Source organism: Lepisosteus oculatus, chromosome 7 (assembly GCF_040954835.1).
Source record: "Lepisosteus oculatus isolate fLepOcu1 chromosome 7, fLepOcu1.hap2, whole genome shotgun sequence".
NCBI lineage: Eukaryota > Metazoa > Chordata > Actinopteri > Semionotiformes > Lepisosteidae > Lepisosteus > Lepisosteus oculatus.
The window spans coordinates 11,333,202-11,896,823 of record NC_090702.1 but is presented as its reverse complement, the minus strand read 5'-3'; the positions used below and the strand labels follow the sequence as shown (position 1 = coordinate 11,896,823).

General features: G+C 37.1%; 7 protein-coding genes across 12 annotated transcripts in view; 4 read left to right on the top strand and 3 right to left on the bottom strand.

Annotated features, from left to right (window-relative positions):
• Nucleotides 1-9,868: 9,868 nt before the first annotated feature.
• Nucleotides 9,869-46,216, top strand: LOC102683526 (sodium- and chloride-dependent GABA transporter 1-like). 4 transcript variants are annotated; one of them, XM_015353253.2, is made up of 16 exons: nt 9,869-9,966; nt 10,072-10,235; nt 14,294-14,668; nt 31,775-31,906; nt 32,448-32,548; nt 33,025-33,134; nt 33,514-33,646; nt 35,403-35,537; nt 37,818-37,921; nt 38,688-38,812; nt 40,963-41,075; nt 41,563-41,694; nt 42,825-42,927; nt 44,131-44,231; nt 44,720-44,887; nt 45,309-46,216. In XM_015353253.2, the coding sequence occupies exons 3-16, from the start codon at nt 14,440-14,442 to the stop codon at nt 45,393-45,395; spliced, it is 1,773 nt and encodes a 590-aa protein (XP_015208739.1). In that variant the 5' UTR covers nt 9,869-9,966; nt 10,072-10,235; nt 14,294-14,439; the 3' UTR covers nt 45,396-46,216. The 4 variants fall into 4 exon arrangements, with proteins under 4 accessions (XP_015208739.1, XP_015208740.1, XP_015208741.1 ...); XM_015353254.2 differs by having other exon boundaries at nt 9,872-9,966; nt 10,088-10,235; XM_015353255.2 differs by having other exon boundaries at nt 9,872-10,235; nt 44,841-44,887; nt 45,309-45,397.
• A 13,324-nt stretch (nt 46,217-59,540) lies between these two features.
• iqsec3b (IQ motif and Sec7 domain ArfGEF 3b) lies at nt 59,541-289,083 on the bottom strand. 2 transcript variants are annotated; one of them, XM_015353122.2, is made up of 14 exons: nt 288,388-289,083; nt 255,808-255,885; nt 171,336-171,588; nt 152,407-153,470; nt 137,337-137,498; nt 119,817-119,939; nt 107,162-107,328; nt 96,460-96,599; nt 87,311-87,436; nt 85,925-86,024; nt 78,560-78,721; nt 74,752-74,844; nt 72,164-72,207; nt 59,541-64,392 (listed from the first exon to the last, which is right to left on the bottom strand). In XM_015353122.2, exons 1-14 carry the CDS (start codon nt 288,906-288,908, stop codon nt 63,931-63,933), a joined length of 3,495 nt encoding a protein of 1,164 aa, XP_015208608.2. In that variant the 5' UTR covers nt 288,909-289,083; the 3' UTR covers nt 59,541-63,930. The 2 variants fall into 2 exon arrangements, with proteins under 2 accessions (XP_015208608.2, XP_015208609.2); XM_015353123.2 differs by having other exon boundaries at nt 64,209-64,375.
• Nucleotides 289,084-306,635: 17,552 nt separating this feature from the next.
• wash1 (WAS protein family homolog 1) lies at nt 306,636-379,619 on the top strand. Its single transcript, XM_015353222.2, has 11 exons — nt 306,636-306,769; nt 337,684-337,824; nt 351,336-351,447; nt 354,003-354,149; nt 362,475-362,611; nt 364,089-364,224; nt 368,303-368,507; nt 369,077-369,259; nt 370,715-370,873; nt 373,528-373,596; nt 378,130-379,619. Exons 1-11 carry the CDS (start codon nt 306,762-306,764, stop codon nt 378,279-378,281), a joined length of 1,449 nt encoding a protein of 482 aa, XP_015208708.1. The 5' UTR covers nt 306,636-306,761; the 3' UTR covers nt 378,282-379,619.
• Nucleotides 379,264-422,105, bottom strand: ddx11 (DEAD/H (Asp-Glu-Ala-Asp/His) box helicase 11). The gene is made up of 27 exons (XM_015353221.2): nt 422,011-422,105; nt 420,798-420,937; nt 419,647-419,877; nt 419,310-419,396; nt 418,466-418,617; nt 414,393-414,441; nt 413,607-413,714; nt 412,165-412,252; nt 410,811-411,013; nt 407,445-407,597; nt 406,522-406,568; nt 404,573-404,652; nt 403,565-403,606; nt 402,261-402,328; nt 401,007-401,045; nt 399,603-399,723; nt 397,699-397,833; nt 396,003-396,115; nt 395,360-395,432; nt 394,283-394,386; nt 393,479-393,628; nt 392,499-392,567; nt 390,731-390,831; nt 389,290-389,374; nt 385,218-385,293; nt 384,224-384,378; nt 379,264-380,942 (listed from the first exon to the last, which is right to left on the bottom strand). Exons 2-27 carry the CDS (start codon nt 420,924-420,926, stop codon nt 380,907-380,909), a joined length of 2,694 nt encoding a protein of 897 aa, XP_015208707.2. The 5' UTR covers nt 420,927-420,937; nt 422,011-422,105; the 3' UTR covers nt 379,264-380,906.
• A 677-nt stretch (nt 422,106-422,782) lies between these two features.
• On the top strand, nt 422,783-439,107 carry fkbp4 (FKBP prolyl isomerase 4). Its single transcript, XM_006633753.3, has 10 exons — nt 422,783-423,214; nt 427,461-427,605; nt 429,083-429,225; nt 430,994-431,114; nt 432,662-432,818; nt 433,624-433,714; nt 434,133-434,216; nt 434,456-434,641; nt 435,093-435,332; nt 436,546-439,107. Exons 1-10 carry the CDS (start codon nt 423,122-423,124, stop codon nt 436,654-436,656), a joined length of 1,371 nt encoding a protein of 456 aa, XP_006633816.1. The 5' UTR covers nt 422,783-423,121; the 3' UTR covers nt 436,657-439,107.
• Nucleotides 439,108-461,225: 22,118 nt separating this feature from the next.
• b4galnt3b (beta-1,4-N-acetyl-galactosaminyl transferase 3b) lies at nt 461,226-553,144 on the top strand. 2 transcript variants are annotated; one of them, XM_015353256.2, is made up of 20 exons: nt 461,226-461,849; nt 498,249-498,304; nt 504,044-504,139; nt 515,156-515,246; nt 518,303-518,403; nt 520,797-520,864; nt 522,238-522,316; nt 524,911-524,977; nt 526,001-526,144; nt 526,565-526,674; nt 528,919-529,019; nt 531,917-532,002; nt 532,218-532,325; nt 532,826-534,002; nt 536,307-536,596; nt 537,148-537,301; nt 544,549-544,621; nt 548,103-548,256; nt 552,248-552,374; nt 552,526-553,144. In XM_015353256.2, exons 1-20 carry the CDS (start codon nt 461,717-461,719, stop codon nt 552,632-552,634), a joined length of 3,324 nt encoding a protein of 1,107 aa, XP_015208742.2. In that variant the 5' UTR covers nt 461,226-461,716; the 3' UTR covers nt 552,635-553,144. The 2 variants fall into 2 exon arrangements, with proteins under 2 accessions (XP_015208742.2, XP_015208743.2); XM_015353257.2 differs by lacking the exon at nt 532,218-532,325 and having other exon boundaries at nt 461,227-461,849.
• Nucleotides 553,145-562,171: 9,027 nt separating this feature from the next.
• The window catches only part of LOC102684141 (toll-like receptor 1), a 7,995-nt gene continuing 6,544 nt past the window's right edge, over nt 562,172-563,622 (bottom strand). Inside the window, exon 2 of the mRNA XM_015353150.2 lies at nt 562,172-563,622. This exon is cut by the window's right edge and continues 4,743 nt beyond it. The gene's annotated coding sequence lies outside the window, so the exon portion shown is untranslated.

Here is a 563,622-nt window from a genome sequence, read left to right as displayed (position 1 = left end):
TGCACAGGGACAAGTAAAAGCTTGTGAACCTCCCAGGTGAGTTTATATACTCACATATGTAAGCCCTAAAATGTAAATAGATCTTCATGAAAGTATTATTAATAAAATATTAAGGTAAACATACAGCATAATACAAAGAAATAGAATACAGTATACTATATTGAGAACATATCTTAAATAAATGATTAACACAAAGACATAAGATGTATTGGGATTGTTGAATTAACAGAATGATTCAAAAGTATTGTAAATATAGTAATTTGAGTAAATATGTGATCCCCCAGATTCATTGAGTGGTGGCACCTCCTTGGAGAGTACAGTCTTCAGCTACTGTAGATGTTTCTTATAACTGTTAGCAATCCCTGGGCTTTAGAAATTTTGGCCCCTTCTTCATTAGTGAATAGATTCACATGGTGACATTTGAGGGTTTCTTTGCTTTGATTCGGCCACTCCAAAAGGCATAATTTCTTCTTCTGTTGTAAGTGTGCTTTTATGTTCCGGATCATTGTTTTGGTCCAGCTTCAGCTGATAAATGACCTGACATTCTCTTCTGCAATTAGCTACCACTAATCTGAAATCACGGTTTTGTCAATGATGGCAACCTATACTCTGGGTATTTTTAATGCTCTGTTAAGTTACTTATTCAAATTCTAATTGTCTAAATAAACTCAATCCATGCAATTAATACCGTACAGTATGTACTGTAAGTGACCATCTCATAGTGCACATTACATTATTTCCCAGCTTAGGTTTGAACATCCATCAATCCATTTTCTCATCACTTTATCCAATTCAGGGTATTAGTGGAGGCTATCCCAGCAAACAATTGGTGCAAGGCAGGGCAGAGATACACTCACACACACTACGGCCAATTAACCTACCAGTGTGTCCTTGGACTGTTACAGGAAACCAGAACACCCGGATAAAATGGGAGAACATAACTCCACAAAAATAGCACCCAGGTCTAGAACTGAACCCAGGGCCCCAGTGTTGCAAGACACCAATACTAATTGCCATGCCACTCTGTTGCCCAGGATTGAGCATTTTATTTTTATTATTGATCTGTTGATGGGGTATTTTTCTAGAGTAAGTGGTGTACAACAGTAGTATCCTACTCATTGTTTAAGTCCACAACCTTCCAGTTACTAATACATAGCCCTAACCAGGACTCCACACTGGTGATATGCAAAATGAGGAAAGGAGAGGTATTTACCATGTGGATGCACGGAGTACTTCAAGCAACTGTTTAACAAGATATTTTTACTTTCTTCATGGGTTAAAGCACTGCTGCTCAACCTTTTTTAAAAGCCAAAATGAAATGAAAGCAGGAACTCCTATAAAGTAAAATATTAAAGAAATGCATTGCAAAGTTTTATGGTAAATATTATTTTACACATTCATGGCAAAGGCAAACAAGTCCGAAGGGAGTCCGTAAGAATATCCAAGGGAATGCAAATGGCCAGAGCCGGGTGACACGGGCCCTATGCAGACGACACGATCCGCAATTGTGAGGAAACACTGGGGAAAAAGTCATGCAGGAGAGGGTATGGAGACAGGTGGTGTGTCCAAGGGGTGCAGGTGTCCAGGGGGAGTGAGTCCGGGGCGAACGATCCAAGAAAAAATCCAAACGGGTAATCCAAGACAGAAGCAAAGTCCAAGGCCAGGAGATCCATCCAGGGGATTAAAACCATGAACCGGGTCGGGACCGGCGAAGGGAGGGGAATCAGGAACAGAAGGTTAAAAGCATAACGGAGCCAGACGCTGCAGGACCCTAGGCTCTCATGGAGCGGAATTCAATGAGGAACACCGAATGATGTCAGCGTCTGGCTTTTAAGGGAGAACAGAAATAAGAAGCAGGTGCAGGTAATGGGGCTAAACGAAGAAGGGCTGGAGCGCCCTTAAGAGGAGGAGTAGTGATCGTAACACCCAGTAATCCATCCTTGACAGACACGACAGGAGTTAAAACTGGAGCGGGATCTGGTGAAGGGTCGTGGGAATAAAAAGGGGTTACGAGGCAAGGCGCTCCAAGCCCTGGACCCAGATGGTCAGGAAGCCGTTGCAAAGCCTATGCCATCAAGCCTCTCCGTCTCCCAAAGCGGAGCCTGGAATGGTGGGAGTGTCTGGCTTTTAAAGGGAAGGGCTGGAACAAGATCAGGTGCAGGGAAAATCAGTCCAAACAAGAAAGTGCTGGAGTGCCACTAAGAGGAGGGGCTTACAATCGTGACACTAATATCTTATGCCAAGGTAACATGATAGACCTTTTTATATGGAATAGTTAAGTCTAATGACTTTCCCCAGTCTCAAACTCCTTCAGTATTGTGCCATGTACAGTATGGGGCTGTAATTGGTAATATCAGGTGTGAGGATGCTATGGAGATATTCACCCCATTGAGTATTTCTTAGTTTGGATCTTTGTTATTTTTTATAGCTGAAACATCAGTACCAAATACAGTATATGCATGTGCACACAAATCTACAAAGCTGTTTGCAATATCATAAGGTGAAGGGTACTGTGTTTTCAGAAGTCAATTGTTTCACAAGACATGTTGTAGGTAAGAACTTAAAAAAGGTTACAAATGTGAGGCGGATGTTTGGCCCATTTAATCCATTCAAGAATCAGATGCTTTGTGAATGTGGGAGAATATACTGTAATACATTTGGCTTGACTTACTTGGTTAAGAGGTAGCTTCAGAAAGAAGAGTTAACCAAGGGGTAGCTGCAAAGGTGGAGATGGTGTGGAGGTAGGATAAATGTGAAAAAAAGCAAGAAGAGGTGTGTGCAACAGCTATATATAGTGAAGGTCAGTAATGGTTGCAATACAAAACTGCTGGATGTCATTTTCCCTCCCAAATTTCAGTTATGAATTTCTATTTATAGCTTATTCATCCATGGTCTCACCAGCAACTGTAAACAGCAATATTGCGCTGCCCCTTACAACTTGTAACCCTCTGAAGCTAAGCCGGAGAGAGCCTGGCCAGTTCCTGGATGGGAGATCTCCTGGGAAAAACTAAGGTTGTTGGAAAAGGTGCTATTGGAACCAGTAGGGAGTGCTCACCCTGTGGTCTATGTGGGTTCTCATAGAACAGTGTACAGTGCCCCAGTTCAGTGATTGGAACATTGTACTGTAAATTGGGTGCTATCCTTCAAATGAGATTTATAACAGGGGTCCTGACTCTTCGTGATCATTAAAAACCCCAGAGTCACTCTGCATATCACATACAGTTGTATTCCCCTTATACTTTTAGCTGCTACAGGTAAGATTCTATCTGTCCATAGAAACGTACAGTATTTATCTTAGGTAGCTCACTATTTTTTGCATGGCCACTTTTCCTTTCTCAATCCCTCTGTATAAAGCTCATTTTCACCTACATTTTCTGGGGTCCTAGTTAGTGGGGTTGCAATGAATTTCATTGGGATCTCCTTAAAGTCCCTCTGACAACAATTAGCAAAGCACCTGGGAAATAGCAGAAAGTACCACCTGTTAAAGAAAAAAATGTTCTTTGAACCTTCTAGAAGCTCACTCCTCCAAGCTTTCTGCTTTCCGCCGTGCTCATCAAGTCAATCCTTCCCCCGCAGCTGCAGATAAGCCTGTGTTGATCTTCAAGCAAGTTCATAATTGTTGCCATACCAAGGTTCCTACTCAGCCACCTTAGTTCTGAGTGAGGAAGCATCTCCATGCTTGTCCCTAAACTCTGAGGTGAACATTTCCAAAAATAATATTTACTATGTAGAGGATTTTATCATTTTGTGATGAATTCATCTAAAGTCTCCAGACCCCTATCATATTTAAATAAGAACTGCCAAAGAGATGAGTCCACATACTGTAAAAAATATTAGTCTTTTCTTATTGTAATTTTATTATGGCACACAGTACCATGATAAAAGCAGTGTAAAGTGAAACAAACCTTATTAATCACAATAAAACACTATAAAATGACAGAGAGGCAGGGCAAAGATAGAAGTGCCATGCAAATTTATCATGAGGTCCAACAAAAAGTTTGTGCCTCTTCCATTATGTGCTTGGTATTTTATTTTCACTTTTAGTTTCTGTGCATCTTTATAGTGTCATTGTGCTCTGTACTATAATTGTGATATTTACATACACAATACAAAATTAGTCCTTTCTGTCTGAATAATGTGGTCATTTATGAAGTCCATTGCACAACTATCATTAGGTAGTATTATTAATGTGTATCTCATAGTCATACTTCAGCTTTGAGGTTCTAACCTTAGGATTAATTACTGTAAGTATTGATTTGATTAAAATTGACTTTTTAGTTGTGTGACCAATCCCACATGACAGGAGAAGGATTGTCTGCTTATCTGGGTCATTAACATCCCTCTGGTAATAAAAATAAACAATTTCAGATCACATATTGGAGTCTACTGTATGTATGTGCACGGTATGTTTCATAATGCCTTCACCTCAGATGAAACCTAACTTACATAAGACTTTTCACTAAAATTATTTATTAACATGGTTACATTACTTTTTCATCTGAATTATAGAGCTCTTTACTGTTATATTGCACAAAAATACTCTAATGAGAACTATATTAAATCTATTCAATATGGTGTAACTATATACTGTATATACTGTACTGTATACTGTAGTAAGGTTGAAAAGCATATTTTCTATATTCCATATGAATGTGATGGTTTCAGGGTAATACAGTGTAGTTACAGGAAGCAAATAGTCATCATGTACTGTATGTTACAGGGAAACACTGATTTATAGAAATCTCATGCTGTATCGCTACTGTATAAAGACTTTAAAGGCACTAGAAGTAAAAAAAGAGGTAGGTGATTCCAATGGGTCTTTGTAGTTTGAATTTCATCAAATGATTTAATGAAACAATGAAATTTCAATAGTGAAGACTCATTAATGACAGAAGAAGAACAGCATGCATTAGAAGTTCTTATTCTGGACTCAATATAATTTAATACAAAGTTACTGTATATTGTTGTTACCAAGTATGATTTGACTTTGCTTACGTAATATAAATATATAATATATAAAATAAACAGGAAGTCTATCAAAAGTTTATTCATGTTGGACAGGAATTGAAATACTGTACTGTATATTGTCACTAAGGAGAGGAAAAATAGTAACACAAAGGATGAGATTTGCAGTAAGCATGACATTTCCTGAACTACTGGTAGAAAACTAGTAGTGTTGACTCACTGACATTAATTTACTGCTGTGTTTCATTATTCACCTTGAGTTGTGAAGCCTAGCCAAACATGGCTGTCTACTGTTGTTGGCATTGCTGAGTTAGTATCCCAGAGCTTCTGGTAGACCCTTGAAATGAAAAATGATGGCTGTGGCAAAACCTAAACATTGTTATATAGAGTAAGTCAACACTGAAGTTGTGTTATTGTTATCCCATCACTGTGTGTTTTGGCATTGTCCGTCCATCCATTTTCTAACTTCTTCATCCAATTCAGGGTCATGGGGGAGCCAGTGGGACACCCTAGACGGGACTCCAGTACACAGTACATTGCATAGATACACATGTACACCTGGACAATTTTTCCAAAGGCTGATTGAATTACCAATAGATCTTTGGACTATGGGAGAAAACTGGAGGACCAGGAGGTACTCACAAAGGGGAGAATATACAGTACAACATACGAACGGTACAAATAGCACCTCAGGTCTGAACCCAGGGGAGCCAGTGCTATGAGACATCAATACTAACGACTGTGCCACTATACCACTTTATATAGCACTGTTTTGCAAGAAAATGAGAGATTCTGATTGGCCTACATCAAAACTGTTGGCTCAATAACTCCATGAATGTTTAACTGAGCAATAATGTCGCCCTCAATATGGATCATAGGTGTTCTTGTGTTGAAAGGATTCCTATGCACTCACATTTCCACTTCCACAATGTTTGGGTTGAACAATGAACTGTCTGTGCAGTACCACGATATCTCTACGAGTTAATAATAATAATAATAATTGCTTACACTTATATAGCGCTTTTCTGGACACTCCACTCAAAGCGCTTTACAGGTAATGGGGACTCCCCTCCACCACCACCAGTGTGTAGCATCCACCTGGATGATGCGACGGCAGCCATAGTGCGCCAGAACGCTCACCACACATCAGCTATCAGTGGGGAGGAGAGCAGAGTGATGTAGCCAATTCATAGAGGGGGATTATTAGGAGGCCATGATTGGTAAGGGCCAATTGGAAATTTGGCCAGGAGTAAATTTCCAATTGATGCTACACACTGGTGGTGGTGGTGGTGGAGGGGAGTCCCCATTACCTGTAAAGCACTTTGAGTGGAGTGTCCAGAAAAGCGCTATATAAGTGTAAGCAATTATTATTATTAACTCGTAGAGATATCGTGGTACTGCACAGACAGTTCATTGTTCAACCCAAACATTGTGGAAGTGGAAATGTGAGTGCCAGGACACCAGGGTTACACCCCTACTCTTTTCAAGAAGCGCCCTGGGATTTTTAATGACCACAGAGAGTCAGGACCTCGGTTTTACGTCTCATCCGAAGGACGGCGCCTGTTTACAGTATAGCGTCCCCATCACTATACTGGGGCATTAGGACCCACACAGACCGCAGGGTGAGCGCCCCCTGCTGGCCCCACTAACACCTCTTCCAGCAGCAACCTTAGTTTTTCCCAGGAGGTCTCCCATCCAGGTACTGACCAGGCTCACACCTGCTTAGCTTCAGTGGGTTGCCAGTTGTGAGTTGCAGGGTGATATGGCTGCTGGCAGTTGCCTTTTGTAAGATCTGTCCAGGGCCATTTTTCAGCATTTTGTATCTTAAAAACTCTACAATGATTGTCACTCTCTGCCTGGGTTGCCTGACAACCAATGACATTGTAGCTTGTCAATAAAATACTGTATTAAGTACTATTTTAATTTTTATGCAAAAATCTTAATCTAAAATGAGTGATGCAATCCCATTGTATACTTGTATACTGCTCTTCATTTCCATAATTAGTTTCTATATTGCAGACAAATACATGAACTGTACACAGTATACTGAAGATATAACATTTGCAGTCCTCTGCCATGTTGTTTCTTGTAGTTTCATTTTGATTGTTAAAGACCAGGTTGCTTGCTGGAATTATACATTTCAGCCGCCATTTCCTACATCATTATGAGTGTTTTGTTTCGTATTCTCTGGGCCACATGCTTGACTAAAAGGCAGTGAGTGATAACCTGTGGAATGACTTCATGAGGTGTGAGAGAGAAAAGCTCTGATTTCTGATGGCTTGATGAGCAATGTCTACTAAAGCCATAGTGAGTTTCATATGGAGAGAGTGTCTGTATCGAATAGCTTACTGTCCAAGATCAACAACATCCGGGATCACATTCTCTCCACTACACATACAATTTCCATACCTCCTCCTTCCTTATCCAACTTCCCTGGTTCTCACTAACCTCTCTCTTCTTGACTCCGCATCCCTCAATAAACTAGTTACACACATGAAACCCACCACATCTATTTTAGATCCCATTCCCACCACTTGATTTCAGTCCTGTTTCTCTTCTCTCTGTCCCATTGTCCTCAATATTATAATTGAATCCTTGAGCACTGGCGTTGTACCAACGGTCCTCAAAACTGCTGCAATTACCCCCGTGAAAATCTTAACCATTTTTCCCCATCTCCAACTTACCCTTTCTTGCAAACATTCTAGAAAGTACTGTCACATTTCAGTTACATAACCACTTCATAGCACATAACCTTTTCAAACCTATCCAATCTGGCTTCCATCAACTTCACAGCACAGAAACTGCCCTGGTTTTAGTTTTGTTCTACTTAATGTTTCAATAGGCTGGAGTGTGTTATTTTACTGGTAGTGTGAGAGGGCAGTAAGTTCAGACAAGATGACAGTTCTTGTCTGAACTACATGCTTTAGTCAGCTGTGGTGAATGTCCTGCTATTCTCTGTCACCTGACAAAGTGGTCCAAGACAACTTAAAAACCAGGATACTGAGGCACCTACTGTACGTCAGTCTGGAAACAGAAAGCAGATCCTCTGATATGCAAACTGGACCAGAAAGAGAGAGAGGGAAGGAAGGACATGGCCAACAGACCAAGTGACAGGCAGAACTGAGAACTCTGTGAGTTTTGAAAGTATCAGAAAGAGAGACTTTGTTTTAAAGTGGCTTAATTTCTTGGCAAAGCTTATATTGAGGCTGACAACGAAGTCTAGCTAGAATCTGAAAGACAAGCTTAGGTATAAAAGATGTGTTTATATTTGTGATTTCTGGACATTCGGTTATTTTGCCTCATGCTGTTAATAAAAGATAGTTTTACTTTACAACTGTTTTGTGTGTCTGTTTTACCTAAAACTGCCTGTAATTGTTCCTGTTTATGACATTCTAGTCCAGGGTGTATTACAGTAGAGCTCTACTTACTGTATGGTATACGTCAATGCCCCAGTTTACTCTTTAGATAAAGCAAATGTTACTTAAATCAGAAGTGGCCCTGTCTTAACCACTATGTGATCGCATAGAGAATTATATTCCCTTATTTTCCTTTGCTAAATCTTTCATTGAGGAAGGACTCCTTATATGCTAATCACATATAAGGTGTAAGAGAGAGATCCTAACAGTCAAGAGGCTAGAGAGAGACAAACGAATCTTTCCTCTTTCTATAGGAGGAGAGAAATTAAATGATGATGAAATGTCATTAAACAATAAATGAAAAAAGCTTTGGAACCCTATAGTTATAATGATTAAACACCAATATAACATACATCTAAAATATATTGTAAATATATTAAACATTGGAGAGAATTATCTTTTTTTTAAATCTGTACATTTCATTACAATACATTGTACTGTTCAGTAAAGAAGCACAAAATAGTCAAAAGTCAAAAATAAAAACAATAGAATCACATGGATGCTTATCTGACATGATTGCAGGAGGGGTTCATCAGAATTTTCAGTGTAAAAGTGTGAGATGATATGCTGACGTTAGCACAGCTGCACAAAAGCAAAGTGAAACTGAATGCAAAATAGAGTCTCGATGGATGCTGGTCAAGACCACAATATGCTTAATCCATGCTTTTTGTGTGTGGAAAGAATTTTTCGCACCTGTTACTCATTACATGTGTAACCAAACTTGAAAATCTTAGTATGTCCTTTAAAAACTACATTAACTGCAAAGATGTGATAGATAGTAATCAAAAATAGCCACTTAAAATTAATAACTAAATCTCTGTAAAGAAATGTAAAATTTACAAGGTACTGTATTTGGCTCCATGATCCAACAGTAGACAGAAATTAATATAAACACCATATGAGATTGGTATTGGTATTCTCTAAAATGAAACTAAACTTTATTTTGACGTTCTTTTACTATTAAACAAAAGTAAACCATCAACAAAATTTGGTTTTAATTACTTATACAGTATGAGTTTCATGTAGATTTTGTTTATATCCTTCTTTCACCATGAATTGGTTATGTTTTCTTTGTGGTCTGTAGAGATGTGATTTTGAAGGTTTCTTATTTCCATAATATGCTTAAAGGTAGCATTTCCTGTTTTCCTTCGCTTTGCAAAACCATTGTCTGACTACTAATGCCCTCCTTATTTGAATCCAAACTGTTTATCGGCCTCTTTACTAAAGTCTTTTGCAACCACAACAAGGCTTTTCAAATCATGAATTAAGCTGTCCTTAATGGGAATATCCCATGGCAACTGGCACAAGAGGCCTCAAAAATCAGTGAATGTTTTATTGTACGCCCAGTGGGTATTGGCACCAAACCCCTGTGGCACAAGCACAGAGGAGTATTCTTTAAAGTTTATTTTGTTTCCCTGCTATTGTGAACATGGGTATCCACAGAATCCTGTGTTCCTCAGTGTGTGTGCTTGATTGTGTATGTGTATTTGCCTGTGGGGTGCATTGTACTGAAATACTGCTAGTGTTACACTCCTCCTCAAATTGGCAGATTGATTTCCTTTCATGCACTGGGACTTCAGTGAGGGTGAGCAATAATCTAATTAGACAAGAACTCAAAGCTTATTATTTGTTGCTCAAAATCAACAACACAGCCTATGGGAAGGATCTTCCCTTGCTAAAAACTTTCCAGCTTTAATGTTTTTCAGTGTTTCCTCTGCCTGTCGTGCGGATAAGAGGTTTGGGACTGTTGAACATCACCCTAACAGAGGAATTCCAGTGATCTTCATGCTGCACGGGAGGAAGATAATACTACTTGCACCTTTTCCAAAGAAGTCAAAAACTACAAACATACAGGTACTGTACTGTGTCTTTCTCCATTTTTCAGATGAACAACATAAAAACAAGCATCTTAAACACTACTACACCCTGACAGCATACATACTTTTATAATCTGCTTAAAAAGCACATGGTACTGCATATGAGGAACAATGGATACTGTATATTGCAGAGCAGTAAATAAAATAATGAATTAGTAATTGCCAATACTTTTAAACTTGAAAAATGAGTAGACAAGCAAAATATTTTTCTTTGAGGTTACAAAATAACCCTTAATGAGACAAATAATTTTAAATAATAATTGTATTTGTAATTTATAATTGTAAATACCTTTTTAAAAAGAAACAACATTTTGTATGGTCTGTGGGATTCGGTGAAATTTTAAAATGTGGTAAAAGAATGGTATTTAAGATAAATGGCAAGAGCTTTATATAGTACATTTTTTTTAATCCAAGGTGAGTCTTATGAATAGTATATGGCATTAAATAGCACAAATACCGCATACAGTATGAATACAATGACTTATCATTATGTATTTGGAATAAAGTTTTTAAAATGATTGGAGTCAGAAAAGGCCCCAAATTCAAAACACTAAGATGATTAAATCCCTAAAAATTTTGAATACAGACCTCAATGTTCATGGAATATCTCATCTTTCTGTTGTTTATCCCAGCTAAAAATTTACTTCAGGCTGGTCTATTTGTACTATTGTTTAAGAAAGAAGGTACACTATGAAGCAGCTGCACACACGAGGACAACATTAGTTTGTTTTATGACTCATCTTAGTTCAACATATTAAGATAATATTTGTCTCTCATTAAAGTGCGGGATAGATAAAGACAATAGACAGCCTTAAAGTCAGTTATCATTCCAGAAAATTGGTGTTGTGATCTTACAATACCAGTGGTTCATTGTTTAATGTTCTTAGAGGTGGTGGTGACCATGGGACCTTCACTGTATGCCTCTTATTTGTTCTAAGAAACCAGTTCTAAACTACTTGAGCAGGGTTTTCAAACTGCTTACATTAAGAGTATTTTAAGATATCCACAGATCTGTCACATGCACTGCAGGAAGAATATCAACTTATGTCTTCAGACATGTTTGTGTCCCTCAATGTAGACTTAACAAAATGAGGAATTATTTATATCATTCAATAATACTTTATTGTCTGATTCCTCAGATTTTTTTATTCAGACAGCTACTGTATGTTTAACACACACAGAGAAACTTACAAAAAACATGCAAACAGCACACACAAAGATTGCATTCAAAATATATAATTTTACATTATATAACATACAGTAAGTATAGAAATAGATATAACATAATATTACATAAATGACATCAACCAACATTACTACACACTGGACATAGGTTTAATCACCGTAAGCCCCTATAATTGCATAACACCCCATCATTGTTAACCCATACTCAATCAATAAATTAGTTTATACTAAATAAGTAACGTTTTATTGGCAAGTGTAAAAGAGTAATGTTTAATTATATGGCCTTTGCTTAAAAGAAAGCTTCTGACCATGCTGTCATTGGGTTAGCTCTAGCAAAATCGTATCATATACTTCTTCCCATAAGCATTTCTTCAAGTGCAATTTAATCTCAGCCTTCATTGGACCTTGTAGAATATTTTATCTCAATTTGCAATATTTTGCATGCAAAAGACATAATGGCTGGAAATTGATAGCAATTTCAGAGTTGTGGATGAGGTGGAACAACTAACAGCTCTGCAGGATTGTCACAACAGCCATATCTGAAATCATGGTAGTCACATACTGTATAGTGCTCTCAATACATACAGTACTTTGGTAAGGGCTGGGTATATCTTGAGAGGGTAAGGGGTATTCTTTGCCTGGAGCCACCATTGAAGTGTTACATTCAAACCAATTGTTGACAATTTTTGCATGTATTTTTTAAAGGAACCTGATAATACTCAATCTTAAAGTTAATCATTTTAGTTTGAAGTTGCAAAATAACATGCTTCAAGATTAACAAAGAACCTAAAGAAATACATCTTAAACTTAATAAGAATCAACTTGTAATAGAGAAAACAATTATTTAAAACATCAATTTTACACATACAGTACCAGTCCTGTAATGGCTACAGATCCACTACCACTACTTAAGTATATTTAAGGTTCAATCACCTTTTTATGCACCAGATGCAATTATTCCACCTGGATAATCTTAAGAATATTGTATAATTAATACTTGTAAGCTACAGCCATACAAAACCTGGAAAATATTCTTAGGTATACCTATAGCAAGAAAAACTATTGAAGACCTATGGATAGTTTTAAAAATCTAAAAGCCTCTTTACATTTACTGTAGTTTACTCACAAATCCTGCTGTTTGTGTAACACTCACGCTTGCCGGTGCTAAAAAAGCCAATATACTGTACTTTTGCTTAAATCCTTTTATCCACTGCATCACTGGGAAAAATTAGTCCAATAAAAATATTGACATTTCTTGAGAAGTAAGTTCTTTGATTTTTAGACGAGGGATGAGAAGGTTAAATAAAAAATGTAAAGAAACTGTAAGAAACATGAGAAATAAGTATGATTAATCACAAGACCTTAGCAGTCATTCTTTTTCGAAAAATAAATTATTCATGCCGATAACTATATATAAAATAGAAAGAAATAGATAAAAGTAGCATCATGAATAGAGTTCATTTTTGCTTATCTTGTCTTTGTTCTAATGTTCTTTGTTGAAACCAAAATAACAAAAAAGATCTAAAAACTGAATGGTGTTCAGAGTTTCAAAACTTTGAAGACCCTCAATTACAGTATTGCCTCCCAATAGATTTTTTTTAGTTTCTAATAGGATTAGCTCCTTCTAAATTTTAATGAGCAATCTTTCATGAAATAAGTGCAGTGTGACTGATTCAATCCTGTTATATCCAGTGCAGAATGTTAAGTAGGACATCATATCTTTCCTGTCACAAATGTGCTGTACTTACAGTATGTTTGCTGTGACACCGAATGTAATTTTTGCATACTGTATTAATGATGCTAAGAAAATACATTATTTGACAATTAAGCAATTTAGTTCAACTAAAAAGTTCAGCGTTATTCTTATAGATGGTACAGTATGTTATGAATCCTGTGTATTACTGTATTATTAGAGCAATTTACAGTAGGTGGCGATGAAACCTGTGTTGCGAGACTTGTTAAAAGTACTTGTGAAAATTAGCCCATGGCAGAGATTAAGGAACAATAAATAGATTTATATATTTTGTAAAACTGGTTCCCTTCCTTGCAGTAGCCAAAGTTTGGTAGTTTGGCCTTTTCTGTCTGTAGGATGAGTTCCCACAGTCTCCAGCTCAATTTCTCTAAGGTTTCAATGAACACTAAGCTGCTTCAGCTCCATGTGATGGCCATAGTTAACTGACTGCTCAAGGAAGTATTCTTGAGAATTAGAGTCTTCCCGGGATCAGCCATGTGTTCTCTAAAAATAGATTATTTTAAAACCATGATGCACACTGCAGATGTTGTGCATTTAGGAGCTTAAAGAACCATCTGGAAGCAGGTAGTACTTCCCTAATGATGAAAATCCTGTATGGGGGGGGGTGCCAGTCCCTAATTCTTCTGTCTCTGTGTATTGTCTTCGGGAGTTTAAAAACATTTAAAGTTTTGTTAAAATGCTCAATGAGACCATCCAGTTGAGAATGGTACACTGAACTATGTAACTGATGAATTTTAAGAAACAGACACAATTTCTTTGGAGCATCCTTCCGAAAAACTATACATTCTATATAATTATGGTTTAAAACTAATTTTATTCAGGTCTAATTTTGTCTTTCCTGATATGATTAAATGAGGTTTCTGTATAGTACCTACAGTACGTTTCTACTGATGACATCCTTAAAACATTTTTAAAGCTTACACAGTTCAAAGATGTATTCATAATGCAGAGTGAACAGGATTAAAAATGACAGTCCCGTTTTTAAATCAAATCCTTTGTACATCATTTATTGCATTTAAACTGTCTGTAGGTATTAAATCCAGACATATATTATATAAACTCTTGGGATTTGACAGAATGTTTCTGTGCCTTTGCAGCTCATGCCTACGTTTGATGTGACAGCCGAAGCCTGAAGGACAAACAGTGAATGTGGGGGTTTGGAAAACGGCCCTGAGAACTCTAGGAGTATTGTTCATTTCCGGCAGTGCAGACACAACCTAGGTGACAGGCAAAACGCATTGCCATGGGAAAGACTGGGCAGAGCACTGTGGAAATCAGTTCTCCCACTGAAGTCAAGCAGGCCATACCATTTGAGGCACTGCATCCCGTACCTTCCAACAATGCCAACCAAGGACTCCCTGACCGGGGCACCTGGAAGGGCAGATTTGACTTCCTGCTGTCCTGTGTGGGGTATGCTATTGGACTAGGCAATGTCTGGAGGTTTCCGTACTTATGCGGCAAAAATGGTGGAGGTGAGAGTAATGACAAACTTACTAATACGGTGCATGAAAATATTGCTTAGAATGCTTTGTGATTGTTTGTATACAGGATACAGTATGGCATGATAAAGCCAATAGGTAATGGAATATCTTGAAAAAGAATGGAAAATTCGTATGTTTAGGGAATCTAATCCAAATGCTGTAACAATAGTTCAAGTCACAAAAGGGTTTTTAAGATAGAATTTGTGTATTGAAGTGTTATTAGACACACATTTTATACATTTACTTATAGTAATGAAAAGAAAAATAAAGAATAAAAAATAAAGAAAATGCATTTTATTTACAGGAATTATGATATTTGATTAATATACATTAAGATAAAATAAATATTATATATATTATATTTACATCTCTTTATATTTTATGATGAAGTTTATATTGAAATCTTTCCAGGATGTATTATGCTACGGCTGTGCATTTCCCTACCATTTGCTGCATTCATTCCATATGTGGACTGAAAAAACAAGAAACCAAAGACAGAATAAAAGAGAAAATACGCTATGTCTCTCATCCACCTGATGCAGTATTTCTCTATACTGTATGTGGATCATGCTCCAAACAGCAAGCAAGGAAGAGAAAACAAGAGAACAGAAGATAAGAAATATGAATCTTTCCCCTGGCTTCTCCATAAGCTTGGCACCAAGGAAAGGTCTTTTACTCTGAAGTTCTTATCAAGCACACTGTTGTCTTTCACCATGCTTCTGCATATGGCAATACATTCACTCAGCACACAGCAAGACAGTAAGACCCCTGGTGCCACTACTACCACCCCGGGTCCATTAATTCGACCTTCTTCCCATGTTTGTTTCTTCATTCAAAATTCTTTCTCAGTCTGTATCTGTTTATCTCTATTCAGCCACACCAGGAATTCACAATTAGCCAGCACTTTCCTTCACAATGCAATTGTCACACTTACTATACTTGTTAAACCACAGGATGAAATTATCATGCCAGCTCTTCTGCATCTTCAGAATCTTACTCAGTTGCAAAGATCTTATACTTCCAGCCTCATGAGAAGCTTGACTACATTCAGCTGTATATTTCCACCTTCCTGTCAGTTTTCTGCAAAAGCCACTTCTGTTCCTGCTTTGTCACCTCAACTATGCTATGCTAATTATACCCCACAACCAGGGCCGGCTCGTCCATATAGGAGAACGAGGCAATTGCCTAGAGCAGCATTTGAGCAAGGGCGGCCAAATGTACTGCAACAGACTTGGGCTCTTGGGCTTGTGCTCCTGCCCCAGTTCGTCCCTCACCGCATGGGCTCGAACCCGGGTCTCCAGTGTAGCTCACAGGGAACTTGCTGGCTAAGCTAAAGGAGACCTCCTTTAGCCCAGGTGCCCAGCTTCCCTGCTACTGTATGTGCAGGGGAGGGCTGTGTCGTCACCAAGCTGCGACCGCCTCACACAACCTGTATGTCGGCCGTTCGCTACTGTACCATTTTAAAGTATTCTGCGACCTATTAGAAACTTGACCGCAGAGCACGTTATCCTACAAGCTCTCTCTAATCACTCTAAATGACCGAGGAATGTATCAGTCCTAACTTGGGCCGCCCACCCCCGAGCCTGTGGCACTGGTGCCAATTTCGATCAACTGGAGAGATTTTTCGTGTGGACAGCGAAGTGCAGCATGTCAAAATGACCAAAACTGTCCGGCTGCGAATACAAAAAGAGAAGACTGTCAAAAGAGCAGGCACACCAAAAACAGAAAGACTCATTCTTAAAATACATTGCCTCAGAATCAGACTCAGTTAGCTCTGTTACAAGCAACTGTGGATGTAGAGGGTTCTGCTTCCAAGGATAGAATTAGCGGCAACTGCGTCTCAACCAAAACAGAGACTCACCAGCCGCTAACATTACAAGCTGAGGAAAATCTGAATGATCCCAGTAAGTGGTCGACAACAAGTAACCAAGGACTTCGAGACATTTTGATACAGAGGGGACTGCATCAATTCAAAAGAATCGATTTTCCCAGGGACAGTAAGCACAGAAAATGTTCCACGTGTAATTATAGTTGGACTTTAGTAAATGGGGAGAAACTGGTGAGGCCATGGCTCATTTATTCAGTTAGCAAGGATGTTACATTTTGCGTTTGTTGTAAACTTTTTGGTGAAAGTGAGAGAAAATCAGCTCTTGCAAAAGACGGTGTCAAAGACTGGGAAAATCTTGAGTGCCTATGAAAAGTCGAATGAGCATATAGAATGCTTTCATAAATGGAAAGAGCTGACACAAGGTTGGCGTCTCAAAACACTGTAGATGCGCAAAATCAATAGAAAGTATTAGCCGAGACAATGCATTGGCAACAAGTGTTGTGACGTTTGGTTAGCCTTATAAGAGTAATGGCCATGCAAAATATAGCATTCCGTCGTAGCACAGACAGACTGATTGAGCATGATAATGGAAATTTCCTGAAACTTATAGAGACGATTGGCCTTTTTGATAATGTTATGGCTGAACACATTAGGAAAATAACTTCTAAAGAAACGCATGTTCACTACTGGGGTAAAGGAATTCAAAATGAAATCATAGCAATGCTACTGTAGCATTCCAGATTAAGCACAAAACTCTTACGATGCTCAATAATTTTAGATTGCACGCCAGACGAGAGTAGAATCTGACAGACGACAATGATCGTGCACTTTTTTAAAACACAGAAAAGCAGCGTGAAGATTAGAGAGCATTTCTAGGAATTCAGAGCTTACAGATTCTACGAGAGCCAGCATGACGGACATTATGATCAAGAAACTTTGCGAGTTGGTGATTGATATTATGGACACGAGAGGTTGGCTGAAAATTGACAGCAATTTTGACCAATTAGATCAGCTTTTTTGAAGCGGGCAGATTCAAAATTCGATTGCAATAGCCAATACATTTCAGTTTCCTCCAGGACTTTAGATGAGTCAGGCTAGCCTTTTGTGGATATACAGCTGCTCTTACAAAGGCTTACGGAGGCTCCAAAGAAGGTACAAACATGGGATATATTATTTTTTTGCTGGTTTTTGCGGTCATGTTTTGCTGGCTTATTGATTACTTATTGATACACATGTGCTGAAGTGTGTCTTCCGATAAATACGTTTTATTGCAATCGATTGCCGTGGTGCTTTTCAGTTCTGAAAACAGTTTTGTGAAGCTATTTTCGATTGATATAAGGTGTTCTGTAATGGTTTTGTGGTGGTGTTTGTTAAACACGATGAAATGAGACGCGCGTCCCAATGCAAATAATAGACTACCCCGGCCCCGAGGCCGGAGTAGTGGGAATGGGCGGCACAATTGTGTTTCACCTAGAGTGGCAGAATAGCCCCGTCCACAACCGATCTTTTATTTCATATCTTCTCAAATTTGCATCTTCAGTGTCATGAAGAAAAACTTCAGCTGAAGCATTCATTTCTAAAAGATTGTAAGGATTATCTGTCTTCTTATTATGTGGTTCGTTCTCTCCAAAGACTCTCTCCAGTTTTTTACAGATGCAGTGACTTTCATTGGCTTTGGAGGCTAACATTGAGGCCAGTGGTTCACAGTACCTTATCCATCTGAGTTTGCCTACATCTCTCTTTCTAATTATTCATCTGCTTTTCAAACTGTTTCCAAATGTTGTAGCTGCTTCTTCTGGGGGCCACAGTTGAAAACAAATCAGTTCTTATCCATTGATGAGATCATCTTCTCAGTTTATCATGAAATTCATCCATTGTCTTAAATGGCTTTCTCTTATAAATCAAGTTCTAATTTTTGCAGTGCTTTTCAACAGTGTTGCTGATTTTCATTCATACTTCCATTTTCAGAAGTTTAAGAACTATCCCTGGCTTCTAACCCTGTCCAATTCCATATTATTCAGATATCAAAATCCTCAAACCACTCTTTTTATCTCTAATTCCAGCAGGCTCTAAATACTATTCTAGTATTTAGTTACGCTGGAGTTACACCTTGCACCCCCAATTCCTACTGGACCACCTGGAAATGTTTTCATTGTTTTTACCTCTCCTCTAATCTAAAGGTTTACTTATTTTGATATAGCCAATCTTGTCCTTCATCTTCATTGCTGTGATATCGGGATCCTGTGACCAATAGTAATAATAAACTTTATTTGATATAGCACCTTTAAAGGTTTTGACAATATGCTGCACATGTGGGTCGAATGTTAAGCCAGAATCTAATATTACCCCAAGGTTTTTCAATTTAACCTAAAGCTCAAGTACAGAACCATCTACAGATAGGGTTACAGGATTGGCTTTACGAAGTTGATGGGGGGTGCCAATAAGCATGACTTCAGTCTTGTCACAGTTAAGATGTGAAAATCCAATATATCCATCAGGATGTTATTTTCTTCCTTCATCCACTTGCAGAGTTGCTATCCCTGCTTTTTGATGCAAGGCTGCTAGAACCATCCTGCACCATTGCTGACCTATTAAAGAGAACAGAACACAATTCACAAACCTAGTCTGGTCAACTGGTCGCCAGCTGGTAAAACTTACAGAGCATGGGGGGGAGTGAAACAGGACATTCTAGAGTGAAGAGAATAGCTAAATGGTCATTTCAGTTCAGTGCTGTTTCACTGACGTTGTAAGCCTTTGAATTTTCAAACAGTGTTTTGTTCGCCTCTCATTTGCTCTGCATACCAGTCCATTAAGAGCCAGCACCAATCACTGTGCCACATGTGATAGTCCAATATTTTGACTGTATGAGCCTCCTGTTCTGTCGCTGTGACATTTGGCACACTCCTACTGTTTAACCACTGTTATTATTGGACCAAGGACACTGTTCCAAAGAACTGTCACAAATAATTAATTTTAAAAAGATAAAAATTTCCTCTTTAACGCATCCTTACATTTGCCAACACAACTGTATCCATGATTCCTTGATATTCCTGCTTTCCCGCATACTAAAGACACTACATTCATTAGCTGTATAGCGATAATAAAGATAGACATTAATCTTCATTATTAATAAATTACACTTTTATTCATCAACATGTATGAGTAAACTTCATTATGAATAATTGTGAAAACCAAAATGAAAAATGAAAAGCAATTTTAGTTAAATATTAAATTATTTTCAAGCAACAAATGCATAAGTTCATTTGTTCAGATGATACAGTATTATTAACAGGAACATTCTAAAGTGATCCAATGTTCCGCTTAGTATGCTCCTTTGTTGTTTAAACCAGTTATTCTCAAACTGTTTGGACCAAGTACCACCCCTGTTCAAACCAAAGCATCCAAGTACAGTACCACCTGCAAATCATCTTCTCATAGGAACCCCAGAAATTCTCAATGACCAACATGAGCGCGCGTGCGCACATACACTCACATACGCATACAGTATAATAAATATTATAGTAATAAACTTTTTTTGATATAGCACTTTTAAAGGTGGCTTCTCAAAGCAAAAAAAAAAAACAGGAACAAACAACAATTAAAAATAAACAATAAAAAAGCACTATTTCAGTGAGAGTGGTGAATCTGTTTGGTCGAGCAAAGCAGATGTGAATTTGTTTTTTGAGCCTTGATACAATTCACAACAGAGTCTAACAGATATTAAATCGTCAGGCATTTTCTTGATGGCAAAGGTCTCGTGGTGGATGTTGCAATGCGTCCATTAATTTCTGGAGCAACCTCTCTAATTCGTGCAACTACACTGCTGTGTCGGCTTCTCATTGCTTTAGCACTGTCTGTACAAACTCTGACCCATTTTATCCAGTCGATGCCATTCTCTTCGATAAATTCATTCAGAAGTTGAAATATATGCTCTCCTGTAGTTCCTGTTGGTAGCAGCTTACAGAACAGAAAGTCCTCATGGGACGTACCCTAAAACACGTATCGAACGTAAACGAGCAAATTGGGGGAAAAAACGATGACATCTACAGACTCATCTAATTGCAGTGAAAAGTATCTGCTCATCTTAACGCACTCTATCAGCGTACTTTTGATATAATCCACCATATCAATAATTCTATAAGTGGCTGTGGCTTTCGGAGGGGGCAGCAGGTTGTCTTGTTTCTCGTACACGTATAGTGTAGAAATTAACAACCCAGGACGACGATGTGACACTTGAACAAACACTTTTTTTCACCTGTAACTCCGAACCCGTTAGCTCCTACATTCACTATGACCTGTGACCCTGAGTAACCGTTATTCCCGCTCAGGCCTCCACCAATCAACATGCAGTTTCACTGCTGACGCACACAAATATTACATCCCCCTTCTTTTAAATTGAGTTAATGACTAACACAAGAATAACTACCTCTTGTAGTCCTAATGAGCTTCTTTGCAAAAATTTGGTTAAGCAATGCTTACTGCGCTCTTCACTTAATATCAGGATCTTAACGCTATAAAAACAAACAACTCTTTACAATAATCTAACATTGCTATCACTCAGCTACTTGCTGACATCAGTATATTTCAACTCCTATGTAATGACTTAAAACCTTTCAACAACAACCACCAAAACTTTTCATAATATATCAGTATGTTTGCATTACAATTTTTTGTTATTATGATTAGGGCAGCGATCCGCCTACACCCTTTACATTTATAGGTCCAGTACGATCCTGGGCTTCACCATGCGTCCGGATTTAGTGCGGTAATAGGCGGAGCGTCTGTGTACTGGGGGTTGCACTGCTCATCACAGTCAGAGCTTGTGTCAGTGTGCGCATTGTGTATTTCTTTTGCGCTGAGCAGATGGCGACGGTTTCTTCTGTACACCCGACCTTCTGCAGTACGCACATAATATGATCTCTCAGTTTTGGCTGGCTGAATGACGACTGCTGGCTTCCATCGGTCAGTTTCCTGGATGCGGATAATGTCTCCTTCCTGCAGTAGAGAGAGTGGTTTGGTTGACCTGTTGTAATACCTTTGCTGGTGCCGCTGCCTCTGTGTCCTCCTCGCAGGTACATCCTTGTAGCGGATGGTCTGGGGCTGGAGTTGCTGGTTGGTGCTTGGGAGTATTGAACGCAGGCGACGGCTCATCAATAACTGTGCTGGGGATTTGAAGTTGTCAATTGGGGTGTTCCGGTACTCTAAGAGACTGAGGTAAGGGTCTCTTTTGTCAGCTCTGGTCTTTTCCATCAGGGCTTTTGCAATTTGCACATATTTCTCTGCAAGGCCATTACCTTGAGGATAATGTGGGCTTGTTGTAATGTGGATGAATCCCCATGCACTAGCAAAAGTTTCAAAATCGGCAGATGTGTACTGGGGGCCATTGTCGGATATCACAGACTCTGGGATGCCATGCCTGGCAAAAGCTGCTTTCAGCTTATGTATTACGGCTGTGGACGTGGTACTGTAATGTCTGTCAAGCTCAAAGTACCTGCTATAGTAATCAACAGTAACCATGTACTCTTTATTGTCCCAAGTGAAGAGGTAGGTTGCTATAACTTGCCATGGCCTGTCTGGTATCCTGTGGCTGATCATGGGCTCTTTTACCTGTGCTGGGCGGTATTCAAAACAAATGGAACATTTTCCGATCATTTCTTCAATTTGTTTACACATCCCAGGCCAAAACATGATGTCACGGGCTCTCTGTTTACACTTCTCCATACCCATATGCCCTGTGTGAATGCGTGAGAACATCTCTGCTCTGAGTGAGGAAGGATTAATGATTTTTTCTCCTTTGAAAAGGATGCCATTCATCTGTGACAGTTCATCTCTGTGATTCCAAAATTCCATAATGTTCTGGGGACACCTTCTCCTCTCCTCAGGCCATCCTTCCTGTATAGTTTTTCTGAGCTTTGCGAGCTGTGCATCTTTTGTAGTTTCTGCACGTATTTCATTCAGTTTTGTGTCGCTCACTGGTAGACTGCTGCACACTGTGTGCACTTGCACATTCATCCCTTCACTGAGGCTGTCGTCCTGGCAGGATAGTGACTTCCTGGAGAGCGTGTCTGCGACAGGAATGCTATTCCCTGGGCGATGGAGGATTGTGATGGAGCTGTAGTATCATCCTCTGTAGTCTAGGGGGTGCAACTGCTAATGGTTTCCTCGTGATGGATTCCAGTGGTTTGTGATCACTTTCCACAACAACGTGACGACTGTAGACATACTGATGGAAACGCTTGCATCCAAACAGGATAGCATATAACTCTTTCTCGATCTGAGCATAATTTGTTTCACTTTCTGTGAGGGGTTTAGATGCATAACTAATGGGCTTGCCTTCTTGTAGCAGAACAGCACCCAAGCCATGCTGTGATGCATCCACTTGAAGTCGGAGCTCTTTGCTGGGGTCAGAGTATACCAGAACTGGACCTGGTTCCCTTGTGATAAGATGCTTCATCTTCTGGAAAGCCTTTTCCTGCTGCGCATCCCAAACAAACTCACTGGACTCTTTTAGGAGGTGACGCAGCGGGGCGTTGATGTCAGACAGGCTAGGGGCAAATTTTGCTAAGTCGTTTGCCATGCCTAGTATTGTTTCAAGCTCTCCTTTGTCTTTGGGAGGTTCCATGTCCTTCACAGCAGCTATTTTAGCTGGATCTGGCTTGATCCCCTCCACGGTGAGGAGATGTCCAAAGTAGCTGACTTCAGTGGCGCAGATCGTGCTTTTCTCTTGGTTGAGCCGGACTCCTTGCTCTCGGGCCCGTAGTAGCAGAGTGTGAAGGTTCCTGTCGTGTTTCTCCTTGGTTCTCCTATAGACCAAGATGTCATCAACAATTGCTGTAATGCCTTCGAGGCCTTCATATGTCTCATCGATTTTCCGCTGAAACTCGTCTTGAGCTGAAATTACCCCAAAGGGCAAGCGTAGGAATCTGTAGCGCCAAAACAACGTGTTGAACGTGGTTAGTTTTGATGACTCTTCTGTGAGCTTGACAGCCCAATAACCTGGCCTAGCATCCAGGACACTGAAATAGCGTGCTCCAGCCAACTTTGGTGTAATGTCCTCAAACGTTGGCAAGGGGTAGTGTGGACGTTTGATAGCCTTGTTCAGATCCCTTGGATCAAGGCATACTCTGAGTTTACCCGTGCGAGGTTTCTCCACCACCACAAGTGCATTAACCCATTCCGTTGGCTCTGTGACTCTGGCAATGATGCCGGACTTCTCCATGTTGTGCAACTCCTCCTTAAGACGGCTCTGCAGTGCAAGAGGTATCCGTCTCAGTGGGTATACTATAGGAGATGCATTTGGTTTGAGGTGGATAGTGCATTCACCTGCAAAAAGCCCAATTCCTGTAAAGACATCTGCAAAATCTTGTAAGATTGGCTTTGTCTCAGTGGGGGGGGGGGGTGGTCACAGATAAGACCAGTTTAATAAGGTCCATGTCTAAACATGCTTTTAGTCCGAGTACTGGAGGTGCATGAGTGTCTACAATATAAAAGTCCAGACACATTTCTCTGTCCTTGTACTTGCATTTCAGGGTGCATGTGCCTTTTACAGCAAGTTGCTTGCCGCCATACCCTGACAGTCTGCGAGATGTGGGCTGTAGCACAACGTCACTTTTAAACTTGTCATATTCATGCAGAGGAATGACGTTAACTTGAGCGACTGTATCTAACTTAAACTTTATAACCTTTTGTGCGTTTATTTTAATGTCTACAGAAATCTGTTCAATGTCAGAGGTCTGCTTTTCGGGTGACACTGAATTGACGTACAGCTCAACGTTTTCGGATTCACCACTTGCTTTATTCTCTGCCACAGAGTGCACTCCTTTCCCTCGTCTGGAGCGGCAAATTTTACACATTTGAGGCACTGCTTACCTTTTGCCGGGCAAACGTCCTGATCGCCGTGAGCCTTATTTCCGCAGTAGCCACACTCTTTTTGGCACTTTACTCTCCACTCCGGTCTAGCGTCTCTAGTTCGGGCGGGTTTCTCAGCCATGACACGGCGCACTCCTCGAACTGCCTGTTTCGGCGCCTGCTGCTGAACTGCGAGTACTGCGCTCTTGCGCAGGCTGCTCGCGCTGCTGCCCATCGTTCTCAGATGAGTTTGCGCCAAGTCGTGAGACCTGACGATGTCTATGACCCTGTCTAGCGTCAATTCAGAACCAACATTCAACAGCTTTTCTCTCACTCTCGGTGAATGTATTCCGAAAACGATGCAATCCCTTACCATCTCCTCGCTATCAGAGTAATTACAATCTTTCACAAGGAGCCGCAGCTCTGTTACAAATTGCTCGAACCATTCCTTAGCTCCCTCTACTCTCTTGTGAAATTTATATCGAGCAAATATAACATTTGTTTTAGGCTTAACGTGCAATTCAAAACGGTCATAATAGGTTTTGAGTACATTTGCCTCCTCCGTATAGAGTGTCCATGTGTTATATACGTCTCTGCCCTTTTCTCCGACCCACAGGAGAAGATAACTGCATTGCTCTTCCTGTCCTGTCTTCTTGAGCGGACCCGGAAACATGAGCTCCACATGCTGCTTGAATTTGCGCCAAGCCTCGGGCAGGTTGTTCGCCTCCCAATCCATTCGTGGTGCGGGAATTCCAGAGATGTTCATTTTAAATCTTTTGTCCTGACGTGAATCCTATTTATTCTGACACCATGTCTTGTTTCTCGTACACGTATAGTATCGAAATTAACAATCCAGGACGACGATGTGACACTCGAACAAACTCTTTATTTCACCTGTAACTCCAAACCCATTAGCTCCTACATTCCACCAATCAACATGCAGTTTCACTGCTGACGCACACAAATATTACACAGGTCAGGCTGTTTAGCAGCTTTTTCTCCACACATAATATAGTACGTGTCAGCTTTCGCCTTCGGTAAATAAGATTCTTCAAAAATAGTGTAGGGCTTACCTGCTTTAGCAATCCGCAAGCTTGCATATTTCCCCGTTTCCATTTCAGGAGTCCGTCTCAGAAGATAAAATAAGTTTTTATTTCATGCGCATGGGAGCGAAACACAGAGATGCTCGGTGTATTTTTCTCAAATTAACCTAGAACAGTTCTTAAATATTTTTCTGTTATCCATCACGCTCTCCTGTGCTCACACGATTGCCAGCGTTCATAGAACGCATTTCTATGCATTCCTGTGCTTACAAGATTGGTGGTGTTCCAAAATCACGCACATTCTCCTACCTCCCTATTTGCTGGAGATACCTTTTTTTAAATATAATTGGGCACTTATGTTTGTGCCACGCATTCCTATAGAATGGTATAGAATTACATAGTAGCTCTTGTGTCCACTCAAGTATTAGTGCGCACTGTATCGTAGTACGTAGGCTGCGTATTTGACACGTATTAAAACAGAAAATCTGAAAACCCGTCCCGATTTTTCAGTGCACACAACAAAGATCCAGGGTCATATGGCGTACCACCTGGTGGCGCGTGGTACGCGTACCATAGCTTGAGAGCCACTGGTTTAAACCATATAAAGAGGTGGTTTAAGTTAATCCCCAACTTCAGTAACCTTTAGGGGGCAGCAGCTGTTACTTTGGGTTTGTTGCTATTGAGAACAGGTTGCTGGAGACTTAATTCAGCAGCCATGTTTATTGGAATTGGTCTTAGTTAATGCATTAGTTTAGCATGGAGCTGCGTGCTAACCAGGGGTTGAACTCCAGTTAGAACACTGCTTTCAGTTTGTTGCAATTGACCCATAATGTCCAGTAACTGGTTTCTATTTCATCTGCATTAAGTCATTAAAAAGTCTGAATTTGCTACTGAGCAATTCTCTGGCCATCCTTTCTGGATTGAAGCTGCCTTCTCAGCAGTTGTCACAACATTCCTAACTATCTCATTAAGCAACTTGGCCTCTACTTATCAGAGGCTTACCTCGTTTACATACAGATGCAGCCATCCAAAGTGCGCGGTACAAACCCGTACTGCACGCAACTATCTACGTCATACCACGGTACGTGATTGGCTGGCAAAAATGACCGACAGGGGCACTCGTGGTGTATTGGTCGGTAGTGGAAAGATTTAATAATTTAATCTCTTTACCGTGCACGTTTTAATCCACTTAGAATATTTATATGGAATTTTACAACTAAAAGGAAATTTTAGTAGCTGAGCATAAAAAGAAGAGGAGCATAGCGCATCTGAAGGTCATAAATGATATTAATTTAGGAACATAAACATATTATGTAAATTGTACTGTATATGGCTGGTATTGGTACAGTATCTTAAAGAAAAAATACACACCAGTATTCCATTTCTCCCTAAACATTTTAAGCATCAAAGTCTTACATGTGGTTATTTCAGAAATGTTTTTATGTGCTCCTGACCATATTACTGTACTTTTATATACTTTGTGAAAATTGATCGTTTTAAACTTTTCTGTGAATACACTCGTTATCAGAGTAAACAAAATCATACTTTTAGAATTGGATTAATAGGGAATATAATATGAAATCGCATATCTAAAGAAATTAATAACAATATAATTATATTCATGTACCTCGCTCGTTTTGAATAGCTGCATCTGTTAAAACCAATACAAATACCCTTAAACAAGCACTCATCGAGCTTTCTAAAGAACTACAAAAACACCCCATGTCTCAGCCATACATCACAAACACCTCTCTCACCTTCTTTTTGCTCTCTTAAATTCTGCATTGGTGATTATAGGGTTCCACTTAGTTCTTTTGGGGTGTCAAAGCCTTCTTGTCCTATGGCCAGGACATTAGACCTCACCCAAGCCGGTTGAGCCAAATTCACTGCAACTAAAACACTCCACAAACCTTCTGATATGCTTCATTCGTGTTGCTATTTCTAGTGTGATGAAGTTTGGGAAGAATGACAACAGCCAAGTTCAATGTGCTTAAGTTGTCAGTCTTTTGTAATCACTTTGACATAATTTCTCCACATAAAACATAAATACAATATAAAATTCCTTTTTCTTCCTCGCATACGTCTTCTGAATTGCTCCCCCACCCCATCTCCACCTTTGCATCTACATACCCCTTGGTTACACCTCACCCACATCCTATGCATCTTGTCCTATTGCCAGGAAGTTAGCCAAATAAATTGTGACTAAAATAAACCATCTGATACACTTCATACTTGGGTGTTTTTATTCCTAGTAAACTAAAAATAATCTAAGACTATTGCTCCTCTTTTGCAATACCTTCATTGCAGTGCATTTCTTACAGTGTTAAATACTGTATTCATTTTGTATTAACACAGTCTGTCATTGTGTTATTTTCAAAACAGATTTGTATGTTGATATTTAAAATGAATGTTCATCAGTTTAGGTAATCATTCCACACAAAGAAATGAAATTCTCAAAATAAATTTTCAAATCTATTTTTACTTCAACAGTCTATTCAGAACTGAGGGTTTTTCTTTCTAGCCTCAAAGTATGGAATTCAGTATTATTTTTCACTCTCGAGTGTAATACTAGGCTAAAAATGTGGATGCTTTGTTCCTGTGATACAAAATGGTTTCAAGAGACCAGTAAACCTACTCTTAATGCTTTCATTGATCATTACTTGATGCTTTAATGTGAACACAGCCAGAAACAAAAATGGAATAATTGCTGCTGTGTAAATGGTCCTTGCTGCATAAAAGATGTCCTGTGAACCCCTAATGAAATAAAAAAAACTATCTTCACATAAGGAACAACAGAAATCACAATATGGGGGTTGTTCCTGGGCAGAGCAAAGAGGGGCTTAGTGTCATGGAACGAATTAAAATAACACTTGGATAACACATTTTGTTCATAAGGCTCGTGTATTTAAATAAATACCTAGATAAAGAATAACTTTGGACACATTTTATTCATAAGAGGTAAAGTTGCAGTGATCAATACAGATATATTAGGAGTGATGTCCTAAGCTCAAGCTAAAAATACGAAGACTGGATGATCAAGTAAGTTAACATACTCAGCATTGAAAATCACTGCTTTTGCATGTATGTTTTTTTTAAGTTATATAGATCTGGAATAATGATTGAATATTTTGCATTACTTTTGATCAATAGAGCTGTCATTCATGATATTTAAACAGTTGCATTAACAATAAATGACTTAATTATTGAGAAGGTTGATTAGGCTCAGGAGACGAGGTGACCAGTGAATGAAAAGGAACCAATGTGGCACAGTATGTGTCACGATCATTACTCCTCCTCTTAAGGGCGCTCCAGCCCTTCCTCGTTCTGTCCTATTCCCCACACCTGTTCCTTATTCCAGCCCCTCTTTAGTTCCACCTTTAAAGCCAGACGCAGGCGTTTGCCCGGTGCTTCTCATTGAATCCCGTTTCGTGAGAGCCTGGGGGTCCTGCCACGTCGGGCTCCATTATGGTTTTAGTTTCCTGTTCCTGTTCCTGTTCCTGTTCCTGTTCCTGTTCCTGTTCCTGTTCCTGTTCCTGTTCCTGTTCCTGTTCCTGTTCCTGTTCCTGTTCCTGTTCCTGTTCCTGTTCCTGTTCCTGTTCCTGTTCCTGTTCCGCCGGTCCCGGTTTTTAATTACTTTGGATGGATACCCTGGTCTTGGACTTTGCCTCCCGTTTTGGATTTCCCTTTTGGATTTATGCTTGGATTGTTTGCCCCGGACTCACTTCCCCTGGACACCTGCTCACCACAGACACGCCCCCCTGTCTCCTGACCGACTCCTGCATGATATTTTTCCCTATTGTTTCTTGATCTTTCGGATCGTGTCGTCTGCATAGGGCCCGGAAAGAACTGTTCCTGACAGTATGGTGGAGTCTGGATTGAGTCAACCCAGGTGAACTCACCCACAAGTCCCTTTCAGAGATGAAGATTTTTTGTACTGTACAGTAGATCAACATAATGGATGCTAGTGGTAGTAAATATGTAAAATAAGGTGCTAATTGCTGTGTATATTGTAAGTGTATGTTGTAAGTTGTATTCCTGAGATTAGCTGGCAGGCAGGGAGTTTTTATTCAAATCAATTTCACAAGTGCGTTTTTACTGTCTTGTCACTGGTGATGATTACATCATTTCTATATCAGTTACTAGCCACATATCCCCTCCCTTGCTCAAGGAGACCAGCTGAGTGCTCACAAGGCTCTGTGAGGCAGTGGTGCCATAATGGATCTTCTGTGATGTCATGGTTTGCCCTATGGTGAACGTGTAAGGCTGTAATATCAGGAATGTCTGCATTGTCTGAGTATTATTAAATCACTCCTTTGACTGCCAGGTACTCCTACCATTGCAGTACCTTCTTGAAGGAGTAGTTTTCTACTGAGGTAGAAGATGGTGTGATCTTCTTCCTCTAACACCTGTTCTAGAATAGGTACATACTTGCAGGTGTTCCCTTTCCCCAAGCCATCTGTTTACAGGTCAAGGGGATTCTGACCCAGAGCCTGTATCAAGTCTTGGAATTGATTTATCATCTCTGAACTGCATTTTGTGTTATTCTGTTCACTCTGTTCTGTTAAGTTAATCAAGGGACTTTTGAATTAAATTTCTGATAATATGCCATTAGCCTCAGGAGAGTGTGGATGGAATTTTTAATTTTTGTAGGAGGGCAGTATTGAATGATACTATTTCCAAATAAATACAGTACTAATTGTGTATCTATGCTGCTCTTGTCTGGATTTTTTTCAGCCTAGTCTCATGCAGACCTTCAGAAACAGATTACAAGTGGCTGAAGTGGGTGTTCCATGTTATTTAAACAGAGTGAGGACGTAATCTAAGTGGTCCATTTGCCTTGGGAGTGTAGCTTGAGAGCTGTACAATTGCAAGGGCAGCACCTTGTATTAATATTATTCTCTAGTTGTAGTAAAGGCCATTCTGGATTGGCTTCTCTCATTAATTTCTGCTTTCCTTTGGTGTTATCAGCTTTGGGAGGTATTAAGATTGATTTGTCTTGTCAAAATAAGACACCTCATTAAGTCTGTGGAAGTCATTGCAGATTATTTGAATTCCATTTTGTTTGGCTTTTAAAACAATTAGTCAGATTAGAGAACAGAGCTGCTCTCTTCCATGACATCAAATCCAGGATTTGTTATACGTCACTATGGATTTATGCATGTTATGCCTCTAGACCTCAGTGGGATGGGCTCAAGGGTCAGAATGAGGACCAAAAGTCAACCCCCAGGTGAAATTGATGGGTCTGAGCTCGGAGGTATAGTATACTTTTCATCTGTGCAGAGCAATCTGCTCTTGTATATTTTGAACATCCAAGAGTTACTCAGTTGGACAGCTAATTTCCCTTGGATGTTGTCTATATAGCAATTCAAAACTGGAAGAACTCAGGGAAATCCTTCAGGTTGCCTTCTCTTAACATCTGTTAGATGACTATATGAACCTCTCTTCTCAGTTGTCTATTTTGGGATGATATACAGAGAAAATGGTACCACTGCAAATGAAGCACCTGAAACTACATACAGTACTATAGCTGTTTCTTGCAGTAGATAGGAAGTAAATGGCAAGTCTTGCTCTCTTAGTATTTCTTGGAAACTCCTGATTTTCTATGGCTTCAGATATTGAGGGGTGTAGTGTACTATGCCTAAACCTACTTAAGACACTGAACACCTTCCAACAATGGTCATACATTCTACCAATCTGATCTTAACAGCAGACACCACTTAATCAACCCTACTGAAGATACATTTTAATCACCATAATGCCTACAGTGTGTCTGTGATGCTAATACAATTCTTATTTTCCTCATAACTTTGTGAATTTATTATAGATGTAAGTAATCCTTTTCATTTGATCAGTATAACCTTATAATTATCTAGAATTTGTTATATCAACAAAGGGTCACATATTTGTGGCATCCAGTATTATTTGTGTATGCTCCTTGTGAGGTTGAACAGGTTTGCAAATGTGTGAAGTGTTTTAATATTTTGCTTAGATATTTTAACAATGTTTTAAGAGCAACAAAAAAGTACTTTAGCAATGAAAAAAAAATGTAAATGAGCAAGCTTGAGCAAGGCTTGCAATGGAATGGAAATGTTAGGGTTCCCTGATCTATGCAATCAATAGTCATCAATCTGACACATGAGCCATGACACAGCATCACTTCAGCTTGAGTGGTCACTGAGGTTGCCATAGATTGTTTTACAGGGGAGTGCAATGACTTGAAAAGTTTAGACAATTTGACAAGCGTAATTTCTCTCTTCTGGGGATGTCTGTTACTCTGCTACTTGTTTCAGAGGTGCGGTCTGAAATTTTTAAGAGAGGTTATGACTATAACAGGAATGACCAGCGTAGTAATTGTGGTTTGCCACCTTCTTTTGTCAGGTGCTTTTCTGATTCCATATTTTTTGACACTGGTCTTCGCTGGGATTCCACTCTTCCTGTTGGAGACAGCTCTAGGCCAGTACACCTCCGTGGGCGGACTGGGAGTATGGAAGCTAGCACCCATGTTCAAAGGTGTGTGGAAAAACGTACAGCTTACAGTTTTCTGACCACTTTATGAAATAAATTTGTATGAGCTGTCAATGAGACACAGTGTTGTTTTGTGTGAAAGTGCTGCAATACTTTGTAGTAGGATTATGATATTACTATTAACTCAAAATTAAAAGCAAACAACTTTCTGTTAATAAAGTAAAGCAAACACTCCCTTGAAATATGAATTATTTTCATATTGGTCAATAAAAATATTATTGTTTGGTGAATAATACTAATACTAATACTAATACTAATACTAATACTAATACTAATACTAATACTAATAATAATAATACACATGGTGGTTTAATTAAACTATTTGGCAAAAAAAAATAAAGTTCTGTTTTTATACAGCAAAATCTATAGTTTACTCAAATTTATGAGACTAAGTTTTATATCTGCTGTGTGTATCAGACCAAACTAAATAATATATTGTATGTTTCTCATTGAGCAGTCAAGAGACTGCTCCACATGAAGTAATCTCTTTAAATGTTTCAGTAGCTTGTTGTTCTGTCTTCCTCAGGAGTTGGTCTTGCTGCTGTAGTCCTGTCTTTTTGGCTGAACATTTACTACATCATCATCATCTCCTGGGCACTATACTATCTATTCAATTCCTTCAGATCTGTAAGTTTGACTATTTTAAAGTGTTCATTAAATCAAATCACAAGTACTTTTCAACAAATTTCTATTTTTTTAGCTTTTTGTCACTTCTTTAACCAGTCAATGTGCACATTATATTATAAAAAGGAGGTGTTCGTAAAGCTCACAACAGTATTTCTTTTAACATTCCATTTGGGGGGAGGGGGGGATTGTGTTGTTTGAATTCCTAATACCCTTTTGTATCTTGTGTATCTTTTCACTGCTTTGTAATCTTGAACAAATTGTCATTTATGTGACTTAAGGGAAGAGGAAACTTTTAACTGGTGTACTCTGTAAGATTATTGCATCTACTAAATGATGAATTGCAGTGATTCTACCCTTTTAGGAAGTATACAATGCTATGCCATGTATAATTGGATAGGGGAGTAGAGGCATTGGCCAACAGCTGTAGCAGCTGTTAGTCAAAATAACTCTTGAGTTTTTATATTTTTGAACGACAGGAGCTGCCATGGCAAAGTTGTGATAACCCATGGAACACTGAACGCTGTTTCTCAAACTACAGCCTCTTGGACACCACTAATATGACAAGCGCTGTCACTGAATTTTGGGAGTAAGTTGTTCATGTTAAGAATTATTTAGAGCCAATGTGACGAATGACACTGAGATGCTCAATCCACTCAAATGCATCAAGAAATGTAAAAAAAATACTCGTATATTTACTCATATTGTCCTTTATCCCCTGGCATTAGATTATCATTTAGCTTTCAGAAAGATATCTATTGGAGAGGGGAATTCTAATTAGGAAGAAAATGCATTTTAATGTGAACTTCATTAAACAATTAGGAGAGTCAATATTTAAGTTAATGTTTTCAGTAAATACAAAAATTACCTCTTCTAATATGAAATTCAGTGTTTCTTTGTGATAATATCCCTTGAAGATAATTGTTGGTTATTCAATTGAAAGGCTTTAGGTTGGTTTTATTTTCCAGGAGAAATATGCACCAGATTTCCAATGGTTTGGAGGAACCTGGTGAGGTGAGATGGCCTCTTGCAGGTACTCTGGCACTGGCATGGGTTTTGGTCTATTTTTCCATCTGGAAAGGGGTTGAGTGGACTGGGAAGGTAAGCAGGTTTCACAATGCATTAGTTATCCATTAAGCTGACTAATTATTGTCACATCTTCAAGATATGTTTGGTGAGGACAGCCTTAGAGAACTCTTTAAGACTGTAGCAGAGAGAGCTCTCTTAGAGATTTCCATAGCAACCAGCTGAGATTACACAATCTGAGTGTCCCAATGTAATGTCTCTCTTTTAGAACCTAGACAGTGTCGAGGCTTTTGACAGTATAGAATTTGTTAAGAAGATGATGTGAGTTCTTGGTAAATATCATTTTTTTCTGGAAAGCCAAAGTGTTCTGCTTTCTTAATAACAGTACTATTAGAGTAAATGCAAATACATGTTCCTTACTTTTGGTTATGTTAAAGAGCCCTCATACCAGTCTTTGATCTGGCTGAGGGTTGTGATCTTTGGCTGTACATTTATGTCCTTAGGAAGCAAGACAGACATGACACACCAGTGCATTTGATTTCAAATGGAGCAGATACAGTATCATAGCGCAGCTATCACAAAACGAGCCAAATAACAGATAGTAAATGCACTTCTTGTATCAGCTGTGAAGTCTAAACTGTACAGTACATCTTTTCCATGCCACCTTATGGCAAGTGAATTCCCACAGAGCTGAATTTTAGATTTCTCAACAGACATCAGTTTGAAAGCCTTCCTTTCTTGCTCACAGCTGTGGATCTACAAATTGCCTCTTGGAAATGCTTCTTATACTGTAGGTCAAATCTTTGCTAAGACATTGTGTTTTCAGAAAAATGCCAGTTTTTCTATTCTAACACCTCAGGAGATAGGCTTGTACATTTTCCTTTAAATTTCAGTTTAAAAGCTTTTGTGTGGTGGACAATTTATCAGGAAGTTAGTCTTGTGGAAATAGAGAAGAGGAGATGGTATTTCCACCAAATCTATTAAACTGTACAAGAGGACGCAAAGCCTTTGTGATTGCTTTGTGTTATCAACGTCTTTAAAGACATAAAAGTTACTAATGATGATGAAGAAACAAAAGAGTACTTTCATAGGAAATTCAAAACACTAAGCCATCTAAATGGAAAATCTAATAAGTCAAAATAAAAATTATATCATTTTTTAGGTTAAAATTAAACATCTGAGGAACATTTTTTTTAAATCTGGATATTAACTAATAATGATCTGTACTGTACACCATTATGATCTAATGGATTTAATCAAGACAAAAGCCTGTCATTCACAATTTATCACATCATCTTTTTACAAATTGTGGAATTGCTTAGCTTCACATTTGTTCAAAACAGGCCTAAATGGTCATAATAATCCTTATTGACCCAAAGACTTTTTAATTCAGTGCACTGTAACACTACTGACTACTAAGTATACAAACTGTATGGCAGCTTAAAATATACCATGTTCAGCAAACTTTATAAATAAGAAACAGAAAGGTTAAAACTGATTAGTAATACTGTGAACACGAAGTATTCACATCAAAACAGATAATGCAATATCTTTCAATATATTCATTTGACCTAGAAAGAATGTTTGAGGAACATGTTTTAGTTTCAAGGGCATCATGACAAGAGTCAAATGTAAAACCTTTCATGTAAAGAATAAATAACAAAGTGTTACATGAATAAAAACAAACAGAAACACTATTAATGTCATGGTTAACTACAGTAAGTAAATAAAGTGCTGCATTTCTAGGTACTTCCAAAATGGATTAGTCTTGCTTTTGACCATTGCTGTTGGGTGTGTTGAATTATTTTTTCCTTCCGTTTCATTCTCTCAGGTGGTCTATTTCTCAGCCACATATCCTTATTTCATGCTTTTCATCCTGTTCTTCCGGGGGGTTACTCTTCCAGGGGCAAAGGAAGGTATTCTGTTCTACATCACACCTGACTTCAGCAAGCTTACCAGATCTGAGGTATGTCCAAGAGCCTAAAATGGAGCTCTGTTACTCTATGACATGTAGTAAATCACTACAAACAACATCTAAGAACAAAGTCTATCGAACATGTTTCTTGACTGTATTAGTCATAGTAAATTTGGCTTAACCTGCTTGGCCGAGCACCACTCTTCTGGCCATAGGACAAGGAGGTTACAACCCCCATACAGAGTGAGGAAGGAGCAGGAGGTACTGTAGCTCCAATGGTAGAGATGGCATGGAGGAGGCATGAAAAAGATGAATGTGAAGGAGAGAAGGGTCTAACATAAAGATGCAGACGCTCAGAATGCATGTTAATTCGTTGGTGGTACCGCAGATCGGCAGGATGTGTGATTCACTGGCCAAAGCCACTTGTGGTGCATTAGATGTTAGTGAAATGATTGCTTCATTTAATCTCTCTACTGTGCATCTTAATACGTGTGTCTTCAATCCACATAATATAGAATGTTAATATGGAATGTATGTAACAAAAGGGAAATTTTGGTACTGTAGCTGAAAGTTAAAACAATAAAGGTATAACATCTCTGAACATCATAAACTATATTAATTTATTAACTGAAATACATTAGAAATAATGTACGGTAGCTGGTAGAGGTAGCTAGAAATAGAAAAATACACAACACTATTTCACCTTCTTCATAAACATTTTCTGCATCAAAGTCTTTTACTCAGTCACTGTGTTTAATTTGGAAAAAAATGATTTGTTCGAACTTTACTCATAGTAACTACAGTATATAGTTTATAGAAACATATAATGTTTTAACCTTATCTATGAATACCTGCTGCCATTATTGTTGTAAAAAGAGGTAAAGTATGTTTTTAAAATACTTAATAGGGAATATTAATATAGAATCATGTAACTAAAGAAATGTTGGTAACTGAAAATAAAAATAGTTTGTAAATGTCATTAATGATATTAATGTATGGATATATATACATAAAATACAGTTTATAAATTGTAGTAGTACCATATTCAATTTTCTTGTAAATATCTGTATCAATTTCATTAACTCATTCACTTACGGTTATTTTGAAAACATTTTGATGTTCAATTTAAAATTAAAAAAATCTACTTTGCAAGCAAACACAAGTTCTCAAAATGAATCCTTTTCTTTTGTGCAATATTTTTTTATAATTTCAAAACCTTTGACAGTATGCCTCAGGGATAAATTCATAGTATAATCAACACAAAACATCCACTGGACACACCTGGATCTCAAATGCAGGTGTGACATACAGTAGGTTTAATAACTTCTGTTTCAAAAGATTTCTGATTTGTTTTAAAACTTGTATCTATTGTAATTGTTAATATAATGGAGATATAATCGACTGCTTTATTACTTCAACATCTCTCAATAGCATCAATGGCATTTCCTGGAGCTTGCCTTGCATTTCATTTGTCCCGCAGCATCAGAGTTCCTGTACACCTCGAGATACAGCAGCACTAATGCTACTTTCTAGAGCACGTTGTTTGTGTAGTCTAACTCCATTATTATTATGAGATGGTACGTGTCTTTTAAAATTGAATATATTTCCCTCACCAAGTGTAGTTTTAGAACTTCGGCCACATTAATCGACTACAGTACATGAACAAAGACTGCATGCCTCACATGCTAATCACAAGAAGTCATATTCAAATATATGCTGAAAGAACAGCGTATACGTCAATGAACCGCAGTATTATCGGATACTGTTTAAATATACTGCATAAACAGTAAACTATTTAGGTGGTTTTACAAAATAGTGCAGTCCTGCAACAGAATATTTTTTAATAAGAGTGTTGTAACATGGTACTGTATGTACTGTATACCAAATTATCATCATGCATTCTGAATTGCTGGATCTGTGCTGTAAAGCTACTATATGCAATGTACCATTGTAAAAATGCTACAGTAAAATTATTATGTTTTTTTCGAACCATCTGTAACACTCCCATTTTTTAGCTCCATCTTTTTTATAGCTCAAACCTCCAACTATAATCTTTTGCATGTACTGTCATAGTGTAGGCACACTCCAAAAAATGTGCTCAGGTGTGATATGAGTGGAACTTAAATGAAGTGAACAATGTCATGCTTATACAGGGTAGGTTAGGATTTATCAAAGCTGTAAAGTGGAATTTGTAAAGGCCTTTCCTTATTGCTTTTAGATTTAGAGTTTCAATTTAAATGCCAAGCCTATGAAGCAAACAAATGTCAGAATGTGATTGTGGCACATGATTTTAATGCATCTACTGTAAGATCAAAATAATCTTCCCTCTAGGTCTGGCTGGATGCTGCCACCCAGATCTTCTTCTCCTATGGCTTGGGCTTGGGCTCATTGATTGCTTTAGGAAGCTATAATAAGTTTCATAATAATGTATACAGGTAAGTTTTTTTTCTGTTTTCCATCAGAGCTGTGCCGTATTGCATGTTTGCCATGTTTTAATCAATACTTTCTATGAGGTACATGAGTTTATGACTATTTTCCAGCTAAATGTGGACAGTGCAGGCCAGTATTTTTGACTTACTGTACTGTATATTCTTAGACCTGGGTAAAATTCCGCAACTGGGGTGCTATCTGCCTGGAGTTTGTATGTTCTCTTCACATTTGCATGAGTTTCATTTGGGTGCTCCGGCTTCGTCCAACAGTCCAGAAACAAACTGATAGGTTAATTGGCTTCTGGAAAAATTGGATCTGGTATGAAGTGTGTGCCTTGTGCCTGTTGCGCTCCTGTGACCCTGAATTAGAAGAAGTGGTTAGAAAATGGATAGATATATCTGAAAATTTTGAAAACTCATGCAATATGCAGTATTACTTGCCATTAATGCAGTATTTATTCTTGCTCAATTTCTGTATACTAGAACGTATATTAAATTCCTATAATACACAGTAACGCATTAGTGGTGTTGTAACTGATTAAAAAATAAACATTTTATATTTGATCAAAACAGGATTGACTCACATGGTAGCCTTGTACTGTACCTCTATATGAATAGTCAGTACCCAGTCTCAATACTCCCAATGAAGTATTGTCAACTACTATATAATTATATAAATCACTGTGTTATTTTTTGTTGCTTTTCTTTGGGTTCTAACTTTTTGAAGAATAATGCTAAAAAGTAGATTGGTGATGCATTTCATTCTCTGCAGGGATTCGATTATTGTATGCTGCATCAACTCCAGCACAAGCATGTTTGCAGGCTTTGTTATCTTCTCTATTGTGGGATTCATGGCCTACATCACCAAGAAGCCTGTTCAAGAACTTGCTGCCTCAGGTAAACTTATGTAAAGCTCTATACCTTCCAGTGGGTTACTCTGTTGTGATGTCATGGTAAGGTTAGTACAGAAACCCTGAGTATCTAGAATCTGTGCCATAGCCAGCAGCCATATCGCTCTGCAACTCACAACTGGCAACCCACTGAAGCCAAGCAGGTGTGAGCCTGGCAAGTACCTGGATGGGTGACCTCCTGGGGAAAAACTAAGGTTGCTGCTGGAATAGGTGTAAGTGGGGCCAGCAGGCGGCCCTCACCCTGCGGTCCATGTGGGTCCTAATGCCCTAGTATAGTGACATGGATACTATACTGTAAACAGATGCCGCCCTTCGGATGAGACATAAAACCGAGGTCCTGAGTATCTGTGGTCATTAAAAATCCCAGGCTGTTTCTCGACGAGAGTAGGGGTGTAACCCCGGCATCCTGGCCAAATTTCCCATTGGCCCTTACCAATTATGGCCTCCTAATAATCCCCATCTATGAATTGCCTTCATCACTCTTCTCTCTTCCCCACTGATTGCTGATCAGCGTTTTGGTGCACTATGGCTGCCGTTGCATCATCCAGGTGGATACTGCACATTGGTGGTGGTGGGGAGTCCCCATTACCTGTAAAGCTCTTTGAGTGGATTGTCCAGGAAAGCGCTATATAAGTGAAAGCGATTATTATTATTATTATTATTATTATTATTATTATATTATGTTTGTACATGTTTGAAACTGTCCTTAAATTATCACAAAGAAGGTGAATCTAAGTACACAAAGCTTGGTTTGTTTTGCAATAACCCCTCATTGTTGCTGTGATTGGTTAAAGATGGCTAGTTTTACAAGTACAGTATGGATGTCATTGGTGATGATGTTAAAGGAGCCAAAATGTCAGGAAGCTGGACCCTAAGGTGTTGGAGACATGTGCCAGGGGGAAATCTTTTGTAATTGTAATTTAAGTCTCAAGCTTCTCTTTCTATAGCTTCAAATACCTTAGAAAGAGAGGTTGGTTAAATTGCAGCATCAAATTTGGAGCCTATGCAGAAGTGTACATGCTTTCAGCAATAGTCACCAGTAGTGTACAAAAATGTTAGTAGTTGTGAGGAGCTGAAACCTCAGCATTCAAAACAATGTAGGACTTGCTAACAAAAAAGGGAACCTGTCAAATTGTGATTAATGAGCACATGTGCATCAGTAAGAGATACTGAAGATGAGCTTCTTCTAGGAGAATAATCTCAGTTAGAAGTATACTGTAGTTTGAATGTCATCCCCTACACTCTGGAAATACTGTAAGGTAAAGCCTTACAATTATAAACATGGAATCTGAGTTTAGAAATTATCAGAGCACAATTGCTTTTGAGAACCAGGAGATACCTCAATTACCAATCTGAATGGATGTCCTGTTGCTATGAAACAACATACAGTAGTTATTGCTATAAATTTTCCCTTATGGAAAAAAGAACACAAACTGGAGAGAGTGTAAAATGCAGGTACAATGACTACACTACAATTACAGTGCATTTACACCATAATATAAATAGGTCTTAGAAATAAATTACTTGCATATACAGTAAGAACCTATTATTCAACATGTAATTGCAATACAAGCTGGGACTTTTTTCTGTTTTGATAATAACATTTAAGTTTAACTCCACAATTTACATGTACAGTAAGATATAATGCAGATGTATCGTAATTACAGTGAGCATTAGGGTGCCCGTATTATGAAGCAATTGAAAAGACATTAATTTAAACTTTTTTCTATAAGCCAGTAATTAATAGTTAATATGAATTTATAGTTACAGGATTCAGTCTTAATTTCTGAAAATTGTCATACTGTACAGTATGTGAGTTATTCAGGGTGTTATGTTGTTTCCATAGTTGAAAATAGTTAACTCATATACCTCACCTGCATATACAGTAGTGTGTCAGGATTCTTTTTTTCTTTACTTTGGATGAATAAAAAAGTCATTTTAAAAAAGAATAGTATGTTTGAACCAATTTTATTGTAGTGTGTCATGTTCATCAAAAGTATTTTGAGTCTGAAATGAATTTTATTTAATATGGATATGAAATATGAATGATCAATTGTTATTTTATATCAGTAGAAGGGAATTAAAATGAAAGAAGCACATGGGCCATGTTAATGGGTGATCTCTGGTGCCATGTAGGTCCAGGCCTGGCATTCCTTGCGTACCCACAGGCTGCGACTCAGCTGCCCATGTCATCCTTGTGGGCCATCCTCTTCTTCTCAATGCTCATGATGCTTGGCCTGGACAGCCAGGTTAGTAGCTACCTGTATCTCATCTCACGATACATATCCACACGTAATTTCAAATATTCAACAGCTTAAGATATAATAATGCTTGTATTTTCAACATTTTTTCCCTTTCTTACAGGTATGTATCTTTTAAATAGTAGGTACTCTGTTTCCTTCAGAATAATTGCTTTTGTACATTAAAACTTTGTGGTAGCTTTGGTTTCCACCCACAGTCCAAAGGCATACTGGTACAGTAGGTAGGTTGGCTTCTGGGAAAACTGGCCCTGGTGTGAGAGTGTGCTTGTTTGTGTCTGTGCCCTGTGATGGACTGGCATCCCAAGACCACATTCCTGACTTGTGCCAGTGCTAGGATAGGCTTTGTCTCCCCCGTGACACTGTATTAGATAAAGTGGTTAGAAATTAATCTTTATTGGAAATAAACAAGCCCATTTGATTCATTTTTGTGGCTGAGCTAATAATGCTGATTTTTATTATTAATGTCTCCATTCAGTTTTGCACAGTGGAAGGTTTTATCACTGCGTTGATGGATGAATATCCACAAGTGCTAAGGCAAAGAAAGAAAGTGTTCATTGCTGTCGTTTGTGCAGTTTCCTACCTTATTGGCTTCTCAAACATCACTCAGGTAAGCTAGTTTGGGAAATCAAGGCGGTACAAGATGTACTTGTTCTTTTATCTGGGGCTGATCAAAGCAAAAAAAAAACTATGCACATGTAAATTCATTTTAATTTTGGGGAAATCATGAACTTTAGAAAGTCTAAATTTTACTGATTTTATCATGTTCATGGGGTCAATTTGGTCTTTTACAAGATAACTGAAAAAAGAGTGAGAAAGCAGCCAGTAACATCTTTGATCTCCCCAAATCATGATACATGTATAATATACAGTAGTGCCTCCTGTTTTTTGTCTTTTAATTTAGAACTTTAGACTTTATAAGTTGAGCAAACAAATTGAATTCAGAGGGTTGTAAGGATAAAAAGACAAGCTTCTTTAGGGCAACAGCGTTTGCTACGGAAAAGTAACTGTTTTAAATATTCGTTATTCTCTGCACCAAAAAACACCAGCTCAAACTTAAACGTTGAGTTGGAAAGCAATCAAAGAATGATTAAAGAACATATTCCTATTTGACTGCATTATCCCTCATTAAAATGCTATATTTCATAAATCACTTTTATGCAAACTTGTTACAGATCTCTTGTATATGATTACAAGAACTAAAACAAATCTGTATCTGTAGTAGGGATGCACAAAAGCATTATTAAACTGCATAAGGTTAAGCATTTTGTGTAATCTGTATTCACCAACTGGTGGTGTAAGAGACTATACTTCATCATCCTTAAACTGGACATGGCCACAAGGCAAATTATTTTTACATATTTGTAAATATTGAGCTTAATTACCAAGACATTATTCCAAAGGAATTTACTTAGCCATGTTTGACTGAATATTTAATTTTACTATATGTTTCATGGGTACTACAGCAAGGGGCTATTCAATACCTTTCAATTCAATGCAATACCTTTATTGCTATTAATAGTAAGTCAGTTGTCAAGGCTTTAGCATGCAGTGTTTTTTAAAGGCAAAGCAGCAAGAGGTCTGCCAATTATCCATTTTGCTTGGTGTTTTGTGACCTATTTACACTTAACAATTTGCTATTATTTTTGAAGGTTGCTTATTTCTTCTTATTTCTAATGAATGGCTTGACTTCAGAGCTGTCTGTTTCCATGTGTACAGTATGTGTATTGCTCTCTCCAGGGTGGCCTGTATGTCTTCAAGTTGTTTGACTATTACTCAGCCAGCGGAATGTGTCTGCTTTTCCTTGTCTTCTTTGAGACAATCTCCATATCCTGGTGTTACGGTGCGTACGGACATCTATTTTCAGCAGTATTAAAGCTCCAATTAAAAAAAATCTTCAGTAATATTTCCCATAAAAAATGACGGAAACTACTGTATCATCTATTTTTAGATGTAATACAGTATGTAAAATGTGGATAAGTGAGGTACAGACTATTCTTGAAACTGACTTTGAAAATGAAATTCTTGTCATCACCAAGGCAGTAAGACAGTGGCTAGAAAACTATTGATCCAATAACATATTAATTTAATCTAATAACAGAAGTTTTAATTGTGAGCCAAATATGAAGGTTTTGTATTTTATTGCATTTTTTCTTTTATATTTCTGTTTGTTAAAAACCATAAACTGCCGAACTAATTACTGTACAGTAGCTTTCATAAGAGTATAAATGTGAAAACAATTTAGGAACTCCCCCTATTACTGCATTTAGTTTACGTCATGTGTTGTGAGGCAAAAACTGTTCTGTTCCAAGCTCCTTGTTGAGAATTCAGCACAATTCAACATTGTTCTTAAACAAACAAAAGATGTGGTTCATAAGCCATTAGGAAAACTCTTCAAGCTACTGCTCAAGGCAATAGCATTACCGATTAACTGGAAAAGGATATATTTAACAGGCAATTTGGAGGAGGTCAGATTCTATTGTTAAACTTCTACTCTCCTTTATTTATACTCCCCACTGTACATTCCCACAACCCTGGAATACAGTACATTTTTTCTAGAAATTCACATTTCGGTCTAATTGCAGACAGACATGTTTTACACCCTGTAAAGAGCATACCTTTATCACTTTCTCTGGTCCAGACCAGAGTCATTTTCTTGCCTTGAACAACCAACACTTTAATATCAGATTCTCTGGAGTAAACCCCAACCACCTCATCTTCTTGATTAAACTTGCATTATATTTGCTGCTCATTCATTCCACACTACATGGACATTATCTTCAGCACCTGTGAAACTTTCATGCTGGACTTACTTGGTCCTGACAAAGTATTTAGAACACTATCTCTATATTTGTTGGCTTGTTTACTCACAATGTTTGCATATTGACAAACATGGAAATGTGTTTATCAGTATATATAATACAGTATATTATAAAAGTAATACAATTATATATAACATTATACTGTATATACAGTAATAGTATTTTTTATACTTTACAGTATATGCAGCAAATACTGTTTTTTTCCCTCTCCTTGTCTGTACTAGGGGCAGACAGATTTTACAGTAACATTGAAGAAATGATTGGCTATAAACCCTGTGTCTGGTGGAAGCTTTGTTGGCGTTATTTCACACCTTTAATCTGCTTGGTAAGAATAAACCATCATATGTTTCTTAGGATTGATTCAATTGTGGCTATGAAGGGGGAGTTTTTATTTGAAAGGAATGATCTTCAGCCAGAGCTGTATGACAATAGTTTACATTTTCCTTTCGTTTACAGCCATTTGGATGAGCTTTATTATGTTCCCGGATGACAGTTTAAATTAGTAAAAAAGTTTGTTTAGTGCTTTTACCATAGTTTGATGTGTTTTTTTTGTGTCAGTATGCTTTTGTTACTTTACAATTGTGATTGTGTAAACACTTTTTCACTGTCAGTTTTATATAAATAATTTATTTACTTTCAGGCCTTAATTTATTCTGAACATTTCTTAGACCTAGATCTTTTTATAAGAAACTTAAAAGTGTTATTCCTAATTTTATGATAATACAAGACTGTTCCATAGATTTTAAAGTGGGTTTTGAACTTTTCTCTAGACAATGAACTGGCAAAAATATTGCTCTGTTTTTCCATATATAGGGGGTATTCCTTTTCAGTGCCATTGAGATGACCCCTCTGACCCTGGGGAAATATGTTTTTCCTGCTTGGGGCCAGGGAATTGGGTGGTTAATGGCACTTTCTTCCATGATACTCATTCCAGGATACATCATCTACATGTTCTTGACCACCAAAGGGAGCATCAGGAAGGTAAATACCCTTAAACCTTGGTCTATCAGCTATGATAAAGCCAAGCTAAACATAACTGCCTTAGCAATGCCTAGGACTTGAGCTCCGACAAAATTGTTCCAGTCCTTCATTGAAACTAATTTGACTACTCTGTTTTGACCGGTAACTGCTCTTAACACCAGTGAAAGTGTAAATGGCTTGCTAACCAATCCTTTTTCACAATTGAAGCCATTATTTAACAACTGACTTGGTGAAACAACTCCAAGGCTGAGAACTATAAAATCTGAATTCTGATAAACAGTCACTGTCAAAAGAGAAAAGGAATGTTAACTTGACTTTTCTAATTTCAAAATTGATTTTCTAGGGGACAAGTGAGCTTTGTTGAATTGAAAGATTTTGGTGTATTCCTTGACATACTTTTTGTTTTTTTGTTTTTTCATAGCGTTTCCATAAGATGACCAACCCCAAGGAGGATTTCAAAGCTCATAAGACCTCATTGACAGGAAGTTTAGAAGATGCTGTAGTTTAAAACTTCTCTACTACCCAAAATGTATTACCAGCCAGAACCAAATTATCACTACTTTTCTATAGAGGGAAGTTGAACCAACCCGAAGCCTGTGATTCACCCTAATACTGTATGTCAAACATTGTCTAAGTAACATAGAGAATGTGGAGGCTGGGTCTCACATTCATGTGACCTTTAATTGTCCTCAATTGTAACTGCATCTTAATGATAGAGCATCACAACCTTTGAAGTTCTTTATTCACCCTTTACTGTTGTCATTCTTTACTTCGACATAGAGGATGTATTACTCATGTAGTATAAATGTGGGATGATTGTGTTACCTAAAAATTAGATGTATACAAATTCCGCTAAATAATCTTGGTTGTGAATGAATACTTGATCAGAGGTAAATGTAGGAGTTAATTAGTATTTAAAATTTTCCAGTAGATTCATCACAGTGAATTTACATTTGAAATACTAACAGCCACAAAAGGTGAAATTCTGTACTTAAGCTTCCTCTCATTTAAACATTGTCTGTGACATCATGATATTGTACACATAGTATAATGTTAACTTTATAACTTAAGGCAGTTATTTAATGGCACATTATAATTACTGGTTTATATTTTAAAATGGCATATTTTAAGTGTTTTAAGTGTTTGAGTTTTTCAAATGTGTATACTTACTTTCATGTTTCAGTTAAAGATTATATTTCTAACTTTATATTTTTAGTGAATTGCAAACAGAAATGTTACAAATATACTGTGGCAAAATTTGTGTCCTGGTAAAACCTTTCTTCCAATATTGGATTTTATATTAATTAATTATTAAAAAGATTATTATTGTCTTGTTGTAGTGAAATTATTTAAGCTTTGGCTTCGCTAATTTAATAGACAGATACTTCATGAAGGATATAAAATACAACACCTTTACAACTTTTATATTTATTTCATGTATTATTATATATTTTGTACATTAAGTTGCCTGAGATAAGGGATTCTACGTCCACTAAGCAAGCATCTAACTTAGGAAGCGTCACTTGCAGTTAAGATCAAAGTGATATGTTTACTTGTTTTGCTTTTTTTTAACATTCCTTCCTTGGGATTCTGTTGTAAAATAAATTTTAATTCAGAAGACACTATTTTAAAGACCAGTAACACTTATTGAAGATTCTTGTTTAGGTAGCAATATTTAGAACATAAGCTGTTTTTTTCCTTTTTTAAAGTTTGGTAATCCATTCTGGAAAACCCAACATTGGAGAATTCAGTGCAGCTCCAAGCAAGGCTCAAGTAAATACTATACATTAAAAATAATTCATCATCTTATAGATAAAGACATGGCTACTGTATAGACACAGAATTAGGATGCAAATTACTTAATCAAATGTGCTTGCCTGTGCCCTGTCTTAGATCAGTACATAGATGGATGACAAGAGGCCATGCTGAAAAACTTTATTGCCACATCACAACTTTTAGTTCACTTGGCTTCTGAATGTTCTGTGTCTGTGTTTTTTTTTGTTTTACACCCAAACCTAGAGTCAAAGTCGTTGAAGTCATTAAGGAGCACTAAGACCTCACCATATTTGCTAGAGTTTGGAAAGGCAACATATTCCCAGTAGTATTACATGGAAACTAAATAAGATAAATATTATTTTACATTAGAGATAATGGCTTATATATTCATGACAAAAGACTTATATTCCAGTATCCTCCCATTATGTTGAACATTGAATATAACATGGGTTACTCAAACTTTTTTTCTAATTTGTATGGGAAATAATGGAATATGGATTACTGTACCTTATTGAGCCATGCTCTAAAAAGCTTGATTATCAACAGATATAACATATTTTTTTCTGATTTCTGATATTATTAACATACTGTAGTGTATTAATATCATTGCTCAGTAGTAGAATACAGCTTGGCAGTCTTAACTATACTACATGCATTTGAAGAAAGATGTGAAGACGGGGGTTTGAATTTAATCCTTTCTGTATGATGTTTAGACTTCTAAGTCACAAGCTGGGGTTTATGGCAGGAAAGGGGGTTAACTGATAAGGATTGCAGATGCAAGCTAGGAACCCCCCTGGGTGTAATCTTAAACTGACCATTTGGCCAGGACATCGTAAACTGGCCAAATACCATGAATCCCCCTCTTTACCATCAGACCGAGTGATGTCAGAAACGGAGAAGAAGACACTATATAACCCAAAAGTTTGTACCAGTACGGGGAACAATACTTCGGTTTTGTTGTTTCTTCCGGGAAACAAGACTTCGGCTTTATTGTTCCTTGCATGCAATAAACTCATCTGTTTTACTTCATCTCGGGATCAAGAACCTTATTTGTTCTGTTACAACAAATTTGGCGTAGTCGGTAGGATGCTCCAGAAGGCGCAGAACTTCCCATCGGCAGGAGAGACGGTCAGCGCGCACATTACTAAGAGGTAAGGATTCCTCTTTAAAAAAAAAAAGTCCCGACTCTCTCTGACCAATTGGGAAGTCTCTGCTCTCTGCGAGAATCGCCCAAGATAACGGAGTAAATGTGAGTTCCCGAATTCCTCTGGCCCGGGGAAGACACCGGTGGATGTAATGGGTTGTTTGCTGTAAGCCCAGAATTTGGTCTGGCAGGCGGTCCGTGGTATTGTGTACAGGCGTTCGAAGCTGGTGTATGCCTTAATTGCGCGTGGAGTTTTTGAACGGGTTTTGGACCCTTACCGCAAAGTTCAGGACTGGTGTGGGCCTTAATTGCGCCCGGAGTTCTGAAGGTCAGAACTGGTTTTGGCCTTAATTGCGCCCGGAGTTCTGAGGCTCAGGATCGGTGTGGGCCTTAATTGCGCCCGGGGTTCTAGAGCAAGTGGTGCATTAAATGCACGTAGTTCAGGACTGGTGTGGGCCTTAATTGCGCCCGGAGTTCTGAAGGTCAGAACTGGTTTGCGCCTTAATTGCGCCCGGAGTTCTGAGGCTCAGGATCGGTGTGGGCCTTAATTGCACCCGGGGTTCTGGAGCTGAGTGGTGCATTAAATGCACGTAATTCAGGACTGGTGTGGGCCTTAATTGCGCCCGGAGTTCTGAGGCTCAGGATCGGTGTGGGCCTTAATTCCACCCGGGGTTCTGGAGCTGAGTGGTACATTAAATGCACGTATAATCCAGGATTGGTGTGGGCCTTAATTGCGCCCGGAGTTCTGAGGCTCAGGATCGGTGTGGGCCTTAATTCCGCCCGGGGTTCTGGAGCTGAGTGGTACATTAAATGCACGTATAATCCAGGATTGGTGTGGGCCTTAATTGCGCCCGGGGTCCTGAGATTAGCTACGCCTTGATCGTGCACGGATTGGCGTGGCGTGGTTTTTTGTTTTAAAAGGAAACAGGAGTAGAAGAGATATATATGTATGTATGTTTTTGGTGTTTTCCTTGTTTGTGAAATACATATACACACGCACGACACTAACATAAACACACCTCATAATAAAAGAGCAAAGCATTAAGTAGCAGGATTTAAAGGACGTTGAGACCCGAGAATCGCCCTGATTGAGCTCAGTGCGTAAGTCCACCCTGGGGCAAAAGCAGCGATGCTGGCGTTCTGGGGATGGTGAATTACTGATCAAGAAAGGGGGTTTTCGAGGTCTCGTTCCTTACCTGTGAACAGTGTGGTGTAAGTCCTCTCTAAAGTCTCTGAGAGGCATTTAGATCTGGAGGTAACAGACGCCCTTGGCTGAATGAGTGCAGGAATGCACAGGCTTTTCAAATGAAAGCATCCCCTTACTGTATGAGCTGTTACCTCACACACGACAAAGGTAAAAGAGACCGAACATGTGTGCTAACTGATGGTTTGAGAAAGTGGTGGAAGGGTCCGTTTATATATCGGAAAAGTGTAAGTTGACGAAAAAAAAAAGGAGAAAAATATGCGAAAAGTTGAGTTTGTCAGAGGGAGTCTGGGGCGAAGACGCCTGTAAAGAAAGCATATGAGTATTGATTGGCAAAAGCACAAGCATGTAGCTCCCACCCTGGTGCACGGCCGGCAACAGTGGTGGCAGATACATGAGAAAAAAAAATTGGGATGCGACTTAAAAGTGTGTTTACGGGGAAAACAAAAACCCTGAAGAAAAGATACCTTACTCGGTATGAAAGAGTATAAACAAAAGCGAAAAAAGGCAGTGCAGGAGAATCAGAAACTAAAAGAAGAATTAGTTCCTGGTCGCACTGCACTAGTTAATGTGTTATATCCTGCTCTCCCATAGGGGAACAGACAGGCAGGAAATGAAAATAATTGGGATCAATTCCCACAGTGACCATATGGAGACGGGGGGTCTGAGTGGGATGACACCTGGTACGAGTGTGATAGAGACGGAACAGGAACTCCCTTCTTAAACAGAGGGCGCCCACAGACCTATACTCTCACCCTAAGTGGGAGAGGGCCTGATGTAGCGGGGGCTGGCGCTGTTGATGACAGCGTCACTCGTAAGTGTCTCGCACCCCGTCGAGGGGGTCCACATTCGCACCTACCTTCCCTGATTCCCCCATATGATCAAATCCAAAACCGGAAGATATTGACCGGTGGGATATAATGCCGCACCTGAAATTAGGAATTCAGCGAACCTGGAATGCGCTTCAGGAATTAAGGTGTGCCGGCATGTATGTGTGTAACTGTGAGTTTTGGTATACTAAATGACGGTGTGAGTGTGTTTAGCCAGCGGGACTGGCTAGAGACGTAACTAAAGAGACTTGACGAAAATCAACTTAAGGAGATTGGAAAATATAAGAGCGTCTGAAACGTATACGTACAGTACAGGTGGACGTAAAAGTAGTTAAACAGTTTTTGTATTTTTATACAATTAGTTGCAATAGTGGAAACAATTTGGTTTTATTCGAATGTCTCGAAACCAGACATGCTGAAACGCTGTAGGTTTAGAATCGAGACTGGGGAGAATAACGTCTTGTGAGAAGATCTGTTTACCTAACGATTAGATCCTGTAAATCCCATGTAGCCTCCCTAAGTCTGTCCCAGTCCAGTGGTTAAAAATGTACTGTTAATGGAGTGTTGGTTTCTCTGTTAGGGGATACTGGAGCACTACTGTCATGCTTGTTTCACTCCTCTGTTCAACAGTGTGCTATAGAGTAATGTACTGTATATGGGAAGACGGCAGGAGGCCACAGGAGTATTGGGACAGCAAGTTTTACTTGCCGAGTACCAGATTTTAATGGGTGGTTTTATCCCAGATCTATTGGGTTGGGATATTATGCATTACAAAGAATGACTATCCAGAACAGGGTATCACGTGGCTTCAACTGACTGTGATCACTCAGTATGTTGATGGTATTCTGAGTGCTTCCCCTGACGAGGAAACCCTTAAGTCTGAGTTGCTTCAGCTTTAGAGTGTCTAATAGAAGCAGTTATGAAAAGGCCCTTTTGTATCTAGCATTGTGAAATTTTAAAAGGGCCTGGGTGCATGTTTTTACAGGGTGAGCACAACTCTTAACAGATCTGCTTAAGGGGGATCAAGGTCAAGATTGCCTTGGTTCCCGCAGCAAAAGCCGCCTGTAATAATTTGAAACAAGCTCTCTTACAGGTGCTGAGACTGCGGTTTCCTCAGATGGATCAACCATTCCTTTGTATTATAGCAAGTTGCTGACAGAGGCCACCCAAGGAGCCCGCGAGCAGGTCCTGGAGGCGTGGGGACCGCCACCTGAAGGAGGGCACGACCTCATCCCAGGAGAGTGGATGTGGATCAGGAAATTTCCCTCACAGGTTCTCCAGCCCAGGTGGGACGGACCCTACCAGATCCTGTTGACAACCAAGTCTGCGGTTTGAGTGGAAAGAAAAGATCGCTGGATCCACGCGTCACACTGCCGACGAGCCTCATCCCCATTTACAGACTCAGAATGAAATCATTTCTAATAACGATAATTGTTGCTGTAGGACTATCCACAGGGATTAATGATCATCTCTCCCACAAAGGAGAACATGGAATTAATTCCTTTTTCGGCTTCTCATATCTGACAGCTAAGAAAACCAACCAAAGTGCCTGCTGGGTGTGTGCCACATTACCCAAATATGTACAGGGAGGACTTCCTATGGGGGCCATTCCTTGGCGTCTCGAGGAAGTCATAGGCATGATCATTTGGAGGGATAATTTAGGAGATTTTAATATGACAAACTATGGGGGTTGCCATAACACGACTTTAACCTGCACAACATTACAATATCTACAGGAGCGAGGCTTTGAGCCCATGAGTTTCACAGGCTCTTACGCTCCTAAATATAACAGAACCCATACACCACCAAACCTGACTCTAAATAAGGAACGTGAGGGAAACATATGTTTTCAGTACACTAATGGTCTGCACTTGGTTGGATGGAGTCGTTGCAACTTTACCATCGCTGCAAATATATCCACCTCTACCTTCCAAATTCCAGGATGGGATCGGCACACCCCACAATTCGGTATAAGCTTCTTATTTTCAGAGGCATGGGGAGCGCCAAACGGAACATACTTCATTTGTGGAAAACGAGCCTACCCATGGTTGCCAACCCAGTGGTCTGGCTCATGTTATTTAGGATATGTGGTTCCTCATATCCGTGTTCAAACCCACAGCCCCTTCGGACCTAACCACAGACCACAAAGAAAACTGTCTGATTGGGAATATTATTAAGGTATAATATTTCCACAAGCCGGCATGAACTTTCTGAGTCGAGAGTCAATTCAAATGGCCTTGACTTTAGAGGAATTAGCAAATTCTACCTCATCTAGTCTGAAGGCTGTTAATGATGAGATGGTAGCCCTCAGAACAGTGGCCATGCAGAACCGACTAGCTTTAGATTATGTACTGGCGGCCCAAGGAGGAACTTGTGCAGTAATTGGCACTGAATGCTGCACATATATTCCTGATAATTCTGAGCACATCTCAGATCTGGCCCAACACATTTACAATGAGGGACAGAAATATCAGGACTATTATACTGAAAATTGGGGAATTGGGTCTAGGGTAAAGTCTGTGTTTGGGGCCTGGGGTGGAACCTTTTTACAGTGTTTATTTGTAGGAATAGTATTGCTTATATGTGTAATTGTAATCATCACGTGCACAAAAACATGTATCACATCTTGCTATAACCGTGGAACGTACAATGTCATGGCAATACATACCTGTTCGCCAAGAAAGGAAAGATCTGCCCTGACATTGTATGTATAAAAATAGGTTACACTGAAGTATGCCATATTTTATAAGGGGGGAATGAAGAAAGATGTGAAGACGGGGGTTTGAATTTAATCCTTTCTGTATGAGGTTTAGACTTCTAAGTCACAAGCTGTGGTTTATGGCAGGAAAGGGGGTTAACTGATAAGGATTGCAGATGCAAGCTAGGAACCCCTCTGGGTGTAATCTTAAATTGACCGTTTGGCCAGGACATCGTAAACTGGCCAAATACCATGAACCCCCCTCTTTACCATCAGACCGAGTGACGTCAGAAATGGAGAAGAAGACACTATATAACCCAAAAGTTTGTACCAGTACGGTGAACAATACTTTGGTTTTGTTGTTTTTTGCGGGAAACAAGACTTCAGCTTTACTGTTCCTTGCATGCAATAAACTCATCTGTTTTACTTGATCTCGGGTTCAAGAACCTTATTCGTTCTGTTACAACACATTATACATACTGTAATTATACTACATGCATTGCAAAGTAATTTGGTTGCAATGCTTATGTTTTATCTTCTGGTATTTGTGGTACATACTGTAGGATATACTGTACAGTATGGATTATTTTAAGGTATAGTTGTACAGTGTCTTGAAACTAAAGCTTACAAGAGTCATTTCTTGCATTCTTTTCTCAGTAGTGGCCCCAAATGTATGGGCTTGTATTTGGCGTTGGGGAATCGCTTCTCTTGACTTGAGAATCACCAGGCCTTATCTGTGCAACTCTCCTTTACAGTTCTTCTAGCCTTTGTGGTGACACAAGGAATACACATGCACCATTATTAAGGCATGTTCCATGTTCTTAGAAAGGAATGAGTACACACTCTCTCTAATATCAAATACTATGACTTACAGACCTAACTGGCTCCTAGAAAAGTGGGCTCAATGATGATGGCTACTGTAATCTCTAGTTCACAGAGAAAAGTGCACTCCCCCTGTACCAGTGTGTAGATTTTTCATTTGCGTTACTGTATGTCATGGAGTGACAAAAGGGGAAGTAGGGCAGCAGCGGCATGGAGGCCGTGTATCAGTTAGGCACATAACGTTCAGTGATTTTGTCAGTTATGGTGATTTGTGTTTTTGTTCGCTCTTGTGTCTGCTTCCCTCTGCCTTTGAGGTTTTCTTGTTCCGTGGTGCGTGCAGTTCAGCAGGCGAGAATCCCTAATGATCCATCACAGAACAAATGGTGCGAGACTGTCAGGTCTGAAGAGGTTGCTATAGAGAACTAAAGAAGCGCACTACATTTGTCTTCTTTGGCTAGGCAGAAAGACATTTACCTGGATGATCAGATTGAGCTGATTGGGGAATGTGGAGCATATTGGAATTTTCGGGAGATGTGGCAATGAACAGACAGGGATGGAACTGCATGACATATAAGGAGTGCTCCTTGGGACCTTTATTTATAATTAATAATAATAATAATAATAATAATAATAATAATAATAATAATAATAATAATAATAATTGCTTACACTTATATAGCGCTTTTCTGGACACTCCACTCAAAGTGCTTTACAGGTAATGGGAACTCCCCTCCACCACCACCAATGTGCAGCATCCACCTGAATCAAATCATTATTTGATTTCTGGGGACTATGGCTTTAATTTTTGTGTCCCTTGTGGATATGTTTTTTTAGAGTAGAAAGTGATAACATACTGCCGTTTTAGAGAATTAAAAACTGTAATTATGTAATATAAGCATCTTATGGTTGTCTGTGGGTATGATTGTGGTTCTGTGGGATATGACAGCCTGTGTGGAGAGAAGTATCTTAGTACCTTAGAATTGCTGTGTGGTGTAGCCAGCTACAGGATTTGCTAATAATCACTACCACCATACTGTGACAATCAAACCAAACCAATTAAATCCATTACCACCAAAAGGGAATACACTTGATCCCTAATTTTTAGATATCAACTGCACTGTTTTGCATGATAGGCAAGACCACAACCACTCAAGCTGATCTTTATTGTTCTGTTACCATAGAATGCTCTCATGAGTAAATTTCTCCTGCCTGCACTATTTAAAAAGAAAGCTTTGATTGTTACATCAAGGTTTAGTACAAGGTGCACTAGATTCATGTGCACAAATGCAAACCCATGCACTTTAATATACTTTACCTTTCTCTGAACTATTTTTTACTACCTTCTAGCAGCTTAACCTGATACCTGAGACACCGTGAAGAGTTTGCTTAGGCTCCATAATAAAGATTTGAAATTCTACATTTTTAGACAAATAGAAGAAATTACAGTAAGTGTAAAGCCTACTCAAGGTAAATAAATCTCCTAATTAAAATAAAAGATCTAATTTCTGAATATGCTCTTCATGTTTATTGAGAAAACTCACTGATTATATGTAAATTATGATAGATTAGTAATGAACAATATTTAATGTCTAAAACAAAAATAGTAGCTCCATTAAAATGAATCGTAAGTGACAAAAGTCTCCAATGAAGTTAAAACTTAATGCAAAAATAATAAGCAACTGTCTCCAGTTACTACCAAACAATCCTGTTGATTTTACTATGGTGGGGAACTATTAGCAACCAGTAAAAATAAGAGACTTTTTAGTATGATAGATACAGTATTTTGTGCAAAAAAGGAATTCATAGTCAGCTGAAGACTCCTTGTGTTTCTGTGGAGCATAAATAACAATTTCAAAACTTTTTTCACTTAAGTTCATTATATTTGTAAATTTCTATTTACTTTTTCAGTTCTGCCCTCCCCCTCCACACACACACACAAACAGAATAGAACAGTCTCAAAAGATTCAAGCAAAAGCGAGAGAATACATTGGAAAAAAGTATTTTATTTTTTGCCTATTTCTTTTTAAATATTACACTTCCTTTCAGATGGTGAGAAACAGTTCCAGTACAACAGAATATTCAGAAGGAAAAGAAAATCTAAAACATTCTCCCACTACAATAAATGTGTGTTCCAGTAAATTGTAGGATAGCAGAATTGCAGTCTACATGGCTACTGAGGCCCGGATACCTATATCTGGAGGAACACAAAATTCAGTGAGAAAACATGGTTGATCAACAGAGTCTACAGGTCATATAGAGGCCTCGAGGGTACAGCCCTTTCCACAGTGGCATGCAGGTGTAAAGAAAGATGAGAATATACCTCCATAGCAGACAGATTTCTCAAAAGCCGTGTGATCTCCCATATAACACGAAAATCAAAAATTAAAAAATGAACGAAACTATTATATCTACTGACCAAAAGCCATAGGATGCATGGCTTCTCATCTGGTCAAAATGGGAGATTAAATCAATTTGAAGGATCCCTACAGAACAAAAACCTTCTACTGTATGTGATTTTTCCCTTGGCCTTATATTTACAACTCAAGTTAAGAAGTTACATAAACATTTCCACATAATAAATGTAAAACCAATTTCTACAGAGGGTGTATAGTAGCTAGTAAGCAGCTAATCAAAACAGATTAAGCAAGATTATAAGACCCTAATATCTTTAATGTAAATTTTAAATATTGTCCATATCTCCATCTACATGAGCAGTCCATACAGTACAAAGACAATTTCTTCAAAATAAAACTTGTATTGAAGTAGAATCAACTGTGTACAGTATGCTTTAGTTTTTACTTTTCAACCCAAAAGAAAGAACCCTTCTGCTGTCTCACCCATTGCAAAGGCAGTGACTTTTTCTTATAATAACTAGTTTCTTTCAGAATATCGTAGCGCTTTTTTGTTCACGTGGGTATGTGCCCTCACCGCTGCTGCTTCAGGTTGGCCCTCCACTGCTAGGGGCTTGAACCCAGGCCTCCAGTGTCACCCAACAAGGAACCAGCCAGCTGAGCTAAAGGGAGATCTCCCCTTAGCCCTGAGGTCCCTGCTATTCACAGAGAAGGGCGGTGACGTCACCGCGCTGGCAAGCCGGCTCACACAACCTGTAATGTCAGCTGTATGCGTTACACTATCATTCAAAAATGTCCCACAAATATATTACTTTACAAATAAACAAAAACATTGCCCCACTTTATTAGAATGAAAAGCAGCTCTCCTGTTACATGATTTTAAAGGATACATGGGCCGTGTATCCTTAACCATACAGCTTGTTCAGTGGGAAACAAGCACTGGTAGCCAACAGCTTTTTTGTTGGCTTCTTTATTTCACCATCTGCTTAAAACTTGGAAATAATGCTTAATCTGTTCAACATGACAAATTGAGCTAAGGAAGTGGAAGCTTAGGTACCCTGAGGAGCCCGGAGCCCTGGAGACCAGAGTTACTCATCGCTTTAAATGGTTAAGAAAACTTGCCCCCAGGGTAGTGCTGGAAACATTAACTCTCATACCTGCTATGCATCAGTCCACAGGAGCTTTAAAGGTTTTTATTTGACTATCTACAAATTACGACTATTTAAAAAAATCATCTGTTTTCAGCTCCTAGAATCTGTTAATTTCAATTTAATTGCAAACAATTAAAATGGTCTTACTAGCAAAAGTGTTACTTGATTAAGACTCACAGATCCCAGTTACTGTACAATAAAAAAACATGAAGACAAAGGTGGCACAAGGTTCAGGGCAAATCTTGCCATGAGGGTAACAATAATAATTACCAAAGGTTTTTCCTCAGCAAAACATCAATTCCTGTTCTTGTAAAGAAGCTGGATGGGCTGCTTACTTTGAATGAGGACAGCAACAACAGACTATTAGAGTAGCCCTTTTCAAAAAAAAAGGTGTAAAGTGTATCTTTACTCTGCTCAGAAGCAAATCCAGTCCTTTTTATTTTTTTTCTCATACTACTGGCAGAGACTTAGTGCATTCTGCCATAAAACACCAGGAAAAGATAAATAAATGTTGATAATATATAATTTCCACAAGAATATTGCACAGTCATTGAGAAATACAACTCTATATATCTATACGTATTGTAAATATATAGATATATAAAGACTCTTCTTCATACATACTACAATGCTATTAGAAGTCTTTTTTTAAAACAATATACAGATTTCTTCTTTTCTGTCTATATTTACACAAACATTGGCACACTTAGTACGATTAAGTAAGCCTCTATTGCCTATTTACAAAAGTAAAGGAGTTTAATTGTGCAAGTACTATAGTAAAGCTTTTCATATGAACATTTTAATTTATTGATCATTTTAGCTATTCCTCAAAAGCAAAAGCTTAACATACAGCAAACCAGAGTCAGCTAGAAAAATTCCCAAGAATGCTTGTTTGCTTTCTAGTTTGTCAGTTCATGGAACGTCTGTCATGATTTACACAATTTAGCTGCGCTGATAGACAAAAGTAAAGAGATGGCTCACACAGATAGTCCCATGGGGCAGAGTTCCCCATTTTTGTTCTTTACAAGATGAGTTGGCTCAGTTTTGTTTTTGACATCTGTCAGTGGACCTTTTAAATAAGCATGTCAGATTAGATTGCAGCCTTGGAAACTAGGTCTCGGTGGGTTTTATTCATATGTGAGCAAACGAGTAGTCTGTCCAAAAACAGCTTCTGAAGTTTGTCCATTCAACACGGATATGGGGGTAGTAATAGACATGTACAGTTTTCAAAAGTGTGTGATACCTGCTAAAACAGCACTGCATGTCTTGATTATTTATAAAGCCATAGATAGGCAGAACACCATAAATATTGCTATTAAATCGGGACAGTACTTTCCTCTGTAGATCACAAGAATGGCATCAATTATGGATTGTATCTGTATCTAATAACAGAAGATTTAGAAAATGTGAGCAATACAGATACAGGTGTAAGAGTTCATCATACAGTATGTTCATAAATTAAAAAAAGAACAAAGAAACATGTCGTACTTGGCAATTTGAAATTCTCCCTTGGTTGTGCCCTGCAGCCTGTGCTTATCTCAAAGCAGTTCCCCTCGGACACCCATCTACACCGCAGCACCCGCCCCTGTGATGATTGTTGAGTGACAATAAAAGATCCCCCCTTTAGTCAGAATACAACAGGAATCTACATCTCAGGAAACATACCAGAAATAAATCACATTTTGTTTTTTCACTCCACACATTTCTAAATGGAACATATTGAAATGGTAAAGCAATTAAATATGTATACAATATAACAGTGATTTCTTAAATACTGTATGTATTGTTTAAATAACAAGGAAATATGAATTCCATTATTTTTTAAGTTCATTGTTCATCATGTGTTTGCATATTTTAAAACTTTACTTTAACTGGGATTATTTAGTTCCTTATAAGAATGTACAGTAAATCTGGAATTATCACACCACCTTCAGTTTACTACTTCTGCTATCTATAAAATATTTCCCTTAGTCATTTGCTATTTAAACCTAGGAATATAATACACACATTTAAACCATATGAAATGCATGAATATGTATACTAACAAAACAGAAACTATTGTTAAACTATGTATGTAAACATGAAAGGAACACCACCCAGCAAATATACTGAAGGTTTTTGACAATTAGACATTCTTCCCATTTCTGTAGGCTGCTTATCCTGATGAACAATAAGCTGGAGCCTAGGAGGTAGGACAGGACTGGGAGTACACAAGTGCTTTCCTCCCAGGTGATGGATGGATGGAATGAGACAGGATGGGATGCCTGTCCATCGCAGGGCCATGGAGAAAGGGAACATTTAGAATAGCCAGTTAAACCGAGTCTTTAGGAGGTCAGAGGAAGCTGGAGCTCCCAGTGAAAACAAGAATCATATGCAAACACCACACAAACAAGACACCCAATACCAGAATCAAACTATGGGCTGTGGAACTGTAAGGCTGCATTTTTAACCCTTAGTTCAGGTGGGTACAGTAGCTGCGTCAGCATGCATAGACTGCAAAGGAACAAGTAATACAGTAGGTTCATTCCATGCTGAAAAGAGAAGAAAGAAAACACAACGTTTCAGCCGTGGAGCCTTCTTCAGGTGTGAGAAAGACAGGGCAGTAAGCAAAGTACTGTATACTACATTACCTTTGCTTATTGCCCTGTCTTTCTCACACCTGAAGAAGGCTCCACGGCCAAAACGTTGTGTTTTCTTTCTTTATCATCTAAGGCACATCTACTGTATATACAGTATATTAAAGAGTTTCAGAATGCATTTGAATAATAATAAAAAAAAAAAACATTTCTTTCTGGAATGCTGGAAACACTTGCAATCTCACAGCAGAAATACCTAACAGATATAGTTGTTTTCTTACCATAATTATTATGCACTTTAGCTACTTTTTTACATTTATCGTATGGGTATATGAGGAAAGAAAAGATGAAATCATGACTAATCTTGCAACAGGGATAAATATATTTTATCTCCATGGAAAGAACATAGCAGTGGTGATAGTTCTCATTTGCTCATGTGCAAAGTTCAGCATCAGGATGGCTATTAGGACACTTCTTTTATCAAAGTGAATTAATGGCTGTACCATGTTTTTTTCCTGCAGAGAATTGAATCTCTTCTTTGGAAACCAAATGCAGTTTCTTTCTAGACAGAACAATTACAACTGCAGAGACATGTCATTGTTTTTATAGGTGAAAACAACGCAAAGTTGTAAAGTAACTAGAAAGTAAATTAGCAAAAATTGTATCTTAAGGTTTTTAAGGGACAGCTGAAGAGCAAATGACTAAAGCACAGGATGGGGAACAGGGATTCACTCTATATCAGGAGTGCCCAGGTACCCCTAGAGTCTTGCATCCAACATGGTATGCTTCTTTGACATCTAAATATCTTTTTATCTGGGAGAAGTGTTAAACTGATGTAGAGTCTAATTTGACCAGTCCATCCATTCTAGACATTCTTATGCTTTCAATACTGTTGCATAGAAAACCTGCTGAATTCTGGACCCAAGAACCAGTGTTGGAAAACTGTATTATCATTTGAACAGTATTCACTGTAACATCCAATATTAAGGTGTTGTTATAGCTAATCTATCACATTTACCAATCATGTTGACTTTTAGGTGTTCTTTATCAATAAAAATATTCAAACCTCTCTTCATATCAAGAAATCTACAAGGCTATTTTTGGTTTTTGATGCTTAACTAATCAGATGTAATACTAAAATATAAGTGGAAGATCACTTACAGAACTATGTTTCTCTAAAGAAAAATTGATTAAATAGAGTTGAACAATACAAAACTGTCTCATGCAAAACAATACAAAATGCATTGTGCTGTTCTAAAGTCCAAAGACTTTTACAGCAGTGGATGTACTGTACTGTGAAAGTAGTTAGTACTGTAGTAAGCAAGATACCATTAATGAAAGCTTTTGATTTAATCAGAAAATGAATTTAATTATTATAATTTTATATAGAAAGCTACATTTACGTCTCTGCTGAAAATGGGAAATTACCAAAACTCCATCCCTGATAATCAAATTACCCCATGTAAAATATGCATTATTTAATTGAGATGCCCAAACAAGGTGCTATAAATGCAGTGCGGTGGCTCTGTGGGTAAGGATCTGCGCCTGTGGCTAGAAGGCTGGTGGTTTGTATCCTGCTGGCAGAGGAATCCTACTCCGTTGGGCCCCTGAGCAAGGCCCTTAACCCCAACTGCTCCAGGGGCACCGTATAAATGGCTGACCCTGTGCTCTGACCCCAAGCTTCTCTCCCTGTCTGTGTGTCTCATGGAGAGCAAGTTGGGGAATGTGAAAAGACAAATTCCTAATACAAGAAATTGTATATGGCCAATAAAGTGCTCCTATCTTATATCATTATGATTAATGCTAAAAAACATATACCAATTATTCTGGAAGTACTTTGACCTTTCAATTGGGACACTTGTAAAAAAAAAAACAGAAATATCAAAATTGAAAGAAATACCTAAAGGAAATATGATACTATAATTATTAGTTCAAAAGGGAAATGTGTCCATGTCTTTCCACCTATGGCTTATGGAGTAGTGCTTTAATACAGGACAACCAAATTAGAATGTGATTGATGAAAGGAATATTGTTCAGTTTAGATCAATAGTGACTTCTCAGTTGCTTAGCATTGAAAATAAAAATAACCTTTCAAGGACAAGTAGTCTTACTGAAACCACATTAACGAATAGATACATGGAAGCTCGGGCTGGTATATAGATTAATACTGGATCAAGGTTTTCAATCTCACAGTCATCCACTTCTTTGAGCATAACAAAAATGCTCCTTTTCCCATCAGCCCTCATTATTTCATTAGAAAAATATAATTTTAATTCTGGCTATACAGTATAGTCACTGGTTCGTATAGTACCCTCATAAATACATTTTGTGTCCCATGAGTCAGATTAGACGATAGAGGAAGAAATGTTAGTGAGGTATTCAATATGTGTATCTTTTAACGAGGATCAACAAGGCAGACAATATATCCATAAAAAAGAGTTGTCACTAAAATGGAAATATTATATTTTTATAAATACGTATTTAAAAAGGAAGGAAAAGTAACATTAGACAATAAAGCTACCCAGATGGGAAAGTTATAATAAAGAGAAACACATCACAACAAAAGCAACATAAACAAGCATACAGTATAAATCTCTGTGTAGCAGCAAATTCTAATGATTTACTGTAAGTGTGGTACTTTTATAGTGGCTAAGCTTAGAATAAGCAGCTAACAAATTAAAAATATATCTCTAAACGGAAAGATCACAGAACTTGGCATCATGCTTCACTGGAATTTTTCAGCATTTTTAAGATGTCATTATCTGTTATTCTTTGAACTTGGAAGTCTGTGCTGTTCCACTTTTATGCATTGCACATTTCTATAACATCATAGAATAAATGAAAGAAAACAAACACACATAAAAACACTACATTATCTGAAAAAATAGATATGTTAGTGCTCAATTATTGCAAACTTCACTCAATCTTTAAATTCCTCAAAAACTTAAGTCAAAGGTTGTTGGACAATTCATTTTGATTACTCTGCAAGTGGTTGTACCATGAACTATTTTCTCATATAGGCAAGATTATGGATCTCATACTGTATGGGTAATGTCATGATGAAAAGTAAAACTAAGATGAAAAGTTCATTTCAACAATGGAGCTATGTTCAGGATTCATACTTTTGAGTGTGGAATTAACGTGTTTTTGTTCTTTTGCAGCTTGCACGTAGACACCTCCACCCTCAGATATTTTCTCAAATACAAAACCAGCTTGTCTCTGACACTTCTAATAACTCAATATTTTGAAAAGAAAAGAATGTAGCTATTATTACACAAACTCACAGCACTCTTGTAAGCAGATTGTATAACACATGCAGCCTACACATAAAGGCCCTCAAAGGGTTCCCTGGTTTGGCAGGAGGGCAATAGAAAAGATGTAGGTAACTGAGTTTCCTTATGTAGGATTACATGGGAAACCGAATAAATTAGTAATAAAAAGGAGCTAAAATCAAACCAGATGTAACTGCTTAAAAAACATAATTTCTATTACAGTTAAACAGTATCCGTGGTGTCCTCACAGGTGCCTTTAATTCAATAGTTATTTTGTAGTCATAGTTATTTCCTATCAAGTATGCAAACAAGTTATTTATAAGAATATAAGAATATGAAAAAATATCTGAATCTACTTTTTTTTTCATTTCCAAGCTGATGGACAATGACTATGACAAAACATTTCTCAGATTACAACTTTGGCTTTAAAACTCCATTCGCTGCCAAACAACACAATTAATATACACTATGTAACAGTGAAATTCAGAATGATGACAAGTATATTTAGCGAACAACGGACCAGGAAAAATATTTCAATGGCATATTTTTTTCTTTTACAAACCTACCAAGGTACAGTAAACACAAGAAGTTTTGTTGAATGGAAGAAAGTCTGTTTTTGTAAAATGGACCACACCAAGAAATGGTGTCTGCTTGTTCCTTTCTATGCTTCAACTAGTCTGACAATGTTGTCTCATGTTACTGACGCAGGAAAAACAATCTAGCTCTAGTTTTGAAAGACTGTGAAGTCCATGTTGAGAAACTGGCCATATTTTGGCACAAACAGTACAATTGAAATCTAACATATATGTACACACACTATAACAATAGGATTAATTAAAGAGCAAAAGAAAGTGTCTTGAAGTTACGAAAGCACTTCCAAATCAATCAGCTTGTTGACGGATTAGATACGTAAGACACAGTATTTAGTGTTCAGAGCACATGACCGTTTATAGAGGAAGTGTCAGTTATCCTAGAGAAAAAATATTTAAAAAAACAAATGAAGATTCTAACATCAAGCAATAGCCCAACAAATGTCATACAAATTTGTTAAAACTACTTAAATATTTCAAAATACACATATGAATCAAGTAGAACTCTTGTTTCACATTTTTAAATATACCAGTTTCTCTCTTTCATGTATATATATATATTTATATATACATATATAGTATTATATACTGTATGATTCTTCTTTATAAAAAGTCTCTCTGGGAGCTATTTACACTAAACTTCGAGAGCCACTTGAGTACCTTCGCCTACTCATGAGTGGGTTCGGTGGGCAGTACTGGTGTGGATGGTTGTAAGGTGGTGGTGGAGGGGGTAGTGGAGGCTGAGGGCTGCTCTTCATGGGTGTCCCCTGGTTCCCACCCTCTGGTGACCTCATTGGAGTGGAGGCAGCGGATTGGATGAGCTGGTGGGTAGGAGTCTGACTGAGGAAGGCCTCCATCCGGTTGTGTCCGCCCTTGTCGAGTACAATCACCTTGACAATCTGTTGGCACTGGATGAGTGTTTCTGGGTGCAGGTCTGCAGTTGGTTGGTGGCCTGGTGTCCCAAATCCAGGCTGGAGTGGGTGGTGGTAGAGCTCCCCCCGCTGGTTAAGAAGGGCGCCCGGTTGGGATCCACTCTCTTGGTTCCGGGACGCACTGAGCTGGTACGTTTGAAGCCTGTTGTGAATTGACACCTAGTTTAGAAACAGCCAGAGACAGCATTAAATGTTATAAGACTTTCTTTCTCTAAGATGATAGCCCTCTGGTGTAAACAACACAACAGGCATGCGTCTTTGGGAACGTGCGGCAAGATGCAGGGCCAGTCAGAGAGGGTGCTGGTAGTGCTGGAAGAGGGAGTGGGGATGAGAAGGGAGAATGTTTCTCGGGGGTGGGGGTGAGGAAGGAGGATAGGAGGGCCTGGTGTCATTCTGTATTACGGGTGCAGCACTAAGGAAAAACTGTGCTAAAAACACATTGTTAAATGTAAATTGTTCAGTAGTGGGTGTCTATCTATTGAGCCTGTAAGCTCCAATGGTGGTGGGAATTCAAGGGATGGTGCTCAGACAGGGTAACTTACACAGACGTCACAAGCGACACTCATCAGAATTCATGCCTTAGTTTTAATCAGTAGCTTTCACCAAGCCAAGAGTGAGTTCAGGTTACATCACTGAACTCCTTCTAGGATAACACAACAAATCTTTATGTTTTTTTTTTTGGCTGAACAAACTACACTGAACTTTTATTAATTGTCCGAATTCAGATCCTTATTAAACTATTTATCTCCTGGGTTTAGTTGGCAGTAGTTGAAAATTTATTTTTAGTCCCCACATGCCAACGAGGGCTTATGTGGTGTTGAGTTTCTCTCCTACATAGAGGTAACGTAGTGTATATATGTCTAAACTGTATGTATATGTACTTTATACGGCATGTAATGATATAGTGCACTTACCCTAAAAATTACATTTTCGGTGCTTTGTTGGAAGACAAATTTGTTTGGCTTTACAAGGGTGGTCAAATAGGAGCCTAGATAAAGGTAAGATAAAGATAAGGTATACAGTATATTGTCATATTTTTTATTCTTTTACATTTAATGTGGGAGTCTCCCTATAGTTAGTTTTCTTTAGAAAATATGGTTTGCAAAAGCATATAATAAATAACACTATGGTGGGGTGCCTCCTTAATGTATACAAGTTAATAAACTATTTAATTTTTTTTAACAATTAAAATTACGGTCCAGAAAAAAGGCATAATGTGCAACCAAAAGCTATATTAACACAAGCCTGGTGCTGTACAATATGTTTTTTGTTTAAAAAATATCTACTAAAAATTTACTTTTAAAGTTAAAGATTCAGCAATTACAGTCTTGTGGTCTTTTTTAGAAAGAGTGTTATTGGCAGTTATGCCTTTATCTGAGACCTACTGTATACAGGCTTATTTCTACTGAACTTTTAGGTTAATTAATTAATTGTTCCTGTTGGAGAAATTAAAGGTATACACTTTCTGCTTATAAAAGGCACAACTGTACTGTAAATATTTTTCTGAAAACAGAACAAGTTTAAATGTTATCCAGTTTGTATGAAGAACACTGGTAGTTTATTGCAAAAGAGTTCATCATGTTTGCAGAAAAGCATTTTTTTGTGCATTTAAAAAGTGCTACACTTTTGGAATTGAGCAATTATTTTTTTTTTGTTGACATGACATGGAGTACTGCCAAGAAAACCCAGGAAAAATGATAAAGCAACTTGTAGACCTTTTCTGTACTTTTTGTACAGTGCAGTACGTCTGCATTTTGCAATTTTTATCAACAGAAATAAGGAAACGGTTCTCGAATGATGTTTAGGATTCCGATTTTGCCTGTTTTTTTCCTTGAAAAATTATTCTTAGATTAGTTTTATGTGAAATTACAAATTCCCTATATGACCATTATTTTGATTAAATAAATAGATTAAAATTCTAAAATTAAAATGACAGAAACAATCTTGTTTTTCCACTTTTGGTTACAACAGCTTTTGAAAAAGATCTTTGATTAATTAAACTAGCAAAAAGATTACCAAGTATTTTTTATACAACAATTTGCTATCAAAGAGCACTATTGTACAACAAGTGGTATCTTGTCGTCCCCCCACTCCACTACTTTAACTTGTAAGCGTAGCATGAGTGAAGCTGTCTTGACACCTATTAATCAAGGCAACTGGCATAACGAATATCTTTGCAAAATAATAATAAATTAAGCCCATTTTTGCACCAGTCCTTTCTCTATTAGAAGAGACGTTGAAGAAGGTCAGAGTGACTATATTTTCACAATGGTAGCTAATAAAAAATATTCTCTAATTCAACACAAAAGATCCAGAGCTAGCAAGGTAATGACTATATACATTTGTATGAAACATATTATTTATTTGTCTACAGCAATCGCCTACTGTACTTCCTTTGCTACACCCTCTATAATACCCTTTAAGAACTTTCATCCTGGCTCTGGACAGTTACTAACAACTGTTATTAGTAACACTCCCAGTGAAACTGAGAAAAAACAATGTCTCAAATGTCTCCACCACAATTAATGTAGCCTGGACCCTTGGATACTTTGTTTCTTATGGATTGCATTTCTGTCATTGGTCCAATCTTGACTGACATACAGTACTGTACAGAAGCAAATTCTCCTAAACATAAAGCATAGGTCCCTTAGATTTAAAAATAGCTGAAATAAGACATTTCTTAACATACCATCATCATTTTCCCAGAAGGACTAAAAACTAAAAATCAGTCTCTTTCATTTCTAATAAATGTAATTTGTAGTAAAGTGTTGGCAGTAAACTTTGAGCATCTCTAAGGAAACTGATAGTTTTTAGTCTGACCTTTGTTCTTGATATACTGAGACAGTCACTCCATTTTCCTCATTTTTTGATAGATTTAGTTTTCATATAGATTATTTTCATTCAAAACCTCTTGAATTAGGTTGACCTACAGAATATAAGCCTCAGATATATTCGCTTCTTATCAATCTGGTTGCCATCATTTATAGGAAAAATAAAATCTAGCATGGGTGCTAGAGTATGATGTACCACAGAACTCCACAGTACTGTATATTGAGTCTCATCCATCCATTTTCTAATCACTTTCTCTAATACAGTGTCACAGAGGAGCCGGAGCCTGTTCTGGCAAGCAACTGGTGGAAGGCAGGATACACCCTGGACAGGATGTCAGTCCATTTGAGGGCACACACAGACACCGACATGTACACAATCACACTAAGGACAGTTTTTCTACATTATGCCTGGGAGCACCCAGAGGAAACATGGCGAGAATAAACAAACACACAGATAACACTGCAGGTCCAGAATTGAACCCAAGGCCCCAGTACTGTGAGGCAACAATGCTGCACCACCATGCAGCCCTAATGTTAAACTTTAATAAGAAACTGCAACATGTAAGATCAGTTCTTTTTATTTTTAGCAAAAAGGAAATTGTATTTATTTCAGTTTTACTAATTCAGTGTCTAAGTAAGAATTCTACTTTCAACAAAGAATAAGTTACTGGTATGCACAGGACTGAACATATACTGTACAGTAAATGAAAAGTATTTTAATAATCTTTGTTTTCATAATAAAATACTATGAACGTAACTGTTGGCACTGTATTAACAAAAGAAGGTATAAATGTGTTGTTCACGTTTTAAATAATTATCTGTGTTCTTTATGTATCACTTCCTGCAATAAATACAGTTTGAATTGTTCTTGTTTAATTTATTTCTTCATTAACGGTATCATCCACATCTTATCCACTATTATGTTTTGCTATGACTTACTTTTGAAGCTCTTTTTAAACTATTTTTATATTGATAGTTTTGGACTTTTGTGAACATTTATAGTTTACAATATTTACAGTCTTTACAATATTTAGTTCAGCCTTAATTCACATTCCATAGATATGACGGAAAGTGATGGGTAATAGATCAGTACAAAGGAAAAACTGCAAAAGCAATTAGAGAAAAGGTCAAAAGCACTTGGTCCTCAGAAGATTTTAGGATATTTTGCCCATGTGACAGCCCACCAGTAGGTACTCATCGGGGAAGTCACAGCTGCAGGAAATACTTCAGGTGTCTGGATGAACACCTGGTGTGAGCTGTCCTATTCAAACATCTAAACTCTCTTTGGAAGAAAAGAAAACCCTTTGTGAAAGCAGATTTGTGTCAGAATAAAGCTCTCCTGAACCTGGGGATTGGAGAATTGGCATGACTAGGCAGCCTAGTACTGTGGGGGGTACACTATATGCTGTGGAGATGTAAGGAAAGTAGCCCGAGGGGGCAGCAGAGTCTGCCAACTGTATTGCAAGGGCAAGGGAGGTGGTAAGGTGGAGCTGTATGCATGCTATGAGCTACCGTATAAGTACCATGGAGGTATAGAAAGATGGATGGAATGGAGTCCAAGCCTTTGACTGGGGCTCTGACTACCCTTAGGTCCAGTAGCAGTAGAGGCTGATGGGTGTTGTCCACAGAGAAGCACTAGGGCTGGCCAGCAGATTCACGGAACATACTGTATGTGTAGTGATGTTTTCAGTCACCAGAGAAGCAGTGTAGCCCGGAGAGTCGAATGCTGTTGGCTGCTGACGCCAGAGAAGTGTTGCCAGTGTGGTTGGAATTGAAGAATGGTGAGACGGAAGACCGGCAGGTAGAAAGTTAGGATCCCAGAGAGGTTCTGATGGAAAAGTGGTTCCAACAGGGGATGTGCTTATTGCTAAGATGTGTGTTGCATGGTGGTGCCAAAAGTGTGAGCCGGAGTGAGTCCCTTAGCGATTTTCGGGCTACAATGAATCCTCTCTCCACCGTGGTCCTGCCCCAGAATGACTGAAGAGGTAAGTATTATGAGTATGGAATTATGTGTTAAATGTGCATGTGTAAGCGAGTGTGGTACTGTATATGTATGAGTATGAGAGAGCGTATTGTGAAATGTGAGGTGAAGAAACCAGAGAGTAGGAGATGCAGGCTGAAGGGCTCCCAGCACTGATGGAAGAGGAGTGGGAGCGGCTGCTGAGGCTGAGGAAATGTCTGCCATGTTTCTGCAGCAGGGCCAGAAGAGAACCTTGGCAGGGGGTGAGTGTACGCAGACTGGGAGAATGTTGTGCCAAATAAAAGTCAAAAGCAATGCTACACAGTGTGAGTTAACGAGAGTTACTCTTAAAATATTGTGAGAATACTGTGAAAAAAGTGTGGTTATGGTGTAAGGATTATGAAAATGGTGATTATAAGTGACAGTGGAAAAACATACTGTAGGTGCAGCAGGTCTGTAAAAACTCACCTGGTAGGTGTGGTAATTATCTGTCACAGCCCAATTATTCTTCTAGTTATTGGTTATCATTACGAGCTGTATTTTTCCACAGACTGATGACTCATCAAAGAAAAGACTGATCGATAAACCTATATCACTGCATTCTTGCATAAACATATCAATGTAAAAGAAAGGTTTCACAGGGAATTCTCAGATGAATTATGTAAAGAAATCAGAGACAAATTAAATTTCAAAATTAAAGCAGGAATTTTTAATTTTCTACCTCCTTATTCTTTGAAGTTTTCTGTTTAATCCACATAATTTAATCTTTGGGGAAATGTGAACCTAATGTTGGTACTTTGGTACATGAGTAAACAGGCACCATGTGATGGCTAACATTTGCTCCTACAGTGCCTTTAAACCCCACAATTAGAACCAACAAAAACACCCAGTCCATTAATTAATTTACAGCAGATAAAAAATATTGGATCAAGTGCCAAAATTTCAGTTTGAAGCCTTTTGTTCTGAAAACTGTGTAATAAAGCATATACTGTAATGGCATAATAGTGAACCAAGTTTCAAGAATTCATAGGGGCTATGAGAGGAGAACGTGACATCTTGACAACTTAAATGAAGTATTTCCTAATCAAAACATGCAGATACTCTATAAACTGAAAATGTTTGAGCGCCCACACAAAAAAATCCAATAACTTAAAACATATTGTATCAAAATCAAATTATTACATGTACAGCATGAGTCATGAAGGGCTAGGTTTAGTTGGCACCTGAGGCATGATAGATTTTTTACACATAAAAACCCATGCTAAATATTGATTCTGTTTTACTGTGCCAAAAAATATAAAAGTAGTGCTGTTCGATGGTTGAATGCTTCAACTGCAACAACACAATCATATGGCATTTAGGTTTTAAGTTTGTTAGTTTTGTGAAATACAACATTTCTCTAGTTCAATATTTGCCATACAATTTATTAACAAGCAAACACATGGCTATTAATTATTTTGGTAGTGTGATTAATTTCAGACACCCTGTGAATATCAGATTTCATTTTTTAGTGCAATTTTTGACTGTCCTGCCACTTGAAAGAAACAAGAAGAAAAACATTATTTGGCTTCCACCACCATAAGCAATAAAGCCTTGCAAATTTTACTTCATGTCATAATTTAATGTAGATGGTCAACTCAAACTTGGCAAAAGTGCAAAAACATCTAGATGAGGATCCTCACTATACCTAGCAGATCTGTGACTTTTATGATAACCTTGTAAAAATGTCCTCTGTCGCATGACCGTTTATCTTTTTGACAGCTAATCTCCTTAGGTAGCTTGACATTTGCACAAGGAAATATAATACATTTTCTTGCAGATTGCAGCTTTGATAGTACATGGTTCTGCAGAAGAACTGCAATGAATACTGATTTCACATCACCTTTATTCTTTCATTTTATTTTAAAAGCTTAACAATACACCCTAAATATTGCGCCATATCAATATTTTCATGTACTGTATATCTCCATAGGGCAAACTCTTTATGAGCAGTAAATAGCATAATATGCTGCAGTGAGAGGCTAAAGACTCTCAACGAACATTTATCTCATAAAGGTTTACTATGGTATATCTCTTCCATCTGTAATTTTCCGATGTTTTTTCCATATTTTTACAAAGCATTAGGATTGCTTTGCCAACGTTTCCTATATTTTCTATCATTCTTCCATGATCTGTGCTTTATTTCAATTTACTCTGCTATTAGGATGTAATACAACAGTATACATTAATAAGGCCCACTAAAAGAGTAAAGAAGGAAAACCTTCTTTGACATTTAAGTTTCAGATTACGCAATTAATTATTATGCTATTATTAAGATGTTTAAGACTTCTGTTTGATTTGGTAAAATCACCTTATGATGGTGGAAAACAGTTTAAGAATATGGCCTTAAACAGGCTTTCTGTTTAGAAAATTCCATTGATAATTAGTTTGAAGGCTTCCAACTGTGTGAATTAAATGTTTATGACTGTAATGATGAATTCAAGTTCTATAAATAAATACAAATGGAAAAATAAACAAATAACCTCATCATTTATGCCATTAAACTATTTTTAATCACTACAGCCAGCACACAATTAAGGAGCACAAATATTATTAGGTATATACAGTATATGTTTTTTTTAAATATATATATTTTACAGTCTTTATAGCTCTTGGTATCCCTTTTTACTCTTATGACCTTTTATATATTATTACCTCTTTTGTTCTTCTGCTCTTCACTGCATTTTTTTCATCAAACCAGTCCTCTGTTGTGTCTCAGATAAAGCTTTCACATCCAATTCAAGTGTTATTCTTGAAAAAAGTTATTGATAATTGACACCATTTTTTGCTTTGTTGACTTGCTGTGTCTTCAAATCTGCCATGTGGGCATGTGTGCTTGTGTGTATGACAGCATCCACAGCATCATCAATGAAAAATAAAACCAATTACTCTGTACCATAAATACAGTACAAGCACGTAGCACTGTACAGTGCTGGGTAACCTGTAATACATAGGAATTTTAGGCACTGTTGTAGATAAACATACTCAGAAGCACACTTGTACTGGTTGTTCTCATAAACTTACTTAACTAAACTCTCCTTCAAATCAAAACAAAATAACTTACCTGTATTTGGGGTTCTCCATATTAAGGACTACGTACCTCAACTTTGTTGTTCCCTGTCTTTTCATCAAGATCCTGCTTGCCTAGGAAGAAACCAATAATATATACAGTATATAGTATTAGTATTTCTATAAAAAAGTCAAACTCAATGGTATAGCTTGTGTCTACAGTAAAATTTTATAAAGCAATTTTAATGTTTGTATTGATTATCTCCCCAATAAAAACTCAAATTTAATCACAAAGAGAGCCTTAGTTCAAAGAATAGTAAGCTATTAAGTCTTTTTTAACTCTAAACTCTAAGAATTTAAAGAGGTTTGTGCCTATCTCAAGAATTTTTACTATATGTTACTACTGTATACTGTATATATATTTACTGATTTTTACTATACTGCAATACATGCTTTAAACAATTTCCTCTCTTTTACTTGCCAAGTAACATACAATACTCTGAAAACTGGTAGTGTTCCATTGTATATTCTACTGTAAATGGCAGCCTTAGGAATAGAACCAGACTTCAGCATAAGATTGCCCACATTCAGTCTTTCCTTGATAATACTGCTGCAGAAACCCTGATTCATCACATCGAGGATGGATTACGGTAATAGCCTTTATAGTGATCTCCTTACCGGCTCCCTAAACAAACTTCAAATGGTCCAAAACGCAGCTGCTCAACTTCTAATACGTTCAAGGCTCTGTGAGTACACAAATTCTTCTCTAGCTCCCCATTACCCAGTGTATTCAGTTCAGATTTTTATTCTTAACTTTAAAAGCATTACACACCACATCCCTCACAATATTAAGCATCTCTCATTACTCCCTATGTAATACCAAGAAGGGCTTTATTTTGAGCTGAAGCACACCTTTTAGTAGTTCTTATAGGTACAAGCGATTGGGGACACGCAGTTATCAACCAGGTTGTCCAAAACTCTGGAACTCACTCCCTGCTAATCTGAGAAATGTTAACTCTTTAATATTTTTTAAATCTAGTCTAATCTTGTCTGTTTAGTCAGGCTTTGAATTACTGTTTGGCTTAATTTTGATGTTTTTCTTTCTTTTTTTTTTTGGTTCAATACTATACAAAAAACAATAGTGTATCGTACATGGGCACTAAAGTAAATCCTTATCCTTATAAGTCTTAGTATTCACACTTCATTGGAAACACATTTCCACTGAAAAATGATGTCTGCACTAATAATGCCATAATTTGAATGTTGGTGCTATTTTAAAACTGCCAAGCCATCACTAAATAGTCATTGAAGTAACAATCTTGGATAAAATGAACCATAAAGTCTTCTGTAACTGTAATGGAGTTTTTAAACACAAAATATTGTTTTGCCAAATTGTTTTGCTATTAATATAAAGAATGATTAATAGCCTATTGCACCCAAATAAATTGATGGGAATACCAGATGGGCTGGAACAAAGAAGTAAATGTAAACAAAACCTTTCATTAATATCTGACTATAGGCTGCTACATTCTGGAATTAAGATAAGGGCAATTTAATGCAGGTCAGCATTGTCATAAAGTTGTTCCAGAAAACAACAGCCCAACAAAAAGTACCAGAGGAGTATTGTGTACTGTATTTCTGTACTTCAATTAAATTGTTTTGAATTAAACCTTACTACTGGCAGTTGGTATAAGAAATATTAATTCCTACCAGTCTTATAAAGAACACATTTATAATATGTTTATATAATATGTTTTATAGTATGTTTAACTGTGTGTAATATTCTGTATGTTTTATGGTCTAATATTTTCCAGTAACCATAGATTATTCCTCTGCATATGTCATAATATTCTATAACTGGATATGTAAAGCCATCACATTTTTATTAGAGCTCTCATTAATTGCATCTTAAATACTAGATGTTTAAACTGATGTTTTGTATTCCCACCAATGTTTTTAGAATGCTGCATTCATGCTTGTAAAAATCAGATAAGAAACATTATATAAACAGAAGCAATCAAAAGAAAACACAATTAAATCTGAGAATATCTGGGTCTCCAGTGTCACATGTGCCTTACAGGAGAATACATTAGAGCAGGCTCAGAATGTGCACAAGACAGGATGCTTTGTGGCAATTTATGGAGATTAACTCAGACTAAATGCTTTGAGGATATCTGTTCCATGCACCTGTCTGTAGTTAAATCAAAGCTCCTCTCTGATCTTTAGGAGTGGATTTCTGTGTGTAATCAAGATCAAGAAGTAAATAATCAATCAACAATGAGAAAGTGAAACTTGCTTTAATTGCTTGCTCCACTATTAAAACATTTATTAATTTTAAATGCATTTAAATTTAAAAGCATTTTCTAATTTTTAACAATAACAATAACTACACTTCAAACAATATTTGGTCTAGAAACAGGGCAAATAAAGAACACTGAACAGTAGTATTTGGAGTATTATTTGATAGATTCAAAATTTCAGTATTTCCCTGCTGCTTTTTCTTTTTCAGATGCACTGCAAAAATATCATTACAGATTTCAGCTGTTCAACCATTATAATGTACCCAGGAAAGTGTTGCCCTGTAAGGATTTAACATAGGATAGGTGGCTCCTCATAAGATTTTGCAGTTCTTTTGCATTTTTCCATGTTTTTACATGGAATCTGTAGTGTAAGGAGTACCTGGCGGGGAGCTCTGCTTTCCTCGGCTCTCCAGCTGTGTTCCGTTGTTTTTGGAGGAATGAGTCTTTGCCCCCTGTTGTTTCTCTAGCTCCCCTGCAAAACATAAAAAGACCAGTTTAGACTGAGAACTGCGATAATATTGGAGCAGCATGGGACAAGAGAAAATGGCATTGCTCACAATGTAATGAATCATGCATTTAGTGTGCATAACTGTACAGTACCTCATTTTGAGTGAAAAGTAAGAATTACAAAATCTTTTGAGCAGGATAAAATTTAAATCATAGTGTAAAATGTTTATTAATTTATTGAAATTACAACTGTTCTAACCTCTTCCACATATTTTACCACTGGTTCTCATTTGGCGATTAAGTGGTGTCACTGTTTGTCTTCCTTGAAAAAAAAATAAACTCAATCTACTAAAAAAAAAATTCCTAAGTGTCCTAAGAGTAACACCATTCAGGAAAACAGTCCAACCTTTGTAGAAGAAAAGTTGTGGTTTCCCCAGATCATTTTTACAATTAATTCTTAATTCTATTAAAATAGAGAACAGAGAATATCCTGAAATAAACAAATTTCATGGAATGTTAATATTAATAAGGAAATAAAGTGGCTAGTATTAATATTTAAGGTTTTAGAATGCTGTGCTCAGTAACCATTTAAAAATAGTTAATTTTCAAGATCAGCTATAAATTATGGAAAACAAATTTACTTAATACTGTATATCAGTATTCAGCTTATTGACAAATAAAACTAAGCACCGATATGTTGCAGGTTTATTAAGATGTGCTTTCAGAAAAGTAACAATTTTAGTTTTAAGAGGTAGTACTGACAATTTTCTAGGAATTTACTGCTGTGTTTCTCTACAATATTCTTTTGCCAGGAATTTTCAAAGATACTGTATAGAGTACATACTTTTGTGTTTCTGTGTTCCACTAATTGTAGTGGAGATGGCATGACTGTTAGTGTGTTAGCCAGAGCCTTATCCAGGAAGATTATTCTTTCTTCTGAAAAGCACTGCTTGCATTCATAACCTCTGGCTCAACTAGTTTTACAGCATGTTCATACTTTTTAGCTAGCTGTACTGCATTACAGGTAATGACAAGGATACTCTTTGTGTGCCTGAACTTTGACATGTGTTAATGCAGAGCTGAGTCTGCATGCTGCTTTATTTTTTATCTAAAACAAGATCAAGATTACAAAGGGCTGTTCAAACATAATACACGCAAAGGCAAATATTACTGCTTGCTGACTTTCACAGCCATTTCCCATGAGGGGGGACATGGATTAGAAAGGTCAGCTCCTGCATATTTAACAAAAAAGTTAGTTGTAAAGTATAGTCCCTTCAGTATAAATTCTGCTTCCCAATCCAGACTCATGTTTAATTTTACAGTTTGTCAGAGAAGGGCATTTTAAAGCATAGCTCTTTGGCAAAGGGGAATAATTCATAGTGGAAAAATTCATGGTGGATGAGGAAAAGATACAGTTGCAAATGTATGATTCTTTTTCAAGATAGATTTTGAATTGTTTTGCGTCTCTTGCAAGCGATAGTATTTTCAAGCTACAGTTTAAGCCAGACTATGAAGTAAGAGGTTAGAAAAAAAGTAGTTCTTTCTCTGCACTTTTCCTTAAGATAAAAGAAAGAATTGTTTCGTTGGGTGAAATATCTGTTTTTTATCTTTCCGCTGAAGAGAGAGGGAACAAAATATTCAGTGCAGCACTACACGTATCTGTAACCCCTAACAACCACAGGGACAGTTTTATCTTCCAGTTGAGCTCTGAATGCCTTAATTGTGACAGTAATGAGGAGGCAACAGTACAGAGTAGTGGTTAGGGCTTAGGATTTGTAATTGCAAGGTTGTGGGCTCACAATATTTTAGTTTTTTTTACACTTGGACAGTGTACTTCACTGAGACTGGTGCAGTGAAAATACCCTGATGCGTAAAGAAGTACTAGTTCAGGTCACTTTTGATGCTTTTTTAAAAATATATTTTTCGCCAATTAATTAAATAAACTCATTCTACTACAAAATTTCAGCTCTAGATGTTACACCCCGACGAGCTCCAGCACTGCCACATTAGCTCCACCAATTACCAATGCGCATTCCACACATGCTGGAGACTCACTGGGGCCATCCTCTACGAGATCAGGCCGGGCCTATCAGGTCAATTAGGGAACCTCGCACAGTATTTAAGCCCTGAGGAACCATTCCTCAGGGCTCAGACATTGAGTCACTAACCCTGCTTTGAGGTTGTCTCAATCCTCAATCCTCAATCCTCAATCCTCAATCCTCAATCCTCAATCCTCAATCCTCAATCCTCAATCCTCAATCCTCAATCCTCAATCCTCAATCCTCAATCCTCAATCCTCAATCCTCAATCCTCAATCCTCAATCCTCAATCCTCAATCCTCAATCCTCAATCCTCAATCCCTCAGTCATCATTGCCACTAATCATCTCTTCATCACCTCAGACCTCAGCCTCTGCTCTGCCTGCTTCAGCTGCACACCTGCTGCATCAGCTGTTTGTCCTCATCAGTGCTGTCATTGTGTAAATTATCTCGATTGCCGCATATCTTGGCTCATTGACTCTAATTTTTGCTGAGCCTGTTTCAACACCTTGTTGGGCCTGGCATGACACTAGTATGCTTTATTAATATTGGTAGTATTAGCTCCTAGGTTTCTGCCCATTGACTAAAACCTCTGGAGTGTGATTTTCTGGAATAAAGTTTGTAATGCACAAATGAATCTACATATACTGTACAGTGCTATACATATTTATTAATACCCCTCAATGAAATAGGGACAAAATGAGTTCCTATTTCCTATTTGAAAGAGATGTCTTAATCTGACTTAAAAGAAGTGTTACACTTCTAAATATCCTTTAGTGCTTTTCCCTAAGACATTCAGTAGTAGCATGTACTGTACCATCAAGGTTAAAATCAAAAAGCTCTCCAAAGAATGCAATCAAGGCTCATTACCCTTTGCAAGTTGGAGTATGGTTATAAAGGAACAGAAATCTAAATCCTATTCCACAGTTGGATCCTGTAAAAGTAGGCTTAGGCTTATGTATACAGTATAGTGGCAATCCTACCAGGAAGAAGACTTGCAACTGTGGCAATCAACCATAAATCCATAGACAGCAGAGATCTCCAAATTAAACTGCCAACTTCAGGACACAAAGTATCAAAAACTACCATTCAATGTTACCTACGTGAATGTGGCATTCATGGTTGCATTGCAAATCAGCAACCTTTTTCTGACAGCAAACCACAAAAAGGGGCATCTGAAAGGTAATCAGTACAATGTTTTGCTGGACATTATCATCAACTTTATGTGTGGAATAAACAGGACAGCCAGCAGCCATATCACCTTGCAGCTCACGACTGGCAACCCACGCAAGCTAAGCAGGTGTGAGCCTAGTCAGTACCTGGTTGGGAGCAGTCCTGGGAAAAACTACGGTTGCTGCTAGAAGTAGTATTAGTGGGACCAGTAGGGAGTAGTTCAGATGGGTAGCTGCAAAGGAACAAGTAATAGGTTTATTCCATGCTGAAAAAAAGAAGAAAGAGAACACAACTTTTCGTCCGTGGAGCCTGAAGAAGGCTCCACAGCCGAAACGTTGTGTTCTCTTTCTTCTTTTTTTCAGCATGGAATAAATCTATTACTTGTTCCTTTCCAGTAGGGAGTGCTCACCCTATGGTCTATGTGGGTCCTAATGCCCCAGTAGAGTGATGGGGGCATTGGTGTGGTAAGATTCACACATCACATGTTTCATTTCTATAGGCACCAAACAACACAGAGAAGGGAACTCACATTCAATGCGGATCTGCTCCATCTCAGTCACCTCAGCAATTGACTCCTTCAGGTCTTCCACAAATTTAAGCAGCTCTTCTGCACTCTGGGCACAGAAATTCAGCACCTGTTTCTTCTCTGACCCAGAGTAAGGAGACACGATAGTGATCCCATGGGGGTAGTCTAAGTTAAAAAAAGACAGATAAGAATAGGGTTGATTGATGTGATGCTTTGACCGAATTTAGGGAGAATTGGACAGGATGGTATAATGCAATTAAAAAGTGTGCAAAGGCTGAAAATGACAAAAGCCTATATATATATAACTATATATATACAATATATATATACTGTACATATATAACAGGTTTCATGTGTAGATGTGGAACAATACATTGCTGAACAATGTGTAAAGATCTGAAAGTACATTTCAGAAGATATAACAACACTTAGTAAGAAAAAAAAACTTTTAGGAATATTTATTGAGAAGTTACAGTAGTCATACAAAGCTTTGGCATAACCCACATGTGATTTAACTAAGTGACAGAAAAATGCACGGAAGAGAGGGGCCTACTATGGTATTCTAGAAAATGTTATAAAATAATTATATGATTGTATTATATACATATTATATCATACTGGAGTTAATTTTCACATATTCCATTCACATGGCAGAGGGTTTAAAACTACAGTATATGCTATGAAGGAAATACTTCCTGTTCCATTTTATACAGTCTCAGAATAAAAGAGGAGTTGGACCACCTTTAATCGCACAAACAATCCCATTATTCGAGATACTTTACTGTACCATCTGCAGCATACATTGGTTAGTCTCTATAACTAAATGGAAAAGGGAACTTTAGAAAATATTATAAATGAAAACATGGAAAAATACCAGGAACGTGGATTACTACAAGTGTACAGGTATGTATTAAGTTGACTAATAGTATGGAGCGCTAAAGAATGAGACCAGTTCTATCATACATTTAGTGGAAAACATGTCAAACCAGTCATAAAATGGTACAGTACAATACACACTTTGTTTGCTTTGTGAGGGAGACGATGAACTTATATTTTATTTTAATGCTAAATATACAATCTGTGATAGAAGAAAGCAGCCGAAGTTTGTGTGAGGGTAGAATTGTTTATTGAATTTAGTGAAAACTTTGGTTTGTCCCACTTGGCTAAGAGTCAATTTCCTGTCAATAGGATGGGGAGGCTAGGATCCCCATGCTTAGTGAAAAGGCGACCAAGGTGGAGACGGAATGGAGGAAGGATTTGAAAATGAGCAAGGAAGAGGAGAGGATGACATGTGGTAAAAGGAGAGGATGACATGTGGTATATATGCGAAGTGAGGCAATTACATTGGGATTAGGTGCAAATTGTGCCAAGTAAGCATAATTCGGCTGCCTTCGTCCCTCACAAACTTTCACTAGAAATCCATTATTTAGTGGTAGCTCAGGGATACAATTCCTGACTTTTTATATAACAGGGTGTGGGTTTAATTCCGACCAGTACAAGATTTGTGCTTTTCAGAAATGTTCCCTTACTTTTAAATTATGAAATTTAAAATGTAAAATGTTTATATATATGTTTTTCCCCCTTTTATCTTATTTGTTATTGATATAATTATTGTATTTAGCTTCACTAAAGTTGTTAAAGCACTTTCCTCACATACAGTAGCACCTTTTTCTGTTTAAAGTTTCTCATCTAACAAAGGGCTGTCTCATGCACTCTCTTTCTTGTCCGAATCATTTGTTGTTAAGAACCAAAGATTACCAAGCATTAATGTCAAACTTTTTCCAGCCATCTCTCATAAATCCATGTGTGGATTAGGTTAGCCATTGTTACTCAACTAAAAGGTAATTGGTCAAATTTATCAACAGGTTTTTTAAATTTAATTTATCATGCTGAACATTGCTTCTGGGAGACCCTCACTAAAGCAAGTTAGGCCCTGTCCCAATATGCACACTTGCAGTCTTGCGCCCTTCATATACTTCATATACAACATTCCTGTTGAAGTCTGCTACAGCTTAGGGTGTTGCATTTCTAAATTTCCTAAACTTTCCTAAATGTTAAGTTCCTTGTACTGTCATTTTTGTACTGTGACAGACATTATGAAATGCATTTAGTAGTAACTCTGAATAAATTACTACTAAATAACCAGCAGCCATATTAACCTGCAACTCATAACTGGCAACCCACTGAAGTGAAGCAGGTGTGAGCCTGGTCAGTACCTGAATGGTAGACCTCCTGGGTAAACCTATACTGATGGGGACACTATGCTGTAAAATGGCACTGTCCCTTGGATGAGACATCAAATTGTGGTCCTTAAAAATCCCAGTGCATTTCTTGAAAAGAGTAGGGATGTGACCCTGGTGTCCTGGCCAAATTTCCCACTACCCTTTGCCAATCATGGCCTCCTAATTATCCCCATCTATGAATTGGCTTCATCACTCTGTTGTCCTCCCTACTGATAGCCCATAAAAGCATTACATAAGTGTAAGGCTTTTTTTACATTAATAAACAATATTGTAAAAGATTCTTTAGTTTACTTTGCCTGTTTTGAGTTAAGCCTGCTCAACATGATGTGTCAGTACTTTTGTGCACAGACAGATGAGATGAAATTCAATTTAATCAAACTGCAAGCAGAGACTGAAAAGAAGCATCAACAATGGACAGTATTTTGACCCTGAGCCATGTAAGCAGCAAGTGTCATCAGCGAGGGGTGTCCCATTACCCTGTTTATAACAATCCACCCTCGAATACTCACACACTTGAAGTCCACACTTGCACTTCATCACAGAGGTGCAGACTTGGAGGAAGGGCTTAGTGCACAGTGCGAGAATTGGGACGTGAGAATTGGCCTTAATTTACAGGAAATGAATCAACAAGCAGTTTTAAAAAGAAGAATGGGCTAAAATTATTCAAAACTGATGCAGGAAATAATAAATAACTATAGAAAATGTTTACGTTAAGAACTTTATTTTACTCAGTATTAACAATGTACTCCGCTAGAGCTGTTAGAAAGTAGTGTTTGTGCTGTTTTGGTTCCCGAGATAAAGCAACTATTTTTTCCCGCTCCACTACAGAGGCACAGACAAATCAGACTATTTTCATTTTTCATTGTACTATTTCTATTTGCTCTTAAAACAGTATGATACAGGTACTGTATGGTTTTAAAGCCATTACAGTATGTGTATAATATATTTTTTATACTCAAAATCTAAAATAAGCATGATCTGTTTCCTAATTACTTTTGATTTAAATTATCTGTAAGACAAGTATAGATGTAGTGCATATGTAAACATGAAAAAAATATTGCATTCACAACAGCCAACAAATCAATAATAAACAAACAAACAACCTATAAAACAAGAAACCATGTTTTAATATATATCTGGCTCAGTAATTTTGCTTTGTGAAAATCCCCTACTTAATATTTTAATATTAATTTAACATACTATGATATGTAACATTATTAAATCTGTAGTATACATATTATATTTTCAAAGAAAGAGTCTTCTATTTGTTAGAAGTACAACTTGCATTGGTATTAGCCAGGCATTGAGCCCTAGAACATTCAGGTGGCAGGCAAGAGTTTTACCACTAAACCAAAGAAACATATCAAATTCATTACAGTATGAACATTATGAATCACAATGGAAATCCCTCAAACTCTGACTGTTGAACATATAAAAGGGGAACAGTTCATTTCTGTTCAGTTAATTAACCTTAAGTGCAATTTTTACTATTAATTCTTTGTTTGCAAAACAAAATGTAACTTTAATTTGAAAAAATTAATAACCAATTCATAAAGGTACAGTAACAAAATGTAAAACTCTAAATATTCTGAAAATAGTATTAAGATGGAGTGAATGGTGAAAATATGGAAAATAGACATGCAGTGAAACATTTTTCTGGAAAAAGCCTCTAATAGCAGGTGACATGGTAGTTCAGTGATTAGCATTGCTGGGCATTGTTGCCATACAGTGCTGGGGCCCTAAGTTAAATTCCTGGAGTTTCTATGTTGACATGGGTGTTTCCCCATTTCCTCCTATAATCCAAAGACACACAGATACTGTAGGTTAATGGATTTCTAGGAAAACTGGCCCTTATGTGAGTGTGTTTGTGTTCTTTTGTTTCTGCCCTGTGATGAACTGCCCAGGGTATTTCCCACCTTGTGGCCTTGTATGGGATAAAATGTTTAGAAAATGTACTCTACTATGTATATTTTGTACTATAAGGAAAAAAAACACCTCTGTTATTATACAGTATTTGTCCAGTCTTCATCTTCTGCTTGTATACCAATGACACTCTTAGTATTACTCACAGTACTTAGGAGTCTTTATGTGTACTGCGCATCTAATTTTTTCAGTGTAAGATTAATTTAAAGTGATTGAAAGACATTATAGGGCTGTAACACTTTAGAAGTTTAACCAAAAAGCTTTACGTATAAAAACAACTAAAAGCATTAAAATCAAAGCAGTAAGTTTTTTTTACCCCTTAAATACAGTAAATTACAAGAATAACTGCAGAACATACAGTACAGGCTTAGAATAACCCTTCATTACTTTTGTAATTCAAAACAAACATACAAATACATGTACTGTACTTTGTTAGACAATGTCCAATACTACCAAGGGGTTTCATTTTTATTCCTTTTTTTAACAACTGAACATAGTTTGTGTGAGGAGTCTGTTCAATGATGTAACAACCACTTAGACCAGTCTATAAATCTTTTCTTGGGAACAAACTGCAGGATTTAATGTAATTACACTTGAGTAAATCGCAAGACAAATGGGACTTAACCATAAACTGCACTTCCACAATTTTTAATTCAGTCTCTGTTAGCTCTGGATAAAAGTCCTTCGAGGCTAGTTATTGTCACAATTTGTATTCATTTAAAATAAAAGTAAACACAAAACTGACCTCTAGATTTGTTTTTGTGGCCATTTATTTAAAATGAGTGACTTGGGACCTCATAATGTCTACATTCTGCTTATATAAAGTACAATGCATCCGGCCATGTAGTGAAGTGTGCAGTCTAGACAACTGGCAAGAAGTTACTGTACCTGCTGTTGGTATGTTCAGTTGGCTTACACACAAGTCCGGAAAAAATTAGATGAGTCCTATAAGCTGCTTTAGTCCAAAAATTCCATACAATGCTTGATAGTGTTTTCCTTCATTTACTTTTTATCACAGAATATTGTTAGTACTGTATAACACAAATGCCTACTATTTACTACAAAGGACCTGTTATTTATGTTGCAATGATAGTGTCTTTGTTTTGAAAGTGTCAGGCTTCTTTCTAACCTTCATCTACTAAGTACTAATACAACTGAATCTGGTTGCAGTAATCTTATATTACATTTTATAGATTTATCTTCTCCTTTGGTTAGTAGCTGTCCTGTCATTTTGGATTCACTCTTTCTGAAGTTTCAATAAATACCTGTGGCAAATCATCCTTTTACGATTTGTAAAATACAGCCTATTTCTGGGATAGTTAAAGCAGCTTTGACTCTTACAGTACTTATCACTTACTAATTCTTTGGCATTTTCAAGAACCAGAGCTCAATTGGTAATCATGCATTCACCTCCTATGCTCCTCGGTAAAGGGACTCTGTACCTCTGAAAATTCACAACACTAATTCTCTTGCACTTTTTAGATTTCAATTAAAATTGCACCTTTTCACTTTTTGTATGAGGAATGTTTGATTTATATTCATTTTGTGAGATCAAGTGATTGTGTATTGATTTCTACATCTGTAGAAGTATAGTGCTTAGAGGATTTTGGTGTAAGTTATATACTAATTAGTATATAATTAGTGATGATGTTGGGACCAATCCTGTAATTACACAGTTGCTTTGGATTTTGTAAATTAGGTATACAATGAATTGATTTGAATAAGGTCATGATCGAATGTCAATGTGCCATTTACATGTGTAAGGCAAGGTTTCTTTCAAGGTACAAAATAAACAAAAGTATAATTCACTCCATATTTTTAAATGTACTGTACTTTATACAGTATCTCTACGTTTTGTTAGGAAATTTAACAACAGTGTTTAACTTACATGATTTTTAGTGTCTTTTTATTTGAATTACAGGTAAAGTAGGTCTATAGCTACCATGGGCTTTTAGAAACTTTAACTGTGACATCTTAATAATGAAACAAATAAGAAACATTCCATAGTCATGTGGTAGTCTGCATTAATGAAACAAAGTATTACATTAGACATTCTTCTTGCATTGTTATGCCGTACCACTTTGAATCTAATGCTGCGAGATATGATTTAGTAATTTACAAGTAGACTACATATTTGAGCTTAGTTGCAGTAATGAGTTAATGTAGAATTTAGAATTGTATGAAGAGTCAACAATGATGAGAATTAATTTTTACCACTAGAAATTTGAACTAGTAATCAAAAGATCACCTTAGAAAATGCAAGTGAAAGGACCAAAGTCATATAAAAATGTAATCTTACTATATCTTTAATGTTCCTTTGTTTTGCAACATGCTTACTTGAAGGAACAAGTAATAGGTTTATTCCATGCTGAAAAAAAGGAAGAAAGAAAACACAACGATTCGGCCATGTAGTCCTCTTCAGGTGTGACGCAGCTACCCACCTGAAATGCTTACTTGAATAACACTGTAGTGTGTTAGTAATGTAATTCGGAGATACTGTATATAATGATAACATGCAGCATATGCCATCTTTATGAACAAAGAAATGAAATGAAATAAATGTATGTTTTCGATTTTACATATTTCTCATATTACATAACATGATTCATATACACAATGAGCCTGTTATATTATATTGGTTGGATTGGACCTCAACAAGATGAACATACTGAGGGATCTGTCTTTTTTAAACTGGTTTTAATTCGACTATCAATAGCACTTTAAAATATTTTTTTAATGTAAGATAATATAGAAAATATAGATCGGAGTGTATAAAAATGGGAAAGAATATTTTGACAGTATGTAAGAAACATACACTAAGTTTTTTTTTAAGTTTATGTAAGATAAACCTACAGTATTCCTGTTTGCAGCCCTTCCTAATATAATAATGTACAAACTACCCACAGAAAAACCAAAGCACGTGCATACAAATTAAAACAGAAAAGAGCATACCGAAATCATATATTCTGCTGTCTCTCAATTATAATCTGGGGGTAAAACAGTTATAACATTCATGTCCTCAGGAAAAAAAAATCTTATTAATTGGTTTTATTATCTATTAGCCTTATTGTCTATTATATTACAGTGGGATACTCTGTAAGTTTAAAGGAAATGAAATTGCCTAACGATTTCCCAAAACAGTTTATTATTCATGCCTTACAGTATATAATGAATAAAACAGCAACACAGAACTGGTGCTTACACTCATTCTCGAAGAGGTGGAACTGCATTCCCAGAAGGCCCATAGCTTTGCAGAATGTGTAGGTGGCAGAGCTTTTCTTTTTTGGACATAACTTCAGAATCTGAAAAAAATGAAAGAGTTATTAAAACATAAAAGTATGAATGAATCAACTATGGCAGATTCACATGAACAGGACAGACTCCTTAACAAGCATGAGTAGTTCAACAGTGCCACACACTATGTGCTCAATAACCACCAAAGGGCAGCAATTTTCTCTGGGGTAGAAAATGGCATACTATGATAGCAACATTAAAATCAGTCTTTTAAACTACAACTTCTTTACAAATGAGTGATAAACACATGCAGCTGTGCAAAGTGTCAGTTGATATACCTCTGTAGGCACCATGGTATCACAGACAGCAGAAGCATCATGGCTTTTTTATTTTTTCAAAACTGATGCAGGACTGCTCAGTTCTGAAAATACTACAGGTGGTGTAGAGAATCCTTAAAGTACTACAGCTGTTTGTGGTTGCCAGACAAATCAGTACAGTATTAAATGTTTATTAATCCATTAGTGCCGCCTTGCTGCACTAATAATATTGTTTGTATACAGAACTTGTGACAAACAATTTCATTAAATAGAAAGATTACATTGTTGGACAAGATGTTGTTACAACATTGCTATCACAACTACAAATTAGATACAGTATGTCAAAATACTGTATAACAAAACTAAACATCATTTGTTAATTACATACAGTATACAGTTATTAGCAATTGGGTATAAATAGGAATTTGAAAACAGATCATTTTGTTTTAGATTTTATTTGTAAAAATATATTATACATAGTGACTTTAAACACATATTGTGTTTAAAAACAAATAAAGACATAAAAAGACAAGATTAAAATAAAAGTTTGAGTAGTTTTTTTGACTGACTCTGTCATGCACTGTAAATTGCATTGTACCTTATACAAGCCAGTACTACAGTATATTCAGATCAATATACAGTATACAGTACCTTATATTTTCTAATTTCATTCAGATGTTTTACATTAAGAATTTTGTTCTAAACATTGTGTGAGTAAACATATGGTATATTCTGTTTTGTATGGTATATTCTGTCTTCAAGAACAAATGCTTGAATGACAGTAAGCAATGAAGGAATACATAATTTGTTATTAATATTCCTTAAATATACATATACATATATACATTTAAATATTAATATTAAAATATTAATATTCCTAAAAGTATAAATTAAATCTTACCAACTTTAGTTTGTGATAAAATTGTGATAAATTCCAAACACAAAACAATTACTGACACTTACTGAAATACATTTTAACGATGCTAAGCTTGGGTTAATTTTAAGGCTTATTAAATGTAAATGAAATCAAAGCTTACCACAAGCAGGTCATTGAAGAGGAACACTTCTCTCTGATGAGCTGCCTGCTTTTGAGCCTTATTGACATCTGTGACTTCAAAGAGCCTACTACAGCACACAAGTCTCCTGTGAGGCACAGACAGAACCTGGAAGAATGAAAGCAATGATGAAGATTTTGCAGTCTGAAAATCACATCGACGTTTCCTAAGTTAACATTGCTTGTTCAGAGAATCCAGTGTGATACATTTTGATTCCAGTTTTGGAACATTCTTTTTGGAAGTTTGGATTTTCATTTTATAACTACACAGATTGCAACAGGTTCCCACCCATCCGTCCATTCATCTTTTGAAAAAGTAAAAGCTCTACAGTACCCAACATAAGAGCTGGCACCACTCAAGGAACAGGACATTTCTCACTGATGTTGCTACAAGTCTGCAGGCGTCTATGAAGTTGAAAGACTTACTGATATGCCAAGACCCAGAAGCACTCCTGGCTCTCAGTTTCATGACACCTTGCCAAGAAAGAGTGGGTCTGGGAAGGATACGAAACTGCCCTTTTAGCGCTATATTGATCAAGTCCTAAGACCTCTCTTGCTGCCCTTCCTGTGGAGCCATTCTGACATGACACCATTTCAAAAGGACAGCACATGTCTTCATGCCGATTGCATAGCAATGGCTTTCTTGTGAGATGGGAATGTCTATTTGCCTGATGGTTTGCCCGGTGGTTGCTCTATTTGCCAGAATTAAGTCCCACTGAACATGTGGTCTGAGCTGGACCAGTGAACAAGCACATGCTTGTCCATCTCTAAGAGACTTGCAAAGAAAGTGTCACAGAAGTATAACTTGTACTGCTTTCAACAGTGGTCACACACATTACCAGCCTCAGAGTTTCACATTGACTGTTGATTATTAATTGATTTTGTTGATTACAAATGTTAATTAACCTTTTTGATTTTCCAGATTAAAATCTTCGTGAATTTGTTCAGTTATACAGTAAGTGATAAGCTTCTTTTAATGCTCAGTATAGGAAAAATTATAAGTATTACAGTAAAAAAACTAAGCAAATTTTCCTCAATCATACAGTAGTTCCTCTGAAATTTTTAATACAATTACTTATGGAAATATGTGGTTACTTGATAAATACGGGACTGTATGTACTTGTTTACCCCAAGTAGAAATGGTACTACCAATAATTCTGATTAATTACTTGTACTTTCAATGTCATTTTAATTATCTGTTATGTTTTTTTGGTTATGTTGTTCAAATAGCACCATGGAAATTAATTAAAATACCTCTAGATTAGTGAATTCAGCATGCAGAACAAAAAAAATAGTTTAACAAATACAAGTTTAACTAACAAAGCACTTAATAGAAGTGTTTTTGTTTTGCAATTCATATGTGTTTAAAATGTGATCTTTCCAAACATCTCCAAGTTATAGTGCATATATACAGTATTTGTTATCTATGGTTACCTCAGCATTTTAAGTGTGGACGAAAGTAAACTTTCAAACTTGCATTTTAATGATGATGCTCACAAGTTAATTTTCTTTCAGTGTGCATCTTGAAAACTGAAGTAATCAATAAAAAATGTCTTTAACAATTTTCCTCTTCCACATTCTTACCTTTCAATACTTTCATTGCGTGAACATTATAAATCATTACTACAGATGAAAACAAGTATTGTAATAATCTGAATTATAAACCTATATTACTGTATACAGTACCTTACAATGCACACAATTATGCTTCCGAAGAGAAGCTTTTGTTCTGCATCTACTACTATAAACGGGGATTTCTGCTTTGTAAAGATTTTCTTGAAACACTATATGAGGACCAATAGAAAAGTATCAACATTTACTTAAATGAGAAATTAAATACAAGGTATTAATGCCTATTTGAAATGCATCAATTAAAGTGTTTCTAATTTTGTAAAAAAAACACCTACCTACAGTACCTACAGTAATGTTACTTCATTACCTTGAAAATCATGTGAATGAGAACACTATTATCATTAGTAGGTTTTGTGCAGGTGTCAAAACCACTCTTTATTTGACCAGCACTTTTTATAATGAATTTGCAAGGGTCAATAGTACAGTATCTGTTTCATTTCAAGGCTAAGGGAGTGGGAATCCTAGTTCTCAAGTCCATGTTTTGTTGTAACAAAAGAAGCAAACTTTTTAACACCTCTGATATTTTGTTCAAAGTTTATACAGTACTATCACCCTCAACACGGCAAGCGTTTTTAGGTTTCTCTTTCTGTCCTCATCTGATTCTTAGAGGGGATTTTACTTGTTGTCTTAACTTAGATCCAAAATGCTCTTCAACCACGGTAAGTCTAATACTTTTTAGAAAATGCTGCACCTAGTGTATTACATTTTTCCTCAATTTCAGACCCTTGATGCTTCCTATCCCCCCTACAATATAATATGTGTTAATTTTACATGGTTTTTGTAACATTAGTATTGCTAAATGTTTGAGATGAAGTGTTCAGAGTTTGTTGTTGAAGCCGTTACCCCAGATCATTCAAAAAAATGTATGGGGAAGATTAATTGGATTAATTAACTTTTAACCTTGGATTAATTAACTTGAAATGGGCTGAATGGCCTCCTCTTGTATTGAAACATTCTTATGTTCTTATGTTTTTATCTCCCCTCTGGAACAGTTTGGGGATTCTAGCTGTGGGGTCAGCCACTCCAAGTGCTGAGTGTCGGGGCCAAAGGTCTGCTGGGAAAAGTGAAAATGCTACAATATTGTACCTTCGGGTTTAATGAAATAGCATACATTTCCTGTATGTGTTTGTAATATTAAAATCACAACTTTCTGCAGCATTGCAAAAGTATTTTACCTAGTGCACATAATTGTAGCCTATCCTGTCCTGTCTCATACTATACATTGCACAACACAGTACATACAGGCCTTCTCCTGTGCATCCCTGATACTGATGCATTTACTGTTGAACTTAATACGTTTTGCCGATATTTTGCCGAAAGTTTTGGTGAGGGGCACCAAACCAGATATTTCACTTACATTTTTGTGTGGTCATCTGAAACATTGTGGTTTCCAAAAAATTTTTAGAACTAAAGCCCTAGGCCATAGATCTCCAATCCTGGTCCTGGTGAGCCCCAGGCCAGTAGGTTTTGCAGACTACTATGAAATCACCAGCTCTAGAGAGAGATCTAGAGATCTAGAACAATTCCATTGTTCCAATTCCTCACACTTCTCTTAATCAAACAGCTTATGGTGCCAAACTTTAAAAACACATGACCTACTGTATAAGATTAAACTTATTGAGATTCCAAGATGAGTGTGAGCAATGAACTAATATGATTTGAAACAGCAGTGTGTGTGTAAGCATACAATTGTTGCTTAATTTTTATTTGGATCAGTTTTGTTTTAGAGCACAGAAACATATAATGAGATTTTGCACTGAAAATTCACCCTTGAAATTCACAGAGAGTTATGTACAGTATGATGGAAAATTAAATCTTCCAAATGAAAGAACTCCCACAAAGTATATTTTAGATACCTTAATCATTAAAAAAACAGTTATGTTTATTACAAAGTTATTAAAGGCATACTTTCACTTAAGCAGAAGGGTAAATACACTTTTCTTCAGCAAACACTGAGCATCTTTCTCTCACTCTCTTTTCCACCCCCTCTCCCTTTTGTTTTTTGTCTGGTGATTGCTAAATATAGTACTCTGTCAAACACAGAACGTGATTTCCAACTTTCTATGCACCCTCCTAGGCAACACGTACTGTAGTTGTTTGACACATTCCATAAATACATTTTATTTCTTGACAATGTTTACTTTTATTAAGATTGGTTATTTTTACAAAATATAGGTCAACACTGTTCTTTCAGGCATTTTGTGCTATTGAGAAGTTTTTGTTTTGCTGTTTGGTAATTTATGACATTTGTTACTCAAGTCTGGTATTTCTGTTGTACAATATCTACAAATTGCTCCTGTGAGTGATGGATCAAACATTTATTTCCCTTATTTCACTAGTTTGCTTTTATTGTGTAAATAATGTACTAACACCATTTACTAACTATCCTGTTAGAATAATGGAAAATTACTAACTGCAACCTAAGTATGAGCTGGCTGCTCGCCTGGAACGTGAAGGGCAGAGCCAGCTTCGGGCAGCCTGACCAGAACTGAGAGTGCCTGATATCTGCTTAAGCCGTGATTAACAAAATCTAGTACATAATGTCTGCTTAAATGATGATTAAAGGAACCCAAGAATGTTCTTACAATTCTTACGGTTTATCACGTACCAAGGCTAGCAGCCTTTGTCACGGACACGGACTGAGATCCGTGTCAGATCTTGTAGTAGACCCTATGCGATGCAGTAAGAGCTGGGGAAAACAGGAGGCGTGGTAAAATGAAACACACAGGGGTTTAATAGTGCACAAAATAATAGTGACAATCAGTGAGACAGTGAACGGGGAAGACAAAGAATGGCATCCAAATCCAAACGGGTCCAAAGGCAGGTCAGGGTATAGTCCAAAAGTCCATCAATGAGAAATCCATCCTGGGATGCGACAAGGTTAAAATCCCCGGAAGGGGGAACACACGGAGAGACAAAACATGGAGGTCCAAGGATGATGGGGTGAGATCCTCCAGACCCAGGGCTCAGAAAGCAGGAGGTGTCAGGAATGAGGCCTATGCCCTCAGGAGACAGACGTAGGGTTTCCTGGTGCCAGGCGGGCCTCGTGACATCTTTACCCTAGGACTGGAGGAGCTAGTCTTTAAATAATAAAGCTAAGAGGGTACACCTGAGGAGCATAACAATCACTAGGACAATAATGGGAGCAGTGGAGCGCCCTCTAGGGAGGGATGTCGGACATGACAGCCTTGGCTTTACACCATACTGTATATGGAATGGAATTGAACTGAAACCTTATCTGGGTTCTGAGTTGAATCAATGCTTCACCGGCTTCGGCTCCAATATGCATATGTAATAAAGGAAATGCCAGCTTCATACACCCCTGGATCATGACTGCTCTTGTTGGACACAACAGAGTCAGGGTTGTGGAAAAAAACCAAAAAGAGGCCTGAACACCTATACTGGAGAAACAAAAGCACACTCTGTACAGAAATAACAATTTAAATATGAGCTGTTCTTGGTTTTATTGCACCACTGGTGCTGCTGTTATGTTAACAGGGGAAAATTAAATTTAAAGGAAATGCCATTTTTCTATACACTAGTGAATTCAGTATACTTAAGTGTCATTTTAATGTGTTTTCAGTACAGGCCTGTATACTTTAATATCACATTAAGCAGATTTTAAATATGCGTGTAAATATAATATGCAAGTGCATATTGTTATATTTGTATGTACAGTAAAATACATTTTCCTATGCTATCAACATACTTACAACTTAAAACATACTCCATTGAGCTGTGTTTTTAAAGTTTTTCTCTCAAATTTTACCTTGCAAAAGTTTCATACCTTTTCTAAGGTGTCCCATCAATTCCGAATTCAAATCCTGAATGTGCAAACTGTAGACTTCTAAGGGTATAATAAATCACACTAAATGTCACAAAAACCACAAAAACTTACAGTAACTAGTGTATGTTGATAGCATACAAACTTTATACACTGGTTTAGTGCAAATTATGCAAAGTTGCTTTGGGGATGACTTACAGTATGAACAGCTTTTTCACAGACTCTTAACAGGATCCAAGTCAGGACTTTGACTCAGCTACTCAAAAACATTTGTGTTGGTTCATTGTCTTGCTAAAAGGTGATTTTTTCTTTCCAGTTTTAGGTCTAAGGTAAGTTTTCCTCTAAGAGTCCACCCACCTCTTAATAATTGAAAACGCTCTAAGAAATTTTAAGGGTATTTGAATATATGCCTTTATATAACTTTTTTTGTTAATAGTTTTTGAAACTCTTTGGTCTCCAAGGTTGAATTTGTGTTTGACTGAGGGGATCTTACAGAGATCAGTATTAAACTCAATTTTTGCCACAGCAACGGGGTTGAATTTCTATGCAACCATGACTCTTCCATATTTGTTTCATATTGATTATCTATTTACTTCTTTTACTTACTACTTTGTTTTGAATGTGTGGAGTAGGTTGTGTATATAAATATAAGTTAATACTGAAAACTGAATAGTACTCAGTGATGACTGAAAACATTAAAGCAACAAAATGTGAAAATTGTGGGTTTGTATACTGTATATAGACTGTTAATCTAAAATATACATTATCAAATAGTTATTTTCAGAGGAAGTACAGACTCTCCACTGAAAAGCTACGCAAAGCTACTACGCAACAATCTGTACAGTATAATTCAGTATTCATACTTCACAAAATATGTAAGGCAGGCTTCCTCAAAGTAATTCATAGGTCTATCTTTTCACAAGGTTTAGCATTTTCTAAATTCTTTTAAAGAAAGCCTTTCTGGAGGCTAAGAATAAAATATTGTGCATTTTACTAAGAACTTTGAGAAACTTTGATTAGATGGTACTTGCTTCAAAGTAAAGGGGTTATATACTGTAGCTGTACTGTACACTGCTAAGGTCATGAGGTATATTGTATATGAAGCAAGTTCCTATAGCTTAATGCAAATATAAGAAATTCAGTATGCCAAGGTGTGAACAAGAAGTGCTCACTGCTTCTTATACAGTGCTTACATGAGATATGGTGCTGTATATAACTCTGCACTGAGGGTACCAATTAGATATTGGTTTATTCCATGCTGAAAAAAAGAAGAAAGAGAACACAACGTTTCGGCCGTGGAGCCTTTGTTCCTTTGCAGCCTACGCATGCTGACGCAGCTACCCACCTGAGCTACTTCCAATTAGATATTGCTGTGGGAAATATAGCGTATAGCCAATTGTGTAAGATTTATTTAATATTAAGTGGCTTTTTAAAAAAGTATGGTGTTTTATTTAGGGAAACAATTGGATAGTTAATTGGAGGCCTTTTCAATCCCCTCCAATAGAAATTATAAATATAACGTGATCTTTATTTATGAGATCATAAATGATCTGTAAATCACATCAACTTGGCTAAGATTCAGCATTAGAACAGTTTATAAATTAGTCCTCATACTCCAGGAACAGAATCACTTCTAGAGTTAGCAGCAGTTCTCATATTGCTTTTTTCAGTATAAAATAGAAAACGAACAATTAATGAAATAGGAGAAAAACAGAAGTAAAAGAATTGTTATAATTTGCTTAAAAATGTGATTTGATAAATCAAGGCCACTTCAAACTTAACATATATCAGTCTACAGTAAATCAAATATTTCAACAAGCTTATCTCAAAGTGTCTTCCCTGTTTAAATTAAATTAAATTGGAAATAAAACTTTGATTTGAAAAAATCATCAGGATGTCTAGGGAATCAGAAGATTCTTAGATTAATAAAGTGAAAGTTGTACATTGTGAGACAGTGAAGTGAAATCTGTCATTTTTGCTGTGTATTAATGGAATTTGTGTTTCAGATAAAAAGTTAATTGAGGAACAAAATTCGAATCTAAACTTTTCTTTCTAGGTATTATTTTGCATATACTGTATGTTTATTTACTGTATATTAAAAAATATAGATTTGTGTTCAATCTCCACCTCCAATTTCAGATCTGTATACAGTAAGTATTGAGACAAATTAAATTAAAGTAAACTAGTATAACTTAAAGTAAAGTTAATTAAATGTGTGTAAAGTTAGTATTTATATTTATTAATTATTCACAGTATTATCAGTTTAACAAGAAAAATAGAAGTCGAGAGCACTTATTAATGCTACGTCAAACCACAGTAGGTTGCATGTTTTTAACATTTTTATCAGCTTCCTCTTCCATCTCTATTAATAGACAAAGGAGATTATATTAAAAAGAAGATTAAACGGAGTGTAATGTCTGAACTGGCTGGCACTCAAGGGAGAGGTAGGATTAAAGGAGCAAACACACTTGTTGTAAAGGCTGGTGCAGTCATACAGACACCTTTGAAAGATCTCCTACATCTTCAATACAAAATGCCTTAGAGATAATTGTTACCATGGTGATTATGTGTCCCCTCACACATTAATATTCTACAGTAAAAACATTGAAATGTTCAGACAAATGCAAACAATTTATACAAAATTAGCTGTTAAAGATTTTTCAAAGTGTACATACAGTAAGTGTTAGCATTATCAGTATAAAAACAACAACATTTTTCACAGGAGAGTAAGTATAACCTAGTAATCAACTATATTCAAACCTAGAGGCTCTTCAAGGCCTAGCTCATCCCAATTTCTGCAGTGTTAAACTGAGTGATTAGTACGTGACTCCCTAGATAAGATACTGTTTCATTGCAGTTACTTTCAGCAATGCATTGTACCCCTTTGTACAGCTAGGTGGAAAGAAACGGGTACTGTAGGTAAGATGTCTTGCTCCCAGGTACAACAGCAGTGTCTACAGCAGAGATATAGAAATACAGCTCCCATTTTAATGTCCTAAGGTACTGTAATCACTCTGTCCCCCTCACAATGAGATTGGAAAGATAGTAGATCTTGAAAAAGAAAATAATTATTAATGATTACTTTTAGAACTGATTTCACACTTGTTAAAGATATTTTATGGGGCCAGTTATTAAGCCTCATATTTTATTATTTCTTTCCTAGTATAATCAATTGCTTTATAGTACATATTTAAATGTGTCAAGAGAAGCCTTGTCTTCTTTGCAGCTAATGGTAAATTATTGTTTTCCCTTTACTTTTTGTTGTTGTACCTTGTATTTTTTACTTTTTGTTCACTGGTCTCAAAATCACCAGTTCACCAGCTATCTGCACGAACCTCCGTTCATAACTAAACAGCCCCAAGGAACTGAAACATGGCTCCCCAACAAGAAAATCAGCCTGAATTAATCTGAATTGTCTAACATTACATGACACTTCATCTCTATTAAGCAACTGACCTTAAGTTCAAAAGTTCAAAATGATCTCCATGTGCTAGTTTTTCTCTTTGCCCTTATTTTTGAAAAATGGTCAAATGCTACGTGTGTAGATAATAAATAGAAGTAATAGTATTTTTTTTTTCTTATGATATTTTCTATGTGCAATTCTTGACCAACACGTAACTGAAGGAAAATGTATAAACCTTTAAATGCAACATTTCATTTTGATAAACTAGCTCACCGACGGTACAAAGGTGAATATAGACGGGAGAAGCACTCACGGTTTTCATGCCCACAATGGACTGCTCCACCTTGGTGACGTAAGTGACATGGTCTTCGTTAGATCGCAGCTCTCTCTGCTGGATCCTCTCATAGATGCCAACCACCATCTCCCGAGGGATGTCTGCGCCGTCATCTACTCCTGGGAAGAAAGGTAACAGTGTCTGATCTTTAATCCGATAACAGACATTCTTTCATATGAGAGAGGGAAGGGAGCTCTGCTGTCAAGTAACAGGGCATTGGAGTCACAACTGGTGCCAGATATTTTCTGAAAGGGTACATTTATTTTTGTTTTCTAGCAAACATTTGGATCAAAATGATCTTCTTGGGAAATGTTATCGTCCCAAGAAAAAAAGGAAAGCTACTCTGTATTGGCACTCTTTTGTAAGAGAAATGTAAGAAAAATCTCTTTATGTGAAACTGTTCATTTTACCACAAATAATAAAGAACAAAAAGAGCACAACATAAGAAGAAACAATAGACTACAATAAACTAACTTCAAAAAGCGAAGGCTCAACATGCAACCAGCAACCTCCAACCTTGGTTGGTCCACTGATCTAAATCTACTAAACACTACAATTAATGATTTTTTAAAGTTCAAATAATGAAATAGTCTAATGAATGAAACTATTGCAATGAAAACCAAAACACGGATACTCCAGGAATGGATGTGGGATACACTGCTATACCTTCTGATTTCTAATAACAGGAACATGTTCTGGGAGCCACAGTAAATGACAATCTGCAATGGTTATGCTTTCTGAGTACATTTAGTGTTGCTTACATTTTTTGAGTACATTTATGATTCTGTATTCAACCTATTTCCTCATCAATCACACAATCAACAAGTTGCATAAAATAAGTTACAGTAGATTGGTGATTAAACAACTGATTGGATTTTAAATAAATTGCAGTCTTTGTGATTTATACCTTAAGGATTGTCCAGTCACTGACAGCTGGCATTTTTAAATGTTGTGTGTAGAAATTAAATGTGACATTAAAATGAACAGTTTGCATTCTATTCAAAAGCCTCCTATCTACCTGTGATCGGCAATGACCCCTGTTTGTCTGCATCTTCCTGAACTCTGAAAGTCCATATTTAGAGACAACAACATAGCTCCAATCTTATTTAAATTAGCATTGAGAAAAATGTATTTTTATGATCAACACCCTCTGAGTGATTGTATGAATGTATTTAATACAAATTCAGAAAAAAAGACCCATAGAGGACTGTTCACAATGGTATACTGAATGGGTTTTGGGATTAGATTACGTACTGTATAAAGGGCTTTTGTTTTTGTGTCAGAAAAAATAGTAGTTGCATTTTAATGGTTATATTGTGCGTTTGTTTTACTCAATTGAAATTCATTAACCACATTCAGCTGTCACTACTGACTTTCTCAACAGGTAATCTAGTGGACATTTAATCACATATCAAGACAGGAGTTCAATGGTACAGTACTGTATATACTGTAGTACAAACCTAAGACATACTATATTGTATATTTTTCCACTGCTGTAATTTTTAGTGATCTAAAACCAAAGCAGCATTTATTCAAAGCTACACTACCTGGTATTTTTTGTAAACATGTATTCTTAGAATTTAAAACCTTTACTTTGTTGTATAAAAGCACTGACAGGTTTGGGCCTTTCTATGTGGAAACAGGAGAGGCTGTAACTATGAAAGTATGAGACACTTGCGCCATAGGACAAAGCTACATATTGCTACTTTGTTGTACTGCTTTTAGTTTCATCCTCAAAAAAATTGAACATCAATATTGTATACAGTATGATTCTGAATAATTATGTTTTTTTTTTCCAGAAATGACCAGCAAACGTATGTATTGGGTGCCTTTTCTGTATGTGGCTTTTACCACTGCCCCTTCTCACATGTGCCACTTAAGTTATAACTCTAAAAGCAAAATTATGACATTTAGTATCAGTTTTCAGTAAAAACAACTCATGGGTTGAGAACTGTTATGGGCAGAACCCAATAGTGTACAAGGGACTAGAAAGTTGGTTAACTAAAGAGAAATGACAAAACATCCTTCATATTTTCTGAAGATAGCACAAAAAAGCTGCTTTCAAACCATACCATTCTTTTTAACAAAAGGATTTAGAATGATCTGTCCCTGAAGCACCACCTTTCAATTACACAGTTCAGGCAGAAACATAAGAGGAGGGGTATACTAGCTATCAGGCAAAATGGCATTGGTTTTGTGATCTGAAAATGTAGGTGGTACATTTGATAGCATCAAATTCATTTTATAGAACCAGGACTTCAAGGTCACTGAAGAAGCTAAACAGTCACTGCGGTCACAACTTCAAAAGGCTTCAAATAATTCAGAGAGTTATCAAACATGAATGGGACCTTATAACACTTGAGGGCAAAACATCGTCCTTGATGAGGTTAGGACATTTTCCAGCTCTGATTTCCTGCTGTAACCTCATTCATCTTTTATTTGAACACTAATGCAACAGGAATCTACAAATGATTTTTCTAAACTACACAATTTGCCCCCTTACATAAAGAACAGTAGGCGATTCACCTCCAGCAGCAGCACATGCAATATGTAAGACTTCCCAGATATACTTGAAAATACAGTAGATCCAGTTGGTTGTTAGGATTGACAATCCACTTATACACCCCAATAACATTAAATAAATCCTGGAAATTTCTCTATTCTATCTCAATAAATTGTAGTGCAATCATTGGATTACAGTAGATAATAGATAATACATTTGAGACTTCAACTTTAATCAGTCCAGTGTAGCTGCAATGCTTGTTAATAAGACAGAATTAAGTGTTGCTGTGCTTTCCCAAATGAGGCCCCATCTCTCTCTTCATCTCTGTGATGCAGCCACAGAGAAGTTATTCATGCAGGCTGATTTAAGGTTTCTTTGGATAAGGGACAGCTCCCAAATGGGGATGCACTTAGCTAAGCCTGGCTATCATGATCAATGGTCATCCATTGGCGCCTATCTGTCTAGGGAGTGCCAGATGGACATCTGGACTGCATTCCTAGGTGTCAGGAGTAAGTGACTCTTATCTCACCTTAAAGCCAAGTTAAAGCCAACACTAACTAGCAGGTCAGTGAGCATCAGCAGCGCACTGTCGCAAGCCGCACAGCACAGCCTGGCACGGAGCCAGAGAGCACGCAGGAGATCTGAATCCCCAGAGACTGGATGAGTATTCAACTTCAATGCATTACAGCTCGAGAATTCAATTTTATTTATTTTTATTTAGAGTTATGTACTTGTTTTGAGTATCCAATGTAGAAGTTATAACCAAGTTCATTTACGAAACGGTCTAAATTAATGATATACCGAACGTATGTCCTCTTGATTTGTGTAACTCTTCATAACTGAATGAATATTTATCTTTTGCATTCTGATAACCCTCACGATAAGATCTGTTAGGTTTACATGCATATTCTATGTATTAATAAATGTATCCTCGTGTATTAGTACCTGTGTGTGCGTTGTTTGAGTTATATCGCATGGTTGGATTCTAAGGCCATTAAAAGAATCAATTTTGTGATTTACTGCTACAATTAATAATTGTCCCAGTAAATGCCCAAACCCCTACAGAACTGGTGCCTCTTGAGAGCACACTACACCAGATAGGGTTAATCTTTTTACCTTTGTTCAATTCAATTTGGATTCATATTTCTAATACAATTGGAATCAATATAGCTCTATACAGTTCACATACGACATGTTGGAAATATATATTGGAAATATATATACTGGATACCCAAGGATTAGGGCTAAACCCAACTGCCAATATAAACAGTTCAGCAGCTTTCTTAAATCCACATTTTGCAAGAAGATGACAGTGTGATTTTGAGCAGCTAGTTAAAAGGCATCTATACAGTACATACAGTAGTGTTGCAAGAAAGAAATGCCACACTGAGGTTTAATAGATTTAATCACATACTATTAACCATATTGTACTCACCAAGCCAAAAAAAAAACCATGATAAATCTTGCATATGAAACTTGACTCACTGTCAAAATGAAAATCTAAAAAAGTTAATATTAGGTATGGGTTCCTTGAGCATTAATCAAGTATTACTGTAATTACAACTGTTCAAGTATACTAAAACTCTCGGGGTGGTGAGGTCTGAATTCATTATAGGGAAAACCATTTCAGATTTTTTTTTAAGTTAATGTGTCTCTGCTTTCATAACGTAATTAAAAATCATTATAAGTCTAAAGGACACTCAGTTGAAAGAAAATAAAAAAGTCATAAATATTTGAAAAAATCACTCTATCTTTGGTAAATTTAAGGTTCTTTACAGTGATCACAGACATTTCAAGCTTTCCAAACCAATAACACACCCTGTGGAAACAAAGCAAGGAAAACAATGAATCAGAATAATTTGCAACTGTCCCATCCTGACATGACCCTTTGCATAAAGCAGTGCTGTCTGTTATGTTTTAAATACTTTCACTTGATTCCACTAGTTCATGTTTTACTTCTTTATTTTAAGTCCACTGAATTGACTTTGACAATGCCTTTGAAAATTGTGAATACCCTAAGGAACTAAAAATATTCTATTCCTTCAACTTTTCAGTATTGACATGAACTTATGCTCCTAAATTTATCTTGGTAATCTCTGAGGTAATTCCAGAGCTGTGGCATCTTTTTTATAAGATTAAATTGATATTTTATAAGGTAACAACAGTTCTAGACAATATTCTAAATGACATCTAACAAGTGCATTGTACAATTATACAAAATATCCCTTGATTTAAATTCTAAAAGCTTTGACTATTTACTAATATTTTATGTGTCATTTTATTGATTCCCCACTGTCTTTCAGATGATATATTTTAAAGGTTTTTGTCATAAGTAGCCTTTTCAAGATCAGCATGCACCATGTTCTATTTATCTTTTATGTTTTTGCTATCAGCATGTAGTACTCATGTTCTGTACCTCAGACGGCAAGGACATCTACAGTAGCTCCTGACTTGAAGGTCCCAGATTCAATCCCAGGTCAGGTAAGGGCAAGTAATGTACACTGTAGCTTGTTCTACTTCCTTCCAGAAAGCTCCCAGGTTTACTCAGCCTGCTTTCCAAATTAGAACCGGGGATTAATCCTTCTGTCCTTCTGGGGGTAATAGGCCAGCCGGAGTGTGATGCTGACCACATCACCTCCACTTCCAGTGTTGGATGGCCAAGAAAAATGGTGCCTCTTTCCCCCCATTCCCCATGGGCCTTCATGGCCTGAAAAGGAACTTACCTATGTAGTACTCTGCACCTGTCTATATTAAAAATCTTATGCCCCTCGTTTTCAAAGTCTTGAATTTTATCTTTTCTTTTAAATATTGTTGCAGTTTCTTTAGTGTTTTCTAATTCTCCTATTTTGAAATCATCTGCAGACTAATTTACTAACTACACTGAAATCTAGGTCATGCTCAGGAAGAGCAGTGGACCTAATACTGGAGATTCATATGGTACAGCACTAATTTCTGTACCACATGGAGCATTCATGCCTTAAGAGTATCCTGTATCAACCAATTTTTAATCCAAACATACAGATTCTCCCAAATAGTTCCTGCTTAGAATCTTTAGAATCTTGAAATCGAAATTCTCCACATCATACACTATGTCCTGTGTGTATACACTACTGTTATTGCTTGTTCAAAGACATCTATAGTATCAGGATTGTGAGGTTAGTGAATTTTCTAAATCCATGTTTACTATTCCCTTGGACAATATTTTCAAAAAGGTGATCCTCTAATTTAGTTAACTTGTCTATAATTATCTGATTCAGTTTTGTCACTCTCTTCTACTGTATGTCAGGACTATTTATTAAAAACATTTGTCTTTCCACTGTCAGAGGTATGTTCTTAATTTCTTGCTTTGTGAACATCAGTGAAATATAGTATTCTTTCACTACATCAGCCACTTTCCTTCCATTGTCTAGAATGTATCAAACAATGGTACCTACAGTAGACAAGGTAGAAGTGTACCGTTATTGTCCAGGATATATTTTACTTATTCCTTATGTTTCTTTTCCTATTATTGAACTGAAAACCTAAAGTGCATTTATTATCTTAGCTTCCTTTGTAATATTCTTTTTAATCTCTCTTACAGTACAGTATATTATTTTTACCTTTTCTTTCAATTTATTGTACTCTTAGTGTTTTTTTTAGGTTTTGATTTACTCACTCTTGGGATAAATCTGTTCTGCATCGCAGAATCTGTTGCCATCCATTCTCCACCTATTCTGCCATATCCTATTTACAATACTTCTTTTTATACTTACTGTACTTTGTTGCATTTCTTTATGGTTTTCTTTACTGAAATTTCAAACTTGCTCTCATCACTGATTTCTTAATTGTCCAAATAAAGCATAAGTTGTTGTGCTTTCCCATATGCTGTAATGTTCTTGTTCTTCATTCACTGTTACTTTTCTCAATTCTTTCTGCTCAGATTTGAATGAGGAATATTTTCTCTGGCTACAGTATATTGTCTTCTGTTAATGACACTGGCAGTTTGGTCCCAAAAATGGTTTAAATACTGGTTATTGCAAGATCTCACCATTGTTTTTGAAGAGTTGTCATACAGTAGTTGACCTGTCCAAATATTGCATGATCTTACATTTTTTACATTTTGCAAAAATCTGTAATCCAGGGACAGGTTTAAAGGAAGAACATTTGAGTCTTTGTCAATGCATTGATGAGAAGTACTGTACATTCCCTCTCAACCTGAACCACAGGTGGATTTGTGTTAAAAGATGACTCCCCTGCGCATTATCACACTTACACAGCCAATCAAGTTTGTCTTAAACATCAACAGTCAGTATAAAATTTCCCCCAACTTCTCCAAACACCTGTCTTTGGTCAGGTCTGTCAAGTGCAAAATGACATTCATCTGTGAATAAAGCAATTTACTGTTCTCTCTTCTTGCACCTCAGCTGTACTCTGGCTCACGGAAAAAAATGATTTAGTCTCATAGTATATTATAACAAAAAATGCAATTATAAATGAAAAACAGATGATTGAAATCAAATGGAGTATTATATTTCAAACAAGAAAATTAACCATCAAGTAATCATTTCATTATAGCAATCAAAATAAAGTTAAGGTCATGTGACCTGTGGGTCTTTATGAAATTAAAATGAAATTAAAAGCAATTTCACATCAGTTGTTTTCAGCTTCAATACTGAGTTAGTCCTGTTAACTTTGTTTGTGTTGCTGTTAATTGTTCTTTTATTTTTGTTTAATACTGTATGTGATGTCTGATATGCTACTTCATAATCTGCTGGGGTATGCAGTTCTATTTCTTCTGCAGAAAGCCCTCTTCTGCCACACATTCTGTGCAGGAACCTCAGTGGGTATCATGTGTGACTACTATTAGTTCAAGTAGATAGCTGCGTCAGCATGCGTAGGCTACAAAGGAAGTTAAAGGTTTATTCCATGCTGAAAAGAGAAGAAAGGAAACAACATTTCCGCTGAGGAGCCTTCTTCAGTTTGTCTCACACGTTGTGTTTCTTTATTTCTCTTTTCAGCATGGAATAAACCTCTATATGTGAATACTGCTGTCTTATCAGGGTGTTCCTGTCGGTGACATTGGAAAGTTTTAGGCAGAACAACATAAGGTCCCCAAGCCATAAGATAAGTGCCGTGCTTAGGCATACTGTATATTCCTGTAGCCTGATGAAGGTATTGGATTCAGGAACCTGTCTCTCAAGATACTGTTTACCACCAGTTGATGCAGTCAATAGGTGGACAGCCACTACAAGGTAAATCAGTTGGTTTTGAAGTTTGATAATGTCAATTCTATTGTTGGCCAATGCCATATTGTGATGTATTGTCTGGCAGCATTCACATGGTTTCTTAATGGTAACCTGTACAATGGTAACCTGTGGCCCAAAATCAGCAAAGCAGCTCAAAATCATCACTCTCTCACAACCATTCTTGATGACTGGGATAAGGTTCTTTTGTTTGAAAGAAGTGTTTGGTTTTTGCCCAACATAAAATGCCTTGTTGAGGACAAAGTATTCTACCTTTGATTTGTCTGTCCAGAAACATTGTGGATCATCTGTATGCCTTTTTGGTAAACTTCAAACTGGCAGCAACATTGTTTTTAGAGAGCAATCATTTTCTCCTTGCTATCCTTCCATGAACATCATTCTTGTTCAGTTGTTTTCTGATAGTTGAGTCATGAACAGTTACATAAGCCAAGGCAAGAGTGGCCTGCTGTTCTTTGGATGTTACTCTGGGGTTCTTTGTTACTTCTTTTTCTGGTTTGTCTTGGAGAGATTGGAGAGAGGACTGAGAGGTCTGACAGTGGAATTGTAGATCCTCAAATACTTGGAACTCTTTACGAGCAACTTGATGAGCATAACTAACTCTTTTTTTCTGAGGTCCTCAGCCATTTCCTTAGATTGTGTAATGATGTTTTTCTACAAACCTGTATGGTAAAGACCAAACTAGTATGGATTCTGAACTTATATAGTGTGTGTCTTTCATAACCCCTCCTTGAGGTAGGTATTCAAAAACCTGATTCTAATTATTCCCTTAATTGAGCTAATGAAACTAGGGGTTATCTCACTTTTTATTCATATCCCCTGTACCTTTATTAGTCACTGTTTGTTTAAATCATACATCATACATCATTTTGTTTTCCCCAAGAGACATGGAATTGGTTACTATAAACTCTATTGGATATTTGCACAAACTCTTTCTGGAGTTAAGAAGGCTACCATAGTACAACTATGGAATTTCCATATTTATCTATGGGATTTATCTATGGCACTGTAGTAAGAACAATTCTGATGTCAGTAATTTGTGTGATGTCCCTCTAATTACTATCTCATGCATCAAAGACAAGAAAGGGCTCAATCACCTCTTGAGGACAGAGATAAATTATATCAAAGGAAGGAAATGGTGGTGGTTTCCTTTATTGTGGTCTGATCTGTAAAACCTTTTCTGGACAGCCCATTTAAAATCTCAGTCATGAAGTATAAAAACTCATATGTTCTGTTTTTCAAACAGCAATACATTTAAAATGTATTATAAGATCAAATGTAGTGCTTAAACATTGCTTTGTGCAATACGAGTAAATAAATTGAAATTGGATGGAGGGTATACGTGGCTGCAAGTGATCCATCATGATAAACCAAGATATTCACGAATCACATTAGCTGGAATCAAATGGAACAATGAGAAGAAATACTGTACCATATTGTGTGACTGCAAAGTGAATGCAAAAAATAACACAATGAAGATCGACATCTTCACCCGGACCTCATCCTAACCATGTTGGGACTGACAATATACAGTACAGTACAGCTTCTCATTAAATAATTAATTTAGCATAATCAACAAGCTCTGAGAGGTGGGAGGGAACTTGAGAGCCCCTAAACACATGAAACCATTAGGAGAACATGGAAACACCACACACTAAGAACACCAATCAAATTTTAAACCTAGGACAAAAGAGCTATGAAGTACCAGCTGTGTCATGCCATTGTGTTACCTATCACAAACAAAGACAATGCTCTTAAAAATTTGATTTCCAAATTATGTAACCTGTGAGAAACCATGGCTTATGTAAGGGACCATGTTTCTATATGGATATTCCTATATACAGTATATATAAGTTAACATGAACTTTCAGGTATATTAATGCATTTATTTGTATAAAACTACGAGTATAACAAATAAGAAGGTAAGAAATTATACATTAATTTCAAAATAAGGCCCTATATTAAAATTATGTAATGTACAGTCTGTGCTTATCCCCCAACCAGATGCAGAATCCAGAACTGTTTAGTCATTTGTTCCATTTTGCAACCAACATATTGAACCTGGCACAGCAAAACTCCATGTCAAAGTGCTTGAGCCAAGACTTAACTGGTTGCAGCAATTAACTGTCAGTTGCAAATTGTTTTCTGGAAAGATGCTTCTTTATAATAACCATTGGATGCCAGGTCAGGCATATAAGGTGGATTGTCAAGCATCTCCCAACAATAAAGCTGTAAACACTCACAGGTGTTGTTGGCAATGTGTTGGTTTCTGCATAAAACAAAGACCACTATCCATATGGATTTCTCTGTCTGGGTATTAGCATAACTGCATGACTTGCAACTCCTTGAAATGCACAATCTTAAAGCTTTGAATGTTGTTGTTTTTTATATATTAAAAAATGCACCCTCTGGTGCAATAAAGCAAAATGAGAACAGCACTGGATATTAAGATTAATATGGAAATGGTTAGAATGTTTTCTACTTTTCTATATTTAGCTTTAAACAGATAATTGCTCATTCATTTGTGTAGATTAGTAAGTCACACTGTTGCAAAAACTACTCCTAGTTCTCTGTAGAATATCAAAAGGGAAAGCTAAATCCCATACTGTTTTAAAACTGACAGGCTGGCATGTCTCCCTGAAAGCAAACTGTGCCAAACCCTGTTAAGATAGAGAAGCTCAAAGTTAATGCCATGTGAATATCATTCATACCAGACATACTTCAAAAGGGCAGACTAAATTGCAAGAGACACTAAAGATCGCAGCAGAAAAGTAAAACTGAATGTTGAGGTATTGAATGTACAACATGTATCAAACGTGAAATTCTGATTTGAACATTTAATATACGGTTCAAATTGCTCACCATATTTTGATCTAATCGCCAAGGAGCACTAGTGAAATATTAACAGCAATTAAACATTTTTGTTTTAGTAACTCACCACGCAGGTTACGAATAAAGTCTTCCAGCATCATCTTGCGGTCAGGCTTGATATTTGGGCTGTACATATCAGTGTTGAGGAGGATGATGGCGAAGGCCAGGATGAAGATGGTATCAGGGTTGTGGAACTGTTGCACCACATCTGGATTGCACATGCAATAGCGTTGGCTAGGATCAAAGGAAAAGAAAACAGCATAAATATTGTTGCAATGGAACTTGACATGAATGATTTTAATAAGTGGAATCTAAGGACAGGAAAATTAAATGAAAAATATTATCACTTGCCATTAAATTTGCTACTGAAAAATTTCCAGCTACACCAACTAACCCAACGTTTAGATAACTCTTATTATGGATATAAGACAAAACATTTTGCTGTGAAGTAACCTGTGTGCGCAAAAGCATAGGTTTGTACTTTATATCTGATTTACTCTTTTTCCTAAATTCACTTCTTTACATCATTCACCTTTTTTGCCCAGGAAAAGCAAGATCACTTACAAATGCTCTTCATTGTATTAACTATTGATTCCATTACTGTATATACTGTACACTACATATGACAAATTGTCTTTTCACAAAGTTGTAATTCTTTATGCTAGTGCTTAAATCAGAAACCTCTCCAAGGTTTTTGAAAATGTATGTCTTTCTAACAGTTTTAGTTTCCACCAAAATCTAAACAATGATGGTTAACATTAAACATAAGTCTGTTTTGACCTTGTCATTGTTATTACAATTTACACAAAAAGTTTCCTGAAAAGCCTTTAACACATTTTGAGCAATTCTTATCTGTATGCCACAATGAATCATGTTGACTGCTTATCTTATCAATTAATTCATATAAAATCTGATTGACATGAAATGAAACTTCTGAGGATTCTGAAATACAGGGATGAAATCTTTGGGAATATAAACTACTGTACAAGCCACCAAATGAGCCACGAGATGTGCTAAATAGCCCACTTTCAGTCTTACTCTTTCCGATGTTCTAACTTTTTTTCCTCTCAATATTTTCAAATGCCACTACACATTTTCTCAGTGCAAAACATTTTTTAAAACCATCTTAAACTGAATCGTTAATTCCATAGAAGAAAATCTATGCACAAATGAAAGGACATGGCACAATACAATACCTAGGTGAATCATTATCCAGTGAATTAAAGCTTTCAAGTTTCATCATTCAGCAAGGAAAAAGACAGAGCTGTCACAGATAAATCTCATCTGTAGTTTCTGCACATACAGCATATTTGCTTATCTTTGCCAGTGCCCTCATAACTAAATTTTGTTCCAAGTCTGCACATTATTTTGACTTTGCAGAATTACTGATAGAGAGACAGAACATGCCTGCATACTGTACATCCTTAGATTTCACAATTATTGCATCCAGTATGACTCAAAATCCTTTCATCAAATCAATTAACTTGGTTAATTGTGAGTTCAATAGCTTTTGGCTAACCCTACCATTGAGAATAGTGTGTGAGCAATTTGAGATACAAATTTAGTTTTAACTCACTTGGCTGAGGGAACAACAATGATAAGGCAAAAAGAGCAAAACCTAATCTACTATACAGTAGTTCTTGTCATGTAATGTAAATGTAAGTATTAACTACGCTATGCTAACTTTCACATTCTCCCAATTATGAATACAATTAAAAAATATATTTTATATTATATCCTTTCCATACACAGGTGTTGGTTCCACATTCCTTTATGTGTAAGAAAGTCCTGGTAGGACTCTTATGATTATCGGAACACCTAGTGAATGCAAACACTGTGCCATTACTGATCATTCATGTTTCCAATACAAAGTAAAGTTAACTGTTTTATTTTAAGTGTCTTTAGTATTTGCTTCCTGTTGTGTCTCTTGCCAATTATGCACTAAAATATCTGCTGTGATTTATGGAAAAAAAGTCCTCTCAGACTAGATGCAGCTGGTTGGATGCGTACAGTAAATCAGTTATAGTTGAAACTAATTGCATCTCTACAGATATGAGAACATCAGATTTGAAAAAAAAAGTAAATTATATTCAATTTAATCATGCAGCAGTGTTTATAGCATATGTTAGTAACAGGAAACATTTCTTAAATATTAGCCATGCCCTTAATTTTTTAGATGAAGTCAAAGCAAAAACAGATAAAGGCCTTGGATAGTTTGCAAACCTTCCTAATTTAAACACAAGGGGGCTCACTGTAGCCAGGTTTTATTTTCTGAAAAACAAAATTAATGAACCTTCAACAGTATTTTTTTAAACATTTTTTCAGAATGTTTTGATGTTTTTTCTCCTAAAGAAAGAGGAGAGAAAAAGTTGACACTGGTGTAAAGTACAGCAAGACAAAGCCTATCGTATCCTTCACTTGTTACCAAACCATTTGTTCTTTAATTCATCTGTAAACCACACGGGCAGTGGCCTGTCACTTCAAGACAGCCCACAGCATCCTGGCTGTCTGTATTTATTGAAACCACACAACACCCACCAGTTCTCATTAAGAAGCTACTGCCAGTCTTAATATTCTACTGATGTTAAATGCAGTGTCGCTTAACAGGTGAAAATAATGAGATTATTATGTACTGTATGTTTATGATACTGTAGGTCATGGCATCCAAATATTCCATGACCTTGATTCAGACTATATATTATCATTCCAAACTAATATCTTCTTAGTCAATAAAATCATAAAAGTACTTCTTTATTATTATGAATTGCAGTACACCACCAAAATGTAATGAGCGTGATTAGTTAGGCCTATTTTAATTCTCAGTTAACAGCCAGTGTTGCACTTTAGTCCTGCAGTTTCTACTTTAAGCAGTGTCTGGAAAATAAATTGGAAAAATAAACAGTTTGGATTCACAAATACACCTGGCACAAACAAAATGGCTGTTTTCTGTTTAATCAGATTTTAGCACTTGAATATACAGTACATTGTTTCTGAAATGTCAGTCTTGGTATGGTCACTTAGTATCTGGGCAATATATTCCCAGTTTATTGCATTCCACGCACCCTTTACTCTTCTGTAGAGTTCTGGTATCTAGGTGCTGGTATTTCAGGTGAAATATTTCTGGTATCTTACGTGCTCCCACATTCACCTACTGTACATTCTATGGGCCTTTTGTTGTTATGCCTTATAACACTGGAACACCAACACAAAAGAAATCAGGGACTCATACTTTTGGTGCTTTTATATCTATCATTATTTAGGAAAGTGTGTGTATGTGTGTTTAATATTACAGTATATAACTGTGATTATTTTATTGACTTTTTAATGTTTTGAATTTTATTTAGCAAAATGTGCTTTTTATGTATTGATAAGCACTTTAGGATGATGAATATTAAATGTCCCACTGTTTTTAACATAGTTTACTATTACAGTATCACCTTCTTATTTCATCATCTGCAGGCTCTGAGATCTAGTGCAAAGAAAAAGATGAATCACCATCTCTGATTACGCATTAAAAATGCTAGCTTACATACTTTATCTGTTTTATGTACAGTGTTGATTTTTATGCAGATTTAAAATAAATGCATTTATTCAGAAGTGGTCCATTTCTTGCTTTATGATTCTATCATGAATCCACCATTGCTAGCTCAGAAAAGATTGCATAGATTATGCCTAGTTGTTTTTTTTACTTCAAGCATCAGTCTGATATGATGCACTAAAAGACACATGTACAGTATAGCACAGCACTCCAATAGACATCATGAAAGAATAGGTTTGTAATGCTACTTTGTGTTTCCTCAGTTAAAGCAAAATATATTTCTCATCAATTCCCTTGATCATATACTGTAAGAATTTCTCTTTTAAAACCTTTTGCACAGCAATATGTACTGAATGCGATCAAGTCCTTCTACTTCTATTGATGGATCAAAAAAGTTCATTTGGTAGGATGATAACAAAGAATTTTCTTTTTAAATTTTAAATGTTAAATGTGATCTGATTAAAGGGGATTTGGAATTAGTTTTTTTGGAAACCCATTCATCCATCCTTTTTTCTAACCATTTCATCTAATTCCTATCCCAGCACCAACACAAACACGTGGGTAGAACATTCAAACTGCATGCAGTTGGCACACCAGGTCCAGAACTGAACCCAGGGCCCTAGAGCTTCCAGGCAGCAATGCTAAATACTCATCAGCATGCCCCTCTCTTTGTAAACCAGTTTTTATTAATTATCAAAAACAGAACATAAATAATGAAGAATAGCATGGTCCAACAACACTCCTCCCCTCATTTGCACAGTCTGTGGTATCCCTTTCAATATTCAATAGACCTCAGGGAAAGCCTCAAGCCATTTGTAGAGTCTGGGAGCTCAATCACAGTACTTCAAGCATCCACAACACAAAACCAAACAACCCAACCAATCACCTCTTCCAAAAGCACCATAGAAATGATTCAGTGTGCCAAGGGAGAGAATGTGAAAGGGCCTCAAAGGGCCATCTCACTAACTGCATTCACCTGAAGAAGCATTCTCTCACAGGGAACACAGCAGCAGTGTTTGTGCTTTTATATGAGAAACCCTCATTCAGTTATTTTTGGTCAGGAACCTGAGAGACAATATCTAAAAAAAGGCCTTTACTTCTGCATGGTGGGGATTGGACATCTGTGCAATTTGCTTATCCTGGCAAAGCAAAGTGTAGGCATTTTTTATTACATTTTTCAAATTTCAGTTGCATTGTTCAGGCCACCATCTTTGTGGAACGAAGATTTAATGTGCAAAAGTAACATCATACATGATTCAGTGTACTCTACGTGTCTATCATAACATTGCCAGACTGAGAAGCCCTGAAACACAGCAAGTTTGAAAATTGTAGAAATACAACTTAGTATTGATAATTAGAATAACATTGTGATGATAATAATACGAAGCATTAGTTAGCTGTTATATTTTTTAAGAGTTGGGGACAACTTATGGGGACAACATTTTTTTATTTAATATTTTATGTATATTTTTATTGGTTAGCTGGTGTGCGACTACTGTATATGGTATACTATATATGTATACTACTGTATATGTCTCAGCCTACAACTACTGTATATTACAATTGACATTAAACTATTCACTATTTGATTGCTCAATAGGGAAATAATCTTATTGGAATGTTTGTTTACTGTATGTTGTGCTATATTTATTACAAACTTTTAGGTGATATAAAATGCCTGCTGAAGTCTTGATTCTGTATGATAAGCAATGTTTTACTAAATCAATACTGCTCCTTCAGGTGCTCAAGGTTTCTACTACAATATAAAGAAAAATACATTACAATTAATTAACTTTCGCAGTAAAAGTATGACATATAATAGACTCTTTTATATCAATGATCAACGTTCTGGTAAAGTTAAAAAACTAGTCATGTTTGCAGATTATAACAAATTAGTAGAATTAGCAAACACTATTAAAGCAATCAAGGAAATTAAAAAATATTTAGATATATTTCAAGATTGGGCAAGCATGATGGTGTTAAGTGTAGACAAGAGCAGGGTTTTCATTCAGGTAGCAAAACAGAAACCATCCAAGGTTCATCAAGACTTCATTTAAAATACTGTGTATAATTTTGTTCACCACATTACAACAAAGATATTGTTCGCTGATTTCTTTAAAAACTGATATAATGGAAAAATAAACTTTAAATATTCCTATTTATAAACTAATGCTTTAATAGTAAACAACAAAAATACAAAACAATTAAAACACCTCATGGAAACTATGTTGGAAAATGCGGCAGTTTGGAGTTACTTGTAAAAATGGCAGGTTTCCAAATCACAACAAAGAAGGGAATTATGTGAACAACATGCCACAATTCAGACACATACAGTACTGTTGAAATTATGGTTGGAGTGGGGGAGTTCTTACAATGGAGGAAAATATGCAATAGTTCCTTTCAAAAAATCACATCATTTATAGTCAAGAACGGCAAGGGAGAACATAAACACAAACCAGATTGAGATCAACATCTAAAATTACTGAGCGAGCGTTTATGGAACACAAAAGTCCATTACTGTATGTTGTTGTAAGTTATAAGTTGTTGCCTGCTGAGATGGGGACCAAAGTGAACTTTATTACAGTATCTCCTCTAGAGTGCTGTTGGAAAAAGAAGCAGGTTGTCACAGGTTCTAATGGATACTTCCAAGCATCCAACACTAATACAGTGAAAAATGTTTAAAAAAAAACAACATTTAAAAAAAATATTCAGCCAATAAGAAGTATTATACTACAGTATGTTATACTATTTTGGATGCAAGGGAGTTATAGTATTAATTTGTTTATTTTTATATTTTACATCTCCAGTGGGGAACTTGTGGTGTCCAGAATATTTATGTCTGAAACTAAGGTTATATACAGTACTGTACTGTATGATAATCAGGAGAATGAAGTAAGCTTAGAATTTCAATTGAAATTGTTAATATGGAAGTAAGTTCATATCATTGTCATAACTTTTATTTCACACATCCAAATTCTGTAAATTGTAGCCAGAGGTTGCCAAAAGGCCTCAAGAACACCAGAGTGCAGAGAACAATTACACAGGGGGACTTACTGTAACTTGTTAACAGGTCCGCACTGCTCTGAGCCCCAAGGTACTCTGGTTCAAATTGTCCTCTACTTGCTATTCGAACCCCAGAGGGGACCCAGAGCCCTGCAGCTACCAGGGAAACATCTGGTTCTGCCATAGGTTGCCTCCACCATGATCTGTAAGCAGTTTATTACACTTTACTTTAGGTTTTACTAAACAGAACAGAGCAGTCAATATTAGCTGACCTTAGAATTGTGTTTCATAATATGGTTTCTTGATATCTTGGATTCTTGTTGTAGTTTTCTGAATTTGTATTTAATATTTTATACTGCTTTATAGTCCATGATTACAGATGTTCACCCACCTGCTATGTCTGGCAATGTCATCCACTTTCCACACATGTCAAAATCTTAAAGACCATGTAAAATAATATTCTGTCCATTTTCTCAGAGTCTCTCTGCTGGTGCAGTCTTTCCTTACTCCTCACCTACCTAGTTAAGTCCTAATGAACAGGACTTACATATTCAAATCATTCCATTAAATGAGCTTTGTGTCTACGTGCAAGATAACTTTTAAACAAAACATGCACACTTATTTTATATTGTTTAATGATTGATGTATTGCTCATGATTTATACATTTGTTCAAGCAGATGTTCTACTGTTGATACTTCAAAGTGCAATTATGAGTAAGTGCACAGAGCTTGCTGGATAATTAAGCTACTGTTTATTTTTATCAAAACCATTCATTCTTGAAATGAAAGTGCTTCTAGTTTACCTAAAGACAGGACATTTTAACCCTATTTTTGCATTGATGTCTTGTGGCTTAAAACAACCAGCCAATACATTTTCTAGAAATATATGTTGACTTGCACCGCCTATAAAGATGAAACAATTAATTTAAACATTTTAGAATTAATTACTTGTAAATATTTTGGGCACTATGCTTTGGTTCTATTACTTGTTTTTGTAGTAACAACATTCAGACCATCATGTGTAAATGACGCATATCCAAAATTCCTGAAATGTAACGTTTTGGAAGTTCTAAATAATCATTTTTTCATTGTCTAAAATCCATGGTCCTACTCATGTCATTGAATTGCTGTCTTGAGTTGAGTTTCACAGTAAAAGAAAATTTCACTCTGTAATAAAATTTTATATTTTGCCTTTATCTGACTTTCTGTCATGATTTGTTTTCTCAAATGACCTTGCTTTCTGTTTCTGTGTTTCATCCTAATATTCCTACAGAGTTATATTATGTGTAAAAAAATGCCATTTGGATTTAAATTTGGCCTTAAAGTTAAAAAGACACAATAAAACCAAAACACAGGTCCTTTTGGCTCTCATTGTGCATTATGTTTTAATTACCTAATTGATCCTATTAATTTCTTAGCTGAACCAACTTACAGTACAGTTAAAGTCTCCATTTCCCTGGTCTTTGATGATTTAAAAAGAATAACAAACAAACATGACTTAAAAAATACAAGAAAGCAAGCAATAGATTATTACAAAGCTGACTTAATATAAATACTTCTCAGAATCCCAAGCAGCAGAAACAAACAAGTAAAGAAACTGGGCTATGTGATTATAAAACTGTGATAAGGATTCTGTAGAAAGTGGTATAAAAGTGACCAAAAACTATTTTGGTTGTCTGGGCCTGAGTCATCAGAGTCTCCTTGTCATATCACACAACAACAACCCATAGGATATGCCAAATGCCTATGAACTAGTATTTCAGTAAAACTTGTCACATGTCTCCAATAAAAGTAGTACTATTGTAGTTGTAGTGGGACTCTCTAGTGTCACTCTGGATGCATATACTGTACCATCTTCATTTCTCCTCTACTATTGAAAGTGAAAAAGTGGTACTGAATAGTTCCAAGATGAAGATGGCTGACCAAAAACTACTGGAGGAGAGCCAAAGAGACTCTGCCATTGTTGAGCACAATACTGTATCTGATCTGCAACCACAACACACAGACTCATATTAGACCACAATAGAAATATACAGTATGCATACATTTAAGAGTGATTGTACTGTATCTAGCTACAGGTTACAGGCTACAGGTGGGTCAAACGTTTTCAGCTGTTTGTTTCCTTGCTTGTGGTATCATGTTTCTCTTGTGGATGTGACAGAATGATTTGTGGCTAAATAAACAAAGATTTATTTAAAAAAATTGAGAATGTATGCAAAGGAAATGAGGAAAAATTCCACTGTGCAAACTTGGTATAGACTTAACCTAAAAGAGTCAGAACTGTAATTGCTTTCAAATGTACTTGCAATAAAAATGTACTTTAGGGAGTGAATACTTATGCTTTCAATCGATTTTAGTTTTTTTTTTCTTAAAAAGTGTTTTGCCCATAACAATGTTCAGTTTGAACACTGATGTTTAGATCAATTTTAAAAAATGTGTACACTTCATTTGGACTAGCTTCTCATACTGAAAATACAGTGCAAACCAGAGAAACAAATCTGTTCTAATTAGGAGTGTAGGAATCAACTACAAAATTATCATCCTATCAATGCATAAAGCACTCTTCACAACATAAACAGCCATATTTGATATCAGAGCTGGATGTTTAAACATCCTCTGCGATCAATTAATATTAATGCAGTAATCTGCATTATCACATCCTGTTTCCTTTCCTAAAACTAAACTGCACAGCAACTATTTTCAAGGAGAGACAAAAAAATAAGCAATGACATGTCCCTATAAATCACGCCATTGTTATTTCTGTGCCAAATAACAATAAAACCTAAGAAATCATACAAATTCTTATTTTAAATTTAAAATCTTTATGATGTAAAAATAAAACAATGTACAGTATTTTGGTCTTTTCTGACTCTTTCAAGGACATCAAGAATAAATAAAGAGGCTTCTTAAAAGGCTTTTCTTTGTGATTTTCAATGCCATCTCAGGGAAAAATATGAATGGTTTATTTATTTACTGTGCTGACCAAAAACAAAAAGAATATTGTAATAATGTAACGCATATGGCCGACAGGTACTGTGTAAGAGCCGGCTTACCAGAGCGGTGACGTCACCGCCCTTCCCTGTAATAGCAAGACCACAGCCCCTGGGCTGTAGATAGCTCTCTCTTTAGCTCACCGGGCTGGGTACCTGTTGAGTGACGCGGGAGTCCCAGGTTCGAGCCCCCGACAGTGCGGGGCTGACCTAATTCGGCAAGGGCGCCCACCTGAACCCCGTTGCGTTACAACAATAATAAACTTTATTTTAAATAGCGCCTTTAAAGGTAGCTTCTCAAAGCACTTTACAGGATGACGATAACAATAAATAAGCATAGTATAACAATAAATAAGGAGAATAAGACATAATAATAAGATAAGATAGATAAGATAAGACACAATTACAATATATAGAGGAGACTGTGGATGGTGGTACTAAGAAGAGCAGAGGGGTGAAGAATGGAACCAGTTAAGTAAAGACTTTTCTGAAGAAGAGGGTTTTGAGTCTGGATTTGAAAGAGTTAAGAGAAGGTGACTCTCTGATATCCTTGGGCAAAGAGTTCCAGAGCTTGGGGACAGGAGAAGGCCCTGTCACCCATACAATGTAGACGGGCTTGGGGGACAGTAAGGAGGGCAGAATTTGAAGAGCGGAGGTTGCGAGGTGGGGAGTAGGGCAATAATAGTTCAGACAGGTAGTGAGGTGCCAAGCCATTCAGGGCCTTATAGGTGAGCATGAGGATTTTAAAGTCTACACGGAATTTGACCGGAAGCCAGTGCAAGGACTCCAGGACGGGAGTAATGTGAACACTTGCACTAGACCTGGTCAGGATTCTGGCTGCTGAATGTTGGACATACTGCAGTTTGTTCAGAGTAGATTTTGATAACACTGCGAGTAGAGCATTACAGTAGTCAATTCGAGAGAATACAAATGTGTTGATCAGTTTTTCAGCCACAGTTAATGATAGCATAGGGAGTAGTCTTGTGATATTTCTAAGGTGAAAAAAAGATGTTTTGACAGTATGCTGCACATGTGGGTCGAATGTTAAGCCAGAATCGAATATAACCCCAAGGTTTTTCAATTTTGATTGAAGCTCAAGTACAGAGCCATCTACAGTTTGTCGATTAAGGCTATAAAGGCTGTTACACAAATGAAATTAAAAAAACATACAGTCCTAAATATTCATAATATTCAAGCTATCACTGATCACTGGAGGAAATATAAAACTGAGATCTGTCTATCCCCTTTAGACTTAGAATCACGTACCCCAATGATTTATAGATGCTGGATCAAGAAAAGAAACTCATTATGCTTTCTACTTACATCACCACCTTCCTAATAGCACCTCAGGACATTTTGCGTTAACGTTGTGCTACGTCCACAAGTAAAAAAGGCATGGTACTGTACATCTAAATTGCCACAAAGGTTTTTGGATTTTTAAAGTATATAATATGAGAAATAAATGTGCAAATTCCCATGACATTGCCAACTTTCATTCTCTAACAACACTTGCTTGCACCATTCATCGCTTGTGTGTCACATGACCTTTTGTCATTCTTAGTATTTTGCTTTCTCTCAGGACCCTAGATCTTTAAGTGGTCTTCTTTCAGGGAAGGCTGAGCAAATCCTTTAGATGTTTCCCGGTCTCTTCACTCAGAAAAAAACATTTTTATTATTCATAGAAAGTCATTTACACTGGCAATGGTATATTCATTATGAGTCACTTCACAATGCCCTTCCTCAATCTCTTCATTACCTCACTTTTTCTTTACATTTCACTGGGCACTTACTCTCTTCATTTATGCTTTATCTTCTCTAGGCATACAGTTCTTAATACAACAGTGAAGCCCAGGTCTCCCTTCCTCTTGAACAAATCACCAGACAGAGAGTTGCCAACTTACTCTATGGTGCCTGTGTGCTATTTTTCTCATTTTCTCTGAACTAATTCTCTTCTTACATCACTGCACTTCTCTTCAGTACTCTTAATACTGCAATTTAATCACTATACCGTTCTTCACACTCTCACTTTCAAGTTCTCCTAAATTCTCTCTCTGTTCTTGTCTACCTCTCATTCTTAAATAATACTTATTTTTAATGCTTTACTTCTGGCTGATCCTGTTTGGCCAGGAACACTTCTCTATAACAAATCCTGGCATCTCTGACACCATAGAAGCTTGTTTAATTTGACGTTCTTTGAGAGTTTCTGTGTTTACCAGATTGGTCCATTGTGTTGTACTGTATTTTATTGTATTGTATTGAAGGTAGAGGAAACAATCGACAAATAAGATTATTACACACTTATTTGCCTGGTAAAGATGCTTCTAGACCAGGTTTAACAATGCGAGCATTGTGTCTTCTACTTCCCTTCTTTCTCTATATGCTGACTGCATGAGGTCAATAAGGTGTATTCTTCATAATGTCTTGCTGCTTCACTATTGTCTCCAGATTTTTCATTGGGAGAAATGTGGGAAAAAGTCGCTTTGCATCTGTTCATTTCACTTGGCCTGGCAGTTTTTGGATTGGAAATTATAAAAGATTTCCTTCACAGAGAGGGAATGATCGGTAAATTTAAGGGTATCTGAAAAAGCAGAATACAATTTTCACATAGCTGATCAACACAAGATGACAGAACTCTTCCACACAAATTATCTGGGCTTGCACTTTTATCACTTTTACTTAAATTAATTCTCCTGAACTACTGATGTTACTTCAGTTGTCTAGATTTCTACTCTGTGTTCTGTGGTAAGAAGATACACTGTTATCATGCAAAGCAATGCCCTTTCTCCAGGTACTAATGCCTCCAATCAGTCATTTCCTCACATATCCTAGAATATAAATCAGTGCAGTTGTGACTCATTATGTAGCAAATTCCAATTACCAAGCAGCCATGACTTAAGTCCCTACTGTTGTGCCTATTGGATCTATGCCTCATCACATTGCACTACCATTTACGTTGACTTCTGTTGTTTTGATCAAAAGCACATTTGTAATTTGGGATAACACAATGTGTCTGCTGATTTAAACCATCACAAGTCCCCTTGAACACTGAACTTGAATGCACACGTCACACCTTCTGAAATATTTCAAAAGCACCTGCTGTTTCTGGACTGTAATTGAAAGGAAGAGTCTAAAACAGAAAAATAAACCACTGGTTAGGGGACTTTCTTTATCTTATCTCACAAAGATCTTACCTGAATGCTTCAATGAGCCTCTCAACCTTCTGGGCCTCTCCTTGCACCCGGATATGTGCCTGAAACTTCCTAAGAGCTTCATCCAGCTCCATCCCAGAAAAATCCATCTCATCCACCACACAGCTGTAGATGAGAGTGAGAAAAGGTAATGGTCAATGACAAGGGCTTAGAGGAAGTAGCTAGTCAAATCCTGTCTTCTGACTTTCTTTCATTTCCACTTTTCATAAGAGAAAGAAGTTATCAGAAAGTTGTTTATTCCTTGTAAGGCATATGCAGCAAGGGTCATGGCAACCTAAGGCTTATCCGTAGAAAACAAAAGATGCATAGAGGGAACAGACACTGGATAGCCTGCCATTACATTGCAGGACACACACAAATTAGAGAACCCAAATTAACCTAGCTGGCATATATACAGAAAGAGAAAGCTTTGAAGTAGATGGAAGAAAACAAGCAAATCACACAGGAGGTGCCTCTGGCCAGAACTGAACTTTGGTCCCAAAAGCTGCATGTCAGCAGCCGTAAACCTACAAACCACTATGATTAATGTGCAATTTTTGTCCCGATCGTTACTCCTCCTCTTAAGGGCGCTCCAGCCCTTCCTCGTTCTGTCCCATTCCCCACACCTGTTCCTTATTCCAGCCCCTCTTTAGTTCCACCTTTAAAGCCAGACGCAGGCGATTGCTAAGGGCTTCTCATTGATTTCCGTGTCGTGAGAGCCCGGGGTCCTGCCGCGTCTGGCTCCGTTATGGTTTTAGTTTCCTGGTCCTGATTCCCTGCTCCGCCGGTCCTGACCCGGTTCTGGTTTTAACTACGGATGGATCCCCTGGTCTTGGACTAAGCCTCCCATCTTGGATTCCCCCTCTGGATTTACCCTTGGATTGTTCGCCCTGGATTCACTCCCCCCGGACACTAGCACTGCATGGACACGCCCCCCTGTCTCCTGACCGACTCCTGCATGATATTTTTCCCTATTGTTTCTTCACCTTTTGGATCGTGTCGCCTGCATAGGGCCCGGAAAGAACTGCTCCTGACAATTTTAGTAGTTTATTAAAAAAGTAATGTATTAAAATGCAAGATCAGTCTAATTAATAAGTGCTGCATATTACAATGTAAGACTGAAACCTGAAAAAATGTAATGCTTGGCATTGTACTGTACATTAATCATTTTTCCTTACTTTGTATTGATGGGGAGCTTTGTAAACCAGAGAATTCCTCGATTTGTTTAGCTACCCGTGTTCATATGTTACATTTCCAATCAGGTCATCAGAAAGCAAGTCTTAATTTTACATTCATATTTGTAAATGTATTTGAGTAGCAAGCACTATTATTAGCCTTCAACACCTGAAGAAGGCTCCACAGCCGAAACGTTGTGTTCTCTTTCTTCTTTTTTTCAGCATGGAATAAACCTTTTACTTGTTCCTTTGAAGCACTATTATATGCCTTTTACCCCTTAATTTACTTTTTTCCTACAATATAATATGCACTCAGAAAGAGAGTAGGCCATTCCTACACTACATCAAACAAACTTCATTCCACTGGTTATTGTCGGCTGCCCTGCAATGGACAGGTGTCCAATCCAAGGTGTATCCTACCTTGCACCCAGTGTTTCAATGGACAGGCAATAGTTGCAATAGGCAATAATTTTTGTCCATTCAAGGTTTATGTTGTGATTCCCAAAACAGCAGGAGTGATAATAGGCCAAAATCCTCAAACAAAGGCAGTCTACCATCAAAGAGATAAAGGAAAGAATGTAAAGTTTCACAAATCAATTTATCAGCACAAGTTACAAGATATAAATAAAGAGACATCTTTCAGTGTCACTCGTGTGTTGAGATAAACAGAGAAATAAAACAGATGTGCTAAATGAGGCACATTTGAGAACTGCAGCTGTACTGTAAGCGAGAGCTGTTCTCCAGCTAAACTGCTCGAAGCACTGTTCCCTGAATAGACTTTATATGTGGAGCCAAGGGACCCAGGGAAGATAGGTATATTAGGCAAGCACTGACCTGTAACATAGCTCAGAGACTGACTATTAAACCATCATTGAAAAATAAATGGACACACATTCTTAGAAGAACAAGAAATAAGCTTTATCGAGCCATGACATCCTCTTTAAAGGCATGTCCACAGGCCACCACATACAAAGCAATAATCTAAATATAGAAATTGTAAAGGCGGTTACATTGTTACATTAGAATGTAGAATTACATTGATTACCCCTTTTATGGCTATAACATAACATAAAAAACAAGTATACCAGCATTAATAGGCAGCCAGGAGCATAGCTGTTATTCTTGGAGAGACACAAAAATGTATGCATGAAGCCTCAAGGCATATGCAGTTGACAACTACTGTATAATTTGGAGATCGTCACTCGACCAACATACAGTACTCTGTTTCAGGATTGTTTTAGCAGTGTTTCAGTTTAGTTGGTGTAGGCAGTAATGGTCAGTAAGTAAAGTATACTGTGCTCAAAGAAAACAAGCCAGTAGCAAGATGAAACAATGAGTGCAAGAAACTGTTGGATACTGTGGGAAAAAATGGCTGTCTAAAACTCATGCCAAACTGGGAAAGCAGGCACCCTCTGGAACCGATAAGTCTGTGACTGATGTTAAACCTTTGTTTATATACAGAACTGGAGACTTTGAAGCAGAAAGCTAGTAATTGATCAAAGAAATTGCACTGGAAAGACTCCTTGAGAAATCTTGTTTTACGTGTTGTTATCTAAGAATGAATGGATAACTCATAGCCCCTGCTCTTTCTTTTACATCTGTCAGACCCATAATGAAAACGAAAACAGATACCAATATACAGTATGCAATATATGCCAGGGACCTGTGCAATACATTTACATCTATATTTATATCTATATCTATATTGAAATCTATATTTATATTCATATGTGTGATACGATTTTTCTGTGTACTGTTCTGTTCTAGTCTGTTCTTTGTGTGTCCGGACTGTGAGTAACTCTTGTATTGTATTGTATGTATTGTACTATTATTATATAATTTGTTACACTGTGGCTGTGTTGTCTGTGTTAAGCTGCTGTTGCACTGCAATTTCCCTCACAGGATCAATAAAGTATCTATCTATCACATAAAATAATTTGCATAATAGGTGCCACAGTAGCTACTGATATTTTTCATACTGGCTGATTAGCTTCCTCATTGGTATTTTGGGCAGGTACACACATTCATTAATTTAGGCCATATTCACAATACATGTCCTATTTGAAATACATAGAAGACATTAATAAGAAACTTTAAAGAAACAAACAATATACCACATTTGTCCAAGAATTGATAAAGTAGCCATCTGGCAGTACAGCCATTGGTGGGCAAGTCCTTCCTTTCTGTAAAATTTACAAACGTAAACACTGAATGAGCGTCCTGATAAATTAACATACTGTACTTTTCCACAGATACTGTAGTCAGCTATCCTGAATCAAAAGTTTCTTTCTCATTATGAATACTGTAGGTATGTTATAATATACAGAATACATGTCGTATCTTAATCAACTAACATGGTTTGGACTAACTAAAATTAGTTTGAATATTTTTTTAGAAATACTGCTTAAAGCTTATTTTTTGCTTGATCATAAAAAGGTGTCATCTTTACAGCTCAAAGGCTTTGGAGTATTAATGGGCTTTAAGATCCAGAAATGTGATGACTCTGCTAGTAGGGGTGCAAGATTTCTAATTTTGCATACCTAAACAATCAAGGGTTAGTTTGCTGTTTTGCTGTGACCCATGGCCTGTACATTGCAGTGTCTGGGATCATAACCTATTGAGAAGTTTGTCATGAAATAAGAAACCACAAAAAAATCTACAGATCAATTGGAAATGATAAGGCATCATTAGGAAGCCTCCAATCACATGTTTTCCTGAATTTAGAAAAATATATCAGGGGATATTGTTTCTGATCAATACATGTAATATACAGTAGTTTATGTTAGACTCACATGTAACCATTCACATGATTTGCTAAAAGAATTTTAACACATTGCAAATTGTATTAATTACTTCTGAACAGATATTTTTTCCTCCCATGTCCTTGATACCTCCAAGTGGACACTGCACAAATCCCTAAAAATTGAAAAGTCTGATGTTTAGCAACCTTGCTGCTAATGCTAGAGGTGATATTAAGAGAATTAGAAAACTGATAAGCTTGTTGAAACAACTGATTAATCGGTACGAGTGAGCATTTGTTTGTTTTTTTCAGGAATGAGACACTCCTTTCAACATTTTCAAAATATACTGTACAGCTTTTCCCTGGATTTTCAACATCTTAGCACCTGGTCTAGGAATTGAAATGGTCATAAGCTGTTTAATGTAAGGAAAGAGTTAAATTGCTTTATACAGTAGTTGGGTATGGGCAGGGACTTCCTGAGTGCAGGAGAGTGTGTGCTATGTGCAGTGACCTATTTCAGTGCATTAGAGATTTTCATGCTGCAATGCACTGAGTACAGAAAATTATTTGTATGAACAGATCTTTTATTACCCTGAGAGTCTGTCATCCATCCTATCAATAGACTAAAGAAAATGTGTTTGTTATTTTGGTTGGACCAAGTGGATGAGTTATTTCTATCTATAGCTACTTCAACTAACTTTCAAATCTGTTGATTTTGTCTCTTAAACATTCGATCTACTTTCATAGTGGTATTCCTATCATTTTGCTAGATGCAACTTTTCACATCAAGATATCAGAACTACTGTATGTAAGTATGCTGGTTACTAAATAATAATATTATTTAATAATAAATTAGAAAATAAATAATGAAAACATTTTATATCTTTTAAATACAGTACACATTTGAAATGCTGTATGTACAGTATTTTCTTATTATTTTCAAAGAAACAGCCAAATAATTTTAACTCTTAATTCTTGAACACCAAATTACCTCAATTTACTACTGTAACTTTCTGGAATTTAATACATTTTTTCAAAATAAACGATTGAATTTAAAGTTAAATAAATTGAATTAATGTAATTCAGACATGACTTTTTCTATTTAATTGTATTATTATTTTTTGGATGGTTTGTCACTGAAATTGTCAATAGTTTCTCTTCTAGTTGAGTATCATCAATACTTGACTATTTCTTTTTTACAACCTTTGTAACTTATAAGGAAAATAAAGGCCTGTTCACACACTCAACAGATAGAGCTTTGTCAGAGCCATTTGTCTTTTAGGAAGGGTAGAAAAGGCAGCAAGTTTCTTTGTGTCTTACATGTGAGCTTGTAGAAGCTGGAGGAGTGCACCTCTCACTGACACCAGTACATGTTCACAGTTGATGGCACAGGAGTCACTGATGTTGTCCAGAAAAACCCATGCAAACTAAAGCCAAAAAAAAAACAGTGGTGCCAAGACAATTCCATGTTGTCACTTGGGGAATAAACAATAAAGCACCTTAATGTGAGTTAAGGTCCAGGCTCTGGCTGAAGATGACTTTTCTGTGAGCATCAACTTGAATGAATGGCTTTACTGATTAATCCAGCAGGATGCCTCCATTAGATGGGTTAAAACATAATATTTAATCAAAACTAAGGTATAAACTTACTAAGAGCCAGGTTGAATGGATTATTTTTTCAATTGATGGATAATTATGTTTCCTGTGTTTTGGTTTAATGTACATTTAAAACAGTGAAGATAATTAACTTCCCTTTTCTGTAGACACATACTGAATAATCCTTTTAAAAAGTGACAGGAGACCATTAAGTTTCCTCGTTGACAAATATCACATTAGTAGCGGCCTGCTATCCTGAAAAATTAATATATCCATAAGAAGTAAAGAAGATCATTCTTCCAAGAAAAAAAAATGTGAAAGCAAAAACAGTAAGCAAGTTTAATGCCCCAAATGAATAAATAAAACAACCTAAATATTTTATTGTGTGTTGAATATGAAGTAAACTTGTTGTGAAAAGCAAAAATTGAAACACAGACAAAAAAACTCATAAAGTGTACAAAAATGGACTCCTTTCCATGTCATACATGATTAGACATTTGATGTGATTTTTTAAAATCTGATTCATGTAGCCAGAATCTATGGAATCACTTTAGTGCCACAGAGAATAAATATTATTTGCTTACAAGATGGTTTACAAGATGTATACAAAACAAAAACTTTTTGCATTTGTATGAGAAAGTATTGCATTTAAACAAGATACGTTTTGCATTTATATGAGAAAGTATTGCATTTAAATGAGGTATTTCTTATATGAGATAACATTGCATTGAAATGCAATGATTAATTTGTGAACAATATTGCCTACTATATTCATATCTTGCATTATACAGTATATACAGTACAACAGAAGAATATCGTCACTTTTCACTTCTCTTTGTGCAAAATAATTCTAAGCTTGTAAGATCATCCCAATCTTACAAACAAGACTGCTATTAAACTCCCAAAAACCAACTAACACCATGGAAGCCCTTTATACCCCTAAACATTACCTATATCAATCACAACATGAGCATGTGAAATTAACCACCATCAGTAATCACATCAAGTATCAACTATTTATCCATTTAAAAGGCCTTAATGGCCTCTAGTGGCAGGTCAGTTGATAAACAGACCCCTTAAAGTCCAGCCTGCCACAAGTGCTTAACTACAGTGGCTATGAAAATTATTCATCCCCCACCAGACTTTTTTTTACATGTTTTTGTGTTTCAATATGGAATCATAATCTAAACTGGGAATTTTTGCTCTTGTGTGACAGAAAACACTCCTTACCATCTCAGTGAAAACAAAATTCAACAGATCTTCCTAAATTAGTTGTAAAAATATAAATAATATTATTTATTAAATAGAATTTTGTCCATTCTTGTTTGCAAAATTGCTCATTCTCGGGTGGGATGGAATAGCAATTTTCACCTCCTGTGACAGATTCTTGATTGGATTGAGGTTCGGCTTTGACTGGGCCACTCCAGAACATTGACTTTTTTAAACTACTGTAGCGTGCTTTGGCTGTATGTTTTGGGTCATTGTCCCACTGGAAGATGAATCTTCTCCCAAGTCCCATGTCTCTGCAGATAGCAGCAGGATTTCTCTGTACATTGCTGCATTCATTTTTCCTTCTGTCTTCACTAGTCTTCCAGGCCCTGATGCAATACATTTTCTCCATAGCATGATACTACCATTAGAATTCTTTACAGTAGGGATGGTGTTCTCAGGATGATATTCACTGTTATGCTTGTGGCACATATAGCGCTTACCATTGAGGCCAAAAAGATCAATTTTGGTCTTGTCAAAGCATAGAGCCTTCTTCCACTTGGTCTCAGAGTTTCCCACATGCCTTCTGAAAAAATGTAATCAAGATTTGATGTGAGTTTTTGTGAACTCCCCCATGAAGCCCAAATTTGTAAGGCACCCAGACAATTGTCATTTGCACAGTTTCTACCATTTCAGCTATGAAAGACTGTTATTCTTTTAGAGTTGTTAAAGGCATCTTAAAGGCCTCCCTGACTAGTGCTCTTCTTGCCTGGATACTCAGTTTTGGAGGAAACCCTGTTCTTCACAGTTTCACAGTTGTGCCATATAAACTGCAACTCTTTATAATTACTTTACTGTGCTTTGGGGGGTACGTAATGCCATGGAATTCCCCCGATTGTTGCTTTAAAATAACCCAATCCCAGATTTACTTTGAAAGTTCCTTTTCAAAAAAGACATTTGGTTGCACCAAAGCCTATTAACTGTAGCTGTGTAGGTCACAGTAAAGGGGGTGAATACTTATGCAATCACATTTATTTGTGTTAAACAGTAAAACATGAAAAAGACCATGGAGGATGAATACTTTTGATAGCCACTCTAAATAATAAGTAAAATGAAATAGGATCAAAGATATAATAAAAGCCCTCAAAGCCCTGAAAAACAGATGTGCAACATGTAAAAAAAAGAATATTACATAATTGTTCACTTTAATTCCTCCAGCTCCTAATAGATTTCAAATTTGTTTTTGTTTTTTTCTTCTCTAATCAGAACTCTCAGAGATTCACTTTTTAAAGGTAAAGGTGGACAAAGTAACCTTGAAAGTACTTTTCCTAATATCGCCTTCCCTTTTGTGCATTGCTAAAGCTCACACAGCACACTGTGTAATTTCTTAGAGGCAATCGCAGTCTTTTTTTCAGTTTAATCAGGTGGTTTATATTCACCACCAAAAGTCTGAAACATTGTGTATTATCTTGGAAGTGAAAGAAAACGATGCCAGCGGGGCAAAGTGAAAATTTCCAGATGAGGCTTTAAAAAAAGGACTACTATATGTCTTAAACAATATCTACATATTTTTACACCTTAATATTTAAAATATAATTGCAATGATAATATTTACTATTTTCAAGAAGAGTTTCCTCTAAGATGGACATTACACAGTATATTTAATGCCGTGCATACTCTTAAAAGGAAAGAAAGTGTTGTTAATTGACTTAAGCTCAGCATTTAACATCATCATACCCATAAAACATGCTACCAAGCTCAGAACTCTGGTTCTAGATACCACCCTCTGTAGCTGGATCCTAGACTTCCTAGGCAGACCCCAAACTGTCAGAATTGGCAACCTCACCTCCAACACTCTCACCCCACTGCTTTACTCCCAGTTCTCCCACAACTGTACTGCCAAGTTCACCAAAAACACCATCATCAAGTATGCTGACAATACCACAGTCGTGGGCCTGATCACTGACAACGATGAGACTGCCAACATCCTATGTCTCAACATTGGCAAAACCAAAGAGCTGATCCTTGACTTCAGGAGACAAGGAAAAGTCCACTCCCCCATCTACATTGAAGGAACTGCGGTGTAGATGGTGAATAACTTCAAATTCCTAGGTGCTCACATCTCTAAGGACCTCACATGGTCACTAACACCCCCAGTCTCATCAAGAAGGCACAACAGGGGCTGTACTTCCTGAGAAGGCTGAAGAAAATACACCTGCATACATGGATCTTCACCAGCTTCTACAGATGTATGGTAGAGAGCATACTAACCAGCTGCATCACAGTCTAGTACAACATCTGCACCACATCCGACCATAAGGCACTACAGCGGGTGGTCAAAACTGCCCAAGACAACATCGGCAGTGACTTACCATCCATCGAAGAAATCTACAACACCAGGAGTCTGAAAAAAGCCACTAAAATTATGTCTGATCCCACTCACCCCAGTTATAGCTTGTTTGTCCCCCTACCATCTGGTAGAAGGTTCCTGTCACTCCAGTCGCACACAACAAGACTCCAAAATAGTTTCTTCCCCAGAGCCGTCAAGCTGGTGATGCCCCCACTCCCTTCCATCATACTATGATCTCTCCTCACTTCTTCCTGTACCCACAATGACTGTACTCCTACACCACTTCATACAAGACAACTGAATGTAAGCCAAAATTATACTTAAAACTGTACTAGTTGTACTCTTCAATAATCACTGTTTTATTTTTGCACTGTTCACTGTATTGCTTTTGCACTGTTTTTTTTCCTGTTTGTATACTTTTCTCTGTTTGTGTATTTGCAGTTTTTGACAATTTTGCACTTGCACCATACTGTTGTTTACACTGTTATTGTTATTGTATTTCTGTCTATTGTTTTGTCTGCTGTTCTACATATATATTGCACCTGAGAGACTAATGATAAACACTTTTCACTATACTATTGCACCTGTGTAAGTATGATGACAAATAAAGTAATACACACTGGGTAAATGTCCCCATCTTTAAAAAAATACAGTCAATATAAAGGAGTTATCACAGAGTAAAAATCGGTGTAAGGGAGTATTTTGACTTTACGTTTGCATAGAATTGTCAGTATCTCCATATGGATTGGAGCCTTTTTCTTTAAGTAGGCAATTACCACACCATTCAAAGGTGAAATGTGGAATTGTGAGACATGGCTAACAAGTCTTTAGACTGAGAAGTGAGGGGAGGGGCAAAGAACAGGGTAAGAAGAGACAATGCATCTTTACACCTGGCATCTGCATGCAGCCAGTTCATTAATTAGCCCAAAACCTCTGGCTCTGCCAAAACTCAAAACATCCACCTCACCCTCATAATGAGTTTGGAGACAAGGTTAGAAAAGGTCTTCACAAGCCCCAGTCAGAGGACTCAGACAACAGACAGACACTGGACACATGAGAGAACTTGGATACCAGAAAGAGCAGTAGAGGAAGACTCAAGAATCATCTTCCCCACACACCACCTGATACAGGACTCTGAGCAAACAGGGTACAGGGGAACATACAGTACATGTAAGGGACAACTTTGCTTGGAACATTAGAAACTGAAGAGGATGCCTAAGAACATTGAAAGACTTCACAGGGTTTCTTGAATATGGCAGAAGGAGGCATGTCAAGTCACTGACCAGAGCTGTTTTTGGAGAAGAGCACTGTAGGACTGCTGCTTTGGGAGAGTGGGTTTTGGTAACAGGGTCCCATGGCATTTTTGTGCTGATCTCAGTGTGTGCCCCTTGTGGATAATTTGTACCATGTTCTTTGTGTCAGTAGGCAGAAATAGATATTGTAACTGCTACATTGGTTGCCTGTAATAAAAAAGGGCTATGATGTAGGATACCTGTTATGTGCACTGGTGGTTCTGGGAGAAAATGTTGGGGGGGGGGGAATCTTATAATTGCTAGATGGCATATTCAGCTACAAAGTTTAAAATCAGGTCCTGCATTTAAGGGCCGCCAACCACGACAGAGTCATAGTGTTAAGGGAAGTTAAAAATTATTATTTGAAAAAGGGAAAGATTTCATATTTGGCTTTTTGACTTTCTATTTCTACCATTTGAGCACTTCACTTAGGGGTTTCATGCTGTTAGAAAAATGAATTTCTTCATAAGAATATATAGATTCTTTTTTCATATGCTGATTGATATTTCAACATTCTTAAAAGCACTTTGAGGAACTCTTCAATCCGGTGGACAAGCCCTCCTTTCAAGAGGCAATGCAGGAAGTTTCTGATGGGACCAGGTTCATTGCTGTGGTTGAAGTCACTGCAGCGATTAAATAGATCAGTAATGCTAGGACTGCAGTGGTGAATGAGATATGGCTGGAAACGCTGGGGACACTGTACATTGTTGGGGTGTTGTGGTTGCATGCCTCTTGTAAAGTGGGGACAGTGCCTCTGGATTGGCAGATTGGGGGGCTGGTCCCCTGTTATGTTCAGTTTTTTTTTACTCCCCCCCCCCCGTGCGGGGTCCATTTTTGGAGGTGGGTGTGTCCCTAAATTGGCTCTCTTTATTGGGGACATAACATATTATATACATTACATATATGTTACATATTTTTAACAAGGGGGACTCAAGGGTACTGTATATTCCACCAACAGAGGGTCACACTCCTCAGCCTCCTTGGGACAGCCTATGCCACAGTGCTAGAATGGAGACTATCCAATAATCAAGTCTCAGATACAGAAGAAATAATATGGATTCTGTACTAGCTGTGGAACAGTAGACCAACTCTTTGTCTTCACATGTATATTTGAGGAGATATGGGAGATTGCCACCACTGTCTACACGTTTTGTGGTCTTGGAGAAGGCTTACAACTGTATACCCAGTTGTATTTTGTGGGAAGTGCTGCGGGAATATGGGGTGCCGGAGCAACTTCTGTTAGCCATCTGGTCCATATGTTTGCAGAGTGAGAATCATATTCACATTCACGGCATTAAGTCGGTGGGTGTTGGACTCTGCCAAGGGTGCGTCTCATCTCCTCTCTTGTTTGTAATTTTTCATGGACAGGATATCAAGGTGCAGCCAAGCTTTGGAGTGTATCCAGTCTGGAGATATGAGAGTTGCATCTCTGCTCTTTGCACTCTGTAGAGGTTTGCAATCGAGTGTGATACAGTTGGAATGAGGGTCTGCACCTCTCTGAGGTAATGGTTCTCTCCCAGAAAGGAGTGCCTTCTTTCTTTAGTTGAGAGAGGAACAGCTGCCCCAAGTGGAGGAGCTTAAATACCTGAGGGTCTTGTTCACAAGTGACTGTAGAGGGGATCGTGGGATTGACCAGCAGATTGGTGCAGTAGCTACAGTAATGCAGATGTTGTACCGAACCATGGTAGTGAAGCGGGAGCTGAGTTTTCAGATACAACTCTTGGTTTTCTGGTCGATCTACATCCCCATTCTTACCTATAATTACAAGCTTTGGGTATTGACTGAAAGGTGCTTGGCCACTTTAGGCATTTCAGGCATCTGGTGAGGATGGTGAGGATGCACCTTGGCACCTACTGCTGGGAGTGTACTAAGCACAGCCCAATGGGAAGAGACTCCAGGGTAGACCCAGGACACGCTGGAGGGATTATATCCCTCAGCCGGCCTGAGAGTGCCCGGGAATCTATTGCTTAGACTTGCTGAGGAAAGGGGAGTCGGGTCTGCCCTGCTGAGCCTGTTTCCACCGCAACCCTCACTAGGAGTAAGCAGTGAGAAAATAGATGGATGGAAGGATAACAGCCTATCCTGGCACTTTAAACTTCATGTGGGTATGTCTGTTTGTTTTTTTCACCTTCCAGCTAACTTCCATTTTTCTCCTTAATACATCACCAACACCAGGTAACACACATACTGTACATTAAAATCAGATTAATAAACCTTGGCCACAGAATGACTGCCATTACTCCTGTCAGCAATTGGGTGTGTGATATTTTTATGGTAGCACAAGTAATTTACTGCAATCAGAATTGCAATGGATTATGAATCAAATAAGAATTGTGAATGCAAATTAATAAAAAGTGATGGCTGCAACAGTATTTCATGATAATGAAATTACCATGGAAGTAAACCCTATTTATAATACTGAAAAACACCCATAAAACCAACACTAACATCCACCTCTTTGTCCAATGTTTTATTTATAAATCCAAAAAATTTTGACTTGTAGCCCATGTTTTAAACTTCTTGCTGACAATTCAATGTGGATATAAGGAGTAGCATGATATTTTTTTTTAATTTCCCTTTATTTGCAATTTCACTTATTAACTGTTAAAATGTAATTCCCAGCTGAATCTCATTAAAAACGTGTACTCATGTTAAAAGGAGCAGAATGTGGTGCGAGGCACAGTGACTGACCTGTTGTCATGGTAGCAACATGAATCCTTGATGTGAACACAGAGCTGGTGAGGATTCTTTGAGATCTGAACTGGAGAAACTATAGTGAATGCTTATCAAAGTAGTAACGACTAATTAAATGCTGTCACTGCAGTTCAGATGCCAATTCTAATGTTTGATACATTTTTAGTACTTCATAATAAAACATTTGCTTGAAATCTGTCAGCTGAAAAAAAATGGTAAATTTTAATACCCATCCATAAAACCAAAAACTGATGGATAATCTAGAGTACTCTAAGCAAGCAATGCATGTTGTTTTATTTATTGCAGTCTATAAGAATGTCAACAAAATGTGAACGTAAAGTCCAAAATAAAAGAACAGTTAAACTGCAGTCAGTTAAAAAAGGCTTGAATAGCAATCAACAATAAGGGCTGAAAATATCTTTTGTTTAGTAAGATATTGCTATATTATCATTATTGATGTTGCTATTACAGCAACTTTTACAGACATAGTATTCAAATATATGAAATGTTAACATTTAAACTGTTTGGCACATAGCTTAATATATTTTGAAGTGCACAATTAATTGTGACCCTGATTGAAAATCACTCCTCTTCAAGCTGCATGTAATAGCCCTTCTGACAAGAGTAGGGTTAGCATTTTAAAGTAAATTGCTTTATTTCTGTGTGAATGACTACATTTTGTCAGAATACAGAATACTCAACGGGATAGAACCTAAATGTCAGAGAATTTATAATACAGTTCTTGAATTTACTTTGACATGTGACTGTTAAACTGGATGTACCTTGGTCACAATTGATGTACCTGTCCCTTAACATAATGATGTCACAAACTCTTTACGGTGATAAGAACACATAAGAAGCCATGGATCTCTGATGGTTTTTGTACTGTCCCTTTGGGCTTTCATTTAACAAAATATTACTGTATGTATGGCCAGCAGCCATATCACCCATATCATATCACCATATCACAACTAGCAACCCACTGCAGCTAAGCAGGTGTGAGCCTGGTCAGTACCTGGATAGGAGACGTCCTGGGGAAATCTAAGGTTGCTGCTGGATGAGGTGTTAGTGGAGCCAGCAGGGGGTTCTCACCCTGCGGTCTGTATGGATCCTAATGCCTCAGTATAGTGATGGGACACTATACTGTTGCAATGCTCCATGGGAAGCGAAGGGCATGACAAGGCACAGAAAGGCGTCATGACCATCCACTGAAACCAAGGAAGTCTCCAGTCGTGACGATTACTCGTACCTCTGGAACCAGGCTTCTGAGGTCGAGAGATTGGGACTGCCCCAGTGTAACGGCTTTTCCACATCAAGTTCAACCGTCATCCACGGACAACCTACCATCACTGTATTTACGGGTGTACTGTAAATGTGCCAGTGCTGAAGTGGTCGGCACTGCTGTCTTGCAGCACTGGAGCCCTAGGTTCAATTCTGGACTTGGGATTCTATGTACCGGCATTTGTATTTTCTGCCTGTGTTTACATGGCTTTCCTCTGGGTGCTCCACTTTCTTCCTACAGTGCAAAAATATGCTAGTACGTTAATTGGTTTCTGGGAAAATTGACCCTGGTGTGAGTATACTTGTGGTTTTGTGTGCCCTGTGATGGACTGGCACCAGGATGTAACCTGTTTTGTGCCCTTTGCTTGCTGGCATAGGTTCTAGCTCCACTTGGGCATGAACTGGGCCTGAATTGGATGAAGTATTTAGAAAATGGATGGATTTCTCATTTGTATCTGCCAAAGCTCTCTCCTTGAAAAGAGGACTGCAAATGGATTGATTATTGTCTTTATAAGTCCTTTGAAAGGGTAACCTTAGAAAGAGAATACATTAAATCAACTAATCATATCCATGGCACTTTGTTGGGTCACAACTGTGTCACACAAGACCGTTAGAGTTTAAAACTATACAAAGAAAATATAAAACGCCTTAAATATGATAACACCTCACTGTTTTTCTAGTTACAGTCTTTAAATATTATCAGCTTTATGAAAATGGCTCCTTTTCAGCTCTGTATAATCGATATATCCTCAAGAATATATTAATCATTCATTAAATGTAGTTGTGATCTAGAACCTGAATATGACATTTTGGAGGTCAAGTTGTGCCAATGACTAGTTGATACCAAAATCTTGTAGCAGTGGGGCTGAACGTTTAAAGTGTCTTCAGAAAATCAGTGGGGTGTAGTACTTTGGAGGTGGCAAGACGTAGGGGAGGGCCTGGATTGAAAACGAAATCAGAGTATACTCAGACTTTGTTCTTCTGACTTTTGTTATGACCTGATTTTCCCTCATGCTCTTATTTAAGAAAGTTTCAAACAACATATACAATATGGACTGTTCTTCCCAGTAGGTCGGCACATACTATGTCTTTGAAAGAGTTGTCTTGAGCAAAATTCCTCAATCATATTAATCACAATAAATAACAGTAACAGGGCACAGTGCTAACCGTGAAGGGCTCTCAAGAATCACTCACAAAGCTGCAGTCTGTCCATTTCAGGGCTGATTAGCCCGAGCTGCTCAATGTCCCAATGTGTCTTTAATAACAAGATGCTGGCTACTAACGAAGTGGAAAGACTGAGGTCTCGGAACCTTCTGTGTTATTCTCTGAGGGTGTTGCCAATCCAGAGAAAGCTTCTGTGACATTTCTGTACTTACAAGCAATTTACTGGCACTCCCATACACAGACAGTTGTCAAACCCCCATGTTGCCTTTTTTTCTCTTTCAAGGCTTGGAAGCCATAATGCCACTGAAGCTATCTAAAAAAAAGTTACCATTGAAGGAGAAGGTCTTGTTACATATCACACATGTAGGCGGATATTTCAAAGAGCTCTCACTTGTAGCTACATGGTTTCTTCTTCACTACTTCCTTTGCATGGTGCCTCCTCTGCATTATTCTTTTTTTAATCAAAACTGCTAACTTGATAGCTTGTGCAGTCACGCATCTTTTCATATTAGACATTTCCTATTACCATTGCTGCTGTGTGGTAATTACACACGGTGACAGTACATCTTAATGGAAGAGTGTACTGCCAGATTCAAAGAGGTTTTAATACAGAGGTGTCATTCTTCTGAAATTAATTTTGCCTTGCCTCAGTTTACTTAATCTTTCACATAAATCTTGGACTGTTTCTGTCCACTCAATGCTGCACTTTGGATTTGTTTTCAGAGTTGCTTCTTTCAAGTCTTATTCTAGACTTACTATATAAAACATAAAAATAAACAAATTGATAACATTTATTAGTATTATTTTAGTATTACATATTAAATATTTTCAGTATTACAACAGCAAAAAGAGCAGTAAATGGAAATTAAATATGCATATATAAAATCATGGGAATACAGTAGCTACTGTAATGCATTAAATAAATATTTCACTCAGATGTTTACCAATGAACAAACTGATAGGGAGCCGCAGGGTGGCCAAAGATAAAGCACTATATTAAATAATATTAGGATAGATGAAGCAGAAGTGTTATGGTTATTAGAACCACATGAATTTAAGAAATCCACTCAGTTCGGTATTATACTTAATTGACTTTTGTAAAAACTCATTGAATTCTGCATTGATATCCATCCATAAAAGGAAAGACAAAACCAAACAAAATAAATCTAGTCCAATAAGTTTAAATTTTATTATTGTTATACACTACCTCATATTTGTCACATTCCACCTGGCTGTGTGTGGGAGAATTTGGCTTCTCCACCCTTTAAGTCATTGCCCTTTTCTCTTTATTACCTTAAATGTTCTACTGAGAGAGCCAAGCAACAAAAGTCACAGCATTAAAGATGTTCCTACTGTAGTATTAAAACATGAAATTCTGGAGACAGTAAGCCTGTTCTGTATGTTCCTTCCATTCTTGAAGTGAATGAAGTGACATTAGAGAACATTATACATGCTAGTCTTCCAAGCTGTTTTTTTTTCTCTGGTATTTTAATATCTTGTGTAATTTGCCAGTAGTGAGCACACCCCAAAGAAAAAATGTGAAGCTATGTGTTAATTTGTGGAGTTATATTCATTATCATTCTCTAATTATGAGATTGCAAACCCTTACAGTATACAGTATCTAGTAGAAACCTTATTTTTAAACAAATAATGATGAAATCATCTCATTTTTGTATCTGGATTAAGTCATACTCTTGGGGTCATCTTGTGTACTGTATTTCTGTTTTAAAGAGAGGCAAATGTACCAAGAATCATAAATAATAATCGCTGTCTGGGTTGTTCATAAAATATATTCATGTTTCTTGTGTTCTATACTCAGAGCTTTTCCTACTCCTGGAGAAGGCACTTTATTTTTTGATGGGGATGAGAAAGCTTAGAATGTCTAAGACCGAGATACTGCAGCAAAGCAAAAAAAAAAACTTTTGAATATTCAATGTTTGGATGTAGTTAAAAGGAAGCTATGATTCATAACACGTTTTTTTTAGAGAACTGAGAACTCTCCTTCATTATTACTGTACTCACTCTAGAACATCTCTGTTGAATTGTTTCTTGCTGTTGCCCAGGAATTCGCCAATCATTTGGCGGCTCAGCCCTTTCCTCTGTAATAGGAAGTGTGCCACACCAATGGGAGTGTCCGGAATAAAGCCCCGAGAGATGAGGAACTGAATTCCTTTGTCCGGGTTCCTGTGAACAAAAGAAATGAAAATGAATTAGGCATATGCTGCCTTTTAATTTCTTTTTCAAAGTAGTTATAGTATACTTTAGTATTGTTAACTGAACTAAATAAAGCATTTATTCATAAAAGCAGAACTTTTGCCTAAAGAAAATGTATCTCCTAAGCACTAAAAGTCTTTTAAATATTCATAAACATTCATTTTAAAATGCATAAATTCACAGAAGGACATTTTAAGTCAAAAGCATTAAGACATGTACAGTGCAATACTGTTCAGTATTATATTAACAGATATACTGGTCAATCCATTAAACACTAGGTTTAAACGTCTGTCCATCCATTCATTTTCTAATAGCTTTATCAAATATAGGCTCACTGGGATGTGTATTCAACTCAAAACAATAAAATACTCGGATCATATTGAATGAAATATGTCAGACAACAGGTACAATATTACAGTAGTGTACTATACAGTATATACTACAGTGCAAAAGACTTAGGCATTGAAAACAATCATCAGTTACCATATATGTATGCTATGACTATCAACAATTTATTTATGACCACTACTATGTGTTCTATTTGTTTCGTAAACTTATCAGCAATTAATACATTATTTGAGATGACAAAAAAATCAAGCTTGTGATTTAGTTATCTTTAACTGACAATAATCAGAATGCATGAAAAATATATGAACTCAAGGTATACAGTAACTGTACTTAGGCAAGCAATTTGTAATGATGCAGTGGTTATTCCATCAGATTCATCTGTCAAATCTAATTAACTCATTGCCATTAACATCATTTCTTCCTTTTTGCACTTCTATTAATAAATGGTTATTTGTGATTATTTTGGAGTTACCGTATGTTTGAACTACAGAATAAAGATCCCACAGGATTAACTGAATTTCCTAAATGGATGTTGGCCATAGAAGTATATCCATGCATAAAAAGTGAAAAACATTAAGTGAATTAACAGGACAATGCAAAGTCTTTGAGACTTCTGCATAGCAGTATACAGTATAAAGAATATGCTATACAATTTACTACATTCTGTATATTCTGTGCATGAAAAGAAAGTACTTACTGTATAAGAGTCTTAATCCACAGTAATAAAAAAATGACAAAATCTTATTTGTACCAGTTACACTGAAAATGTTTTGCATATACTGTACATATCAGAGATACAATTAGAAATTGATTATGCTTATAATGATTTGTTATCAACTTGGTTGATCAACAAGAGATCTACTCGTTATAGTCTACTTGTGCACTGTGTAATAGTCATAGTGATGCATACTTTATGTGTTTCGGATTTTGTCTAATTTCTCTGGTAAATGTTCCTCTGCACTTGGCTCTGAATTCTACATGCCACATGCCATCCCAAACCATCTCATAACTGTTTACAATTTAAATTGAACAAAAATCTGTTTTTATGTGTGCAGTATGAGAACCTGTCGTCCTGCAGAAAATGAAGTGAAGTGAATATTGACTGTGAGTAACCAAACATACCAATGGCACAAATGCATTGTTCTCCTAATAAACAGAACATGTACTGTAGGCATCTTCTCTGATTTTCACCAAGCATGATATTCAATAGGTTACCTGTGCTCATTGAACTCTCTCACTAATAAGGTGATTCAGTACTTATGCAAAAGTCAATAGACTGTATCACATCCATCCATCCATTTTCACATGGGGAGAATATACATCCGCCACGCAGACAGCACCCCAGAAACTGAACGCAGGGCCCCAATGCTGTGAGGCAGCAATGACAACCACTATGCTACTGTGATGCCCCTGTATCACATTCATGAATGGTAAATTAATCAAGGTTCAAGTAAGTAATCAGTGTTTAAGTAACATGAACACTGATTCAATTAGATTTTGCTTAACCATTGGCAACAACATATGATTAAAAGTAGATTTCGATGTAAAACGTCAGGCTAAAAAGCATGTATAATGCTATTCATACAGTTGTTAAATAATGCAAGATTATTTAAACAAAATATTCCGCCTCTTGGTATTCCATGGTATTTAGTTGTCGGCAGTGACATTGATTGTATTGTATATGTAGCAGAGCTAGTCTGGGCACGGTGACGTCATCGCCCTCCCTGCACGTAGCAGGGATCTCAGCCGCCTGGGTTGGGGAGGTAAAGAATCGCTACTCCGGAGACCCGGTTTCACGCCCTGGTGTTGCGGGACGAACCGACGGGATGGAGCTGAGAGTAGGTGTGCAATCCCCATGGCAATACGAGGTATTGGGTCTATCTGGCTGTTAACTTCTGGGAGTAGGCATTCTGTGGTGACAGTGTGAGGGGCAATGCTATTTGATGAAAAGCCTCTAATGGCAATTACATTACATGTACATGTGAGAAGACAGTGAAGTTTGGGCATAGGGAATGTGCAACAGAAGCTGTCTCTGAGAGTTTTAGTGTAAAGATGTTGAGGCTGGGCTCCAGAAAGTAGGAGTGTGATAGTGGGACCTTCACCCTGTCAATACAAAACATGAGGTTGGAGAAAGGGTCTAACTAGCTGCAGGCCTCTGACAAAGTGTGAGTTGCGAGTAAAGGTAGTAGTTGCTGGGCATGAGAGAGAAGTGTGCCGGCAGATGCAAGTGAACAGTCTGTGATGCGAGAATGAGGAGACAGCAGATTGTGAAATGAGTGTTATGAGTCTGGGCGTGAGGTTGAGGCGCTGGAGAGTGTTATTAGTGTTGTGATTGTAAGACCCAGCCTGGTGGCGCAAGGTAGAGATATCCCCATCTTGAAGCAGTCCTGGAGGTCTGAGGGCTGAAAGGTAGAAAGTGAGTGAGCCAGTAGCCCTTCCAAGAGAGCTGTGAGTAGAGGAGTGGGAGGCTCTGGGAGAGAAGAGAGAGAAGAACAGGAGGCTCCAAGTGAGATGTCTGTGACATTGAGGGAGCAAGAGGCTCCAAATAAAAGAACAAGCAGGAGGCTTCGTGTATGGTGTCTAGGAGCAATGAGGATTCTAAAGATTATGAGACATCGAAGTGCAGAAAGTATCACGATGAGCAGCAGCCTTGGCCAGTGCCATGTCGGCCGCGCCTGTAAGATATGGAAACCATAGAGTTGGTCCAACCAAACGTGAATGGGTAAGTTCCACTGCTTCTCCTTGAAAGGGATTAGCTTAAGAGACAACGAAGACGCAGAGCTGAGGTTTATGGGTATCAGCGACATGAATTAACCTCAAGATGACTTCTTGGAGGAGATCATGAAAGGATGGTGGTGTGTATGAGTATGAGACTCTGGGCCAGAGAGTCTGTGAGCCGGAGGCTTGGAGAAAGAGTAAGACACTCCTCAGTTCTAGTTGTCCTGATGAGGCGGCCTCTCCTCTCGGAGGAGAATGTGTATAAGGTGGAGTAAAAAAGGTGAAAAGGTTTCCCAACAGTCTGTGAAGGGTGTGCCTACCTGTAAACATTGGACATGTCCCATGGCATCACAATTATTGTTTGAATACTATGAGAAATTATCACTTTTTAGCTTATGAAGCTGGATACACAGAAAATGTCTTGTAAAAGAGTTTGATCTTATTTGATTTTTTTTTCATATCCTTATAATTAAAATTAAGTATTGCCTTTTATTTAATGACAAGCCTCTAATGGCATTTTGGAACAGACATGTAGTCAGTCACCTTGAAATTACATCTACATCTGCCTTTCCTGTGATGCGCATGCTGTATTCCTACAAGTTTTCAATTGACATGCTTTGTACTCTGTTATGTCTTAAGCTAAACACAATTAATCTAATGAGTTACTACACCTCCACTCTGTTTTTGAATGATCATTTTTGTATTGTCAAGGTCAGCATTCCTTTTCAGAATACATCAACATACTCTTTCAATTTACATGTTTAAATAAAGTAATTAAGTTGCAGTCTGCTCATCTATACAAATCTGTTCTAAAAAGTTATATTGTGATTGTTGGGATTTGCTTCATCATAGTATCTGTTATTTATGTTTTGTTCTGAATGTTCATAACTGAACATGCAATTGTTAACATAATAGTTAATAGAGATGTGCAGAAAACAGTAAAAAAACATTTTCTTTATTCAATATTTTTTTCAGAATTAAGCTCCACTAAATTTCAATGCAAACTCAAGCAAGTGCTTTGGCATGAGTATGGAGAACTGAATGTTTGAATAAGACATGACTACTGTATCTCACAAATACAATAGAAAAAATACAATACAAATACAATCAACATGTAAAAACTGCAGTTTCCTAGTACTTCTCCACAAACCAACATCCAAAAAAAACCTGTATAGGTATGAAGCATTTTACCATGTCAGACAAAAAAATATGAATAACCGGTTCACTTTGTGGCTTTATTTGGGATCCTTAAGAAATTGACATTGGAAAGTTGGATTAGAAATGCATTTTGTAACACAATAACCAATGCCCAATATTTGGCAACATCCAAAATTTAAATAAGCAAATGAAAACCAATGTAAGACATCTCCCATAGAGACATCATAGGTTGTACTATGATTTTTTTAAGCTGTGACATTTTTATTCATCTACTGTATTTACCAGAAGTCTCGATACTGTACATAGAAAATTCCACACTGTTACAAACCCAAGAATGTTGGATGACCCAACAAAACATTTCCATTCCCCTCACATCTAATCCAAACTTTTATTTTAAGTTTTATTTTACACTTAAACCTTGGAATCCTTCAGAGCAGACACAGCTGACTAAACCAGCAACATTTCATTGGTAATGTGATGCTGCTGTGCATTAAGGGATGAAATGAGGCTAGTTTAACTTATCTCTCTTAATTACCTGTCTTAGGTGATTGAACTTGAGCTGACTCAGATTGAATTTAAATCTGTAGAACCTCTTCTGAAATCTGAAAAGGCCTGAGTTTATTGCTTACCTTAAGCCTCTACATATGCTCTGCATGCAGCTCACAGTTAAAGGCATCAGAGCTAAGAAATTAAAAGGTGGAACTAATAATCCAGATTGTTTTACACAGTCACGAGAGCGAATGCCTCTGGCTTTCAATTATTTACAGTTTTAAAATGTAAAATGTAGTCTAGCCTATCTTTCATGGGTGTGAGTCTGAGGTTCGGGAAAACTCATAAAATAAATTTAAGGATAGTCAAGTAAAAATATTAATCATCTAAAAATTGCCACAACTAAATACATTCATTGGATATACAAGTATTCTAAGAAAATAATATTAAGAAAACGTGAATTGCTGATTTTATATTTAAGTGAGATCTACAACCATACAGCCTCAGACTGAAGGCTTCTGCTTGGCTATAAATAGGAAGAGTGGAAGTGGCAGTTTGGTGGGTTTTTATTAAACTTTGATAGAACCCAGTGAAGACTGTAATATAACAAAATGACCATATTAGGAAAAGTAAATCATATTCAATAGGGTAAAGAATAATGATTGTTCCCATAGGAGGCACAAATTCATACAGCATAAAAAGAGAGGTTCCACAGTTCCCTAATTCAAAGAATGCAGTACTGTTTTGAAAAAAGTACAAATTTTACAATGTTATTGTTAGCAATGAGAATAAAACATCACCACAAACTGTGAGAACAAAATATCTACATAACTAACACTGTAACAGACTAACAAATTTGAGTAGATAGCTACGTCAGCATGCATAGGCTGTAAAGGCACAGGTGAAGATTTATTCCATGCTGAAAAGAAGAGAGACACATTTCGGCTGCGGAGCCTTCTTCATCCTTCAATCCATTTCCACTACAACCCACTTTGTCTTCCGCTAAATGTTTTTCCAGCCTCTTTGTCATTCCTCCTCCTCCCTGGGCTACTGCCCTTCTCTTATCAAACTGGAATTATCTCTTCGCAGCAATACCTTTTACAAATGCTGTCATTATAATATTCCGAAAGTACAGTATTTTGTCTGAAATTTAACACCTTTTCCTTTGACTCAGACACCACCCAGAGTTAGACTCAGAGACTCCTTCGAAAATATTCCAAGAAATTAATGCTATCTACCATTTTCTCCCTCAAACAACAGATTACTCTGACAACAACATCAAAGAAGCAAATGATTTTTTATGGCTAACAGCACCGCATCATCTTTCTTTTATAACTAACCTTATCAGATCCCTCAATTCCATACCTTAAGAAGGCTCCACAGCTGAAACGTTGTGTCTCTTTTCTTTTTGGAATAAACCTTCACCTGTTCCTTTGCAGACGAATAAATTGTGCAGCCTAAGAGCTTATTTTTGTGAAATTAAGTGTGCTACTGTCAAAGTAGAGAAAGGTGTTTCTTTAGTACTACAGTATAACTGCAAGTTATATCAGCAAGAAGGAAAAAAATATACAATGTCTTCTGAATTACAGTACTAACACTAAATTATGCATTTAAAACTCAGAAGGTAATGACAATGTACTGTACTACACTATATTTTTTAAAGCTTCGTTACCTGCATCATAAAAAGTAATATACTGTACAGTAACTGTGTTAGGTGATCGTAAGGTGATATTGTTATATCACCCTCTGTTGAGGCTTACGTTCCTCTTGCTATACTCTCAATATCAAGAATTTTATCAAGAATCAATATTTCCAAAAGACATTTTCACTTTAGAGTTGGCTATCATGCTAGAATCAGATTAATACTATTATACAGTTCCAAAGACTGATAGATTCTGCTTAGTCAACACTCGTATTTGAAAAGTAGCCCAGTGTTAGTTATTAGCCAGAAGCCAAAATTTATCCATGCATTTCCTCATTCTAACAGCACACATAAAATACTACCTAAATGGAAATACTGTGGCTCAATATGTTGGCCTATTTTCTTGCTTATATTAGGCAATATGTTTATGCTGAGAAAAACAGCAATTTTTTCTGGAATCATCACGATCTGGATCAGACCTTCCCACTAACACTTAAATAACTGAGGAGGGATCAATCTGATTGAACAGAATAGAGAAACAAACACAGTGAAGCAAAGACTGTGAATTGTGTTAATCTATTAAGAATGTATGATGTATTTGTTGTTTAGTTGAATGTCTGAATGCTGACTGAATGCTTTACAGGCAATTTACAATTTAAGAAGATTTCAGTTTTTGTTGTCTGGTTCAGAAGTATTTTGATCATAACCCATAGGTTCCTGTTAAACATGATGCTCTTAGTGTCATTTATAGATATTTAATTAGTGCTATTTTTTAACAAAAGCACACATACTATTATCTTTTTTGGCTGTCAGGGAGCTACCTGTATATTACAAAATCCTTTTGTGGCTCCTTAACATTCACTGTTTCTAATGGTGGAACCTTGCACAGCCACGGACAGTGGCCCTGTTAAGTAGTACATTTCTCACAGAGAATACACAAATATTTTCAGCTGTTCAATCACAGGATCAATCCTTTTACAAAAAAGTAATTATTTTACCACATATAGGGTTAGTTGCTATGTGATGAATATTTCTTGAACTGGTCAGAACAGTTTTTTATTTTTTAGGAAAACAGGAAAGATTGCACCTTGCATGAAAAAATAAACAGAAAGTCAGTTTGCAAAAAATGAAGGGCTCTAACCCTTATATATCTGTGTGTCATTGCAGTAATTTGAAAAAAAAAAATAATCCAAAAAATGCAGAATCCCATAATGGAATGAAACACTTAGATACCACATTAACTTTTAAAAGATAGTTTAATGAGACCTTGTCCTTGTCTTGCTCTGTATTTTCTTTTTGCTACTAATCCTTGCTTTGATTTGATGTGGTCGCAGTCTTTTTTTTTGTTTAAAAATTCAATTGTATTGTATGGATGTGATTGCATTTTGGCATTATACTTTATCTCTGCGCTGTAGTTACAATAAATCTTATCAATAGGAAAATGTGTCCAATGGGATATTAAGTTGTGATAATACAATGTGATGATAATACAAATCAAAACCCAAAACGTAAAATACTGTCTGTTGTATGAGATAAATAGTGCTGCATGCATTGAATAGACTGGCTATAAATGTTTAATTCTGATTTTCAAGAGGCATGTGTGACAGAAACATTTCAATGGGCAATTTAATGTAATTTAATTTAAATTGAGAAAAACTGGGCATTGTAGGAGGCATTATTCCTTAATCTGTCAAACAGAGCTCCTCAAAAGTCTCCCTAGACTGCTTCCTAAAACCCAACCACCCACAAACATCATCTAAGCCCCTCTGATACTGTATTTATATACAGTACACTAATTACACCCAATGTGAGAATGTGGTATAGTATTTACCACCACCAATAATCAATTATCATGCAGTGTATCTAATACACATTTATCTTTGATGGCCTTTAGTAGCAGATTGGCTATTATTACAGTTCCCTCAAAAACTGGCCTTCTACAGCATGGTACAGAAATCCAGCAGTTTGGTGAAAGTGTTACTTCTTTTGATGCCCTTAATGTACATAACATTCATGCTTTAATAAAGATTTTCCTTTGTAAAATATCCTCTGTGAAATAAGATTTATTCAGTCATTTTCTGTCAGTTGAATTTCTTTTATTCCTATATTTTATTTCTTTTATTTCCATTTCTCTCTTCAGATTACTTTTTACAAAAAACATTTTTGTTATCAGACACTTGGCATATATATTGTACTTCACATTGTAGTTCAATTTATTTCCTATGAAAATTTATTTAAATCTAAATTTTACTGTTGGTATTTTATTTACTGTAAGTTGCAAGATAAAAAGGTTTGCATATCTCAAGCCAATTTTAAAAAATATCTCAATATGTGGTAAAATATTGGTATAAAATTACAATCAAGTCCAAACACAGAAAGAAAAAAAACACATTTGTTATACGTATTTGTTATGTTTCAGGTAGCCTAAACACTCCCAGTAATAACCCAGCATACAAATTCCCAGTAACTAAAGTGATGGAAAAAATAATCTATACTAAAACATCTACAAGGTTCATAAGGGATGTCCGATTTATTGTAAGTGTGCTCCTGAGAATAAACTTAACGAAGTCAAGTGTGTCTTACATGGTAGACGTAGGTCAGTAATCCTATGAAAGTGATTGATGTATGTCCCAACCAATACATACAAGAATAACTTGCAAATTGCTTGGCATTGACTGGCAGAGAATATACTCAAAGATCCCAGGGGTGTTCTTTCATTTTATGTGTAAAGCAATAGCCAGAAAAACAAATAACAGTAAGTTGATTCTGAGTGTTCTTACCCGCCTTCCATTGATGTTCGATTGGGAACAATCTAGTGATAAAGCAGCCCAGTGCAGAAGGCTGAATTTAGATTTAGACAGTGTGACAGTAATAATAATAATAATAGGTTACACTTATATAGTGCTTTTCTGGACACTCCACTCAAAGTGCTTTACAGGTAATGGGGACTCCCCTCCACCACCACCAATGTGCAGCATCCACCTAGATGATGCAACGGCAGCCATAGTGCGCCAGAACGCTCACCACACATCAGCTATCAGTGGGGAGGAGAGCAGAGTAATGTAGCCAATTCATAGAGGGGGATTATTAGGAGGCCATGATTGGAAAGGGCCAATGGGAAACTTGGCCAGGACGCCGGGGCTACACTCCTACTCTTTTCGAGAAACGCCCTGGGATTTTTAAAGACCACAGAGAGTCATGACCTTGGTTTTACATCTCATCCGAAGGACGGCGCCTGTTTACAGTATGGTGTCCCCGTCACTATACTGGGGCATTAGGACCCACATGGACCGCAGGTTGAGCGCCCCCTGCTGGCCCCACTAACACCTCTTCTAGCAGCAACCTTGGTTTTTCCCAGGAGGTCTCTCATCCAGGTACTGACCAGGCTCACACCTGCTTAGCTTCAGTGGGTTGCCAGTTGGGAGTTGCAGGGTGATATGGCTGCTGGCCACAATGTGGCGAGTTTGTCGGTTTGTAGAGAATGTCAGAGAATGAAAATAATCTTTCTTAAACACAAAGTGTTCAGTACACCACCCTTGGTGTGTTACTTTTGTAAAGTCCTGAAAAATCTGTGTATCTTCTCACCATACAAAAATGTTTAACATGACTTCCACAGGTGTAGTAGTCTACGTTGCTTATCGCTGCTTTTTTCACAGCTTTTAACAACAAATAGGAGGCGGGCACTTGTGCTCAGATTAGATCAATTAGGTACAACATTTTTTTTCCTAACAGGAGATCCGTACTAAATCCAGAAGCAGAATCGTCAAGTGGCGAAAAAAATGAAATCGGTTGGACTTTTTTTCTACAAGCAAGAAAGGACACTTGGGCAAATGAGTGCAAAGGGGCAGGGGCTTTGCACATCCCTGACTTCTGATAAAATGCAGTAACAGGGCCCAGAGATTTACTCCCATCAACCTGATAAACTACACATACAAAAACAGCGAGCTCTCAACAGAAACTTGTATGATATTTATATTACTGAAATCTATTTAAAAACCAATCCAATCATTAAAACCATAGATAAATATTAACCAACCAACTAAATCAGAATTGCTGATGACAGCTTGTATAAACGAATATTCATTCCAAGCAGGTGACCAAAACTGTCAGTATTCTAGAGCAATTGAGTTTATATTTAAATACAAAACAGAGCTTTTGTTGTCATTTATCAATATAATTAAGATTTTCTTGATCTGAATATTGTTCAGCTTGCACAAAAACCTTATTTTATATTGTTTGGCATTTTGCAAATGTATATTTTTTTCTGAAATATGTTACTTCTTTCGTAAATTTTATAATATACTGTTACTATTTCTAACAATACCATAATAGCTTTTGACAGGACTTTATTTTTTTTACAGAAACCTTTATAAGAAGTGTAACTGCTACTAATTTCAAAACCTGTACTGTAGGTAATTGAGCCAAGTAACTTGTTTTCAACACCAAAATGAAACATGATATAAACTACAGGAAACAAATGATTAATGGTGCTATACTTTATCCAGCCTTTCCTACTCACACTATATTTCACAAAAATATACTCCCTTCAACTTTTGGTCCAATCTCTTTTTCACTCTAGATTGACTCTGCAGCTTTCTTAGTGTTCTCTGTCTTCTTATCCACTCTGTTTCTACTGTTTCCTTCTCCACACTCTCCTGCCTCTTGTTTTGGCTCTTTCTCCTTCTTTATGCTACTATAGTAAGCTATCATACCTAAAAACTTCATAACTGCTTCATTCTAATCACATGCCAGCACCTTCTCAAACCCCCCCCCTGTTTAGACTGTACATTTCATTTCTATGATTTCCATTGTATCATCTGTGCCTTATATTGGTATTTTAGACTGTCTTATGTCACTGGTTTCCAAGTCTTCTTGTCTTTGATATGGGACATGTGAAATGAGTATTGACATGGTGAAGTAATGAAAGTAATGAAAGACTCTTGAGAAAGGGCTAAACATTTTTAAAACATAAAAAAACACAAAAGAGACTATGGGAGCAAAAATTAGGGCATATTTGCAATCTGGAACATCAGGACCCTCGTAGACTATGAGAACTCTGTACAGCAGTTCTAGCCCAAGAACTCCACACATATGACACTATAATTTCAGCTCTGAGTATTACCCATTATGAGGAAGGATGGGAAGCTCAAGAAATATAGAAGTGAATATAGATCTTCCAGGAAGTAAAATCTGACAAAGAATATTGAATCCACTCTTCATCTCAAATTAATATAGAACAAAATGCCTTTATAATTTCTGCATATGCTCCTGGTCTAGATTTTTATGCAAACTTCACTAAGTTATTTGTTGAATCCTAGTTGAGTTTCTAGAAGCCTAGTTTCTTCTCCTCAAGTCTTGCGCTGTTCTCCTGCTTTCTACAGTATGTGTGTGTGCATTTTATCTAAACTTATCTGCAGTCTCTGTTAAATATTGATATTCCCATATGGCTGACCTAACTAACAGAGAGTTAGTTTAGCCTGCGTTAACAGGTAGTACATTATAGTCTCAACATCTGCAAATGTTGATTAGCTTATTTGCTTTTGCTTCACTTTCCAAGCCAGATCTGGTTCTGGGTCAGTCCAGCATCTTCTCAGTTTCAGTACTACAGGGCCAAGCTATACTCATTAAAACGATTAGCTGCCTGGAGGGGGGGGGGGGGGGCATCCATTTGGGCCGGGACCCCCAGAGGTTTATTTTCTCCCAACGGGAGTTTTTGTCTTACTCTCCACAGTGCCCACATGGATTCGTTGAGTGGTAAACAGCGCTTTCAGTCCTGTTCCAGAGTCCATAAGAATCCAAGCAGCTAGTCCCTTATTACTGTACTTAACTCTGCTTCGGATACCAAGAGGTTACACGTCAACAGGTTTACACACCTCAGCATTAAAGCACTACAAATTCAGTGGTTATAGTAGGCCAAGACGTTGCCGTTTACCTCCGTCCCTCATTCGATTCACAGTATGAATAAAGCGAAGGAGTCTCCAATTTCCATTGCTGCTTTTTGGAGCACAATTGGAGACATGGGCCCTTATCCATTCAGATAACACCGCCATTTATAGTCAATTTAATAATACCAGTGACTTCCTTTCCGTTTTACAAAGTACTCGCGAATCCAGAGCAATTGCGGATGTTTCTTCCAACTCAAGGCTGCCTCCTTGCTGCTCAATGCATATTTATTTTAATAAGCAACTCGCCTAGGTCATCGTAAGCATTCCTTCCTTACATACAGTAACCCTAAGCAAACACTCCCCCCGCTTCTATCCAACTTCTGCGATGACCCACAATTCACACCATGAAATCTTCCCACCTCCTCCATGTTTTCGTAATTCTGCATTGGTGGTTTGGGTCCCGCTTGGTTCTTTTAGGGGTCCTGGCCTCCTTGTCCTATGGCCAGGAGGTCAGCCCACAGCCAAGCAGGTTAGGCCAAAATTTCGCTCCATGATTCTTTAATCTTGGGTGTTGTTATTTCTAGTGAAATGGAGTTCATAACGAAGTTTGGGAGGGATGACAACATCCAAGTTCAATCGGATTTAGCTGTCAGTAATTAGCAATCGCTCCTGACATCCATTCCTCTCCCAAACGCTATAAATACCTACGGGATCCCTATCTTTCTCTCTTGCATGTCGCTTGCATCCCACATTCACCCCATCTCCATCCTGCAGCTACCCCTTGGTCACCCTGCATGGGGGTCCTGCCCTCCTTATCCTCTGACCGGGAGGTCAGCCCTCAGCCAAGCGGGTTAAGCCAAAATTTCACTCCATGGCGCTTTAATCTTGGGTGTTGTCATTCCTAGTGAAATGCAACTTTTAAATTAGCAGCGCAACAGACAGGGATTGTGAGAAAAATGTAGCTAGTGAGTAAGCCTCTCTCTGCTGCCTGCTCAAGTGCCCATTACCCTGAATCCACATCTCAGTGTTCTTGTTTTTATATTGTAACAAATAGTCTTAGTTCAATGTCAGCAGGATGGGAAATGACTGGCTGGAGGCATCTTTATGGGTTCTCTGAAAGTTTTGTTGCCCATTTCATTACATTGGGACATGATAATCATTGAGGCAGAGAGAGAAAGTGCAGGCTGGAGCAGGCTGGAGGAGGAGGGATTGTGTTATTTTAGCTGATAACTAAGTTTTGATTACTGATTATTTCTTTTAAATTACCAGTGTTATTTAAATTAACTTAATTACTTTAATTATCATATAAGGAAAGGTTACTTGCTGTAAGGCTCTGTAGCCAAAAAATAAGATAAGATGGACCTTATGCAAAACATGCGAGAGACCTCTCATATAGAGTGAGAGAGAGAAGGGAAAAGGACACGGAGAAATAACCAGGTGTACTTAGCCAAATCGGGGATCAAGAATTGTCGTCAAGTTTCAGTCACAGTTCAGAAAACCGTAGGATCAAAATTACAGCGATAGTCAGGAGTCTCTTGGAAAGCGAGGAACAGGAGCTCCACTGATGAAACAAATACTGAGCGCTGAGATGATAATAGTGAGCCCTTAAGTATGCTGGGAGGCAGAAGGTGAGGTGAAGGGTGAGAAGTGCGATTGGATGATTAGTTAATGCGCCAGTGTTTGCGGGAAAGTGTCTGATTATCTGTGGTCGTTCACCATGAAGAGATTATGCAGTATACACACAGATATCTCCTGACACAATGTACAGAATGTGTAGATCCAGAATTGGTCTTATGAGTCACCTTTGCGATCATAGAAGATGATCATCCTTTTTGAGGATAGCATGAGGGATAGCTAATGATTATGTGACAATATTCATTAGCTATCTGGGTTTTATACCACTTTTATAGCACTTTAATATTTTACAGCTCATTGATTTTAAGTCACTTTGGAAAGAGGTATCAAGTATATACATTAATCATCACCAACATAAAGGTTTGTGGTCACAGGTTAAATATTGTAGAGGTTATCATGTTCAATGTAATATTTCCAATTGATTTAATTATCTATTACTATTAATAGTAGCAATATAAATTACAGAGAATAAATTAGAATACCACATTTCTTTGTCTTCAAGAAAATAAAAAAGTAACAGCAGTGGTAGGTGTACTAAAATCACTACAACCATCAACCATCCTCAACTCTGAATATCAACTTCTTCCTTCTGGCAAACATTTTAGGGTTCCCAAATGTAAGTCAAACTAATACAAACACTCCTTTGTTTCACTATCCATGAAAGCTGTCAATGCAAATGTCAACGATAAATACACTTTTGACTCTTACAACCCACTTGAGTGCAATATGTTTTGTGATGTGTTATAAATGTTACATGTTGTTATGTGTTATACTCTACATGTGCAATAGAATGATGTGCAATGTTTTTCTTATTTTTTGTAATAGTATAATGTGCAATGTTTTTCTTCTCTCTTTTTTTGCATTCATTCTATTTAGATGTAAAATACAGTCCTGGGTGTCCATAAAAAAATTCCCTCAGGGGACAATAAAATTTTATCTTATCTTACAACATGTTTACCCATATGTTGATAGGTGCAGGTGCGTTAAACCTAGTAGCACTTACACATTGAAAAGGTTGAGCCCAATCCTGTAGAGACGCTTGCGCATGACATCAGTGGAGAGGGTGGGTGACTTGCAGCTGGCTGGGTTCTCACAATGGTAGCGGGGAAGACTGAGGATCATAGCCTGTAATGCTTCTTTTGAGGAGACTTCAGAGGTCGACTTGGCTGAGGTGGAGGTGCTGCTGCTGCTCATTTGCTCTGAGCTGTTATCTGCAGTCTCTGACTCACTGCGCTTTACCTCCACCACTTCCTGGTTTTCTTCGGGCTCAGCCACCTCCAGTTTTTGCAGGGCCAGCTGCTGCTCTAAGCTGCTCTCCTCTTCACTGGGTGGGGGGTCTGGAAACTCATTTTGATCTTCACTGGAGTCTGGGTCATTTCCATCTTGGGGGTCCTCTTGAACTGATTCTTGGGGCTCCTTGGTCTCTCTGCCTTGCTGGAGACAATTACTTAGTGAAAGAGAAGTGGACTCCATCACTGAGGAGGACATGTGGAAATTCTGGTTATCTATTTGCACTGTCACATCCCGGAAAGCCATCATTAATGTGCTCCCACTGTGGGGCAAGTCAGAAGTTTCACCCTCTTTTTTCTCCTGATCTGAAGCATCACTCAGACCCACCTCTCCAGCCCCTACTCCAGGTGCACCTGTTTGAAAGGTTTCTGTAAACTGGTAGGTGCCACCATCTTGCAAGGAGCACATTGTCTTCAAACTCCAGGTGCTGAGGGCATCATCGATGGACTTGGCCAGGGACTGGACCTGCTCAGTGAAGGAGTCCTCCAGCTCAGTAAGAGCCCCGCTGATGGTGGCGGGGAGTGATGGAGAGCGCACTAGTGGGATGCCCACAAAGTTGTAGCCTTCAACTAGAGCTTTCTCCGCAGAGAAGCCTTCAGTGTTCTGCACACGAACCTTGCGCAGAGAGATACGCCGTGGCAGTCTGCTCTCCAGGAGGGAATTGCGGATCTTCTCAAAGTTCTTGCTGAGCTGGTACTGTCGGAAGGCAGTCTGGATTTTGCAAGCAGCACGCCGAGAGATCAGATGGCCCCCATATTTGTGCTCTAACATTTCGATCTGGGGAAGAAGACAGAAATGGGAAATTCATCAATACAGAATTAAGGAAATTCTTAAGCTTTATACTCAATGGCAAATAGAGTGGTAACAATGTTCAAAGCAAAGATGGCCTTTTTACAATGCATTCTTACAAATGAGAATAGTAATCTTTAGGTGTCACATCATTAGCAATATTTTGAATTATGGCTGAACACAAAAGGGTTTAACAATCCAGTTAAAATTCAGCTTCATTATTACAGTAAATGACATCAGAATTACCACAGAGATACTACACTCAAAGACTTTCTGTTGGCATTGTTGCATCACAGACAAGCTAAATAACAGACTGCTAGGCAAAATTCTTCCGCGATCAATAAATCTTTCAAGTTTATTTCTGAATTAAACTCAAGGAAGCATAGCTTGTTAGTTCATTATTAAGGCTTTCAATTTTCTATTTTCTATTTCCCCAGCTCTGTGGAGCATGGAAGATAAATATCAAGAATTGAAAAACAGAACTTAGAATTAGAAAGACTCTCAGAGAAAGAAATATTTGCCAGAAACAGTGTGCACAAATTCATCTTCCGAGATAAATGTGCTGCATGTTACAAGGATAAGAAATTGAGTCCCTGTCCATTTTTAAAGAAAATGTAAGTTCTCTCCTGTTTTTTGGCTTGATTTCACACATATGCTTAGGCATTCTGTTTTCTTTTATGAGATGCACTGACAAAATATCTCTAATTAACCAGGCATGGCCACCTCTACAACTTTTAAATAAGGATAACCCCAGAATTACGTCCAAAGGATGATGTGATAATGCGTATAAATGAGGAATGATGTGGAAGCAATAGTTAGGGCTCTTTTCCAGATGGGACACTGCTGGAGTAGCCTTGGGCAACACAAATAAATAAGATCATTAGAACATATGAGAGGACATTTGGCCCATTTGGTTCATTTGTAGTTAGTGAACTTCTTTATATTTAGCAGTGGAGCACAAACCAGAAGACACAAATGGAAAATAAGGGAAAGAGCCTTTTCAAATAGAGTACAGGAGACTCTTGTTTTACACAATGTGCTGTGGAAGTCAAACTACCCAGCCATTTTATTAAAGCTAATATTTTATAAACTGGCTAGATGAGAACCTAATTATGGCTTACTTAGATACCAACAATCAAATCAGTTAACTAATTTGGCCCAGTGGCCTGCTGTAGTTTACAATGTTTCATATGCTCTTAAACACTGTAGTTTAAGTGTTGCGTGGTGTGTCCAATTGGAAGTTGGTAAATATTGTACAGTATATTCATTTTAACATTCTTCTTCTTAAGATAGAAAGATAAGAAGTGGTTGTCCTTCATTTATGTTCTTCATTTGTCAGATATCTTTTTTGACAAATGTTAATTGCAAACAAAAGAATTAAGATTTCATTGAAATTTATTATCCCTACACATTTGATTATTTAAAAGTAGATCTTTATTATTTTAGATTTTCTCAGTAAACTCTGTTTGAGTAAGATTGCTTTTTATCTAACATTATCTACAAGGACATGTTTTGTTTCTTAAGTAACAAACAATAAAATAGGGGAGAGACTTTCTATCTGCAATTTTTCTTTTTATTGCTTGAGAGTGTTAAAAGTATATCCACTTTGTTTAAGTCAAGGACCGGTGAGTAATGATTATGCCTAAAATACTTCTCAAGTACATCCCTTATAAGAACAGCGATAAAAGCAAACTGAAATGCTCTAACTTTTCATCATTATTAATCAGATTTAAATGTCTAAATATTTGATCAATTCTAACAAATACCATATTTATAATAATCACTTTCACTTTACTCTAACAAAATATCTTTGTTAGGTAGTGGTTAAAAGCTCTCCAAATTTCTCCTCCCTTTTAATGTCATCACTTAATAATTATTTATTTTGCTTCATATTTGTTCACAATCATACAACTTCCTCACACTTACCCTCATCATTTTCATTACATATTAAAACCTTTCATGAGATTTATTTAACAATCAACAATATTCAAATACATAGAAATACAAATACATATAATGGATTTAATCAATTATCTATTAAAATAAATAATTGTTAAATGGAAATATTTTATCACATTCTCATCAAACCCTTAATTCCAAATTATTGAATGTACAGCTGGAGCTCACATCCTAGTGCCATTTAAATTCATTCAAACACAGTGAGCACCTGAGGGCTGAATTTCCGGCCTTCACTTAGTGTAATATGTTCTGGAAGCACTAAAAACCTGGAAAGCAATTTCCTTTACTTAAAGACTGACTTTGTATCACTGTAAAGGTTTTCCCATAGCACTGTGTGAATATAAAGCCATGGATATAAAGCCAGCCACCAGAGACCCTCAAAATCAAGCACTGAAGAGAAAGCCAGAAAAAGATGCCTCTAGAATGCTATCAACAACAGTAGCTTAAAACAAAAACGTTTTAAAGAATACAACACACTTAGTCAATCACTCAACCACTATTATTGCATAAATTTAACTTCTACAGCATCACTGTACATTAAATGACAAAAAATAAGGATGAACTGTGAAGTGGATAGATCATTACTAGTCAGCAGTGGACAGTTACAGTAAGTTGATGCAGCATCATGGATTTAAAACCTTTTTCTAACAGCTCTCAGCGTCCACTGTGAGTTTTTTTCTAGACAGTTACGCCTTTTTTAGGTACAATAGTGATAACAAGTTCAAATTGAAAAATAATACTAGGTTATAGAATGGAGAAATACATTTTTTTAATTTTATAGAATTAACCTAAATGGACAAAAACATAAATGCTGGCAGTTTGCTTCAGCAAAGTGTCTTTTTATAGTAAGCACCATCCAAAAGTATGTCGCAAAGAGATCAAATAATCAAATAAGTCACAGCAATAAGTCACAGTCCAATTAGAGAGCACTAAAATGGGTAACTAAGCAATATATTCTCAGAAATGAGATTTTAACAAATCTTGAACATGATGCAAGAATCCATTCAAATCAAGCTTAATTTAGAGCATGTTTAAATTTTAAACATTTTTTCTTGACGTTGATCAATGTTGGTAAAAGTGCATAAAGCACTTTTATTGCAGAATCAGCTACTCAATCATTGCCTCTTCCTGTTTCTTTGAAATAAAGCAAGTTAAATTTGACTCGGCTACAGATGCTATAATAAGCCATATCTGTATACTGTATGTCCAACAAGATGCCATTTGTCTACAGTATATTACACTTTATTTTTTCAGTAATATAACGTTTAAATTAACAGTGACCAATTTTATTTGTGTTGTCTTGTACACCCTCCTAAAATGTAGTTGACCAGGCATTTTTATTAGGAACAATAGCATCTTACATTGTAAATAGGCTTTTACAACAAAACTAGCTTATTTCAATTAATCAATTAATCATTTGAAAATCCTACCAATGTCTATAGTTGACTGTGATGGCAATTTGTCACAAATTTCCTTTTAGCTGCATATTTTCAAAAGCCAGACTAAACCTTCTTGTTACAGTCTGCTACAGTATATACTGTGTGATCTAGCATGAAATAATAATGCACTTCTGATTCAAAAGCTGCTACTACTATAATAGCTATGTATTCACACTTAGCAGCTTTTATCAGCAAATAATTGTAAACAATGTGAAGTGGGATCTTTTAGTAACTTTTGCAGGTGTCATCAGTACTTCTTATGTGGCTCATAAGCACTAGAATAATGATGGACTTGTGCTTTCAATCTTCCTCAAAGTGTTCTGAGTAGATAAAATGCTAATTTGACTCAATATTTGCCATTTAAACCTTTAGGATTAACCTTAAATTCATGAATGCTGTACTCTACCCACATTTGCGAGATAAAAATACCAATCTTCCTATTTATAAATGCTCAAGACAACACATGGTAGGAGAGACATACTGTAGGTCAGTGATCTTGTAGCTGCATTGTAAATGCTCTATTGATTATGTCAACTGGTTGGAGATAATTTGCCAGAATTAAATTCCATGTCGCATTCCCCTTAGTCCCTGAAATGAATGAAATCCCTTTCCCACATTATTTGCTATCCATTCATTCCATTGATTAGCTGTGTAGAGTGAAAGGTCCAGTATCTGAACTGATTTAAAAATGCAGTTTGAAAGAGTTAAATGTTTGTATCACTATTGTTTATATAAAGTAACTTAAACTAGTGTTATATCCTAAATATACCTCATAGGTAATTATTACATTAAATTATTAAAGTATTATTATATTATGTCAAATGTTTTGAAGGAAACTGTCATGATGTCATCAGCTTTCAATAAGGCCAACAGTAAACAATAGATTTAATAAGTATTAATGAAAATCAAGTTTCCTTGTTATATGTTGTGTAGTACATAGTATTGTATAGTAAATAAGATGCTACAGTATGTATTAAAAGTCCTACAGCAAAAAGCAATGACTGCACATTGTTTTTTTTTACAAACTTTTCTAAATTTCAACAACTTATGTACAGTATTGAACTTACCAGGAAAAAAAAAGATCTTGTAATGTGAGCTAAAACATTACATTTCTTTCTCAGATGTGATGCTGAGCAGTGACACACAGTAATAGCTCTAAAATCATTCTTTTGGTTTAATGCTGTAAGATGAGCAAATATTTCAGTTTTTTATAGCTTTATACTTAATGCACATTCTTAAACATAGTTTATTCAAAATTTAAGAGCTTTTTACATTTTAAAAATTTGTTTTTAATTTCTCAAATACAGTATTAAGTGAATGTTGCTTTGCCATTATTTACCTTACTATCAACAGATAATACAGTATCTTTAATTATGTAGATTTGTTTTTTGTTATTTCATAGTCATCTAAGCAAAACTCATAACAGAAAACATGAGATGTTAAAGAGGTCAATTCAACTAGGAAATTAAGAATGGATATACTGTTGTAGGGAAAAATTATTAATTGTAGCAGTAAATCACAAAGTTGATTCTTTTGATGGCTTTAGAATCCAACCATGCGACATAACTCAAACAACGCACACACACAGGTACTAATACACAAGGATACATTTATTAATACATAGAATATGCATATAAACCTAACAGATCTTATCGAGAGGGTTATCAGAATACAAAAGATATATATTCAGTCAGTTACAAAGTGTTACACATATCAAGAGGACATACGTTCAGTATATCATTCATTAAGACCGTTTCATAAATGAACTTGGTTATAACTTCTACATTAGATACTCAAACAAGTACATAACTCTTATGAATTGAATTGATATCAACTGGTTGGGATAACAATTGAATTCTCGAGCTGTAATGCAGTGAAGTTGAATACTCATCCAATTTCTGGGGATTCAGATCTCCTGCGGGCACAAAGAAACAGTTGCAGGCTGTTGCTGTCCAATCCGCGCTCTCTGGCTCCGTGCCAGGCTGTGCTGTGCGGCTTGCGACGGTGCGCTGCAGATGCTCACTGACCGGCTAGTTAGTGAAGTTTGTGCACAGGAGAAAAGATGACTGTGGGTCCCAGCAAGTCAGGAAGAGGACCGGTTCGTTCCTGATGAAGAGCTAGTTCTGAATAGTAATTCAGCTGTCCACAGTTCCGACCTGTTCACGAGGCCTGCTGCTGTTGCTAACCTCGGGTGGATCCTCTGGTTATTCTCTGGCAACCTCCGCTCTAGACTCTTAGAACAAAGGAAAGTTCTGGCACTCGGACACACTGGCCGTTCCGTGGTTGTCCGGGTCTCAGGATGGTCTCAGGATGGTCAGGAGGCGCGGTGCGAGAATGTCCTGCCCTTGGGAGCCTTCTGCTCCTGGGCCATCCTGCCCTGGAATTCTCCTTCGAATTCCCTTTAGAATAGTCCACAGAATTCTCCTGAATCCCTTCTGAATCTTATTGAATCTCACAGGCTCTCTGTGTTGCCTGTTTTTACCTGGAGGAACTTCAGCTCATTGATTGGCTGAAAGTTCCATGGGCATCAGAGTCCCACGTGGGTTACTCGGCCCTACCAGTCCCTGATTGGTTGATCAAGGTGAGATATGAGTCACTTAGTCCTGACACTTAGTAATGCAGTCCAGATGTCCAACTGGCACTCCCTAGACAGATAGGCGCCAATGGATGACCATTGATCATGATAGCCAGGCTTAGCTAAGTGCATCCCCCTTTGGGAGCTGTCTTTATCAGGAAAACATCTTGCATGAATAGTTTCTCTGTGGCTGCACCACAGAGATGAACAGAGAAATGGGGCCTCATTTGGGAAGCTCAGAAACACTTAATTCTGCCTTATTATTAAGCCTCGCCGCTACACTGTAAATCAAAGAAAGAAACGAATTGATCCAAAGATCTCTACCAGCAATTTTGAAATATACCTGTACCACATTTTCATCTTCAGCAACATGTCAGGGAAACTAGTTCTATAATCCTACAACCATTTCATATAAAAGTGCCTCCTGTTTTCAATTTTAAATGTACTATGCTACCCTCTAGTTTCCAATGGTGCCCTTTGATTTGTGTTTCACATTTTATTCTGAAGTGCATAGGATTGATTTCTGCAATGCTTTTAAGGATTTTGAATACTTAAAATAGGTCTGTGTCTGAGAAATAACATTTTAGCCTCTTAGCATACTGTAGGTGTCAGCATTTGAGCCCAAGAATGTAGCTAGTCTTCTCTGAACTGACTGAAATCAGTCATCTTTTAACAATGATTTCTGTAAACTGATTTTACACTTTTAACTACAGTATATATCTGTACAGTATAGATAATTCTGTTGATGTTTTATTACTACCCCATATTGCCTAGCTGATCACAATGTGTCTACATAAACACCTAAATCTTTCTTCATTCACATTTTATATTTGTAGTTATTGTTTTTGCTACCTGTATGGAACAACCTACATTCTACAGTTTACATTAAATGTAAGAGGTGTTTGAGGGCAGTGGAGTGTAGTGGTTAAGCCTTTAGGTGTAACGCCATGCCCCCCGAGGATTCAGCATTCCACCTTGCATTCCCGCACGGTTCACAATTAGCCTTTTACCCTAGCCTGTTTAATGCTGTTTCACACTCTCACCTGTGCTCAGTATTAGATTTTTCTGTTAGAGCTACCCCATCTTCTTGCGATTAGTTATGTCTTCATTTATGGCTTCCTGACCCTGGTTTGTTCTCCGACTACGTCTCCTGGTTATTGTTCTGGCTTAGACTCTCGATTTACGGCTCTGCTTCTGATTTTGTACTTTTGCATCAGTTTGTTTTCCTTTGGCTTTCGGACCTCGGACTGTTTTATCAACTACGCCTCTGAAGTACGTCCTGATTATTCTGCATGGGGTCCTCATTAATATTCCGTAACACTAGGTTTATATTTTCTGTGCTCTGGGTTCAAGTCCACGAGAAGACATTGCTTGTTGTTGTTCAGGCAAGAAATGTTTCTCTATTTGAGCCAGTCCATCCAGCTGTATGGCATTGACCTGAATTTTTGGTAGGCTCTGCAATTGACTGTAGTCCTGTTTGAGGAAAAGCCATGTGCTCTATTTGTTTAATAGGCTAGCACTGCAGGTGTTGCACCTGTTTGCTCAGTCCTAAAGTTGATTTACCGTACAATAAGTCTTTTTTTAATATTCTTCACCCATTCTGCATTGTTTTTTAATGGTCCTAGTTTGGTATCATCTGTGAATTTATTATTAAGCTCTTAACAACCAGACAAACAAGGCTGCACATGCAAGATGCCAATCACACCTTACCTACCAAATGTAATTATTGTATTGCTTTGTACAAACACATGCAGAAAACACCCGAGGAATAGAACCCAGAGCGGCAGCACAGTGAGGCAGCACTGCTAACCACTGCACCACTGTGACATCCCCTATTGATAACAATATGTTAAAAAGTAAACATACTAGTGAGCCATTCCAGAGTTCTTAAAAAGCTTCATTAGTTACATAACTGAGCTCTCTGTAATTGCTTATTTTCTTTTCTCATGATTACTCAGCTCATTTCTTCTAGTGATCTCTCAGGTGTGCCTAGATCTCAACCTTATAAAGGACAACCAAAGTAACAAAGATAATACTGATCAATCAATAATCCAAAGTAACAGCTAGAATATAATTTATATAATATTATATTTTTTCTAATTATTTGCATGACTTGCCTCTAGCCTCCTACAGTAGTTTGGGAGTCTTGTGAGTATTGTGGTAAATCACAATAGGTGTTAAATACCGATGCACAATAAAAATGAAATATGTACTTTGGAGGTCATAACAAAAGATCAGAAGAAACTTAATTATCATATCCCAAGAATTAAAGTAAAGATTTTTTTACTCAAGCGCCTCTCAGCCAAACCCTACTTCCAACAACCCTTTACGTTACTTTTTAGAGCGTGTCTTGTCCACATGACCAAACTCTTGTACCTGTAACCAGCTGGGTTCAAGCCAAATGTCCTAGATCTTCATTCAAATGTAGTCAAGAAATGATATTGAAATATGGTTTCACAGATGTGATGGTCATGGTCAATGTGATCACCCTTTGCCTTAACAGACATCACCTGTTTTGAAAAAAGACTTTCTTCACAGCTCTGGCGAGTCTTGTTTCATTTTAAATCTTGTGAGCAACTTGAAGCAAATCATCTTATTGCATAAGCAAACTCTGTTACAGATAATCTTCCTTTAATAATGATGAAAGCAGTACATTTTTGTTACTTGTTACTTGGTTATCTGGTCCTGCCTTCTGCTGAAGACCATGGCTTTTTGTGGGCTTTAATTACAAAGCATGGTACAGGTTAATTGGCAGTTTCAGCTACGGTCAACAGAAAGATAACACATGAAAATAAATCACATTACTCACACCAAGTACTGTAAAATCTCATCCCCAAAAAAACAATAAATACACTAAACAATTAAGTATAGTGGCTCATGCACAGTGGATTCTTTAAGCCCCGTTGACATTTTGATGTTACATTTCTGCACCTCTATTGCTTAGGCTTTAAGAACATTTTTTTTAAAAAATTTTACAGCTGAAGGTAAATTCCCCTCTTAAACCTTCACTTTCCATAATTACTTTCTCTATAGTTTTCATCAGTTATTGTAAAATGTTTGATATCACTAGAATAATTGTATTGCCTGTATATATTAGAAATTGAAAATGTATTAGTAAATGATCTGAATCCTATCTAACCCCAAAACAGCCAACCTGTAACTAACAGTTCTTTCTGGGCCCTATGCGGACGACACAATCCAGAATAGTGAAGACACAAGGGGAAAAATAGTCATGCAGGAAAAGGGTCTGGAGACGGGGGGCGTGTCCATGGAGTGCAGGTGTCCAGGGGAAGTGAATCCAGGCGAACAATCCATGTAGGAAATCCAAAAGAGTAATCCGAGACAAAGAGGAGAGTCCAAGGCCAGGGGATCCATCCAGGAAGTTAAAACACGAACCGGGTCGGAACCGGCGAGGGGAACCAGGAACTAGGAACGGAAAGTTAAAAGCATAACGGAGCCAGACACAGCAAGACCTCGGGCTCTCATGATGTGGAAATCAATGAGGAACCAGGAGTGAAGTCCGCGTCTGGCTTTTAAGGGGGAACGGGAATAGGGAACAGGTGCAGACAATGGGAAGGAACGAGTAAGGGCTGGAGCTCCCTTAAGAGGAGGGGTTAACGATCGTGACACAACCTCTGTCCAGATACATAAAAAAGGTTTAATACAGGCCTTGTGGACTCTCTTGGTGTTTTTGGTTTGTTTTTCATCCACACTATCTACACTTTCAATAAAGCTTACATGAACAATTAGACTGAAATATCTTATCCTACTGATTCTCTCAGTTATAGCAATGGAAATGCTGTTCTCCTAGTTATCACTGTTCTCCTATTTATCACTGTATGTAGCCCAAGAGAAGAAGCATGCCCCTTACAAAGGCCTCCCTACTGAGTCTTGAAGAGCAAATTTTCTGCTTAACAAGCTGTCACTTCTCCTTCTGATCTCTTCCTCGGAGACGATGAGGAAATCATTCAGGACATACAGTATGACATGAGAATTGTAATGACATTGCTCACCAGCTCCCGAACATACAAATTGAGTCTGACAGCATGCTCTCAGCTGGCTAGAGCTACAGCTCTCCATTCACAGTGGGGGAATACATTAAATCGAAGCAGGAAGGTGTAACTGATAGTCAATATCACATCTTGATACAGAAACCTTTAGAACACATGTGCCAAGTGGGCCAGTAATGAAAGGATTCTGAAATTAAAGTAACCAGCTGTTACTTGGTCTTGAATAGTTTAGGTCCTGACTTAAAGAAAGTCCTGTAGTTCCTAGTTTTAAGTTTTAAAAATATATTTAGGAAAAAATCAAGAAGTTAACAATCAGTAGAGTCATTGCAACATAAGCATTTCACAGCTTGATTTAAAAATCTGGTAATTTTACACTACAAGATAAATTTGTATGAAAATACTTTCCTCTCTCTTCTTCCTCATCTTGTTTGTTTGGCTTTGTGATGGTGATAAGCTGCTCATTTCACTAGTCGTGGAAGCCACAGCTGAGATGCTGCTTTGGCCTGTTAAGTCAGAAAATCTGTCCTTCGGATGAGACGTAAAACCGAGGTCCTGACTCTCTGTGGTCATTAAAAATCCCAGGGCGTTTCTTGAAAAGAGTAGAGGTGTAACCCCAGTGTCCTGGCTAAATTTCCCATTGGCCCTTACCAATCATGGCCTCCTAATAATCCCTATCTATCAATTTGCTTCATTACTCTCTGCTCTCCTCCCCACTGATAGCTGATGTGTGGTGAGCGTTCTGGCGCAGTATGGCTGCCGTCGCATTATCCAGGTGGATGCTGCACATTGGTGGTGGTGGAGGGGAGTCCCCATTACCTGTAAAGCGCATTGAGTGGAGTGTCCAGAAAAGCACTATATAAGTGTAAGCAATTATTATTATTATTATTATTATTATTATTATTATTATTATTATTATTATTATTATTATAATGCCATGTGTATTGACCTCTATCAGTAATTGACTTTGTAGACCTCCTCCCCATGATCTTCACCCTGCTGCTGTTTGGCTCATGACAATCAAGTTTATCTTATATTTGCATTTGTTGATGCGTAGTTTACACCCTAACCTGTGTTAAGAACTGTGGGATCTGTCTAAGGTCACAAGGTGCTTTATACTTTACATGTACTGTCATTATAAATTAAAATGAATTACCCATCATATATTTCCGTTTTATATGAGTTTTAAGTTTTTGTCTGATCTAGGTGGTATATTTTCAATTTTAACATCATTATTTGTGGAAATTAAGTTCTAGAGATCATTTACTGGAACATCTGAACTAACAGAAAAGAGTGACTGTAATTCATTGTTTAACAGTTATTTCGATACTGCCATAAAGTACTTAGGAAAATCCAATAAATCCAGTATTTCCTCCTGATAAAGACTGCTATATAAATAAATAGATTGGAAGATTTTACAAGAAGAATGCCAGATGTTAAAGGCTTAACTTTAATAAAAATAACGTGCCTTTTATTAAGCTTCAAGTGCCTTCAAATAAATTAATTTTAAAGGTCATGCTTTATCTCGGGCAATGCAAATAAATCACCTCTTAGAACTTCAGCATTTACAGTATATGCAGTAAACAAGATCAGTTATTGAAGAAGTACAGGTATTTAGTTTTTGGTGTAGAGTTACAGAATCCGTGCAAACTGGTAATGTAATACCACTACAGTATATTTCATTAAGGGTTGCTTGAAAGATTAAAGTACAGACTAAATTGCACATTGATCCATTTAACACATCTTTATTGAAGTCACAGATGCTTAGTACAGTAAACTATTGATTTCAATACAGCTTTCCTAAGACTCAAAATAGTTAAATATACAAAGTGAAATAATTCACAAATAAAAATGTTTTTTTTATCCATCTCAGATTTTACTGTCATAACCTCCATTGCTGAATCAACAGCAAATGATAATCAGCAGGCTGCTGTACGAGGACAGGACATGGGTCACATGGGCTTTGAATACTCCATTCATTGTCAAGATCCAAATGCAGGAGCAAAGTGTTTTACTGAAGACATTGGAAGCTCTCAGGTGAAGCGTTCAACAGGCCAATGATACCGACACAAGTCTGAAAGCATCTTGACAATTAACAGTGATATCTTGCTTGGATATGACAGCATTTTGCCAGTTAACAGCGTTATCAGCACTTCCAGTCACAGTCAAGACTCTAAATAGCAGTATCTGGACCACAGACCTCAAGTACTGTATGCAAAACACTATTTTGTCTCAGTTCAAAATCCAAAATATTTTATAGTGAATGGAAATGTACATTGTTATATTTTATGTGCTAAAAATGTATTGCACAACATAATGAATATACAGTACAGTATTGAGTATAGTGTAATAAGTATTTGGCACATAAATATCTATCAATAATTTCAAAAGATCATGGGAAATTTTAAGATTACTACTCTCACTGTATTTTACACTTGTGCACTGAGAGGAACAGGTCTGCAAGTAAAGAAAATAATGAAGGAAATAATGTGTAATGTACCGTAACATTTTATGAAGTCTGTTTACTTGTATGCTCTAATAGGAATTTATTATTTTGATAGAAATATTTTTTTTTCTTTTGGTATGTCAATGGCAAAGTTGTATAGTTCTCTTTTCACTTAGTTTATACTGTATCTTTATTCCCCAAAAGGTCTGACCTCCCTTTTAAAATGGGTTAGCACATGAATAGGATATGTTATAAATTATCTGACTCAAGAAAAAAAGATTTATACACCAGCACACCCACACACCTCCACCTAGATCTGAAAAAAAAACTGTAAAATATTTTAATCTACAAATATATTTCATAAAGTAAGTCCAGAATCTACAGCAAATCCTAGAAGAACTGTGAATTTAGCCCATCGACACTGGTAGCAGATCTTAATAGCAGCACAGTGATTTATTCCAGAACACAGCTTTACAGAACTCAGTGAATCTTATTTAAAATGCTGAGAATGTATTGAGGTTACTTATTAGACAACAGCTCAGATCAGTCAAGCACTGGTCCCTTGTCACACTTTGTCTTACATTTCAATGTACATGCAGTATTCTCATACTGCAGCCTTTTCATATCTCAAAGTATTGCAGCTGAAACTATTGTGTGAAAGTTAATGATGCATCACGATCTTGCTAGATCACTTATTGTTCCTTGGTGAGAGCCCCAGTAACCCCACTGATTTTTAAAGAGCACAGTTTAAAGATGAACAGAGAGCTTCAATTTAAAGGATTTTTAAAAAGAAGGGGAAACTTGAATCACAGGACAGAAGCTATAGAAAACAATACTATAGTGAAATCAAGGCTGTTGGGACTTGTTTTGTTATGATAAAACCTTTTTCGTTTCATTTCCTGTCCATTCATTTCATTTCAAAGACAATATACCTTTTTGAAAATAAACCTAGAGAAAGTAAATTGACTAGCAACATAAGAGTCAGGTTGAAAAGTAGAATTAAGACCTGCTTTTTTCTATAATCCGCAAATCTGGAAGCATTGTATTTCTTAACCCTTATTTTTGGCATCAGTAAGTTATTGATATTTTTTGTCAGTGCTTGGATGCACTGAAGAAAGAACTCCTTTGAAACATCCCAATTCTCTGTAGAAATGTAAAGGTTTCTGGAAAGAATTTGAAAGCTTTTATAAAACTCTGTAAGATTATAGTAAATGTGTTTCTTTTTATTTTATTTTTATTGTTAAATAAATTAGGTGGAAATGCATTTGCTAATAATATTCACTAGTAATGCAACCCCTTGTCCCAAACAATAGCATAATCAATCTTAGAACTGATCTAGGGAAGTGCTAAAATATTTTGCTTTTCTTAAAATCTTAAGAAACCTTTTTTTAAAAGGTTGTGGTACATTTCCCATTTGATAACAATAAGGAAGAGGGAATATTCCAATATAAAAATAAAATAAAATAACTTGTTCTACTGTACTTCATTCATCCATTGTCAAAGAGCCTAAACAAACCAGAGCCTATCACAGAAACAGAGAACAAGGCAGAACTGCAAGAGGTTGACTGCTCTCCACCTGCGTAGGACACTAGACCATCACAGAGCCATGGTAAAAGGAAATAACTACTGTACATATCTGCTAAATGCCATTTCTTGCAAACAAAGTTCTATGTAAGTAAATTAAAAAAAGTTATAATGAAATTAATGCAACATTGTAAATAGTACTGCAACCGACAATGTCATTTGTTAGTAATATAAAATACAGCCGTTTCAAAGAAAATACAATCAGTTCATCAAATGAATGTGATGTACAATAATATTAATTTACTAACATTTTGTATTTTAAAAACATGCCTTTGACTTTGTTTCAATTTACTATTTTTCAAGATCAAATCACCTCACCTGCTAGTCTATTTTTAGAAAATTGAAAGTATTAAGGACAAATTGGTTCATACAGTAAATGTCTTCAAATCAGGTACCATACAGTATGAGCATTACAGCCTACAAATGGTCAACATCAGGGGATACTACCCGTATTTACCAACACTGGGTGGTATGGTGATGTGATGGCCAGTCTCTGACATGATAGAGTGAGAAAGTTGTCATGAGGATTCTTGTCTGAGTTCTGCTCTGAGTGTTGCTCTGTCTCCGAAAAACACCGGTGGGACTGATGTGTGTCACTGTAAGATGTGCTTATTCTTTGACTGTACCTTAGGCTTTACTTTTTACATTTAGGAAAGTGAGATGCTACTCTTTACTCTCAGAGAAAATCATGTAATGCCAACAGAATTATAACTGCCTATTATTCATTGTCATAGTAATAAGTGAAGAACTATGGCTATTATCAACTTCAAAAATGAAGTTCTGAAACTTATTCCTGTTAGTAGATGCTCCCTTTAATGTAACAAAAATGGCCTTAGATTAATATAACCAACAGTGAATGTCATCTAGTCATGAAACCCTATCTTTAAAATATACAGTATTTGAAAATATTTTTTTCTCTGGTACAGTAACTCAATACTTAATATAATGACTATGGCTGGATCCAGATTTGAATAGTCTAATCCACGAAACCCAGGGAGGCACAAAACCTGCTAAAAAGACAGTTCCCTGCCACAGAGCCAGATTTTGGTATTCGTAGGCCTTAGGCACTTTCACTCCGAAATGTGCAAAAAGAGGGGTAAACCCAATTGAATTACGTCTATTGACATGATGCACTGTAAAGTATTGTAATGACCAGGGGATTCGCACAGAATGAAGTTTGCACACCCTTGATGTGCCGGCAACAACATGTTTATTTACCTCTGCCCCTCAGACTTTGACAGACAGAGATTGAAACTCCAGGAAGGGGTTAAACACACACAGGGTGAGGATTAAGAAGGGGTACTTCAGTTTACGGTGGGTTACAAGGACAAAGTAGCAAACACTGACAATTATTAACAATGGCTCCTCATAAGCTCTCTATGCTATTTACACTGCCAGGTCAATCTCTCCGGTCGACACACTGCCCTCAAGTCCAGCCCGATGGCCGCTGCCCCCAGCCTGCCTTGCGGGTGTGTAGCTAAGGGGAGGTGCAGCCGCTAAAGTGACCAGTTTGGGTGCTACACTATTCTGATGGTAAACCACGTGATTGATGGACCATCACTTCGATACTTCTAATTTCTAGAACAGCCACCAGATAGTGTATGGTTATTGATTTGGAGAACCTAGAGTCAATCGCAAGCATATTGTGCCAGCTCGTTTTTCGTTAGTCACTAGTGTTTCCCTCCTTCATAGGCCCTTAAAATTCCATAGTCCCTAATGGAAATCTAGCACTGCCCTGACAAAGCGAGTTGAAGTATTCTTCAGACACCCAGAGGACTGGCTTTGCTGCAGTCGCCTCTGCTGACACTATGAGACCTGTTAGACTGGCAATATTATCGTGATTAGTGCAATTTATTTCATTGGTCAAGCCAGGACAAGTACCAGCGCAAGTACAATAAAAGATTTTGGAGATTTGCAATAACTTTTATTCCAGACAATAAAGCAAAGCAAAATGTGCAATCATCAAATAAACAAGAAGTCACAGTCATATACAAATGAATTCTCCTCATTTTTATTTTTTTGTACATGTACAGTATTTTAAGATGCTGAAATTAATTAATAAAGGTGCTTCTTGTGATACTGTGTGTCAGAAATTACGAACTGCACGTAAAACCGCACGCTCCTTATTCACAATACCACCACCAAAATAAAAAAAGTACACTATCTTCATGCTACAAAAAACTGATCAAACTGCACTTAAATATATACGAATCAAAATATGCTTTGCGGCAATCATTCTACTTGGTTTTAAAAAAGGTTTCTTTAGCAGATTTCCCTGATGGTACATCTACAGCCTAAATTTAGGTCTGATTGTGCAAACCGGAACTCTGTACAATTCGAGAGATTAAAGTTTTAACAACATGATGGCCAAACTCCGTAAAAGGGCGATACAATGCAATGAAGCATCAGTGTGAAGCACAATGAACTGAAATGTCATACTGCTGGAACTGTCTATTTATAATTTTCTGGGACCCTCCATGTGCCTGTCCTATCTCCAGTCTGTTTTGACCAGACTGTGAATTCCTCATTAAAGACCCTCATCACCCTGTCCAAGTTTCCTGCCTGACCTTTATGCCTACTGTATAGTCATGCACCTGATGCTTTACTCAATATTGCCACATGAACCAGGAACAGTGCACACCAATAGTGTGACCTGCAAATAATCTCCCACCACAACAATGGCAAGCAACAGATCACGTTACTAATATAATCCATTGTGTTGTGTAATGTGTGACGTGAGCTTTGCTATAATGGTATGCACAGTGCACAATACAATGGTTTCCACTCCCAGGAATTTTTTAGCTATAAAAACAGGCTTAAGGCTTTCCAAGTTCTGTTGAGAGAATGTTTGCTCAAAGTAGCTCGGTTTCATATATTGAATACACTATTCCAACTGAGTACCCATAGAGAACCGTAAGCTACTGTATACTTTAACGTCCGGAAATCTGTAGCACTGCAATGACCAAGGATATTGGGTGAGAAATACAATACACTTGAACAAAAAAATTAAAAATAGCCTTCTTCCACTGATTTGAGAAAAGATTAAAATCAGGCTTTGCTCTGCCAGACAATACTGAAATAATAGTAATAGAAGGAACACAATGTGTTACACATAGAGAGGCAGGTTGTTATATTTTCACCTGCAATTCACCTGCAATTGGTTCTCTGTTGCCTTTAAATTGCATTTTGTTTTACTTGTTGCCCATGAACGTTAATGCATTGTTTTTAGAGCCTGTTTTGAGATTCGTCTCTTACTATTGTAATACAATTATTTAACAAAACGATTAATAGAACTGTGTGTGAACTCACAAGCATGCAAACAAGAGGATATATTTCAGTCTTAAAAAAGAGAAAAGGATGCTTGATTGCCCCCCTTTGTAAGTCAAAGGAACCACATTAGAATGAAGGTCTGTAATATCACAGTAACTCAATACTGGTGTAAGCACAATTACAATGTTAGTGACCTGGATATACTGTAGCATTAAAAAAAAACCCACTGGTGAATATAAATGATGACACTGAGAAAGTCAGAAAGTGTTCATCACATTGGAAACACTGATGGATTTGAAAGTTGGCACATCTGGATTCTACCTAATAGCAACAACAGAAAGGTCAAAGAGATACATAATTTCAACATAAAGCTTTATAATGTCTTTCCATCCAAAAAACCTACCATGATCTCTATTCGTCTTCTGAGTTTATGTTTCTTCACCCTTCCAGCAGTGCAAAACACTTCATAAAAACAGGGTTCCCAGCACAGAGGGACGCCTTGCTCCACTGCTAAACCAAGCCTAGCCCCTACTATACTGTACACCAACCATGACGCTCAGCCAGTTCCCCTACCTGCTTGTTTTTGAGGTCAAGCGAAAGCTCATAGTCGGAAGAGGAGGAGTGGGAGCAGGCGCTGGGCCCCTTGTTCCTCTGCACTCTCATGGGAGAGGCGGTGTGGTGGAGACTGGCTTTCTGCCCCGCTGAGGAGGGCCCCCCCCGGGCACCTGTGCCCTCCTCCACTCCGCCGGGCGTTGCACCCACATCATTCCCCTTGCCCTCGGTCTCACCTGCCTCCCCCAGGTCACAGCTTGCTGGATTGGAGTCGCTGCGGAAAGGAGAAAACTGAGTGTGAAGCTGCATTCTCCAACTTCTTCTGTGTTGGGGCTGTTGGGGGGCTTCTGCGTGGTTTTTTTAGGGCAGCAGAAAGCACGCCATTTTCTTTTAAGGTTTCATGCTGACTGTGGATTTAAAACACAACGTCAAACACTCAACCGCGACAAACAAAAACTGGAGGAAATCATGCATTTCAGTTTTGTCTTCATGAGATCTTGAGAAAGACAAGTCAAAATGACTCCAGACTTGAAGTGGGTTTCGTATCTTCGTAGTGGTGTAAGTGTACTACCGTCAGGTGAACTGAACACAATTTTTGCTATAAACTCCTACTGAAAAGAAAATCAGGACTCTGAGGGTGCTTGTGTCAATTTGGATTTTGTAAAGAAGCCCTGTTCCTGTCTCAAACATCCCTCTGATAGGCCGCTTGTGTTGGCAGGAGGCAATTACATTTCCTAGATTCAGGTCTTTATTTATGAAAAATATATATATATAATAATTTGCAAAACATTTAAGTAAAATATCCTAGGTAATTATCATGATCCTAATTACTATAGTTTATTTTAAAAACACTGCATGTTTTTATGTACATTTTCAATATACACGTGTACAGTAAATACTTTACAACCTGATACATACATAAAAACTGTCAACATTTCTTTGTAAGAAACAAAGCAGTTGTAAATTAAATTTGACAACTATTGTATATTCAACTCATTAAAATTCACTCATCATTATTTATTTCTTTGCTCATATATTAACTTTTCAAATTTACGTCATTCAAACAATTACAGCAGGGAATTCCATTGTTGTTCTTCACACAATCAGTAATATTCCTGGTTCCCACTTCCAAAATGATTCCATACAACTGGAAAGGCCTTGAAGTCCAGTTCCTGTCCTGGTCACTTAATTAGTTTCAATGTGATTGTTGATCTTCGTTCTTCATTTAGAAGGTGTTGCTTGCTGTGAAGCTCAGATCAGCCGATTACTGTGAACATAGTTATTTACCAAGATGATCACTCCTTTTTTGTGACTTGCTTTTATTTTCCAGCTGTGCACACATAGCACCAGTTTTAGTTCTTTTATGTTCTCAGCTGAATATGGTCAAATAATTATAAACTGTCCTTTGTAATGTAAATGTAGTTCTTCATCTGATTTGCTTTCTTCTTCTTCAACCCACATTATTTTTGATGGGTTCTTATAAACCTTTCAAACATGTTGCTTTGAGGATGTTTGAGATGAGTGCTTGTGTTCGAGGAAAGCGAACATGATTCTCATCTTGCTCCTTGCTGGTACGAGGATCATGTGAATAAAGCTTTAAAACTCACAGTTCCAAATGTGGTAGAATAGGTGGCAAGTATAAAAATAAGAAATCCATTTTTTGAAAAAAAATGTTGTATTTATATAATTTTGTAGTTTTTGCTGTTCACATAGTACATTCAGTATACATATACAAGTTGACAGTATGTGGGCATAGCAGTAGCTGTCCGAACATGCCCTGTTAATACTGCTTCGATTTACTAAGACTGTCATTTGTGACCTAACCTTTCTACTTTCTCACTGCAAAAGTTTTAATCTATTCCAAGATGCAATCACTCGATGGGAAAAACCAACACTGAGAAGAAAATGCATCACTTTGCACAAAGTAGGGTGGTTTTGATCTTGCAATGTTTCAGTTCCTTCTAATTCATTCTTGGAATAAATGCCTGAGAAAGTCAAGATTCATAATACTATTAATTAGATTATGATGCTATCAAAGCAATTGTTTCTGAAATATTCAGATCCTTTTTTAAAAATATGTTCCTGTATATCCCTGCCTGATCCATTCCCATGTACTGTAGGTCATCGACATGGTAGACAGACTCCTAAAGTAGTCAATTGCCTTATTCAGAGTTTAGGGAACATGGTTTTTGATTCTTGAATGTTGGCATCATGGAGCACTCCTGTGGACTCCTGAGTTGCCCATTGATATACAGTACTGTATCCTGCAGCTTCTCTCAGCAATGGTGTGTTTGGAAGAAGGCTCTTAACCCCTTACAGGATTATTTAATTTTCCATAACTGAGACATAAACCCTAAAAATTAAGATTTAACACTGTTATGAAGTCCGTAAGACCTAATATACTTATGATAAGGACTCCAAGGAATATCTAAAACAGGTTACATCTTACAACAAGTAGAATATATGTGTGTTTGTGCTCTTCAACAACAACCCCAGATTCTGTGGGCTCGGCTCATGTTCAAGCTTTAACTTGTCTTGATGTTTAATGTTCTTAAGCAGATAGGTTCTATTAAACCCACTGAGTCACTCAGATTGGTATTCCTGGTTGTTTCTAAGGGTACCATTAAATTTAGTGAACAACGCATTACTGTGTTGCTATGTTTCATATGATATTGATTTGTAATTTGAGCTGTTGCTGGGATGCCACAAAAATTGACACAACCTATAGAAACTATTTCATTAAGTTTCATTAAGAATAAGCTTTAATGTGACCAGAATTAAAATGAAAGGGCCATGAAAGGGTAATACGCTGCAATGTTCTCTTATCACTTTTTGATTTTTTAGCATTCTAACATCTTAATGAGGTGCATCCAAGGATTAGACATTTCAACTTAAGATGAATCAAAGACCTAGGGGCAAAGTCATATACAGTAGCTTTGTTGAGCTGGCCATGACATCAGGAACTCCAGACCTCCAAAAGTATTTTTCTACCAGATCAGTCATGGCACCCATTTTTCAATAATTACAGGAAAAGTGGGACAGAAAATACTTCAAAGATTTCCTCAAGGCCAACATGAAGAGGTGCAACATTGACATTGACACAAAAGAGACTGTTGCCACCACCTCATATGGAGGACCTACAGTATATGAGTATGCAATAGGGATCGCATACCATGACAACAAAAAGGGAACTTGAGAGTCTGGGTGAGTAGGAAGATACAGAATAAACTGTCATGTATACAGTACAGTATATGGGAGGATGAACATTAGGATATTCTGCCCGTTTTTTAAAAAAGTGAATGATAGTCAAAAACTTTTTTATTTGAGAGCTCAAGACCTAAAGGTGAAGGATAGGTCTGACTGGAGTTTAAGAAGAATTAGAACAGAAGTTGGAAAGCTAGCAAAAGTTTGTAAGCCTTAAGAATGGCAGCAAATCAGTGTTTGCTGAAAATCTACTGACACATGGACAGAACTAACTGTTATGAGAGCCATATACAGTTCTTTGAATTTTTTCACCTACAAATGTGCTAAAAAGTGGGTAGGAATGAACTGAGTTCAAAGAAAAAACTGCCAAAGTCTGGCAGGAGATCCAGCCTGCCAGAACAGAGCAAAAGACAGAACTGAATGCTGAACAATGCTGGATGTGTAAGAAAAATGCAGGAGAAATTTGATGCAGACAAAGATAAACATTGTCTGTGGCATTAGAAAAGCTGGTTGCAACAAAGGACAAAGCGTAGTTTAATGGATGCTAAGTTTTGTGGACGCAAAGAGACAAATGCTGAGATTGTGAAAGTGTATGCCAGATTCCTGTGCTTCAGAAAGTGAAAAGTGAAGGCAAGGCTGAGATTGAAGGCAAGGCTTGTTCTCCATTAGAATTTAGTTAAAACATACCCAAGTAATGTCTTCTAAAATTATACACACAATTTAAGTGTCTTAAGTGTTTGCAACACAGCTATCATGTTATACTGTATCTTAATGTCTGACATAACCAAATTGCTCCCTTCCTGTAATGTTGTAAAAGTGTTGTTATAAAATAACTAAACAACAGCCTTCATGTGAATAGTGTTAAATCAAATAATGTTACCTGAGTAGTGGCTTTAAAAAAGTTTGTTTGGGTTGTATGTTTGTAAAGAATAAATCAGTCCAAACAGAAACTGAAGAAGCTGTATTCTATTTTGTTCATTTTCAGACGAGGTTCACAGAAGCAAGCACAGTCATCTTACAGTAAGTAGAAGAATAATACTATAATCCATCCATTCATTTTGTAACCACTTTATCCAATACAGGATTATGGGGAACACCAGAGCCTAACCCAGAAAGCAAGGGTTGCAAAGCACAACACCCTGGGCAGGACTCCAGCACATACAGTAGCAGCTAATACTATTATTTGTACAACAATGCACTTATTGTAAATAGTAGAATAATTAATTACCCAATGCATAATAAGTCACACAAATGGATGATGGAAATAAAACCATTACGACCCAGGAAATTAAAAGTACTATATAAGTTAAATGTAAATTAATTTTAAAAATGCTAATTAAATTAAGAGAAAGAAAGTTTACAATAGGAGGATATTCCATATGTCTAGCCCATTTGGTAGTTAGTAGTTAATTGATCCAAGGATCTCATCCAGCTGTTTCTTCAAAGAAGCCAGTGTATTTGCTTTAACGACATGGTTGGGTAATTTGTCCCATACTCCCACAAACCTTTTTGTTTTCAGTTAAAATGCACTTCTACATACAGTAGTTTACATGTGTGCCTTCTGGGTTGTTTGTGACATTTATTATGTTCTTATGGGGCTGCAATTTCATTCTACTCCCTTCCATTATAGTTTAAATGTTCCAGGATTTCTTGTAAATTTGTGTGCCAAGTCGACTGGTGCCCATCTTATTTGTGTCTACATAGACAACAACAACGACTGGATCATTGCCTGCCCAGGCTAAGAGCTTGTTTAATCTGAGTGATATCAGTTACTTTAGCTCCAATTGACAGCAAACTCTTGTCATCTAATTAATCTCAGGTGAGGTGTTTCAGAGAATGGTATCTCCCGCAAAAAACACTTTTTCTTTTTTAATTCTTAGTGATATACTGTAGGAATTCTGGCCTAGATCTCTCATGTGTAATTCCAGGTGCTGGAGTGGGGCAAATTTGTCCGACAATGAGATGGTGGGTAGTGGTTTTTGGATGAGTTGGTAAAATTTAATTCCTTTCATCACCTAAAACGACTAGCTTCTCTCAGTCTGTTTTTCCATAACGTTTCTCTGACAATCCAGGGTTCACACCTTCCTGCATGTTGGTTTTGTCAGTTCATCAATCTTGTGGAGGTCTTTGAGTGCTGTTAGGTCATTTTCCAGTGTTGTACTGTACCTTTTTTCAGTCAGATTCTGGATTTTGTGTTACTTACCAGAGATGTAGTCCTGCTGTTGTGGTGCTTTTTGATGAATGCTTCTTGACACACTATGTTGCAAAAGATGAAAAAAATGGAGGAAACCTGTCGACACTGCAGGCATAAATCTTAAAAAGACAGAACTTATTTTAATCAGGGGCAGCATCCCCACTGCCGTTAGGTACCGAGGTGAGATATTCACTTATCTTGGGATATGATTCCAGTGTACTAATCAGAGCAAAACCTGTGAAATGTGCTTCAAAGGATAATATGATGAAGTTGGTGCAACTCAGATACTCAGTCCAGGAATGGGCATTGCTCCCACCATTAATATCCATTGAATGTTATTATGAAGGTTTTTAGGTATTGTTAAAGTCTCTTGACAATATTGATTACTATTTGCAAACATACAGTAATTGTTGCAGAGTCAATTGATGGGCACTTAAAAAGACCTTTCTCTTTAACAGTATAAAGGACCTTTGTCTTTAACAAAAGTAAAGTACTTTGCATTTGTGACATGGTGGGCATTTTAGATTTACAAAATGTCTGCAATATGTTTGAATTTGAAGTTAAAAGTATACATTATAATGTACTTTATAAATTATTTCATAGATTCTAGGGAATAACCCAACCCACAGGAACCTTCTTCAAGAAGAATGTATCCTCACTGAGTCTACAGCTTTTCCTAGGCTGGATAGAGATCTTAATTATTTTAGGCACTGAAAAAATCAGATACTGTAGTTGCAAACTGTGACTAGATGTGGTCGTTAATTTCAATGAGTCATCCCAGAAAAGTGCCATGAGCTCTGCAATATACATAGAATAGAAAAGGTCTTAATTAAAGATGAAGAGTAGTAATTTCATCGGTTTTAGCCACAGTAAAATTAAATTATGAGTATTGTTTACATAAATACTAATTTGGGTTTTATTTATTGCTTATTAAATGTGGCCTGGCATATAGACTTACTGAATGAACTAAGGCCTCTATCTTTCCCGAAAGCAGTCAAAGCACTGTATTTTGTTTAAACATTCAATAATTACTAGGCACCTACACAGGCGTGTCAGGACTCTCTGATTATGAGTATTTGGGCCTCCATAGTTAAAGATTTGACACTGTCTCTTTATGCACTGCTAAATTACACAAACTCTAGTGTTCAGTGATATTGAATGGCAAACCTTTAGGCACAAATCTGAAACCAACAAAAAAATTTAATCTGTAACCCAACAAAGATATGAACGCTGGAGTCTAGAAATGGAAATATAATCACTGTTTCAAAAGTCTTGTAAGAAGTATAGTATAATTTGCATTGTTATCACTTAACATTCAGACTACATATACTGTCATTTAATTTTAATAGACAGAATATATAATTTATATTGTTTTGCCAATACGCACCAATTTTAATTATTTAATGTGAATCAATGTACTTTTCACTGTCCATTTTCAGTGGTAAACTTTGTGAATGGCACATTGGTGAGTGGTAAACAGGTTGTACTGCAGTCTACAACTGAAACCTACAGGAAGTGCTGCCTGGGCCTCTCTCCTTCCTTGGGAAATAAAATGTCAGCTGAGAATTATGGTGAGAACAGATGGTGGGAACTGGAGAATAGCCACTGACAATCCTTCCTCTTCCTCTTCCTACTCACAGTGTGCAGCAATGATATTTCAATTCAGTCTAAATATTCCATTTCAGAAAGCAACATCCAGAGTGGTGGGAAGATTAGAAATTACTTTAATTTACTATTTATTGTTCTTAAATATGATTTTAGAGACACGGCACCCATCACTTTTCCTCTCAAGAATACATCTTTCACGTGAATGCCAACACAAATGAGCCTGTATCAAAAGTATGTTTTGTGTTTTTTCAAATGTATACCACACAGATGTTCTAGAGTAAGATACAATATTCTGTAAAATAAATGCTTATTGTGCTATACATATTAAATAAATTGTATTTATAGGCCTTAAAAATTTAATTGGGAACGACTACTAATGCGGCAGTGTTTTACAGAGCCGTGTTTTATACAGAAGCTCAAGAGAAACATTCTTTTATCACCATTTAAAAAATATTTTGCAGATATATTAGTTAACTAGTTCACTGGCAAATAGTGTAATTTCTGTTTGTCCTTATGGTCACTTATATGTTTTTAATTTACTGTTTTTACCAGTGTCTTTTTATGTATGTATACAGATAATTGATTCTTCCCTTTTCAGCTAAAACCAATATGTAAAATCTATTCAAAATATATAAAATACTGTAACGCAACAGGGGCTCAGGCGGGCGCCCTTGCCGCATCTGGTCGGCCCCATCCCGACTGGAGGCTCGAACCCGGGACTTCCGCGTCTCTCTGCAGCGACCTAGCCCCGTGAGCTAAAGAGAGATCTCTCCACAGCTCAGTAGCTGTGGTCCTGCTATCACAGGGAAGGGCGGTGACGTCACCCGCTCTGGTACGCCGGCTCTTACACACAGTGCTTGTCGGCCGTAAGCGTTACAATACTCTATGTGGTGTAAAATGACAAAACAATGAAAATACAATTTTTTTTACACTTTACAAATCCTTTTTTTTATTTCTTCAAAACTTTTTGTTTGGGAAGAGAATGAAATGAATCATGATTATCCAAAGTTAAATAAAGCAATAAAATGTAAATTAATGAGCAAAAAAATAAATAACACCAAGGCAAACATATGCAATCCAAAAATAAATAAATGGTAAATGTCATCCCTAGGGAAAGTCTTGATCTAACAGAATACAAGTCATTCAAATCATAAATGCATAATTGGTAAACATCATCAAAGCAACATCTAAAAATCAAATTAATTCTGTAGACAAAAATAACCACCAAATAATTTGTGAATGCTCTTCAGAACATTCTGCATGTTTATGTATTATGTATGGAAGTGCGTGTAAACATGCGTTTGTGTGTTCTGTGAATGTGATGTAAAAATATATCTAGCTAAAACTTTTCCTGAAAAAAAAAAATTATATTTTCTAAAACTCCATACCACTTTGGAATTCTCTTGATACAATATACATTATAATGTAATCGCACTTAAGTGATGTCCATGTTATATCTTTTTAAAATAGTTGTTTATAAAACATTTTATTAACAAACTGTACTTCTAGTGTAGTTACAGATACATCATAAATGAAGCAGGATCTATCATGTCAGAGGTTAATGACTGTATTTCCCTGTTCTCCAGTTATTACACTCCACAATATCCTGCAATATATATTTTGGTGGTCAAAAAGAGAACCTATTCCACCCATGTTTGTCAGGTGCTGGTGCTTTAAAGAGATGTGGAAAACCTACATGCACACACTGACCCACCGGGACCAGCCTGGGGACCCTTGTGATAACTGATGTGATATACAGTACAGGTACCCTTGAAGTGCTTAAATGACATGTTTTCTGTGCATGTAAATCATTTATGTTCAAAGATCATACTGACCTACACAGAAATAACCATGGCATTACCATAGTGATCAAAGTTAATTAAGTTTTAATTCTCCTGCATTTGCACAAACCTACCTGCACATGTTAAAGATAATGAAAATTGCATGTGGCTGCATTACAGCCTAGACTGTAAGGTTCATAAAATCAAAAATTAACCCCACAGAGACTAGTACTGGGAAAGCACATCTCATTTTTAATTAGTTATTAGCTGGAGTATTTTAACTTGAGTGGCATACGTTTGGAAGACTGTGGTAATGAATAACAATAATATGTATACCAGTACTGTATACTGTATATGCAGTACATGAATGTGTACATGCAACAACACACAAACAGATATTGAAGTGCCTGCATGCACACAAATACAGAATTACAGACAGGTGCAGAGAAAGTGTGGTAGACAAGGGAGTCAACACTTTTGTGAAACAATTTAATCCCATTTTCCAAAACACAGATTAGCTCCAATCCTTTCCCTAAATCACATTTGGGCTAATAGATGTCTTCAGAACTACATTGTAATTTCTATATTTAAAGTGCTGTGTGAGGAGATGATTGGATTTGTTACATCTCCAGAGTGAAATCATGAAGCCTCAGTTCATCTGAAGATGGTAGCTATCCAGAAGCCAATGCATTCTTCTGAGCATATTATTCATGTACTGTAACAGGCACATCCTGAACAGCCAGAGACCATCTCTATCCAGGTAGCTGAGTGGCTGCTTTATACAGTATCTATGCTCATCTGTCACTTACTTGGGCAGCAAACACACAAGTATCAATTTTGTGTTCTGCCTTTAATGCTTTCATGCTCACTGTCACCAATGTCTCTGTCTTCTTTCATCTACAAACATGATCTCCATCACAAATCCCCACCAAAGACCTTTTGCTTGATACATAATGGCTGTACTTTAACTCTCCCTGTACTTTTATCCTTTTGTCCCATTTCTTTTTTTTTCCATTCATATTGTCTGTTTGAAAATTCAGCCACCTTTTTTGAATTAAGAATAATAGAGGAATAGAGTCCGGACATACCTTTGATTATTAATGATACACATTCTCCTATATAGTATATTCTTCTTAAATTAATCAAACTTTAGTTAGACACAGCTTTTTCAGTAAGTGTTGGAAGCTCCCTCAGTTTGAATTTGTCTTAAGTTTTTTGAGAAAGTTCTCTTTTGCTACAGTTCATAATAATTGACAATAAGGGTGCTTAACTATATGCTCAAGTACTATTAAGGTGCAGTAATGCAATTCCCTACTGGAAGACACGTGAATGATTTTCTCATTGGCTGCATGCTCCAAAAGGGATCATTAGGACTGAAAGACATGGTCATTGATACGCATACTTCATACAGTAGTATTAGAGCCAGTACAGCTTATTTGCACACTGAGAAAAGATCACCAAAAAAATTACAGGTGTGCAATCCTCTTTAACTGTGTAAAGAAATGGGATAGAGGGGGTAAATATGAGGTATATATAAAGGGGTGAAGTAGGTGGAAATCTGAGCTACTATATCTAGGGTAAATATGGAAATTAGCAACCTGCAATGGATATAGAAATGTAAAAAGGCATTTGCGATAAGGAATGTGTGATAATTTTGGCATTGATATCATTCTGATATACAGTAGATGTCTGTGGATCCCTGTAAAAGGATGCACAATAAAAGATAAGTTAATAATAGCCAGAAGAAGTATAATGGAGAACTGTCAACTTGATTGAAATATTTGATTTTGATTGCTCTAAAATGTTCCCTGAAAAGAATGTCTTCTTCCTGTTTTGCCAATGTAAATGGCAGGACACTTTTTACAAGAGATGTAATCAATGAGATTAATCAAAAAACATAATTCCCTTTGGTTATTTTGACATGTACAGTATATGTGTATTACCAGATATGTATTTGTTTGTCAAACAGCATTTCTTTTGCATGAGAAGTGCCTACGATTTCGTCACTTTTTATCACTTAGTAGTGTACTATACTATAAACTACTATACTGTTGGTACTATAGTGGCTGTGCAAAGGTAGGGAATTGTGAAGATAAGAACATTAGAAGGGCACAAACGACTGGAGGCCATTTGTCCCCTCTAGCCTATTTGGATCCAGGAAAGAAAACATTTTTTTGTTTGATGACTTTGGGAATAAAAGGGTGTTAGGGTGGAAGAGGAGGACACCTACAATCCAGTTCTGGGGAAATATGGGAATTTCTCTTGGGGTTAATGTTCCAAGAGCTCAGGTAAGGATCTTGTCAATGCCATGTGAATGATATTAAATGCATAAAACAGAATTCATTTTAAGTGCTTGGTTTAATACATCTCATCACTGCATAAATGAAAAGGTCTGAGAAACTGAGAAAAGAAGAAAGGTCATAGAACATTTGGGAAAGTTGATTGGGTCCATGGCTCTACTTTGATTCAAGCTTTGCTTTCTTCTGACTTCTGACACTCTTAACTTCAAAGTGGTGTAGCTATAGCCACATATGCAAGGAATACCCATGTCTTTTATAGAATTTCTTAGAACTGACTCCATGGCAATATTCCTGCAGCCTAAGACCAACCCCATCTTTGCTTTGTGAGAATTAATAATGTCTGTCTTCTAGCTTCTTCTGTAAAAGCCAGTTTCTCAATGGCTAGATTGTATAATTTACATTTTTCCCCTCATTTAATGGGATAAGTGTAATATCTTATTATTCAGTACGTGTGCTAATAAAATGGCTTTGGCTGCTTGTCTGATCTGCTTCTTCCCTTAAGTTACATTCAGTTCTTAAAGGATGTTTCTATAACGTGTATTTTTTTGTTTTATTCCAGAAGTAAATTAGCTTTTCTAAGAATGCAAAAACAGTATTGGTTAACAATGTTTGTTACTTATGTCATTTTCCATCAGTTTTGAGAAGTGTTTTCAAAAGATATTTTCAAAAACCTAATCACAAATAAGAATAGAAACTCTTGCAGAATATGATGTAAATAAAGTATACATAGTATATATCAAGTAAAGAAAAGTAGACTGCATTTAAAAAATTGAAAAACATGAAAAAACACATTATGATGCTGTACTGTATATACTTAATCATATGAAAACAAATTTTGCTGACTTATTGTCATGGGAACCTACTGCTAGTTGCAATAAAACATTTAAAGAAATTGATACTAAATTACAGTATTTTATTGTATGTGGAAAATTGGTATGAGGACTGTTTCCTGCTTCATGTTCTTATGCTGACATTTTAACTTGAATAGGAGTTTTACATTCCTTTGTGAATAGGAAACCTTTACACAAAAACAATTGATCAGATTGGAATTAAACTCCTAAATTGTAGTGAGATCTTAACAATTATTTAAATGTAATATTAACAATTATGTAAGTTAAGTGTAGTAAAAGTCAAAACATGAGAATAAAGAGGACTGCTTTAAAGCCAGACTACCACATACAGTACTGTATCATTATATGTCCTCGTACCTCCCACACTAGCTGCATCAGGAAACAAAATTATATTGTTTTAGCTAAAGAGATAAGATTTCTGAGTTTAAACTTAGCTCTTCCACAAGTCCTATGAGAGAATCTGGTACCTTAGGGTTAGATGCATTACTTCTTCTTTACCTAGACATGTTAAGACAAAAAAATTGCTTCCTTTTGTATGCTGCAGGAAATCAATGCTAAAAAAAATAAAGTAACTACTTTCTATACCCTAAGAAAACTGCATTTAGTAACATTTGTTTGTCTGGGTTGCCTTTATGCACTCATGCAGGAAATTATCATCCTACCTCTTCTATTTCATATGCACATGCCTGCTTCTCTCACCCAGGGGGTAATCAGCCATCTCTTGGCACATCATTAATGCTCTTTATCACATCATTGCAATCAGCTCTATCAGTGCTCTGAGATTGCTATCATCTTTTTAGAAAATGAATCTGATGATCATGTTAATTTCACAAATGTTTCAAATCTTTCCAGTGATGAGAGAGAACAACAGAAAAAAAATCCCAGCTCAAAATAACTCTACAAATGTAACGAATGTCACCTAAGCTTGAAATCGGTCTATACACAACACAGAGGTGACATGCACAATAATCACTGATGTCTTTTAGAGCTCTATTTTGATCACTAAACTCTCAGTGAACTACAGTAATTTTTGATTTCCAGACCTTTCTCCCTCAAGTTCCTTAAAAAAATAATTCTTTAACTAAAACGTATCATATTCAAAGTCATTTTGCTAAGGAAACAGCAGCTGCAGGTACTGTATTTCCCCCTAAACTCTTTTATGAAATTTCATATGAATTCTTTCCATTAAATTTTTACAATAGTTTTTGTCTTACAATTCCTACCTTTTTTCAGTTTACACATTGTTTCAGTTTCCTCTTAATCCTTTTTAAGCCTCCTTCCCCAATAACAATCTAAGGACATCTGATGAGTTCATCTTAACTCTATTGCTGTGTTATCTCACTGTTCCGAGAGACCTACTGTACATCATCATAGACCAGCTCAAGGGCTGAGGAGAAAAATCTGTTTTTAATGGTCCCCATTTCATCCTGATAATGTGAAACATTAATGATTTTCAGCCCCCTGGCTCCAACAGTTCCAAATGAAATAATGATTATTAATGAATAAATATTAACATTCTAATTTCCTCATAGCTTTTTTTTAAATCTTTTTTTCTTTTTTAATCCTCCATTGGCAGCATGGAAGTGCAACTTCTAACATTTTACCACAATAGGTAGCATTTAGAATATGCCCCCCCCCCCACAGTTTCCATCACTCTTAAGACCACAGAAAGTCTTTAAGCATTTTCTAATTATAATTGAAATGCATCTTGCCTCAAATTTGTCTACTTTGAGATCTTCCCTTTCCTGCCACATCTGTTTTTGTGCTTTAGATTGCAAATTTGATTTAGATTGAAATTACTTTCGATTTGATCTTTCAGACTAAGACATGATCTAATGCCTTTTTGTAAAAAATGTAAGAAATACAGACTTAGTAAGTGTATAGTATAGCAGATAATATTTTATATTTGGGTGGCATGGTGGTGTAATGGTTATTTTGCTGTCTTAAAGTGCTACGGCCCTGGGTTCAATTCCTGGGGGCTTATCTACAGTATGTGGTCTTTGCATGTTCACATGGATTTCCTCCCTGTGCTCTAGTTTCCTTCCAATGTCCAAGCTGGTAGGTTAATTTGACCAGCCTAGACCCACTGCTGTTGGGATAGGCTCTGGCCCCTCCCATAAAGTGGTAACAGAATGGATAGATATGTTTGCTTTTACTGTACAAAATATTTCCTCAGCTCTTTCTAGAATCACAGTCTATCCCTCTCCATTTATTTCTTCTACTCAGTCTTGTGTTTCAGATACCAATGCAATAAAATGCTAAATTCGTCTAATTTATTTTAACCTCCACATTGTAATACAGTGTATAACTGTATTTTATATCAGATATACCAGTTGATCAAGGACAATGTGAATTAATTAATGAAATAAATCTTTAACCCACATTACAAAGTCCAAAATGATATTCAAACCTCAGCTTCAAACTATCAGGGCAATGGTTAGTCCATAGGATAATGGTAACCTCTGAATGGCTGAATTACAAGTTCCCGTTATAAAATTCCATACTCTTTGTTTTCTTTTATTGTTCTGTAACTGGCACAAAACATCCAAAATACAATGATATCCATGTTTTCTCAACAATCTTCTTTAGACATTCTAATAGGCTGTAAATATCACTCTGATGTTTCTTAATTTAAAACAACGTTTATTTAGTGTCATCAGTGATTGAGGACCGGATTTTTAGACTTCTATAAATGTACAAAACATTTGAAGACTCCTGTGCTTTTTAATGCTTCATGGCAAGTACAGTATATGGTAGGATGTATCACACATGTTCTGTTTTTACCATGTTATCCTTTCGAATTGAAGTCACTGCTTTGACAACAACAAAGTAGACAAAAGACTAACGGTAACCAAACACACCTGAAGAACGTCTGTTCTACTACAACAAAATAATAAATATTATATACATTAATACTATAAAATTTACACTATAAGATATATAAGATTAGATACTTATTTGATGTATACTATAAAAAGTGATTTGTAAAATGTATTTTAAGATTTATACATAACACAAAAAAACTACAAACCTACAATATGCATTTTCCATTGAAGATAGCAATGAAGGCCTTGTCATAATTAGGTTGCAAATTCCAAATGCTTAAAATTACTCATAACCATTAAAGATAGATAAATGCTCTTATTCTGCATTTCCTTATGCCAAAAGCAAATCCACTCAGGAGAATTATGTAACTTGCTTTGTCAAAATCCACTAAAATAAAAACACACTTAGATAAATCTTGAAACATTTTTTACAATAAATGTCTTCTTGCTTAATAGGCACAATTTCGTTTAATCGGTAGAGCACATTTCTTGCAGATTGACTACTCTCCATTGCAACAAAAAATTGTATATTTTTCCTTAGGCATTATCACATTTGAACAACAAAAAAAGGACCACAAGGTTATTCATAAACCATGTAACATGCAAAGAAATGTGTCCCTGACAGTGACCATTTGTTATATCAGAGGATACAGTAAAACAGCACCAGGGGTGCTGCAGTGGCTCTGTGGCTAAGGATCTGCACCTGTGGCTGAAAGGTTGCTGGTTCGTATCCTGTGGCCAGCAGAGGAATCCTATTGCGTTGGGCCCCTGAGCAAGGCCCTTAACCCCAGCTGCTCCAGGGGCGCCGTATAAATGAGTGACCTTGTGCTCTGACCCCAGGCTTCTCTGCCTGTCTGTGTGCGTCTCATGGAGAGCACGTTGGGGTATGCAAAAAGACAAATTCCTAATACAAGAAATTGTATACGGCCAATAAAGTGAGACCAGCAGACATATCTGCCTGGAACTCACAACTGCAACTCACAACCCACTGAAGCTAAGCAGATGTGAGCCTGGTCAGTACATGGAAGTGAGATCTCCTGAGAAAAACCAAGGTTGCTGATGAAAGAAGTGTTAGTGGGGCCAGCTCACCCTGTGGTCAATGTGGGTCCTAATGCCCCAGTATAGTGACGAGGACACTATACTGTAAAACAGGCGCCATCATTCAGATGAGACTGAATGATGTGTTCCTGAATCTCTGTGGTCATTAAAAATCCCAGGGCGTTTCCCGAAAAGAGCAGGGGTGTAACCCTGGCATCCTGGCCAAATTTCCCATCGGTCTTTACCAATAATGGCCTCCTAATAATCCCCATCTATGAATTGGCTTCATTACTCTGCTCTTCTCCCCACTGATGGCTGATGTGTGGTGAGCATTCTGGCAGAATATGGCTGCCGTCGCATCAGCCAGGTGGACACTGCACATTGGTGGTGGTGGAGGGGAGTCCCCATTACCTGTAAATCGCTTTCAGTGGAGTGTCCAGAAAAGTGCTACAGTATATACTGTAAGTGTAAGCAATTATTATTATTATTATTATTATTATTATTATTATTATTATTATAAAGTAGTTATAAAAAGACCTCTCAGCCTACTCTCCTTCAGAAAAAGCTACATCTGTAAAGGAATTCACACATCACAGTTGAGCACATTAAGCTGAAGTATTGCATGTGAAGAAGGTGATGTTGCTACAGTACATAGTTTTACAGTTTTACAGTACATAGCAAGGTGTTGGGGAATTCACAGGCAGGCTGAACATCACCATTTGTAAGCTCACTAGAGATACACCGTACTAGAGATAAATGCACTGTATAGGATAGCTTGCCATGTACAGTAAGTAATACTGTATGTTGTCTTCTTCATGGCCACCTGGCTTAAGAGCATATGGCACTGTGTCTAACCATTTGTTCACATACAAAGCTTTTCACCTTCTTCAGAAATAAACTACTTGAATACATAGTCTTGGTTGAGCCACCAAAGAAGTGAACTGCATATCAGTCTCATGCTTACTTATCTCCAATCACCTTAGAATCTATAGGTACATCTTAATCCATACTGATACTTTGCCTCAACAGTTTTGCCACTTTACCAGCAACTTTAATTGCAAATCTATTTCCTTCCAACATTGTGGGTCAAAAGTGCATAAAAGTAAAAAGAAACTAAATGCATAGTATTTAAGCAAACAAAATTAGTTAAATGACAACATTCAAACCTGGAAATAATACCCATGAGATTTTCCATCTCTAATCCAAACATTTCAAACAATTTGTAGATTTTCTTTATTTTTCAACTTCTAATTTTGTTTTATAAATTTATTTTATATTCTTAAAAAGAACATAATTTTGAAAAACCATTCTAAGATGTATTTGTGCCTGCGGTGTTTTTCTGTTATAACATGTGGTATTTACAAAAGCACATTTCATTCTGCAGATGCAGTATTCTACATTCATGTCATAATAAATATCCTTTCAATTTACATTGACGGCCTTGTATATTCCAACATCCTCCTTCTTGCATACAGTCCTCCAATAAATTATACAGTAGCATGAGCATACTCTTGCACATTATGTAGTGTCAGATGTTTAATAGATTGCAAACTTCCAGGACAGGTATAGATAATGCAATTTTCCTGTGTTACAGTCATCAATCATTATGCCTTTATTCTTTTACTATGAGACTACCTTTAGTTATGATATCATTTCTGAAAATGGTTTTTTTCCAATCAATATCCAAAGAGATTGCAGTGGTGAGGGCAAGAGTGCTTGGTTAGTACTTTTTTATTGAATAGCACCTTTGTACAAAACTCTGAAGGCATTAGGCATTATTCCACCACTTTAAACTTTTTATTATGCTTTGAAAATATCACATTACTTGGGAAACAACTTATTTTTTGCAAATATTTTGCAGGACATCAAAATTATTTCTGTTATTACAGTGTAGAATTTAATGTTCTCAGTTTTCAGCAGCCCAGACTTTTGTGACCATAATTGACCAACAGTTCATAACTGCTTATGAAAGACAAAACAACATTTTACAACTTCTTCCAAAAATGAGATACACTCACCTTGCACAATGCAAAGGTTGACACTGAAATTGAAACTATACAAAATTATACCAAAATATTCAATTGAATCAATGCAAAATTTACAGTGTAATAAGGGCCAAATCCAAATGGTCCTAATGCTTTCCCCTCAAAGTTGCCCTTCACATGATGCAGAAGTGGGTGTTTTTTTAGAATCATACACTGTGAGAGACAAGATAAAGATGAAAATGGAGGAATCATGAACATGTTAATATTTCACAACAAAAAATTAAATGATTTTATTAAACATTTAAAACATTTATTATTATTATTATTATTATTATTATTATTATTATTATTATTATGCAAAGGAACAAGTAATAGGTTTATTCCATGCTGAAAAAAAGAAGAAAGAGAACACAACGTTTTGGCCGTGGAGCCTTCTTCAGGTGTGAGGTGAGCTCACACCTGAAGAAGGCTCCACGGCCGAAACGTTGTGTTCTCTTTCTTCTTTTTTTCAGCATGGAATAAACCTATTACTTGTTCCTTTGCAGCCTATGCATGCTGACGCAGCTACCCACCTGAACTACAACTTATTATTAATATTATTATTATTATTATTATTATTATTATTATTATTATTATTATTATTAGCATGTATGATTAAACATCAACAATATGAATGTTAATTTAAAATTAATTTCATATACCAAAGCAAAAAACAATAAAGTCAGTAAACCAGAGTCCACCCTAGCAGATACAACACAGGATAGATTTATATTCTGGATGTGAAACCAGTCCACTATAGAGTATACTATACAGTACATTCATACACATGCAGGAATGAATTAGAGAAAATAATTAACCGAATTTGAAAAGTGGGAGGAAATTGCATCACCTGATGCAAACACAGGGAAAACATGCAAACTCCACAAAGCAGGCACCCCCATAACCAAGCTGGTCAATCTAGTTCAAAAATTGACCTCACAATAGTAAAACTGTACAAAGAATGCACTAAACCCAGGGCCCAAGCGTCATCATGACAACGCCAAAACAAAATTGCAATAGATCTAACATGAAAAATGGGCAGAGAACATATTAGTTGCATGATCATTTTTTTTTGCTAAACCTTCCTCTTTGAATCAGACTTTCAAACAATAAAAGTTTCTTTAAAAAATAATCTGTTATTAGATATAATCATTCAGTAAATTAAATAAAGGCCTTTTTCTTAACTACTGATCATTTTCTAAATTTGCTAATCAATGGTGACCAAAAGCTCTAAAACAAAGTGCTCCTCCTCGTCACCTACCGTACAGTACATTATGCTTTGATACTTTCCCCAGCTTTTGTCATGTGTAGAAACCATACTTTCTAGGTATGCAGCATGCATCACAGAAAGAGTTACATTGTTCTATATTTAATGCAAATATCAAAAGGATACTTTATTCATGAATCAAAACGTTCATTTGAAATGGCACAATACATGATTCAGGACTTGGATGTATATCTACTCTGTGATTCTAGGTATGCTATGCATATAAACCTCCTTTTAACAAGCTGCCTTCATAATAAATTAATAAATCACGAAGGTATATTATCTTTCTGGAAGGATTGGATTTGTTAAGGTCCCGTAAAATAGAGATAAGAAAACAAGATTCGTTACAGCTTCCTGCAAGTTGAGCATGAACTCAACATTGAAGTCTACCAATGGTACCTTCAAGGCTCTGAATCAATTTGTATAACATGCACTTTTAGTTTTGCCATAACAGACTGTATATTAGTTTACAATGTCAAGCACAGACATTAATTAACACTCAATTTCAGTGTTGACCACACACATTAATATATGTATTTTAAAGCACAACGTTTAAAGCCTGAATATAACCTCTAGATTTCAAAAACTGTGTTACATTCACATTAGGAATAAAATGGGAGGAAGGGCATATTGGAATCAAGACGCCTTTTCTATCCAAAGTATATTTCTGTCCATAATATGGGACTGCCAATTTTAAGTACCAATTCCATCGAACTGCTACAAATTGTAATTTGATAGTATTTCATAAAGCTGGACTGTGAGACATGGGCATATAAGAAATAAAAATAAGAGAGGAGCATATTTCTTCAGAAGTTAGTTTTTCAATACAATCCTTACAAGCACTTTGGTGTAAATTATCTTTTTTATGAATTAATGGAATGAAAGAAGAGAGACAACATAAAATGCATGCTGGTTATACTGTATGTATACAGCAGCTTCCAAATTAATTCAGACACTTGATTAATTCAATAACAAGGGTGGAATAAAAGTTTATTTGGGCTGACATTCTGGATACATATTCAGTATTTTAAGACATTTTAAATAAAAAGGGCATTTGTTAGAAACAGAAATAGTTACAGTTCATACAGTATATTTCTAAATACAGCACATACAGTAATACTCAAAATTATGTATAACACTGTAAATAACATTTTATGAATTCTTTGACTATAATGACTGCGAAGTTACTTCATGTACCCTTTTATAATCGGTTCTTAAACATCTCATGATGGATATTCAGCCAATCTCCTCAATGCTGATCCTTTCTAGCTGAAGTCGTACATCTAGTGGTCAAGGTTTGTTTTCCTCCATTCCTAAGATAAATGTGCAATAAGGACTGTGATGACTATGCTCTCTTAACCATTTAGTCATTGAGTTTGTTGCATGCCTTGTATTGTTGGCTTTTAAAGTACATTTGTTTTATAAAAGGGACCATAGTTTAGCTAAAATACCCTGTGATCCTTATGTGCCACACTTCTAAGCAAAGACTACTGTTATTTTGCATCATCTACAGGACTAGATGATGCAAAATAACACTGAAACAGAAAAGATCCATTTCCATTATTGATAGAGGGAGAGGCATTCCTCTTTGACCCTCGTCTTTGTGTTCATATTGCTGGTACTGGTCTAAAAACTCAATAATGTATACAGTATGTTTCAGCCAACCACATCATTATATCATGATACCAACCACACCATGACATCATCACATATTTGGCTTGGGAGCCAGTTATTATTTGATAAATGACATTGTTTCTTTTTATTTTGCCATGGCCACAAAGGACAGATTCATTAAGTTAACCTCCAATGGTGTTATATTCTGATAACCCCAGTGTTTTCTGATTTTTAATTTTAGGTGTGAGTTTCCCAGACTACATTTCTAAATACACATTTTAGTAAAATCTTATATTTATTACTCATTTATTTGGCTGGTGGTTTTAACAAAATCACTAACATTCGAACACATTTATACGCTTGGTATTTTACTGAAGCAATTTGGATTAAGTATCTTGCTTAAGGGTACAACAGTAGTGTTGTTTCTAAATATTACAGTTCACCCCATTGTTATTTTTATATTCATCAATAGATTTATTGACGTTTATTAAACATAGAGATCTTCATGCCGTTCTCTATCTTGATTCTTGATGAAATTAACTGGAGTGTTTTGGGTCTGTGTCCCTTTTAGCTCCCAATTGAAGTGATGTCCTGGAATTTCTATTAAGTTGCTGAAGCTTTATGAACATACAGTATAGACATGACAGATGCCAAAAAAAACATCAGATGATTAAATCTACAGAACTTTTTTAATGTTAACATACAGTATATGCATTTGAGCATTGAATACTTAAAAAATATGTAATTATTTTTGCAGTTATTGACAATTCATAAACCAATATACAGTATTCAGACCTCCTTTTATTACATTTCCATTACATTTTATTTACCAAATGTTTAAAGGTTCATCATGCCCAAAATATAACTCCTGTAATCTTGATATGATAGTCCATTAGCCCAATCTTTGTGGTAATTTTGGTGTATTTTATTGCATGGTGCACGTACTGTATCTTAATGTTTAAATACAAACAAACTTATTAATGTGAAAGTCAAGATTGAAACACTGATATTCCACTTTACCAGGTCACAATCTACTACACCCCTTTCTTTCTCTCATCATCCTACAGCTTTCCCATTTCTGGCAATTTCCTTCTGCCTGTTTCAAGAAAAAAGTCACAATCCCCACTGACTGAGTGGGCTACCTGCTGCTATTGCTCTGACAGTGCTTCATTTTTAGGACTGTCAGGGACATTCATCGCCCCCTCACCACGCATACACCAAACCCACTCTGTTCCTGGTCAAACCACCCGTCAGAAGGACAGACTGTTAACACAGCCCTCCTAACTCCTCCTTCAACAGCTTCACAGCAAGGAGCAGGTGCTGTGTGATAAAGTGTGCACGGATGTGTGTGTGTGCTTGCTTTTACATTCACGAACAGAAATAAGGCCTCTCTGTGAAACAGACTAGGTTAAACTAGCACAATGGAAGCACACTGCTGCTTTCATTTTGTCTGAAAATCAGGAACCTGCTCAACTTGCTGCACATCAGTTTTACAGCAAAAGCAACATAATATTTGAGCAGCAGCACAGAAGGGTGCCAATCAGCAACTTCCTCATGATGCTGACTCCTGCCAGGCACCAAAGGTTCTAAATTGATAATGTGCACAAAATAAATCTTAATGTTATACTTACGTTAACGCAGTATTGGTGAAACCCCAGATGTTCCTTCATCAAGAGTTGTTTCAAAACAACAAAACATCTACATCATTAAACTGATAAGAGAGTGAATCATATTTAAGATAATAACTACATCTCTTCAGGTCTTCTTTAATTAACAAATTCCTTTAATAAAACTGCAAAACATCTCGAAACATTTGGTATCAGACAAATAGTTTGATTTTGCAATACAAAGGCCAGCCTAAGGATCATTGGCATATAATTTATATCTCTATTTTGTTGGGATCTGCCATTAATATTTGAGATTTAAGATGACTTGCTGTGTTCATGCTTATAAATGAAAAGCTGGTCTATTTTTTGGCAAACTGCTGTTTGGAAATTCAAAAGTGGTCAACACAGAAATACTGTATAGTTAAATGACATCACAGAAACATATACTGTAGGCAAGATGGATATACTGTACTTAAAATCCATCACTTAAAATATTTCTTTAATTTTGGTGATCAGAAACATCAATGACAACAAACTGTCTGTCTTATGACAATTTCATAACTGGACTATATTAATTTAATACTCTCAATTACTGGTCAACTACCAAATAAATAAATGCAACTTTTTATTTGTTCCACTCACCAGACAAAAGTCTCAGCAACATATTCTGACTATTTATAACTATTAGCCTCAGGGACTGCACGTTTAGATTATGTGGCAAACATGTGAGGCATTTGAACAACTTCTTCCAAATTATTAATTGAAATCCAGAAATAATTCTGGACAGTATACAGTATCTGTGAAGTTATGGATTGTCTCAACAACAGGCTACAGCAAGTGTGACAGACCCCACCCTTGACTTGAGAGATCCTGGGTATCTGTACACATGAAAACGGATGATGGTCTGTTTCTTCCATACTGCCTACCACCAAAAGCACCATGTGTGCGCTTTGTAAACTTTAAAAAATACGAAATTAACCTTTGTGAGAGCACAGAATTAATCCGCTCACCAATAATTTAATAATTAAAAAATTAACATCCAGTGAACCAGGGAACCTCCTCCTTCAGTTGCTTTCTTTCATCTCCTCTGGGATTTCTCTTACTATGTCCAGCTCATTTCACAGGAGCACACTGGAGTTGGTTTGTGCTCCTGTGGACCCTTCTTCTTCCCTGTCTTCAAACATAGGAGCTTTGACACCACTTTGTCACCCTCCCAGCCATTCCTGAGAAGACAGTGGAGAACTCTGTTGCCACTCCAGCGAGGCATGCATAAAGTGGTGTTGTAAGATTGCAGCGGTAATGCCAGTCACGACCAGACTCCTCACAGCTTCCACACCAACTTAGTTCTCTTTCAGAGCACATTACTGAGTGGTGAGTAGGAACACCTCACCTTTCACACCATTTCCAAGTATCCCAGGCTGAGGTCCAGTCAATGGTGGCAGAAATGGCCAGGTCCTCTTGATGCACTGGCACACTGCTTGTGTTCCATTGCACATACTGTAGGAGTTCATTTTCTTCCCAGAGCTCTCAAGGGTCTTAGGGAGATCTCAGATCTTCCACTCAGTTCCTTACTATGCCATAATAATACCAAAAAGGTTCAGTTTCCAGAATCTAAAAAAATCTAGGGAAGCATGTTTTTTTTTCTCCACTGGTGCACTTCTGGGTTTAAGCATCAATATGCAACACACGTGACCCTTCCCTGAAGTAGGTCCCACTGATCAAAAACTCACAATAGTTTAAATAGAGCATGGGTTTACATGAGATGTTTTTGTAGAGTCTTTCCATGTTTTTCAACAAAAAGGCTCCACTATTTAGTCCTCCATACTCCTAACCAATGTTAGGAAAATTAATGCCCTTATTAAACTACACTAATGAATTTATCCCTTCGCAAATATGATTGTTAAATCGTTAGCACCAGCCTCTAGCAGCACGTTATTGCAGTCCGCAAAAATTGGTTTGTATAGGTCTACTTGGGTCAGAGAAACTGCATTGCCAATGGGAACTGCACCTCCGAAAAAACAGCTGGGCAATGTCCTGAAGTGCTTCTGCACATCAATTGTGCCAGTTGACGTCTGTCAGTTGTGAGATTCTGCAGGTCCTTCCCTGGCTGGTGATGGTTTGTTGTAAACTGGTTCTCAATAAAAATCAACCCACACCGGATTTCTTAATAAAAGTTGATTTTTATAAAAATGAGAAAGTACAACGGGAGCGTTTCTAGAGATTTTCTAGGATTGTACAGGACAGGACTACTGCAGGTGGTAGTGGAGATCTAACTAGTAGCCTTTGTGAGGACACTACTCCCAGCTCCTGTGCCACAACACTGTCTCTTGGTTACACTTGCATGACAAGCTCTGCTTTTTCCAAGGGTCTGGTCTGATTAATTTACTGTTTTCTCTCTATACCTTTTTCCTGATCCCACAGATTTCCTTATCACATGCATGCTGATGATACTGAAATACTCTTTTTTCCATAATATAAATTATAAGATAATATAAACTCTCTTTTTCACCCAATGATACCCACACAAACTGCTGTATTTCTTACAGCCATCTTGTCCAGGATATATTCACATCATCTCTAACTTACTTTTTTCTGGTCCTGAACTACATCCTTTGTGCACCTCTCATCCTGTCACTTTGCCTATCCTTCTCCCAACATATCTCTCCTATAAAATGTTTCTGACAAGTCTTCTTACGAACCTTTTTCAGAATCTGCAACTTTCTTACCAACACCCCTGGCCATAGTCTCTCCTAGACTATGGTAACTCCCTCTTGATCAGTCTTCCTGCTAATGCTGGTCACCAACTCCAATTCATTTCTCCACTGATGGCTGGTGTAGGGTGAGCATACTGGCACACCTTGACTGCCGGCCCATCATCCAGGTGGGGGCTACACATTGGTGGTAGTGGAGAGGAGTCCCCATAACATGGAAAGCACTTGTAAAATTGTAAATTCACACATTTTGCTAAAAATCCTAGTCTTCCCAAAACATAACACGCTGCAACACACAACAACACTGCTATGATAATGGGTCCTAGTAGTAAGTTGTATACTTTAAGTGAAGAAAATGAAAAATATAACAGAGAAACAGAAAAGCCTGATGTGATTATGTTTCTCCTATTTTTCCTCATGAAATAAACCTTTACTTTTTCTTTTGCATGTTGAAATATCTCCTGACTCAAACATCTAAGTGTACAAAATGTAATTAGTTGGGTTTTTCGTCACTTTAAATGACTAAATCATAAGAATTCAACATAAGAATTCTGTTACAAACGATTACCTATATATTTTATCACTTAAAGTGTTGTGGGTTTATCAGTAATGGGATTTTTGTTCAGTAGGAAAAGCCCCATAAAAACCTCATCCCCAACTATTTGCGACAGATGTGGACATCAGCCCTTAGTATGCAAATATGTTATTAGACTTTAGCAGCACCTAAAAGTTCTAAAAGATGTTTTTCTTAAAACATGATGTTTATTTGAAGAAAAGACATTGTGAATTTCATTTAGTGACACAAGGCAAGACAGTATGATACTTCTGGTTGTCTCATAAAGACTAAAATTCCCCTCTGGGACAAAGTATCTACATCTCCCCCCATTAAATCTATCTGTGTCACTGAGAGGGAGGCAGAAGCTGAGTTGGGAGGGATTACTGCCTGTAGAAGAATAGCTAAGCTCAGATCGCTATTGACTCCTGTGCAGTGTGTAGGACCATCATCTTTATCATATCTGTTCCAGCTCCTCTTATGCCCATGGCAACCATTGTCACTACAGAAAAAAATCATCTCTCAGCAGTTTTCTGATCCATAAATAGCTGTAGCCTGAAGACTCCCAGTATAATGGCAATGAAAAAAATATTCTTCATTTTTCTTTTCAAGATGCATATAATCTGTAATCCCAGAGTCACATTTTCAATTTTCTAACACATCTACAATCAAACAGCAAATATATGTACTGTACATAAACAGTATTTGCACAAACACAAATAAAACTTGGAAAACTAAAAAGCAAGACATTTAGACCTATTTTAGCATTGTTTTAAACAGTATTTTAATTTGTTATAGAAGATTCCTCATACATTGTGTTAACTGGACCCTGAATTAGAGGACTAAATAAACCTATAAAATCCATACATTTAAACTGCCATATAAGCACTGCTGCCTCTCAGTGTCAGGGTCCTGGATTCAATTCCAGATGCGGGGTCCTACAGTATCTGCATGATGTTTGTATGTTCTCCCTGTGTTCATGTGGGTTTTCTCCGGTTGCTCCAGTTTCCACCCACATTCTAAAAACTTACTGGTAGGTTAATTGACGAAATTGGTGTGAGTGTATTTGTGTCTGTGTGTGCCCTGCCTTGTGCCCGTTACTTGCCAGGATCCCCCACAACACTAATTACAAGAAGCAGTAAGAAAATGGATGGATGAATAAATAAAGTTGCCTATTTATACAAAAGAGTGAGAAGAAAAATACACTGGAATATGCAATATTTGAATGGCCGTCTATCCAAGAACATTGAAAGCATCCTAACATTCATTTTTTTGGCTGATGCTAGCATAACCTGTGAACAACTCTCCTTGGTCTGAAATGAAGAATAAAACTGTTCACATTATTTTCTTATATTAACATGGAAGCTTTTAACCATTGCTATCAGAAACTCAAAAGAGCTGAAAAAATATCAATCCTTGAGATGCCCAGCGACATTCAGTGAACTGCGCAGTCAGGAATGAAACCTGAAAGGTAGCCAGAAAGATCAGCTTGTAAAACAGAAATAAAAGCTGCATGACCACAGTCAAATCAGGCTGCAGGTCAGCGGTCCCTGGATAATATCTGCAGAGTAATTTACTTACTGAAGCATAATGATAATGCGACAGTCTAAGTTTAACATCAATATCTTACTAGGAACATACATAATGTAATTTTAGTTTTAATTGAGAGAAGACAGATGTATTGATTGCTGAATGTATCACTCCTTGAGATAAAATACTTCATAAGAATCCTTATTTTACAAAATGGGCTCCTTACAATGGCTCAGGTTTATGTTGTGAATCTGTGATGAGCTCCCCCACACCTGACACATTGTTTCACCTGTTTCCACTCCACTTTACTGCTAAAACTCTTGAGTCTTGGAGGAGTGTTTGTGTTCTCTAGGCAGAGAGACATTTAATTAAAACTGGGGATTTCAGGTAGTGAAATATACAGGGAAGAAATTATAAATTCAAGGTAAATAACAAGAAAAATATTTTCAAAATGCACACTACTGTCAGTTCAAATGACAAATCCAATGTAAAATCTACATAAGATAGCTGTTGACACAAGCTAATGATACTTCAGAAAGAAAAAGAATGAAAATAACTCCATATGCTGAATCAAAGGGATTTATGTTTATTTTGTGTGTTTACAACATGACATAACATATTGTAAACTATGTGTGTATACAATATTATTGAGGTAGACCGGCCTGAAAGTTAAAAGAACTGTGCATCTTAAAATTGTTTGTAACCAAAACATTTCAATACGTTTTTTTTTTATATATGTGAGATATCATCAAAATCTTGATGTAATTGTTTTGAATAAATTGTATTACAGGATTAGGATGGATGGACTTTAAGACTCACTCAAACATGGGCTGCGAAGCTTAGTGAAATAAAAGGAAAGGGTTAGCCAGGGTCCCCCACTAATGACACAGATAAGACAACCAGAATCCCCAGCGGGATTCAGAAAGGCCCAAGACATCTTACTCATCAGCAACCACTGCAGCGTTCTACCAAGTCTCCCTCTACCATCAATTACCGGAACATTCTTCACAATGGCAGAGGACGTCATTCAGATTAAGCAACCGAGTGTGATTTAGAAAGCTGAGACTGACAGGTCTGGGTGATTAATAGCTGTAAACGTGGCAAGAATCTCTATTTGGATGTCAGATCTTAGTGGCTGCAAGTACTGTACTGCATTTCACAGCATAAGATTCCGGAAGTTCATAATGAACGCAAGTCACCAAATGTTTCCAGTCAACATCATTCACAAGAATAAATATCATTTAAATATTTAAAGCATTTTTCAAAACAGTAATTGTTGTTTCCTCACTTTTACTGCTGCATTTTAAGTTTGAACATTTAAGAAAAAAGTATGAGGTGAATCTTTATGGAATATTCTGTATGTAAAACTGTGTATGTTTCTTGTGTTAATTTGTTTTTATTTCTGCCCTATTAAGAATGCAGTTTAAAACTATCAACAACAAAGTGGAGGGTTTGGTTCCGGAAAAGATGAGAAATTACCAACAAAAGAATAAACCCAGATTAACTCTTAAAGATGCGATTAATGTTTGACACAACTACAGTTTTGACGTTTCCAATACACAGCTTTGGTAGGGCGTTATTCAATAAAGAAGAGAACCTCCAGATAAAAGGCAGACCCACAACCACCACAAATCTAAAACAAAAAAAAACAAAGTATGAGGATGGCACCTTAAAGAAATAATCTAGCTACTACACATAATATTTAAAATGCATTATAGATAGAATCATTAAACCAATAGATATACAAAATATAACCCACAAATCCTAAAGCCTTTAAACACAAACACTTTTCTTCATTGCAGTGTTATGATACTGAATATTGTTCAATAAATACATTGAGATATGAACTGGGATGCATGGTGAAAAAATAATCGAATAATTTAGCTCAAATGTCTAATACAAACATGCTCTTTGGTTGCTGCCTCAGGATAATCAGTTTATTGAGGCAGATGAAAGTTGCCTGATATATTTATTTCTAATACAGTTTCACAGTGTTTAAAACTGCTGAATCTGAACTCAGACTCCAAGATTAAGTATAATACAACTAATTAAAATGGGAGAAGACATCCCAAAATATTATTTTATAATAAAATAATTATTTGTAACAAAAGAAATTCAGAAATCAGACTGCCAAAATTAGTATATTAAGTGGTGATGTAGGTGGTAAATCAGGTGGTGACTGATAATTTAAATGGCTAACTAAGTTTAAAAAAACGTTTTCATCAAGACTTTTTCATATTTCCTGTTTGTAATATTCTGGAATTACTGTGCAGATATGTTACTATTATTCATACTATGTATCATTCATCATAATAATGAGAAAGTGTAATAGAGCCCTGTGGAGAATTCTCTCTTTAATGGGCTCTAATACTCAATTTGTGCATTTTTTTCTGAATATATATATATTTGTGTATTTATCTTCAGTGATTTATTTTGTCAAATTAATCAATTATTCAATACACAAAGAATTAGTGTCCCATTCTATATTTGAAAGATATTGCAGCTAGGCTTCCAACCAACAAGTTAAAATACCTGCTCCACTCATTTTCTCTCCCTCATTCTAGACATTCAGTCATTGCTAGGATGCCTGCATCAGAAACCCATCCTTCAGTGTTACCTATCACTTTATGATAGCCCTTTCCATGTAATGATGAAACTGATCTCTTAACTGTACAGTATGTCTCCCTGATTAAGGTATTAGAAGAATCAGTAAATAAATTACAAAAATAAGTAATTATTATCATTAATGCTGACAGTTCCATTTCAATAATACATTTTTAATAATAATGAAGATTTGTTAGTGTCTTCAAACTAGTAATTATTCTGAACAAGAGCTGTACCCTTACATTACCCTTACAAAATTATAATGCCCGAATGGAGACCAGCAAAGGACAAAATGGAGCAATTCCTGTAGAGATGTGAATGAATAATTTATTTGATTGATTACAATTACAATTGGCCTAGGGACTGGCAATTGCTTTAGAATCTGGCATCCCAACAACTACTACTGACCGACAGGGAGAGAATGAGACATGCTGACATTCTCTTCCAGCACACCCACCTGAAAAAGCCATTCATTATTTGATATACAGTACTGCAGTGCCTGATAGAAGAGTTAAATATGGCCACGGGAGTGCTGCATCTCTAACCAACATTACTGTAACCCTGCTGACACCCAAAGAGTCATAAGAATCACTGCTTACCAGAATGCCAAAATGCTCTGATCGACTAGTCCCAGCTCTATTCTAGTGTGCCAGTTGTGTTTCACCACTCTGGGATTCGTACCATAGAGTTAAATTTGTGCCCAGAATGAGCACTATTAATGTAGCCACTTGGGAGCTCAAGACCCACTAATTAACCGCTACCACACAATTTTAACTACAGACCTATGGTTTGTAGAGATCTAAAAGTGACTCTCATGTACCAGAGTTTCTGAAATATAACCAAAAATATCATACAGAATATCCTTCATTATGAGTTAATGTTAGTCACATCTGCGAGGTACTGAAAATAAGGAAAGAACTATAATTTCTGTATTAGCACAAATACAGTATATAATGGTACAGTAGGTCAATATATAAACTGAGTTTGTTTACATCACAGATAATGTATTTAAGGGCTTTAATGTGAGACACAGGAATATATGACTAACTAAAATATTGTATTTTTTAAAATTGAAATAACCCTTCTTGTGTGTGTTTAAAATACTATGCAAGAAAACTCAGAGAATGTTTAAAATTACACAAGTATGTTCTAGCAAAGTGAATACATGTGGTACATTGTGTTTCCCATCCACTGGACTGTTGTCATTGTACTGAGGCTTCACTTTAGAGTCTATCACTGGACATGGCCTTTAAGTACTGTAGATATCTACTGCTTGTTTCACCTAACTGTCAAGCAAGTCTACTGACTAATGTCCCTTTTTTTCTGTCACCTCACTAGATCAGAAACTGATAGACTCCTTTACTTAGCAGTCTTTAGTTTTTTTAAAAAAAACACCCGTGGAATCATGAATTTAAAGAGTTGAGGATAAAGTAGAGCTAAATAAAGTAGGTGAGATTTACTATTTAAAAAATAATTTAATCTACAGGATGTCAGATAAAATAGTTAAGTTAAGATCGGAGAATCTGAGTTCTGAATACTGTAGTTGTTAACTTTTTAAGAATATGTTTAGGTACACCCGCAAGTGCTCTATTGCTATAATAAGTGCCAGGAAAGACAAATGCAATACATTAGTTTCACTGCTTCAGACTAGAAGACACATTGGACAAAATCTATGTTACTAAGATGAAACAAAACACCTTTGCAACACTGAAAACATCAGCAAACATAGAAGATTCCCATTAAAAATGATTTTACGTTACGTTTTCTCACCACAAAACTTAAGGTAATGTCATGTTATAACCAGAAAGTATATAATGTCCCTTACTGTGTGGTCAGTGTTGTAATAACAATTAGTAGAATTTGTAACTCAAACACATCCAAATGCATGTGTTTTTTAACAGAATATTAATAAAAAGATCAAAAAGTCAAACAACATTGCTGTACCCCACCACAATAATGTAATCTTCTTGACATTTCCTGTTATCTGTGCTGATGTGCAAATAAATCCCAGTCATAGAATCGTGACATTATCATTCAGAGAGCACATACAGTACATTGTACAGTACGTACAGTAAGTAGCACAGAGTTATATTCAACATATTTGAACATAGTTCAGGTGGGTAGCTGCGTCAGCATGCGTAGGCTGCAAAGGAACAAGTAATAGGTTTATTCCATGCTGAAAAGAGACGAAAGAAAACATGTTTCGGCTGAAATGTGTTTTCTTTCTTCTCTTTTCAGCATGGAATAAACCTATATTTGAACACAGCAAGCAGCCCACCCTGCAGCTCACAACTGGCAGCCCACTGAAGCTAAGCAAGTGAGAGCCTGGTCAGTGCCTGGATGAGAGAAATCCTGGGAAAAAGGTTGCTGCTGGAAGAAGTATTAATGGGGCCAGTAGGGGGTGCTCACCCTGCAGTCTGTGTGAGTCCTAATGCCCCAGTATAGTGACAGGGATGCTATACTGTAAAAAAAAAAAGGCAATGTGCTTCAGATGAGATGTAAAATTGAGGTCCTGACTCTCTGTGGTCATTAAAAATCCCAGGGCGTTTTTCAAAAAGAGAACGGGTATAACCATGGCACCCTGGCCAGATTTTGCATTGGCCTTTACCAATCATGGCCTCCTAGTAATGCCCATCTATGAATTGGCTACATCACTCTGTTCTCCTCCCTACTGATAGCTGATGTGTGGTGAGTGTTCTGGTGCACTATGGCTGCTGTCGCATCATCCAGGTGGATGCTGCACATTGGTGGTGGTGGAGGGGAGTCCCCATTACCTGTAAAGCGCTTTGAGTGGAGTGTACAGAAAAGCACTATATAAGTGTATGCATTATTAATTATTATTATATTTCAGTCTAAAGGATGTCCAATTGTCTTTAACGCTGTTTCTCAAAGTGACAAATTGTTTTTCCCAGGTAGTACTTCCAGGTTATTCACATGCAGTTGACCAGGTCTGGGTCCGCCACCAGTATATCCTACTTTTTAACTGTGTACTTGCTGTAATGCATTGTCAGTTATTAATAAATGTTACTTATTAATTCTACATTCTTTTGTAACAGTACAGAGAGAGATTTCTCTTCATTTGTTGTTGATAACTTAAGGAGACATTAGAAAACCTGCTGGATGCAGGATCCTGAGAAGCAGAGTTATTAACCCCTACTCTAGTCACTTCATATGGTGGAATTCCTGCCTCCAACAGCCTGATTGTCTTGCACTTAGTCATTGCATCAAATGCACAAATTCACAAGAACACATTTCTTATCACACTTTTGTTGTCACACTTCCATACTCAAAAGGAAACGAAGATGGCAGAAAGAAGATATGACTTCTACTATTTTATGAATTCTTATCACAAGCTGTCATAAAAACAGGTTAATCTCTTAGTATTGCAAAATAATAAGAATGAAAATATATACAGTACTATATTTCCAGTGTGTTTCTATGTAAATACAACAAATTTTAACACGCATATAAAAAATGTTTAGTACAGTATGTAGCCTGTTTGGATATCCTGATTACCAATTCTTGTGTTTAAGGTAAATAAAAAACACTTTGTGTTATGGTTCTTCCATATAAAAAATAACTAAATGTGATGGAATATGTTTTCATGAAGTGGGCAGTGATAATCATGAATCTAATGGACAGTGCATTATCTATACAGTAAATCAATTCACTTTAATTCATTTCAAAATTGATGTGTTCCCCGTTCCAAGTATTCGTAACAGTAAAAAAAAATCACATTTCATGTCTCTAGCAATACTAATGTAGAATGAAAATGGCAATGGTGAAATAGTCATGCCAATTTCAAACTCAGTTCTGTAAACATCATCATCAGTAAAACAAAAATCCACAACCACCTTGCTCTCAGTGCACTTGAGAAAATGCTTTCTTGGCTGAAAAAAAATATCAAAGGGATTGTAGAAGAAATACAGTTCTTACAGAAATACAGATAAATTAGAATTTGCCAGAAAGGAAAACTAAGGGGTCATCCTCATTCATATGGAAAATGTGTCATTGTTACAACTACAAACTCAAGTTATAAGCATTATTCATAGCTGGTATCTTATTTAAACAAAGAACAATAATATAACTTAGAGTTAGCAGAGCCAAGTTAGCATCTAAAATCAAAGTATATTTACAGTACACTTACCAAAGATGAATGCTGCTAAGTTTCCAAAGACAATCTCAAACTTTGTTGTTTTAAAATGATACAAGGTTATAGTTGTTGTTTAGTGTTCAAGGACAATACAAACAATTGTGTGTACCTGATTAAAATGGTAATATACATTCTTATGCTGATTTGTTGATTTTCAGTAATTTGTGAGTATCCTAACTAAATAATTAATTTTGACAGAAACTCAATGTAAGAGATTGCTGCCAAGAATTCTCAACACAAAAAAAACAATGTACTTAGTTATTTCTTTCTGATCTAGTGCATTTTACGGCATGTATAAAATGCCTTTTTGTTTAATGCATTACTGTGAGTAATAAGATATAAATATGGGCTGCATTTCTCCGTCATATTGCTTTGTGTGACTTGTAAATATTTTATTGGGCTGCTCACTCAAACAAGAAGCATCTGTAGTAGTACTTCAGGCAGCGATAAGAAACAACAGATCAGGGTTTTAATTCAACAATATACATTAGTTCACTGAGGATAAATGGTTTTTCATTTCCCAGTACACACCAAGCTGATTCCAAACCATGCTACCCAATAAGTGTCAACCTTCTGCTCCATAGTATTTTTATATCAAGAAGCATTTGTAGGGTATGAGATGAAACCCTCAATCCCTCCTTTTAAGTCATTAATAGTGGTTCTTCTAAACTGTTAGTATAAAACATATAACATATAACATGTTATAATGAACTAACACAGAGATTAAGATATTGGTTTTCTGCTTTTATAGAAATGTCATCCTTACACAGCAGTAAAATAATGTTTAATACTACTACATATTGGATAGAGCCGAGAAAAGATGTGTACACCAAAATTGTTCTGCTGTTTTCTGCTTTATGAAGTAAGAATAAGACTAAAATGCTTTAATCCAGTAATTAAAAATGTTTTATTTGTTGTTATTATGATTAAAAATGATAAAATATCACTATGAGACCTGTAAATATACCTAATATTTACCTAACCTATGTAGCGGCGAGGCTTATTACAATACAGGAATTAAGTTTTCTGCTCCCTTGCCAGTCCCTCTCTCTTTCCTCTCAGTGGTGCTTGATACTGAGAGAGGCCCTTCCATTTGGTTAAAAATTAAGGTTTTTCTAGCTGAGTGGTTCTCAAATTGTGGTACGCGTACCGGCAGTGGTACGCGGAGCGCTGCCAGCTGGTACGCCATATGACCATGAAACTTTGTTGTGTGCGCTGAAAAATTGGGACCGGTTTTCAAATTTTCTATTTTAACACATGTCGAATATGCAGCCTACGTCCTACGATACAGCACGCGCTAATACTTGAGTGGACACAGAGCAACAATGTATTTCTATACCACTGTAGCGGCAATGCTTGTTAATAAGACAGAATTAAGTGTTGTGGTGCTTTCCCAAATGAGGTCCCATCTCTCTGTTCATCTCTGTGGTGCAGCCACAGAGAAACTATTCATGCAGGCTGATTTAAAGATGTTTTCTTTTGATAAGGGACAGCTCCCAAATGGGGATGCACTTAGCTAAGCCTGGCTATCATGATCAATGGTCATCCATTGGCGCCTATCTGTCTAGGGAGGGCCAGATGGACATCTGGACTGCATTCCTAAGTGTCAGGAGTAAGTGACTCATATCTCACCTTGATCAACCAATCAGGGACTGGTAGGGCCGAGTAACCCACGTGGGGCTCTGATGCCCAGGAAACTTTCAGCCAATGAACGAGCTGAAGTTCCTCCAGGTAAAAACAGGCAACACAGAGAGCCTGTAGTGGACTTTTCTGAAAGGGAGAATCTCAAAGGAGAATTCCAGGGCAGGACGGCCCAGGAGCAGAAGGCTCCCAAGAGCAGGACATTCTCGCAGCATGCCTCCTGACCATCCTGAGACTCAGCCTGAACAACCACGGAACGGCCAATGTGTCCGAGTGCCAGAACTTTCCTTTGTTCTAAGAGTCGAGAGCGGAGGTTGCCAGAGAGTAACCAGAGGATCCACCCGAGGTTAGCACCAGCAGCAAGCATCATGAACAGGTCGGAACTGTGAACAGCTGAATTAGTATTCAGAACTAGCGCTTCATCAGGAACAAACCGGTCCTCTTCCTGACCTGCTGGGACCCACAGTCATCTTTACTCCTGTGCACAAACTTTGCTAGTTAAATCCAACACTAACTAGCCGGTCAGTGAGCATCAGCAATGCACCGTCACAAGCCGCACAGCACAGCCTGGCACGGAGCCAGAGAGCCCGCAGGAGATTCCCAAAGATTGGATGAGTATTCAACTTCACTGCATTACTGCTTGAGAATTCAATTGTTATCCCAACCAGTTGATATCAATTTAATTCCTAAGAGTTATGTACTTGTTTTGAGTATCTAATGTAGAAGTTATAACCAAGTTCATTTACGAAACGGTCTAAATGAATGATATACTGAACATATGTCCTCTTGATATATGTAACTCTTCGTAACTTACTGAATATATACCTTTTGTATTCTGATAACCCTCTCGATAAGATCTGTTAGGTTTACATGCATACTTTATGTATTAATAAATATATTCTCGTGTATTACTACCTGTGTGTGTGCGTTGTTTGAGTTATCCCACCAGGTTGGATTCTAATACCATCAAAAGAATCATTTTGTGACTTACTGGTACAATTAAGAATTGTCCCAGTAAATGCACAACCCCTACATTACTGGAGCCTCGTGAGAGGATACTACACCTATGTCTAATTTTACTTATCCTAGTTCAATTTTTATAATTAGGCAAATTAACTATTTTAGTTTTAAAAAATATTTTTAACAGGGATACTGAAGTGAACTGGACTGAATAACTCTTCAGATCTCATATAACATACAGTCCAATTATACTTATTTTGTTCAGTTTTGTTTCAGGAAAATGTGACGTTCTAAACTATACAGAAGCTCAAAATTAAATAGTCTCCTGACAATGTATAAATATAGGCAACAAAAAGCTTTTCACATCCCTGCCTACTGTCCATTAGCCTCATCCTTTGGGCCAGGCTGTCAGTCCCCTCAGCCAAACAAGCCAAACTGCTTTTGCATCAAATGACACTTTAATTCAGTTTGTCTGAGGCTACTGAAATGTCAGTGGAAAGAAAAAAAATGCTTTGGTTACAAGTGATATTCTGATATTTCTGATGTTTACTCTTTGCTCTTATTTACAAATCTTATTATTACATCTGTCATGGTCAACCTGCAATATGTTAATGATACTGGCATACTATAGATACCAGCTATGAATTGGCTTCATTACTCTGCTCTCCTCCCTACTGATAACTGATGTGTGGTGAGCATTCTGGCACACTATGGCTGTCGTCGCATCATCCAGGGGAGTCCCCATTACCTGTAAAGTGCTTTGAGTGGAGTGTCCAGAAAAGTGCTATAGAAGTGTAATAATTAATAATTATTATTCTTATACTGAACAAAGACCAAGGTTTCCTCACATAGACAGGTTTCCTTCAGTAACTGACTTCGGATTCAGCAAAAGATTTGCTGTGAACCTTCACAGAAAATATTCAGTAAGTGCAACGAAACCATCTCTGCCCACAGTAAAAGATTCTCAACATTATTCTGGTAGCAAACAGATTGTCTGTTCCACTGACTGCTTTGAAGTACCAGGCTGTCAGCAGCCGAGACATCCAGCGCATGATCTAAGGTAAGGTGGTATTTCTTTTTCCAAACAGTGTAAAAATGTTGTATTCAGTATTCTGTGGTTAAAAAAGACCTACTGTACAAGATTATACTATAATTTGTAAAACAACTACAGCAAAACCATTGCTTTTCACAATTTTTACTTGAGGAAAAAAATCTGAAAGTTTTTACCACTATGTTACAGTATATGACATTTATGCAACTCCTACATACCTACTGTACTACGATTCTAAAACATTATGTTTCCCTAGAACTACCTTTATACTGAGGACAGAATGTTTGAAATTCACAATTCACACCTTTGCACTGTAAAACAGAGCTTTTTCTAAGAGAAAAGACGAAAACCCAAGATCCACCTGTACCTTTTTTATAGTCTGAAGCCTCGTCTACACTGCTATTCTCCCTGTATGTTTGCAGATAAGCAAGCTCTAACCAGGAAGCAGAATAACTAAGGAATACTGTTTTAGACATATGCATGTAATGTCATGCCCCTGAGCCTTTGATGTAGTGTACAGCTTTTAATCCCTTATTCGCGTGTTAGCAATACTGTATCCGAAAGAATTTTATCATACAGTACATACTGTAGCTGACTTCCTGAATTCCATACTTATCATTTGAAGATTTGATTCATAAGATAAACCCATCTGTATTGCTTCATTCACAAAACAAGCTCCATACAGAATACCTTATTATAAAACATCCTCTGTAAAAAAAAATGAACAGGAATTGCATAAAGACAGATGATGAGATGCTTGGTGGAGACAGCAGAATAGTTGACCATCTAAATGACTATGACTGTAGCATAATACTGTAGAATAGTAAATTTGTGCACTGAAAGTGCTATTGAATTCAGCACAAGTAAAACTTTCTGCACATTATACACATACAGTACATGTACTATATGTACATGAATACATCCTAATGTTCCCGTGAATGAAATCTGTTATACGTTAGCTGTCTTATTTCCTTGAGATAAAAGATTGCCCGAAGGTAGAGATTCCTGCCTTTATTCTTCTTGAGCACTGGATCTCTGCCACGACAGGATAAGTACATGAGGGAACATGTTATACATGTGTACCTTGTAACAGAGACTTCTACTAGCCAGTGAGTCCTGTCACACACGACACTGACTCCTTAGTCACTAACTAATCTTCCTCTTTAGTACAAACGTCTAAATTAGTCTGTTGTGAGACAGAATGCCAGTCTGTTGTGAAAACCCCTGAATCCTTGTGTCCTGGGCTGTTTTGGAAAATAGCGTTTTGGAGAATAGTGAATCATGGACAGCCCAGGTAGCTGGGATAAGCACAAACACCAATGAGGTCAGTCTTAACCTAGCAGTGGCCCTATGGAAAAATAAGTATGTGGCGATGGTTTCTGAAGTAAAAGTAGAAGAGGTGACAATTGCAGCTGTGACTGAGCACAAAAGACAGCTTCCATAACTCAGAATCAAAATTTAGAGAAAGAAAATCCTCTAACAGGGGTATCCTCTGCTGAGAAGGTCGAGTATCTCTGTATAGTTCTTTCCAGACATTTGACAACGTTTACTAATGGTAATAAATGAGAGCAGCACATTGGACATGTGAGTTTAGTCCACACACACAGCCAGGAAGGCAATTTAAAAGGAAGGACTGACCTCTGTGTATTTAATGAGTTCCAAAGCAACTTGTCCTTTGGTGCCAGAGAGCATTATGTGGGTTTTTTTTCCCATGAGCAGAAAAGCAAACTCTTGAGCTTCATTAAACCCATCCCAGAGTCCATATCCCAGGTACAGCTGATGAAACTCATACTGAAGCTTGAAATTGCTTAAGCTACCATACAATGGTTTCCCCAAAGATAAGGATTTGACAAGGATTATGACTTAAACACATTGAAAACACCTAATTGGGTTTTAATTCTCAACACATACTGTATGTCTCCACTTCCCCCTAGATGCAATATTTTAATCCATTTTTCTGTGTACTGCTTTTGCATGAGTCTTGAGATTTACTGTTACATATTCTTTTTTCACATTCACAAATAATTTTGTTTTGATTTTCCTTCAGTTTACAGTATTTTAGATATTGTGTTAAAATAACTTTACAAGTACTGTACAAAAAATCATAATTTTACCAATTAGCATTCATAACACAATCTTCCAAAGCTGGTTATCATTCAAGTCATCTTAGCTGTCAATAATGCCAATCTAAAATTTCATGTCACCTTTGTGCTCACATTAAATTATGCTTTCTGAATGGGGGGTTTTTCTACTTGTTTACAAGGTTTGTATTTGTTGAGGGGGTGTACATAATCTGTGCAATAATTAATAATTAATACTTATAGTGTCTGTTTTGTCCCTTCATGTATATTTTTTTTCTTTTTAAGTGCTTCTTTTTCTCCCTGAAGTAACATTTTTCTTCCCTTACAGAGTTGCATCTTAATCTAAGCCTGCAAGTAAATGTGCACCAACTTATCTATGTGTCTTGGGTGAAAATATACTGTACAAGCCACTTTGGCTCTGCATTTAAGGCTAACATTACCTCTGTTTTGCAAAACAAACAGAATACCCTGATGTGCATTACACACTATGAAGGCTTGTATACAGTACAGTACGTGTCTTCAAAATCTTCCTGGCAGCATTATTAAATATAAATATGATTATTTGAAAGTAATCAAAAACTGCTCTTTCCCCAAATATACTGTACTGAAGTACTTTTTATTGATGCACTCACTGTAATCTATTTCTAATAACATTCTCCATGGTACATCGGTATAATTGTAAGAAATGTAATATCATCCTGCATTTTAAAAGCACTCCTATGAAGCAAATATTAAGCAAAGTAGTTGAAAACATTAAATTACTATTAAAATATTTGGAGGAAAGTGGTATGAAAATAGATAGATGGATACACAATACATACAGTAGTAAAGCACTTTCCCCTTCTTTTTGAAAAATACTATAATACATACAGTACACTTGTTTCTAACTCAGACATAATAAAATATTTTTTTTAAGTACTGTATTTTCATGTTTAGTTATGTAATATATCCATAGAATGTACATAACTTTCAAAATGTACACATTTGTAAAAACCAGGTTGATCCCCACTACAAATTGTTGGAAACCATGACACTACTTGGCTGCAATGATACTGTACTAACACTTTTAAACCTCTTACAACGTAACATGCTAGGAATTTGCTTACATTGTTTGATACAAAATAGCCAAGAAACAGAAATACATTCTTGACAATCTCATAGCACACTATGCTAACAGCAGAAAAGATATTGAGAGGAGCCGTTACTGTACATACTGCATTCTCAGCTGCATAATGTCCCGTCATGCATATTTCATTATATCCTTTATAGTGTTAGGTGCTGAACTCATACATTTTTTATGCATCCAAAGTACAATCTCTCTCTTTTAGAAATCCAAAAAGTAGTGAGTGATGCAAAAATGTATCTGAAGCGTTTCTTTTTTCATGTGGTATGATTGCCTGCTTATTGTATACTGTACTTTGAGTTTTTGCACTTGAGCAAATAAATTGTAATCATAAGGCCACAATTTTTTGTCTTTTTAAATGTTTTTTTGTAAATCTGTATACTTTCTTTATTTTAAATTATAAAGAATGAATTTATAATTTACTGAAGATAATTAGCCAAAGTAATTTTTTATATATGCAGTAAAGCAAGGATATTCTACTCCTGTCTTTGCAGTCCAGAGCTTTTTAAAGATTTCACAGCTTTTTATCAACTATTTTTAAAAACAGATTTTAAAAAAGAATAAATTTAATTTAGTTCACTATTTAAATAAAGAAACAGTAGTAAGTAGAATGCAAACTAGAAGACCCTGCAGCACTCATCAGCTGAGAGCACATGTCTTTTCCCCACATAAGATACTATTCTATGAGGCTGTTAATCCAAGCAATGCTAGTAGCCAGACATACAGTATAGCTGGGTAGACTGGTGCAATAATGGTAAAGTATCTTTCTCAAGGACACAATAGCAACATATGCAGTGGAGACATGAACATGTTTGTTAGAAGCACAGAACCTTAACCACAGCTCTGCACTGCCCATGTTCTACAGTAAATACTAACAATAAAAATAATAACAATAACAATATAACAATATATTAATATATTAATTAATATAGTAATATAATAATAACAATACAATCTTCTAACAATAAGATTGTGTTTTCCATTCTGTTATGCTCATTTATGTTGGCATAACTAGCATGTACAGTAGCATGTACAGTAGCAATGCAGACACCTTTCATCCCTGTAATATAGCCTCTCACTATGATTGCTTTCTGTGCTGAGAGTGCCGGGATCCTGGGTTCAGTTCTGGAGTTGGGGTGGAGTTGTGGATTTTCTCTGTTCTCCCTATGTTTGCATATCTTTTTTCTGGGTGCCCCAGTTTCCTCCCACAGTTCCTTAGGTAGGTTAATTGGCTCCTGGGAAAACTGGCACTAGCGTCATGTGCATGTTTGTGTCTGTGTGTGCCCTGTGATTGACTGATATCCTGTCCATGGTGTATCCTGCTTTGCACCCGTTGCTTGCTAGGATAGGTTCTGGCTCCCTCTGCGACCTCGTACTGAATACAGTGGTTAGAAAATGGGTGGATGGATAGACTCAAGTGGCAAATAAACATTTAGATTTTTAAAAACTTTTTTCAGGCTACAAATACAATTCAAATGTAAAATTAAGCAATGGAAGTGATTTTCTCCCATCTTAGCAGTGTTAGAAACTTGACTGTTTTCTCATTCAAAAGCAAGTTGCTTTCTTGTAAAACAATACAATTGTAAAACAATACTTTCTCAAAGCCTTGGGAGTTCCATACATAATTATATAAAAGGAAACTTTTGTCTCTTTTTTGCAGGAAACTCAATTACATAATTGATAAGTATGTAATTGATTTCAGGGCAATGTGGACTTGGTAATGTCCCCTTTCATCTATTGTCTGGTACAAAATAACACATGATTGTGTTTTCTATAAGGTAACATGAAGCTGTGATTCCTGGAGATAAAAAATAAAATTTTGACCACCAGAAATATCTCAACAGATCATGGTGAGAATAGATTGACAACATAATTAAGGTTGAAAAACAGCACCGAAGATTTCTAAATGGATGAAAATCTATGGCAGAAATATATGTCTGTTTGTAATGTTATTTTTTTAAATGTGCAGTACGTACAGTAGGTAATTTCCCATACACATTTTCAATGTTTTATTTTCCCAAATACAGCAAGTTTATTTTTCTTCACATACTGTAGTGTAGTCTACTTGATTGTTCTCCTAGATGGCGTTTGAGATGTAAACAATTTTATTAAACTCATGATCTCTACTGAGACCACTGCTCAGTAGTAAGCAGGGCTAATGCTTTTCAGAAGATAGGCTGCAAGCACACATCAAAAAACAGCAGGAATGTAGCAGGGGGAAATGCTTTGCATTAATGAGATACTGTATCTTCTCTTAATCATTGACATAGACAACAATTTTGAGGGAAACAAAGGCATAAAAAGGGAACCATTGGAATTTTAGTTATAGCTCCTAAAACAGACTATTTATAACCCCACACACTCCACCACCCCCTAAAAAAATCAAACAATACATTCAATAAATTCACTTTCAATATTTAATTTGAATTAAAGCTTGATTATAGGACCAGTTTCTAAGCAATCCAAAACACCTTTACCATCAGTGTGTGTGGTCAATCAATAAGCAATTTAAGTTTAACTGAAGCAAAACCATGGTCGACCTGGACAAACCCAAAACACCAATACTTGTACTTAACACATTAGTCAGTGAAATTGCCATCTTGCAACCTGAGCTCAGCAAGTCTCAGAATTTATGTAAGGCAGAACCTTGTGAGCTCTGGGAGACTTCTAAGTCATGGAAAGGGAGATCTCTAAGGGAGGTGGTGTTAGTGGACCCTTAGCTGGTACTCTTGGCCATACAGTACATAACACTGTGCTATAAGGAGGTGCTATGCTTTGTTAAAAGCTTACACACTTTTGACAGAGATCTCGACTACTTGGTCATTTTTAGATCTCACAGCACCTTCTCAAAGAAATAGAGATGTCTCAGATGTCTTAGCAAAATTTTATTCTGAGCTTTACCAATATGGTTTACCTAAAGTTCTCCCTTTAATTAAATTGGTAAAGCAATTTTTCAGTTCTCCAACAGATTTACTGTGTGGTGGGCATCCTGCGATATAATGGCTGCTGCTTGACCCGCAAATAAGTACTGCACTTCAGAAGGATATGAAATGAGACTCTTCCTACAGTATATAAAAGGTGTTTTTTTATTGTTGAATGTCAACCAGCTGTTTCTTCACAAAAAGTGATATCAGCTCTAACAACTTATTCTAAGCTTCCACAAACCATTGTGTAAAGTAATGCCTTGTGTTCTGAGTTTTATTGCACTTCATCCTCAATTTGCTTGCTTAATTTTGTTGCACATCTTCTGTTGTGTTTCAATGTTAATTCTAAAGACGTCAATAGGGTGTCAAGGGAGCTGCTCCTGACTCCCGTGTAGTGCATAGTAAAGGATCCTTTGTGGACAGTATAATCCGGAAGTGACTGGATAAGGACAACAGGGAAAACACAGCTGAAACAGGATGGGATGACAGACAGGGGGGCAGTGACGGCAGTGATCCGGTGCTCGGGGGGCGTGGCGAAGACGAACGAGTCCAAAACAGTCCAAAGTGGAAATCAGGGCACAGTCCAAAATCCAATGCCGGCAGGTCCATCCGAGAAAAAGACGAGGAAGAGAGAACTTGGAACCAGGAACACAGAAGTTAAAATCATAATGGAGCCAGGAGCCCTGGACTCAGATGCTCACGATGCCGTTCTGAAGCATATGCCGTCAGGTCTCTCCTGGACCCGCTGGTTGGCGGGCTTCCAGGCGTCCATCTTCCCGAGCCTGAGCCCTAAACTTCGAAGGGATGGGGTTTAAATAATTACGGGGAAACCAGGGATAGGTGTACGAACTGTAATAACAAAACTAAAATACAAAAGGGTCAGAGCACCCTGTAGAAGAGGGATATATTTTTGTCAATGTCCTTTAAGACTGTGAATTCTTTAATCATCTCATTCTCTTCTTTGTTCAGGGCTAAAAAGATTTAGTCATTTTAGCTTGTCAATGTTGAATATTCCTGGTATCCTGCAAATGTAACGTTCTTCTATCTTAACCAACTCTATTGTCCAAGTCACATAATTACTTGACTACAGTCCCTCTGTGTGCAGTTGAGGTGTTTCACATGATTTCAGAATAAATACACCTATGTCTGGGTGCTTCCCCACTTAGGTAGTGCATTTCTAAGGGAACACTACACCATGAAGACCAAGGAACATTCCAAGCATATCTGTGACAAGGTTCTTGTCACCAGTCAGGACAAGGATATCAGAAAATTTCCAAGGCATTGAATATACCTCGAAGCACAGTGAAATCCATCATTGAAAAGTTGTGAAAATATGGAACAACTGTGAATCTGCCCAGAACTGTCCGTCCTCCAAAACTGGGTGTCCGGGCAAGAAGAGCCCTAGGAAGGGAGGGCACCAAGAGGCCTACGGGAACTCTAAAGGAGTTACAGTCCTCCATCACAGAGATGGGAGAAATTGCGCATGAGACAACAATAGCATACATACTTCATAAACCTGGCTTGTACAGTAGGGTGGCAAGAAAAAAGCCATTGTTGAAAAAAACTCTTAGCACATCTCAGTTGGAGTGAAAAAGGCAAGTGAGAGATTCAAAAATGTGGAGGAAGATTCTTTGGTCTGATGAGACCAAAATGTAACTTTATGTTTAGCACAGACCTAACACAGCACATCACACTGAGAACACTATCCCTACAGTGAGGCATGGTAGACCAGCAGAGACTGGAAAACTCATATAGAAGGAAAAATGGATGGAGCTAAGTACAGAATAATCCTGAAGAAAAAAGTGCACTGAGCAATTTTGCCAAGAAGAATGGGTGTAAATTCCAGTGTCAAGATATGTAACACTGATAGAGAATTACCCAAAGAGACTCACAGTTATAATTGCTACCAAAGGTGGTCCTACCTACAGTACAATTAACTCTGGGGGGGGGGGGGGATACTTATGCATTCAATTATTCTCTGTTTTTTATTTGTAAAATGTCTGGATTTTGTTTTTGTTTTTGACATTATATAGTACTTTGTGTGGATGAGTGGTAAAAATTCTTGGTTAAATACATCATGGTTCCATGCTGTGACACAATAAAATGTGAAACATTTCAAGGGGGGTGAATACTTTTGCAAAACACTTTACAGTACATTTATTTCTACCCACATGTAATATTTTCTACTTGTCTAAATTCAAATGTCATCTGGCAAGTGTTTGCTCAGTCTTGAATTCTAAATCTTTTTGAATTTTCTTTGCAGCTGCTACAGTACAGTGTTTTCTAATCCTTACCTTGAGGCATCGTCTGTTGAATTTCACTAATTTACTATGCTAGAGTCTAGATTATTGGTATACAGTAAATTAGGGAGAACAGCAGTCTTATTCCATATCCCTGTGGTATTCCACTAATTACATCATCTTATATGTATCTAGGAGATGCTGACTATCCACTAAAATCCCATTTCCATATACAGTAGATGATCCTCTAGTTCAGTTCATATTATCATATACAAAATCTTATATGCAACAGATGTAAAGACAAATTGGTCTATACTTACAGTATTTGTTTCAGTTTTGTCCATTATTTACAGATGAGTGCTACATAAGTAAAAGAGATTTGCATAAAGTACACTACATAAACTTAATTAGAGTGAGTGGGTACTACCTCTGTCTTAAGTGACATTTGCAAAACGTATGCCCCAGGCCTAAGAATATGTTTTGTTTGCTTAAGTACAATTGGTAGAATACAGCCAGGTCCCAGGTATTTATCTTAAGTGCTTAAGTATATACAATACTTCTGTTTCTTCTGTTCTTCTATTAAATATAGAAATTTTCTTAACATAGTACAATATGTTCTTGAGTTTTTACTTAGATAACACCTCTGTGAAATACATTTTTTGTTTAATAAACAGTATATCAGCCGTTTCTTTTTCATCTTATACTGTACATAATTCTTATTTTTATCTTTACATCTTGCTTCACAGTTTTGAAGCAAAACTGCAAAACAAAACTTTCTTATACTGCTGCAAAAATATTATTTATTTTAAAGTCCACTACAATAATCTTTTCTATCTCTCTTGGACCTTATAATCTTTTTATCAGTGCTTTTTAGTGGATTATTCTCTTTTTCTTCAACAGGCTTCTGTTATTTAAATGATCTAAAGCAGTACTTTCTTTCACCTCATTTTTCTTAATTGATTTACTAAGAGAACTATGCCGCTGCTTTGTAGCATTTGATTTGCTTACTCTCAAGATTTCTAAACTGTTGTCATACATTCCATACTGATTCTACATTGACCCTATATCAATCATTTTAGGTTTCATAGTCAGTTTTTTTTACAACTGTAAAACTTTATTTTTTAATCTAGCTGTATAGTTTCAAAATATACTTCACAGCATGACATGTATTCTCAGTTCCCTAATGGTTCACTGACTTTTTGTCACTATATCTTGATTGTTGAAAAGTCTTGATCAATACAGGAATTCCCTCCAGTAGGTGCTCTGGCAAAGCAAATATGAAAGCAATCATTAGTCATGTCTACAATTTCATTTTCAACTGCTGATGTTCCAAACTATATAAAGAACATAAAAATCTCTAATGACAACTTATTCTACCCCTACACATGATTTCCTTATTATATATATAACTGTATGTATATTCTGTAGGTGGTCTGTAACATACTGTATTCTGAACACTAAGCCCTTTGAATGATCTTATAAAGATTCTTTCCTATATATATTCTGAGACAATTATTTAGTATTCTTGTGCCTATTTTTGATGTGCAGTTTACACATCCACTTCTTTCATCTTGTGCTACACCTCCACTTGTTTCATCTTTTGTGTTACTGTGTAATTTTGTGTAAGAAACATTTTCAAACAAGAATGGTCACTGACAATCACCTAATAATGCAGTATCTTCTTTTTTTCTTATATTTTGTCCTAAACATTCCTGGCATTTAGGTATAAAAATAATTTTCCCTGGGGTTCCCCTTTTTGCTCCACTCTGTGTAAATCTTCTTTACAGATTTTCTTTGAATCCTCCTCCCTCCCAGTGCAGTTAAAATGAAGATAACAATATCACTTGTCCTAGCATAAATAACATCTGGGTTTTCACCTGCATCTTTGTCTTCCCTCCTATTGGATACTGTCAGCCACCACAACTCCAGGGAGACAACATCCTGTTATTGACTCAGGGTCCCTGATGCTTATCTCACTGACATTGTTTTTGATCATTTTCAACACCCGCCACTTACTGAAGATGTTGTAAGTAGTGTGTGAACCTCAAGATCTGTAATGCTGTTGTGCTGGGAGCTTCTGCCTTGAACTCCTAAGTCTTGATTGTATCCTTCTTGCCGGTTCCTCAACTTAATGGTACTGTCTCAGTTTGTGTAGCTAATTCTCCAGTACGTTACATTTTTCAAGGAAGAACTAGATTTTCATATTTCAACTATGTTTTTTAGCATATAGTTGCACTTTTCACATAGTGCTCTACTTTTTGTTTCCTGAAAATATTTAGTCTTTAATGCATACTGTATATCATGGGGGTGCGTACAGTATCGCAGTTTAGCCATACTATGGTCAGGGTGGTTTTCAGATGCTTATTTTCTTTTTCTTTTGTGTTTTCTTCCTCTCCCTTTAAAGTTCTTTGTAGAACACGTGACAGCTAACAATTATATTTGTTCATTCATTCATGTCCTGGAGTTTTGGCCAGAAAGAGAGCATACTGTAGCTCAGCCAGTGGGTCTGGTTCAGGATTCTAGGGGCTTGAGAAGAGGAGGAAAGCTCTGGTGCTACCTTCTTCCCTCTACCCTGTATTTGTTGTGGAGAGCAGGGTAGAGGAAATGTAATGGCAAGTATTGTTTGGGACTGTTATGACTGAAGAGGATGCTATATAGGCAATGGAAGCACTATGCAGAGCTTTGTCTCTTATTCAGTGATGCAGAAGGAGGTGTGCCAAGATAAAGGACGGTGCTAATTCAGAAGAGTGAATTAAAGACTTGGTTATTTTGGAGATGTTGTTATGTTGTTATGGTTACTAGAGACGATTACTTTTATTTGTTTTTATTTGTGTGCATTCCCTTGTGGATACGTTTTTATTTCTTTTGGATCATATAATGATATTTTCTTGTAATCGCTAGGGATAAAAAGCGCAATTATGTAGTATAATTGTTCTGTGCTGTTTTGTGGGAGTATTTGTGGTTTTGGAGGATCCAAAAAAAATGTGCTGGGAGCAGGGTCCTAGCACCTTTAAAATTGTTAGGTGGTGTAGTTGGCAACTTGTTGTGACCTAGACAGGACCTGCATGGTGGTCAACATAAAGTATGTATGTGACATATATTATTTAACATGGTTTAAAAATCAGATCCATTTTATCTTTTGTTTTAAATGTATTACATTTTTGGCCTCAATATGGCTTGAATGAGCAAATATACAGAAACAAATGTGACCCTTAGACCCCTTAGACTCATACCCTAAGGTGCATTTGTGCTTATCTGTGTGGTCCCTACCTTTTTTTACCTAAAAAAATCTACAGCAAGGCAGCAAAATAGATGTACAATTTATTTTCTTTAAATGGTTTAGAGAATAATACAGTAAGGCAAGACAAGGCAAGACCAGGCATGACCTGAACTGTGAGAAACACTCTTCAGTATTGTAAATAAAAACAAAGATAAATTACTTTGAATATCATAGATGTATTTTTATCTACGTTCAGCAGAATACAGTTTACAGAAGTCATGCTGTGGTCCAGTCAAGCAGAAGGTGATCATTGGCTTGTTCAGTTAACAGTTATATCAGCTGTCTGTTGCCTTTGATTCACAAAGTTTAACAATTTTTAACAACACACATAATCCAGAACTAAACAGATTTTGTTGTTAAAACTGTTTTTTTATTACTTCTGTAATTTAAATTCTCTGCTTTTTACTATATGTAGTATATGAGGACTTTTGTCTGTATTCTCCATTGGTTCTTTTACTAAAGTTCAAAGTTAAGAATTTTAATCCATTAACTTCATCCTACAGAACATCCATTTTGTGTAATGCTTGTTCTAATTTATTACCTAAACTCTCACAAAAAAAGCAGGTGCCACTACAAATACTGTGTCAGTAGCACAAGCCACTCAAGAAAGACCTCAGCAGTTGTAACCTAGATACAGTAGCTGGCACATGAAAATTAATCTGGCAAATAATGAATGGATGAATGTACATTATTGTGTCAATAGTTATGAATAATGTACATTTTAAATAGCTATCACATTAATTATGCCTAACAAAGAATATTGTGTTCAGTGTTGGTCACCTTGCTGCAACAAACAAAAAAATCTATGAACTGGCTTCATCATTCTGTTCTCCTTCCCACTGATAGCTGGTGTGTGGTTAGTGTACTGGCTATGGCTGCCAGTGCATCATCCAGGTGGATGCTGCATATTGGTGGCGGTGGAGGGGAGTCCCCATTACCTGTAAAGCACTTTGAGTGGAGTGTCCAGAAAAGCACTATATAAGTATAAGCACTTATTATTATAAAAACAAATGCTGTTCCAGGGGCAGAACAAAACTCAACAACCAAAGTTCTAGGTCTCAAGCAAACATTGGAATTATATACATTAAGGAATTATTTTAAAAGAGAATACATAGAGAGTTAATTCAATTCAGGAGTTTAAAATCATGAGAAGCATTTATCAAGCCAAGTCAAAATTTATTTGAAGGTTTGTAACAACACAAGGACACAAGAAGAAACATTGTCAGGAATATTGCAGACAGAATACCTCTTTACACAATGGACTGTGGAGTCCAGTACCCACCTGATTGAGACTGACTAGGAGGGACTGTGATAAACCCGCTCTTTACAATGGTGGCTCCAGAGGTCTGAGCTCATAAAAACTCTTGATGACTGTAGGTGCTGAGTTAATCAAGTCTGCAAACACTCTGGTGGGAGTCATTGAGACTCTAAAAGACTAAGCATGATTAAATGCAAAGTAATTTATATCAGAGTCAACATTTAGTGAATGAAAAAATAAATTTTAATAACTATGCAGTATGCCACTGACCCTAGCAGTAATAGTTTATAGATTACATTTTTGACGACACAGAACGTATTCAGTACTTGGAAGGTTACATTTCTCCCTCTAGTGGGTGAAAACAAAATATTTTTTAATAAGTGTACATCAGACCAGCTTCCTGGTATAACAATCATCATTTTGCAGTCATTATTTGAAAAAGTGCAAGCTACAGTTATACTATATGATTGGCTCTTTAGCAGTGTGAATTCTAACCAATGGGAATGGAACTGAGCATTGCATGTCCGAATTGTCCTAGTGAAAGGATCTTCTGCCTCAGTTAACTACACAAACATAAAACTTACTGTATGTCGCCACGATCCAGGAGTGCCAACTTAGAGGTCTCAAGACTTATCTAAAATCCCTAATAAACACTACTACATGATTACTTTTTCTTCAGTAAAACTCATGGTGGTTTGATTCTGCTTAGGTTCTACCAAATTACTATTCTAGGCACAGGTGCTTATAATGAAGGCAAAACAACATTTTAAAGGCGTGCGTACAGGGTCACAAAGTTGCTTTTGTTTCAGTGTTCTTACATTAAAGATACACTCCAATCTCTTACAGTCTCTACATTATCTCTTTATTGAATATACTTGACAATTTTAATAAGTTCTTAGGCAATAATATTAACTGGGTCAAATCATCCTCTTTCTTATTTAAATGCTAATCCATCTGAAGTTAATTTATTCAAAAACAACCTAACAGTTAAACATTTTAAATAACTGGGAGTTAACATTAATCCTTCTCTGACAAGGAACACAAGACATTTTTTTCCATAAATAGGAATGTCAAAAAGGATCTACTTAAATGAATGTAATTCAAGTACGAATCTCAATTAAGATGAATACTGTATATTTCCTTGCATTCATTTTGTTAGCCTAATGATCCCTTTAACCCCTGCTAAAGAGTACTGGGACTAAATTAATTTATTAATTTATTACTTGGAAGGTCAAATGGCCTTGTCTGAAGCTCTCTAAATTGCTGGGGGAATAATTTAATGTTGGTTTACCTCTATCAGATATTTTCAAGTATTTTTGTTTCATGCAACCATTATGTGGCTTAATCCCGACATTTCTGTTTCATGGTATCAGCTCAAAAAAAGTTTCTCCTCTTAGGTTATAGGACTGTTTTTCTTCAAAGTGTCTATAAGAGTACAGTACAACCAACTGTTTAGCTCAACTATCTCACATCTAGTTATGATCTGAGAAAAGGCAGAAAAATGCATGAATCTGAATCCTAAATACTTGTTACAGGTCCCCTCCCTTTCATAATGCTTTTAACTAGTACTGTATTAAATGTTTGTTTCTCCATATTCATTATAACGGGATAAACATACTGTACTATTGCAGAAATCATACGAAGAACACCGTTGTGCACTTTCCAGAATATTCCAAACTTTCCAGAATATTACAAACTCCTCCTCTTTTTATATTTATGGATATGAGTCACTAAACAGTAGAAGCATATGTAAGTGCTGTAGGAGTAGATATGCCCAATGCATATGGGGCACAAAAAACACTTCACACTCTGTAAATAATATTCTGTATAAAAGAAAAAAATGGGTTTAGATTCGTCCCTTTATTCCTTCTTTATGTAACAATTTCATAAACCACTTCTCAATACAGTGACTATAGATAATATTCACCCCTTTGGCAGCTGCAATTACACTGGTGAGTCTATTTGGGTAAGTCTACCACCTCTGCATATCTGGACTCTGCAATTTTGCACCAAAGTTGGTGAATTTCCAATCTTTCCACAGATTCCCAATGCAATTGAGGTCTGGGCTTTGACTGGGCCACTCAAGGACATTTACTTTTTTGTTTTTAAGCCACTCCAATGTGGGCTTTGCTGTATGGTCACTGTCATGACCATATGTATGGTCTTTGGTCACTGTCACTGTAGGAATACAAATTTCCACCCAAGTCCTAGGTCTCTTGTAGACTTCAGCAAGGTTTCTTTCCAGAACGTGTCTATATCAAGCTCCATAAATTTTGCCATTTGTATAGTAGATATGTTTTCCAGTCTCTGATGCAGAGAAGCACCCTCATAGCATAATAGTATTACCACTGTGTTTCACGGTAGGGATAATGTTCTTGGGATGATGCACAGTGTTAGTCTTGCACCAAACATAGCGCCTAGCACTGAGGCCAGAAAGTTCAATCTTGGTCTCATCAGACTACAGAATCTTCCTCATCTGGATATGAGGGTCTCCCACATACCTTACAGCAAACTCTAGGCAAGATTTATGCGAGATTTATGCGAGTTTTGTTCAGCAGCGGATTTCTTTTTTCCACCCCCCCACCCCCCCTATAAACTGCAGATTTGCAGTTCCAAGGATTTTGTTTTCTCATGGACAGTTTCTCCCATCTTTTCCATTGAAGACTGTAACTCTGTAGGAGTTGCCATAGGCCTCCTGATGGCCTCTCTAACAAGTGCCCTTCTCGCACAGATGCTCAGTTTTGGAGCAAAGCCTACTTTATTCAGACAAATTCACAGTTGTGCCATATTCTCTCCATGTATTTTATGATGGACTTGACGGTGCTCCAGGGAATATTCAAAGTCTTTGAAATCGATGCTTTTCAATACCCTTTTGTTCTTCGATCTTGCTTGAAAATGCATTAACCAACTGTTAGACCTCTCACAGACATGTGTGCAGTATTTATTTTGAAATTAATTAACACACTTTAATTTTACACAAGTGGACTCCAATGTTATCAAATAATAATGTGACTTCCGTAGAAAAACTCTAGGTGTATTTTAGTTAACTCCATAATCTACACTATGCCTTCATGATGTGGTGGGAACTTTTTACAGTCCATGTTTTCGAGAAAAAACTGCTCGTATCTATATTACTTGAGAGACATTTCCCATGTTCTCCACAACCGCCTCTATTGAATGATGACTCCTCACTGAAACTGTGTATTTCATAAGAAAGAATTTGGCCTACAGGTACAGCAACCAAGCAGATGATGGCACCAAGCCTGTGATCTGCTGGCACTCTGCTCTGGCATCAATGGGATCTTTTCTTTTTGGATGTTTTGTTCAAAGCTTTCCATGGCCCAGAGGCATCAGTCTGGAGACCCATTATGAAGGTTTTGCTGTACTATTTTTCTCTCAAAATAAAAAAGCACATACACATATAGTATTTTTCTCAAGATAAAATAAATCAAAACTACAATGCCAATACACAGTACATTCTTACTTAAAGTAATTTGAAAAAAAAATATTACAGTGCATTCAATGTGAACTGGAGATGAAATCTGGATTCCTAGTGCACAGCTTTTTTATCCATGTCACTTTTTTTTTATTCCAGCTGCTGTCCAGCTGTAGACAGCAAAAATCTGAAGGCCTTCCACAATACATGGATCAGCTGTGACACCACACCAAGCAGTTATCCGATACACTACAACACCATAATGATGATAATCAATGATTATCAATCCAAGGGTTGGTATTCATAGTTGCCTTTTGAAAGTATTAACAACCATCTAATAATGGCCCATTTTTCAAATCAAAACATGAATGTTGAAACTGAACATATTTCTAAGCAAAAGAAGCTAAATATCAGCAAATATTACAAAGGAAATCCAGAACTAAAATATTATGACTGAACAAGTATGCATCCTTTTTACTGTGAGAAACCTAAATTATTTTAGGGGCATAAAATTACTTTGTGAAGTCACACAGTTTGTTAAATGGTATCTGACTGTGTGCAATAATACTGTTTCACATGATTTCAGAAAAAATTGACTTGGAGACAATTCTTTAAATACAAATAGCAGAAAACTTCTAGACATTTTGCTTTATCTTAAATAGGTTTTGTAACATTTCTGCTTTTTCTATCCTAATATGATTTAATACTAGAACTTTGTCTTTCCTCTGCCAGAAGCATGCTGTCAATTTCTGGATTTGTAAGGCATTTTAACTCATCCTTTCCTTTTTTTTAGCTGTTATAATGCTGTACAAACAAGATAGCATTAATGTGTGTACTTGATAATACAGATAATACTGTATATACAGTATGGGGTGGTACAGTGGTTAGCATTCATGCTTCACAGTGCCAAGGCCATGGTTTTAATTTCTGGGAGGCTACTGGATCTGTGTGGAATCTGAATGTCCTCCCTGTGTCCGTGTGGGTTTCCTCCAGGTGCTCCAGTTTCCTCCCACAGTCCAAAGACATACTGGTAGGTAAATTAGCTTCTGGGGAAATTGGCCCTGGTGAGAGGGAGTGTGTGTTTGTGTCTGTGTGTGTCATGAGAAAAACTGGTGTCCCATCCAGGGTGTTTTCTACATTCTGCCCTTTGCTTACTGAGGGTCCAGCTCCCCAGTAACCATGTATTGGAAAAGGTGAACATAGAACATAGATGGAAGGATAATAAACAAACTGTACTTCACACTGATAGAGCCTGTGCTGGGATGAGCTTTAAATTTACTAGGCGGCGAAGTAGGGTACAGATCCTGCAGATTGTTACTATTGGGGAATCAGAACAAGCTATTAATGACAAGACTCTTGGAATCCTGAGGGAAGGAATGTCAAAACCCTGTGTAACCAGAAACTCCAGTGTGCACCAGTCAACAATATCACACATGCAGCTGCATATTTTCAGATGGGCTCAACTCATGACTGACAGCGACCAGAGCAGACATGCATCACCACCTCTGCACAAAGGCAGTATATCCGACAGAGACATCTGAAGGATTGGCATTGTACTGCATCCCATCCTGCATCCAAATACAACTATATCCCATCATGGCCCGACCAGCTCTAGTAAAAGTAACATAGCAGTTTCAGGATGAAAAAATACTGTGCATGATGACTTGGTGCTGAAAAAACAGCACAGGGCAACAATCTATTTACATTCTGGGACACCTTGTATTGGTGTATGGGGTCCATGATTATATACAGTATGCTTGTTGAAATGTGTGAACTTTTTTTCTGAGTGGGGCATGATTTCCCAGAGAGAAATGTTGTATTGCATATGTGCTCAATCTGCATTTTGTTGTTTAATAACATTTGACAGTAAACAAATTTGTTGCATTTTAATGCCTCTCAGGAGATTTTTTGTCACTGATTTTTTTTTAATTCATGTGGGCCACATCTTTCTTACCTTTGATTTACTTTTGGGATAAATGTGTTCTGTGCCATCTGTTCTCTGCTGATTCCTACTCCTTATCTCTCTCAGTGCTTCATTCCATAGTTTTTCCTACAGTTAATATGTTAAACACAATTTTGGGCACTACCAGCACAGTTCCCCAATAGTTGGCTGATCTCTTTTTTTGAACCTCTGTTTTTAATATTGATTGTTTTAAAACATTTGATACATAGTTTCCTTAGTCTATTTAAGGAAAATTAAAATATTCCATTACAACAGCCTACTTTTCATTATGTAAGAGTGCATTGTAATTTATAACTTACTTTGACAGTCTATAGCATACTCGTAAAACTATAAACTATTTGCATTTAAAATAGTTTTATACAGTCTGACCTATATAAATTCAAAGGCGTTTGACTAACCTAAATTAATGTTCTATTGCTGGTTGCATTATTTCTGCTTTACAGTTTGATTCCAAGGTCTTTTGAAATATTTCCATATTAAATGTGTGTAATTTATGCCAGTGACATTATTTTCAACAATTTGAATTTTCACCTTTTTTGCTAAGGGCCTATCTACTCCTTCGACAGTATTAGTCAGCTCAACTTCAGGAAGCTAGCATACTGTGGTTACTCAGAGTCATTGGTGCATATCTGACTTCCAGTGTCCTGTGAATTGAATCTCCAACAACATAATTTGTCTTTCAATTTTTTGTGGCAATGGCACTGTTTGAAGTTCGTAAGACTGGTGTCTAAACTTCAGGATGTGTCATGTTGGTGTCCTTGGGACTGTTACCTTCATGTTTCAAGTCTCAATTGTTTGTTTCCTTGTCTTGAAGTGGAGCAATGTGCAATTATGTGATGTGATGTTATGTGCAATTTTTAGGATAGGCTGCTTCATTTTATTTCCCTTCATAGGTTTAATGTTTGGAAATGTTGTATCTATGGACAGTATTTTGCCCCACACTGAATTGATAAAGTCAACTGTTTTGGTGATAAGAATCAGAACAACTCCATTTTATCTGCCTACAATTGAGAGTTTACTAGTTTGCAAACTAGCCAGTAACAATCACTAAAATGTCTTACTCCTACACAAAAAATCTTAGAACAATGAAATGAGGGTTTTCAAAACTTTCCACATTGACATTTGTTTCTACAAACACTTACACCTACCTATTGATTAAATGACAAGAATCCACAGCACATTATACATTTAATTTATACCTAAAAATATCCCATTGCACAATATACAAAGGAATACTAAAATTTAAAACAGACCAGAAAATACAGATGTGGTCCCAAGTACCTTGGATGTACTGAGAAATGTAAGATTTAATCAAATGAACAGCTCTGACTCCATGGGGCATCTATATGGGCTTAATTGTGCAGGAGTAATGTGTGCCCCACCATTATCACAATGACATTTCTATGTGCTATATTTTCAGATAGGGTGAGCAGATTACAATTTAGGAAAAAATATTTTAGTCTAGCCAGCTGTAAGTTAGTTTTTAGATTTAATCTCAGAAAAGGATCATACAAAAAACAACAAAATACAGTAAGCTTGGTACTTCTGTAATGCACTCTTTAACCACCAGATGGCTGTTAAGGTAAAAAAGAACTGGATACCCTCTCCTAACAGCAGGACATCTAAGATCTGCCTCATTACTGCAAGTACAAGACAGACAAAAACAAAATTGCTGGTAATACAAATTCATCTTCATAGAGGACTATTCGTGTTACTATGTTGTGTATGCAAATTTACGTCTTTACAAGAACCTCCAGTAGCAGATACAGCCCAAAGTGATTCAGTGAATACTTGAGCACCAATCTGGCAGATATCATCTTCTAAGAAAAGATCATTTTTCAGCTGAATGGGACAATGAAGTGCCAGAACATGTGTTATAGGACCCTATTGGTTTGTAGAAAAAAATGGTAATTTAAACTCCAACATATGGTTTGTTGAGCTGTCTGAATTCACATAATTAGACCATTATTTCTTAAGGAATCATATTTAAGAGACAATGGATATGCAGACATCCAGTTCATGAACTTCTTACTTCACCAAAGTTCATAAACTGTTTATTTCAAAATATAAAATTAAGTGTTTCACATTTTACAGCCTAAACAAACACAGTGAATGCAATTTCACTGACAAGTTTCAGATTGATACTCAGAATCAAGACCAGCAGGTGCAGAAGAAAAACGACAAGTGCATCACACAAAATGAATTTCTCTAAACCTATCCTGCGATTCAAGTGTTTCAGTTACTTGTCATCGATTCATGCTGCTTTGAAGTAGAATTTTTTTTTGTGTATCGATGACCATGAATCCACCTATTTTCATCACATTACAAAACATGTAATGTCATGTCAACAAGAAGCACACATGACTATTCCGTAGTTATCATTGAAGCTGATATCCAATGTTTCCTGTCAGACAAATGTTTTGAGGAAAGGGGAATCCTTGATAGTTTTCATGAAGGAGTTAAAGACATTTTTCAGATTCAGATTTCAAATTATTTTTCTAACTCTCCTACGTTGACCTCCCACTACTTCAACAAGCAAGCAAAATATAAACTCTGATCTTATATTTTCTGTCAGACTCCCACTCTCAACCACAGGTCTCTTTGATTAAGATTTGGTAATGACAAGAATGTAGAGACACTCTTCCCTCTATATTTGGAGTCTTTACCTCACTACCAATAAGTGGTAGTGTACAGTGCATTTTCTAAAATAAATCCACCTTTAAAATAACAAAATCTGAATATCAATTCTTTTAAGTGTATCATACATTGTGCTTCTAAAATCTGTATCTTTGCATAATGTATTCAGGTTTAATAAGATATTGTAAACTTTTAAATTGTTATCATAATTACAATACATCTAAAAATAAATAGAATGCATTAGAAAAATTTTGAAATAGTATTTCTATTTTAAATTTCACAATACAGTATGCAAACCTTTGGGTTTCTAATGTCTATAACAACATTTCAATATATGTTTAATTTGTTTTCCTCCTCAATTATTTCTTAATGTATTGTTTCCCTCAACTCCAATCTTAATGTACTAAATCACTCTCTGAAACAATGTTTTGACTGTTGTTTCAAATTTAGCATATAGTACACTATCATTTATTTTCCCAAGCTGATATTACTAACACTTTGGTTCAAGTGATTCATAAACTAAATCCTAAGAAGCTTATCTGTTGACAAGCCCAGGTCACATGGCGAGTTAATGTCCAGTTCCCTCTGGAGGTCAGTCTTTTTACAGCTATTTTATTTTGAAATGAAAACAGCTGAGTTTCCTTGGCACACAATTCAATGGACAGAACCTGGGTCAGAGAACACTGTATTTTGGCAGGGCTGCTCCATCTATTTGTGTTCTTTTAACTTCAAATGGTAGCTTAGAAGATTTTGATTCTACTTTGCTGCAGATCTCCCATGTGACCAAGCAGAGCCACAGATAAATGGGATTCTTCAAGTCTGGCACTCTTAGTTTCCTCAACAGACCTCATAAGCACAAGCAGTCCATCTAAAATGCGGCTGATGCTACAGACGTCACTACCCTGGTCCCTCTCAAGAGATCAAATCACCTGTGCAAGGGGATTGGTCCTTTGGTGCAGCAAAATGTGAAGCTCGTTGGAGGTGTGGGGCCCAGGTCCTCAAAGAACTCCTGTCATGAGTCATGTATGAGGTCAAATTTTGCACGCAGATAGAGCTTAGCCATCGATGGGTAATGTAATGTAAATAAGAGGAACATAAAGTAGCTTACGTAACAGTGCTTCTCTGTTCGGAACATTTCAAAGAACATTTTAAGACGACAAAACTCATGGATAGCTCTTTTGTGAAACTCAATGCGGTTACTTACAGTACAGAGCTATTTATTTAGACATTCCTGATCAATATGCTTGTCCTTAAACAAAATACTGTTTTGTCTACAACTATTATTCTTATAAATATCACAAAAAACAGCAATAAAGAATGGTTATTCTACTGTCCACGAAATGAAAAGTTCACTGGCGTATTCTAAAGAATATAATGTACTGTAGTATCCCTAATAGGCTCTAAGCACAATGCTTTCATGCAAAAGTTATTTCAAAAGTGACTTTGTTACTTTTCAGTTAAAATCAGAGAAGCATTAAAAAAAAACAGGAAGTGCATTTTACCAATGGAATCAAATTATAGTGAATAAAAGCTTTAAAGAAAGGTGGGTATTTGAATGTTAGCTTTATGCATATAGCTATATTCATTTCCTGCACTGTAGACTAAAGTATGTTCACATTTATGTCTATGAATTTCTTATTTTCCAACAAGACATGACAATCTTGCTAAAATCTTCTTAGAGACTGTTTAGGAATTATTCATTTTGAATTCCTTTAGAATTCTTCAGTCAAAATAAATAATGTATACAAATGCAAGATTTATTAATTCAGCTGTGCGAAGCACATACTGTAAGATTAGACAAAAAAAGCTTTGCAAACCTGAAAATGTACTTGATATTTCTGATTCTGCATGTCACAAAACATAAGATGATAATGCTAGCAGATTCATCATACTGTATACTTCCTTTTATTAAATATCAATAAATCTCCTGCACCTAAACACTAGAAAACATACATTAGTCTAGAAAGGAAGAGTTAATTTTATGCAACTATTCAAAAAACATAGATCAATGTATTTATATATTTTAAATGAATAATCTAAAAGGAAATTAAGTAGTGTCTGCAGAAGCCAAAAATGTTAAGATTGAAATCTAATACACACTCCTTTACATACTACATTGATGGTACTAAAGTATATTGTACAGTATATTATACCTTTCAGAATACATTGTTTGAATATATTATCTGTTTCACAGAATATTTTTGATAATGTGTTCTTAATTGGTGATTTGAATCTTTTTTTAGTTTCCCGCTAGTATTTTTCCAGCTTACTTATTTTGGTCACCTGATGCGATCAGGTTCATTGGAGAAAGCAATGATGCTTGGAATGGTCAGTGGAACAAGAAGACAAGGCCGCCAAAGAATGCAGTGGCTCGACCGCATCAAAACGGACAGACTGGCTTAGGCATAGAACAGCTGAAAGGGAAAGTCCAAGACCGGAAAGCGTGGCGAGAGATGCCCTATAGAATCGCAGAGAGCCGGATCCGACTGTCCGGATAACATCATCATCATCAGTATTTTTCAGATCGGAATTTATGGACTGAATATTGTGCTACATTTTCCACAGAAAGACTGTTCAGGTAGCTTAACTACACAGGTGAAAAAAAAAACGAGAGTGGCAAGATTTCCCTAAAATTTGAAACTGCAAATAAATGTCCAGCTTTACATCAGTTGGGTAAAACATGTATCTTGTGTTGTTTATTTGTGAATAGTAATACATTTTTTAAAAACTGCACGTAGCATGAATTCCATATCAGATTAGGGAACTAAGTCTTCTGTATGTGTACAGTATGTGCACTCAAGAAGAGCGCTCATATTGTCCTTTGGAAGGCCAAGCACTACGTGGCAAGAGTGGATGAGAATTCAAAGGATTGGCAAAGATCAATATACAGCACATCGCCATGATCAAGTATCCACTAATGCCAAAGTCCTTCAGCATTCACAAGCTGAATAGTTTATAAGTACCACCATGAAGAGCAAAAAGAGACATTCCAAATACTTTTAAAGCTCAAAAATTTGCAGCCAGCCACAAGGATTGTATCTGAGACAGTCAGCTCCCCCCTCAGTTCCCATGACAACAGCTCAGAAAAGCAAGGTCACTTTCCTGTGTTGGGCATATGCTGGAACTTCCTCTGAAGTGACAGTTAATATAGCAGGCAAACAGAGGTGACAGTAAGCCAGAGAAATAAATGATTAAAGAACAAGAGTATAGAGTTTAATTGGGGAACCTGTACATGTTACATTTTAAGGATGCTAACAGAGTTACTGTCTTAATCTTCTTCTTTATCTAGGTGCAGAAATGTAGCTTTGATCACCATTTTTGTATGAATAAAACATTTTCTTAACTTTGTGAGAAAATATTGTCTATATACAGTAGTTGTGATAGTTATTGGTTTAAGGCAGGGAATGAATGCTAAGTATTTCCATATCCAAGACACATAATAATATGTCATTATGGCTTTTCTCATACAGGAAAAAAAGAAAACGACTCAATAATATTTATAAACCAGGCAAAAAAATATTACTATTGATCTGTCAAAAAATATCAGAGTAATTTCATGGTTCTTTTTCAAGTTCACAACCTACTCTTTCATATACAGAATTCAATATTCTATATATTGTACACTTGATTAATCTGAATTTTGTTTGTCATTTGCCTTCATAAGTTTTTTTATAACCTAGCTTGTGAATTGTTTGGAGTGCTTATTTCCTTATTCAGTTTACATTTAAACTCTAAATTAAGAGTTTAAATAACTAACAGCAGAAACTGTACACTATTACATATTGCCAAAAATGCATATATTTAAGTATGATCTGGTATTTGTAGGTCTAAGAGTTAAAATGCTAAACATTCTAAAAGGCAAGTGGAATGAGACAGAAATTATTTTTAAACCATTTGGTATTGCTCTTAAACTCAGTGAAGCTTAACTGAGTACTTGTGGTCAATTCTGGATTAAACAGTAGCCTATGCTCATTATCAGTTAACTCACTGTGATTATCAAAAGAACATCACAATTTGTGTTTGGGTTTGGAATATTTCAAAATCTTTAGATGCACCTACAGTAGATACACAGTAGACTTTCCAATAGTGATCACATGAGCTTAATTGACAATGGTTTTAATAATGATCTCCAGCAAAATATCTTTAGAGATTTAATCCTTATTGTTTCCTGATACAACATGGCAAATGTGTGCACTTTTAAATTGTAATAAACTAAAATTGTTAATATTTTAACATAAACAGCTGCAGTCTGAAGTAAAATGAATGAAGAAAACACACCATGGAAGATATTAGGACAGAAGCCAGCTGAAGAAACAAAACTGTTGAAGCCTGTATTTGTTTCTGTGTAATGTAGATGCCACAGATTTGATCAAATGTGTTTGTTCCAGCATGAGACAAAGTAGCATCAGCTTGAGGATTGACAGACAAATGCTTTATAAACCTTTGGTTAACAAGGAAAGTTTGCCCTTGGTATTTAATACAAAAAATATCTTGCTTTCCAACCACTGTACTGAAAATTCAGTACAACAGGTTGTCTATTGAACAAGATTAATTACTTTTTGGGTCTTGGCAAGGGTCAGATGTGCTTTGGGCTTGCTTAGTATAAAGGGTTAAAAATACAGTTTACCATAAGTAATACAAGTCTGCAAGTTTAGCATAGTCAATCTTATCTTCCACTGAATTACAATAGATGTGTAAATAGTTTCGTAGTGTCCTTGCAGGATGGGGGCAGTACTACTGTAGGTTTCCTGGTTTAATTCAATTTTAATATAAATTAGGTTAACTTTAGAGTGAAATTTTGCATTGGCATAATTGGTATGTCCCGGTAGATAAATTAAAAAGGAGGCAACTGTTGTGAATTCCGCACGCATTCGATACGCTCTGACAAACGCCTTCACAATCCCACTTTAACAGACGCTCACGCAACTAATCTTCCTATCACCTTTCACTCCCGTTACTACTTTAACCCTCCTCTTTTTCCTCACCATCGCTTATCAATTCAGATTCTCTTTGGAGCTCCCTAGTGCGCGTACCCTTCTTCCAACAGTTTGATCTCTTCATTGCCTCCTAGACTCTCGCTAGTGTCTGACCGCATTTCTGCTTTTGCGATTTGGATTGGTTGTCTCGATTGAATTGTCCCAGGCCGGTTTTGACGTTCACCTGCCCATTGGTTTTTGAATATTAGGACTTTTTTTCTACAAGGACTTCCTGCAACACCTCAGAGAAATCACCAACTTGAGTCCTGGGTCTTTATTTTTTAGCATTAACGATTGCTAATAGTAACTTTGCAAATTCTGTCCATGGTATTAACTGGTCGAACTAGCGGTACATGCGAGGAGGCTGTTAAATGAGTTGATCGCTCCCCCCCCACTTGGACCATGCAAGGGGTAAGATCACTCTTTTGTGTTCTCTTTATTGAATATCCCACTTATAATTGGATTTTGGTTGTGAAGTGGAAAATGTTGCCATCTAGTGTGTGTGTGTACTTTTCTGGCAATAAAGAGCATTCAAAAGACAACTGACCTGGCTTTCATGGTTTTTTTTTTCATGGCTTCATGATCATAGCTTTCTTCTCCATCAAACTAACAAATGCAACTCTAAACAAGGACAGCCGGCTTGCATCTAAAGCAACAAAGGACAAAGGATATTTAACCTTGTGATGACTGAGGAGGGCAAATCTTCTCCTGCCCATTCTTACCACTTTCTACAGAAACACCATTGAGCACCTTGACCAGCTTTATCACTGTTTGGTTTGGGAATTGCAACGCTTCAGACCGCAAGACCCTGCAACGAATTGTGGAAACAGCTGAAAAGACTACTGGGGCCTCCCTCCCATTTCCGTCATCCATCACTAATGCTGCTTAGACAAGGCCTCCAGTATAGGCCTCCATAAACTCTTTGCCCTCCTACCATATGGGAAAAGATATCGCAGTGTATGGGCTAGCTCCACCAGACTCCCTAACAGCTTTTTCCTCCTCAACACCTTGGAATCTACTTCTACCGCCCCTATTCCAGAAAAAGGTGTGTTGTGTGTATTAGTGCATATCTGCACTTTGCACTATGTGTATCCTGTTTACAATGTCCGTCAGTGTCCTGGTTGCCCTGCTTGTATTTGCACTGTGAATGAGGAGGAATTATATACTTGTGCTGTATGTGGCTGGAATGACAAATGAACTTGACCCACCTTATCTGAATTGCCAGTAGAATGATGAGACCAAAATTGAATGCCAGACTACCATTAGTTTTAGCTGAAACTTTGTAACTCTCAAAGGTAATGAACAATAATAAAAAATTAAGCATGAACAAAGGTATTTTTATTCAACACTACCATATGTTGCCATGGAAAAAATAAAGAAACATTTCATCACTCCTTATGTAACATTTTAAAATTATGATAAGACATCGGAATCTTTTCCAACTACTATATTTTTTCATTCTATGTGCTCAAAGTTATGTTTTCAAATAACTGCATATTACTTGGTACAAAATAGGCAGTAGGTTGTTTTTTGCAGCCTGCCAATAAACTTTCTTTATCCAGAGACAATGATTTTCTACACACAGTGTTTGTATTGTCAGATACAATGAAAGAGTAATTGTAAAAATTATAGGATGTTTCTTCGTAACCCCTACTGTTTTCTTCTCAGAAGGTTCTCATGATCTGGTTCCTTCTAGGAACTGAACATTTATTATGGTTTCATTCACTTTTTCTAGATTAATAATTATTAATTAATTGCTTATTCTTATATAGCGCTTTTCTGGACACTCCACTCAAAGCACTTTACAGGTAATCCAGATCCCCTTCACCACCACCAATGTGCAGCATCCACCTGGATGCAGGTGTGGGAGCTGTTAGAAGAGCATGTCTGCATTTAAAAGACAAAGCAGACTAGCAGCTGCAGCTAAACCCCTATTAGGGGAAGAATGCAAATGCCATTCTCAAAGGGGACTGTGGGAAAACCTAGGTATAACTGTGGAAGGGAACCAGGAAGGGAACAGCAACAATCCCAGAGAGGCACTGTAACTGTGCTATTGGAGCCATAATAGATGGGCTAATTGTGGAGCCAGGTACAATCGAGAGATTTCAAGGGACAGCAGCCTGCTATGATATGAGGGCAGGGCTGTTTGTCAGTGTTGTAACGCTGCTCTGTAGAGGTGACAAGGATCCGATGCAGATGCAGGAGTCGCAGGGAGGTAAGTAAAAGTACCAAGCAAATCCAGGAGCTGAGTCGTAGTCCGAAGGCGAAGGTAGGTCGAGATCCGGTAAAGGCACTGGTGGCGAACAATCCAAAACGTGAGACAGAATCGTGGTCGAAAAGAGAGCTACAGGGTCAAATCCAAAACAGGCAATGATAGCAAACAATCCAAGGGGCGAGACGAGATCCGAAGTCCGAAGGCAAAAGGTGCAGGCAGAATTCCAGGAAGGCAAAAGAGGGGTAAGAACGCTAGGCTGAGCAACAAGTAGAGAACTCAATACCGAGCAACGGGAATCAGGTAAGAATGGTATAAATAACCCGGCGTGCCGCACGGTAGAGCAATTGCAGGTGTGTTAACTCGTGCGGCAGCGCTTGTTAGTAGTAATCCGCTGCTGGTGCTGATTGGCTCGCTTATGTGTTGATCTCAGCTGGCTGGTGGTCGTGACAGTACCCCCCCCTTCACGGGCGGCTCCCGACGCCCGAGATGGCCGATTAGGATAGTCCCTGTGAAAGTCACTGATTAGTGTAGGGTCCAAAATATCCTTCTCTGGAACCCAAGATCTCTCCTCGGCACCAAAACCCTCCCAGTCGACTAAATACTGAAGGGTACCGCGGTTCCATCTGGAGTCAATGATCTTGTGGACCATATAAGCCAGGCGCCCCTGAATGCGACGAGGAGGTGGCGGGTGATGTTGGGGAGCCGCAAGGGGCGAGCGGTAAACAGGTTTCAGGAGGGAGACATGAAATGAGGGGTGGATTCTGAGGGTAGGGGGGAGAGCAAGGCGGAAGGTAACCGGGGTGATCCAGGAAAGAATCCGGAAGGGACCGATATATCTAGGCCCAAGCTTTTTGGAAGGCTGATGTATAGGTAGGTTCCGTGTAGATAACCAAACAAACTGTCCTTTCCGAAAACGAGGGGCTGGTCTGCGGTGTCGGTTGGCGAATTTGGCGTGGCGCTGGGTTGACTTAATAAGAGCTGTCCTCGCCATTTTCCAGGTCCTTCGCAGTTTGGCAATACTGCAGCCCAATCCAATGCTTTGCCTGTGAGCAAGGAAAGTGCGAATCCGATCCTCTCTCGAGTTGAAAAAAGCTCAGGCTGCAGCTGAAAAGCCAGGGAGCACTGAGCAATAAAGCCCCTGCAGCCTGCAGGATTGCCATCATACTTCTCCGGGAGTACAAATGGTAAAGTTGAGGGAGTGGTGGGCGGGGCTGCGGGGGTTGGAGCAGGTGTTTGTAAAAAAGGCGTTGCAGGAATCGGTGCGGGTGCCGGCGAAACAGGGGAAGAAAAAAGCCAGGCGACCTGGTTAGTGAGCAGTTGGAGAGAAGATTGAAGCTGGGCGATGGTTTGGGAATGCTGCGGGAGAAGGGAACGAGGGGTCTGTGCATCTGTGGGATCCATAATCAGGCTCGGTATTCTGTAACGCTGCTCTGTAGAGGTGACAAGGATCCGATGCAGATGCAGGAGTTGCAGGGAGGTAAGTAAATGTACCGAGCAAATCCAGGAGCTGAGTCGTAGTCCGAAGGCGAAGGTAGGTCGAGATCCGGTAAAGGCACTGGTGGCGAACAATCCAAAACGTGAGACAGAATCGTGGTCGAAAAGAGAGCTACAGGGTCAAATCCAAAACAGGCAATGATAGCAAACAATCCAAGGGGCGAGACGAGATCCGAAGTCCGAAGGCAAAAGGTGCAGGCAGAATTCCAGGAAGGCAAAAGAGGGGTAAGAACGCTAGGCTGAGCAACAAGTAGAGAACTCAATACCGAGCAACGGGAATCAGGTAAGAATGGTATAAATAACCCGGCGTGCCGCACGGTAGAGCAATTGCAGGTGTGTTAACTCGTGCGGCAGCGCTTGTTAGTAGTAATCCGCTGCTGGTGCTGATTGGCTCGCTTACGTGTTGATCTCAGCTGGCTGGTGGTCGTGACAAGTGCGCTGTATTGGGAGCAGTAGAGGGACCCTTCCCAAGTAATATAGGTTATGGGGTGAGAGAATGGAGTCCCTCTAGCTGTAGACCCCTGATGGTGAGAGCATCACCAATGCTCGACAGCGTGTCAAGGCGCAGTCATGGCTGAACATGAGTGCAAGGCACATCAGCAGCTGTGTGTATGAGAAGCCCAGTAGCGGTCGGGCACGAGAAAAGGTGCCCGGCACCTGTGTGGGTGAGTTAACAGTGGGGTCTGTGCACAGGAGAAGGTGTGCCGACAGCTTGGAAGTCCAAGACCAGACTGGTGCAGGAGTGCCAGAGCCAGTCATAATGTGGAGGAGCAGGAGGCTCAAACCTGGAGAAAGAGCGGGGAAGCGGGAGGCTCCAAGAGGGTGAGACACTGGAGAGTAGGGTGCTCCTGGTAAATTTTTACCATTGGAGGGTGATGCTTGTCGAGCAGATTTGAATCTGCCGAACATTTTTTGCCTATTCTGCTAAGATAATTGGAAAAATCCACCACACCAGTATGTAACGCTGGTAGAGAGTAGCACAAAAAGACCTGGAGCTGTAATTACTGCCAAAGGTGTTTCCATCAAGCATTGGGTTCATAGGTTTGAATAATTACACAACAATTTTATGTACGTTTTTTTTGTTTTCTTTAGACAGTTGCTGTAAGTCATTGAGACAGACTGTCAACAGGTGTACTTTTAAGAACATACAGCTGTAGAAAGCTGGTGCTTTGATGATCTACAGCTACATCTGTGGGTGATGCTACTTACAGTAAGTGGCCTGTCTTACTTTTTTGACAGTGGCTGCAGTCTCTCTCTTGTGTAGTTCCTGGTGAGAGGAGGAAGATCACTTCATCCAAGCAATTCGTTGATGGAGGACTCTCCCATCCCGCCATGAATGTGGTATGAGTAGCTGTGATTTGTAAACAGTGTGTTTACCTGAAAGCCGGTCTAGGGTCTGAAGTGTAGATGTGTGTGAGAAGCAGGTTGTGTACAGCCACAGCCCCTGGGATGCTGCTCTGTGAATGCCACAGAGGCTGTAATTTACAGCTGGAAGGAGTCCACACTGTGAACTGGGGCTCTGAGACAGACAGTGTCCACAGATGTGCATCCATTAAAAAGGTGGCTGCATTTTGCCTGAGACGTGGCTGGGCTGGACAGCAGAGTGCTGTGTAAACACCTGGGAGTGTGTGGTGTGCAGGAAGACAGCAGGTTGAGGAGCTCAGAGGGGTTTTATGTGCCGGCAAATAAATACAGGCAGAGGTTCCAAAGGCGCATCGATAGAGCAAGGCTGTCAGACTGATAAGGTCTTCTTGCCTGCCCTGTCGTGCCCAAGTAAATGTAAAAGAGGCTAAAGACCAGAAGCAGGCTGGAAGGACCCCAGCTCAGGACATGAATACCTGCCAAGCTGCTGGCTCTGTGGCAGCAAGTTGTGTCTGGCAAGGCTCCACCGCAGGGACAGAGAAAAGATCTGGCAGGGGTGATTGCATGCCAAACTGGGAAACTGTGCATGATGTTGTGGAATTTTAAAGGGGAAGACAGCTGTGTGTATTCGGTTGTGATTATGCACAGAGCAGGTCAGCATCAAGCCCACCCAGTGGGGTGGGGCCAGCATCTGTTACACTCATCTTACCCTTAAAAGTATTCAGTTGAGCAGTAAGATATTAAAAAAAAATATTCCATCCATTTCCTAACTGCTTTATCCAATAAAGGGTTGCGAGTAAGTCAGAGCCTATCTCTGAAAGCAACATACAGGGATACACCCTGGATGGGACACCTGTCTACAGTAGTCAATAAAATATTACATTAAAAAATTGTACATGCATAGTTTTGTAATTTCACGAAATGGTAGACCATCAGAAGAGTCTGAACATGTTTTCAATGCACTGCATTTCCACAGACCTGTTTTTTTCACAAAATGATTTTGTTTTCATTGGGCAAGATATGGCACTGCTGTAGCACAGAGTGATGAAGAAGAGTGGAAAGGTTGGGTGTTGGATATCAGGTGTTGAGGGCTGCATGGATGTGAATTGCCTTGATGGGCCAGTAACACCTTAGTGTATTTCCTGCCCTGATCAACTGCCCTCTTAACATAAGCCCTGGGCAATTTTCCACACCATTCAGGGGTAATGTGTGGGGCTGAAAACAGGTGTGACTGGACCTGTGATTGAGAGGGGGGCCTGGGAACAGGAAGAGTATACAGTTTGACAAGTTGTCTTGTCTGGTCTATGGATGCACTGGTTATTCTGGGAGATGAAAAAAGGGCCTAGAACCTTTAATAATTGCTATTTGGCACAGTTGTACTCAAGGCAGGAATAATTCTTGCTTGAGGCAATATCATAACAACTTCTATCAATGACTAGTCATCAATGAAAAGCTTTTCAGAAAAAAATCCTTGTATTTAACTATTTGGCAGTTCCTAAACTGTAATAGAGGAATACCATTTCTTTTACTTTGCTCAGAAAGTTACAGTTGTACTGTCCAATAAACAAAAATTTGTTTATTGTCCAAAAAACAAATTTTACTCCAATCCAAAAGTTTTTCCGCAGTCCTCCCAAGAAGAAATATTAATATAATCTCTGTAAGAAGAATCCATTTAATCACACGGAATCTAATTTCAGATTAAAGGAAAATTACATGTGAATGCTAATGTTTGCTACAGTACTGTATATGCTATCCATGTTAAAACAAACTTTTTAGATTACATTTTTCTAAAAATAACTTTTCATTAGTTTTAGTAAAAACGTACTTCCATCATCATACACTGATTTATGGAATGATTGGTTAATATTATTTGTAACCCCTATATTACAAATACTTTCACAAACAATACAATCACAATTAATTAATGTCTTTCTCAAATTCTTGTTTGTGCATACACTGTAATTGTTGATCAGCATGGGTCAAATTTACAGCCCTTGTACAAGACTACATGTGCACATGCTCCAGACAACACATAATCACCAACTTGAAGTAAACTTCATCAAGGACTGATGTGCTTCTCACAGAGATCACTCATCCTCACCAAGGGGTGCTCCTCTCAAAATCTCACCATATCATATCTGGCTGAGGAATCCTTCCCAGAACTTTGCCTGTTTGTCTCCATTGTAGTTCAATGTTCAATGTTTGTCGAAATTTACCTTCTTCCACCAATAAAAGTTTTAATTAGAAATATTCACTTAAAAATACATACTGTAAACCAGCAAAACGGGACATTATTGGAATGAGGTGAATATTATAAGGCACTGTGAGTTCAGAGTTTGCAGGCAGATTTTTACTGCATATGCAATTTTCTGAACAGAAACTGAAAGTCAATGGCCATCAAGATAATTCTAGTCAGTCACACCTGGTTACACCTACTGTATATATTGTAGTTTTCCAGTCTCAGGATTCCTCACCACCACAAAGGTGCACGTAGCACAGTATTGGCCTGAACCAGTGATCTCAAAGCTGCTGGGCTCATCTTACATTCTGGGAGGACAAATTAAGTCAGTAATGCCCTTCACGTTTTATGGGAAAATTTGAAAGGCTCATTGACCCCTTTCTCAGTCTGAAATTGCAAGGCATCTGTTCATTCTAATGAAATGCTGTTTAATAATAATTGAGCAATCACCACATCTGCTAATGACTTACTCCAAAACATGTCCTTAGAATTACTCATGTTTATGGCAAATCTATATGTGATATGTTAAAGAAAAGACAGACTGATAATATGAAAAAAATCAACAGATGCTGTCTTTTATAAATAAACAACAAATATGAACAGGTCTGAACAAAACCCATAACAGTGATGTCTGATTTGATAGGTACATTTCACTATACTTATCTTTTATCACTATACTGTGCTTATCTTTCATCCTAGGACGAATTAAAACATTCACACAAGCAAAGTGTTTAAAATGCTTCTTTAAAATGCTTTGGAGGCACGTTTTAATAAAACACTTCTTTTTGGCTTGTAATACTCATGCATTACACCTCTCTATTTCATAAAACGTGTAATTTAATCAAAGCTCACTTCTCTTTTTTACTGATAAGTGTTGCACAAAACCCTTCAATTTGTTATGTCCACAATGTTACTGTTCATCATAAATTACAGAGTTGCTCTGCTGATAAATATATATTAAATAGTGGCACGTGAATTGCAAAGCACAGGTGCTAAATAAAAATATGATTTTTAATATTGTGTCTTTAAACAGATTTTATACAAGACACAGCAGAGTGAAATGGAAACTTACTATATTATGAGCTTTAATTCTACATTAATTCTTTAGTGCTAGACAATATCGTACCACACAGGTCCCATTTAGCCAGTTTTGTCAAAAAATAAGTCTTCAGTATTTAATCTTCACTTACAAAAAATAATTTAATGCTCACCATTGTCCTGCATTCCTGGATATTTTTTCATTCAGTAGTGCTGTTTACCTACCTATTCCTCATCTTATTTTCACTGGAGTTGCTTGATTGACGTATTCAGATTTTGAAATTGCAATAAAAACTGTTTTTTTTTTCAGTTCTCATTCTCCTATGAATTTCACAGGACCACATCATTGAATCTCTCAAAAACTCCCCCTTATTTATTCAATAATCTGATTCTGAAGGGAAGGTGCTTTTCTAAAGATCCATGGCTCTGGTTTTGCCCCGAAGGATACATTGATTTGAAGAGTTGAACTTTTTGTATTACAATTAGAATTAACAGGCCTGAAAATATATTAAAACCAAGGTATAATACAAATCGTTCTTAGAGAATGGTCTGACAAAAGGAATAAATCATCATGATTTAATCGGTGTTCCATCAAAATGCTGCTTCCTTTAACCATTTTTCACATTGGTTATTTGCTTGCATTATAATGTGAAAATTTGTATCCCTCTGAAGAATTTCTTTGACCCTTCCATCAGAATTCCACTAATTGGTGTATAAAAATGCTTCTTCAATATTCATTTGAAGTGCATGTGTTAATTAGGGGCAGCAGAAATCTGGCATATGGAGCAATTTGCTTTTTTCACAGCTCTGTTCCTTCATGTATGTATGGCTGTATTACCTTCACCCCTCTCAACTCATGAAGTAGCCCAGGCTTCCTCTGATATTATATTCTGGTAAATACTTAACAAGTGAAACTTAGAGCATCCAATAATAGTGTTGAGGCTAATATTAAGGTATGGTTCATAGTGAGAAATTATGAGATATACAGACAAAAGCTCAGCATTACAGAAATGAAAAGGCAGACTGTTTAAGATTGGACTGAATATATGAGAGGAAATATTAAAGGTGTTCAAGATTAAATCAACTACAATAGTGAGTGAGTAAAGACCCAGTGAAATTATAGGAAATGCAATACTGAAGATTGGTAGAGGTGTAAAAATAGGAAGAGGGGGAAATGACATGGAATGACAGGACTAAGCAGGAATGTGGAATGTGGAGTAAATCCTGCTATATAGAGATAGAGATAGGCAGCAAATCCAAGTAACTAACCTCACATAAAAAGAAGACTTATACAGTAACACAGTACATTGAGAGAGAACAGAAAACTTATAGAACTATGAACAAGCATGAGTATATAACTCTATAAGACAACTTTTCTGTTATTGGGCTTAAAATGTGTCACTGAAAATGAAGAGCAACTGTAAGATGATTAATTTTCTTTATACTAGTAGAGTTCAAAATGCAATTAAGATCATTACAGTAAATTATTGAAAAGCATTAGAATACTGTCTCATTACAGTACTTTACAAAGCAGCAGAGAGAAAATTATCAAATTCAAATAAATAAGTAGGTACTGTATACGTAGCAAAGTCCTCTATTTTAAAAACAATATACTGTAATTATGGATAATTGTTCTTCATCAAACCCTTTATTTGTCAATTTACTTGTCACAGAGGTATGAGATAGAGTCCCACAGCGAAACAGTATACTGTCATAACCGCAGGATAGCTCTGTCTCCCATAATTTGTTAGGTAAACTGTAAAATATGTGCCAACTCCATCTTATTTCCCAAGAGTCTCCATTATCTTGATAACTTTTCCAGGGACTACCTCGACAGAGACTAAAATTTTAAAGCGTTAAAAGAAAAGTCCAGCACCAGCTAGATTCGAACACACAACCTGCCAGTTGGTAGTCACGCACCTAGACCAGCAGGCTACAAGATAGCTTGCATGAACAGGCAGGCGAAACAGCCCTACACAGCCCTGTCGCAGTACACGGATATAATCATACCGTTATTAAATTCATGAGATACGCGATTCCATATTATATTCCCTTTTAATCAAATTCTAAAAGTATGCTTGTTGACTCCGGTATCACGTTAGTTAAAGACTTCGAAGCTTACGATGTTTAGGGAGAAATGGAATACTGGTGTGTATTTTTTTCTTTAAAGTACCAAGACCAGCTATATACTGTATGTTTATGTTCCAAAATTAATATCGTTTATGGCCTTCACACGCATTACAGTATGCTCATATTCTTTTTATGCTCAGCTACTAAGATTTCCCTTCAGTGGTAAAATTCAATATCTACAACGGGCACAGTAAAGACGTTTACAGTAAGTCTTTCTACGACAGACCAACGGACCACGAGTGCCCCTGTTGGTCAACCAATCACGCACCGCGGTACCCCGTGTCATCTTACCTGCGGTACGTGTCTGTACCACTCACTTTGAATGGCTGCATCTGTATATTGTTGCAAAAGTAATTTGTTCTTGGAGCTCATTGTTAACATCTCCAATCCTTTCACACAAAAATTATTTGAGTGATTTGACCTTTGATCTTCATAATGAAAAGAGATTTGTTTCATAGAAAATCTCTTGTGAAGGGCAGTTTCCTAGCTCTGAGGTATTCACAAATTCTCTGTCACAAAAAAAGCAAAAGAAGACTGAAATTATTTACCACTAATGTTCCACTAATAACAGCAGGTTAGATGTTTCTCATGCTTGCATTAGATTTGTAGCATTTGAGGTAAATTCAAAAATGTGTGGAACCCATACTATCAGACCCTAAACACAGGCAGTATTGTTAAGATATCTGTCATTGCACTTCTAATGCATTTGTATTACTTCTTTCCAATCAACATATTACTATGTATATATGGTACACTTTGCCTTACTGTAGTTATCCAATTTTTGTGGCAATTTATTACAATTATCTATGAAATACCACTTTACTTTGTTGTACTATGTTTTACATAGTCTTCACCATGATATATTTCACTAAGCTACATTTCATTTTTCTAAATGCAGTCAACAGTTTAACTTTTTTTAATAGCCAGGAATCGAAAACATACCCATACATTTGACCTTTAGTCTGTTTATCCTTTTTTTGTATGTGAGAATGCTACACAATTCTTATTTTGGAGTTTCAAGTTCCAGATGTTTATGATTAGTGAGTTCTAAGATTTCACAATGCCAGTCCTTTGTATTACCATATCCTGAGAAGTGACAGTAATTATAGTTATATTCATATCACACAGTAGGAGGTCTCTGTTAAGCACGTCCTTACTACTTAAAAAAACTGAAGAGTAACAATTTGTCTGACCTTGAAAGCCCAGAAGACTGTGACATCATTTGTTTCCAAAATTAATCCCAGGGAAGTACCAAAATAAATCAAAACATATTAATGCGCATCATTTAATTCCTGAATTTATGTCCAGTACATTTCAATGTAACAATGTCAAATAAGGTAACTTATCCACACAACCGATCCCTATGTGAAAATTGAGTCATCAGAAATGGTATCAGTGAATTTTTGTCAGCCTGACAAAATGGTACTGGTAAAGACGTTTTTTTTATATTGTTATTCCTCTATTCTATGCCTTTAGAAAAAAAATATATCATCTAGGAAAGGCTTTACAGGCCTTCACAGGACAAAATGCTTTTATAGTATATAACATTTCATCTGCATTATGTTTCAGAAGAAAACATATACCTTATCCAATTTAATGTCTTGATGATAATAAATGATTCCATTTTATTTTCTTTTATTTTTGTTTTAGTCAGACATCACATTTTAATACTTGACCAAGCAAGCTCTGTTACTGGTATTTATTATTCCATCTTTTTATTCAACAAGATCAACTTCTCATTAGACATACTCTGTCAGCACAGGGTATCCAGTACTGTTTCCCTGGGGGATGAGAGGCAGCCTAACAAGCAGTCTGTTTAGCTTTGCTCAATGTAATGTGACTGAGCAAGGTGAATCAGTCCCAGCCTATGTCCCTCCCACATTTATAGAAATATAGAGCTTAGTGTCCACATGAGTCACCAACTATAAAACCAATATCCACCATGCAGACCATTCATTGTGCTTTTCAGATTGATTAAAACATTCTAAATACTTCATATAGTATACTGTATATTAAATTGTATTAAGGGTGTTAATAATTGAATGAAAGAAGATTACAAATTATAAATTACAAATATCAGTGAAATCAATATCAAGTCTTGACATCGTGGAAATACAGACCATCATACAACACATATTTTCTTCATTTTTTCTGGCACAGCATGGTAACAAAGTACAGTAATAAAGCTGTAATCAGGTGTCAATCTTAAAAAAGATAAACATTCACATTGACACACAACGTTAGTTTCTGCTACACACAGATCTGTGAGAATAAGATCACTTCACTATATTAAGTGTACACATAATACAGTAAATACAGAATTGTACCAGGCAACTGATGCCACATAAGAAAAAAGAGGGAGATCTGTATGTTATCAAGTAAAAGATTCCTCTTAGGATAAACGTTGTTACTAAAAGGATGCAAAACAATCACAAACCTATTTTACCTATTCAAAATAATGCACCACTAACAGAAATTGGCATTTTCAATAAATATACAACACCCCTATTTAAGGCCAAGTGGTCTCTGAAGTGCTCAAATTACTTAAAAGTTCTGCAGTCGCAGTCTGTTAAGGATATTCTTTCAATACCCTATTTGTTCCTGCTCTCACTTTTCCTTCTCTACTACTACCATATCTCCCTGTTTCTGTACACTTCTCTTTATCTATTCTTGGAGCCTGCTTTGCCTGTCTCATCCTACTTGAAGACTGAATTAGTGAATTAACTTCAATTTGTGTCAGTCCAAGTTATAAATTAGTACAGCTATTTGTTGGTTCACTGCTTCAGGGACACAGACAGCTGCACATACCAAGGCTGCCCAGTGTTTTAAAGAACAGAGCATTTTGATGGGAAATTTAAACTGTGGGATATTCCCTACAATATAATGTTATACAAGAATTATGGACTGGATAATGCATCCCATTGAAAAAAATCCAAACCTGTCATACTCTAATCTGAATTATATTCCACATGGCAGTCATATTTGTCATAAAAACATAAAGTTGTACAGACATGAGACATTTATACACACCTAACGTACAGTTTATACAGTAATACATTTTATTCATAAGCAGTTTAAAAAAAACAAATGTGCTGAACAATCATATAATGTACACATTGAACAGAAGTGAAAAATAATAGAGTAAGATTGTTAAATAAAGAGTAAAAAAATAAAACTATACTAAAATTACATTACAAACACGAGTTCAGGACAGTTTTAAAACTGTTCACAGCTGCAGTCTCTAATGCACATGAGCAATGAGTTTCACAATTGTTACAGAAGCTCTATTGTACATCGCATGCTACCTGGTCTTTGATGGAGTAAGAAGGCCTCAGTCAGCATATCTATCATAGTGTTGGACTATACTTATACAACAAACCCTTAAAGTAACCAGTTAATTCTTAACTCAATAGGATGTCAACGCAATACACACAGATGTAGAGGCACTGTAATTTTATTAGCACACAATTCTGGACATACTGAAGTCTATGTAAATGTCTGATTTTGGCCAACTAAAAGCATATCAATTTTTTCAGCATCAAACAAGGCTACAGGTAGCTTCAATCTTTCATGTGATGCAATGTCAACCATGACACCGAAATCACCACCTTTGCATAATTGCTATCGATTTCCAATAAGCATAACCTAACTCTCATTCAGTTTCTGATGCATCCATTTCTTATTTAAATGAGTATGGTGAGTAAAACTGATTGTGATCACCATAACGGTGAAACCAAAATCCATGATCAAAGAGTAAAGGTCTCAGCACAGAGCCCTGTGGAACACACTGAATAACTGAGATTTCACCAGATTTAAAACAGTCAATGTTCCCAAAGTGGCAAAGTGATTCTCATAAGGTAACATATATTTGACTGTTAATAATATAAAAAATAGGTTTGAGTTTATTAAAACAAAATCTCTATATACTTCTTGAGTCTGATCACTCTAGCAACACTGCAACACGATACATAAACAACAGAAAACTATTTTTTAAATTAAATTTTACTTTAATGCTTAAAGATCTGCTTCCGGTCATTTCCATGTTTTCAGTCATGTTTTCAGAAAAAACATTTTTCAAAGGCTTCTATCAGTTGATTAACTAAGAAATTATAAGGCTATTACTGTACATTTTTTGGACACAAGCACAATAATGAAGACCAAATCCAAGATATACAGTAGTTTGTCACTGGCACTTGGGTATGGAATAGGCAATAATGTACATTTGAAATACAATGTACTGATACAACCAGAATTTATTTTAAATTTAATTTAGCCGTATATACTTTACTGTATATATGTACATACTGTATTTACAATGCTCTGTAAAAGTATTCACTCCTGCCAATAATATCACATTTATGTGAAATACCACACTGTATGCATTTTTAACACATTATTTTTTTTCCAAAAGAGTAATTTTCAATCTGAGCACATATAGTATACTTCAAGGAAGGTAAATGTCAGCCAAACCTGCAAGGAATATTCTGCATAACAAACAAAACTTACTGATTGCATAAGCTCCCTCCGTTCGTACAGTACCTTGGTAGAAATACCTTTGTTAGCAATTACTTCTGTCAGTATTTTTGGATAGGTCCCTACCAGCTTTACATAATTTAATGCTGTAATTTTTTTCAATTTTTCCCAAAATGGAAGATTGTTTTAGTTCATTGGGGATAGTTGATGGACTGCATTTGTCAAGCCTAGCTGTGAATTTTATGTTGGGTTCAAGTCAAACCTAAGTCCGGCATCCACTTTTTTAGACTCTCTGGGGACTCAAACAGGTTTTCCTCTAGAAAAAAACCCCGTAATTTCCCCTTAATCATGACAAAATTCCAAGTTCCTGCTGAAGGAAAGTATCCCCAAAATTTGCTTGTCGTCTGGGACAGTGCTACTGTAACTGGGTGGTGTGTTGTGTTCAGTTTGCAGCAACTGAAACTCTATGTATTTAGACCAAAAAGTTAAATATATGTCTCATCTGAACATAAAGCTTCCTAACACAAATCTACAGTATATCTCGGATGAGATTTAGATAGATAGATAATACTTTATTAATCCCGTAGGGAAATTGATGATTTTTAGCATTTAAGTCTTTTTTACTAAAGGCTTTTTGTGGCTCTCACTCATACAGACTAGCTTTGTGGAAGGTCAGAATTATTGCTGATGTACAGTATGAATGGTGAATTCTATCTCAGACATAGAAATTTACAAAACTTTCAATGTAACTGTAGGCTGTATAGTGGCATCATCCCTAACCTGTTCCTGTTTGACCAGCTGGTCAGTTTTTTGAAGGGTAGTGTGATCTACTGTAGATAGTGTCTGCGTGATGTACTGTGAAATACTGTATATTCTCATTGGACTTCATGAATGATTTCTCGTATAGCATATCACTATAAGAGTTATGGCTGGAAATTCAATATTATCTGATGGATCTTAATGAGTCACTAATCACTTTAATTACACACAAACTATTCTTTTGTACCTAAGCTGATTTAAGTTTGGAGTAGGAAAGAGGCTGGCTATTTATGCAGCTGAGTATTTTCTAATTTTCACCAAAATCTAACTTATTTACATACATGATTTATCAGTTTGGAGTATATTGCACCGTATAAATGGTGAATTCTTTCTTTCAGTGCTATCTGAAAACATTTTGGTTCTAAAAGTGAGACAACAACAAGTGGAAAATTTGCCGGGGGATGAATAATTTTGCAAGACACTGTATATATATATATGAACAGAGGTTATATTCATGCTGAAAAGTAAGAAAACGCAATACTTTGGTTCTAGAGTCATCTTCAGATACAGTATGTTCCACTTTATACTTTTCAGAGTGGAATTAACCTGTACTTGTTTCTTTGCATTTCACACACTAGCAACTCCCCACCTTACATATCACAAAACACACATTAACTATGTAAATTCAATGTTAATAAAGAGCTCTCTGAATAAATACATGTATGTTTAATCTGTTACATTCCAAGTTCAACTTTGACCATACAATATCACATGGTTGCCATAAAATAATACACTACTAATGTACTCCACACACCAACAATCCAAAAAAAGATTTCAAGCTCAATTTGAATGACATGTAACTGACATGGCACAGCATAGAGTTATCAGATTCACAGATCCCAGCATATCTATTTATCTCTCAAAGAATTCACAGCAAGGTTATTTAAAATACACACCTACTGTAACAATCAGCAAGAAACAAGAGAGAGAAGTTTTCAAAGACATCGTGAGTGAGATACAGAATCACATGGTCCGACACAGCCTAGAGGACTAACAGTGACCTTCACTACGTAACAGAAGCTGTGTCCAACCTGCTGTGATAAGCAGAAGGATGGGAAAGATAGGAATCTTAAACAAACAAATACACGTAAATACAGGAAAAACTGAAGCAGCAGCACAGCTCTATTGAGTTAATGTTGTGTTATGGCTGACAGAAACATTTTTTCTTCCTATTAAATACTTAAGGCTTTTAACTTCTATTCAAATGGAATAAAGCAGGAAAAGATGGAGCTTTTCACAAATGCATGGTCACGCTATCAGACTTTGCACTTTGGGTCTAAATTATTGAACGTTCTCATTTCAAAGGGCCTCAGTGACACTAACAACATACTGTACACACACAAAACACAAATGTGCAAATACAACAATGTAGACATTTTAAAAGCTGTTGTATGTTCATTGGTCACACCAACCCCTAGTTTGTATCACTGTTTTGAAAGCAGCAAAAAACATTTAAAAATGTCTTCAGGTAAAATGGAAGGTGGGTTTATGTGCATTGTAGAGCCAGATGTTCATCAGCTGTGGAGGTATGTTCCCTGCCAATCAAGCTTGAGAAAATGCAGCATTTCCTAAGGGTGGTCGCATCGGGGAAGCTTGTGCACTAAAGAAGGCAGCTGAAGGATTCCCATGAGTGTGTTGGATGGGATTCTGTGGCGCTCATGGAAGAAGCTTAATTTTTGTCTTTTACTTCCATTTCATTTTCTCAGGTTATTCTGTGGAAATATATTTCCAATGGAAAAACAGACTCTTTACATTTTGTCATCAAGGTATTTGTCAGATTGGAGCACATAAAACTGAATTTCAAGAAGGTACCTGCCATCACTCCTTCAAAACTAGTATTGTATGTAGGGATAGATTATACAATATGTGCCATTTTGTTAAACCTCATATTTGATATTTGATGTTTAGGTTTTGAAATTCAAACATTTTATTCTTATTTATAAAACCACTCATTTTAATTTTATCTGCTATAAAGACATTTATTTTATATCTGAAGGCTAGAGTTGGAGCCAGTAAAAAGATATTTAAAAAGTCTTGGTTTTATGTTTCTAACAGCACAAATCATTAATTTACACAATTAGCTAATTCCCATTGGTACGTTATTTAGAATTGATTATGGATGATCAATTCTAAAACAACCATAACTATTTTAAGGGTAACATTAAAGCTATTTGTTTTCTTAATAAAAGAGATTTGTCATAGTAATCAATCACTACCAGACTTAGAGAATGCTGTACATACAGTTGTTCATTTCATGCTCAAGCTCAGTGAGAGTGTGGGCGATATGCAGATAGGAGAAAAATCAGCTGTTGTAACACATACCTAAAATATACAGTTCATACTGATTACCATTTAAACATGAATTTACCATTTTAAATTCTTAATAGAGTTTGCCTTTAACATTTTTAAAAAGACATCTGTATACAATTCTAGCAGTGTTGAGTAATTAGATAAAACCGTACAATTGTTTAAAATGCATTAAACGTTCAAAAAGGATAAGGAGGTTAAAAGAACACTAGTGTCCAATATTTCAAACTAAAAGTAAACAATTAACTAGACTAAAACCAGTAGATGGAAGTGCTATAGGCCCACTGTGGAAGACTCATATGTAAATGAGAGACCTCCTGGGAAAAACTAAGGTTGCTGCTGGAGGAGGTGTTAGGGGGGCCAGCAGGGGGCGCTCAACCTGCAGTCTATGTGGGTCCTAATGCCTCAGTGTAGTGATGGGGACACTTTACTGTAAAAACGCTTTACATCTCATCTTAAAGATGAGGTCCTGACTCTCTGTGGTCATTAAAAATCCCAGAGTGTTTCTTGAAAAGAGTAGGAGTGTTACCCCAGCATCCTGGCCAAAATTCCCAATGGCCCTTACCAATCATGGCCTCTTAATAATCCCCATCTATGAATTGGCTTCATCACTCCGTTCTCCTCCCCACTGTTAGCTGATGTGTGGTGAGTGTACTGGTGCATTATGGATACCAGGTGGAATCTGCACATTGGTGGTGGTGGAGGGGAGTCTCCATTACCTGTAAAGAGCTTTGAGTGGACTATCCAGAAAAGCGCTATATAAGTATAAGCAATTATTCATTATTATTATTATTACATGAAATTGTATTGACAATCTCAGTGGATAGTTTTTGTTACATATACCTCCTCTGCTATTATTGACCTTATTTCCAGTGAGAAAACAGAAGAAGATTTGTTTAGTTGAACTTCATCATAATCAGATACATATATACATTATAGTTTCTTTCAATTTCATAACTTAAGAAGGTTTAAAATTGATGTTGTTTATTTTAGAGAAAACAGATATTTCATATTTGTAATAAATATATCATAGCCTTGAGATGGAATTAATTATATTCAATTGTCAGTTAGTACTTGTTTAGGCTTAAAAAGAATTCATTTGAATCCGAGGTCGCAGTTATTTATCTGAGATTGAAATGCTTTATTTTGGGGATTTCTGCAATGCATTTTAATCATTTTTGGAGGTTAGGCCCTGATGATTTCTGGAATGTGTCTCTAAAAGAGACTATTGTAGCAGAGCAATTTCATATTTCCCAAAGAAAAGAGCTACTTAAAAATGCCCTCCTGGGATGGGGGCATCCATCATAGCTGTAGCCCACTGGTGATACATATTCATTATGTACCATCTCCCATGAGCGCTGTCTTTCATGGCTCTAATGTGATGTGGTAGTGGGTGAAAATATGAGGGTGAAGACATGTAAAAGGAATTGAGTCAAAATGATCTGAAATACAAATCATTTCACTACACACTCAAGAACACAAAACAATTGCTAGTGTGATTTGTACACCACAAATCATTTGTAAGATTGTCTTTGCAATTGAAGTGGACTGCTTTGGATGCTGATTTTATTGTAGAAGTCTTAGTCCCATTGGGCTCTGCACTCTTTCTTCAAGTTTGCTAATTCTGCTGAATTGCTGCAATTTGTCTGGTTTAAATTCCTGTGTTAAACTGTCCAAGAGGACAGTGTTGCTGTAACTGCATTTACCTTGACAAAAACAGCAGTGGAATAAACAGACAGTAAAACAGTGTCTAGTATACCTGTGTTACATTTTCAGTAGGTCACTTACTGTATTTCATCACGTGGGTATGGAGAATTATGTTGACTCCTCCAATTTAAAAGAGATTATCAGTTCAATAGTTGATACTAATTAAAATTCAATTATACAGTTTTAAAAGTTTGTTCCATTCAGTGTCATTGGAAGATAGAAAAGTGACTTGGCCTTGGCCCTCATTTATGTGACCTGAGCTCTAACTTAATGTGAAGCACATAAGATAAATTAATTGCTTATTGGAAGACTAGATATGTTTTAGAGGGAAACGGCAAAATTTCAATTTCCCAGGGATCTCCCCAACTTTATCACTTTATGTTTGAAAGACATACTGTATATAGACCCAAAATATAAGTAAGAATTGAATTAATTACTATTGATCTACTGCCATATTATTGTAAATACCAGTGAAAAAATCACCTAGATCAAATGGAGAGAGTTCATGCCCCAGGTATTCTCTGCAATTCTACTAACAGTTTCTTGCAGATGTGCAGGTTAATTAAGACAGAAAATGTATTGAAAACCAGGTTGCATTCAGCCTTTTAAGTGTATGAATGCAATGAAAGTAGTATATTTCACTAAGCACATTTTGCACAAAAGGTTTGAAAAAGCTCCACTTAAGAAACACATGAAAAAGGAATTCTACATTTTTTGTGTTATAATGTAGTTAGTTATTCAGACAAAACTGAATATTATTTTGTTCCTAAAAATGTCACCAAAGCTGTAAAACAGGTACCTGCAATTTATATTCCAATGTCCTCAACCCTGCACATTTATGAAAATGTGTCTACATGATATAGGTAATTATTATTTATTTTGATTTTTTATTCTTCTGTCAAATGTTTTCCATTGTCTGCTGTTTTTTGTCTTTTTATATTGTCGATGCTCTATTAACATAGAAAAAAGTAATGAATGTAAATATATTTTTATTAATTTAATCTGCAAAGTAACACACTAATACTTTAGGGTATCTCCCTCTGCTCTTCCTCACTTAAAAAAATGCTGTCCTTGAAAAGCATTTTTAAGAAATACTTTTATAGAAGAATTAAATCAGAAAGGAAAACAATAGATAGAACATGGAAGGGTAATTAAGCAGCACCAAAGACTAATGTCCACTGCAAATGGAAAAACAAGGCAGTTGCAGTGCAGTCTAGAGTTGATTAACATAGGACACGTTCATTCAATTTTTGTTTCCAGGAAGCACACCCTTACCTTGTGGAACAACTGGAATCAGTTTTTTGATCAGCGTCAGCAGCAGGGCAGCAGAACTGATGCAGCACAGTCTCGTTCCTGTTGGGAGACAAATAGAAAATCCCTTTTAAAATAAAGGAATGTTCAAAAGGTGACAGTTCTCCCATGCGTGGTTTAGCTCTCCTGCAAGTAATAGTTAATCATATTTTGTTTCCTAACAGGGCTTTGATGTGCATTTACAAAATGTCAATAGGGCTTCCCATTGTCAGTTTTAAAAGCACTTTTTTCTTCTGGGAGTCTGGAACAAGCTACTCTGCCATCCTGTTGTTACCCTTTCTAGAAAAAGCTAGATGAGATCTTTGGTCCAATTAGGTACAGTACTTATAACCAAACAAGTTACATGGGCTGAATGGCCTCCTGTCATTCTTACTTCTTGTGTTTGCAGAACTGACTGTTACGATCCCTGCCTCCCGGCAACGAAAGAGGCAGAAGAAGCCGTAGTCTTAGTTCATTAGTCCACCTATCAGTGTACGCTTTCACCACCACACCTCCGTCTCATCTTGTATTTAAGCACTAGTCTTTCCCTACCTCCTCGCTCAGTATTGGTTTTCCTTCCGAGATACTTAGTTGCGCTACGCCTTCTACTTCTTCGTACTGTTCTGGTTTCGACCTTGGTTTCTTCCCTTTTACTACGGTTTTTGGATTACGGCTCGGCTTCGGTTGCTCTCTCCCTGTTTGGGTCACTGGCTTCCCCTGGACTCCCGGCCCTCTCCTTCGTCTACGGTATTTGGATCACGACTTGTCTCTATCGGCTCCTGCAAGTGGGTTCATTACTTGGTTTCGGTTTCACTGGCCGAATCCTTAACAGAATACTGAGCCACTTAACATGGAGCAAGAGGAATTTCGCTCGGTTTTGGATCAGCACTGGCAAGCTTTACTCCAGTTACAGGCTTCAGATTTCAGCGCACCTGTCGGCAATGCCGCCTACCAGTAATAGTGAAAGTAACGCTGGAGATGCCGCTTCGGCTCCGCCCCCGCCAGCTTCTACACCTGCTCCTCGACCTCTTCCACTTATAATACCTGACAGGTTTGACGGCAACCCTACGAAATGTCAGGGCTTCTTAGCACAGTGTGCGCTGGTTTTCAGGCTCCAACCGGAAACTTTTTTTTCTCCTCAAGACAAGATTGCCTTCGTAGTTTCTCTGTTAACTGGCCGTGCTCTGGAATGGGCTACTGCCAGAGATTTAAAGGTTTTTTTTGTCGTTCCTCAGCTGGACAAGACTCCGCCTACCACCTCTCATCTATCCGCCAGGGTCGCATGTCTGCACAGGACTATGCCATAGATTTTTGAGTAGCAGCAGCAGAGACTCACTGGGATGATGAGGTCCTTATTTTTCTTTTTCTGCAAGGGTTATGTGAAGAAATAAAGGATTACCTGGTAACTATGCCACAGTTGGGCAGAACTTTGGAGGAAATAATTTCCCAGGTGTTGGAATTCGAATTTAGAATTCGTCAGAGGAGTAGAGAAAGATCTCGGACACAGATACTAGAGGTTCCTCAGCCACCAACTATCAACACTCTAGACTCGGAACAACCTATCGAAATTGCCCGCACCCGTTTAACTCCACAAGAAAGAGAGAGACGCAGCCGAGAGGGCCTCTGTATGTACTGTGGAAAATTAGGTCACTTTAAAGCTGACTGCCCTGCTTTACATTCGTCTTTTGGAAGGACTTCTGTAAGTCACTGGGAGCCTCAGTTTCGCTAACTTCAGCTTATCACCCTCAGGCCAACGGTCAAATTGAGCATATGAATCAAGAACTGCTAACCTACTTACGGACATATATCTCATCTACCCAAGATAACTGGGTGTCATTGCTTCCATGGGCAGAATATGCTCATAATTCTTTGTATACTTCTTCGACTGGCATGTCACCCTTCAAGTATGCCTTAGGTTATCAGCCTCCTCTTTTCCCGGACTCCCAGCCGGACACAGAACTTCCATCTGTTCGGGAGTATATAACAAACCTGCAGGACTTCTGGACGAAGGCTAAAACTGCCCTTCTTCACACTGCAGCTCAGCAGAAGACCGTGGTGGATCGGCACCGTCGAACCATACCCAGATTTAGACGTGGACAATTTGTCTGGTTGTCTACCCATAACTTTCCTCTAAAGCAACCTTCTGGCAAGCTTGCTCCCAGGTTCATTGGTCCTTTTCGTGTCCTCACCCAGGTTACCTCTGTAACTTATCGGCTGGCCTTACCTCCTACCCTCAGGATTCACCCTACATTCCATGTTTCCCTCCTTAAGCCCTTTCGCAGATCCACTCTGTCTGAACCGCAACAAAAAATCCCACCGCCTCAAGTAATTCATGGACTACCTGCCTACACCGTAAATAAGATTCTAGATTCCTGATGGTCTCTAGTGGATTGGGAAGGCTACGGTCCAGAGGAGCGGCCGTGGGTACCGGAAAAGGATATACTGGATTCAAAACTGATCTGGGATTTCCATCACAGTTTTCCTAATTGTCCTGCTAGGGCGACGGGAGCCGCCCGTAGAGAGGGGGGTAATGTTACAATCCCTGTCTCCCGGCAACGTAAGAGGCAGAAGAAGGCGTAGTCTTAGTTCATTTGTCCACCTATCAGTGTACGCTTTCACCACCACACCGCCATCTCATCTTGTATTTAAGCACTAGTCTTTCCCTACCTCCTCACTCAGTATTGGTTTTCCTTCCGAGCTACTTAGTTGCGCTACGCCTTCTACCTCTTTGTACTGTTCTGGTTTCGACCTTGGTTTCTTCCCTTTTACTACGTTTTTTGGATTACGGCTCGGCTTCGGTTGCTCTCTCCCTGTTTGGATCTCTGGCTTCCCCTGGATTCTCGGCTCTCTCCTTCGTCTACAGTTTTGGATTACGTTCTGGCTTTGGTTACTCTCTCCCTGTTTGGATCACTGGCTTCCCCTGGACTCTCGGCTCTCTCCTTCGTCTACGATATTTGGATCACGACTTGTCTCTATCAGCTCCTGCAAGTGGGTTCATTACTTGGTTTCAGATTCACTAGCCGAATCCTTAACACTGACGTAACTTCTTATCTGTACATTTTGGCATTAAACAATTCTCTTCGTAATACTACACTCTTTGAACAGGAAAAGGAATAGGAACAGACTGTTCTTTACAGAAACATGTTTATGCTGAAGGCCTGTTTCAGCATATTTTTACATTCAATGTGTGTCAGTACGTTCGTTGACGTTTTTTAACCAGTCCAGTGATTCAGTCTATTTAAGTCTTTGGTAATGAACCTTTATTTTGTACTTAAAGGGCACAATGCCTTAAATGATCAGTTTGTTTATGAGAAAATGATGTTCCTGAACTTTTGAATTGAGTCCCTGGAGCACCTTTTCATCCCCACAATAGAAAAACAAAACTCTGCTGTATTTGCTGACTTAACACTAATATGTGCAGCAATATCTTCTGACTGAAGCATGTAAAAAGTGAATCTTTAGATGTATGTATGTGTAATATATATTAACAGTTTCATACAGATGAAACTGTATGCTCATGTAGAAATGCTTACGTATGTATGGAAGCAAGAGATAAAACAACAGTGTTCTTGATTAATTTAATGATGGTCCTTTTAAATAGTACATTGTATATTGGCAATTATAAATTTTAAAAAGTAAAAGATCTGCAAATATGGCTGATGTACTATACATTATTATATTATTTTTTTCAAAATTCAGTGCTTTGCAAGCCCATCAAAAACATGTTTCTAGAAGAAACATGAAAGCATGTTGCTAGGGTTTGTAATTATAAAATACTTATATGATAATTTAATCCTACCAACACATTAAAGGATAGTGATATACAATATTTTCTAGAAAATATATTAAAAGCAGAACATTAATTTAACAGAAGCAGTGACCCTTTTATGGTTTCTTATTCACCAGTTTAGAATCCTTCTGGTGCCAGTCACTTTATAACAGCTGTATTGGACATTCTAAAACACAGAGATGAAGATTCTAAAGCAAAATCAAATATCATTAAGTTATTGCTTCCATTTATATGACCCGTAAAGTTTTTTTTTCTGCCAAACATCAAAATGCTGAAACTCTACGATATCAGATCTTCTCAAGAATACAGTATGTAAAACCTACAGATTAGCATTACAAAGAATGACAGAGTAATAATTCTCATTCTAGAATGTTACTCATTCTATATTAACACATGCCACAATCAACACTGCAGCAGTTGAACCTCACCTTAAAATGAGAAGCTGGATGAATGAAATAATCAAAGGTAGCTAGTTTTTGACATTCATTACAAATAGTTCTCCAGCTAGCTAATGCATTTCCAGATTTTCTGTTTTTATTCTCATCCGTAAGACTTGATAAAAGTCAGCAGTGGCGCTAGATCAGAATCCTTGTGTAAACGCAGTCATTTTCTTTCCAGAGGTTGCAGATAAGTATGACATCTTCTAATATTCAGAGATCCTTATAGGGTCCAGTCTCTCATGAAATTGAATTTTAATGACGGTAATAAATAATATGACTGTGGCTGCTAAAGAAATTTTCCAGCATATAAAACGTTATTCTGGTAATAATTCACAATGAATGTCTTAAGAGTTACTAAAAATTATGTTGACTTTGAGACCACAAGGAAGCTGAATTTGTAATCACTCACATGGCTGTTTCTTAGTTTGCTCAGAGCGGTACAAAGCATTTTCATTTTGGTTCTAGTAATCCAGGTTTTCAATCCCATCTTCCCTACATATTCAATAAATAAATACATCCTGTAACCCTACTGTATCTGTAGATGGTTCTGTACTTCAGTCTAAACTGAAAACCCTTGGCGTGATATTCGATTCTGGCTAAACATTCGACCCCCATTTGCAGCATATTGTCAAAACATTTTTTTCAGAAATATCACTAGACTATGCCCTATGCTATCACTAACTGTGGCTGAAAGCTGATCAACACATTTGTGTTCTCTTGAATTGACTACTGTAATGCTCTACTTGCTGCGGTATCTAAATCTACTTTGAACAAACTGCAGTAAGTCCAAAATTCAGCAGCCAGAATCCTGACCAGGTCTAGTGCAAGTGATCACATTACTCCTATGCTGGAGTCCTTGCACTGGCTTCCTGTCAAATTCCGTGTGGACTTTAAAATCCTCATGCTCACCTATAAGGTTCTGCATGGCTTGGCACCTCAGTACCTGTCTGAGCTACTATCGCCCTACTCCCCACCTTGCAACCTTCCCTCTTCTAATTCTGGTCTCCTAACTGTCCTCCCAAGCCCGTCTATATTGTATGGGTGACAGGGCCTTCTCCTGTTATGCCCCCAAGCTCTGGAACTCTCCACCCAAGGATATCAAAGAGTCACATTCTCTAAACTCCTTCAAATCCAGACTCAAAATCTTCTTCTTTAGAAGAGCCTTTACTTACAGTAACTGGTTCCATTCTTCACCCCTCTGCTTTTCTTAGTATCACCATCCACGGTCTCCTCTGTATATTGTAATTGTGTTTTATCTTGTGTATTCTTTTCAGTTATTGTTGTTGTAATTCTGTAAAGCGCTTTGAGAAGCCACCTTTAAAAGTGCTATATAAAATAAAGTTTATTATTTTTATAGTAATATAAATGTATTGTCCAGAAAATACGTAATGTGGTATTTGATCGAAATGTAAAAGATAAATGGTACTTGTGACTACTTCATTATCCCATACTATACTTAACATATCTAAAAAGTCTAACTTCAGGGGTAATCTTCACAAATTGATTTTATATTTATTATAATATTTACATGAAGACTGATCAGAATAATTTATTCTAAATTATTCCAGTGGAATCTGTTCCAGGTACCATACAAATTTAAAGCAAAAAGTAAAGAAAAAGTGTTGTGCAAATTACAAACAAACCCACTTGTCATAAAAAACAAGTCTAACCATTGGGTGATGAATGGAGATTTTATGAAGCAGATCTGAAATAAAAAACTGAATATTGTAAGTCTGATGTGATTTTGGGAGGAAAACACAAATGATTCAGAATTACTCGGAATTAGATTCAGAATTAAAGGAAAAATCAAGCAAATTCCTATTTTTATTTGGAAATAGTATACAGTATATACTGCTTTCAATTCAGAAACCATTTTACCTTGACTAGTGACAATCTCATCATTCTAAAAAATTTGCTTAAAACAAAAAACAACAAACAGGTACCATTATGCCATTTCAACATCTTAAACAGTACGTACCCTCTGGCCCTCACCCAAAGTCGGCACAGCAGTGCACTTTAAAGTGGATTTCAAGATTCGCTAGATTACTCACAATGTCACGGAGCACTGCTAATAAAACAGACAGCATACTCCTGGGACACTGGGCTAGGGAAGAAAAAGGCAATTTACTGAACAGATCACTTTCTCTCTCCTCTGCCTGCTATTTCTATTTTTTCCCCTCTCTTTTTCTCTGTTTTATTTCTTCCACTCAATCCCTGCAATCTATTGCAGTCACAGCACTGGCAACTGGGGGATTCATTAGCAGTAAGGACCGAGGGTGGGGGCAGGAGGGGGTGGGTTGAAAATGTAGTTATTGCATAAAGTTATATTGAGGCATCCTAAGCAGTGAATAAATCTACCACCTGGAGCTTGGAGCATGGACCATTGTAAATGGCAGTAGGAATGGTTCATTATAAAAGCCTCTGAAGGCAACTGATTGAGTGCAAAACATGATAAAAAAAAACACTCATGTATATTTAGTCAGTCTTGAAAAACACTATTGAGGTGATGTGCAATTACAGATTAAGCAGGGCAGATTCTCATAGAGTAGTTTATGATGAACACTTTGTATTGAAAATACTTTTGTATTTTTAATGACTAAGAAACAACAGTGGGATTTTAATTGGGATTGTCCAGTAGGTCAATTGTACTGAAAGTCACAAACTCAGAGATTAAGGATAAGAGCTAATCCTTGACAGCATATAAATAGTTATGAAGAGTACTGACACAGGAGACATTTCTGAAATAAAATCATTGCTAGGTTTATAATCTTGTTCTTCGAATATACAAAAAGATACAGGAGAATGCATTTTCAGTTTTGCGTTGAACTGAAAATACAAACATTTAAACTAATAATATATTTTAAATGACACAAAATGATTATAAAAATAAGAATGGGATGTGTTTTGGTACCAGTGCCCTTTAGGAACTTAAAGTTTCCAAATAATTAATCTAGAATGAGCAGAATAAAACTGCAGTGAACAGTATTTTCTAAGTTCTTAAATCTAATTAAAAAATCTAAGCAGAAAACATATGCTTTCTCATATTAGAGTCATGGAGAACAAGGCATCTGAAATCTAATACTTTGTATTTTTTTTATAGTAACATAGGGATTCCAAACATCTTTTTCACCTAAATGTTTTACATCAAAACCCGAGTGAGGTGAATAATTTCCTTTAGTCTAAGAAACATTATACTATATGAAAGACTGAGGTGATTTACCATTATAAAGAAATAGGAATCTCTTATGGTCATTTATTATGGTTTTATTATGGCTCTAAGAATCATCAAAGACCCCGCACATCCCAGCTACAGACTGTATGACCCTCTACCATCTGGAAAACGGTACCGGAGCATTCGGGCCTGGACTACCAGACTCAGAGACAGTTTTTACCCCCGCACTATCAAACGATTAAACTCCCAGCCTCTCTCACTCTCACCTCACCTCTCACCTATGATCTGAACCTCATAGTGCCTTCTTTCTTTCTTACCAAAAACTCACACATTGAAATCTACCTCTACCTTACATGTCAAAAGCTCACTCCCCATAATTTCTATCCCTTTATTTCATTCTGTTGATGCATGTTTTTGCACATTACATGTTACCTTTTTGTTGTTTTGCATACTGCCTGTTGTCTCTGTCTTTCTTTTATTATACAATTGTATTGTTGTTGTTTTTTTGTACTACGTATCGTTTGAGAGCTAGCTAAATAGCATTTCGTTATACCATATACCTGTATATGAGTATAATGACAATAAACTTGAACTTGAACTTGAACTTTAACAGGTGTTTTGCAGTTTTACCATTGTTTTACTGTATTTTCTGTGATTTCATATGGTTTCACTATGCTATAATACGTCAGACCACTTGAATATCACAATATACCACAGCAAACAATAATTTGGATACATTTAACACACGAATCCTATGGTCCACTGTAGTGACACAAAGTGAAGCCATAGAACCCCAGAGAAAATCCGTGGTCAAACTACAGTAAAGCCATAGGAAGACTGTAACAGCTTGATGGCAAATATAGCACAGTAAACTGTCATGAGGAACATAAAGTGTAATTAAAGAACAATAAATTATGGTAAAAGTGTGATGGAGTGTATAGAGGTATGGTAAAGTTAATCATGAACTGCGACACGAAAATAAAGTAAATACAGTTGTAAGTAGGAGTCTGCCCCAGCCATGAGTCAAACCACAATTTCTCAAGAATTTCTCAACCACCCAAAGCTGTACAGCGCTTCAGCAACCGAACAAATCCACAGACCAAAAAACAGTCATGTGACCCAATGGATTTGCAGTGTCTTTTTAAGCTCCAGATGTTTACAGCCACATAACAGGCTCATACTCATAGCAACTGTATGGCTGACATGTAAGGCAGAAGTCACATTCAGTCTGTCATCATCAAGGTTGCTCTTGTTGGTGTACAGCAGCTGTTCAATGTTTGCACACATATGGAATGATACATGATGGAACTCACATACATTAATAAAACTAAGATACAAATACATTAAATGCGTTCGAAATCACTTCTAGCCACTTTTGCATTGTGAAACATCCCCAGCAGTTATTAAAGCCAAGAGGTACAGTCCAAAGGAAGGCAGCTTCAAGAGAAACTTTGTCTGTTTAACAACATAAACTATTTTTATTTATTTAGGTAAAAACCTCCTAGCAACCTCTACCATTTGAAGTGCTGGGTCTAACAGACATGCTCTTTTCCATACAATAAACTTAAAATTTCCATTTTAGTCTTCAAGAGCAACTGTAGGTTTTAATTATTTATTTCAGAAGGGAATTAACCAGGAAAAGAAGACTGCTGAAGGCAGTGCCTAGCATAAAAACATTTCTGAATATTTTCTTCAGCACAGCAACTGACTGAGCCAATTATTTTTCCATTGAATATCATTCTACCTTATTTATATCCACATGTAACTTGAAATGACATGTCCCATGAATAATAACATTACATTTTACATGACCATTGTATGATATTACACATTACCTGAACAAGCATAAGCAAAAGTATTGCATGGCATGTTTTGTTTTCCCAACTATATAAAGCATTCCAGCTTCATTTCTTCACTGCAATACACCGTCAAGTCTGGAGAGCAAATTATTAAATATTTTGTAATGATTTATGATTTTGATATTGTGGAGGCTGACACTTAGTTTGTATATTTGGAGAATGATCCATGTATAGGAAAAGTCTCTTAGCGGATTCCTAAAAAATATCAGTTTTGATCCTGTGTCTTTCCTATTGTCTTGTTCTAGTTTGTATGTTCTTCCCAAGTTGACGTGGAGTTCCTCTGGGAGCTCTTCCAACAGTCCAAAGACATATTGGTACTGTAGGTTAGATGGCTTCTGGGAAAATTGGCCCTGGTGTGAGTGTATGGGTGTTTGTGTCTTTGGCTGCCCTGTGATAGACTGGTGTCCTGTCCAGGGTGTATGCTGCCTTGCACCCACTGCTTCCTGCGATAGGCTCTGACACCCTAGCAACCCTGAATTAGATAAAGCAGTTGGAAAATGGGTGAATGTATGGATGGATAATGCCATCATTTGGACTGATTTTAGATTGTTGAAAAAGCCGCTATGACATGAGAAACATATGAAAGTTTGCATGTGGGAAGTGGCCGTTTAGCACCTAACTCTTGTGACTGCCATTAGTTAATAGATTCAAGAATCTCATCCAGCCATTTCCTGAAAGACATGATGGTCAGCTTCATCAGCTGTATAGCTTGCTCCAGACTGTATAACAAAGTGCCTTCTGCTCTTCTCCCGAATTTCAATTTGTTCCCTCTAGTTTATGTTTTAATATTGGCCAAGAGAAAGTTTATACTTGAAATCAATGTAATGTAATCACAAAGGTCACAGACTGGCACATGCCACTGCACTCTTCAGTTGCCTGTATTAGCCTCTTCAATGTACAAAACAGCGATTTTAAAGTTGTTAATGTTTAACTCTAGGTACTGTATGTACATGTATAGGGTCAGATAAATTTATATTATAGAAAAGGCAGGGTATCCAAATGTTCTTAGAAAGACGTTCTATATGGCTGTGGCAGTCGATCATTACTGAATGTATGTTTTTGAAAAAGGCAATGCAAAAACATTTTTTTAGTACAGAATTGTATCCCCTACTGAAAAGAAATGAAATAAATTCATTTGAATTGTGAAACCTTTTTCATGTATGTTTTCACACTGTTCACAGTTCTTGACATATCTTGCAACTAAATGAATAGAGTGTCATAAAAGAAAATGCTACAGTACATCACTATATCTACAGTATATATATACAGCATATAGCACTTTTATGAAAGCAGGAAATACCCATAAGTATAAGAAATATTAAAATAATTTAGAACTCCTTACTGCTACATTCTTTATTTAATTAAAGATTTATCACTTTAACAGATCTTTTTTTAATGAGTTGTAAAAAGAATGTGGCCAGGTTGCGCCTTTAGTACATCACTAATTTTAACTCCCCAATTTCTCTTCACTATACTTAGTGTTTAATGGTAATGGATTTTCTGCATCCAAGACCAAGGGGGTTATTTAATTAGTCATTTCTTTCTGCAGCTGATTAATTAATTAATATTACTTGGAAATGAATCATAAGGGGATATCTCCAAAAAGCCATGTACTGTATGAACAAAAAAAACTTATGGGAAACAAGGAATCTTGTCCTTGTAAATGGACAAAACAATGTATTAAAAACATTTTACACCCCAGCTTAATAAGGATGTGAAAGCCCTGTTTTTGTTTTTAATGTTTTTAAAAGTTGGTTCAGAGATTCTTAATTAATCTTATCTAAAGAGTGAATCTCTGTAGGGTTTCTTGAGATATTTTGTCACACACGTTGTCCATGTCCCAGGACTTTTGAGACATAATAGGTTTGAAAATTATGCCTAAAGCAAAAAATAATCATGCATATTGCATATCATAAAACCTTTGCTAATAGTGATAGCACCCCTTATTCATTATGAGGCATTATGAAAATGCAATATTAATGCATATATAAATCCAGCATTTTACAGCATTTCAAGATCAATTTCTTGTTGTTTTTTAGTTATATTTAAATGTAATTTTGGTTTACTATGTGATATGATATTTTGATCTAGTTTTTACACTCTCTGGTCAAGTGATAAATACTACTAATACTTTGCTTTGTTTTCACACCACATCAAAGTCACAAATTCAAATATTAATTTCTTTCAGCATGCAAAATTGTACCCTGTCTCAAAATATCTGGAATGTATCTGCAGTGCATTTCATATTTAAGAATATGACCAGATGCTTTGACTTGAGGAATGACAGACCAGTCAAGTGAATGAGGCAGTCACAACCCTTTAGCCAAAACAGGTTCTGCACTGGCTGTGGCCGTAAGGTTGATGAACTGAGCAAACAACCCTTGGCAAGAATTCTGAAATCCCATAATTTATACCTTGATGAGCAGCTGATTAGCAGGAACTGGGATTGAATATTTCTCACAAGTTTTCACTATTAGCTCCATTTACAACATACAGAGTTTGCATGAGCAGAGCTAATGGTAATGTCCAATGTGTTTGTTCGGCTTTTCTCCGGTAAGCCATTGCACCTCACGCTCCACTTTGCATTCCAAGCTTTTCTTGACTTTGGCAAGCTTTGCTTTCCAAAGATGACAGTGTGGATCTGAGTACTGAAAATAGCTCGCTAATTTGCCCAAAATAGAAAAGTGTGAAGCCAAGTGCTAAAATTCCTCTACCGCCATGTAAAAATAAATCACAAAGCTCCTTCAGGAGCTGTGTGTGTCAGGAGGCATTAAAAAGCAGCAGATGTGGTGATGGCAGGTAGGAGTGGAGCAGGGGGCAGATGGCAAAAAGAAGACACTGAGGCAATGTGTTATATCACAGAGAAGGCAGCAAGCAAACAAATCACATACAGAGCAGCACCTGAATGACGTCGTGTTGTTTTGTGTTTTACCCTCTCTGCTGAGTGAAGGGATGAAGGAAACATCTCCTGAGACATTGCCTCATCATGCTGCACATCGGGTTTCACAATCTAAGAGGGTGACGCATGGCTATGATTACTAAAAGAACAGTGTTTTAGTAGCACAGTGTTTTCCATGCCTATTCGTAACAGAGTATACCCCCTGGGGCATTACCTCTGTCAGATGGCAAGAACGAGTGCTGCTGAAACATACGGAGCTTAAAGCAGATTCTCCACAGCCTTGTCAACAGCATCCCATTAAAATCAAAACAGCAGGGGCGACTTTCAAAAACTAACTTTCCAGATTTACTAATCGTCTATTGTGCCTGATGGGACTTCTTTCTCAGCACTGAATTGGTGACATAGGAAGCAAAGCAACAATTTCTGAATTCAGCAAAAGATTTTAGCATATTAAGCTACAGTAAGAACTTTTAAAAAACTGTGTAAAAGGTAAATATGTCAGTCAGTGAAAAAAAATAAGACAAATTATCTCTGTCATTAGAAACAGGACAGGCAAACCAAATGTAGAATCACTGTCATATGGGAGGAAAGTTTGTGTTTTTTTAATCATTTTAGAAAATAGCAATTGACCTTACAAATTGTATCTAAAAACTGCATGACCAAAGCAGAAATATTTTAATAAGAGAAAATGAAGATGTCTTCCAACTGGCGATAGAAGTACTGTTACTACTACTACCATTTTTTTTTAATTTTAGCCATAGACACCACACTCTAAAGCAGCAGAGCATTAGATTTCTGCAGAACTTGTAGTTGGATACCATACTTGAGCAGCCATTTTAAGAATCACTCTCACGATCGCTACTCCCCCTCTTAGGGGCGCTCCAGCCCTTCCTTGTTTTGCCCCATTACCTGCACCTGTTTTAGTTCTCACCCCACCTTAAAAGCCAGACGCAGGCATCACCCCGACGCTTCTCATTGAATCCCGTTTCGTGAGAGTCCGGGGTCCTGCCACGTCTGGCTCCATTATGGTTTTAGTTTCCTGTTCCTGATTCCCTGCCCCGCTGGTCCCGACCCGGTTCTGGTTTTTAATTACTTTGGATGGATCCCCTGGTCTTGGACTCTGCCTCCCGTGTTGGATTTCCCTTCTGGATTTATGCTTGGATTGTTCGCCCCGGACTCACTTCCCCTGGACACCTGCTCACTTCAGACACGCCCCCATATCTCCTGACCCACTCCTGCATGATATTTTTCCCTATTGTTTCTTCACCTTCCGGATCGTGTCGTCCACATAGGGCCCGGAAAGAACTGTTCCCTAACAAGCACCTCTAAAGGGCCCGATCCACACAGCCAAGTGTGAGTCATAACCAGTGCTCATTACACATTGTGAGTCGCATAACACCTGCTAGAGCATAGGGATGCACACAAAACACAACCATAATAAAGGTCAAATGCTAACATACAGTATAAAACCAATGTAATGAAGAAACATTCAATGAAGTATGAATTTATTGCATCTGTATTTACCGATCTATTGTGTAAATGTGTCAAAAGCCAAATAATCTAAATAAAAACTCAGGAGTTTTGTAGGTGCTTAACCAGTGTCTCTCACACATTCAAAAAATGTAAATGTGCAGGTTTCTTCAAACAGGTATAATATTTCTGAACAAAATAGGAATTAATTACTTAAATAACATGAGGAGAATTTAAATAAATTTTAATTTATTTTATGACAGATTAAGTGACATTTCTGTTACCTACTGTAGCTGTTGGTAAAGCAGTCACACAATCTAAAGGTTGTAAGGTATCCTCATTTCTGGCAGTTCCAAACAGCCAGCCTTGTTTCACTTCTTCAAAGCGACAGCCCTGATACCTCTTTGTCAGTCAGTGATTACATCAGCCTCAGATTCCTCTGTGACGTGGTCAGCCCAGCTGTCCACTAGAATCAATAAATAACAAAACCATTTGACACTGCAGGATTTTCCTGGATTGCGGGGAAAATTATATTTAAAAATGCCCCCATAGCAGATGAGCTGCTTGTAATAGCTTTTAAGGCACTGCTTAACCAGGATTAGGTACAGGCTGTGAGAAAATAAATTTAGACCTATCTTTTAATTTACATTAATCAGTTCACTGCCTCTTGAGATTTAAATTTAAAAATAAAACACACCCTGCTTGAGACAGTCTCAACTCACTAAAAATATTAGCTTCATACATTTTCCATACAAGAACATACATACAGTACAGTACAAGAACCCTTGGAAATCATATACTCTCTAATGTCCTCCTGTATGGGGATCACTGTATTTTTTATCAATCATATTTATTCTGAACAAATACTATACCAGAAAATCTGTAGGAGACACAAAAGAACTCCTACATCCCTAAAGACACAAAAGTGGGAGATGAAAAGAATGAAGAAGAAATAAAGGAGTTACAAAAGGACCTACATACCACTGAGAACTGGGCAAATAAAACTTAATGTAGAGTAGTGTGAAGAATCTCATGCAAGTTGCAAGAACACACATTGCATGTTGTATGGCTTAGGGGCGGAGTTTCTTCACAAGAAGGCAAAAAGGTTGAAGAGCGTACAGGTGATCTGGCAAGTCATGTGAAGATGATACAATATACTGTTAAGACTTCAATTATAGTGTATACATTTTTATCACGTTACACAAACAATCCTGTTCAAAGAGCAAAAGTGTTAGTTACTGTTGCAAAACATACATGAACTGTACAGTACTGAGAGGCTGAAATAAGTCTGTCCCTGAAAAGATCTGATGAAGTTTCTCCAAACCATTATTTTCTCCAAAGCATTATTTTAACAAAGACAGTGGGGATTAGATGACACAAAATTAGATAGAAGATAGTAGACATTTCTTAATCAGATCTATTTTACTATTATGAGGCAACAAAATGGAACAAGCTATTAGAAGTATTGTAGCTTGACTCCAAAACGTTACAGGCTACAAAGCAGGCAAGATAGACCAAATTCGTTCCTCTCATTTGTAACCTTTCCCATGTTACTATGCTATTTTTTAAATAAATGTTCATATATGATGGGTTTATTGTCTTAACTCAACTAGAAAAAGCTCATTTTAATTTTTATTTTAAAATATAAAGAAAATGTTTATGTGAAATAAATTATTATATTCTAATTTGAATTATCTACAGTAATTGGAAAAGTAACTTTCTAGGTGCTGTTATATAACCTGCAAATTTTAATTTGGGCTTTCTTCTACTTCATGTGGTTGTTCATGTGGTTTATTTATAGCCTGACCTTTCAAGATGGTACAGAAAAAAAAAAACAGATTTTTTTGAGTTTGCCTAAATGAGTCAAAGCCATTGGATGAAATGAGATGGATGAAATCCAGCTCCACTTTCACCACCTCTATTTGCTACTGTAGTTGCTAAATGAAGAAATTTTGGAAAAAAGCCTTTTTATCCCACAGATTATCAGGTCAGAATAAATGTGTATTTTCACTCTAACATTCCAGGCCTGAAAACAGGATTTATAACCAAATGGACACTGAGAGAAATACATCAAGCTGAAACCCTTACACTTCTATGGGATAATTCACTTTTAAGAAAAAAATGTATACGAGAGGTTAAGGTCAAGGATTTCAGAGACCTTCTGAGGTTTGAATCAATATAGTAATTAATTTTGCTGCACTGCTACACACAGTGTCCAGTCTAGCTCTCATGATAGAGTCATGCTGACGTGGCTAAGTTGTAACTGAGCTTCTAGTCTGGGTTTTGAACAGCATTCATTCTTAAATTTACTGGTCCAAAGTTTAAATAAAAAATGTCCTATATACTTTTAGGTTAATGAATTTGCAAAATTTCAGATCATGTTTGAAAGCACGCTGTATGGCTTTATCTAAATGCAACAGGTATTTTATTAATGTGAGAGCTTATCATCATTTTCTATTACTTTAACACTGAGTATGAATTTCCTATAGTTCAAGAAACGCTGCTCTTTGAAATGCTATTCATTGATCTCTTAATTGTTTGTCATCTGTGCTGCTTGCACATCAACCTGATGCTGGGGACAGTGTTCCCATCAAACAACAGCACTGTGAAGAGAAGCGGAGCTGCAGTCTGAAGCAGGAAATAGAGCTTCAGACTACAGCTTCACTGCTTATGAAGGCAAAGTGGAACTGAGTTAGCAGCATAGGACCTGACAGTGTTCAAGGCTTTAAAATGTTTAAAGAATGCCTGAAGGTGTCTTGCACAGAGAGCCCTGTGCATTGCAAACTACAGCCTCTGCATTCATGACTCCAACTCAATCATATACTAAAATGAAGAAAGCCTTTTCCTTAAAGGTTCAGAATGGATGTAACTGACCACTAGGTGGTCTAATTAGCTGTTCTAAATAGAAGGATGCATCATGGTCTTTGTGATGGAAACTGACGACGAAATGCCTCTGAAAAGACTAATTAAAAATAATTTTAATAAAAATTTCATACAAAATTAATTAATTTTACAGAAAAATAGCTGCACAGAATCCTGACCAAGGATGAATTCCTGTACAACACAGTGAAGTGTCTCTCTTTCTCTCTGCCTCGCTCTCTTCCTTCATGTAAGTTGTTTTTATTTTGATTTGCCACATCACTTACTTTTTGTGTCTATAACAGATAAAACATGATTGGTAGTAATAGTGAAAACTGCATGTCTACTGTATGATTGTGCATCAGTAAGGTCACGCTACATGGTTTTCAAGTTTAAATCTTAAATCACAGCAGTATGGCTCATGGCACCAGTGAGAGCTTAGCCCTTCATAAATTCATGCCAAAAATCATAGTGAGGTTACAACCCCCATAAATGATGATGGTCGAGATGGTTGTGGGGGGAGCCCATCCTGACAAGCAATGGGAACGAAGCAGGATACACCCGGGAAGGGATGCCAGTCCATCGCAGGGCAGACAGACGCAAACGCAGACATGCATTCACACCAGGGCCAATTTCCTAGAAGCCAACTACCCAACCGGCATGTCTTTGGCCTGTGGAAGAAAACTGGACTGCCTTGCCTGGAGATTTCCACAAGATCCAAATCCACAGAAACGTGGGGAGAAATGGGGAGAACATACAAATTCCATACAGACAGCATCTCAGGTCAGGAACTGAACCCAGGGCCCCAGCACTGTGAGGCAACAAGGCTAACCACTGCGGCACCATGCCATCCACCTATCAAAACATTTATCTCCCTAAACGTAAGCAGAAACTTCATTAAATACTTGGTCAAAAGAGGTGAGAGGTATACTGAAATCTATCATAATACTGTGGTTCTGAATGATGGTGAAGCTCCCAGATTTTACACTACAGAAAAGCAATGAGTTCAAGTTAAAGCCATGAGTCCTTAAAAAAATGATTGAAGGTTCTGAAGATCCTACTGTTGTCATCGCCAATGACATGATCATCAGTTTGAAGCCTTTGTAATGGCTGACTGTCACATGAAGACTGATGAGATCATAGAAAACAAAAAAGAAAAGCGAAAAGTGATCTGTGAGCATTTTCACATCCAAAGTATAGACAAATGCCTTAAACATTGGCATTTCTATGCTTACAAGCATGGTTTATTGAGAGGGGCACTGTGGGCATATTTTTTTTAAAAGATATGCTTTGGGAGTGTCTAGAGGACGAGCTCTAAAAAAGGTCTCTTCCTGTTTGTCCATTTTTATGGCCAGCAGCCATATTACCTTGCAACTCACAACTGGCAACCCACTGAAGCTAAGCAGGTGTGAGCCTGGTTAGTACCTAGGTGGGAGACCTCCTGGGAAAAACTAAGGTTGCTGCTGGAAAAAGTGTTAGTGGGGCTAACAGGTGGTGCTCACCCTGCGGTCTATGTGGGTCCTAATGCCTCAGTATAGTGACAGGGATACTATACTTTAAAAAGGCGCCGTCCTTCAGTTGAGACGTAAAACTGAGGTCCTGACTATCTGTGTCAAATCCAGGGGTGTTTCTCAAAAAGAGTAGAAGTGTAACCCCAGTGTCCTGGCCAAATTTCCCATTGGCCCTTACCAATCATGGCCTCCTAATAATCCCCATCTATGAATTGGCTTCATTAATCTGTTCTCCTCCCCACCGATAGCTGATGTGTGGTGAGCATTCTGGCGCACTATGGCTGCTGTTGCATCATCAAGGCAGAGTGTCCAGAAAAGCACTTTATAAGTGCAAGCAATTATTATTATTATGTTTATGAATAGGATTATTTACTTTCAGAAATGAGAACACTTGTTGGATGAGTACTCACACCTGGGCCTATCATGGTAGCAGAAATTGATCTGGCTGGGTGATCTGATTGTAGTTAAAAAGTTGAATGATTCTGTTGCTCTGTTGAACAATTCTCTGTCCCCTCTCTTGGCATCATAAGATTCTGGGCTATCTTGATCAATGAAGGTCTTCAATCTACCACCAGTGGACAATATCATAATATGTTTGGTGACTCAGTCAAAATTCTGATGAATACCTATATACCATACTACACTAATATTACAGAGAAAATATCATGCCGATATGATGATAAAAAACAATGCGAAGAGAAGGAAAAGAATGTTACCCAAAAAGGTTTACTTTTGGTTGACAATAATGTGACTACCAAATGGGCTAACCGGGCCCAATGGCCTCCTCCCGTTTGTAACCTTTTACTATGTTCTTATGACTCTGCACAAGTCCTTTGTTGCTCAAGTCACCATTTGTGAATGCAACTTTGAGCACCTGAAAAGCCCAACTAAAAGAGCCATCGTAGACCAGTGTGATCACTGAAGGCTCACAGTTGTGGTATAAGGCTTTCATCTGATAGAAGTCTAAAGGCATCTAGTGATGCACAACCTACAAGAGCCACCTGAAGAGTCCTCTTTTTCTAGCATAGACTAACAAAAAAGAGGTCAAGAACATGAGGTGTTAAATGGGGCTAAGGGAGTAAAGGGATACTGAGAAATATTAAAGGGCTGCTTAAAACAAAAGATTTAAATCTGAAGTTACCAATCTTTTCTGTAGTGGTTATGTAGTATGATGAAAGCTTTTTTTAATTTCCCATCACCTTTTTCTGACGTCAGTAGTAATTACCTTAATAGTTAAGGTAATACTTTAAGACATCAGGACTTATTAAATGTCAATAGAAACAACAGATGGTGGCAAAGCAATAATTTGGCTTCCTCATATTTTTGCAGGTGTCAGAGATGATGAAGTTGACTGACAGGTACTGCTGAATAACAGCAGAAATTGTAACTATTTCATGGAGCTTTCTGCCATTTATCATTCATGTGCTGTACTTGATAGCATATAATATTAAAACTGCAGCATTCTTAAACATGAAACCTAAAAGTCTTCAAAAAATTCCATGAGTGGCATTTATATAAATGCCTGTGCAAAGTGTATACGAAATGTACTTTGAGATAGGTGTTCTTATCAATATAGCAATCAAGAACAGAAGTCTAAATGCATAGCATCCATTACAAATTCGATTATGAAAAAAATAAAATGCATTCAGGCACTGAATAATGACAATATTTCAGAGAATTCTATGTCTATGCCTAGAAACCAAAAAAGCATATTATGTAAATGGGAATCATCACAGCATGAAAGTAAAGGCGGACAGGACATTTTGTTCACAGACATGTACAGGGCCTCAAGTATAAAACTGGTAACCAAAATTGTTCCTGAACTTGAACCATGAAGGATTATAGTAAAGTTTATATGGCATACAAAATGCTGGAAATAATAAATAAATTAAAGATTTATACTCAATATAAAACAGTGTAACTGAATACATTTAATCCATTGGAATATTCTCTAAAGATACGGCACAAACATCATCAATAATTGTGCACCTACAGAGCCAACATCAGTTGCTTATCAAACATCACAGAAACCCCTACTTTAACTGACTGTTTTTTGAGAAACCCTGCCACGTTCGTAAACCCCTCCTCTTAAGGACGCTCTTCCTTGTTTTTTACTCATCTCCCGCACCTGCTCCCTGCTCCAGCCCCCTGTTCAGTTCACCTTAAAAGCCAGATGCGCACTCTGATTAAAGAAGCAACCTAAGATCTCTGCCTTGAGATAAAGTTAGCACATCTAAATAATGAACGGGTCATATGTAGACACATACAGAAGAATGCATACTGTCGGGAAAATACAACACACATAGCATTACAAACAGTAACACTAAGAAATAAATAAAGACTGCATTGGCACTGATAAAGAGTGCCTATGATGCACAGAAACACTCAGACACTAGCACATTTTCTGAAAAGAAAATGCCCATGCTTGCTCTCATAAACCAAGAAGCATTCAGACTCCCTGAGAAATCTTAAATGTTACACACATGCTAACCCACTTAGAACCAAAGACACAAAAGCAACATTAGTGGGGTTAAAGAGCACAATATGCCTTCTAAATCATCTAAACATACCTATCAATTAAAACACAACCTAGAAATATATAGATATGTACGAACTAGTCATGTTGTAGAATGGTAGCTGTCAAAAATACAGTGCTGAGATCAAAATTTAAAAATATGTTAGTGAACCCCAAGATAAATGTGGAAATTTCAGTTTTATCATGATAGTCTTGTTGACTGAAAATAGTTTTTATGTAAATATCTGGTAGGGTTTATAGTAACCAATTCCATCCCACATGAAACAAAATGATGAGTTAAACAAACAATGACTAATTGAAATACAAGGAATGTTGAAAAGTAAGTGAATCCCTAGTTTCATGAGCTCAGTTACAGGAATAATTACAATCAGGTACTGAAATAATTATGTTCTTGGGGGCTCGGTTTGGAAGACCTCACCTTATATAAAGTCAGAAGCATTGTGAGTTTGGGTTTCACCATACAGCTGTATGGAAATAATGGAAATGATCTAAGGAAATCTTTAAAAAGAGTTATTGATGCTCATCAGTCCAGAAAGGATAACAGAACCATTCCTAAAGATTTGGGACTCTACCATGTGATGACGGTGATGGTCAAGTGGGACAGTCTAACCAGCCATATGCCCCTGTTCAGGAGGGTATCCAACGAATTTTTAAAAAAATACTGGCTCTTTAAGAGAAGTGTAGAAATGATAAAGAATCATGATAAATGATAAAAAAGATTATCATAAATCCAAAAATTAATCAATAGTTTAACCTTTTCCTCTGAAACTATGTTAAGACTACAAATAGAGAAAGTTTAAGGCCACAGTCACTTTACCCAGGATACCATCCTACCATCTCCCCAAGAACAACCTGGAAAATCATCCAAGTTAGAAAGAACCCCGCAGTTACATCCAAAGAACTTTAGACCACTCACACCAAAGTGGTAGTGACTGTTTATGACTCAGTTTTCAGAAAATGACTGTATAAGAATGGTGTTCATGGACGGACAGAAAGAAAAAAAAACCTGCTCCCCAAAAAGAACCCTGTTTGTCTAACTGAAATTTGCCAAAGAGCACAACACTTGGATCCCAAAGGCTTCGGGAACAATATTCTCTGGACAGACAAGTCCAAGATAGAACTCTATGATCTCAATGAGAAAAGAATGTTTGACAAAACAAAACACTTCTTTTAAAAAGAAGAACCAGATCCCAACTGTTAAGTATTTTGGAGGGTGTGTGATAATTTCAGGCTGCTGTTCCTGCTTAAGGACCTGGAAGGGCAGCCATCATTGATACAACCATGAATTCTGTGCTGTATAAGAACATTTTAGAGCAGATTGTCAGGCCATTCATCTGTAACCTCGAGCTGAACCAAAAGTCGGTCTTTTGGACCCTAAACATACAAGTATATATACAAAATAATGGCTGCAAGAGAATAAATTCCTTGTTTTGCAATGGCCTAGCCAAAGTCTGGACCTACAGTTAAGCCCATCTAAATGTTGTGGCAGGACCTAAGGCAAGCTGTCCATGCAAAGCAGCCCTCAAATGTTGAAGGAGTTCTGTCAGGAAGAATGGGCCAAAATTCCACAAATTACTCAAATCAGATGGTTAGAGGAAACTTTTAGTTGTAGTCATTCCTACTCAATGGGGTGCCAGCAGTTACTGAATCTAAATGTTCACACAGTTTGACACACATGAATATTGAATGTTGCAGTTTATGAGGATAAATAAATGTTGTTTTTTATCCAAAAAAGATTATCATACAGTGTGTCATTTGTTTGATCAGGTTAACCTTGTGTATTATTAAGACTTATATTAAGCATTTTATTATAATAATTATATTATCTTTATTTATTATATTTAATTTTATATTTATATTAAGACTTATATTAAGCTTATATTGACATTTTAGGTTTCAAATAAGTGAAAGTACTAATAGTATATGTATTAAATGTTAAATTAATTCTACTAATTCCACTAATTCTATAATCAATTATAATAAATATCAAGACAACTGAATAATACACTTTAAAAACACTTTTATTACACAATACCTCTGAATAAAAGAAGAACATAAATTGTTTATAATTCTTTAGCATATTCCTGTACTGTACCTCTCCTAAACTTTAAAGAATATCACAGCAACAATAACATGATATAACATAAAATGTTAATTTGTGTCAATGTATAGAATTAAAGATAGGTTTAAAGATAGGTAGAGTTAGTAACATCATCTTTTTTTAAATCCAGGTGTGTATGTTCTTGTAGTGTTTTACTATCTTGATTCTTGGCTGAGACACTATTATTAACAAATGGTAACAATACACACTAACCAAGAAAGAAACAAGAAATCAGACATGTGTAGCTATGCTGGAAGAGGCAGCTTTTTTTGACAATTATTATTTTTTGCAGTCATTTCTGCAAATGCAAAGTAAAGCATTGATATAATAGTAAAAAATAATGTGGTTAATATGTCTTCAGTATATAAATAATAAGGTCACTTCATCCTTTTTTTTCATCCATTGTTTCATCCATCCTCCACCATTACATTTCTACCATTTGTATTATTCATGATATGCAGTATTATTATCATTATTATTAAGAATAATTCTGCTTTGGGAGTTGTATTCAATATAACCCACACTCCTTCCCCACAGTTTTAATTAAGCTACTGTTGATCAGAAGCAGGAAGGTAATGAAACAGGTGACTCATACACTTGGCTAATAAAGCCAAAGATAACTTCTGTAACGTCATAATTAAACTTTAACAGCATGAAAGATGAAAAATAACTATATTTTAAGAGTATCGCTGTGCCAAATTAATGTATAAGACCACAGAGCTCAAACCATTTGTCCCAATAATAAATTTACACAACAGAAATGCTGCAAAATAAATGTACAGTGTATTAAGTCAAATTCCAACTACCAAGTTTAGTCCATTAAGTCAGTCATCTGCAAATGAAAACACTGATGTTCAATGGAAAACCCACCAATAATCACCTTCAATGGAAATCAATGATGTGGTGTGGGCTGTTGATGAGGCTTCAGAGAGAAATCCCTATGAAAGAGGAACAGTGAGATGAACTGAACTGGTAGACCTTAATACTGCACATGAATATTCATTTCTCATCTGAATATTTACTCTTACCATTGAAGGTTTCTCTGGACTCCAGTTAATGGGAAATGTGTACAATGACCAGTAAAAATAGCAAAATAATAAGTAAAAGTGCCATTAATCAAACGATTGAATATCTACTAGCATTTAAACATCAAACAAAAACACAATTTAAAGTCAGAAGCTGAGCACGCACATGTATGAAGACTTCACTGAAAATAATGCTCAGATATTACCGCATTTCTTTATGAAGATTAGTAATTTGCTTCCAGTGGCTTTTAATCCTTTATAACATATTAAAGACACAGTTCAAAGAATGATATCAGGATTTCACCCTCATGTATTTACTATTTAAAAAATTTAATATAATTTTGTCTTTCTTTTAAACAGTTGAAATTATTTTTGTTAAGTACAATATGTAATAAACAGTTCCACCACAGGTCACAGGTGGCTTGTGTCATTAACCAGGTTTGAATTTGTGACATTAGGCCATAGAGCTCAGCTCCAGGTGAGTGCCTCTACTGTCCTACTACATGCCTCACAAATGGACAGAACCACCAATAGAACTGCCAAATGTTAATTTAATTAATAATTAGATGCCATTTGTAACGGACACGGACTGGAATCCGTGTCAGATATTGTAGAAGACCCTATGCGATGCGGTAAGAGCTGGAGAAAACAGGAGGCTTATTAAAAAGGAACACACAAGGGTTTAATGGTGCACAAAATAATAGTGACCGTCCGTGAGACAGTGTACGGGGAAGACAAAACGGCATCCAAATCCAAATGGGTCCAAGGGCAGGTCAAAGCACGGTCCGAAAGTCCATAAACTGGAAATCCATCCTGGGACGCGACAAAGTTAAAATCCCCAGGTGGGGGGAGCACACAGACAAACGAAACATGGAGGTCCAAGGGTTACGAGGCGAGATCCTCCAGACCCCGGGCTCAGGAAACGAGAGGTGTCGGGGATGAGGCCTATGCCCTCAGGAGACGGACGTAGGGTTTCCTGGTGCTAGGCGGGCCTCGCGACATCTTACCCTAATGATGAGCCCCGAGGACTGGAGGAGCTGGTCTTTAAATAACACTAAAAGGGTACACCTGGAGAGCTTAATCACACGAACAATAATGAGAGCAGTGGAGCGCCCTCTAGGGAGGGATGTCGGGCATGACACCATTATTCAATCAATAGTCAAATGATAAAAATTGAATTACATAGCACAATAGCATGATTAAATTAATTTATTTGGTAGGTTGATTTTGTTGTATGATTTAATTATTATTTGCTTTATTTGGTGAATAATGAATGTGGAGAAATTAACAAACAGGTCAGACACAATAAAGGGATACATGCCCTTTTGACATATGGCTCTAGTGCATGTTGCTTATACCATATAGTCATAAATACCCCGTATGAGGTTTCTTTTGTTGAAAGTTCTTACAGTGATCAAAATAGCAACGGCCATGGGGTTGTAGCTACACCACCAAGTGAGAAACTCATCATGTATGCAGTTCATCTTGTACTTTCATTTCTGGCAATTCCCTTATCTGGGCTCCTAGAACTGGTCTGTGCAGGATGAAACAAGAAAACGTCATGGCACACTGCAAGGGTCAATTAAGTACAGCAGTCAAGAGGTGATGTAAGCTTTAAAGTGAGGTGAATCCCCTGAGAGGCTGTGTAAATGCCTAAGGATTATGTGTCAAGGGATACAGAGATATCAAATGCAGGGATAAAATCAAAGGAATGCTGTAAACATTGTGTATGAATCTGAAAGAAAATAGGTGGCCTCAAGCTCTGTAAAAAATCTCTAAGCACCCCACAGGCAACTTTGATAAAGGGAGCAGCCTGCCAACACAAGCTGAATGAAGACCACAGACTCATCAAGAAGAACTAGAAGAAATATCAAGTCTCACAAACCTCTGATTGATATTCTGGTCAAAGGCTCATATCATATCATGCCTTGGGGCAACCTTGTTCTGAAAGGCACTATATATAAATAAAATGAATTGAATATGTGAAAAAATCATTTTTTTATTCTATAGCGAAAACAGAAATGACATGGTTGGGCTGCTACAGTTGAGGGCCTGCGTGCTTTTTGCGGCATCCCTCCCCCTTAAAGAGGGCTCAATAAATGTATCCATTACAGCAGAAACATTATGTTTCCAATTAACAATGAAATTCTGAAGTTCCCTGCAATATTCTACAACTTTCTTCATATAAATAAATACAGCAAAAAAAGCTTAGTTACTAATATTCATAGATCCAAATAGAGCCAAAGAATATATAAATGCTAAGTATTTCTCAGTAGGTGTTTAATATAGAATATATCTAGCAACAATGCAACAGAAATAATACAAAGCATGATACAGAGGCATACTGTAGGAAGTGGCATTTCCGGGCACTCAAGTTCAATTATTAATGGAAAATTATGTAAAACCATACAGTCTAAAACTGAGTCTGCCAATTTCCATCCTGCATCGTGAGGGTGGCTGCCCCTGGGATGTTTATAAAATAATGGAAATATGGCAATATATAAAGAGTACATATCTGTTTTAAAAATGACAAAAGTAGTAGTCTTTACAGCAAAACACAGCACGGTAATAGGGAAATATTTGTGTCTTTTTTAGAATTATAACAATTGCTGAGATATGCACGAGACTCCTCCAGGTGCTCTGGTTTCTACCCACAGTCCATTGTGTCTGTGTGTGCCCTGTGATGGACTGACGTCTCATAGAGGGTGTATTCTGTCTTGCACCAGTTGCTTGCCTGGAGAGGCTTTGGCTACCCCGATAAAATGGTTTGGAAAATGGATGGATGTTTGAATATGTAGAATTTTTTTTTTATCCCAAACATTCCCTTATCACGTCACATGTAGGAAGTTATCCAGTACATCCAGCACTGAGGTGCGACACATGCTTCTGTGATGTATGGAAAACATTATGTGTCTACAGCTCCATCATACAGAAGATTCAGTGAGAAATCAGAAACTGCTTCATCATTTATATTAAGGGGTTTTGATAAAACATAAATAGAATTGAGAAAGACTAAACAGAGTCAACATCTCTTCTCTTACGAACAGTAAGATACAGGATCTTTAATGACCAAGTAATCAAGTCCTCAGTTTAACATCTCATCCTAAGGACTACACCTCCTATAACACAATGTTCTCAGTTATCATCCTGGGGCACTGGTTAGAAAAAATTGCTCCAAAGAGAAGAGTGCCACCTACTGATACACTAACAGCACTTACAATAGTAAACTGGCTACTATTAGGGATCCCAGGGCTGACCAGTACCAGTCTTGTTCAGCTTTTGGATCTGGCTACATGTTGATCATACCATTGTATTGTATGTTTTATAATTTTGGAGGACAGGATATTTTTTAACTTAATATTGAGATATACTGTATTTTCTTGCTAATAATGATCTGAGTTTGAGGCTACCATTACTTTAGACATGACAACAGAATGTGTTCACTAAAGCCCCATTATCAATAATAACATTAACCCTTTATGAATAAAGCCTTGTGCTAGGAAATCATTTTTTGATGTAAAGTATTTCATTATTAGGCATATTCTCGGTTCTGATTTTTGGCGTTTTAACTGACACACAATTTTGTTGACAAATTCTAGTTTTCCATTCCGACAGCACATACTGTAAGAGAAGGTAGCATGCTTGCAAAGATATACTTTGTTAATTCATTCAACACATTTTTTTCAAACTTTGTTTTTACAGAAGGGTCTGCATTCAGAATAAATATTAGAGTATGACATTCATAATAAACAAGACTTATGAAGTCTGAAAGAGTGGCAACCGTATTATTATGCAGATTATATGAACCATAATCAGCAGGGGCATCAGAAAATAGATATGCCCTTGTTTGGATATATTCATCTTCAGACATTAAAGTAATATACTGAAGTATATCAGGTAGATATTTTGTAAAGCTTTTCTGTACTGCAAGATACTTTCATGACATATGCATCACAATGTTTTCTCTCCCTGCATTGCTTTGCATGATGTCAAGTGCACTGGCATTTCGAAAGGCTGCTTCTCCGGAGTTCACACACAGCTTGTGGCATTCGTGTCTAACATTGACGTCAAGCAGCCCCCACAGAAAACAAGATCATGACTTTCACAGCATTTTTATCACTAATTCCCCTGCATTTCAAAAAACTGGACTTTGCAAACCAATATTTTATAGAAGTTACTTCACACCATCAGCCTTTGCAGAAAATTAAGAGTAATATTACTAATTTGCGGCTTGAATGGTGCTTTAATGTACCAACACTGATTGCAAATAACATTGTCATCTGTGAAAAAGGTTCTTATCTTTTATTAGTATTTAAGCTCACCTACTATAATTTGTTGACTGTCTTAAATCTTAAACATTGCCAATCTACTGTACTTATGACAAAATCTTTTAAAAATGCATCAGATCCAGCTGCACTGAATGGTGTGTCAGGATTTTTGATGTCTCAGCCACTCTAAAAATCTAACTCTGGAGTATTGTAATAATATTGCAAAGGTTCTTGGAGAAGCATACATTAACAGATATGGAGGAATCTTAGAAGTGTAATTTAAGTGGCTATTTCCAGGATATTTGACACAGTTATATGGCTACACACAGTTTGATGGGGTCTGGCAGGCTGGAGACAGCTAGTAGATCTTGTGCACCAACCAGAACAGTGATTTGATGGGACGGTATCATATCAGTTAGAGCTTTGACTGGCCACTAGTTGGTACTAATGCCCTTTTTTATCATTACAGGATTAAAGCAAAGACAGCTGACTAAGTGATTCAAAATATCTGTAAGGATGAACATGTCATCTTCCCTTCTCCCTCTCCAGTGGAGCTGTTGTTACAGTATGTTGGTTTGAATAAAAAATATACTTGAACTCAACTACCCAAATGTAAATGGAGGGAAAATTATTTGTGAATTCTAAATCCCTTTAAAACAATCCTGTCTAAATTGTATGACTAAGTAACATATACACATTAATGATGGCAAAACGAAAGGAAATCTAGCAAAATTGTATTGTTAATGAGCTCTGTCTTTTGACATTCTGCCACTTCTGAAAATCAAAAGCACTTCATAATTTAGTTGTTATCACATTGTTTAAAAAGTGATGATCTAGTCATTTTTCACAAACCACCAGAGCAGAAGAAAAACTCATAGTGATATAATTTAAATTTAACAATTTGTTTACTATGCACACAAAATTCAAATTGTGCTTTGCTCACTAACTATTTTACAGTATATACAGTACTAGCATACTATAATGACCAGCTATTATGTATTCCAAATATAAACTTTATTTTACAAAATAAAACAAATTAATTGTAAAAACAAGAAGGCAGGTAACAAAACTACTTATAATACTTGGAATATTACTATATAATATTACTAATCTAATATAAATTAGATTACCTATAATATTACAACAAATCATGTTGTTCTTCATGCATTTCTGTGAACCATTGTTTATCATATACTTAAAAAATGATTAGAAGAACTTAAAAATGGCATTTCACATCATCCAGATTTTAAATGAAATTACTTTCCTCTTGTAGGACTTTCAGTAAATTTACATCATAATGCCTTTTGTCTTCATTGTTTGTGGCAGCTTCTCCTTCATTTGTTTCTCCTGACCTAACAAAATGCTTACAGAAAGATTCAGCACCACGGAAAGCTCCCTCAACATACAGTACAGTATTAACTGAAAACTGTTGCCCATACTGGAAGATATTTTGATCTTCAAAACCACTGTAATCCCTGTAGCTCATAGAGTATCTAAAAGTAAAGACAACTATGTATGCGATTACTATAGTGGCAGTATATAAGATGAAATGTGATTTCTTATGAAACCTGCAGTGGAAATTATGATACAGTACATTGGACAGTCTAATTCTCCACACATTTATAATTGTTTTGTCTGCAAAAGTACTGCAGTACTGCCAGTACTGTATTTATGGGGTATTTTGAAGCTGGCTATACTACGAAAAGCTGTTATCATTTTAATTCACCATTAATATTTTCCAAAACAAAAAAATGTACTGTATAATATCTGTGCCAGAAAATGTTGAAGGTTTATTTGTGTCATAGCTCATATGAGTAAAGTGTGGCACCACTAAAAAAGCCCTTGTAATACCTCATATTTTAAATGAACTGGATTTCAGAATGACATTTGCAACACCAGTATCTGACCTCCATCTAGACACAGTAAGGAGAAGAGCGATTTGACCATTAGCTGGTCACATGAGAAGAGCTTCTCTCTCATCTTCGTCCCCTATAAACACAAATGGTTTTAACCCATTACTTACCCTATTACATGCTGCATAGCCTCTATGGGACTAACACATAGGGTGGAAAAATCATCTATTTCTTAATAATGTTTCTGTTGTTGATGTTTTGTATTACTTGATTTCACTATGTAAGTCAATCAAGAACATATTCTCATATTCTGGAGACTCATATATACTCATTTATACATCAGTGTGCTTACAAGGGAAACAAAGAGCTACCCAATGCAAGGATATGACAACAGTCTCACCTGGGTGTTAGACCCATGACCCTCTGTTCCTCCTTCTGTTGCGGAGTCCAGTGTTGTTACTACTGCTCTACGTCTTGCTGCAGTACACATATGACTCCACATAATGCCAAAAATAATACCAGTCTCTCCACGCAGCCACTGACTCTTTGTCAGTTTGTTGTCTTTGAAAACCGCAAGCATACAACAAACTGCCAATCAATATCTAGCATTCATCAGCAGGCGCCAACACTTTTATTCACTGATTAAATGTTTACTACTCCAAGGCTATACAATAAAGCGGGGTTTCTCTCCCAGGGAAATATCAATAAGTCATCCACAGTTTAAGGGGCCATTTTTGGTACAATTATGTCTTACATTTGCCTGCATTACTACCACTGCTATTTATGAAGGAGGTACTACTTTTTACAGTACATGTTATATTGTAAAAATAAGAACCATAATTGCAACAGAAAATATACAACATTTTAAAAATTTGGAAAAGCATTACTTAATGTTAACCATAGACAATGGGAATATAAAGCAATTCTAACATATATCCACACAATCTCACAGAAATCCACAGCTACAGTACATCATAGTATGAGGCAGCTGCAAAACAATATTCTATTGTTGTATTATTTGAAGAGGTATTGAGATTTTGAAAAGACCTAGAATGATCTAGCAGGGATTAACTTGATTGTGAGAGAACATCATCTTTTGAATTTGGGAAAATGGACACCTACCCTTCCAAAAAGAAGAAGTCTCAAGCTTACACCACCTCTCAGAAATTCACAGCAAAAGTCACAGTAAAGGCTATAAAGGCATGATCAAATTATAATACGAAAAAGGACAGTGCAATTTATTACAATCAACAGACATCTTTTAACTATAGATACAGTATAGACATTTTTAGAACAGAAAATATCAATATTAACATAAAAGTACCCTTTAATGGACTATCCTGTCTTGTTCTGCACTAACCTCCAGCAAGTTTCTTATTGGGATTCCTACATTGTTTGTTGCTTTTTTGTCAGTTCATACTTTACTACTGTATGTGATCTACAGTTATTCAGTCTCTCAAAAAACAAATATCAGCAAGCACAAGTTTTTACACAACAGAAAAATAAAGAAGCGAGTAATTAAAAGTAATTTCAAAGAGCAGTTTTCCCTTTGATGCAATATCTTCACTATGACGGAAAACAACATAACAGCAATCTTAGTCATGCCTTGAAAAACTGAAACCCTGTATGAAAACTCAAAGAATGGTGCTCTTTCTTCGCATTTATACAGTACATCATACAAAACCGCTATAAGCTAAGAAATAGGTAGTATTGTATAGTTATGAGTCATAAATTGTCTTTTTAGTAAACCTTTGGATTAATCAAGCATTAGTCTTTTACTACTGTTTTAAACATATTATGTATCCCCATACAAGAATTACCTTTAGTATGTTAAGCTAATACATTCCATGCATATTCATTACAAAGATAACACTTAGTATATGGATATATATGCTGTTTTCTGTAATGTTTTGATACTTCTACTTACTGTATTAGAATAAAAACTATACAGAGCATTCTGGAAAGGAAGCTTCCTTAAAACAAATTATTTTTCTTTTTAATGGTTTATCTATCAGATGGTGTGTGTATACGGAATTCACATAGTATGGTGAACCTTGTTAGGGAAAATACTCCTATTATTACACTAATTTACACAAGCGATAAAAGTAGGTTTTAACTACTGTACAATTACAATCAACAAAACGTACGACGTTGATTCTAAAGCTGTCAGAAACGTACTTATGAAGTCCTACGTTGTCATTGGATTTGACTGTTCTGACATAAAACACTGTTCTTTAAACACAAATTATGTCATTTTTTATCATCTTTTGTTTTAAGTTTAAAGTTGTGACTTCAGGATTAATGGACAATACTTTCTCTAACACACCTTTGATAATTTGATTCGTGGACTTAACTGCGTCTTTAAAGCAATTTTTCAAAGCTCTGTCGATATCGAAGCTAATTTTTGATTTTGCTTTTCAACCTGATAACATTAATTCAGGAATAATTAATGCTATCCCTAAGGAACAAGCACTTCAAGTTGATAAAGAAAAATGTTATATGAATGCTATCGGGAAGGGCATGAATCATTTCGCGTGAGCTACAACCACATATGTCGGGGTTTGCTTTGACACAAGTGAAAGAGAAAACCAAAAAAAATCATTATGTTGTTAACGACACTACCCCGTCGTCGTAGTAATAATGATAATAACTCTCCATTGTTTTTACGCACTAAATAAGCAAACATTAAAGTAGGCGTCAAAACAAAACAAAATTACCATTCCGATCAAGGAACGAAATATACAACAAAATGTTAATTTCGTAGGGTATAAAATCAACTCACTCCGGTTTCCTTGCGATTCCCACAGCCCTGCAGAGTGTTGTGGGTGTCTGTGGGACGAGAGACTTGCAGCACGGGCTTCTCTCCTCCGCTGGGTCTGGGCTCGACTGTCCCGGTTTAGGGGACGGAGGCGAAGCGGGCACCAGTTGCAGCTGCTGCTGCTGATGTGGCGGCGGCGGTGGTGGAGGGGGATGTTGAGTCTGTGCCGGTAAAGACTGAATCTGCTGCGGCTGAGGCTGACCGGAGTGGGCTCCGGCTTTATTCCCCGGGTGCTGGTGCAGTAACACGGGAGGCTGCGGGCTAGTGCTACGAGGGGAAAGGTGATGATGATGGTGGTGGTAGTGATGGGGTTGGTGATGGTCCTTCAGCTGCCGATTCTCGCCGATCAGTTCCTCCACCTTCCTCTCGAGCTCGTCTATCCGCTGCCTTTGCGTCTGAATCAGACTCTGTTGGTTTTGCACAATGGTGGTTAGTTCTTTCAGATATAGGACGGCTTTCATAGGATTATCTAACAGGCTCTCCATACCTGTTTTAAATCGCCTGTTTTACTTGTTTCAGTTTTTTTTCCTTTTCAAATATTTTATGCCTTTGGCTGAGAGTAGATTGATGATGCTCCCCTCTTCCGTCTCTCTGCTGTTTGTACGAAGCGCTGGGGTACCTTTTGCCCTCGTCTTTGCTGTGAGGATACGAGGAATGGTACTGATGCGAGAGATTTGTGGAAGAGGGGGCTGAAGGAGGAGTCAGAGTGGGTTGTGTGATGTCAGCACGCCCAAGCGTGTTTTTTTAATAGTACAAATTATATTTATATTCCATCCAACTTTAATTGTGTAATTAATCATTTAAGGCTTAAAGAAAAGAAACATGAAGTGCTCCTCGTTTTCGGTGCTTATATTACAAAACGTACTTACCTTTGAAAGGCAGAGCAACCACTGTTTTAGGTTGTTTTATATCATTATTAACGATCAAGTCTTTTATCAGAGACATTGTAAATATTGTAGTAGCGATTATTGTACACCACACACGTCTCCATATAGTTGAAAATGGTATTCTCGGAGCATTTAGTCATAGACCAGGAGAGAAGACAGAAATGACAAATCACAACTTTAACTGTTGCTAATCTCCAAGTTAAACGGGTTCTGTCTGGAATTAGTGAAAGTGTCACTTGCGAACTCTGCATTAACACCCGATAAGGCTGGTGGAAGTTGTTCAGTGAAAAGCCGCTAAATCAAATATTTATTTCAAGATTAGAAACACTTGTATTGATCAATCAAGCAGGTCTTTTTTCAGTTAAATCAACTTTGGTCCCTGAAGACAGATTTTCATTAAAAATTGTCACTAAATTGCTTAGCAGATCTCATGTTTATTCATGATCATCTCATGATCTCAGGTAAGCTATTCCACCTCTTGATTAATTAATTTCTGAACCTATAAAACTTGTTGGATTGGGCTTTTCTGCTATTCTCCATCCCCTTGCCAGGTTAATTGAAAGATTAAAAAACTCATCAATACTGGGAGTATTAAAATACACTCTCCATATTTAAAATTCAGGACATATGTGCTTAAAGTGTACCATATGTTAGAAAGACTTTGTGTAGAAAGTTTTTTTCAGTTTAGGTTAGTAGACCAGAAAAAGGATATTATAGCTTTATAGCCTTAGTGTATTATATATATAAAAAAAATAGTACAGTATATATCATGTGCACCCAATAAATTATTTCAAACTCAACAAGGACATTGACTCACAATTGGAAACTAAAAGTTCATTTAAGAAGGAGACTTTGAAATGTATTTTTTACATGAAGAGTTGTGGGTGTCTGAAACTGGCTTCCCAGACTCTTTTTTAAAGCTAGATTACATTTTAGAATTACTTAGCTATTTGGATAAGGTAAGGAAGATAATTTGTTGTGAAAATATTTCAAGGTTCAGCAAATTATTTTAAAAACATTTTTAAAATGTATTATGCATTTATATTGATGCTATACTAAGAGGTCAGCCTTTTGAAACAGCAGCAACTCATTATTAGACTACAGTTGATCAGAATCTTGTCAAATGGATGTATATGCTGTAATTATGGAATAAAGGAATGTTTCTAAGGTTCATCAGTTAATTCCATAATTATATTCAGTATCAGTCTTGGAACTCCCAGTATAATTATTCATACATACATTCATACATTTAAAAATACAAAGTGATTTCAAGCTGAATTTATATTTTTAGGTTTATGTTAAGGGCTTAATGGTAAAATACCATGCAGTGATCTGCTCTTTCAAAAAATATTTGTAAGCTTTTTCCAAAATCATGCAGCAGGACTTTCAATTCAAAATGTATTTTGTTAATCCACCAAGAAAGGAGCAAAGACAGACTTTTGAAAAAGCACTGGCATGTCAATCATAAAGTTACATTATTAATATGTTTTGCTGCACCTTTTAAAAATCTGTGGCAATTTCATTTTGTGCCCAGCAGTTAAAAATGCTAGAAATGTATATATAAACCCAATTACAATATACCAATAAAAGTGATTTTAGGAACATTAAGCATTTTAAAAAATACACATACAGTATAGTATACTGTATATATCTATTTAACATTCTCAAGAGCATTGTCCAAATTGCTTCTCAAATAACAATGTAGAACTAGATATATAGAGTTGAGCACATGACAACTGGCAACATAATTTCGCATATATGAAACAAACATTGCAGAGAGCTAAGAATTAGACATTGAATTGTGGTGAATAGTAACAAAATAATGTTGTATAATGAAAATATGAGAGGTATGAGTTTTTTAATGTGCAGGGCTACTGGACCTTAGACCACTGCAAAGCAAATTACATATTCCATAATGCCAGTGCAATTTAGATTTAAGCAACCCCCAGACCTATATATCTCACATATTATAGTATAAAGAAGACACAGACAAAGGTGTTGCCATTCTGTACCATTTGATATTTTTTGTTTGGTAGGGAACAGCTGAGGCAGAAGAGCCTACATGTGATAAAAGATGCTGATTTGACTCTACATCCCTTGATAATGGTTACATCACACACATACTGGAGCAAATGCATGAGTGGCTGCAGATGGAAATTTCACTACAGATACATGTACCAAGTCCCAAGAGCTGGGTTAGGGAAGGGGGTGTACACAAGCATAAGAGGAAAAACAATTGACTTTTCTCAGTGACTTTTCTTGAGAGAGTGCAATTTGTTGTTGAATAAGCTTTGATCTTTCTACAAGGTTTATCCCTTATTGAACAGCTGACACAGTATTAAAATAAAGGATTTCTACTTTGTTTGCACAAATTGGCAATAATCTTAACTTCTTAAAGAGTGCACTCTGCTGAATTGAGTAAGTCAAATAAATTAGATTCTTCCTCCTTCAAATACCATACAATTCTCAAATTCATTCATTCATAACATCTTTGTCTGTTGAAATCCACACAGGGTGCACTCCTTATAGCCATTGTTTTGTATCACTGTTATGTGTCGCTGGTAACAAACACTTCTATTAACTTAATTCACAATCAAAAAGTAGTAGTATTGCCCTTAAATGCCTATTAAACAAAAGATCACTAACTGAGACTTGGTACTTTAATAGCTTTGTATCTCTTAAACGATACTATTCAATAGAAAAAATGTCAAAGTTAAACTATTGGGCTGTTGAAAGGGGAATGTAGAAGGCCACAATTAAGACAGACATAGTCATAAATCAGGCAGCACAGGATTTTCATTAGGCCAACAAAATAACATTGAATTCATTGACACCCAAATTGTACTCTTTTTTATTTTAAATTAAAGAGGGCACTGGCTTTACAACTAATCTAAAAAATAACAGTCTGCTTCTTGTTGCTATTATTTCAGTTTTAATCATAAATGCAAAATTATCTCCTATTTACAAAAGTCAGAGCTACTCACTTGTGGCTGGTCATTGGCTGTGCTGACTGTTGCACAATTCGACCTTGTTTGGTTAATACTAGTATATTGACCTGAGTTTCTCATCCAGTCATTTCTTAAAATAAGGTGCTAGGATGAGGAAGTGATGTATTCAATACCATGGCTAGGTTAATTGTTTTGGACTCACACAACCTCTTGTATAAAGATATGCTTTCTTTTCTCATGACCATCTGCCCTCATACAGTATCTCATATCTCAGTATCTGATTACTTTATCTATAGCATTTTACATTCTGTCACTCTTGGCTTGTATATTGAGAAAATATGTCAAAAATTACCAGGAGCCATAATTAAACAATTACGCTTCTACTTTTGGCTCTGTGCTGTTAAATGAATGCCAAAATATTGCTCCTCACAATATGTGAAACAAGTGGTTCTTTATTTCAAAGTAGGAAACACAATCAGAGTTTCACCAATTCACAACTTCAAAGAAAAATAGGACAAAACAAGAAAATATTATTTATCTAGCTCCAAACAGTGACTTGTTTTCTTGTTCATTGCTCTTGTTCATTTCCAAAGTGAAGCAATAATGTGCAATATGCAGGACGAATCCCAGAAGTACACTTTTCTTCTTCTGTGGTCTATTCATGTTTTGACATTAAGGTTTCCATTACAGACCTAAATTAAGTGTCTCCCTAATCTATCAGTTGAAACAGCATTAATATGTTAAGTGCGTGACTATCATTCAAAACCAGTATTTAATCTCACATACTGTAACTGTAATTGTAACTGCAAAGAGGGTTCTCACCCTGCGATCCATGTGGGTCCTAATGCCCCAGTATAGTGACGGGGACACTATACTGTAAAATAGGTGCCGTCCTTCGGATGAGATGTAAAACCGAGGTCCTGACTCTCTGTGGTCATTAAAAATCCCAGAGCATTTCTCAAAAAGAGTAGGGGTGTAACCCCGGTGTCCTGCACAAATTTCCCATTGGCCCTTACCAATCATGGCCTCCTAATAATCCCCATCTATGAATTGGCTTTATTACTCTGCTCTCCTCCCCACTGATAGCTGATGTGTGGTGAGCGTTCTGGCGCACTATGGCTGCCGTTGCATCATCCAGGTGGGGCTGCACATTGGTGGTGGTGGAGGGCAGTCCCCATTACCTGTAAAGTGCTTTGAGTGGAGTGTCCAGAAAAGCGCTATATAAGTGTAAGCAATTATTATTATTATTATTATTAGTAGTAGTAGTATTAATTACCTCTGACCAATTTTATGTAACTCATATCCAAACATTTCTGTAAAGGTTTTTTCTTCACCCAAAATCCTTGTACATTTGGATACTCAGCCAAGGTGTTTATTGTTAATTGGTTAGTGTATTTATGTAATATCTTTGTAAAATGTCTGCAGTACATATAGTAGTACTATACTGTTTTTGGAAATTAATTTTCTTAAAATATAGGAAGAGAAAGAATGTTACAAATAAGAGATGGATATTTGATCCATTTTGCTGATCTGATTCTTTTGATCATTATAGTCATTTGCTATCCCCTTGGCTAACATTGTAACGGACACGGACAGGAATCCGTGTCGGATCTTGTAGAAGACCCTATGCGATGCGGTAAGAGCTGGAGAAAACAGGAGGCGTGGTAAAAAGGAACACACAAGGGTTTAATGGTGCACAAAATAATAGTGACCGTCCGTGAGACAGTGTACGGGGAAGACAAAACGGCATCCAAATCCAAACGGGTCCAAGGGCAGGTCAAAGCACGGTCCGAAAGTCCATAAACTGGAAATCCATCCTGGAACGCGACAAAGTTAAAATCCCCGGAAGGGGGGAGCACACAGACAAACGAAACATGGAGGTCCGAGGGTGACGGGGCGAGATCCTCCAGACCCCGGGCTCAGGAAACGGGAGGTGTCGGGGATGAGGCCTATGCCCTCAGGAGACGGACGTAGGGTTTCCTGGTGCTAGGCGGGCCTCGCGACATCTTTCCCTAATGATGAGCCCCGAGGACTGGAGGAGCTGGTCTTTAAATAACAACGCTAAAAGGGTACACCTGGAGAGCTAAATCACACGAACAATAATGAGAGCAGTGGAGCGCCCTCTAGGGAGGGATGTCGTGCGTGACAAACATTGTCTTCCATGAACTCAAATGTGATTAACTCATAAGACTTCTGCTCATGATGAGCTTTTCTTTTAAGCTCTCACTTTGCTTCCTCATTTTGACAACTTTGCATCTCAAAGCGCTGGGCTTCTTCACAGATATTCCTCCAACAAGGTTGGTCAAGAGTCGTAATGTCCCAGGAGTTGAATCAATTTTGCATTTCTTCCTGTTTGCTTTTACCATATTTTTTAAATTCTTAGTCTGGCCTCCTCTAGTGCACTTTCTGTGTCTATGCTGACAGAATCTTACTCATATGTTGCTGATTTGCTTCAGTCCTGTTAAATATGTTCTGAATTTTATCCATGCTTCAGCCCTGTACAGAGGTAAGGGGGGAATGTTGACTGTACAGTAGAACTTCAGTCAGACAAAGGCTGCATTTGCAGATTTTAGGTGATGTTGGAATTCAGCCTGAACTTCAGCCTTCAGTGAAAGACAACTCTTAAGGTATGGAAAGTACTCTCCATTCTCCAGACTCTCATCATGAATCTCAGTACATGGTGCCAAGGCAAGTGCATTTTCATCTTACTGACGGAGAACTTGTGTCCTCTGAAGCTTAAGTCTAATCTTCCCATGTGTGTTTCCTCAGGAAATATACTGTCAAAATTATTTTGTCTGAAGAGCCACACTGATGAGCCTTGTCTGACGGCACATACTGCTGCATCATTAATATACTGGAGTATACTATAAGGTTTCAGTTTTGGACCACAATCATTAGAAATTAAAGAATTTCCTGTCTATTTAGTAAGCCACCTGAACTACTGATGGTAGCATGTCTGTAATCAAATCAAGCATGGCACTCAGAAATATTAAATGTAGGGTTGTGATGATGACCCTTTTGATGTCCAAACTCCCAAGGGATAATAGCTTTGAAGATGCCAGATGATAATAGATTCAAATAGAGAATAGATTCATTACAGAGCATTACTGTATGCAGTAATGCATATCATGATAAAGCAGACAAGTTATCTGACAACTTTTTAGAGAAATCTTTCTGGAAAATCTTCCAGAATGCCTCACAATTCAAAGAATGCTAAGTAGAGGTTTTGGTGCTGTTCCCAGCATTTTTCCTGTGACTGGCAGTAAAATTTGATGTTGACCATGTCTTTTAAGTGTCTGAATCCACACAAGATTTCTGGAAGAAGCTTTTCAACATGAGAATTGCTTTAGTTCAGGAGAAGTAATGCAATGATTTTACCGACAAAGGCCAAATGATAGATCTCTGCATAATTTCCACCGGTGTGTCTGTCACCTTTCTTGATGATATGTTACCTTGGTATTTTTTATGTTATTTGAGATTAACTCTTCATTCCAGATCTGTATAAAGAGACCATGGAGATGTAGTGGTCCTGTTCACTATGCTTAAACATTTCAGCAGCAATTCCATTGCCATCTACTGCTTTGTTGTTCATGTACATGGCTGCTTTCATCACCTCATTAAGTCTTGGTGGAATTTCAAGTTCATCTCTAAGTGTTGTGGGATAGAATTGGGTATGTTTGCTCAGTGTATTCTTCATTGAATAAATGAAAGAATGTTTTTTCCAAGAGAAATTGTCGGCTCTTCTTTTGTTGATCAGTTCTCCCCCTTCTCCCCCTTGCCATAAACAGTCCTAATTGTAATTGAAGAAACCAAAGATATAATTTCAAAGCATTAAGACCTTAATAAAAATAATATCAAAATTAATTCATCCATTTTCTTATCACTTCATCAAATACAGGGTCACAGGAGAGCCAGAGTCTATCCTGGCAAGTAATGGGCAGACGATATGATACACCCTGGATGGGATGCCAAACAATCGTAGGGCATATACAAACAGAAACACACACATTCACACCAGGGCCACTTTTCCCAGTATCCAATTAACTAAACTGTGTGTCTTTGGACCGTGGAAACCCAATTAACTCACTGAACACAAGAACTAACACAAACTCCATGCAGATAGCATTAAAGGTATGAAACTGAACCCACGCTGTGAGGCAGCAATGCTAACCACTGTGCTTCCATGCATTAGGATAGTAGACCGCAAAAACAAGGCATAGACTGACCAGAATTTACCTCTGAAAACAACCAGATGTGAATTATGGGATACTAAAAAATTGAATCATTTCCACAAAGTGCACACTCTGCACAGGTTTGCTTTGCATGAATTAAAAACGAATGCTTTTTCACAACAGATACAAAAATCAATATTAATATACATTAAAGTATTAGCCATTTCCCTTTCATTATCTAATAATGTTACTCTTTCTGAGCCATTTTGTCTTAAATTTTTATGCTAGATTAATAATATGTACTACTATTAATAATATAACTTAAAATAATTTTATTATGATACCCTTTTATTATATTTTAATTATATTTTATTATTGTTGTTACTATTATAACCTTCTCATGGGATTCTTTTCTATCTCTTGGTTTTTCTATATCTTTCTTTGCTTTTAATCTGTTGCCACCCATTCACTGTTTGCGCTACTGTACCCACATTTTACTTCTCACGCCTTCATAGTGTGTTTTTCTGAAATTTCAAATATTTGTTTTGGACCCTACGTGCACAAACTATACTTCAACACATTCTATATTATAATCATAGTTTTACTTACATAATTGCTCTCTCACCTCTCCTTTCCTTATTCTATCTGAATTATTTGAACAGACAAAATTAGTTATGTGTAAGGAGAGAGTTCTTATCCATGTGTACCATTTCAGTTTCACCTGTTGACATCCCTACTATTTTTTCCCAATTTATGTGACTCTAAGTAAAATATTCCATGATGGCCATTTCAGTTCAGATCTCGCTGCCAGAAGGCTCCTTAAGCTCTGGTTGCTGTTCCAGCCCTGCTGCTTATCCCTGCACAACCAAACCCTAACCCAACCCCAAACTGAACCCAAACCAAACCCTAACCCTAACCCATTGTCTGTAGCCAATCCCTGATTATAACAAATTACTAATGGATGAATGTACTTAGGCCTCCATGCCTCCCCACTCAGGCCTCTCTCTCAGATCTTGCAGTGTTCAGTATTGTTTTCCTCTGTGTTGAACTCTACTGTAGGTCCTGACTTCATAAGTTGTTTTCCCTACTTCTAATTTTCTTCCTGTCCTGATATCTTCTCTAGTTAACTTGTTTCTTTTTTTGTCTTGTTTATTATTACCATGAACGTTCTTGGATTATCCTTGTTTTTTTTTTCCTTTGCTCCTGGTGTTTTGTTTCTTCCGCCTTGGATTGCTTACCTGGTTTTGGTCGTTGGCCTGTTTTCAAGACTTTGGTTGCAGATTGTGTTTTATTTTCGTCTTCCTGGATTACTGAGCTGGCTCTGGACTTTGGCCTTTCTTAGACATCAGTTGAGGACTCTGTTTAATTGTTGTCATTTGAACTTCTTTGTCTGTTGGAATCCACACAGGGTGCACTCCTTATTTATTTTCCTGGCTCAGCACTCACTTTCCTTGATACAGTTCCAGACCGCCATCCAGCAACTCTCTGATCACCTATAGCAGTTAGCAGTAACCATCTCACCTCAAGTTCCTCAGCCTACCAATCACCACCTCTTATTACTCTGGAGAGTTTTGATGGCACCCTCTCCAAATGTCACAATATTTGGCACAAAATTTAAAGGTTTTTACATTGCATCTTGCTGATTATCCTATACATTAGGAGAAGATTGCTTTCGTTATCACACTATTATCCGGACAAGCCTTTGAATGGGCAACTGCCCTGTTAAAGAGGAATGCCCCGGAAGTCACTACCTTAGAGCTCTTCAGGAATTTATCCAGACAGTATTTACTCATCCAGTCCCTGGTCAAGATGCAGCTCTTTATTTCCCAACTTTGTGTCAAGGCAAACGCACAACTGCAAAGTATGCTATCGAGTTTCAAACCCTGATGGCGGAGGCTGCATGGAAGGATGAAGCACTCATCACTATTTTTTTCATGGGCACTCAGAAAAAAATAAAGGACCACCTTGTAGTACAGTACATCCATTGAAAGAGAAATCTTTGACCAGGACATAAATTTTGTCATTTGCAATGTCAATGTCAATAATAGCATCCTGGGTAGACACCAGCAGTCACCAACTAAAAATAAGGCACTAGTGAGAGGTTTCCCTTTTCCCATGAACTCCACTGAGGGTCTCTTTGTTCTGGCCATCATATTGTGAAATAATAAATAACTCCCTCTTCTTGCCTTCATTGACTCATATGCTGATGGCAACATAGTCTCTACATTAGTGCAAGAGAGTTACTTGCTTGGTTTCCCTAATGTCCTTGCTCTTGTTGTCCTCTCCCATAACAACTTACCCAAACAATTCTTCAACAAAACATTCTCCCAAAGATTCCACCACAATTCATTACAACTCTCTCAAAGCTGGAACAATCCATCCCTCTATTTCTCCTGCATGCACCAACTTCTTTTTGTGGTAAAGAAAGATGGTGCTCTTCATCCTTGCACTGATTATCGAGGACTAAATGAAATCACCATCAATAATCTCTATCCTCTTCCGCTGATACCAGTTGCCTTGGAATCTAATTTTTTAGATTTACCTTGGAATCTATTTACCTAACTGAACCTCAGGAGTGCTTACAACTTGATCAATACTCGCCAATACAGCAGGCCGCAGGTTGAGAACCACTGGTCTAACCAATGCTCCAGCTGTCTTCAGGCATATGATTCAAAAGTTGGTGCTGGTATATCAGGGTGATACCTTGAATTACTCATCTTTTCTTCAGGAGCATATCTCCCATGTCCAACAGGTTCTTCAACACCTCATAGAACATTGTCTATATGCTAAAATAGAGAAATGTATATACGTGTATTCCCGAGTGCATCTTGGGTACATTCTTTCTCCTTAAGGTGTGAAAATGGATTGCAATAAAGTTTCGACCATACTGAACTGGACAACTTAAAAAAAATTAAACCACTTCAATGCTTTTTATGTTTCCCTAATTTCTTCAAACATTTAATAAGAAATTTCAGTTCTGTTGTCCTAAGGATCCAGGAGAGGGAATGTGAACTCCTCAAGCAGAGGGAACTTTTCAATGGCTTAAGCACCTTCTCACTTCTGCTCTTTTACTGCGTCACCCTGATCTTAGTTTACCTGGCATGGTAGAAGTCGATGCTTCGGTCATGGTGTTGGTGCTGTCCTTTCCCAACATCATGGTGAAAAGGGTATTTTTCATCCTTGCACCATCTTCTCCCAGCCTCTGTCTCCTGCAGAAAGTAACTACAATGTTGGTAACCATAAGCTTTTAGCCATTAAACAGGCTCTTGAAAAGAAAAGCACTGGTTGGAAGGTGCACAACACCTTTTGTGTTATACTGTATATAGTGACCTTAAGAATCCCTCCTACCTGCAGTCTGCTAAATGTCTCAGTCAGATGGTCTTTTTTTTCATCACCTATACCCAAGGCAGTAAAAATACCAAGGCCGATGCACTCTCCAGCCTCCTTGATCCGCAACTTTCATTGCCGCTTCCCAGGTCTGGTTTCTGCTCCATCTGCACAGCAGAGATGCAGAGGCCTCCATGCGTCCCCTCCTCAGGCCTGTATAAACTCTGCATGCAGATCTTGCAGTGCTCAATATTATTTACCTCTGCATTGAGCTCCAGATCCTGATTCCTTGAGTTGTTTTCCTTAAGTATTCTTCCCCAAGTATTCTAAGTACTTCTCGTTCCTTCTCTAGTTAACTTGTTCCTTGTTCTTGTTCTGTTTGTTGTTACCTTATAACTTGAATTGTCCTTGTTCATATTCCCTGCTCCTGGCGTTTTGGTTTTTCCGCCTTTTTTTGTTTGGACTTTCGATTCTGGCCTGTTATTAATACTTTGGTTGAGGACTGGATTAACTAGCTGGCTCTGGACTTGGCCTGTTTTAGACATTAGTTGAGTGTGTTTTATTGTTGTTATTTGGACTTATTTGTCTGTTGGAATCCACATAGAGCCCACTCCTTGTTTTTCTGAGCTGTCTACACAGACATTACAATGTCCATTACTTCTTGTACATAATTTGTCAATTTTGAGATCTTAATTTGGTAGCCTATAGCAAACCCACTGAGCAATCAGGAGGATGGTCAGAGAGACGTGGTCAAAGGCAAGTTCTGTGGTCCGTATGAAGATCGAAGAGAAGGCTTAGAAATAAAAGGCGAGGTAGGAGCTCCAAAGGGCGACCAATATCTGGCAAAGTGCAGAGGGTTTTGGAGGCTTTAAATATTGTGAGAGGAGGAAGGTGTGCTGATTGATGGAGTGTCATGGTTGGCTGATTGGCAGGAGCCGTGTCTATTAAAAGAAGTGCTCGGGGCTGGAGTGTTGGAATCTGGTTGGTTGAGGGCGTGACACGTCTCCTCAGCAAAGACTGGAAACCTTATAAAGACTGAAGGAACAGTGGATGGAGCACAGTATAAGGTTATATTACAGGACATCTGTGTGCTAAAGACTCAAAACTGGGGTCAAACGTCCAGCAAGAAAAATGTTCCACAGCATTTGGTTAAAGCTATACTGCACTGCCTTAAAAATAAGGAAACTAATGTTCTTGAGTGCCCAGTCAATGTCCTGACTTGAATCATAGAAGTCTTCAGTTTGGCCATTCTAGGGTTTGAATAAAATAGTTTTAAAGTTTAGAAAAATGTATATGCATCATTTTGTAATTTCACCAAATTTAATACCACAGGTAGGGTTGGAATACTTTTGCAAGGCACTGTGAGCACATAAAAATAAAATATGAATGAACTGAGACAATTTCAGCCTCACAGATGCCTTTATTCATTTAATTTTTGAGCTGATAGATACACACTCGCTTTTCTCACATTAAGAAAATAATTAGTTGACAGCAATGGAAAAATGCCCCCTGAGGCAGGAATGCTGAGGAACGGAGCTTCTCCAGGAGAAGCGTGTGTCTGTGATTGACTGCAGCTACAGTATGGGCAGTATATGATTTCATGAGCTACAGCATTGGACAGTCTTTCAGATACAGACAGCGTACTTCCCAGAGAGGCAGAGATAGAGTGATTAACCCGGCAACTGCGGGGCGAGGCAAAAGACCTGTCCGAGTCAGAGCGATTGAGGTGCTGGCGTGTGTGTCTAACCAGGACGAGGCTGAGAGAGGGGTCTGTTTTTGTCTGATGCACATGAATCTGTCTCTACTGTGTGGTGAGTGAGCAGGCTCTGTATGTGTAGCCGCCACATATTCAGCTGGAGGCTGGAGGCTGTAGTACTGTAGTTGTCTTGATGTGTATGAAATATGGCAGGTAAGTTGGACTGGAAGTTTAGGTAGAAAGGAAATATAGACCCTGTGCAGGGGCTTAAATAGAATACCTTAGGAGGAGCCTCAAAAGACAAATTGGTGGCAAAAGAACCTAAATACAAAGCTGAGAATCCAAAAACCAACCAAAAAAGCAAGCGAAATGTCTGCGCCGGGCAAAAGCATCGTGTGTAACATGGACTTTATCTGTCGTGTATGAGTGAGTTTATATAGTGTTATGGTTTGTATAGTGAGTTTATATTGTGTTGTTAATGCAGGAAACCAGCAAGAGGAGTAGGCTGCAGGAGTTCTTTAAGATCTAGGAAAAGATCTAGGAAACCATAAGGGATTCATCCATGAGCTCAAATGTAGCCTGCTCTGCTCTGGAGGCTTGTAGTTTCGTACTTGCATTCCCATGCATGTATTTATAATGATAATACATTAATAGGATTTACATTATTTATTTTTACATTACTACGTTTAGTGAAGACAGCAGGGACTATATTATAAGCATCAATGTTTTCAATCAAAAACATGCAATAAAAACATAAACCTCATCCTAATGTAAGTTTTTGAGATAGGTTGCTTTAGAAAGATTTATGGAACTTTCAGTGGCTAAAGGTCCCTGATGCCACATAATCAACTTTTTCAGAGCTTTGGGTCCACGAGATAGCCAGTCACACACGCAGAGCAGCCTTTACTAAGTTTCTTTGAGACATTTGATTCTCAGGGGTGAAACTGTAGTGTTTTTCAGGGATACTGTATAAAAATAAAATAATGTGAATGCTGACCTACTGGGTTCAATATCTGGGACGAACCCATTTAGTTTAAAAAGAAATTGAAAAACTGAAGGACGCTCCATGATTTTTAGTACTGCTCTGCAGTCTCACTAGCAAAGGATGGGTGAGATCTTTAAGGCAGTCTTACAGACTGTAAAGAAAAATGTGGGAGATATATTTGACATACAAAATCTGTCATGCATCAGGCATACTTCTGGACCTGTTTTTTTATTTCTTAAAGGAAATACTATTAAAGGAAGGAAAGCCTTTATATCATTTTACACAAAAATATTAACCAAGAAAAAGAATGACTGGCCTAAGGCATCTGTCTATGTGGAGTGCATTTTTTCTCTGTGTTTGTTTGGGATTTTTCTAGGTGCTTATCTCACAGGAACAACACCAAACAGACAAACTCCCAATATTAGAGCTGAGCTAGGATTGTGGATTAGAAGGAAGCAGGCCTAACCATACGATCCTTCTTGATGTTCATGTAATGAGTCTTTCAGCTTCACAATGCAAAATAAGGTTCTCCTTGAATGAGTGTAACATATTCATGTTTCACTTTATCTACCCTGTTGCAGAAATTTAAAGTAAATTAATGTTTTTTTAATGTCATGGCAAGAACTCTCAATTTTAAACTTTAATCATTTTTCCTAAGTAAATTCTTGTGAATTAATCACTAAGTCTAATAATTCAAAACCCCCATTCCGCATTTAGAGACTTGACTGAGAAAAACAGATGATTTCAAGAGTGGATGCGAAATAAAATATGGAAGCATCATAATCTCCTAGCACTTGCCCTGCAATTTTCCTTTACAATGAAAAGTCGACAATAGGAAAACAAGTTGAATACAAATCACAAACATAACATTCCTAAACCTTCAATGCCACTGATTCATTGCAAACAAATAAGGCAAGCAGAAAAAAATCCAAATGAAACAAAATTGTGCAGAACAAAAACTAATGTAGTAGCTAACCATGTCATTCTATTTAATACTGAGTTAAAAATCACAATATTAAAACCACACAAAATAATTGTTTAAGATACATCAATAATGACAGGAAATGTAGTTTATTGAAGCTTTTAGAGCAGTTCTTCAGTTGCTAAAGTATTTTAAGCAATGACATATTTTTTGTTCATAAAAGAAATAGAGACATGCATAAATGTTCTAAAACCTCTTCAAAATAGGAAGTACAGTAACTTTTAGTAGTAAATATGTACAGTAATATTTGGAGGAAATTAAAGATTTCATAGATTTTCCTTCTAAAAGATTAACACATTTATGTGATTCTTTGGATAAGCCTTCAAACTTGGTGATTAAAATCCATTAATTTGCATTAACTTCAAAGTTGTACACTGTGTGGATCATCAGTAAGAAGTGTATTTCGAAGAATGCCTAAAAATATATCATCCCAAAAATGTTGTATAACATCTATTTTTTGTAGGCTGACTACTGACCCTTTTCTTTGTTTTGCATCTTGTGGAACAGCAAATGTGTATTGAAGTCAATATTGTGAACCAACACTAATCCCAGCAATCACAAGCTGTTAAAGTGCAGTGTGTTTCATTTTACACCTTTCCTCACAAGACAGGAGTGTGAAGAGGAGGAGGCAGCTACTGTCTTGGCCAAGTTCTTAGCCTTTATACGAGAATGCATCTTGGCATTCCATTCTGTTAATCTAAACTAATGTGTTTTCATCAGATCAGGGACTAACACTATGATGGGATTCTATGGATAGATGCTTTTTATTGCAGTATTTTTCACTTAAGCTATTTTTCTGTCTTGAAAATGCTAATCTATTTCAAATAGTGAAAGTAAAAAATAAAAAGACACATAAACCTTACATTTAACAAGTACCACTTTTATATTTGCAGACGTTTAACCTCCATTGCTACCACTATCAATCCCAACTGATATTTTGCAAATGAAATACAGTACATCAATCCTTGTTCTAACCCCTTTATCCAATACAGGGTCAAGCAAAAGAGTACAAGGTGGGATATACCTTGGATGTGGTGCCAATCCATCGCAGGGCACACTCAGACACAGAAACGCACACGCTCACGCTCACACCAGGGCCAGTTTTCCCAGAAGCCAATTAACCTACCAGTATGTTTTGGGACTGTGGGAGGAAACCAAAGAACCTGGAGGAGACACATGCATATCCAGGCAATTTTTTATAATTCTAAGAAAGTCACAAATATTTCCCTGTAACACTGTTGTACTTTGCTGTGTGGAGGAAACCCACATAAACACAGGGAGAACATATACTGTAAACTCCATACAGATAGCACCCTAGGTCTGGAATTGAACCCAGAACCCTAATGCTGTGAGGCAGCAATGTTAATCATTGTGCCACTCAGTTTCACCCATCATTTTATAACCATGATTTTCCTAATTACGGCACATAGAGTCAAAGGCAACAATATTTTTTCCCACTTAATCAGTCATTTTAAAATATGCAGAAAATAATAATGTTATAACCAGGAAAACATATTTTTATATAAGTTAAACTTATCAGATCTTAAAAAAGATTAAGTGACATTTATTGTTAAAAAAAGATTGAGAAACATCATAGTTTTAGATACTTTTTCTCTTCTCTCATGTCTGGCCGGGTCATGGCCTCATCGCATATAGCTCATAAATTCAATACTACTTCCACTTAGAATAACTGTATTTTATATGACTTAGATTTTTATTACATGTCCCTGACATATTCAGGTTTCTTTGGGATACACTGTCCAATTTTACATTTCATGTTAGATTTTTGCAAAGAAAAGGGTTATCTTTTCTACAGACCAAACTTCTTCTCATTTAGCCTACAGTAGGTCAAATATGATACCAGGAAATCCTGCACTGCTTCCCTTCAGTCTGCAAAACATGAGTAGGCCTGGTTGAAAAAAATAGACAAGCAATAAGAAAATTGAGAAATTATTATCATTTACAAATATGTACATCAATAACTTTCTTTTTGTGTGGTGCACCTAGTGTACAAAAGCAGCATCCTAGCTGTGATTCGAACCCACAATCCTTCAGTCTAGAGTTTTAACCAATGCTCCCCCAGAATTCTAGCATTGATGTTGACATTAAATCCCACACAATGCTGGGTTCCAATTAGGATGTCCTTAAAAAAACGAGGACATTTTAAGAGAAAGCTAACGTGTGTTGAGATAGGGGAATGTCTTGTCTAACTAACTTGCCAGATTTCTTCTAATAAGCAATGAGGACATTAGATATTATAAGCATATGACATAGAATATTAAGATTTCTATAAAGCATTTGATATGGTCCCTCATAAAAGGTTGATTTTCAAATTAAAAGTCACAAAGATTCTGGGCAGTGCCACAAATGTGAGTAGTGGAGTGTAGAGATTCATTTTTCCTGAGCAATGGGAACAATCTAGATTCTGGTATAGTTAGCAAACTAGTCAAACTAACAATTTTTTCAATAAAACTAAAATAGGTGGAGTGGGAAACACATAAACAGTGTCAAGGGAGTAACAGAAAGACTTATACAAAATCATGGATTGAGCTGACACTTGGCAAATTAAATTCAAGAATAGCACAAAGTATTTGGAACATACTCCATTTGTATCACATTGGTGCTTCTGATGTGCAAAAAGTTACACACAAAAGGGATCTGGGTGTTTAGGTAGATTTTTGTATGGCCTCATCAAGACAATGTAGGGAAGGAAAAAAAGCCCACACAATGCTTGATTAAAAAGACTGGAATTTAAATTCAGATAATTTATGGTAAAGGTCTACAATGCACTAGAAAGACTTCAACTACAAAATTGTGTTAAATTTTGGTCACCATACCACACAAAACATCATACATCCCTATAAAGACTGAAGAGCCAAAAAATAAGAGCCAGGAAAAGTGTACTGAGATCTAAAACAGGCCTCTCAGCTAGGTGGATGAAGCCCACACTCTGGAAACTTTTTAGATTCACTTAGCTACTTGAAAAGAGCACTTTGGGCCGAATGCCCCCTCATGTTGTTTGCAGACTTATTGTGTTTTTAGGTAATAAAGGATATTTACTTCTTCTCAATGTGAATGATACGCAGTTAATCAAAAATTCCAAGTTACCTAAACAAACTTAGTTTATTAAGCAACTCACGTTTGGTCTAAAAAAGTTCAAACTGAAAGTGACGATAGCGGAGTAGTAACTACTGTAACTTCAGGAAACTATCACAGTGAGCAGGTTGTTTGTCGGGCACTAAGACCGAGCGGACGTGCTGTGATATTGTCAGTTACACTGTAGGATCTGAGTGACAACAGGGTGAAGTTTAAATGAAAATAAGTATATTAAGAAATCATTAATGGTCAGGTAAGGAATCCTACTTTGTTATTCCTGATTTGTGTTTTATGAACTTAATAGGCGTTCTTTCGATACCGCACACAAAGATTTTGTGAGGGGCCTAGAAAAAAGGGAGAGCCAGGGACTCTTCCTGCGCTATGTGCGGGATTGAAAGTCACCACGAAGGGGGCGAGGCTGTAAGTTGATTCCCGTAGGACAGAGAGAAATATCGGATTTAGAGTTAATATAAATTTGAGGAACTGGACATAACAGCTTGTATGTTATATTCATTGAAATAAACGTAAAGTACGATTTGACGTTTTAAAATTGTAATTGCAGAAAATAATACATTTCAAGCATTGTATACTTTCGCTATTTTTTATAGCGTTAGTCATACTTCAATCTGTCACTTAGGCTACATTATAAAAATGTGTGATGCTTCAAAATATCTGTGTACATTAGTACGCGATTGAGTTGTGACGTTTTAAATTTTTAATTCTCACAAGCCTATTCTCAGTAGCCTCTTAATCCCCTATACCCCTATCCCCTATACTCAAATGCAAAATCTGTAATTTAGTTTTGTTCAGACGGTGAAGGTAAAGGCTAGGTGTCAGGTTTTCCTCTCTTATATCACGCTTCTAAGTGGCGGAGAACTATTAACAAGCTGCTTTGTACTGCATCATAATTAGCTTGATCACTGCTGTTTAACCAAGTTGTAGGAGAAGTCACATGAGATGTTTTGACGTGCCTTTCTCGTCTCGAACTTGAGCATGATTTTAAACAGTGCTGATTCATATTACAGTATGTCTGTGCACAGTTTACACTAACTGCAGTTAGATAATTGAAACTGTCTTCCTTACTCATGTGACGCTGGTCTGGTTGACTCTTCCTGTTGAAAAAATGCAGCGCACTAGCCATGATATGTAGAGGTTCTGGCTGTTTTCTACAGTCAACCCCTTGAAGTACTCCAATAAAGTGCTTTCAACATGTGATTTGTATTTCGTCAAATGCTTTTAATCGCGTTAAATTGATATCAAATTGTAACTTAGTCGTTTTTTATAGGAATTATATAAAATTCTATACTCTCCATCTCCAACAAGGAAATTTAATGATTTACTAAGTGTAATAAGCAGTTTTTTATAACTATTTTACTATTTATAGCTATTAAATGCAAATGTATCTGAATTTAACTGGCATCCCATCCAGAGAGTACCCTGCCTTGCACCCATTGCTTGTCAGGATCCCTTGCAACCCTGAATTGGATGAGGCAGTTAGAGGATGGATGGGTGTGATGAATTGGTTAAAAGCAACATCCGAACGCATGGCAAATTCAACTTCAGAAATCCACGAGAACCCAAAATAAATCGATACCATTTTTGTTGCTTCATTCTTGTAATCTAGGTCTTGGAATCCTCTAATCCCATTATATCCATTTTTTCATGGTGTAATTTTGTGAAAACATTGGAAATTACATTTTGGGGAAAGTTAATGACTCATGTGGAGACTTGAAATTACACGTGTGTCACAAACTCTGGATGACTGTTCCTTAAAATTTTGTAGCAGTATTTACATTTGGACCTTGGCTACATCCCTTATGGGTAAATAGTTGATTTAAATGTACATAAAACTTTCCACTTATCCTTCTTTGTACAGCTTTCCTGAAATGAGTTAAGGGCTCAATTTTTCTTGAATGTCCTATTCATTATGAGTTGAACAAGGCATGTGATGCTTGTGTCAGAGTTGAACTTTTTCTGGTCAAGCTCACTCTTTTTCTTCAAGCAGAAGTTTTTTATAGGGTTTTTCTAAATAAAAACAACATGACTACCATTCTTGTGCTCAGTTCACCCACAAAAATCACCTCCATGTGATTGTATTTATCATAACCTAAGGTGGTTAAGCAAAACAAATTCTTTCCTGGTTGAGCTGGTGTGAAAAGGACACTGTACTTTGATCTTGAACGAGAAAAGAATGTGTTTTGTGTGTCATTTTAAATCTCATTATTATCAGTGGCACATTTTACATTACTGAGCAGAAAAACGTGAGAGATTGAGAGTCATCATGAAAAGCTTTTTAGATTTTAAAAGGAAAATTAATCTCACATCCTTTAACTCTTAGTCTGGGACAGCCAGAACCTTCAGAATATTCTCACGCTCAAAAGTTTTGTTCACATTTTCTACATTATTGAAACAAGATTTTTATCATTTTTCTGATGGGTCTGTTTTGTTTCCCCTCAATTTTGTATTGATAAATGCAATTATTCTGAAAGAGTCACTTAAGAATTTCCATGAACATGCCATAGCTCTGTGAAAGAAAAAGATAATTAGAAAGACTGTGAGCAGGGAGTTTTGAAAAGAAGTTCTTTCAATCAGTGCAGGCAATTTCTTTAGCTTCTGTCCTCTGAAACCAAATGTTTCCGTCTCCTGGAGTCTCAGAATCATTTGTCCTTAGAAAAAGCGCTGCAACTTGTTCAGTCTTTACATCATATTTCTCTACATTTTCACATTCCGTATTCATTGCAGCTCTATTAAGTGTACAACTGAGCATTGTAGTACCTCTTCATTGTCAGTTATAAAGTGCTTGATTGTATATTGTATTTCCCTATGTGATGTTTGGAAATTCTGTTCTAGTGTACTGTGTTCTCACTGTGCCTTCCATGCATTTAATTTGGAATACATTAAAAAGATTTTTTTTAAAATCTTATTGAAGGGAAAACTAAATCACATGCCCCTTAACTATTTGTAAGGGACTACTAGACTACTTCTTTAGACTATTCCCACACCCACAGAGCACAGGTTGAAGCTGCAGAGAATTATGCAGATAGTATTACAAAAAAATAAAAACCGAACAAAGGAAAACTGAAACATATATGTTTTATGCAGTGTGTAAATCACGAAAGTGTACATATAAGGAAATGCTGTTGTCCTACTTCTCCTTTAAAGTGCTTATGTAGGCACACCAGAGCCCTTTGGGATGCCACAATAGACAGACCTCATTCAGTACCTTGAAACTCTTATCATCTCCAAACATGGAAGCAGGCACTAATGTAAAGTCAAACAGCTAAGTAATTTACCTCACATTTCTGAATGGTGGCTTTAGCCCCTGTGTTCAGCTGCATTATCAAATCCCAGCAGTTTACCAATGAGTAACATTAGTATATAGAGCGAGAATATTTCTACACCTGTTGACATCTGTAGAAGTGCTGAAATACATATTTCCGCTTCGTGTTGTAAGTTAGATCAGTCTTAGAAATATGTACCAATTGCTGGAATGAGTGTGTGGTTCATTAAAGATAACTGCACTGTTTTAAAAATAGTTATTGAATGGGACTGTTGCACTTGGAGAATATCAATTCTTTTGCCTCCACGTGCATATTGGTAAAAGCATATACATCAATGACATTTGAAATGATCATTAGAGCTGCAACAGTTGCGAAATAAAATGTGCATTTTTGCGTTACTTTGAATGATGAAGTATTTAGCTTACACTTATTACACAAAGAAAAATAAATGGATTCCAGTACTTCTGTTTCATTAATAAATCTATGCTCTACACAGATTACTTGGTACTGTAACATTACATTTTAAATCATAAATTGTTTTCTATTATACCAGAAAATCACTTTACACCCAGTGTTCCCCAGAGAATATGTTGTTTTATAATAAAAGTGTTTTAATGTGCTAGCAATATTAAGTAAATAAAAAACAGAAAAACTAAAGTAAATTGCCCTAAAATGATGTAACTTCATATGGAAGCCTTTGTCATTATAAGGGAAAATGGGTACAGTGAGGTGAAGAAAACATGAACTTTTTTTCTGTTTAACTAAAAATCAAGGATTATTGTAACCGTTTTTTTCTATTTAAAGTTAGAAGTAAGGAAGGTCTATGATAAAGCTTAAATAAACTAGAAGAAGCAGAAAGAAGGTTGACCTACAGATGCAGCCATTCACAATGCACGGTAAAACCCCGTACTATACCGCGTGTTATACCGCAGTATGTGACTGGCTGGCCAAAACTGACAGGTGGCACTCGTAGTTGGTTGTTAGTGAAACGATTGCTTCATTTAATCTCTAACTGTGCATGTTTAAATCCGCTTAATACTGGATATTAATATGGAATTTTACAACTAAAGGGACATTTTGGTAGCTGAGCACAAAAATAACGGGAGCATAACGTCTCTGAACGTCATAAATTACATTAATTTAGGAATATTAACATATTATGTAAGCTGTATGTGGCTGGTATTAGTAGTTTAAATAAAAAATATACACCAGTATTCCACTTTCTTCATAAACATTCAAAGTCTTTCATTCTTACTGTGGTTATTTTGGAAAATATTTTGTGTTCTCCATCTAACTATATTAAGTTTATATGCTTTATAAAACATTACAATGTTTAAAGCTTTTCTATGAATACTTGCTTTAGTTATTGTAGTAAAAAAAACATTATTTTTAGAATTTGATTTATAGGGAATATAATATGAAATCACGTTTCTAAAGAAATTAATAGTGATATTTAAGGATTTCTTTATTTTCATATAGCTCAAATTATTACCGTAGTCCACTTTCTTTGTAAACATCTGAATCTGAATGGTGCTGAGCAGTGGCTCTGTGGCTAAGGATCTGTGTCTGTGACTGGAAGGATGCCGGTTCAAATCCCACAGCCAGCAGAGGAATCTTACTTCGTTGGGCCCTGAGCAAGGCCCTTAACCCCAACTGCTCCAGGGGCGCTGTACAATGGCTGAACCTGTGCTCTGACCCCAAGCTTCTCTCCCTGTCTGTGTGTCTGTGTTTCTCATGGAGAGCAAGCTGGGGTATGCGAAAAGACAAATTCCTAATGCAAGAAATTGTATATGGCTAATAAAGCAACATTATCATTATTACATTATTATCATTATCAATTTGACTAATTCACCCACGATTACTTGGAAACATTTTGCCTGCCCTTTTCAGCTATAACTTAAGTTGTCAAGTGGTGTGTTGGTGTAATGACTTTAGTGTATGACTCGCATGCTGGAGCATGCGGGGGTTCGAACCCAGCTCCCAGCCTGAACTTTCTATTAAATATTAAATATATAGGACAATATATAGATTTTTTTTGTATTTCTAAATATCACAACATGTCCGATGTTAAGTGATTTATTAATAACAACTAATAATTTTAAACTGCTTGTATTTTAAAATTGTATTTTGTTTGGGGTGATTTGTCACTGTTGTCACCACCTTCAATTTATTAAACATCTATTTTTGAGAAGGGGTATTCCAGACCTTTGTTTAATTTCTGAAACTCCCTCTGTATTTCCTGTTTTCACGCAGATAAGAATAAACTACATATGCAAATATTTTCACAGGCGGAAAGATGTTCTGTGTTCTTACCACAGTACGCATTGTTACATTTTTAAGCATCAGTCAAAGCATTCTGAAGTCTTACAAAATCGTAAAAAATGTTACCAAATAGTATTGGTGAAACTGTTACCTGTCCAGGATAAAGTGGCTAGAAAATAGGTGGATTTACACTTGTAAAAAACGTTACAATTTTAACGCAATACAGAAGGTATTATTACTAAATGACCTTGGACGGTCTGTAAACTGAAGATTTATAGAGGAGACACGTTGTGTCTTTTCTTTCCAGTTTGGAATTATTATAATAATAATAATAATAATAATAATAATAATAATAATAATAATAAACTTTATTTTATATAGTGCCTTTAAAGGTGGCTTCTCAAAGCGCTTTACAGGATGACAATAACAATAAATAAGAAGACTACAACAATAAATAGGAAGATTTCACAAGATAAGACACAATTACAATTACAACAATAACAATAGAGGAGACCGTGGAAGGTGGTACTAAGGAGAGCAGAGGGGTGAAGAATGGAACCAGTTAAGTAAAGGCTTTTCTGAAGAAGAAGGTTTTGAGTCTGGATTTGAAGGAGTTTAGAGAAGGTGACTGTCGGATATCCTTGGGCAAAGAGTTCCAGAGCTTGGGGGCATAGCAGGAGAAGGCCCTGTCGCCCATACAATGTAGACGGGCTTGGGGGACAGTAAGGAGGGCAGAATTTGAAGAGCGGAGGTTGCGAGGTGGGGAGTAGGGCGATAAAAGTTCAGCCAGGTATTGAGGTGCCAAGCCATGTAAAGCCTTATAGGTGAGCATGAGGATTTTAAAGTCTACGCGGAATTTGACCGGAAGCCAGTGCAAGGACTCCAGGATAGGAGTAATGTGAACACTTGCACTTGACCTGGTCAGAATTCTGGCTGCTGAATTTTGGACATATTGCAGTTTGTTCAGAGTAGATTTAGATACCCCAGGGAGTAGAGCATTGCAGTAGTCAATTCGAGAGAATACAAATATGTTGATCAGCTTTTCAGCCACAGTTAATGATAGCATAGGGTGTAGTCTTGCGATATTTCTAACGTGAAAAAAAGATGTTTTGACAGTATGCTGTACATGTGGGTCGAATGTTAAGCCAGAATCGAATATAACCCCAAGGTTTTTCAATTTTAATTGAAGCTAAAGTACAGGGCCATCTACAGATAGGGTTACAGGACTGACTTTACGAAGTCACAGTTAAGGAATTAATTTTTACCTACTAGTATATTCCATTGCAGCCACTTTATGTTAACACATCTCCGTACTTCTCACAAGGGATAGGAGTGTTAACACCTCGCTGTGTAATGTTATGTAGAATAGACAGTTTTGTCAGTTCTGGGGGATGGAAAGGAATTTTGAGTAGCATGCTCTGTTGCCATTGTTGCTGTTTACCATAAGGCAACCAGCAATCAAATGTCCTGTTTTTTCTTAACACTCGTTTTTCCTTACTGTACTTTTTAAACAGTTCCACGTGCAAACAGTGCGATGTTGTATAGTTTTAAAGCCACAACAGTATAGCTTATGGGAAATACATTTATTTGTACTGCATCAAAGGTTAACTCGTTCAGAGCGCCCGATATTACAAACTCCGAGTTAAAAGGAACATGTCAAAATATTGAACGAGTTGAGGGATTCGATAATAATAGAGAAATCATAACAATAAACCCCAGTTGTTTCATGCTAATCATGCAATCCAACTGAAAGAAGGACACTTAAATTAACATGAAAAGACTTATATATATATAAATCAGTTAAAAACAATTTTTATGCACAAAAAATGGGTAGTTTTTCTTCTGCGCGATCAGCTTAGAGTCTTTGTGTAAGCTGTAAGTTCTTTTGACTTCTTAAACATTTTAAACACTTTCATACAGAAATAAAATCATGTTTTCTACAGGTGTTAAGCAGATCAGCAGGTTGCTGACAAAATAGCACACCGTCCACTAACCGTAAAGACTGTTCTACAGCTTCTGTTTTTTAAAAACATTTAGAAACGTTTCATCTACACAAATACCACAGACTATTCGCGATTGTTTTTTTCTGAATGTCACACTTAGTTCAATATTTTATTTACATCTAAACAAGTAAATAACAAGTCAGGTGTTAGCATAAACTATTAGTAACCAACAATATTAAAATTCGCAATGTAATAATTTGTTGCACTTCTTCCATGTCTTGTAAAAACATTAGTTTACAAGAATTTGTTCAAATATACATTGAATCTGACAATCAGAAAATAAGTAACATACAAACGTATAAGGTAAACAAATGAAGGTAAAATATAATTTGAAATTAAGACAGGATACACTTTTTTCTGTGTCTCTTTCTACTCTCTCTCACGCACTTTGATTCGGACCCAGAATGATTAAAAATGGGAGGGAATGTTTTGTGCCAGTCAATGTGTTATCATCTCGCACCAGAGGGAAGGGAAAAAGCTGATAGGGCTTGTCATTAATTTCAGAAATGTTAAAAAAAACTTTATTTTGAATTAATCGAATCCCAGGTGTGAGTTCAGAAAGCCAGAATTACGTACTATCCCTACATCTGTGACAACACCTGATCATCTACTATAAAGCTTTCAGTGCTCTGTCTGTGTATATTCCAATCGCAGTGGAGTAGGGTGTGTGGGGAAACTTTTAGGCTACAATTGAATTGGGGATCTGTATTCTTCAAACCTGAAACATTGTTTTCTCTGAAAGCGTTTTCTTCCCTCTTTAGCTGATCTTTTGCAGCCTACGCATGCTTACACAGCTCCCTACGTGAATTCTCATTCTTGACTGAGAAAGCTTTAGAGAACTTTAGAGCCATTTTTATTTTCAACAAATTGTAAATATGACATTTACATTGGCGTTTTTATTTAACTTAAGCGTATGGAGGAGTGTCAGCTGCCAAGGAGAGCTCCCCCCTTCCCCCACAGACAGACTGATAAAGCAATTGGGAAGTGTTAACACCTTCAGATTTAAAAGGTTATTAATAATATCTTCCGTGTCGCATTAACATTGTTCTTACAAGTATAAAAAGAGGCGATACACAACGTGTCTCCTCCATAACTCTTCAGTTTACAGAGAAATTCCGCCAGAGCCACACAACATTGTCCAATAATACTCTTCTTGTGTCTAATTTCTAGGGAGTAACCCTGTTACAAAAGGGAACAGCGCATCAGTCCTTGACTATGGTTGTCAGATGTCTGGTTTCAGCGTTCACTTTTCAGAAATCTGTACAGAACCGTGACCTGTAATCAGTGTTTGGTATCAATAAACTCCAGTAAATAATGTACAGTTTATCGCCTTCTGCAATGCTTCTAGTTTAGCAGGATTTGCGCGATAAGCACATTGTTTAATGGGGATGACATTACCCATGTCTATATCACTGTACGACACAGGTTTGAGTCGGAGTGTCTGTTAATAAAACAGAGTGCCTTCCAATACATATAACTACTGCATGATTTCTTTATTAATTTCAGCTAAATGAAGGGAATTAAATCAGTCAGAATCTCGGAGTGCCAATTATAAAAATAACCCTTCTTCCCTCTTTTGTTTAACTTAAAGATTTTCGCAAAGAAATCCTTAATCACAAAACCATCCCTTAATTTATCCAGATACACAAGTTCACGCCAGAGCCAACAACAAGCTGTATAGCTGTAACAAACTGTATAGCTGTAATAGTGGACTGTTTCTATGTATTCACTATATAAGAAACAAACTGAAAGTAATACTCTGATCACGTTTTGAACCATTGGGTGCAGTGCTTTGTCCATTACCACTACAAGGACAGTAAAAGTTTTTAAAAAAATGTCAAAATGTTTCCAAAATGTCCACCTGTGATATTTTAGCTGCTTAGTTACATGATTCCATATTAATATAACTATCAAGTGGCATTAAATAAATAAAACTTTATTTGTATAGATGTCACTTTGCTAAAATGTATAAAAAAAACAAAACGATTACAACCTAATCTTTCCATGTGTGATGCAATTAGGAAGTACAATATGCTCCCGCTTTGTTTAACAATGGTATGAAAGATAAATCAACAGTAAATGGTGAGAAAGCTGTGCTTAAACTTAATTAAGGGAATTAGAAGACAAAGATAACGATTTACATTGTTTAATTTTAAAAACAAAGTGATAAATGCAGATGCGGTTAGTGCAGTTCGCACTGCACACTATCGAAAGCTCAAGCTGTGCTAAGTATCTTTATGCATTTGGCTATATGAGAAACAAAGCGAAAGTAATGCTCTGATTGCTTTTTGAACTGCCTAGGTGCAGCTCGATACATTACAGTGCTCATGACCACTATAAGGACAAGTTTTTATGAAGTACAGAATATAAGCTAAATAATGTTAGTACAAGCATGTTAAAACCAGAACCCACTGTAAGTTACCAAGTTGAAGACTTTGATGCATAAAATATGCATAACCAAATTATTTATGATGAAGGTGGAAGGTTGTGTACTTTTGTCCAACTGGGCAATCTTGCTTTTATAAAATATACCGACTTTGTAATGTTTAATGTTTGACATGCTGTAATACACAGTTTAAAATTATTAAAAGTCTAAACATTATACTATTCAATTCTTAATTGGAAAAAGATTGTCCCTCAGCAGTGATTGGGATTCGAAACCGGGCGTTTTCTGGTGACAGCTCAAATGCTGTACATGAGATGTTAAGCTTTATTAGCTCCACCTAGCGCTTTAACAAGGTACTACTTGATACTATGATCCCATTTCAAAGAACATGCGTTATGAGGCGGTGTGTTGCATTACGTCCCCCGCATTTTAACACAGCGTACCTCGCTCATTTTGAATGGCTGGATCTGTACAACAGTTTAAGAGCAGGTGATGGTAGAATATGCCAGAGAAACAAGGAAGAGTGGAGGAGAAGGGAAACATGAACGATTCTAAAAGCATTTTAACCATTTGTGTAAAAAGAAAAATGTTAAAGTATCATTTTAAACCAACACAAAGTTGTAGTTTTACCTGAAGTAATGAAGAATAAACATTTTAACCCCTCATTTTTTGTTGAATAGCCAAATTATATCCAAACAAATTGTGCATACTCGTATATGATATCCGTAAAGCTACAGAAAGCATTTTATAGAATAAATGACTGTATTGTATTATAACCTATTTCAGCTGCGTTTTGTCTTACAGAACACTTCACATTAGGCATTCATCAAAATCTTATCAAATGTCCTAAGTTGAGAGGCTGTTCTCCCCATGATAACATCTTCTCTGAGCTGTATATTAGTTCTAATGTATCCACCTACTTCTTAATTACTGCACAATACTCAGAAGAATATATAAAATTTTCTGGGTTTTCTGATGGAGAAACATGTGCCTAAAGCATTGTGTGCAAGTTTTATTTTTTCCATTTTTCAACCCACATTTTTTAAAAATTGCCTTGCAGTTTTGCTAACTTCTGCCCACAAACATGCTCAATTTGAGCCTTCTGCATTTCACTTATACAAAAAAATATTTATACATTTGTAATTCAGAATGCGTGATGGGACATCATTGGAAGAGGTTGAAAACTTTAGGGTGAATACAGTGCAAGACATTGTGTATTGTAAGAGCCCTATAATGTTAAATCATACAAATACTAACTTTCCTGTTCCTTGTATGTTTTGATTTTTGATTTTTATTGTTGGGGAGAGATTATTGGAAAAACAGATGTCCTTTAACACCATTAAAGCAAATGAGGTAGTTCATTGCCCGTTCAGTAGTGTAATGCACTGTTCAATTAGAGTTTCTGGTGCCTTTCAGAACTCTTCATGTACAGTATGTGGGCAGTGGGTTCAAAGACTTCTTGTGACTGGAACATGCTACTGTAGCTTCCCCTTACTAATGGGCCCATTATAATCAGTTACTTTCAGCATTCATTAATGTAATATTTGAGGTCTCAAAACAAGCTTGTTGTCTGGTCTCATCATCAGTTTATGTTTCTGTTATATTTCACAGTGCAAAAGAGTATGTTGTCTTCAAGGGGAAAGTAATAGCTATGTTTTTGTTTTCTGCAGTTTTTCTGTTGTTGTACAGCAATGTTGTATTTGTTTTTCCCCTGGAAAGACTCTTAATTAAAATCTGATAAATTTGTAATGAGTTTTTTGGTTAAAGCATATTCTTTATCGCAGCTGTTCCTCTGAAAGCTCGAATAAGAACGCGCAACCTAGTCCTAGCTGGGTTCTGGTACTTCCATCTAACGTCTGGTCAGAACCTTAGTTACAGTTCACATAACGTGTGTTAGGAGTTTTATTAGAAAAAATATTTTGTGACTAAGTTTATGTTTTGGAATAGGTTTTTTTAAATTAAATGATAGATAACGGTCACCATCTTTTAATTTATGACCATGAAGGAAACTGTTTTAATATTGTATTCTTTACAACCCTAATTAGAAAATTTAAAATAAAACCATTTCTGTAGATGTGAACAATGCTGAAGTTCTTTTAAATTGTCCCTGTGTATACTTAACCTATTTCCTCACAAACGTTTTTAATTGACACACCTTTATAAAGAGAATTCAGGTTACCTTGTAATTAAAATGCATTTACAGAATATAAGTTTCTCTGTCTTTTAGATTGTGAGACTCTCAGTGGGGCTGTTTTATTTTAAGGAGTCTAGATCAAATTTTAAAGCACTTGTAAAATGGTTTCTAGATAGACCATTCATATTGAAAGAATTCACAAGATGTATTTAGATAGATAAGACTTTATTGATCCTGAAGGGAAATTGAGGTGTTACAGCAGTCCAGCCCGAGACAAGCAAAAACAGAATAGACTAAAAATTAAAATAAGTACAGCAATACCAAATAAAATAAATAGTTAGGTGTGTGAAAAATATGCTAAAAGTCACTGTAAAACAATAAAATATGTGCAAAATGCGCTTAGGTATATACAGTGCCTTGCGAAAGTATTTGGCCCCCTTGAACTTTTCAACCTTTTGCCACATTTCAGGCTTCAAACATAAAGATATAATTTTTTTATTTTATGTGAAGAATCACCAACAAGTGGGACACAATTGTGAAGTGGAACGAAATCTATTGGATTTTTGAAACTTTTTTAACTAATAAAAAAATGAAAAGTGGGGCGTGCAAAATTATTCGGCCCCTTTACTTTCAGTGCAGCAAAGTCACTCCAGAAGTTCAGCGAGGATCTCTGAATGATCCAATGTTGTCCTAAATGACTGATGGTGATAAATAGAATCCACCTGTGTGTAATCAAGTCTCTGTATAAATGCACCTGCTCTGTGATAGTCTCAAGGTTCTGTTGAAAGCGCAGAGAGCATCATGAAGACCAAGGAACACACCAGGCAGGTCCGTAATACTGTTGTGGAGAAGTTTAAAGCCGGATTTGGATACAAAAAGATTTCCCAAGCTTCAAACATCCCAAGGAGCACTGTGCAAGCATCTTGAAATGGAAGGAGTATCAGACCACTGCAAATCTACCAAGACCTGGCCGTCCCTCTATACTTTCAGCTCAGACAAGGAGAAGACTGATCAGAGATGCAGCCAAGAGGCCCATGATCACTCTGGATGAACTGCAGAGAACTACAGCTGAGGTGGGAGAGTCTGTCCATAGGACAACAATCAGTCTTACACTGCACAAATCTGGCCTTTATGGAAGAGTGGCAAGAAGAAAGCCATTTCTCAAAGATATCCATAAAAAGTCTCGTCTAAAGTTTGCCACAAGCCACCTGGGAGACACCCCAAACATGTGGAAGAAGGTGCTCTGGTCAGATGAAACCAAAATCGAACTTTTTGGCCACAATGCAAAACGATATGTTTGGCGTAAAAGCAACACAGCTCATCACCCTCAACACACCATCCCCACTGTCAAACATGGTGGTGGCAGCATCATGGTTTGGGCCTGCTTTTCTTCAGCAGGGACAGGGAAGATGGTTAAAATTGAGGGGAAGATGGATGCAGCCAAATACAGGACCATTCTGGATGAAAACCTGTTGGAGTCTGCAAAAGACCTGAAACTGGGACGGAGATTTATCTTTCAACAAGACAATGATCCCAAACATACAGCAAAATCTACAAAGGAATGGTTCACAAATAAACGTATCCAGGTGTTTGAATGGCCAAGTCAAAGTCCAGACCTGAATCCAATCGAGAATCTGTGGAAAGAGCTGAAAACTGCTGTTCACAAACGCTCTCCATCCAACCTCACTGAGCTCGAGCTGTTTTGCAAGGAAGAATGGGCAAGAATTTCAGTCTCTCGATGTGCAAAACTGATAGAGACATACCCCAAGCGACTTGCAGCTGTAATCGCAGCAAAAGGTGGCTCTACAAAGTATTAACGCAAGGGGGCCGAATAATTTTGCACGCCCCACTTTTCATTTTTTTATTAGTTAAAAAAGTTTCAAAAATCCAATAGATTTCGTTCCACTTCACAATTGTGTCCCACTTGTTGGTGATTCTTCACATAAAATAAAAAAATAATATCTTTATGTTTGAAGCCTGAAATGTGGCAAAAGGTTGAAAAGTTCAAGGGGGCCGAATACTTTCGCAAGGCACTGTACATATTGAAAGTACCACAGTATATACAGTATATGCAGTGTCCAGAAAGTACATGAGTGCAACATGCTGTCCATAGATGAGCAGATGAAGGGCAGCAGTCCTAGCCTGGGGCAGTGCTACACACCCTGACAGCCACCGGGAGGAAGGAAAAGTTCCCTTGAACACCGTAGCTGGAGCAGTCTGTTGCTAAAAGTGCTCCACTGTCTAATAACAGTCCCATGTAGCGGATGAGAGGCATTGTTCTTGATGGCTGTGAGCTTGGTCAACAATCTTCTCTCTGCCACTACCTCCATGGGGTCAAGGCTCAGCCCCAACACAGAGCCAGCCTTCTTGATGAGTTTATTGAGTCTGTTTACATCTCTTGACATGATGCTGCTGCCCCAGCACACAAGATGGCCGCTGCCACCACTGATTCATAAAAAATGTGTAACAGTGTTCCACACACACCAAAGGACCTGAGCCTCCTAAGAAAATAGTCAGCTCTGACCTTTCTTGTACAGGGCGTCAGTGTTAACAGTCCACTCCATCTTATCATCCAGGTGTACCCCTAAGTACTTGTTGGACTGCACCACCTCTGTGTCCTCACCCTGGATGGAAACAGGGCTCAGTCGAGACTTTTTCCTCCGAAAGTCCATGACAATTTCTTTAGTCTTGCTGGTGTTTAGCTGGAGATGGTTAAGATGGCGCCACTCCACAAAGCTGGTAAATAAGCTCCTATATTCCTCCTCCCTCCCCTCATTAATACACCCCACAATTTGTATTATGGTTCCATTCTAAAAAGAAAAAAAGCTCTGTGTGTTGAAAATTAGGCTCTCCACCACAGCATAATGGACTCCTTTTGTCTTTTTTCTTGATTTTTTAGCTTTCTCTGAACACCTAGTCTTCATTAAGATTTATGCCCAATTGTACAGCACAATTTTGTTTCACCCAGGATGGTTGAAAATTATATACAATGGACAGTCTCACCTTTTTGATTCTCCAGCAGAAAGAAATTATGCAACAGTTTGAACTAGTCTGAACTGGACTGCTTTTAGATGAAACAGTGTCTTTTTTGTTTCCTTATTATTTCTTTCTGTGAGGAACTGCCTATATCTGAGGCCCATGCCCATAATAGCTTTTTCCTGGGACTTTACTTTCTTTACTTTCTTTTTACATTTCTGACTTTCTTTTTTGGGAGCTAATGACTGCTAAATTTAAATCAAAACCATTGAGAACTGTGAGACACTCTTTCTCTTTCTTATATTTTTTTCAATATATGACAGCTTAGTGTGGCACTCATGCACAGAATTTATTTTAGTGTGCATATATTTCAATGTGAGATTATTGAGATGTCATATAATGCACAGTGGTCTGGGTTTTCTTAATTCCAAGCATTTGGCACTCATCTCAGAAGAGGTGGCACTCAAAGTTTGCTACTGGTCGTTATGAACCTTGCCACCATTCCTGGCAACTGGGAATCCATCACTATGGGTACACTTTGATCAGGCAGCGCATAAGCCTCCAGCCACTTCAGATTATCCCATGTGGACACCAGATTATAACAATCTGTGACCACCATCTCTCTCCAGTGCCAGGCACTGCCCAGCTGCAGTACAGCATCCTGTTGTGGATTGGGGAGCAAGGGCTCAGTTTTGTGGTGGCACCCATCTCTGTTCCAGATCGGGGTCTTTCCTCTGACGTTCCCCAGACACTGGTTCCTGTCTGCAGTGAACCTGAAGATGACAACTTTCTCACACAGGCCCCAGGATAGGGCAGAAGTTGATGTAATGAGCTCCAGATGCTTGACTGTGATTTGATACTGGACAACCAACCACTGGATACTGAACAACCAACAAGCTATTCCTCTTTCTCCTTGAATTCCAGCAGCCAGTGTGGTAAGGGATTATCAGAACGAACAAGGAAGGCCCTCCCATATACGTAGGGGTGGAACCAGACTAGAGCCAACAACTCCTGGCACATGACAGATTCATTTCTGTCAGAACTGCTCAGAGCCAGCTGAAGTAGGCAATTATCTGTTCTCCATCAGGTCCCTCTTGCACCAGGACGCGGATCTGGGTGAACTGGCCTTCTTGAGGTTCCTCACATTCTTCTGACCAGATGATGGGGGCCTCCTTATTCATGAGGCACTGCACTGAGGCAGCCACCTTTGCAAACCCTTGAACAAACCTCATTAATAGGTTGCAATTCGTAGGAAGCCTTGAGAACCTTCACTGTGCTGAGGTGGACTGCCCTGATCTTCTCAGGACAGTGGAGATCCCCCAGTTACTCCCCATCTGTACCAGGAAATGTTTCTTCTTCTCAAGGGGGTGGCACTTCTTTGGATTGAGCTTTAGTCCTGCATCCCAGATTCACTGGCACACCAGTTCTAGGTTTGGAGGGCTTTGTTGAAGTCTCATGATTGTACCATGAGACTGTTTCAGCTGATAGTGTTGGCTGATAGCAGCACCTTTGCTAGTACTTGCTCTATCGGCTGCTGAAAGATGGCCGGGGCATTACAGATGGAAAGGCCATGACCGGGAACTTCTACAACCCCTTCCTCAGGATAATGTGATTTTGGCCAAGAGCTCCTGCAGAAGTCCAGGAAGCTGAACCAGTGGGACCCTTTTCTTTTTACGGATTGTGGATTTTATCTTTGTAATGCACATCCAAGAGATTAAGATTTACTTTAATAACTGTACTTTTGTCTATTCTTTGGCAGTTTGCAGTGTTGTATCTTGGAATGTGCACTGGTTGCACCCAGTGATTTACATAAAGAGACAACATGTTTCATATTCTTACTTAGTTAGAAGATTCTAATTTACTTTATTTCAATACCCATCATCCACCCATTTACTGATGTTCATCTGTTTCAACCAAGTTATTGCTTATTCTTGTGCAATGACTAACATGTAAGGGATTTTTATTGTAATTAACAGGAAAATAAATATTATCAATGGTTGTATAATGGGTTGTATAATGGGGAACTGTGGAAATGTTCTGTCTAGTAATGGTAAACATTAACCATGTTAAACTGCATTTATTATCATTCTATGTGCAAGATGTTTTTGATTTTCAGTTTCTAAATCAAGACATAAAGTAGTAAAATTTCCTGAAAATGCTCTTATCATAGGGGATGACTCATACTTTTCAGCTGTACTTTTGTCCCTTTCCACCGTCTTAAAAAGCCTTTAAACCATTCCACAATAATTAAATGTATGTATGTGTCTTAAATTAAAACAGTAGTGCAGTATTTATTCTCATCTAAGTGTAAAATATGTTCTTGTATTGATTATATTTTTGATTTGCTTGATTTATATTTTTGATTATATATCCTTTTGATGTGATATATTATTTCCACAGCTGTATTTTTCTTATTATCTGACCTCAATTTGTTTTATGCATTTCACAAAGTCAAAGAAATTAGTCGTGCTAAATGCTTGCATTTTACTGATTCCTACACCAGAATGAAATCTTCCTAAAATATATCACAGAGACTTGAAAGAAGTTTCTGGAGACAGATAATGCTTCTGAAATTAACTCTTGTTCTCTATGGGAAGTCACTAAATACATCACCAGGGACTCTTCTATTGCTTTTTGCTTGTAATTTGAATAGGAAATCTATAATGAACAGATTTCTCAATTAGACATTATAGTTCAATGGCTGTAAAACAGAGAATAAGGCTAAACATTTAACAGCTGTGAAAAATGAATTTAAAAACCTGTTAAATATCTAGTATATAAGACGAAATGACTATCTAGTATAGAAGACAATGCAGATTTATTACGAGCAAGCTGAAATACCTAGTAGACTACACACTCACAAATTAAAACAAGTGTGTAGCTTGTATTGAGGCAATTAGACAATAATACCATTCTCTCTAATAATCTGCAGAGGTCAACATGTCTTTAAAGACATATTTTCTCATCTAAACCACTGCAATTTTCCCAGCCGGCTGCTGAGCAGGTGGGGTTTTTAAATGGTTGTGTAAGTTCCAGTCTTTGAAAAAGCAGAAATCTGGCCATGATGTGTTCCACCAGAGCTACTTCTGGCAGTATAGGTTCAAGTTAGCCCTTTAATATGAAATTTTCTTGTTTTTTTCAGTGGAAATTGACATTTCCATTTGCATAGAGATGAAAAATCAGCTTTTATTTCCCTCAAGCTGTAAACCACTTTTGCTGGTATATTTGGACATTAAGCTTTTTCTGAAAGCTCTTTCTAACATGCAAATGTGACTTAATGCATTACGATCAAAAGCATGACAACATATGGTGCTTTTTCTTCACTATAGGCCAGGCTTTTCACCAAATAGTATGTTGGCAGCACTGCCTTTAGATAAAAAAAACGCATCTGATCATTTAGAATTGAGCTACCTTTTGAGCAATTGCTGGAACATTTTGGTTCTGTTCATTCTTTTATGACGTGATGTACAATAGTTCTACAGCTTGTGTTCAGGCTAAGATTTACACTGAGCAGAGACTCTCACCAAGGATGTCCTCTATCAGCTGTTTGTATTTTAATTGGATTCAATTCACTGGCATGAAGTATTAGACAACAAATGACTTTTACTTCAATTGCAGATAAAAATGATGATCTTTTCTTCTTTCTAATATTTTTAAGAGCTATTCAGAGAAACTTCAGAAAAGTACTATTTTTACACATGTAGTACACAGCACAACTAAGCAGGAAGAAAGAGCATAAGGCATTAACTAACCCTGGTTAAGGCTTTGCATCACTTGTGGTAAAATGGATGCATGCTGATTGCATGAATATCTGTATATTGCAAGTATTTGGGTCTTCAAACCAAGAAAAATCATGAAACGTATTACTAATACAGTATTTCTGTATTAGGCACCTTGCCATCAATGCATGATTGTTAAATTTGTGTAGCCTAGGGTTGTCTGGATATTAACAGAGACAAGTGCTTCTGTCAGATCATGACTTCATTTTGGCAAAACTGACCTTTCTTCTTTTTTTTCCCCCTTTGCTTTTTAATGAATGGCAATGTCTTACTACTGTTAGCCTGAGCCGTTTAAATGTTTTCCCTGTTGCCTTTCACTTCTAGATCAACATTGCAAAGATAAATTGTAAAAGGTGTTATACACTTTTAGGTATGTGTATAACATATAGTACCTAAGGTCACACTATTAAGTAAATATTCTCTTTGTGAGGTTTTTGTTAGATACAATGTCAATTACTGTGCACTGCTGTAATTGCTCCTCATAATTAAATGGATATTTTTAATAAGTTTAATAGTTAGCTTAGGTATAATGTTTGTTTAGAATGCTGGAATGTTAGTGCTGGCACAGACCTCTGGTATTTCACCACTATATTGCAATAATTTTAAAAAAGTGTTGTAAAAAGCACATAGTCCTAGTTATAGTATGTGAGTTTTAGCAGGACACAATTTATAGGTCTTTTCAGTATAATTTTTGTATGCAGTCTAAATGGAGTATTAGAAATTCCTCCACTTTGCCCAATATATGTATATTTTGTAACTTCTGCAACTTCTGATGGATCTCTAGGGTGTTAAAATGGAGTCTGCTGTGAGAGACTATCTAATGTATATCCTAGGAAGTCGTGAGTTTTAAATACAACTTTAGTAAATGTTATTTTAGCAAATGTTAGGAATTATTGATGGTACCTCTCAGTATAAACAATGGAGATAGACAACCATGAAACACAATCATGAAAATTCCTACACATCTGTTTCAAAACCGGTTATACACCTTTTTACTAACTGCACAGTCATAATGCAGTGTAAACATATCATCAGAAAGTATAAGCCAATATTGGATATGAATTTAGTAGTCCTACTTTAAGGAAGTTAATTACTGTATTCATGATTTATTGGATACATAAAAATTTTAATCATAATTGGAAATAAAATGATGCCAATGTCCTAGTGAAGTTTGAGTCAGTTATTTGCCAGAAAATATGCAGATGATAAAGGAAGGTGCATTTTTTTTAACAAACTCTTGTTAAATTTAGAAAGGCTAAAACCTACCTGTCCTTTAACCTCATATAATTTTTAGTTTCACTGGTAGCACTTTTATTTCTAGACTTTGTTCCCTGTAGGTCAGAGCTGCAGTTTTTTACTGTAGAAAGAGACTGGGTGTTAAATTCACCCATAGTAAAAATTGGCTTAAGAGCTGTGTTTGTGTAGTATTATTAATTCCGTACTTATTATGAAGCAATATGACATTTGCAGTGGGTGTCTTGAAGTATAAAACAGGTTAGTTTGTGAAGTCAGGGAGTCTGAACTTTTCAAACTTGTTATACTCAAACATAAAGATGATGCCTTTTATATAATAATATTAACTGTAATGTAAGTATTAGTTCAAATAATAAGGGCCCTAAGCAGATGTTAAATGCTTTTTTCTAAATACACAATGGTAACAGCAGCCAAGGATGGAAAATAATTTGTTTTTTGTTAAATCAAAAAACGGTAGGTCACATAATACTAAAAAATGAGTAATAATACTAAAAAAACACTTATTCTAAAGAGAAAAACTATGCTTTAGATATTTTGTTTTCTGCAGTGCAAAACATTGTGGCGTTCATCTGAATTCCCACAGCATAGTTCCTATATTAATTTAAACAATCCTTTAATGGTCCCCAGTGGAGGGTACAAATTATGTTTTAAATCACAGTAATACCATGAGATTAGCTGGGCTCTAAAAAAATGAAATTGGTTTACTTCAGGCTCATAAAGTATTAAATGCAGCAATGCATTCCAAAGGAGATCTGACTACTGAGGGCTCCATTTTTTGATTTTACTTGAAATTGGTAATTTGATGTTTTTCTTTTCCCTGTGTGGTAATTGGGGGCTGTTCTTGATAGATCAGTCATGTCAGTTAGCACTGTTTTTTATGACCACACTAAGCCTAGGATGTGTCTGACTAACTTTGCAAGCACCACAATTCCAGCCAGGTAATGCTTCAATACCAGCCATGTTGAGACGAATTATTGACTATTAATGACTTTAAATGTAATCTAACATGCAGTGGCATACTTGCAAGGGAGAAAAGGCAGAAATGTATTCAGGTTAATCATGAAACGATTGACTTATTGATGAGCATAGCTTAGTTTTGTCAGAAACTACAGATCCCTGCTCAGCACTTTTCATCTACCCTGATGGGAGTTTTCTCCTTTTTCCTAAATGACATACTGAATGTAATGTTTTGACAAATCCATAAATTGCAGAAGCAATTGGACACAACAACAATAATAAAAATGTTCAGAAATGTAAATGCAGGTGTTAATGAAAGAGAGGTAGTCTTTTGACCAAAGAATTAAAATGCTGGCGTACTGTACAAAGTAATGAGAGATGATAAAACCATGACCACATGAAGAATAATTTTGCAAATACACTGCTTATTTTTGTCAGTATAATAAGAAAAGAGTTCAGTCATAGTCCACACATGTATAGATGTGCCCATGACATGTCATGTCATAAAAACATGTGTGGGTCACCAGTGCTTAAGTATGTGTGACCACCTTGTAGCTTGACATATGCCTGAAGTGTGTGTGGTATCTTATAATGTTGTAAAGCCTGGAACAAAACCACAACAGCATGAAAAGTGATCTTTTTCCATCTTCTGTGAAGAATGTTACCTCTATTCAATGTTTAACTTTGCTATGCAAGTTAATGCTGTCGAGTGAGGATTTGACGAGGATAGCTTACATTACCTCTGCATTGATTTACAATTCTATTATTTGTTTTATGTCTTGCTCTTTGAAATTGATTGAAAAAGTGTTGAAGATGGATGTTATGGTCTTGTTTTGCTGTAGTGGCTTCCAGTGTACTAGAATAAGGAAAATCTACAGTTTAATCCTACCAATGCTGTCCAACTAACAGGGGTGTCAAACTCATTTGCTGTAGCCCAACAGTTTTGATTTAAATTTATTTCAGGCAGACCATACATAACCTAATTATCAAAATATTAGGCACTATCTTGCATAGTTTTATTTGTAGTGTTTTATTCCAAAAAATGGTATTCTTATTTTTGTTTTTGAACACACTGATTATCTCATGAGTACAGGATGTTTTCAAGCTTTATGTAAAATATCAGTTATGATTATTGAATACAGTAAATATTGTTCGGACATTTGTTTTCATACCTGCTTTTCACTGTAGAAAGCCATTTTCACTACAACAAAGGTGCTTTGTTTGTAATCCTACTCCCTTTTCATCACTAATCACTGCTTTTTATTGTTGAATACTCTCCTTATCATGTAGCCAAAACGTGTTGCCAAATCTTGAGGTGCTGCAAAACTAAATGAGCAGCAGAGAGATTCACATTTCATTGCCTTGAATATACTGTAGCGGTTCTGTGTGTATTTTCAGTTTTTCCATATTTTATTTCTTGTTAACTACTGGACTACTTTTGAATAAGATAATTATCATAAATAAGCAATAGTGTTTTTATTTTGACAGTTCAGTACTTGTAAAGTAATTAAGTTAACATTAGTTGAGTTTTTTAGAACCTCAGAAATGAGTCATAAGTTTTTAAATGAACAGAAGGGGGAATTCATTTTTTCTTTTGCAAAAGTTCATAGTACAGAACAGTGTTCGACTGAAATGAATTACTTTTGTAAACTGAGGGATGGGATGATGATCGATGTATATTGATTAGTAAATTGAAAATGCAAGTAATGCAGGCTCTGGGATATAATGATCAGTGTCTTTAAATTCTGTTAGTGAAACTGATACAAAAATAAACAATTGAAAATGCCAAACACTGTTTGCTAGATATCAGCATTATGAAAGCAGCAAAAGGAGAACTGCAACATCTACAACTATTGCTGTTGCTCTTTGGCAGATACTGTATTTGCCTGTCTTGTACATGTCAAGCGTGGTAGCTTTCAGTTCACTTCACAAATTAATATAAACTTCTCCACTTCTCTTGAATTGCATGGCATTATTTCTTTACTTCAATAACGTAGTTACAAAACTCATTACTATGTTCAGGGAGCAGCACCGCATACTGGGAAAATCTCAGGGGACATGTCTGGTGGGTTGTAGGTTTAACTCCCTCTTGCATACACTACTGCTGTGCTGTGTTTGCAAGGTACTTTACTCCAATTGCTCCTGTCCACCCAGATGTATGGAGACCAGTGTTTACTGAGTGAAGCCTCTGTGATGGGTTGAATGTAGAACTACCTACCTATAATTATGTCCAACACTCTCCTTTGAGAACACATTAAAACACTAGGTATGTTTTCAGTGAGGTGGTACAATCACTGAGCTTGCTTTAAAGTTTGGAGGTAGTGTATGTACAGGTTTTGTACTTTTTGTGGAAAAACACACTCTTGTCAAATTAGTTCTGTGACGTCAAACAGTTGCACTGTGATTGGGTAAAGGTAGTGTATGTCTGTGAGATACGTGAGATACACGAGATATGTGAGATGCATACTGAGGGAGTGTGCTTTGTGTGTGGGCAATGCAGGCTTAGAGAAGATACAAACTGAATTCTGGCCGGTAGCACTTACCCAGCCTGTGTGCCATATACAATACCAGTCAAAAGTTTGAGTACACCTCTTTGAAACCAGATTTTTCACGATTATCTGTGCTTTAAACTGTATAAACTTGTCTGCATTGAACTGCATTGAAAATGTTAATTTTTCATTTTCAATAAAATGAATTCCCAAAGCAAGCGGATTTCAGTCTGAAGCCCAAGTTAGTTAAAAGTCAGAAAAGTGTATCACATGGTGTTATTTTAGTGTTAGAACGTTTAAAATAGACTTTTCACAGTTAACTAGCATGTTACCTCATTTACCTTTTGTCACCAATTATTGGTAAACAGGTGAGGGTCCATGACTAATGTAAATATAGGGAGCTTGGGCAAAAGCTTGTTATTCATGAATGAACATGGCAAAATTTGCTCAGTCAAGCAAGGAAAAAAAAGTCTATAATTAAAAAAAAACTGAAGGTCAATCTTTAAGACAATAATTAAGTGTTTATAGACATGTTTATACAGTTTAAAGCACGGATAATCATGAAAAACCTGGTTTCAAGCAGGTGTACTGGTACTCCTGGTACTGGAGACTGGTACTGTATGTGATGCCCCTGGTATAACTGAGGAAAAATGGTTAATTGTTACACATTAAGATGATCTGCAGACAATGACATTTCCAGCGTTCACCATCACCTTTCTGTGGCTGTCAATCATGATAGCTTGCAGGAACTCCCTAATATAACGTTTTTACAGAGCTGCAGTGGGTCAGTGTACATAATGACATTCAGTGGAATTTGTGCTGGAAAAATATTTTTAACATCCCAAAAACATTCCCTTAGTATTTATTTTTAATTGAGATTGAATGCCAAAAGTTGGAGCCGAAATTATAAATTAACTTGTTTTAAGAATCTTTTTAAAACCTCTCATATATATTTTTAAAAATGTTGGTACATACCTGACAGTATCAACTGCAAAGCAGTATTTTTGATTCTGCACCTACAGTATTATGCCTAGTTGCCGTATTTTAATTTATACATGATGAATCATTCGTCATTGTGGATTGCTCGGATTTCTTCTGATGTATATTGTAATCTCTTGTCTTTGCCCTGCAGCCTGTGTGCATGATGTAATTAACAGGATTCTTTTCTCATCTCGGAGCTACCAGATTGATTTAGTATGTTGCCAAAGATGTACTGTAGCTGATAGGTTTGGTTCCCTACAGCCAGTGATGGATGTTTCAGAGTGACATTATCTGTTGTACACTTCATCAGGTGTTAATAATTTAAACAGAGGTTTGATTGTTTTACAGATAGCTGTTTGACTCATTTGGAGAAAAAAATTGAAAACCTTACTGGGAGATAAAATCTTTATAGATGTTAAAGTTAAATTTGTGTTGGTAATGTTTAAATTTGCCACAATGATTGTGGTTTTCATAAACTGTCAATGTGATGTTTAATTGCATTATCTTCAATTATCTTAACCTGCAAAGTGCTGAAGGGTTTATATCCATCCACCCCACTTATTTTATTGTAGAACTGCCAGTTGCCTTCTTTCCAAACATATACAGTACTATACCATGAAGCTGTCAGATGTTTTTTTTTAAATGCCTGTAGGACAGTACCTACTGTACAGCAGGACTTGCTATGGAGTATGGAGCTCAACCTGCTTTTAAAAATTAACAGTTTATTGGTGAGATAATTGAAAGCTGCCTTTCTTCTCTATGAATAAACATATTTATATTACTAATGAAAGGGAACTAACAAGTGATTAAAATATTTAATAATTATTATTTTCGGTATTGTTCGTGCAAGCACATCGGTATTTTTGCTTAGCAATTAATCAAGTCAAAAGATATTTTTTGACTTAGGCACCATTCTCAAATGCAGTTATATTTTATAAAGTGTTGGGGAATTTACAAGAAACTAAAACATTGTGGTGTTTTTGTAGTTAAAAAATACAATTATAACAGCCCAGCATTGAAAACAACTAGTCAATTAAATAAAATTGAATTACAAAACTCCTGTTTGACTTCATCCATGTCCATCATGCATTACGCTTGTAATTGGGTCTTTGTACGCCTCACTACTGTATTCCATTAAATCAGCATTGTTACTTCTGGCTGATGGCCATTTGCTTCACTACATTCTGTATTTGAGTTTGATTGATGAAACATTTTAATTTTCCAGTGGTCTTTTTATTTTTACTGCATTTAGAATTTACCATGGATCAGCTGGACCTGTTTCCAAACCACAGTATTCAGACTCAATTTAATTATCTTCAGTTCTTTTGATTGGTTTGGGTATGAAACAATAATAATGTGTTTCAGTAGAATGACTGGTACTGACCCTTTCTTGTTTGTTGGTGTGTTTCCTTGACGCGAGGGACTTCTTCAGTCTGAACCATGGTATTCTGAAGTATCAAGGTTTCACTTGAAAAATTGCGATTTTGCCCCTCAAAGTACATAAAGGAATGAAAATGGACTGTGTTGTTATGTACATAGAGGTGAGCTGCAGCTCGTGAAGAGGGGTGTGGTAGTGAAGTGGTATATTAAAGGGATTTCTGAGTATTTGGTACCTTCAACTCACTTAAGATTTCATTTAACGCAGTTCATCAACAGATGCCTGTTAAGATGCTAATTGAAAAATGTGGATTTCTGCTTTTCTTTAGTGTCATTTTGTATCCAGAGTTTTTGTTGCCAACCTGTCATTGGCAACAGGAGAAAAAGAGCAACTGCTAAACATGCAGAGAAAATACAAAGAGGTATTCACATATTTTCAAGTATTCATCAAATAGAATACTGTAGTTTAAATATTTGAATCAAATTTGTTGTAACTATTTAGCCTGTCCACATCAGTGTATATAAGAAATTATTTGCTAGTAATAAGACCACTTTCCATGCTGAATGAAAGTTCTATATCAGAAAATTGTTTTTTCTGTCTTAAGTGAATGGTTTCACAAGGAAGAAGTGAACATTTTTATTTATTTTTAATTATCAGGAATATCATTGATTTATGGCAGTTGAAATAATTCACAAATTGAGAATCCTTCGAGTAGCATCCACCTCATTCCACAGCCCGTCACTGAAAAGTATGAAATGAATATGCTAAAAGTAAAATGAAAATGTTTCAGTTGCAATATAAACTCATCTTAAAACATGTTGTAACTGAAACAAAATGCAATTCTGAAACAAAACACTGATTACATTATTATATTAATAGGTTTGGTACTTCTAGTCTCTGTTCTATATTCTTTTATTTTGTTAATTTTTTTAGAAGCCCTTTAATAACATAGATGTTTTGTACACTGTTGTTTTTCTTTTAGGTGGACATGTACTGCCTCACACATGTCTTGTGTTACTTGCAGTTTATTACCAGGCAGGCCTATTGGGATGTTAAAAGCTACATGAAGAGATCAAATTTGGCAAGGTTAGCCAAGTGAAGGAAGAAGGTATTTCAGACCACAAAGGTCATTACAAGACACAGTCATAATCCATACTGGCCTTAAAACACCAATAGAGCCACTTGCTTCTTGCAATAATTGGGCTACGACAGACCTTTTGCACATCATAGAATTAAGCCTGGGAGTTCTTTCAAAGCTCTTCAGTTTTCACATACCGTAGGTACATCCTTTTGAATTTATACTAAACATTCAAATGCATGTCTTCATGTTTGTATGTATTCAACTTCATGTAAACACTGATGCACCTGTTTGACTTTAGTATTGAGTATAAGTTTGAAAAAAACAAAAATGGAGCGAGAGCACTGTTAAGAACACAACACTGTGCCTGATGAAAAACAAAACTGTCTCATTTGAAGGTTATAGCATTGAGGTGTGTGAAAGCTTGAATAGTTTAGTTGTTGTGAACCCACAGCTCTGGCTTTCATGTCAATAGCAATTACAGTCCACTGCTCACTGGAATTAATAAGAAGTTTTTGCACCTTGCAGATTAACTCTTTCAAGGCAACTACTTTAGGTGGGTATATCCTGAGTTAAAATGCAAAGAGAGACTATGATTGGAAACAGTTACATTTTTTTTAATTTAGTTTATTCTCAGTGTTGCAGAAAGTTTACAAGTAATCATTTGCCGTTACAAGTTACATGTGGAAGGGATTCTTTTTTATTTGAACCAGAGTTGTGGCTAGATATTATTAAAACCATCATCAGTTACAGTGATCTGTGTAACTATGATCTATGTAAACATATAGTTATTATGTAAAACAGTACATTACTTTATAAGACACATTTTCTCATTTATTTCCCTGATGTTGTCGGGGAAGTATATGTAATGTCTGATACTTACAATAGCTTTGTTTTGACTTTATAATTGCAGCCTACTAAGCTGAATATAGAAAGCATTAGTATTTCACTGTATAACCTGAGATTTGGGACATAAAGTTCAGAGTATCTTTCTTATATCTTGCCTGTATCTTTCCACTGTCTGGATACAATTAATCTGTAGAAGCATTGTTTTTTAAGGATGACAAGAGATTGGAATTCAATGTGTGGAGCTGCACAGTTTTACAGTTTGTCAAGATGTATTTGTTCAATAAACACGGAGCCTTTTTAAAATACAGAAGTATATAAGTGTTTCTTATAGAGGGAACAAGGACAAATTGTATTAAACTGTGTTGGAAGGTCTTATTGTATTTGTTCTAAAGAAATGTCATCTTCAGCTCTTGTGGCGTGAAGAGAATTTTTTAAAGGCAATGGCTTGTTGTGGATGTTGTTAGCTGTGAGTTATCCCATAGCTTCACTGTAGCTCATTTGGATTTTATACTAGGCTGTTTTTACTTGTCACCTGGGATTGTGTCTTGATGCAGTTTTTGAGTGTACATGTGTGGATCTGTTCATATCTTGAAATTCTTTTGATATTTCTTTTTACAAAAGACAGAGATGCAATTTGTGTCTTGCACTACAGAAGGTTTATGTTTACAGAATGAAATAACATTTTCAAATTGGATTTTTTACTAAAATTGATCTTCTTATTTAGTAAATTTAGTATACATATCTTGTATATTTGTGACATGTACTTTCTGTACATGTCACAAGGTGCTAGAAAGTTTGTAAACCCTAGAATTTTCTGAATTTCTGCATAAATGTGACCTAAAATGTGATCAGATCTTCATTTAACTCATAAAAATAGATAAAGAGAACCCAATAAAACAAATAACACACAAAAGTATATACTTTTACATTAATTTATTGATCAAAATGATCCAACATTAAATGTCTTTGTCAGAAAAAGTATGTGAACCTATGCTTTCAGTAACTTGTGTGACCCCCTTGAGCAGCAATGACTTCAACCAAACATTTAAAGTAACTGATCATTTACAGTAACTGTTGATCAGTCCCGCACATCGGCTTGGAGGACTCTTGGCCCATTCCTCCTTACAGAACTGCTTCAACTCGGTGATGCTGGTGGGCTTTCTTGCATGAACTCCAAGCTTCAGGTCCTGCCACAACATTTCAATTGGATTAAGGTCTGGACTTTGACTCGGCCATTCCAAAACGCGGAATTTCTTCTGCTTCAACCATTCTTTGGTAGACTGACTTGTGTGTTTAGGGTCGTTGTCTTGCTGTTGACCCACCTTCTGTTGAGCTTCAGTTCACAGATGGATACCCCGAAATTCTCCTGTAGAATTATCTGGTACCAGAATTCATAGTTCCGTCAATGATGGCAGCAAAACAGCCCCAAACCACTGCCACCACCGTGTTTCACGGTTGGGATGGGGTTCTTATGTTGAAATGCAGTGTTTGGTTTTCGCCAAACATAACTCTTATCATTTAAGCCAAAAAGTTCAATTTTTGACTCATCCATCCACAGAACATTCTTCCAGTAGTCTTCTGGCTGATCCAGGTGGTCTTTAGCAAATTTTAAACGGGCATCAATGTTTTTCTTGGAGAGCAGTGGCTTTCTCCTTGCTATCCTCCCATGAACACTATTCTTGTTCAGTGTTTGCCTGATTGTGGATTCATGAACACTGACATTAGCCAGTGTAAGAGAGGCCTGCAGAGTATACCCTGAGGTTCTCTGTGATCTGCCAGAATATTATATGCCTTGCTCTTGGAATGATTTTTGTTGGATAACCACTCCTGGGGAGAGTAACAGTGGTGCTGAATTTTCTCCATTTGTACACTCTCTGCCTGACAGTGGATTGGTGAAGCCCAAAGCCTTTAGAAATCATTTTGTAATCATTTCCAACCTGATAAGCAAAGCATCGACAACTCTTTTTCTGAGGTCCTCAGAAATCTCCTTTGATCGAGGCATGGCATGCATTCACAAACCTGTGTGGTGAAGACCAGACTTTGGTAGTGAAGACTCAGGTTTATGTTTTTAAACAGGGCAGGGCCACCCAAACTCACACCTGATTGTCATCCCATTGATTGACACTCCTGACTCTAATTATCCCTTTAACTGAACTGATAATCCTAGAGGTTCACATACTTTTTCCGACAAAGATATTTAATGTTGGATCATTTTGATCAATAAATGAATGAAAAAGTACACCATTTTGTGTTTTATTTGTTTTATTGGGTTCTCTTTATCCATTTTTATGACTTAGATGAAGATCTGATCACATTTTAGGTCAAATATATGCAGAAATTCTGAAAATTCTAAAGGCATCACAAACTTTCTAGCACCACGGTAGCTTATATAAACAAGTCAGTAAAATTAACTACTATAAAATTATAAGGCGTAATTTGCATAGATATTTTTTTCCAATTTGTAGTTTCTTCTCATGTAGAAAATGGAAGTAAATGGTTTGTGAAATAGGTGAATTAGACAATGTGGAAATTAGGCTAATAAACCACTTAATGTTCACCATATAAATTTAATTTTACTGAATTATCTTCTTAAACTGCAGTGATGTAAGCATAATATTGATACTTGTGCTCAGTCATTAAAGGGTTAGTTCACTAAGCAGGAATCACAGTAATATTTTACTTTCAAAGGTTTGTAAGCACTTAGTTGACACTGAAATTGCTTCTGTCCCTGGTACATTAGTGTCTTTGCTTATTTGTGATGCCTTGTCTGTGGAACAGAAGGTATCTAGCAATGTCACAGCCATCAGTATTTAAAAGAAAGTTCTATTTTTTATGGCTTCAAAAATGATGATGTAGTAGAGTGTATGACGCACTGTCTTTGACTAGTTCTAGTTGAGCATTGAATCAGCTGTCGGTATTGTGCAAAAGCAACAAATAGAGTATTTGGTGTCTTTTAGATTTGATGACTCAGTCTCTGCAGATGGAGAACAGTATTCTCAGCCTGTGTCCTTGGTCACTTTATTACTTTAATTAACTTGATGTGCCTATAATTGCATTCTTATATCACAAGATGCTGTAATGTTACTTGAGGGAAAACCTTTTGTTAAAAAAACTTGTAAAAGTTGCTGACTTGAGAGCTCATACTACTTAGTGTATAATCCTCAATATATGTTTTATTTTCAATTGATTTTATATGTTCTTTTGTGTGAAAGTGCTGCAGTACAGTATACTCTTTTGGACTGTGTTTTTCTGATTTTTTTCTATACAGTACAGTAAACCTTTAATGTATGTACTGCCAGCATCAAGCTGCTGGTCTTCTTATGAGTCTCACTGATGTTTCATCTGCCATTTACCCTCCAGGATGACCCAGAAGCACTTCCTGGAAGGGCAGGTGTACTCCGTGCCCTTGATCCAGCCAGACCTGCGACGGGAGGAGGCCATTCACCAGATTGCTGACGCCCTTCTGTACCTGGAGAAAATCTCCAGTGACATCTTCAGCAGGTACCATTTCCACCTGGCATTGTGCTGCCTGCTTTCAGAGCATTGTTGTTCAGTCTTTCTCCAGCATGTATTTCCCTGCAAAGGTCTGTAGCAGACATTTGTACAAGTATATCATGTCTGCTGTTCATTCTTCATAATGTAAGCTGATGTTATGCAGAAATTTTGTTTTCATGAAGATGTTTTTTTATTTCCTGTGCAAAAGTGGGCAACAGAATAGAGGGTATAACAATTTGTTTTATTAAACACTAATTGTAAATCATGTAATGACTTAATAAATCTGGACCAGAGGGAAAAGAGCCTCCAGCTGGACCGCAGATAATACTGGTTGCCCATGAATGCTTCAGGGTTACCATACCAGTATTTATTGGCTAGGCCTAACCCCTTAGTTTCTGACATTTGCTAGAAGGTGATAAAGCTGCAAATACATGGAAGAAACCCAACACATACCATGTATTTTAGGTTATATCACAGCTACTTCTTTCACAGGCTTCTCACTAAAGAACATTGCTGCAGTCTGTATAGTTCTGAGAATATTGTGTGTGTAATAAAAGTCTTGGTAAAGGTGCTTGATATAAAAAAATTGTAAAATTAACTCAAGGCAATGCTTGACTTCACAAAATCGATCAACAGAAGACTCCACTGAGAAGAAGGAAGCCAAACTTGCAAAGGTTGTAAAAAACCTTTACTTTTTAGGTATTCATCAAAGACTGATACTCAGAAAAAGTGCATCTTAACTGTCTTCAGTGATGTGAATGAAACATTACTAGAATTTGCCCTTTTTTTTTGCAGAGAATGAGTCTGTCTCCTACAGACTTTTTTTTTCGCTGGGTCCTACACACCAAATTTTGTTGAATGTGTTTTCTTGAGTGTACCTCAACAAAACCTTAGGGACCTTAGGGACTTTGATTTACCAAATTAATTATGACAATAGTATATGCAATTTGTAGCCTTTTCTGTAAAAATCAAAATTAATTTAGTAATTCTTATATGAAAGTATGAATTATGGCAGAGTTCATGTCTTCATTCATAATAGCGATCTTGTGAAACAGTCCTTATATTTTGTTCCCTGTAATTTACGTTATTGTAAAAGATTATTAAAAAATAGTGTTCTAATTGTAATACAGTAATGTAATGACAATTTATTGTACATGGGACAAAGCATGCTGCAATTCACACTGCCAGCTTTTATCTTTCCTTTTTCAGTTTATTTATGCATTGTAGTTATTAAAACTTTTTTGAGTAACTGCTGCTTTTGAAAATATAGGAATATTGTTTACCATTGGCTCAGAATTGATGTGCACTCAAATGTACCATGCATTCAGGATACTATATGTATTTTATCTATAACACCTTTATTACTTTGAATTGTAGCACTTGTAGGGAAAACCGGTTCAGGGACGCCAAATATGTAATCATAGTGGCTCTCTGAAGGCACCAGTTCTGTAGGGTTTGGGCATTTACTGAGACAATTATTAATTGTAGCAGTAAATCACAAAGTTGATTCTTTTGGTGGCTTTAGAATCCAACCATGCGATATAACTCAAACAACGCACACACACAGGTACTAATACACGAGGATACATTTATTAATACATAGAATATGTATATAAACCTAACAGATCTTATCGAGAGGGTTATCAGAATACAAAAGGTATATTCGGTCAGTTACAAAGAGTTATACATATCAAGAGGACATACGTTCAGTATATCATTCATTAAGACCGTTTCATAAATGAACTTGGTAATAACTTCTACATTAGATACTCAAACAAGTACATAACTCTTAGGAATTAAATTGATATCAACTGGTTTGGATAACAATTGAATTCTCGAGCTGTAATGCATTGAAGTTGAATACTCATCCAATCTCTGGGGATTCAGATCTCCTGCGGACTCAAAGAAACAGTTGCAGGCTGTTGCTGTCCAATCCGCGCTCTCTGGCTCCGTGCCAGGCTGTGCTGTGCGGCTTGCGACGGTGCGCTGCTGATGCTCATTGTTGGCTTTAACTAGCAAAGTTTGTGCACAGGAGAAAAGATGACTGTGGGTCCCAGCAAGTCAGGAAGAGGACCGGTTCGTTCCTGATGAAGAGCTAGGTCTGAATAGTAATTCAGCTGTCCACAGTTCCGACCTGTTCACGAGGCCTGCTGCTGGTTACTCTCTGGCAACCTCAACTCTAGACTCTTAGAACAAAGGAAAGTTCTGGCACTCGGACACACTGGCCGTTCCGTGGTTGTCCGGGCTGAGTCTCAGGATGGTCAGGAGGCGTGCTGCGAGAATGTCCTGCCCTTGGGAGCCTTCTGCTCCTGGGCCGTCCTGCCCTGGAATTTTCACAGAATCTTGTTGAATCTGAATCTGAATCTGAATCTGAATCTCTCAGGCTCTCTGTGTTGCCTGTTTTTACCTGGAGGAACTTCAGCTCATTGATTGGCTGAAAGTTCCATGGGCATCAGAGTCCCACGTGGGTTACTCGGCCCTACCAGTCCCTGATTGGTTGATCAAGGTGAGATATGAGTCACTTAGTCCTGACACCTAGTAATGCAGTCCAGATGTCCAACTGGCACTCCCTAGACAGATAGGCGCCAATGGATGACCATTGATCATGATAGCCAGGCTTAGCTAAGTGCATCCCCCTTTGGGAGCTGTCCTTATCAAAAGAAAACATCTTGCATGAATGGTTTCTCTGTGGCTGCACCACAGAGATGAACAGAGAAATGGAGCCTCATTTGGGAAGGCTCAGAAACACTTAATTCTGCCTTATTAATAAGCCTCGCCGCTACACACTGTAGCTTTACTCTCTACGTTTTGGGAAATGTGGGGCAAAATCACCAGAAACTTAAGTTTGATGTTTCTTGTGTAAATGTATTAATGAATTACAGAGATGTTATATAAATCGATTAAAGTTCACTCCAAAATTATTTCTCATCCAAAGAACCATGAGAAGAGTACTGCCAACTTTAAGCAGTACTGAAGAATATGTTAATCTTTCATCACAGATGTTGATTATTTTTTAATAATGTCCATTTTATCTATGTAAGCAGCAAAACCTCCTAAGAGAGTTGTCTTTGGTTTGTTTCCAGTTACCTTTTTTGTTGATGCATGTTTTTAGACTTCCCAATTATTTTTTCACTTGTCCATCGACGGTAAAGTACACTTGCCGCTGTACTACAGTACTTATATGACTGAGGCAAAACCTGTAGTGCACACAGCTCTTCAAAATCTGGTTACCATGAAGATGATTTAATTTCTGGCTGCAGGATGGAACAGGACAAATTGGAGCTGTGCTGTCAGCCAGAGAACAGACAAAGTACTGCGTGAAAACTTAACAGCACCTGTGGCATCTGGAAAACCAATAAAGTTATGGGAGCATAACTGTGAGTCCTATTGCTGGGGTTTTGTTTACCCCTCAAAATGTCGTGGACTTTGTGCCACATTTGCAGAGCATCAGACTCACCTAAAAGATCCCAAACCACCTCTATAAATATATATACAGTATATACAGTATTTAAAGCTACGTGACTGAATTAAGTAGAAACACCTTTCTGTGTAAGAGTAATGCAAAAAAAAACAGATGAAAAGGGTCATTTGGCCCAGGTTTTTGCTGTTGCTTGTTTGGATCCTATGTTAAGAATCCAGGAATCACATAAAACTCTGCCTTATAAAAGAGTTTATACAGCGTAGCTAATAGGTTTTCTCCAGACTCTCACAACTTTGCATATTAAAACATACGAAAGAAACCTGCAAATATGTAATGTTCATATAATTCCACTTCTTTCTTGAGACGAGGCACATAGTGCTGATAAATCTGTCACACAGTTTTTAAGAGTTGAAAGCGCATCTTTAGTTATATTTCCATTTTACTTTCTTATTGCCCTTTGTTGCCTTGTTCAACTCTAAACATTGGTTTTGGAAGATTTACAACTGCTAAATTATACAGATAAGTTTGTTTAAAGTAGAAATTTTAAATGTAACACAATTAAGTTATTTCTGCTATGCCACTTGCCAGGCCTGCACGGGCATGAAATTGAAGCCCGAACCCAGCCTGTACCCGAGACCTTGAGACCCACCCCGACCGAGCCCGAATGGTACTGCCAAATTTGAAACTCGAACCCGACCCGAACCTGAAATAGGTTGCTCTCTTTTCCTCTCAGACCGAGTAGACACACATGCACACATGGCGGCTGATTCTCACAGAAGCGGTTTTACAATACGAGCTAGCGAGCACGCGCACAAAATGAGTTCCGAATTTCTTCAAATAAAAATAAATGTAAAACATAAAATTGTAATAATTCATTTTTTTACTTATTAGAAAACAAACCCGGACTGAAACCTGGTACTTTGTCGGGCCCCATCTGGCTTGGGTCAGGTAGCAGACCTTTACTTTCCTCACTCAAAGTAGGCCAGAACTGAAATGGCATGGAAAATATACAAATACGATGCTTACATTAAATCACAATTGAATCTTTCAAGAAGAGCTCTCCAAATAGAAAATTGAATACATGTGATCTGTGCCTTTTGAACTGGTCAGATTTGAAATTACTTCTGTGCTTCAAAAGATCATGAGACACTGACACTGCTGAACACCAGGGGTCAGTCTGACGAACAGTCTAGTTTCCTAAGCTGATAAACTGATTTTCTACCTATTTAACATAATTGTTTCACTGACCAAGATCACGGGGGGAAAAAGGCAGTTAGTTCATTCATTGGAAGGTGATTTCAAATTTATTTTGTTGTTTTAAACCTGAAAACAGTCAGTGTAATATTTTACAAACAAAAATTGAAAATGAAATGGAAAAGTCTGTTGTCACTGTTTTTTTAATGAATTCTAAGTTAAAGTAGTCATTGATTGTTGCAGCCTCAGCACTCATTAGACCAAGTAGCTTTCTGATAATGGATGGATGGATTCATGTTTATCAGGAAAATTATGGCTGCATTGAAATGCCACACAATGTGAAAATCCTAGCAACACTAGTGAATTATCTCAATCTAAGTGTTGGATATTTGTTTTATATAATTCTTATTGTTTTAATGTTGAACCGTATTTCAAACTGTGTAGTTTATTTTTAAGAAATATGACTTATGTTAATAAGTTTTGCATCTTCAGTGTACCTGTATTTTTTGTTTGTATTTAAAAGTTTGTATTTTATCTTCATGAAGTTATTCAGTAATGGAATTTGAATATGTTAATTTGTACATATTTCCGCTGTTTGCAAGAAATGAAATAAGACTACTTAAAAATTAGTCTTGTGTAGTATGATGCAGCAAATATTTTGAGATATAATGGAAATGTTGGTTTCTGGTAATTCTTAATCCACTTGGCAGTTTTTCCATGACCTGTTTCTGTGTGTAATTTCTTGACACAGTGGTAAAATCAGAATTTCCAAGAAGGTATAGCAGAGAAAGGCAAAAAAGGTTGTGCTGAAGAAAAGTACAAAAATGGATTTTTGGAACCACCTTGGGACAGTCAGGTATAATGATTGTGAAATGCTCTTGTGACTTGTGACACTGTCACATCTGGTTAGGGAACGACCTTAGATGCCTGAAATGTCAGGTCCTCTTGAGGGTTAATCTCCAGGGATTCCTTTAAAAAATTCCTGTCACTTACTGAAGGCAGAATCGAGCCAATGACACGCCACTGTCACTGCTTCTACAATCACAGCTCTGTAATTGCATTTTCAATAGAAAAGAAAAGTAAATTAGAAAAACCTAGTGGAATTTCATCACCAGGAATGCTCTTTTATCCTTGGGCATTGCTAATATAAAATATAAGGAAGATAATGCAATGATTGATGATTTCACTAAAAATGTGCTTCCCTGAGGAGTACTGAGTGTATAGGGCTTGAGTAAACATTTAGTTTTTGACATGCCGCTGCAGTGACATGACATTGGCTTATTTCAAGGGAGAAAAAAAACACTTCAAAGAACACTGAACTGTTAGTCTTTTTCTGACTCTGGAATTGTGAATTTATCAAAGACAGGATATATTTAAAAATAAAGATATTTTCCTATTCTACATATTTCATTTTTTTTATTTTGAAATGAAATGAAAGGATAACTAGTTAGACACAGAAAATAATAAAATATATCTGAATATATTATCTGCCAAGTATTTTCAACATTATAAGCTTTAGGCTATCACATTCTAAAAGAATACAAGCTATATTAATCCTGACCCAGCCAATTAATTAACATAACATTACTTACTTTATTAACCCTTTACAATTTCTTGCATTAGGAATTATCTTTTCGCATACCCCAGCTTGCTCTCCATGAGACACACAGACACACAGATAGGGAGAGAGCCTGGGGTCAGCACGCATGGTCTGCCATTCTACAGCACCCCTGGAGCAGTTGGGGTTAAGGGATTGGGGTTGCTCAGGAGCCCAACAGAGTAGGATTCCTCTGCTGGCTGCGGGATTTGAACTGGCAACCTTCCAGCCACAGGCGCAGATCCTTAGCCACAGAGCCACCGCTCCGCCCCCATTTAGATCTTGCAATTTCACAACAGTGAAGTGGGAATAACCAGCATGAACTTGAAAGATGTCTGTGAAAGATCCTGTTGATATTCAAATATAATTATGAATTCAAAAATAAATATTACCATACAACAATACTGTTAAAGTTGCGTTATAGTTGTTTTTTGTTAGAAACAATAGTGGAAAAAAGGTTTATTTTTTTTACAATAACAGCTAGCTGATTTAGGAAAACCAATTTAGGAAAACAAAATAACTAAGAAGTTTTAAAAATAATACAGCCATGATTGTTGTATTCTTAGAAGACACAACTTCTAGAATATTGCGTTATAGAAACCAGATGTTCAATGGAAATTAAGGAGCTAAGGATAGAGAGTTTAGATTCACAATAATGAAGGTTTTTTCTATAGTAAGTGATCATATTAGTTTGTATTACTTCTGCATAGTAGTGTTTTGTGATAATTTTAAACAGAAAACAGTGAAAACTACATAAAGTAGAACATTTTTGTAAGCAATGTTATTAACAGTATACACTACTGTCATTTTAAATGTAACGTAAAGAACATAAAATACATCATTTTTATTATGGGAAAATTTGATTTTCTTCAAATTTTCATACATTGACAATGCTTTTTCTTTAGAAGAAAACTAAAGTGAAGAAAGAAATAACAAAGAATTGACCCTGCCAGACTGCTTCTCCAGTGACTGCTTTCACTGGGTTCAGTCTACACTGAAGAGAGTTTTGCTTCCGAAGAGAGGATAAATAGGGCAACTCACCGATACCACCTGTTAAAGCAATAACTCATGGAAACCAGCTAACATCCTCTCACAGTGGCCTTATAAAATGTACTTGAAATAATACAAATTAACTTTAATGACCCCTGGTTTTGAGAGAGAGAGATTAACAAATTGCGTACTCAAGGACAAGAGCTCAGATATGTCCAGCCATTACTAGAAAAAAAGGTGACTTTTTAACAAAGCTTTGATTTGTTTGTGATTTTAAAATACCTTTAAAGCGTTCTTGTTTCAAGTAAGATCTTTATGCGTGCTGTTAGGAGATAGTTGAAGCTGAAGTGTGTTTCCGGGAGAGACAGCTCAGTTGTCATGTTATGTAATGCATCTATTAATATTATTTAACTTGTCTTACTTGCCATTCCTCATGGAGAAAGAGAATGAAAGGCTGCTGGTTAAAAATTTGAGTGTGTGCCTCAAAACTTGTTTGTGATGAAAAATTAAATGAAAAACTGTTCCATGAGACAAAATGTGGTAATTTAAGAAGGACATACAGTATCTAGTCAAGCATCTGCTCAAATTTGGAACTTGCTGGGTCATAGGCATAGGTACCTGCCTTCCTCAGTGATAAAATCATATTCAAATGTCTCAACAGTTAGTTCTGCAAAGTGTATATGAAAAAAACTAAGAGCAGTTCATTTTAGGGGACAGGGAAGTCCATTAAATGAATCTTATGCTGTAATAACAGCTACCTAAATAACAGATAAATTCCCTGCACAAATATATGTGTTGATATTAATCCTGTGTTTTAAAGGAGCTTTAAAGCGATTGAATTGGTTTCTATGGCAACAACTGGAAGAATCACAAGGATCTTTTCCAGCCAAAGCAAGCTTTGGAAAATAAGAGTCCTCAGCATCATTGCATATGAAGAGAGCGAGTTGACACCTGACCTACATTACTGGCTGCAAATGTGTTGGTGTCTCATTTAGTCACACAGAACCCGATTAGGTTGCAGACCCCTGTTGACTGGAGAGAAATGTATTTGCTTCACGCCTCTTCTTTGAATTCTTCATAATTATTTACTGGGTTACCTTTAGTGAGATTGACAATGAGTCAGTTTAAATATGAGAACAGTCAACTAACAATTACAGTTTCAAAACATATGTTTTTTTTTAGTAGAGTGGCACAGTGGCAGTGTCCTTTGCATTGCGGCCTGTCAGCTCTCGATTACTTGGTTTGATTCAAGACTGGTGGGCCTTCTGTGCGGGGTTTGCGTTCTCACCCTCTGTTCATGTGGGTTTGTCTGGGTACTTTAGTTTCCTCCAACCATCCAAAGACATGCTGGACCCTGCAGAGGATTAATATCCCATTCCAGGTATGGCCTTACCTAGTGCCTTATACCCTTGGGACTCCAGGTTGCCATGACCTTTACCAGGAATGCCATGTTGGATTATAGGTATGCGCAATGGGAGATACTATATGACAGAATCTTGTTTTTATCTAGTGTGATGCTGTGAGGGGCATTGTCCTTAAAGGATCCAATAATTACAATAATAATTAATACCTTTTCCTGCATTAAGATGACTACGACAGAATTCCAGCACACAGTTTATTGCTATAACGGTTATAGCCTCCTGAGACAGAGAGAAGGAAATGTACTGTACCACAGTAAGACCTGAGGCTAGAGGAAAAGGATGCCTTGACTAGACCCAAATATGTAAAGAGCAATATAACAACTTGAAGACCTGAAACAAGAGAAAAGAACTGCATATGGCAGAAACCTAAAGATCCATGTGAAAGGCTTAAATTGAGGAAAGGCTGGAGGGAGGATGCTGAACAGAATACAAATCCACCAAGGATATATGGATTGTGAGTCTGGAAAGTCCTTTTTTGTTTGTTTTTGGACAAAAGGTGTTTTCCCACAAGAAAAACAGATCTGTGGCAGATAAGTTGTCCCTGGTATTTAGTAGAAGAACCTTAAGTTAGTTTGTCGTCTTAGTTTTCCTGACTGACAACTGGTGTGTTGTCACCAGTTATTGGTGTCTGTGTCATGTTTGTGTCCTCCAAGACATCACAGTAGTTAACATTTTAAGCCTCAAATATATTGATTTGATGATATAGTAAGGCAGCAGGAATTTCATAAGGTATGGACAGTCAGCCTCTCGTTAGTTTGGGATTGCATTTACTGTACAACAGATTTCAAGGTCTTAACTATAAGAACAGGGAAAAAAAGTCCAATAAATTGACTGCCAAATATTTTTCCATTTTTTTTTATTTACCCTTGAACAATGTAAACATAGGCTCATAATATGCACATAGTTATTTGCAGTAGAGGGCAGCTAGGTTTCTTCATTGTTTGGATTCTTGGGATAACACTGAGCTCAAGTGATGTGATTTCATCAAAATGCCAGGCATTCATTGTTTGGTATTTGAGATGAGTTATAATTAACCAAATGAGTGGATTCAAAATCTCAATAAACATCCAATAAAAGCATTTTTTTTTAATTAATGAAAGAACATTCAGGGCAGCCTATTTGTAACAGACTTTGTACAGTGAATTAAGTGTTTTCCTTTAACAACAATTTGCAAACTTGTCAAGGAAAACCAGGAAATTGGCGCCATGTAGAATGTTCCTGAAATGATCATATACAGATGATGTGTATGATAACATATACAGTTCTGATCTACAGTATCTGTGCCCTCATTTTAGGGATACAGTGGCTACAGCAAGAGAAGGTCCAAGCAGTTACTTCAGCAGAATGAGTGTATTGTAGCTCAGGGGCAAAACTGACTCACGAGAGATGAAATCAACATCTTTTGTGAGCAAACTTAAAGCGCTGGCAAAAAAAGTAGTGGATTATTTTATTCACAGATGAATGCCAGTTTACATTTGAAAGACTGAAAACAGTGTTGTACTGAGCCTAGTAAAGACTGTTAAGTTGTTCAGTCTAACTGGTGAGGTGGAGGAATTATGATAGTGTGAGAAGGCATGTTCTTTATTAAAGAATGCCTTTAGTGCAGATTGAGGAGAACCTTACTGCTCAGTGATATGTTGATGAAATCACAGGGCCTCAAGAAACAAAATGTCAAGGTTTTGCCATGGTAAGCTTTTTTCATCAATAGAATGCATGTGGGTCCTACTTGCCAACGCAGTCAACAAGAGATACAGTAGCTGAAACCTGCCAACCTTCAATCAATGTGGCTTTCATACTGAACGTGCTGCTGTTTGATACAGAATAAGCAAATGTACAGTAGATATTGAAAGAATGTAAATAAAAGGCTTTATTAATCTTTTATGGGTTTTTAAACTTGAGAGTTATTTGAAAGTAATTGAGTAACTTACAGAAGATTGTACAACAATCTGGATATTGTCACTTAAATTGCAACTTAAAATACGTTTAATGTGACCTTTACCTTTCCTGCTTTAAAGTAATTTCATACAGTAGGTTTAAAACACAGGACAAACGTTTTATTTCTTTACTGACTTGTAAGGAAACTTCTTCCTCTCTTTCCAACCTCTGGCGTTATTGTGGGTTTAAAAAAAAATATTACATACAGCAATGCTGATAGTACTATCTGAGACATTAACATTATCCACTGCCTGATTGAGGCCTGAAAACCACTGTTTAAAAGCATACTTCATATTTAACTATTTTAAACAGAGCTGTTGTACAGTAGTTTAACATTAAATTCCAGGATATATGAATTATCACAAAGGATATAAAACGGTTCATAGAGGTTTATTGGTTAAGTTTGTTTCTGATCCTTTGAGTAGTGTGTTGTGTCAGTGACATATTTCTTGTGTAATAGTTTCTGAAATCTTGTCCTAGGAGAAATAACTCCTTAGGTTGTCAGCAGAACATGCTCCTGTGTTTTTCTGGGCTCCAGCTATGGAGCATATTCAATCGTACACGAGTGAAAACTGTGCCATAGAATTCTATATTTAATTATTCCAGAGTAAGGGAGGGATGTTAATATTTTCCTAAATAAATTCCTTCTTAAAGAAATCTTAGGCTTAGTATTTTTGGGGTGTCTAGTCTTATGGGATGAAAGTTAAGTGAAGGATTATTCATAAAGATGACTGGCTGAGTGGCTGTATTCATGCTTTATACTTTAAAGTGAGCTGTCAGGTTTGCCTCCTGGCCTGTTTTGAAGTAGGAGCTTAAAACTGATCAGTTCTCTGCAGCCCTCCTTTGCCTCATTCCAGGCCTGTCTTATGACATTTTTTTTGTTTCATTGTTGTCCTCCTTCAGCTTTTTTTCTGTGTGATAGCAACATACAAGGCCTTTTGAGATGAATGGCTCAGTAAATTGTGGCACATTTTGTAAGCGCTGAGCTTTATGTTTTTGACAGTGGCTTTTAAGCTTTTCCTCAAAACCTAGGTTTGCATTTTAAAATATTTCCAAAGAGAAGCCTGGATGATTAACGCATTTTGTCATGAAAGGAAATCAGTCTGAATCATTAGCAATTTACTATTGTTTTTAAAAAAGGAAGGGCTTTGCTTTTTAAGTTATGGTTGCCTTCTGGGAAAGAATGCAGTAGGTGAATAGGGGATATTATTAATGCTTAAAATGTCTTTATTTTGTGATCGTTGATTAACCAAAGTGAAAAGGAAGTGTGTCATATCTTTCTAGTCTTAATAGGTCTTTATTTACTTTTAGTTCAAATAATTTTACCTCAGCAGCTATAAGTTTGACCAATCAGCAGAAGAGAAGAAAGCAGTTCTCATTTTCTTTACTTACTACTATTACTCTCCTAAATAATGGTATAAAACTGTTCTTAACATTCATTCTGTTGGATTGCCATTACTGAAATACAGTATGGAAATTGTGTATTTGCTGTCTGTGTCATTTATACAAAGGCTGTTTTGCAAAATGGCAGTGATTGTAATGCAGCTCTACGATAAGTGGTCTGCAATCAAACAAACAACTAAACAGTAGCTACTTGTGTACTGGTAAGACAGAAAAGGTATTACATTTTCCATAATAAGTAGTAAGTAATCTTTGCAGGCTGTGGTGGTGCACTGCTGGTAAAGGAATATGCTGTAATGGTCAGTGAGGTCATTGGGCTGCACTGATAAAAGCTTGAGTTGCAGTGATGTGCAGTTGGTGGGGCTGTGCTGTAAATGTGCTGTGCAGTAACTTCCTGATTGTACTGTAATGACATATAAAACCATTTTATTAGTCTCTCCAAATCTGCCAAGAGTCATATCTATAGTATATGGATTCTTGTGATTTACTTCTTTTGTTTAAATTTGAAGTTGGGATTCCTAGCTTGTGCTGTACCTAAGGTTAATGACTGTAGACTTGTTCAATGGAACAAAATAAAAACCTTCTCAGACAGATCTATCACAAATAATCACAAATCACACTGCATACCACACGTGGCCTGAATGGTTGTTCAACTTTTACAGCATCTAAATATTTTTACATGAACTCAGTGGCTTATTCCACATTCCAGTGCCATGATTTTCTGATTAACAGCTGTCAGGTGAAACAACCCAAATATAATGACTTGTTTTTTATTGCACTTAACACTATTCTTGCTTCAATATATAAAGTTATTATAAAATCCACTTTTCTGTATTATTTTTTTACTTTAAACAAAATAAATAAAAGACAGAGTGCTTGAGATTGAAAATGATAGACACAGAGTCCTAAATGTTTTTTTTTAACATTAACATTACTTTATTAACCCTTTACAATTTCTTGCATTAGGAATTATCTTTTCACATACACCAGCTTGCTCTCCATGACAGACACACAGATAGGGAGAGAGCCTAGGGTCAGAGCGCAGGGTCTGCCATTGTACGGCGCCCCTGGAGCAGTTGGGGTTAAGGGCCTTGCTCAGGAGCCCAACAGAGTAGGATTCCTATGCCGGCTGCAGGATTTTGATCCTTAGCCACAGAGCCACCGCTCTGCCCCAAAAACAACTGAGATGTTTCAGGTCTGATTCACCAAAAGCTGTCTTTCCTCTAGGATGCTGCTTTCACTTATCTTTACGGAAAGAGAAAAAATGTCAATATGAAAAGCCATTGTGACAACCAGTTAAGTGGGTGAATTTTAATCTTCAAAAGAGCCCTTAGGATCAACGTTCTACAGTTTTTGTACATTTAAGAAACTTTCTGTCATGCTTCACACAGAGTTTATCAGAGAGCAGAGCTATGCTTTGAACATGTGCTTTAACCTGTGCTCTCTGTAATAATGTTGTCTTAAGTCTTCCGTGGGTTTCCTGTGAGCCAGAACTTTTGTGCTTTTTTCCTTCACATTTTGATGTCTTGAAAATTGGCATCTCTCACTCCTTTTCCAGGGTTTCCCAAAGTGTGGAGAAGAACCGAACCCAGCTCCAGGCAGTGACAGATCGTATCCACCTAGCCCAGGCCCGTATTGATAAAATTAAGGGCAGCAAGAAGGCCACTAAGGTAACAATGTGATGTGATGTAAGTGTGTTCCTGCACAGGCTTCTCTTAAAAATACAAACTCTGTGGGATTGCTGAAATGAAAGAACTAAACTTTTTTTTTTTTGTCAGTGGTCAGAATTCAATAAAATAATTCACTCACCATAGCCTGCCAGAGATAAGTTTAAAGCCGTTCTTACTTTTACTTTTTATTTTTTACATTAATAGACTGACATATTTTAATTGAACAGTATGTCTTCAAAACAAGATATTTTGTAACACGTCATTCTGCATACTTTGTAAAAGAATGAAGTAACAGGATATGTTATCATACTTTTGTACCATAAGAGACAAGTCATTTGTAATTAGTAAATAAGTCATTCACATTTAATCTAGCAGTAAAAAATGAACCTCTTAAAAAGTTCAGTTGAATTTACTGTTGTTTTAAAGTGTTTACTCAATGGCAAGCAATGTTAATTAAACATGAGCTAAATCTAACTTGTTGTATGTACAAAGCAGAATTTTGTAAAACTTCTTCTCTTCTGCACAGTGCATTCAGATTATGTAGTCACAACCTTGGTTTAACATCTTACCTACAGGATCATACCTCTTATGGCACATACAGTGCAGTCTGTAAGTATTTGGACAGTGACACAATTTTTGTTGTTTTGGCTCTGTACTCCAGCACATTGGATTTGAAATAAAACACTGACTATGAGGTTAAAGTGCAGAATGTCAGCTTTAATCCGAGGGTATTTACATCTACAGTATATTAGGTGATCCATATAGAAATTACAGCCCTTTTTATATATAGCCCCCCCATTCCGTGGGTCCAAAAGTAATTGGACACATTAACATAATCTTAAATACAATTTGGCGAATTCTTTGCAACTGATGACTGCCATAATTCTGCGACCCATAGACATCACCAGACGTTGGGTATCTTCCTGGTGATGCTCTGAAAGGCCTATAATTCAGACATTTTCAGTTCCTGCTTGTTTCGGGGGCTTTTTGCCTTCAGTCTTGTCTTCAGTAAGTGAAATACATGCTCAATGGGATTCAGGTCAGGTGATTGACTTGGCCGATCAAAAACATTCCACTTTTTGGACCTGAAAAATTCCTTAGTTGCTTTAGCAGTATGTTTGGGGTTATTGTCCTGCTGCAAAGTGAAGCCCCGTCTAATGAGTGTTTTGAGACATTTGGTTGGATCTGAGCAGATAAGATGCTTCTGTACACTTCAGAATTCATCCTGCTGCTGCCATCTGCAGTCACTTCATCAATAAAGACAAGTGAGCCAGTTCCACAGGCAGCCGTACATGCCCAAGCCATGACACTACCTCCACCATGTTTCACAGATGAGGTGATGTTCTTTGGATCATGAGCAGTTCCTTTTTTTCTCCACACTTTCCTCTTTCCATCACTCTGGGGCAGGTTAATCTTTATCTCATCTGTCCATAAGGCTTTGTCCCAGAAATCTAGGGGCTTTTTTATGTACTTTTTAGCTAACTGTAACCTGGCCTTTCTGTGGCCTTACTTACCAGTGGTTTGTGTCTTGTGGTGAACCCTCTGAGATTATGCTGGTGTATTATTCTCTTTATGGTAGTCTTTGACACATCTATGCCTACATCCTGCAGAGTGCTCCTGATGTGTTCAACAGTTGAAAAGGGGTTTTTCTTCAAGATTGAAAGTATTCTTTGGTCATCCACTACTGTGGTCTCCTGTGGTCTACCAGGTTGCTTGCTATTGCTAAGCTCACTTGTGCATTCTTGCTTCTTAACAATGTACCAGACAGTTGATTTTGACACACCTAAGGTTTTGGCTATGTCCCTGATTGATTTATCCAGATTTTTCAGCCTCATGATGGCCCGCTTTACTGGCATTGACACTTCTTTGGTCCTCATGTTGAGAGACAACAGCAGCAGACTCCAGATGCAAATGCCGCATCTAGAATCAACTCTAGACCTTTTGTTAGCTCTATTGTGCTTAAACTAACGATGCAACAACACACAGCATGCCAAGAAACAACTGAGCAGCCAATTTTCCAATTACTTTTGGACCCCTAAAATGGGGGGACTATGTATAAAAAGGGAATTAAAGCTGACATTCTGCACTTTAACCTCAGAGTCAGTGTTTTATTTCAAATCCAATGTGCTGGAGTACAGAGCCAAAACAGCAAAAATTGTGTCACTGTCTAAATAGTTACGGACTGCACTGTATGTGCCGTAAGAGGTATGATCTTGTAGGTAAGATGTTAAACCAAGGTCCTGACTACATAATCTCAGTGCACTATGCATAAGAGTAGAACTTTTACAAAATTCTGCTTTGTACAATTTGTCTTACATACCGTAAAGTTCCCCTTAATTCAATTGGAGAAGTAATTTCTTACTTCTTCAGTGATCTGCTGACTTAGTAGGGCAGCAGGTGTATAATGGTTATCATGTTCTTCCTTGGTAACTGGTGGATTTTGGTCCTATCCAACATATGAAACACTGTGGGATAAAAAGCACTATATTAATACTGACAATTATTAGTGATTGATAAATAAGAAATTAAAATGTTTTTTTTCCATCTTTTGATAGGTATTTTCTAGTGCCAAGTATCCTGCTCCAGACAAGATGCGAGACTACTGCTCCATCTTTGCAGGAGCCAGTGACCCAGCAGCACAGAAACGCCCTCGTTATAAAGTGCAGGGCAAACACAAACCTCTGGATGATAAAGCACTGCAGGTACACCTGGAAAACAACATTCTTTACTTAATCTTCTTCTCCTGCATGCAGTCTTTTTTCCATGATAAAATTTTGGTAACAGTTTCTGTCACTTTGTTAATGAAAATTAATGGGGAAAATACAGCTTCAAGTTCAATTTCAAGTTTATTCTCATTATACTCATATACAGGTATATGGTATAACGAAATGCTATTAAGCTAGTTCTCGGACGGTAAAAAGTACAATAAAAACAACAATACAATTGTATAAGAAAAGAAAGAGAGAGACAACAGGTAATGTGCAAAACAACAACAGGTAACACGTAATATGCAAAACAACATCAGATGTGCAAAATCATACAGTGCATCAACAGAATTAAATAAAGGATAGAAAATTATGGGGAGTGAGCTTCTTGACATGTGAGGTAGAGGTAGATTTCAGTGTGTGTTTGAGTTTTGGTAAGAGAGAAGGCACTGTGAGGTTCAGATTGCAGGTGAGAGAGGCTGGGAGTTTAATAGTTTGATAGGGCGGGGGTAAAAACTGTCTCTGAGTCTGGTAGTCCGGGCCCGAATGCTCCAGTACTGTTTTCCAGATGGTAGAGGGTCAAACAGCTTAATGTCAAAAGGGAGTACTGTACAAGATTAAGATTTCAAAATGCTAACTGTTTTATCAGTTGACTGTCTGTTAGTCTGGATATATGGAGTTTGATTTTGGGTACTATGGGTGCTCCAGTTTACTCCCACAGTTCAAAAACATGCTGATGGGTTAATTGGCTTCTGGCAGAACTGACCCTGGCGTGAGTGTGTGCGTGTCTGTGTCTGTTTGTCTATCCTGTGGTGTCCCATCCAGGGTGTGTCCAGTCTTGCACCCATAGCTTGCTGGGATAGACTCAGGCTTCCCTGCCTTCCTTAAGTGGATGAAGCAGTTAGAAAATGGATGGATTATTCTGTGTAGGAATCATAGTCTTTCTCTGAGAAGCATCTGAATGGAAAAATATGTACAGGCTATGGCCTCTATTTAAATGACAAGATTTTTAATGTTTAATGAATTTTTAATGGCACAGTGCTGCTGCACATAATACCATATCAGAGGTAGAGATCTTGACAAGTTAGTCTACAGTGCGAAAGGGGTCTAGTCTTGCCCAGGTGCACAATTCCCTCTTATTTCTGTTGGCATTTGTTTACCTTCAGCTGCTTGTATAGACAGTGGAGTATTGGGGGTAAAACTAATGCTTGTTTCTTTTTATGCTACACAGGATAAAACGTATTACATGTGCATCCATTTGTACTGATGTTCTTGCAACCAAAAAGCCAAAAGCTGAATATGACCTGTCAGAACAGTTCAGTAGAGGATAGACATTCATTAATCTGTAGCCAAATAATTGCTACTGTGCCTAAAAGCTCCTGTCTTGTAGACAGTCACATGTCTGGCATTCTTCCTAATTATGCCCCCAAGTGTCCCATAGCCATGTTAGCCAGCCCAGCTGTTAGGTTCAAGAAGAGGAAAGAGGCACTCTGCACTCTGTCATATAGTTTGTACCTTATGCAATATGATTATTTAGCAGACAATGTAATGCAAGGGCCACCTTACTAGAGTGCTTAGACTTCAAAAGTCATCACAGTCAATTCTGGTAGGATGCCTATGGCCTGCGCAGCTGTTACCCCGGACACAATTAATTCTGCAGCCTGGAAGCCAGAAAGGAACTCAGGAAGGGTTAAGGCGATCTTTGTTCTATAGTGCCACCTGCTGCTGACTTTGCACACCAGCAGATTGGGATGTCAGAATAGCACAGATGGAGATGATGTATGGATATTGTTTAAGATAGCACCAGTTGATTGAACATCACTGCCATGATAGCCTGTTAATAAAAACTTTAGAAAATTAGTCTCTTGTGTTTTTTGCTTTATTGTAACTACCTGGTACAGCTCAGTTAACATTATATTATTTAAATTTGGAGTGAAATCAAATAAGATTCTAAATATTTGCAGTTCTGGCACAATGTGTATATTAAGCTAAATTCATACGTACAACAGAGCATATGATGTTAGTGTGAAGATCTAGAAAGAGGAATTAAAAGTTAAAGCGATTATTAAAAAATGTGAAAAACTATTCTTGGTGTATGATAAGTCTCGGAAAACTAATCTTACAGTTTTGTTCTGTTATTTTTAATATGATATCAGAGCTTTAGCCCTAGGTTTTATCAGTACATTTAAATAACTGAACCACAAATATTAGGCATATCTGTTTTAGCATCAGATACTAGCCATCTAAGTAAGACAGGTAACTAAAATATCAGATTGGGTACTAGTATTTGTGCTGATCTCTGAGGTTTCAATAACATCCATGTTTCTTTGCTGCCTTTGTTATTTTTTTCATTTAATACCTAAGGCATTATTTATAATTCATGTCTTCAGTCAGAAACCTTGTAGAATAAAACATGAAAAATCATCTGGTAAAAACTGCTGAGATATTTATCTTTTGCCAGTGACAGATGTTGTTACATTTGTTGTTGGGCTTTATTTTCTGCAGTACTATGTTTATAATTAATTAGAACAATTAACTAAAACGATACCACTTATCATTTCCTGTCTTTTGAAATAGCCATACTTGGAACAGTTCTGAGACTGAAAGAAGTCTGTCACAGTTAAAGTTTGTTTCTTTGCCCATTTGATGATCCCACACTTGCGTCAGTGCTCCAGATTAGAATGTGATATATATACGGTAGTTATATTTATGGTGTTACAGTACCTTTTGGTATAGTATGCTTCTGCTAAACCATTGAACACGCATGATTTACTATGTATGTAACGTTCAATTTAAAAGCACCATAAGAGTCAGTCAGACCTCTAACCTAGAGTGTCATGTTTCGGCTTGTTTGTATCCTTTCAGCGTGCCAGCTTATACCATTTAAAGACTTTTCCTGTAACCCATTCCCACTGAAATCTTTTGCTCCCTCAAAACCTCATTGTAAAAAAAATGTAACCTAATTTTCCTGTGATATCTGCTTTCAGCACACTGCTGTCTTATGAGTATTAATGACTGTACTGTCTTCATAGGATACAGTATCTTGCAGTTGTTAGTTCTGTTTTTATGGTGAATTACTGGGCTGTGTCATGTTTAAGTGGTGCAAACTGAGTATGTTCACTTTTGGAAAAAATATTATAATATTATAATAAAATAAAAATACAGTCAATGCAAAATTAATACAGTTTTTAAAAGTAACTTCTCTTGACTCTACTTCTGCAGTGGTTGTGGGAGGCAGTAATGGGATTGTGTGGTTATATTAGTATTATGAGATTTTTTTTAAAGGTATTTGCAAATGCAGGAGTTAGTGCCAACTGGGATCCATTCTATTAAGAATATGCCAATGTGCAATTTGTGAAGCTTGGGATTACAAAGATAATTACATTGCTTACTGCTGCTCTAATATTGCTGTAATATGTGCTAATAAATAAATACAGTAGCAGTTTACACTCAGAAGTGTAAGCAATTTAGAGCAATACATTTGTTTTTACCAACTGACTCATTTTATGTCTGTTTTAGCAATTTCTTTTTTGTACATGATTCATGAAAAAATATTTAAGCCCATAATGGCTTCTGTTAATATTAAACAGCAATTAAGAATTATCCTTTCTAGTCATATTACCTCTCAGAGTTATATAAAGATTAAATTATCCTTTTGGAGGTGATATTTTATAAAACTACTCTTTATGCAAGCCAGAATTTGGTTGCTAAACAATTATCATTGTGGTTGCCAAAAAAGATTTGAGTGTGAACTCTCTCAATTTTTATAGTCAGTGCACCCGTGATTGTGAGTGTTCTCACTTATCATTAGAACTGTCAAAGTTGGATGGAACTATAAATATTAAACCATCAGAAGCAATAGTTCTCTGCATGGTAACGGTTCGTTACGTTCCCACTTGCTCTGCCTTTTTTGATAGAGTTGGGAAAGTAATAAATTATTTAAAGATCTACTAACATTTTTATGTATCGACTACCAAATTATGTGCTGCTGAAGAAATTGCTAACTTTTGTAAGTACAGCATTGCTCATTTTGTGTTCTATTTTTTTCTTAATTCCTCTTCACTTCTTCTTGAATGTTTCCAAGAGTGCAAATTTGTTAGATGAGTTCCAAGGGTTACATGGGGTCAAAAAGTGCATGTTAACACACAACTTGTTTAATTCTGAGTGATTCATTTAAAAGTTATCTACAAAAATTCAAGGTAAGCTTAATGCTTAGGATGATGACTGTCCTCACATGAACGAGGCACTTATTGTTAGATTATTCAGGTTACTTCAAAATCGGCTAAACAGATTTTACAGGTAATTGTGTAGTGGTTTGTTATTTTTTATGCAGTGTACATGCAGTTCAATTAAGGTGGATCTGCAGTCCCAATTTCTCAGACCAGTTATTTAATCTCGGTAACAAAATAAATTAATTTACAGTATCACGAAATTGTACAAATTCCGAATTAAGCGCAAAATCGTGAACTTTGTGAAAGTACTGTATGGTCTCCATTTTGTCTAATTTTGTGACACGCCCCTTCTTGCTCACTACTCACTGTAAGAACTAATGCAATGTGATATAAGAGTGAATTAGTACAGGTTGTGCAGCAAACAATTCACCACAGAAATGTTTCAACATGATTTGCATGCAGAGCTAACAAGTAAGTTATATTTGTCGGCAAAACCATCTTGAAGTCGAGCGCAATATTTCTGTTGGATTAAATGATAGGGGTACAATGCGTTACAATGTAATGGATGTTTAAAATGTAATAGGGCCCCTTCACATCACTAGAAGTTTTGTTGCCTCGTTCTGAATCCAGGTGTTGCACATACCTGGAAATGTAGTCTACTTTGTAATGTAAATTCAAGGTTTTATAGATTACTGTGTACAGTACATTTTACATTTTCACTGTGGTTTGAAATGCACTCATCAATGCCAATTCTTTCTAACCCTGAAATATAAAAATAGTGTCACAGTTCCTCCTTAACTGAGAGGGAATATGTATAAACTAAATTGTGATATCCAACTAATATATGCAAAATTCCAAATGCTTTTAAACAGAACACAGGTACACCTAATCACATTGCTTCCAATTACATTTTTTAATTTAGTATAGACTATGTAACTTATCTGCTGTGATGGGCTTCAACCTTCTCTTTGCTAACAGTATTTATTGAAGCTCATAATTCAGTTTCATCAAAGTTATTATTTAAAGTTTCTCCCAATATTATTGTCTCATTATATTATAGCATCTGCCCAAAATATCCATGGCTAATACTTGTTAACTCCCATACATTAATTATGTCTAACAAAGAGGTCAGTCAGAAGTCCGAGATTGTGTCTTTATGCTAACGTACTACTGGATAATATTAAAGGATTATATGTTCACTATAGTTTGAATGTTAGTAGGATGCTTGTTTTAAGGAAATTTTAATGTTAGACCCTTAGTTGCTTTAAAGCAGTTTTTTGAGTGTTCCATTCCTGTTTGTGCTTAGCACCGTTGCTAAGCAGCAGAAGTTTTTATTTCTTCCATCTCCTACAGAGCACAAGGAAAAGTGTTTTCAGGAGACCAAAGGTTAATTAATAGGAGTTAATTGAATTTTTGTCCTCTTATACGTGTGTTTCATAGTAATTTTCTTTTTATTAACTGCCATCTGCTTTTGATAAAAGCTGAGCAGACGCCATGCTCTGGTCGGCTCTCTTTGATAGTGAATCTTGAAACAGAATTTTTAATCCCTGAAGACTATTTACATATGTTCATGTAGTATCCCATACAGTTCATTTGTTTGAAAGCCTGTGATAAATGGAACTTTTCACATGCTCATGCAAATAATTAGGCTGATCCAAGGAAAAAGACAGGGATTCGTACCTACAATTTCACTTCAGTGACCTACAAATCACTTCACCAGATAAGATTACTTCCCTTAACATCATAATGAAAAAAATATATTAAAAAACAAAACTGCTTCTAATCCATTTGATTTTTAAGAGTTCATTCCAGATCGTGGGTTCACATTTCAGAGTTAAATATGTTTTCTGAACTCTCAGACCTCTGTTACAAATTGTTACTGTGCCTCCTGAGAGCTTTCTTTTATTTTTGTTATTTAGTAACAAAAATTATTAATTTGATTTGCATGGAGATTACTCTAAATAAAGAGTATGAAAGCTCTCAGCTGCATATGCTGAGCAGTGGTTTCCAGAACTTTATCAGTGTATCTCTGCCTGTCTTTGTCATTATTTTTCACTCCAATCATATCATCTCATGTCATTTCAGCAGGTTTAGTCTTGTGGCTGGTGAGACTAGTGCACATAACCCACATTTTTATACTATTTTGACAGTCCTTCACTTTTTTTTCCTTCTCAGATATCCTTTTATCTTGAAACTGAAAGTTTAAAGTTGTGTTTCAATCGAACTTTATATTTTTAGTACCACTTCTTGACAATTTCATTTTTTTCTTGTCTGATATGAAGGCTTTAAACCACAACATTCCTTCATACCTACTATGTGCTGTTTGTTTAATGTGGATGTTTCAGGTAGACTTTCTGTCAATTCTGGCTACAAAATGTTGTGTTTTGGATCTTTTAATAGCCACATTTTGAACTTATTTTCCTCAGGGATCTATGTAAGGACCACTGCTCCTCTTAATTTATACAAAGGATCTGAATTCAAGTATATTTTTAACAACAAACTAGTTTCGTTTACAGAGGGTACCACACTAGGAAGAATAGCAAGCGCTGTAGATGTGGCAAATGACATCCAAAAATATTGACATATAATTCAAGACTTTGCAAACACCTGACAGATAAAGACAAGTGCCAGGTTTTACATGCAGGTGATAAAAAAAAGTGAAACACTGAGTTAGAAGTAGCAACTTATTAAATGGTTTTATGTTGACATATCATTTAAATCTAGACAGTGTGGGGAAGGAAAAAGGTTATACACAATACTATTTATACAGTTAAACACAGAATTTAAAAAGGGTGATTTTATAAAAAATCATAACATACTGGTTAGGCCTTATTTAGAATGTTGCCTACAATTCTGGTCAACATTTTATGAAAAAGAATACTGGAGTCAGTCCAGAGAAGAGCAACCAGATATATTATGGGGTTTAAGGGAATGTACACTGCCAAGCTGAAGGAACTTAAACTTTCCAGTGTTGATCAGAGAAAACTATAAGGGAACCTGATACAAGTATTCAGAATCCTCAAAAGCATTGATAAAGTCAATCAAGCAGATTTCATCAGAATGAAAAGTGAAACATGAACCACACGAGGGCACAAGTACAGAACACGCTAAAAGTGCATGTAAAACCAAGAACAGGAGGCATTTTTTTACCCGAAAGGTAAAGCCATGTTAAGGCTTGGGCTTTCAAGAAAGTTGAAGGTTTCTTTCAAGAAAAAGGCTTTATGAGGTCTTTGGGGTTGATGAGCCTCTTGTTTGTAACCTTTCTTATTTTTGAATAGCTACTATTATTTTCTGCTGATTTTGATCTACTGTACATTCTTCAATATAATAACAAACTTGTCCATCAAGTCAAAACTTTGTACATCAAACTTGTCCAGAACACTTTTCTGTGTTGTGGAGCCTTATTAACTCACCATTAACAACTCATAACGATTTTTCAAGCCTCTTTAAGTGACACATCAGCTGGTTGTCTAGAACCTACTGGCTTTTCTCATTTTCCAGGACATTTAGACATTTATTTTGTCTCAGTTGTCTCAGAAGCTGTCTTCAGAAAAGGAAAATAATGCCTGAAATGATCAAGAGCCTCTTGTGATGTGTTGTTCGAAAGGAGCATCCAAGAAGTGTTTTTCTCAGTGCTTTTATTAAGGAACATCCTTAAAAAAGGTCCTATTCCCCTTAGTCATATCAATTTTGCATGAATGGAGGTTGATGGAAAGGCATGTAAGAGAAAAAAGCCCTGATAAAAAATGAATGGAAAACAAATGCTAAGCTGCTGAGCTTGCAGCTGATGCCAAAGTGCTGGCGTGTGTTAATTCAGCCTTTGGATTGCCTTGACGGAGATCGAAGCTGACAGCAGGTCTTACGCAAAGGGAGGTTATGTACTTTCTAAAGGGGTGCTGCTGTTTCTAACATCCGTCTGAATCAGGGATTATACATTTTTGAGTTTAAAACAAAAATGCAACACAAAGCTCAATTTTAGCAGGAAGAACAAATAAAACAATACCACATAAGATGCATAAGTATGTGTTCCCATGTTTTGATTTCACCCATGTAAATTTCACCATTCAAAAGGAACTCTTCCTGTATCTGTGTTTGTGCCAGCAGTGAGATGTGATTTTCTCTGGAGAATAATCTTTTACTCTTTCCACAGGAGAAGCTGATGTACTTTCCCATGTGTGTAAATGCCAAGAGACACTCAGAGGATGAAACAGAGGAAGGACTGGGGAGCCTGCCCAGGAACATCAGTTCAGTCAGCTCACTGCTCCTCTTTAACACCACAGAGAACCTGTAAGCTTGGTTGAAGTCAAACATTAATAAATGAAATGTGATTTTGTTCAATATATGTGGAGCCTGAGGGACTTCAAGCTCAAGAGCATATCAAAGTAGTGTTGTTTGTCACATCTCCCTCCTAGAATGTCAATTTTGTGATCCCTATCACTGTATCCATAAAAGACTGCGTCTGGTATTGATTTGGTGTGGCAGTTGAGGAGAGCTAATGACTCTGTGTGCAACATTACAAGAAGTAATACCAATTCTCCTTTGTAACAATTAATTTTGTAGCACGTTTCTAAGTAGTCAGTCCAAGAAATGGTTTAAAGGAAGGGTACAACCACAGAATGTGTGCCCTTTAAGTTTGCAGTCTGGGAAAGTTTGCACTACGCATACTTGTTATGGCAAAGGACTTGATGAAATGGTCTTATTTGATCAAAATGAACAAAAGTTAATAAAGGTAATAAAGAGAAACCTTTCATTCTTATCCTCATAATCAGAAAATGGGCAAATCAAGCACTGCTTGTTTGGCAGACAATCTATAAGCCCCATTTCACGGTAATGGAGCTGCTTCAGGCATTCTAAGCTGCTTTTGAATGTTTCCAGGACTAGTGGCAGACAAACAGCTGTTCAATTAAAGATAAATCACTTTCTCTCTGAATTAACTGTATTAGATTGAAATTAGCACTCTAATTGTGTCACAGCAGTAGTAATGGTCTAATTATTATTAATATTTTATCCACCGGATCTTTGGTCTCCGTTTCCCACTTTTTTGTCTTAAAACCTGGAAAAGGCAACATTATTGCATACTGTATGTGTACATTAACTGTCATGGTTCGGTTAGTGTTAGAAAAATTGGAGTTAATCTTGTCTGGTTGTTTTTCACTCTCAAGTGGCTGCAACAGCATTAAGGCCTTATCATGATGATAAAAAATCTCACTAGCAAGCCTACTACTTCTCAGCATCCAAACGGCATCAATAACGTACAGCAAAACTACACTGCACAACCCATGACAGAAGATATCCCTTTTGGTATCAGGAAAACATGTATTTTTCAGACAGTTCCTGCTGCCTTGTCATTTTGTTTGCATCCTCTATTATCATTCTTTTATCTGCTTTTATTTTGTTCTTCTTCATTCTCTTTTTGTTTTCACTAGCTATGGTATCTGTCTTTTGAGGCTCTGTAGCACTGTCTAGACAGTGATTGATTCTGTGCCTTTCTTATTAAGTAAATGTCTGTTTCAGTCACACTGCATCAACATTTTAAAATATTTCTGTCCTTTTTTATGTGCTCTTTGAATGAACTGAAATGTCGCCAAGTCAAATCAGTTGGTTTTGTTCAACTCATTAAGAAAACTGTGTCTGTGCCTACAGCTGACATACAATAACTAAATTAAGCACCTGGGCTTTATTTTGAAAGTACCCTGTAGCCAGATAGCCCTTTATTGAGTCATATTTCCATGTATTTCCGTCACTTCACTCTCTGTCAAACTAGATATAAGAAGTACGTGTTCCTGGACCCACTTGCGGGAGCTGTGACAAAAACACACACCACCCTAGAGACAGAGAAGGAGGAGAAGCCCTTTGATGCCCCTCTGTCCATTACGAAGAGAGAGCAGCTTGAGAGACAGGTATCACTCTTTTTTTCTACCTTCCTTCCTCCCTCCCTCCAATTGTCCTAGAGCACAGGGGTCTGTTCAGAGCTCAACGATCTAAGAGATGAGCAGATAATGGAGAAGCTTTTCCAATAAACGCTTGAAAATTGGCAGCCTATAAAACCATTTTAATGATCACAGAACAGATGTTTAGCTTTACAGCCACCCCCCTTCAGAACCGTGCCGAATTGTGACATTAAAAAGTAAATAAAACTCTTTACTGATCTTCCTTGAATCAGGAATTAAATGGTTTGTTTAAAGGCAAAGCTTTCTCTTCCATTTATTTTGATATAGATCAGTTGATTAGTTGATCAGCAAAAATCAGCAGCATTGTCTGAAGATGCAAATGAACCTAGTGAAGGTGAAAGAATTGAAATTAAAAATGAAAGAATTGAATTTAAAATGTAAAAGGATACTTATTTTTTCATTAACCTATCTATCAAGCAATAGTTATTATTCTCCTTCTTGCAACGATGGCCCATTTTGTAGAATTATATGTGTATACAGTACATGGTTTTTGTGGGAGTAAGTGACTAAAAATGTGTTAGCACATTTGCAAAGAAAAATGGAAGAAACTCACATCATGCCCATGTGCAAAGTTAGTTGGAATTTATCCAAAGTCATTTGCAGCTCTAATTGTAATATGTAATCAACAAATTTTATTTTTGTTTACAGGTTTTTGCTGACATTAACCCTTTTTTACCTATAAAGGTGTTCTGTTTGTGCATCTGAAGCTTTGATTAAAAAAAAATAATTAAAAAAAATGTGCATACTTCATGTGTAAGTTAAACAAGGGACAACATTGACAACTTTTTCAAGGCACTATAAATTCATTTGGAATTAGCCTGTTATTCCACTTGTTGGCATCACAATATTCACATTTATATGTTTGGAAAGAATTAAAAAAAATGATGCAAAACATTCTACGATAGGGCATTTTCCCAAATTCATGCTAATCAATCTTTTCAAAATCAGGTGGGAATAACTCAAAAGAGCTAAAGATTAGAAGTCTATGCTACTCTCTATATAGTACTTTGCACTTTAGGAGTGATGAAACTGCAAAAGTAAACTTTAATTCACTGCTTTAGTAAACTCCAGGAGCATTCTTCAAATGACTCTTGAGTAAAATAGGACAGGGTATATCAAATTCTTGGGTCTGTTCCATTCTTCACAAAAATGTAAATCTTCTTGTCAAGACATGCTTCAAATGAACAAGTACTTTTGGCTTGCAACAGCTGGCCAATGACAGTGCAAAAAAGGATGAAGGGGATGATAAATTAGGATTTTTTTATTTTAAGCCATGAAGTTAATACTTAACATCTGCTTAATTTTTATATGTATTTTAAGAGTTAACTTAAGAGTTCTCTTTCATCTGTGAGTTTTCAAAATACATTTAGTTATTGTATCACAAGATTTAAGTTTTCAAAGTGTTGCCATGAATATTAAGTGCAACACCTTAATATGTAAATAAAGCATTCCTTGAGTAATAAATGAATAGGCTCCAAATGATTTCAAGGTACAATTGATAGTGTGAATAATCAGTGAGCATTGCTGAACTAGGTAAGGTTAGCTATACACTAGAAAATAGCCTTTAGTCACTTCAGTGAAATTGACCATACCACTTTAGTTAGTTAATAGACTTGGCTTGAGTAGCCAACTCTAGCATAGAACTAGTTCAATATTTCTGTTCAGCATAGGCATATGGAAAAAATATTAATTGAAATTGACTGTTTTATGTAAAATAATATGGCTAGTTCATATGAAACCTGAATATATTTTGGTATAGTTTGTTTTTTAAAATCTAAAAAAGTATGCACTTAAATGTGATATGGCCTTTCTCTTGTTTAATACAAATTGCCTATATTAGCTCAACATCTGGTGGTCAAAAACACAGGTTAAGTGTTATCACTGTGTCTTTGGGTACTAGCTGTTCTGCTAAATAAATGGCTGGCTTTTTACTTGAGTTAATAGAAACACAAATGCTAATTATTGTTCATCTATTGCTATTTAAAATATTTCAAACTATTTTGGTATTCATTTTCTGAATATCTTGGTACAGCAGATGACTACATTAAAGAGTAACAGTTTAAGTTTATTCATGGTTTTCTACATGCAGTGCTATGCTGTAGAAAAGTATTCAAAATGCTGATGTCATATGATGTCATTTAGTGAAATTACTAAATGTTTTTTTTAAATTTATATGCACTTAAAACTTATTAAAAACCTGAAAGCTCAGTTGAAGACTTCTAATGATAAGATAAGATGGGGTAAACATCAGCAAAAACTAAAGAGAAAAAATGAAATATGTTGATTGCATAAGTATTCAAACTTGAGAACTATTTGCTGGATCTTCGGCAGCGATTACAGCCATGTGTTTTTGGTAAGTCTCTACCAACTTTGCCTACCTGCTTGGTAGCATTTTTTCTCTTTTTTGGTAGATTTCCTTGGTCAATGTGCTGTTGATCAATCACTAAAAGACAGCAGTTTTCATGGCTTTCCATGGCATATTTGACTGAGCCACTCAAGGATATTCACCTCTTATTTTCAAGCCATTCCATAGTAGCTTCGTCCTTATGCTTGAGATCAGTGTCTGGCTGAAAGCTGGCTATATGGCCCAGTTTTAGATCTAAAGCAGGTTTTCATCTAAAATATACCAGTGTTTTGCTCCATCTATATTAGCATCAATCTTGATATGCTTCCTAAAACAAATCTTACTAGAATTTAAATAATCATATATAAAATAAAATAAGTGAGTCCCTGCTGATGATATAGTGACATAATGCTGCCATCACCATTCTTCAGAGAAGTGTTAACGTGGGTGATGCACTATGTTGGGTTTCCATCAATTGTAGCTCTTCGTATTTAAGACAGAAAGATTTTCTCTTGTCCAACCACAAATTCTTTTGCCACATGTTTGCAGTGTTTTTTCTACTTTTAATGGTTGACTTCATGGTGCTCAGGGAAATATTAAGGGACGTTGGAATGTTTTATGCTGTCCTCCTGATCTGTGATAACTGGGAGAGCCATGGCATATCTTTTACATCATTTTCATGTTCATCAAACCATTCACTGACCACTCCTTCCCTGTGAGTGAGGCCATTATTATCCTAAAGAATCCATTCCCGTTAGGATCAAAATGTTTCACCATAGGATGAACATGATCAATCAGAATGGCTTTGTGTTTATTGGCATTTACCTTGCCCTTTAAGGTTGAGTGACCTTAACTGTACCAGGAAAATGCACCCCACCCCATAACAGAACTGCCAGAACCTCTCACCAACCACTTAAGCCTATAGACTTTTGGGGTGTGCCAAACATGTACTCGTCTGTTTGTTGAGAACACGGTGGAGAAAGACTTATCTGAGCGTGTGACTTTTTTCCACTGCTCAGTAAACCACATCACTTTTCTCACAAAATGTGCTGCAACCTCTTTGATAGTATCCCTCTCTATGAAGCTCTCGACTGACGATAAAGCAGCCTATTCACACCTTAGAATGACATTTGCTGTCAACTCATTCAGAGTTGCTTGTCATTTTTAGTTTGCATCTCGAATGAATGTACGGACATTATTGTCAAGGCATTTGCACTTTCATCCACAGTTGTCCCAAGTTGATATTGTCTTTCCCTCAGACTTCCATGCCAGCATCACCTCAGCCACTGTTCCTTGCGAAACATCAGCACGTCTTCATTACCGAAACTCCTGCCAAACATTCTCCAACAATCACTGAGATTTTTTTTTAGACCTGGTAGCCAAAATAATGGGCAACTTATTTAACGCAGGAACCTCACCTGTGTGGAGGTACCAGCTTTCAGTATGCTTTGTATCCTTCATTTACTCAAGTGTTTCCTTTATTTTGGCAGCTACCTGTATTTGGATCTTTCTTTTTGTTTTTTGCATTGAATGTGTGAATGGCATTGTGTTTCTAACAAAAAATAATTGCTACTTCAAAATGTAATGACCGTTATATTTAATGAAATATTCATTATAAATCAATGAAATGTGATTTATTTAGGCCCCGTATTTAGCACATATTTCCTTCTCTCCATTCTTCAGACAGCCGAAAACTATTTCTATGTCCCAGATCTGGGTCAGGTGCCTGAGATTGATGTGCCCTCCTACCTCCCGGACCTCCCTGGCATTGCGGATGACTTGACCTACAGTGCTGACCTGGGGCCTGGCATTGCACCCTCGGGGTCAGCCACTGCCATTCCAGAGCTGCCCACATTCGGGACAGAACCTGGGGAGCTCAGCGGGTCAGGTGTGTAAGTACAAGTGGACGACTGTCTATTAAACCTCTTGTGGACTCCCTGTTTTGTAAAAGGGAAGTATGGTTCAGATACAAGTTCAACTTGTGCTCGATGGCATGCAGGTGCTTTTCTCTTGATCATGTTGGTCTTCTGTTTTGATTTTCCACCAGGCTTAACATTCACAGATTAAATCACCTCATCACCTGTACCCAGTCACTAATGAGGTGTTTAATGCTCATGCAACAGTCACAGTATAACTGTCAGTTATGAATGATCAATTCATTAAAATGACACTAAGAACATTTAATCAGTATCCAAAACCCCATATATTTATTTAAAAAAAAAACATTTAGGCAGAGTGATCCCTTTTGTTGCTGCATATCTATATAACTTCTTAAGACAGACAAAGCAGAAGCTATAAAAAAGTTTTAAGACCATATTTAATTTTGTCAATAGTCATGAAAACGTACAGAGCATCGTGATTCCCATTGCTGTAGCTACAAATTGATGACCTTATGAAATCCTTGAAGAATCTGTTGAAATGTATAAATATGATTGACCTTTTTTTTGTTTTTTCCAGACTTGCAGTTTAGGGTTGAAGTTCCTCCCCCACCCCCTCCTCCTCCACCCCCTATTGAAGCCTCTATCCAGAACACAGCAATCCCTCCTGGTGCCCCCCCAGCTCCCCCTCCACCTCCTCCGCCACCACCAACTCTACCCACCCCTGTCAGTGGAGACTTGGGTGGCCACCCTGCATCCACAGGTACGTCCTTTTCTCTTATGAGTTATACTGCACTACTTTACTGTGAATAACGTGCATTACAGATTGGTCTTTTGTGGTTTTAAAGTATCCTGTTATAGCTTTTCTGGTGGGCTAATGAACCCCCAAATTGAAAAGAAATGGCTACTTTCAGAATGCTTCCCACTGTGATACTGCGACATTGCTTTTGGAGCCTTTGGATGTAAGTTTTTTTTTTGCCCCATCTGACTCTGCCCAGAAGCTTTTACCCCCTTGACAATCTGTATTGACCCCAGCTCAAGGCTTTCCAATGTCGTATATGACTGCTGCATTGTTTTTTCATTGTGGGAAGGAAAAAAGGTACAGGTGAAATCTGGGAACTGTGGCAATTAGTACATTCAGAAAAAGAGAAGACTGGAGCCTTGAGCCTGTTGTGTGATCTGCTGTGAATGTTTTCATTCTGCCCTAAGCATATTTTGCCTTTTAATCCCATTATTTCTTTCAGTTATGAAATAAAATACTGCTTGCTGGAGACTAGCCATTTCCTTAACCTGAACAACACTAGTTTTTTATACATTTTATTCTTTTCCCTCTAAGGCCATCATTTTGTTGCAAGAATTCTGTATGCTATAAATCCTTTATTCTAGGATATGGATGCCTCCCTGCATTTTGCTTTGAAAACTTGGGGGTGCTCTTATTTCTCTCAAAACTTGCCACCTGTGAAGACCCTTCCTTTAAAGTTGAATTAACCTGCAGTCAGAACCAGAGCTTGTTTTCTATGGGGGCTTAAGAATAAAGTGCTCTGTTAAATCAGTGCAGCTAAATTAAATCTTAAAAGGGGTGAACATGTAAATCCTGTTGTACTGTTCAAAGGCACAAATCACTGCCATCTGGCTCATGTTCATTTCCAGTGCTTTGTTTTTTAAATCTGTGGGCTTTAACTCCTGTTCCAGTTTGCACTCCTGTAACCGGGAGCACAGTAAATTCTGAAAGTAATTTGTTCTAAAGCAAAGCCAGAGTCAGGGATTTCTTCTTCTAATTCCTCTCCTGTCCTCTTGAATGTGAACAGTTTATGGTTGCTCCTCTGTCTCCTGCTGTTGCACATCAGGCAATATTTGCAGAATTTCAACAACTGAGTTATTTTTGTTGTTTTATTTAATTTCTTATTTATTTCACTTATAATTTATTTAATTATTAAAGTTAAAAAATCCCGGGAACTAGGTTAAGTGTCAAAGTGAATTCAAGCTCATCTCCTTTCAAGTTTTTTCATTTCTTTTTGCCAAAGCGGTCCTGATTTGTTGTATTTAGCCTCATGCTGTGGTGTGATGTCTTTCAAAAATTTAGCAGAAACCTCACGCTTTTTCTAGCTGATGTCCGTGATGGTATGAGCAGTGGAGACGTTTGGAACACGTCTGTGGGTCTGTTCACCTGTTCATTTCCGTCACGCACCTGCGTCTTTCATCTCGCCTCTCCATGCAGGTCCCTTGCAGGGGGCACCCACTGAAGTCGTGAGGCCCTCGGATGGCAGAGCCAGCCTCCTAGAGTCCATTCGCAAAGCTGGTGGCATCGGCAAAGCCAAACTCCGGAACGTGAAGGAGCGGAAGCTGGAGAAAAAAAAGCAGAAGGAGCAAGAGCAAGGTAGGGCCCGGCCTGGGCTCCCACCAGGCAGAAAGCAGCTCCACGGCGAATGTCCATCACGGCCCCAGCTGGTCTGATCTGTGATGAGATCTAGGACAACAGTGCTTTCTCATCGGGTTATAACAGTGTTGCTGCTGTGAGGTTATTCTATTTTCTTAATGTTGAAGAGGAAACTGTGTGTTTCTCACGTCTAGAGTCAATGAAAGTGATCGTTGATTTCTTTGTGTGAGAATCAGGCATAGGAACAAAAAATATGTAAAATTATCCATAACTCAACAGTTGCCTATTACTGTTTTGGTTTAAAAAAATTGTATATTAGGTTTAGTCACCAGTTAAAGAATCTGTTGCTTTGGTCCAGAGTTACAGAACATTAATTCGTTTAGGATTTCACAGTAATATTATGTATTAGAATCTGTCTTCTCTTGGTCCTCTGTTTCAACAAAGAATATACAAAGAAAGGAAACCACTGCAAATTATTTTGTTTTTCTGAACTTGAATACAAAAGGACAATCTCATTATAGCTTGCCTTTATGTATCAATTTAGATTGGAAAATTAGTATTTAAAAAAATGTATGATGTATTCCCAAAAGTAGGGGGGGGTTGTAAAAAACTTGAAGCCAATACAGAAATAATATATATATAATATATTTTATTTTGAACTGTTATGCACCCCAATAGTCTAGGAGGGGTATATGGAGTGTGAATTTCAGGCATGCAGGAAGAAATCTTCGGTGTGTGGAAAAGATAGTTGGAACAAATTTGGATAGGTAAACAGAAGTGAAATATGTTCAATTTGAAAAGGTGACTGTATGGGGGAAGAGGAAATATGAGTGGTGCCAAAGGAACGAAAATAACATACAAAATGAAGCTGGCTAATTAAGCGAAGGGAAGCTGACCTAACTACAAAACAAAAACCGAAACAATCGGTCTTCGGGATCTTCTAACACCTTAGCTAACCTTCACTGACTACCCAAAACCATACTAGACAAAAGGCATTCTCCCATCCTAAACTAGTTTTTCTAATACGAAGACCAACTACGTGTGCACAATGTACCCGACAACTTTTACTAACCCTTTACACAAAAGTTCACAAAAATACACAAATGAGCTACGAATACAAATAAGGGAAAATAAGACACAAGAAATAGGGTACAAAAGGGCATAGAGGTTGATACAACATGTTTGGGCAAAGTAATAGCGAAATAAAGTATAATCCAAACAAACAAAAGTAAAAGGAGGAGATAAACACAAACCAACAAAGCCGAAGCTATACAGAAACACACATACAAAGTGAAATGAATGAAAACAAAGAGAGACGAAGCTGAAGTTGAGCCGAGCAGAACGGAAGTCTAGCATAAGGCCCCCTTCATTCTGAAAACTACCAAGTTAAATACAGAGGAAGTTGAGTTCTAATTGGTCGAGAAGCTGATTTCATATGACGTAACATGACAAGGTGAGAGAGAGAGAGAGAGAGAGAGACACTAGCTGAATATTTGACCAAAATAAAAAATAACAAACAGAAACAGACCCTGACGAAGTACAGGCTCAGTGACCACAACCTGGCCATAGAAACTGGGCGACACAGGCAGACCTGGCTGCCCAGAGAGGACAGGCTGTGCTCCCACTGCCAGCAGGGAGAAACAGAGACAGAGGTGCACTTCCTACTGCACTGTGACAGATACTCTGGGATTAGAGAAACATTCTTCCCGAAATTCAGAAATCTAATCCCAGAGTTCCCACACCTGCCAAAACCACAACAGGTCCCAATCCTACTGGGAGAGGGAGGAGGGAACTCAGTTGATCTGGCAGCCCAGTATGTGATCTCCTGTCACAGCCTGAGGAACAATGAGTCCGTCTCCCAATAATGCTCCAGCCGCCTACAGTATATGTCAATATTATATAATATGTCTTTGTTGTAAATGTCTGTAACATGTCTGTAGATTTTATTTTACTTCTATTTTTTGTTTTGTTCTATGTTAATTTTATTATTTTTATTTGCTTTGGCAACACTGATTGTACCCATCGGTCATGCTAATAAAGCACCTTGAATTGAATTGAATTGAATTGAATTGAATTGAGAGAGAGAGCGCTGAAATAACCATGTATGTGGAGAGCTATTAAGTTGTCCGGTTATACAGGGTGGGTCAGTGAAAAACTGTAGCTTGTGGAGTAATCATCTACTGTACTGTGTAGACATTACTCAAATCAGATATTGAAAATGGTTAAAACACTGGTGGAATTGTTTTAAAATGTACTTTCCTGTGTTTTAGATTATGTGGGCCAGAATATAGGGCTTTTGGAAAATACTGTTTTACCGATAGTAAAATTACCCATATCACATTTTCTTTGCGACATAGTTTCTTATTTTCATTTTGAAAAAAATGGCTGCTTTTAGCTGACCCAATACTTCTAAACAGATGCTGCTCCTGTTAGAAAATACTCAATTAAAATGTTTTTAGAATATTTATACTTCTAGTTACTTTCAAATTTTACTCTGTACATGGGACAATTGTTATTGAAACACAGAATATGCAAAGAAACAGGTGTATTTAGGTGTATCCAGGTGGTTGTACACTAATTAAATGGTTAGCAGATGGCAGCCAGACATGTTCTTTCTTGAACTGAAGTCTCGTTTTGTCTCCCTTGCCTTTCAGTGGGAGCCACAGCCAGTGGTGGGGACTTCATGTCTGATCTCTTCAATAAGCTGGCAATGCGGAGAAAAGGTGAACCTTTTCAATCCATACCTGTGCATAGAATGTCTAAATACATTTCATTCTTCATCTCAATGTGGGAGTATATTTCATTTCATATTTTCATTCAAATTTTATACAATATTTTCAGTTAGTATTTCATCCTAATTTGCAATCACTATTTGTTGATCTCAGGTTACAAGTAAAACCCATGTGCACGTACTCTAGGGTCAGAGCGTTCATCAGAATTAGTACGAATAAGAGGAACAATGCGTGCCTCCCTGACGCTACTGCAAGTTCTTGGACATACAGCTATAAGCCAAGGATACCAGGTGTTTTTAATATCTACATCTACTGAATATCTACTGAACTGTAGCAGTTCAGTTCATTGCTACAGTGCTTTTATCTGAAAACTTATCTGAAAACTTTATTGGCCATATGCAATTTCTTGTATTAGGAAGTTGTCTTTTTTCACATACCCCAACTTGCTCTCCATGAGACACACAGATAGGGAGAGAAGCTTGGGGTCAGAGCACAGGGTCAGCCTTTTATACGGCACCCCTGGAGCAGTTGGGGTTAAGGGCCTTGCTCAGGGGCCCAATGGAGTAGGATTCCTCTGCAACCTTCCAGCCACAGGCGCAGATATTTAGTCACAGAGCCACCCACCGCCAAATAATATAATTTATATATAAATATATAATTATATAATAATATATTATATAATAATATAATTTTTTATATTAAAAATATCCAAATATATACAGTCATGCTTTAAAGTTTGTAAAACCAAATGCATAATTTTAGATTTTTAACCACAAAATGCATATTTAATTAGAATTTGTCACTTCTTAATTGAAATAAAGTATAATCATTCATCAATTTGAGTTTTTTTAAAGAAAATGTCCATGCAGCAAAATAATACATACACTATACAGAAATTGTGCAGGTGTAAAAATAAGTGAACACTTAGTTCTATGATTTACATCAAGGTAAAGCAGGATCAGGTGGGTCAATGACAGTGTTAACCAATTAACTGAGATAACCAATGAAACTGAAGATCTGAAATGATGTGTTAGGGAGGAGCAAACATAAATAATTGCAAGAAAGCAGGTGAGTTACTCTTCGTATGAGTCTAGCATCATGCCTCGAACTAAGGAAACATCAGCAGAACTGAGGAAAAAAGTAGTGGATGCTCATCAATCTGGACAAGGTTATAAAGCCATTTCAAAACGATTTGGACTCTATAAATCCACTGTTAGGCATGTAGTATACAAGTGGAGGGCATTTAAAACAATGGCAACCCTGCCAAGAAGTGGATGTCCTCCTAAAATTACACCCAGGGCCACAAGGAGAATAATAAAAGAGGTTAAAGGTAATCCTAAAATAACATCCAGAGATCTACATGCCTCTCTAGCAGCTTCTGGGGTAGTAATGCATAGATCAACAATAATAAGAACCCTGATCAGAAACTCCATCTATGGAAGGGTAGCCAGAAGAAGCCTCTTCTGTCAAAAAAGAACAAAGCTTCCTGTCTGAAGTTTGCCAGAGACAACCTGGACAAGCCTGAAGGCTCCTGGAAGTCTGTTCTCTGGACAGACGAGTCCAAAATTGAACTATTTGGGCACAACAAGAGGGCCCATGTTTGACAAAGAGCCTACCACCAACAAAACCTTATCCCTACTGTCAGGCATGGTGATGGGAGTGTCCTTGTATGGGGCTGTTTTTCTTACTCTGGCCCTGGGCAACTTGACATCATTAAGGGGATCATGAATTCTGAGAAATATCAAGGGATTCTTGAGAAGAATGTTAGGCCATCAGTTCTAAAACTCAAGCTGGGCACAAAGTGGATGTTTCAACAAGACAACTATCCTAAACATTCAAGTAAGTCTACTAAAGAATGGCTTAGGAAAAAGAGGTTCCATGTCCTGGAATGGCCAAGACAAAGGCCTGACCTGAATCCTAGTGGAAATGCTGTGGCAGGACCTGAAGAGGGCTTTTCATGAAAAACATGCTTCAAACTTCACAGAGCTGGTGGAGTTTTGTAAAGAGGAGTGGGAAAAAAACAGTCCAGCAAGATGTCAGAGACTGATAATCGGTTATAGGAGGTGACTGTGTGAAGTTATTGCTGCTAAAGGAGGTGCCACAAGTTATTGACTGACTTTTTTTTTTCACACAAGAATATCTGGTGATTTGTTAAACATCACCTTCTAATAATCTGAGTTCAAATCCCTTTTTATGTGTGGAACGTCTTTAGGATATTAATTATATATATATATTCATTAAGAGTTCAGGTTCGTATAATATCTCTATCATATCTAAAATAATAGCCACCTTGAAGGGTTCACAAACTTTCAAGCATGATTGTATTGCAGTATATACAGTATATTAATATATATTAACATATCAAAACATACAGTATGTTGCTCATACTGTTGCTCATGTTGGTCATTGTCTAAATGTTGCTCATTGTCTAAATAATAAATGTTATTATAAATAATAGTACATGTATATAAAATTAATATAATGTAACATAAATCATTTTATATGTTACAAATTTTTTAGTTACAAGGTAAAAAGAATGATAAAGTGGCCAAGAAAGAAATTTTAAAAAGGAATATTGCAGTGGAGGCAAAAATAATAAAAAAAGCTTTTACTACAACAGCAAAAGAATGTCTACGAACAAAGTAAAATGCATCTGGGACAATCATGAGAACTTCTAAACAATGAAATTGAAATGGCTGATGTACAAAATGAGTATTTCACTCAGCATTCACGAAGGAAGAACTTAACACATGCCTCAGGCAACAGAAGGACAAGTTGTATAGTATTAGCATGGGAAATGGAAAAATGTTTTGGGCACTAGAAGTACTGAAGATTAATAAATCCCCAGGGCCTGATGGTATCTTCCTAATTGTACTTAAAGAAACAAGTTGTTATTCATCAGCCATTGATGTTTTTTTGTTATTTGCCTTTTGTTATTCATTCATTGACGCAGCTTTTCCAACAGGCATTGGGGAAATGACAAGGGTAATATCCATAAACAGGAAAATTGCTAATATACTGCTCACCCAGAAGGTGATAAAACCAAACCAAGTAATTTTAGACATAAGTCTGACTTATTATAGTTATGGTTATGGACACAATTATTATTAGAACTAAATTAGAGGATCCACTGTATTGTATGGACATCGGATACTAGAGAATATTCAACTTGGATTTAGAAAAGGTAGGTAGCTGCCTGACTACCTTGTTAGAGCTCTTTGAACAAGCAACAAATATGAATACACACACATTGTGTGATATGGTATATTTAGATTTTCAGAAGTCTTTTTAAGGACAACATGAACAATTTATTCACAAATTACAGGAGGCAGGTATTCAAGGAAATAAATGTTTTTGTATTGAAACTTTGATCAATAGAAAACAGATAAGGAGTAATTGGGGTGATGCAATGTGAAGTATTCCTAATTTATATTAATGATTTCGATTCTGGTAAAGAAGCTAGGAAGCAGCAAATGAAAAGTTATAAATGCAAACAAAATATTAGAATGTATTGTTAAAAGCGGAGAATTTGTCGTCATTATGTTGAAGTTGAATAATACACTTGTAAGGTCTCATTTAAGATATTGTGTACAATTTTGGTACCACATTACAGAAATGATTGCTGCTCTGGAATCAGTCCAGAAAAAAAGAAACAGATACATTCTGAGGTTTAGGGGAATCCTAGCAAGCAGCCACACAACTGACCACTGAAGTTAAACAGGTGTGAGCTTGGTCAGTACCTGGATGAGAGACCCCCTGGGAAAAACTAAGGTTGCTGGTGAAAGAGGTGTTAGTGGGACCAGGGGTGGTGCTCACCCTGCCGACTATATGGGTCCTAATGCCCCAGTATGGTGATGGGGACACTATACTGTAAAAAGGCGCTGTTTTTCAGATGAGACATAAAACCGAGGTCCTGACTCTGTGTCAAATCCAAGGGCATTTCTTGAAAAGAGTAGGGGTGTCACCCTGGCGTCCTGCCCAAATATCCCATTGGTCTTTACCAATCATGGTCTCTTAATAATCCCCATCTGTGAATTGGCTTCATTACTCTGCTTTCCTCCCCACTGATAACTAGTGTGTGGTGTGTTCTGGTGTACAATGGCTGCTGTCACATTATCCAGGTGGATGCTGCACATTGGTGGTGGTGGATTGTCCAGAAAACTGTTATATAAGTGTAAGCAATTATTATTATTACAGTGACAGTGGACTTCTTCAGAAAGAACAGGGAAACATGAACTAGAGGAAACACGTAGAACCTACATGGAAGTGCATTTAAAATCAAAATAAGAAGACAGCTTTGCAACCAAAGGGGTTGGGAGTATGGAATAAGTTACCCACCAATATTATTGATGTGATTCTCGGATCAGTTACCTGCAAAATTGGGGTGATGGACCTAATAGCCTCCACTCAATTGTAACTCTCACTTCTATACATTTTAAAGTGAAACTAATGTTTCTTTTTTCAAAGTGCATTACCTTTTTTTTCAGAACTTCCATGTTAAGTATTTTTTTTTCAATCCCCCAGGGATTTCAGGAAAGGGTCCTGCCCCTGGAGAAGGAGGGGATGCCCCGGCCAGCACCGGCAGTGCTTTTGCCAGAATGTCTGATGCTATTCCACCCCTCCCAGCCCCCCAGCAACCAGCCGCACAGGATGATGAGGACGACTGGGATGCATAAAAATGGAGATCTGAATTCCCAATGGAGAAGCCCGGAGAAGGAATGGAGTCCAGGATCTAGGTCAGGTGGAACAGCTGCTGGAAGAGATGCTATCTGATAGACTGGCAGGACTCCTGACTGAAAAAAACAACATGAAAAACTAATCTGCTTTTAACTTGCAGAGATTGAAACGTTTAGGAAAACTGAAAACGTTGAAAAATAACCTTAGTCTTATAACACTCAGCTTTTCTTTGTCACTGGAAGGACAGGTTTCTGTAGAATTTAAGTGATTTGTATTGCACGTTAACTTTAAGACAAAAAAATCAGATCCCAAATTGTCCATCCTGCTCTGCAATCTAGTTGAATCCTAGACAATAATCAATATTCCTGTTTTCTGCCTGTCACGCAGGCCTAGAAAAGTAGTATTTTTTTGGTGTATTTTCCCTCACCTATTGCAAATTTAATTATGTCTTCTCATTTGACATTTAGCATGTAGACATTTTCTTCTTTCCAAGACCTCCATCTAACCTTTATTGAGTTACATTTTATGAGTATTGTAGAAACAATGTCCAGATTTACAGATAATTCTGTTCGGTCTTTAATCATCTGTTGAGCTTATACACTATCCACACAATTTGGTGTAATTACCATCTTTAATTGAAGAGACTACATTTACTTGTTTTCTAGTCCCAACATTACCTTTCAAAGGATGAAGGCGTTGCAATTGTAAATAAGCATTTCAAAAACACTATAAAACATAAATGAACAACAATAGTGTGATGCTTTTGAGCTGTGAAAAGTTAGATGGGAATTATAAGCCAATGTTGGCTTGGTAATTAAATAAGTTCAGTCTGAACAATTTATAATGGATCAACTTACTATCTACTATACAACTCATAAGTCATAAGGGACTGAAATCCCCCTTATATGTACAGTATAGAATATGTCTCCACATTCACTTTTTCCTCAAGAAGATACTCTCAAGAAAATCAAGATGCAGATGTTAAACCAAAGTTCTGTTTATTTTGCTCAGCATGAAATACTGTACATAGGTTTCAAGTTATTAAACAAAAAACTGGGAATGAAGATCTATACTATAAATCCAACATATCAAAGGATAATTGTCTAAGCCTAAGGGCTTGAAAATGTTAATTCACTAGTCGCAAAAAAGAATCATTGAGGCATAATATAAACCTGCAATAAATGTGTATGGTTAACCCCAATAAGAGGAGAATATAGTTTTAGAAAGTGGCTTTTTATATCATCAGCAAGAGCTCACTCCTGTAATGCATCTGTCATGAAATCTCTGATGTAAAATGTCAGTGTTGGAAAAATAAATGTAAAAATTGCAAAAACGTTTTCATATTTTGTACCAGTGCATTCTTATTAACATTGGAGCTCTCAAATAACAAAAATAGAAGTTTGATTAATGCCCTCAGATAAATATGTTGTGTGGTTTAAACATTATTTTTTATGGTTCATGTTTTTATCTCTAAGACTGTATGTGGCCTCTTTTCTGTGCAAAACTGATTACTTCAACAGAAACAACCTCCATTCAGATTTTAAGATCAATGTATTCAGAAGATGCAACAGAAGCAGAGGTGCTAGAACAAAATTGTATTATTACTGTACATGGATGATGTGTCACATTTCAGAATAACTTATGCCTCTGTGGCATTCTTCATTTTTCCCCTCTACTTGTTTCTTCAGAATGTGTAAAGAAAAAAATGATGATGTACTATATTTTAGATTTACCAAAGATCAGCAATTAAAGACCGCAAAATAATTGTGCATCAATAACATGAACACACTTTACAAAAGATAACAAAATAAACATTTAAATAATTAAGCTAATCCTTTCAACTAAATCCAATCAGTCAACACTTGAAGTGGACAGTTGGTGTGTTACTAGGTTTTCATTCACACTTGACTTGTAACCTTAATGAAGTCATTATTTTTTGCAAACTTCTTGCAGCTGCAAGATATTTCTAAAACAGTCCAGTTATAATTTGGTCTGGCTAAATTGGTCCAGTAAAAAACCTAGGAGAGACCTAGAAAATATGCAGGACCCGGACTGAATATATATACTGTATGTAACCTGAGAACCTTAGTTATTTTTCCACATACCATTGGAACATATAAGCATTATAAATATGAAAAATGAAAAAGTTTTACAAACAAGATTTCTTTAAATTAATGTAACATTACATGTACATACTTTTCATTCAATTGCTTCTTTTCTGTCATTACCTTTCATTAATTTTAAAGTATCAAAATACAGAAAAACAAACTACTTCAGGCAGGATCGAGTTTAGAGATGAGTAGGTAACTCAAAAGAAAAAGTGTCAGAGCATTAAAGTGCATGTAGACCTCTGTCCCTGACACCCATGACACAACCCTTCTGAGGCTGTAACCTGGAAAAGAGAAGTCTCCCTCAAAATCTTAAGCATTTCACTTTAACACTGAAAAGTTGTAGTAATTTCCATCAGCTCTTAATGAATCCTCTGTTCTCCTGAGCCTGAGATCACTCTTGACCTGTTCCCGGCTCTGAGGGCTTCAGGCTTGATGACCGTTAAAATTGTTTTTGTCCTGTTGGTAGCCTGGTGTTCAGAAGTGCTGGCTCTTGCACATGTTGGATTGGGAGGGCTACAGTCCATGCTGCTGCTTCTTTTGCATGAAGAACTGCAGGTCAGGAAAGACACTATTAAAATTCTACAGACGTGGCCGAGTGCTGCACAAAAATAAAAAAAATCACTGCAGCAGAACGATTCTGCTGTGCAAAGGACATATATTCACTAATAGAATTCCAACTGATTTCAGCCGGATTAATGGCCAGCTCAGAATTCTTAGTGGGTTGGGCCCCTTGCAACCTTAGTAAGCTTTAATAATAATGAGCATGTTTAGTGAAGCGAATCTCTTTCCTCATAACCTTAACCTGTAAAAAACAAAACTTCTGCTACATAGAGAAAAGCCAGTAAAAAATAGACTCCACTTCATGGAACATTAAGTCAAACTACTATTTAATGTCTTGAAGAACCGTAGTTTGGAAACAAATATAAAAACAGGTCTGGAACATTGCAAGATTCTGAAGTGAGAACTCAAAATGTAATAATGGAGGTTTACAGCTGACAGGTTAAAACACTTTGAAAGCTGTGAAGCGTTACAGTATGCATTTTTATTTTATTCATCTCATATAATTTAAAATGCTGTTATCAAGAAGTTTTTTCAAACTTTTTTTCCAAAACTCATCTCTGCATGATTTATTAATGTGCAAAAATGAAATGTGCATCTCTACTGAGTACACTCCAGTCTTGCAACTGTATTCATAGCTTTCACACAACTTTTCCAAGTCATTAAGCTCTTTATTTTAGAAGACGCTTCTAGGCCTGCAAATTATATGTAGATTTCCAGGAATAAGAATGCATGGGAGCCCTAATAACAGAAGTGGACTACAGGGAATGTCTGTGGCTCTAGCTATTTAATACTACTTAAAGATAGCCACTGCTTCTGTTCTGCTGGAGTGCATCATATGGGCAGTAAAGGACTTGAATTGTCAAAATAATGACTTAGTCACGCTGTAGCTGGAAACTGGGAGTCAGTGATGCGATGTGAAGGTTCTGTAAGCAAGTCTGAATTGCTCTTGAGTGGAGTGGCTTTCCATGTGCACATTTTATGAAATACTTGAAACTGTTTCAGAATGTGAAAGTGCACCAGAACATAGAATTTTAAATCACTTCTGACAGTTGATATGCAAGTAAAAATACTTCACATTTGTTGTAGAAGTGATTTCAAGTTCTTTAATATTTACAGTGAAGTACACTGCTGTGTAAAAGTCTATGCTGAGAGGTATTGAAAACACAGTATGAGTATTCGAACCAATAACATTTAGATGTATTTTGAAAGTGTCTCATAACAGGGAGGACTTCCAGTTTTCTTGAATCATTTTTAAACCTGTATTTCAGTGCTCCAGCACTAAGAGGTACAGTAATTACACTTTCAAAAGCCACTTTCTACATAATCCTCTCAATTAGCCATGTAATGACTAAAATTTACGTGTGCAAACATGGTTAGATATGGTTATGGTTACTTCACAATCACAAAGTCCATTTCATTCAGTAGTATCACACACATTAATAAAATTAAACGGGTCACTAGGAACATGTAAATATGTGTCAACAAAACTGTTTTGTCAGTGGCAAGCTAACAGCCCGGGAGCACCAGTGAACAGAGAGCTCAAAAAGTATGAGAACTTGATCAGGAGGGGCAGCTGCTGAGTGAGATTCCCTATTCAGAAAATACTATAGTGATAGAGTTTCAGAAGCTGGGCACAAGTTACACAGAAAAGTCTGCTTTGCTCAGGCAGGTCATTACATTAGGTGAAGCAAGATAGCAGCTAAATAAGGCCCATCTCTGGATTCAAGTGTGGGGTGGTTGTCCTTAATGTGGGTAGAGTAATAGTGCAAAAGCAACAGCAGAAACCAACTTATATTTGTTATAATGTAAGTGCCAAGTCATAACAACTTATATTTGTTATGACTTGGCAGTAAGAGCGAAACAGCTGCATCTGTTGGACAGGCCGAGGAATCCAAAAGCTTGATCCCAGTGAAAGCAAGAGGAGAAATGAGAGGTGGGGAAGATGCTGTGTGGGCTGGCGGAGATAGCCAAGCAGGATATGCACTGCGAAGGCAGACTGAGTTGGCAGAGCGGGGTTCATGTGCAGCTGGGCTGATCAGACACTGAAGGCTCAGCACAACTAAACAGGGCAGAGCTGGACAGGGAAACTGCTCGGATGGATAGTCGGGGGTTCAGCACACTGCCGCTGGTCCGTGCAGGACAAGGCTGCGCTGAAGTGGCATAAGGAGACAGGGGGCAAAATGGCTGACAGCATGGTATGGAATCAGGACAGACGGACGGGATGAATCAGGCAGGTAATCCTTCTTTTAGGCTGGCTGTTTGAAGAAAGAAGCTCTATGACTGAGCACTGGACTGCAGGCAGATCAAGGTGTAAATAACAGGTAATCATCTCATTAGTCCAGGATAAGTAAGAGTGGGTGGCTGGGACAACCGGCCAATACGAGTCCTCATACCAATTTTAAGAATGCCTTATAGAGAAAAAATCAGTTCTAAGGGAATAAAACTGGAGTAAGGAGCAGACATCAAGAAAGTGGGCTGCCCGCATATTGCAACAAAGGTTGGCAAGCAGAAATCCTCAGAGAGCGAGGGAGAAACCCCTTTAGATCATGTATATTGAGGGATAAAAAAGGAGCTCTCTTTCCCCCAGAATCCGTTGTGAGATCAAGCAATCATCCTGGAGGGTGTTGCATGTGAAGATGGGTTACTTTCAACAAATGTAAAGATATCAGTGTTGATTTGCAACTTAAAGAAGGGCTTCAGTGATGAGGGCTCTCCAAGGAGAAGGGTAAATCCTGTTTAGTGTGAAGAAGGCCATTCTCTCTTTAAAGAAAACCTCAAAAGGTGAGGAGTTCATTGGACGTTAAGAATAAACCCTTCTGGCAAGAATGCAGACCTGAAACAAAAGCCTGTTATGGTGGCAGCAGCAGCTAGAATAGGCAAACCTAAATTACCCCCTGGTGTTATGGAGCCTCACTGATCCACTTATATAAGTCTAACTTCAAGCCATTTAGAGATGGAACTGCTGAACTCACATGCTTAATGCCTTGATGGAAGGCATGATACACTGCCAAGCAAAGTGACAGTGGGAACCCTGCTGATTTCATTACTACTGTTTCTGCACAAAGAAGGAAAAACATTGAGGGAAAAGAGAAGAAAGATCCACAGCAATGTTCACCATGTGCAAAATTAGAGAAACTATAAAAAGTGGGGTGATACAAGGTCTTATTATGATGCCGAAGATCACAATGAGGTCATGAAAATGTATCCCTGATTAAACTGTGGTACCCCTGTATTTTGTTTCCCACTTCCACCCAGCTTATACCACTCACCTTCCTGATGCTGGCGAAGGCAGGTCCAAAGGTGGGCTGCACCTGGGTGCTGGTCCTGATCCAGTTGGGCAGTTTGGCCATGATGGCCGGCCTGGAGTAGCGCTGGTCCAGAAGCACAATGCTGGCGTAGTCACCACGGTGACGGATAGCCCTTCCTGAGAGGAAGGCAGAGAGAGCATAGATTGGGACAGGGCAGTCAACTTGATCTAGGTCTTAAAAAACATCTTTAACAAGGCTGAGTTTGCCCACACATTTTCAATATTAATGTAAATTAAAAAAAAAAAACACTCTAAGTGAGAATTTCATACAGAAACGAAAATGCATGAAGGCTGTTGCTGGTTCACACATTGATTGGTGTATTGTTTTTTGTTACATTAAAGCCTATAAAACATGCTGTGAATTATATTATAGGATATACTAATTAAAATATTAATTACCTTTGAGTATTGCAAAACACTACAAAGCAGAACTGTCTAAACTTACAATTCTGCTAATCTAATATATAGATTATTAGCTATTATACTAAGGTTCTGCTTTCTAACATTCTGTAGTAGTCAGAGCAATACTGATAGATATCTCTTTTAATAAATACCCATTAAACGTGCCGGAGTGCAGCCCTCAAAAACAGGATTTGTGTGTGTATGCTAGACAGTTTTAACTGCTTGCCTTTACTTTCAGAAAACGTAGAGGAGCCAGGCTAATTCACATAGAGGAGCTGTTACTTCTGATGACTTGCTGTATTACTGAACTAAGGACTTCCTGGTCCAAGGGATCTCAGATTGGTCATATTAGATGACATCTCAAAAACATACATTGTGGAAATGTACATTGGGGCCCTTAGAAATGTGAAATTAATGAAACAAAATCAGCACTGTCATCCAGTGGATAGACATAATACTGTGCCTGCCAAACAAGTAATCTTTCATCCTTACCTTCCAAACTCCCTTTTAAAAACAAATAACAAAACTGTTCATCAAAAACTCTTTGCTCATACCTATAGACTGATTCACAGCTTTCATGCAGAGATTCTCAATCAGTGCCTTTCCAGGAGTCCTGCCTTTCACCTGCGGCTGCAATGAAGCACAACAGAAGGATATTTATAAACAGCTGTGTAACAACCTCTTTAATTTTGCATCAGAGAGGCCTCCTAATGAATTTATAAACCACTTCTGGTTGTCTTCAAAACAACAAGAAATGAGTAACATCAGCTTTGGGATTATAGTTTCTGCAAAAACATATTTACTATGTGTTACTCTTTAAAAGTTCAAAAACACCCCGTACAGAGAGGCTGTGAGAGAGAACATCCCTGTTCATTGTTCTCAACTGTAATTCATAGTTCACTTTCAATACAGAACACATTCATCATGATTTGGAAGTTATTTGTCATGGTTATATTAAGCACTGATATGCAGTAATACCATTTGGACCCAGCCACGGTATCCGTGTCTGCCCTGTCTTCTGAAGTCAGTAGCAGTGGTTGCTCTGTTTTCAACATGACAGTCGGTACTTATCGTACCTTTACAGCATATCACCGTAGCCCTACCGAGAGCTGGATTGCTCCTTCTTTCCCTGGTTGACTTGATTTGTTTACTCATTATTTTCTCATTTTCACAAGTTACTTTTTTCTCCAAGCATACCTCAGGAATAAGACCACTTTGGACTTTGGTTTGGACACCAAAAAAATAACATCCTGCATATCCATACACCCTTGAGAGCCTCAGCCAAAGTTGTGTTAAACATTAAAACATTTTCCCTCAGCACTGAGGATGCAGAACCTTTTACAACCTCAACAGCACTTGCCTCAACTGCAGGACTTAAACCTAGACTGCCTTGACCAGAGTGTGACCTTCCCCCAGCGTTGACTGTGAGCCACAGATTCATACCATTTCATTTTAATGTTTTAGTGTGATGGGTGACAGTTCTCCATTTCCTCCTTTTTATTGGGAAGACTGTATACTATGAAAGATATACGGGAAGCCTGATATTTTATCTTCAGGTACTTGCATATAATATATTAATCTCAATGAATGATTGCTTTTTTCGATTATGCAGAAAGTTTTAAAGTGTAATCCTTAAAACTTAAATACAATTCTAATCGGTGTCATTTGGCAGGCAACACAAAACACCTTTCCAGTTTTACAGCTTTCCTTATACAAGGAGAAGACATCTCATGACCATCACCCTTATTAAGACAACCTCCCCATCAATTTCTGTAAAAAGACAGTTGTCAGTGTAATCATATGTTATATGCAGGTACCCTACGATTCAGGCAACACACACATCCTCCCCAGCTGGCCAGATTGCCTAGTAATGGAGGACTCGTGGAGATGGCATCACATATGACTGGCTCATCAACATCTAGTGCAACAAACAAAAGGAGAAATGTACCTTTTCAGTGACCTGGGTCTGAGGTCTGATTGAATTTTGAAAGGAAATACATCCTCATAGTCTTAAATTAGACAATGCAATATATTGCAGTCTTGAATCATAGCCACTGGCAACATAATAGGATCATCTGTGTTGAGCTTTATTAAATCTCTGTTAAATATGTATCAGGGTTTTATCTTACAGGTTTCTCGCAGTTGTATCAAGGCCAGGCAGGCCGCTTAGCCAAAAATCAGCCTGGTCAAACAAATGCTATACAAAATACTCAAATACTCTTTCGTAGTAATAAACCACAAGATCATGTGCAAGCCAGCAGCTGCAATGGTACGTAATTGCACAAGTCTCAAGCCTCATGCATTAAGACCAGATCTTATTTTATGTATTTACACCAATCTACAGTAGGTTGATTTAAAAAATAAAATATTAGACGGAAAATTTTGAAATTGTTGTAGAGACTCATGATTCTGTTAATTAACCTATGTGTTATACTGTATATAAAATATATCATCAATACAAATGGTATGTAATATGTAAAGTATGAAATTTTCAACAAAAATATCTTATGCTTTAGGGTTTTGATGTAGAAAACAAAACAATTTCCTTCCAGCTGAATCATCAGCTCACAGGCAAACACTGTGTCTCTGCATTGCTTGCTACTTAATTTTCAAAGTGAAAAAAGACTTACTGCCTCAATGAGAGCAAAATAAAACGCAACTCAATAGCTGAAAGAACACAATGACGGTTTGATACATACAAAAAAAAAGCAAAAATGGCAACATGGTTCAAGGACAGAGCTCTTCTTTGGGCAGTATAATGGGTAGCCAACATCTTTGATTAATTCTATATAATTAAACTAGACATGGTCAAATAATGTTTTGTTCATGATGATATTGTTTAGTTACAGTACTCAAATAGCTAGATTGAAAGTTAGTACAGTAATATAGCTGTTCAATAGCTGGTGGTAGGAATGTATATATGGGTCAGGTGGGTAGGTGTGTCAGCATGCGTAGGCTGCAAAGGAACAAGTAATAGGTTTATTCCATGCTGAAAAGAGAAGAGAGAAAACGTAACATTTCGGTTGTGGTGTGGAGCTTGCACCTGAAGAAGGCTCCACAATGTATATGTGCAATTTATGCAACATTAAAACTTTTGCAGTGTCCTGAAAGCTCGTGCAGACCAATTAACAAAATTAATGAAAATATTATGCCAAAATAAATGAAAAAAGCAGATTGTAATTTAAAGCTTACCAAAATATTCACAAGAATAATAAATATACAATTTATGTTTTTCAGTTGTGTCATTTATTATTTGTCTTATTACTGTACGTGTTTTTAATTAAAATTTTAACATGAATAGTTCACTGTTTTGGTTGTCTGGCTGGCAAGCCACCTTGTACCCTATCCTTTCAGTATAGTCTCTGGGGTGCACAACCCAGGAACAAGCAGCTTTCTAATAATGGATAAATGGATGGATAGATCGCTCACAACTTTGAAACTATAAGATAAGTAATGTAATGAACACCAAATTATTTTTCTTTTTTACAAGTATCTTGGTACTGGTAACCATGAAAGAAACTGCTTAATCACCAGCAAAATGTACTTTGCTAAAAGCAAAACAAAGTAATTATGCAAACATCAAGAACGGTTAATGCGTAGAAGACTGTGAGCATTCAGCATTCAGTTTATAATTCAAAACTGGGTCTCAGTTTTTGCTAGCGCAGTATAAGTATTAATATACAGTATAACACAGCAAACGTGTGGTGTTTAATTCTGTAATGTAAACACTGTTGAAACTGCATTAAAATACAGAAAGGCTGAAGGGCTTCTGAGGAGCTCAAATAGGAAGGATACTGACTTGTTTCACAAGTTATAACTGTAGCCCAGGCGTAACTGGTTCAAGCCTGGACCTCACTATATCAATGACTGATCAGGTTCTCCCATAATTGGCGCACAATTGGTCAAGAGTCACTGGGGTCAGGGGGCCTTGAGTTAGTTATATTTCCATAGTTTACAGCTCAACAGCCACTTGGGGACGCTCCCAGGTGCCTGTGAGCTTGCAGTGACAATAGCAAGAAACAAACAACTTTTGTGACACTAGTTCTCCTGTAAGGTATCGTAGAGCTCACAGTTGTCAATGAATGGCTCACACAGGTGGGTGTATTGGAGGCATGTGAACCAGTGCCCTCATTCTCCACACAGGAGTTATAGTGTTAAGCTATTGTAACAGATTTTAGAGGCATTATAAGAGAAATGACATCACTCCCCTAGAAACAGAGTGTAGAATTCCCCTGTGTTAGAAGACCCTGTCTTTAGAGTAGCAATCTCATTGCTATCCAGGGCAGTGGCACTGTATACACTCTGAGCCCAAAAGCAGCCATGATTGAATCCTACAGCTCTTACATTGGTGCCATGACTCTATCTGTTTCATTAAGATATTTAACAAGTGGAAATACTAAATTACGCGGGTATAAAATAAAAAACAACACAATTACAAATGTATATATTACATCTAGGAACAGTCAGGCAAAAAACAAAGTTTACAAAGCTGAAAAAAGATCAACTGCAACTTATCTTCTGTCAAACAGAATTTTAATTTTCATCTTTTGCTGGTAGATCAAGTCGATAATGGAGGGTGAGTATTCTAAAAGCGTTAGTAACCTTTTTGTTTAGAAACCATCTCACCATGTTTTTGTCCAAATAGTCCATCTTTTCCTGAAGTTCTGGAGACTTGATATTGGGGTATGGCATTCCTACCATTACAACACACCTGATCAGAGAAACAGGAACAAGACTGAAAGCTCATTTTCAAACATAAAGGCATTAGCACATACAAGCAACCTAATACAAAATGTGCAGAGAATACTACATCTACCCCTAAAAACACCTGTATGCCATTAAAGCCCATTTTCAAATGGCATACTCAGTCCTGTCACTTGTAACCTGCTGTCCTAAAAGAAGACTGTTAAAAGTTAACTCTCAGTAATGATTTGAATTCATTCAAAACAGCTCTAGTGTATCTCCTGGCATAGCCTTTACTGCAAATGAAAATAATGCTAAACGTGCTGGCTATGTCCAATTTGATTTAATAATCAAAGCTGAAAAATTAAGATCTGCCTAGTTTTAGAACAGCAGGTCACATTTTCTAATGGTATACAAGTTTTTAGAATAAAATAAATTTTTAAAACTACCCTTCAGAAACAGAATGTTACAATTCCTATTCCTCACAGGATGAGGTGTTCAAATAAAAAATAATCATCAATTTCACGTTCAGGATCCATAAATAAAAAAGATGAACTTTTAAAAAAAAATTAAAATGCAGGAACATTTAGTTTTGTGCTGCTTCATTTAAGGCTCAGTCATCTCAAATGTGAAAAGATAAGAACACAGAACTAGCAGTTCAGTGTCTCCAGGGTGATTCTGGCTGCACTTGGATGTTCGAAGCACGAGTCTCATTCTGACTTCAGTGCTAATTCAGCATTACGTTTTCTCTGCTGATCTGGAAAATTGTCTTTCCTCTCGTAAACCCTGACTGCGCACAATTTCCGATTTCCTAATCCAGATGGAGCAACCTCAGACAAGAGCTTCTTCAGCACTCTAGAAAGGTCTCTGTTTCTTTCGTAATAAGACAAGATGTTTTTTTAAAATAAACACAGATCAAGCATGCTCTGGGAGAGTAAGAATTTAAAAGTCCTTTTCTTTTTCATCTTTCAAAAAGCATACATCACAGATATCGCAAATCCCTCTAAGGCAATACTTGAAGGATAAACCTCTCTTCTTTATAAACTGCTGTGCAGCAAACAGGAAGATTTACTGTGCAGCAAACACAAGGATTTATTTTCCCCAGATACAAAGTAAAATGCCTCAGCTGAGGTCAAACCAGATTAGATTGAATATAAACCTTCTAAAGAAAAATATCTAGCTGTTAAACAATGTTTAATATGTATACTGTATAAATGCACATATCGACAAAAATGCCGTTCCTACTTCAAAATTCTTCTTCAATTAATAGGTACAATATTATTATTTGGAAAAAACAGGTGCTGTATATCCAAACCTGGCCATTCTGAAAATACATCCATATTTTTTAAAGAAAAACAGCTTCAAATCAGAAGTGAGCACTAACCTGCCGAGATCATCTGAAAAGTTAATCCCCTCGCTCATCTTCCCCCCCACGACAGACAGAAGCAGGGCTCCCGACAGGGGTCCTTCAGCTTGGCTGCAGCGCTGGAAGAGGAAGCAAGCTATAGGTCACAAGCAGAAGTATGCCACCTATATTGTGCAAAGAAAAATACAAAGTGGTGTGAAACCTACTGTCTTTCATCAAATAGTATAAAATAACAGGCATTCATTTCAAGTCAGAACCAGATCCAGACATTAGAATGTATTCACAGAAATGACAAAACAAACCTTTCATACAATTACACCTTCTCACAGTTCACATTGTGAAGAAACTGTAATGATACTGAAAAGACAGTGATATTCAGACAGCACTTCTGTGAGGCCTGAGAATCCCAGAGATCGAGGCACATTTTAAAAACGCTCTGCGAACAGGTAGCAAAGAAAAATGAAAACTGCAACAACGGACAGAAGTAGACTACGGCACATGGGAAAAGTTGTAGCCTGCAGCTACAGGAGAGAAAATAATTGAATATTTTGGGGGGAATTAAAATAATACAACTACGTTAAATGAAAAAACAATGAATAATTTATATTCAGTGATACAGCTCTTTTCATAATATATTATTATTTATTATCCATTATGTAGGATAATATATTATATTTCTGTAGTTACTGCACATTTTAGTACATACAGTTGTATAGTTTGTTTTCAAATATTTTCTATATTCAAAATCCTTTACTTCCAAATATGCAGAAGGACAGAAAATATGATTCATTCCCAAGTATTGATAGTATAAAATTAATTTTTACTTTGGTTAACTGAACAAAAATTCATTTTGGATTTTCAATTTAGCCAACCATAGGATAAGGAACATTTAGGGAGGAAAATATCACAACAACAGAACAAGTGCAAGAGCAGACAAGAACTGTTCAGATAGGACAGGCTGGGAACAAAAATGAAAGTAGTCACAGGACAGGAATAAAAAAGGAATAGTTTTATTTCAATTTCACTCTCTTATACAAGTACTGCCGGATTAAAGCACACAGAGAAAAATGTGTGCAAGCAAGCATAATACCAGGAACACAGTAAAGAAAACACAAGGATGAAGCATTCACTGGCCTTATGGTATATGAACATGCAGTGTTATAGATACATTCCAATACATTTGCAGGGTTTTTTCTTTAATCTACAACAATAAAGGAAACACATATTACTGACAAAGTCTTGGAATTGGAAGCCATATGCCACTACTTGTACGAGGGTGTTCAGATTATAATTTTAATATTTGTTAAATAAGAATTCTAATTCATTTAGAACTTGCTTTTCTCATGTTTGATAATGGATGCTTGTTTAGTATTGTGAGGACACTACAAAAAACAACACTGTAATATGTCAAACTCAGTATATTCAATTATTAATTGAAATATTTCTAAATACATGAAATACTAATTTATAATGCAACACAATAAAAAATGAAATCACTTAGTAATGTTTTCCATACATGCTAAGAAAAAGGAAAAAATATGTAAAATGATGAAAAAAAGATTAAGTAAATATTTTACCAATAATACCAGTCCTAGTTAGGTACTAAGCAGGTCAGGAAAAAGGTTTTTAATGTCACATTGTGAAACAGGTCACTGCTTTCAGAGAGCTTAGCTTGATGTACAGTACACTTACTACGATATACAGTATGCTCAGTATAGTATAGTATATGCATATAGCTCAGTTAAACAAAGTTACAGTGCCTATGAATACTGTCTTTAAAACACACCTGGATGCACCTGGAGTATTCAGACAGCACTTGCTCCACCTGACTGGCTTTCTTAGGTTCCTGGAAAATCTGAAAAAGAAAGAAAACACTCCTAACAATCTCATCCGATACCAGTTACCGATATCACCACAAGCTCCTAAATCTACAAAAATTCTCCCAAGTAAAATGGGCCAACAGAGGACAGAAGACTGCTGCTGTGTTTCTTCTGATGTTGAGTTAGTCTTTTTGATAAACGCAATTTATCAAACTCTGTAATTGGCTTTTTATCTTTTATTTAAGTTAAACTGAACAGTTTTAAAAGGTAGTAGAAAGATAAGAACATATGTTCAATCTTATTTCGCTCAGGTTTACTGAAAGAGCAGTTTGCCGAGAAGTAAGGCAGAATCATCTCTCTAGGCCATTTTCAACCATGACTTTTCTTTACAAGTCTGTGTCAGTTTCGCTTTCACATCTTTCCCAAAACAAGAGAGAAGCTTATCTATTGCAGAGACACTGTGCAACGCTCTTTTCTTCATCTGATGGAAACAATGATTTACCTCTGGCAAATGATGAAAGAAACTGATAATCACATCATGCAAATTCATTTCATTAACTTCTTTTGCTGAAAAAAGTTTATTTACCATTTAACTGAATTTGAGAAGAAAAAAAATGTACAAGTTTACACATTACACATCAAATGAATGCTTTAGAGGTGGCACAGTGGTGCCATCTGTGTGGAGTTTGCATGTTCTTCTCGTGTTCATGTTGGATTTCCTCTTGATGCCCCCATTTGCTCCCACAATGCAAAGACATACTGGCAGGTTAAATGGCTTTTGTATGTGCATGGTCCTGGACTGAGTACGTGCATGTTTGTGTCTGTGTGTGCCCTGTGATGGTCCAGCACCTAGTGCTTCTTGGGCTCCAAGCCACCTGTGACCATGAACTAGATAACCAGTTACTGAAAGCAATGGTGATGGTGACGAATGTGCTGGTGTTCTTACCCTCTTCTTGGCTGACAGACGTTCAAGAAGGCCGGTCTTCTCCCAGTGGGAGTATACACACCTCTCGTACTCATAGGAAGGGAAGAAGCAGATCACACCCCCAGGCACCACATTGCACAAGTTGGAGAGGACTCGCCCAGTCTCATCCATCTGCGGGACAGGGAATCGTATGAGAGAAAAACAGTTTTATCACTTTTACAAGGCAATCACAATGGGTAAGTTATTTCTCTACAATTCAGAACCTCTCAATTAGTTTACTTTTTCTATAAAACATTTTTACAAGTGCACATTAGAAATATCCTCCTAAAATAGAGATTGGCAGTAGAACCCTTTTGAAAAAAGAATGTAATGGATTCTACAGAAGTCAACTCTATGCACTCATATAATTCCTACAGTGTATCAAGAAAATGTGTGTGGAAGAAAATATTAACAAGATTCACAGCTCTGACAGGCTTCAGTAATGTGTGTTTTGCAAGGTATTGTCTTTTATTCGTTTTTGTCTGCGAGACTACATTTTTTAAATAGAAAGATTAGAAAGATACCATTTAAAAGACTTCACTCATATGCTATCAAAGGGCATTAAAGGGTAAATCGATTCATGAGTTAAAATGCTGAAGAGAACTTCAATTTCATCTTTAAAATAACTTTTTCACTGTAGCATTTACATGACTAAGGACAAAAGGAAAAAAATACTCTGTAAAATAACTGGCTTTACTGCATTTAACCTCACACATACAGTAGACTCCTAAATTGGCAAAGTATCTAGGAATAATCCAAGCCTGAATATATCATTAAGAAACCCACCATGTGTGACTTTTCTCGGTTCTGAAAGGTAAACTCCAGCTCCTGTCCTGAAGGTCCTTTGCACAGAATTAAAGGTAAGATATTCTGGGGAGGAATCACATGACCTGCAATTTAGAGAATGACAAAAGCTATCACCAATTTGGAGGAGAAATGATATATTTTAAAACACTAGTGCTTTAAAAAGCTCGTTTTGTATATTTTACACAAAATCAGCTCACATTGATACAACCTTGTCATGTTCCAGTAATTTTGCCTGTCATTTTTCAAAGGAAGACAAGATCTTGAACTTGCAGTATAAGCTATTAGTCTCAGGTACTACCTCTCAAGATGTCAGATGGTATTTCTACATCATTAGTGTGTACTCAATGGCACTTCCTGTCTGCCTGAAATGCCTGTTTAAAGTAGGGTGACAATATTTCTTCATAAGTTAAAAACTGGATTTTACATTTTACAGGGACGTCTTGAAGTTTTTTTTTGTCCATTCAGATGCAGAAACCTCAGTATTTCCACTTCTAAAAAACATGACAAATCCCCACTTTGTTCAGAAAAGTAGGTTTTTAAAAAAGTTATACACAGAAGAGACTGCTAATGTGAGACTGTTCCAGAAAAATGGGACCTGTAGCCACCCAAACTTAAAGGAACCTCAACTGTACATCCTTTTGTGCAACAGATTAGTGATGCCAGACTGCAGCAAGTTTAAAATATGGTTACTTAAAAAGGTGTAATATTACAAGAGGAAGCTATTTTATAGAACCCCACTGCCTACTCTAGAAGCAGCACAATTTGAAAATCTGAAGTCGAGCACTGGGAGCAGGGGCACACTACCAGTGCTGGTAAGCGTCACAGCACGGCATACAGTATTTTTTAAAGATACTGTATCAAGAGCACCAGTTTATGATCCCCCGAGCACTGAACAAATTACTAACATGGTGTATGAAACCGTACACTAAGTTATTATAAGCACATTTCTGCTTGCTTTTTCATATGCTAGTTATCTTCTACACCATTTTATACAGTAAAATCAACAAATACTTGCAGGAGAATTGCTCTCAACATCAGCTCCCTCTCTAAACTCACCACAAGAGAATTCCATAATGCGTTCTGGTCTCACGCCAGCGGAGAGCAACAGCTGCTCCTTAAAGTCTGACACCTACAAAAGTCAAACAAATTAAATTATTTTACTAGGGCTTTGCTCCTTAATTTAGCTTCAACCGTAACAGGCTGAAAGAAAAATACCATTAGAGACTCAGGTATAAAATCTCATCTTAAATCAGCCCTGTTTTATATCTGTAATCTACTGATTCCTTATGTCCTTATTACATTTAAACCGACAACTTTCACCGCCCTGTTTATTTTCAAGCAGTCTTCCCACAAACATCACAACCTTGTTTCATTTTCTAGTCCAAAACAGTCTGGATGCAATAAAGGCATGTCTGAATTAGTCTTTTTAATTTTGTTTTAGACCATTCAGATATAACCACTTTCCTTAACAAGTGCTTCTGAACTGAAAAATACTGAGGACCTTGTATTATTCATTTTTTCCAAGCTTGTGGTTTTCTTCTTGTCAAGAAAGCTTCAAAAACTTAAATTTGTTTAAACTTTAAATTGACTTAAAATGTGTTCTAGTAAGCACTTTCTTTTTTAGCTTTTTACCAATTTACTAACAGCCCAATAACTATTTCTTGCTCCGAGAAGAAGGCCAGTAAACACTAAAGCTTACTGGCTGCATGGTGCCTCCCGCAACGATGACAGCTCTGCAGTCTCTCAGTACCGCAGCGAAGTGGATGGCAGGGTTCAGCAGGAGGAACTTCACACTGCTCTGTGCCAGCACACCTTCAACAACACGGAACCTCTCAATGCTCAATGGCCACAGGCCACTAAAAGAGCTCAAAGAAGTTCTAAATTACAGATGAAGCTGCACAAACATACTGTATGCAGGGGAATGTTTTCAGCGTTCCAGTTAACTCTACAAAAAAAAGGGGGGGGCAGCAGATAATGCAGTGGTTCTGAGGCTTTGTAATCATTAACTTTAAACATTACCTGGCTCCCACAATTTTAGCACAAATTTTGTTTCCTCAATTCAGGATAATCAAGCCAATAAAGACTTCACCTTCGATTGAAGGTTGCCATAAGTATCAAGTGATAAATCAAATTCAATAACTCTTCCTGGTAAAAGTTGCAGGATTCCACAAAAGAAAGAGGATTTCCCTGGAGAAAGAACCCAACTTCTGCATTAGCTTATATGCACCCACAACAAAGTCATATAAAGTCAAGTCGAACTATTGGCCAGTAAGTGACAAAAAGACAAGTTGGAACACTTACTCATTAAATGTATTAGAATTAAAATGACTTTCCTATAACAAACTAAGCCCACCCTCAACAAAACCTTTAGAGGTGTTCTGATTTTAAGGTATTCAGTCATAATTCCACAGATGGCAGCTTTGCTCCATTGGCTCCTCAGTCAAGAACAGACACCAAATGTCTGAACCTGTGGTTCCTCTTGTACCGAGAATGATTACTATTGTAGCTCAACTATGGTTAAACAACAAAGCAAGGATTTTAAATTTGAATAGAACTATACATTTAAAAGCAAAACAGGTAAAGATGCTGGTTATGTTAGATTTAAAAACATTACAAAAATTAAGCAAAAACACATTGCAAATAAAAATGACAAGAGAAGTTGACCCTCAAAAGCATTATACTATATTCTAATATTATTTATTAAGATAGAAAATACTACTCTCTCCAATTTCCCATCAGATGTCTTTATATATAAAAATGCAGATATTGTTATGCTGCAATGTACACAGCAGGAATGAGTCACAGAAAATTAGAAAAAGGATGTGGACTATGACCCAGTTTCCTTATATATTAAGTGTTTTTTAAGAAACAAGAACATAAACAGAACTTCCCACAGGGTGTCAGTGAAATTGTTGAAAGGAACGTGGACTCTCGATAAGTTTCACATTCACAAAGAGAAATTAGTAAACAAAAGGTTCTGTTACTAGACAAATATGTAAATATTAAATTAGTAAATATATGTAAATTTAAAATGTGTGCATTTCACAGTAATCACAGCAACAAAGTGTACAACTAGCAAAGATAGTATTACCACATTGCCTCCTTAGACAACACAGACTGTGTTAATCTAATTAAACACGCTAGTAGGTGTTCAGTTGCATCTGTGCAAAAAGGGTTTTAACTATGTTGGGGAATGTGTACTGTTTTTCAGTCTTCATTACTGAACATGCCCTTCCTATCAGTTCCCATCTCTGTGTACTCAAATACCAGCACTGCAGTAAACATCTATAGCGGAGCATTTCAAACTCTTGGATTTCATATCAAACTCCTGGATTGGATTCCCTTTAATGCCGTATTCCTTTAACTAGCAGTCAGCAGTCTTGATCCTGACGCACCTTGTTTGTGTATCACAACCCTTCCATCTTTGTTGGCATTGGTCAAAGCAAATAGGAATCCCTCTAATTGCATCATGGGAGAAGTCATGATTGGCTGCCCGTTATCTGCCACGCTGTTCTCATCTGGTACTGGTGCTGCAAAACATTATATAAAAAAATAAGGGTGCTAAGGTGTCTTTCAGTGTTATCCTGGCTAAAGGGAAAGCAGTGCTTGTGTGACAATATACTGGAGAGATTACAATATTGCTAGATCAGTCACAGGTTTTTAAAAAAACTGCCAAAGGCACTCTTTCGTAAAAACAGTTTTGAAAAGAAAAGCAGTTTCCTCCTATCTTGCTGACCTACTTTTGCATTAGTTCTGCACTGTGGTTGGTTATCCTAATTAGGCTGTGTCAGAGCTTTCTTTCCATGCTGACATATAAAAAACTAAAATAGAATGACTAAAATAAAAAACACAACAAATGCCCATCAATATCAACCTGTTGAAATCTAAGGGGGCCAATTCCAAAAATCTGAAGTGACAAAAGCATCTCTTCATAAACACTCTCTTCAGGAAGTAAAAAAACAACTCACAAGACTTACACTACCCGTATAACACTTAATATGGTTTTTCAACTCCTGTGCTACTCAACATACAATTACATCATCCTATTAGGGCTACCAGTTAAAATCGTAACGGGATCCACAGAAGTACACTACTTGGTAATAGAATTCTAAAATATCTGGACTCGCATGAACTCCACCAGATTAAAATGAACAAATCCAAGGCAAAATTCTAGCAACTACAGATCCATCCAGAAACAATCTGAATGACTTTGCTATTATATGATATGAAACCTCAATCACAAAGAAACAGTCAACCTCTTTTTTTTTCTCTTTCCCTCTTTTTTATCTTGATAACATTATTTGTTATTTATCTTAATACCAATAACTGATACTGTCAACTAAAAATTTGACTGGTAAGAAAGACAGCTTGATCTTCCTAGTAGTTACAGAGTGGGGAAAATGTAATGCTTTCTATCGAGTAAAAAGTTTACCCAAAGTTTGAACACACACAACAAGAACCTTTGCCCCCATAAAGCCTATTGCCCATCTCCATCTAACAACCAAGTTACAACTGACATACTTTCTAACATTGGAATTATTTCGAAGAAAAGAATATGTGCTATAACTCAAAGAGCAAACATATTTGTTGCACAGGAAAACACCAAATCATGTCGTAACTTGCTTCTTTCAGCACTTCGCAGTGCTTTACAGGGGCAACCAAGGAAATTTGCTAACAAAACTTTCTAACCTGAGATTCTGAGATTTCTAACCTGAGGTCTGATGACCTTTTTCTAAATAACCAAAAAGACTGTCTCTTTTGTTGTATACAATAAGGTTAAAGAGCCTGTACTGAATGAACTGTACTTTGGTAGCTTTTCATAGAATTGCAATTAATAATTCTCACTTTTCTCTTAAATGTACTTTTTTAAAACATTCTTATAATCTTTTATTAGAAAGAAATTATAATATGTTGAGACTCATAACACGATGTGGACTGAAAACTGTATTTTCTCAGAATTTTAAAACATTTAAGGATTCGGGTAAACTTTGACATGTGTGTAAACAGACAAATATTGGCAAAGAATCCAGTTTTGTGCTGTGCCTGTCACTTCCCTAACTGAATAAGAAACAAGCTCATTAAAGAAATGTCAAGTAAATTTTATTTACTAGAACACTCTTAGCTGGAGAAAGTACATGTTTTCCAAGGTAGCCCATCAGACAGCACTGAAGCAAATACTTAATTAGGCACTGCAGTATCACAGAAATGAATGAGGACAAAATTCAAAGAGGAAGATTTTCATGCTTATTCATTAACAGAAGCCTTGCAAAGCAGTGCACATTGTGATTATCTGACTGACCTGTGTGTCTCTGGCCCTTCGGCAGGGTCTGCAAAAATCCCTCCAGGCCTTCTGTCTTACAGTTCTCCTTGTTAGATAAGTTCAACCCAGAACCTTGATACTTTTCCACAAAGCCAAACAGCTGAAGTAAAAAAGCAAATGTTGTGATTTTTTATTCATATTGCAATGTGTTATGACTTACAGCATTTTGTCCAAGAATGAGAAAATAATTCAATGACTAGTCTAGAATGCAATGCAGGGCAGATATTGCGCAAAATAACAAATTTGATCTGATATCATCTTTACACAGAAACAGAACGAAACTAAAAAAAATGAGTTATAAGAATTCCCCACAGACATGGAAGTGTTTTCATATTCATATTTCATTTCACTTGTCAAACAAATCTGCATAGAAACATCCAATTTTAGCTCCATATCAAAAATAAATGCTTATTTGCAGTGTTTCATTAATAAAACACCTAAATACTGTGCTGTTGGCAGCAGTGTTGAATAATGATTAAGGCTCTGATCTCATAGTGCAAAATCCCTGAACAAGGAACTTCACTCAAGATTCCTTCAGGAATGTCCAGCATAATACAGTAAAATGGGCGTACGTTGCTTTGAATAAAAGCACATTTACACATTTTTAGGCTTAGCTTTGTGAAATTAGCTGTTTTATAATTATTTTTCTTTAAATTTAAAAAAGGCTTTGTGAAATTCCACAAGACCCTACAAAAGCATGAACTTCCACTGTCAAAAACCAACTGTGACCAGGATTCCCGTAAGCAGTGATGCACAAAAGACAGAGTGCTGCGAGTTTCAAGGTTAGGATTATTCAGCCAGATGTCAGTGAGAGATGTGCCAATCCTCCGATTGGCACTCATCCTCCTGTTAGCCGACGTGGAGCTTGCAGCAGTTCAGGAAGAGAAAATGGCTCAAATGTCTACCCTCTCTGTGCAGGGGGGGAGGAGGAAGGAAAGGAATGGCAAATTCCACATTGGGTGGGAAGAAAATAAAAAATACAAAAAACCTGTTAAAGTGTCGGGACTGATATTATTTATGTAGATGGCTTTTACAGTATATTAAGATCAATACAAAAATATAAATATTTAAACATTAATGCAAATACTGAAGACCCATTATCTAAATCCGGTGAATAGCTCTCTGTATAATAATACAGAAATCAGTCTTAATTAACTCTCTATCAAGTTCACCCTCAAAACTGCAGGACTGTGGAGGTTAAGTGAAAGCAGATGATTTACAGATGAAGGGTAAAGAAGGCCGACCCGTACAGGACAATACTAAATGGAATTGTCAATCCAATTTCCTTATTTTCCCTTTTAGAAAAAAATTAATATGCTTAGATGCTTTTGGAGCAAGAGGCACTGATGATTTCCAGCTGTAACTTAGATCTAAAGCACTCACCTTTCTACTGATCATGCTTTTTTCATAGTATCGACGCACCTATCAAGATGATAAAGAGAAGACAATGACAAATGCACAACACCAATGTAGTTTTATTCCTTTATAAACTGTTCTGTTTTCACATATTTCCTCTCCAATAATCTATAATGCTTCTTCATAAACTCATTACCCTTTCCATCACTCTTTTTCAGGTCCCATCATTTTCCTTTCCATCACTTAGTTACAGAAGCAGAACCTTTTTTCTTTAATCCCCAAGACACATCTATGTTTACACAGAATAAAAGTACCGCAATATATACAGAAACACATTAGAAATGCCACATAATATTTCACCACATTATGAATTATGCACCTCTAACTGAAGAACCTGGTTGAACACTGTATTATGAACAGTTATGATTAACCACGTTTGAGTTCCCAGGCTCTTTATGCCACTACCCATTAACTCGAAAGTATGAAGTTTAAAAAAATGTGAAGTCAAATCCACAGTAGGAACCATGCTGTGAACTTTCAAGTGGAATAGCATTCATTTAATATTCCCATGACATTCAAGATATTCAATTATAACACTGAAATCAAATTCAGAGAAATTCCAGGCTGTCGCAACAGCACTGTTCAATTCCTTGGGGAAAACCCTTCAATCCACTGTTTCTTTATGCACTGAAATATACAGTATGAAACCTAACAAATTTAACATTATTTACCCATTTCTCTTGTTGCTACTGTGTTAGGAGTTCAGTCAATCACAAATTGTACACTGCAGTAAAGGTCAATAACAAAGCAAGTGTTCTCTACCAATTTTATTGCAAGGCCCCCTACATTAAGGACCAGACCTTGCAGGTAATCATGTTTTTTGCAAAAAGCGTCAATATGAATTGTTTCATACAAACAATATAAAATATTTGCATAATGCATTGCACAGACCTGGTTTTCTATCTAATTGCTCATTCGCACTTTTCAGAAAATGAAAGTCTTCAAGAAACCAAAAAGCCACTACATTTTACAAAGAAAACATTCTTTAAATTAAAGTCACTATGGAAGTTGACAGTAGTCAGTTAGACAGCCAGATGAAATGGTGATGGTGACTACATCACCCAGCTACATATCTGTTAACATCCCACTACAGAACACTTCTTATTAATAGAACATACAGTATGCAGGATAACTCTGGCACCAGAAATTTTGAAAATAAGTCAAATATTAAACACTGGCAAAGTTAATTATGCAATATTTATATATTATCAATACACTTACCTTGAAGAGGTTAATATTATCAATCTGTGCTTTACACAGGAAGTTGTTAATAGTCTGCAACTCTGTTCCTGTGTGCCAAAAAACAATAAAATAACAATAAATAATATTTTTTTAATTTCTGCTGCTTTAATTTTTCTTGAAACTGCATTCACAAGAGCAGATGGATGCCTAAATCTAGTGATTGAGGAAAGTTTGTTAGTAGTGATTAACTTGTTTTAACTATTGTTTATCTGAACAAGTCACAATAAATAATGTGCTGTTTCCCTTGGATTAAACAAAAAGCTCAATTTCTATTGTATGTTGCTCTACACCAGCTGTTCACTCCCTTGCCACTTTTGTGAAAAAAAATCAAATAAATGTGATTGCACACGTAACAACTGTTATGCACAACAATCTAAATTCAAATAGTGCCGTTATGGAAAAAATATTAAAAATACATTAAAGAAAAGTTGTCACTGTCAATGAACAACCACATTCTTTCATTCTGCATTTTAAAAACAGCAGGAGAAATCTCATATCAGCACTCACAACAGAAGATCAAACCATTTTTTTCTCAATTTTTTTTTTTAAGCCATGAGAAAAGAAAATATTTGACAACTAGATTAAATAACATTTCAACTGGATAGGAAAAACCCAACAAAAAAATGTCCAGCACAACTCATTTACTTTTTGGCATGAATTATTAAAAAATAAAGTATGAGTGTACCAGGCACAAAGTTTTATATACATATAAATGTACATACATTTAAATTCACTTTCATGTTTCCTTTTACATCCACCAATTTGGAGTAGGGAAATGTTATTCATGCCTGGCTCAGAAATGCAACCCCACATCTGAGGGAGGAAAGAACAGTCTTCTTCAAGACACCACAACCCAGCTACTCATTCCCCCCCACCACAAACTGCAGTCCTTGTTAAACTTTGGATGCGTTTTGCTCTTTTATCTTGTTTCTGCTGAATTCCCTGCCCTTTTGTTGTTTTTTATTGCTTTTCAAGAAGCCTTTTTTTTACCATGACAAAAAGACACCTCAGAGCTGCAGAGGAACATATCAGTGGTACAGGAGATCCCACAGGAAAAGCACCGAGGATTGCACCTGGCTCACAAAAAGCTTACTTTCCATTTCATTCCTTCCAGTTCATCTTGAAGAAACCAGTTCAGAGTCTGAATATACGGTGAGCAAACATTACAGAACAATCTCAGCAAAGTAAACTGACAGTGAGAGCTGTAGAAACAAGCAGGGTAAGATATCAAGAGAAAAACTAAGACAGAGCCACTGTTTTAATCCTCCAGCTATGATTCTTACCTGCGGGTGTTGTCTGTGTGTTTGGGTTTTGCCCTGTCTTCCCTGAATAAATAATGAAAAAAGGTTAAGGCACATTAATGCAGAGGAAGCAAACACGTATGGCACAATTCTTTCCATACTGTATAACATTGCAGGGTTAAGGATATTGTTTTAGGAATGGATCTTGCGTAAAATGGGATCACTGGTAAATGCACTGAAATCATTTGCACTCTTCTGACTTCATGTTTTCACAAAAACAAAAGGCTGGTTGCTTGTTAACTGCTTGTTTTTATACTGGCTATCAATAGCACAATAGAAAAAATAATGTATCTTATGCAGTTCAAATGTTCCACTATTTAGACGAAAACCAAAAAATCCTCTAAGAAAACTTAAAACAGTTTAAAGCAGAAAAAATAGAACACTAAACCCTTTATATTGCTCAGTGTTTTTTCAGCATGTCTTCAGAACCTGCATACATTTCATATTGATCAGTGACTCAGTGTCAACAATTCCCTTCCTAAAGGAACAGTTTTTAGTTAGTATGTATGAAGAGGAAAGACTCAAAACCTAAATTGCATTCCACTGTTCTGGTGAGCACGAAGCCATTTGTTATCATATTTTAAATCTAATTCACCTGTGGCCCTCTTGACTGCTGGTTCTGCATTTATCTCTACTAGCTTTGAGCAAATAACTGGAAGGATCCATTTTCCTTCTCATTGAATTCCATGAGTGTTACAAATCCCATGCTGTGTTACGAAACCTTTCATTTAAAATGACTGCGCGGGACTTCAGTACAGTATTTAAATAAATGGTTTTCATTTGTAAATATAGAACACATTACAACTGCACATAGAGACACAAAGTTACAGCTATCAGCGGTTAACAAGTGCTTGAGGATTTCCAGTGCTTTACAAAACAGCAATATTTTTTTTTTCTGCCTCACACAGTGTGAAGGAGTGCTGAATCTCAGCTGTTCTGAATGGGCACCGGGCAGCGCCAGAGCCTAGCTGCTGCCAAAAAACCTCTTACCTCCCAGCATTCGAACCAGACCTTCCACGACAAACAAGATCTGTTTGATGTACATCAAGTTTTTGGCTTTCAAACGATTTCTGAAAGCAAACAGATTTGTATTTAAATGAAGTTCCCCCTAGCATTGCCAATGTTTCTTAACATGAATATGTTAAGACATCTACTGTATACTCCAAGTGCTTAAGAAGCAGTGGCCTGACAAGTACACAGACTTTCTGTAAACCACTGGCTTTTACACTACAAACAGGACTGCAGGCCTCTGAGCTTAAACCAAACTCTAGATCGAAGCCCACTTTCTTTTCAGCCAGCTGTTTCAGTTTTTATTCTCATCAGGTTAGATTACACTGCCACCAAGTGCTTCTAATTGGGAAGTGTCCACAAACTGGCAGTAACAGTGACCTTCATGAAGGAAATTCTAAATTACTTTGTTACCCTCAGCAGTTATACTGTGACTGTGCCTACAAAAAGCTCTTTTTAACATTTACATTAACATCACAAAACAAAATCAGAAAAACAAGCAAACCAATTTTCAGCTGCCCCTTGATGATGATGATGTAATTGCTTTATTACATGAGTATGTTTCAAGAAACTGTAATATGATACACAAAATACCCAACAGAAACAATATAACATTTACTGAAATAACATTCTAAAGAACAGTCTAAATAATATAAATTAAGTCTAAATTACACAAGAAATGCTTTAGAAAAAAAGGTAGGACTTTAAGCAATATTTGAAACTTTTAACAAATACAGAGCATCTTATGAATCTGGACATTGGCTTCCAAACACATTGTGCTGTACCGAAGATCAGGTATTGTGTGGTTTTCAATGAGTAAGGAGGATCTAATAATAATTGCTTACACTTATATAGCACTTTTCTGGACACTCCACTCAAAGTGCTTTAAAGGTCGTGGGGAGTCCCCTCCACCACCACCAATGTGCAGCTCCTGGATGATGCGACGGCAGCCATAGTGCGTCAGAACGCTCACCACACATTAGCTATCGGTGAGGAGGAGAACAGAGTAATAAAGCCAATTCATAGATGGGGATTATTAGGAGGCCATGATTGGTAAAGGCCAATGGGAAATTTGGCCAGGACGCCGGGGTTACACTCCTACTGTTTTCGAGAAACGCCCTGGGATTTTTAATGACCACAGAGAGTCAGGGCCTCAGTTTTACATCTCATCAGAAGGACAGCACCTGTTTACAGTATAGTGTCCCCGTCACTATACTGGGGCATTATGACCCACATGGACCGCAGGGTGAGCGCCCCCTGCTGGCCCCACTAACACCTCTTCCAGCAGCAACCTTAATTTTTCCCAGTTGGTCTCTCATCCAGGTACTGACCAGGCTCACACCTGCTTAACTTCAGTGGGCTACCAGCTGTGAGTTGCAGGGTGATATGGCTGCTGCCAAAAAAGGTAAGAGACTCATTCGCATACCAGGAGTTGAACCTGGGCCACCGAGGTGCAAAACCAGGAATCCTAACTGCTAGACCAAATGAGAATACCACTATTAAAGAAAATATATATTAGAAAACACTATTAATGCTTAGAGAAAAAAAACACTCAACTAATATGTTCTTCTAAATTAATTGAGGACCCCATAGCAAAGGATCAAGATATTTATTCAATTAGAATATCTTCCGTTTGTCTTTTATTTGTACTTGGTTTTGCTTTGAATCTGTGGTGTATGTTATTTCTATAGAAAATCTTAATTGCTACCTCAAAATGTCATGACTGCAAGCTTTAAAAGAATAAAATGTGAAAACTGACAACTGTCTGAATATTCTTGCAAGTATTCCTTCATTGCACTTTTCAATATGAAGATTCTATGCATCCAGAGTATTGAATTTAACATGTAATCTGTAATTCCATTAAAGCTCTCAATCAAATGCCTGTAAAACAGACATCTAATGTTGGCTGGTGAAGAATAAGACATACTCACCTGTAACGCTCCATATACTGGGTCAGCTGAGAATGAGCACAGCAGAGCTACAGTAAAAGACGGAAGAGAATGAAATTTACTTATATTTTTTGCTTGTTTGGTTACATTTTGTTCTTGGACCTGTAACACCTCTAAATCTATTTTGTTCTATTTCACTGAAACATATATACTTTCATTAAAAAACTGAGCTGTCAAATGTTTTTTGGATTTAAAAAATCCCGATCATGACAAGTGGTAACTGCAGATCACACTTTAGAATACTAATTTCTTCTAAACTGGATGCAAAGAGCTACATACTGTAGCTAACCTCTCAACTGCAGGTTTGTTACATCTTTATTTTATCTAGATAAACTCGAGCACTAGCTTCTGTGTAAACAATATTTTTAGACTTGTAGGTCAAAGCAAAGCATTCTTCCTGATGCAGCAATATAAATATTTTAGTATGGAGAGTTACTAAAGAAATGCAAGTTAAAATAAAATGCCAATGCTGGGAAATTGCAGAGGATGTTTTAGTCTTAAAGGAAAAACTGCAGCTGGTGCAACAAACACCTGACATAGGTGCAGCAAACGCCGAATCACAAAATCTTTCATCTTTCAAACTATAAAGCCAATACATTTCAGTTTTGCACAATGCAGCAGTGTAAATAATTCTTAAAACAAGGAAAATCATTTTGTTCAGCACATTTCTAAAAGGTATGCAAATAAAGTAAAATTGCCTTGCTTTCCCTCAGCAAATCTTCCCTCACAGTATAAATATCAACCTTCTGTGCATCTGCATAAGGCCCTGCACCCAGTTCCATTCTGTGCATAACGTGTTGCACACTTTATCTGTACTTCACAGCTGCTCATTTTGGTGCAACAGGGATCTATATCCTTTACAGCTCCCTCACTGTATATTCCAGGTGCTGTCGGTATCTGTGTACCTGCGCGCCTGTGACCTCCGAGCTGTAGATGCAGGTGATGGTGTCAATGAGGTTGTGGGCCTCATCAATTATCACAACCTGGTCCTTTAGTTTGATCCCAGAAGCCCGGCGCGTTGACTCATGCAGCAGCGTCTGATAGGGCAGCACCACCAGCTGAAGCAGGAAAGGAAACAGAACCACATGTTATGGGAGCCCAGGAATAAAGAAAAAAGTCGTCATGAAAGGAATTGTGGTTACAAATATGGGACAATCAGAGAAGTTCAAGCTTAAAAATGTTCGATGCAAAATATAAATGATAGCAAAGTGAAGGAGGATTATTTCTTTTTCCATATATGAAGGTGAGAGAGGAAACAATAGCTTATACAGTTAGTTCCTGGGGAACTGTAAGAAGAATTAGACTAAGCAGAATCAAATCTGTTTTTTAAATAAATACGGTTTATTAATTCAATGATAAATCTCAGGAGTCTAGAATACATTATCTATCATTTTAAATATATAAACCTGTAAATTTGCAAACATTTTTCCAACTTAAGTGAATTTTGTAATTTGGGAAGAAACTAAAGTTTCTTTAACATGTCTAATCACGTGAAAATACCAGATTTTGAGAAGGCTTTCAACTCAGTGTGTTCTGAGGAAAACCTCAAATGAGAATTACACAAAAAACAGAAAACCAAAACAAGAAAAACCACGAAATGCACACAGGATGTAAGCCTGTTATTTTTATATTCATATCTTATGTCACATAATTATGTTTTCAAGCGGTAGGCTGTTCCACCAAATGTCGATGCAAAAATCAAAACCAAATGTTTTGGGTGCAAAGCAGGTACAATTTTAATTTGGTGGAAAAGCCGAAAAAAAGGAAGGCAAGTCCCAGAAACAGCCAAGGTATTCACAGTAAGCTATGAAGAAACACCAATAGCAGCACATTGGTCTTCCGCCCCCCCATGTTTACTCAGAAACCTCTCATGACCTTCCTTCTGAGGTTGAGAAAATCAGCAGTGTCTCAGAACTCCAAATAAAACAGACTTCCATAGACTTTCAAAAGCAAGCCCCTCCTCCATCTTGCATAAAAGCATCCTTTGATTTGAAGCGACAAGTTTAAACGCAGTGCACAACTCAAACTCAATTATTCCTTAAGCTCGAACAACTTCATATTCAACCGGTTAACATTTTCTTATATCCCTTCACATTTGATTTAGATTCTTATGCAAACTGACTGCTGCTGGCAGAACAAAACTGCACGTGAATATGTTTTGGGGGAAAGGAAGGGTTTGGGGAAAAATGTTAATATGATTAAAAAAGGTGATTCAGTGAATTGTTGTTTTTTGTCTGTCTTCCTTAATTACAGTAGCAGTTATCTATCAGTACACTTTTGTTTTAAGTGTATAAATGGTGCTTTTTACATCCATTAAATACAAACCTATCAGTTTTGTAATGGAAAAATCTCTACAGCAGAGTGATCTATAGTCACACTAAAAGAACAGCATTTTCCTGAAATCTGGCCAAAAGTATTTTGTGTCTCAATCCATAAACCACTGCACAAACAAAAAAGTATATTACTAAACAAAAGTGATGTTGCACCACTTCATAAACTTGAGAGAAAGGTGATGAAAACGTTAACAAAAACCTTTGAAAAAATTAGTCCACCGCTAAAGCAAAGCTATCAAATGTGGTAACTAAAGGGGTTAATAGTAGGTTTATAATCTGCTACAGCTCACATGTTTTTAAAGCTTTTTTGGCTGCAGTGTAAGCACTTTGTAGTCTGATGTCATCAGATCTTAAAATATAGGTAAGGCTAAAACAAGTGAGTACTTGGGTCACTTCTGAGAAAAAAACAGGTTTTTGCTGCAAGTTGGTCAACCAGTAAGCAGTACATCTCCAGCTAGACCAGAATTTCCAAAGCAGTTCCACAGAATGGTAACAGGAACACAGTTGTCATAGCATATGATGTCCTGTCCTGACTATTTGGTTATTAAAGATTGCACTGCATTTTTTAAAACAGCAGGGGTTAACCTGCTGCCCAGGTGTTGCTCAGGGTAAATTCCACTCTGGAATACAATCTGTTTTCTCCACAGTCCCCCCCAATTTAATTGATGAAGCAATTTCCATTGTTTCTCTACGTGACCTGTTATATGAAATCTAGTTAATCAACACCCAGTCGGCAAGCCCACACAGACAAGAAAGCACCGCAAGATGAGGAATACAGAGTTTCACCTCTTTACAGACATTCAACTGTTGGTTTAGTTTAGTAGGTCAGGGGTCAATGGCTCTGTTCTAGTCTTAACAATATATATGTTTTAAATCATAAAATAGCCTTGCTGAGGGAACAGAGAAAAAACATTTGAAATGAATGGCTTACTGTACATTTAGCAAATATTCTGGTAGTTTCTAAACAACTGTTCTATCTTAATATACTATATTAACAAAAATATTTGGATCCTCTCAACCTTCATAAAAGCAACAGATTGTATAACTGGTCTTGTACTATGTAGAAGGGCTGTTTTGATTAGAATCTAGAGGTTACTCCTGCACTATAAAATCAATCAAAGGGGAAAGCACTGAAGACAGGGAAAATCAGTGCTTTTACGTCACAAGAATACATTAAATAAAACTGTAGGATACGAAACATTAATATTTAAAGTGTTCATATACACCTATGATGTTAATACCTTTACTTGTTAGGATTCCCAATGAGATGTATTTTTCCCCATACGATCCCAATTAATATAATGAGATTGGTCAGATCTACTCTAGAGGTCGCAAGGTCATATTCTATGAGGTAGTTTGGTCTTTTAAAAAAGGAGCGAGTTCACCTCCAGGAGATGTACGTTTACATTTATTTAAACAAATTTAACAAACATTTATAACATATAAAGTTTATAATTGTCTTGCAGAAATTTCAGAAAAAGATCTAATCACAGTATATTACTTGGCGATTCTGATGATGGTAAATTATGGTGGTACTAATGATGGTCAATTATTACTTTTCAGTAAGGTGTTTATATCATACAGTATGAACCTTAAAAAAGGCTTAGAAATCTACTTTTTTTACTTTTATTAAAGTATCAGCAGCTTTTTGATAATTAAAACAAATTCTTTAAAACTACCCCTTTCTCTTCCAAACTTCTCTGAACCGGTTTCACTTATCCGATTATGAGGACCTGCTTCAAGGATGCCCATCTTCATTCAGTTCATAACATTACATCCATCAAGCAGCAGGCTAAAACTAATGTGTATCATAAACACTAGTGCAATTCTACTGCAGGTAACAAAACTCAGGAAAGAGACTCCTGGTCTGAACGGAGACAAAGCTTCTTAGCTGCTTAATCTCCCTGTCCCCTGGGATTTTCGGGTTCGCTGACTCACCTGTGCAGCAGGGATGGCCAGGCGGCCTCCATAGTAAGGACAGGCCTTGGTCTCCTTCCCCAGGGCCGCCAGCTGCTCAATGTCCTGCACCTTTACCAGAATCTCATCGCGCAGCGCCTGCAAGGCCTCGTAGCCTGAGAACGGGCACACTGGCTTGGCCGCTCCCCGCCTCCTCTTGGGCTCCTGGACCTTCTCCGTCTTCTCTGTGGGGGCAAAGGATGGAAAAGCTGGCTTTGTCAAGCACAGACATTGAGAAATGCTCAATTCAAAAATACAAAGTATCTGAGGAGGCACACACAGGACTGGATGGAGACGGAGCTGCATTTTCGAACCATTTCGATTCTTTTTATATGTCTACCTATAATCTATTTACTATTGTATATTAGCTATATAGTTATATTATAGTACACTATATTATTACATATTAGTGTAATATACTAATATTATACTATTATATATAGTAGCTCTAAGAATTGTGCCTAGTCTGCGATTCTTTCACAACTGTACTTATGTGCTTTAGAAGGTAAGGATGAAATAATAAGGGTGCTACTTACTCATGATAACATAAAACACATTTTGAATGATAACTCTGCACTGTGAAAACTCTTCTTTAGTTTATGTAAAAATGCGGAGTATCAAAGACAGCTTTTGGAACAGTTTTGTTAACCAGCACAATTCAGGCAGGCTGTCGCATTACCCATAAATGTCTTGGATACATATAGATTTGTATATAAAAAGTTGAAGATACACCAAAAAGAGTGGAATATGGCACAGTTTCACACAGCTCTCTGCATCCACAGAAGAAATATATTTTTCTCTGAGATTTAAGTTAATTTTTGCTGTGCTCACATCATGTTTTATTATATTACCTATGCACCTATCACAGACACAGTAATCATAGTGTGAATACCTATTTTCGATTTCAGTTTGATCATATACTGTATACTTGCCCTGCAAAGTCTATGCCATAAACCCTAGTGTAATTTCAATTGGAATTAGAACTGTAACTATTATAAAATATTAATTTTAAAATAAATAAGAAATGGAAATAAAATGTATAAAAACAGAAATTGACCTATAACCCAATTAGATCTTCCCTGTCGTGGAAAGACGCAAGCTTTACAATAAAAAAAAGTTAATAGATTTTAATTCATACACTGAAAGCTGAGTTTACAAGAGATTTAAATCTTTCTTTAGAGGGACTTTGGAATATATGTTTGCAAGACAGTATAAAACATTTAAAAGAAACTGGCTTCCATGTACTGTAGCATCAATTCTCAGATCAATTCACTGGAAGAGAGTTTTCTTACTGCAAAACCAGGCGACACTTGTGCAGAACCCTCTCCCTGCTCACCGTGCTTGTTCTTCTGCATCTCCATGCAACGATCATTGATAAGCTGGACACTGCTCAGTCTGCGAACATCTTCATTGATGCAGAGATTCTACGGCAGAGCAAGAAATACCACACCCTCAATCCCTTCCATTTCTAAAACACACCTCTCAACTCTTGAACTACTGGAAGTAGACTTTTCAATCTATCAACTTGCCAAAGACGTATAATCCATCAGATTATCAGCAGAGATAGCTTTCTGATGGCTGCAATATCTCAAGGATTCTTGAAACAAAACCGTTAAACTTTACATTTTCATGCTTTTTCAATCCAAGTACTACACAGCCAAAAACATTAGAGGGGCCTGAGTGTATTTCTGCTGCATATTTGTAGTCAAGCTATTTTTGGCACCAGTTGCCCTGGATCACATTTCATTCAGCCAGCAGCCATATCACCCTGCAACTCACAACTGGCAACCCACTGAAGCTAAGCAGGTGTGAGCCTGGTCAGTACCTGGATGTGAGACCTCCTGGGAAAAACTAAGGTTGCTGCTGGAAGAGGTGTTAGTGGGGCCAGCAGGGGGCGCTCACCCTGTGGTCCATGTGGGTCCTAATGCCCCAGTATAGTGATGGGGACACTATACTGTAAACAGGCGCCGTCCTTCGGATGAGACGTAAAACCGAGGTCCTGACTCTCTGTGGTCATTAAAAATCCCAGGGCTCTTCTCGAAAAGAGTAGGGGTGTACCCCGGTGTCCTGGCCAAATTTCCAATTGGCCCTTACTAATCATGGCCTCCTAAAAATCCCCCTCTATGAATTGGCTTCATTACTCTGCTCTCCTCCCCACTGATAGCTGATGTGTGGTGAGCGTTCTGGCGCACTATGGCTGCCGTCGCATCATCCAGGTGGATGCTGCACATTGGTGGTGGTGGAGGGGAGTCCCCATTACCTGTAAAGCGCTTTGAGTGGAGTGTCCAGAAAAGCGCTATATAAGTGTAAGCAATTATTATTATTATTATTATTATTATTCAGCACAGTAGTGTGCAGGAAATGCTGATTTGGGTCTCAAGTCAAACATCAACAAAGTATAACATAAACGTCATAAATAAAAATCCACTTAAAATGTACTGACTCCAGCTATAAATGATTTAATCCCACCCAGCAGGGGAGTTCCCACATGTAGCAGTGTCATGTGGTTTCAACACCTGCCGGGCTAATTGTTTGATAACTTGGAGATAATTAACACTGCTCCTAGAAGTTTTTAACAGGAGCTGTAGGTACGGTACCTTGTTTGAAACACCTTTAAACTGCAATCTTTACAAAGGCTAAGGAAAGGAAGGAAGGCTTTATACAAATAAGAATAAAATGAAAAAATGGGTTATTCCATGAAATATTTTGGAAATCTCCAAGGTAACATTTCATCTGGTAAAGACGTTAATAGCGCTCTGCAGCGTTTGATGAGGTTACCTGCCGAGAGGCTAGCGACACCAGTCGGATATCGCTGGCGAATGCGCTCTTCTGAACTTCTTGAACAAACTGGGCTAGCTGAGAGTGGGTACGGCTGCAGTAATAAATCTGTGGGCATGGAACGGAGAAAAATGCTGCTTATACAGAAACAACCAACTGGTCTCTTATTCTTTAAAGGGTTACAGATTGTTTTGCATAATAATCTGGTTATTCCACATCACTGGAAAATATACACTATGACATTCAAGAAAATCTCCTTCCAAAAAGCATTAGTGTAAGAATTAGACGTCCAGCACCTACATTTTCTGTTCTCCATAAATTTTGTTAATTATCACACATTCACTGTTGTTATTTTATATTAGACTATTGCTAATTTTTCACTATTTGAAATTAAACTAAAACGAGGCAAATTTCCATGTTGCCTTTGATATTACATATAAAATCTAAATATTTTATATAATACTGCATATAAGAATTTGGCATTGTATATTTCTAATTAAAAGTGCCTATGTAAGATTTTGAGAGCAGATGCAACCTAAGAACAGAAAAGATTTTAACAGGAAATTTGTAACAAGTGAGAGGGTACTGAGTCATAAAGCCCTTGGCAGCTTTGGCAACCAAAATTAATCTATAAAGGGCAATATCAACATCAAAGAGAATTAATTCTGACTAAAAGTAAGCATTTCAACAAATGGCACTCAAATACAATACATAACGGGGGATATAAAAATAATAAAACTACAAAACAGGAAAAGAGCATAGGGATGGTGAGAATTCTTCACAAACCTTGGTCACGTGGTCTTCTTCCAAATCATCATCGTCCTCATCTAAACAGCTGCATAGGAAATGACAGTATTAGTACACCTCTTGCAGACGGTACACAAAAAAGAACAGTGTTCATACTAATATTCAACAAAATATATATTCCTTATTTCGGACACTTTTACTCCCTAACAGCAATTTCTATGTTTTCAAACCTGTGCTGTAGAATTCTTGCATCTCCTGACAACAATCAGCTTGGCAAGTCTCACAGCAACAAAGAGGACGTGCATACAAAACCACAGTGATAGTGTAGGTCAAATTAAGAATTACTTAAAAATGAATCTTTACAAAAAAGATTAAGGGCAATAATGAATGCATCATGCTAGCAAGGTTCAAATAATGAGGACCGGACAAACGAAAGAATATCAGATCTTAAACTTTTGTATTCCAATATATAATTTTACTTAAATAATAAAGCAACCAATGGGCTTGGAATACCCTGCAAAGTAAATTTCAGTGGGCAATATGATAGTCCAGAAATAGGCAACAGTTCAGATTTATTAAACAAAGCAGAAAAACAAAATATTAGAAGTCATGGGGCAGCCAGACCCAATCTAACAAACAATGGGCACAACGCAGGGTACACCCTGGATGGGACACCGGAGCCGGTTTTCCTAGAAGCCAATTAACCTGCCAGCATGTCTTTTGATTGTGGAAGGAAACAGGAGCACCCAAGGAAACCCACACAAAAACAGGGAGAACATACAAACTTGTGGATTTAAACGAGAAATTAAATATTTTCACAAATAATGAAAAATTTTAATATATTCCCTAAATTAAATCAGTCCCATCCTTCCATCACTTTACTGCGATGCTGAAACTCTCTCCATTCAGCCTGTCTCTCTTTCTTTCCTCTTTCATTTTCTCTGCTCCTGTAAACTCAGTGTTGAAGATATCAGCTGGCTCCCAGTTCTAGGTTAAAAGGTGACAAAAGATTTGGTAGTCGCCTAAAAATTGGGATCAGTTTGTCTTATCAGATAGTTCTGAAGGGTGAAAGCATATAAAAACATCCAGTTAAATTAAACCAGCCCCATAACTGCGTCTCTTTTTAAAATAACAAGTAATGGAAATAAGATATGGACAACTGCTGAGTAAATAAATTAATAACAACAACTGCTTCACACAAGAAGTCAAATTCATCCTTCAAATGGCACAAACTACTTAGAATCTGCATATGTCAAACATACTGTATACTCTAAAACCTCACATTAACATTAAAAGCGAGTAAATTCTCAAGCACACCAGAGTCCTACAACTTCAATTGAAAATATATTTTTTTGTCTGAAGGAGGCTTCTAATCCCCCAACTATTCAGTTTCAGAAATTTCTGGGACAAATTAAAGAGTAACTGCTTCTTTTCTGATTCCTAGAACTGATCAGGAGATACTTGTAACCTAATGTGTGACCTTAATAAATTACACTCACTCCTACAGTATGTTAACAACCTGGAAATTGAGTGTCTGGACAGAGAACCCTGAAAGTCTGTCTGTTTTCCTATATTGATAAAAAAAAATTATAAGTAGTAAGTTTAATTATCCTTTGTAGTAGCTCAAAAAGATATAGAAACCCATTTAGTCAGATCTCACGTCACAGACTTCAAAGTGAACATGATGTACTTCAATATTTCCTTTCTCCCGAATCTGAGACGGATCTGACTTGTTTTATCCAAAACAAATTTGTGAAAAGATTTTAGCCTTTAAGATGCTGCACATGGTTATCAACTGACCATTAAGCAGTACAGAACAATCTGTGACTCATTTTAAACATTTTAAAAAACATTAACATTCCATATCTCCACAACTCATAGCTCAACAGTCCCATTAAATCACAAACGTAGCTGTCTTGGTATTTTTATGGTCAGCTTAAGCAGGCCAAACTGAGAAGCATGAGAGTATTTCACCACCTACTGGTTATTTCACGAAAGGGTGTTTTATGTAAAGACAATCTTAAACTTCAGAATCTAAGTATAGACACAGCTACATACAGTAGATATTGGCAAGAAGCATGCAGTATTATTCCAGCCTTAATTCTAGTTGGGTTGGTTCATTACCATGCCCATAGATTATATAGAAATTATAGACCTTATATTTTTTTCCTGAGATCTTTAATTTTATACATGAAAGCAATTGAAATGGATAAAAATGAAGTGATAGCTTTACCAAATAATACAGTAACTTTGTATGAGATGCGCTTACAATATTTAGATTGGTATCTACATTTATTACTGGTTACATCTTGTGGAGCTTTTTCACAGGCATTTTAAGGACCCTTCCTGCAAAACTTTTCTTGGTGCTCCAGTTAAAAGCTTGCATTGCCATGGAAATATCTTCTTTACAGTTAAATCATCATCCCTTAAAATCTCTACTTTTCAGCTGATTTAATGTGCAACTAAGTTGCATGAATGGAGTTATCCAATGTATTCACAATTTTCTCTGTACTGTTATACTGTCTAACATACTGTACACCTTTTTCATTTTCTTAACATAAATCTGATCAGCATGTCTACTTTCCCAGGGCATTTAAATGTTCCTCTGTTTTGCATGAGTTTTTTTTTTCCCCAATTGGAGCTGAAAAATCTTCCAAGATTCCCGAGCCATATTGAGACAAAGAGTACCGTTTTAAGAATTTTAAGAACTACTGCACACGCTTAATAGTTTTTCTCCTGATTTACACCGACTCCAATCGCTTCAGGTAATTGTTACGTCACACACAGCATCCGCTTTTGTTACAACGCTGTTGCACTTCTGTTGCGATTATTGCGTTACAGCACTTAGGTGCCTTGCGGGTTTTTTGTCATTCTCTGTCTGTACTAAGACTTGGACAATAAAGAGCAGACGTGTGCCTCCACCTTACTCCCTGTTTTTCCGCAGTGTAACAGTAATACTAATAAAAAAATAAATGGAAAAAGAGAAGCTGCTGCAGTTTTAATAAGGATTACTACATAGGGGACAATCAAAGCATTCATAATTGAAGGAATAAGTTTCCTACAAGTAAAAAAGCATATAAAATCTATACAGGGGTACAAATTATGTTTGTATGACACAACTATTGTACAAATGGCTCATATGCAAGGTTGTTATGGCAACACTGAAGTTTCTAGGTTAAATTAAAAGAATAAACTGCATTATTACTGAAGTACATAGATTTATGTATCGTCGCATATGATTATATCTGATCAAGTACTGCATCTGTATTTTTCCTTTATTATATTTAAACTTCTAAACTGTCATCTTTCATTCGTTGTCTCTCTGTTCCTATAGTGATGCTAGATTGAAAGCAGATTTGAGCACACTCAGCTGCTGCACTGAAGGGAAATTAATATCAAGTGAATGTCCCACACTTTAAAAGTGTACGTCAGACAGTACGTCAACAGCATGGTGTTGCAGTGGTTAGGACTGCCGTCTCACAGTGCTGGTTCCCAGATCTGGGGTGTTATCTGCTTGAGTTTGTTTGTTCTCCCTATTTTTCTGTGGTTGTTCTCCAGGTTCTCTGGTTTCCTCCCACAGTCCAATAGCATTCTGGTAAGTTAATTGCCTTCCAGGGAAGTTAGTCCTGGTGTGAGTTTCTGCGTGCCTTGTGTCCGACTGGCCTCCTGTCCAGGGTGTACCATTTATTAGATATAGAGGTTAGAAAATGGATGGATGTTAGCTACCTCCATCCACATACCCCTGGCAAGGATTACAACCCAGAGCCTCTCTCAGAAGCATAGAGACAACGGCCTTTATGGGATATCAGTCCATCACAGATTGCACACAAATGCACACACGCAGTTAACTCCCATTAACACATTTCGCGCATCTAAATAAATGGGAGAAAATCCATACAAAGAAATCACAAGATCTGCACAACAGCTGACCCCATCGAGAATTGAACTCATGACCCAGGAATCATTGTGCTGCCCATCATGTCACTGGGGTGCCCCGTGCAAACAACAATTGTTGAGATTGTGATCCGTCACACGGGATTTTAAAGAATCCCGGTTCTTGGGCAGTTAAAGGACCCTGATCTAATCCCACAGCCCTTCTCACCCCAACCCACCTTCTCTTCGGCACTGCATTATCATCGTCGCTCTCATAGACGGCCACAATCACCTCTTCTTCCCCTTCTTCAAGGACGTCACCACCCTCCGCAGTCAAGGCCTCCTTACTGAGCTTCAGCAGGCGAACTGCCTCTTCATCCTCACTGTCTTGCTAACACCCATGAAGGTTAACATTCATTAGAGGAAATGTGACTCCAAATCTGTACAAAGGGCTACACATTGATTCCAGATCTGTCCAAAGGGCTACACATTGATTCCAGATCTGTACAAAGGGCTACACACGTGCTACACTTTACTGTTGCAAAACAGGACTTGCACTCAAACATGCCATACAAAAACAAGATTAAATTTGTATTACTCACATTTAACAGCAGCAATGCTGCTCAATATCATTAACTCAAAACATTGGATAAAGTGTAATTACAGTAGATATTTATCAACAGGACATTTTGCTAAGATGATTTAAGACATTAAAACGAAGAAGAAACAAGGATAATAATATTTTACCTCCAGCATTAACTGAAACCCAGAAAAACACACATTTTTAATTCAAGTGACTTTAATGGACAATGGTTCTCCTAATCCATCTATGACCAACACGTTAACTAACTCAGTGCCTCCCTCTGTGTAACACACCCTCCCCTTACTCAAGCAACACCAAAATAGGTTTTGCTTAAACAGCTCTGAGCTAAAATGACAATTATATTAGTTATTAAACAAAACACACAGAAAATATTTTCTAAAGATATGCTTCATTAACTGGCACAGAGAAATGAGCAATAAGCGTAGTCTTTTGTCTAAAGACCACTCCTGAGGAGCTGGCAAACCCAGCGACAGTCATACCTTGCGTTTCATTGTGTATTTGAGCTTAGCGTTACGTCGCATCAACTCCAAACGTTCTTCCCTTCTCTTCCTCTTCAACTCATCCTCCTAGACAGAGAAAAGAAAATCAGGATATCTCCTCATGTAGTTTCTTATGTAAAGTGAAAACAGATGTCAAAGGAAGCTTTGATGCTTCAGTCAGTCAGTCCCATTGGTATTTTGGCACTGCTAACAGACGCAAACATGCCTTGTGGAACTGATTATATTTTTTACTGAAAAGTTCCTGATCTCATTATTCCCTAGAGAGTTCCCAATCTTAATCCCTTTAAACTGTTTCTTCAAACTTTTTTATTAATACCTTTAATTTGCTGACCAGATCTCTCTCCGCCTTCTTCTGCACGAAGTCTGTGATCCAGTTGGGCTCTGCAGAGTCTGAGCTCTCCTGGCTCTGGGAAGCCTGTTGGCTCCCTGCAGAGCTGTCTGTAGCAAGGTCCCCAGACTCTAGCAGGCGAGCTGTCTCCTGCCTCTTTCTCTCCTCGTAGTCCCTCAACCAGGTGAGGGCACCACAGATCAGACTGAGAGACTTCCCCTGGAACACAGAACAAGTGGGTCGGAAGCTTGCTCAGCTTCAAAAAGATTGAGGGTGTAGCTTATTCAGCTAGCAGCTCACCGTGCAACTCACAACTGGCAATCTGCTGAAGATTAGCCTGGCCAGTAACTGGATGGGAGACCTCCTGGGAAAGGACGAATTGTAAAACCAGGGTCCTGACTCTGCGTGGTCATTAAAAATCCTAGGGCCCAGGGCGTTTCTCAGAAAGAGTAGGAGTGTTACCCCGGTGTCCTGGCTAAATTTCCTCCTGGCCTTTACCAATCATGGCCTCCTAATAATGAATTTGTGAAATAGTGCCGCTCATTCTTAGTTATACAGTAAATGCACTTCCTCTTTATTTCCACTTGTGTCCTTTGGTTTGGGTTTCACTGTTTATTGTGAAAAGCCCACTTGGGTTTACTTCATCAATGCATTTTAATTAGCAGAATTCCCCTCTTTCAGGAACAGTATATACCCCTTTTTTAACCTAGATACTTCAAACCATATTATCCAAGTGAGAGTCCACAGGCAGCCTATTTAGCAAAATGTCTTTATGTTGAATATGTGATATTAAAGATTATATATTTAATTTAGCTGACATTTATTAAGCATGACCCATGTATATAAAGGGAATAATGGAATAACCAAAATCTATGTTTTATGCAGAATATATCATATATTGACAGTCCTTGAAAAAATCCCAAAAAAGATTCATAATGAGAGACCTCTGAATTCACACACTGGAAAGCTTACTCTGTCTCAACATTAGGACCTAACAGCAATTCAGGAGCTGACAACATTGTGTATCAGGCTCACTTTACTGGAGACAAATAATGACTGTGTGAACATGTCAGCAATATATAGTTATTATTCTTTGAGCTGGACAGGGGTAAACCATGGAAATAAGACAATTAACTCACTGTTCCAGTAGGGCTCTCAAAAATGCCAACCTTTCCTTCATCTAATGCAGTGTACAAAGCCTCCATGAACTGCTTCTGGATGGAGTATGGTTGGTATGGAAATGGGAACTGTATAGGTCCATCTGCCATCTTGAAGCAGACTATGTTAAGAAAGAGAAGTAGCACAGAAAAGAAGCACAGAAAAAACACATAAATCATACTTTATTCTGTCCTCATCCCCATACATGGAAGCAAAGGGCTTACACATTTTGAGTACAAGTGTACAGAGTACCCCATACTGCTCTAGTAGAACTGCACACAATGACACAGACTCCCACGAGGTGGTCCACTAAGTAGAGGAGTCTGTCTAGGATTGTACAAATGTTATTGGGGTTCTTGTCTCATGACTGTCAAGATTTACACAGGAACTGTGTACTAGGCCACCACTTCCAGAGTAATCAGCACTGTTGGATAATTACCCCCGGCACAGAAACAAGTTCCTCCTGGAGAGCTTTCTTGTATTTTCTGTCAAAGGTTAAACATCCTCCACTGAACACGATAACCAGCCGATGCCCAAAACCCAACTCACACCACCATAGACTTTAATGTGTTCTATAGATGGTCTAAGAATTCAGTCCTACCACATTGCAACAGTATAGTGAAACCTAAGACAACAAAGTTTTCCAGGAAACGTTTGAAAAAAAATGTCTCTGTGCTTCCAGTTTTCCTAAACAAATGCAGCCTCAATGTTATCATAAAATTTTAAACATGGCTATAATTATAAAAAACTAAAGATCCATAGTGATTACTCCGTAGAAAACTATAACAAAACTCGCAAGCATAATCTAAATAAGATGAGAACAGTCATCAAATGAATGGATGCCTTAAAGTTCGGTCTAATTCTGAACCGGATCAATGACCAGCCAATCACCGCTCGTGTGACGTCAAGATCGTCCAATCACTGACTGCAGGTCAGACATCAATGGCAAGATATTACGTTTAAACAAGCAACTTCTAAAATTAAACCCATTGTTTAACATTGATTTAACGAGAAATGATTAGTTCCCTGTTTGTCTTCCGTTTGTCTTCTATGGGTAAGCAAACTCAATTATCAAATATATAAACATGCATAAAATCCACCGCGAAGATTGACCAATTCAGCACACAGCAATACACGGACATAAATATACTCAGCTACTTGTAAACGTAAGGAATAATCTGTTGAAATATTCACCGAGTAGTGTGCAGTACGATAGCCGCTGTTCTTGCTGGAGGGCTCACGCTGTTGCAAAGAGCGCGCCAAGTGCTGGGGTAAAATCAGCCAATCACAGACACCCCCGCGATGAACGGAAGGGCTCAGATTACAGCCGGGTTAGGCAAAAAAGTGTTAGTCATTACCCCCAACAATTAAACATATCAATGATTTATTCAAAGCATTCATTGGAATCGTTTTCTCATCTCACAATTCATATGAATAATGCTCTGTGTTGTTACACATACAAAAAATGTATGTGTAATATAGATCGATATATCGTTTTCCTTCTTTTCCAAACTGAACCATTTAAGAGAAAAGGGAGTGTCTACAAAGTTTTAGATCAGGTAAATGAATTAAGTCCTTTAAAAACATACCTACTAACTGTTTGGATTAATGTTTCGTTTACTTTCAGTGCAACAGCCGTTGCAAATTTGTAAACTTGATGATATTTTCAGAACAGGAACACGATTTACTTCCATTTCTTTTCCTAAAACTCATCCATTAATTGTCAGCCCGGTGAAACAATCCTCGCTACTGAAATAAACATGCGTTTAACCGTTTAAACATTTAAACATGATGTATATTCATATTCCCCGCAGCACGTTAAAACCATGAGAAAAGTTTCTGAATTTGCCTAAGCTGCTAATGCACAAGAAGGTTTGCGTTTTTTTCGCGTGTGGAGATATTGGAAGCGACCCCTGGCGCAGGCTACAGTTCAGCCCGGCGCGGCTCTGGAAAGTTCTGTGCCCGTCCTCCTTCGGGGAGCTTGATAGACGGCGCTCGACTGGCAGCCCTGCAGTACGAAGCACACCGCGCGTAGTTCGCAGACGCCTCTGATGCGGACTTTTCGGAACACTGAGATTGCTCTCTGATAAGAGATTTTAAGTCGGCTGCGATTTAAATATATAGTTTATATTTTGTAACAATAAGCTATTGCTTTTGTGTGGATCGATTCCGACACAGGAACAAGCGGCAGGTTTATATCGCAGGTGTTTAAAATTGATTAAAGAGAAAGGGGGTCTGGCGATATCTCCATTCTAGCTACTGAGATCTGAGATTCGGTTAGAATTGCCGTTACAGGTCAGGCGAAATGACTGCAGAAGAAGTAAACGCCGAAGGACAGCAAACGACCCAGATGGAGGGGGAAGACATTACCCCGAAAAAAGATGGAGGAGTTTTAAAGGTAAATAATCTGAATGTATAAAGTGCACGTAGTAGTAGGAAGAGTGATTAATAGCTATTACATAGCTGACTCGTTTTTAATAACGTCTTAATAAATGCGCTTAGTCACCCTGCTGCTAGAAACTCGGTTTTCTGTGAACATGTAAGCCTTTGATTTCCCATAACGTTTTGCATAACTCTATGGTTTTATCTTCATTTGCTCTGCAGTTGGCCCGGTGATTTTTACGTATTTATCCAGACCTTAATAATCGATTCCTAAATACCAAATTGATTACCATAATACTTGGTAAAAAAAAATGAATGGGTATGTGGCTAGTTTGTATGTAAAGGGACGGATTTTTACTCTGACTTTGCAACGTTGAGGAGCTATAAAACCACTCGTAAATACTGCATTAATATTATTAAATAATATCTCGGGGGTCGCAAGGGCAAGTGAAAATTTAGAATGTCCTTATATTCCATGCCTCTACGTTGAGTTGATATTTAGAAATGTTCTGCAACTTTTCTCAGTGCAACCAAATCAGAATTTACTTTCTCAGCAACTACAGGTATTAAGACTTAAACGTCGGAAAGCGAGTAAATGTCACCAACTTTCAAACTGCAGAAAGTACACTGCCCTGGACTTTTCGCACTGAAAAAGTATTTGCGCAGTCACCTTCTTAAATCGTTCTGCAGTCGAATTGTAGCATCTTACTATGTGTTCCACCAATGCCTTCCCCGTTTTTAGACGAATTTAGTTTCATTGGCTTTGAAATTTGAGAATTAATGACTTCCTGCCCTCTTTGTTGCTCTACCGCCTGCGTGTCTGGGCGCACCGCGAGTGTGGTGTTGGTGCGGCTGGAAGCTCCGAGGGTTTTCTAGAACACTGGAACCCCCACGTGCAGGATCTGTCCACGCCGAGAGCAAGATCGCTTCCGTGTCAGTGTTCAGAACTAAGTTCACAATGTCGTGTGTTGACAGGCTTCCTATTGACCAATAGGAATATTGTAATATAATAGTAGTAAACGTCCGCATACCAAATAAATCTAGAATTTCAATCCATTTCAGTTTCTGGACTGTTGGCTGTGAAGTTAATTGACACCTCAACCTGCCAAACCTGAATTCCATATGACAGATCCGTTACAGCGCTTTGAGAAGCCACCTTTAAAGGCGCTATATAAAATAAAGTTTATTATTATTATTTTAATTTTAAGAAGGTGATAAAAGACCTCTTCCTTATTAAAGCGTTGTCTTAATCTATTACCCAGAATTGGAAGATTAATCTTAAAATCCACCTGTTTAACTGGTAATCCACCAGCTACATTTTTGAAAGAAGGTAGATACCTTTTTAAAGATGATAAGTGGAATCAGTCAAACCAGACAGGAAACAGTTTGTGCATCTGTTGAAGATTTTAAACATACTACATTAAAATTCTATACAACATTGAAAACACATGATTAGTTTGAAACTTAACAAAGCATTAAATGGAGAATTAGGCCTAGTGGTTATCTATTAAGTTAATCATGAACATTTATGCTATTTTGTTAATCTTGGACAGTTTGAACTATTGTTTTTCAATGCTTACATATAGTTTTACTTACTGTCAGATTATCCCTAATGTACATGATTGGATGTTTTCATTATCTTTCAATGTGAAAATTAGCATAAACATAATAAGAGAACAAATGTGTTGGAATTGCTTAAGTTTTATTAACATTTGCCATATATGAGCAGTATTATTTATTTGTATTCGTTTTGATTCTTAGGTGATGATAATGAGATGACTGTACAACACAGCATAGCATGTCCCTTTGTGTTTATTTTGTTTAAAATTACCCATTACAGCTCTGTGTACAGCGTTGTGATCACCGTGGTCACTCCTAGACCAGAGTTCTGGGCAACCTTTGAGGCTACCAGGTCTCATATTGTGAAATAAGGTTATTGCAGTTGCACTTGTCTTTCCACCAGCCTCAGGAGAGTGGCTGACCCTTTAGCATAGTGCATGTTTCACACTTTGTCTGCTTCTCAGAGGAGCCCAAAATGGTGATCCCATGTAAGATCTGTCCACATGGTAGTAGGTGTCATAATACATAATAATAATAATAATAATCATTGCTTACACTTACATAGCGCTTTTCTGGACACTCCACTCAAAGCGCTTTACAGGTAATAGGGACTCCCCTCCACCACCACCAATGTGCAGCATCCACCTGGCCATAGTGCGCCAGAACACTCACCACACATCAGCTATTAGTGGGGAGGAGAGCAGAGTAATGAAGCCAATTCATAGATGGGGATTATTAGGAGGCCATGATGTAAGGGCCAATGGGAAATTTGGCCAGGACGCCGGGGTTACACCCCTACTCTTTTCAAGAAACACCCTGGGATTTTTAATGACCACAGAGAGTCAGGACCTCCGATTTACGTCTCATCCGAAGGACGGCACCTGTTTACAGTATATTGTCCCTGTCACTGAACTGGGGCATTAGGACCCACATGGAGCGCAGGGTGAGCGCCCCCTGCTGGCCCCACTAACACCTCTTCCAGCAGCAACCTTAGTTTTTCCCAGGAGGTCTCCCATCCAGGTACTGACCAGGCTCACACCTGCTGAGCTTCTGTGGGCTGCTAATTTGCTAAGTGAGTTGCAGGGTGATATGGCTGCTGGCCATGAGTGTGCATGCTGTTACCATTAGTTTCTTGTGCTTTGCAGGCCAGAAGCATGAGTTGGAGGGTTAGCTATCGATTTAAGACTTGGTAGAAACTGATAGTCCTTCAGTCTCATGATTGTCCGGCAAGTCAAAGCTAATTTACCTCTGGCTGGTTTTGACTTCTTCCAGTTCTGGTTTCCTGGTGGTGCTTGTCCTCAAATGCACTGTTACTTAGGAAATCCCAGTGACAATTGACTGGCTTCTGCACTAAAAAGGTCAGATTCTGTACTGTAGGGCCTTGCTCCTCTGAGTGAAGGTCTTTACCAGTAGATCCACTCAGTAGCCCCTTCTCCATGTCCTGTTGCAGTGGAAGAAATTGACACATCCACATTTTAGCCAAATCAAATGAAAAAATACAGTAGTGTCAGCTTTTAATAGCACATAAATGATGATGTGATACTTATACTTCCCCTCTGTGGAAAGTGCTACCTTTCAGATGGTTATTTCCAAAATATTTGGATTCAGGTCAGCACACTGCAGATGCAGAACCATGCAGTTTTTGATGTTGGAATTAAACAAGGTCATCATTCTCATCAAATGAATTTTTCATGCTTTTTTTAAGTGAAAGTTTTAGGTCTGCTAAAACTAAGATTAGGACCATGGGGAACTATTCAAATCTATTCAAAGCTACCTGTGTAGCTTAAGAGCCCCAGTTGATTATTCCTCACACTGTCACCTAACATAGAAATAAAGAAATGCCCTATTCCTTTATAATGTCAGTCTTGGATCATATCCCATGGTATGGGGTATGATCCAAGGGTTATATAATGTATGTAAGTACAACATGTGAAACAGTTTTTGAATTTGTGGAATATGTTCTGGTTAGAATGTGTTTAATGGTCTGAGTAAGAACTGTATCATTATTTTTCCTTTGGAAACTGCAACTAATTACCATTCATATGTGTCAGTCCTTGAAAAAAAAGCCTATTGAAGAGCAAAAGCTATTTCTGGTCCATAACAAATATCTCCATTGTCTAGTCATGTCGAGACTAGTCATGCAGTCACTGAGCGTTCAACAATTTTAATATATATTGTGCAGTAACCTATTTTTTTCATTTTTGAATGTTTTTTTTAATCAAAATAATTATTAGGCTGATTAAGGCTGATTTTGTTGTGGGACTGAAAACTGCTACATATGTTTTTGCAGTGTTTGCAGCGATGTGTTTTTATCTTTGAACAGTTAGTATTCCTACAGGAAATGGCATATCCATTTTCTGGCGTGTGGTACAAGTAACATGCAGGTCACTGTCAGCATCTTTTGCGACGATTGTATTTTGATATTTATAAGTAGTTAAATTTCAGCGTGAATTTAAGTTTACATAGATAATAATCATTGCTGGGATAAAAAAAAGAGTAGGCCAGTAAGTATCCCTACAGGCTGAATCACAGCTCTATACAACATAGATTGGATGTTTTCATTATTCCCTTTGTTGGGCAGAAGTTATTAGGTGAATGGTAAAAATGAAAATGGAAACACAGATAAAATTAAAGAACATTGTATATGATGATACATCATGTAATGCTGTTTCTACTTTTCTTCTTCTCACATGTCTTAACAGTCAATTAAGAAGGAGGGGACAGGCGATGAAAATCCTATGATTGGAGATAAAGTGTTTGTACACTATGTGGGCACATTGCTGGATGGCACCAAGTTTGATTCCAGTCGCGATCGGAGTGAAAAATTCTCTTTTGATCTGGGGAAAGGTAAGTTTTTGTTTTTGTTATGAGAGTGTTTTCCTCCAAGTAGAGTTTCTTTTTTTTTTCAAGGGAATAGATTTAGCCATGATTCACTTTTGGTTATCGTTGTCTGAGTTCTTGTAATAGGGGAGAAAAAGAGGACCAGGAGAGGAATCGTCCACAGCAGCAAGATTATCTTTCAGCTTTGTAGCCAACCATTTTGTTGCTTTCCGACACCACACTTACTGCAACGTCATTACACTTCATTTATTTTCCCTGATAAGGAAATGTGCTTTGCAGGCAGGTTAATGGTATAACTCAATAAATAATTAATTTAACTCAACATGAGCCCATTAACAAATAAGAAACATACAGACGATGAGACCAATATGTTAGAAACTTTAAGCAATCTTCGCAACTTAGAAAAACAAAATATCGGTGTATTGAAGCAGTAAATTGTGAGGTCCAGTCATATATCAGGGTCACACTAAATGGGACAAACACCCCATTGAACAACTGCACAAGTACTGTAAAACCTCTGTGTGTGATGAAATATGCAAAACAGTGCATGTATGAATTGGTGACTAGAAAACAGTGACTAGAACTCCTACAATGGCACAGCTGAGCCAAGATCCGAGCCCAGAAAAGAGCCCCTCTGTCAGCCGGTCCTGAAGCTCGCTGACACCAACCAACTTCAGGACAGCCCAACTAAAATATCACAAATTAGAGTCAACCAAATCACAGCATAAGCCAAAACACTGCCTTATCCACTGGTAAACACAAACACAACACAATCTACAATGCTACAGGAGCCCAGAAGGAACATACACACTAGCTGAGTATCTAACCAGAGTAAGAGACTGCAAAGAGAAACAGACCCTCAGTGACCACAGGCTGGCAAAAGAAACAGGCTGCAGGTAGTCCTGGCTGCCATAGGCTGTAATCCCACTGTCAGCAAGCAGAAACAGGCGGAGATGCATTTTCTGCTGCACTGTGAGAAATACTTAAGGATTAGACAATCATTCTTCACTAAAATAACATATCAAATTCCAGAATTTCCACAATTGACAGAATCAAAATAACTTCCAATTCTATTGTGGGAGGGGGGGGATACTCAATAGAGCTGCAGCCCAGTGTGTAATCTATTGTCACAGTCTGAGGAACAGACAGTGAGCCTGTCTCATAATAATGTTTAATGTGATGTATGTAAATATCTAACAATATGTGACCCTGCATATAACTGTGGGAAAACATGCTTAAACGGTCTTTTTTTAATACCAGAATAGTTTTTTGTTTGTCCAAATAAGTGTACCGTCCTTACATTTGCAGACAACATAGGGGTAGAAAGACAACCTACATGCTTTGTAATCTTTCTACGTGTTTTTAATTGTCTCTCCCAAATGCATTCATCCTCAATTAAGATTCTGTTTCATATAAAAGTATTTTATAGCTTGTGAAAATTGAATATTGTTAATAAGTTCAATAAACAGTGTTGCTTTATCAGGTCAGGTGATTAAAGCCTGGGACATTGGTGTAGCGACCATGAAGATTGGGGAAGTATGCCAGCTCATTTGTAAGCCTGAGTACGCCTATGGATCTGCAGGCAGTCCACCTAAAATTCCACCCAATTCCACACTAGTGTTTGAGGTAAGGAGCCTAAACTTATAAAGTGTGTCCCTTCAATTTATTGTAACAATAACAATTTTACTAAACCTGACAAAGAAACACTTCCACAAAAGCTGTGCACCTTGATCCATTTCAGGCTGCAGGTTTGCTGGGTTTTGTATATAAGCCATCACTGGGCGCCATGTATTTCCAGTCTGTTTAATTTGCTCAGAGCTCAATCTGACTAAAAAGAATACATATTTTTACAAGTGCCTGCGACTAGTTAATATACTTTAAAGGATCAAACTGCTATGAATTGGAATTCTATTTTTTTTTTTACAGGTGCACTCTTTTGCTGGTTACTAACTGCATTGCCTTAAAAAAATATACTGCATGCCAAACCCATGACAGATTATCCAGTGTTTCCCACAATGTAGATAAAACAATCAATGCCCAGGACATTTTCCATAATCCAGTAGTGTGTATGGAATGTCTCAACGTGCTTTTGATCACTTACAAAAACACAATTAGCCTTCATCTGAAATGTTACAATGCTAATCGTAACAATAGTGATAGAACACATCACATAAAACGTAGAAATTGATGTCTTGGGTGACTGAGGTGAATACACTGATTCTGCTTATTTGGTTGTACAGTATATCCGCTCCAATTTCCTCCCACAGTCCAAAGACATACTGGTACAGTAGGTAAATTGGCTTCTAGAAAGACTGGCCCTGGTGTGAGTGTGTGCTTGTTTGTGTCTTTATGTGCTCTGTGATGGAGTGGCATCTCATCCAGAGTGTATCCTGCCTTGTGCCCACTGCTTGCCGGGATAAGCTCCTGCTCCCCAAAGACCCTGTGTTGGATAAAGCAATTAGAATGGATGCTTGGATGTTGACTTTCTTAACAGTACACCACTTACATTCAAGTGGAGCATGGAATTGTAAGAAGCACCTTCATCTTAGTCAGTAGTGTTAGGTACTACACACTCAGAAAGAAGACTGAAATTAAAAATGGTTGTGACAGCTAAGTAATTGCTAGGAAGCCAAGAGATCAGAATTCATCTCTGTGGGCAGACATTTCTTGAAAGAATATTAAACCAGTGCTAATGAGGGATTACTACTGAAGTCGGAGAGAGTCTTTGAAAGCTCCTCTAAACTATTTAATTTTTATCAAATGAAAGGCAGTCCTAGTAATACAAACTGTTGACAATTACAATGCACTTTGTGCAGTATGTTTTCGTATGAGATATAAGAAATAAGAGTTCTCTTAACGCACCAGTGTTCAGTTACAGTTAAATGCATTATTATTCATTTTGTTTGTGGAGGCTTGGGGGCATTTTCATTCTCAGAAGACCAAGACTCATTTTCACCAGAATGCTTTTCTGCATCAGGATGAGTAATAGTAGCATTTTGTCCCTGCTATTCCCACCAGATCTAAAAAAAACCCTTACAAGCATTATCGTGATTTAATAACATTAATGCTTCATGCATACCATTTTTTAGTTTTGCAACACTTGAATTAAGTTTTTCAACTCATTTCAATACAAGAACTCAATTACACTCAATACACATTTGACTTCTGACAGATTGCAGCCATGCTTTTAGAAAATGCATGAGATCAAAAATAAGATTTTGAGAGGCGTTCAGAATGTCGCCAACATGTGTTGGTCTTGGCCACGAAACTCGGGTACTGCAATATTGAAAGAAAAATGTATAATATTTGTTAAGAAATTTATGAATGTGTTATGCTGTCGTGCTTGGAAATTCTTCAACTATTTTGACGTCCTACATGCTGCTTTCCTTTTCAGATTGAGCTGTTTGGGTTCCAGGGAGAGGACCTGACTGATGATGAGGATGGGGGCATTATTCGCAGGATTGCAACTAAGGGGGAAGGATATTCCAAAGCAAACGAAGGGGCTACAGTTGAAGGTTACAGATTTAATATGCTTTTAAAGTACAATGTTTTTAGATTTTTAAGGCTACTTAAAAACAGATTTCGAGATAAATATGTTAAGCAGATATTTTAGAATGCTTTATAAAGGTCTCCCATTAGCTCCTCCCCTCAACAGTGTCAGCTTCAATCGTGGGTTTCTGTTTCTTAGGTCTGAGAGTGTGGAATATGTAAAACAAATATATAAGTGTTAAATGGGGAAAACAGGATGTATTTTTTCTCAAGAACCATAAGATCTTTATAAATTCATGCTGAAGCTTTATACTATATCTGGCATTTTGATGTTTTTTTTTTACTTTTTAGCCTTAAGTGCCTTAAAAATGTTTCCTATACATGAAAAGTGTTTAATTATAAGTGTCTTGTGTTGGTGACTGACGAATAGGGACACAAACAGAGCTGCCTTGGTATACATTCAAAAATAGTGAAGGGTTAGTTAGAGGTGTTGCTGAATCTCTTATTAATTTTTGGTCCTACACTGCACAGCTAGCTTTGGCTGATGCAGTGTGTGTTCTTGACTAGCATTGTCTTGATTAACAGAGTTTATCAAGCTTGCTCTTGGAGGGAACATGACTGTGTAGATCAGGGACTGGAATGTTGAAATATTAGGTATTGAATTATTCTTTCACTGTTGTGGAATACTCAATATTGTTACACTTCAGCAGCCATTGATCTTCTAATAGTACAATAACACAATGTATGCATAAGATAAAAAAAGTGAGAAATAGTGCAAAAAAAACTGCACAATAGAATTGAATCAACAAGATTAAAATGCAGTCTTACTTAATAGCTAGACTACATTATATTGTGGTGTGGTGGATAGCACTGCTAGCTCTCAGTCCAAGTCCTGGCCTCGGTTCTGGACTGGGGTGCTTTCTGTGCAGAGTTTGCATGTGGGTTATTCTGGTGTGGCTTATAAATTATCCCTGCCTGCATATGTATGTGTCTGCAACCAGCATCCAACACCCATCCAGGCTGTGGCCCTGCCTTGCATCCTGTGCTTTTGGGATAGGCTTTGGGTCACCATCACCGCAGCCTTCATGACTTTTATTAATAACTGTAATAGAAGATAAAACATTTCAAGTAGAAGCAGGACAATTCCATGGAGTGAAAGACACAGTCACCCTTAAGTTTTTTCTACTTGTACTATCCACAAAGGTGATATAGCATGAAACTCATTTTTTGTGATTAAGACAGTGTTTTCTGTGGAGACTGCATTGTGTTGTGCTCTTACTAATTTTCTCATATTTGGCAAAAAGCTGTATGCATCTGTAAGCATGCCCTCTTGGTCTTTCCTATATATCATAACAAACCTATATATATATTATAGCAGACCTAGGAAATTTCATGTGATAATTTCCTTGTTAATTATCATTGTGGTGGTAAAAATGGGTTTTACTCATTCTTTACTTAATATTATGCAAGTAAACTTTCTTAAATTAGTATTTAATTGTTTACAAACATTTTTGAATCAAAGATTAAAAAACTTCAGACACTTCTCTAATTTTAGTGTCCTTTGTCTTTGCAGTGAGTTTGGAAGGCACTTTTGAAGGCCGTGTGTTTGACCAGAGAGAGCTAAAGTTTGAGATTGGTGATGGTGAAAGTCTGGGCATCCCTCCTGGGGTAGAGAAAGCTCTACAGTCAATGGAGAAAGGAGAAGAATCCCTTATCACTCTCTCCCCAAAGTAAGAACCTTCACATAAGTGATACTAATTTCATGTCCATAATTTCCAAATACTTTGATATGACAGGGATTTAAAAAACTAAAAAGGCATTAAGACTATTTTCAAACACCTACAGTAGCAACAGCATGTTAGCATTTAAGGATAAAGTTTTATATAAGTGAGAAAGTACTTGAATGGTTATGAAAAGCAAATAAATTTCACCTTCAGAGTGTTCTGTTTTTTGCATCGCTTTAGCACTATTTGTCATCTCGCATCCAGGGTGAAAAGTTTGAATGATAACAGCAGGTTCTGTTTACACATTACAGCTCTTCACATCTTACCTTCGTACCTCGTTTATTATAATAATAAGAATAAGAATAATTGGTAACACTTATATAGAGCTTTTCTGGAAACTCCACTCAAAGCGCTTTACAGGTAATGGGGATCCCCTCCACCACCACCAATGTGCAGCATCCACCTGGATGATGCAACAGCAGCCATAGTGCGCCAGAACGGTCACCACACATCGGCTATCAGTGGGGAGGAGAGCATGAAGCCAGTTCATAGGTGGGGATTATTAGGAAGCCATGATTGGTAAGGGCCAATGGGAAATTTGGCCAGGACACCAGGGGTACACCTCTACTCTTTTCAAGAAACGCCCTGGGATTTTTAACAACCACAGAGAGTCAGGACCTCGGCTTTACGTCTCATCCGAAGGACGGCAGCTGTTAACACCATCACTGTCACTGTACTGGGGCATTAGGACCCACATAGACCGCAGGAGCCTATTACTACTATTATTACTAGTTTTCTTTCTTGTTTCTAGATATGGGTTTGGGACAGCAGGAAACTCTCAGTTCAACATTCCTCCTGATGCAATGCTTAATTACAAAATAAAGTTGATCAGCTTTGAGAAGGTAGGTGGAAATGGGTTTCTCAAGTTTGCTGATAGAAGTTGTTCTTGTTTCGTTTGGCAGTCAGAACTTTGTGAAAATTGAAGTTTGTTTAAAAGTAAACTGAAAAAGCTCCTTTGGTGATTTTCTGTTATGTTTGTGAAAACAATATTTCATAGATAGTGTCCAACACAGGTATGTTTTTATTTAATATGCATTTAGTTAGATATGTGGAGCAAACAATCACCAATATTAATTTGTTGCCTACTAAGTGATTTAATATAGAAATATAGAAAATCAAAAGAGATCTTAAACTAATCACGAAATGTTTATTCTGCTTTTGTGAAATGTTTAATACTCCTCGAGGCTTATGACCTACTGCAGAAGAAAACTAAAATATCTGTTACAGCTTGCTTTGTTCTAAAAGGGATTTTCTTTCCAGGCCAAAGAATCATGGGAAATGAATACAGATGAAAAGCTAGAGCAGAGTGTCATTGTAAAGGAAAAGGGAACCCAGTATTTCAAAGTAAGTTTGGAATCTTGTATGTTTATATTTTTTGTTTTATTTTTTACTAAAACAAAACTGGAAATATAGGCATTATTTATGCTCCTTGACAATGACAAAAGCTTTTCATGTTTGGATGGTCTTGGTAAAGGTGGCCCTGAATATGAGAAACTACATCCTTGAAGGAACGTCATGCTTTTGCCTCCCAAAATAGTTTCTGTCAGAGGCCCCTCAGTGAGAGTTGTGATGGTCTTTTGCAGGAAGGGAAGTATAAGCAGGCATCAGTACAGTACAAGAAGATTGTGTCATGGCTGGAGCATGAGTCTGGGCTGTCTGAAGAGTATGAGAACAAGGCCAAGGCCCTGCGCCTTGCTGCTCATCTCAACTTGGCCATGTGTTACCTCAAGGTTCAGGAGCACAGCCAAGCTGTGGAGAACTGCAACAAGGTATCCAGAGTCTTCCCCCTCTCCGACTGTTTCACTAGACTTCAGACCTGCTGAGTTAACATGGCTATTTGATTTATATATATGTATCTGGAGAGTGACAACTTCAATGACGCCAACACCTCACAGAAGGTTGATTCATTACAGAAATACATAGGCTGAAGAAAGAAGACTCAAAATAGAATGTAAAGTGTTTGTTCCATAGAGTCAGAATCCCAGATACCTCCAAATTTGTGTGGTTTATTTTTTTAAAACATCTCGCATTAAATGTTTAAAAGCATGACATAGGGTGAACACTTTCAAAACTTAACATAAAGAATAAAAATTCTATAGCTCATAACTAACATAGAAACACTCCAAGTAAAGAGGAAATACTGCATTGCCTGAATAATTATTAGACACTACCACCACGGGGGGTTGTAGGTGTTGACATTTGTGTCTCCTGGTCTTGCAGGCCCTGGAGCTGGACAGCAGTAACGAGAAGGCTCTGTTTCGTCGTGGCGAAGCTCTCTTTGCCATGAAGGAATTTGAGCAGGCCCGGGATGACTTCCAAAAAGTTGTTCAGCTCTATCCTAGCAACAAGGCCGCCAAGACGCAGGTGGTTGTCTGCCAGAGGCAAATCAAGGAGCAGCATGAGAAGGACAAGCGCCTCTATGCCAATATGTTCCAGAAATTTGCAGAGAGGGATGCCAAGGTTAGTTGCCAAGCTAAATGAAGCACCCAGACAGTTTCTTTGAGACGGTGAAGAAGCCAATATTTGTCTGGAGTACTACTAAATGTGGCAGATATACAGCATTTGTATGACTGAACATGACTATTATGTAAGTTTTCTGGGAACAGCATGAGGTTGTAATTCAAAAGCATATGCATTACAAGGGTGCTTCTCTGTGATATAAGCCTGTTTAGAAATTTGCTTTGCAATTAGAATAATGATGTACACAATACATTATACATTTAACACAACATGAATCCATTAACAGATAAAAATCATTTGTACATGAATAAGTTTAAATAACTAATCAGAAGCTTTAACTCCTCCTCACAGTCCAAAATATAAATTTGGATAGCAGTGAAATACCTAAGATACTTTCACAAATTTAGTAGGTTAAGAGTCTTGGGAAAAGATACCTTAATTCTATTATATTTTAATCTACATCTACATACATAAATAAATGCCCTGATGTAAGGAGCTCAAATGTACTATGCAATGGGTGACTGTCAATATTAGCCTTCAGCACAATTTGTTTGCTGTAGCTGTGGTGCACCAATAGCTTTCCTGGCTGCCTTCAATATCTTGCTCATTTTTATTACATGTATTCAAGTTACTTGACCATGTTACCACAGTGAATATTAAAACAGATTCAATAAAAGGTCTATAGAATAAGGAAATCATTGTACTGCACACATTAAAGGAGCAGAGCTTTCTCAGGAAGAACTTGGGCTTTTCTTACAGACAACATCCATATTTTCCTCACAGGTTAGCTTGTAATCAACAGTAGTTAAATTATATTTGTAACTTGACAAATTCAATTTATTGCTCCTCAATGACTTTTAGTTTCGCAAAAATGACTGGAACTGAAGTAGTTTTCTTTTGTACCAAGTTGGGATTGGTTAAAAAAGGATTAAACTGCTGTTTCACTTAAGCCCCACAAGGGGGTAGCAAAGTTTAAGTCAACATTGAAAACCTTAATCGGTATATAGTATTACATTAGACCTGTTGGCTTTGAGTCCCCATCACCAAACATATTTCTCAATTATCAGTCACTCATTAAATTTGGAAAACCGTTGTCTCTAAAGAGTATAGTTTGAATTATAATGGTTGTAGATTTTTTCTATTTTCACATTTTATCTTTGTCCTTTGGAAAATTTCAGGGATCTCTACTAATAGTGTTTATTCTCATCTGCAGAAGGAAGCAGAAAAACAGAAGGACACGAAGAAGCAGGAGAACACAGAGGGCCAGAATGGAGATGAAATGGACATCGATCAAAATGAAACACAAGAGCAAACGGCAGCATAAATCAACAGCCTTTTTGTGTTGTTTTTTTGTAGCTTGTGATTGTAGAAAGTTTTGTTTGTGCACAGAGGAGGGGAAATTTGTCAATTAGATATTACCCTAAAGAGAAAAGAAAGTGATGCCCCCTCTTGCCCAGTTGTTATGTTTAATTTTTTTTTATTATAATTGATTTCCATATGCTTTTGCTGGGTGATGCCTCTTTGCTTCTATAAATGCTACTCACTTTCAGCCCAACTGGATTGTTCCTCTGTTGTTTGAACATGCATCCTCTCCTTGGGAATGTCTAGTGACCTGAGAGCTGTGTCTTCGAGGGGCTCTGGGAATACTAGTGCTAGTAGGTGGAGCTGCTTTGATCTGTGCTTAAGGAGGAATTTTAGCTAAAAACCACGAATGTCTTGTCAGGCTTATTTAAGCAGTCTCTTTTTGGAGGTATGACATTTTCCATCCCATAAACGTGAGATGTTTCTGTGATTGCTATGGGTCTACAGATTTGTGCTGCACATGGATCAACTATTGAAAAAATCAACTTGGTAGGTTCCTCTCTGGGCTTGTGAAATCTGGTATTGCTAAATCTCCCATAGAATTCAATTGGTGAATTAACTTTCCCCAGTATTTGGGGCTGCTGCATACTAGCTGTCTCACTGCACTCTGGAGTTTACTGCACACTGGTGATGGGTGGAGTCCCCACCTATGTATAAAGTGCTTAAAGATGTTTTGAAACAAATGCTAGGTTTCATGGTTGGATCAGTTGTTAGTAAAAATAGTAAAATAATAGTAAAAATAAATGTATTGGATAAACACAAATTAAAATTAGAGGGGAGCACTTTGATATTTCACTGCTCTTTAAAGTTCACTTTCTGAAATGTTTTGCATTCCTGTTGCCCCAGTCATCTTTTATGGGGACAGTAAGGGGGAGTCACAGTACTATATTTTAAATGTAATTATTTTCCACGTTAAGCATTGGCACCCTTTAAGTCAAATCATATCTTTCCCAGTTTTCCCGTGTCGTTGTTTAGACCACAGTTGTGGTGGTGATACCATTTACGTTTAAGTACAGTATATGTTCTTCATAGTAATGGGTTGCCAGGAGTTCTAGGAAATTAAAGTACTTTGAGACACAGGCTGAAAATTTGTTTGCAGTCCTATAGACTTTCTTGTGGTGGGGAAAGAATAGTTAAATTGGAGGATCACAGTGGCTAATTTCAGACTTCACCATCAGGTGTTTGTTTTGCTTGAGCGTAAAGTGTACTTGTGTAAGCTGTTATTACTGGCAACTATAAAGTTGCTTTATAGTAAAGTAGTTGTCAGTCTGGGAGGAAAGCTACAGTAGGTTACTAAGCAGAACTGGCATAATTTTCCCCACTGGCATGGATTACTTTTCTACTTCTGATTTTGTTTAATTGCTTTTAACTCCATTGATTTTTGATGAGCAGCACTATCCTGCACTATATAGTGCAGTAGGTGGCTTTTGTCTGCTTTTCCTTTTGTAAAGTATATAATTATCATTTTCTTTGTGTTTTCTTTCCCACCAAGAAAGGTTTCAATACTGTTTTTTTTGTAAAGTTTAGACAAGATTTCTTTGCAGCCTTCCTTCACAAAAGCAAGTTTGTTTCAGCTACCCCCTGTTGTCTCTACAGCTTTAACATCTGACAAGTGTGAGGGTGTTAATGTGTTCATACAGTACCTCTGGCCATCAGATATCTAGCAATTATAAAGGGCCTGTAAAGACCAATGACTGTGTAGAGAGTTTTGTTGTTGCTTGAGGATAGGTGGGGGCAGCCCAGGGTTGTCACAATAACATGATGAAAGACGTGGTAGAATATTATAGTGGAGTGCAATACCCGCATGAAGTTAAGACATTGTAACATGCACCTGTTCCTTTCTAATCTTAATATTAAATTAGTGTCTCCCAGCAATATCTTTAAAGATCTTGTTTCATGAGTTTATTATACACTAGGTTTGTTGGTTAACTACTAATTGTAAATGAAAACGGGTAATTTTCAGTGTGCAGATTTGTGTACAGTATTATGAAGATATCAGAGGAAATTCTTCTCTAGAACTGTATTTTCCATAAGTAAACACATAATGGACACTATTTTAACACTTCATGTGGCTTAGATTTTCAGATAGTGCTGTTCATAATGACATCATTTCAGAAAAGGGTTTACCTTGCTAGGTTCTTCATGTAAAGTTACCTTTAATTTAATACACAATGTTGCGGTTACTTTCCTTGCTGTTAGGATTTGCATGTCTTGTTGCAAAAAATCACATTTTAAAAGATTTTCTCTGGCAGCTTTCTAGCCTGTATCCTCTCAGAGCAGACGGGTGATGGTGAAGGGTAACAATTCCAAAATTCATTTTTGAAAATGTATTTATAAATAGGTTCTTTGAGGTGTATATCTGTATTTGAACTGATTTTTATTTTGTTTTTAATAAAATTACGTAAAAATGTTATTTCCTGCTGGTCTGTTTATCTCACAGTACAGCATTTCAAGACATTGTGTTGTCAGCCATATATCTTAAATAAAAAATAAAATGGTCTTACTGAAGAAACAAATTTGTCATATCAAACTGATGTCATCACTCTATTACTGGATGGAAGGGCCTATTATAATAACCCAGACCGGTGGGTTTTAGCAACATAACAAATTCCCAGGGAAATAAATGGAAAACCATTTAGAACAGGAGGGGCTTAATTAAATAGTAGGAAGCCAGTGTCTGGAACAAGCTGTTCATCCTTGCTCAAGCTGATTGCTTAAGTGCCTTCAGAAATTAGCAGGATAAACTTCAGTTGCATGTCCTCTACATTTGCAAATGTTTATGTTCTTGTGGATTCTGTTTAGGGAAAGGATATTGTATTACTTTTTTTCCTCACCTTACCTTAAAAATGGTAGGCTAAACATTTTTAATTGGGAAAATAAAAAAAATGTGCTACTTTTGTACAGTGTATGCGAGAGGAAGGACATTGGTATACCACATGAATTGCCTTAGTTATCTGTGAGGGCTGCTTAAGAGTTTTAATGAGTTTCTGTCACCTGTAATCGTAATACTACACTAGCTATAAATGTACAGCTCCCATGTCAGCTTGACAAGAAATCGCAGCCACTCAGCTCCACACCAAACTAAGGATTCCTTGCCCATCTTCTACTGCCCTGACTATCGCATTATTAAAAATAGTTTCAAACATTGAGTGATTAGAGACACAAAGACATTTCAGTTACACAATACATTTCAATAACCGTTGCAGCCAGGTCTGCTTCGTGAGCATTGCAATCTAGTCTATGGTAAGGAATTCTTACCTTAAATATTCTATCAAGACAAAAATAAAGTCAGAATAGATTAGCTCTTTAAAAATGTTGTCTACATGAAGCCACAGAAATGAATGCTTCATTTAAGGCTTCCAATCTATACAAACAATAGTCAACTCTATCACATGTCTCAATTTCATATAAAATTTGTAAAATAAACCCATCCATTCAGTTACTTAACAAGGACAACTGAAGAGTACTTTGTAATATATGTGACTCAGGGTCATATCTTTAGTATATCATTTCCTGCTTAAGTTTTCAATTAACTAAAAATTGTCTCTTCTGGACATATATAACATTTTTTCAAGGTTTTGTAATTGATATATTAGATACTCGATTCATGATATAATAGCAACAGTAAATAACCCTGAAAGAACATTTTCTTCTCAAATATCTAAGGATTAGGGATCAATTGAGAGCAAACAGTGTGTGGCTCACCAGAAATACTGCAAAGTTTGACACCTGTGACCTGAACACCTGTATTTACTTGGCACTTAAATATTGTTTTACGAATCACTGTTAAAAGGCCCTTTCAATTGTCACATCCTAAATTATTATCTTGATCCAAATTTATAGTATGTAACTTGCCTTCAAGTATGCTCATTTTCTGCAAACATGCCGCTATTCATTCTGGTTTTCCCAAATGCTCTTCTTTCTATCCACTCCCCGTGGAGAGAAAGCATAGCACTTTCTACTGTTTCCTGCCAGGCAACAGGAACTTATAATTACATGAGAAACTATATCTGGCAGGGTCACGGCCCCTCCGTTTTGGGACTCTGGATCTCTGATAGAAACTGCCAAATCTAAATGGTAACATTGAAGGGAAGGTGACTTCTGAGTCAGGAATGACAAAATCAATTTACAGCTGGCTTCAATGGCTCTCATTCTATGCCAACTTTCAGATATGAATCTAATAATTGCATTATTAGCACTTCTCTGCAGGCCTCCAAATATTGAATAAGTAATTGTTGTTCTAATCAAAAGCACATTTTATGGTATCAACTTAATATGACCTTCACAAAATGTTAAATACCTTTAAGAGAGAAAATGATAAGATCAATGAAGTTACCAAGGTATTTAGGTGTGTGAAGAGCATGAGAAATGCAATCTTAAGACAGTGAAGTTTGAAAAATATATCTTCCGGCTTTTTGATTATCCATTATGTTTACAGTATATATTGTATAGACCATTTTACCAATATATAACCATTATGGATAATATCAAAAGTTGCTATGTAGTATTATGCCCACTTTTTTTGTCTATGATGGCAGCACTACATGGAAGACTGGCACAGCTGCACAAAGCAGTTAAATATCCATGTTCCATAGCAGCAAATTCCTCATGGTTCCGCATGTATCACTACCCACTTTAATAGGTTCTCTGTGCCATTTCTATAACGGAGCTGATCAGAACAGCTAACCTGTCAGGTTTTGTGTTTCCAAATCAAAAGTTTTCAATCCTAGTATGGCAATATTTGAGTCAATACTTCGGATTATTATTGCTCCTAATTATATATAAACAAATCCCTGTATCAGGCAGCAAGCGGATTGGTGCTATAGTATATATTCCTGCTTGATCCTGGTTGCATTGATTGCATTGACATGCACATAGGAGCATTTAACTACTTCCAGGTGGATGCTGTGGTGGTGAAGGGGAGTCCTAATTATCCGTAAAGCTCTTTGAGTGGAGTGTCCAGAAAAGCGCTATATAAGCAATTATAATTATTATTATTATTATTTTTATTATTATTAATTCGTGATGCACAACCTGAAATGGCCAAGTGCACAGTGAAAGAAGATTCATTCTTGAAAACAGAAAATTATAAACTTTTGTTGTGACTACTAGGTCAATAGAAATCCCATGGCACTTTTTTTAGAAAGTGTAGGGGTATTACACCTGGTTTCCTGGCCTACCTTAAAGCTCCTCCATACTTCAATTGGTGGAGTGGTTTCTCACTTCTCTGCTTGATCCATTATGTAGTGGAGCAACTGCATATCACCCTGGGACTACACAACAGTGGTGGTTAATGTAAGCCCACTTACTGTATATGTACATGTACTTATATGCACATCAGAATGTGTTGGTATTAAAAGAGCCATATTAAAATGAAGCAAATTACTATTATATTATGTGTTAAACATGTTGTGGTCAAACCAATGGTTTTGATGGATCCCTTGAAATGACTAATGTTTATGGACCCTCCTCTGAACTTGAGCAAACAAGAAGTGTTTATTGTAGCAGGAGTATTGTAGTTAGAAGTAAATTGGGGGCGCTGTGTATTTTTCCAGGAGCTCTTGGAAAGAATTTTAAGTTTACTTTTCCTGGAAAATCTGAAGTTTCACCACCTCTTGAGATCACATTAACATCACATAACAGTAGAAATTAAAATATGAATGACTCATTATCTGAAAGACAAGGGGTTCTTACAAAGTTGGGTGTCCTGTTAAAAAAAATGTTCCATGAAAGCTATAAACCATGAAGCAATAAAAATGTGATACATCTGAACATGATACCATTCAGAACTTCTTCCATCACATTGCCTTCCTAAACACAGCTTCATGCAAATGTGTACTACATTATGTAGTTCTTAACACCTCTAGAATATGCTGTCCTTGTCAAGGGGAAAGCTATCCATAGTTCTGTTTGTGTAAGTATAAAATTGCATTTTTGCATGCTGCAGTTTTCACAATGCAGCTAATTCAACAGGTCATCTAAGTATAAAATAGGAATTTTGCTAGTTACAATGGTTCTTGTTGGATTTGTTATAAAAAAGGTAGATTATGGTTTATGTAATATCTGAAATGCAGCTGGATTTTGATTTTTAAAGTTGTGTAAGAATTGCTGGTTGTCAGACACTTTGGTTATTTTTAGAAAGAAATGTGTCTTCTGCATGGGATAGTAGGCTCCTGTTAATGTGTAGTACATGATGTTCATTTCTTCAAATTATGTCCATAACCTGAAGACACCTGGAAGACTGGCATGAATGCTTGACATGTCTATTGCAGATTTTCAGACAACCCATAATTCACCACACGCAGCCATGCTACTCAGAATCAATGACAACATACACTTAAGACAGCAAGACATGAACATTACTGTCACTGTATAAAGTTGTGGGTGTTGGGTCCAGACAATGTGGAAAAATCTTAACCAGCTCTGTTTTTGACTGCCTCTTACAGATGGATTTTAATTCAGAATTTTGAAATGAGTGGAGATCCATCATATAAAATACTCAATGTATGATGAAAGGGCATGATGGGACATGCCAGTCTTCTTGCAGAATAAAATTACTTTATTACAATTATGGATTCATAATGAACTAATTAAACTTGCACGTATAAAATTGGAAAAATAAATATTAGTTTCATGTGGAGCACACAGTCTAAATATATAATTTTATTATAATTTTTCATTGAGCAATAAACATATAGAATAAATTATATCAACATACAGCATTAAAGGTTGCTAATAATATTTTGTTGTTTTTTTAACAGTGTATTGTCAGTTCATAACACAAGCAAAAAAACTATTTATTTTATTTATTTATTATTTATTTTAGAAAAATAAAGTATATGAAGACAAAAAAATCACAAAAACTAAACCACCCATTTCTCTTCCTTTATATACTAGTAATAGTGAAACAGAGTATTTTCTAAACTTCAATCACCGAATACCTGTCTCAAACAGCATCCCTGTAAATAGTATGAAATAATAGAATAATAATAATAATATAAAAAAAATAACTTTAAACCACCTAGAACTTTGGCAGTCTGGTGCACAATGTTCAAATAATATCTTAATAGAAATCCTTTGTATATGTTAGCATTTTATAAGATAATGCTTTGCTTATCATTTAAAACAAAAACTTTTACGTTAAAACTAATAAGAGCACTGATAATCAGAAAGTACAGTATGCATGTATGTTTTTGTGTTCTGTATGTTTTTGTGTTCTGTATTCTTTTAGTTGTAGTTCAAATAAACATTTTTTGAAGACTTTATTCTAATTTACTGAAGGCTTGGACAGTTATAATGGTGACCAACCTCATCTAGGCTCTTCTTTGAAATCAGTCCCTCACTTAACTTGGCATTCCTCTTCTGTCAGCCTTGGAATGCAGCCAACCTATTAAAACACAGTGAATGATAGCATTATAGGGGCTGGGGTGTCCTAACTGATGGATAACTGTTGTTCTTTGTTTAGTGGACTGTCTGTCACACATACCTTGGCCTTGCTGGTCTCAAAATGAATCCTTTAAACAACAAAGACTGGGTCCTGACAAAGTAACCTCACGTACACTGGCTTCTCAGAAACAACTTTAGTGGAAACATCTACTATAGAACAAGAAATGTTAGAAATGTTATCATAAAAAACTAACTGACACAGGTGAAGGAGTTGTTTAGAAAAGTCTGTCTTGAAGCAGAAACAATTTGAATGTGTATAACCATGAATATAATTATTGGCCATTATTATCTATGTTTCTTCAACAAGGACACAATTTCACTTACATGACAACTGAACAATTTCCTTTGCTATACAAAGAGTATTCGGTGAAGCGCAATGAAATCAGGCATCAGATATTTGATTCCTCCTAAATTTTCTCATCGCGTCAAGAAACATTTCTAAAATATTAAATCATATTCCAGTCTTTCTCTTCAACACTTACAAAGGCCGTGTAAGTGCATCTAGACAAGGATGGGTTCGGGTACAGTTTATTTCCATTCCTCTGAATTAACATTCTCTGTCACGCATCTGCTTTTTCTGTTATTGATTTCCTGAATAAAACAACAACTCAGAACATTTCTTCATCACTTAGTCTTGGGGATGTGTTCTATCTCTTTTTGCAAATTACAAATTTCTTTGAAAAATAACATCTACAGGAACAAAAGCTCCTGATAAGCACAATTGCCAGATGTTTTTTAGAGACAGTAACATTTTACCTTTAAAAAAATGTCTTAACTTAAGTAGAGGTACAGCCTATTTCTGACAAGCAAGAGGTACTTACATGGTACTGGGGGACCATGCGTAGCTCTTCCTTGTCTTCTTGGTCCCTAATGATACCATGACACTGTTTGAATGAATTAACCCTGGTCTCACCACTAAATTCCACTTAGACTTCTGACCTAACACAATTTTCCTGTTAAGGTGAGAAGTGTAGTAGATTTTAAAACAGGTGGTACTGTATGGCAGCACAGTTACCGTTGCTGCCTTGCAGTGCTGGGGTCCTGGTTTCTATTCTGGACTTGGGGTGCTATCTGTGTGGAGGTTGTATGTTCCCTCCATGTTGATGTGAGTTGTTGCCGAGTGCTCCTGTTTCTCCCACAGTCCAAAGATTTATTTGTAGGTTTATAGGTTTCTGGAAAAAATCGGTCTTGGTTTGGGTGTGTGTGTATTTGTGTCTGTGCCCTGCTATGGACTGGCATCCTGTCTAGGGTGTACCCTGCCATGTGCCTGTTGCTTGCCGGGATAGGCTGCAGCTGACCTGTGACTCCCCTATAGATGAAGACTGTACAACTCCACACACAACTGCCTGTTTTTAAGGGGGTACAATGACTGAGTGTAATTACATCCCGTCAGATAATTTCAGCAATTGTTCTTTTAATTCTATGATCATACAGCAAAAAAATTCTCATTTCCTATAGCTCTGTGGTTTTAAAATCTGTGTGGTTTCCAATGTGTATGAGGAGGAACATTTCCCTTAGTCTGGATCTAAATTAACTAAATTTAGATTAAAAGATAAACTGGGAGGATCATAAAGATATTTATTTTTCTGTACAATCTAAGATTTCTTAAACATATATCCTTGAAATATTTAGGAGTAAGCTAAAATTGGAAAATTTGAAATCTAAATCAAATACAGAGATAAAAAGCTTCCTCAGGCATTCCAGAGGAATATACTGTAGCACTCAAGGTATACAAACATAAGACTTCTTGTCTGTTTAAACATACTGTATTTTACTCACCAGTATAATTTTCCAAAGACATATACAAAGGTAAGGGCAGCTTGAGAAAAGACCTAACTGTAAACCACAACAGACAAGGGATTTTGTCACCCTTAGGCTGGTGGGCAGAAGGAATGTGCTTTGTTAACAAATGTGGTCTTCACATCAAGAGCTTGTTGCAGACAAAAATTATATTAGAATGAGCAGAAAAAATGAAAGGCAGAAACATTATTGTTTTTGTATCTTTTTGGTTGCAAACAGTGGATATGATTCTAGTAGACACATATTCTTCATTAATTACAGAGATTTAAAATGCAAATTAAATTATTATATTGAATATGATTGAATATGATCTTACGAGCTTTCTAAATCTTATGTTACTTTACTGTGTGTCTCCATTATCAAAAATGATGGTCCTTTTTATTTAAGCTGAACAAGTTAAATAAGGTTGATAAAATCAAGTTAAATGAAAAAGTAGTATTAGTATGTGTTATGTTCTTACATGACAGTAATATGCAGGGAGGCATTAAAAATGCAACAGATGAGAACTGGAACCAATAGCATTTGTCGTGTTTTAATGCCTCTCAGTATATAATCCAAGGTTGGTATAAAGTTTCTAGGATAAGCTTGAAAGACCGCTCAGGAGAAACCCAATATGCCTTCACAAGCTTTGGGAGGTTGCTTATTTTGGTTGAACTGACCTCGGATAGAATTTAACAGGTAATTAGAATGAAAAGGCTGTGCATTGTCTTACTGATTTGCTGAGGCTTGACTAGCTTTATGAATCTAACAGCCACAAAAAATCTGTTTTAACAACAAACATGAAGATAAAGAAAAATATGAATATGTACATGATACAGAAGGCAGTCAATACCAATCCAAAACCTTGGAAAAACCTTTTCCTTAGGTTTTAAATACTAAACTAAAGTAGAATGAATATTGATTAAATGCTTTTTATTTGCTTTTTGATAAACAAAAAATATGCATACCTCTTTTATTTTAATAAGCAGGTCATTTAGAATTAAAATAAAAATGATTATCATACTAGTTGCTACTGTCATAATACATCCCCAAACAAAACAAAATAAATTAATCCTAATGATAAAGGTTTTTTTATCCTCTCCACCTGATGAATGTTGGAGCAAAACAAACTAGCATAATCATGTAATATGAAAGGTGTGTGTTTTGTTTGGATCACTTTGAAGAAAAAGCAGCAGGTCAGTGGCCTTCAGAAAGAGGCAGATGAAACACTGCAAACATGTGCAGTGAGTACAACCATATCCTGAAATTCCCATTTCTTAATTTGTTAGAGTGCTTTCAACAAGCAACAAAAAATGGACAGAAACACAGTGTACAATATGTTGTATTTAGATTTTTAGGAATTTGACAGACCCTTACCTTAACAAGAGTGGATCCGATGGTCTGCATGCAGCAGAAAGTGTGATTAAGTTTTCAAATTAAAGTCTTTTAAGGTAGATTAATTGCATGTCTGTTCAGGTCATGTGCCACAAAAAGCCAGCACTCAAAAAACAGCCCCACTAGCACTGGGCACACCATTTACAGTAAGTGGCAAATAAAAGCTTAATTGTGCCCGTGAAAGAAAATGAAATTTTTAACCCTTCACCAGTGAAATAATAATTAGATCATCATCACGTGGCTGTTTATAAAGATCAGAGGTTCTATAGAGCCCTCTAATGGCAGGTCACCCATAACTGCAGTCCCTTCTTAAACCAGGCTGTCACTGAAACTTCTGATGAAGTTCGTCAAATAAGATGAATATTATGAAATTACAGGGAGTAGGTATGAATAGGACTGAGAGTTAGTTAAGGAACAGAAAACAGGAAATATTAATAAAGTAAGAATGCTCAAAAGTTGGACAATAAAGCTTAAATCAAATTGAACAGGTTGATGTCATTCGTGGAAAAACACAGGGAGCTGAACTAGGACCTGCAGCTTTTCCAATTTTATGTCAGTCATCTAAATGGTGGTACAATCAGTAAAATAGTCATGTTTGTAGATAAAAAATATGAGGCTTAGCAAACACTGTAGAAGGAGCATATGAAATTTTAAAAGATTTAGTTAAAATTCATGAGGGGGCAAACACCTGTCAAATGACAATTTATGTAGACGAGAGCATGGTGTTGCATGCAGGGAGTAAAAACATAAATTCTAAACACAAAGTGTGAAATGCTGAACTACATTCTGAAAAGGTGTTTTTGTTAACATATTATTTACACCTTCAAGACAACACTGTACAGTTGTGATGATCATGTTACAAAACATGCTAGAATCAGTCATAAGCACCCAGATGCATTCAGGAGTTTGAAGGAATCCCCTACATTTACAGGATAAAAGAGCTGAACGTTTTATTCAAGAACAGAGAAAACTTCAAGGTGATTTTATCCAACTATTCAAAATTATCACAGGCATTGATAAAGTCAACTAAATTAGCTTCTTCAGTATCAATACTCAAACATGAAAGTGCATTTAAAATCAAAATCAGAGGCATTACTTTATTAGCAATCCATGTTGCTGAAGCCAAACTCTAATGGCAAAAAAATGAGTTTACTGTCAAATCAGCTAGATGAATTTATATCCTTTAAATGTTCTTTTCATTATAGTTTCTTCCATTTCTTTCATTATTGTGTGAAGAATAATTTTGAGTGATTCCATTTCTTAAAGAATTTCTGTTGTATTGCATTATACGGTATACTAAGACCATGTGACTATGCCCAGGTGTGGATATGTTCTGTTACATTTACAATGCAGTGTCAGGGGTGAGGCTCTCCTGATGAATATCACGATGATACAGTGCCCTCCAAAATTATTGGCACCCTTGGTAAAGATGAGCAAAAAAGGCTAGGAAAAAATGTCTTTGTGGTTTATCAACTTTGTCTTACACTGAAAATATGAGAGAAATCTAACCTTTCAGTGAGGTACAATTATTCAAAGAAATAAAAATATATATAATAATATATTATTATAATAATATATTATAATATAAACATTTTTCTCAAAAACACAGGTGTCACAATTATTGGCACCCCTAGAAATTCCTATGAACAAAATCTAATTGACATATATTCCCATTCATATTTTTCATTTTTTTAAGCACACCTGAGTCAATAGGAACTCTTAAGTGGTCATCCATGACTTCCTGTCTCACTGGGGTATAAATATGAGGTGGCATGCAGGCCAAACACCCTTAGTCATCCATCAACAAGGGGAGGATCAGATAATACAAAAATGAAATGAGACAAAGGGTTGTTGACCTTCATAAATCAGGCAATGGCTATAAAAAAATAGCTTAAAACCTGAAAATACCCATCTCCACTATTAGGGCAATAATTAAGATTTTTCAAACAATTGGAGCTGTTGTGAACCTTCCTGGAAGAGGACGCAAGTGTATTTTACCCCCACGCACAGTGAGGAAGATGGTTTGAGAAGCAAAACTTTCTCCAAGGATCACAGTTGGACAATTGCAGGAGCTGGTTTCATCCTGAGGTCACCAAGTCTCCAAAACTACAATTAGACGCCACCTCCATGCCAACAAACTATTTGGAAGGCTTGCCAGAAGAAAGCCTCTACTGTCGCCAAACCACAAATGTAAGTGCCTGGAGTTCCCTAAACATCACTGGAACTTTGATTGGAACCAGGTTCTATGGTCAGATGAGACAAAAATAGAGCTTTTTGGTAACAAACACCAGAGATGGGTTTGGCATAAAAAGAGTCAAGGTCATGCAGAAAAGAACCTAATCCCAACTGTGAAGTGTGGTGGTGGATCTGTGATGTTGTGGAGGTGTTTTTCTTCCAAAGGCCCTGGGAATCTTGTTTGGATACATGGCATCATGGACTCCATCAAATATCAGGAGATTTTAGATCAAAATCTGGCTGCCTCTGCCAGGAGGCTAAGACTGGGTCGTGGTTGGATCTTCCAGCAGGACAATAATTCAAAGCATACCTCCAAATCCACACAGAAATGGTTCACTAACCACAGAATCAAGCTTTTGCGGTGGCCATTCCAGTCCCCTGACCTAAACCTCATTAAAACCCTCTGGGGTGAGCTGAAGAGGAGTGTATACAAGTGAGGACCAAGGACTCTGAAGGATCTAGAGAGATTTTGTATGGAGGAATGGTCTCAGATCCCTTTATGTGTTCTCCTACCTCATCCAGCATTATAAGAGAAGACTCAGTGCTATTATCTTGGCAAAGGAAGGGTGCACAAAGTACTAAATGCAGGGGTGCCAATAATTGTGACACCTGTGTTTTTGAGAAAAATGTTTATATTTTTTATAAGGATTTTTATTTCTTTGAATAATTTTACCTCACTGAAAGTTTAGATTCCTCTCATATTTCCAGGGGATCAAGCTGATAAACAACACAGACATTTTTTCATAGCATTTTTTGCTCATCTTTACCAAGGGTGCCAATACTTCTGGAGGGCACTGTAGCTGTTGAGCATCATGTTGAGTCTGCTAATTCTGTTTTTTAATTGAAAACCTGAAAATGTTTTAATTAACCTCTTAAATCAGTGGAATTGGTTTTCAAGCCCTAAAAAAGAACACAGTTCACAGTGGCCTGTAACTTTAATCTCAATTGAGGCATATTATCAAATGTGTGTGTTGGGGTGAAGAGGTTATGTTTTTTGGATGGTTGGAGGTGACTGAATCAATTAAGACATATTGTACTGTACATAACATAATTTTAAGGTGCCACACAATTCTTATGATTTATTCTATTATTTGAAGTATGTTAGTACATACTTCAAGTAATTAGTTAGCACATACATAGTACAAGTATGTTAGTACATGTTAGTATGTTAGAGCATTCCAGGTACTTAGCCTAACAGTAAAACTATCAGATAGCTACAACTAACAATATTTCTGACAAGTAAAACTTTTGAATGAGCATAAATGTCTTTTGAATGATTGAACTTTGCAGAACATTGGCAAAACAAAAAATGACATGACTGTTTAGCGAAGAATATATGGTTCTGCAGGACAGTGGCAATTTCCCTCAAACAACCACACCAAAACCTCTCACATACAGATTCACATACTGTATTACACAGCTAATCTGAGCTGCTTTTTGAATCCTAACTCATCTACCAACATTTCTTTAAGGAACTGCAGAAGCAGATAATGATCACTCAGCAATACATACTATATACAGTATATATGAAAGTTAAGTTCCAGCTGTATGCACTAAAGAAAGGTCCTGTGTGATACTGTAAGATATTCAAATTGCAAAAAATATTATCAGTCCAGTTCTTATTTCTGTCTCAGTGTTTAAAGATTTAAAATACCAACATTATTTTTACATAAATAATCCCTTGTGTAGAAAATGTGCTGCCTCAGTTTTTATTGTCATCAAACAGCGTGGTTTGTAGGGTTATACACATAGAGTTAGGTTACAATTGACAATAAAGATATTAGGGTCTCCTGTATATTGTTGTTTAGAATTTAGTTATTCTAAATAACATTACATTTAGACTATTTTCATTTTTTTTCACAGGATTTTAAAATAGTGGGAAATAGCAGTCAGAAATTGTCTAAATTTATTGTCCATGTCTCTTTGTCATTAGTGCCTATTTTTTTTCTCTTCTGTTACTGGGTACAGCTGAATGAGTAAGCATTCCAATACACTTGTTGTATATGGCAAATAAAAAATCTTGAATCTTGAAATTACAGTGTCCACTACTTCCATAATGTTTCCATGTTGGTTCATATTTATTCACAATGTCTCAAATCATACTGTATTTCAGAACATTCTCAAAGAATAATATGGCTAGGTATTTTGTTCTGGTAGTTGATCGCCACAACCCTTCCAGTTAAGAAATTCCTCTTGATTTCATTCCTAAACGCACACCATCTTAGATTTCATGAGTCCTTAGATCCTAGTTTCACACCTTATCCTGAAATAGTTCTCTGAATTGACTTTGTTAATACGTTTAAGGATTTTACATTCTTCTATAAACCTCCGTAGTATCTTCAGTTCAAGAACAAAGATGTTCAGGTCCTATAACGTGTTTGGGTAAGTGACTAGGTATTAACATTTTTGCCCCTTTTTGACTGAGCAATGACTTATTTGTTTTGTGGTTAGAAAAACTGTACACACTATTCTAAATATGTTATAGTGCAATTTCCCTTGATTCGAATTCTACACTTTTCAAAATACACCATATTTAACTGTTGAATTTAAGTCAAGGTATTTAAATGTTTTCTATATACAGTGCAGTATATATACATGAAGATGTAAGAATGCAAACTTTTATTGACAATTTGAATAATTTAGGAATGGCCTATTCCTGCTTTGCTTTCTCTTCTGTAGAGCCTTCTTTGCATCATTTGTCAATGCTGTCAGGTATATGGAACTCTGACCTTATCAAGTGGAGCAGCATTCCTACCCTTAGGAAGGTGAAGGCTCAGAAAAAAACTGTTTGATAGATATTCTCAGCTGAAAACTTACACAGCTTTGTATGGTGCTTTTTCCCCTTGCTGCTCATTTGGTGATGGTAAGTACACAAAGAAAACCCTTTGCACAAAATTAGATTTTCAAACTGTATAAAGATAATTTAAGAATATTAAATATCACTGTTCTCAGTTACAAATGGGTCCCTGGGAATTGCTAAAGATAGATGACATTACATTGAAGACACTGCCTAGATGGTTAATTTTTGCCTTTCTTTTACAGTCATTCAAACTTGAGGTCAAACAACAGCCAAATGGATTTTAAGTATTAAGTATTGCTAAAGGCAAGTACTGAAGTGAGTTGATATTGATAATAATTGCACCAATATTTTGATGATTATCAATGTGAAATGTCTTGGTGTTACAGTGCTGCAGTGCATATCATTGCTGCCTCACAGTGCTGGGGCTCTGAGTTCATTTACCAGGGTGCTATCTACATGGGGTTTGTATGTTCTCTCCATGCTCATTTAGGTTCCCTCCAGGTGCTCTGGTTTCTATTAACATGCTCTGTAAAATTGGCCCTGGTGTGAACTTGTGCCTGTTTGTGTCTGTGTGTGCCCTGCAATGGACTGGTGTTCCTGGTGGCCTTGTGCCCATTGCTTGTCAGGCCAGGATCTGGATGGATGAATATAAACATCCATAGATATTTATACCTTTCACAACTAGTGTTTATTCTTTACCGGTGTCTTTACCGCAATGCCTATTGTACCAGGACTGAAGCTTTAGTTCATTAACTAACTTTGGTAGAAATCCAATCCATAGAACCAGGTTAGGCCACAGCAATACTTAATTTTATTGCAAAGTATAATTCACAAGACAGGCTTATGGACACATACCTCTCCCTTCAAACTTGTCCATAATAAGTCCAATATCCAGTTAAAAAGAAGGAGAGTTGGAATCTGGTCAACCTCTTCACAAATAAGAGTGAAACCTATATTGTATTTCTATGCTGTAAATGTTTGAATTACTGGGAAAGATGGGACAGATATGTCACGATTATAGTCCCCCCTCCTTAAGGGTGCTCCAGCCCTTTCACTTCAGACTTAATTCTGTGCACCTGATCCCTTTTCCCAGCCCACCTTAAAAGCCAGGCGCTGACGCTCATCCTGGCTCTGTATCTGGTTTCCGCACCGTGCGAGTCCGGCACCTGGAAGCGCCTGGTCCCGTTAAGGTTTTAACCTCTGTTCCTGTTCCTGTTCCTGTTCCTGTTCCTGTTCCTGTTCCTGTTCCTGTTCCTGTTCCTGTTCCTGTTCCTGTTCCTGTTCCTGTTCGGATCACCTGGCTATGGAATTTCTCTTGTGTTTTTGGATACCCTCTTTGGATTACTCTTTTGGATTGTTTGCCTCGGCCACACCTCCCCCGTGCACCAGCGCACTTTGGACACGCCCCCCTGTTTTCAGCCCCGTATCCCTGCATGACGTTTTCCTAGTGTTTCCCCACTTCTTCGGATTGTGTCGTCCGCATAGGGTCTGGAAAGAACTGTTTGTTACAAGATATCTCAGCACAGAGAGATTATACTGAAAAATTGGTATAATGTGAAGTGATAAGTATTAAAATTGCAATACTGTTTTGACCTTTTTGTCTTCACTTACTGAAATATGTGCATATGTAGTTTGCAGTAACACATAGAATATTAAGTTTTTCAGGTTTGACTGTACATGCCAATGTGTCTGGCCTTTTCTCAACAATAATTATTTGTAACATTGAGGCACTTTTGTACAGTATCTTGCTAGTGCTTTGTTAAAATTTCACAATGATCCAGATCTTTCCAGGACACATTTAAGATATTTATGCACATCAGCAAAACCCCCTGACATCCAACACACCCTACCAGGCTAAGCGAGTAGGTCACCTAGCAACAGAACCTACCTGTGGGGATAGGTTTACATCACCTTCAATGTACTGCAGCAGTGAACACAAAATGTACTTAATAGCAAACTCAAGCATTTAAAATATGAAAACACTATGGCACGTTTTAAAGCTTTTATCTTTCAAGCACTTGAGACCACATTGAGAAAGACAGTTTGAATATGAATCAAATTTAACCCTTTCATATTTTATGGCTACTTATAGACTTCCACTATTGATAAAATATTTGTATTCACAAATCATGCTTTTAAAATGTAGAAATAATTCATTAAAAGTAAAACAAAAGGAGTATATGTACTGTGTTTCAGTCTATTACACTCATGTCAAAGAACTTTTAAAGCTTCAAATGTATTCTTCACTATCAGAAAGAGCACACACTTTTTGTTGTTTTAGGTGTAGTGAAAGCATCTCTACAAGCACTTCTGACAGGCTGACATGCTAAACAATTGTCACCAGCGTATTAGCTTGGGATAGCAGGTGCTGCAGGGATTTTTCTTTTGGCCTGTCATTGCGGGTGCTTATTTTAGCTACAAATAACTTAGGCCACAGTCTATTGCGTCTGAACATGTTTTTTTCATTTTGCATTACTTCTCAGTCTGCAACTGCAGTCTTACATGCGCATGTCATCTGCAGAAATCTTACACACAGAGCTCCAAAGAACAGTCTTCCTTTCCATTTCTTTACTCTTGTCTTTCTGTCCTTTTATCAAAAGCTATACTTCCCATTATGTGTTTAAGGCAAAGTTGCCTGTTAGTAAACTGAAACATTAAAATTGCGACAAAGATTATTGGTTCCAAATATAATGCATAATAATTGCCAAGAGGAATTAACACACTAAATTATTAAGTATAACACATACAAACAAGACAAAACATCAATGCATGCATTTTCTAACTGCTTAATGCATTTCAGGGTCATGGTGGGGCCCGAGCCTGTCCCAACAAGCAATGGACACAAGTCCTAAAATATGTAGCACTGTAACTATGAGGGGCGGTGTGGTGCTGGAAATTTAAATTATATCCAGAAGAGAACTGAACTCTTGCTACATCCCCCCAAAAGTAAATACTAATACAAGAAGAAGGCTGACACACCTGAAGAAAGCTCCACAGCCAATACTTTGTGATTTTGTTGTTTACCTTTCAGCATGGAATGAACCTGTACTTGTTCCTTTGCAGCCCACACTGACACAGCTCCCTACTACTCCCCTACTACTCCCTACGAACCTCTTCATTATTTAATCACAAGTACTGTATAAATATAGAAGCTGCTTCTGCAAACTCAAACTTTAAGAAGTTTTATTATCAAGAAGACTTTATTATCAAGAAATTAATATTCCAAACGAATTACCTTAAATCTAGCATGCTGACCCAAACACAATTAAACATAAAACACAAATCAACTAATTGTACTTTCTTTTAAATAATAAACCATAGGTCAAGATGCAAGCTTCTTCTCAAGGCAATTCACAAAACTAACCACATTTAATATGCCAAAATATTACCTTGTTTTAATGTCTGATAGATCACAAAAAAATATGAAAAGAGAATATCAAAGTTTGTAATGAGTTTATAAGGAATCTAGCATAGGGACCAGTAAAACTGTACCTTGGAGTTTCCTTGTTCCTTGCATGACCCACTCCCTAGGTTTTGCTGTTTAGGACTAGAAAATGAATAATTGAAATCAGTAATGATCAGTAAATCAGCTGATTCATTCTGACAGTATACCACCTAAACAATTAAGGAATTTTAAAATTCTGAAAGTAGTCTGAAAGTACGCAATATGTAAATATATGTCCCCACTAGATGGATATTTCATCTACCAAAGGAAAATGATTGTCACAGTCTGATAATTACAGCAAGCAATCAGAAATTCTGCAGATGACTGCTAAGAATGATCACGTTAGAGTTGGTGCCAATGCCAATGTTTTGTTTCTTGCTTTGCAACTTGGAGCCCTAATTACTTCTGAACTTATTTTCTCACTGACACTGCATTTCAAGCTAAGAAGTCCCTAAAAGCTTTGATGGTTGAAACCTTTGATAACCACCAATCTGTGTCTGAGGAAGAGCTTTGATACATTTTGGACACAAATAAAAGAATTGGCAAGTAATCTGAGCATTAAAGAGCACTACCATAGGTTCACAGAGTGCCTACGCTCTGAGCAAAACAAATTAAGCACTGTAGCAGGTTTCTACAGGTGCCAGTGTTTTGAACCAATTCTCTGTATTATCAGGTTTGAATAACAGATTTTTTTAAAGGCTTACATTTACTCCTACACATTGATATAAGGACATTCAAGAGAAAATCTTTTACCAGTCTTATAAAGCAATTTTACCAGTACTGTTTTAAGTTTCCAACAGGCTGATTCCTCCTACCTCCTGGTTGCATAAAAAATAATTAAATGAGTTCTAATCAAGTTCATGTTTATTTGTCATTCCAGCCATATACAAGTAAACAGTGGAAAGAAATATCGTTCCTCCTGGTCCACGGTGCAAATACAGACAGGACAGACAGGACACTGACATAGACATTGTAGACAGGACACACATAGTGCAAAATACAGATAGTGCAAATTACAAGGCAAATACATAATACAATATACACTACAATATAAACACAATATAAACCCTGTTTTTGGAATTGGGGTGGGTGCAAGTAGATTCCAGGGTGTTGAGGAGCCTGACAGCTTGCGGGAAGAAGCTGTTAGAGAGTCTTGTGGAGCTAGCCCATACACTGTGATATCTTTTTCCAAATGGTAGGAGGGCAAAGAGTTTATGGGAGGGGTGGGAGGGGTCTTCTACTATACTGGAGGCCCTGTGTAAGCAGCATTCGTGAAAGGTGACAGAAATGGAAGGGAGGGAGGCTCCAATGATCTTGTAACGAACAGTTCTTTCCAGGCCCTATGCAGACGACACAATCCAGAATAGTGAAGACACAAGGGGAAAAATAGTCATGCAGGAAAAGGGTCTGGAGATGGGGGGCGTGTCAATGGAGTGCAGGTGTCCAGGGGAAGTGAATCCAGGCGAACAATCCATGTAGGAAATCCAAAAGAGTAATCCGAGACAAAGGGTAGAGTCCAAGGCCAGGGGATCCATCCAGGAAGTTAAAACACGAACCGGGTCGGAACTGGCGAGGGGAACCAGGAACTAGGAACGGAAAGTTAAAAGCATAACGGAGGCAGACACAGCAAGACCCCGGGCTCTCATGATGTGGAAATCAATAAGGAACCAGGAGTGAGGTCCACGTCTGGCTTTTAAGGGGGAACGGGAATAGGGATCAGGTGCAAACAATGGGAGGGAACGAGGAAGGTCTGGAGCTCCCTTAAGAGGAGGGGTTAGCGATCGTGACAGATCTAATTTAATAATAATAATAATAATAATAATAATAATAATAATAATAATAATTTCTTACACTTACAGTATATAGCGCTTTTCTGGACACTCCACTCAAAGCACTTTACAGGTTATGGGGACTCCCCTCCACCACCACCAATGCGCAGCATCCACCTGCGCCAGAACGCTCACCACACATCAGCTATCGGTGGGGAGGAGAACAGAGTGATGAAACCAGTTCATAGATGGGGATTATTAGGAGGCCATGATTGGTAAGGGCCAATGGGAAATTTGGCCAGGACGCCGGGGTTACACCCCTACTCTTTTCGAGAAACACCCTGGGATTTTTTTTTTTATGACCACAGAGTCACGACCTCGATTTTACATCTTAGCCAAAGGACAGCGCCTGTTTACAGTATAGTGTCCCTGTCACTATACTGGGGCATTAGAACCCACATGGACCTAATTTTGGATTTGTGTTGAGCTGTGCACAGTGTCCATATACTGTATACTTTATCACATTGCACACTTACACTTTACCTGATCAAAATGTTATAAACTATTTGAATGATAAACTACAAGGGTTTGCAGGCAGTGAGTGGTGAATGAAAAACCCCTCCAATAGAAAGCACACTTCAAGCTGCAAGAAGCTATTGAACTCTTACCCACATGTCAGACAGTGCAGTGTCAGCTGCTGTTGACAAAGTGGTCCCATTTAAAATTAATACCATGATAACTTATAACTTGAACCCATAAACACTGCTTGAGGTAGACTGACCTCTCAACAGGGGTATTATCTTAGAACTTAGTGAGAGTGCAAATGACAGGAGGTCATTGAGCCTGTGTTATTCTTTTGGTAAAAGTTTGGTAAGAGCCTCAGTTCTTAAGGGGACTCAAGAAATTAGAAAACGTTAAGCTATTGAAGCCAAACTACATCTACACTGCAAAAATAATGCAATTACTACTAGCAGTCTGAATGATTTCAGAAGTAGTGTACATCTGAAGTAGAGAGACACAAGTGAGTGAAAGATGTACAAACAGCATTGATGAGCAAACAACAGAATATTGAACCAGGGTGTCCATGATGCTGAGTGGTACAGGACTGAAATATACCACAGACTGGCTGAAATGGATATGTATTGGGCAAAAGAAAGACGGTTAATGTCTGGCATGGTTAGAAAACAGGGATACTGGAAACATCGACACACCCTGAAGTATTAAAACATTATTCCAGAGCATTTTTCATAATTGTCTATGTAGATGTTAAACAACTTCAGAAGAGAAACATTCTGGGTTTCTTAGTCACGCACATTGTCACATAGATATCTCAAAGAGTAATTTAACATTAGTTTCTACAGTAGATAAAACTGATAGGTATACTTCTGAAACAAATTAAATAACAGGAAAGACCCCATAATCCTATATCAATGCTGGCTTTCCTGAGAATTAAGGAGACAAAGCTCTAATTCAAAGGATACTTTCGTAAAAAAAAAAAAGCCAGAGGATCAGGAATACAGAGTCGTTATTTACAGGCTCCGCACACAGCCCATTCAAGAGCCAAGACAGTACTGTATATAGTGCCAGTATTCACCTCCTTTCAATGTCCCATTTCGTTAAATGAGAAATGATGTATACACATTTTTAAAGTTAATCTTTTTTTAATTCAAACTTAGATGTACAAACTGAATACTTTTGTGGGTGACAAAGGTTAATATCAGCAAAAATGGCAAAGGAGAATCAAGTATTCTCCCTTCTGACTCAATACTTGGTGGAAGGTATTTGGTAGTAATTAAAGCTGTGAGTCTTTTATTACAATATAATAATAATAATAATAATAATAATAATAATAATAATAATAATAATTGCTTACAGTTATATAGCACTTTTCTGGACACTCCACTCAAAGCGCTTTACGGGTAATGGGGACTCCCCTCCACCACCACCAATGTGCAGCATCCACCTGGATGATGCGACGGCAGCCATAGTACTCCAGAACGCTCACCACAGATCCGCTATCAGTGGGGAGGAGAGCAGAGTAATGAAGCAAATTCATAGATGGGGATTATTAGGAGGCCATGATCGGTAAGGGCCAATTGGAAATTTGGCCAGGACACCGGGGACACCTTATAATACACCTTATAATAAGTCTCTATCAACATTGGACACCACGATATGCAGTTTTCTCCCATCCTTTTTTGCAAACCTCCTTGAACTCTGTCAGGTTTATTTGGGATCATAGATGGACAGCAGTTTTAAAGTCTTGCCCCAGATTTTTTATCAGATTCAAATCAGTCTTTGACTGGCACACCCAGGTACTGTACATTCACTTTCTTCTTGTTAAGCTATGCCAATGTAGTTTGGAGTCATTGCCCAGCTGAAAGGTTAATTGTTTTGTCCAAGTTTTAAGTCTTTAGAGACTGAAGAAGGTTTTGCTTGATGATTTGCTTGTAGTTTTCTCCATGCATTTTCCCCTCAATCTTGACAGTCATGAATTCCTGTTAGTGAGACACTGTTCCCTAACATAATGCACGCATTGCTGTGCTTGGCAGCAAGGCTGCTGTCGATTTGGTGATTTGTTGTGTGGGCTTTGAACTAGAGGCAATGCATTGCGTTTAGACCAAAGACTTCCACTTTTGTCTTTGACCACAAAACAAGTAAAGGATAATTCCACTCTGTCTTCTTCAGATGTGAAAAGCTGAACACCTGAAATTGGTGGATCGCAAGAATGAAAAGCCATTCTGGTTTTCATTTCATATTGCACAGTTTCTTAATGTAACTACCTGATCACGTGTGTGTGTTTATAGTGTAATGCAGAAGCATGAAGAGCTATGAAGACCTGAGTGATAACAGCCCAGCACACAGAAGCCAAACTGATTTTCTTCACTTCCAGTCAAGATAACAATCATGATGGTCTGCATTACCACCTGCTTTTTGATAGTATCTTTTTTTCATTGTGATTTTTGTTGTTGCATTTCGTATTTGTAAAATTATTTATATCACATTGCTGACGCATAGATTCAAAAAGGGAGAAGACAAAATGACTATTTGTTGTAAGTGAATCACATACTGTAGTATCAAACATCGTGTTTTTGTATTAAAACGTGTATCTCATTCTGAGGTTTATTTTTTCATTTTCATTAAATACATTGGAGTAGTCAGCATCTTTAAGGTTATTCTTCTCCTTGACCTGGAAAAAAACTTTTCCCGAAAGGTTCGATAAATTTATAATAGGCATAATAGGTACTGTATGATTAATGTTTCTGAATTTGAAATTCTATTATCATAATCTAGTAGACTTTATTATTTAAATAGTGCAATCATTTGATTTGTTTTTTACTTCTGCAAAACGACAATGGAAGACCGGGGATTATTATCTTTTTAATGACAGCAAAACCATTATATTCGGAATCGGGAAAACGACCAATTCCACACAAAAAATGTCATCTGTAAACTTCACAGCACATTAGGGACACTTCGTTTCAGAAAAAGGGACTGACTTTTAAAATCCCTGCGGGATATCCGAGTCCTCTCTACATAATTTATTGGAAGCGCAGCGAGGGGAAGTGTAAGGTACAGCGACTAGACTTTCATTTGCATACGTATGGTAACAATGCCCAAGTGGTCATGTTAGCCGGAAACCCGCGTTGAGGAGTCAGCTTCAAGTCCCTCGAAGTGAGCCGAGTTTAAATCTACAAGTAACAGCTGTGTTTTTTAACTCGAATTACCTGGGTCTCACCGTACATATCCGCTGGGCGTTGCCATTTTAGATCCCTCCTTCAGATACAAATACTGATAGTATTATAGAAGTGACTTCAATCTTTAAAAAGCAACGCGCTGTGAGGAAAGCGTGGCGTGTCTGTCATTTTAGCCTTTTTTTTCTTCCCATTTCGCCGGGAGGCTTATTATGAATTAAAAAGTTATAGAAAGCTCAGGGTAATGTAGTTCCAAAGTTTAAGCTGTGTAAATTGAACTACAAATGCTTAATTTTCTGCAACGAGTTGGATGGACCTAAGCAGTAGTGGAAAAGCCGAGAAGTCAGAATGACTTGTTTGTAGTTAAATCAACTTGGTGCGAACTTGCCAAGAGGTTTTCACTGGAGAGAAAAAGGATACGGCAATCGCTTCGGCGGTGTTCCTGAAAGGCCAATAAAATGATGTTCTTTTTTCCAGTCAAAAAATTAAGAAGAAATGTGAAATATGTTGTGTTTGTTGCGGTGTTAATGTTTGGAGCTCTTACTGCTTACCTGCAGTTTGTTGCGTCCAATACATGGAGCCCCACTCCCCGTAAGTATTCCTCTTCTAATATATTAATGGTCATGCTAGAAACAACAGTAGCAGTATAATTGCTGTGAAATCACCAATTTCGGCGATCGGTGTAGTATTATGTGTTGGTGTGTGTTTTCAGACTGATCTCGTCTCATGCGGGACACGGCATACAGTACAGTACCACTGAATGAGGCTTTGCTTTGTTGTTGACCTTCACTTCCTTGGAGCGTGCTGGTGCGTGAGCTTCGTTTCATTTTCAAGCGAGGGTCTAAAGCTTAAAACCGCTCCAGTCTTCTAAATAACATACACATGACTGTTATTACACAGAGGTTTTAACTTCTATTTAGGCAGAAGTGAAATAAACTTTAGATCGGATGTTAGTTTTAGAGTGTTCTGCTGCAGGTTAGATGTACAGTGGGTTCAGAAATATGTAAGTTATCAGTTTCCTTATAAAATGTTCAATTTTTCAAAATGTTCATTGTGTAGACCCGAGTATTAATATTTCGAAACGATAAAGGGTGATTGATACAATTAGTGCAGTTGGTAGTGTGGTAAGGAGAAAGTGAACATGCAAAAAAGTCATAAACTGACTTATCTATGCGATAAGTATTTGGGAATTCATATAATGCATGAATGTGCGATTTTTGCAGTTCCGCATTTGAATAGTTAAAAACATGTGTCGGTATTTAAAGTGCATGAGACAGCTTACTTATCCAGACAAATCACTGATGCGACAGACTGGATCATCGTCCAGGCAAAGTGAAGGCAGTACTGAATTTTTAATACTATACACTACTTGTAACGGTTTCTGCAGCATAAAAATGAAATGTGAGCTAGTACAAGCAAATCATGTCAAGCAAAACCTGATTACACTTCACATGCGTGCTTCACTGTATCACGGGGGAATAAGCTTTGAGATAATGCTGAATTTAAACCAGTTCATAGCCAATATTATAATTTAAATTGGCGAAGACCTGTTACAAAAATATCGCTGAATAGATTGTATCCTTAAGGAAAAAAAACTGACAATCCTGCTTATTGTTGTAGTTGTTTTATCTATTTTATCAAGCTATTTATTTTAAGCTATTCATCAGCAGATATTGCACAATTTCATCTCATGAAGTGATGGTCAATATCAGGTTCCCGGAGGTAAAAGACAGATTATGAGAGTCATATGACAATATTTAAATTTGTCCCTGTCGTTTCGTTTTTTGAAATACGCAGCTCTCACTATACATCTCAAATGATTTTTCGAGAAAAAAATGGAAATTTGTGAAACAAATCAAAGACGTCACTCAGTACAAACAATGTTGACTCGCTAGTTTTGTTAGATGAGTCATCAGCTATGTTATTGCACATGTACATTATCCTGTTGAGATTTTATGCTCTTTAGTGGTATGCAAGTGCTATTCAACATCCTGTTTCGAAAGAACGGTAAAACCATACATAATTAAACATTTTTGTGGTATGAAATCTTGTTGGTTATTGTAATAAATTAGTAAACTTATTAAATAAGTATATATACTATAGTTAACAAACTATGAAATATGAAGGAATATTTTAAGTTTAATAAAATTCATATGAATTTTATACTTATAACTTCATGTACAGTATGCATGGTGACTGATAAAAAATCTCTATTTGAAGCTTTCCTCTTTGAGATCTTTTTGGTTAGTGGAAAAAATGCAGTAATGAAGTAGAAAAATTTTACTTTTGAGCACATTTACAAACCATCCATAAAGGGAAATAAAGATTTGACCCTTCTTTTCTCCTAGTTCACGTGCAGAAGAAAACTTTTTTTTTTCCCTCATTGAGAGCATTTTTAATATTTGAGCCTAAATATGCCTGCTGCAATTTCTTATCTGGTTAAGTTTGTTTTAAATACAACGTATAGTCCCGTTTATATGAGATGAACATATAATAAAAAATCTCATAGGATGTGAGCAGTGCTGGTCATTATTAAAAAGTGAGTCTATTGGGATATTTTTGGGCTAGTTTTAGTGGGTTAGTTTTTATATCCTCATTCTGCCTATTTTGCTTTTTTGTTATAGCCACAGCGAAACCATTGCAAATTCAATATTATTACATGCAGGTATTTGTAGAAACAAACTTTTAAACTGAAAATTATGTATGGGACAACCTTTATACTGTTTGTAGCTGTGCATTGTTGTATTCATGTTTTGGGACATATTAGAACATTTGTAGTTATACGAGTAGAATTTGCTAATGGTCCTTTACAGACTATTTGCAACAGTATTTGGAATACAAACAATTTTATTGTCCTGTGCTCCAAGTCATAAATTCTTAAGTGGTACTTATCACATCATGAAAAAGAAGTATGCAAAGCATAGTAATAGATTATTAGCATATATTGTCTACTTGGTATTAATTTAGGTCAGTGTTTCCTGGACCAGTGTCACTCAAAGTCTGTGAATCTAAACCTTAAACTTTCTAAGACTATACGGAAGATTCTGAATAAATTTACAAATATTTTTTCAAATGACAGATTTTCATTGGGCGTAATTGTTTCTCATGGGACCTGTAGTCAAACTTGATTGGAAGAGAATATTAAAAGTTGTAGTGTCATGTAAAAGTGGTAGTGGGGTAATTTTAAAATCTTGTCATTTATGGAAAAAAAACAGGTTTTTGAACAATTTGTACTGTATTTGGTAATGTGACATTTTCTATAATTGCAGTATTCTTGGAGATTCTATACTTAGAAATTCAGCAACTGAATATTGAAACCAATAGTGTTTGGTATATTAAAATATTATAATATTATAAATATACATATATTCTGAAATATAAGTGAAATGGAAAAGGAATGGGCTTGGTGATTCCTCTGTAACTCATCAGTATCTGCTTTCATAAGAACATAAGGATAATCTAGCCTATTTGGTATTTAGTAGTGAATTTATCCAAGGATCCCATACATGTGTTTTTTCCAAAGAAACCAGAGTAACAGTTTTTATAATACAGCTGGTAGCTTATTCCATACTCCCATAACCCAGTGAGTAACGAAGTGCCTTCTGTTCTCAATTCTAAATTCAGTTCTTTGTAGTTTCCACTTGTGTCCTCTGATTCGAGTTTCACTGTTCATTTGGAAGAAATCCACTAGGTTGAGGATTGAATCCTCTCGTGGTCTTGAAAGTTTTGGTTCCTTCAGATGACAGTCTAGGTTTAATTTCTGTAAGTGCTAATCAGATGTACGTTTTTGTGTTTTGTCAACTATAAAAGAGGAGAAACCTGCCTACATACAAAACAAATGTTGTTAAGGGTAGAAGGCAAAACAAAGCATTCTTCTTCAGTAGTGGATACTGCTTACTGATTTAGATCCATTTCATATGGAAATGGGAGTGAATTTGATTTCCAGATTTCCTTCATTGGACATCACCTCCAATCAGTGATTGATTCAAATCTTGTTCAATTTAATTTATTTTTATATAGCACCTTTCACAACAAGGTTGCCCCAAGGCGCTTAAAGCAAGTGATCATACGTGTTGTGAAAGTGTTGTCAATTTCATGGGAGTGTTCATTAAAGTAATAATTCAGGTGTTAATGCTGGGGGAAAAACAGGCAGAATGCTGTTGGCTGTCATGAAGGATGTAATAGATAGTCTGTACGTTTTGTGGCCTAATAGCCAGAAATCAAAACTCATTAAGTTAGAATTTACAGTACATTGCCTTTATTTCCACATTGTAGCACACAACAAGTAAAAAACAAATGCTCAAACATTTTGAAAAGTAATTTCCAGTTAAAACCTAGTAAAATGGGTGGGATAAGTGTACACACCCTTGTTTGTACTTGGTGGAAGCACTTGTTGCTTAAATTACAGCTAATTCTATATGGATAGGAATGTAGTAACACAACCTACCTAGAAAAAGCTGTTTCTTATCTTTAGAAATGTCTGTCCATTCCTCCTTACAGAAGTTATATTGCCAGGGGATCGTGGATGAACTGTAACCTTCAAGTCATTCTACAGGTTTTCAGTAGGATTGAGGTCAAGGGCTCTGAGTGGGCCACTTGAGGACTTTTACCCTGTTGTTCTTTTGGAACTTTGGCTGTGTGCTTTGGGTCATCGTCATGCTGAAAAGTGAACAACTGTCCCAATTTTAGCTTTCTTGCTGAAGGCTGTTGGGTTTCCCTTCTATCCTGACAAGTGCCCCATTCCCTGCTGGTGAAAAACATTCCCATAATATGATGCTGCCACTCCAATTCTAGACTGTAGGGATAGTGTACTTTGGGTTATGTGGTGGGTTTTGTACCAAACGTAATACATTTAGGCTAGTAAGTTCCATTTTAGTCTTGTCAGATCACAAAACATTTTGCTCATGTTTGCAGTATTTTATTGCTTTATTGCTCTCTTTTCAGTAATCACTTTCTTCTCGCCCTCCTGCCATGAAGGCTAGATTTTTGGAATACTTGGGATATTGTTGTCACAGGCAAACATGGACCAGTCTTGGTCTTAAAAAGCCTGTAGCTCTTTCAAAGTTGCCATTGGCCTCATGGTAACCTCTCTCATTAGGCTTCTTCTTGTTTGGTTACCCAGTTTGGATGGATGACCTGATCTGGGTCGTGTTTTGGTGGTGCCAACACCTTCCACTTCTTAATAATCATCGTTATCATGGTCCAGTGGAGATTTAATGTCTTTGAAAACTGTTTATATCCATTTCATCCTCTGTGCCTTTCTGCAGCTTTATCCCAGAGGTTATTTTATGCTCTATGTTGTCGATAGTACACTCTTTACATTGTGATATACTATCCAGCAGAGGAGACCTAAAGGAGCACCCGATGAACCCATGACTGGTTTTCATAACCTTTCGCGAGTTAAGGGTGTTCTGATGAGAGAAAGTCAATGTGCTTTTTTAAAAAATGCTCTTATTTCACAACTGCTCTTTCTGATCTGATCAAAATATGATGTTAAATCTGGTGGTGCAAGATGTATAACTTTGTCAATGCATTTGACAACAAGCGACTCACAATGAAGCATGCAGTGAGTGGTGATAACACGGGGGGGATTTTTTGCTTCATTCATTAACTTCCACAGACTCTCAGAACGCTGACCTCAGACAGCCAAGCCAATGTGGCTGCCAACATTCTAAACATTCAAAATATCCCTGTTTGAGCTAATTGTTGAGAGAACCATTGATTTTGCTTCAGTCTATTATTTTTCTTAAATTTATCCATTATAGCAGGCATCCAGTTCCTATTTCTGCTCTCAGGTTTCACTGTTCCAGAAGTCAGTAATTATCAATAATGACTGTTCCAGCCAAACAATTTAATGAACACTTATATTTTATTCTGACATGAGTTCTGCAATGGACTTGCGTCCCATCCATGGCGGATCCCGCCTTGTGTCTGTTACTTGATGGGATTGGCCTGGCACCTTCGTGACCCTGAATTGGATGAAGCTTTTAGGAATGGATGGATGAGATCTGTTTCCATCAGTGCACTAATTCCTTCCATAAAGGTTTCTAATGCTGGTTTGCAAATGATCTCCAATCTGGAGTAACAATATTAGTATATACAATATGTATAAAGTACAAACGCCATTGGAAAGGGAAATGTATTCTTATTATTCATAAATGAATGTTGACTGAATTAATGTTAGAGCCCCCACCGACTCCCACACAGACATACAGCCTCAACATTACAGTAGTGTCACAAACTAGAGACCAGAACATGAACAAATAATGTCTCTGAAATTCAATTTACAAAAATACTATATCCTCAGTTGAAATGGCCCAGTTCTAAAAATATCGCAAAATGGCAAATTATAATGTTTTTCTTTCTTTTTTTAAAAAACTTTTTCACAGTTTTATTGCCTTGCCATACACATTAGCAAATTAATCCTTTGACTGTATCCAGATTGAAATTTTAATGGTATCTTTTATGTAATCAATTAATGGTAGTCTCATAATACTAATAATTACCACAGTAGACCTAATGTTAGTATTACTTCTCTGGAAGCTGTTTTTTGTTGTCCGTTATCTTTGTATCGTAGACCCTAGCATGTTGTTGGGCACAGTTCTGGTTTGTCACGTCATGTTCTGCAGAAGCACATGGTCTGATTTCTCCCACTTTTCTTTTCACACTGGCCTCTGAGGACTTCCAGTCATTTTTCCAGTTTGGAAGATTACCTCACATATCTGTTTGTTCCTGTGACAATCAACTCGATGACGTCTGGTGGGTGGGGGATAAGAAGGGGAAGTAATCCTAAGGAACATGACACCGTACCCTTTGAGGACCTGATTGAACAGCATCAAAATCTCTGCTGCTTCTGTGAAACTCGCTTTTTCTGCCTGCCAGTTATCACCACTCTCCCTGATCTGCCTCTTCTCTGTTCATTCGCCCACTTTTCACCATCTCTGTAGCGTCTAACTCCTTTTCACACCCCTATCTAGTATCTGTACATTTTCAATCCTCTAGATCATCACTGGTGGACTCAAGGGATTCCTCATCACTGTCTCTGGCCCAGTTGAGCACTAGTTAATCACCACTTGATACACACTGAGACCTTTTCTCTTAACTCTTACTAAGGTTCATAACACAGTGTGTCTAAGCTGATTACTTTATTAACAGGCATTGCTTTTTGCTATTTGTGAATGCAAATCCTAGCAACAAGCATTGGTCAGGTAAAAAATGTTTTCCTTCACTAAGACCTCTGGAAAAAGTAGTTACAGTGTTTTTTACTCAGTTAAATGCATGTTTTTGTCAACAGTACTCACCCTTTTGTGAGACTTCAGTAGCCCAATGAGAGTTACTGAGAGCTATGATACCACTTTGTTCGCCTGTTGTTGCACCAGCACTATCTAGACACTCTCCAACACATTCTTCTGCATATGCTCATTTAATATGATGAAAATGCCACATTTAGTATTCAAATATTCAACATTTGAATGTTAAAGAGTAGTGGTCAATTCATCCATTAGAATATCGTCCATTGTTATAACTCCTGCAAACTCCCTAACTACATTGTAAATGGGAACTTAGCCAGGTTTCAACTTTGTATTTATGGTTTGACTGTGCAGGCTGGAATAATCTGTTAACACATTTATGTGGGTGAGTGCTACGACACATTTATGTCATAGCAGAAATTGCAATAAATAAGGCCCCTAGGTTTGCCAACTGAAATTGGCACTTGGAACTCTGTAATACTAACAAGAAAGTGTGTGTGGGGGGGGGAAATACCAGAAAGTGAAAGTTTAGACTACTTGGTAAAACAATATAATAATATAGTTATATAGATACATGAAATACACAATTCTGAACTTTACAGAAGACCTCCTGGCATTTCCTCACAGACCCCCCCAGGGGTCTGGGAACCTCGATTTGCGAACATATGCATTTTGTCCCCTTTAAGATTCAGATTTAGAGAGGAAAAAGAAGAAAAATAGATATTACACAATTTAAAAGAAACCTTTAAAACTGCCTAAAACAACCCTAAAACAGCAATAAAAACATTTATTATACTTTCCAGCCTTGTTTTCTCATTCATGTTCCTCTCAATGGAAATCTTACTGAAACACTAAATTTAGGCTATGAAATATGAATAGAAAGCAAATAAAAGTAGGATGGTGATGAATGTTTTATGACTGTACCACTGATTGTTTTGTACACTTGTTTCTTAAAGGTTTAGTGACATGTTGAAAATATTTGTCTGTCTAAACTGCCAAGAGGTATATTGTTGCATTATTGAGACTTTTCTGACACGTTTGCATTTTGTTTTGGTGAGCTGTATCTATGTATACTGCAATTCACTTACAGTAGCCTTCAAGGGACTTTGAAGCTGCATTTATAACAAGGAATTCTCTGACACATTCACAGGACACCCATCATACTTTTGCAGTTCTTATGACATCCTGTCAGTAATGGGGAGAAGGATGCTGGCTTATTGCACTGCAGAAACAGTAAGAAGTGTTTTTTCCAAGAAAAAAGCAGAGGCTGTTTTCATTCTAAGTGTGGCAGAGGAGTTTCAGATGCCCAGACCTTTGACCTCTGTAATCTTCAATTTGCTCTACTGTCTTCTCACACACGCTTTCCATGCCCATCCAGGAAAGAAGGCAGCTTCTGATTTCTCTTAGGTTTTTCTTCATTCCGTGTTATTTTTGAATAACTAATAAATATAAAGAAAAATCAATAAATCTGTTCAAGTTTGGGGTTCTTAAATCTTAGCAAGCTGGTGACATTTGATTTAAATAAAAACTGATTTTCACTAAGGACTTTTCAAAAGTCAATCTAACCTGAGATATCACAGGTGGAGAGGCTTGCATGTGCTAAATGAGAGAAAGCTTGATTTACATTTATAAAATACCATATGTGTTTGTATTTTATACATATTATACGTAGGATAGCTGTTTCTAGCATATTTTAACTTTCCCACATTACTCTTACTTCAAATACTATGGTACACAACTATAGCTACTAATACAGTAGAACAGCCCTACAGTAGTTAACATAGGAAAGACGTGATTGGATTGGGCTCTGATCATTGAGTTAATCTGAGAGAACAAAAGCTTGATTGTATGGAAGAGACCATTTGAGTTGCCTTTGTGGGATAGAATGAGCCAAGATGAAGCCAAGAAGCTTCTGCAAGGGCAGTTGTGGGGTGGAGGGAGGGATTCAAAGTGACCGAAATCAATTCTTTATTCTTTATGTGAGAGTAGATGTGGGTGAGGCTAGTGTTTACCTCCTAAAAGTTCATAAAAAAAATCAATTTAAGATCACAGGAGTTTTCTTTGATGCATTACTGTTGTAGCTCCTTTGTGATGTAAGATTCATTCGAAATTATAACTTCATATTTCATTTGCGTGCTACTGATTGTTTCTTTTCCTTACTTGCCAGAATGTTCCTTGGTTCCCAAAATAGCCAAAGTTTATTTCAGGTTGCAAAACTGAATAAAGCAAAAAGAATGTGTGATGGACCACATTGAAAGTAGCTTATTTACTATTGTCTTTTGACTGGATGATATCTCTATATTGATAATCGGGTTTGTAATTTAAGTTCTTAAAATTCAAATCTTTGAATTACTTAATGTTAAGATTGGCTCAAAGCCTTAACCCATTCTCAATTAGTTGGTTTAGTTGATTTTATAGTAGTTTTATAACCAATGCAAGCATCTTTGTATTCATGTAAAATTCAGACACTTTTTTTTACAGCTGTCTGTACATATTTCCCTTTTCACAGTTTCACTTTGTGATGATGCCGTGGTGTAGTTCCTGTTAGACAAGTTTCTCCAGCACCCTTTTAAGGGCAAAAGGTGACAGACAAAAGAAAGACTAATCATCCCATTTAGTTTATTTGAGTGCTAGTACTGTAGCTAATCAGTCTTCCCATTTCAGCCATCTTTGTCTTGATTGTTCCTAGAGAATCAGTTTTAACAGCAGGGTAGTTTGTTCCATTCATGTTGTTCTTTGTCTTGCTTTCAAAATGTATCTCCTCTTGGTTTCCATTTAGTCAGCCGTGAAATGCTTTTTTTTAACTTTAGAAAAATGTTAGAATTTTAAATATTGCAGCCTCTTCCATTCGGCAACAGAGGTTGCTGTGGAATCATTGGATTCATTTTAACATAGTTTCTCTCTATACAGTATATATTTTTCAAGCTCTCATAGCTCCATTTCTTATCCCTTTCCTACATTATTGAAGTGAGGACAAAGAAAAATTCTCATATGTTGATGTTTCACTTCATGGCTTACTTTTTAAAGCTCAGTGTCACGCATTTACAGTGTACAGTAATTTGAATGTATACTCATTGTTTCAATTGAATTGTATTTTCAAGGTGTCTGCCCAGTCCTGGGTAATGCACAAGTGTTTTTGTATTTCCTTTACACCTATAACACAGTGCTGCTTCCATTAATTTTGCAACATCTGTCATACACGCATACACACACATGCAGTATAAATTAAGCCTAACAAATTCATTAATTTTATCTGATGCATATATCTGGTACCACTCCATAAATAACATCACCCCCACATTGACATTTAATACCTTATCAGTACTGACTGTTTTTTGCACTTTAACCAAGATTCAGTCCATGTGCATACTGTATCATGGATTTGTATTGCTTTCAGTTTGAGAATTAATATTCTGTATGCAGCATTATCAGCAGATTTTTCCATGTGTCTCATCATGTCTATTGCTGGCATTGCTTTCCCAGAGAAATCTAAGGAGTTGCTTAGACAAGTTCTGCCTTTAAAAAAAAAACAACAAGCTGACTGCCTCTTAGAATGCTGTTACTGTACTGATAACTTTTTACTTAATCTTTTATTGATATTCTCATAATCCTACATGCAATACAGTACGTCCCATTACTGGTCCTGTACTCTTGTCTCTTTTGGCTTTTGTTACAGCTGAGTGTAGTTGTATCCAATATTTGTATCTAATGAAATGTAGTTGATTAAATAGGAATATTGAACTATTGTTTTAATGATTTGTATTTTAACTGCATACAGGTCTTAGTTCTGGTTTGTTTGGGTCTAATTCCTGGTCAATCCAAGGGTCACTTTTTTGTTTTTTTGAACGAAGTTGGAGCGTCAGCTTTGCGAACACAGTAGATAGATAGCTTTGCTCCTGAATCCCACAGCCCTCTGAATAATGAAGGTATAGTGTGAATAACCTCTCCTACTTGTGTTATTTCCAAAAGGTTAGAAAATGGATGTTGTTTTAAACCTGGCTTAGAATTGTTGCTTGTGTGGTTTTCTAAATGCCTCCTAACTGGTTAGGTTATTGATGTACAAGAGCAATGGGGGAATGCTAATGTCAAATACTCCCCTGATACGCATTCTTAGTGACAAAGTAGAATGTAAATTTCCACAGCAATCAATGAGTCTATACAGCACTAAGAAATGCAGATTTAATCGCCCGTATTTTAAAGTTAAAATTAAAGGTGTTCCGAAACATAGCTGTCGGAAGATTCATGTTAATTTCTAATTTTTAATGGTACCCTACTATTTGTAAATGTTTTTTGGAATCTCAACAGGAAGGCTAAATTAGTGATGGCTTAGTGAACTTAGTGTGTTTTAGTTTCAATAAACAATATATTTGACATCATGTACCCCTTGAGGCACACCTATGTTGGTATCTAGTACAAAAAGAAAAGAAATATTAGCTCTTGCGTGCTGTGATTTGCTGGTTAATTAATTGTTCAAATCAGAAGTTTAACATTTGCCTCATACTCATTTGTTAATATGAAATGGAACTGGATGTTAGAAACTGCTACAATTCAGAAATAAAACCAGTATAATTAGGGCCATGAAAGTAGATTTCTTTGCAACAAATCCAGTGATGCTAAAAATGTTAAACAAGTTGTGAGACATTGATTTAATTTAGTCTTTATTCTTAAAAAAGCAAATGTAGAAGGAGAGCATTGTAAAGAAAATTTAGTATTTGTACATTAAACCATGTTGTCATAAAACAGTGCTATATACAAGTCTTCTAACCTTTTCAGGCTTTTGAAAGCTTCTTTTACAAGGAATGTTAAGGGACCTGGTCAGCACAGATTCTCCTTTAAAGTTATATACTGCTGCTGTTGTTTTTTTTTATCATTTGAGGACTTGGACAAAAGTTCTCCTTAACTGGACATTCTTGTCATACAGTGTACATTTCCACCATATTCCTGACCTCAGCTCCTAGTACTGGTGCATGTTGGTGCTCAAGGTGGACCACAGAGTTTTGTTGTGCTTACTGTATGAATCTGAAATCTGGTGGGATGCATTATTTTTAAATTGTGTCTAGGCTAATGTGGAACATCTATTTTTTAAAATAAATTTGCAGTACTGTCCTATAAACTTTATGTGCTTGTGTGCTTTTTTTTCCATTCCATTCAAACTAGGAAGAACAACTGCCAGTCCAATAAATGGTTTTTGCTCTGTGTTCCTACAGTGGGACCAGTGTCATTATAACAACATATGGTGTATATCTTATATGCTTCTACTGTAGGCTGTATAACTATAAACGTTTTTGAAAGAACTTAAGGTTCCTGTAAGCATTTATTTTCTGGTTAATTGCTTTGGACGCTTTCTCACATGAATCCTCTCATCACTTTCATTAAGGACAGACAAGTCTGTTCTTGTTTTATGGTGTGCCGATTCCCCCTGTAGCTTTGTTTGCCACATCAGCAAGTGTCAGTTGTCACCATGTTAACTCCCCATCTTCTTATTGAAAGATTATCCCTTTCCTGGCTACAGCACTTCTCAGCTCTGTGGGTTCTTTGGACTTCCTGTGTTCTAGTATTTCCACACCACCCTGCCCACAATAGAGGATTTGAATTAGAGGAGACCAGGCATCAGTCATAGTTTGCATGGGCATTGTTTCCCTAGGCAAAAAAAAACAGAGGGAGGTTTATTTTGCAGCCCCCAGAACCCTCTTTTTAATCTGTGTGCTTTCACTCAGTAGGATTGATAGCTGTAGTGTTAGTGTGAATTTTCACTGATCCTTGAGAGTCTCTGGATCAGGGACACCAGGGGAAGATAGTTCAGCATGCTTAAACATGCTTGTAGCCAAGTGAAGGCCAAGTGTTTCAAGCTAAAGGTTTAAGGACACAAATCTTCCTGGCTAAATTAGGAGTGAAAATTTGTGAAAGGCGCCATTTATGAAGATGGGTTGAAAGGACTTCAAAGGATGGTACAAGAAGACGCATTAACTGTAAACTCGACTCAGTTGATTGTAAAAACATAAGGAAAGTTGCAAACACGAGGAGGCCATTCAAACATACTGTATAGTTTAGTTTATCATGATCAGATCATCCTTGCAGAGAAAAAATAAGAGTCATTCTCCATAACATGTATAGTCTTTTTTTTTTTTTTTTTAGGCAGAAGCATGGTAAGGCTCTAAGGCGTAGGGTAAACTGGAATATCTTGTGCTTTTCTCTCAAATGGACTGGCCAGTGGTTCTCTTTACTGGTGGACTTATAAGCTGAGCAGGTGTCTGAGGTCATTGCCATTGAATACTTCATTGCGGGTTTGGTTTCCAAAAATTGGATATTTGTTGAGAAGATTGGTTTTCCTGTGTTGATCCTTCACAGAGAACATAAGTGGGTCTGTGTTTCTTCGGGGGAAGGAGTAAATTTGTCAATGAGAAATCTCAGGAGGTAGCTCTGACAGTCAGTTTTATAAATGAGCATCAAAAAGAAGTATTGAATGCAGACGTGATTTACCAGCAGACACCTTACCTGGCAGCCTTTGTCTTTAAAGTAGGACAACAGTGATGATGCCCGTGTTAGATTCTGTTGAACACTGAAAGAAGTACAGTGTAGATGGGCATTTCACTTAGTATAACATTACAGGAGACAAAAATATACATGTATTATAGAAAAATCCTAAAATTAAATGACGTCCTTTTGCTCATACATTCATTCAGAATATACTTTTCACTTTGGGAATACATGTTATGTGATATGATGTTCTATTGATATGTGACTGTTCAGAATTATGTACTGTATAGTACAATAGATAGTGTAGCTCTTGGGGAACAAAAGTGAAATAAAAACCATAAAAGCCATGAACACACTTTAATATACTCAGTACTCTAAAGAACCTTCATCTGACATTTTTTTAAATGTTCACACTTTCTTACATTTGGCACTGGAACTAACAGGATCTGAAAGGCATCGTATGAGTTGTCAGTTGTCTGTTTTGTATTGAAAGTTAATGCATGCACAGAAACACTTTATTTGAGGTGTTTTTGTGAGTCTTATCAACCCCTGCATACCAAAATACAGGAGATCTAGGTACTTATAACTAAGCCAGCAGCCATATCACCCTGTAACTCGCAACTGGCAACCCACTGAAGCTAAGCAGGTGTGAGCCTGGTCAGTACCTGGATGGGAGACCTCCTGGGAAAAACTAAGGTTGCTGCTGGAAGAGGTGTTAGTGGGGCCAGCAGGGGGCGCTCACCCTGCGGTCCATGTGGGTCCTAATGCCCCAGTATAGTGACGGGGACACTATACTGTAATCAGGCGCCGTCCTTCGGTTGAGACGTAAAACCGAGGTCCTAACTCTGTGGTCATTAAAATTCCCAGGGCGTTCTCAAAAGAGTAGGGGTGTAACCATTCGGTCCTGGCCAAATTTCCCATTGGCCCTTACCACTCAGGTAAGGGCTCCTAATAATCCCCATCTATGAACTGGCTACATTACTCTGCTCTCCTCCCCACTGATAACCGATGTGTGGTGAGCGTTCTGGCGCACTATGGCTGCCGTCGCATCATCCAGGAGTATGCTGCACATTGGTGGTGGTGGAGGGGAGTCCCCATTACCTGTAAAGCACTTTGAGTGGAGTGTCCAGAAAAGCACTATATAAGTGTAAGCAATTATTATAATTCATAGCTACAGCATACTCATCATTTACAATATTTTCACTAACATGTAATTTTTTTGCATTCAACAAGCTTTCAGTTATGAAGTTGTAATACATGGCTTACAATACAATAGTTTTACTATGTACTAATTCTTACTTCTCTGAATAGACAATTGACAGCCCAAAATTCATTGCACTGTTTTGTTAATGCAGGTGATTTTGAATGCAGAATACATTTTGCTTTATGTAAATATTTGGCTTGATTAAATATGTTGTCATGTGTTAGTAAAGTAACAGTGCTTGGAGTATTCTTTCAATAGTTTTAGGGTTATCTCACTGGTATGTCCTGGAACATAACAGATTGTGTCTTTAGATTGGTTACATTTTTTGCATGTTTACAAATGCAAAGTAGTATTAAAAATAACATTAAAAACTGTTGCAAATTACCTTGGCTGCTGTGTTTTCCGGATTCACTGCCAATGAAAGCAGCTGGCTCCCAAACAACTATAAAAAATCCACTTTTTATGCTTGTGTGAAGGTTTGAGATTTAAAAGCACTAAACCTGTGCTGTGTATCATCATGAATGCTGTTTTTTCATGGTTCTGACTGAAAGCAAAGTTGTTGACTGTATTCAAGATTTTAAATAGTAATTACAAAAAATGTTTTTGACTGATAATTAGTAACCTAAGTACCTTATCAATGTCATTTAGTTTTGATGCAACCATGTGTTTTTTTTGTGTTTATATTAAAAGGTTCAATAATAATGTTTATATTGGTGTGTTATTTTTTCTCCTGACATGTTAGTTGTTTTATATTGGTATTTATAGAGTACCACAGGAGAAAGAATGGAATGTTGGGCCGTGCTGTTAGTCCATAGACATCCCGTTGCTTAGCGATCTGCCTAAAGTAAAGCAACCAAATCAGACCGGATCAAAGCAATGTTTCAGTGAAAAGTCCTAAACTCTGCCCTTTTTATATTTGTAAAGGGCTTCATTGCTTTAGCAGTTGGAATGTAATAAATACCAGAATGAATAAAAAATGTCCTGAGAATTAGTGCTTCTTATTAACTGCACGCAGAAGCTCTTCAATGTTACTCTCTGGTTTTGAACATGTAGCACAATATGGTTGTATTTAAATGCCCATCCGCACCTGAAAACAGTGTCTTAGACACTCTCACACACTTACAGAGTGCTTTGTTTACTGTGACAGACTTAATAGTTTGACTTGTAAAATTCCATTGTCCCTGATGTGTGTTTTAAAAAATGAAATAAATGTTTAACATTAGCACACGTTTGAATGACTTGTTGGGCTTTGCTAGTACTTTGCTGGAATGTTCTCAAAAGGGAGAAGACTTGGAGACTTGGATGCCAGGACTCGGGGCTTTGCTAGATAGCTGGTGTTGCCATGGAGCAGGGGCACTAAAAATGAAAAAATGCTTTCCATTTCACTGGGATGTCAAACTTATTGGATCTAATAGCTCCTTTGCACACTTAATCCTTCCATTGCCAGCCACTGCTCTCCTGGCTGCCTGCGGGAAGCCTTTTCATGGCCTGAATTAGAAAGATGTTGATTTGGTGAAATCCATTTACCACTATGGTAGGTTACCCACTTACAGATCACTCACAGGTTTGGATTTAATTGCACACAGCACTTACTGCTGTATTATTATTATTATTGCTTATACTTATACAGCGCTTTTCTGGACACTCCACTCAAAGCGCTTTTACAGGTAATGGGGACTCCCCTCCACCATCACCAATGTGCAGCATCCACCTGGATGATGCGACGGGAGCCATTGTGCGCCAGAACGCTCACCACACATCAGTTATCAGTGGGGAGGAGAGCAGAGTAATGTAACCAATTCATAGATGGGGATTATTAGGAGGCCATGATGTAAGGGCCAATGGGAAATTTGGCCAGGACACTGGGGTTACACCCCTACTTTATGAGAAACGCCCTGGGATTTTTAATGACCACAGAGAGTCAGGACCTCGGTTTTACGTCTCAACCGAAGGACAGCCCCTGTTTTACAGTACAGTGTCCCCGTCACTATACTGGGGCATTAGGACCCACATGGACCACAGGGTGAGCACCCCCTGCTGGCCCCACTAACACCTCTTAGATTACACAACTGTATATTTTCAGATGCCTGTCCAAGATGTGGACAGTTTGGTTTGGTGTGCAATACATTATATTTTTCCAGGTATTATTCAGCAGCTGTTTAACTGTCAGGTTGTAACAAGTGCATGTAAAGAAGGTGGTGTTGAGTAACATTCACTTAGGAAACCCTTTCAGGATGTTGCTATTGTACAAAATGCAATGTATACAATAAGAGATAGTTAAAGCATTGTTTAGGCTATTTTCCAGAAAACACCTTCCCAGGTCTGTCTGGCTCCCCTCCTGCCTCCACTACTGTTTCCAGCAGTACTTGAGAAAACAATGAGGTGTGTCTCTCCCTTCTGGAAAGAAAAATCTGATCAGCGAAAATACTGTAATTTTGTATGTTCCCATTTATTGAACACCTGTGAGTAGTTAATTTTAACAGGTTTGTTTTTGCTTTCTCTTTGACAGCCCCCCTTTAATGCAGATGTATAGTTCGGTCTGTGTCATTTCAGTGTCTATTCTGTGCATATTACTGGGTAATTTTCCTCAAAATGGCAAAGAATATCTTTAATGTGTTTTTGTCGTTAAGCTATGTCAGTCAGGGAATAAAAACGTTTATTCACTTCTTCAGTGTCAATTTTAGCCCTGATTTGGGAGCAACTTAAAATGCCACGTCTGCTCCAAGCTAAAACCTGACTGAAAACTGTTTCAATTACAATTTCAAACACTGAAATTATGACAGGAGTAATTGCCATTCGAGCACAATGTGTATCTGGTATTTGGAACTGAATGAATAAAAACCCGAATGACTGATTCTTTTATCTGATGGGTGAAGTGCACAAAAGAAACAGCCAGGCAGGTTGGATTTTAGACAGTCCTTGCAGGGCTTATGGGATTGGTGCTGTCCCTGGTGAAAAGCACCTCAGCGACTAGGCTCTAGGTTTATTATAAACTGTTGTTCTGTTTCATGTTGTGGACATTTCATTTTACTTTTACTGTTTTTTTTTGCTGTGTAACTTATATGTGATTGTACCCTTATGGGGGCATGATAAATATTCGGAAGGCATATAGTACTAGACTGATACATTCTCAAGGTTTGCTTAGGCTATTGTGATCATGATTGCAAAATGCATGAAAGTTTTGAAAAATGTTTATTTTCCACAAAAAGTACAGTCTGGGCCAATACAACACTGCTTTGTGTCCCAAGGGGCAGGTAGTTATACTTTTTAACACAGAGCTCTCTATTAGGGTGGAGCTCTGGGCAGTTGAACTGATTTACTCTCTCATTCAGGAGACATTGTTGAGGTAAAAACATTTTACATCCAGAGGCATCTTGTGTTTGTGTTTTTGTCCCGGTTGCAGTTTTAATATTCCAAGATTTCTAGTAAAACCTGCTTCTTTACATATATAGTAGGATTTTGTATACCAGGATCAGAAGATGCAGTATTAGAGTTTCTCTATTTAATTGCTTCTTCTGCTAAACATAAGAACATAACAATTCCAAAACTGGGCTCTAAGCCCATAAAGCTCATTTGGCGATCATGTCAGACTTGATTTACCTTGAGATACCAGTTCAAATTAATGTTTAAAATAATTGTGAACTTTTTTAAATACGGGGCAGAGACCGCTGAACCGCTGTAGATAAGAAGATAATTGTTGCTTTTTGTTTTGATATACTTATGAAACATCATTTAGGCTTACTGAAATAAATGTTTTACAATTAAATCGGGGCCAATTCATATTGCGGAATCTCCACAGAGCGGAGCGGTGGCTCTGTGGCTAAGGATCTGCGCCTGTGACTGGAAGGTTGCCGGTTCAAATCCCGCAGACGGCAGAGGAATCCTACTCCGTTGGGCCCCTGAGCAAGGCTTAACCTTAACTGCTCCAGGGGTGCTGTACAATGGCAGACCCTGCGCTCTGACCCCAAGCTTCTCTCCCTCTCTGTGTGTCTGTGTCTCCATGGAGAAAAGCTGGTATGCAAAAAGACGAATTCCTAATGCAAGAAATTGTATAGGGCTAACTAAATACTAATTGAAAAAAATAGTGATACCTGGCTTAACTTTCCATGGCTTGCAAAAGTGGACTGAGACTGTCTTTTTCTTAATTGAAACATTATGTTCAGGCAGAGGGCCGTTGGCTCTTACCTTTGTGTTTCCAGGTATAGCTTGTCTGTTTCCTGCCTCATTGTTGCTCAGGTATTTCCTGTAAATAGAATGCTTTTCTCAACAGGACCTGCACAGACATTGATGTTTACTGGAAAGGACAAACAAGCTGGTAGATATTATGCAACAGTAGCTGCTCTACCTTACACCGTTATGCCTTGCTTTTACCAACAATAAGATAATCTGATTTAGATACATTCCTAGTTATGAAATATTAAAAGGTCCCACGAATAGGTGTCCATTACAGTATATCACATACAGTATCAAAGTGTGATACTCCAATGTACAGAAAAGATCACTTGCTTGCTGTAGGCAAATCTGCTTTTTCTGAAGTTTGTCTCGTAATTTGAATCCATGCTAGAAGAAGGTATAATGTGTTAAAAGGGCAAAAGCGAAACTCTAGTAATCGGATGGATATGAAATGCCTAAAGAGGACAAAAGAAAATAATTTGTTTTACAGTAAGAGTGAAATGCACACTCGTGTGTGCTTGCCTTTTATGAATAATGCATCAATTATTGTTTCACTCCTGAAAAACTATTCTGGTCTGAAAGAAATCAGTTATATCCTTTTTTTTTTATTTGGGCAAGTGCATCAGATAGCTGGTGGCATTACTCATGATCTTTTGCAAGATCCCGATGAATTTAGATAATTTGACCCACAAAAAAGACTTACAGGTTTACATCATTATAACATCATTACTAATTCTGCTCTTAAACAACAATTTATGTATTAATGAAGCGTAAAACTGTTAAAAATCTTTTTAAAGAAACTCGGTGCTCTATCTTGGCCACATTTTCTGAATTATGGTTTTGACATTGCAGAGGACGGCACTGGCTTTGGTAGGTGACCTTTCTTGTAATGACCCTAATTTCCACTTTTAAAGTAATTTAGTAATTTCTGTTATTTCTCCCCATTTTGCTGCTCAATTTCATATTAGGCTAGGGTCCGGAAGTCACAGCTCCCTTCCCCTCCTGAACCAGGCTCGGTCTTGTAGGACTCCCCTTTCCCCCACTGTGACCTAGAATGGGAACAACAGGCTTCAGTGCCAGATGGGACAATAGGAATCTCCCTGGCCTAGGAGCTCACACTGCACTGAGGTGCCTGTCCGTATGTGGGCTCTGCCCCGGCAAGTCAGCCAGTGAATGTGAACTGTAATGCTCATCCAGGTGGATGCTGCACATTGGTGGTGGTGGAGGGGAGTCCCCATTACCTGTAAAGCGCTTTGAGTGGAGTGTCCAGAAAAGCGCTATACAAGTGTAAGCAATTAATTAATTAATTAATCTCACCGCTCTTGCTGATGGTCTTTGTGCTTCTTCTCTCAGTATACAGACTGTATACAGACTGCTTGTTACTGTATATCAGTCTCTGTCACTCTGTGTACACAAAGACTGTGTATTGTGTACATTTTCTTCCTTCCTCTTTTTTGGAGCAGTGTAAGGAAACTGATCTTCTCCAGTTTGGGTATGTAGGGGGGGCTTCTTCTTTCAGGACTTCATCCTACCCTATCTTCCGTCACAGAGATAATTCAGTCATTTTTAGTTTCAACAACAGAGGCATTGCAAGAGCAATAATCCTATTTCCATAAAGGTAAGAGTAAGTCTGTAAATTTTGATGGAATATCACGTGCTTCATCAGCATTTGTTGTAATGTGAGAAAAGGGAAGTTCACATCAGTCATACTAGTGGAAGCAATGTGAGCCTGATAGTGAGGTGCTGAAATCTAGATGACCCCTTTAGGGTATTTGTTTCACAAAGAGTCCTCTGTGAACCTGTTCACCTTTTGTACTCCTTCAAAGCAGCTGGCGATGGCCCCAGCCCTCCTGACAATGGGGCTTTTCTCAGGCACTTGGGACAACAGCTGCTTGGAGTGAAACAAAACGTTCTATGTGCATACAGGACCCTGCACCATATAGTAAATGTTGAAGTGCACTGAAGTAACCGCATTTTGTTTGTTTGGAAAGTAGAAAATGAATTTTGAAATTTTAAAATGTCCAAAAGAAAGTTGCCTCTGGACCACAAATATGCCTTGTTGAGTTATTGATGAAACCTAGTGTGTGGTTCAGTGTGTGTCAAAGCGGGGACGTGATATTCAGGCACTCGCATTTTGTAACCTTGATTGTTTAATGAGAGTCATTTACACACGTGAATTATACTTTGAAATGTAGTGTTCGGGCACAACTGGATGTATGAACAAAAAGACTGGGAAGGCATAAAGGCTGGGAAGGCATTGCAGTGGAAGGCCTAAAGGGCTTATCTAGCACATGTCAGTATTTCCAAACACATTTAATGCATATTTCACAGAACAATTAGTATTAATGTATAGCAATGCGAATTCTTCCCTTAAGTTTCCCCATTTAGAAATGGACACAAAGCTGTCTGAGTTCACCTGTACAAGTACACTGCTATTGGGCAGTGTACTTCAACAAAGCTTATTATTCCTGGTGTCTGTAGATGTTTAAGAACTGAATAAACAAGAATGCGCATTTCCAGACATGACTTAGTTGCACGGTTACAGGAAAAGTCAAATTTAATGAACCAAGCTAATTAAATATGGACAACAGGACAGCATAATTAATTTCCTGTTGGGGAGGACTCATATAGTGAGTTTAAAATGGTATTATGGTAAACCAAAAATTGTTTCTTTTTTCTTTAGTTATATAGTTTTATTTATATTGGCTGAAAGCAGCGTTTCCTTTTCAATGATCATCTTTGCTTTACTTTTTTTCCTTTGGTGATTTATAGTACCTCCCATGGATGATATCATTTATTGACAATCACCAATGAGAAACTTACTGTAAGTGTTATAAAAAGGAAGTAAAGTTGTGCTATAAAATAAACCTTATTATTAACCTTATGGCTTAAGACCATAATATGGGTCAGATAACCCCTCAGGTGTTAAAATAAGGGGTCCCTTTTCAGCCATCTGTCATTATCTGGGTCATAAAGTTTGTTGAAAGTCATAAAAATAAGCCCATATTTCAGAGTCTGAACTCAGTGTATTAAATTGTGGTAAAATATGCTACCCCTTATGAATGGAAAAAAAAATAATTGGAAAAAGTATACATTGTGGATTCTTTGGGAGTTTATCAGGGGGTATATGGATCTCTTGCAGTTTGTGATTATGATGTCATCTACTAAGCTTTTTTCCCCCAGTTAAGTGAAATACAGTAAATGCATTTATTACCTTTTTATTCTTCCTTCATTTACTTGAGAGTGCTGTTGGTGCCGGTGACTTATTCTCTACAGCGGTCATGCTCACGACGTTGTCTTCCTGTTTTCTGCTTTTGTGGCTTGTTCCTTGCAATAGGGATCGTACATATCCGTTGGGTCGCTCTTCTTTTTCTACTGCAATCTGACTTGCTAAAGTTGTGTATCTTTTAATGTTTCTTATCTTCATATCAAGGGTATTTCATTATTATTTATTTGCATAATTTCCATGCTGTTTTAATTTGGATATTGGCTGTGATTGGCTTGTTTTATGTAATTCTGTAACAACCATTTGCATTGCCAGAACTTTAAATTGCAATTTGTGGAACAGGCTGTTGCTAAATGTTTTGCTACTGATTGTGACAGCACTATGTTGCTAATACACGAGTCCTGTGATTTTTATGTCTAGACTGTTCTGCAAACGCAGTTCAGATAGCACACCGAATGTAATGTTATTGGACATGGAATTATACTGCACCTATGGGCATTGAGAATATAAAGATTTACGTATCTCTTTTATTCAGAGAGAGTCTACAACCTGCATATAAAAGAAAGTGGAAAAACGAATGCAATGCAAAGAAAAATGTCACAGAAAACTGTAGTTTTCCTCAGAATTGTGATGTATTTTGTAGCAAATTGGTCAACTCTCCTTGTCTGCTAGTTATTCTCTAGCTTGTGCTGCTCTTCCACTGCCAAAGCAGCCAAGATTGAATTGCGCGAGTTCCAGCAAAGGGTTCTGTGCTTTCTTCAACACCTGGCAGCTGTGTATGGATTGTGCTCATTACCTTCTACCTAATAGCTTCATATGGCAAATGGCATGCTTGGACAGCTTGTGTAATTGAGAAGAGATAATTACAAGGGACATAAATGTGGTAAACTTCATAAATCCATTCAGAAAATGTAGTGTGAAGGACACTCAGCCCGTGATCTTTCGCAAAGAGTAACAGAACTGTCTGCGTACTGCATTATTTCTTGAATTTTTTTAAAAAAAGAAATACATTATTTGAGATAGCTGCAGCAAATGAATTTCAGAGTTCGCTACTCTGTATCAATCCAGAATGTCTAATTTGATCATTTGTTTGTGGATGACTGCACTACTTACCTGCTGCTGTTTTAATTTGCTAATAGAGCAAGTGTGTGGCATCAACAATCTTCAGTCAAAATGTTGAAGCCAAGCCAGCATTTCTTCTTAACCCAATCTTTATTCATAAATATTTTAATGAATAATGAATAATGTTTTGAATGTAGTGATTTGCATTTTTGTGCTGCTACTTGAGGGAATCCCTCTTGCAATTGGATAATGACATAGCTGAGGCTGGAACCAGTAGTGCTGATGCTAAAGGGCTCAGCCTGTGATCTGAGAGTCCCTGCACTGCTTGTGTCACTCTGAACTCTGATGTCTGTCATCTAGGGGATTTAATAATGATCAATGCCAAAATAAAAGTTAATTTAAATTATTAGATATTTTTTGTTGCCTGGACATGTGTATAAATACGTACTGCTCATTAGGACTACAAGTTTTTAACTACAACACTACAACACTTTCCATATCAATGAGGAGAATAAATGGGACAGGTGATGAGATTTCAACATTCAAATTAAATACTTCTGAACCCTATTACTGTTTTGTAATGTGAACCTACTGAGTTTTACTCTGCTCAATATTTTGATCTTAAACGTACAGTATACACAGGAAAATGGAGATGTAGAGAACTAGAAATGTCTGCTGTGGTTAGTTTGTATGCTGTTGAACTATTTGTGCAGCCCAGGTAGCTATGCTACTGTGGGGTTCTTTCATGCTCTAATGCATGCTTTATGTGTCCATCTTGGTGCACCAGCCATCTGTCGGCAATCTCTTAAACAGACTATGTAACAGGTTTCTCATTTGCTGTGCCTCTGTGCAACACCTGCTCAGCCACAAGCCTGCATGTACGTATATACTCTTCATCCAGAAGCCAAAGGGTAGAGAGGAGGAATTCAATCTAGAGAAGTAATTGTTGTTAATTGCTGTTTTGAAACTGAATTTGGCTGTTGAAGTCTGCATGTTGCTTCTATCTTCATAGGTCTGACATTTTTAAAAAATATTGCACATGATACAGAATTTCAACAAGAAATGCATGCATGAATAGGCATTTTATGTATTACCTGTAATGTGTTTTTATTTTACAGCACCATTGGGAATAAATGACAGGCATTCCTGCGGGTTTTAATACATACTGTGCACACTAGAAACATGACACATTCTGCTAGATTTCTAAATGGATTTATGCAGAACATCCCATTAGTATTATGTGCACTTCACTTAAATTTGAATGGTTTGTCATACAGTACATTTTAAAGTTTGGCACCAAACTTTAAAACTAAGAATAATTGAAGTGCTTCAGTTATGGATTGACTCTGTGCATTAACACCTTTCTTGTTGCTTGTAGTATGAATTTCTTTTCTAAAGCATTCAGTAAGAAAATTTGACCCATTGTATTCCAAAGATAAGAATTACACTGTACAAGGTATATTGAATAGCTTTGCGAAATACTATAAGTATTTGAAAGGCTGTAGAATAACAAATGGCAATGTGATACTCGGTAAGATTTTACAACCCAATGTGAAATACACAGTGAAACAGGGTGTGGGGAAAAAAGTGAGCAGATACAACTTGTTGAAGCTAACCCTGTCATGGCAACAATGAGTCACACAACTTAGTGAAAAGTATTGTGGCAGGAAGTGTGTTCTCTGGTCTTTCTAAATGGTGTTTACTTAGGCTAAGGAGGAGCTTAAGCACATCTGAACAAGTATTTAGTCCACATTGGAAAAGTAAAACAAAATGGAAAAGATGCAACATTTAGGCTGTGGAGTCTTCTTCAGGTATGTGGGGGATAATGGCAGATGTCAGGAATATAAGGCAAAGTGAGGGGAGGGTTACTTTAGTTTAAGGAAGACAAGAAAATGTGAGTATTGGTAAGTGATGTGGGAAAGGGAGATGAAAAGAGATGTGAAAAAACTCAGGTAAACAAATCATAGAGGTAGTGTGGTAGGTAGCAATCTAAGTGAATGGAACACATAAAAAATAAATGAAGTGCTTATTATGCACTGGACTGTGAACCAAATTTATAGATAATTCTGGAAACTGTAAAACAAATGCAGACAGGACAGGTATAAACATGGTGGGGGGAAATGAGGAATTGTTAGCTTGGGAACCAAAACATACGAAAGTCATACAGGTGGGGCTGCACATTGGTGGTGGTGGAGGGGAGTCCCCATTACCTGTAAAGCACTTTGAGTGGAGTGTCCAGAAAAGCGCTATATAAGTGTAAGCAATTATTTATTATTATTATTAAAGTTGCTTTAGTGTTAATATGTATCATTTGAGATCTTGAGGAAACGTGAATAATTAGTAAATTATAATATACATTTTATTTTGGGCAATTACATGCATGGATTTGATTATATTAGAACAAACTCGTACTCCGTGGTCAACCCAATGATTTCAAGTGATTGTATCAGACTCGTTCAGTTGTCTTTGAGGCAATAACGGCATGAATTCTATGACTTATTGATCTTACCAAGCTCTACAGTATGTAAATCATTTAAGGTGCTTTGCTAAGCCTGTGCTGCAGCCATTTTTAGTTCTTGCCTATTCTTGGGATGTTCTGACTGCTTTTTTTCTCATAGAATGTGTATTCAGTTTGTTTTAAATCTCGATATTGACTTCTCCTGTCTTGGATTCTCACTTTTTCACTTGGCAAACTCTGGTTGGCTGTATGCTTTAGGTCATTGTGCGGCTCAGTGATGCACTACCAAATAACTTGGAAGCATTTTCTTATATGCGAGTAGACCAAATGTTTTTATAAAGTTTGTTCTGCTGCTTGCTTTCTTCAGTTAGTAGTTATTCAAGAAGTGACCATCCATGCCCAGGACAAAACACTACTTCCACCATGCTTCTTAGATTAGATGGTGTTCTTTGGGACATCTACAGTTCCTTTCTTTCTCCACACTTTCTTTTATTTCTTTATTATTCTTAATATTACATTTTTTCTTAGTGGGCATTCTTGCTTATCCAGGGAAATTTACAATATGTATATGAAATGTGCTTGTACTTTGTCAAAGGTTTGTAGGCGGGGGTCAGATTTGAAATGACGTGAATTGACTAGCCCATGTTGGCAAATTCAGATATTGTCATCGGATTACTGGGATTAGTGATGGAAACCTGACTCCAGATCTGATTGCAGAGTTTACATGGCAAGATTTCAGAATCTAGTTGCTCTGTATACTTAAACCATGTATTAGTGTTTTATGCTGGAGGCTTTGGGCAAATATATTCAAATTATATACAAATGTTGAACGAAAAAGCAACCCAAATGGTTTCAACGGCCCAGTCAAACAAAGTAGTAGGAGAAATGTATAGGGATAAAAGTGACCTTGACTCAGCAGAAAAAGGGAAAAAAAGAACTAATCAAAAGAAGCATCGGAGTGGCTGAGAGAGAGAAGTACGCTGACAATGTTATAATGATATTCACTTAGCTTAGGTTTATCTAGTTTTTCTAGGGAAATATCTGGGGAGACAAATGTCTCTGTTAGATAACGGTGTTCCAACATTCCTGACTTTCTGTCACTTGTGTTATTTTGAATAAGGTGATGTCTCGGAGCCCTTCAGCTCCTGTGTTTCTTAGATGTTGCATGTTGCTCTTCTGTTTCAGTTATGGTCTAACTAGAGAGTTGGCAGATTGTGCAAAATACAGAATATCTGTCCATGTACAGTGTACACTGTGGATATAGTTTTGTGTGGTTGCTCACAGAATGACCTTTTAGTGCATTCATCAGCTTTTAATCTACATTTTCATTAGATGCTTCTATTAATTTCATAACTTTTCATTGCAGTTTAGTTGGGTATTTTCTAACAAGGGCGACACAATGGTGCAGTGGTTAGCATTGCTGCCTCGCTGCACTGTGACCCTGCATTCATGTCTGGACCTGGGGTGCTATCTGTGTGGAGTTTGTATGTTTTCCCCGTGTTCATGCGGGTTTCATTACGTCCGCGGTTCAAAGTCATACTGGCAGGTTAATTGGTTGCTGGGGAAACTGGCACTGATGTGATTGCGTGCGTGTCTGTGTCTCTGTCCTATGATGGACTGGCATCCTGTACAGGGGTGTATTCCCTCCATGCATCTATTGCTTACCAGGATAGGCTACGGCTTCCTGACGACCCTGAATTGGATGAAGCTGGTAGAAAATGGATGGATTTTCCAATGAGGCAAAAAAATGAATTGATCACATTAGTGGAACTTCAGTATTTCTATGACTATATGGACGTTAAGGACTGTATAGGGGTGTTAATCAACTGATGGCAAAACATGGTATTAATCATTGTATATAATTATGTAATGCTTTAAATAATCACATTTTAATTTTGCTTTGGTATATAAACTATTTTTTGACAAAAACAAAGCTGTTTTTTTTCTTCATAAAAATAACGTTTTATTTCACAGATCATGGATATTGTTGACTATTTTAAAACCAGTTAATTTCGTTCATGACTCATCTGTTAGTCACGCATGCTTTTTTACATTCTACTACATTTTTTGAAAGCAGCCATACAGTTGTCATTCTTTGAAATGTTTTACTGCTCTCTGTAACAAAAGTCCTGTTGTGAACTTAATATAAGACACATCATTTATTGCATATGTATGACTTGGTCTTTGACTTGTGCTTTCATGTTTCCCATTCCACATTTTAATAGTGATGACATAAATGCTGCCTTGAGATGCACATTTTCTTAAGAGACCACATGTATACACTAACTGACGAGGTAGAATGCATTTAGTGTAGGAAAACAGTGTCTTCTTATTTAAATATCAACTCATAATAATCCTAAATAGTGGTAGTTCTGCCTCTTTGGACTTCCTAAGATATTGATATATATGAATTAGCATAATCTTGGGGTGGACTTTGGTTTTATAAAATTTAAACTTAAATTTACTAGTAGTTGGGTTAATTTACTATCCTTTAATTGCGTGTTTAATTGTTGGTTTTGGCAAATATCTATAAATATATTAAAGAAACTGACTACTTTTGTGAGTAACTGTTACTCTGTTGATATATTCCTCAGTCATATTCAGAATTGTACCAAGTGAAAGCTTTATTTCAATCTTTTAGAAGCTATTTTATGTCAAACTCAAAGTGCAATATTAAATGACATGCAAGCGGGAATGATAAGACCCTTTTTTGTACAGCTTTGTTGAGTACCTAATATTGTATATGTGCTTAGTTTTTCAAGGACTTTACAGGAGTCTGATTTCCCTGATAAGTACTACCTGATCTTTTTTATGACCTCTCCTGAATATGATAAAAATACTGAGACATGTCAGAAATAAGCAGATGTGAAGAACACAGGCAGAACAGCTCACATCATGTAATACTCTGTGAATATCTGTTTTCAAAAATAAACCTGATCAAGGATCCCATTATCTTTATTTTTCCAGAAGCCTTGGGTTGATTGAGGCGCTAAACGTGTTTGATTCTGGCTTCAGTGATTCCTTATCATTGATGTATTTTACAAAAACACTCAAGGTGAAAAGTCAACATACATGACTGTTCTCAATCAGTAAGTGCAGGTCTAAATTAGGGTGCGTGTTCCCTCTTATGATGAGAAAAAAGATGAGTGAACCAGAAAGACTACCCAGAGCAACAGAAAGCTTCTCAAGTCCCCATGTATTTAAATAGCAAGCCTGCAGCCGACTCCTGAACTACAGTCAATTAAAGCACAGGTTGTCTTGCAGTACAGAGGCTTTTGTCACATTAAACTCCATTACCTTCAGTATTGTAAGCCTTGCTGTTTCATTCGATTTAAATAAGTCTCTTCTACTGCTGCATGTGTCCAGGTCTGCCCTGTGTTCCTCAACAGAATTGATTGTTTCCCAAAAACCCAATCTTTGACACCCCTTCCTTATAGTCTTGTGCCTCTTGTGACTCCTGCACTATACTGTGATTGGTACAATAATTCGTTTTTTTGAGGCTTAACACCACTGACATTTTATATAAGGTTTTATTGTAATAGTTTGCATTTGTGATGCTAGTAGTGCTGTGTTTTTTAAAGTGACATGCACTGCATTTACTCCATCCAATTCATTTAATTATGAACTCGTATCCTAGTTTTACTAATGAGTCTGAAGTAATCCCGTGGGTTAACACTATCTTTACTCCTTAAAATTTTAGTCTTTTACATTTAGCCTCTTGCACATTATAGTATAATATATTTTAAGTCTCTTTACTGTTTTTGGTGCTTATTGAATTTCTTGTATTAGTTAATTTACCTTCCCTAAATCCAGGTTCAGTGCCTTTATTTTGTAAATTTACTTCTACCCTGTTTTCATTTCCATACCTTTGTCACAGGAATAAGACTGATTTGTCTGTAATTACCTTTTACTTAATTTAGTCCTCCTTTTGTGAATTGCTGTCACACTTGCAGTTGTCCAATTTATGTGTACAGTCCCCACCTTTCATGACAGATGAATTATCCTAGTTAAAGGCTTATGAAAAACATCCCTACTTTCCTTAAGTACAACTGGGAAAATAACATTGTGTGTTTATTAGGATTATGCCACCCAAATACTTCAGTCTCAGTTATTTTACACCAAAGGGGTGGAGCGGTGGCTCTGTGGCTAAGGATCTGTGCCTGTGGCTGGCCCTGCGCTCTGACCCCAAGCTTCTCTCTGTGTGTCTTCATGGAGAGCAAGCTGGGGTATGTGAAAAACAAATTCCTAATGCAAGAAATTGTATCTTATCTTATGGCACGGAGCAGTGGCTCTGTGGCCAAGGATCTGCGCCTGTGGTTGGAAGGTTGCTGGTTTTAGTCCTGTGGCCGGCAGAGGAATCCTACTCCATTGGGCCCCTGAGCAAGGCCCTTAACCCCAACTGCTCTAGGGGTGCTTTACAATGGCTGACCCTGCGTTCTAACCCCAAGCTTCTCTCCATGTCCGTGTGTCTCATGGAGGGCAAGCTGGGGTATGCAAAAAGATGAATTCCTAATGCAAGAAATTGTATAAAGTTAATAAAGTGATCTTATCTTTCCATTTTGTTTTTTAGACATTTCACAGTTGAAAAGTCAAAGTGTATCTTCAAGATTAACACCTGAATGCCATTTTTAGTCTCAACTAAAGGCTTTCAATTTGGTTCACTGTTCACTGTTTTTTTATTTTAATTTCAGCCAAGTGCAATTGAAACACAGACGTTTTTTGAAGAATAAAAATGATGGTGTAATGTTTAGCTTTTCTGCATCAACAATACAACTAACATGCTGTTGCTCTTCCAATAAATGTTTCCATGTAGCTCCCATTGTTTTAGCTTTGTAATTGAGTCATTACCAAGCAGATTAGTAATACTTGTACTGTGAAAACAAATCTTGATTTGCACAGTGTCACTCACCGTAAAACAAGTAGTGTTCACATTAGTAAATGAGATGACTCCACCCTTTGCAAATCCGCACTTTTCTCTGACTTTAGCTAAAGACTCTTTTGGGAACCTTTTGGGTAAAATGGCTACTAATGGAGCTATTTCAGTAATCTGTCATGTTATGGACATCTTCTTTGTAAGATGAGTTCCTCTATTTCTCCAGGTACTATTGTCAAGTTCATACTATAGAGAACAGAACTGGCACAGACAACTTTGATCTATATCATAGAAATATGTTTAACTCTTTCATTTCACTTGTATATACATTTTCATGTTGATAATCGGTTACAACTCTGTCACCAGCTTCAATGTAACAATAATTTTAGAAAGTCACGCATGCTTTTTTATATTCTACTACATAAATAACAATATTAGTCTGTGCTCATTGAGATTCTGAGCTAAACTGAAGTAGATAGAAAAGTAAACCCATGATTTCTAGGTATAATATGAGGGATATCTCTGGTGGACCCAGCTAGCATTCATTCAAATCCAAAAGCTAAAATGGACATGTAGCAACTTGATGCTCCTGTTGTGCTCTTTGAAATGTAGAATGTTAAAGCTGGCACCGCAAGAAACAGCAAGAGCAAATGATTACAAAAAAGATAGTCATTGTATTAGGACAAACAAACTGTTAGATGTTGAAAGTCAGTTTCTGTCTTGAGGAATCAAAAACACAGAAAAGGAATGTTATTGTATATTCATTGTACGTGTTATTTGTGCATTGTGTTTGTGTGACTGTGCTTTGTTTGCTATCAGTGATAATGGGCAGGCTTGATCTTTCCCTTTACGGATGACAATTACTTGACATTGTATATTTTGTCTTTAACGTCTGTATTTAATGAGTTTCCCACCACCCTCAGTTTTAGTAAAAAATTAAACAAAGTTAAACTATCTTCTGTTTAAGAATCTACATTAATTATAAAGTGCCAGACTGGTTGTTTGAACAAAAAAGAGAAAGATAAACATTCTTAATCAAAATTTTTATGTCAGAAGATATCTTTTGGTGCGGGTCTCACAAATATAGAAATGGGGAAAAACATTTAATTGGGCAGTCTACAGTACATGATAAAATGTGCGACAAAATGTAAAAAAAACTCCTTACTGGTGGACCGCTCTTGTTTTAAACCCCTTTATATTTATCTTGCATTTTAAGTGCCTTTTTTTTCCAGTGAGGTTCCCAAAAGAGTCTTTAGCTAAAGTCAGAGAAAAGTGCGGATTTGCAAAGGGTGGAGTCATCTCATTTACTAATGTGAACACTACTGGTTTTACGGTGAGTGACACTGTGCAAGTCAAGATTTGTTTTCACAGTACAGTTATTACTAATCTGCTTGGTAATGACTCAATTACAAAGCTAAAACAATGAGAGCTACATGGAAACATTTAATGGAAGAGCAACAGCATGTTAGTTGAATTGTTGATGCAGAAAAGCTAAACATTACACTATAACTTTTATTCTTCAAAAAACATCTCAGTGTTTTCAATTGCACTTGGGTGAAATTAAAATAAAAAACGGTGAACCAAATTGAAAGGCTTTAGTGGGATTAAAAATGGCATTCAGGTGTTAATCTTGAAGATACACTTTGACCTTTTCAACTGTGAAATGTTTCAAAAATAAAATGGAAAGATAAAGGAAACTAAAACATAAATTAAGTAAATTTCTTTTTTGTGCTGTTCTAAATTCCAAGAAAATGTGCAGTTAAGTATCTGAAGAGGTGATGGCAAACTTAATTAGAGTTTCAGTATTACTGCAAACCACAATGGAATAATGTTTAACCATGAAGGTCTGTACAGGGACTGTAGGGTTAGTTTTCTATGTATTGTTGATGCATCACTGCATTTTAGCAGATGTATTTAATCTTTTCGAGATGCAGTCAACCCTGGCTTCAGTAAACATAGACTATAGCTTTGGCTCTTTTGATTGTAATAGTTCCCGTTCTCTTTTTAGGTCTATTACAGTCTTTCGTGCATATGACTTTTTTGACTATAGATGCAATCAGCATGGCATGTGAGGCTTCAAACCCACGCTTTAGAACATAAATGTTATGAGAGGGGAATGCCATTCCTCATACTCCCACAACCCTGTCTAAAGTCTTCGGGGTTAACTTTGTCAGTGTCTTTTAGGATTGTGAATACTTATTTGTGGAGATTTTTCTAATGATGTTAGCTCATATATGTGACAGAGTGGAATCTTTTCTACACTTGTGCCTTCTAAGTATCTCTAACTTTTGCAGTGCCCTTTACATCTAAAAAAACCTCTCTGGATTTCTCAATGTGCCCTTATGTTTATATGGTTGTATATATTAGCTATAAAATAGCATATTTAAAATAGCATAAGGCCCCACGGTGGTGTTTTTTCTTCTCTTTTCAGCATGGAATAAACCTGTTACTTGTTCCTTTGCTGACTCAGCTACCCACCTGAACTATTGTGTAGTCGTTCCTTTTTTACTAATTCTTTTTTATTATTCTTCTATTTTTCCTTTATTACTCTTTTTTATTCATTTTGAATATTACCCAAACTATTTTTATAAATTCTACCTCTCCAAATTTAAATTGTCATTATAATGAAGAGTTTAAAAGGAGAATTTTATGTAGGAATTGAACTTGGCTGGTTCTCCTACTTACAGAGTGGAAGACTCATAGCCTTTGGAGAAAATGGCTTCTTGTGTATTCCAGAAGATTTGAATGTTATGGGTCTCATGAGATGAGATGTGTTTACTGTTAGGACTTGGTGAGGACTAGGTGAAGGTCAGATGTGTCTGAACTGTAAAATCTTATACATTGATGTAAAAAAAATGCCCTGTTAATGTATAAACAAATCAGTATTTCGCAGTCATTCTGCATATAAACACTCAAGTCTGAAGAATGATGTTGCCTTTACTGTGCCTGGGACATGTTGTGAGGTCTGATCAGATCAGATAATCCTCTGTAGTGTCCTGCATAAGGTTAAATGCCTGCGGTTACTCACAGGTTATCCAAAAAAGTGGATTGAGATTAGGCGTCATTTGAATTTGTTTAGATGGAAAGTTTGACTCCAAAAATTACATTTTGGTGTGAGTTATGGTCAGATGTAGTCTTGCCCATTCTACAACATATAACACATTTGAAGTGTTGTCAGCCAAGGGTGATCGGCACAGTATAAATGAGCAGTGCTCTTGCTGTTTCATTGCACTGCATATGCCTCTGTAAGGTTTGAGTAAATAATCAAAATGGACATTTTTCCACTGACATCTCATGGGTGGTGGCAGTAGTATACAGCTTTTTCAACGTGTATTTAATTGCTTTACATAAGAGACAGAGTACAAAATTTAAAATGTGAATATTGGGTCACACAGTGGTTAGCATTGCTGCGTTGCAGTTTGGTTCGGTTTCTGGGGTGCTATCTGTGTGGACTTTGTATGTTTGTCTGGGTGCTCCAGTTTCCTACCACAATCCAAAGATGTACTAGTTGGTTAATTGGCTTCTGGGAAAATAGGCCCTGCAGATAGTACTCTTGCCATCTTGTGTGATATCTTATTTAGCCACACGTCTCTACCTAAACTGTCACGGATGATTTACAGTATGGACACAGCTGCTCAATATCAACTCAAAAAAAATATTTCAGAATCTCCCTTAAAGTAAGCTATTAGCTTTTTCAGCATGCACAGAAACTAAATTACATTCCTGATCAGTGATTAAACCTTTAAGAGTGAAGGAAGTTCTATACTGGTAAGAAGAGTTACTTTTCTTATAATGTTGAGTGTTGTGCCTCAGGGTGAGTGAGGGTGACTGAGAGGTGAATGTTGGTGTTGTAAGTCAGAGAACAGGAGCCCATGTTCTCTGTTGGAAGAAGAGTGGGATGGGCAGTCTCTGCTGCTAACAAGTGGACATCTGGTGTGTAGGATCAGAGGAGTAGTGTAGTGTGGAAATGAGGAAAGATGATAGGGGTGTAATTAGTGAAAAATGTGAGAAAAGGTGATATGTGAGAGAATAATGTGATAAAGAAGGCGGGCCTGTAATGACTCACCTGCTAGGAGTGCCTGTCTGACAAACACCAATATAAATTCAGAATTTGGCACAGTTTTGTCTTTCAATCTTTCTGCCAATCATTATTGTTCCATACCATACACCATAAAGGCTATTATCCTTGGACCCAAGCAGCTGAAGGATAATAGCCGTTATGGTGTATGGTATGGAACAATACTGATTGGCAGAAAGATTTAAAGACGAGCATGAATGTAACATCTCTCTTCTATTTAAAAAGAGTTGCTTTATTTTCAGTAATATATACAAAAGAGAAGAAGAATAACAATGGTTATGCAAATCTTAGAGACCAAAAATGCTTTTTTTTAGACTTGTTTAGAGGTGGAAATTGTAAAGCTGCTCAAAATAGGGGTGTTTACAGAAACATATAAGAAACTAAGCAATGGTTCAGTAGGGGCACTGAAAAGAGTCCTATTGGAGGGGTGTACTGTGAAATGGAATGTTCCAATATAATAAACGAGCAGGGGAAAAAGAGGCTTGTTTTCAAGAAAAGATCATTGGGGGGGGGGGGGGGTAGCTGACATGAAGCCCCAACCTTTTTCTTTTCTTTATTTAAGGAAGAACAAGGAATCAGCTTTGTGTATTTGCATACGGCTTTCCCTGAATGTTAGGTTTCAGTAAGGCTATGCAAGAGAAGCCCAATAATTATCTCTAAATTTCCCAAAAATAAAGATGAAAACTAAAATGAAAGCATAAAAGCTTGCCAACTACTTTTATCACTTCTTGAAAATAAACCTTTGGAGCAACTTCCCTTTGGTTTAAATGCATTTGATAAATAAACTTTGATTTGATTTCTGCTACCAGTGGACATCAGTCGGCATCAGTAACCCAGGAAAAGAACTTGGTTCAAGTGGGAGAGTCTGCTTGGTACAGGCTGAATACTGAACAGAAGACGGTGATTGAACCTAATTGTACTTTGACTGTACTTACAGTTATGATATAGAGAGCTTGATTTCTGTCAGTGTTCTTTGCACTGTAGTGCAAAAATCTGCAGTTGTTTCTTATCTTGTTCTTATTTATTATCTTGTTCATTCAAATGAAAATAAAAATGAGGGTTAGAGAATATTTCCTGCTATGAAGAACTCGAGCAAACAGGAGCTGCTTTTCTGAACTGAAGTTTCTGAAGTTCGTCTGCCTTTGATGTCTATCAGTAGTTCCAATACTGTAATTTGAGATGGGAAAAGTTTAACACTTCTGCAGGAGCCTGAAAAAGCTTAACATGTGTAACAGTTTGGTCTTGTTCCAAACATGCCTTGTTAGTTCTAGTAACTGATGTCTTCGAGGGGGTCAACGTACGTAAACCAAGAATTACCAAATTACCAAATGCCTGTTTATTTCCCAATTACATCATACTGTATATATACCGTATAGACTCTGAATGTGCCTGTTAATGCACATTGAAGTTTGTGAAAATTTTGTAATGAGTAATGATGCATTGAAATGATTAATTTCAAAGCTATTTGGCTGTATTTCAAAACCTGTTGCACAATTGAAATATAAATCCTAAAACCAGTACTATATTGCCAAAGCTACTCAATATATTTCATTTAAGCAGTTCAGTTTCTGAGAGGAAATGTAATCACTGGCTCAGTGATGATCTGATTTCCTGGTCTTGACTTCTTTGTTGATTTCTTGATCTTTCAAGTTTTCAACTGAGATCCATCAGTTTACATTCCTCAGTATTTCTCATGTTCCACTTTGGAAACTACAGTAGTTTCATGGGAAGGAGTTTAATATGGTTGAAACACATTAAAGATTGATCTATAGAAAAGTGGATATTGATTCTGTTTATTCTGTAATTAATGGGGCAGTGGATTCCTCTATCCCAAATTTTAAAAATGACTACCTTATAGACTTATCCTTGTTAAATACCATTAATTGTGATGTACTGTATGTGATGCAATTAGTTTGACCCCAAATAGATATTAAGCTATAGTATTGAATGGGCACACAGATAAATCTGGTATCCAGGCTTTGTGTCAGATCAGGGCTGTGCTGTTTGTGCAGCAGGGAGAGGAAGTTTCCTTGGCAACAATACAGTGTGTCTTTTGAAAAGTAGACTTGCATTTTTAAATAAAAGACTGAAATATTGCTAGAATATAATCATTAGGGATAAGGGCTTTCTTTTTAATGCTGAAAAGAACAATATTCTAACTTGGACTTTCTCTTTTCTTTTGTTCTTAGACTATAGTCCCTGGAATGACCTGAGCACTAAAGAGAGGAGTGATTCTGAGAGAGAGGTAAGAATGTAGGTTTTCTAGTGAACCCCCCTGTGCTGTTTCCAACCTTTTCCTTTCCTATTGAACTTCCTCATGAGCGTTTTATTTCAGGTAGCTTTTTGGTGCTGCAAGCATTTGGCACTATAAAATCAAACTAATTGAAATGATACAAAATCTATAGAAGCACAGTGGAAAACAACAGTACTGCAGTAAACGGGACGTGGAGGTGTAGTGGAGATTCCTCTCTGTAGAGACAGTCCTTGGGCTCTAACTCACTGGAATTTATCTTGTGAGTGACTGATCTGTGTTGAATCTGAAGAAGAGCAGGGGATATGGCAGCCAGTGAACTGAACAGTTAGTTTAGGCCTGGGAATGTTCTTCATTGCTTCACATTTTGTTTGACTCTGTGATTTGTGCTGCGACTTGCCACCACATGCACTGAAACCTCTGCTGGTTCTTCTGAGCGGTGTTCAGCCAGCAGTCTGCTAGTCCTGATGAAAAGGCTAATGCGCTGGTCTCTTCTGTGTATTTCTTTGAGTTTTGAAGTTGGAATAAATTGGTTGAGGTTTGAGATGATTAGAACAGCTCAAATAGAAATTGAATTGTTAATTTTTTAAAACATCTGTCCCTTTGAAAAAAGAAGCTGTCTTCACTGGATATAGAATTAAGCTAAACTGAAGTTTGCTTTGAGGTCATTTTGCATAACATACTTGAATCCTTTGGAGCATTACTGCAGTTCAGATTAATTTGTCGAAGTTTAATGGTACAAAATCTATAGAAGCACAATGAAAAAACAACAATAAATATAAACAGTACATGTCAGTAGTAGCAGTTGTAAAAAGCTTGGAATTATATAATATGGTTACAGGTGTTGGTTAGGACAGGAAAAATGTGGAGCAGGTGTGCCAAACCGCTGTCTTCGGGGGGCCTCTGCCCAGCAGGTTTTATAGGTCTCTTTAAGTCCCCAGCTTCTTAAGAGCAGGGAAATGTTTCAACTCGTCCTATCAAGCACATATTGAGTTCAATTAGGTAGTAAAGGGGTCAGGTGGAAAGAGAACCAGATGCCTTCTGGCTCTCCAGAACTTGAGTTGTTCTTCCCAGAGAAAGTAGTTATTATACACAATAAAATGAGTTGGGAGTATTTTTTCATGTTTATTTTGGCTGCCTGAGCATATCATTGAATCAGTTGGGATTAGTTTGGAATGAGCTCTGCAGCTTTCAAGGAAATAACGTGGCAAATTAATATTTAAATGAATCAGTGCTAAACTGATTTTTAAATAGACTTATTTAGCAGAAAGACTATGGTGCTGTATTGTGATCATTGAGGCTGGTCCCTATTTTGGTTCCTATGTTAAGTAAAATATTGCAAATGGCAAAATGTGATCAAACTTGAATTTCTGCATATTACACAAATTGTATAACCAGATATATTAATAAATTAATATATACATTTCTTTTTGCTTCTATGGGCCCAAACTGAGCTACACCTCCAACACCTGTGCCACTGCTGTCAACTACAAACAGATTTCGCCATTCGAAATCAGGAAGAGCCAAGTGCATCTTTTCCCTTCTTGTCATTTCCAGATCTGTAACGTCTCTTTATTAACAACCTCACGTTTTCCTGAGAAAATTCTATTGAAACATAGATTCCAAATCACATGCCTATCGGAAGACATTTCAAAGTGTAAAATATAATTTTAATTGAAATACTGTGATTTATATGGCAATTATATAGTTATTCTTTTGCAAATAACAAAAGTGTATTAGTTTTCCCAGTTGCTCAAAAATGACTTGACAGCTGCCAGTTATTTGATTTTTCTGTTGGTTTTTAACTCAAGACCTTCAGCTGAGGCAGCAGATACTCTGGGAGGTTTATTGTTCACCTCTACTCACTCCTAATTGGATGCCTGCCTAAAAAATGGCAAATTCTTAACCGTCGGTCACTCAGGATAACTTAAACAGAGGAAAACAGTTATTGCTCTCCTTTGTCTCCTTACTTTTGTTTAGACTGCCTTGGAGAAAATACATGGCTTTTATTTGATGGTCACCTAATGCTCAACAAAACTATAGACTCTTAACTTTTTCTTCAACTGTAGAATATCTTTTAACTTTTTTCCATGAAGTTGACTTTGATTAGCATCAAACTAGTGATGAAATAAACTGTTTCTTAACACATGGAAGCACACTGTCTGTTGTGACTTCGACAGCATCAATGTCAAATACTTGTAGCTTTATTAAGTTGGCACTTTCTGGCCAGCAGAAAATACCTTAGTCAAGTCGTCAGGACTGTTGAGTTTAACCTGTTTTCCTAGATGTACCCTTGTAATACACAGTACTTTCTGAACTCAAACTGTGCCTGTCATGCCTTGGGCAATTTGTCAACAATGTAAAGATCCAAAGACACTAGCAAACTAATCCAGAAAAGCGATTTTGCCTTACATACCTCTTATGTGCAGGTTAGGTTGGTTCATATCAGTGAGTTGTGTTCTATATTACTCCTAAGAAGTGAATTAGGTTCAACAAAGTAATGCAAAAGTTAGGCCCTAGGCCCTCAGAAGCATATCTTGCCTATTGTAGTGCATCTAATAGGCTTCCGAAAAATAAGGAGCAAAATACCATATATGGATATTCAAGTTTCACTTGCTTTTAGAGATTTTCGTGACATTGATGCATATTTAATGTCAATAATAGCTCTACTTACATCTTTATATGTCTGAAATTAATAAATTAATGTGAACATCTTGCCATTTAGTGTGATCCTTTCCCTTGGTTTCCCTTGCTGACACTTTTAGCAGTGTGCAAGCCTCTTGTTCATTTGAGGATCAACAAACTGACTTCCTGTGTGAAAAATACCTGTTCACAGAGATATGTTGATCCATGCTGAAAAAGTTCTCAAATCATGATCTTTTAAGCATCAGTGATGTGGTTCAAAACCTCTGTGTATATTGACATCTGAAGCATCGTGTCTCAAAAATAAGTGTTTAAAAGCTTAAAAGTTAGTTGTTGAAAAAATTCGTAAATCACCTTCAACAAAATGCAAGTGTGATGTCTCTAGTTCTTTTTTTTAAGAAGCTAATGAACTTCCAGAAAAAGAAGATCGAGTGAATATCAATCTTTGAGCTAAAATTACTGCAGGTGCATTTCAAAATCCTCAACACCCATCCACTGAAATACTGAAAAATACTGTTCGCTGTACGGGTCGCTGGTATCAGTGCTGTCTGTTTAAATCGGTGGCAAAGATTGCAGGCTTTTTTCTGAAAACGATAGGCTACCTCTTTTCTACATCAAAGAGTATTGGGTAGTATGTTGTTGGAACTTGTTTTAATGTTTTTTATTGTACGTGCTGCTATCATTGTTAAAAATACCTTTGCATGCCAATAATGTTTTTAATGAAGCCATTGCAAAAGTCATGGTCCAATTTATTATTGCCTGTCAGGAGGCTAACTGTTACAACAGAAGGCTTATGACACCAAACAGGTAGTGGTGACAACCCAGGTGATGCTCAAGTAGGTAGCTGCATCAGCATGTCGTCTGCAAAGAAACAGGTAATGGTTTATTCCATGCTGAAAAGAAAAGAGACAAAATATAGAAGGCTCCCCAGCCAAACCGTGTTCTCTTTTCTTATCAGCATGGAATAAATCTTTACCTGTTCCCCTGCACATTACCCAGATAGCACACGGAGGGCAAAATGAATGTCAGAAATGACATGGAGTTTGCCTGGAAACATTCAAGCAGCTGTTGAGATTCCAGGTTGTGGGGCACTGTCGTGACACCTTTCCTGATTGGGAAAAGTACAAGAGGCAGACTGTGACTGGGTAACCTGGGAGATGGAAATGCACTAAATGAATTTTCACCAGTATCGGGTGAAGGGCACAATGCATACTCATTGCCTTGTCCAAATATGTTACAAATAATGAATAGTTGATAAATCAGATCTTACTTGATTTGAGGGATGATCCTCAAATAATTAAATCTGAGCTTAAGACACAATTACAAAAAATGAGAAGTAAAAATTGATATTTTACAGATCAAATGACTGTGTATTTCCTGATTAGGTAAGACCTGGATTATTTAAGATGTATTGCTGGACCAATATAAACAATTTTGTATCAGTTAATAAACTGGCTGATGTAAAACTGAAAAGACAAACTTTTTTTCACAATTGCTTTAGGAATTGAGCCCAGTTTCTGTAACTCTCTTTTACAGGTATTGAATGTGTGATACACCTCTCTACAATGGTTCCTTTCATGCTCTGTCATTGCTTCATATTTGGCGTTCTGATCCCAGTCTGATCTTGTGTAGTTTTTGAGTAATTTTATGGATTTGCCATTTTGCTTTAAGTGATCAAAGTACTTAAATGTCTGTAAACAACACTTTGTGCCTTAGAAATATAATTAATGTGTGGTTAGATGAGTTCACGTTTAAACCAGTATATCACGTTTAATAAACCTTGAATACTAATGGGGAGAAATGTGTTGTAAACCTCCAGATGTGTGCGAAATTTTCTATGGTGAAAATAAAGTTAATTGAAACTCAAAATGCAATGGATTCCTAAAGTTTCACTGCTTTATAGTCTTAAAGGTCACACAAAGACTATAATGTTATAAGTCCAGTTATAATTATAAGTTATTTAATTTAGTTTTGTGAGTCCAAAGTAACTGAATATTTCTGACATAATTCTAAACTACTTTGGAGCAAGATCAGAAGTTCTTCAAAGCATTACAATGCATAAAAATAATTCCCAGATTCATAGTGAGAACATCAGCTTTATTAATGTCTTTTCAGTTCTTGTGCTGGTGGTGCAAGAACCGGCACAAGAGGCGAACATCTCCTTTGGGCTGCAGCTCCTGATATAAGTTGATTGGTTCATCTGCTTAATTCATATTAATGATATGACTCATTAATGATGTTCTTTGGTTGTTCAGAATAGACAATGTACAGTGTACAGTTTTAAAAGAGAGAATGTGGACAGTAATAGCATATCCAATAATAAGTCTGCAGTGTTTTGTGTTTCTATTGATAACCCATTCGTCAGTTGACACGTTGCAGGCTCCACAGTGCTTTGATGTCAGGCTGACGTCACTGCAAGCCCACATGTCCAGCAGGAGCCAAACTTGTTTGCCATGAAGCCTAGAGAGCTCTGTATGACTCTGCTTTCAAGGTGCCCAACTAATTGTACTGCCACTTTGGGAATCTTGAATCTTGTAGGTCATGGTAGGTTAGAAACTGGACCCAGGTTCAAACCATCGATATAATGATTCCAATAAGCAATAGCTATCATCTAAACCACTGCAAAGGAGTTATTGTGCAGCATTTCTTTATTTGTAATCATGCCTGTGTGATCTTTTTTACGATGTATCTATCTCTGGGATACTGACATTTGTATAAAATATTTGCTTGGATGAATAATTTGGTCAACTTGCTCAATGATTGGAGCATTCATTGTGTGCATTTATTATATACTGTATACCAAATAGTCATTTGCAGACAAATGATACTGACTGCCGATAGAATAACTTTTACACTCTGGATATGTGTATCTTATAACATAGTTGGTTCATTTGACTTAATTATTGTGATCTTAGTCATGTGTATGATGAATCGGCAATCATTCTGAAGTACTCAGGCATGCGTGTTAGGCTATGACACAAGTTAATAAAATTATGTATTAAACTACTGCAAGTGAAAAGAAAGTAATTTTGTTTAATGAAACGTGTTTAATTAAAAACTCAAAAACTGTCCTGTCTTTTGTCTTCACAGTATAAGGGCCAAGCAAATTTGCACATTTTTGAAGATTGGTGTGGCAGCTCTGTTGACCAACTGAGAAAGAACCTGCACTACCCTTTATTTGCTCACGTGAGTGAATCCATTTCCTCCTTGTCTTTCAGTGGAATAATTATTCATTTTTGTATCCTTGATAGCTGTAGTTTTCACACCCTGTGCAGAAAGCAGTGTGTACAGTAAAGCTGTCTTTTTTTTTTGCATGGGTACATACACACCCCTGTATAAGAATTTAATTATGGCAATGCAAATTATTTGCTCAAAATGTGTGTTTTCTAAGGACTTGATTAAATATTGGGAAGATTCCAAAAAATCCTTCAATTAAATATGGAATTACCAGGTGCTTAGGCTGATAGTTCCTAAGTGCTTTATGGGAGAGTCGACGCAGATAGGAACATCAGTGCATCTTCTCTACTTTGTAACTCTACAAGTTGTGTGAGACCTCTAGGGGAATCCTGATCACAACCAGCTAGTGACATCACCCAGACTTGAATGAACTACATCTGCATCATGTAGATCTCAAGGGGCTCTGGCAATGAGGGACTTTGTTGGTTGAGACGCCCGTTAGTCCTGACTGTTACGATATGCTTTGTTAGGGAAGTCCTTGCTCATACCAGAATTTTTTAATGTGAATGGAGAATGTTTTAAGTCATTTAAATCATGTACAGTCCCCTTCAGAATTATTGGCTCCCTTGATAAAGATGAGCAAGAAAGGTTGTATAAAATAAATGTTTTACAGTCAAAATATGGAAGAACTGAAAGGCAGTTCCTCAGATCAAAGGATTTCTGTTAACAATAATAATGTAGCTGTAACCTTCAAATTAAATGCTTCAAACTAATTTTATTCCATGTTATAATTTGTTAGTGGTGCATTACACTGTAATGTTAATATGGAATTTGCTATAGACTGATTATAGATTAATGAAGGCAGAGTGCATAAGGCATAAGAGAATAAGGCAAAGGTGGAATATCTTTTAAGTATAATGGGGGAATAAATTATTTAAGTTTTTCAAAGGTGTTTTGTGTGTGTTGAAATGTTAAAGCTGTACTTCTGAATATTTTTGCTGCTATTCAGCTAACAGGAAACATTGTTTAACATTTTTCAATATTGCTGGATGTATGGATTTTGTTTATTCAGAAATTCAGATTTAATTTGTATCTATATTAAGATGCATGTTGTGTACAGTATATGCTTTTAGACAACAGTATTCATGATGTTTTATGCATTTTATGAAGATGTTAGAATTTCAATAAATATCAAGATGAGATAAACAAATGTGGCATAAATGTAATATTAAATATTGTCTTGGCTTTGACAAAATTGCTTTGATGCTTCTGTATAAACCTACATTTTTGCTGTTTCTACAACTTTATTTGGTTATTTATAGGTAGATACTGTACCTAGTTATACTCCTAGAAACAGAATGATTATGTATATGTAAGTTCATTAATTTATTTTCTATTAAAATCTTTAATCAAATAAAATACAAATCTTATTACTACTACTTCTAATAATAGTGTTATATGTTATATATAGAGTTATATGTGTTATGTGTAGCTTGGAGAAAAGAACAAGTGCTTTATATACCCAGATTTCTAAACTTATGGGTTCTACAGTGGTGTGAAAAACTGTTTGCCCCCTTCCTGATTTCATATTTTTTGCATGTTTGTCACACTGAAATGTTTTAGATCATCAAACAAATTGAAATATTAGAAAAAGATAACACAAGTAAACACAAAATGCACTTTTTAAATTAAAGTTTTTATTATTAAGGGAAAAAAAATCCAAACCTACATGGCCCTGTGTGAAAAGTGATTGCCCCCCCTGTTAAAACATAAATCAACTGTGGTTTATCACATGTTTGGAAAGCTGAGTTCAATTTCTCTAGCCACACCCAGGCCTGATTACTGCCACACCTGTTCTCAATCAAGAAATCACTTAAATAGGACCTGCCTGACAAAGTGAAGTAGACCAAAAGATCCTCAAAAGCTAGACATCATGCTGCGATCCAAAGAAATTCAGGAACAAATGAGAAACAGAGTAATTGAGATTTATCAGTCTGGAAAAGGTTATAAAGCCATTTCTAAAACTTTGGGACTCCAGTGAACCACAGTGAGAGCCATTATCCACAAATGGCGAAAACATGGAACAGTGGTGAACCTTCCCAGGAGTGGCCGGCCGACCAAAATTACCCGAAGAGTGCAGCGAGGACTCATCCAAGAGGTCACAAAAAACCCCACAACATCCAAAGAATTGCAGGCATCACTTGCCTCAGTTAAGGTCAGTGTTCATGACTCCACCATAAGAAAGAGACTAGGCAAAAATGGCCTGCATGGCAGAGTTCCAAGACGAAAACCACTGCTGAGCAAAAAGAACATAAAGGCTCGTCTCGGTTTTGCCAGAAAACATCTTGATGGTCCCCAAGACTTTTGGGGAAAATACTCTGTGGACTGACGAGACAAAAGTTGAACTTTTTGGAAGGTGTGTGTCCCATTACATCTGGCATAAAAGGAACATCATACCAACAGTAAAATATGGTGGTGGTAGTGGGATGGTCTGGGGCTGTTTTGCTGCTTCAGGACCTGGAAGACTTGCTATGGTAAATGGAACCATGAATTCAGCTGTCTAACCAAAAATCCTGAAGGAGAATGTCCGGCCATCTGTTCGTGAGCTCAAGCTGAAGCGCACTTGGGTTCTGCAGCAGGACAATGATCCAAAACACACCAGCAAGTCCACCTCTGAATGGCTTAAGAAAAACAAAATGAAGACTTTGGAGTGGCCTAGTCAAAGTCCTGACCTGAATCCGATTGAGATGTTGTGGCATGACCTTAAAAAAAGCGGTTAAGGCTCGAAAACCCTCCAATGTGGCTGAATTGTAACAATTCTGCAAAGATGAGTGGGCCAAAATTCCTCCACAGCTCTGTAAAAGACTCATTGCCAGTTATCACAAACGCTTGATTGCAGGTGTTGCTGCTAAGGGTGGCCCAACCAGTTATCAGGTTTAGGAGGCAATCACTTTTTTACACAGGGCCATGTAGGTTTGGATTTTTTTTTTCCCTTAATAATAAAAACCTTCATTTTGTGTTTACTTGTGTTATCTTTGTCTAATATTTCAACTTGTTTGATGATCTGAAACATTTCAGTGTGACAAACATGCAAAAAAAAAATAAGAAATCAGGAAGGGGGCAAACACTTTTTCACACCACTGTATGTCTCATCACCTAAATTCTGTCTACCTCATGTACAGTGTGGTGAAACACCCCCTTAAGATTTTATGATTTAACATGTTTGACCTTCACCTGGTCCTCACCAAGTCCCCAATAGCAGATAATACTTGCCATATTTGACCAATAAGACGTGCATAATTTATTTGGTCGTTGTCAGATGTCGAAATATGTTAACCCATGAAATTATAAGGGGGTGTAGTTTTCACTATATACAATAGTGGGGAAAAAAGTGATCATTTACTTTTTTCCATGTTTATTTTTGATCACATGACAACCTTTTACAGATACTGTGAGCAGACTAATGTAAAGCAGTAAAAGTAAATTATGAAATATCTTTGGTCCATCTTATGTTAAAATTTGATTGAACTACTGTTTTTTTCATTTGTAATTGGAAGACATAGGAGAAGTGACTGATTACTTATTCCCAAATCTTCTTCTAATAATTTAACCTTCAGTGTCTTTGCACTTGTGATTATTTCTGTCATGTTTATTAAATCTGATGACTTCATATCAACATTAAATATCCACATTTTTATGCTGTCTGAAACACAATATTGCAATGTCTAAAATTTTAATTCTTATTAAATATGTTTTAAATAAGATTTGTAAAAAAAAATAATTCAGGCATGATTGCATACTTTATTCCTGATTAGGGTACAGAGATTGTTAAAAAATAAGTAATTGCAGTTGTGTTATTTGAAAATAACCATAGATACCATTAAGTTCCATAGGTTTTTTTCTTATATGACAGATCCCTTTGTAAATCACCCTGATTCCTGTGAAAATAGGTAGAATCTTAATCATTGAAGTACCATTTTCAAGGAAGAGCAAAAATAACATTGTACCTTTTTAAATTGAAATCCTTTGGGCTTTCAATTTTAGAGTAAACATTTTTTGTATTCTGTTTAAATTATTGAACAATGAATCAGTCTCAGGTAGAAGTTTTGTTAATAGTACTAATGTAAATATATAGCTCTTTAAATGGTCTGTCTGCTTAGCCAAATGCTCAATTTACATTTTTTCGGACTCAGATGATAACAGATTTCATCTTTGTTTAAACCTTAGCAAGGAACACTTCTGACATGACAAGTTCACATTATATAATTTCAGGGCCTGTTAGCTGACATGCTGTTATATGCACTACAAAGCAACACTGGAAGAACCACAAACCACAAGTCAAAAGGTTCTAGACAGATACAAACTGACAGTCTGCTGTCACTGGTTTCAATGTCTTTTTTGTCCAGTAGCTATCATTTCTAATCAGCCACCTATTTTTAATTTTAAAGCACTTCTGTGCATTTTGTTCAAATCAGGTTTCTAACTCGTCATGTATTTTGTAACAAGTTTCAGAGTCAAAAATTGTTTTAAAATGTTTACAGTCTGGAATGTGCAGCAGTACAGTTTTCCCTAATAGAGGGAAGTCATTAATCATCTTTCTGTGTTTAATTCAGTCTCTCTCCTGCATGCTTAATTATATTTTTTCTAATAAATTTTCAAGTGCATAAGCTGATGTGAAAAACTGTCCTTGTTTATCACCATCTGGTCATCTTAGTTTGACATCTGTATGATGTAGATGTGAAGAATCAAAGCAGAGGGAAACGTAACTTGTTTTATTTTATGAAACCTAAAAGGGGTTGATCCCCAGTCATGAGTCAAGGTAGACAAGCTGCCAAGCAAGATCTTAAACAATTGATGTTAGTGAGGAAATGTGTGAAGGTCTTCATATAAGTTGCACACAATTCTAATAGTAGTTTCCTCATATTAAGAGCTGCTTTTTTTCTTAAAACTTCTTATCACTGTAGATTAAGAACAAGCAATGGCAAGCTGCCATGTACACTCAAAAATGTACACACCTACACAGTTCATTTTGTAATGGCTCACGTTTTTAATTTTTATGTTTTGGAACCCTACAGTCAAAATATTGGCGTCCACGTGGTGTCCAGTAAAAACAAAAAGTTAGAACTTGACCATGATAACTGCTTGGCTTCAGTGTTTTACTTGCTTTCTTATTAAAAAAATGAACTTGAAATTCTCCATTTTAATTGTTTAATTGTGTAAGTAAATAGTTAACACTTTAACACTTTATAGAATTTCCATAGTGGTATACTTTTGTGTGCCTAAGCAATATTTGGAGCAAGTAAAGGTTTATTCCATGCTGAAAAGAGAAAAGAAACGCAACGTTTTGAATGTGGATCCTTCTTCAGGTTTGACATATGCTGATGCAGTTACCTAATTAAGAAATATTTGCTTTCCTTCAGTGACTTACAGTAGAGCCTTTTCTCTTTTCGTTATGGTCCTTAAGTCACACCTTAAAGCATACTGCAAACAGAATGTTCTTAGACCTGATATGTCTTGGTGATATGCTATCTCTAAACCATGAGATAACTTGAGCATGTAAATAGTTACAAAGTGCAATATACTGCAGTACAGCCGGAACTGATTTTAAAATTGTTTACAGTAGTGCAAAGTCAGTGCGTGTGAGAAGACATGAGTGTGTCAGCTCACTCACTATTTCACACCACAGCCTGTAACTTACCTTTCCCGGCTGTCCAAATCCTTGCGTACCATTTCAGATGGTAGAGGTAGGATTTTCTTCTAGGGTCTGAGTTCAGGTTGAGCTCTGTTAACCTTGTGAGGGACGTCATCCCAGTTAAAATGTCCTTGCCACAGGCATTCAGTTACATCACCTCCAGAACTGTACATCCAACCCTCCATGACACCCTGAATGTTTCTGTGTTAGTTTGACTCTCTCTTAATTCCTTTCCTCCAGAATTAGAACTGTCACTGAGCTCTCCTTGTAGGGAACTTCTCAGGTTCCTCCTGAAGTGTTGTTTGCAATCAGTGGTTTCCTTCACGATTTGTCTGTTTCCTAGTGTCCCTCGGAGTGTACACTTGCTACCCGTCTTTCTTTTGCACGGTGGTATTTACGCTTCTGCAGTGGAATCTTTCGATGTGCAGGATTGATGTGTCTGTGGTGCAGATCCCCTTTCTCTAAACCACTGATCAGCCAAGTGACCAACAGCCCACTTCACATTCTTCACCTTTTGGTGAAGAGAGCTCTTCCTTTATCCCCAGATTTATTTGAAAATCTGGGGGAAGCATCCACTTCTCTGTTACTGCAGGATTATTTTGCTCTGCAGGGACTCTTGTGTGTTCTCAGACTAGTAATTTGCAATTTGAAGTTGTCTTGGTGTAGGTGATGAATATGTAACTTCTTTGTCTCCCTGGAGGGAGATCGTTTCATCTACTGTGCATTGTCTTGAAATTGCTGAGAGGTGTGATTGGAGCGTAAAATAAAACCATATATTGTTAATTAAAATGGAAAAGCAGCAATGCAGGGAGGTACAACAGAGTCAACGTAATTTGAGCAGATTGTGGAATATACAGTACAGAGGCAGGTTAAATAGTTTAATTCTAACAAAAGACCTAAGATGGTGGTGAAAGACTGTTTAACCCTGTTGTTGTAGATACCTAACATGGGGGCAAAGAAAGAGAAGATATAAGAGATGGAAAGTTTCTTCTGGTGCATTTGAGCTGCACAATGCTGAAGCCAAGCTTGGCTGAGCCTGCCTGGTATCAGTCAAATGTTTATCCATTCTGCTAGCAGAGCTGTGGTACATGAAGTCTCAAGCAGTCTCTGGGCATAACATTCTGAAATAATACATTTTGCATGCTATGCAAGATATATTCAGTAAACACTATTTTGTATGCTTTATTTTTTGCTACACTGCTTTGGGTTTTGGCAAATGCTTGTTTTTGTTATTTAAGAACTAAATTGAGTCCAAGCATTAGCATTTTGAATTGACAATTGCAAGTGTTTACTAGAAGCTGTCCAAATTTTAACAAGTCAAAATGTGTTAAGGTAAGACTCAATTGTTCTCTTTCCTTTTACATGGCTGGATGCCACCTACTTTCTTGTGCTCTGACTGAAGCTGCAAGATCGTGAAAATTCATTATTGATACCCAGTGGCCTGCTCACAACTGGTCAGTAAAAGAGGCTAGTATTAGAGTTGAGGCTGGAGTAAGGGTGCATGATTCCAGTCCTGAAGAGCCAGGGGGTCTTGTTTTCGTTCTACCTAAGCCTTTAATTACCTAATTGAACTCATTATTGCCTTAATTGGACAAGCTGAAGCCTTACCTTCTCTATATGAAGCTGGAGATTTAAAGAGACCTACAAAAGCTGCTGGACAGAGGAGGGCAGGCATGGGTTAGAGTGTCATTGGTTGGTTCTGCAGATGACCTGCCTATGCTCAGATGCTCTAGGTTATTGGTTTTATTTGATAGTTGCCACAGCTATCCTTACAGATGTAGGATTCTCCTCAGAGAATGTAATAATTTTCTGTCACGATTACAGCCAGTATCATGCCTTTCTGGAGAAATGCATAGAGTTGTTCTAAAATTGTCTTTAGGTAATTATGAAAGGCATCTCTTCCACATCATTTTTATCAGCCAGGTGTTGTCAGATCTGACACGTCTATATCCGTCAGGTGTGGTTAGATCAGACAAATTTGCATGGAGTGGAAAAAAGAACACCACTTTGACATAATGTACATTTGTTTAAAAAGTCAATTTTGTGTCTTAAAACATTAAACGTGAAACTGGATTATTGAGGTATCAAGTCCATGCCCCACTCAGTCAGTTGCTTCTTTTTTCTCTGTGATGCTGTACTTAATGAAAGAAAGATCTCTAGCATAGACAACACATGCTGACAGAACCTCCAGTAGCCTCCAATTCCAAGATCTTAAGTTGTCACCTGGACAATTGTCTTCCTCCTCTGGATTACGAGACAAAGAATGACTTGTTTGTCACCACTGCTTTCAGATTCTTTCATCTTGTCATCTCTTACAGTATTTCTACATTATGTATAATGGCTAGCAATAGTCTGCATCCTCTGTGGACTTTTTCACATTTTGTTGTGTAACGATATAGAATCATAATGTATTTAATTGGACATTTTGGCCATTGATCAACATAGATCACTCTATATGGTAAAATGCTGACCCTTCTACCTACCTAGGGAATTCACGTCGGTCATTATTACTCCTGTATACATACCTCCTAACGCTAATGCTAAGGAAGCAGTCAAAACGCTGTCCAAAGCTATTAGTTAACAAGAATCAGCACACCCTGATGGTGTTTTTATTATTGCAGGTGATTTTAATCAGGGAAATCTGAAATCAGTCCTGCCTAGCTACAACCAACACGTTGACTGCCCCACCAGGGGAAACAACACACTTGACCTTGTTTATACTAATGTACCCGGTGCTTACAAAGCAGTACCTCACCCCCCTCTTGGACAATCTGACCACATCTCCCTGTTCCTACTCCCAGCCTACAGACGACTTCTCAAACGCACCAAGGCTCCAGTTATAACTGTAAAAACATGGACCAAAGAGGCAGAATCAATGCTTCAGGACTGTTTTGAGTGCACAGACTGGAGTGTGTTCAAAGATGCAGCCTCCCATGGATCCCACACTGATATTGATATGTATGCATCAGCTGTCACTAGCTACATCAGCAAATGTGCTGATGATGTGGTGAGCGTTAAAAAGATACGCAAACTCCCGAATCAAAAACCTTGGATGAACACTGAGATCTGCTCCCTGCTCAAAGCCCGTGATGCAGCCCTCAAATCTGGTAATGAGGAAGAACTGAGAGGGGCTAGGAAAGAATTAAGAGCTGTCATAAAATCTGCCAAGAAACAGTACAAATCCCAGATAGACCACCACTACAACACCAACACTAACCCATGACGCATGTGGCAAGACATAAATACAATCACAAGCTACACGAGCAAAACAAGCCCTGTAAGCACTACTGACCCCTCTCTTCCAAACAAGCTTAACACCTTCTATGCACGCTTCGAAGCTCAAAACCCTGAACCAACCACCTGGACCACTGACTCCCGTACTACCCCACCCCCCACACTATCGAAGCTAGATGTGTGGAAATCACTAAGTTGAGTGAACACACATAAAGCTGCTGGACCTGATGGTATCCCTGGCCTGGTACTCAGAACATGTGCCTGGCAGATAGCTGATGTCTGTACCGAAATCTTCAACATGTCCTTGGCCCAGGCCACTGTACCTAGCTGCTTCAAGACAACCACCATCGTGCCAGTACCGAAAAAATCAGCCCCCACATGCCTAAACGACTACCCCCCTATTGCACTCACCCCCATCGTAATGAAGTGCTTTGAAAAACTACTTATTCCGCACATTAAAGCCAGCATTCCAAAAACACTGGATCCTCTCCAGTTTGCCTATCGCAACAAACCGCTCCACAGAGGATGCAATCTCTATAGCTTTACACACCACACTAACCCACCTGGATAAAAGGAACACCTATACAAGAATGCTTTTCATTGACTTTAGCTCAGCATTTAACACCATCATACCCATAAAACTTTCTACCAAGCTCAGGGCTCTAGGTTTAGATACAACTCTCAGCAGCTGGATCCTAGACTTCCTCACCAGCAGACCCCAGACTGTCAGGATTGGCAACCTCACCTCCAACACACTCACCCTTAACACCGGTGCCCCTCAAGGCTGTGTGCTCAGCCCACTGCTTTACTCCCTGTTCACCCACGACTGTACTGCTAAGTTCAGCAGAAACACCATCACCAAGTATGCTGACGATACCACAGTCGTGGGCCTGATCACTGACAACGATGAGACTGCCTACAGGGAGGAGATAAAACAATTCGCAGACTGGTGCTGAACCAACAAGCTATGTCTCAACATCAGCAAAACCAAAGAGCTGATTGTTGACTTCAGAAGACAAGGAAAAGTTCACTCCCCCATCTACATAGAAGGGTCTGCGGTGGAGATGGTGAATAAGTTCAAATTCCTAGGCGTTCACATCTCTAAGGACCTTACATGGACACTGAACACCTCCAGTCTCATCAAGAAGGCACAACAGCGGCTGTACTTCCTGAGAAGGCTGAAGAAAATACACCTACATCCACTGATCCTCACCAACTTCTACAGATGTACGGTGGAGAGCATACTGACCAGCTGCATCACAGTCTGGCACGGCAACTGCACCGCATCCGACCGTAAGGCACACATCGGCAGTGCCTTACCATCCATCCAGGAAATATACAACACCGGGAGAAAAAAGCCACCAAAATTATGTCTGACCCCACTCACCCCAGTCATAACTTGTTTGTTCCCCTACCATCTGGCAGAAGGTTCTGGTCACTCTAGTCGCACACAACAAGACTCCAAAATAGCTTCTTTCCCAGAGCTGTCAAGTTGGTGACACCCCACTCCCTTCCACCTTATTATGATCTATCCTAACATCCTCCTGTACCCACAACCATTGTACTCCTACACCACCACACACACATGTAAGCCAAAATTGTACTGTCCCCTCGATAGCCCAGTAAAATTGTAACAGGCATAATAATATTTAATATTTATTAATTAACCATACTATTTTTTTTTGCACTGTTCCAAGAATTACCTTGCACTGTTTTTGTCCTGTTAAATGCTCTCTGTTTGCGGAATTTTGCACAGTTTTGATTACTTGATTACATGTTTTTTATGTTATGTTATAACATGTTACTGTTATTGCTATTGTGTAACTGTCTATTGTCTTATTTTCTGTCCTATTTATATACTGCACCTGAGTGACTAATGAGAAACACTTTTCCTTATACTATGCACCTGTGTAAGTTTAATGACAATAAAGTTGAATTGAATTTAATAGTTTTTAATTTAATAAGTCCAAGGGGGGTGAATACTTTGCTTAATGTCATGACTTATTTATCTCTATTAGCAGGGTTTGTAAAGGATTGTACCCTTTAAGCAAGAATGTAGCCTGCATAATGCTGAAATTAACACTTTTTTTTTCCCCCAGACACGAACTACAGTGAAGAAGTTGGCTGTGTCCCCTAGGTGGACAAACTATGGTCTCAGGATATTTGGCTACCTTCACCCTTACATTGATGGTGAGTTTGTTGCCTTTCCTATGGCTAGACTGATGGGTGATGCAGAACAATCTGTGAATGTGTTTAGAAAGCATTCTTGAGCAGGAGTTTCAGGAAAGGTGTGACTTTACACATGTTTCAAGATAACTAATTTTTTCCATTTCTCTGATCCAGTCGTTTTCAGGATTTTATTACTTTTGCCTCTAAAGAGTTGCTGTTTTTTTAACCTAATTCTGTTAATTGAAAGTATAATGGACCAAATAGATAACATGCAGGTTAACTTAATCTCATAAATCGCCAACTTTAAGGTTTTGTAACGACCCTGGCCACCCCACCAGGGAACAGACCCAAGGGGGCATCGCAGTTCGAAGAGAGCTGCCGGCTTACTTCACCTCGGGCGCTCGACAGGCTGACAAAGAGCAAGGCCAACCTGAGGTGGATGTGTCCCAGTTCCAGGAGAAGGGGCCGCCCATATATCTAATAGTTCCCCGGGACACTGGGACTGTACAGGATTCAGACATTGGACACAGGAAAGGAGGGCAGGGAGAGCCACCTGAGCTATGCTGAGGGGTGTGGAGCCTTGAGCCAGGCAGGATACTCCCAGTCAGGGTGGTCCTCCACAAGGTGAAGCGAATACCGAGATGACCAGGGTGTGCAGTCTTCAATGGGTCTTCTCAGAAACCTTGCCAGTGCGTGCCATCTGGGTGGACCAGATTGATGTGCCGGAAACTGGGCCAAGAGAGTCATCTGCTGAGGTTCAACCAAAGTGGGGTCCCGACCTCTTCTCCACACAGCAGCCTGGAGAAGCCCTTGACAGCACAGCTGGGGGACAGAGCTCCAGGCAGAGCCCAAGAACAAGAAGGGCTCCACTGGGAAGCTAGAATATGGCTTGGAAGTGAAGTGGAGTAAACGTCAATGCTGGATCGCCAAGGACAGACTGAACAGGGTTTAAATACCCCAGGACACCTGGGTGTGACCTCTCACTTCAGCTAGGTGCTCTGCATATGCTGTCTCTTCTGCAATCCAGGCAGAGCGGAGGTGTGGTCACTGGCCACTGCAGCCTGATCGAAACAGCTTTCTCCACAGTTTAATTGGTTTGGTTCTCCTTTATGATCTCTGTAAGACTAGTAATTCCTATAAAAAATTACAAATTGTAACCATCTTGATTCTGAAAGTATAAGGGAAATAATTTAGCCACTATTGGGTTAACCATGATAAAATAGTGAGAGGTAATAATTTCTGCAAAAAGCTGCACAGGAACAAATAATAGAGCTAGTTGATTTCTGTAAAACAGTAATATCTCTGACAATTTTCTCTAGGATTTTGTTTTTGTTCTCTCTAGAATTTTTGCATTGCTTTTCACATCTTTTAAATTCTTAATAAATGTGTGATGAGAAACAGTTAATTTTAACTATTTTAGAAACTGAAAGTTTTATTTTTTGTAACAGAATTTTTTTTGGAATAATACTTCATTATGGTCATTATGGTGTTCTACTTTATACTTATTTTTAAATTAATGGGCTTCGAACAAGTGCCATCTTTATTGGAACTCAAGGATTTAGTGGTGAATTTTGCTTTTCAGTATTTGTTATTATTACTGGTGCATCAGAGCACCAGGATTCTGGGTTTAAATTAGACATTTGTCTGTGTGGAGTTTGTTCTTCCAATGTTGATGTCGGTTTTGCTCTGGTTTCCTCCCTCCTCCCTAAGACATGCTAGGTATTCTAAATTGCCCCCTTCTCTTGGCCCTGTGATAAACTGGCGTCCTGTGGAGGGAGGGTGCAGTCATGTGGTCAGAGTCTCTGCTTGTGCCCTGTGCTGTTCTTGTAGGCTCCAGAGTGCCTTGACCCTTACCAAGAAAAGCAAATTTGTGACAGATGAATGGGTGGGTGGATGGAAGGATGTTTGCTGTTCTCACATTTTTGTTTTGTTTTTAGATGGGGTTCTGTAGTTTGTACTTAGCCCTGAGGTTTTGGCCTGTAAGTTTTTTCTAATATTTAATTGCAATACTTGGCTCAATCTTAAATTGGTAGGCCCTACAGCTCTTTCAAGAGGTCATTTGGTTTTTTGTGGGTCTTAATTTTGTGTTTCAGAGATGATCTAGCTCCTTGTAACAAGTAGCATGAAGATGGAAATTACTATGTAATGATGATAAGGGGTGGACAAATTGTAAAAAAATAAACTTTAAAAACTTTCCTCAGGAATGTTGGCCTCCCTAATCTGTACGTATAGTGACAGTGGAAAATTACCAACACTTCATAATGTTAATGTATGAAGTCAGAATGATGGCAGGGTTTTAACCACCTCCTGTTGCCTGTGCTCTTTTGCCTTCATACAGTGGGTGCCACATGTACTATATGTACAGAGCAGCAGCTGTTCCTGTAATGTGATCCACAGGGAACAGGACACCCTTTTGTAGAGTCTGTGTCTGCCTTTCACTGCACCAGAATGGAAATGGCATTGTTTACAGCATGAAAATGAACAAAATCGATACCTTTCACTTTTCATTAAAGTAACGATTAGCATTTTATTTTGTGTTTTTGGTATTGGTCAGGGAAAGACAGCTCCAATCCGCAAGTGGTAGCTTTTTTTTGTTAATTTAACAGGTACCTGTCTATTAACACCTGACTTAACACCTGCAAAACACAGATGATTTCACTTCTTATCCACTTAATTAGTGTACTTTAAGTAATTAAGCTCTGAGATGAAATGAAAACTAGAAGCATATGACACCCTAGGACTGTACTGCAGTTGCCTACCTCTTGTTTAGGTTATTCTGCTGTTCCATTAAATCACATTATTCACAATGACTTCACTAAATGTTTTTGGACAGGAGACCATTACATTTCTTTTGGGAGTCACAAAGTATCCATGTTCATTTTTTGTTTTATTATGTTTTTTTTTTACCTATATGGGGTTTCATTTTTTAATTATTTAATCCTCCATTTAATGGCTGTAGTGTGAATATTATTTCTAGTGATTATCTGTTTATTGGATTCAGTGGATGTGATTTAACAGACAAGAGTGTGAAACAGTAGCTGAATGAGAGTTAACACATCACAATGCCTGTGTTCTAGGTGAGTACCAGTTTGCAGTGGCCTCAGACGATAATTCTGAATTCTGGCTGAGCTCGGATGACCAACCATTAAATCTAAGTCTCTTGGCTTTCGTGGGAAAGGTGAGTAAGTAAAAAAAAAAATTGTTTTCGTTCATCTTTAGCGATTGTTTTGTAATTCACCCCCAGACACAGATTAGTCCTCAAACTAATGTGTTAAAGATAACACAATTTAAGTGCAATGTAAATCATCTTCCTTTGTTTTTCTGAATACCTGAAAATCCTAAAATCTATCTGGATTGCATTCATCCAGAATCCCATACATCTATCCTTAATGTATCCTGTGCAAAGTCTTATAGACAATACAGTACATCTGCATCACGGTAGACATTAGTGTTTGGCCTTTTTGAACATTTACCATAAGATAACACATCACTTTATTAGCCATATACAATTAATTGCATTAGGAATTTGTGACGTGAGACACAGACACACAGACCGGGAGAAAAGCTTGGGGTTAGAGCGCAGGGTCAGCCATTGTACAGCGCCCCTGGAGCAGTTGGGGTTAAGGGCCTTGCTCGGGGGCCCAACAATGTAGGATTCCTCTGCCGGCCGTGGGATTTGAACCGGCAACCTTCCAGCCACAGGCCCCGGATGGCTGTTTTTTTAGTGAGGGAATAGAACATTCAGAATTCAGTCCTTTATTTTGTAGTGTATTAAAGCTCGACATTTTACCCACATCTATTTGGTGATGTATTGTGGTGAGAATTTAATGTATTGACACCTCCTCAAATTCTGAATGTTCAAACTCACTGTTTGGGGGGAAATGTACCTTTGGTCGAAGTGACAGCCGTGAGTTATTTTTTGATAATATTTGCCTTTACTTGCCTAACAAGCTTTCCTTTCCCTGTTTGGGAGAAGCATCCCCATAGCATGATGCCTCCACCACCATGCTTGACTATGGATGGTGTTGGTGGAACCTGTATGTCTAATGCAGATCCACAGATTGTAGCATGAGTTGATCTTATCTGTCCACAAAACAGATTTTGAAGGATTGCATAGGTGCTTTGTTTAAAGGTAGTCCCTTTATACCCTACCCAGGGGGTGTTAAAGACAGCTTTTTCCACGTTTTGAAAATGTCCAAATGTAGTTAATTTTTGGGAATCCTTTTATCCTTCTTTGTCCACTATCCTACATAAGGATTTTTCCTGTTCTGAACCAGTGTTAAATGACTCTACTTTTAGTTTCCCACAATGGCAGAAATCAATCTGGTTTGCTATTTTAACCAGAGATAAAAGAATACTGGCATTGTGGTGGGAGACTCCACCCTCTCATTGGCATCATTGAATTCGGTCCACTCTTGCTATAAGTTATTTTGAGCTTTCTAAAACGTGCGTCTAGTACGTGTGGTGTAGGGTGTGTGTAGGGGAATGGGGTGGAGACTTGGAGTGCTCCTGCTGACACGGTCAAATCCTTATTGAATAGTGCTTCTGTCATAGCTGTCTCATTTTGTAGTTGGGGCCTTCAGAGAGGGAACCAATTGTGGCATGTGTGTTGGGGGGGGGGGGGGGGATTGCTCTGTTTTTCTGTTTTATTTATTCTTTGTTTTTTAAGATTAAAGTTAAGTAAAAGAGGTAATAAGCAGAACATGGTTTGAAACTGAATACCATACTCGTAAAGTAATGAATTTGTATAATAGTATATTTATACTTTTGTTTTAGGTTTTACAAAAACATAAAATGCATCAAAAAGTCTCTTTTCTCAGATAAACAACATTCAGAAGTAGGCTAGTGATAAGATAAAGACAGCTAACATGTTTTATGTTTTCACATGTTCTCAGATTTATTCAAGTAAACCACACTGAAATGGGCTAAGACATGCAGTGAAAGTTTTTAAAAACATCTTTAAAGGTGTTGAGTATTTATGTTTTTGTAATTATGATACAGTATACAGATGTATTAGTAATCATATATCTACAATTAGATTTTATTTGCCCCTCTTTGTTTGAAAAATCCATGGGAAACTTCCTTTGGCCATTCAGGAGCTTTTCTTCAAAGTGATTGTTAAAGAACAATCAAGATCCCTTCAAAAGGCATGAAAACAAAGCACAGTCATAGAGAGAGGTCATGAGCTGTCCTTTCGTACGTGCTTTCTTGTTCTTATCATGTGTCAGGCTATCTTGTAGACTGGGAAAAAAGCTCAAATCACACTGAAAGGAAGAAAAGTACTGCAGCCTTTTTAATGTTTTACACTTCACTTTATTGAGGAAAATGCTGCTGACCTTGAGTCTCCAAAATGATTAAATTCACTTTTATTCTGTCTGTGCTTCTTATTTCCTAGCTAACCCATTCAGTAGTCAATATTTTTTATTTGTGATCATTCACTCATTCTTAATTTATTCATCCACTGCAAATTTAATTGTTTTGTTTTTCCCTTTTCTTTTTTCTCTTTGGTAGTGGACCTTTGTTTTATAACAAAGCATTTTATTTCTTTGTGTTTCTGTGGTTTTCTTTCAGACTGGCAAAGAATGGACTGCCCCAGGGGAATATGAGAAGTATACCAGTCAGATTTCTCGCCCAGTGCAGTAAGTGAGCGTTTTTAATGCCAAGAGATCAAATAACATTCAGAAACAACTCTACTTTTTAATTTTTGGCTTGACATCAAAATGCAAGTCAAACACCACAGCAGCCTTGCTAAATAAAGCCTCGTGTAACCAATATGTATACTGAAAATCACTTAATTTAGTTTAAAGATTTAAAGTGCAAGATTGCTTCTGTTATTTAAAGCTGTTGTTAGGGCCAAATATGTAATGGAAATCTTGAATAGTTTCGAAAGAAGTAGGAAATTCTTAAGTGTGTCTGTTTCATTTTTCCTTGAGATAAACATTTGAAGTGACGACAGTAATTGAGAAAATGTCAAACAGAATTAAACGAAAATAAATGTATGAGAATTGTGTAATAGAAATTAGTAATATTCTTGGTTACAGAATGGATTAATCCTGTCATGCAGAATTGCTGTAAAATGTTCATTCATGGTTTGTAACTTACAGCTTACTGAGAATAGGAATCTTTTTCTCTCAAAATTTGAGAGAATAGGATAGTTTTGAAAGAAGTCCTGGCTGAGTTGAAAAATGAAAAACTTACTATACAATTCACCAGTTTAGCTCAGACAATTATAAAAAGTGGGGAAGTAGGGAGCTTCAAAGCTGTAAGTTTGTATTATTTCCCATTTGTTTTCTATGGGGTGATGGTAAAATATCAGAATAGAACAGAGAGAGTATCTTTAATATCCCCAAGGAGCAATTTGTTTTAAAGCAGCAGACAACATAAAAAAACACACACAAACAAGCAATACATATAAACATTAGTAAGAGAATCATCCATTGAGCAAGATTATGGATGGGTTAAGGTTACGCAAGACTGGTGACATATAGAACTGGGATAGGGCCGAAAGATCAGCACCAATGACTTTCTGACTCAGTTTGACAATCCCCCCAGTTTTCTTACTCTTCCCAAGAGTAAGAAATTCACATTCCCAAACCAGCAGATCAGGGCAAAAGTAAAATCAGATGCAATAAAAGTCTGATAAAACATTATGAACAATGAATACTTAAATAAATTGATTCAGGAAGTGATTGATACCTAACCATGCAAAGCAGATTCCAGAGTTTGTGCTGCTTAAGTTTCACTTTTTGGGAATTAAATTTAAAAAACAACTTCACCTAGTAAGGAAGGAATTACTTTAAATACCTTAGAAATACCTTGCTATCCCTGCAAATAACTGGTGTAAATTACCTTTAATTTTATTGAACAATAGTCACAGAGAAATAAATATTTGAATTATTTCCCCACTCTGGATGTTTGTGAGTTTTAGAAAACCGTAGTTAAAAACTTACTATATACTGGAGAAACAGTAGTCATGTCCTTAGCCTACATTTCTTTTTCCTTCTTCTCTTAGGCTGAAAACAATGAAAAAGTACTACTTTGAAGTTATACACAAACAGAATGACCATGGCACAGACCATGTGGAAGTAGCTGTGAGTAATTCATTATTATCAGTTATTATTTAAAGAATGAGATTTACATCAAATATCAAGGGGAGATCCTTTTTTACTGAATGTGTTGATTGTTGAACGTCTTTTGTCTTCTTATTCACTTTGGTCTTATCCAAAATATAAAAGCACTGTGGATAATACTGAATTTCAGAAGGAAAATGTCTGTAATACAGGAGTTGTTTCTATGAGTTGAGATATAAAGAAACTATCGGCAATTCAAAATTGAGTCTGTAACGTGAACAATACTTAAAATGCTTTAAAACAAAGCTGTTGAATAAAAGCTGTGTCACCTAGAACTGAAGAACTTTATTTTGTCCAGGAGCCGCTGAATAATGAACAGCACAGAAATTGATACTTGAGTAGGAGCTAAAATCACTTGTTAATTTTTTGAGTATGGTACCTGCTCTGACTGTTTCTTCTCCTGCTTTGATAAACCACCTGTAACATTTAATCTTGAGAGGGGGAAAGAAAAGGGAAATAATAATAATAATTATAATTAATAATTGCTTACACTTATATAGCGCTTTTCGAGACACTCCACTCAAAGCGCTTTACAGGTAATGAGAACTCCCCTCAACCACCACCAATGTGCAGCATCCACCTGGATGATGGAAAGGTTTGCTTGCCAACTTTAATCTGCGGTTGATATTACAGTAACCATGTTAAATCCTGGAGGAAGACTGCCTTAAGTTCTGTGTTGCGCAGTGCAACATTATTAATTCATATTACTAAAAACATATTTTTACTTTTGTTAGGTTAATAATAACAGTGCAAGTAAAACAGCAATTACTGGTGGTCGGATTTCCACTGTTTAGGTGGTAGAGCCAACAGAGGTCAAATTTGTATATATTAATAAATGTGTGTGTGGGTAGTGTTGTTTGGTTTTGTGACTCAAAAATATCTCTCAAAGGAGCAGGAGTGGGATAGCCTGTTTAAAAAAAAACATTTTTAAATGTACACCGTTGGTAGATTTGGGTTTATAGTTTTATAATCTTTATTAAATCATGTTGTCAGTCATTTGTGTCTTTTGCAGACCACAAAACCGTTATAATGTGGCGTTATGCATCAGATTCATTCTGTATTTCTCCATCAGATTGGGGAGGTAGACTTATTTTGAAATATAGCTAAATATTGCATTACAGTTTTGTACCTCAGTTTTGTTCAAGTTTGAAAGGTACATTGCATAACATTTTTTTGGGGGTGAGGGGGTGGCTGGTGTTTAAAATGGCAGAGAGAAATGCTGTAGTGTTAGTACACAAAAAGATAAATATTAATTTGCAAGTGACAAAGATCTGAAGCCCTAACAACCTTTTTTCAGTGAAATTTTACAAAAACTAATTTTAGCGGAGGCCAGGCCTTTTAAATTCATACATTTGTCTTCCACACATTTGTTTTTCGTGTGAGGGTGATTAGTGGTCTCAAAACATTATCTCTTTGACTATAAAGTATTGCTTTGCCATTCAAGGTTTTGAACACAGTAGTTCATTAAAATGTTTTTAATATCACTGTCATTAGATGAAGCATACAAGACATTTCTGGAAACACACAAATGCTGCTGCACTACAGCAACTATTTACAAAGTCTAGAATTTTTAGGTGAAAAAATTTAAAACGTTATGCTTCATTTTATGGTGGGGTGTAATGGAATTCAATATGCAAAGCAGGGTTTTAAAGCTGTTTTTTTTAGTTTGTTTTTGTTTTCACACCATTTAAATCTAACAACAAATCAAGAAAGAGTGCAGGTAAAGAAAGGGCACATAATTAATATAAAGGGAAAATCAATTTAATGACCCAAGTCGTTGAAAAGACAAAAAAAGCATGTTTTCTCCTTTGTTGCACTAGCAAGATGCAGCCTAGCCAAACTCCAAATATTCTCTTTAAATGATTGCAACCATGTTGTGATTTTGGGGTATCTCAGCCTTAACCCAGCCTCATAAGGTTTGCAGATGCACCTAGAGTGGCCGGGGGGAAAAAAAATCTCATGTTTCAACATTAATCACTTGTTTAAAAAAATTGACCTGTCCATTATATATGATCTTCAGCAGTTTACAGACTCAATGAGCAGTTAAAAACAGTAAGGAATGAAGTCCTGAATGACTAAACCAGAGAAGGTGCTCACCTAGAGGCTGAGATATCACTGGCTGGAACCTGTGTCATGTTCCTAATCGGGGATAGGGTGGGCATTAGTTACCCAATGTCCCCTCAGCTTCTGTAATTTTCTGGGCACTTCCAAGCTTACAGTGACATACGGAAGAGATACAGTGCTTCTCACAGATAGCAATAACTCTGCTTCAATTTACTGTGGATTTTGTACTGTGTGAAAGGCTCTGGCAGGGGGCCTTGTTGGAGGAGCATGTCTGCAAGTCTAGCTCCTGTTCTGCTTTATTAGAATACAAAGCTTTAGGTGTAACGGTATGTCAAGTGGTTGGCAATTTCAAATTGGGTGGGCATATGATACAAGATAATTCTCAATAAAACTGTCCCCTTAAAATAATTATTTTACAAGCAAATAAATGTTAGTATGTTTGCTTTTGGAGCAATTACACTTGATTTCACCTTTCTTTGTTTTTTTTGCAGTGGCGACTCAGTAACTCTGGCTTAAAGTTTACAGTCATCAATTCAAACTATATTTCTCTCTACAAAAGTAAGTTTGTAGTCAGTTTATTGACCAGGTTCTGCAATTCTAAGAAAGTACACTGCCCATTTAATTTTAAGTGTATTTTGGCACTTCAACTGCTCATTTGCCTTGAGTTAAACTACTTTGTTGTAATGGAAAACTAAATTACTGAGGTGGCTAAATATTTTGGTGGCCACAATGTTTATGCCAACTACCAGCCTTTTTTTAGTAAGGTGTTTCTTAAAAATGTATTCAGTTTAAAAACTTGTTCTTAATCTTAAATACATGTGTGGTTTGTCTTCAGATGTTCAGTGTTCAACAATTATGATCTTTTTACATCTTTTTTTGACTTCATCAAATATTTTTTAATTTTGTCTGTTGAATTTTCTTCTTTTTAATTTTCATTTATTTTTTAAGTAATCCAAAAAGATGTTATGATATGAATGATGGTAGTTCACAAAAGCCCATCTTTACTAAATTAACTTTAATTATAATCTACTTTTCTTACTGCTTGACCAGCATAATTTACAATATTACAGTGGTATTTCTAGCTTTCTCTTCAAATGAATAACAATTTAATTCCACTTACATATGTCAAGGTTTGTTTTTTAAAGTTTGTGTATTCCTATAGCCAAATACTTTTATAATATAAAAATGAAAAGGGCAGTAAATACATCTTATCAGTCCAATACAGTTTTATAAAATAATTGTTGACATTTAGAGATTAATTACCCTGTTATAAATGACATGCTGTGTAGTAAGCACAGGAACTGTTGACATTAATACTTTGTTCATCTGAGCATGCTCCCCAGTTAATGTCACTTGAAAGTGTGCGTGTGCAATTTGATTTCATCATGTTATTTTAAATCTTGACTGGATCTGCAAGTATACTAAAATATTCTTAAATATTAACATTCTGTTGAAAAGAAGGGATTCGTATTAACTCTAGTCTTTTTTTTTTTAAACCTGTGCACGTAAATTAACCCTTTTTTATCGTGCCGGCTGCTACATTCCTCTATTATTTGTCTTCCTTGATTTGTCCCTGGGCAGATGAGTCTTCTCTGAAGATGAGCGAGGTGAGTCACGTCCCCCAGTCAACGGCAAGTCATGTGCGGTCCTACAGTGAGATGCAGCAAACCACCAGTCACGGTGCAGAGATGCTCAGAGAAGACCCCCGAGATACGTTCTTTCAAGGTAAGCCCCTGCTAGTTTAATAGTTCCACAATTATTGGCAATTTAAATACATTTTCAGGAATATAGAAAACAGATCTAATGTCTTTGTTGTCCGTATTTTCTCGTGGTTTGTTTTTGTTAGGTTTCTGTGTATTTTAAACCTTGTGTTTAACTTGCAGTTTAGACATTGAGACTTTCAAGAAGTGCCAAATGCCATTGTGACAATATTGTTTCGTATAGCCACACTGTGCTGAAAAAATGCAGACTCTCCTGGCTTGGGTTTGTGAAATGCTGGAAAAAAAACGGATATTTGTAGATTTGCGGTTTACAGTTTTCTTGTTTTCACATTTTGATTTTGTATGTTTCAGTTCTTCTGTTTCAGATTACTTCAGCATTTTCTTTGTCTAGACATTTTAACCCTTACGGTGGTTTTCTCTCAAGTTCCTATGATAGACAGTTCCTATCTGCGCCGTGTTCTACCAGACTGCACTTATAAACCCACCTACAACATCAAAGGTTTCCCACTGCTGCGGTATCAGGGTTTACAGTTTGTAAGTATGGCCTTATGCTTCCCTCTCAGCATATTTAAACACAGCGCTCATAATTTAAAGGTTTTTTTTATTGCCAAGTCCCTTCAACAATAAAGAGTTGAGACATCAGGGAGTCGAGGTTAATGCTTTGCTGAAAAGTAAGAAATAGAAGGACAGCCTCCACAGCTGAAACTGTTTTCCCTTCTTTCTACTTTTCAGTACAGAATTAATCTCCGCTTGTTCCTTTGCAGCTCATGTACAGATGGAGCTCCCCACTTCAGTCTTGTCACTTATCAATCATTGATTCTCATTGGTCACAATATTCAGAACCTTGATCACAACAATTAAAAGTAAACTGTGCATGACCAGCTATATAAAGCAACAAACCAGCTAGCCCATCACATTTACTGTGTAAATCTAGTTGGCTCATTTTCAGGTTTCTTCGTTATTAATATATTGTTCCTGTCAATACCCCTGCAAAGCTAAAAAGCTACTTTTTATTACCAAAGATGCTATTGATATAAACCTTTTGATTTGGTTTATTTAGATTTTCATTTAATTTCATGAGTAGCATATTATAGTGTTTTCTCTCAGATATTGTGAAATCATTAATATTTTTAATGATATATATATATTTTTGAAACAAGATATGTCAACAGATATGTCAGTTAGATTATATATAAACACTATAGTTTTATGTAATTCATCATATTCAGCACCCATGTCACCCTGCAGTTCACATCTGGCAACCCACTGAACCTAAGCAGGTGTGAGCCTGGTCAGTACCTGGATGGGAGACCTCCTGGGAAAAACTAAGGTTGCTGCTGGAAGAGGTGTTAGTGGGGCCAGCAGGGGGTGCTCACCCTGTGGCCCATGTGGGTCCTAATGCCACAGTATAGTGACAGGGATGCTATACTGTAAAAAGGCGCCCCCTTCGGATGAGGTCCTGACTCTCTGAGGTTTCTCGAAAAGAGTAGGGGTGTAAGCCAGGTGTCCTGGCCAAATTTCCCATTGGCCATTACCAATCATGGCCTCCTAATAATCCCCATCTATGAATTGGCTTCATTACTCTGCTCTCCTCCCCACTGATAGCTGATGTGTGGTGAGCGTTCTGGCGCTCTATGGCTGCCATTGCATTATCCAGGTGGAAGTTCAATAATTACACACAACAAAAGAAAATGTATTTTCTAAAAGCTTGACTCTGAGCTTAATTAAATGAGACATGAAGGGAAAAAAAAAGTTTAAAAAATTTGGTAATGGAAGACAGTTCATTATGTTTACAATCTCTTATTGAACATAGTGACTTTTAAGTGTTTTTATTTATTGCATTTAATGGTTTGGTTGTCACTTTTCATATAATATGTAACTAATTCTAGTTTGAAGGGGTTACTCTTTAATGGAGCTTTTCAACTAGGAAAGACCTGTTTAAACACAGGCAGCATTAGCCTTTTGTTTGTTCATGGGTGTGTATCAGGGAGGTATAAAACGCTTTAATCGTCACATAGTTAATAAGTACATTTGGAACTCTTTGGACTTTAGAATCATTGTAGTTTTTTTTTTAACTTGGCCATATCACTTATTCCTATGACTAACAAGTATGCAGTACGGTCCAACAACTGGGTGAAGTATAGCATGGCTAAAGATTCACAATGCTGAGGCTCATCAAATATTTGACCTTTTCCTTTTTAATATATTACAGTTGTCCAGCTGCTAATTGTATAGTTGGCTAATGTGTAAGAGTACTCTAGAATGTGTATGTATATAAACTGTAAATGTTACCTTAAGAAGGCTCAACAGCCAAAACATCCTTTCTATTTTTCAGATGGGTTGAAAGGCCTCCACTTGATTATAAAACTTAATGGTTTCCCAAGCACACTGCGTAAAGCGATGACTTCTTCAAATATTAAATATCAACTGACCACTGTATTAAATACAGGTTCAAATAATTGAACAATGTGTTTTTATTTCTACCTCAATTTAAACCTATTGTTTTTAATGTGATAAACTGTAGTAGTATGTATTTGGATGTTGTGTTATCAATGTGTATAAGCACACAAAATGTGATGCACACCTGTACTGCCTGTCTGGAGTGCATATGTAATTGACCAGGTGTGGACATAATATTTTTCAGACAATGCGCTTCATGTAGTGAAACACTGGATGTCTTTCTCTGGGGATATTTTGTGCCTAAATATTAGTGCCAATAAGTAAGCCAATGAACCATTGTACTATTCACTTTTCTTCATTTTGTTTTTTTTTCATTAGGTGCATATGTCCTACGTTTACCCCAACGACTACACAAGACTGACACATATGGAAACTGAGAATAAATGCTTCTACCATGAGAACCCATACTACCTAGAGAAGTAAAGTGCCTGTTTTTATTTTCTACTGTGACTATGATAAAGTAAATCTGTTTTAGAAGAAGGTATTATTTCCATTATTATTAATATGAAGTTATTTACACAGCAAAGGCAAACTTAGATATGGGTTTATAGCAACTCCAGGTTCTTTAAGCAAAGACCAAGTGAGGTAATTACAGAGAAATATTATTTTGGTAGAAAATTTAAGTTAGTTGAAAACATTACATTTATGCTTCATCTAAATACAGGTTGAGAATCCCTTATCCGAAATTCCTGGGACCGAAAGTGTTGCGGATTTTGGATTCTTTCGGTTTTCAGAATATTTTTATACAGTATTTGCATCTATAAAATAGGACAGCTTGGGGGTGGGACCCAAGTCTAAACACGATATCCATTTACATTTCATAATATAGCTTGCACTGTACATATACCCTAAATGTAGTTTTATATAAATTTTTAATACTGTTTTAAACATAATACCATAAGAAAGGTAAGATATCAGTCTCCACCTATGATGTCATGTTTTGATTAAAAGGTTACAATACGCGTACGCCATTTGTATTTTATTTTTTACTATACAGTATTAAGTTTTATGTAAGGTATAAAAAAACATCTAATATGATTACAGGTAAATAAAATGAAAACTGAAAAAAGTCAGCATTTTATTTTTAAAGTAATGACGCTTGTCAAGTTACACTCATACTGTACATGGAGGTGAAATTCAGATCTCACATAAAAATAACGTTTTGTACTTACTGTACAAAAAATCAAAACAAAACATGATGATCATTGCTTACAAACTTGATAAATGCAGCCACAGACATTACAACTATATCAGGTCTGAGAAACTTGAGGGAGAGGGTATGTCATCGATGACATCACTGTGAGCTAGAAAGTTTCGGATTTTGGAGGTTTTTGGATTTTGGAATTTCGGATAAAGGATTTTCAACCTGTACCAATGAGTACAAGTATAGGGGCACACTTCCTTTAGAAATTGACATGATTAAAACTTATGTTATGTATGCTTTTTAATGTGAAACTTTGCAATGTCTGCAGTACATATGATTTGCATACAGCTGTGGTTTAGTCACTGAATTTACTTTTTCAGTGTGCTATAGTTCAGTTGTTCCACACAAACTACAACGCTTTAAAAGTAGTTTGCTGAAACACCAGAAGATGGCACTATCATACAAGAAGCCACACAAAGGATATGAAAATAGACTGCCCCAAGATTAAATTGAATATAGCTGGCAATTTGGGTGATCTATTTCTCATATGATTTGTTCTAGTTCAAACCTATTTTTTGCTTATGGAATTACCAAGAGGTTGGTTATTGAGAATACAACTTTAGAAGAAGGTTGGGTCACATGGATGGACCAGTTTTAAGAAAGTTAATCACTGATCTTTATGAAACACATTTTAAATACCTAATGCAAATAAAACCTCAGTCATGTTACTTTGTTCTGTGACGTAGATAAATTAATGGGACATCCATCGATATTCTAACCACTGTATCCAATACAGGGTCACATGGGAGCCAGAAACTATAGTGGCAAAAGGCAAGGAGCAAGGCAGGATACACTCTGAATGAGATACATCCATCACAGGACACACGCACATTAACACGCACACATTCACACCAAGGCTTCTTTTCCCAGAAGCCAATTAAGCTACCAGAATGTCTTTGGACTGTGGGGGCACCTGGCAGAAACCCATGTGAACACGAGGAGAACATGGACACTCCATGCAGATAGCACCACAGATCCAGAATTGAACACCACAGGGTCTCAGTGCTGTAAGGCAGGAATGGTAACTACTGTGCCACCATTTCACCAATTATGGGGCATGTTACTGTTTATACTGGGGATCATTAAAGGAGAAATGAATCAAACCAGATCTTGCCATTGTTACTATAACACCATGGGGAAAACACCATGTGTCCTTTGCCTCTTCCAATTGTAGTAACAAAAGCCATATACTGTATATATAACCTTCACAGGTCCAAAGTGTTTTTGTTTTTCATTATGACGCCTCGTACAGTACATTATATCTTTAAACACAGTAATCATATTCTTTTTAAAATACCTTTTTTGTTGTTGTTTTATGAGCCATTGAGGCCTTTTGAAATGTACTATTTTGGCCTAACTTAACAAACCGATTAAAAACAGCATACTGGGGCATGTGTAATACAAAATGTATATAAAAAGGTGATGGTAGACTTTGTATTTTGGGGGATTGTGACTTATTTTGGGTATTTATGGGTGATCTCTCCAGTTCTCCAGGAATGTGGAACATAATTGCAAAGAGTAAACTGTTGAACTGTGGATGAATTGTTGAAACAAAAAAAACATAATAGAAAGAATACCTCTAATTTCTTCAGAGATCTATCTGAACGTTTCACACTGTAAAACTTTCTAATAAATTAAGTATAATAACCAAACAGTTTTCTGACAAAACATACAAAAAGAACAAATTGCCTTTGGATTTTATTTATTTATTTATACCACTCTTGCGCATTATACCCACGCAAGCTTTTGAGAGGCAGGTATTGTACAAACTTAGTTGCTCACAAGCACCCTGCACCTGCTGAGGGGTCTGCAGGGATAAGCATTTTTTCTCATTGTTCATTGTAATAGTTATATGTGCTGGAATATGTAGTGACCTACTGTATATAGGCACCATCTGTAGCCTTTCCAGTTTTTTTCACAAGGAGAAAATTAGTTTCATCTGGACTTCTGTAACTAGGTCAGTGTAAGATTGTAGATTTACTTAATTGTTTGGGGGAAAAGCAAAATCAAAACGTTAAAAAGCACATTAGGATTCCATGGTTTATATTAGAGCCTTATCACAAAAGTCCACTGCTTCCTTTTTCTGAAAACGAACTTGTGCCCTTTTCTCAGGTTTGGCTTTTTCAAGTACATGAAGATGGATGCACTAGAAAAACGGGGCTTTGGAGAAGGCCATCTTGCATACTGGAAAAAACGTGGTATGAAAGTAGATTTTTTAGAGCTAATAAAATCAGGTATTGTCAAAGCTAGCCTGTCAAGCTCTTGAGTGTCAAATTAATCTCTATGCTTTACTGTTAAATTACTCTTTACTATTTGAGGTTTGCCTAAAACATACTGACATTTCCTTAAATTAATATGACATGACATGACATCCATCCATTTTCTATCCACTTTATCCAATACTGGGTTGCAGAGAGACCGGAATCTATCTCAGCAAGCGATGGACACAAGTCAGGATACACCCCAGATGGGATGCCAGTCCATCTCAGGGCATACACAGACATGCACACACTCACAACAGGTCCAGTTTTCCTATTTAATGTAGTTCCCTTAAAATTGTTCAATAATTAATACTGCCTGTAAAATGTCTTTAAAAATTATATAATTTGTGTTTTTTGACATGTAATTTTTGAAAATGTGCTCTCATGTGGCATGGTATTATCTGAACTTGTTTGAGGATATGTACTCATGGCCAGTACAGTGAAGAGCATTGTTACTCTAATTAAAAGTAATAAAATATGCTAAAAATATAAAGCAATATAAGTACAAGCAACTGTATTTTAATTATTTCTTACCCAAGCCTTAATTTTGTGCTGTTAGGATAATAGACCAGTTGTTGACATTTGAGTTGAGTCTTAATGTATTTTTACTACTCAAGTTTCTTAAATGATACATTGATTTTTACTTTTTATAATTGTTTGGATTGTGTGGTATATTTTTTGTCCATAGATGTTAGAATTTAAACAGGTGAGAGTTTTTAGTGAGAGTTACAAAGAATGTGTTTCCTTTTTTTTGTTTCAGATTTTGACTTTGAAGAAAGGTTTAAAGATCATATGAAATCTGAGGGTGATGACAAGATATTCCAGTACGAAGACGAGCAAAATCCAGAACCAAATCCTGTAAAGCAGATCACAGCAAAAGAAAAGCCTATGCAAGACTATGGCGATGACTATGATGACTATAACTTCAGACGGAGACAGAAGCTCTTTTCTTTACCTCCTAGCACCAAGGTCCAAGTGGATCAGCAACTGAGACGGAGAAAGAGACGAATTGAAAATGATGTACAAAATCCTGTGGATGTGGTTGAGCAGAAAGGTGCAGGCAAGAGAAAAGTTCGTGTAGTGAAAACAAAAAAGATTAAAAAACTTAAGAAAACCACACAGAGTTTTAAAGCGGGGTCAAAGTATTCAGAAAGTACCCCGGTCCCTTTTCAAGAAAAGAAAATACCTAGGAAAATGGAATTGGAAAAGGTAAAGCAAAAAGTACCCATCAGAAGGTCTGTCACAAATGAGAGTCAGCCTGCGTTTCATCTGAGTCCAAACTCCAGGAACCTGGTTCTGCCAAAGTCTGACTATGTTAAAAAAACAATGATTGATTTTCATGTGTCAAAGAATGCCTCACTGCCTACAAGCATACAAGATCCACCACGTACATATAACATGTCTAGAAAGGGTAACAGGAGTTCTCGGACAGAAAAAAAGATATTGTCCGCTGACCTAAAGAAAACTGGGACAACTCGCAAGAAAACCCATTTGTTGGTTTTGACAGGGGAGAAAGAGGGAATGCAGGAAGCTCAGGTTGGTCTGGAAACTAAGCCAAGAAGAGATGAAGAGGAGAACCAGGTGACTGGTAACATACAGTTACCATATATATCAAGAGTTCAGAGGAGAGCTGAGGATAAGAGCCCATTGGATGTGCCTGATGATGAGCTGGCCAACAACAGGGTGTGGATGCAGCCTGAGGTCGACTCCAATATGGAAGAAGATGGCATGAAGGAAGAATTTGCCACTGTGGATTTTTATGACCAGGACGTAAATTGGGACCAAACATTTGACGTGAATCACTTGGACTTCCATGCCCTGCGCTCGGACTGGATCGACCTGCACTGCAATGTGTCTGGGAATTTGCTGCTCAGGGAGTTGGATGCGCTGCCTGTGGTGGAAGCCTACATGAGGAAGCTGAATGAACGAAACAATGGGTGAGCTCTCTGTCCTCAATTATACTTTCTAGAAATCTGTTGAAAATAGAGGGCAACACTCCTAGCATGCCTGTCAGCTTACAGTAGACTCCCAGCTGAATCTACTGTAGTAATAAAGTGCACCTTTATCACCACATTACATCTTCCTTTATGCTAGATCGTCCTCCTCAATCATTTAAGAAATTACAATATGAATTACTCCTATTTACAGCATCTACAGTGCAATAGTTTAGGAAGTCAATCCTAATAAAAATGTTTGCGGTTTTAGTGGTGGAGGAAAAAGTTGCCAAAAGGTTGCGTAATGCTTATGAGTTTAACTCCTAGTAAGGGCCCGTTCACTTTTTTGATGTAATAGCATTCTGTTGACCCTTCTAAAAATGCTGTTCCAGAATGCAAGAAGTTAATGCACATGTATTCATAGACAAAATATTTTGCTCAAGTGTTTTTAACTTCCTCAATTGTTTCTGAAAACATCTGAGTTAATTACAATGCCATTAAAACTGTTTTGTCATTGACCCAACCTTTATCTCATCATGATAGTGTATGTATGAATGAATTTCATAAAGTGGTTAAAAAGATTTATAATAATGGGTGAGAAATTAAAAATGCAGCATGATTACTGACATTGTTGTAGAGCATAAATTTCACGTTAGGCAAATGGTGTGTTAAAAACCTTTTTTCCCTAAAAAATTCCCCTTTTCCACTAATGCAACCCTGGATAATAGAAAAAATCTTTTTAATCAAATGTTTTATGTTTTATGTGTTTCTAAGGCCTGAAAAAGTTCTTGACAACAGGTGTTTTGGATAAACAAACCATTTTATTGCTGTAAATCAGAAATGTAAAACATTGGAAAGACAATACATATTTGCAAAAGAAAAGTCAGTAGAAATAGCCAAATAAGTGATTTGTATAGTTCAATTTGGATACTAGAAGTCTTTTGTTTTGACATCATTCCAGAAAAGACCAAATTATACATCTGGTGGTTCTTTCATTTAAAAGCCAATTATATATAATATAATAATATACAGTTACGGGTATTTTATTCAAATGAAAGCAGCATGGGTTCCAGCTGAACTTGTTTAAAAAAGTAAGAAAAGCATTATGTTAAGAATGTATCAAATTATTGTATTTTCTTAGTTTCATGAGCTCTTTTGCTACAGCTATTTTGTTCATGCATAAGTGTCAGAAATGGAAAATCCACAGATCTTTTACTCTATTCTTGGTATTATTAATAATAAAAGTAATACATCTTTTTAAAATTATTTTACTGCATGTTATTTTTGTATATGATGATACTCAAGGAAATGTCCTTTTACGAAAAGTTTGATTATAAATTCATTAACATGAATATTATTTGAATGACTGGATTGATGATCTGGCACATCAGAATGAAGTATTTGAAAGAAACACAAATGTATATTAATTTACAATCATTTTGTTCTGTGTTCACGGCGATGTAACTAGAAATAAGGCCTTCTATTTTCCCACTACAGTTTCACACAGTTTTTTTACTGTTGAATCTGGTCCATCACCAAATCTGCACTCCTGTGTTTTGACTTGAATGCATAACCAGCTCAACATACTGAACATGACTGTTAGTGAGGTGATATCATATGATTATGCTACAACAAACAAGAAAAGGTGAAAATGCTGAAAAAGAAAAGAAAATGGTTGAGCTGTCAGTACTTCTTCAGGTATGAGAAGGTAACTGCTTCTTGATAGCTGTCATTCATAACTGCTCACACCTGAGCAATCTTAACATCCAAAACATTCGTTTTTTTCTGTCTTTTGTTATAGATATAACCTTTACTTGTTCTTTTGCTGCAAACGCATGCTGACACAGCTCCTCACTCGAACCTCTTCATCCTACATAATGTGCATGATAATTATTTACGGCAATGTACAGTATATGGCTGGAGAGCTAGGAATGGCACCGTCTCAGAATTTGTGCATTCATTAGAAATCTCAAGAACAAACTGCTAGGATGAGGGAGGATTTAGTAAAATTAGAAAGCATATTAAATATAGTGTCCATGAAATATTATTCAAAAATATTTTTTGGAGATTGGAGGTGTCAGAATTTTGTACCCTTAACTGTGTACTTTATGCAATATACAGTAGATCAATCAAGGTAAGCAAGTCATACAGTCAAATCATAGTGATTATTGAATAGATTACAAATTATTGAAGAATGCTCAGACGCCTCTTATTTACAGTAGGTGCATAACATTTGAATTAGCTTTAATATCATAACCAAACAAAAAATTGCGCTGTGTAAAAAGCCATTCTTTCCCATCCTCCCAGAGTGTTCTCCCTGGAGCGAGTGGTCAATGTGGAGAAGCATCTGGACGGGTGGCAGGGGAGCCGGTACCTCCTGGAGCTGGAGCTGCTGGAGAGTGGGAAGCGCAGGGTGAGGCTCGCACAGTACGTCTACGTGCTGAACCAACGCGGCCGCAACCGGAGCCTCCGCGTGCCGGCCGGGAAGGAGCCCCCGCTTCGCCCTGGGCGCTCCCACAGCTCAGAGGAGCTGCTGCTCTGCAACCCGCTGGGGTTTTCCTGGAGAGAGAGCGCCACCGTCCACTTCATCGTGCCAGGTCAGAAACCGGACGTCACTTGATTAAAACAGGGGGTGTCAACTTCGCATCCTTCTACAGCTTCTGGCAGCCTCACAACGTCTGGGGTGCAAAGTGAGACAAAAGACAGGGTCTTCTTAGATCTGCTGGAAAGTTACACCTCTCCACAACACGCGGTCTTCATTCCACATTAGCCATTTTCCAAACTTTTTTGGGATTGTGTTGTACAAATGCTTATTTTTTTATTGTATGCAAAGTATATTTTCGCTAGTGTCAACTGTGCAGAACCACTTCAGCTCTAAATGCTCTCCAAGCCTTTTTTCAATGTGACTTTCTGTCCGTTTGCAAGTGCTGCAGTGGAGAAGTCGATACACTGATATTTTAAAAACAAATCATCAGTTTGTCTTTAGTTTATCCACCTGTGCCACAATTCAGTATCACATCATTTAGGTTTTTATTTGTTGAATTTGTAGAACAAAAATGTATTAGCATAAATGAAAGATAAAGAAATGTTTTAAGGCATTTTTAAGAAATAATTATAAAAATTCGGAATGTACTTTGCTATTTGACAGTGAAAAACCAAGCGCGGTGGGTCCGACAGTTCATAGTGGACATGGAGGAGCTGTACAGGGTCACTGGGGATAAAAACTTCAACGTCATCATCATAGACTACAGCAGCACAGATATGGATGTGGAGCAAGCTCTGAGGACATCAGCGTTACACAGGTATAGCCTCTCAGACTGCCTTGGTTGTTGTTTATTGATGCCAATGGTCATTTATTGATGCCAGTGGTCAGTGGCGCAGTGGGGCACTGGATTCAGTTCTGGACCCGGGGTACTACCTATGTGGAGTTTATATGTTCTCCTCATGTTCATGTGGGTTTCCTCCTAGTGCAGTTAAAAAATGGATGAATTGATGCCGGTGGTGAAAAAGATCGAAGTGGAAGGTTATAAAAAAAATAAGTTTAAAGGATCTAAGTAAAATCTTTGCCGCATACTCTTCACATTCATTATAAGTACTCTATATATAAATAGACCTATATTGAAAACATTTCGGTGCCTGAATTTCTATTGTTCCTGAATGACATTAAATGTCTCAGTTTTTTGAATCAGTGTTTATGTTTACACAAATATAGCCTAAGGAAAGAAACCAACAAAAAATGCCTCCCAATGCTGTCTTTATGCAACGGTACTAAAAACAATAATGTGTTTATACTGTACCTGTTTGAGTCTCTTTACTTTTAGTTTTTATGTTTTTAGTCTGTTGTCAAAGTTCTTTTTGCCACCCAATAGAGCGCCTGTGGGCAAACTACAGCCCAGCCAGTTTTAACCGGCCCTTCAGGTAAAAAAGAAATTAGTCAATATTCGCCATACTCCCCTTTGTTTGGTGCCGTTTTTTTTTATATAATTCATTATTCGTGGTGTTAGATGGCGCACAAACGTTTTACCACAGTGATTCCAAACTGTGCATTTCGCCACCTAGGGGAGACGCCATTGTCAGTCAGGGGCGTCTCGGGTATCGTCAGTCAAAAATGTTATTATGGCCAAAACCCGCTGTTCGTGCACACAGAATGTACGAGTCGCACAGTACCTAGATAGACTGTATCAAATTATATGAGTGGTCATTTTGTGATGTTTTTGTTACACGATTGCAATTGAGAGGTTAAAAAAACGTGAAGGACATGGAGCCTAGTTCTTAAGAGAAACGGAAACGCAAATACAGAAAGTATGACGACAGTTTCTTGAATTTCAGTTTCACATGGACAATTATGGACACTGAAGAATGTCCTCAGTGTGTTGTCTGCCTTAAAGTGTTGGCTGCTGAGAGCATGCTCCCCAATAAATTGAAACGTCATTTTGAAACTGTTCACAGTAGTTTGATAAGTAAGCCTTGTGAGTATTTTTTGCACAAGTTTAATGAATGAACGAACAGAAAGCTGCTTTTTCTAACCAAACTACAGTCCCCAGCAAAGTTCTTTTTTCATAATACAAAGCAGCGTACCGAGTAACACAGTGCAATAAAACGCATACTATTGTAGTACCAAGGAATAAGCAAGAGCTCTGTGAATTCTGCTTCCCTTTTGAATATCCTGCCTTTGTGAAGCTTGGTTTTCAGCACTTGCGGTTATCAAATCCAAGTTCAGATCAAGAGTCAATGTTGAGAAGGAGATGCACGTTGCTATTTTAAAAATACTACCCAGTATGAATTATGTTAACATAATTTCTTAAACAAGCTCACTACCCATTAACAGGCACAAACAAAAAGACATTGTATTCTCCCCCTTTTTTAAAAAAAAAACATTGTTATATTTTTACATTTTTATTTAGTCATTTTATTTGCATTTTACAAAGATGTTGACTACTTTTTTAATTTTTTCAAATTGTTTGCACATTCACATAATTTCAATAAAATGTGTTTTCAAGTATTTTTACTATTTTGATCAAACCTATTGGTTTTGAAAATGATTAAAAATAAAAAAAAATGGATCAACTTTGTTTTTATTTTGACCCATCATTTCCTTTTCAAATTTATAATCTTTTGTAAAATATCGCACTGCCATACAATTTATTTTTGGCGCAGGGGAGGCATGTGGAAAATGTGACAGGTCTTGAGGCATGGACCCAAAAAGTTCGGGAACCTCTGCTTTACCAATTTGATTCAGTGGGTGCATTGTACTGTGAGGGAACCTGTGCCAAAATGAATGGATTGAAGAAGCAGAAAGTGAATGCAGAGGGTGCATAGAAAATTGCTAAACAAAGCAAGCCGCTTTCTGAAGGGGAGCTTTTGAAGGAGTGTATGATAGAAACCGTTTTGCATAATTTGCATAATGTGATGTAAAATCTTTTATTTGAACTTCTGAAAAATTCTGTTCACAGACAGGTGTATTTTTACCAGATATGAATTAGCATGTAATATGATAACCAAGTAGTTTGTACGTCTTTAGGGTGTAAGTGTTATTACATTACTTATCTATACATATTATACCTTATATATTCTAAGTTAAATAATACATTTACTTAATATTTGAGCTGTCAGCAGAAAACACCTGGTTTCAAATCCCAGTCACTGCTGAGGGACAATCTTTTTTTAGTTAAGAATTTAAATTGTATACTGTTTAGACTTTTAATAACTTTAAACTGTGTATTACAGCATGTTAAACATTAAACATTAAAAATTTGGTGTATTTCATAAATGCAAGATTGCTCAGTTGGACAAAAGTACGCAAGCTTCCACCTTCTTCATAAATAATTTAATTATGCATCAAAGTCTTTAACTTGGTAACTTACAGTGTGGTCTTGTTTTAACGTGCTTGTTCTAACATTATTAAGCTTATATACTGTACTTCATAAAAGGTTATAACGTTTTACCCTTTTCTAAGAATACATAGTAAGAACACCACTTGCTGTTATTGTAAAAATATAAATGTTGTAATGATTTAACATCACTTGATAGTTATATGAATATGGAATCTTGTAACTAAGCAGCTAAAGAATCACAAGTGAACATTTTGGAAACATTCATTTCTTTTAAAAAAAACTTTTATTGTCCTTTTAGTGGTAATGGACAAATCATTGCACCCAATGGTTGAAAGCGCGATCAGAGTATTACTTTCGGTTTGTTTCTTATATAGTGAAGACATAAAAATAGTCCACTATTACAGCTATAAAGCTTGTTGTTGACTCTGGGGTGAAATTTTGTGGATATGGTAAGTGATGGTTTTGTGATTAAGGCTGTCTTTGTGAAAATCTTTAAGTTAAACAAAGGAGGGAAGAAGGGTAATTTTTACAATTGGTACTCTGAAGTTCTGACTGATTTGATTCCTCTCATTTAGCTGAAATGAATAAAGAAATCATGCAGTAGTTATATGTATTGGAAGGGGCTCTGTTTTATTAACAGACACTCTGACTCAAACCTGTGTCGTACAGTGATATAGAGGTGAGTAATGTCATCCCCATTAAACAATGTGCTTATCGCGCAAATCCTGCTAAACTAGAAGCATTGCAGAAGGTGATAAACTGTACATTATTTACTGGTGTTTATTGGTACCAAACACTGATTACAGGTCACGGTTCTGTACAGATTTCAGAAAAGTGAACGCTGAAACCAGACATCTGACAACCATAGTCAAGGACTGATGCGCTGTTCCCTTTTGTAACAGGGTTACTCCCCGGAAATAAGACACAAGAAAAGTGTTATCTGACAATGTTGCGTAGCTCTGGCGGAATTTCTCTGTAAACTGAGAAGTTATAGAGGAGACACGTTGTGTATCTCCTCTTTTTACACTTGTAAGAACAATTTTAATGCGACAGAAGATATAATAACCTTTTAAATATGAAGGTGTTAACTTTACTTCACACCTGCATGTCAAGATCACGGTTTCAAAATAAAAAAACATCAAACCTTTGATCGGGTGAGAACGTCATGATTGTGAAGGATGTGAAATGTAACAATTTGTTACAGTTACCAACAGAAAAAAAAGTTTATTTTTTATTTGTGCCTTCTGCAGTTGAACACTTTGCAATGTCTGGATAGTTAAGACTTCCCAATTACTTTATCAGTCTGTGCATGGGGTGAAGGGGGGGAGATCTCCTTGACAGCTGACACTCCTCCATACGCTTAAGTAAAAAAATAATAAAAACGCCAATGTAAATGTCATATTTACAATTTGTTGAAAATAAAAATGGCTCTAAAGTTCTCTAAAGCTTTCTCAGTCAAGAATGAGAATTCACGTAGGGAGCTGTGTAAGCATGCGTAGGCTGCAAAAGATCAGCTAAAGAGGGAAGAAAACGCTTTCAGAGAAAACAATGTTTCAGGTGTGAAGAATACAAAGCCCCAATTCAATTGCAGCCTAAACGTTTCTCCACACACCCTGCCCCCACTCATTTGGAATATACACAAACAGAGCACTGAAAGCTTTATAGTAGATGGTCAGGTGTTTCGCAGGGAAAGTACGTACAGTAATTCTGGTTTTATGAACTCACACCTGGGAACTCACACAAAATAAGGTTTTGAACCAGGCACTAGATCTTGTTTATATAAAAGTTATATCACTGGGCAGAGTGATGGAGACTGAAATAAATGACCAGCCCTACCAGCTTTTTCCCTTCCCTCTGGTGCGAGATGATAACACATTGACTGGCACGAAACATTCCCTCCCATTTTTAATCATTCCTGGTCTGAATCAAAGCGGGTGAGAGAGAGTAGGAAGAGACACAGAAAAAAGTGTATCCTGTCTTAATTTCAAATTATATTTTACCTTCATTTTTTTACCTTATAATTTTGTATGGTACTTATTTTCTGATTGTCATTCAATGTATATTTGAACAAATTCTTGTAAATTAATGGTTTTACAAGACGTGGAAGAAGTGCAACAAATTATTACATTGCAAATTTTATTATTGTTGGTTACTAATAGTTTATTCTAACACCTGACTTATTTACTTGTTTAGATGTAAATAAAATATTGAACTAAGTGTGACATTCAGAAAAAAACAATCGCGAATAGTCTGTGGTATTTGTGTAGATGAAACTTTTCTAGATGTTTTTAAAAAACAGAAGCTGTAGAACGGTCTTTACGGTTAGTGCACGGTGTGCTATTTGTCAGCAACCTGCTGATCTGCTTAACACCTGTAGAAAGCATGATTTTATTTCTGTATGGAATGCGTGTTGCATTTACTAAATGAAAGTGTTTAAAATGTTTAAGAAGTTAAAAGAACTTACAACTCACACAAAGACACTTCCTAAGCTGATCGTGCAGAAGAAAAACCACCCATTTTTCGTGCATAAAAAGTGTTTTTAACTGATTTACATGTATATGAAGTCTTTTCGTGTTGATTTAAGTGTCTTTCTTTCAGTTGATTGCATGATTAGAATGAAACAACTCGGGGTTATTGTTATGATTTCTCTATTATTATCGAATCCCTCAACTCGTTCCCTTGTGCTTATTTTGGAAATATTTTGACGTTCTTTTTAACTCAGAGTTTGTAATGTCGGGCACTCTGATCAAGTTAAGCTTTGATGCAGTACAAATAAATGTATTTCCCACAAGCTATACTGTAGTAGCTTTAAAACTATATAACATCGCGCTGTACGCATGTGGCACATGTTTGTTCAAGTTCTAAAAGTACAGTATGGAAAAATGAGCAACAATAACAACAGAGCATGCTGATGAAAATTCCTTCCCATCCCCCGGGCAGAACTGTCTATTCTACATAAACAAGGTGGGGTGTAACACTCCTAGCCTTTGTGAGAAGTACAGAGCTGCGTTAAATAAAGTGGCTGCAATGGAATATACTAGTAGATAAAAGTTCATTCCAAGCTGGAAAGAAAATACTCTATAAATCTCCTCTCCTCTATAAATCTGTCTCCTCTATAAATTCAGTTTACAGACTGTCCAAGGTCATTTATTGTTAATAATATCTTCTGTATCACATTAAAATTGGAACACTTGTTTTTTACAAGTGTAAATCCACCTATTTTCTAACCGCTTTATCCAGGACAGGTAACAGTTTCAACAATACTATTTGGTATCGATAGTATTGGTACGATTTTGACAGACTTCAGAATGCTTCAACTGATGCTTAAAAATGTAACAATGCATACTGTGGTAAGGGGACAGAACATCTTTCTGCCTGTGAAAAGATTTGCGTTTTTAGTTTATTCTTATGTGTGAAAAAACGGGAAATACAGAAGGAGTTTCAGTAATTAAAACTGAGGTCTGGAAAAACCCTATCTGAAAAATAGACATTTAGTACATTTAAGGTTGTGAAAACAGTGACAAATCACCCCGTATAAAATACAATTTTGAAATACAAGCAGCTTGAAATTATTAGTTGTTATTTATAACTCACTTAACTTTGAACATTTTGTGATATTTAGAAATACCAAAAAATTCAATATAGTTTCCATAAATCAGAGTATATATAGAATATAGTCAGAAGGAGCATGTAAAAACTTTTCCAGAATAACCACAGTAAGTAACCGAATAAAAGACTTAGATACTTAAAATGTTCATGAAAAAGTGGAATACTGGTGTGTATTTTTTATTCAAACTACCAATACCAGCCATATAGAGCTTACATAATGTTTATATTCCTAAATTAATATCATTTATGATGTTCAGAGACATTATGCTCCTGTTATTTTTGTTATTAGCTACCAAAATTTCCTTTAGTTGTAAAATTCCATATTAATATTCAATATTAAGCGGATTTAAACATGCACAGTAAAGAGATTAAATGAAGCAATCGTTTTACTAACAACCAATGCACCACAAGTGCCACCTGTCAGTCATTTTGGTCTGCCAATCACGTATTACGGTAGAACACGCTAATCTGCAGATAATTTCGTGTGGTACGGGGGTTTACCGCACATTTTGAATGGCTGCATTTTTGGCTGCCATTTATTTTGTGGCATCCAGGGTGCAAAGAGAGGGATTTATCTGCAGGTTACTTTTAGTTAATTAGAAGGCAGCTCATCTCTGGTGTGGCTTCTGTAGGAATATTAAGAGTTTAGTGCTTAGTAGCAGTCTTGGGTTTTCTGGATGACCAGAATGTTGGGCCTCTGAAACGCCTTCTCTGTAAATACTGTATATAATGTGACATGTTTTGTTGTGTGTTGTCTCATTGTTTTAAAATATCAGTCCAGCCCCATTTGTAACAATTTAATGTAACTTAGTGTGTTATATGTGTTTTGTCTTACATAGTTTATTGTAATAAATATTTGTTTTAGCCAAGTGTGCCTGGATTATTACTCCTCTCAACAAATCTGTGCCAGAGAATAAAGAATTCATGTGCCTCTAATTGTACCAGCTGCTCGGGCATAAAATCACTTACAAGTCACTGATTGACTAAACCGCTCGGTCAATTCCAGATTTTCAACAGTTTCGAAACCCCCCCTTGTAACAATATTCAGACTATTCTTACTAATTGTGTACTGCCAGTGCGTCTTTAAGCCATCTCCCATTTCACAGGTACCAATACGTCCAGCTGACGGGGAACTTTGAGCGCTCTGCCGGCCTGCAGGCTGGGATCAACCTCATTACGGTAAGCAGTGTTGCAGGACACAGTAAAAAATCTGAAAAGGACAGAGTCAGATCAAACTAGGTGCTTATCATTTTAACCATGTTTCTGTCAAATATCTACACGTTAATTACAAACATGTTTTTCTTGCGCTTCTGGTTTCCCTGCTTTTATCAACAGAGAAATATTGCAAATATCAACTGCATTTGTCTGATGATGATTTGTGTGATGTGTTCTACTTCAGTGAAATGCTGTTAAAATATTTATAGATTTGTACAGTATGTGTTAACGTGTGAATAGTAAGAAGCAGTTTTGTGCTGCAAGCATACATATGGTGTAAACTGTAGCTTGTTGTTTTCTTGACAGCTGACAGCTGATGGCTAACATGTGCAATTTAAAAATACAGTCCAGCCTAAGTTGACCTTTTTAATATATTTTCATATTCAGTCTTTTATTATAAGATTCTGTTATTTTAAGGCAACTCATTGTCTGCTTCATCACTTGTGAAAACTTGGCTGCTGAAAGTAAATGTAATTTAGTCATTATGTTTAACCTTCTCTAGTATTGCTAAATAATACCAATGAAAATATAAACTGGAAATATCATGATTTGAATGAGAATCAGAATGTGCTTCAAATTACAGCAACATAAATCTTAAAATGAATATTTTTCTTTATGAAAAGCTTTACATTATCCTGTTCTTCTCAATATAGTAGGCAGTACTAAAAGGACTCCTCACAATTAACAGTCTTACAAGAGCGTAGGAAGCTGCCATTTACAGTAGTTACAGCCAGAGTTGTAAAACGGCATTCACTGCTATTCTAGTCATGCAGTTGTTCTTTTCACATTATTTCCAGACACTTATATTTCAAACATTTCCAGTGGCGCTTTCGCCACCTTCACCGACAGGATAGTGCTGTGCTAAACATTCCCATCTCTGTGTCACATCGTAAGCAGGTCAATTCCAGCGATTAATTTTAACGTGTGAGAAGTTCAATAGCAGTGTACAATGTCAGTGTAAAAAAATAAAAATATCAGTGGAGGACGAGGTAGATCTCTGACACTATGGAGATAGTGGATAAACCAGTGCGCCTCAATGTACACCCTGATACAGTACAAAATTATGATTTCCTTTAGAAATTATTAAAATTGTTTTTTCTTACATTTTGGAGGTCTTTTGGTTTATCAGGTGGTACTGTCATACATAAGCAGCACTGATATATGACATGCTACCATCCTGACAAGTTACTAAAGTTACTAAACTGATTTGCTCTATTGACTACAGATGTTAGCTTGCTAGCAAGATGCTAGCTCTCTGTCAACCTTGACATCTGCTATAGTGTCAGTGTTGCCAATGACAAAACATTTCTCCCGTAAGAGCTTCTGTAAGAGGTAAGTGACAGCAACCGCACCCAAGGGCGCATCCTCTAAAAATAAAGGCATACCTGAAAATGGCATGTCAGTATCACAATTTGCACGTGCTCTTTATTCTTTATTCCGTTTGTTCATAACTTTTGTGTATGATCAATGGTTCAGTTTCCAGTGATTTGCTTATGTCTTGTGTTTTGGAAAATAATCTGAAAAATAAATGGAGAATTTAAGTCTCGGAACTGGAATTTAAATCTGAGGTTACAAGAAAACAGAAATGTACAGCCAACTTTCAAGGGAAATTCTGACGAAAAGGTGCTCATAATATCACAAATGACAGCTTCACATCATTGATTTCCTCAGACAAGCACAGACACCAAATGCCTGGACGTGCAGTTCCTCTCATAATCTAGTCTGCAGGCTTACTATTGGCGACAACAATTTCACTGGAGTAAAACTATCCTCTCGCATGAAATAAAAGAACAAGTTTTCATCTCTGTATGTGCATTGCTATATACTGTAGATTCTAACAGTAAGCAACACTTTTGTTAATGGGATTTTTTTTTAACAGGCTTTAAGGTTTCTGCTAGATTTTACTTCGTATAGACAAACTTTTTTTGACCTTGAGGGACAGTACTGAAATTTTACCACAGGTGTGGAAACAAGATTAGATTGTCAGCTGCGTTAGATGCAGTACGTTACAGACAAATACTTTGGAAACTAGTCAGAGGAAAATCTATTTTGTTACAAGTTTAACAACACTAACTAAAACTTTTTGTGTTATTTATTTTAGAAGCCCAAACTACCGCAACTCTGTTTATCAAGGCTGTTATAATTTGTATTTCAAGAACATTAATTTTCAAGAATGCTGCAACACTGTTAAAAATATTACGTTTTTTCTTCTTGTGTGGGGGAGAGGAGAGAGTAGTTTGTTGCATTACTTAATGTATACTAAATGTTCATTTGTTTTCTCATAAATTTACTCTGAAAATGTAATTTGTAAAGAATAGCACTTTGTTTCAGACCAGAGTTCTTTTCCTGTAGGAGGGAAAAGTTCTGTATAGTCAAACAGTGCAAAAATACACTGTAAAATGTTTTGGTTAGAAAATGCATTTACACTGTAAATTCAGGGTTGTGGGGGAGCTAGCGCCTATCCTGGCAAGTAACAGGTGCAAGGCAGGGTATACCCTGGATGGGATGCCAGTCCATCATGGGCCAGACAAACAGTCACACACACTCACACCAGGGTCAATTTAATATTTTTATATGACATTATAATGTAACAAAGCAGTAGGTCAAAAAATCACTAAGCTTTATACAGAGGTGTGTGTTTTGTGTTCCCAGACACAGCTCTGGACGAGATAAATATTTATTAACAATAAAATAACACACAAGCATACAGCACACAAGTTACATACACCAGATAAACTATAACACATCCATACAATCTGTGCATTCCAGAGTCCTGTTTCCTTTCCACACAGGTTTTTGTGCACTGTTTTGGGATTTGGCTCTTTGTGTGAAAAAAAGTTTCCCTAAGAATTAAATAGCCATGGCATGGGTCATACTTAGGTAATTATATTTGTTGGGAAATATGTTCTGTCAAATTCTCACATAGGTGAAGATAGACTTTGTGTTTAGGTTTGCATGAAAATAGTGATGTTGGGTGGGGGGGGGGACTTTTTCAGTTCTGCTTTCTTGTTTTTGGGACCTGAAAAAAACAAATAAAGCTTCCTGGACTTTGCCACATTTTGTGTATGCAAGACAAACTCTTACCTTTGAAGGTTACATCTATATTTAGACATTTACTGTATGTGGTCCAGCAGAATAACTTTATTTTGAGGAAAAAATGTTCATATAGAACAGGAAACTGAGATTTTTTTATATGCTGTAGTTTATCGCAAGGATGTATGATAGTAGTTACATACATCTTTTTGTGCCTTGATTTTTGTTAGATTTGTAAAGGTTAAAACACTCAGGGTCCCCGGGTTTCTGCTTTCTCACATACTGTGAGACCAAGAGAACAAAATCTGTGCGGATTTAATAAGCGTCTTTTTGTCCTTACTGTTTATACATTTGTGACCTGATACTTTCTTGTTTTATTTGACAAACTGTTTTTTTTCTTTGTGCCTCACAGGATGACCACAGCATTGTGTTCCTGTGTGACCTGCACATCCACTTCCCTGCGTCCATCATTGACAGTGTTCGGAAGCACTGCGTAGAAGGCAAAATGGCCTTTGCTCCCATAGTCATGAGATTAAACTGTGGGGCAACACCACAAGAACCAGATGGTAACCTCTTCAGTGTTTTACTCTATATTTGAAGTTTTCCTTCTTTTTGTATAGTATGTTTGCCTTCTGGCCCCATAATCCTTGTACACTTTGAGACCATACAGATTTTAGATTTTTTAAATTATCTACTTAACTAAGAGGAAGTTATGCTATTTCTTTAATTATATTACTGTTGTAAGGAGGGCTGTTTATATGGAGAATGTATAGCCTTATAAGGCAATATAAACAGAATTTATGTTAAAAAACAATTGATTTAAATTATTTTATTTAATCAGATGTCATCTCAATTGAGAACAGATTACAGGGACACCCTGGAGATCCATTGATCCAGAAGGCCATTTACTAGATCACATTGAGTCATGTACTGTACCTTGCTGAAAAGTACAATAGATGTGTCCTACCCAGGTTTGGCACACAGCACCCTTCCACGCTTGTAGGACGCTGCTATTCTTGGGAAACTCCTGGCATGTGGTGTTCAGTGTACACAAGGGCAAGGTTCTATGTGCAGAAAGCAAAAACAAGACTTACAGTGCCTTGCGAAAGTATTCGGCCCCCTTGAACTTTTCAACCTTTTGCCACATTTCAGGCTTCAAACATAAAGATATAAATTTTTTATTTTATGTGAAGAATCACCAACAAGTGGGACACAATTGTGAAGTGGAACGAAATCTATTGGATTTTTGAAACTTTTTTAACTAATAAAAAAATGAAAAGTGGGGCGTGCAAAATTATTCGGCCCCCTTGCGTTAATACTTTGTAGAGCCACCTTTTGCTGCGATTACAGCTGCAAGTCGCTTGGGGTATGTCTCTATCAGTTTTGCACATCGAGAGACTGAAATTCTTGCCCATTCTTCCTTGCAAAACAGCTCGAGCTCAGTGAGGTTGGATGGAGAGCGTTTGTGAACAGCAGTTTTCAGCTCTTTCCACAGATTCTCGATTGGATTCAGGTCTGGACTTTGACTTGGCCATTCAAACACCTGGATACATTTATTTGTGAACCATTCCTTTGTAGATTTTGCTGTATGTTTGGGATCATTGTCTTGTTGGAAGATAAATCTCCGTCCCAGTTTCAGGTCTTTTGCAGACTCCAACAGGTTTTCATCCAGAATGGTCCTGTATTTGGCTGCATCCATCTTCCCCTCAATTTTAACCATCTTCCCTGTCCCTGCTGAAGAAAAGCAGGCCCAAACCATGATGCTGCCACCACCATGTTTCACAGTGGGGATGGTGTGTTGAGGGTGATGAGCTGTGTTGCTTTTACGCCAAACATATCATTTTGCATTGTGGCCAAAAAGTTCGATTTTGGTTCCATCTGACCAGAGCACCTTCTTCCACATGTTTGGGGTGTCTCCCAGGTGGCTTGTGGCAAACTTTAGACGAGACTTTTTATGGATATCTTTGAGAAATGGCTTTCTTCTTGCCACTCTTCCATAAAGGCCAGATTTGTGCAGTGTAAGACTGATTGTCGTCCTATGGACAGACTCTCCCACCTCAGCTGTAGTTCTCTGCAGTTCATCCAGAGTGATCATGGGCCTCTTGGCTGCATCTCTGATCAGTCTTCTCCTTGTCTGAGCTGAAAGTTTAGAGGGACGGCCAGGTCTTGGTAGATTTGCAGTGGTCTGATACTCCTTCCATTTCAAGATGATCGCTTGCACAGTGCTCCTTGGGATGTTTGAAGCTTGGGAAATCTTTTTGTATCCAAATCCGGCTTTAAACTTCTCCACAACAGTATTACGGACCTGCCTGGTGTGTTCCTTGGTCTTCATGATGCTCTCTGCGCTTTCAACAGAACCTTGAGACTATCACAGAGCAGGTGCATTTATACAGAGACTTGATTACACACAGGTGGATTCTATTTATCACCATCAGTCATTTAGGACAACATTGGATCATTCAGAGATCCTCGCTGAACTTCTGGAGTGAGTTTGCTGCACTGAAAGTAAAGGGGCCGAATAATTTTGCACGCCCCACTTTTCATTTTTTTATTAGTTAAAAAAGTTTCAAAAATCCAATAGATTTCGTTCCACTTCACAATTGTGTCCCACTTGTTGGTTATTCTTCACATAAAATAAAAAATTTATATCTTTGTTTGAAGCCTGAAATGTGGCAAAAGGTTGAAAAGTTCAAGGGGGCCGAATACTTTCGCAAGGCACTGTAGGTGTTTATATGACATATCATTTCAATGTTTCAGACAATGTAGGGAATCTAAATCTAATGGGAATATAGGGATCCTAAACAAAATGTTAAGTTATATATTTAAAATCTTAAAAGTTAATTAATATTGTTATGCAAAAACAATATAATGCTTGAATAGTCATAATCATCCTAATGTCATTTAGAATAACAATGTTATAGAAAAGCGATTTCTGCTCTGAAATCGGTTTAGAGAAAAACAACCAGATAAATTCTTATCTGATTCATTTCTGAAAAATGAACTGATTCATTTTTGTCTTGAACAAAGTCAGCCCTGCAGATCTCTTCAGAATGAACAGTGAAATATGACCCAGATTACTCCCCTAGAATGTAAGTGGAAGGGCTTTAAAAAACGAGAACAGAGGAGCATGGAGTATAGAACAAGCTACCTTGCCATGTTGTTGAAATTCCCTGACTTGGTCAGGAATTGACTAAATGAGATCCTGGGATATAAAACCTTTATATTTCAAGCATGAATCAGGACTAGCACCTATCAACACGTTTTTGTGGGACCAGTTGAACTGTGCTGGGCAGAGTGGCGTAGTCAGTTCTGCTTCCCAAAAGGGCAGTGCTAATACAATATGATGAGGATTTTAATCTGCTTCCTTTAATGCAAAAAGTGTGTTTTTAGTGTTGGAGTGCCAAAAATGAACAACAGAATATGGAATGAATTGTAAGATATATATTTTGGGTTGCACAAAAGAGAATCCTTTCATGATAACACGTCTTGGCAATTAAATTTCTAAATAAACCAAAGTAAAAAAGGATTTTACGAACTGATCCTGTTTTTTAGCACAGACCTGAGTCTGTATACTGATTCTCTGTTGCTGTTCCTCCAGAAGTGTTTTACCAGGCTATTTAACTAGAAAGTAACCTCTACAGTTTGTCTGTGGGACATGAATACTACAGAATCCTCCTTAAACTGTAGCACATTCATGCTTTAGCTGATTCATTTTTTACGTATTTAAAGGTATTTTTGAAGATATTTTTACTTAGCTTCTTGATGTGAAAATGAAATACAGCTATGAAGGAAGCAGACCCCATACTCCTTTGAGGAATAGTTTAAAAACTTGAAAATTGATTTGTAAAATTTTTCAGATGTATCTTTTTATGTTGCATCTGACACATACAACTGTAGAAGGTGTAGAAACATTAAAATGTCAGAGTCCGGGTGTTGGTGAAAGAAGAGCTGTTTATTCATATGCATACGGGAGATCATCTCTCCGAAAGATGTTGCTCAGCGCTTTTTATACACAGTAACAGATAAACTCCCTACTTTTAACATAGATTACTAATCCCTAAAACTAACCATTAGTTCTTAGTCAAGCTTGGATAACGGAAAACAACTCCTTATTGAGACTTTCGTTATTGCTTACATTTGCAAAACAAGACATTCTACTTCCCTTTTTACTATATTTAAGACATGAGCTGTACTATACCACTGACCTATTGGTGTCCCCTGGTATGCTTCCATTTGCCAATGTTCTAAGCACATAGAAAACTAAAAGATAAGCAGTTTGTTAGTTTTTATAAAATGTATAACATTCCCTCAAAGGCAACATCCCTTCATTTCTGTTTAAATTCTGAGCAATACATATTGTGACTTCAGTAAGTTCCCTTTAATCAAATTGTACTGAAGTCAGACCTATTAAGCGAACCTAGGAAATGTATGCCACAAAAAGGTAATTCTAACTACCTTACAATGTTTTCCTGCAAAAATATTATTGATTTTAGTTTCTGCCTTTAAATAAGCATAGTGAAAAGACAGCCCACTCAATTCTTCTTGTCTGTCTGATAGGCTTTTGGGAGGTAAATGGCTTTGGACTGCTGGGAATTTACAAGTCTGACTTGGATGCTGCTGGTGGGATGAACACCCTGGAATTTCGGGACCGCTGGGGCGGAGAAGATTGGGAGCTGCTGGACAGGTAAATGAGAATAAATATGTTATTCACATTACTATTGGGTTAAGTACAAGACACAATTGTAACACACTGTATATGATATACTTGAATTGACTATACTGTATTAATATACATTAACACTTAACTGTTATCTTTCCGCTGTTTTTTCTTATAGGATTTTACAAGCTGGACTTGAAGTTGAACGCATATACCTCAGGAATTTCTTACACCACTATCACTCCAAGCGTGGAATGTGGAACAGACGGCTCTTCAGGTCCACGTAGCGACGCCACTGAGGTGCCCTTGGCTTGTCTGGCTCAGGCACTTTAATTCTACTGGCTTTCTCTGGAATGCTGTCACTCCAGTAGTGAGAGGTGGGGTCAGAATGGAGGAACTCCTGGCCAAGTGTGTCAGGATCAGCCCAAGGTTACTTGCTCTTGGTCTTTGAGGTTTTCTTTCCAGGATGTCAGGAGATTAATTTATGAGACAGTAGTACATGAACAGGACTTGGATGTTTGGGGGAAATTATATTTAATATATTCCAAAAAAAGAATATATTATTACAGTATGTGACACTACTGAAAATAAACAAATGATTTTTATGTGAATGTTTTGATATTTGAAGAACTTTATTTTGCCTTTATAAGGGGGGGAGGCAAAGGTATTTTTTTATAACATTTTGTCTGGTTTGAGCGAACAATTGTGACTTTTTAGTCATTAAAATTAAATTCTATTTAAGATGGGCTGTTGATGTTGATGTGTATTCTATATAAAGAAGAAAAATGAAAGAATAATTTCTAAGAACTTAATCTGCAATTCTTTTCGAGTAGTATACTGTAGTTCTCTTTATCAGTAGGGAACTCTGTTCAGTGGGCTAAGAAGTGTGCAAAGATTAAAGAACACGTGACTATTAGAACTGTGGAGCAACTGGAGTAATAAAGCAAGTTAAAAGTACAATTTAGCTTAAGCAGGCAGGTTAGCTCTTCAGTAAAGCACAATAATTATTTAAATTGTAATTGCCTTCTGCAATTAAAAGGCTTTAATTTGTATGATCTAACTCTGAGATATCTTTTGGTTCAGTCCTATGTATTCAGTTTTCATGTTTCTGGGTTGCTTTCTAAATCTGTCTAGCAAAGCCTCTGAAGTGCCTAGTCAAGATTTATACATCCTTTCTTTAGCTTATATTTTTATTTTGGAAATCATCTCTGATATTGCCTAGTCCATTCAGAATAATCATGATGAACAATGATAATTGCCATGTATTCATCCTGTACAGTGCAGAGAAAATGTTTGTGAACTACTAATTATGGATTTTGCAATTTTGTACCATGATACCCTTGCTTAATCAAAACCAGCTAATGTCTGACCAACATAATGGCTAAAAAGTTTGATTCTGATCTTCAATCCAAAAAGTAGTGGGAACATGTCATGCCATAATTTAAAGTGATAACAAATCTGTGCTCTACAGAGAGAACTTTGCTGCCTCTCTCAGGTTCACCAAAGAGCACGTACTGTAGATGATTCTAACTGTCTGCTGGTGCAGAGTGGAAAGTGGGTCACACAGCAAGATAAAGATCCTAAACATACTCACAGATCTGCTACTGAATTGCTGATAAAGAAGAAATGTTGTTTTTTGGATTAGCTAAGTCAACATTTTGAAACCGAACCTTGTTGAAGTGATATGGCATCTCTAAATAAATAAGAGGTGTTCTTGTAAGAAAAATCCTGACAGATTAATAACTTGCAACAGTAAGGAAGAAGGGGCCAAAATTCCTTTGAAGCAAGAAATTGATCCTCTTTTAAAAGGGGCATCTAGTTGAAGTAATTGCCACTCATGGAGATGCCACCAGTTACTAAATGTAAGTGTTTACATGAAATATTTATTTGAAATATTTAGTCAGGTTGTTTTAATATGTTCTAAAGACTTTCATGAAGATGTAGTTATGTCTTACGTGTAAAATATTCAAGAAGATGATCCAATCTAGGAAGTTGACAAACAGTTTCTCAGCACTGTCTTTCTCTTTCATTATTTGAGCTGGTGATTCTTTTAGCATCAAGAGACACTACTGTAGGGAGCAATATTTTCTGCAAGTTATTTCCTGCAAGTTCTATTTGGAACAGACCTCTACAGTTCCTTACTTGACAGCGATATGTTTTCCATTTTAAAATATTTAACTAGAGGTCTCAGCTATGACGAGCTAGAAGGATTGAATGCTAGACAAAATGTAAATGAGCTGTTTTAAAAAAATGTAGTATTTTAACAAACACCATTTAAGCTTAGCAAAGGGAAAGGGAAAAGTTTGTGGTAACACAGATGAGCATGTTAATCATTAAAGACAACTCAGTCCTTTTAAAAAAAATGCTTATAGTAAAGAAAATGATGTCTTTTGACAGTAATGATGCATTCCTTTAAATACCTGAGGTCTGGCAAACAGTCACTTCCATTTCCCACATTTGAAACAGGCTGAAATTCATAGGCAGACTTTCTACATATTCTGCATTTCTACATTTTAACATATTCTTCTTCAAACAAGCTAGTCTAGTTTTAGATTATCTGAAAAGCACTTAAGCCTTTTCGTTTTTCCTCTCTTATTACATTTTAGATCTGAAGCTCTGAAGGGCCTCCCAGGTGACTCAATCAGAGTGTAGGTAATGTTCTGAGAACAGGTTCAAGTGTGAGACGGCTCAATGGAAAGGGTGCGGTTAATTCCCTAGGGCTTTCTCACCTCTAAGGGACATTGCAACCCCTGTGGGCTCAAGAATGGCAGCAGGCATGTGGTGGCACCTCACCTCTGATATGGGACTTCGTTGCCTGTTTTGTGTTAAAAGTTCAATGACTCTTTGGGGGAGTCTGCCTAGACTTCCTAAGTCTCCTCTGAGTGAGGTTTCAGGGTTCTTAGGTCTGAGCTGAGATGAGAAAAACACATTCTAAATTGGGTGGGAGTAAAAGAAAATATATAATTTTGCAATATTGGTACTTTTGGGGCCATCCGTACGCCAATATCACTATGATAATCAAGCAGAACCTGTTGTACTTTGTTGGAATACATCTCCCTTCATTTTTGTTTATCTATTTAAGCAATTCCTCTTAAAGACATCTCTTCCAAAGGAGTCTGCTATCACAAAGCTGTTTGTTCCTGGCAACAGCGGCTGGTACCTGATGACTATCTTGGGGGCAAAGGATGGAAGGCTGGATTTCACCCTGGAATACACACCAATGGAATACAATACCAGGCAAGCACACCAGAACAATTTGTAGACCCGAAATAACCCAGACCGTCAGACGGAAGGTGGGAGCGCCTGCAGAAAACCCAGAAGAACATTTGAAGAATGAACAAACTACAAACAGCAGGCCCTCCAGCCTGGAATTGAATTGAAAACCCATAAGCTCTGAGGCAGCAGCTCTCATTGCCCCTGCCACTGTGACACCCTCCACTGGAATAATTATGGGCTATTTTATTTGGTGTTAAAATATGCTTTGATCTCTGTAAAAAAGTTCATTTCAACTTGTATTGCTGCATATACCGTACATTAAGCTGTTGGACAATAGTTCTTGAACAGTCTATATTAAGGATGGGGGGGAATCATCCTTATTGAATTTGTTCTCTCTGTGAAATTAGATTCAGTTCGTGAGATTTGTTTTCCAGACAAGTATTTATTTTTATAAAGTCATGTGATAATAAAATATCTGAATGTTTAATAATGGGGAAAAAAACAGATTAATCATTAATATTTAATCCAGCATGTGGAAGATCCAAGTAGTATTGTTAAAGGGACAGTGAACATTACATCAAGACTTCAAATATTAATAATAACCATTCTGTTGGTTTATTAGTATTAGTATTTTGGGTTCGCTTTAGAGCTGCTGTTTTCAAACCTGGGTACTGGGCAGTGGCTATCTCTTCTTTTTTGTTTTGCTTATAAACACAGGCTTTCTTTGTGGGGTATTTTAAATTTACCTTTGTGATTTTTAATTAATAGTAATCTGCCAGTATCACAACGCATTTCATTCGTTTGTGTTTTTTGAAATATAACCAGTTGAACCTCTGCAGGAGGAACAAAATAGTGTAATATGGAATGCACTTTAATTCCTGCCTGTGTTTCATGTCAGACCTTTTTTTCAATCTTTAATCATCATTAATTTAAGATCATATTTAAGTTAAAAACAACTGGGTAATTTTTAGGAAAAGTGATAACTGTGGTGTCATCAGCGAACGTAATGTGGTTGCTGCTGTAAATGGCTGTACAGTCATAGGTGAACAAGGAGTACAGCCCAGTGCCACATTGTTACCTTGGTCTTCTTGGGCAGTGGCACAATTGTGCTCTTCTTGAAGCACTCTGGTATGACCGGCAGGGATAGAAAGAAGTATCTATATACAGTTCAGGAGATAACTGGCCAAAACAGGTTATAAGAACATGAGGGGGGACACCATCTGGGCCAGCTGCTTTGTGGGATTTCAGTCTCATAAAGGCTCTACACATCTTATGTTTAAAGAGCTATAATACAACGTTCCCTAGTTCGGTGGGATTTTTTATATCAGGCTCTGTGTTCTGAGCCTCAAAGTGGGTGTAGAAGGTGTTCAGCTCATCTGGTAGTGATGCATCAGCAGAGGAAATACCGCTAGTGTTTACCACTGTGGTAAATGTTTGAGTAGTTCCTTGCCCATACCACATTTCTTTAGGTGCTGCAGAAAGTGAAGGTGCTGTTGTGCTTTTTTTCCTGTGACAGGCTTCCATGTGCAAGACCAAGCCAAGTCGTCATTCCTGGAATCTGAAGCAGCTGGCAGGTTCCACTGTTTTGCCCTTAGTACTGATTTGGGCGTGATTCCCTCTGGGTCTCCTGAAGTGCACAATTAATTATTTTGTTGTGTTGACATTCAGGGCCAGAATGGCATCACCTTTATAGTTCATGATTGCTGGCAAGCCTTGTCACATGGGCCTTGAGTCAGTACCCCCAACTATTTTTCTAATTTGTCTTTGTATTCCTGTTTTGCTGGCTTTCTATAGGTCACCTTGATTTTTTTGTACTGTCTCCATCTGCTTGAAAGGAAGCAGATAGCGCTTTTAAGTTTACTGCAGATATCTTTGTTCACTGTCCACTGTTTCTGATTGGAGAATATCCAGTAGGAACACATCTGTCCTCACAGTAACTAATTTAGGATGTGACACTCTCTGTGGAAGAATCTTTGAAAATACTCCACAATCAGGCATTTCAAAACAGTCTGTAAGTTTGTGCTTGGCAGCATCTGATCAGTGCTGCACGGTCTTTACTGCAGGTGGCATGCTCTTTATCTGCTGTATATAAACAAGATGAAGGGGCACAGAGGTGTGGTCAAACTTTCCAAAGTGCAGACATGACATGGAGCAGTATGCCCACATAATGATGCGGAGTAGTGATACATGGTATTGTTGCCTCAAGTGGGAACAGAGAAGCATTGAAAGTACTTTGGTAGTACTATTTTAAGATTACAGTAAATAAATTCACTCGCCACGATAAGAGACAGCTTCCAGATGCACATTTTCATATTCACTGATGATGCTGTACAGCTTGCTTACTGCCACTTCAGCATGAGAATGTGGGTGAATGTACAGAGCGGTCACAATAACAGTCAAGAATTACCTTGGTAGTGAGCTATTCCAGATTAGAGGAACAACATCTTTAGAGAATTTCTACATCAGTGCACCAATGATTATTAATCCAGTGCGTTATACAGGAATGTTTGGTTTTAGCCCTGTTTTAAGTGAAAAGGAAGATGAAGCAGTCTGTCATGTTGCGCCGGGTGTTGATCTGACGGTAAAGTTAATCAGTCTTACTGTCAACCGATTGCAGGCTTGCAAGCAGGATGCTGGGGTGCAGGGACCAACAGGTGCGCTGCCAGAGACATGCTAACACGGCACGTCTCTTACCCCTCATCCACTTGCGTTCATGTCCCTGTTAGCTCTGGGCTCGTGAAGAAAAGTCTACTTGCATTTCAGCTGAAATCAGATTTGAAGCTTTAGATCTCAGAGTGTTTGACAATCATGTGATGAAGTGATGGCTGCACACATATTTTTTACAGATAGTACTGGACATGACACAGAAATAAACAACATAAAAGAGAGAGCTACACGTGAGATGTCGCCACTTTTTTCACTTTTCTCCTAATTCTGCTCTTGCAAGGTCAAAAATGTTATATGTAATTATGTATCTTGCCCAGATTAATTCATCATTTTCCAAGCACATTTCACTTTGACATTCATAATAGCATTTTTTAACAATCCTGTTTATGTAAGACATCTGGTTTTTCGCACAGATGAACAGGAAGTGATGGCTCCCCCCCCACAGAATGTAAAACATGCTGTTGTAAACACGCGCAACACGCCCATACTGGGATAACCGCTCCATCAAAAAATGTTAGAGGCATGGTCGCCCTGGAGGGTGATGTTAGTGTCTTCTCTGTTCTGTGCTTCATATTGTGTTAAATGTGTTTTTCTGCATCAAACCAACACCTCATTCAGCACAGTACTGTATGACCTGTAACACCTGACCTGGTATTTTTATGCTATGTAGCTTTTCTCTTCACAAAGTCCTGATGAATGTTCAACTACTTTTGGACCTTGTGTCCACTACAAGCAAAATGCAGCTTGTACTTACTTGCTGTGCATGTTGAGCTATGAATTTGGAAAAACAGTTTTGTTTCTTCATTATTTGATTTGATTTTTATTATTTATGATGAGCTCATGTTTTTTAATTTTTATAAACTTGGAAGTGCAATTTTCTGTTGAACCCTTATGATAAAACACAAGACATATCTTCTCCATAGTTTCTTTTTTGTATTAACAGTCCTATTCCTTATTTAGATACTTGCAGTTTACGTAGGCTTTTAAGCCTCTAGATTTCTAGTGTTATGCTGTGTAAAGCAAAATCCAAATTGGTATTTTGCTCTACAAGATTTGTAAAGAAATTGCACTTGGATTATTTCCATTTAAAAGAGTTCAATTTTGAATTATTGCCAAAATCTTGTCTTTCTAGGATTAGAAAACCATTTAGACAAGGGGGGTTGGGTTTGTTGTTTTGATTTGATGTATGTTCCCTAGTTTTTGACTGCTTAATGTCCTGTTGATGGTTTGCCTTTCTTTCATTTAATTAACTTTGATCTTTTCTGCATGAAAGCTTTGATGTTACAGGTTTTGAGTTAATGCTTATGCTATGGAAAGGAAGTGGTAGCATTTTAAGGGGGGTGGTTCTGTGGATAATGACAAATTTAGATAAAGATGATTTTTTCTACTCTCCTACTGACTCTATATGAATTGTATCCCCTGACTAATAACTGAAACAGAGCTGCTGTTTAGAAGAGCTAACCACCATGATGTGTTTCCTGTAGGACAGGAGTTCCTTGTGTAAATGCCCAGGTGTTGTTGCACTTAAATGCCAGACTAACATTTCTATGAATTGTTCTGTATTTCTCCCTTACTCAGCCGGAGTTATTGTTAGTGGAGCTGGAACAGAATGTCCCCAAACCTTTTTATTAACCAGAATTCTTATTTATGTGGCTAAAATGAGATCTCCCCTTCCTTGTTTACAAAAACAACTTCCTCCTTCATAAAGAAAGGATTTTTACGAAGCCCTTGGTATACCATGCTAACTCCAAAAAGACACGTGTCAAATGACATCATAACAAACTCCTTTATTTTGTACTGTTACCTATTTTGTATCTCAGCTGTTTTCTGTTTTTTGTACAGTATTCAACGTTATTGAAAGATATTTACTAAAGCATTGTAGAAACCCATTTTGAATTTCAGATCTGCTTGACATGATCATATTAAATGAAACAATGTAAGAAACAGACTGATGATAATCCAGAGTTAAGACAGTTTAGCTGAAAACAATCCTGAGTTTTTTTTTGAGAGTCCATAGTAAGAGACTGAATCACATGACTGGACTTCATTGTAAATGAAAACGGACAGGTATCTGGGCAGATAATTGTTGTAAATTGTGTGGTATGAACTGAAAGTAAAAATAGAACTGAGCTGAAAAAGGCTATCATATTTCCCACGACTTATAAGTCAACATTGGCATTCTATACACAAATCTGATTTTCAAAGTAGCATTATGTGTATTGGTGCTGGTAAGACATAATTGCTGCTCCATATCGCCTACTGTAGTATAAAGCTATAATGTGGATATTGCGATGAGCAACACAATAACACTCCAGCACAGAGATGTTTAATACACTTGTCTGTTGCTTTTGGTTTTGAAAAAGACCAAAGTATTGCAGTAGACCGCTTTATGGTTCGATATAGTTATTTTCTAAGGAAAAGCATTGTATCTTGTTTAATGAGTGGTTCAGTTGTTCACATGTTGTTTTGGCTTGCATTTGTCGTCCCATCTTTCACCTTTTGTCTGAGAGTTTATTTTTTAACTGTTATTCCCATTTGTGTTTAAGGACACGACAGTTTTATACCAGCTTTGAGGATATGTAATTATGATTTCTGTGAAATTGATGTACTGTATTTGTAACTTTTTTTGGTTCAAATAAAATTATTAAAGCAATAGAGTTACTTATTCTGTTAGAAACTTAATCAAATGTGCTACACGTATCCAAAGGTCTGTACTTTACAATTTCACTTCACAGGTAAGTATTAAAATGTAGTTTTTTTTAATCCGTCCATCCATTGTCTTATCTCTTTTTTTCTATATTTGTTGAAGGGGAGCTTGAACCTATCCCAGCAAGCAGTGGGTGCAAGACGGGATACACCCATAGGATGTCAGTCAATTGCAGGACACACACAGACACAAACATACAGTACACATGTTCATTTACAGAATCCAATTAACATTCCAGTTGGACTGTGGGAGGAACGCAGAGCATCCGGACATGAGGAGAAAATAATAATTCCTTACACTTATATAGCACTTTTCTGGGCATTGTACTCAAAGCACTTTAGAGGTAATGAGAACTCCCCTCCACCACCACCAATGTGCAGCATCCACCTGGATGATGCGACGGCAGCCATAGTGCACCAGTACACATACCACATATCAGCTATCAGTGGGGAGGAGAACAAAGTGATGAGCCCAATTCAACCATGATTATTTGGAGGCCATGATTGGTAAAAGGCAATATGGGAAATATGGCCAGGACACCAGGGTACACTCGTACTCTTCTAGAGAAACGCCCTGGGATTTTTAATGACCACAGAGAGTCAGGACCTCGGTTTTACATCTAATCTTTTTACAGTATAGTGTCCTCATCACAGACCACAGGGTGAACGCCCCATCCTGGCCCCAATAATGCCTCTTCCAGCATCAATTAATATGTCGATGGTGATTTAGCTATGTACTGACATACAATAACACATTAACACACTGGTGACGCACTTGATCTTAGTTATGTGCTTGTAGTTATGTACAGGACAGTCGATGATCTCATTAGTTTTTTTTTCACATTTTAGGGTTATTCTTGGTACTTTCTTAGTCCTAAACCATGTTCCAAACCATTACTTTCTATACTGTATTTCATTCAAGCTTCGAGGGACTACTTAAACCAACCTTCTCTAACACAAACTGTTCTGCCTGTAGCTCCAGTACTCACTGAGACGTTGAGGGTCATGTGGTATCACTTAAAATTTTATAAAAATTACCAGTACTTGCCTGTTTCTCAATTTATTCTATGAGCACATATATGATTTCAGAATTACACATTTTGTTTCTCCCCTGCTTTTGTCTAGTCATCTTATCCTGAATTGAAAATATTTATCAATATAATCATACAACAGTAAATTGAACCAAAATAATTTATTACAAAGATATTTTAAACGGGAGAAAACATGGGTTTCAATTTTGTTTTAATTTTATTTAAAATTCAGCAGGCTTCGCATTTCATAGTTGGTTTATTGTACAATTCATGTGGACAGTTTTGAAATTCCGTAGAAATGTTTTGTACAAAAGAATCACCTGTATAATAAGTTGCTAACACAAAGGAAGTGCTCTCAATAATATTTCATGTGACTACAAAAAAGGGTTTGTGTCAATAATGACCCTGATATGGCAGAAGTATTCAGATCCTTCATAAGATGTCCCATTTTGTGAAATGAAAATATTATGCATACACATTTTTGACATATTTTATTCAAAACCTGAATGCTCACGCTGAAGACTTCTAAGGTTAAGATGAGATAGTCAATTTTGTTAAAAGCAAAAGAAAACTATAAAACATGTTGATTGTACAAGTATTCAGATACATGCTGTCAATATTTGGTACACAGCTGCAAGTCTATTTGGGTACGTCTTTACAGACCTTACATTGATTTGTATTATTTCTGCCCATTCTCGAAGGTCTCAAGATGTTCAGCATCATTGATTGACATCAATGTTCAAGTGTTTCCACAGATGCATGTAATGTCAGGACTTACACTGGGTCTCTCAAGGACATTCCCTTTTCTAGTGTAGCTTGGCTTTCTGATTTGATTCTTTTCCTGCTAAAAGGTGGATTTTCATGTCTGAAGTAGATTTTCCCCTAAAAATTGTATGTTCCCATCAGTCTAGACAAGCTTCCTAGTCCCTGCTGATGAGAATCTGAACTGTTACATAATTCTTCCACCACCATGCTAGACAGTAGGGATGTTGTTAACTGGGTGATGCACTTGTGTAAGGTTCTGAATGCTTTTGCATGTACTGTTTAATGGATTTTAAAATGTTTCATTTTGAGCATTGCACTATATTGTTACAAGTTATTTTTTTTGTTATTTTGGGCAAAACAACTGCAGCATTCAATTTGAGAGACGTGTACAGTATAATTGAGTAAACATTCTCAAAGATGGCATTTACAAAGACAATTGAGACTACCAAGAATTCTGGCTTATCTGAAATCACCAGTAACTTTTACAGGCACCAGGCTCCTGCAAATTAACATAGGAATTAATTAAAATAAAGCTGTCAATTCTGAGTTATTTGAAAGAAAAAAAAACATGTTTTTATTGCTTTCCAGGAGACTTACTTTTATTTACAGTATATGGCATAATGTATAATCATGGTATTCTACAGAAATAGCCATCAGATCTTTAATCTTTGCTTGAGAGATAGAGGGCTTAAAGGGGAACTGCAGTGCTATTTTTATATTTTTGGGTTATAAAGAATCAACACTGACAAGTGCATTTCAAACCACAATGAAAATACAAAGTACATTGTAACATGTTAAAACTCCAATTTTCATCACAAAATAGATGTAATTTCCAGGTACGCTTAGCACCATATTGCTGTCATTGAATGCGATTCAGAACAAGGCAACAA

Bases quoted from the DNA above. Each gene is read 5' to 3' on its own strand.
- LOC102683526 (XM_015353253.2), top strand. From the start codon at position 14,440: ATGGGAAAGACTGGGCAGAGCACTGTGGAAATCAGTTCTCCCACTGAA. The intron at 33,135-33,513 runs GTAAGTTGTTCA...TTTATTTTCCAG, and splicing joins GCTGTCACTGAATTTTGGGA to GAGAAATATGCACCAGATTT. The intron at 35,538-37,817 runs GTATGTCCAAGA...TCTTCCCTCTAG, and splicing joins GCAAGCTTACCAGATCTGAG to GTCTGGCTGGATGCTGCCAC.
- iqsec3b (XM_015353122.2), bottom strand. From the start codon at position 288,908: ATGGAGAGCCTGTTAGATAATCCTATGAAAGCCGTCCTATATCTGAAA. The intron at 119,940-137,336 runs GTGAGTACAGTA...TCTCATCTACAG, and splicing joins TTCAACAGAGATGTTCTAGA to CTGTGTGGTGGATGAGATGG. The intron at 74,845-78,559 runs GTGAGTTCCCTT...TATGTTTTGCAG, and splicing joins GGAGCAGATCCGCATTGAAT to GGGAGCTAGAGAAACAACAG.
- wash1 (XM_015353222.2), top strand. The intron at 364,225-368,302 runs GTATCACTCTTT...TCCATTCTTCAG, and splicing joins GAGAGCAGCTTGAGAGACAG to ACAGCCGAAAACTATTTCTA. The intron at 369,260-370,714 runs GTACGTCCTTTT...CTCTCCATGCAG, and splicing joins TGGCCACCCTGCATCCACAG to GTCCCTTGCAGGGGGCACCC.
- ddx11 (XM_015353221.2), bottom strand. From the start codon at position 420,926: ATGGCAGATGGACCTATACAGTTCCCATTTCCATACCAACCATACTCC. The intron at 395,433-396,002 runs GTAAGCTTTAGT...TGACTTTTGTAG, and splicing joins CGGGAGGCACCATGCAGCCA to GTGTCAGACTTTAAGGAGCA. The intron at 394,387-395,359 runs GTGAGTTTAGAG...TCTAAATTGCAG, and splicing joins CATTATGGAATTCTCTTGTG to GTCATGTGATTCCTCCCCAG.
- fkbp4 (XM_006633753.3), top strand. From the start codon at position 423,122: ATGACTGCAGAAGAAGTAAACGCCGAAGGACAGCAAACGACCCAGATG. The intron at 427,606-429,082 runs GTAAGTTTTTGT...TTGCTTTATCAG, and splicing joins CTCTTTTGATCTGGGGAAAG to GTCAGGTGATTAAAGCCTGG. The intron at 429,226-430,993 runs GTAAGGAGCCTA...TTTCCTTTTCAG, and splicing joins ATTCCACACTAGTGTTTGAG to ATTGAGCTGTTTGGGTTCCA.
- b4galnt3b (XM_015353256.2), top strand. From the start codon at position 461,717: ATGATGTTCTTTTTTCCAGTCAAAAAATTAAGAAGAAATGTGAAATAT. The intron at 522,317-524,910 runs GTGAGTAATTCA...TTTTTTTTGCAG, and splicing joins CAGACCATGTGGAAGTAGCT to TGGCGACTCAGTAACTCTGG. The intron at 534,003-536,306 runs GTGAGCTCTCTG...CCATCCTCCCAG, and splicing joins CTGAATGAACGAAACAATGG to AGTGTTCTCCCTGGAGCGAG.